At 44.1% G+C, this 531,230-nt stretch overlaps 8 protein-coding genes, 1 long non-coding RNA gene and 1 pseudogene across 14 annotated transcripts; 7 read left to right on the plus strand and 3 right to left on the minus strand.

Moving 5' to 3' along the window:
• The first annotated feature begins 24,007 nt into the window (after positions 1–24,007).
• On the plus strand, positions 24,008–107,336 carry LATS2 (large tumor suppressor kinase 2). 2 transcript variants are annotated; one of them, XM_090029100.1, is made up of 8 exons: positions 24,008–24,026; positions 33,919–34,469; positions 89,987–90,119; positions 94,852–96,395; positions 97,775–98,357; positions 99,700–99,882; positions 103,240–103,346; positions 104,691–107,336. In XM_090029100.1, the coding sequence occupies exons 2-8, from the start codon at positions 34,131–34,133 to the stop codon at positions 105,183–105,185; spliced, it is 3,384 nt and encodes a 1,127-aa protein (XP_089885226.1). In that variant the 5' UTR covers positions 24,008–24,026; positions 33,919–34,130; the 3' UTR covers positions 105,186–107,336. The 2 variants fall into 2 exon arrangements, with proteins under 2 accessions (XP_089885226.1, XP_089885216.1); XM_090029090.1 differs by lacking the exon at positions 24,008–24,026 and adding an exon at positions 28,578–28,907.
• A 2,625-nt stretch (positions 107,337–109,961) lies between these two features.
• On the minus strand, positions 109,962–162,444 carry LOC149875183 (uncharacterized). Its single transcript, XM_090029171.1, has 3 exons — positions 162,100–162,444; positions 112,803–113,017; positions 109,962–110,055 (listed from the first exon to the last, which is right to left on the minus strand). Exons 1-3 carry the CDS (start codon positions 162,442–162,444, stop codon positions 110,022–110,024), a joined length of 594 nt encoding a protein of 197 aa, XP_089885297.1. The 3' UTR covers positions 109,962–110,021.
• Positions 133,604–138,223, plus strand: LOC149875184 (uncharacterized). The gene is made up of 2 exons (XM_090031751.1): positions 133,604–136,042; positions 137,956–138,223. Exons 1-2 carry the CDS (start codon positions 135,493–135,495, stop codon positions 138,021–138,023), a joined length of 618 nt encoding a protein of 205 aa, XP_089887877.1. The 5' UTR covers positions 133,604–135,492; the 3' UTR covers positions 138,024–138,223.
• XPO4 (exportin 4) lies at positions 162,261–290,522 on the plus strand. Its single transcript, XM_090029113.1, has 23 exons — positions 162,261–162,540; positions 182,769–182,874; positions 186,716–186,857; positions 187,135–187,273; positions 218,238–218,354; positions 219,093–219,246; positions 233,852–233,964; positions 236,301–236,458; positions 236,727–236,901; positions 244,483–244,659; positions 248,467–248,609; positions 248,732–248,877; positions 250,316–250,493; positions 252,568–252,727; positions 254,561–254,730; positions 259,482–259,656; positions 260,260–260,553; positions 262,932–263,112; positions 273,352–273,470; positions 274,178–274,308; positions 275,070–275,187; positions 278,147–278,239; positions 282,203–290,522. Exons 1-23 carry the CDS (start codon positions 162,457–162,459, stop codon positions 282,398–282,400), a joined length of 3,471 nt encoding a protein of 1,156 aa, XP_089885239.1. The 5' UTR covers positions 162,261–162,456; the 3' UTR covers positions 282,401–290,522.
• LOC149875186 (U2 spliceosomal RNA) lies at positions 257,662–257,837 on the plus strand (annotated as a pseudogene).
• Positions 260,545–328,111, minus strand: IL17D (interleukin 17D). Of its 2 annotated transcripts, XM_090029125.1 has the most exons (4): positions 327,277–328,111; positions 326,884–327,191; positions 266,991–267,149; positions 260,545–260,681 (listed from the first exon to the last, which is right to left on the minus strand). In XM_090029125.1, exons 1-4 carry the CDS (start codon positions 327,812–327,814, stop codon positions 260,598–260,600), a joined length of 1,089 nt encoding a protein of 362 aa, XP_089885251.1. In that variant the 5' UTR covers positions 327,815–328,111; the 3' UTR covers positions 260,545–260,597. The 2 variants fall into 2 exon arrangements, with proteins under 2 accessions (XP_089885251.1, XP_089885260.1); XM_090029134.1 differs by lacking the exons at positions 260,545–260,681; positions 266,991–267,149 and adding an exon at positions 309,009–310,229 and having other exon boundaries at positions 327,277–327,407.
• On the plus strand, positions 292,433–303,417 carry EEF1AKMT1 (EEF1A lysine methyltransferase 1). 2 transcript variants are annotated; one of them, XM_090029144.1, is made up of 5 exons: positions 292,433–292,560; positions 295,188–295,344; positions 296,170–296,252; positions 299,604–299,884; positions 301,715–303,417. In XM_090029144.1, the coding sequence occupies exons 2-5, from the start codon at positions 295,195–295,197 to the stop codon at positions 301,840–301,842; spliced, it is 642 nt and encodes a 213-aa protein (XP_089885270.1). In that variant the 5' UTR covers positions 292,433–292,560; positions 295,188–295,194; the 3' UTR covers positions 301,843–303,417. The 2 variants fall into 2 exon arrangements, with proteins under 2 accessions (XP_089885270.1, XP_089885282.1); XM_090029156.1 differs by lacking the exon at positions 292,433–292,560 and adding an exon at positions 292,621–292,642.
• Positions 311,345–326,877, plus strand: LOC149875189 (uncharacterized). The gene is made up of 3 exons (XR_016439346.1): positions 311,345–311,689; positions 314,198–319,766; positions 320,651–326,877. It is a non-coding gene; the product is annotated as an uncharacterized LOC149875189 (long non-coding RNA).
• Positions 328,112–333,631: 5,520 nt separating the features above from the next.
• IFT88 (intraflagellar transport 88) lies at positions 333,632–407,256 on the minus strand. Of its 3 annotated transcripts, none has more exons than XM_090029188.1 (26): positions 405,272–407,105; positions 403,026–403,123; positions 401,791–401,853; positions 399,077–399,133; positions 397,791–397,841; positions 396,752–396,815; positions 396,607–396,676; positions 395,082–395,172; positions 392,464–392,568; positions 387,771–387,873; positions 387,424–387,538; positions 387,091–387,322; positions 384,845–384,915; positions 384,160–384,246; positions 377,031–377,130; positions 372,296–372,382; positions 368,383–368,569; positions 367,331–367,439; positions 365,728–365,878; positions 360,460–360,575; positions 357,327–357,379; positions 355,672–355,737; positions 353,421–353,527; positions 348,966–349,026; positions 335,362–335,457; positions 333,632–334,597 (listed from the first exon to the last, which is right to left on the minus strand). In XM_090029188.1, exons 1-26 carry the CDS (start codon positions 405,444–405,446, stop codon positions 334,476–334,478), a joined length of 2,637 nt encoding a protein of 878 aa, XP_089885314.1. In that variant the 5' UTR covers positions 405,447–407,105; the 3' UTR covers positions 333,632–334,475. The 3 variants fall into 3 exon arrangements, with proteins under 3 accessions (XP_089885314.1, XP_089885321.1, XP_089885329.1); XM_090029195.1 differs by lacking the exon at positions 405,272–407,105 and adding an exon at positions 403,379–404,446; XM_090029203.1 differs by lacking the exon at positions 405,272–407,105 and adding an exon at positions 407,155–407,256 and having other exon boundaries at positions 333,633–334,597.
• A 22,471-nt stretch (positions 407,257–429,727) lies between these two features.
• CRYL1 (crystallin lambda 1) lies at positions 429,728–518,771 on the plus strand. The gene is made up of 8 exons (XM_090029215.1): positions 429,728–429,870; positions 432,586–432,693; positions 448,964–449,090; positions 471,295–471,456; positions 474,788–474,982; positions 493,583–493,688; positions 514,543–514,649; positions 516,704–518,771. Exons 1-8 carry the CDS (start codon positions 429,821–429,823, stop codon positions 516,806–516,808), a joined length of 960 nt encoding a protein of 319 aa, XP_089885341.1. The 5' UTR covers positions 429,728–429,820; the 3' UTR covers positions 516,809–518,771.
• Positions 518,772–531,230: the final 12,459 nt, after the last annotated feature.

Genomic DNA, 531,230 nt, shown 5'->3' on the forward strand with positions numbered 1-531,230 from the left:
GAGGCTGAACAGGTTCAGGTCCCGCAGCCTGTCCTCATAGGGCCTGCCCTGTTGTCCCCTGATCATGCGAGTGGCCCTCCTCTGGACCCTCTCCGTGCTGTCGACATCCCTCTTGAAGTGCGGCGCCCAGAACTGGATGCAGTACTCCAGCTGCGGCCTGACCAGTGCCGCATAGAGGGGGAGGATCACCTCTTTGGACCTGCTCAAGATGCATCTGTGGATGCATGACAAGGTGCGGCTGGCCTTCCTAACTGCCTCCCCACACTGCTGGCCCACGTTTATCTTGGAGTCAATTATGACTCCAAGATCCTTTTCCATTTCCATGCTGACAAGAGGGGAGTTCCCCAACCTGTAGATATGGTGCCGGTTGTGCCTCCCCAGGTGCATCACCTTGCACTTGTCTGTGTTGGATCCCATCCTATTCTCATCCGCCCACCCTTGTAACCTGTCTAGGTCTGATTGTAGCCTGTTGCTTCCTTCTAGTGTGCCTACATCCCCCCACATCTTAGTGTCATCAGCAAATTTGAACAGGGTGCTTTTTACCCCCTTGTCCAAATCACTGATGAAGACATTGAACAGTGCAGGCCCAAGGACCAAGCCCTGCAGAACCCCACTGCCCACGTCCTTCCAGGTTGAGAAGAACCCATCCACCACCACCCTCTGGGTGCGGCCCACCAGCCAGTTGGCGACCCATTTGACTGTGTGGGTGTCTACACCACAGCCCCCCAGTTTCTTAATGAGAACGGGGTGAGAGACAGTGTCAAAAGCCTTCCAGAAGTCCAGGAAGACTATGTCCACTGCTACCCCTGCATCTAATGATCTGGTGATCTGATCGTAAAAGGCCACCAGGTTGGTCTGACAGGACCTGCCACTGATGAACCCGTGTTGGTTGCCCCTAAGCATGCAGTCCCCTGCTGGCCCCTCCTGGATGTGTGCCAGTATAATTTTCTCAAACAGCTTGCCTATAATTGAGGTAAGACTAACTGACTTATAATTTCCCAGATCCTCCGTCCTCTCTTTTTTGAAGATGGGAACCATGCTGGCCCTCTTCCAGTCCTCCAGCACCAGTCTTGAGCACCATGAGTGCTCATAAAGCCATGCCAGGGGTCTTGCAATGACCTCGGCCAATTCCTTTAGAACTCTAGGGTGGAGATCATCCGGACCGGCTGACTTGAATACGTCCAGCCCCTCCAGAAGCTTCCTAACTAAATCCTTGCTAACCCTTGGCCCAGGTGTGCCTCCCCCGGGACCCGAGGGGGGCCCAGCAGGGAGGTGGCTGCTCTGGTCCTTACTTAGGAAGACGGAGGCAAAGAAATTGTTAAACATGTTCGCTCTGCCATCTGGTGTGACGACCAAGTTTCCCAACGTGTCCTGCAAGGGTCCCACATTACCCGGGACCTTCTTTTTATCCCCTGTGTATTTAAAAAAGGATTTCTTATTGTCCTTGATCTGGGAAGCTAGTCCCAGTTCCATCTCTGCCTTGGCCTTCCTAACTACCCCCTACATCCCCAAGCAACTGCAGAATAGTCCTCCCTGGAGATGACCCCTTCTTTCCATTGGGTGTATGCCTCCTTTTTAGCAAGGAGACATTCCCGGATGCTTTTGGTGAGCCATGGAGGCTTGTGTGAGCCATGAGGCTCCTGCTCCCTTTGATCCTGGTTGGGATTACCTTCCTTTGGGCTTGGAGGATCGTCTCCTTAAGGAGCGACCACTCTCCTTGGACACCTAACCCCTCCCCATGACCTCAGCACTTCTCCAAGTATCCTCCTTAGCTCGCTGAAGTTTGCCCTCCTAAAATCTAGGGCCGCTGCCTTACTGCATGCCTTTGCCACCTTGCACTGGATGGTGAATTCCAGCAGGCAATGATCGCTGTCGCCCAGGTGGTCGAGCACCCGCAGCCCTCTCACCAGGTCATCACCCGTGGCCAGCACTAGGTCCAACAAGGCGTCTCCCCTGGTGGGGCTGTGCACCTCCTGGGTTAGATGGAGGTCCTGCACTCTGTCTAAGAACCTATGTGAGCTTTCAGACCTGGCTGACTGCTCTTCCCAGCAGATGTCCGGGAAGTTCAGGTCCCCATGACTACCACATCCTTAGACTTCACTACCTCCGTGAGCTGACCCAAGAATTCCTGGTCAAGCTCTTCTCCCTGGTTGGGAGGTCTGTAGTAGACTCCCAGTGTTAAGTCTCTTTCCCCCTGACTGCCTTGTACTCTAACCCAAAGCACTTCAGAGTGCCCCTCCCCTGACTCCTTGCTAATTGACGAGGATGTGTATTCCTCCTTAATGTAGAGTGCCACGCCCCCACCTCTCTTTCCTATCCTGTCCCTCCTGTACAGCCTATAGCCCTTGACATTCACCGCCCAATCATGCGTTGAGTCCCACCACATTTCCATGATCCCCACTATGTCCAGGCTGGTGTCAGCCAGCAGGAGGGTGAGTTCCTCCTGCTTGTTGCCCATACTACGAGCGTTTGTGTAGAGGCATTTGAGGTCTCCTGTGGATGTGTGTACTGATCCCCTAGTCCCAGCGTTACCCTGGCCCCTATCTCTTACCTGTTTATTCGCTTCGCTCATTGGGCTGGGCTGGGCTGTAGTTGTGGGTGCTGTTTGGTCTAGCAGTCTGATGTTTCCTCCGCCCTCATCTACCCCTTCCCCCGATGAGCCTAGTTTAAAGCCTGCTGGAGGAGGTCCACCAACCTAGAAGAGAACACACGCTTACCTTTAGGGGAAAAGTGGAGCCCGTCCCACCCCAGCATGTCTCTCATCGTGATGTGCCGGTCGTGGCTGAGGAAGCCAAAGCCCTCCTCGAAGCACCATTCCTGTAGCTGCCAGTTGGTCTCCACGATGCACGTTTCATGCCGACTGCCTCGTCCACTCACTGGCAGGATAGAAGAGAAAACCACCTGTGCGCCCATCTCCTTCAGCACGCACCCCAGAGCGTGGTAGTTGTCCATCAGGTGATCAGGGTTGCTCCTGGCCGCATCATTAGTGCCCACATGGACTAGGACCATGGGGTAATAATCGGTGGGCTGGATTACGGTTTGGAGGATCCCTTTCACGTCCTGAATCCTCGCTCCAGGTAGGCAGTATACCTTGCGTGCCGAGGGGTCCTGGCGACAGATGGGGCCCTCCGTACCTCTCAGGATGGAGTCACCAATGACAATCAAGCGACGCTTCCTCTTCCTGGCCTGCTTGTCTCCTTCAGCTTGCACGGGACGCGGTGAGCATGGAGTTGAAGATGTGGGGAGAGCTGTGACAAGGACAGGAAGCTGGGAGGTTAATGGGAGAGCTGGGACAGGGTAGACTAGACCAGTCAGCAGCAGAAGGGTCTGTGACCACAAGAAGATGCTCCCCTTCAGAGCCTGGGATGGCACCTGACCTTCTGGAATTTCAATATTTCTCAGTTCTCAATAATTACCTACCAAAATTCACTTTCAAGATCTCTTCATCCCCACTCATGACTGGTCAATACATGTGATGACAGCTTTCTGCTGACTACACTTACTCCTAAAGGGTCTGACCCTGCTGTTGTCCCAGGTAAGTGTCAGTATCATGCCACATGACAGCTATATTTTAGCTTCTTTTTAAAGTTTGGTTTTATAGAAGTCTAATAATTTGTGTGAAATATACACAAGATTATTAAGGTTGCAAACCTGAGCACTCCGTAGCTAGGAAATTCCAGAATTAAGGTGGCCTTTGCAATATTAAGTTGGCCCCCTTGTGAGAGCAGATGCTGGCAGTTTGGAGCACATGCAATGGCAGAACTTTAGGCACTCAGGGAATTTTGCTGATGAAAACATTGATACAAAAGGCATTGTGCAGGGGGGTTGTGGATCACATTCTTCAACTTAGGACCTGAATTCCACCTAGGTCCTGCTTAAAGCACCCAGATCCCTTTGTGGATTTGCATGTTGGTGCTACAAAGCATTTGTAGCTAATTCAGCAATATATCATAATGTGTGGGAGAGAAATCACTGATAACTATTTAAGTTCTCATCTAAAATAGGACAACATATACTGAACCTCATAACTGGGCAAAGAAGAAGGAACTGCTTAGAGAGTAAAGTGTTGTTTTGGTTTTTTAGGTCCTTTATACAATGGCGTGTACAACAGCCTTCTCTGCTGTGCATTTAATAAAATGTAGCCATAATACTATGTATTAGGATTGGATGGTTAAACATACTAAATATTCAACTTATTTTTCCCAATGGGCCAATAGACTCAGAGTTACAAAATATAAAATTAAAAGCAGAAGTGTTGCCAGAATCTGAACCTGGATTTCATTAATATGTACTGTCATTGCACCATAAAAAATACATCTGTTACCATGCTCAAAGAATTTTAGGTACACAATAGAGTAATAAATTGATTTTATAACTTGAGTCATTCTCTACCCACAGAATCTAGTTTTTCCCATTTGTATCAAGATACAGACATTGTGATATACTGCAAGTAAAGAATTTAGAAGGTTGTTGATACAGAAAACGGAAAATTTAAAACAAAATAAGGCATTATAAAGAGGGCATCCCAAATCACAGGACTTTCTTACCTACTCAGGTTGGTGCGTCAGACCCTACTGGAGGTTTGTCCGTCTGTATTTTCCATATGTATTTTCATTAGAAAAGCTCAGTTAGTAACAGTGGGGGCTTAGAGTGAAGGTTTTTATCCTCTTTTTCTTTTTCTACACTTTCTCATCCAGCCCTCTGTGGAGAAGGTCTGATTAACATGGGATGAAATCCTGGACAGCTGAAATAGGGGTGCATTCAAGAAGAGTGCGGTGGTGCAGTCACTGCCCCCCACCCCTCCCTTCCACCATTACCACCATCCCTAGCTTACCTGAGTACCCGCGTAGTTCCAGGGCAGCTCCTGCCTGGCTCTGGCCGCAGGCTGCAGGGAGCAGTTGCATGCAGTGTCAGGTTTGGCAGGGGACATCAGTCACAGTGAGTGGGTTTCCTCTTCCTGCACCTGCTCCTGCCATCCTTTCCATGTTCTTTGCTACCTGAAAGCAAGTGCTGGAAAGGTATTTCTTCACCGCTGCTTGTTGATGCAGATGGCTCTTAGCTAGTGGGGAATACCTTGGGGGTTGTGGGGAGGAGCAGGCACTAGAAAAGGCATCTGCATGCTGCCACTGCTGCCCTGGCTGAGCCCAGCTCCCTGTGCAGCTTTTCCCCACAACCCCCAGCTGGAAGGGGCAGGAGCTGTTCTGGGACTCCCCCCCACCTTGGGTCAGCTGGGAATAGTGCTGGCAGGGGAGTCCCAATTTTGTGTTTTTACTCCCTGCCTGGCTCCCTAGTGTCCCCCACTGGCCCAGGTGCTCCAGCCATGCCTCACTCCCATCCCCTCACTGTCTGAAAGGTGGTATACCACACTCCGCATCAGGAAATCCTGGAACAACCCATGCCTGAAGTCAATGGAGTTTTACTCACACTTCCTAGGCACTTTAAATATCTGCTAACAAGGGACTGAGCATGACCAGTAAGACTATCAATAAATTATCTACCTCAATCTCTCACCAGTTAAATTCTTGCCACCAAATGTACCATCATCTTAGAAACAGAAGAAAAAAGAGCAGTGCTGCCATTGGACAATATAAATGTGCCTATGCACACACACATATTAAGAAAAGCAATCATTGTGTATGTGGCAATTATTGAGAAGTCTCCTCACCCATGTCTGAGAAACATTATGAAATTAAGATGGCAGGACAGAGTTCCAAATACTGGAGTGAGCACGGGCAGTGTGGTTATAAAAACACAGTCAGGATGGTCTGGCCATATAATCAGGATATCTTTTAATTAGCTTATCAAGAAATGCTTTATGCAGCACTGTGCTCTGGTAGATGCTGATGTGGTCCGATTTGTAGAAGATAAAGGATCATTTAAAATGACCCTTCCGTCAAGGCAGTATTGATGTCTGAAGCTGGGAACAAAAGGCTTATGAATATGTTGCAATGTTGTCCATGATGCTGGAAATGACTACGAATAGGCACATCAAGAATGCAGCGGCAAAATCCAAAGTTTTAGGTTCAGGATCAGCCCTGCTAGTCTGCAGTATCCACCACTGTCTATTTGGTGTGTGACTATGTTGCAGACAAAGATCTTATTTTGCCACCCAAGAGTGCATCTCTGAATGCTTTTGTCAGAAGATGAAATGTGGTCATCATCAGCTACTGAAAACAATAATGATGAGTCCTCCTTATGCTGCAGAGGGACTGTTTACATAAATAAGATTTACAAAATCAGGCCCATCATTATTTCAGCACTTCCTCAGAAAGGTCCATTCTTTTCTCCTCACGTAGTAGAGTTATATTAGAAGAGGACTACTCCCAATACTTATCTAGTTGGTTTCTAAGGATTGAACTAAGAATTCCCCTTCATATATCCAGTTTCATGTACGTGCTGATCTTTAGTCTCAGATACATTACTGCACATTTTCAGTGTGTAAGTGCACATGACTCTGATGTAGAACAATAGGGCCATGGTTAGTCCCATACACCATACCAGACATTTTCCTCTTGGTTGCTACTCCAGGGCAGCAGGTTTTTAGACAAAGGTTTAATCTACTATCATTTATGGCACTGCACACCAACTTTCTTCCTACAACTAAAACTACTGATAAATACACCTACTCTTCTCAAGCTACAACCATAATAATTGACACATACACAGCCTTATTTAGTATTGTACTTTAATACTGTGATTCACAAGACCCTAAAGAATGTGAAGACAATGCAATATGCTACATAACAAAAATTGATGTCATATGAGCCATTCTACTTTTCTTGCTTTTAAAGATTGTGAGGAACTTGTAAAACTCTGTTCCTAAAATTATTCATTTTTATGTGGCAAGCATTGTAACCTTTGCGGCTCAATATGCAAGTCTGCTCTGTAACTATACTTTGCCTGCAAGGTCATTACATGCCTACAATCGCCTTCTCATACCTCTATACCACTGGTCTCCAAAGTGGGGTATGCGCACCCCAGGGGGTGTGCAAGACAGTCCATTGGGGTGTAGGAAGAAAATACTAGAACTTCTATTTAGATGTATATTTATATAAATATACATATATTGGGGGGGTGCTCAAAATTTTTTTACTGATAGGGGTGCACGATCAAAAAAGTTTGGAGACCGCTGCTCTACACCACATTTGACCATTTTGTTCCACATGCTTGTGCTCAATTTATTGTACTTTTTTTTCAAGATCTTTCATTGTACATGTGCCTTCAAGCAGTGGGCACTGCAGCAGGTGCTGCATAGTCTGAGGCTCTGTGCCAAAGTCACAGGCGGTTGAACTAATGGTATAGCCCCACTTCTTCATTCATTCCTTGGAGCGTCCAACTCCATTGCGTAGGCGGTTGAGACATTGCTACCTTTGCTGTGGCTTAGCCCCTGGTGGTAAAGACGTGGACACCAGAATGTCCATTTTTTTTGCTTGCAGGTATATTTTCAGCTTCTTGTTTCATATCTGCAGTCATGTCTCCTTGGGTGTGGCATCAGGAGGTTGGGTGCTGGTAAGGAAGCTCCTGTATGACTTAAGTCACTGTGTGCTGTGGGATAGTTGTACAGCGGGTGTCTTATATCTTCAGTCTGTCTCAGTTTTTCTGTCCTGCTGGCCAGTGTTCTTCTGATGCCAGGTGGTGTGATGTCAGCCAACAGATACACACTATTTAGGCTCACAGTGTAATTTCTGTTACAGAATACCTGGTAAGTTTTGAAATATGCTGTGTAAAACCAAATTTTCTAACTGCTGCTCTGTGTATATTGCAGTACCTGTTAACTCTTTTGCCTTAAGGAAAGGAAATGCCCTGTGCTGAGAATTTATATTATGTGAAGTTTTAACTCAAAATGAAATGACAGTTCTCTTATAACAACCCATCTCCTTCAATACACTGCATAATAGAAATGGGGACATCACCCTAACAAAAGTGACAGGCATAGTTCTAGTAAAACCAAATGTCTTGGAATCATAAAATAGAGCAGGAGAAGGTAAGAACTTAGATGCTGGTTTATTTGAAAGAGTGAATTGCATCTTTTCTGCTGTTGACTGAAAAGGAATTCTTCATCTTGCATACTGAGTGATAACTACTATAATTTGACACACACAAATGGGTTTTGCATCCAGTACATTCTGGCCCACTAAAATCAAAGAATTTGGCCATTGACTTCAGGGAGGGTAGTTTTCACCCTGCAGTGTCTTTCAGTGCAATGTCAGCATTACACAAGTCATTTGTGAAAAAATGTAAAACTCAAAATCTAAAGCAAGTTCTTTCTGACCAGCATAATTGACCTGCTATCAAATGGATCCTGGGGAATAGCAGATTTCAGATACATCCCATCTAGAAAGTTTGGATGTGGATGCAAATGTCTAGTAAATGGAGATATTTCAGACTGCCTTACAAGTGCGCTGGTCTCTTTTTCATATGCTGCCCATAAGTAAAAGGCTGTGCACCTTAGAAACAAACTAAACAATTGCAGAACAATCTGTGGGAAACTGTTGTAAACAAGCTGAAAAGGAAATCTTTTATTACAGATGGCTTTAGCAGGTACAGCTTTGGCTTAATAAAACTTTATTGGACTGGCTTAGGCTTTGTAACCCCCATTGCAAAAATAAGATTAATTCAAATACACTTTAATCAAGCCCTCAAAAAATTGGATTACTCATGAACAAGCCTTGTCTTCACAGCCATAATGATGTGCTTTCAATATCATTCTGCCTTGCTTAATGGGATCTGTCAAATAAGAGAAAATGTCCCGGCTAAATCAAAGACAAAATACAAACAACTCCAACTGATATATTTGAAAGCCTATCATTCAATGGAGTGAGATGTTAGGATTTCCTGATATATATGTGGAAGTTGATTAGATGAGCAATTTGCATATTAGTAAGTGTTGCACTGGAATGGAATGCACTTTGCAGAAAAGTTAATTCCTTTGGGAGTTTGGTAGGTGGCGCTAAAGGCTGCACCAGTACTGCCATGCTAACGCCTGCGTTATCAACAACTAATTCTGCACTCCAGAGAATTTCTTGCACTAAACAGTTCAGCTGTTGCTCTCTCCTAATTAAAGCAAATAACGTTTCCCTCTCTTCCCCTCCCCCCTTCCCCCCAAAAAAATTCTGCTGTTCCCTGGAAGAGTCTTCAGTTCTCCATGACATAAAGGAAAAACTGCTGGAATTCAGTCCTGCTGCTGACAAGGTAAAAATGTCAGGGATCTGAGGCAGAGGTACCGTTTTGATATGTTGTGCCACTAGTTATAATTTACATCTAATCAATTACAAGCCTCTGGTGACAATATTTCCTTGTTCTAAGAATAGATCTTAAAAGTATTTTAAGAATTCTGGTTGTCATGCAATTAATAGCGCGCTTTGTTCTGAGTATAAAGATTTGCTTGTTTGGAGCAGTAACTGTATTTTGCATGTAAAAACGGGGAATGGGAGGGTTTTATTGCCAGCACTTCTCTTTACAGAGGGATGAATCACTTGCATTCTTGGCAGCCAAGCACAAATTCACAAGAATGCTCAGTTTGATCAACTTCCTTCAAAACACTAAGCTTAAAGTAAAAAGGAGAAAAGAGAGTGAGAAGCTTGGATGGGCCCATATACAGAAGACATTACAAGATGGACATCTAAGCATGAAGACAATAAATCTAGTGTACGAAATGTTTTGCCCAAAGCAAGTCACTTACTGTTACAGGAGTAGCCAGACTAAGTTAAGTGAATAATACTAAAAAGAAAAACAAAGCAGGAAAGAGCCAGAGGGGGAACAATCCAGAATGGGCAGAAATGTGGGATGTAGTGTCAAAAATTAATTCAGTACAATTTAACAGTTTTATGTACAGAATGCAAAGTTTCAGCAAAAAAACCCACCTTCCTTCCCCTATAATAATGGAAGATTGCGTCAAAGATCCTAAGCCTAAGAAACTCAAAATATATGAAAGGGCTTAGTTGGGTGTAAAGAAATTCTTTCTTTCTCTCTTTCTTCCTTGCTGTTGGCTTTTGTTCCCTCACCCCAACACTCTGCCACAATCCCATTTCTACATGTGGTGCATGGGAGGTGTATGGGAGTGGAGACACTAGCATTTTATCATTAACTGCATAGCAATTCCATTGAGATAGCTGTGGGGTCACCACTCCCAGTGGGAGCCAGAGCCTCAGACATGGAAGCACCTGAACTGGTTGCCAGGACACGTTATGTTTTCCCTATCTTTGGAATGATTTAGGAACAGATTACACAAACATCTGTCAAGGCTGGCCTAAGTATATCTGATCCTCGATTAGAGCCGGGGGATGATGGATGAGACGACCCCTTGAAGTTCCTTCATTTCTATGATTCTATAGATCTCTGCAAGAAAGGGTTGTTTTGAGGGAGATGTTCATTGTGGGCACCCTTGCAGGGCAAAGTGACAAATTATATTGCATGGCAGATGTGGGAGCTGGTTGTAAATAAGGTTTCCCAGATCTGGCCATGCTAGGCCCACCTGCAGCTCCCACTGACTTTGAAGGGGTTTGACTTGAATAAAGAATAGGAGGAGCCAGTTCTTTCTTTTCTATGCATATTCAGCTGAGGTGAAATGATATGCAAGTGATCTAAGGAAGGAAGCAGCTTCCACTGGTGCCATCTTGCTATTCCCACTGCCTTATGCTTCATCAGATTCATCCTGCTGTGTCTCGTAACATGCAGATTGCATCCCATTCCTGGCCAGCTTTAGGAATCTTTGCTTTGGCTCCTGCAGCCAGATGAGTCCTTTAGTAACAGGAGAAATTCTCAGAAACAAATGGTCAGAGTTCCGCTGCAGCAAAGTGTCTGCTGCTCAGAGGAGGTGGCCAGCTCCGAGACAGGATGCCGGCTGAATAACCCTCCATTCCTGAAGAGGGTGGTCCCTAAAGGTCAGGGTTGGCTTCAATGGGGTGGCAGTGTAAGAGGAAGTTGGCTCAGAGGGTGCTTTCATAATGCTTGAACTATGAATAAATTCAGTCTCTTGTATTCCCCGTTCCCAAGTATTAGTGACTCAGAAATGTGAATAGGAAAATAAGGTTAGTGAGAACAATCCTGTTACTGGGCATTTATTATGTATTTCTTTCTTTTGTCTCAGACAGGGCACTTTGTGCAATAGATAAGGCCTCTTGTCACTGCTTGAGGGGAACGTGTACATGTCAGCTGTGCTAGGAGCAGAAATTTAAGTGGGTCCCAATGTAAGGTGCATAGGCAAGGCATATAGGCAGCCATCAGCTCTCTGACGTCACAGCAAATCATTTAAATTGTAAATGATGACCCTGCCTTGTACATTAAATGCTGTCCTTGGCATAGTGAAAGGCTCTCAAGGAATTTATACTTGCACCAGGCATTGTACAGGTTCATATTTGGGTGAGCCTGCCCAACCAGCCCATCCACGGTTACATCCCCTGGTGCATGTGGGTGCAGGTGAGGCAGAGGGTCGATCAGCTACGATACTGAACTAAACAATACCGGGCTGCTATACCTCTGACTCATGCCAGAAGTGAATTGAACCTGGTGTATCTCCATGTTGTACTTATTTGGAGGGATTTGTTTTGAATGAGCAAAACTCTGGACAAGACTTCTGCATCACTCCCAGGTGCCTCCCACAGAGGCATTGCCCATAGAGCTCACCACAGAGTCCCCTACCCATTCACTACTGCTGTGGATGCCAAATCCTCAAATGAGGTCAGAAATGCTAGAGCAATGCTGAGCAAATGCCCAGAGCTGCTGCTGGGCTCTCTGTCTGAGGCAAGCTTTTTGGTGTGCACTTAGGGTTGTTCTAAGGCTGCTGTGTTGCCTTACTTCTGGGGTTTCACACATGCGAAGCAGGCATGAGTGGGTATGGCATGATTCACTGTGACACTTCCAGCTGTGGATTGGAGACTGTGTAGGCCTCCCCTCAGTGATATGAATAGTGAAATCGGGAAGTTTTTCTTCCTTTTCAGTTCAAACCACAAAGGTTTGTGGATGGGCTTGTCCCTACACTTTGAGGAAATTCAGTGGAAGTTCGGTCAGAGTGAGTCTTCTGCCATTGACTGTCATTGTTACCAGGGCATTCTCTATTCTGGCAAGACTTATCAGAAATCTTATTTGAGCTGCCTTAAATTATTCAAGGCAGCTTTTACACTGCTCCAGCTAAAGTCATTGAAGTGTTTTAATTAGAGAGCAAACACAGTCTGTCGCTTTCTCCTGTGTGACGCACAGAGCCCTATCTGCTTCCCCCTGCAAGCGCAATACAGTATATCTAAGTCAAAGCAATTATAATGATTACAGTCTTGAGCATTTAAATGGGGATGTAAATGTGAATGGGGTGCTTTGCTAATGGAAAGAGTTAATCTCATTCTCAAAGAATTTAAAATAGAGATGAGACAAAACGTTGGACTGGTGTTACGGACAGTGGAAATAATTCTCCCAGAGACTGTTGAGAAAAGGATGAAAAAAATAAGTAGGTTTTAAGGACAATTCTGCAGGAGGAGAGAGAATTGTGAGGCTGTTCCCAGAGTAAGGGCCTGAGTGAATGATTAAGCCACGGGGCCAGGACACAGGCATTCTGGCGTCAGTTCTCAGCCCTGCCCTAGACTTGCTGAGTGACCTTGAGAGAGGCAAGGATTCTTGTGGGGAATACCTTTAATTGGACCAGCTGCTCTCTCTGTCTATCCCAACCATGCAGGTGGTCCCATGAAAGATATCACCCACAAGAATTTCTTCCTCTCACATATTTCCTGGACCATCAAAGCAACAACATCACTTCAGGACTATCAAAACATGAGTGACCTTCAGCAAGTCACTTCCCCAATCATAATATGTAGTTTACAGCACTTCACTGCACCAGTGAACTGCTAAAAGGATTAAATCTACAAGTAGTGGGGAAGTGCTCTTGTACTACAGTGATACTTTAAATACTAAGGGGGTGGGACAGTCTCTCCTCTCTTGAAATCTGGAAATCAGGGATGTCAGACTTGACTGGCCCCTTGGGCAGGGTAAGAGAGGTATGGGACTGTGGGTCCACAGGCCACATGACTGGCACAGGGCTCGCCCTGTGGGCCAGATTTGGCCCACATGTCATCCTCCCTGCCCCCCCTCATGCCCAATCCAGTGCACACAGTGCCCACTCCGACAGGTGTGGGACTCAAAGGGTAGAGAGACCCAGCTTACCAGGTACTTGGCTACTGAAGTGGGAACAAGCCATAGTGCCAGCCTTCTTCCCATGATGCTCCTGGGGCTCCAACACTGCTGCTTTTGCCTGGGTGCTTGGCAGCCAAGCCGGCAAGAGCTACAGCACTGGAGCCCCAGCAGCATTGTGGCTTCTTCCCATGGCTGCAGCCAAGCACCCAGGTGACAGCAGCAGCACTGGAGCCCCAGCAGCACTGTGGGAAGAGGTCCAAGCAAGAAGTGACTAGGGCAAAGATAACGGTTTTAGTGGGGGAGAGAGAAAAAGGCAAGAGCAGTTTGATGACACAAAGAAAGAATAGGCAAGAATCTAATCCAAAGTGCATCCAAATCAAAGGAAAGGCCATCAGTGACTTCTTTGAGCTTCAGATTAGGCCTGTAGTGAGAGGCTGGATATTTGAGTGAGAGAGAGCAAGAAAAGGGTCAAAGGGGGGCACCAATGCTCCCGCCTGTCCCCCTGCCGAGCTCCTGAGCGTGGCCTGTCAGGGGGTGCATGTGCACCCCTATGTGCTCCTACATGTTGCCACTGGTAACCAAACTACAGATATTATACTAAACATAGAGCCCACAAACATAAAAGCCTATTAATATAAATATAGTAGTAAATCAAGACATTAATCTATAATATTGTTGTACATAGATTCACAATTGAGACAATAAAATCAAATCTAATGTTAATACTCATATCAGTAATAAAGGATATTTAACTCTAATCATCTCAGCCTTGTAAGCAAAAATTGTGAGATGGCTTACTACATTTAGATCTGTTTGCTGTAGAAGCCAGATTAATTTCTCTCTATTTGAGAAATGTATCAGTTTCTGAAAGTACAGTAATAAATAGGCTCTCCTTATGTTATTATATAAAGAACATTCTAATACATCGTGGATAGTACTTCCCAAAACTCCTAGGCAGACGGGGCAACATCTTTTAGCCCTTGGAATGTAAAATCTACGTCCATCCAGAACAGCTGTGGGCATCTGTTTGGTCCTAAGTCTACTCAAAGAAGATTGCCATTTATTATTGAGATCCAACTGTAAATACCTTTCTCCTGCCCAATCTAATTTCCAAAGAGTATATAAAGGTACAATGGAAGTAGCCCTAGCCCCTGCAAAATCATCCTGCCTGGAAATATCGTATCCTCTGGAAAACCTGAACCTTTTCTATGGGGGAGAAAGATCTTTCATTATCTTTGAGATAGTATCCCGTCCCAGAAAGTGCAAAAGGTACGGGAAAGATAAGCTAACCAAAGTGATTGGAGAGGAGGGAGATTACTAATATTTTCTATGTAGCATCATTTAAGCAGGCTTGATGGTAAAAGGGGCAGGGTTTAAAACCAAAATCCTGTCATTCTAATAATAATATTAGTTAAAATAGAATCCAGTCCTGTCTCTAATCTCAGAAAAGATTCAGGAGTTGAGGGAGAAAGAGCCAGAAGAGCCCTAAGAAACTTGTTCTGAGGTATGTCTAATATCATTACTAGCAGCATACCCCCATACTTCAGCGCCATGTAAAATTTGAGAGGTAACTTTGGCTTTGTTTGCTGATATAGGAACTTGGACTTTTCTGTTACTGCATCATTCATTTTACATGGGGGTTTTTTTCCCCATGGACCTCTAGGATGAAGAATTGCACTTAAATTTCAAGTGGGCAAATAGGTAAAAACTGCAGCATAATGATAAAATTTAGAGTTTTAAGTGATCAAGGAGGGATCCATTTCACACACATATGCAAACACATTTGCACACATTTTGTTTGTGGAAGATATGCATATGTTTCATGTTCTCCTTCAAAAGTGACCTTTGTATTTGCATACCCATATTCCTGAGTGGATGACTCATAGGCTAATCTTTTGAGTGTACAAAAAATCAAATTTTTATATCCAAAACCTGCCTTGTGTATACAGGCATTTCAGAATTTGGGGAGCACACAAAAAATCAGAACAACCAAAAATGTGTGCATATATTTTAGGGAAGGAGGAATGTAGCATATCTGTTAGACAACGTGACGGTGTGTTTCTCATGATGTCAATGTGTGCACTGTGTGGTGTATTCATTCTTTTGCATTCATTTTGGTTGACAGGCTATTAATATTGCTACATACGTGCTTATGATATTCTAAGATTTATAATAAGCCTTAAACATTTAGTCCCTGAATCAGATAATTGGTGATCCTTTTTATAGCCTCATTCAATGTTTTATTTGTTATTTGCAAACCACTTATTATGCTCCCTGGTGTTTTAGTGACTGATGATGAATAAATGCCACCTATATGACATTCAAAGCCTATTTTCTTTAATCCATGGTCTTAGATTTAGAGAGCTAGCACAGTATGTGATAGAAACATACAGTGGAGACTGAAAACAAAGGACTACAAATTGAAAGTGTAGCTGGGACTGCTGTGGAGCTTTTCAAATGAGCAAGTGAGTATTCCTAAAAGGAGCTAAAAACAGTGGCTGGCATGGGAACAAAGTTCAGTATAGCTGTAGGCTGAAAGATTGTGTATAAGACCAGGAAACAACCAGTGATAATAGTAACATTATCCCATAGGAACAAGTGGTTATGAGATATTTTTGCTTGAACTCCTATTTCAAGTCTGTATCATTCTGTGATTAGATTCAAGTAGAGAGTTTAAACAGATCAGGACTCTGCTGGGATGGGGACACTTGAAATAGTGTATGTGCTTCATTGGCAACTTCCTGAGAACTCTAAGACAAAAGCTAATTTCTATAAAACTTCAGCCTATCGAATGGAGGTGTGGTGCACAGGAATGACAAGTCCCAGTTTTCAATGCTGTGGTTTGATTGGAGTCATCTGGCCTCCACTATATTCAGTCATACCCCTCCATCTTTAATTTGCATGTACTAAGCTGCTCTTTAGCATACAAGCTAATTCTTTTATTCATTCAACTCACTCAGGCTGTAGCTATTATCTGTGTCTTTCTAGTGTCTAAGAGGTAGTAGAGATAAGTAAATAACTGTGTAACTTTCAAGACTTTTTCACCTCCCTTAATAAATAAAGGTGTGACTGCAGCTTTTTCCCCCACACCATATCTTTCCACCTTCCAATAAAGTCTGAGGTATGCCTTCCTCATGCTGCTATCTGGTGCCATAACAATTCAGATGTTGTATTAAAATGATACTCATGCTCTGTTAGAATGATCTTTTGTAAGCATGCCTGGGCATTTTAAATTGTGGTGTTAGTTGTATGTAGAAGATGACAGTAATTTGAGTCCCTCATCACCTTTTTATAAGGAATTCAGGTGTGATTTACTTTTCTTAAGGGAGCAGGCAGTAGCAAAACTGAGAGAGCATGACCTAGGCAGCAGCCTTGGGAGCACAAAAATAATCGAAACTGCATCTGGCAGGTGGCATTGCCCCATGCACCGCTACTGCCCAGAGTGTGAAGCTGTCCTGTTCCATCTCTGCCAACAGGTCACATCAACTGGCTAACTAAAAAGAGCCTGTTTTTTAAAACAGTGTTCTTGGGAATCAGAGTCATGGAATCAGGCTTCACAGCACAGCTAAGATATTATTGGGGTAGCTGGTAGAAATCCAGACTCAGGTAAGCTGCCCAGATAACAAGTGAAGCCTTAAGAATTCATACCAAACGTATCATAGGGTCAACACAGAAAAGTAGGGGTGGAAGGGAACTCATGAGGTCAACTATTTGTTCAAGGCAGGATCATCCCTGACCAAAACATCCCAGTCAAGTGTGTGTTTCACTCAGTGGTTTTCAACAAATGTGCTGCAAGAGCCTTCCAGGGGTGCTGCAGTGCAGGTATGGACACCACTGCTGCAGCCAAGTGGAACTGCCCTGTGCACCTGTTTCCAGGTAGAGCATGGGGGGACTGGACTGGGAAGAGCTGCAGCAAGAGCCACTGCTCCTGTATGCTTTAGGTTTATCAGATAACCTTAATGCAGGCAGAAGCATTCATTCATGATGCAGCCCTGGTTGTGTATGAGGCACTTGGGGCACTTTCACCAGGCAGCGGTGTTAGTAACATGCTGGTTGAGAATTATGAAGGTAAGCTGAGGCAGCACAACAGTGGTTCTCAACTCAGGGTTCCAAATTCAAAAAGGTAGGGAAGGGTGCCTTAAATTTTAAAAGGCTGAGAATCAACTGATCTAACTGAAGCAGGTAAAAATCTCTTAAAGCCTCAGAACAAGAAGGATCAGACATTTATGGTGGTTCACTTTTGTTTTATTTGCTTCTTCACTTCTGTGCCTGGAGGCATTATGGTTTCATGCAGGAGGCAGCCACCTTTCACTAACAGGAGGCCAAAGTAACATGGTTGTGTCTTAAGGCAGGTTGGAGAATGCTCAAACACATGCGCACGGAGTGCACAAACACATGCACACAGAGTACAGCTCTTGGGAAGGGTCCCCCAGCTGACTCTGCCCCTATGCCAGCTTGTTGTGGGGGATCGTCACAGCCCGGCCTGGGCAAAGGCCTCGACCATCTGCAAGAAAGGTTCCTTGGCTCGACTACCTGATCATCACCAAGCAGAGTCATTCAGGGCAGGTCCCCTGTGTTTTGCTTTGGCCAGTGGGGTACAATCTTTGTTAGGGCCTATAAGTACATTGTGCTGCACCTTAATAACATTGCCTAACACATAGATCTGGAATTTTCTCCTTCTTCAACAGCCCACCTAGCAGAAGCCCAGTTTCCCTTACCATTCCTTCCCTATGACTTGTTATATTTATATCAATTTCCAGTATCTTTCCTCTGAACACTTAGATTGTAGCAAAGTACAGTGCTCCTGCCAATAAAGGACCTTTTATTCATTCTACCTGGAAGAAAACCATTTTTTAATCTCTTCTATAGATTTTCTTGTGTTTCCCTTTTCCATCTGTGACCCACTGCATTCTCTTCCTCTGCACTTTCCATGTGTCTTTTGTTTGCATTTCTTTGTTCGTGGGTATTGACTATTATTTTTTATTGCTTTTGATCATGCGTTATTATACCTTTGAATAAATTTAATTCTCCACATTGTCTTTTTTAAAATGTATTCTGTTGCACTTTATGGGACTGATTTTCTTCCAAAGTTTAGCCAGTTCAAATTTTCTGCCTTTATTTCCCCTTTCAAACTCATTTAGTCATAATTACATAGTTCATGGGGCCAGGCAGCAACAGGCTTTGGATAAGAATCCTGGTCACTTTTATGTTGATGCTTTTCTAATCAGACTCCTTGACTCTCCAAAACCTGGAGGTTCTAACAATTTCCCACTATATCTTATGATACACTAAATCGGTGTTACCTCTGTTCTACTTCTCTCATATCTAAGTGCTGAAGATAGTCTAAAAATGAATAGTTTGTAAGATTTCTTCCCTGTGTCCCAATTATATGTAGTTTGCCACCTGCTCTTAACTTGTCTTTTTCTAAAACCCTTTCATTTTACCCTTTGTTCCTTTTGTTGCTTTCTGATTAGGCAGCCTGTGGAAAAAAATTAATTACTTAATTATTTTTTCCTATAATAATGGTTCTATCATCCCCTATTTTTATTTTTCAAAGCTCCTGAGTTGAGACTTAGCTACTGAAATGCTATGTTAACATAACATGAAGCAGCAGTGTAGGCTACTTCTCCCTAATAATGGGTATTAAGTTTTTTCTGGGGCAAGAAGGTTTTTCAGTCTCTGTGGTTGTATCTACGTTAAGGGTTTTCTGCTTTGAAAAGGATTAGACAACACAATGTTAAAAGTTCTGTGACACAATTTAATCTAAGACCTACAGGAGTGGGGTACCTAAATACCTCTGAGAATTAGGGCCTCACTGATCTCGCTCTTGGAAATTTTTTTTTTTAATTGGGTAGGTCATATTCATAAAAAGCTCAGTATGACTAATGGTAGCTTTATCCTTGGCTTCTCTCCTGGGACTTCTAATAAATGCTATCATAAGCAAAATGTTTTTTTTGGTGATGTCCAAATTAAGTTTTATGAGGTGGGCTGAGACCAGAGGCAGATAACAAAAAGTAAGCATTGTAAAAAGTTCTGGACATCACTCCTTTAGGCTTCATTCGATAAGATGAGCCCCTTTATCATCTTACCAGTCCTGCCAGTCATCAAGTCTCCCCTCCCAGGGTCTAGTTATCTAAGACGATTCTTGATTTCGTCTGTATACAATACTGATGTGAGCTAACAATAGAGTTACTGTCTGACAAACAATATCGATGTGACATTCTGTAAGATATTGGAGATAATTTAGCTATCATGCCCAGATACATAATAGTAATGCTTAGTACTTGCAATACTGAGACACTCTCATGGACCCTCTGGTGTGTTAACTTTACCCCATAATTTGGTATCATCTGCAAAGCACTCTATCCAAATCTGCAGATGATACCAAATTATAGGGTAAAGTTAACACACCAGAGGGTAGGGAACGAATCCAGACAGATCTGGACAGTATGGAAAAGTGGGCGGAACAGAATAGGATGCAGTTCAACAAAGACAAGTGCAAGGTGCTGCACCTAGGAAGAAAGAATCACCAGCACACTTACAAGCTGGGGGAGGACCTTCTCAAAAGCACAGCAGTGGAAAGGGATCTTGGAGTCACTGTTGACTCCAGCATGAACATGAGTTGTCAATGTGACAAAGTGATCAGTAAAGCTAACCGCACTTTATCATGCACTAGCAGGTGCATGACAAACAGGTCCAAAGAGGTGATACTTCCCCTCTGTGTGGCATTGGTCAGGCCGCAGCTGAAGTACTGCATCCGGTTTTGGGCACCGCACTTCAGGGGGGATGTGGACAACCTTGAGAGGGTTCAGAAGCGGGCCACTCCTATGGCAGGCAAAGTCCTACAAGGAGAGATTGAGGGCCCTGGATCTCTTCAGCTTCCGCAAGAGAAGGTTGAGAGGTGATCTTGTGGCCACCTACAAATGCATCAGGGGGACAGCAAGGAATAGGAGATGCTCTGTTTACCAGGGCACCCCTTGGAGTAACTAGGAACAATGGTCACAAACTGACGGAGAGCAGATTTAGGTTAGACATCAGGAAGAACTTCTTTACGGTAAGGGTTGCCAAAATCTGGAATGGGCTCCCAGGGGAGGTGGTGTTCTCCCCTACCTTGAGGGTCTTTAATTGGAGGCTAGACATGCACCTGGCTGGGGTCGTCTGACCCCAGTGCTCTTTCCTGCCCGGGTCAAGGGGTCAGACTCGATGATCTGCTAAGGTCTCTTCTGACCCTAACATCTATGAATCTATGAATGAATCTATGAAACCCAGAGGAACAGACTTCCACCTTCAGCTTCCTCTGCACAGAAAGGAAGTTTATTTTTTACCTATGGGGACTTTTCACTATCTTTAATTTTCCCTGAGCCTGAGGAAGCATGTGTGCACCCAAAAGCTTGCAGAAAAAGATATTTTTTTGTGATGTCTTAGTTGGTCCAATAAAAGGTATCATCTCTGAACCAAGAGTTATAGAGTTTTGCATTTATTTTAGTACGTGTAATGGCATTTATTAATTGTCAGAAGAGTTTATGCATGTTTTCTAGTTATACCACACAGCGCTTCCAGGGGATCCAGAGTGGGTACAGTGGTGCAGTTGCATCTCCCCATTGGAGCTGCAGCCAGAGACTTCTGTTAAGTCCCCAAATGAGATACAAATCTCTACCCCACTTCCTTTCCCCTCTGTGCTCAGCAGCATCTCGCCTCCCTCTCCATTACCCCCTTGTCTGCCACTGAACCCAGCTTCTCATGTAGCCCGGCTGAAGCAGAACAGGAGTGGCTCTGGAGTTCCCCCACCTGCAGGGCAACTGGAGACAGTTGATGACAGCACAGTGGTGGGAAGGGGATGGGGCAGGAGGGGGAGGACCGGGTTAGAGAGCTTCTGGAGGGGCTGGATGTGTTCAAATCAGCGGGTCCAGATGCTCTCCACCCCAGGGTGTTAAGGCAGCTAGCAGGGGTTATTGCAGGGCCCTTGGCACAGCTTTACGAGTGCTCGTGGTGCTCGGGCCAGGTGCCAGATGATTGGAAAGTAGCCAACGTGGTCCCCATCTTTAAAAAAGGGAGGAGGGAGAACCTGGACAACTATAGGCCTGTCAGTCTTACTTCAGTCCTAGGGAAACTCTTTGAGAAGATCATCATGGAGTACATCTGCGATGGGCTGGCCTCAGAGATGATGCTCAAGGGCAACCAGCACGGTTTCATTAGGGGCAGGTCATGTCAGACCAACCTGATTGCCTTTTATGATTGGGTCACAAAAGCCTTGGATGCAGGTATCGCCATGGATGTAGTCCTTCTGGACTTCAGCAAGGCCTTTGACACCGTCTCCCACACCATCCTCATTAAAAAATTGGGCGACTCTGGCATTGATGCCTACACAGTCAGATAGATTGCAGATTGGCTGAAGGGTCATACTCAGAGGGTGGTGGTGGACGGGTTATATTTGACCTGGGGAGAAGTGGGCAGCAGAGTCCCCCAGGGCTCGGGCCTGGGGCCCATGCTGTTCAATCTCTTTATCAATGATTTGGATGAAGGGATGAAAAGCAACCTGTTTAAATTCGCCAATGATACCAAAATTTGGGGTGAGGTGAGCATGCTAGTAGGGAGGGAAAGACTGCAGCAAAACCTGCATAGGTTACCGGGGTGGGCTAACAAAAACAGGATGTGTTTCAATACTGGCAAGTGCAGGGTGCTGCACTTGGGCAGCAGTAACCAGCAGCACACTTATAAGATGGGGAAACTCCCTTCTTGAGAGCACGGAGGCAGAAAAGGATCTTGGAGTCATTATTGACTCTAAGATGAACATGGGCCGACAATGCGAGGTCACGGTTGGCAGGGCTAACTGCACCTTGTCGTGCATCCACAGGTGCATCTCAAGCAGGGCCAAGGAAGTGATCCTCCCCCTCTATGCAACACTGGTCAGGCCACAGCTGGCATACTGTGTCCAGTTCTGGGTGCCCCATTTCAAGAGGGATGTGGACAACATTGAAAGGGTCCAGAGGAGGGCCACCCGCATGATCCGGGGACAACAGGGCAGACCCTACAATGAAAGACTGTGGGACCTGAACCTGTTCAGCCTTCACAAGAGAAGGCTGAGGGGGGACCTGGTGACAGTCTATAAACTCACTAGGGGGGACCAGAAGGGTTTGGGAGAGACCTTGTTTCCCCTAGCACCCCCTGGCATAACAAGGAATAACGGCCACAAGTTGTTGGAGACTAGGTTTAGATTAGACATCCGTAAGAACTACTTCACAGTTAGGGCGGCTAGGAGCTGGAACCATCTTCCTAGGGAAGTGGTGCTGGCTCCTACCCTGGGGAGTCTTTAAGAGGAGGCTTGATGCCTACCTAGCTGGGATCATTTGAGCCCAGTGTTTTCTCCTGCCCAGGCGGGGGGTCAGACTTGAAGATCTACAAGGTCCCTTCCAACCTGACTTCTATGATTCTATGCTGCTGAGAGGCATGTTCTTACCTGCTTTGGGGACTTAAAAAATAGCTGGGTGCTGCTTCAACAATTGGGCCTTCCTGCCCCACTGCCAGGGGAGGAAAGCTGGGCGTGAAGGTGTAGCTATCCCTGCAGTATCACGTGGGGTGCCTACACACCCCTTTACAAAATCTCGGATCCTCCCATGAATATTCCCATGAAGCAAACTTGACAAATACAGGGTAAAGGACTTGTTCAAAATCATACAGTGAGTTAGTGGTACAGCCAACATGAGAATTCAGTAATTTGTCTCCCAAAACTGTGCTACTCTAACCTAAGCTACCTTTGCTTTAAATTAAATGTGACACTTTTTCATCCAGTAAACAGATTTGTAACATCCTATTTAACAGTCCTGTTGGAAGTTGGAAGTTTATAATCAGTCAGTGGACACAGAATAACTGTTGCATGCAAGAGGTTAAAACACTTGATCTGAGCCTTCAAGAGGCCAAGAAGTGATGCTAAAATGTTTCTTTCCCCAACAAATGCAAATGAAAGTCTGAGTTAGCAGTTTATTGCAGAGTGCATAATGTAGTTTAAATGCCTCAGATGCAAAAGGTTAGTATTAAATCAATAGGTAAGCTGAATGTGAAACATTTTACAAATTTGCTAAAAATGAATGTATTCCACAAATGAGTAGGGCTACCCAGTACTGAGATACCTAGGGGAGAGTTGCCCTATAAGTACCTAAAATAGATTGTTGGAGAAATCTACACAACGCCCTTTTAAATAAATGCTGAACTGAGATTCTGGGCTTTAATTTATAGACTTGTTACAGACCTAAAAACGTAGTTAGCTACCTAACTCCGGTTTAGGCATCTAAACTCTGATTGATTTCATTGGGAGTTTAGGAGCATACATAATTTATGGGATGTGGCCCCTCATTTTATAGTAAAATAATGCTTGTTCTTACAAAGAACCATTTACCCCCTGTTTTCACAATACTGAGATCATGATCCTCTCTTTAGAGATAAGGAAACTGTCATACAAGCCATATTTTTCACCATGGCAGGAACTTTGTGTGGCAGCCCTGCCCTAGTTTCTTCTATTTCTTCTCCAGGCTAGGAACTCTGTATGTGCTTCCCAGTAATGGCCTGAGATCTTGGGGTGGCCAGATGAAACACTACAAGGACACATTGAAGGCACACCTCAAGAAAACGGATGCTGACATGAAGAGCTGGGAGGTGTTGGCTGCTGATCTACATCAATGGGGCCACAACCTCAACCAAACTACAGCCTGTTTTGAGGTGAAGCATCTTACCATCAAAGCAGAGAAGAGAGAACAGAGGAAGGAAAAGGAGAGGAATCCCAGCCTAAGGCCTACTCTCCTCTGCAGAAAGACCTGCAACTACCTCTCACATACTTATTATTTATCATTATTTCATTCTGTCTGGGAGAGGAGACACTCAATTCTACTGGGATGGCAGACACAGTTCCTTGGGTAAATGTGATATCTTTTATTAGACCAACTCAATTGTTGGAAAAATTATTCTTTGCAAGCTTTCAGGGACAAACACCCTTTTCCAGGGATAGGGAGAGTCTGGTGGTGTTTTGTGTATTCTTCTGGGTAGAAAAGAAGCCAACATGCAAAAAGCAGGTCTGTGAAGATGCAAATGCAAGGTAGTGAGGATCAGAGGGAATGGGAGACAATAGAGACAGATAGGTGGGGTGGGGGAAAAGGGGAATGTTGAGCTGGTGATAGATTGTAGATGGTAAAATGCAGACAAGTTACCTGGGGTTACCAGATATTAGACAGGTTATAATGTGCCATAAATCCAATGTCTGTATTTAGTCCATGATTTTTTGTATCAGTAGATTTATGAAGTGAAGTTCATAGGCTTGTTTATGAAAGGTGTTTTGTAAATTCCCTTTGAGGATTGTAACTGAGCAACTGAAGAGAGAGTGGTTCTCTTGTGAGAAGTGAGCATACACAGGTAATTGGATATTTTTGTCTTGATAGATTTTCAGTTTGTGTTCATTCTAGTATGCAATTGTTGTTTGGTTTCTCCTACATATTTTCCAGCAGGGAGTTTCATGCACTGGATGAGATATATTACATTTCTGTAGGTGCAAGTATAAGATCCAGGATGGTGATGGTTCTGTTGTGTGATGTGGTTATCATAGGAAAAGTGTTGGCAGGTTTTACGTTTCTTGTCCCAGCATGGCCTGGGTCCATTCAGTGTGCTTTGGGCCATAGGCAGGCAAGCTTCTTTGGGTAGGTGTGATATCTTTTATTAGACCAACTTTGGGCCATAGGAAATTTGCTTCAACCAACAACACTGGGAGGGTGGGCAGAACTGTGATGAGGGTATTGTTATACTGGAAGGTGCTAATGGCTGCTGTTGACTAGTTCTTTGATCTATAGGGGTGGGGTGTAGGTTGTAGCAGACAAACAACCTACACCCGTGTTGATCTGTACATAATTGCAGACCAGACTGAAATTGCTGGATATACTCACCAAATGCCAGGAGCTGTGTGTTCACCCCCACCCCCTCCTTCCCTGAGTTCTCTATTCTGGGTTTTGCCCATTGAGACCAAGAACATTCCCTGAAATTCTGCAGTTGGCTGCTTGTGGTGTTCAAGAGTTACTGCATTACATCCAATTGGTGAAATGTCATCCAGTCAGTAGAGGCCTTCTCAACTTCAGCAGGTGGACAGTCAGCATGTAGTACAACCAGGACCTATCATGGGGGGGGCAGGAGGGCCATTTGGCCCTGGGCCTCTCATTCACAGTGGGCCTCAAATTTAGACTTTTGATGTTATCTCCAAATGAGGTTATACATACAGACACAGAGATACACTGACAGGATTGAAAGAAGATGACGTTCATCATACAACTCTAAACTTGTGCCCCATTGCCAGGCCACACCGCCTGTAGTGCACTATGGATTAATAGTTTTTTAATATACCAGGAGCCTCAAAAAATGGAAGTGGCCTGGGCCCCTCTCTCAACCTCTGAGAGGGCCTGAGTACAACTACCTAGTGTTAGTGAGAGTCCACACAACATCTTGACATTCTTTCAGTGCAGAGCTCCTCAGCTCTGCTCTTGCTCCTGTTAAACTTAAGAATTGATGTGATATGCATTTGGGGACGGGGTGGATATGGGAACATATCATGTATTCTTTTGGGAGGATTGCAAAATTAGTTGTAATTTCTGATATTTATTTGCCAGTAAAAGAATCCCATGTTTATGTTTTTTAACGTAAAGTTGAGTCAAATGAAATAATGTCTAGCCCATTCCATTGCCATTGTGCTGGAATCCAAGATATTTCTAGAGCACCAGTCATTACCTATGCCATGCTTTTTTTTCCTCTAGCCCTTAAATAGATTTTCTCAGACATACAATGCTATTGGTCTTTTAATGTGATAACCCTCCTTCTGATACCATCTTAACGTGGAAACAATGTTGGAAGGGGGGAATTATTATGCCTTAATATACTTTGTTCTTAATAGCTTCAGTGCATATGGGACCAAACCAAGTTTTAACTGAAATGTTGAATGATGCTTCAGCACACCAGATTCCCAGGGTGTATGTAATACTCTATGGGAACATGGTTATTATCACAGTTTGTTCTGCTTGAACAGTGCAAGGAAGCTGCTAAGTTTACAAGAGGACATGCTGATGTAGTGCTTCTGTAGTGTAGGAGATGAGCTTTCTCTCCTTCCCCCCAAATTCCCATCTCTCTTACTCTGTAGCAGGGAATCCAAACAGTACAGCTTCGTGCTGGTGCACCAGATCCAGCAACTGAAACTGACTGGAAACTGAAATATCTGAGTTTAAAGTCGCTGTCCAAATTGATTGGAAAAAAAAGAAAACAAACAGGGTTAATAATGAAAAATGCCCTGAAAGTCTCAATTTTGTCAAGATTTAATCACATAGATAATATTAGTATTTAAGATACAGACATTTTCACATGGGCTGCACAATTTTTATATTGATGCTGCCTCTTTAAGCCAGCCTGGACTTTGGTGGGAAAAGGTCTTAAGAAATTGAGCAATACCCTGTTTTAGGCAATCATGTTGCTATGCTTCATGGGCTAAGCCCAACAGTAATTCAGAAAATGAAGCCTTGCTGCATCTATCATAACATTTAAAGTTTACTTTAGTTTTTCACATATTTGAAGATTGCGAAGTGAACCACTTCACCCCACAATGTAATGCTGTCACTGGAATCTGTTCTGAGTCCAAGGGCTTTCTGTAGCTCCGCTGAGCTGGAGATTTCCTTTCCTTTCTTCCCCTCAATATATTTCAGTCAATGACACTATTGAAAGTCTGGCATTAATTCCTAAAAAGTAACTGGCAGCCTTCAGTTGCTAAAATGATAAAGTCACGTCATTACACTTTTTTTTCTAAAAAACATGGCAATTTGTTTTTTAAACTTTAAGTTTTAGAAAGGTTCTTAAACTATTTTTTCAGCTGATTCCCTTCTCTTCAAAAATCCCAGTTGTTCACAGGCTGTAGTGGCAATTTGGACGAAGCAATATAAAAATTAGAAGACAAGTGAGATTTCAAAGAATGTTTTAAGACAGGGCCATATGGGAGTAGCATTACTCACATAATTATCCGAATGGCTTTGAAGGGGCTATATATTTAGCTCCCATTCCACAAAAAAAATACATTATTCCCTTGCTCAGCTTTATATGAGCAGATAATCAACCAGTGGGTCTGTTTACATGAGTAAAATTACCCATGTGCTTTAGTATTTAGATAACTCCCCCAGAAACACACACTGAAATCCTTCCTCCTCAGAGGGAGACACTTTAACAATCTGTATTTAAAATGAATATGGAACAGAATCTCCCTCCCTAACCTGGAACAGGACTGTAGAGATAACTTGCATGCTTATTTGGTGTATCTGTATTTATCTTCTATAAGTTTGTTTTCTTTATGTCCTCTTTCTCTGGGAGTTGTTAATGCCTGGATCCAAGGGTGGATCCAGGGTAGGTGCAGTAGTGCAGTTTCATCCCCCCCACCCCCTTTGATTCGTGGTTTTAAGCTTTGAGTGAAACAACTGCCCACAGCAGCAGGACTCCTATTCAGGCAGCAGGGAGTCACCACACTTCATGGCTCATTATAACCCACCTGATTCTTTCTAAACTCCTTATCCCACAGCTTCAGCTGATCAAGCAATTCTTTCTTTTGCAATTCTGCTATTAGCTGTTTTTCTTAATGTAGCTACTATTCCACAGCCCTGCAAGCTGTTTTTAACTCTAGCTAAAAACATCAGCTCAAATCTGGAAACATTAACTCAGGGCCTTGTTACATGTTATAGTGTGAGCTGCTCCAATGCCCCTGGGTGTTAGTCCTAGCTCATGGTTGGAGCTTCACATGCTGGGGGGGGGGGGGCAGGGGCCTGGAGGACTGAAAGGTAAGACTCTCCCTCCCTTCCTCTCCCATTCCGGGCTTCACTCCTGTCCCCTCCTCCCACCTCAATCCTGGCTGCCCAGGCTGTCTGGCTGGGGGAGCAGGCAGGGAAGGGTTAACCTGCCTGCCTGGCCGTTGCTGCTGCCTCTCCTGGGCCTGGCAGCGGCAGGACGGATGAAACCTTCCCTGTCCGCTCCCCCAGCCTACCGCACAAGTCAGCAGGGCAGCGCGGGGAGCGAGAGGGGCCTGTGGTGCGGGGAGGACCCTGATCCGGGCGGGGGGCGCTTTCCACTAAGGTGCAGCCGAGAGGGGTCAGACCCGGGTGTAAGGGGGAGGTGGCGCGGCCCAGAGAGCAGCCTGGCTGGGACGGGGTCCCTGCTAGCCCCCTGCAGAGCGCGGAGACCCCGGTCCCGGTGCCCATGTGCGGACAGGCCGGGGCCGAAGCGCCCCAGGCACAAGGCGGGTGTCCCACGCGGGCGCCCTGCGGCCTCCTGCGCTTGTCCCAACGGGAAGAGACGTCCGCTGAGCGCGGGGGTAGGACAGCGTGTCCCTGCGGCCTCCGCGCAGCGCGGGGGCAGGAGCGGCCGGGCCGGGGCAGCTTTGCGGGGCTCTTGGCTCCAGCGGAGGGTGCGGGGCCGCCCCGCCGGCGACCACTCCGGGGAAGTTCTCGGGCGAGCGGCGCCCGGGTCAGGCGCTGGTCCCAGTCTCACCCCGCCCGCTGGGGGCGATGACGCGCGGTCACGTGACGCGCGTGGAATGCCAACAATGTAGCGAAGTCCCGGCGCGTTCCACACTCGCAGCCGCGCGGGGCCGGACGGCGCGCACGGGGCAGCAGCGCAGCGCAGCGCAGCGCAGCGCCGCCGGGGAGACGGCCGGGCCGGGCCGGGCCGGGGGGGCGCCCTGAGGCCGCGCAGCCGGGCTCCCCTCCCTGCCCTCCACTCCCACGGCTCGCCCGCCGGTGAGTTGGGGCTGGCGGGGTCCGGCCCCGGCGGGGAGGGAACGGGCAAGAAAAGTTTGGGGCGCGGCGGCGGCTCCGCTGCCCCCGACCTCGGCCCCCCCGCCGGCGGCCGCCCCGAGCCGCGCCCCCCGGCCCGGGCCGGCTGGGGGGGCGGGGCGTCCCGCCCAGGGCGGCGGCCGGGAGGGTGCGGGGCGGCTCCGCAACCCGCCGGAGCAGGAGCCTGGCCCGCGCGCGCTGTCCTGGCACGGACCCGCGGCTCGGCCCGGCGCGGTGCGGCCTGCCCCTGGGTCCCTGGGGCTCGGGCACTCGCCCAAGGGCGTGCGTGTCAGTGTGTGCACACGCACGTGTGCATAAATACGTATGCATAATATCTACGTATGTACATACACATATATAGCGGAAGCTTTTGTGAGCAGGAGCATCTGAGGGAGCGAACGTCAGCTCACAAGCGCTGGTGCGATGTGTGGTCTGTTCCGGCTAGGCTGTAGGCTGGGAGGCTGCTCAGATTAGTTAGGGCAAGCAGGGGTTGGAGCTGGGGCTCCTGGGCTCTGTTCCCTACTTTATTTTACCACAGTGTGTTCAGTCTTGTGATGTCTAGTAGTGGTCAGAAGTGATGCCTCAGTTTGAGGGCTTCAGGTTTTTTTCTGATCCGCAACTTGGGAAGCCTGGAGGTGGGAGTCGCCAGCTGAGCAGTCTCATTTGCAGTTTTTAGATTTGTTTTTGCCCTACAGTGGCTGTGATGGGCAAGCGCAGGAGTTATTTAAGATCCTGGCAGTTGCCCATGCCCCTGAGATGGGGCAAATACATATGGTTTTACTGGATTGAAGGTCCCCACTGGTAGTAGTTTGAATGTGGCACTATTAGTGGGATAGAGGATAGGAGGAGGGGGATAGACTAAATCTGGATTTATTCCACTTCTATCTCCCCACTTCACATATGCTGCTGTGGATAAAGCAGAACTATTTTGTATTATGCTTTTGTGGCACCCTTGTGTAGACCCACTCTGCCCCTCAGAGCTTGAAGTCTAAATAGACAAGACAAACCCAAGGGTTGAGACAATGGGAAACAAAGATAGGAGGTGACTTGTGGCAGTTTCTTAAACCTCACCCTTCTCCCTTGCTTCTGCCACTCTCTTTAGTTTGGATATAGGGTTCTGCAGGGATAAAGACTCAGGCAGCAGCTTGATATCTTGAGCTTTGTGCCTCTTCCCTTGTAACGTACAGCAGGGCTGCAGCATCGTATGTCTTGAGGCCAGTGGAGCCCCTGTTTGATGCAGAATGTAGGAACAAAAAAGAAGGGATCTTGGGCCCCAGGGAGAACAAACCCCACTGTTTAAATTCATTGTATTTATTTTACTATCTCAATCTTAGGCAGTGTTTCTCAACTGAAAATAGAAGTCAGTTGCACAAAAATTGTTCTAACTTGCTACAATTATAGCAACACAATGTTTTATTGGGAGCATAAAGTTTCTAGTAAGTAGTGAATGTCAGAAATGTTTTGAAAAGAACCTTAGGAGTGTTTACTCGGTGACCTAGAACTCAAATGCATTTGAAGAATGATTTCTGTAGATTGCATGGATGGTAGGCAGGGTGATGGTCAGAAGGATATTGAACTAGCCATGTAGGGACAGTACAAGGCAGAAATGTTTAAGCACAGATAGATAGTCTGTGTTAGTTTAAAAAGTACTTCTATTTTTTTCTAAAAATACAAATCACAAGGAACTGAAAAAAAAGTATGCAACTTCTTTTTCTTTGCAGATTTAACTTCCAATTTTTGGCATGCCCTGCATATTAAGTGAAATGTGCTTTCTACAGGCAAACAAAAAAACCACATTTACACTTATCTGTGGTAGTTGCTGCTGCTGTTCCCATTCATACTGTAAATGTAATGCTGACTACTCAGATAATGCTGCTAAACCAGAGAGAAAGCTGAAGAAGTTGCCAGCTGGCTTGACCCAACAGTATAAGAATCATAGTTAGGATCATGGGTCACAAAACTTCTTTATATGAGCCATATTATGTCATTCTAAGGTGGCAAAGAGCTGGGGGAATTGCATTCTTCTCCAGCACATCCCATGCCTGAACACTGGCACTAAGTCTGAGAGGAGTCCTTGTTTGTTCTTCCTCCTCAACCCAGCCATATGGTGTCTACTGCTGTCAGGGAGAAGGAAGACAGAGCAATAAATTGGTATTTCTTTCTTCAGTTTATGACAGGCTGTTTAGTTATGAAGTGTTCCAAAACCAGTTGCATTAGTATTGTTTAAATGAGTTTCTTTAAAGTCATTGTTTATTAAAAGTCTGTACTAGCTGCTGATGTCCCCCTCGGGAACATCTCTTGGAAACCATTGACTTCAATAGAAGCCATGCTGCATGTGCCTGAAAATAAGCTTTGGCCTTACGTGATAACTGAACCTCTTTTTCTTATCACAAATGGCAAAAGCTTTTCAAGATACCTGAAGACATTTCTCTCTCCTGGCACCAATTGCAACTTTAGACAAATGTGCTTCAGGGTTACGCATTGGGAGACAGGAGAGTCTGAGATCTCAGACTGATCCCAGTTCTTGTCTAGTGTGTGCTTATGCAACCCAGGTCATCTGGTTAACTTCTAAAGAGTAGTTTCTTATTTAAACAAACTGTTTGCATGCCAACCCTTTATCATAGCTTATAAGCAGAGTTTGAACCTAGGGCCTTCAGCAGCAAAGCCCAGAACTCGAGCATTTCTGTTAAGTGATCATTTTAGGTCAGAGATGTCAAAACCACTTTGTGCCCCAGGCCAAATCCAAACTGCAGGGCTCCTTGTAGACTGGATCCAGCCTGCAATGTGAGCAAGTGGTGGTGGCAGCAGCTCCAGCTCCAATCCAGAATGTGGTGGCAGCAGTGGCAACTGTGGTTCTGACCCAGGGCATGCGATGTTGTCTCCAGTCCCTGTCACATGCCCCATAGTGGAGTTGGAGCTGCTGCCACTGTGTGCCTTGTGTCATGGTGGCAGCTCCAGCTCTGGCTTTGACACAATGTGTACAGCTGGAGCCAGTGTCTGGGGAGGTAGGGTTGCAGCAGTGGCAACAAGCTAAGCAGCTGGAGGGTGACTGGGGCTGTATTAGTCCTTCCTTGCCTCCTTGCTGCCTATCGCCAAGTCTACCTGGGACTGAGGGCTCTGGATTCTGTGGCAGGTCCTGCCTTCAGCCCCACCCTCAACTTCTGATGGCCTACCAGTAGTCTGGGGGGCAAGACAGAACAGTTCTATAGGCTGGATGCTGCCTGCAGGCACCAGTCTGATACCCTTGGTCTAGGTGGTACTGGAAGGGCACGTGGTGCTTCGTGAGGGTGTAACATAAAGGGTAACAGTACCTCATTCAGCAGTGCCACCAATCAGAAATGCATTGTCATAACTGAGACTTGAATTTGATTCTGCCATCTTGGATTTTTTTGTTTTGCTCCTAGTTTTAAGGTTCAACAGTGAATGTTTTACTCACCAAGGAGTGATACTGACTTTAAAGGTGATTTCATGCCTTCACCCTTCAAAATAGGCAACAGCAGGCATTGTGGGCTCTGCGGATGGATGGTGATCATCTGGAGATGTTCTCCAAGTTCTGATAGTACTCGCGTCCAAGTGCGGAGTTAAGAGAGGCTTTTGATTTAATGCCCTTGTTCAGGATGAAAAATCATGTAGTTTTCACAATTGTAGGAACTATAGAAAATGAGGGGGAATAATCACTATGGAAAAGTTTTTCTCTTGGGGCTTAAACTTTCTGTTCCCAGAAATGAACTTTTTGAAATATTTTCCTTTAGTTTGACTTGTGTTACTGGTGAGGAAATAAAGCACTTCCTCGACTTAAAAAAAAAATGCATTTGCCATTCCACAACAACTGAATGGAAAACCTATACAGCAGATAGTTACCTACTTCATAATGCAATACAGATGTATAGATGATGAGTACTTTATGTGCTAATACGGATATTAGAGAGGACAGTATTTTCAGTTAAACCATAGCAGAAGCCAAGGTGTGGAGCTGGCATCAGTAGTGTGTGTGGTGCATCAGCAGTGGACATTTTAATCCTCCTTTGAATACACCATTGTGCAACATTTTTATCATGTTAGTGTCAGGAAGCCCCAGCCAGGTCCAGAGCCTCATTGTGCTAGGTGCTGTATAAAAACATATGAAGGAAAGTAGACTCCCTTACAGAGTTCATAAGTTTAATATTTGAATGCCCTGTCCCATATTTGCCTTGTTTCCAGCCTGGGATTTTTATTATTTTTCACTATGCATGTTAACTTTTGGAGCTCAGATTCTGCCATCTATATTTTTCTGAATAATGCATTTTTTTAGTAGGTAAAGTACAACTCTGAATTTAAAAGAATGTGGCCCTTGCAGTGCAGGGTAGATTTTTTTTTCTTGCTGCTCTTGAAGAAAGTTCTGTATCTTCAGCATTTATTAAGGTTAAAGTAGAATGTGAGAATTTCTTGTCTGTCTGATTACTGAGCTTGGCTTTTGGATAGTAGGAAAGACTCTAGTTAGAGCTGTTGTGGTTTCCATTAGAAATCTCCTCTTCCTTTGTTTGTAACTCAGTAATTGTGAAACAACCAGGGCCTTTTTTCCAGACATGATCTTGATGTAGAAAATCTCAGTATGAACATACCTCCTGCTAACTTTGACATAAAAGGTTTGCCCAATTTTTTCTTATGCAGTTATGTGAGAATTTTGCCTAACGTTAGGCAATGTGAACTTTTTAAACTTTGGGGTTTGTGGTTTTCAACTATTTTGGAAACTAAAATTGTCAAGAGAAATTAAAATTTCATGTGAAAATTTGTGTCAACATCTTTCTACAAAAATGGAGAATACCATTGACTATTCTATTAAAAATATCAGTCAGCCATCAGTTTGAGAAATCCTTTCAAATCTTGGGCCTAGACAATGAAACCTTATTTAAAAAAAAATCACTTCTGTGTGTAGCAAACTGCTTAAAAGAGGCAGAAAACAGTATTAAATTGTTTATATTTTCTTTTGTTTCAGATACAGTCAGTCTGCAAAATGAAGATTTTGGGGGTTTGCATTCTGTGTAGGAGCCACAAAGATCGTGAACTGAAGTAAAACATTCAGAGTGGAAACCGATTTTAAGGATTATGTTTACAACAAATTGATATCATCAAGAGAAACGCTTTTCAGAATAAAGTGTCTTAAAAAAAGAGAGAGACTATTTATGCTGAAAGAAAACTGGATTAACAATGAGGCCAAAGACTTTTCCTGCTACAACTTATTCTGGAAACAGCAGACAAAGGTTACAAGAGATTCGGGAAGGTTTAAAGCAGCCTTCTAAATCTTCAGGTCAGGTCTTACCTGTTGGACCAGGCAGTGAAACGTCTCTGGACCCTAAAATTTTAGTAGGGAAAGATGCTGCCAGGCAGCAGCAAATGAGACCAACAGCCAAGTTTGGACCTTATCAAAAAGCACTGCGAGAAATCAGATATTCCTTATTGCCTTTTGCTAATGAGTCAGGCACCTCAGCAACTATAGAAGTAAATAGGCAGATGTTACAGGAATTGGTGAATGCAGGCTGTGATCAGGTATGTATGAATTTGGAGGGGGATACTGTTGTTCGTTTTTAAAGCAAGTTTATGAAATTCCAAAGTATTGTTGGGTGATAGGAGTTGGGGATTCTCCTGGGCCTGCCTGCTGCACTCGAGGCTGTTGGCCATGTGGTAGTGATGTTGCTACAGACCCTTTCCGAATATGTAGTCTTGCTGTTGCAAGCAAATCTGTTCACTCCAGAAGCCAGGGGTGGGTGATGGTTAATCTGCCCCATGGGCTATCATGTGGGTCAGCAGAATTCTGTAGCAGTGCTTCTCTAGCTGGTATATGTATGTGGGTGATGATGAGAGGGTAAGCTTATGTGCTTGAAATATATGGATATAAAGCCGGGTGTCGTCGTCTTCATAATTAGGTAGTGCAATCATGTAATTTTGTACTGTTTGACCAATGAGAATTAGCTGTGAGATTTTTAAGGTTAACTTGTTAAAACCACCTAAGTGACTTGGGCTTTTCAGTCCCACTGACTTTCAGAAGCATCCAGAAGAAAGTGCAGAGACTGTGGCTGTGTACAAACATTCAGTTTCTTTTGGGAGAGCAGTAACTCTCCCATGAGAAACTACAAGTGTACAGATGTTCAGGATTTTTCGCCGAGAGCAAAAATGGCTGCTCCAGGAGGAAAAAAGCTTGGGAACAATTGGAGTTAAATTGCTCCTGAGAGTTTCTCTTGGGAGAGCAAATGTCTGTACATGTTCTTTTCTGAGAGTAGTTACAGCACTGTCCTTCAGCATCCCATGGTGCTTTGCTCCTGCCCTCCCCCAGTTCCTCTGGGAGACGGCTTGTTGCTCACTGAACTCTGCTGCACCAGCCAAGCAGATAGCCGAACATGCCCCCTTCACAATCCCACAATTTGCTGCAGGGAGACACAGGCTGACTGAGCAGTCTGCAGCATCCAGTCAGAACTGTCCTGTGTGCACTGCTGCCAGCTATCTATGGGCAGACTGAGGGAGTTTGCAAAGCATGCTGAGGTGTATGCAGAGTCCCTTGGTTGCGCAGTAGGCCTGTGCAAATAGGGAAGTGTTCAATTTGGAGGACAATGATTTGATTCAAATTTGGATTGCTGTCCTGAATTGAGTCAACCAAGTCAGCTTTGGAAGATTTGGTGCTGATTTGGTGATGCGGATTGGCTGGGGAGAGGTAGGCACAGCTGGGTGGCTTCAGGTTCTCCTACGACTCCTCTGGCTGTCCCTGCCTCTCCCCAGGCGGGAGCTGCTAGAGAAGCCCCCATGGCTGTCCTGCCCAGCCCCAGCATTTGAAAAAGAAAAAAAAGCCCTGCAGTCACCAGCTGCAGGAACAGCGATTGGAGGCCCCTGGGTGCTCATGGCAGAGCCCCTCACACACACTGGGGGGGCAGCAGGGATTCTTTCCCCCCCTTTGCCTGGCACCCATGCGGTAGCTGTTGCATCGTGTGGGTGTAGCACAGCTCAGCAGGCACTGCGCGTTGTCTGGGAGTTTGGGCCACTGGTGCTGAGCGCTTCCAGGCTTTGCCTGCCACATAGAACTGCTTCAGCTCCACCACCCTGCTGAGCTCCACTGTACCCACGCCATGGGGCAGCTGCTGCACAGGTGCCAAGCAGAGGGGGGCAATCCCCGCTACCCCCCAGTGTCCTGCACTGTGTGGGGGGCTCTGCTATGAGCCCTCCAAGGCCCCAGTTGCTGCTCCTGCAACCAGTGAGTTGTGGGGCTTCTTTTTTTCTTTTTCCTCCTATGGCTCCCCAAGCTGTGCCTGCCTTTGCCCCAGCGGGGGGAGCCATGGGGGCCATGCCCTGCTTCTGCTTGCCCCATTCTGCCTGGAGTGATCTGTGCCCACATCCCACCCCCCTTCACCCTGGCTGGGCAGGGTAGAGCCCCTGCTCCCAGCAGTGGTGTGCCCGCATCCCGCACCCCCCAGCCCACCTCCCTGAGTAATGTGCCCCCCAGCTGGACAGCTTGCCAGACTGGAGGCAGCTGTTAGCTGCCTGTTTAATCTGTGGCTGAATCTCCAAATTAGTCGAATCTTTTCTGAATCTTTTTCTGAATCGATTCGGATGGTTTGAATTGATTTGGAGCTTTTACTTGGTTTCCCGATTTGATTCAGATTTGGAGATTCAATCACTGGATTGGACCCAATCTCCTCTGAATCAAATCGGCTACTGAAGCTTTGCACAGCCCTACTGTGCAGCCTCAGTATTGCAAGCTCTCTGCTCTTCAAGAGCTCAGCATTCAAATGTCTGCATCTCCTGGTAAGTTTTTCTACCAGGAAAACAAACCCAGGAGAATTCTCCTGGGTTACTTGAATGTGTGTATGCAGCCTATATCTATCTCCTTACCTGAGACAGTGTGCCCATTGTTAGCCAGGGTCACAAAGAGGATGGACTGACTGGATCCTGAGCTGTTTCTGAGTATTCAACAAGCAAAGGAAATCAGGCCTACTTTCCCTCTCCTCCCCTGTTGCCTACTTTTGTAAGAAGTTGGAATAGCTGCAATAGCTCCTTTCAAATAAAGAACTCAGTGCAGTGATAAATGCTTTGTCCCTTCAAGGTCGGCGCAGTGATGCACTCTAAATCTAAAGATCATAGATTTCGTAGACATTAGGGCTGGAAGGGACCTCGGGAGATCATCGAGTCCAGCCCCCTGCCCAAAGGGCAGGAAGTCAGCTGGGGTCATAGGATCCCAGCAAGATAAGCATCCAATTTGCTCTTGAAGGTGTTCAATGTAGGTGCTTGAACCACCTCTGCTGGCAGACTGTTCCAGACCTTGGGGGCTCGGACAGTAAAGAAATTCTTCCTTATGTCCAGCCTGAAACGGTCTTGCAGGAGTTTGTGACCATTCGACCTCGTCATCGCTTGGGGCGCTCTGGTGAACAGACGTTCCCCCAGATCCTGGTGGTCACCCTTGATAAACTTATAGGTGGCCATCAGATCACCCGAGCCTGGGCTTTTCCAGGCTAAAGAGTCCCATGGTGCTCAGCCTGTCATCGTAAGATCTGTTTTCCTGACCTCTGATCATGCGCGTGGCTCTCCTCTGGACTCTCTCAAGCTTCTCCACATCCTTTTTGAATTGTGGAGCCCAAAACTGGACACAGTACTCCAGCTGCGGCCTCACCAAGGCCGAGTACAAGGGGAGAATGACGTCCCGGGATTTGCTTGAGAAGCATCTATGGATGCGAGGCAGCGTTTTGGTCAGATGCAGCTGGTTCAGAATGCAACTCCATTTTATGTTAAACAGCATTTTTCATGGGAAGTATTATATGCATTTGCTCCTGGCTTCCCATTTGTGGTCAACATATATGAGTGAAGACCTTAGTTTTCAACTGACAAGTGCTGTTTGGTTTAGGTTCTGGCTGTTACAGAAACCATTCCCCAGCCCATCCATGTGATCAAATGGCAGTTGTGTGTCCAGATGAGACACTTGAGTTCATAGCTACCTGGACACATTGTTCTCAATAAAGGTTCATTGATTTCAAGACTTGCTTCCAGCTTAGTCATCTTACAGACCCTGGATTCTAGGTATTTTTCAAAACTTGTGAACTTCTCAAAGCTTTCTTTGAAGTGGTGGTTTAATATGAGTAATTTGCTCTAAGCACTGACATTTCCTTGATGCTATATAGTACACAGAGGTAGTAGGATTGGAGTGTTTTTGTAGCAGTGGTGGCTCAGAAAATATATGAAAAGCAAGATGTTGTTGTGTGGTTTTTTTGTGGTGATATCTTTGATTGGACTAGCTGTATAGTTGGGTAGACACACTCTTGGGCTTCCCCGCCCTATGGAGAACCTTGCTTCTTACAACATGCAGATAAAGGCAGTTCCTGCTCAAAGCTGCTTGTATTCTAGGACAGGTAGAGATAAGATGGGGTGCAGACTCAGCTGACTGTCTCATGTTACAGCTAGGTGTTAAGTGGTCAAGTGGACCAAATTGCTGTACTGCATGCAGTTTCTAGTTAAGCAGTTGGCTTGCTATGGTTTTTGAGCATTGCTTGGGAACCTAAATTTGTTTTGTTTAAGTCTTCTCTCGGAAGTTCCCAAAGCACTTGGACTCATATGTCCACATGGAGGGTTTGAGTTCACATGTGAAGTGAACATGATTTGCATGTCTGAGATGGGTATGTCACACATACCTGTACGGCCTTTTTAGATGCGTATTTCTTAAATGTTGATACTTAATCCCTGTACCATGCCTCACTGAGCCTGGAAACCTGGATATGTGCCTACCTGATTGAATGTTTTTTAATTTGTGCTCGAAAAGTGTTTTAGCTTGAGTATTGGCATACTGTATGTATATCATTTAAGACTACCTTTTAAAATGTATCCTGTCTTAGATATTGGCCCCCTAGCATCTCTTATGTTGACAGCCATTAAAATCAGAGCTGAGAGTATTTGACATGATAATTTTCTTGCATCTTCCCATGATCCTGTTGCACTTACTTTGATTATTTAATTTTTATGTTCAACTTCCTTTCCTTATGCCTCGTGGTGCAGGGTTAACAGAATCAAGGTCACATTTGGCCAGAACTTCAGCCAGGGATTTCAATAATGGGCTGATTTGGTTTGGTGTTCCAAAATAAATACTGGAAAGTAATACTACTGCTGTTAGATATTCTGTTATACTAAGTTATGCAAAAATTAATACTTTTCCTCCTGGTCACTGGGCTAGTACCGCTGTTGTTTTGAAAAGAAATAACTGGCACTAAAATATTTTTTTAAATTCATCCACTTGGTATACCTGCAACATGTTTTATAGTATTTTGAAATGCTAATAAAGATGGAGATAGACACCTTATGGTCCATCAAAGTTGGGTTTCCAATTTTTCTTGTAATATAAAGCAGAGTTTACGGTTCTCTGTTCTGAGTAACATTTGAATTCACACAGAGGGGTGGTGGAACAAGGAAACAAAGCAGTAATTAAATTATATCCTTAAAATGTATCAAGTTGAAATCTGTTCAATTAAAAGCAGTTAAAAGCAGTGTCAGAACACAATTGCATTTTATTCTTTTAATTTTCTCTTTTGCTGTCTGAAAGACCCAATACAAATAAGGGAATTTGGCTACAGAGAAAACAGTAAAATTAATTATATGAATAAAGTACTGTCATTCATAAAATAAATGCAGGATTAAAAACAAGTTCACATGTCTTTTTCATCTTCAGTAATCCTAGGAACTGTTTGATTTAAAAATATGTAAACCAGAAGTGTGTTTAGGTTGTCATAATTATTTTAATTGACAGACGCTGTGTTCATCAGGGCTGTGCATTGATACTTACGATTCTTTTCAACAGCTGGGAACATTAGAATTTGAATAACAAAATATACTTGTTTTCAGTCTGATGACACTGATATAAAACCCTGGCTCCCCTGAACTAAATTGGAGTTTTGCCATTGACCTCAGTAAAGGCTGGAGCTCATTATCAATATTCAAAGAGATTCTGTAAATATAAAACAAAATTAAAAAATAATTATAATCCAGTTTATTTTCAGAAAATACTAATTGTTCTTGGAAAGATGACTTAAACAACTCCCGTGAAAGTTTAAATAACAAATATTGAGGAGAAATAGTTTCAGAACTTGTTGGGTTTAACAGCCGAAGGCCTGCTGTTACTCAGTGTGAAAGATTAAAGCCAAAAACAATAATCTGCAAATATGCTATTCCCTGGTAAACAAAGCTTGCTAGGTTCGGAAGTGTAGCTTGCTGGAGGTGTAGCTTGCTGTTGCTGAGAAACTGGACAAGATCCTTGAGAGTTTTCTTGTGGATCAGTAACCACTTGGAATCACCTGGGGCAATTAGGGAACAAGTGCAGTTTTAAATGTAGTTGGGTTGTTGAGTTTTTTTTCATGTTAATGACAGGATGCAATTGGGCATGTGATCAGATCTGTTCTGTTAACCTCAGCAAGCTAGGTTCTTTCTTGCTGTTTTTCTTCAGAATTAAAATAATTCTGGCAAAACAGATTGGAACTAGAAGAACTGTAATATAAACAGCTGCCCGCTTTGCTTATTAAAGATCCTTGAGTATGGGGTGTATGTGTAGTTATTCTTAACAAAATTACCTATTTAGAATGTTTCTCATGCTGTACACCTACCCAGCTTGTGACGCACTGCTGTGCTCTACAATATACTGTGTGATTCATGACGTATGGAATCTCTCGCAGTTTGTTTCACTTCGAGCTTTTACAAATGGCTTGAAAATAAGATATGCACCCTGCCCTGTGCCAATACCTGAACATTCCTTGGGGGAGGATCTGTCCTTCATGCTTTAATTACACTGTCTTTCAAAGAGCTGGAAAGATAAGAGCTGTTCATGGATATTGTAATATATCTAAGAGTATCAAGCTGACCATCTTGTCATCTATGCTACACTGAAGTCTTGGAATTTAGTTTGTAGACTTTTTTTATTATTATTATTATTGCATTCCAGGATTCTTTTGATCCTTCTGTCATGGAATACATATTTTTTACCAAAGTAATATTTCTATACTCTCTGTCTTGGGGGGGGGGTACGTTTTTGGTAACTATTAATTGATTATGTAGAACCCACAAAATCAGGCAGATTCATGTTTCCTTTGAACTCATACCTGCATAGTTAACTAGCAGGCTCTACTACACTATGTTTAGGTTCTGCAGAAAATCTGTCGGGGTATGCATGACCAATTAAGTATTCATTCTGTTTTTTCTATCCCATGGTTTCTTGTAATACAAGCAGTACCATAGTCTGACCAGCTTCCAGTAGTGTATAAAGTAACATAATAGTTGTGGCATCTGTCACAATTGTTTCTTCTTTCACCTCTCTGAAAGGATGTACAGGGGACTGCAGTGTAGGGTGGGATTGTTTGCTAGTTTAAGAATATAGCAGCAGATGATTGTTGAAGAGAAGGCATGGTCAAAGAAATGCACTGTGCATTTGGAATTGAAGGTAGTGAGATACATGATGGACCTCAGTTTCTGGAGGAGTTCATTCCACAACTTGTGCCATCTTGAGTAAGCTCTGTCTTCTGTATGCACAGAATTTACCCATGTTACAGAGAGTTCATTTGTAGTCAGCAGCTTCACTCGTTAGGCATATGCTTCATGTTGGAACCTTGAACTTGATTTGATATTTTCCAGAAAGCCAGTGTAAGTAGCAGATACGGACTTGATGTGTTCCTAGTAGATGGTGTTGCTGGGAAGTGCTATAGCATTCTCTTTAGTTGGAGTTCTCAAAAGTCTGAAGTCCAGATATGCTGTACTAACTGCTGAAGGCTAGCTAAGAGTTGATGAAAGTGTGAACAGCTGAGGCCAAATCATTGTCTGCCAGGCTGGGATGGTGTCCCTACTTTTCTGGAGGTGATAGAATCCATTACTTGCAGCTGTAACCACGTTCATTGGAGGAATGCAATTCAGTTAATTGAACTGAATAATTGTGGGTTTGTACCTTTAACCAGAGGCTATGTCATGGCTGGTAATACCCCAAAATGCTTTCCTCTGCCTACCACCATCACCTCTGTCTTATTCGGATTTAATTTCAACCAGCTAATCTTACCCAAATGCTGAACCATTTTGGTGACAGCAGAACAATTGTATGTGTTGAGTGGCAGGGAGAGTTGTGTCATCTGCCTACTGTTGGCCTTTGAGTCCATGTCATCTGATTGGCAACTAGGTGATTACATGTATATGTTGAAATCTCCTCCTGGCCATGGATGCTGTTGGCCTGCCAATAATTTTGAGATCTGAGCACATTATTCTAGTAAATTGTGCTGCAAATTGAAAGACAGCTTTCTCTGAAAGAACAGGTAAGTGAACTCTGAAGTGGCCTGGATGGTTCTGTAGGAAGTTCAGCAAAGATGGTGTCTGAGCTATCATCTGCAGTCACAATTCAACATGTACTAGATCTAATTTCAGGTTTTGGGTCACAAACACACTTTCAAATGAAAGTGACTCTGAACGTAATAGAGAAATTTTATTTTAGCTACTGGAGTACATCTACGGATTTAGGCTTTCAATCTCCTTTGTGCATCCTGCATTTTTTTTTTTTTGTTTCCCCTCCTTTTATTCTTGACATTATGAGCTTGCTTCTGTCCTTTCCCCTGTCTTTTATTTATGCTCCCTCCCTTTTTGCTTTCCATTTCTTTGCCTTTTTTTCCATAAATGCTTCCAGGATCACCCACTGTCTCCCTCCACCCTTGCTTGTTCCGGAAGGCTGCAGTGTTTCCTACCCACATGGCTGCAGAGGACTTCTTTCCTTGTTTCAGTTTGGTTGCTAGAGAATGAAATGAGTCATAGCTTCCCCAGGGGCTGAAGGCAAGAGGCCAAGCCTATTCCTAAGCAGTTGTAAGCTTCTCTGTGTCTATTTCATTCCATTTTTCTTTCTTTCTCTCCAGCCTTCCCATGCCGTGGGATTGGCAAGAAGGGCAGCATCATTCCTATTAAGTATTGATGTACTGCTTCTGCAAGACATTCCTGGGTGAGCTCTGGGGATGGGTTATATGAGTAGTGGCACAGCTACTTGTTTTGGTGGATCTTGGACAGGCAGGAAAGAGGTTTTCTTCATCCTCTCCCCAGCAGTGGAAGATTTTTTTTTTTTTTTGCACTGTTTCTCTGTAGAGCACTCCTCTGTGGTCCTGTGGCAACAGGGTACAAAAATGGAACATACCAGGCTGCTATTCATTTTACTTCCCTGCTTCTGACTTTACTACTCCTCCTTTCTGCTTTGAGATTTCTTAAGGCCACCTGTGAACCACCAGGCTGGGAATCTTGTGACAAATTTAAACCTTAACTCCGTACACAATTGTCAGTTCTGTCAAACCAGCGTAGCCCACTGTGCTTTCCATGTATGCACCACTAGCATTAATGCAAGGTCTGTAAGTATATTAAGGGGACTGGATGTAAATTAACTTGCAAAGGTTGTATTAAAGCTTCATCATCATATATTGTGCTCAGAAGATACACCCTTAATTTTTTTTCTTCTTGTTTCTCTGTATTAATTAAACTTGTGCAGTAATAGATATAAAGCAATGGCTGGGACAAGGTAATGTGTATCTTTAGCAAAGGAGTAAAAGGCTCCATCAGATCACTGAAAATTCTCTACAAGTGTTAACCTCAAACTTTAAAACAAAGCAAAACAAAACAAAAAAAATCCTTTGTGACCAAAAGTTTAAGAATGCCCTTAATGTAACAGGAAGCTGTATCACAATAGTGTTAGGGTGTAGCAGTTCCTTTTGCATATTTTTAATCGCTCTCTGCTTAAATCTCCATTTGTCCTTAACAACTAGAGTTTGGAGGCATATATTGCTAATAGTTATTTCTTAATAGTTTGTTTTGTTTTGTTTTTTAATTAATGCTGGCCATATATAACATATATGAGCTCATAGTAGGTTATTTTATTTTCCTTTTTCTTTACCATATCCCAAACTAAACTTAAATTGTTTGCAAAATACCATTTTTCTGCATCAGTAAAAGTGAAACTAACATAACAAAAACATGCAATATTCAGCTAAAGTTAGGAGAAATTTTAATGCTGCCACTATGTACAAATCCTTTACAGTAGGTCACTGATTACAGGATTATGAAGCACTGAGCATAACCTGCTATTCAACTAATAGTACAATATAATATATTAGAAAGGAAATAAACTTTTTTCTTCCATTATATGCTACTGTATCATTGCCAAATTATTATGTCATATTGCCTAAGGGGAAGAAAAACCTGCACTTAACTCCAAAATTCCCTGAAAATGTGATATTGATATAGTTTTTATACCTCTCTTTTTTTATCTCTATAGAACCAAATTCTGTCCTGCCTGGCATGGGAAGGAAAACTAAAAATTACCAGTGCAGTCTTTTTCCAGGGCATAATTCCAGAAAGTAGGGGTCTGAGAATCATGGTACTTGCCCTCTAAAAATGATTGATTTGTGCTGCAGATGGCAACATTAAGGTTATTTGGTTGTGAGGATGCATACCATCACCAGCCAGCACATCGCAGCCTATTGTATGAAAGCTCCTTTCAACTGTGTTTGAATTCTGCTGGCCTGGTAGTGGTGGTAGAGGTTTCCTTTGTACTACTACTGTTTTTCTATTAGAGTAGCACTTGTCAGACTCTCACCAGAGGTTATATTTGTGTGTATTGATCTTGTCTGTAGTTGGCATCTTGTATGTATTGAACATATGTAATACTATACAAAGTGTTAATAAAATGTTAGGGAAAAAGCACAGCCAAGCCTTCAAATATTGTTTCTCTGGAGATAGGGGCTACTGAGTTTCTTTTGTATTAGGCATGTTCTGTGAACCCGTTTACTTTTTCACCCTTTCTGGAGGTGTCTCAGCTCAGTACTAAATAGATCCAACTTTGCTTTTGCTTAGGCCCCCTCTACATGTTACAGGTATTGCACAGTTAACTGGTTAATTTTACAGTTGTCTTGAGACCCAGTTACATATGCAAAGTAAAAAGAATCATAAAAAGCTCTAACCAGCTATGATGTTAGGGCTTGAAAATGTGCACTAACTTTATAGCTGGTTGCTATTGAGCTTTAATTTGCGCATATAGGAGGGTCTCCCCTGTGTCTGGAAGCCCTGTTAGCTGCCAGGCTCCCAACTGCAGTGGTATACTACCGCAGTGGTGTCTGTGAGTCCCACAGTTGAGGGGACTCTCGGCCCCAGCAGCTGCGGACTCTGGATCCCCACAGCATGCTTCCCAGTGCCAGGACCCAGCTGCGATGTCTCAGTCCAGGGCAGGAGGTGCATGAAATGTGTGGCATGGCAAGAGGTCTGTTTGTGTGGATTGCATGTCGGATCCCATTGCTGTTACCCGCATGCGTAGAGGGGACCTTAGCTTAATACAGAGCTCTAAGCAGGCTGCAGGCTTGTCAGTGTAGCTGCAGGATACTCATTTGTTTGGGTGTAGCTAAGACATTTTAGACTTTTTTTTAAAGCTAAAGTTAATCAATTTTTTATTCAAATCAAGGTAGTACATGTCCATAAAAGTTAACACTGGAGTATCTCAAAATTTTTGTTCCAAACTACATTTTTGTGACTTAACTGTTGATGGTATTATGAGTGTGCAGCATGAAAAATATTAACATTCCACTTCTTCCCTCTTGTGCAATTACATGAATAGCCTGAATGTTAAATTAAATATAAACGTGTAAAAACATATGCTAATTTTTGTAGTAAAAAAACCCCTTGGATTGAAATTGAGAGAACATCATGTCCACAGTACTGAAGAACATTTTCAGAAGCCCTTACTTTGAAAATTTTGCCCATCAGTGCCATAAACTAAAAGACTCCAGTCTGTATGTTTCATGCCCTCTGGACCATTATCTTTGTCCCATTGCTACAATGGCAAGTGAGCACTTTCCAAACACCAAGGGGTTTGCAACATTCTTTACTTCAAAAAGTACTGGGGGGAGTGGAGATAATGAGGCTCAGCCTCTCAACCAGTCAGCTCCATGGAAAAATCATGGACTCAGTCTGCAAGGAATTTTATGGATTTGCCTAGAGCAGGTAACGCTTGACCAACTTGATCTTCTATGATAAGGTGCTGTGGATGAGGGGAAAGCAGTGGCTGTGATATAGCTTGACTTTAGCAAGGCTTTTGACAAAGCCTCCTACTACATTCTCATTTACAAACTAAGGAAATACAGATTACATTGGGGTGGGCAAAATAAGGTCCACGGGCCAGGTCGAGCCTGCCAGGCCGTTCTATCTGGCCCACGGAACCCCTAAAAATATTAGCAAATATTTATCTGCTCCTGGCTGCCTGTCAAAGATGACAGGAGCCAGGGGCTGGAGGCAGGAGCCCAGCCCCACCCACCCCCAGGCATTTCCCTGCTTCCTGCCCCCACCCTGCTCCAGCACCACTAGCTCCTGACCGTGGTGGAGTGGGGGAGGGGAGTGCATGGAGAGAGAAAGAGAGAGAAGGCAGGGGCAGAGTGTATGTGTGTGTTCGTAGGGCGAGTCCCACATGCACCCACACCCACCCCCTTGCACTGCAATACACGCAGACCCCCACACCCACTCACACCCCCCCCCCCAGAAACCCCATACCTACCCACATGCTCTCTCACCCAACGCAACCACAGCCCCCCACAAACCTATACCTACCCACAATATACAAGCATAAGACAATTTTGAAGCTGTTGTGGAATCACCTCTGTGCACTACACAAACGCTTATAAACCAGGGAAAAAATATTTTTTGAAATCAAATTAATGCACGCTTTAGATGTTTGCTTTTTAGAATATAATTTGGTATTTTTCTGGTTCCAAGATGGCAAAACCCCTTGCTGAAAGGAGTACTTCAGGGGGGTAAGGGGTGGGGGGGCGGGATTAGGGGTGAGACTTCCAGTCTCAAGATGGTGACTGGCAGCAAGGAACCTGTCAAGGGGTGGGGCTACCCATGCAGCCCTTGACAGCTTGCCAAAACTCAGGAAGTGGCCCTCCACCCAAAATAATTGCCCGCCCCTGGATTAGAAAAAAGTACTGTAAGGTAGATACTCAACAGTTGGATCATTGAGTTCAGCGCATTGTCATCAGTGGCTCAATGTTTAGTTGGAAAGAGGTATCAAGTGGGATTCCCCAGGGGTTTGTCCTGGACCCGGTGTTGTTCAACCTTTTAATTAATGATTTGATACCCCAGGAATGCATTGTTCTTATTTTGACTACCATTAGAAAGGCTTGCTTCTGGCTTCAAAGCATCGCAGCTATGAGCATGGAGTGGTATAAACCAACAAGAACAGTCAGTCCCTATGCTTAGGCAGGAAAATCTGTTAGCTTTTTGTTAAGCTATTGAGAGAAGCGAGAATATAAATTGAACTAAACAAATGTACTAATTTCTAGCTATTTCTGCTCAGTTATCTGCATTCAGCACTGGAAGTTACAAATGTGTCTGGTGGAAGCAAAGCTTTTATTTCAAACAGTCAGATAAGTTTAGGCTGATCTAAATCACTCCCAGCATACCTTGAATCACCGGTGTCCATGATATTACTCAGCAGTAGAGGGCAACAGCACTCTGCTGTAGGGTCTTCAATTAAATCTGTCCACTACCTGCTTCTCACCTGAGACTTATATACAACAACGCTTTATAATCTTGCTGGGGTCATACACCTTGCTGGGGTCGTTTGACCCCAGTATTCTTTCCTGCCATGGCAGGGGGTCGGACTAGATGATCTGCTCAGGTCCCTTCCGACCCTAGAAACTATGAACCAGGGTTGTACTGCATACTCAGGCAAGTGGCCCAACCCCCACTTCCTTGGCTACGAGCTCCCCATGGCTGTCACTCCCCTCATTGTTCAGGTTGCTGATGTAGGCAGGGTCTCAGGATTCCCCCTCCCTTCTCTGGCTTTCACTTCCTGCCTCCATCCCCAGGAGCAGGACAGAACTGGGCTGTGTGGCTCAGCACAGTCTGCAGTGCTAGGGGAGGCCACAGCGGGGTAACCTGCAGCCAAGGAGGTTGTGGGGGGGCACCCACTTGCATGATGTAGTGAGGCGGGGCTTTCTGCAGGCATGGTTGTAGCAGCTGAGGAGAGGAAGTGGAACACCAACCCACGTGGGCTGGGGAGAATGCGGAGGTGTGGAACCTCCTAATGTGTAGCCCCCAGCCACAAATAAGTTGAACAGCCCTGATTTGGATGGTAGACTTCAGTGCATGCATAGCAAATTTGCATGCAGTGCCAGGTTGGGTGGAGTTGTAGATACTAGAGGGTAGATACAGAATGACCTGGATAGGCTAGAGAAATAGTCCAAAATCAAACAAAATATATTCAGCAAGGATGAGTACGAAGTCCTTTACTTGGGATGGGATGGTTGCATACACAAATACAGACTGGGGGATGTTTGGCTTGGCTGCATTTCTACAGAGAAGGATCTGGAGGTTATAGTGGACAAGAAGCTGAATATGAGCTAACATTATGCTGTTGTTGTGAGAAACCAGCATCATGTTGAGTTGTATTAATAGTACCGCCTCTTGCAAATTACAAGTAGTGATTTTTCTGCTCTGCTCAGCACAGATGAAGCCTCATCTGAAGTACTATGCCTAGTTTTGGGCCCCGCATTTCCAGAAAGACGTGGACAGATTGGAAATACTTCAGCAGGAAGTGAGAAAAACGATAGAGGCCTGAAAAACATGACTCATGAAAAAGGCTGGAAGAGCTAGGGTTATTTAGTTTAGAGAAGAGAAGACTGAGGTGAGATTTATTAACAATTTTCAGATATCTGAACAGTGATTATAAAGAGGATGGAGATGGGTTTTTCTCTGTGGCAGTAGGGGCAGAAGTAGGAGAATGGGCTCAAACTGCAGCAGAGGAAACTTAGGTTGGAGATTAGAAAGAACTTTCTGATTATGAGAAAGTTGGTTAAGCATTGGAACAGGCTACCTAGAAAAGTTGTGATATTTCCATCCCTGGACATTTTCAAGAACAGGTTAGACCAGGGGTGGACAAAATGTGGCCCGTGGGCCAGATGTGGCATTCTCTCTGGCCCACGGGGCCCTTAAAATATTTAGAAAATTAATACTTATCTCCCCCGGCTGCCTGTCTTGCAGCCTTTGATGGCTTGCCAAAACTCAGTAAGTGGCCCTCTGCCCAAAATAATTGCCCACCCCTGGGTTAGACACTTGCCTGGGATGGTTTAGTTAGAAATAATCCTGCTTTGAGCCAGGGGCTGGACTAGATGATTTCAACAGGTCCCTTCCAGCCCTTCTTACCTATGAACATCTATATAAATGTTTGTGGTGGCGGGGGGAGGCACTTTAATTAGAGTGGCTCCGAGAGCTGCTCTTAATTAAAGTGCTTGCAGCATCACATGTATTCAGTGTTCTGCACTTCAAAATGGCATTTGAGCTTTAGTTGAAGTGCCCCCACCACCATTTTGAAGCATGGAGGTACTGAATAGACATGTGGAGGCTGCTGGAGTGTGCTAATTAGCAGCTCTGCTTGTTAATTAGTGGGGTGCACGGTAAAGATTTTTTGGACAGATACCAATGGATGATTATTAATGAGCTATATTGGCCAATACCAATTCGATTGCTAGTATGCAGCCCGGTAACTTGGAGAGCAGTGTCCAGCTGGTAAATCTGTTGTGGGGGCAAGAGTGTGGGAAAAAGTGTAGCGGGGCAGATTGAGGCTCCTGCGGTGAGGGCGGTTGTGGGGTAGGGTCTGAGGCAGAGGCAGGCACTGCCTAGCCAGTGTGGGGTGGGTGGGTGGGTACAGGACAGAGCCATGAGTGGCTCATCCAGGGACATGGGGAGGGGCAATAGCTGATTGCTGATAATGTCAATTTTCCTTTTATTGGTGCTGATACGATATGGACCAATGTATCGGTGCACCTCTACTAATTAGTATGTCAGAGCAGATGTTTGGCACATGTATAGGTGCTCCTGCATCCTATGCTAGCTTGCCAACTCTCACACTGTGTCCACCAGTTGCCAGAATAAGAATGCTCTGCAGAAAAAAAGAATGCTTTTTTTCTCTGTGTTACTGGGCCACCAAGACCTGTCCTCCCAACTGGCTCTTGTGTCTTGTGGTGGTCCTTTTTGCTGACCTCATGAACTGATTGCCCAGCTCGTCTTTTTGTCTAGATTTGCATCTTATAGACTAACTGAATAGATTATATGTATAGTAAAAGCTTTCATTAACTGAAAATCACTTAATCAGATGCTGTGAAAGGATGTGCCAATGGCAGAGTACAAGGAGGGAGAAATTAGAAAGCAGTTGGTGTTATGGGCCACAAGCTGGCAGATAAACTCAGGATTTGCGTCAGGGTATACGTCTTATAGTTGGGGCAGCTGTTGGCTAGGGACTTAATAGATACTTATGAAGACAAGATCTCCGTCCTGATGATCTATCAATAAAAATAATGGCAAACAAGTGCCAAAAGTCATGTCTTCTGCAGGAAGAAAGATGTGGTGTTAACACTTGTTGGGTAACATTAAAATTCTAGTGCAGATGAGGCAGCCTTAGTTTTAGCACACTGCAAGCTAGAAGGGGAAGCTTAAGGTATGACTTCCAATAGGGAGGGCTTATTAAAAGTTCAGCACCTTTTACACTGGGAATTTAATGCATGTTAACTGGCACATGTTAAAACCTTGTCCCAATTGTAGATAGGCATCAGAGGGGAAGAATAAATGACAAAAGCAGCGCAAAATAGCTCCATTTTTATGGTTGATGTTATCTAGGAGGGGTCACAAAAGAGGAGGGAGCTTAGAAACTCTTGAGTTTGGAAACTAAGAGCTGAAGGTCATAAAGTGCAGTCACCCCTTGGCAGTCATTTTTGACAGATACTTGCTCTTGGACAACAATTTCTAGACCTAATTGGCCTGCTAAAGGATAACACCAGTGATGGTAATGGAAGCTACAAATATCAAACCCAGAAGGCAAATCAGGAGGGACTGCTCAGGGCCATCTCCTTTTCTGGGGATTTCAGGTTTTGAGTACACAAAAAGAATGTAGATTGGTGAGAGAAGCCAGTGTTGCAGACCTAAGATGATCCAGCAGTGTCAGGAGGACTTCAGGATAAGGAAGGCCACTTTCCTGGAAACCTATGTTGATCAGAACACACAGCTGTTGAATACATAACAGAACTTCACTGTGTGTGACTCATTAGATCTGCTGACCATGGTCTTAGACCAGACACTCACAAAGTGGTGTTTGCTACTTGTATCCTCCGTCAAGATTTTATGCAGCACTTTGTAATACAGGGAAGTGGCTTACCTTACCCAATGCCCAAAGATGGTTGACATCATTTGCACATTACAGGTTCTTAGCCCTTGATATGCACCTCTGTCCATTGTGTTTGTGTCCCTGTGCTTCCATCTGTATGACTGGCTTGTTCTTTATTATGTCTTGCTGTGTTTGGGCCTTAACCCCCAGCATGTCAGGTAACTCGGTACTCCATTGTACTTCATACAGACCTCCCCCTCTCTAAGACACGTGTGCAAACATGCATGTGGCAATTAAAGGCAAAGGAACTCCAAAGTGTAAGTGCAGCAAGATGTCCTGAAAGTTTTTAGGGGTTGGCATGCTAAAGAAAATGATCATAGAAAGTGATGTAGGCAAGGTGTGCTGATCCATGTAGTGCTCAACAAGACTATAAAGAATCTGAATATACATCAGAATAAAAAATAGAAAAATAAAGTTGCCATAACCCAGGTAGCCCCAGAAAGCGGTGTGGCCAGATTAGGGGATGATGCAGTGCAGTGAGGAGATGTAGTTAATGGATAAATTGGGGTATAGCAGGACATTGCTTCAAGATTGCTTCCTCTGTGATGAAGTTACCTGAATTAAATTAGGGTTAATATTCCTGTTTTAAGGAAGACTTACCTTGATTCAAGGGTTTACATCATGTGATCAATATTTTTTTCTTTTTAATTGGGACATCTGGGATTTTCCTGAGAGATCCTGTTTGTATGACCAAGTCCTCAGTAAGTTCTTTGTCCAGAACCCTTCCCATGTCAGACACGTCTGGAATGCAGTGTAATAGTCTGACCTTGTCAAAGTCAGCCATTAGAAAGAAATACCAAAAAAAATCCCACCACAGAATGCAAAATGGTAGTCGGCACACAAAATGGAAGAGTACAATAATGAAGATATCATTTTTCACAGACCTACCCCAGTCTGTCACAACTTGCATCCACAATTCTTTATAAGGAAAATAAAGGTAGAAGAGAAGGTTGAAATCTGTATTGGAAGAGAAATATTCTTATGAAAGTTTAATGTTAAAAAAGCTCAGTGAGTTTAAGCTATTTGAAAAAGTGTGGAAGAAGTGGAAAAATGAGCATATAAGGTGGGCATCATTGATAAAGGAAAGTGCATTATAGGAGAGAGGCAAGGGCTAATGAGAAGGGAAGGCCACAGGTGTTAAGAGTTTTGTAGCGAGAGACGAACTCAAAAGTTCACTTCAGCAGAAACCAGAGAGCCAGTACAGGGATTTAGAGCAGATAGTGAGGGTGACATGATCAGAGAAACAATTGAGAAGACAAACTTCTAGTTTACATTGTTCCTTTTTTTTCTTTTGAAGTAACAATTTGTACCTGTTCTTAATCAAGATGATAAAGTGATGTAGATAGCAGGTACACACATTTAAACCTATTTCCTTTGGAGAGGTACTAATGAAGAGTAAACTTCCACTGGGAGTTTTACCATTGCAGTTTAAATGGGACTATTCAGATGCATAATATAAGTATTTGCAGGACAAGGACCTAGATGCATACTACCATGCAGACCAGTAAAATGCTTTCTGCTACTGTGTTTATATGGTCAGTAATATATTCCTGCCCGAGTATGCAGGGCAGTGTTTGCAACTGCTTTTGTGACCGTTGCTGTATTACTGCATTCCCATGATGCTTGCTTCAGACCTCAAATTCTATGTGTAAATTTCATTTATGAAATATGGAAATAGCTGTGTGACAACAGATACTATTAATGATCTTGCTGAGCAGATAAGCAGACTTCACATGAATTAAAAACTGGGCTCTAGTTTAGAGTTGCAAAAGCCTTTTTTTAATTCACCAGAGTACTGTTAAAGCTAGTCATTTTTGGCATAGCACATGCTGGGGAAGCGTGACAAAGTACAATGGAATGCAGTGAGCTACGTGCCAGTGTGTAGTGGTATACTACTCTACAGTAGTATATAGAGCATTGCAGGAAGTGTGTTTTTTGGTGGGGGTTTCCAGGCATTTTCACTTCATTAGCTTGCCAAAACTGGATAAGTGGCCCTCCGCCTGAAATAATTGCCTGCCCCTGCTGTGTCAGATATCGGCCCAATAGGGCCAATAACTTGGCCGATAAATGTTCGTGCTGTGCGTAGCCACAGCGCAGCACTGAAGTAGAGAGGAGCAGAGCCAGCAGTGTGGAGAGCTGCCTCCAGCTGATAGGTCTGGTGTGGTAGAAGTGGAGGGCGGAGGGAAGGGGTGTCTGGGGGGCAGATCAATGCCCCCCACAATGAGGGAGGGGGTGGGGGAGATGTAGGATGCTGCAGCTACCCCAAATTTCACTGCCACTGTTTTCCCAGCACTGCCGCCACTAGCCACTTGGTACAGCCCTGGCTCTTCCTGGCACATGGGTGAAGGTGGGATGTTGAGCCGGAGCGGCACTGGGTGGTGGGAGCAGAGTGGTGGTGAAATTTGGGGTGGGTGCAGCATCCTCCCAGCACCCCCAGCGCCTCCTCCAAACCCAGCCTCTGCTGAGAAGAGCCCTATGTAGCCCACCCTGCCCCATGCAGATCCAGAGGGCACACATCCCTCCCTCCATGCCCTCCTGGTGTGCAAGCAGTAGCGGGAGCTGCCCCTCCCCCTGCCCCACCTGGGCAGAACCTGCTCCTGCCCCTTCCCTCACCATAGGGGCATTGATCTGTCTCCCTGCCCCCCCATGCCCCTTCCCTCCCCTCTCCCCTTCCAACACACTGGAATTAACAGCTGGAGGCAGCTGTATTGGAAATCAGATAGGTATCAACTGATGTGCCTCTTTAAATATCGACCATCCAAAATCTCTGTTGGTGCACCCCTACTGCTCAGGATTCTCAGGATATGATATGGGATGATTGGGTTAAGTTATGTGGATCTTATGGCTCTGTCAATGGACATATTTACATATTGTCCTGGTCCCCTCTAAGGTGGGACTGAGAACCTTCAGGTAATAGTTAGGGCCCGACCTAACTCACAGCAAGAGAAAGCATTTTTTGTGGCTTCGTTGTGGCCCGAAGAGCTGATTTTTGCAGTCATTTTGTAGCAGCCCCACCCCTCAGCACTGATTGGTGAGAGGCCCTACCCCTTGGTGCTGTTTGGTAGAGAGGCTCGTGGGGTAGGAGGCATGAGGTAGCAGCTGCCATCTTGGCTGCTGCCCTTCAGGCCATCCTGTCAGATCGTTCCTTCCCCTCCTAGGCAGGCTGCAGGCATTTTATTTTTATTGGTTTTGGGGTGGGGTTTGGTTGATTTTCCTGGGAAATCACGGTCAATGCCATTTTCCCCAATGTCAGTTGTGGAGATTGCCACTTTCCCCAGTTTCCATAAAAATAGTGAAACTGCTATTTAAGTAGGTCCCTAGTTATAGTAGAGGCTGTGACCTGGAGAAGATTCCTTAAGCAAGGTTTTGGTCTTATTGAAATCACTGGGATTTGACCTCTTGTCTCCAGCTGCAGAAGGAATACAGTACAATGCTAACTTAGGCCCCCTCCCTGTCCTTTCCCAAAGAAATACGTGCACAGTTTGACTACTTGTGGAACTCACTCAGCTTCACGTAGCATTAATGGTTTACATTTCATGAAGATCAGACACAATTAAACATAGTAATATGAGTAATCAAAGAATAGTTAAGATCTTCCCATATTTTAGTGTAGGGATAGCCAATTTGTAGCATGAGTGACATGGGCAGCCTCTGCATGTGACACGTGGCAGATCAGGGAGGGGACAGACTGCACAGCAGCAAATAGGGCAGCAAGCAGAAGATGGAGCAGATCAAGCAGGGAGTGCAGGGCAGGAAGCAGAAAGAGCAGGAGAATATAGAGCAAGTAGGGAGCAAAAAGCAAAGCAGCAGATTAGACAGAGGAAAGGGATTGGAGTGGTACTCAGGGCAGGTACAAGGCTTATTTGTTGCATCCCTGCCACAAAGGTTGGCCCTCACTTGTCTGATGTACGGGAATACTTTCTTTACTGAGCATGCTACTCTTCCCATTTAAAGGAGTGCTTTATGTTTTCCAAATATTTATAATAACTTTATTTTCTGAAGAAGAAGCAGTGAGCACAACCCTACACGGACAGCAAAATACTCACAAAAAAGTGAAGAAAGAGAGGGTCTAGAGCTGGAGAAATTATAGCTGTGAGGTGAAATCCACATCACCACTTCCCAAAGGACTAAGTAAGAAGTATCTGATCTCTTCACACACTTTTCAAGCAGTAATCATGCAAAAGATCATGCAGTGTAATATAAATGAGTAGTGATGTATCATGAATAAAATGATGTGGGTGGCTGTCCTCTCTGCTGACAGTGGTTGAAAGCAAGATGCGTGTCTCAAGCCTTTCAGTATAGGCGTGGAAGAGGAAGCTTAGGACAACAGTCTTACTATTTCATTGTCAGGATTATTGGAAATTACTGTGCTAATAAAGAATGTTAACACTGAGTTATTCACAGTAGGATTTTTTTATCTTTCTAAGCTTCCTATTTCAAGTTTTAGCTGTGTGAGGGAGGGAAATTGTAGCTTCTTGTTTTGTTTTGATTTTATGACAAATCAGGTTTGGAATTTTTTAGAATTTACAACCAGAATTTCAAATGGAATAAGCTTGTATGGGGTGGGTCTAATACTTGTGAAAGGTGCTAAGACTGAGATTTTAATTGCCTAATTAAGGTTAGTGTGTAAGAGAATATATGATACTGAGACATGAGTTGCAGTGCATTTAAATCTTACCTGAAGACAATATGGTAAAAGGGCTGAACAATTTATGATCTGATTAAACATACACTTGTCCCATCCTGTTATAAAGTTAATATATTTTTACACAGAAGAGAAAGCCTACAAGTAGGACAACACAGAACCTCATTAAGGGTGCACCACTAGAGATTTTTGGGGCCATACCAATAGCTGATATTTAAGGAGGCATATCGGCCCATACCAATCTGATTTCCAATACAGCTGCCTCCAGCTGGTAAGTCTGTTGTGGTGGAAGGGGTGGGGGGACAGATCAATGCCCCCTGCGGTGAGGGAGGGGGCAGGGGCAGGCACTGCCCAGCCAGGCCGGGATGGAACAAAGTCACAGCTCGTGGCAGGGGAGCAGCTCCCACTGCTGCTTGCACTGTGGGAGGGCCGGGGGGCGTGCGTCCCCTGTATCTGCTTGGGGAGGGCGGGCTGCAGCTGTGGGCTGGAGCTGGGCTGCGTGGGGCTCTTCTCAACGGGGGCTGCGCTCAGAGCAGGCACCAGTGGCACTGGGAGGGGGCTGGAGCCACCCCAAATTTTGTCATAGTTTGGCTCCCAGTGCCTCTGCCATGCGCCCGCCCTCCCCAGCACAGCCCCGGCTCTTCCCGACCTGTGGGTGGAGGCAGGGATTGAGCTAGGGATGTGCCAGGTGGGTGTGCAGCAGCACTGGGAGCCAGGCTATGATGAAATGTGGGGTGGCTACAGCCTCCTTCTGGTGTTGCTGGTGCCCACTCCAAGCCCAGCCCCTGCCAAGAAGAGCCGGCAGCAGCCTGCAGCCTGCAGCTGCATCCCACCCACCCCACACAGATCCCAGGTGGCACGGCACACCCCACCGCCCAGGGTGCAAACAGCGGTGGGAACTGCCCCATGAACCATGGCTTTGTCCCACCCTGCCCCCTCCCTCTCCGCGGGGGTGGGGTTGATCTGCCTCTCCCCTCCTCTTCCCTCCCCCTCCCCTTCCACCATACCAGACTTAGCAGCTGGAAGCAGCTCTCCAAGCTGCCAGCTCTGCTCTTAGCTGCCTGCATGCTGCACTGCAGCTGTGCACAACATGGGCATTTATCAGCCAAATTATCGGCACCATCAGGCTGACTTCCAATACAGGAAATTTTCTTTATATTGGTACTGATACGATATTGGACTGATGTATTGGTGGACCTCTAAACCTCATTGTTTCTCAAATTCCTGAGTCCATTTTATTCATAGCATAATAGTGATGTGTGAAAGGATGCTAACATTAAAGTTTGTCACTAAGGGTAGGTTTAAAAAGGATTTACTTTCCTACAGTGATCTAAAACATACTTTTCACTGCTCACATATTTTTTTGGGTGGAGGGCAGGAAATGCACTACTCCAGTATTTGTTCCTTTGGCTGTTGGATGCTTTGTGTCCAGAAGAAATGATTTTGGAGTGAGCTGTAAATGCAGCTAAGGACATTTAGGGCAACAAAGAACAAAGTAGCACGTTGTAGGCCCTTGGGAAGAAACTACCTTCTATTTACAAAACTAAATTAAAGTGTCTTAATTTTTTGATAAAAACCTAATGGTGAACTTGCATAATACTGAACCAAATGGCTGCCAAGGATCCTTGTAATATGTCAGTTCACTTCTGTATATATCTGAAGCAGGGTGACCACTTACAGAAATTTGTATGCAACGCCAATTAATTGTTAATTCACGTTGCTCTTCTGTAGTTTCTGCCACTTGTGCTCTAAACCAGTGTGGGAAGGAAGCTGGAGCGTATACCTCTAAGTGAGCAGCAGCCAGCTCCCTCATTTCTTCTCATTCTGTGCGAATTTGGGGAGGCAACTCTAATAGGATTCTGTTGTTGTTGTGATGATTCCTGAGATTAGGAAGCTGCAGCTGCTCTTGGGGAATTGTTTGCCTCTCTCTGGAATCTTGTCCTGGTCAGCTATGCACTAAGAATTTGAATAATTTTGCTGCGGCTGCTTTACATGTAAAAAGCCTGACCTTAAGATATTTTATCCAGCTGGGGTTTTTTGTAGTTTTTCGTTTCTTTCTTTCTTTTTGCCTCCAGGTCTTCATGAATTGGAAGTTTTATCATGCAGTTGTGGAAAGCTGCATTCATCCACAGTCCTGTCACACTTTCTGTAGAAAAGGGCATTTTGATGCTGTGGACTAAAAGCCTTTGAGTGGGAGTTGTTAGTGCTCTTCTGTCTGTAGTTGGGCTGGTAGTTTATATGTATGCATTTGAAAGAGCTGATGTAAAGCAGGTATTGCCTGAGGATTCCTGAAAGGTTCTGATATGCTCCCTGGCGCTGCCAAGGTTGAGCACCTTGATTTAAAAAAATCCATGTCAAGTGCTTCCTTGTGTTTTGTTTTTTTGGGGTTTTTTTTGACTTGTGGTTTGGAAAGAGTGGTATTAATATGAATACATTTCTAAAGTACTAGTGAATTTAAAAGGTGAGAGAATTCTGTTTCTTTTTTCTTGAAACAGTAAAGAGGCCAAGTAGTTTTGCTTGAGTTTCTTCAGTATTTTTAAAAAAAACCAAACAAACCCTGGGATACTTAAGATAAAACCCAGATGTTTGTTTAAGTCATATGACATGAAATCCTCTGGACTGCGGCTTTCAGAGACGTGTATCTCTCATTTGTCTCACAATAGAGCTAAGGGGTTTTTTTAATTGGAAAGTGTGTTTTGACTTGACGATCCCATGGTGGTAGAAATCCCTAAAGAAGACCGCGGTTCAGTTATAATGTATTCCAACCAGATATCCTGGAGATTTTATAGATCTAGTAAAGTATTCCCAGAAGGAAAATTAAGGGGAGCAAAACTCTCCTCAACTACTAAAACCCATGTCAGAAACACTTTTTGGACACATATACATTACCTTCTTTGAAAAATTATGTTAGCATTTGACCTAGAATTTGATTAGGTGACTTGCTCTTACCAACTGTCATTATTTGGAAACTGTTAAGAATTTTTTCCTCTCTTAGGGAAAAATCTGTAAGACTACATTTGAAAGCAAAATGTTTTAAAACTTAAATAAAAATCTATAATATTACATTGTAAGGAAGTGCAGTATTATCACCGTCCTATTTAAAGTCCGGTAAAATGAATTAAAACTTGCAGTTTATCAAGCAAATAGCATTAACAAATCTGAGCAGAACATTTCACCTACAGTAGATGCAGAATTTTACTCGTAGAGTTATGCATGGAAAATGTACTGTAAGCAGTGCTGATAGGCATTACTTGGTGCAGGTTAACTGAGAGAAGGTTGGTAGCACAAGGAAGGTTTTTCCTGTGTTTGCAGTCATTTTTTTGCTTTTGGTGCTTTATTTAGTTGCCCCACTGAGTCTGGTTGCCTGTTAGTGAATTCCTTACTCCTGCATTAGCAGAGTAATTATTCTTAAACTTTGTGAATGTTTGTAGATACTTTTTTATGAACAGTTGACTTATTTCTTCTTTTTTTTTTTAAGTTGTAAAAGGGGATCATGAAGCCGAGCACTTCTAACATCTGTGACTCTTGTAAAGCAATACTTGGAGTATTGAGTAGCACTTCATATAAACTTAATGGCAGCCAAAAGCATTTTTGGCTGGCCCTTGTGCAATAAAATTAGCAAATACATCATTTACTGCTAATGAAGAGAAATAACTTGACTTTGTCCTGAAACTGTCATTGGACTGCAGTCCTAACCAGGCTGATAATTTGGCTAGATAGGTCAAGAAATTACTTCCTCAGTATCAGCACCAAGATGTGGGGGTTGGGAGGAGTTATGGTGGCTGTCTGAAAGTTCAGCATATGAGGAGCTGCTCTGGAAAACAGCTAGGGCCTGTGTTGCTCCTCTAGTAAATGCCCCTGCTTACTTACATACATGTAAAATACTGAGCTATAACCCCTTCCCTCTTTTACATGAAATGTTGACTTGGTCCCTGCTGGCACTCAAAACCTGTTGAGTCCCAGCAATTTCCACTAATTTAAAAAGCTAACAAAAACATACATGCTGAATGTTTTTAACGCCATTACCTGCCTGTGTAAGTAAAAGTAATGTTTCCCAAGCCTTGTGGGTGCATCCACAAATGCAGGCATGTGCGCTTGCAGCAGCTCAAATTTGCATCACTTTTATATGAGCTTTTTGCCTCAGTGCATGTGCCCGGACATGCACTTTGGCATAGGGCAAATTGTAGCATTTGGGGCAAAATAACCCTGCCTGGCTCCTCCCAGATCTGCAGCTGGGAGAGCTAGGGCCAGCACCTGTACTCGCCCCAGCAGTATAAAAAGGTGCCCTGTACTGGCCCCAGCAATATAAAAACCTGCCCTAGCAAGCAGCTCGGGACTGTTCACTCTCAGGAGCTTCTGGGGTCCATCTTCATCCCACCAGCCACTGGGGACCTTAGTTGGCAGTTCCTCCACACATGACCTTTGAGTGTGCCAGGATGCAGCCTCTCCACCTCCAGATCCTCCTCCTGAGGTTCTGGTTGAATTTCACCCCCTGACCTTTTTGTTTTTGGTCACCCTGTCCACAGCGCCACCAAGTCCCAGAACGTCCTGGTCAATGTCCTGGCCCTGGCCAAGTGGGCCCTGTACTTGCCCAGGAAGGAGGCTCTGGTCAGAAAGGTGTCTGGAGACTGTGGGGCCGCTTTCCTCTCACTTGTCCATGCATGTTTCCAGGCAGACCACCAGTGAGTGGCATCCGCCGGCTCTTTGGATGCCTTTGAGGAATGGTGGGTGCGGCCCAGGGGGGCTCTGCTCGGTGTCCCCCACAGAGAACTTCTTTTAATGTTTTGAACCTTTGACCCCCAACGTCACTCCTACCCTTTTCTTCCTTAGTTGTCCCATTAAAAAAAAAAATAAAGTTGTATCTTTCAACCTTTGGCCCCACCCATTGGGGGCTAGTAGTTAACAAGGTGGACCTTAAAGGCCATGATCTCTGGAAGATACAAACAGACAGGAGCTTCTGGGGACCGGCCAGTTGGTATCTGGGGAGACTAGCCCCTTGTGCCAGCTGGACTGCTGCAGCAGCATCCTACAGCCGTTCTTTAAAATACCCCAATTAGAACAAAAGACCACTACACACATGCGGGAGAGAGAGAAAGAGAGAGGTCAGTTAGACGATGCTTTACTGATATATTTACAATAGTAAAGCAATTTGCAAGCCTACCAGTGTCTCTATCATCATAATAAAATAAATTCTAATGATCTATATGTGTTGATGTGTGCTTTTGGTTTTCTTCTCACATGGTGGATGGGAGAAATGGGTTTGTGGGAAAGGGTGAGGGGGAAGGCAGGTGGGTGTGGGGGGATGCAGGTTGGTGTGAGGTGATTGTGGGGGGACTACAGGTGTGGGGGGACCTTGTGGGGAGGCTGCTTAGGAGGGGTGGGTCCCCTGGCCCCCACAGGATGTAGTCCCCCCACACAGCACATGGACTGCCCCTCCTGCAGGGTCCCAGCTATCCTGCAGGGTCATAGATCCCCATGCTGGGCCAGTTCCATGGTGGCAGGACCCAGCTTGGCATGGCACACAGTCCCTGCACACTGCGCCAGGTCCTGCTGCCATGGAACTGGCTCGGCCTGGCGGCCTGGCAGCCCGAGCTGCCCCAGTGCCAGAAGGACCTGGCTTGGTTCGTCATGCTGTCCCTGCACACTGTGCCGGGTCCTACCTCCAGTGGCAGCACTGCTTGACCCCATGTCCATAAGTTACCCTTGACCACTCTGGGGACAACAGGAGTACCACAGACACTTTGACCAGAAACCAAAGTCTCTCTCCTGGAGGATCAGCTCCCGGGTTGCCTCCAGGCATGGTCTTGACCCCTGCCTTGCCCCGCTGTTCCACAGTGTATTTTTTCTAATTTTGCCTCCATGCTGCAAATATGCAGCGTGGGGAACATTTTGTTCTCGCACATGCACCTTGCAGTGTCTCAAAGGGGTTTGAGACCACTGCAAGACACACATGCATGCTTATCTGGACGCACCCTGTGGGTTTACAACCCACTGTAGTAAAGTTGTGTACCATCATGCTCCCCTGCTTCAGCTTCCCTTGTTGCCAATGACCACATGTTTCCAACACAAATGGTATTTGGCACCAGGGGAAGCTGTGGAGACTGCTGAAGTAGGAGGGTGCTGCCAGTTGCCTCTTGATTCAGACATACCACCCCAGGAACCTTTTGTGTCCCCGTAAGGGCTTACCCTACACTTTGGAAACACCAGGTTAAAACAATTTAGTGGGATTTGCCTTCTTTATTATATACCGTGTTTCCCCGAAAATAAGACATACCCATAAAATAAGCCGTAGCAGGATTTCTACGTATTTGCGCAATATAAGCCATACCCCGAAAATAAGACATAGTGATAGGCGTGGCTAAGCGTACTGGTGCGAAGCGGTAAATAAGATGGGCAGCCCTTCTCATTTGCCCCATCGTGACAGCTGCTATCTCGGAGGTGACTGGAGAGGGAGAAATAGAAAGTGAAAGTAAAAGTCTCCTCAGTGAAGTGAGGAGCAGGAAGTTCTGCTTTAGGTATTGTGTGTCCTCAGGGGGAAGAATAAAGCTGTGGCTGCTGTTTTACTCAGCACTGTAGGTCTCTCTCAGTGTCTTATTTTCGGGGAAACACGGTATACTTAATAAAAATAAGACATCCCCTGAAAATAAGCCATAGTGTGTCTTCTTGAGGAAAAATAAATATAAGACAGTGTCTTATTTTCGGGGAAACATGGTAGTTGGTCATTGTTATACTAGATTTTTTCAAGGCTGTATATTTAGAGCAGTCGTCTCCAAACTTTTTTGATCGCACACCCCTATCAGTAAAAAAAATTTTGAGCATGCACTTCCAATGTATGTGGGACTCTCACTCTTCCCTCAGGATACCTCGCGTACTGTATGTGACATGCGACCGTCTGACATGCGGACCAAGTGAGGGTGCCAGTTTCAATCCGTATATTAAATATTAGTAAAGCTTAATTTCGTTCTTATTTTTTTAGATAAAAAATAAATATAAATAGAAGTTTTAATATTTTCTTCCTACACTGCAGTGGATCATCTTGTGCACCCGACTTTGGAGACCACTGATTTAAAGTACCATTTGTAACTTGTCTGTGCACAATTTTACATTCTCAAAGTTGGATTGCTGCCTGCTGGTGCTAGTATATTCACTGTAAAAATACACTACTCAGTTGTGTATATACTTTAGTATCTAATTTCTGCTTACCATACACCTTTCAATAGTTGCACATCTGTTACTTAGCTGTGTTGAAATGGTACTTGCAGCTGCTGGAGGCCTTGTCTGTCCACTTAATTTGGTTCTCTTGGGCATACAGTACTAGGCTTATCCTGTTTCAAGTAACACCTATTAGAAAACGATGCGCATTGGAGCAGACTTAATTAATTGAGTTGTCTGGAGCCTGGTAATTACAGCACACCAGGGAGCCTCTGCATCTCGTGTATCAGCATCCCCGCGTTTCAAAATGGTGGCAGAGGTGCTTTAACTACAGCTCATTCAACGAGCTTTAGATAAAGCAACGCCTGCCACCATTTTGAAGCATGGGGACACTGACACGAGATGCTCTGGGCACTTTAATTAGAGCAGCTCTTGGACCTGCTTTAATTAAAGCACCCCCCCATCCCCAGAGAATGTGTAAAAATGCTCTGATTCCGGCACATTTCTGAAAATTTAGCTATACTAGTATTCCTTTCCTAACACGGCAATGTTGACCTGTGGGGAATGTTGTCCCCTGTGTCAGGAGGCACCAATAAATCAATGCTAAATGTGGCTTGAACAGAAACCTATTTGTCATACACCATTTACTTGGTATTGGCAGGGATTTTTTTAACAAGCTATCGCGTGGGGGCGGGAGAGGGAATCTGACAGTGGAATTTACAAAGTTTGCTAAAATTTCTATTTTTTTAGTTTAATATTAGTTTCTTGTGCTTTTCATTTTTTTAATGTAGCTTTTAATAGTAATGTCAGTAATGCCAGTGCTGGGGAAGAGAGTTGATGATTTTGTTAAACTTGTCTGGCTGAAGATAAGGATTTTTTTTCTTGGACATGGAAATCTTTCTGTTTGAATAGATAACATAAACATAGATGAAATAACCTGCAAGCCAGGTCTAGTATTCTTGTTTTGGAACATCATAGTCCTGTACCTTCCTATGTTCATGTTCTTTAAAGCTGAATCTAAGTAGATATGCAATCTTTTCTTTTTTTTAAACTGAAAACTTTATCCTACCCTATATATATAGACATGTCATACCAGCCAGCTCACCAGTGTTCGTAGCAACCAGTTGCAACAGAGATTTGAAGATCCTTAGGCCATGGCTATTTGTTTATGCCCTGGGGAATTATGCATCCATGCAATTTTGCTCATAAAAGGCATGACCATACATAATTGCATAATTTTGCATATCTTAACTATGGCAGGCACTGTGCCTCTACCTCCAGGGAGGGGAGCTCCTGCCTGCAGGAGGAGGGTGGGCATGGGGGTGTGTATGGGTGGGTGTAGGGTTTGTGGGTGGGTATAGGTTGTGCGCCATTGGGCCAGTTTGGCCAGTTCAGTGCTGCCACATGTGGAGGCATGGAGCCTGTCTGGCCCTATGGCATGCAACTCTGTGTCTCCATATGTAGCTTGCTGCTAGAGTGCTGGAAGCCCCATGTGGAGGGCCAGTCCAGCCTGATGGCATGTTCACTGGGAGCTGTACACCATCAGGCTGGGGAGGAAGCTGCACATGGAGGCATGGAGTCATGCACCATCAAGCCAGATGGGCTCTTGCTTGCTTTACATGTGGCTTCCTGCTGGAGTGCTGGAAGCCCCATGTGGAGGCATGGAGCCCACCTGGCCTGACCAAACACCATCAGGCCAGGCCACCCAGCTCCATGCTTCCAGCACTCCAGTGGGAAGCTACACATGGAGGGATGGAGTCTGCACAGCTTGATGGCATACAGCTCCCACCTGCAGTACCATGAGCCCCACATGCTGGCACAGAGACAGCCTGGTTTGGTTTGAAGGTGCATGCCAGGCTCTGCCTGCTGCATCCATGAGCACCCTGAGGGCCTGCTGCCCCTGAGACCCTGGTGGCGGGGGCTGTGCACCATGGGGGGAAGGAATGTGTTGCGGAGAGGGCTTACACCCACCTACAAACCCCCCCACCCCACCCTTTACAACCTCCCCACAAACCCCACCTAGTCCCATACCTACACCCCTCCACAAACCCTGCACCCCCCCCACCCCATTCCCATCCCCAGCCATACTAAATACCTGCATATATTTCTAAAGAAGGTTGAAATAGTATTGTATTTACTTCAATTTGTTAAAAAAAATTAAAAGTAAATAATTTAAAATTTTTCTGTGCATAATTCCCTGGAGTGTGTGCGTTACATTTGTAACTTTACAGAAGTGTAGGGGATATTTGCAGGCTCCTTGTAGCACTACAAAATAGCAAATGTCTATAGAAATGTCTTGAAACAGGATGTCCAAATATCTTTGAAACAGGAATTTCTCTGTAGTACTATGTTTGGTAGCATCTCATGTAAAGTCTATTGAATTACATGAGCACTTGGTACCCCAGCATTGCGCCATGCTCTGCTCACCTGCTCCGCCTCCCTGGGCAAGCCATTGCAGAGCCATTGCTGTCCCACTTTGGGGCTCTGCTGCCACCATTGCTGCAGGGACTGGTGCTGCTGAGGTCTTGGGGATGGCTTTGTCCCAACAGGAATACCACAAACGCTGCTGCTGCTGCCAGGGCAATAAGGCATAAGCAACTCTTTTTGCTGCCCTCCCCGGGAGGGCGGCAAGCTGTCAGGCATGCAACTTCTGCTCGCTGACAGACTCACCTCAAGGCAAGGGGAACAAGAGAAAAAGGCCCCTATCACTCTTTGGTTGGCGAATGTGTCTTTGTGGTGACTTTACAGAAATTCCAGCCAGGGGCTGTGAACTTATGTATACCCCTCTTAGCCCTCTATGTTTGTAGCACTACAAATGAACATATGGCCAAGGCCTTATTTTGTGTTTGCCTCCCTTGAGTTCCAGCCTGAACAGCTCTACAGCTATTAATACTGGACCTTGTCAAATTATGGCTCTCCTCAAACTTTGGAGAAATGACAAGATGTGGCAGCGCCACACCACTTAGCCTGCATTCAGAGCAGAAAAGGATGTCCTGACTGCCACATCTTCAAGCACTTTACTCCTAGGAATTCACTTGTGGGGAGAGGGAAAGTCCAGGTGTGGTGGATGAGATATGTTGTGTCCCATGCAGCTAGGAACAGCTTGACTCAACACAGTGAAGAGACTCGGTGATGAAGAATAATTTTTATTGATCTTATCTTCATATCGTTTAGATATGTTCAGAACATAGGTCTGAGAGGTGAATGGGAGTTACAGTTGCTTTGAGGGTCAGATCTTTAAATCCCAAAGCTCAGCATGTGTGCTAGGCTTACTATGCAAGAAGAAATGGTAGTTGAGAAACCAGTTCTTTTTCTTCATTTGCCATCCAGTTGTGAGCAGGAACCTGGACTGGTTCCTCATAGGAAGCCACAGGTTAGTTATTGATTCTGCTCTTATTTGCAAGACTGTGTTTAATTGTCCTCTGTTGAATTTTGGGAGATTCTGATTCGATTTTAAGAGGTCATATTATCTTTGCAGTATTAGAAGCTCTGGGGAAAAGCACGCTGAGCTTCCGTTACTTATAATGCATAAGTACAGCTTATGCAACAGGGTTCAGTGTGTATGTGAGGCTTCTGAATTTGCACAAATCTATGCTTCTGGTCTGTGATCCCTCAGGTGCAGTGCTGAGTAGATGGTCTGTCATGGGATGGGGTCCCCAGGGATGGCTATGATACCCCTAGGGCTCCTTGACTGTGTCAACCTTGCCCAATGGGCACCCTCTCGTCTGCCACATCTTGTTGTACTATAATAAATAGGGAGGCTGCCCTCAAGTTTGTATTTTGGGCATGGTCCTGATGGATCCCACTTAACCCTGTGGGTTCTTGGACCCCCTTTGGGTCCCACTCCAAAATGGATGCCTCTTGAGACACCCTCAGCCTTATGGGCTAGATGCGTGGCTCCAAACAGCCCCTTTTACCATGTCCCAAGCCTCACAGATGGCATTCGCATGTTGTCCCTCCAAGGGCTTAGTTTAGCTTGGTCTCCGGTCATCACTGGGCCCTGCAGCTCTCTCTCTCGGCGCCCCTTGGTCTGTTCACCCCAAATACTGCATCCACACTGGTGCTGAGGTCCCCATACTGTAGTGGGCCCCCAGTGAGGCCTCCTCTTTCCCCAATAGCCTCAGCCCGATCCTCTGGTATACAAACAGAAATCAAAATATGAGCCCCCGGGCTATAACATAATGCAAGCAGCTCAGGGTATGCTCTGTCCCTTTAAAAGAATCACCCTTTCCCCCCAGCTCTGTGCCTTGTAGGCCAGGGTATCTGGCAGGCTCCTGAAGTCGCTTAATCTTACCAGAAGCAGAACAGGCAGTCAAGCCTCTTCACTTAGCTTCCTCTAGGAGAGCTCCTTCCCCCTTGGCTGCAGGCAGAGAACTGCATCTCTAGTCCCACTCTAGGGCCCTGCCTCTTCTGGTCAGCTGACCGGCTGCAGGTGCAGGCTAATTCCCTCACTAGCCTGCTGCCATAGTAACCTGCACCTGTGGGGTTCCTGCCTGACTGCTAGGGCCCTCTCTATGCAGTTTCTGCCATTAAAGGAGTAGGCATCTTAGTGCCCTGCAGCAGCTACAGGTTTTTGCATCTTGCAATACTGGTCATGGGGCCTTGGGGCAGACTATAAGTAGCTTTAATAACTCTTCAACGAATAAACTCTTACTTCACCTGTGTAATTGTATTAAAGTTAATGTTTGTCCTGTACTAGATTAGATAGCTTGCTCTTTGGAGACTGTCCAGGTGTTTATGCAGTGCCCAGCACACGGGGGACTTAATCGTGAGGGTGGGTTGGATGCTGTCATAGTAGAAAATAATACAGCTGAACAGTATGATATTGAAGTAGCGGAGAGGACACATGCACAGACACGCATCCTTTTGTTTTAACATTATGGCTGAGATTTTCATGCAAAATGCATTGCATCATGGACTGCTGGATAATGCTACTTTTGTATGAATGCAGATATTAAGTTTAATGCTTTATATATGCACTGGTCACGCATTGGGTCAGATGTATGCTTATTTGCATGCAAGATGTGAGAGTAAATGAGAGTTTGCTTGAATATGGAATCATACAAAAGAAACTAGAAGGGATCCCCTGATCAAGGTAGCCTGATCTCCCTGCTCAAGTTAGGATTATCCCTTTCTGAAACATTCTAGACAACTAACTTGCTCTTAAAAACTTACAAAGAATTGGGATTCCACAGTTTTTCTAGACGATCTGTTCCAATGCCTGACCACCTCATAGTGAGAAAATTCTTCCTAATATCTAAATTATATTTCCCTTGTTGCAATTTAAGACTGTTATTTCCTCTCCCATACTACTCTGCAGTCACAGAAAATAGTTTATCCAACCTCTTTAACCACCCTTGACGTATTTGAAGACTGTTATTAATGTCCTCCCTCAGTCTTCTCTTCTCCAGACAAAATCATCCTGATTCTTCTAATCTTTTTTCAGAAGTCATGTTTCTTAGATCTCCGATCATTTTTGTGTTGATCTCCACTCAACTTCTCCTAATTTACTTGCATCCTTCTTGAAGAGCAGTGCCCAAAACTGTATGCGGCACTCCAGATGAGTCCTTATCAAGGCTAAGTAGAGTGAACGAATCTCTTCTTATAGCTTAAAAGATATGCTTCTATTACTACAGTGCCTTTTAATATGCTTTTGGCTTGCTCGTAACAAGGGCCTACTTTGGTAGTTTCATGTGTCCATGTTTCAGGGTACACCCTTGAAACATGGAAGATGCTGAATTTTAGCCGCTTTTGGATTTTAAACTTCATTGCAGAGCAACAAGGAAGTTTTTTTTTTTTTTACCTCCCTGCCTACCATCTGACACCTCCAAGGAAGGCGTTCTACCTGATCAGCGTGTTGCACAAGGGGCCGTTCGAGCTCCTGGAGGCTAAGTTCCAATTTGGTCCCCAGAAGTGAGTCATACCACAAGCGCTTGCAAGCAGGTCGGCCTGGAGTCATGAGACTCAGATCAAAGCCCGACCCCGAGTGCCTATTCTCCATTGCTTATATACTTGATTACAAGGTATTGGGAAAATTCCATTACCGCAATCGCATTTCAAACTAGCATAGTTGTGAAGCTAAGGACTTTCCAATGGCAAGTCTGCGGTTTGCACAACAGAGCGGGAAACAAGCTGCATGTAGATGCTTCCTAAGTTCTCGTAAAAGCAAACGGTTTTCAGCCCCCCCGCTTTTCCCACAATTATTCCCCCCTCAAGATGCTTTCTTTTTAATTCCTCGTCTGTCTCCCGTGAAGCATTGCGAGTTGTAAATGTGTAGCAGTTTTGATCCTTGCAGAAATAAATCAGTTCAGGGCTTGTATAATATGAGGGCCACACATTAAGATAACTAGCCCGATGAGTAGGACTGGTATAAGGGGCAACAGAAGGGATAATAACCATTGTATCGGTCCCCCTGTCCAGGTTCCCCATCCCGCTGACTTGATGTTGCTAGCATGCTGCAGTATTTCATTAATGTTTTCTTGTACTTGCCCTGACTGGTTTACATAAAAGCAACATTCCTCTTGGAGAAACAGGCATGTTCCTCCTTGTCCTGAGGTCAAAAGATCTAGAGCTCGTCTATTCTGGAGCACTACCCCTGCAAGGGAGTCAAGTTGTTGCTGGAGCAAGGTTAAACTCTCACCCGTTTTTTCAAGGGCTTTGGCTGTCTCTTGGGACAGTTCTTGCTGTAACCCTAGCGCAGTTCCCCCGGTGGCTATCCCGGTTGCGCCGGCTGCCGCCACTACTACTGCCATTAGGGGTAGCAATGGGACTGCTCTTTTAGCTATTTTACCTACTGCTTGTAATCGGAAGGGGAGTGTAGTCCCTGAGGGGGCCACCTCGATTTGTGGCAGCACAAACCCTAGGGAGTAGGTTCCTTGCCAGCCGGGAGGCAGAACCCAGTAGGCTCGGTTACCGCATATCCAGTATACTCCTGATGCAGGGGACAGGACACTATTAAAGATAGCAGATGCATACAAATGCTGTGGGTTGAGGTCGACTTCCTTCCCGTTCTGAGTTTCCTTTGCAACAAAGGCCTGCAATGTCTGAGCAGCCATGGTAGCCTAGAGCAAAGGGTCTAAGGGAGGATCTTTATAGGAGGTATCGTTCGCGGGGGAGAAAAAGATTGATCCTTGGCCCGCATCAAAAAAGATCTGTCCTTGAGGCCACGAAGAGTGATATAATACGATTGCATTTGGCGCTCCCTGTTTCATAGCAGGGTGAGAGTTTACTGGCCTGCCCCAGGAATAATTTGAGTACTGTCTAGGCTCTGGAGGACTGCTAAGCTGTGAGGGGGAGAACACCGAATAATTAAAGCCACTCGGGGTGAACCCAGGGGCTTGGACCACGAAGGTAAGGTTATACTGCCAGGCTTCTATGCTGCCAACATAGACAGCACCTTGGTAGCTGGTATAGTTACTTTGCAAGCAAATTGGGTATAAATTCTCAGCATGATTAGTAATATATCCGAATATGGACCCGGATGCTGGGCTTCTTGCTGTAAAGGGCTGATTTCTGAATTTTCATGCCGACTTAAGCGCTTGCTCCCCTCCCCTCAGAGACTGACCCCTGTCTGATTTAGGGTGCGTTCTCGTCCATTCAGAATTACTAGCCTGTAGAGAACCCCACAGGGATGGTGGGGCTGGGATAGGTTCCCCAGCTTCGCTGGGATATACAAAGCCAACAGGCAGAAAGGTTTAGACTATGAGCCATGCGGTTAGCAAGCTGGTAGGAGGAGGTTAACATTCCTTCAGGAAAGGGGAATGGGGTAGTTGGGAGGAATGAGAGAAAAAGCAAGTAAAGCAACTGTTTTGCCATACTACTAGGTCTTAGACAATCGCTTAAGTCGGAGCGTGAGGTCCCCTGCTTGCTCACTGGTCCAGGTGTCGGCTTCTTGTTCCGAGGGTGGCCCGGCTTCCGGTGCGGGCTCACCCAGGGAGCTGCTGTCCGCCTCCTGGTATGGGCCTTCCCACTTTTCTGAGAGTGGCTCGCGCCTCCACTGCTGCACCAATACCCGGTCTCCTGGTTGGAAGTTATGGACTGGCGTGTCTAGGGGAAGTTGCTGGAAGGAGGCGGTGTACCTGTGGAGAGAGGTTAAGACAGACTGCAAGGCAATAACATACGCTCTAAGTTTGGTAATACCTAATTCAAAGGTGACTGCTTCTCGGGCTCCTGGTGGCAAGACTCGGGGCGGCATTTCAAACATTATCTCATAGGGGGACAATTTAATATCTCTTCGTGGTATGTTACGGATACGAGTTAAGGTAACATCCGAGTGTAGTTGCTTCCACTCCTCTAAGTCCTTTTGGAGAGAGATGCCAAAAATGTGTGGGGCAGATACAAATCCTTGAGGCAAAACAGTCCACATAAGTTGAGACTTATGGTGAGTGTCCGGATCTTCCCATTCAAAAGCAAAGAGCTTTTGGCTATCCTCATGGAGAGGGATGGAAAAGAAGGCATCTTTTAGGTCAAGCACTGTGAAGATCTTTGCATTCGGTGGGACCTGGGTTAGGATGGTGTGAGGATTTGGGACCACCGGGTGATCTACTAGAACCTTCTGGTTCACAGTTCGTAAGTCCTGCACCAATTGGTATGAGGTCCCGTCAGCCTTGGGTATTCCGAGTATGGGGGTGTTAAATGGAGATGAGCCTTCCACTAGCCATTCATATCCTTTAAATTTCTCTATGAGGGGTTTTAATCCCCTTCTGGCTTGCTTGTTAAGGGCATATTGCTTTACACGGGTGGGCCCCTCTCCCTCCTTAAGGTAAACCCTTACCGGTGTCACATGCTTCGCCCTCACGGGGGTCCCATCGGCCCATACCTGCGGATTTACATCTTCCAAGCCCTCGATTCCCACCACTGAGCTTTTGCCCTTCAGGAGGGCCATCTGATAGTTGGATCCTTGTTTCACTGGTAACTGCAGCACCATCTGGTTTCCTCGAAAGAAAATCTCAGCTTGGAGTTTAGTAAGGATATCTTGTCCCAACAGGGCAACCAGACAGGCGGGGGAGTAAACAAAGGCATGTTCAAGTAGATTATTGCCGACTTTAGTGAGGAGAGGTCCGCATACGGGTAATTTACTTTGCTTCCCCTCAGTTCCCTCTACCATTACATATTTTCCATTCTCTTCTCTGGATGGGGGCTTTTCAGGGAGCACTGAAAATGTAGCTCCAGTGTCCACTAGTGCTTCATAATTTTTACCACCAACCCTTATTGTTACCATGGGATCCTCGCGGGACTCCGCCCTCAGGGTGGTGGTTTTGGATCCCGGTCCCCATCAGCTGGACTCCTCCCCAGAAAGTTCGATTCTCATTTGGTGTGCTTTAGGGTGCTCCCCCCTCTTTTCTCTCAACCGAGGGCACTCCCTTTTCCAATGTCCTTTCTCTTTGCAATAGGCACATGTATTCGCCTCGACACATCTTGTTCTCTGTGACACAAAACTCTCAAATACCCAAGTAAATCAAATAGTCTTGAAACCAGTCAATAAGGTATCAAGGCACTCAGGCATATGCAGATGGATTGAAAATTCCAAAACTAAAACTTCAGGAAAAAAGTTCTCTTTTTTTCTTAGGATACCTCCAAACTAAATGCATGCATTATTCCAAAACAGATTACCAATTCTAAGCATATCTGGAACATTACAGCTTCAAATGAAATGGTTACTATACCTTCACTTTTAAAAGATCACCCCTTATAGTTTCATAGTTTCATAGTAGCTAGAGTCAGAAGGGACCTAGGTAGATCATCTAGTCCGACCCCCTGCCTTGGCAGGAAAGAGCACCGGGGTCAGATGACCCCGGCAAGGTGCTCATCTAACTTCCTTTTAAAAATCCCCAGGCTAGGAGCCTGCACCACTTCCCCTGGAAGCCGGTTCCAGGCCCTAGCCGCCCTGACTGTGAAGTAGCGCCTCCTAATATCTAATCTAAACCTACCCTCTGCCAGCTTGTGACCGTTATTCCTGGTCACTCCTGGCAGCACACGGGGGAACAGGGACTCCCCCAATACCTGCTGATCCCCCCTGACCAGTTTGTAGCAGGCCACAAGGTCCCCCCTTAACCTTCTCTTGTGGAGGCTAAACAGGTTCAGGTCCCGTAGCCTCTCCTCATAAGGCCTGCCCTGCTGACCCCTGATCATACGAGTGGCCCTCCTCTGGACTCTTTCCATATCGTCCACGTCCCTCTTGAAGTGTGGCGCCCAGAACTGGACGCAGTACTCCAGCTGCGGCCTGACCAGTGCCGCATAGAGGGGGAGGATCACCTCCCTGGACCTGCTCGAGATGCATCTGTGGATGCATGACAGGGTACGGTTGGCCTTCTTGACTGCCTCCCCACACTGCTGGCCCATGTTCATCGTGGAGTCAATGACAACTCCAAGATCCTTTTCCGTCTCCGTGCTGGCAAGAGGGGAGTTCCCCAACCTGTAAGTGTGGTGCCGGTTCTTCCTCCCCATGTGCAACACCTTGCACTTATCAGTGTTAAACCCCATCCTATTCTCATCCGCCCACCGTTGCAACCTGTCAAGGTCAGCTTGTAGCCTATTGCACCCTTCTAGTGCACCCACATCCCCCCACATCTTAGTGTCATCAGCAAACTTGAACAGGGTGCTTTCTACCCCCTCATCCAAGTCACTGATGAAGATGTTGAACAGTGCGGGCCCGAGGACCAAGCCCTGCGGAACCCCGCTGCCCACGTCCTTCCAGGTCGAGAAGAACCCATCCACTACCACCCTCTGGGTGCGGCCCTCCAACCAGTTAGCGACCCATTTGACTGTGTGGGCATCGACACCACAGTCTCCCAGCTTTTTGATAAGGACAGGGTGAGAGACAGTGTCGAAAGCCTTCCGGAAGTCCAGAAAGACTACATCCACAGCAACCCCTGCGTCTAATGATTTGGTGACCTGATCATAAAAGGCCACCAGGTTGGTCTGACAAGACCTGCCACTGATGAACCCATGTTGGTTGCCCCTGAGCATTCATTCCCCCGCAAGGCCCTCCTGGATGTGTGCCAGGATAATTTTTTCAAAGAGCTTACCCGGGATTGAGGTAAGACTAACTGGCCTGTAATTTCCCGGGTCCTCTTTTTTTCCCTTTTTGAAGATAGGGACCACATTGGCCCTCTTCCAGTCCTCCGGCACCTCACCAGAGCACCACGAGTGCTCGTAGAGCAGCGCCAGGGGTCCCGCAATGACCTCGGCCAGTTCCTGTAGAACCCTAGGGTGAAGGTCGTCCGGACCAGTGGACTTGAACACGTCCAGCCTCTCCAGAAGTACCCTAACTAACTCCTCGCTAACCCCTGGCCCAGGCGTGTCTCTCCCGGGGCCCGAGGGGGGCCCAGCAGGGAGGTGGCTGAACTGGTCCCTACTTAGGAAGACAGAGGCAAAGAAATCGTTAAATATGTTAGCTTTGTCATCTGGCATGACGACTAAGTTGCCCATCGTGTCCTGCAGGGGCCCCACATTACCCGGGACCCTCTTTTTACCCCCTATGTATTTGAAGAAGGACTTCTTATTGTCCTTAATCCGGGAAGCTAGTCCTATCTCCATCTCTGCCTTGGCCTTCCTGACTGCCCCCCCTACCCTATAAATCTGTCTGAAGTACAGAACATATCTACCTTTTCAATAAACTGGAGTAAGGGTGCAGAGATGGGGGAGCAAGCCGCCGTATGCTGCCTGCTCCACCCATCTCCAGGTTTGTCCCAGCACATGCTATTTTCGCATGCTTTTTTTCTGGGGTTTATTTGTGCTACCAGAAAATCCTGCACTGCAAATTAGCAGTGCCAAGCACGGTTTAACATGCAATGAGTGCGGTTTGTGACACCACAAAGCCCACATGCCTGCACATCTGAACACACCCTAAGCATGCAAGCCAGAAAAAAAAGCAGAAGCAAATCCAAATTGTGACAGTCTGCCTGCAAACACCACTCTACACAACAGGTGAGGAGACAGCAGCTTGACACAATGCAAAAGAATATGCTGACAGTTATACTTGTTGCACATTTCTTGATCTAAGATGGTTGGTCCTGGGCCATGCCTAACTAACAGTTAATGTAAGGGAACTGGTCCCAATGTCAGTCATGAACTACTACGTTATGTACCCTTGTGACCTGGTCAACATCAAAGGCTCCCATTCCTGGCCAGCCTACCCCGAAGGTAGGCCATTCTAATTGACAGAACTTTGAAATTTCACCCTTAGTCATTTTTATTCCATAATCTCCATATTTGACAAATTTATCAAAATTGCGCAAAATACAACCCAACGGGGTGCTGGAGTTTTCAACTCGGGAGCGACCCGTACCCATTATGTCTCTTTCCAAATTCTGGGCCAAAGAACTCCCAGACCAATGTCCTGACAGACCAGCAAATAACAATACTAACAAAATGAGACAGGGAATTAGTATACTCACTCCAAACACGCCCAGGTACCTCGTCCTCGGAGTCTGCGGCTGGGGTGACTCAAATAGAAATGGAGTGCCTTTAACCTCCCGGGTGCCCCGACTCACGCTTTCGGCCTCGTGGCAAGCCCAAATTATGGCTTGGTGCGCACTCCACGAGTACGTACGTCGGTCTTGTCGTCCGGCCCCGGGGTGGTCCAAGAGCTCTCCTGCCTGGTTCGCCAGAATTGTTGCACAAGGGGCCGTTCGAGCTCCTAGAGGCTAAGTTCCAATTTGGTCCCCAGAAGTGAGTCACACCACAAGCCACAGAGACAAAGCCTTTATTGCTTGCAAGCAGGTCGGCCTGGAGTCATGAGACTCAGATCAAAGCCCGACCCCGAGTGCCTATTCTCCATTTCTTATATACTTGATTACAAGGTATTGGGAAAATTCCATTAGCGCAATCGCATTTCAAACTAGCATAGTTGTGAAGCTAAGGACTTTCCAACTGCAAGTCTGCGGTTTGCATGTTTGCACAACAGAGTGGGAAACAAGCTGCATGTAGATGCTTCCTAAGTTCTCGTAAAAGCAAATAGTTTTCAGCCCCCCCACTTTTCCCACAGGCGCATCAAAGAGCTACTCAACACAGTTCACGAAGACCCAGAGGGATAGCCTTCCATCTTCAGCTCCCTCTGTGCAAAAATGAAGTTTATTTCCTACCTATGGGGACTTTTTTACCATCTTGTACCATCTACACTGTTCCCAGAGCCTGATGAAGGGACTTTGATCCTGAAAGCTTGCAGAAAAAGACAGTTTTCTTGCCATTTTCCAGTTGGTCTAATAAAAGGTATAATTTTGGAACCAAGATTTCTAGTTTTTTGTAACAAGGGCACACTCTTGACTCGTATTCAGTTTATGGTCTAGGCCCTTTTCTGCAGTACTGCATCCTAGCCAGGTGTTTCTTATTCTGTGGGTGCAGATAGAGCAGGTGCTCTATCTTGTTTTGCTTGTCCTTACTGAATTTTATGTGATTAATTTTGGACCATTTTTCCAGTTCACAACTATGCAATTTTGAGTTTCACACCTCCAGACTAAGGGTTTATTAGCCAATAGCACAGCATGTATGTATTCATGTTATGTGTAATTTCTTCTTATTTTTTCCCCCCCCAACACAGAGATCTGATCTTGAATGCTGTTCATGTCAGTGGAAGCTCAGGATGCATTGTGTTGTGCAGTTTAGTCCCTTATCACTTACCTATTTTAAAAGCAAATTACATTAATATGTAAGGCACTATAATGCTTTGGGCATAACTCCACAGCCTCCTTCCCAACCCTGAGTTGACCAGAGATGAAAGAAGCCCTTTCCCCACTAGTTCTTGCTGAGTCATATCAGAGGCTGAGACCAGCATTGCAGCTGGTCAGAGGCAGCTTGGAGTAGGTTTGAGTGCATCTTCCAAGGCTGCTTTGTACCTTTGTCTTGGCAGAGCCTGAACGCAGCACTAAGGGGACACTGGTCTGCTCTGAGTTGCTTGGGGCTGCTCTTAAGGTGTTTACTCTGCATAATTTCTGGTCATTAGTGTACCTTTGTAGGAGCAGGTGGACAGGGTTCATTTTGCTACTGGCAGAGCCTGGGTCAGGTGTGAAGATGGATATGTTTGGCTCCTTGTGAGTGTTTTAAATCCCTTGCGAGTTTGAAGTTTCCAAAGGGGGAAAAATCACCTGAAAGAGGGTTCTTTAGATTAAAAAAAAGGAAAGAAAAGAATGGATTTTTTTCACGCTGTAACTCCAGAATGATTAAATAAGGTTTACCAGGGTAAGGTCACCTTGAGACTGAGAATAAACGTAAGGGACTTTGGCCAAAATCTTTGACAAATGAGGCAGATGCTTGAAAATGAGTTTATAATGAAAATAATTCTTTAGCATGCAGTGTTGAGAGTAGTGTTTGAAATTACATTAGTGAAGCAGAAGTTATTTATCTGGAGCTGAGGAAAAAAAACCCTATATTGTTCAGATTATCTTTTTTTCCCTGCTATAAAGACTTTAAGATTACACTTGACTCATATGTGGGGTCTGTCTATGATTGGGCCCCCTACTGTCTTGATTCTTTTTGTTGCAGTATTTTTGAGCATTAAAAAAAAAAATCAGATATTTTGTCACTTCATTTTTTTAGTGCACTTCAACCTTTGGATCCTTTCCTTGTTTATCTGATTTTCCTTTGTGATTTTGTAAGGGCAATCTCAGTTCAAACTTTATCTGTAGTTACTGAATTATATTCAAGGAAAAGAGTTGAAAATGGGGGATTGGCTTACAATTGGAACTATGTGGTATAAAAGACTTGTGCCCCTGGAGGCTGGGAGGACATGGCAAGATCCTGCAGCTGGCGACGGCGCTGTCAATGGCGGGAGCATGGCGGCAGTAAGCAGGGAGCTCCCACAGGCAGCCACGGTGCTGTCAGCAGTGCGGGGGGGAGGAGGACAAGCGGTGAACACCCGCAGCAATTGCGGACCGCCTGCAGACGCTGCTGGTGGTGTCGGCAGTGAGGGGCGACCGCCCGCAGTCGGCAATGCCTTTTCTCAGAGGTTGCGCTGCCCTGCTCAGCGTGGTGCACGTGCATCTGCGTGCATCCCCTACACATCGCTGATGGCCTAAACACACACACAATGGCATAGTAAGGTGGCTGTTTATAGCCTGAAATGGAGCAACATCCTTCCTAGCTGGTAACAATTGTAAAGAACAGCTGTACCCATTACTAATGGACACAATCCATGCCCCCTTCAAAGAAACCACTATAAATGCTGCCTTGAAAAATGTAGTACTTTTCTGGTTCTCTAAAAGCCAACATTTGCCCTTGAAGCCATCTCGTACTGTTGTACCATCTTCAACCTCCTGTTCTTGGGTAAAATGTATGTGAAAGAAATAGTTATCCAACTCCAACAGTATGGGACATCAGTGAGCATCCAGGAGTTCCCACCACAGGAGAATGGCCTCGTATCCTGCCAGTTAACTGATTGGCAGGGTGAAGGGAGGCATTGCTCAAGGGCTGGAGCCCTCCCTGGCTGTCTATGGTGGCTGCTGCTTTTTCAGTAGTTGACAGCCTACCCCCTTCCCAGGTTGTCAATCAGTGGGCTCCCCAAAGGGCTGGGGTGGCCCAGGGAGTAAGGTCTCTAGTGCCTCCTGGCTGGAGAGCATGCCATGGCAGCTGTCCAGCCAGGGGTTTGAACACTTGTATGCTACAACTCCCAGGGTATTTTTCTTGTGGTAAGATATTCTTACAGCTAGAAATAAACATTAGTTTCTGGCCTTATTATTTCAAATGACAGAGGGAACAGAGAGACAGCAGAGCGTTGCATCACTGGGCTCTGTAAGGAGTATGTTTCTTTTAGAACCTTAATTGGGATCATCTGATCCAAAAGTAGTGGACTTCCTTCCTGCTGTGTTACTTGCCTTTCTCTTCTCCTCATCCTGGTTTCTAGGAGTGAGCATCTTCCTTCTGTAACTGAGTCTGGCTGGCTGCTTGCCTGACCTAGCCTCCTTTCTCCTGAAGAGAAAGTCACAGTGCAGTTGGGTTGTCCCCTTATTTCTCATCTTATTAATGCTGTGGTGACCATTGTCCCTATTGTGTTGGGCTCTTTTCATCCTGTCATTACACTTTGCTTTCATTCATAGTGCAGAGCCTCATGCAGTATTTTCCTCTGACGTGCGTCACATGCTTCCTGGAATTGTATGGTTATGTAACCTAATGGGAGTACATGTTCATGTTTGGCCTAAAATACATGTAAGGACCTTTTATTTGAAAAAGAAAAGAGAGAGTGCGCGCTTGGGGACTTCTGCGTATGTTGCTTTCAAGGATCTTCTAGGCCAGCCAGAGTTTCAACCTATTTTCAACAAAAGGTGCATGTACATGTTCATATGCACATGCACAGATACTTACATGAGCAGGAATTGGGTTCCTAAACTACTTGCTGGATTTGAAAACCTGCATATGCAGTTTCTTAAATATTTCAAGAGACTTTCTTGATACGTTTACATGTACAGTCTTTGTCTGGGGATGCAGTGTTGTAAGCAAGCCCTTCATTTTACAAGCACTTGATTGGGATCAGTAAACAGCCACATTTGGTTTATTTCCAAATGGCTGAACTTCAAGGCCTTGGATTGAGCCGTAGCCAAAATATTATGTCTCTGCTTCACATGCATAGAACATATATTTGAACCACTCCTCTTACAGATTGGGTGTGAGTATGAAACGGTAGATTTCCTGCATGAGATAACTGGTTGTCAAACATCTACTGTTTGGGGATGTAGTATATAAAGTGTTTTAAAACAGGGGTAGGCAATTATTTCGGCTGGAGGGCCATTTAATGAGTTTTGGTGAAGTGTAAAGGGCCGCAATGGTAGCCCTGCCCCTTGACCAGGTACACCCCTACCTCCAGTAATCAGCTGGGGACCAGAAGTCCCATCCCCCTGACTCAAGAAGTCTGTGGGCCAACGAGAGGTAAAGCGCTGCTCAACCTGGTACTGGCTACGGGGGATGACCTAATCGGCGACCTAGTGATCAATGGGAAGCTGGGTGACAGTGACCACGAGCTGATCACCTTCACCATCCGCCGTAAAGCTGGCAAGTAAGTCAGCAACACGGAAGTCCTTGACTTCAAGGAAGCTGACTTTGACAAGCTCAGGAGGCTTGTCAGTGAAGCCCTAAGGGACCACAACCCCAGAGAGAGGGGAGTTCAAGAAGAGTAGTTGCTCCTCAAGGGAGCAATCCTCAATGCACAAGCTAATTCTATTTTATCTTGGAGGAAAGGCAGCAAGAGGGCACAGCAGCCCCCCTGGCTCTCCAGGGATCTAGCAGACCTCTTGAGGCTAAAAAGAAAGGCCTACAAAGGATGGAGGATGGGATTCACCTCCAAGGAGGATTATTCTGCACTGGTCCAGTCCTGCAGGGAGAAAACCAGGAAAGCCAAGGCTGCAACCAAACTCCAACTAGCTTCGAGCATCCAGGACAATAAAAAGTCCTTTTTCAGATATGTGGGGAGCCGGAGGAAAAGCAAGGGCAACATTGGACACGTGCTGAACCAGATGGGGCAACTAACAACTGATGTCCAGGAAAAAGCTAACCTATTAAATGGGCACTTTGCGTCAGTCTTTCATCAGTCCCATGGGACGCCATTGCCGGCTACGGGCCAGGGAAGTCCGGGTGAGGGAGATCCCCTGCCCTCCATTAATGCTGACCTCATGAAGGAACACCTCGAGAGGCTGGATACCTTCCAAGTCAGCCGGCCCTGACAATCTACACCCCAGGGTACTCAAGGAGCTGGCGAGCATCGCAGCCCAGCCTCTGGCACGGATCTTTGAAAACTCCTGGTGCTCTGGTGTAGTGCCCGAAGACTGGAAGAAGGCCAATGTGGTGCCAATCTTCAAGAAAGGGAGGAAAGTGGATCCAGCAAACTACAGGCCCATCAGCCTGACCTCTGTCCTGGGGAAGATCTTTGAAAAGTTTATTAAAGAAGCCATCATTAATGGACTGGCCAACGCCAACATCCTAAGGGATAGCCAGCATGGGTTTGTTGTGGGTAGGTCTTGCTTGACCAATCTCATTTCCTTCTATGACCAGGTGATCTATCACCTGGACAAGGGAGAAGAGATTGATGTCATATATCTTGACTCCAAAAAAGCCTTCGATCCAGTATCCCATGATCACCTCTTGGCGAAACTGGCCAATTGTGGCCTTGGGTCCACAATGATCCGCTGGCTGGGAAATTGGCTCCGTGGTCAGACCCAGAGGGCAGTAATTGATGGAAGTCATTCATCATGGTGTCCTGTGACCAGTGGGGTCCCCCAAGGCTCTGTCCTTGGACCCATATTTTTCAACATCTTCATTAATGATGGGGACATTGGAGTCAGAAGCAGACTGGCCAAGTTCACCGATGACACCAAACACAGGGGGCTGAATGTGGGTGATCTTCCGAGGTCCCTTCCAACCCTAATGTCTGTGAAATCCCTCAAACTCCTGACTTTTGCCATCAGAAGCATCTCCTCTTGCCCAGGAAGTACTCCTTTGAGGGGAGTTGCTTATATATTGTGTGGAGGGGTAGGAGGTTTGTGGGGGTAAGTGTGGGGAATGTGGGTATATGTGTTGGATGTGTGGGGGGGGTATGGTGGAGAGTGGGGCATGTTGTGGGGGGTATTGGTGGGTTTGGTGTGCACACGCAGAGGGGCTTCCCCCTTCCTGCTCTTTGACTTGGGTGAGCCGAGCCCCTCCTCTGCCTCCTGCTGCTGCTGCTTTCACCCCACCTGTTTGTCCCATGCCTGCCCAGCAGGGCTGCAGGCAAACCTGCTCTGGCTCCTGCTCCCGTCCCACCTGCCTGTCCCATGGCTGCCTGGCAGGGCTGCAGCCAAGCCCATGCTGGCGGCTGCTGCCCCACCTGGAGCTTTGTAAGCAGCCGAGCTCTGTCTCACCCACGCACAAACAGGACTAAAGCAAGCTGCGGGTAGAGCGAATCCCCACCCCGTTCCCCTCAATACTATAGCTTCCCCTCCATACCTGCTGCCCAGAGCGCTGCAGCAGGGACAAGAGAAGGAGTTGCTGGGTGCTAGGGGAGCCCAACAGTTTCCTGGGCTGCCACAATAGCAGCAGTATCAGCTCTGCCCGGAAGCTGTGCCCGCTGCCTGGGCCTGGGGCCTTCCAGTGGAGGAGGCTGTGAGCAGCTTCCTTCTGTAACTGGGTCTGGCTGGCTGCTTGCCTGACCTAGCCTCCTTTCTCCTGAAGAGAAAGTCACAGTGCAGTTGGGTTGTCCCCTTATTTCTCATCTTATTAATGCTGTGGTGACCATTGTCCCCATTGTGTTGTTAAAAGAATGAATGGCTGTAAACTGGGGTTCACAATTCAATTCATTTTGGAAATTTAAAAGAAGGTTTCTAACCAGCAGTTTTGGAACCAAGGTTCTGGAACAACCTTGTAGTAGGAGTAGCAGGGGTGAAATACCTTGATTGGTTTATGAATGAGACAGCAGGGACTGAGTTGACCCAGAAGGCCCTTTCTAGTACCTCTCCACACAATTCCTTAGGAACTATAATAGGTCACAAGCTTGCTTATTTATTTATTGTCCTGGACCAGGACAATAAAAAGTCCTTTTTCAGATATGTGGGGAGCCGGAGGAAAAGCAAGGGCAACATTGGACACCTGCTGAACCAGATGGGGCAACTAACAACTGATGTCCAGGAAAAAGCCAACCTATTAAATGGGCACTTTGCGTCCTATTATATCCTAATAAATATAATGCATTTAACCTGTGACAGAGCTGCACATGAACTTACAAGCAAATACAAAGACAGAATCCCTGCCACAAGATGATAATGATCTAAAATTAAGTTGTAAAGGAAACAAGAGGGCAGCATCAGAGGAAGCAGGCAGAGAAAACTGGTATTAAAATAAAGGGACTGCTGCTCTGTGGGCCCACAGTGTCCCACAAAGTATAGTATAAGCCTTGTAGCATGAATTGCTTATGTTACATTTTTAAGACCATGAATGAAAAATTCTACAATGGTGGGCTAGCTTTGAAAGACTAATTCTCATTTCTTGATAATCTGTGCTGACATTATCTTGATTTTTCGCCCTTCCTTGGGGAATGTGTATCTACTTCCTGCATCTGTCACCTGGCCTTCTTTTGTAAACGGAGCATTTTTATTTTTTTTGTTGATGCTAGCAATTAATTACTGGTGCCAAATTTTGGAGGACCTATTGTCGTCTTCAGACGCAACGTTCTCACAAAGAAGTCACTTATTGTAACTTCTTGAGCAGTCTTCACTGAAATGATAAATACCTCCTGGTGAGTAGGAGCTTTTTTGAATGAAAGCTTGTTTGGACAACTGTGGAGTACGTAAAGAACATTCAGCTCTGCCGGTGCTAGTAGAGTCCAGCCAGGCAGGAGGCTAAACTGGGGAAAACCTTCTATACTGCCTACAGAGCACATAGTAAAGTGAGGTCTGTGCATACACAGTCAGAGATCTCTGCCATCACAGAAGGATTTTCCCTGTTGAGCATCAGGGGAAGAGGTGCACTAGTATATCAGTTGTATATCAGATCAGCACCGATAAAAAGACAATTAACATTATTGGCAATTGGCTTTCTTTGGCCCGTGTAGCCGATAATGTCCCCTATTTAAATACCACGTGCATATGCACAGATGTAACATGTACATGGCCAGGAATGCAGGTGAGCAGTTTGGAGAGCAATGTCCAGCCAGTAAGTCGGGGGGGGGGCGGGGAGGGCATGGAGGTGCAGATTAAGGGCCCCATGGTGAGGGAGGGAGTGGGGCAGGGGTAGGTGCTGCCCAGCCAGGGCAGTGAATGCAACTCAGTGGACAGTTTGTTTGGGGGGTGGGGCTGTGCACGAGGCCGGCGGGTGGCAGCAGCACTGGGACGGGTGGATATGGGGTGGGCTACAGCCACCCTAAAATTCCCATAGCCACCCCTCCCTGCACTGCCCCCACCCACCCCACTCCCACCCACCCTGAGTGCAACCCTGGCCTACCACCCCTGCTGGAAAGCGGCAAGCGCTTCCTCCAGCCACGAACCTGCAGTGAGCAGCCTGCCCTCGCCCTGCACACAAATCCAGGGGGCACATGCTACCCATGCCTCCGCTGGGGGTGCACACAGCAGTGGGGAGCTGCCCCCTGCTCCACCCGCAACGGTCCCCAGAAGAGCCACCCACCAGGTTGCATGCAGTACCTACCCCTGCCCCACTCCCTCCCTCACAACTGGGGCCTTGATCTGCTCCCTTCCCCCCCAGACTTACTAGACAGATGCTGCTCTCCAAGCTCCTGGGTTGTTGCATTCTTGTAAATTGGCTATCAGATTGGTACCGGCTGATATAGCCGTCAGTATTGGCCAGGAAAATCTTTATTGGTGCACCCCTAGAACTTGGAGGTGAGTCTTTGTGGCAAAACCTTTCTTTCTCTTGAAAAACAACTTTGTCAACTGAGGACTTGAGATAAGCACATTAGAGAATATTGTGGTTTAAAGCTGTTCAGTTTATGCAGTCCCCTCTTGTTCATTTCCTGTAGTTGTGGAGGCTGGAAAGAAAACAAACACCTGTTCCTTTTTGTGAATCAGCAAACATGGAATGCAACAAAGGTTCCTTAAGCCCAGATATTGAGTACATAAGATGGTGACCTTGTGGCAGCCTGAGTACATTAGAGTTTCCATCAGATGCATCAAATGTCACAGGTATGCAGAGCAGCTGACCACTTACCCCTCCTGGCTTAGTGTTTTAACAGGTAAAATTAATTTTAAAAAGAACATTTTTAACATTTGTGGGGGGGTTTCCAACCACAACCAGCACTAGCAGTAAGGAAAAGATGCCGAAAAGCTCTGCCCTGAGACTGGCTTGAATTCTCAAGGCAGAATACATAGAATGCAAAGAATGATGTGTGGCCGGGGCTGCTCTGTTCCCTTGTGATTTGCTTGCACGCTGCCAATAGCTTGTGTTTCTTATTAAAGTCTGACAGCTGGCTGCAGTGTTATTAGAAACACAGTCAGCAGTGAAGTCCCTCAAACCATAATGCAACTTCAAGTATTTGGCCGAGGGAAAAGAAAATGATCCGCAGCTGAGGGCCTGATCCTGCTCACATGGCAGCTAATGGAAATCTTTCTGTTGACCTTAGTGGGAGCTGCATCGAGTCCTGTGTCTACAGGAGTGTTTTGGTATTGGACACTGCATTAAACAGATATTATTTTTTGTCTCACTTCTGTTTTTTCTGTGTCTGAAAGTACTTACCTGAAGACCAGGTAACTGTGTAACAACTCCTTAAAGTACAAGGGGAAATGGCTCCCTGGCAAGTGTAAATCTGTGTGGCTCCACTGATGCTGATGGGACTGCCCTACTGTACCTGCATTGAGGGTCTGCTTCATTATTTTCCTGAAGTCCCAGCTCTCTACAGTGTCAGGAGTGGCAGCGGCCAGAGACAAGAGGCTCTTGATCAGCACGCATACTGTGACTGGGGCTGGATGTGCTCTGTGGCCTGACAAGTGCCTTGGGGTAAAAATCTCAACCACATCCCAGTTTCCTAGTTTGTGAAAGTACCATAGTAAGTTCCAGTTTGTTTTTCATCATTTGAGACTTTGGAGGAAGTAAGGGTGAGAGGATCTTACTAGAAGGTGGGAAATGAAAGTCCTTCCTGGTTTTGCCCTTTGTCACCAGACCGGTGGTCCCAAGCTCTAGCTTTCTTATTAGTCTCCCTTGCAGTCAATGGCTGAAAGGTTCAACTTTCAAATCAGGTTGGTTGAAATGTTAATGTTGCATGAGATTAAAAATGACTCCAACTAATATACCTTATCAGGGAGGTGAAACATGTAGTTTGTATTGGACCTCTGCCTTTCATCTTCCTAATTTTGATTGGGGGAATGAAGAGAGAAGTACAAAGGGTAACTCCAGTATTGGAAGGCTGTAGCCAAAGTCAGCTTCACTAGTCCACTCCATTCGTGGAGAAGAAAGTCAGTGAGAAAAAGAAGTTAGGAATGGAATATTTTTTTCTAAGTCCTGCAGATCAGCCTTCCTGAAAGGAGATGAACTGGGTTCTCTTCCTTTTTGTGCATTGTCAACAGACTTGTTTAACAAATACTAAGAAGTTATTCTGTGGAGCCCCACTGAAAGCCAACATTAGCCTCCCCAAAAATCTGGTTATTGTGTATGATTGGTGTAAATGGTTGTAGTTTGAACAGCTAAAGCTCACACAATACTAATTCTGAAGAATTAGTCCTCAGAATAGAATTGAACTGTAAAACTGGAGTCCATAGATGACAAGAATGCGGAAACACAAGGATATGAATTTACTAACGCTTGAGAAACGCTTGAGCAGAAAAAAAGCCCAACTTGTGGGAAATTCTTTTCCTCACGCATATTTTCTTACTGATTTAAAGTTATCCTTAGTAATATGTTGATGCCAGTGAAATATTTTAGCTATAGGAAACCTGAACCCAACTACTGCCTGTCTATAAATTATGAGTCATAAATTGAAAGAAGAATATTCAGATTTGCTACAGCTATTCCCCAAGTAGAGCCTATGAGTAATGGAGAAAATATTGCATTTTGGGGAGCAGGGAGGAAACTATGCTCAGCAAAACAAAAATGCCAAAGACAGGCATTCAACTTTTTGCTTCATGTGAATGAATGTCAGTTGAGAAGATTGTCTGTTGTTAAAGTAACTGAGCAACCATCAAGTTACATGTACTTACAGTTTATTTGAGTGCGAGACGTTTTTCCTTGTGACAAATGAGACGAAAGTTAGCCATGAATGTTAGGGTACCTGAAAGCCAACCATGTATCTGTGGTCTATGAGGGAGACCACATGGGTTTCTGCTTGTCCAGCTTTAGTGTTTGCTGAGTTGGCAGCCCTGCAAGGATAAGGGTGGTTCCCTTCCCCTCCTGCTATTCTTCATGACCCACTGTAGGATTTTTGGATCGGGTGCATTGTGTTTGTAGGATAAGCCAGAATGGATGCTCTTGTAGGAGCCTCTTTGGGCAGATGCTTATTAGGTAGTTAGTTGCCTGAAGCCACAAGAAACTAAACTCTGTGGCCCAGGAGCTCCCTGTGACACATGCTCATAACACGGGCTCACAACATGTTCACAAAATAGACAAATTGGGTCCTCAATGGGTGGGTTAACGAGAGTGATGTCGAGACCTTGAGAATGGCCATTAAATGAGAAAACATTAAGAACTAACACAAGTCACTTTGGCAGAGATGGTGCTAATGCTAACCCTCCCCAGGCCTAAATTTTAACTGTCTGGCTCCAGGAGTGCAGTTCATAAACTCAAGCTAAACATGAAGGACTAGATCCTACTCCAGCTATTAAGACCTAAATGAGATACTATCCTACCCTGTTTGAGTCCCTGAAAATCCATTAAAGCATGTATTTTTGTAACATGGTGTCATCTTAGCATTAAGGCTGTGTTACAGGAAAGCAGCAAGGAAGAAGGGGACCCACCCACCTTTTGTATTAATAAGTTTCCAGGCAGTTGAGAAGGGTGGAGTATGGTCAAACTTGAAGTGCCTAATAGGTGAAGTAAGCTCTGACCCAAAGTGTCCTATGCATTGAATAAGAGAAGCTGGGCATGCAAGAATGGGATTTGCTAGAGCCCGCAGAACTAAAAGGAGAGAGGTATATCTGCAGTCCTGACCACTCCTGAATTTAGGTCTCAATTGACAGATCAGAATTAGGCATCGATGTGAGCTGGGATTCATAGTCCCAAAGCTCTTCCTCGGCCTTCCCAAGCTGTCCCTTTTGGAAATAAAAAGATGCCTGCTGCTTTTTTAAAGTGTGAACAGCCAACCCACTTTTTATAATAGCCCAGAGTGAGGGCACTCATGTGGGAGATTGAGTCCTGGGTAATGGGCCCCCTTCAGCCTTAGAGGTTACAAACCCACATCCCACCTCCCAAGAGAGTGCCCCAACCACCTGCATTCCCATCTCTGTTCCTGGGAACACTGATACATTTATCACCATCACTTGGTGGGTAGTTCACTCTCCTGGGGTGTGAGAAATGGGGAATTTAAACTTCCTCAGGTTTTCACATCCTGGGCAAGTGGTTTAGCCAGTCTGTCACATAAACAGTGGGCGTCAGCTGTACCATCACCACCAGGGCTGTTTTTAAATGAAAGTGCTTTTGGCTGCTCTGCTTTGTGCCAAATTCAGCACAGTCAGCATATGTTAGATTCACTACGTGCGCTCTGGGAGACTTAAGTAGGGGACACTGAGGCTGTTCATCCCAAATGGCCTTGAGAGGGAGATGTGATGGTCAGCCATGATAACACCACCTCTTGGCAATCTTGGTAGCAGTTTCCCCTTATCTTCAAAGAGGACAGAGCAGCCGTATCTCAGAGGCCTTACAAGGCTAAACGCATCATTGTAAGTGAAATGTTCACATGCAGCAGCCATAAGAAAAACGCACAAAGTAAACCCCATGAGAAGGCTGCCCTTGTAGTGAAAGGGGGACGCTGGCCCCAGATTCTGGGCTCGTTTCATCCAGTCACATAAGTTAGACGCTTTGTTAAACAGTTTCAGCTTTTAGGTTGTGTCTTGTGACTTCCACATCAGCATTTAGCACGTTAGTGGTAATTTGGACCACGGCAACACCCATGCTATACTAGGCAATTTCCAGTCATGCAGTTGGTTGAAGACACTGGGTGGTCCCCACATTAATTTCCATTGAGCTGGGATGTTTTGCCAAATAAAATGCTATCTCTACTCTGATAGGGTTATTACAATATTTGTGAAATTTTAAGTTTCATAGCGGCCCTTGAATATAATTGGGAGAATAAGGAACAAAATGATCAATTACAAGAAGTGTTACATCTTTTTTTTCCTACCCTAAATCTGACTGCTGCTTTTTGCAGATCGGATTTGAGTGGTATTTTTAGGGGTTCTTATAATACAGTTTTCTGTGAGCTGCTGCTTTAATATAAGAACAAGTTCTACACATTTTTATGTCTAGTCAAATTAATCTGTCTGTCCCCATTTTAGATTTTATTTGGTTGAAGACTTTTTTTAATACAAGAGTTTAGGAAAGCAAAGCATACTTTTCACAGCTTATATTCCAGTACATCAAAACTCACAAACTTATCCTAAAAGAGTCCCTTTTAAGGAACCTAGTGCCCAAACCTACAGAACTAGCGTTAAGTCTTCCTAATGAGTGGAGAGGCTACCCTGCCCTACCTTCTGTAGGGCTATCTAATAAAATATTTTCCATTTAAAGAAGCCAGAGATACTTTACAGACTCTTATTAGGCCTTTTGTACCTCTCTCAGTTAACAACATATACACTTTCAAGATATGTAAGTTAACTCACCAGAAGAGAAAGGACTTGTCCAAAGTCATGTGTTAGTTTAGTTGCAGAGTTGAGATTAGAACCCTGTAACTAAATCTCTCTAAAGTGTGCATCACTGACATTCATCTTCAATTTGTAGTTGTCTCTTTTGATCACTGCTAATGTACAGCTGAGATATTAGCTATCCTTTAGAAATAAATATTACTTATCTTTTAAAGAGCACCAACTTGGATTTTGTTCTCCCAAGGGACAGTAATTTTAAAAATACCCTTTACATTTATATAGGGAATGTTTGTCCTAAATTAATAAAAAATAATTGTGGCTTTTGGTCTCTGCGAACTCAGTGTGAGCAATATTACTTGAATTTTCATGCAATTACAGGAGGTATTTTCCTCCTGTATGTTGTCTAGTCCCATTTGTTTTGAATAATAACAACAATTGAATTATTCAAAATGTCTTTTTACAGTATACACTGATTTAGAGCAGCAGCAACTGAAAAAATAATTAATAAACTGTAGCTACTGCAGTTTTTAGTTGTCATTTTGCATATCATATAACAAGGCCAATTTTGGGGGGACATATATAACAGGGCCAATTTAGGGTACATGGAGCATGAAGTACTTTGCTATGAAATATTTTGAGTGTGTGTGTGTGTTGTTTTGAAAGTCAAATAGGACACCCAAATATTTTGAGAACACATATGTCCAATTGGCTCCAGGCAGCTTTGATCTCGTGTGAATTAAAAAATGTTGCTTTCAATATAAAAAGGCTTGTTGTTGCCTACCCCAAGTGTAATTCTTGGACTCTGTCTGAAAGCATGCTTTAACTCTGCTTTGTTCTTAATTTTATTTAGGAGATGGCTGTACGAGCACTGAAGCAGACAGGCAGCAGGAGCATTGAAGCAGCTCTGGAATACATCAGTAAAATGGGCTACCTGGATCCCAGGAATGAGCAGATTGTGCGTGTGATTAAGCAGACCTCGCCAGGTAAGCATAAGATTCTTTTGCCTTACAGTCCTCTTCCATTAAATTTATTTCGGAAGTGAATTTGTTGCTTGTGGGAAGATTTAGGTTCAGTGGCAGTGGACAGGATTATTTTAGTCGCACCATAACCACAGTCTTGACAGTGGTAACTAGCACAAGCTTCTCATTCCATCTTGTTAATGTGCTTCAGCCCTTGTACTATAGGTGTTGATCCTTACGAGGATTTGTGGGGCAAGACCCTGGATGCCTCACAATAGGATGAATACAAATTATACAGCAGGACCCTTGTGTTCCACAATAGTTACGCTGCAAACCAGAAATCCTGCAGCAGTTTTATGTATTTTATTTAAATACTCTTCTAATTAACAAAATATGAAAATGGGTACCCGGATGTGTAGTTGCTGTTGCTGTGGCTGCTGTTGTCTGTTTTGATACTATGTTTGAGGCTAGCTTTGAGCCTTCAGTTTTGACTCTACTGCAGAATTTTTTCAACCCGTTTCATCATGAGTTGACACGTAAGAAGGCATGGGAGGCCATTTAGGAGCACACTATTTGGAGACTGTAGTTTAGATGGTCAGCAGTGAAGATTAGCTGTCCGATCTACCCCTTTGAATGCTTAAAGCTGATGCAGTGTCTCTTCTGAAATGTCTTGCATGGGAGTAAAGCTCTAAGTAGTGTTCTGCCCAGCGTGAAGGTTGTCATGTGCTAAAGGTAACATATAACCTTCTAAGGACTTGTCTATATCAGAACACACATACCTAAAAATCCATTCAAAAGGAGTCTGGGGACAGTGGTGCAGACCCACAGAGCACTTATATCAGTTTAGCTTTATGCAGAAACATTCACACTTCCTGCACAGCTGCCTCTACATTGTTTATCCTTGTCTTCTTCCAGATCCTACAGAAAGCACTGTGCAAGTCCAGGTGTGTGCTGGGGAGGGGAGGTAAGATTGGGCTGGCCAGGTAATGGAGAGAAGTGCCTGGGAAGAGGAAAGAACCCCACCTAGACAAACCTAACCTGGTTTTTATCTACTTCAAAGCCACTTCTATTACTGAAAGGCCCAGATGCAATCATAGTTGCTTAGAGCGTAGTCTCTGGTAGCTGTTCCTAGGGAGTGGGAGAAGAAGGGGTAACTATTATGACTGAAGAGACCACATTCTGCTTCTTGTTGGAATAGTTTGGCTATTTTATCTGCAAATCTTGTGCTTTCTGTTGGGGAGCTCAGAGGGGCTTCTTTTTCCAGGGCCCCTTCCCAAAAGGAGATAATCTGGCAGATAGACTTGCAACTGCTAATCCCCTTTTTTTGGACTGAGGTATAAGGCATGCAGAAATGGACCCTCAGCTGAGTGCTAGGAAGGCTTTTAAAATAATTTTTACAGAAGTGTTCATCTGTGGTTTGCCCCCTTTGCTAGAAGGGGCTCTGTTTTACCTTTCAAATATATTAAAATCCTTTACTCTAAATGCAGCTATTTTCTTTGATAATTTAAGTCGCATCTTTTGGTCCCTATTTCTTGAAATCTTTTTTGCACAAAGGTTTTAATTATCCAGTTGGTGTCATTTTCTTTTTCTTCTGATCACCAAGGATCTGGGTTTTCTGTTTCCTATGGAAAAACAAAGTTTTTCTTCTTTAAAGGGGAAAATAATGGATTTTCCCCTTTAAAAAAGAAAAACTCAGGGTTTCCCTTTGCAGGCTGGCAGAGTTCCAGCCTGCAAGGGGCTGGGGGAGCGGGAGGAGGGTGATCAGAGGCAGGGCACCCACATGTATGTGCACACAGGTAGCGGGAGGGGGTGGAGAGGCATAGGTGACATGTAGGGGGAGGCATGGGGGGACATGTCCCCCCCATATTTCTTTTGCCACAGTGGGGCACAGAACTGCAGCCTAGCTGTACTGACACCCTGCAGGAGCCACCTCTGCAGCCCAGTGGGTAGGACCCAGTATGGTAGGGCAGAGTGGGCAGGGAGGATCAGTGCTGCCGGCACCACTGCTGATAGTGCCACATTGCCATGGCGGCCAGGGTTAAACATCCTCTGTAGCCCAGCAGCATCAGAGGGGCACAACTCCATGGCACTGCCTCACCTTGGTGGCCATGGTAGCGTGGTGCTTCCTCCTGCACCAGGATCTGCTCACTGGGATGCAGAGGCAGCTTCTGCTTGGTGCCAGTCCAGTTCAGCTGCAGCCTTGTGCTCCACTGTGGGCACAGAAACCTGGGAAGGACGCCCCCCTGACACATGGCCTATTTTGTTGCCTATGCCCACACCTGCCTCATCCCCATATACCCATCCTCTACTCTGAAAACATACCCCCTTCCCCACACACTGGGAGGCCGGGGGCAGCAGGTCAGGAGCAAGGGGCACCAGCAGGGCCAGGGGGTAGAGCAGGGGTGGGCAAAATATGGTCCACAGGCCAGATCCAGCCCAGGGAGGGCTTTGTCCAGCCTATGGTGGGTCCCTCGGTCCTGGCTGGCCCAGACGCTGTCCAGCTGTCACGCATCCTGCTGCCCCTTGGGCACACATAAGACTGCCCAAGTCTGCGGCTGGTGGCTCTGCAGCTGGACTGCCTTTCTAGGCTTCTTCCATGTGCCACTGCTGGCCCCAGCCCCACAGTACTGATGGGGACCCGCACTGCACAGCCCCGACCTGGCTTACCTCGTGCCTGCTTTGGACTTACCTGCTCATGCTAACCAGGGGCAGCAGTGCCGGCCAGGCAGAAACTGTTGCTCAGCGCAGGGGGGAAAGTAGCCCTTCCCCTCCGCTGCCCAGTGCTTCCTGCTACAGCCACCTAGAGCCTGCAACTGGGCTGCCCTGTGGCTCCACCACTATCACCACTGCATCCGAGCTGCCCTATGGGACAGCAGGGGCAGTACAGAGGAGTGGTGTGAGTCCCCACCAGTACTGCGGGGCTGGAGCCAGTAGCAGCAGCTGATGGAAGAAGCTGCTGCTGCTTGGTCTGTCTAGAAGTCCAGCTGTGGAGCCGCCCCAGCCCTGTTGCATGCCCGGGGCAGCAGGATGCGCCACAGGTGGGTGGTGCAGAGCAGGCGCTGGGTTGGCTGGGGTCAGGGCTGTAGCGCAGGTTCCAGCTGGTCCGCACCTGCTAGGGTGAGTCTGTAGTGGGTATGGGACGGGCTGGGGCTGTGCGCTGTTGGCGGTGGCAGTGAGGCACCGCAGGGCTCATGGGCTCCAGGTTTTTGCAGGGAAGGGGTGGGTGCTGACCAACTCAAGGGGGCATGTGGGGAAGCTCCCATGGACATCCCACCATACTCACAAACCCTCCCCTGTAAGCCCCACAACCACACCCTCCCTCACACACAATCACAACTACTGTAGCCAGCCACACGCTCTCCCGCACTCTTCCCACATGCAGGGTTTTTAATCAGAGAATTTTTTATTTTCTTTAGAGACAGCCAGGATCCCTGCATCACATCCTGGTCTCATTTAAGCAGAATATAAGACTATAGTAATTCCAGGATCAAATAGTTACGGCAGCTAGTCAAAGCAGTTACTTTTTAAGCTCTAGGTCTGAGGTTACTTTGAGGATAATGAGAAATGCAAAACTCAGGTGGTATGTGACTGGCATGTATCTTTGTGACATGTTAGGCAATATTTTGATTTATCTTGGTATTAGAGTTGGGCTAGGTTAGTGCAGACCCTTGCATTTGAGTAGATGGCATACAAGCCTTCCTGGAAGCTTTGAGAGTCTCACAATGAGAGGTTTAGAGATTTCCATACTGTTCTGTCCATTTTGAAATGCTTCACCTTTACGTGGTTTTAACTACACTGTTGTAATTGACGGCACATTTCTAGTGAGTGAGTGAGGACTAAGTGACTGACATCAGCTGTTGGATCAGATGGAGGGAAGGAGGGAGAGAAAGAAAGTGTTTTCCCCACGTAAAGCAGGTGTAGCCCATGCAGTCAAAAGTTTCACCACTGTGAAAGGGAGAAAACGGCCAAAAATCACTTCCAAAACATGTCACGCTTGGTACCTTCAGAGACCCAAACATTCCTCAGTTGAACCTGAATAGGACTTGGTGGACCTGATTTAGTGAAGCTGTTTCAAGAGGTACAAGGCCGCATGCAGAACTAAGGAATTCACCCCAGAGGAAGGCAGGATTCCTGGTGGGGAAACAGCTTCAGTTTGCTGTTTTGTGTGAACCCTGCCAGCAGAGATGCTGAGTGGTTTTGCTGAATCAGTTCATCCTCAGGCTATACCTGCTTTTGGGCCACTGCCACCTGACTGACGCCTAGTGTGTGTGCAGCAAGCTTGTTTTGTACAAGTCTGGTAGTACGTGACACCCCCACCCCCAGTAACTAATGATCAACAAGCTGTAAGTGGTGCACATCGGGTTCAGTACCACTGAACGGCAGCTTCCAGCTCTTTGTGGTTTGTGATTTTGATTCCATCCTGGCTTTTAAGTCTGGGCTAGAATACAAACCTGATGACTTCATAAGTAAGGCATTTGAACTTTCATTTTCAGGATTTGCTAAAGCTCCTGGTGGCTCCTCCCATGAAAAGAGCTGTGGGCCTGTCAGTCATCACCTGTATTTAAAGCAGTTACTAAAGCAGCATCTATCACTTTAAATGGTCAGATCACCTAACTTAGTTTGACTTTGGGTTTTTTGTCAAAATACACATTATAGACAATGTTGTATATGTGCAGATGGATTAGTAAAGTAACATAACTGCTCCCCCCCACAACCTGAGTTGTTTGCTAACCTCTTCTGTATTCTTTTTATAAAGGGAAGGGGATGGTGCCAAATAACGTAACCCGCAGGCCAAGTTTTGAAGGATCAAACGAGTCTTTTCCGTCCTATCATCAGATTGGCAATGCTACCTATGAAGGGACAAGCTTTGGAGCAGAAGGTGCAGACATGCTCAGTGATGTTCCAAGGCCATACATGGACTATTTAATCTCTGCTTCACAGTCTGCAGCCCTGAACCCTCCTGTACAGAGACCTTCAGCAGTGGGCTCTCACAGTGCTCCTGGAAGCCATCAGCATCAGCAGAAAACATACTCTACAAATATAGACTCCTCTGTGATTAATTACCCAGGGGCTAATCATGGCAGCCAGGCTCTACAGCTACAGATCACACATGGCCCAAACAGCTCACATTACAGCAGGCAGCACATGATGGTGCAGGGGGAACCGATGGGATATGGCATTCAGCGGACTCCATCTTTCCAAAACAAAATGCAGCAGGAGGGAGGATATGCAAATCTCCCAAATAAAGGGACGGTTGTTCAGAATAACTCTGGTCATGCATTTCAGCAGGCACCAGCGAGTCTGTATATACCACATTCTCATCACAAACAAACAAGCCCTTCCTCTCATCAAATGCATGTGATAGCCAGAGGTTCAGCCTTTGCTAATGATTTTTCAGATAGTCCACCACAGAGCTTATTAACTCCATCTCGAAATAGCCTAAACATGGACCTGTATGACATGAATAATCCTCAAGTTCAGCAGTGGCAAACAGCAACACCGTCACGCCGTGATTCTTTACAAAGCCCAGGAATAGAAACATCTCCACGGCAACACGTAACCTTCAGACCAGACACCACAGTGCCAAGCAGATCAAACTCCTTTAACAACCACCAACAACAGCCCCAAGTGCCTGTATCTATGAGACAGGTTCCCCCAGGCAAACCTGATGCCTCAATTACGTCTCCAAACACCATCACAGCAGTAACATCTGCTCATATTCTCCAACCGGTGAAGAGCATGAGAGTGATGAGACCTGAACCTCAAACTGCGGTAGGGCCTTCCCATCCTGGCTGGCTGCCTGCACAGACCCCAGCGGTGGATGGCTTAGAAATTATTGAACCACATCAGCTTCCCGTTGGAGGAGCTAATGCCTACCAACTAGAGGTTGATTACAGCAGCCAGGAGCCCAGATGTCCTCCTCCACCATATCCTAAGCATTTGTTACTTCCCAGTAGCTCTGAGCAGTTTGATATCAACTGCTTGTGTATGGGTGTAGAACAGACCCTCCGGGGGGTTCCCAGTTCAGCGTGCGGTAAAGCTGAGGAAAATGGTGAAAGGAATGACAAAAGCAGCAAGAATGCTAAAATGGAAAAACCGAGCAAGGATAAAAAGCAGATCCAGACATCTCCTGTGCCAGTGCGGAAAAATGGCAAAGATGAAGAAAAAAGAGAATCCCGTATTAAGAGTTATTCACCATTTGCCTTCAAGTTCTACATGGAACAACATGTAGAGAATGTCATAAAGACCTACCAACAAAAAATTAACAGGCGGCTGCAGCTGGAACAAGAAATGGCCAAAGTAATTGTCTTTGTTGGTTTCAATGAAAGTTAGTCAGGGCCAAATTGATATAAGTAGCTTCAGGCTCCCTGTGAAGCTGTTATGGGTTCAGAATCTCAGAAAACTAGACCATTCTTATTTAGGAGTCTGATTGTGGAGTTAGTTGTTGCCCCTGATTGAAGTACCAACAACATTTGCATTCACCCAGGAAACTCTAAAACAGCAGACATATTTCACATGGACACAGTAGATGGTGCTTTTGCATGATATCTATTTATGGTTTTCTCATCACTTTCAATTACAGTATTGCTTTACTAGGTTTTTTGTTTTTTGGGGGGGTGGTTACTGTTGGTTAACCTAAATTTCGCAGTTAATCCTGCCTGTTGCACGGGTTTCTTTTTGTCTCCCCTTTAACTGATTTATGCAGGCCTCTCACCACAGAGTGGCCCATCCAAAGTTCTGGGCTTTCAGGACATTTAAAAGCACTAGAATTTAGATGGAGATAAAAGCATCAGTAATCCTCTTTCCTCCCATCACGTTGCACATCCTTTGCTTCCCAGTCATCTGACCAGTCAGTAAATCCTCATTGCTCTTTACTGCCAAACATAAAACATTGTGGAGTGCCCAAAAAGCAGTGAATTAAAAATCTTAAAAATAGGCATGGCAAAAGAAAGAGGTCTTTTGCAGAAACTGCAATGCCAGCAGACCCTTCCACTTTATAATGAAGGAATCAAGCTGAGGTATCTGTGAGGCATCTGCTGATAGCATTTGTGTTAGGAAGACAAGTGGAGAGAGATGACTTATCAGATACCTTGAGATCTCGTCCCTCTTCAGGAATTTATAGGTCAAAAACAAAACCTTAAATCCTACCCAGAAACCAATAACTAGACAGTGTAGATAAGTGAGCACTGGTAACCTGTGCTGCCATGTTGGGGCACAACTTTTGGCTGCTTATCTTAAAGTTTCTGGATGGATCTGTAGGTGTAGCTTCATGTAGATTGTATTACAGTAACCCAGGATCGTGGTGACAAAGGCGTGTCGGGAGCAAGATCCACATCCAACAGAAAGGAGCAGTCAGTTTCCTTTGTCAGGCTCATCTTGTTAAGCTGATGCTTTCTGTCAGTCACTCTGGAGAGTGTCTGCTAATTCTTTGTAGTGACATGAGCAGACCAATCGGAGATCTACACCAGATTTAAATAATAGGCCAGGAGGCAATGAACTTGCAAGTGCTTTAAAAATACACCTATACACTGAGGCAGGGCCAAAAAACTTGAATGTCCTTCTTCTAATTCATGGTTAATTTAATGTAAGCATGTGCTCTCAAAATGTTAGTTGTATTGGTTTCTTACTATGAATGTAATTATACTGGCTGTTCTGTTTTGTTTTTTCCCCTTATAAAGGCTGGTCTTTGTGAAGCAGAACAGGAGCAAATGCGGAAAATTCTCTACCAAAAGGAATCTAATTACAACAGACTGAAGAGGGCCAAAATGGACAAGTCCATGTTTGTAAAAATCAAGACGCTAGGGATCGGCGCTTTTGGGGAGGTGTGTCTTGCCTGCAAGGTGGACACTCATGCCCTTTATGCCATGAAAACTTTGAGAAAGAAGGACGTCCTGAATCGTAATCAGGTGGCTCACGTCAAAGCGGAAAGGGATATACTCGCTGAGGCAGACAATGAATGGGTGGTTAAACTCTATTACTCATTTCAAGATAAGGAGAGTTTGTACTTTGTGATGGACTACATCCCCGGCGGGGATATGATGAGTCTTTTGATACGGATGGAAGTCTTCCCAGAGCACCTAGCTAAGTTTTATATTGCAGAGCTCACTTTGGCCATAGAGAGTGTACACAGAATGGGATTTATCCATAGAGACATCAAACCTGACAACATTCTTATAGACCTTGATGGACATATTAAACTGACTGACTTTGGGCTCTGCACTGGATTCAGGTGGACCCACAATTCCAAATACTATCAGAAAGGTAACGGTCTTAGGTGCGCGTGTTCTGACAACTGTGATATCGTTTCATTCTGAAGATAGGCAGTGGTTTTTCTGTCAGTGTGCCAGCTGAAAAAACATTGCATGTTTTATATGCTATAAAAGTGACTAGTGATGAGTCATTGACTTGCTAGCTCACGCATGAAATTTGCTGTCTAAGTGCAGAGGTGCTCGATCTCCAATCTGTGGGTCAAATGCGGCCTACAGAGCCTTGGTGTCTGGCCCATGGGGCTTTCCACAGTCCTGGGAATTTGGCAGCAGGGGAGCAGTGGCAATTTAATACTGTCACCCCTTCCTACTGCCAAATTCCAAAGCTTCACATGACAGATCAGAACCAGGCCATGCCCCCGCACAGCCAGCTCAAGGCTGGACCACCCTCTTCCCTCCACGCAGCTGGGTTGGAGATAGGCCAGGCCTGGCCCAGCCCGGCCCACCTCCCAACCTGAGGGTCCAGCCCATTCCCCCGTCCCTCGCCCTAGCTAGGCTGAAGCTGGGCCACCCCTCTGCCCCCTTCCCTCCATGCAGCCAGGTTTGGGCCAGGCTACACCCCTGCCTTCCACAGGATCAGGCCATTCACCTTCCCTCTGTGGCTGGATGCAGGACAGGTCATGATCCCAGCCTCCACCCATGGGGCTGGGTTGGGGCCAGACCACGGTCCCTTCCCCCTTACAGCTGGATTGGGGCTGGGCTGCCATCTGTGCAGCTGGATGGGGCCCCACCACACTTGCCTCAAGTGCTGGATCAAGACCACCAGCTGGATCTGGCCTGCGAGCTGACCAGGCACTGCCCACCCAGCTTGCCAACCAAAAAGGTTGAACACTGCTCTCTTTGTGCATGAATCCTTTGCTTTCTCCATCAGCAACCTAAATGACTGCTGTGATTCCAGTAAATTTTCAGGTTTATTGGTTCAAGGGTCTATACTGACAATGAAAAGAATTAACCACAAAAGCAGCGGAGTTGATTGTATCCCAGCACCAACATTCATACGAATGCCATTGTTCAGGAATGAACCAGTTTTGAGCTGTAGTCACAGAATTATTTGTACACATAGGTATCTCCATTGTGGGGATGAGCTTTACAAGTCTTACTGTGGGGTGGGGACATGGGCACATTGTGAAAAATTGGCCTGGAAAAGGAGAAGTTTTAAAAAATGTAAATAATATTGGATTTTGGTTTTATAGGAAACCCATTATTTACTCTAGTGAGAAGGCAATTCCCAGATGGCAAAACTAGCAAATCAGTCATTATTTTTCTCTTTATTTGATGTGCGTTTTATAAACAGTGCTATTCATGGAAAACTTTCTATCCCTTTTCCCATTTAAAAGGGAGCCATATCCGACAGGACAGCATGGAGCCCAGTGATCTTTGGGATGACGTGTCCAACTGTAGGTGTGGAGACAGGCTGAAGACCTTGGAGCAAAGAGTTAAAAAACAGCATCAGAGATGTTTAGCCCACTCATTAGTTGGGACCCCTAATTACATTGCTCCTGAAGTGCTGCTTCGTAAAGGTAGAGGACCTCAATTTTTTTTCCTGTTAAATGAAAGCCAATGCTTAGAAGTGTACTTTTGGTTTTAAGTAAAAAAAAAAAAAAAAATGCCTGGTAAGTATGTTGGGTTTACTGCCCTAGACACTTAAGTGTAGATTTCACCATATGTATCAGTACTGTTCATCATGTCCATTCAGTCTGTGGCATGTCTGTTCAGATTACTGACAAAGGTGCAAGCTGGTGTTGGCAGTGATACTGTGCCCAAAACAGGAATCTGATCACTAGCTAATTCAGAAAAGCCAACAAGCAGCCTACTCATACGGTACCTATTGACTGATTCAGACTGGATTACAAACTTGTAAATTTACACGTTGGCTACTGATAAGAGGCAAGAGACAGGTTTGACGTTGTGTTGCTTATACGCCAAAACAGAACCCCCCCCCCACAGTCATTAATGACTCCAGAAGCTTGTTTACTTTTAGCAAAGAGATCCTTCACCTTTTCTACCAATGCAGCAACTTCTGTGTCACCTTCTGGCACTTAGGTATGTGTGTGCAGGGTGGGGTTGTTGCAAAGAAAATTGCATGAGTTACTCCAACTAGTGCAGCCTCTTCACCTTGTTGATAACACATTTCAATCCAAAACTGAATGTTATTATAATCGATCAAAGCTCCCTGCTTCTTGTGGGTCTGTGACCCCAAAATGCCATTACCATCTGCCAACATCATCTTCCTAAGTTATCTGAAAAATACATAGTTTCTAGTAAACAGCTTATTTCGTGGATAATAGGAACATGGGAAAGTTGACCATTAAGCCTGTCTAAAGTCAAACACCTGTGGTCTTCCAGTTTCCATCCTCCTTTGGGCCCATATGAATTATGGAATTGGCTATTCCAGTATCAGTTAACATTTTGTACCAGAAGCCCTGTGCTCGTAATGATGTGCATACATCCTCTTCAGCTTATAACTGTGCTGTAACATTTTGAATCTTCTTCTCTAAGATTGCTACTTTTTCAGACGTCCCCTTTGCCACCATGTACAGTCCTTGAAGGAGAGCTGCCTTCTTCCTGTTTTCCCACTTTTTTAATTCTTTCTAATCCAACTAGCTGATTCTTCACAGAGTCCTCCAAGGGCCTGGGGTGTCAAATGTACCCTGTTCCCATACAGTCTCCCATATTGGATCACCTCTTGTTTGAGTTGGTCCTCTATTCCCTCTTTATCAGACAGGCTATTAGTACTACCCATGCCAGATTACTGACTTTTCCCAGTTGGGCAAAACTTGAGTCCCATCCGCAAGGCCTCATTTGTGCTTTAGCTCAAGAAGTGAAAGAAAAATGCAAACAAACTCCTTTCACACAGCAACCACCCACCCAGGAGCCCCAGTTCTTTTATCTGGATTACAGGTGAACTGACAGGTTGGCTGCTGATAAGAGGGAAGCAGCATGTCTATAGCCCAGCCTTTTCTTGCTTACATTGCAAAACACAAACAAACGCTTATCCCAAAGTCTGGCTACCTGTGACAGCACAACATAAATTCTTCTGTTTAGCATCTGGCGAGACTTAAGATGGAGAGAAAGGGTGGCATGCAGACTGGCAGTAGGTATTCTTGAATTTGCTGTGTTCTCCACATTTCCCTCCAACCTATACCCTATATTTGTAGATGGCTGATTTTGATGCATGTTTTCTGATAGATTTTTATTTAGCTTTCTTTGTTTCACTGAAACTTTTGAAGCTGGGCTGAACCAGATCTCCTGTGAACTTGGAAGGTGTCAATTAGTTGGGCTTTATGTTCTTTGAAAGGTATACTTCTGGACAGAGGATTCCTTATCTCCATCCCTTGGCCATTATGGAATGCTGTTCAACACTGCTGTTTCTTCACTTTAGTTTATGGTCTTCACTGACAAAGCTGCATTATTTTTATAACTTACCTAAGAAACTTAACAAAAACATATTTGTTATAGCTAAATGTATTAGATGCTATTTTGGTACATCAGTCACTACTACTGACATCTTTACATAAAGTTGTGATATAGCATATTTGGATTATTTAACATAAGGGCTCTCTTTAAAAAGTCGTCTTTCAGGTCTAGCGCTCTGTTTAATTAGACCTCATTATTAGTTTAGCTGGACATGTTGATTGCTTCCTTTACATTTCTGACCAAACTAGTTGTCATGTCTTGTAGAGGTCACTCAAACTAAAAAAAGCGTTCTGCTTTAGCCATTCTTTTGTAGCTTAGCCAAGGCCTACTGAAAATGTCCAAGGCTGACAACAAAGCCAGCGGCTTAGATGGGGAAGATACAATGCACTAATTATGTCTCCTCCAGATTCCTGGCAGGATTTTGAGACGACCAAAGAAGAAAACCCTTCTCTTGCCTTACTCTGAAGACCTTGGGGAGCTTAGTCCACGTTGGATGCATTTGCATAAGACGTTACTGCACAGTCATTACTGGACGTTTATTTAGTACTTGTATTAGCAAGCACTAAATAAATGCACAGTAATCAGAGTTATTGCGCAGTAGTGCCAGCAAGTGTCTTTTAGGTGATGCTCCTGTGCAGTACCACATTAGCACTGTCCATGCTGTGATGCATTACTGCACAGTCAATGTCTCGTGTTGACATACCCATTGTGTTCATCCCTTTGCAAGAAGATATGTTGAGCACTAAACTTCATAGTTATGGGTTGAGGTTTTTAAAGCCATGGGGTGATTCTAAAGGTGGTTTTAAAGGCCTGGTTCTAAGTCCTTTGGAATCCATGTGTGCCTTTCCATTAGTGTCAATAAACTATAAGCCAGGCCCTAAAATATCTAGCTACATAAACTCTTGTTTAAGTCAACTGCTAAATCCTCTAACTATCCTTGAAAATCTCACATAAGTACTTACTGTCTAGTCGCGGGAACTGGCTGATTTAAAGTATTTCCCTTTGCATGGAACATAATAAAATGTTCCGTGTCCTTCCCGTATTCCCTGAGCTGTTGTGTCCCTGAGATGCATTTTCAAAGGGTGGTATCTTACCTCTCGATAACCTTGGGAGTACATCAGTCATGAAGCCTTTTTATTGGCCAGTGTGTGCTGTATGGAAAGATCCTTGCTTCATCCAATTATATGTCCCACTGTTCCCCCATTGCGACTATAGGATTTTACAAAAAAAAACTTAAAATGATGCTTTGATGCCTGGATTAGAATTTATTTGTTTTCAATTTGGGTTAATCAGCAGAAGACACTTTTTTTATACTTAGGTTACAAATCATATTTCCAAGCATGGACAGGTATTAGAGAAGAAGAAAGCATGCAGTATCATCTAGTGTTCTTTAAATTGCAAAAAGAAACAACAGGTGTGCTTTCATTGATCAGGGACACTGTCTTTTGGTTGCCTTTCAGGATACACTCAACTTTGTGATTGGTGGAGCGTTGGTGTAATTCTCTTTGAGATGTTAGTGGGGCAGCCTCCCTTTCTGGCTCCCACCCCCACAGAAACCCAACTAAAGGTAGGTGAAAGCAAAATATCAATGGACACTCTGGAGTGAAGTATTATCTTTCATTTTACCAGCTCGAGGTAAGAAGATTAAAGGCCTGACTTTCTAGGGAAGAAATGACCTGCCCAACGCCTGTGACAGAGTCTACATGTTTCCTCTATACCCTCCCTGTCTTCATTCTCCTCTCCTCTCCCTGGCCCCCCTCCCTTCCCCATTCTTCTGGCTTCTCGGGGACCTTTGCCAAATTTTGACAATCCCTTCCCAAAAAAGGTTAAGTTTTTCCTGCTTTAAAATGACATATTTTGTGGGGAGGTCTTTGCTGGTGGCACAGATCCTTCAAATCCTTAATTGTCTTTACCACAGCTTCATGACTGAGGTGATCTTTGGCTGGACCTTCATTTGGCAACCTAAAAATATGCATTGAGAACACTTATATTCAAATAGGTCTCCTAAAGAGAAGTGCTGCCGCCTCCTAGGTTGTTCACTGTGGCTTTTGCTGTTGAAATTCATACATGTCAGTGAAAACCTCAGTTTGCAATTCTGTTATTTCAGACCTGAGCAGTGGTTGTAGTGAAGGGTGTGTGTGTGTGTTGTGCGTCTCCTCCAGAAAGATGAGCTACAAATAAGATTGCGTTTAACCTGGCAATGTCTTCTGAATACCTCCTCAGGTTAGACTGTAGGAACATTCAAATGAGGACTAATTTCTGATGTCAACTTCATGTGTTTTTTTTTTCACCTGCCTGGTATCTGGTGGTTTCCAGATTCAGTAAAGAGATCCCAGACCTCATTCTGTGATAGCTCTGATGCAAGCTGTGCAAAACCCCTAATATCTGAAATTACAGAATGGTGTATTCTGGACTTACTTTAACGAGACAGGTAGCCATGTTAGTCTGAAGTCGAGTAGAAGGCACAGTCGGTTTGCACTTTGGTTAGCCTATAAGGCACAAATCTACCCTGCCTTCTGCTTTAGTTGAACCAGGGATCATTTCACACTGGGAAGAGGGGCAGAGCTAACTTTTTAATGCAAGTTCAGCTTAAACCCTGTTGTCTTCTCCCTAGGATGCTCTCTGCAGTCTTTCAGCACATGTTTTTCTGAGCTAAAATCTATTTTATTTTTGACTTTGAGCTGGACTTTAATACATATATGTAGCAAATGGGATCCATTCTTCCCAGTTTTCCTGTCTTGCTCACAGTGAGTGGCATGTTTGTCACCTGCTCACTGGACTTCTGCATTTCAGAAGTACAAAGGCAGGCTGCAAACTAACCTGCTGCTTACAGTTCTGAGCTGTCAGTCTTAACAAACTCTGAGCATTTGTTCACAGGTGTAGAAGTGCTGACCATCTTTCTCTTCTCCAGGTAATAAACTGGGAGAGCACCCTACACATTCCCTCACAGATCAAACTGAGCCCCGAAGCAAGTGATCTTATCGCAAAACTGTGCTGTGCTGCTGAGGACAGACTTGGAAGAAATGGAGCAGATGATATTAAGGCCCACCCTTTCTTTAATTCTATAGATTTCTCCACTGATATCCGCAGGCAGCCAGCTCCCTATGTTCCAAAGATCAGCCATCCAATGGACACCTCAAATTTTGACCCTGTTGAAGAAGAAAGTCCTTGGAACGACACTAGTGGTGACAGTACCAGGACATGGGACCCACTTGCCTCTTCAAACAGCAAACACACAGAACATGCATTTTATGAGTTTACTTTCCGAAGGTTCTTTGATGACAATGGATATCCATTTAGATACCCCAAGCCTTCTGGAATCGAAGTTAGCCAGTCTGAGAAGTGTGATGTAGAAAACAAAGATGTGGTGGATCAGACTGGAGCCTGCCAACCTGTATATGTGTAAATTATTGTACAGAGTACTCCAAATGATCTTATTTGCAAGTCCCAGAGGGCCTTTAGCTGACCCCTTAGGACCCAACCTTGCAGCTCTTACTCAGGCACAGCTCCAGTTGAGGCCATGGTGCATCTGGGGAGTTGAGAGCCTGCAGGACCAGGTCCTAAATGGGCACTGTTTTGTTCAGGTCAGTTTTATTGTAAATAGCTATGCTGATAAATGACACTTGAAAGCCTGGTCTTCACCGCTATCTGCAAGGCCAGCGATCTGTCATTTCTAGGCCTATTTTTTGTTTGAGGTCAGCATCCCCCTACTCTGATCAGCATTTACGGACTTCCACAACTTTCCACATTATTTTTAAATGAATAAAGAGCACTTATATTTTGTTTATAGCAAGGGTTTTTTTCCTACTAAATTATAGGGATTAACTTTGACAAATCATGCTGCTGTTCTTCTTTTCTACATTTTTATTTTATCCATAGCACTTATTTCACATTTAGGAAAACGCATAAAACTGAAGAACATGTGATAAAAGGTCTCTGTGCAATAATGTAAAAAAGAAAAAAACTCTGCTCTCTAATTTTCTAAATTTACTGTTGCCATTTTATTCACACCATGATTTTTGTTTCCATGTATGTATTTTCCACATTTCAAAATTGTGACGTAACCTTAAAGCTGCTTTATTTCCTTCTGCTTATTGGAGTTTAAAAGAAAGTGTGAGCAAGTGACAATTTGGGTGTGGTTTCATTGTCTGGTGTGTGAAGAATGTTGCATGAGCAGTGTTTTTTTCTATATGAAATGGCCTTTTCTTGCCATCCACGGGCAGGTCCTGTGGATCCATTTTTACTGAGGGTCTAAAATTAGACCATTTTAAACAGTGTGTTGATAATGTGTTGTGTGGATGATTTCCCCTTATGATTGTAGACAATATTATTTTTGTAAAACAGATTGCAAAGTTATAACTCATTAACAGTTGTTGTGGTCTGATAAAATAGATCATTTTTAGTAAACAGGTATCATCTGCACCCTCTCTCCCAGAAGGATACATAGCAAGACCATTATTTCAGTGTTAATTTACTGCAACAGTCTTGATTTAGCTCATTCACACAGCACCCACTGCACAATGTTCAGTATTTAAAACCTTGCCATTTAATACTATCAGTAACACAGCGTTCGTATTAAGATACTTGAGTCAAAATTTTCAAACCATAGTGCCTACAGTTAGGATTCTAAACCTACCTTGAGGCTTTCAAATGAAAGTAGACTGACTTTACGAAAGGTGTTAAATATCTGCAACTCCCATTAATTTTTTCAGGATATGGGATTGCTTAGCATTTCAGAAAATCAGGCCCCTTCTAATTACAGTGTTCAAATGAATATTGAGAAGCCTAACTTTAAAAACCAGTGTTTGAAAGTGTTGGCATTGTTGAAAAGTTATTCTATTCTATTGTCTCTTTCAATTAAAATTTTGCTGTGATGGAACACAGTAGTCCTTCATTTCTATCAAATTATAGGCATACTTTAAAATGTCAGTTCTTAACTTTGTTAAAATATGCATTTTTCTTATATGTATAAGTGAGGATTATTCAAAGTGATATTGGAATACTAAAAAGAATTAAGCCATACATATTTGCATATATATTATATATAACTAAATAGATAAACACAAAAAATCCTTAATTCAGATTAGTGTAACAGTCCTATTTAAAGTGGTTGACATAACAACACTTGAGGAAAACACTCTCCTTCAATGTGTTTTTTGCTTTACTTTTTTTTAAATCTGGATCTTCATAATTTTCCATATATTATTCCACGTATTATTCCTTAATATTTTTAGCATATCATATCCTATCCATTGTTTAGCTATCTAAGCAACATCACCTATAAATTCATCAGCCTAACCTAAACAAAAATGATTGTGTATTTGTTTACATTGGTATGAAAGGAGTGGTCTGAGGTATGCAGTGCTTGCGTTGTGACCGTTCATGTAAGATTCAGTATTACTGCTTTTTTATATAGCAATGCCATTTTTGTTATTTACATCTATCCGACATTCTTTCGTGTGGTAGGTTCTTTCTCAGGAACTCAATTTAACTGTTATTTATTGATATATCATTGCCCTTGAAAGCTTCTACTGGCACAATTTATTAAAAATTTGAATCAAAAGTTATGCTGTGTTGTATGTTTGTAAAAGGCATCAGTTCAGCCTGTTTGTGTTACATTGCCAGGTCTGCAATATTAGAGGTGCACCTGAGCCATAGAGTCCAGATCTCAGCTTTCTTCACACATAGATCCAACATTTGATTTAGTCCTTCTGTGTGTCTTGATTCAGTTGTGTTTTTGTTCTCATAACCCGTGGTGGAAAAGGGCTCCAGAGCCAGCAGCTACCTGGCATAAAGCCAACATGACCCCTGTTACATTCCCTAGTGGGGAGAGCTTGAGTGAGATGATGAGGCCACTGTGCTAGAGCAACCCCTAGCTTGCATGCCAGTCCTGAAAATGCCCTAAACCAAGGGTGTCTACCTTGTGCCCCAGGTTGAATCTAGATCATGAGGCTCCTTGCTGGCCGGATTGAGCCTGAGGCACAAAGAAGCAGCAGTGGCAGCTTTAGCTCTGACCTGGAGCAGGTGGTAGTGGTGGAGGCCACATTAGCTCTGGCTCCAACCCAGGGCACATGGCAGTAGCTGTAGCCCCCAGCACATGACCCCTGCCAGAGCCAGAACTGCTGCCACCATGTGCTCTGTGCTGCAGCTGCAGCCTCAGTTCCTACTTCACCATGGGGCACACAGTGGGAGGTAGTGGCTGAGGCGATAGGGTCACATCAGGTCAATAGGCAGAGCAGCTGAAGGGGGGCTGGGGCTATATCAGCCCTCACCCTCCTGCTGCTGAACACTATGCCCACTGGCATAAGGGCCCCAGATTCTGTGGCAGGACACAGCTCTACAACTTCCTGTGGCCTGCCACATAGACTAGCTCCCCAGGCCATATTCAGCCTCTAGGCTGTATGTTTAGCCCCCTTGCTCTAAGCTACAATGGTAAGAAAGTCGATAGAGGCCAGTGTAAATATAGGACTGAGGCAGCTTGCAGATCCTCCCTTCTACTATTAACAGGGTACACCTGAGACCATTTGAACCTAAGTCCTTGGAGGGGGAGAGGGGTGGAGAAGAGGGAAGGCAGCCAACATTTCCTGGGTGATCAAAAGATGGCAGCATCCTGCTGATTTGGACAGGAAGAATGTTCTTCTTTGAGATAGCAGAAACTGTAGAGTTGAAAATGTCAGGGGGAGACAGGTGACTGAGGGAAAACTTGGTGGATAACATTTCCTGGGATTCTTGATCTCCTTTAGCACCAGCATCGTAATTGTGATTTCCTCTAGGCTGCTACCATGGAAGCATGCTAAAGTACTGTAGTGTTTCCCCCTTACTGTGCTGCATTATACCTCTTTGCTGCATTCTGCTTGAGAGTTAGCTCTTCAATATGTACTGAGTAGAAAAAAGGTTGTGGGAACTGTAGGCAGATACCTCTCTCATCAACTGCCACAGCAAGAGGTAGGGAATGTGCCCTAGGAAGTGCTTTCAAGAGGGTGTCTTTTCCTCAGTGCCACAAAACTCCCATTTGCAACCTTTGACATGTCTTCCCTTCAGCTGATGGTGCTGGCTGAGGATAGGTAAAAATTACTGCATTTTCCTCCTATAAATGGATGCAGCTTTACAGATGTCCTGGAAGTGGCTTGTCTCCAAGAAAGGCCTAGAGATTTCTCAATGCGAGACAAGTTGAGCAGAGCCCTTTCAATGTCTTCAGCCAAGGTACCGTAAGAGCCACTGGGAAGCCTACCCATGTGGTGGACTTTGCTTTCCAAGTGACACAACTGCTTGTGGTGAGGATGCAAAGGGCTACCACTAATCTTAAATGTACTTCAGTGAAAGGGTAGGAGGGAGTAGAGGGAGGAAGTAGATATTAACATCTACTTCATAGCTAGCAGAATTGAATTGTGAAATGTCAGTCTTGTCTCTCCAGTTAACAGACTAGTTTCCTTTCCCTCTTACAAAACTTCAGGGAGTAGCTAGAAGCTGGAATAAACTTTATGCAAGTCGGCCAAGTAGACACCATAAAAACTTGCTTCTGGATGTTCCCTCTTCCAGTTAGAACGGCAAATGTTTTATGGGCCTTTAAAAGCCCTTGTTTCAAAAAGACAACATTTCAATTGTTTTAGCTAGAAAGCACCCCCCATGTAATTTGGGCAGCAAATTGCAAACTAAGGCTAAAAATAGACATTGCTAAATGGATCAGGGATGTGTCCCAGCACTCCTGATCCATTTCATTAGGTGAATTGCATATCACCAGTTGTGCCATCTATTTTTCTGGTAGGACAATGGATGACACATTTCCCTGGGGCTTGAGGGGCCCAATGCTGTATGGGAATTCCCAGGGTGTGCAAGATTGGAGTCCTCAAGCCCTGGGAGCACCTGCCTGGGGCAGCTGGAGGGAGTGGGCAGCTCCAGGCTGCCTGGGCTCCCCTGTCGAAAAACAGACATCAGCCTCTAAATAGTGGAACAAGTTTAACACCACCTTTGTCATAGCCAAAATTTTTGAGTGTTTGTGGTGCAATAAGGGGCAGGGACAGCTGTTTGCTTAGCTTTTGTATGACAGAACAAAGGTGATATCTGTTTTCACCCTGATCACCTCCTGAAAAGCGAGAAGGCTGAGTTAATCCAAACTCCCTACAGTCTTACTTTAGACTGACAGGAAGGAACTTTTCTTCTGAAACATGATACTTAAAAAAATGGCAAACTACATACCTGAGATGAAAATCTGTTGAAGTCAGCGGCAAGACTCCCTTTACTGTTAACTAAGCCAGTGCTTTAGACTTGAACTGCAACTTTACAAAATGTAGAAAGTGAAATCAGTTAATGTAGTTACTAAGATTCCCATTTTCCCCCAGAAGGCCTAAATAAAGCTAGCCCAAAACTCTATTAAAGTGAATTTCAGCATCAGAGTTTATAATACAGCAATAAGAGTTTATGAGTCTCTGTAACCTCTCTTTGTTTCCATAGTTCCCAATATGGGCTCCTGGAATGGGAAATAGCAGTAACCTTTTAAAGGCAGTTTTATTTCTGGTTTCTCAGTGGAAAAAGAGCAACAGGTAGAATTCATAAAAGTCCACATAGTTTGAGTAATATGAAAGGTAACTGAGGGGGAAAAGCATTTGTTTTCCAAATGGGAGAGGAAGAATGAAATTAACTTTGCAGGAAGCAATGCTATTGCCTTGTAACTGGATGGAAAGTCTGTATAAGAAATTTACAGGGATTCTGTTCTACTCCCTCTAGATTATGGGCTGTGAAACAATTGCAGTATAAGCAGTGCTGGGGAAACTGCAGTGGAGAATGGAACTTCGAACATATCATTTGGTTCTTTCCCAACATACAGAAATATTAGCAGAAAATAGTAACTTACCAAAAGTGCTATTGGAATGAAAAATATTAAATTCTTCCCACAGGAAATAATCACAGGACTAGATAATGCAGGGATAACAACTGTTAAAGCACAAAAACCTGTAAAAACATTTTGCTTGGCAGAAAAATACACTATAGCAAGAACATGGAAGCAGTGCCCTCCTCTAGTGAGTGGTTTGAGCAGTAGATGGCATGTAGTAGGAATTTACGGCTAGATTTACTCCTATCAGAATAAAATGTAGAATTTTAAAAATTTGCGTTTTTTCCTCTTTAAGTTTCAAAGCAATGTATTCAAGCCCAGCAGAAGAAAAGGGAGTCCGGAAAACAGGCAATTTCAGTTGAAAGTAGACTGTCGCCTACTCCTCCGTCTAAATTCTTATGGTTTTCATAGATTTCATAGACATTAGGGCTGGAAGGGACCTCGGGAGATCATCGAGTCCAGCCCCCTCCCCAAAGGGCAGGAAGTCAGCTGGGGTCATAAGATCCCAGCAAGATAAGCATCCAATTTACTCTTGAAGGTGTTCAATGTAGGTGCTTGAACCACATCCGCTGGCAGACTGTTCCAGACCTTGGGGGCTCGGACAGTAAAGGAATTCTTCCTTATGCCCAGCCTGAAACGGTCTTGCAGGAGTTTGTGACCGTTCGACCTCGTCATCCCTTGGGGTGCTCTGGTGAACAGACGTTCCCCCAGATCCTGGTCGTCACCCCTGATAAACTTATAGGTGGCCATCAGATCACCCCTGAGCCTGCGCTTTTCCAGGCTAAGGAGTTCCATGGCTCTCAGCCTATCATCGTAAGATCTGTTTTCCTGACCTCTGATCATGCGTGTGGCTCTCCTCTGGACTCTCTCAAGCTTCTCCACATCCTTTTTGAATTGTGGAGCCCAAAACTGGACGCAGTACTCCAGCTGTGGCCTCACCAAGGCCGAGTACAAGGGGAGAATGACGTCCCGGGATTTGCTCAAGAAGCATCTATGGATGCACGCCAGCATTTTGGTTGCTTTACTAGCCACAGCATCGCATTGCAGGCTCATGTTCATCTTGTGGTCAGTGATGACCCCCAAGTGTTTTTCTTCTGTAGTGCTAACCAATGTAGCACTGCCGAGCCTATAAGGGTGCTGCAGGTTTTTCCTCCCAAGGTGGAGAACCTTGCATTTTTCGGTGTTAAACACCATCAGGTTCTCGTCTGCCCATTTGCTGAGCTTGTCCAGGTCAGCCTGGATCACCCGCCTATCTTCTGGCGTGGATGCTTTGCCCCAAAGTTTGGTGTCATCGGCGAACTTGGCCAGTCCGCTCCTGACTCCAATGTCCATATCGTTAATGAAGATGTTAAACAGTATGGGTCCCAGGACAGAGCCTTGAGGGATCCCACTGGTCACAGGGCCCCATGATGAGTGACTGCCATCAATTACATCCCTCTGGGTCCGACCACGAAGCCAATTTCCCAGCCAGCGGATCGTGGTGGAGCCAAGGCCACAACTGGGCAGTTTGGCCAAGAGGTGATCATGGGATACCAGATCAAAAGCTTTTTTGAAGTCAAGATATATGACATCAATCTCTTCTCCCTTGTCCAGGTGATAGGTCACCTGGTCATAGAAGGAAATGAGATTGGTCAAACAAGACCTACCCACAACAAACCCGTGCTGGCTGTCCCTTAGAATGTTAGCCTGGGCCAGTCCATCAAGGATAGCCTCCTTAATAAACTTTTCTAAGATCTTCCCCAGGATAGAAGTCAGGCTAATGGGCCTGTAGTTAGCCGGATCCACTCTCCTCCCTTTCTTGAAGATCGGCACCACATTGGCCTTCTTCCAGTCTTCAGGCACTACACCAGAGCGCCAGGAGTTTTCAAAGATCCGTGCCGGGGCTAGGCTATGACGCTCGCCAGCTCCTTGAGTACCCTGGGATGCAGGTTGTCAGGGCCAGCTGACTTGAAGGTATCCAGCTTCTCAAGGTGTTCCTTCATGAGGTCAGCATTGACGGAGGGTAGGGGATCCCCCTCACCCAGATTTCCCTGTCCCATAGCAGGCATGGGCATCCTGTGTGACTGATGAAAGACTGACGCAAAGTACCTATTTAATAGGTTGGCTTTTTCCTGGGCGTCAGTTGTCAGTTGCCCCATCTGGTTTAGCAGGGGTCCAACATTGCCCTTGCTTTTCCTCTGGCTCCCCACATACCTGAAAAAGGACTTTTTGTTGTCCTTGATGCCTGAAGCTAGTTGGAGTTCAGTTGCAGCCTTGGCTTTCCTGGTTTGGTCCCTGCAGGACCGGACCAGTGCGGAGTAATCCTCCTCCAAAGTGCCTGGCAGCCATCTGCATCTTCCAACTGTTAACCCAAAGGAGAAGGTTGGGACCATGTCCACGTCCTCCTGTTTGTCCCTTGTGTGTTGCATCTGTGGAGTAAATATGCTTGCAGTGTAATGACCACCATTGATAAAGGAACTCCCAGTAAAAAAGAGAGGCTTCCCAAGCTTAACAAAGTCAAGTTTGCCCACTTTCAAGCCCAACTGGACTCTTTCAGTGTATGAGACCTATGAGCCCCTAGGAGATGTCATGGGGTAGAGCAAGCTTAAAGATTAAGATAAATGTGGGAGACAGTGGGCATGTCTACACATGCAATTAAGTTGAAGCAGTAAAATCCAGTACTTAATTCCCCCACAGATTATTGTTTCCTGAGTGCCATGTTTACGTGTGTACCCGGAAGTGCAGCATCTTGGGCAAGGTCAAAGCAGCTTCAGTTGGCAGGGGATCCTGGGGGTCAGCCTGCCAGCCTGGGACTGCTCCCCCTTGGCTCAATGTGCTGCCAAGGATCTGGCTAGGAATCAAGGGTGCTACAGAATGGGGCTAGCCAGCAGGCAGCTGCACCCTGTAGCACTCTCATGCCCCAGCCCACCCCAGTCAGCGTCTACACATGCATTGCAGCAGAATAAATAACTCTTGCTGTAGTATGGAACTTGTATCTAGCATACTAACCTACGGTAGAGTTAATTAGTTTACTCCAGCCTAATAGTTCTGCACATAGAACAGTGATATTTTACTAGGGAACTAGTTAGGCAACTCTTCAGTAAGCATCTTGTGTAGATGAGCCCACTGAGTATTGTGTTAGTAGTCCATTGCATCCTGCACCATAGGCAGTAAATTCTTAACTAACAGATGAAAAGGAATATTTTTAGAACACCTGCGTTCACCTCAGATAAATGGTCTAACTGGGATGGCCATCAGAGAACAGATTCCAGTCAATGCATTTAATGGACAATAAGTAATAGATTAATAGCACACTAGTAACTATGAAAAATCTGTTTCAGTGTTCACAGCATATTCACCCTGTTTAATAGTTCAAGTCATGCTTTCTGCTACATTCAGCTTCTCACTGTGTGATTTGTCCTGGCTGCTAAACAAGTTTCTTACATCAGTATGATTTAGTGCTTTGTCTAAAATGCTTAGTATTAAAGGAATTAATGAAATAGAAACAAAGATCTCCCAGCAAAATGAATTCCTTCGGGGCCCTGGCTAAAAAATTGAATTCCAGTGGGAAGAAAGCATGTGAATAATGAGGAAAAAAGCAAGTGAGAAAAAAAATCAATTGTCTCTAGTTTGATTTGTTCTGAATTACAAACCACCTTCTTAATCAAGTGTTCTCAGCTGAGGAGTTCACTTTTGTACTGGAAGGAAAGAGATTTACTTTGGTCTTTTCAGGAGGACTGAATCTTCAGTCCAGTGGCCAGAGGAATGTATTTTCATCAGTGAATGCTGTTCATAGTGTTGAACAGATCGCTACGGAAATTTAATAATTCTATCTGTTCAAAACATTTCCAAACTGGAAAAATGTTGCTTTGATTTAACTGAAACATTTTGTAGAACCTATTCATTTTTTAAAAATTTTAGATACATCATTCTGTTTCAAGAAAACTGGAATACTTAATTATGACTTTATATTAGATATAAATCAAAATGATATGTAAGGTCACAAGTATTTATATAAGGCCAAAGGAAATATATTAAAGCCAATGTGATAAAGCTTAAACAAATTGTAGATCAAATGTCATTGCAATGTTCCCAGAACAGATTTTGGAAAGGACATTTCTCAGGAACCTTTGACTTCTTGTTCTCATTTGGGCCTAAAGGAAACCTCAAAATGCTGGAATTTCCCACAAAATTGGAAATCTGGATTTCAACCAGCTGTAAATGATAATGAAAGCTGTAGGCAGTAAATGGATTCAAATAAAAATTAGAACTTAACAGGCCATATTCAACCCCAGCATTTTTCCAGATTATTCTTCCTGTGCCCTTTATCCAGCACATCCACGGTCGTTCTTTTTCTGATCAATTTTGATTCACATGCCACTTAGTTTTGGAATATTTTAGCTGTGCTGTGTGCCCAGAGTGTTATCCATTGCTGAAACTGTGGTTTGTCAATTTATGCAAACACATTTTTTCTTGTAACTACTCCTGGCTGCTGGTGGTTATTGCAAATGTCTGTATGCTTGGAGCAATACAACAGTCAACAACAGTCTTAAATTGTTTTCAAAAGCAAACACAGCCCAGCACTAACCTACAGAATCTATCTATACAGAACTGTAGAAGAGATTACAGAAAAGAGTGAGGTGAAATTATTAAGTTTGATGCCTTCAATGTTAAGGCCAAAAGCAGAAGTGGACAGAAAATGAACATTATCTAAGGGAGAGGGTCTTTCGTATGATCTCTGGCAGCAATAAGAAGGAACATTCATGGATGAGATTGTGGCAATATCCAGAATCTCCCCTCCATACTTCTGCCTGACATAGTCACTACCAGCTACATACAAGGGCATGTGAAAGAAGTCAGAGTCTTTCAACCCACTATGAGATCTAGAGAGACTCATCCCAGCAGCTTCTCATACTCCTTTGGGAACCAATTTCCACACTTTGCCAGCCATATATTGCCCTATCCTGTCAACCTTGAATCTGACCCTGGGAATCCATGTACTGATGTCCACAAGACTTAACTACTGTGCCTTGTATATAGAAGTGTAAACAGGCACCTTGAAAAAGCTCCAAGTGACACAATACGCAACAACTAGTCTGTAAAGGTTCCTGTAGACAGGCTGCAAGGCTGCTCTGATGCGCATTGGAGCAGATCTGATTAATTGGTGACCACCTGCAGATGCCTTTGGCAGCAGCCAGCAGGGATCACGGACCAGCCACAGATGCCACTGGTGGTGTTGGCGGTGGGGTAGTGAGCTGTGACCACCCACAGCCACCACCGACACGACAGCACCTCTTTGTAGGGAATGCACTGCCACACTCAGGGGATACACGTGGCCTTCCATGCACCCCCTGTGCATCGCCCCTGTCCCTGTGCTTCAGAATGGCAGTGGGGAGTTTGAAATACAGCTCGTCAAATAAGCTGTGGTTCAATGGCCCCCATTGCCATTTTAAAATACTGGGATGCCACAAGATCCTGTGGCACTTTAATTAGATGCTGTGGCACTCCAAGAGCCAATCTAATTGAAGCACTCCCCCAAAGCATGTGTAAAAGTGCCCTAAGGTAGCACAGGTTGCAGTAAGCCCCAAACTCCTGGGCTCTTCTCTGCATTGTCCCCCCACCAATCTGAGTCTAATTTAAAGTCTCTGCCTTGGTAACTTGCACAAATTGGCTTTTGCTATCTGAAAGATCTGTTCTAGTCTTGTGACTAAAACCTTGGATGACAACTTCATTCCACTGAAACTATGAAGCTATTGCTCAATAGGAGGACCTCCTGGGTGCAGCAGACAGCATTTGGCCAAAGTCTATGGAACTCTGCATTAGGAGTCCAGAATGACTACAAACGCCTGTACAGTCAGGAAGAAATGCAAATTCCTTCCTTCCACATGTCTTTCTATTAGTAAGTTTCCCTCCAGCCCTAACATCTATGAACTCTATGAAATCCTTCTCCTTTCTCTCTCCCTTTCTCTCACACAACATCATCATTCCCAATGATCAACTCAAGTTAAAAGTGAGAAAATATTTGTTACTATTTTTTAACATGTGAGCTGCTCAGATACAAGTAAGTGTACTAGACTCATCTTAGAAATGTTAGAAATGTTAGAAATAGTCAAAATATTCATATGAATCTAGCAGAGTTTAAATAATATATTATATATATGTAACATTAAAGAAATAGGAATACAAAGATGTACAGAATTGCAAGAGGTAGGAAGAGGAGAACTAAGGCGTCAATAGAACATTAACATTATCAACAGGTGTACTAAACTGGAAAGAGAGATTAAACATGCTTGTGGATGACCTTCTCCCTTAAGAAGAACTCCTCTTTTAGCTAAAAAAAAACTTGAGAGAAGAATACAAGTTTACTTGGTCAGGTCATGCAGTGTGAACAGGGAAGAGCCTTTGAGTATGTCAAATATTATGTAAAGGTTATAATCACCTGTGTGAAATCTGTATTAAGTACAAGGAGAAGATTGCTGTCCCAGTGAACTGTTTAGGGGAGTTTAAAGTCCCAGCATTAATCTGTACCTGTTTTTCCCCCAGTTAAGGGAGCTTGTAGTGGCCCAGGTAGTATTAGAGCTCTAGACCTGAGAGGAAGTTGCTCACTTTTCTCAGGGTGGGAAGAAAGCTGAAGAGAGAGAGCATTGGTCTGCTGTTGGAGCTCTTAAGTGAGGAGGTGGCCAAGTCCTAATCCTGTAGCCTGAAGGAGATTAAAAACTCTGTCTAGAGAGCTAAATGTTCCCTGGAAACACTCACTAGAAAGGAAGATGAGCCTTGCTGCAGCCTGACTGTGGGAGGTAAGTGGCTGGTTCAGCCATCAAAGGGAAACTGACACTGTCAAGATTTGACCCTTGTTCTCCCCCACTGAGGAGGAGTCTTGTCACCGCCAGGGAGCCTCCATCAGTGCATGATTTCATAGGTCATGCAACTCAAGATGTAGGCAAAATGGATTTTTTCAAGATGGAATGAAAATTCTCTTTTTTAAATCGGTTTTATGCAATTAAGGTAACTTTGCAGTTAAATGGCTGTTTGACTTAAACTAAAACCTTACTTAGATACTCTCAATGTCTACTTCTACCTTTCTTATTAATTCAGATATGGTACTGCATTTCCTCTTAAATTATGTAATCATGTTGAGGATGCTCCACAAAATAGCAGTTCTCATTATCAGGCACCGATCATGTCACAGTCGAGTCACTGATATATCATTGGCCATATCAAAACCCAGAGAGTGGAAAGCTATTACTCCAGAGGCAGGGGGAATAGCAGACATCCATAGTTAAAATGAGAGCATCAATGTACATAATTTTAGGCTGAGGTGCTACATTCCACTCCCAACTCTTCATACATGGAAAGTCCCCTGATGAGAAAGCTTTGGGGGATGCTGCAGTAGATACCAAACTCCATGACAGCAAATGGTGTTGAGTTTGAATAAACCAGTTGCATACTGGCAGAAGCAGTATGTGAGGAGTGGCAAGGCCAGAATATCTGCTGCTGTGGGAACCCCCTTATGCCCACTGAGAGGAATCCATGAAGAAAGGTTTTCTTTCCCCACTTCAAATCTCCCAAGCATGCTGTTGGGGGCTCACATTGCGTTTACCTCGTGTAAAACAGCTCTGAAAGGAACAAAGGCCCAGATTCTCTGAGGTTCTTGCATTCTGATCTACCCTTAGCCATCACTGACAGTTTTCCAACTTTTGCTCAGCCTCCTGAATACATAGATGCGTAAGTCCCCAGGCACCGACATTTCTGCCAAAAAGCTTCAGGCACTGATCCTGTCCCTTGGCTAATTAGCTGCTTAGAGCCTGAGCTCTAGCTGAAGCCCTGGATGCCACCATGAAGGATTCTGAATCTAGGCAGATGACTGCCTACCTCGTCCTTTAGACATGATTTAATAGAAGCAAAGTGAAGACCATAGTGGGCAGTTATGCCTGTGCCCTGATATGTGGGGCACTCACATAGGATGTAGGAAACTTAGGTTAAAAGCAGAAGGGTTTAATCCAGGGATAATTTGACTTGCATTAAAGCAGGTGCAGGGATTAGTCATGATTGTCCTGGGGCTAATTAATTTGGATACTTCACAGGTGCTTAACATGGAACAATGCGGTTATCTAACTGTAGAATCCCAGGATAAGAGGCTTTTTGTCCTGGGAGAAATCTGATGTCAGTTTTTACCTTATGTTCAAATTCCTGCTCTGAAGTGGGGCCTCTTGGAGCAGGGACCTAAAACAATGTCTTGGCTAAGCACCCTATCAAGCATGCTGCTGTTACATGAAATGGAACAACTCCGAAAGAAAAACTCAAGAAAGCCCATCCAAAACTTCCCAGGAGCTTGGGACTTCAGGTGGGCACTCCCCTGGTATATAACTCCAAACTGGGCCGAGGAAGGATATGACCTTCAACCTCCAACAATCCCATTGAATACACTGTCCACTAGGCTGTCACATGTTCTTGGGGCGGGGGGAAGATACTCTTCTGGGGTTTGACAGACTGGAAAACTCATCTTAAGTACCTATCTGATAACATAAATGCTTATTTCTAGCGAAGTGCACCAGATTAAGCACTCAAGACCTATCGCTTTCCTCTGCATTTCACTACTAACTTCCCTACTCAGTCTGTGTGCCTAACTCAGGGGCCTTTCTCTCTCCAAGTATACAGCACTGAAATATTCAGCATTGCTAGGGCCAAATCCCCAAAAAGGACATAGGCATAACTACTTTTAAGGATCCAGCCATGAGCACACTCAGCAGCCACTGATATCAAAGACAGCTGAGAATATTCCATCATTACTGGGGCTAGGCCCTTCAAGCCTGAGGGCTGTCTTTCCAGTATGAGAGCCGGTGCAAGGAATGAAGGATTGTGTTTGATTTGCTTTCTCAGCATGCTTTCTGTAGGCTGTACTGTCTCATCTATGCTCCTTTCACAAAGTTCTGCTGGATTCTGCCTTTTAACAGAGCCCCTCAGGCCAAGTATTATATTTAAATACAACATTACTCTCTTAATCTGCCGTTGTGGTTAAGTGGTAGACTTCTTGTTCCCTATGTGGAAGACCTGGGTTTGATTCCCAGATAGTCATAAAATTAAAGCCTTGACTGTTGCTGTTGGCTCCTGTCTTAGTGGTCTAAAGGAGGACAGAAGGTCTGGGCAGCCTCTGCTCCTGCCTAGGTGTATGTGTTCAAGGTCCTGGTGACCTCTCATGCATACACCAGGATCCCAAAGGATCGATAGCTGCCTACTTTGATATCCTGCTCATATTTTATGCTAGGCTAATTCCTATTCTTCAGCACTCATTAACTCCTCACATACTTTAACTAGGGGTGGACCGATAAAGATTTTCTTGTCCAATACTGATAGCTGATTATTAACCAGACATATTGGCCAATACTGATCCAATAACCAATTTACAGGAATGCAGCCAGGCAGAGTAGAGAGCAGTGCCTTGCAGGTAAATCTGTGGAGGGGATGGGGCATGCGGGAGGGAAAAGCCACGGGTGGGGGTGGAGGCAGATTGAGGCCCCCATGGTGAAGGTGAGAGTGAGGCTGCCCAGCCAGGGTGGTGAATGGGACCCGGGACAGGGGCAGGGAGTGGTACAGAGCTGTGGGTGGCTTGTCCAGGGGATCAGCATCCCAGTGCTTAAAAATGGTGGTAGCAGCAGCACTTGAACTAGAGCTCATCAAATGAGCTTTAGTTCAAGTGCTGCCGCCACCATTTTTAAGCACAGGGATGCTTTTAATTGGAGCTGAGCAGACCAAAGCTGAGCAGGGCAAGGGTGGATTTCATAGATTTCATAGACTTTAGGGCTGGAAGGGACCTCAAAAGATCATCAAGTTCAGCCCCCCGCCCAAAGGGCAGGAAGTCAGCCGGGGTCATAAGATCCCAGCAAGATACGCATCCAATTTGTTCTTGAAGGTGTTCAGTGTAAGTGCTTGAACCACTGCTGATGACAAGCTGTTCCAGACCTTGGGGGCTCAGACAGTAAAGAAATTCTTCCTTACGTACAGCCTGAAACGGTCTTGCAGGAGTTTATGACTGTTTGACCTCGTCATCCCTTGGGGCGCTCTGGTGAACAAACATTCCCCCAGATCCTGGTGGTCACCCCTGATAAACTTATAGGTGGCCATCAGGTCACCCCTAAGCCTGTACTTTTCCAGGCTAAAGAGCCCCATGGCTCTTAGCCTGTCATCATAAGGTCTGTTTTTCTGACCTCTGATCATGCACGTGGCTCTTCTCTGGACTCTCTCAAGCTTCTCCACATCCTTTTTGAATTGTGGTGCCCAAAACTGGACGCAGTACTCCAGCTGCGGCCTCACCAAGGCCGAGTACAAGGAGTGAATAACGTCCCGGGATTTGCTTGAGAAGCATCTACGGATGCAAGCCAGCATTTCGGTCACTTTACTAGCTGCAGCATTGCATTGCAGGCTCATGTTCATCTTGTGGTCAATGATGACCCCCAAGTCTCTTTCTTCCTTGTGCTAGCCAGCATAGCACCGCCGAGCCTATAAGGATGCTGCAGGTTTTTCTTCCCACAGTGGAGAACCTTGTATTTTTCGATGTTAAACACCATCAGGTTCTCGTCCACCCATTTGCTGAGCCTGTCCAGGTCAGCCTGGATCACCCACCTGTCTTCAGGTGTGGATGCTTTGCCCCAAAGTTTGGTGTCATCGGTGAACTTGGCCAGTCTGCTTCTGACTCCAATGTCCACATCATTAATGAAGATGTTGAAAAATATGGGTCCCAGGACAGAGCCTTGGGGGACCCCTGGTCACAGGACACCATGATGAATGACTTCCATCAATTACTGCCCTCTGGGTCCGACCATGGAGCCAATTTCCCAGCCAGCGGATCATTGTGGACCCAAGGCCACAACTGGCCAGTTTCGCCAAGAGGTGATCATGGGATACCGGATCGAAGGCTTTTTTGAAGTCAAGATATATGACATCAATCTCTTCTCCCTTGTCCAGGTGATAGGTCACCTGGTCGTAGAAGGAAATGAGATTGGTCAAACAAGACCTACCCGCAACAAACCCGTGCTGGCTATCCCTTAGAATGTTGGCATTGGCCAGTCCATTAACGATGGCCTCTTTAATAAACTTTTCAATGATTTTCCCCAGGATAGAAGTCAGGGTGATGGGCCTATAGTTAGCCGGATCCACTTTCCTCCCTTTCTTGAAGATAGGCACCACATCGGCCTTCTTCCAGTCTTCGGGCACTACACCAGAGCACCAGGAGTTTTCAAAGATCCATGCCAGGGGCTGGGCTATGACACTCGCCAGCTCCTTGAGTACCCTGGGGTGCAGATTGTCAGGGCTGGCTGACTTGAAGGTATCCAGCTTCTCAAGATGTTCCTTCACGAGGTCAGCATTAACGGAGGGCAGGGGATCTCCCTCACCCAGACCACCCTGTCCCGTAGCAGGCATGGGCATCCCATGAGACTGATGAAAGACCAATACAAAGTACCCATTTAATATGTTGGCTTTTTCCTGGGCGTCAGTTGTCAGTTGCCCCATCTGGTTCAGCAGGGGTCCAGTGTTGCCCTTGCTTTTCCTCTGGCTCCCCACATGTCTGAAAAAGGACTTTTTATTGTCTTTGATGCTTGAAGCTAGTTGGAGTTCAGTTGCAGCCTTGGCTTTCCTGGTTTGCTCCCTGCAGGACCGGACCAGTGCAGAATAATCCTCCTTGGAGGTGAATCCCATCCTCCATCCTTTGTAGGCTTTTCTTTTTAGCCTCAGGAGGTCCGCTAGGTCCCTGGAGAGCCAGGGGGGCTGCTGTGCCCTCTTGCTGCCTTTCCTCCGAGATGGAATAGAATTAGCTTGTACTAATTAGCATGTGGGCTGCCCACTGCAGGCTTGGGGCTCTTTGCTCTGCTGCCTTTTCCTCAGGAGCCCCATGCCAACTGCATGCTCCCTGCCTGCCTGGCAGCAGGAGGCATACCTCACCAGCCCCACTGCTGCCAGGCAGGCAGGGGACATGCAGCTGGCATGGGGCTCCTGAGAGAGAGGCAGCAGAGTGGAAAGCCTTGAGCCCACAGCAAGCAGCCCACATGGGTCCTGAGCACAAATCTGGGGATGTACATGCCCTCTATGCCTCCCCTTGGAGGTACACGCAGTGGTGGGGAGCTGCTCCCCCACCCCACTCCCCTGCATCACCTGGACGAGCTGCCTGTGGGTCTGCCCTTCTCCCTGCCACAGGTCTGGGTCCTATTCACTGCTCTGGCTGGGCACCATTCCCAGCCCCAGCCCCTGCCCCTTCCCCTTTCCCTGCCCCACTCCCTCCCTCAACATGGGAGCCTCAGTTGCACTCCCACATGCCCTTTCCCTTGCCCTTGCCCCTTTCCATGAACGGCACGTGCCCCCGGCAGCTGGGGGGGGCACAGCTGCACCAGGGGCAGCAGAAGTCCAGTGGTGGGGAGTGGGGGAGCTCCTGCAGATGCCACCAGCACCGTTGGTGGAGGCGGCGGTGGGGGGAGCAGGTGAGTGCCAACCATGGGTTGGCGACCACCCACAAGTGCCACTGGCAGTGGCAGTGGCGGCCAGGGGCAATCATGGAGCTCCTTCAGATGCTGCCAGCAATGCAGGTGGCGGGGTGGCAAGCAGCGACCACCCACAGGCGCCGCCAATACTGTTGGTGGTGTCTTTTTGCAGGGGGTGCATTGCTATGCGCAGGGGGCTACATGCAGCCATATGCACCTCCTACACGTCACCCCTGCCCCTTCCCTTCCACAGACTTACCTGCAGGGTGCTGCTCTCCATGCTGTCCAGCTGCATTTCTGCATGCAGATGCACGCATGCACGTGGCATATGGGGGCCATGGCCAAAAGCCACATTGTATTTATCAGTCCCATTATCCACTACACCGCCAAAAAAAACCGATAGCCAATAATGTTACTTTTCCTTTTATCGGTGCCAGTCTGATATACAACTGATCATAGGCAACGGGTAGGTGGGTATGAGGGGGGTACACCCCCCCCCCCGACAGGGCCATCCCCACTGCTGATACCACTGGTGGTGTCTGTGGGTGCTTGCCATCTCCTTCCCTGCTGCTGATGCTGCCAGCGGTGTTTGTAGGTGCCTCCCCAGACTCAGGAGGCAGCAGTCACCCATGCAACTGATATACTGGTTCACCTCTAACTTTGACATAACTGCCACCAGTTAACTGGAGTTCAGCATTTCATGTTACTTCCTGGTTTTATAGACAGTGCTCAGCTCATGGTTACAAATACAGCATTTTGTAAACCCAAGGATTATCACTGAGCATAGTCTTGACTTGTTGGAAACATTTGTGACAACAGTGACAAGCAGCAAATTATTGTCCTCCATGTTTACTATGAAATGGATGCAATTCCTCAGACCTGCCTTAAGCCTCAACCCACATACACTAGGTATGGTTGGCAGGGGCCATCTTGTGGTAAGATTGTTGTATCCTTGCTTCTAAAAAAGCCTTTTGCTCTAAGTCATTACTGTTAAGTCAAAAATTATAACTGAAAAAATACAAATCTCTTTCTAACCTTAGATAATTAGAAATAGGTGGCTTTGTTTTTCTTTTGCATAAAATTGAGATTGGATAGAGTCATTAGGTTATGAAATCCATAGGGTAATTGCTTAAATTCCAGTAACAACTATCCTTATTGAAATTAAAAGATAAATCTTCATATGCTATGTCTGGTGGGGTTCACTTTTTAAGAACTCCAAGGAAATGTGAAACTAAAATCTATCTGTCTACATAGCACGTTACCTTGGGCTGTTGTGAAACTCGTACTGGGTGACATCTGAATCTTATTGAACTCTCTGACAGTTTTTTTGCCATTAACTTCACTGTGGCCCGACATTTCATCCATTAGTTTCTTGTTGCACTGAAAATAGTGGTAGAGGATGAAAATAGTGGTATCAGACCTGAATAGCCCTTTTAAGCCCAGGTGATGATTTTTTCCAAATGTGTGGACTTTGGCACAGGAGTTAGCAATCTGCAGCTCACTTTGCCTTGCATCAGACTCAGTTAACTATTTTCTTAAGTGGTTAAAATAAAGAGCTGCAGCTTCATACAACAGTTATAAACTTTGTGCCTCTTTTGAAATTTTGCAAACCTTTTTTCAAGTCAAGTCTAAAATGCAGGCACTGGACAAATCTTGCAGTCACCAGCGTTTTGGAGACTGATTAGTTTTCATCTACACCACCTATGACTCTAGATCACTATTTGGAATGTGACCTATACTGGCATGAAACGATGGCACTTTAAAATGTCTGGTTGTGTTAAATTCAGTTTTTGGGAAAGGATCCATTTGCAGAGAAGACTTCAGAAAAAAAAAATCTTCTACCTAAAATCATAGTCAACAATCAGATATTTCAAGAATGGTTCCAAAGGAAAAAATAGAGAAACGAAGCAAAGCAACTAGGTATGTTTCCTCCAAATAAGGGATAAAATTACTGTAGTTTAACAGTGAGAAAAATACTGAATTAACAGTTTGCATAAAAAACTCAAAACACCATTGTCACGCTCCAGCTGGACTCTGCCAGCTTTGCCCAGCAACAGGTGCTGTCAAGCACTCTCCTCGCAATCTGGAAAGCCCCTATTTGGCTTGCTGCATGGCCTTGGCTATGTGCTGGGGACACCCCGTCCCCTGTGGGAAAACCCCGCAAACATTTTGGAGGGAAAATGTGACCAATCGGGGCTTGAAAATTGGGCTTGTCATCTGGCCTATAAAAGCTAGGGTTGAGTTTCCACCCAGACAGAAGCAGAGCATCCACCGCTCAGCAGAGAGAAGCCAGAGTATCCACCACTCAGTGGGTAGGCCTGGCCAGCTTCCCACGGCTTCTCCTGCCTCCAGAACCATAGGCAATCGTTTGTGCACTCGATCATATCATCCATCATTTTGTTTTTTCATTCTCGGAGCCATCGTTTTGTTTTTTCATTCTCGGAGCCATCGTTTTGTTCTTCGTTCGTTCGTCCCTTATCCGAACCAGGACAGAACGCGCAGCCACATCAACATCGGTGGTGCATAAGTTTTCGTTCTCGGATCCATTGTTTTGTTTTTGTTCGTTCGTCCCTCACCCAAACCGAGATCCATAGTTCTGGTTTTGTTCGTTCATCCCTTATCCGAACTGGGACAGATCCAAGCGTAACCGCCTGCGCAGCCACATCAACACTGGTGGTGCATAAGTAAAAGATCAAATAAAAAATGTTCTGGAACCATTACGAGTCTACCTCTCCCTCTCGCAAACTAACATCAGGGGATAGAACCCACCGGGGCAACAGCTGCAACCTGGCTCGCGCCCCGCACAACCATAGACTCAATTCACAAAGAATTCAAAGCCACCATGGAAATCATTGTGTGAGCTATACAGCTGAGAAGAGTATGGATACACCAGCCTTCAGTGCACTTCCCATCAATTTGATAAAAACTGCATCCTGGCTAATAAAGTCAACCCTGGAGCTTATGTAGCTTATCACCTTGGCCTTCTGCCTCAGAGTTCATTCAACCTCAGGAACAATTACTACATTAAAAGGTGCACTCATGTCAGAACCCCAACAATTAGAGGAAGTTAAATAAAGAATACAAACCTATTACAGTGCTGGATTTTACCAGATAGTCCATTGCTAACAGATACAGCTAGTTAGCTGTGTTTGTCTAAAGTCAGTCAAAAGGCAGGGTATATATGCACCTTTATAGATTAACAGTCATAGCCAGGACCAAGATTAACTAGATAGGTAGATGTGTAGATAGACAGATAGATAGCAAGCACAAGATTTCATAGTATCATAGTGCTTAGGGTCAGAAGGGACCTAAACAGATTATCAGGTCTGACCCCCTGCCCCAGACAGAAACGGGTGCCGGGATCACATAACCCCAGCCAAATATCTGTCCAGCCTCCCCTTGAAGACCTGCAAGGTAGGAGAGAGCACCACCTCACTTGGGAGCCCATTCCAGAGCCTGGCAGCCCTAACTGTAAACTAATGTCTCCTGAAGTCCAGCCTGAACCTTCTCTCTAACAATTTGTGGCCATTATTCCTAGTAACCCCAGGTGGTGCCCAGGGGAACAGAGCCTCCTCCATTTCCTGCTGGTCCCCCCTGGTGGGTTTGTAAACGGCCACCAGATCCCCTCTCAGCCTTCTCTTGTGAAGCCTCTTTAGCCTCTCTTCGTAGGGCCTGCCCAGTTGCCCCTTGACCAAGCTAGTGGCCCTCCTCTGGACCCCCTCAATAGTAGCCACATCCCCCTTGAAGTGCAGTGCCCAGAACTGGATGCAGTACTCCAACTGTGGTCTGACCAATGCCGCATAGAGGTGAAGGATCACCTCCCTGGACCTGCTTGTGAGGCATCTGCAGATGCACGACAAGGTGCTGTTAGCCTTACTGGCTGCTTGTTCATCCTGAAGTCAACAATGACTCCAAGATCCCTTTCTGCCACTGTGTTGACAAGAAGGGCGTTCCCCAGCCTATAGGTGTATTGCAGGTTCCTTCTTCCTAGATGCAGTACCTTGTACTTGTCTGTGTTGAATTCCATCACCTTCTCATCCACCCATCTCTTTAACCTGTCTAGATCTAGCTGGATTATGTCCCTCCCCTCCAGCATGCCCACCTCACCCCACATCTTGGTGTCATCAGCAAATTTGGACAGTGTGCTTTCTACACCCACATCCAGATTGCTGATAAAGATGTTGAACAGTACAGGCCCCAGGACTGAGCCCTGGGGAACCCCACTGCCCACATCCCTCCAGGTCGAAAATGACCCGTCCACCACCACTCTCGGGGTGCAGTCATCTAGCCAATTTGCCACCCATCTGACTGTGTAGGCATCAATGCCGTGGTCACCTAGTTTTTTATGAGAAAATGGTGGGAAACTGTGTCAAAGGCCTTCTTAAAGTCCAGGAAGATGACATCGACCCTGACACCCTCATCCAGGAACTCTGTGACCTGATCATAAAAAAAACAGGTTAGTTAGGCAGGACCTGCCCTCAATGAACCTATGTTGGTTGCCCCTGAACATTACCTCCCCTGCTGGGCCCTTGCAGATGTGCTCCTTGATAATTTTCTCAAAGGTCTTCCCAAGGACCAAGGTAAGACTGACTGGCCTATAATTGCCAGGGTCCTCCTTTCTCCCCTTCTTGTAAATGGGAACCACATTGGCCCTTTTCCAATCCTCTGGTACCTAGCCAGTGCCCCATGAGCACTCATAGAACTGTGCCAGGGGCCCTGCTATGACCCACGCCAATTCCCTCAGCACCCTTGGGTGAAGAGCATCTGGACCTACTGATTTAAACATGTCCAGCCCCTCTAAAAGTTCCCTAACTAGGTCATCCTTGACCCTAGGCATGGCAGTGCCTCCCCAGGGTCCATATGCAGTTCTAGTGGGGGAGATGTCCTAATCCCTGTTCAGGAATATGGAAGCAAATAACTTGTTAAAGAGGTCAGCTTTTTCATTTGCTGCAATCACCAGATTGCCAAGACTATCCTGTAGGGGCCCCACATTCCCTGGTGCCTTCTTCTTACTTCCTATGTATTTGAAAAAGGACTTTTTATTATCCTTAATTCTGGTCGCTAGCCCTAGCTCCATCTCTGCCTTGGCCTTCCTAACAGCCTCCCTGCAGTCCCGAGCAATGGAGGTGTAATCCTCCTTGATGACAGTCCCTTGCTTCCGCTGTTTGTACACTTCCTTTTTTTGCCCTCCAGCATCCCTGGATGCCTTTGCCAAGCCATGGGGCTTCTTAGCACTCCTGACCACCATGGTGTGCATTGGGACTGATTCTCTTTGAGCTCGGAGGGTCATCTCCTTGAGGAACAACTACCTGTCTTGGACTCCCATCTCATTGAAACTCCAAGACCCCAATGCTTCTCCTACTAACCTTTTTAGCTTACAAAAGTTGACCCTCCTGAAGTCAAGGACCTCTGCCTTGCTGCTTGCTTTCACCACCCTGTGCTGGATAGTAAATTCCAGCAGGTGATGATCACTGTTGCCCAGGTGGTCGAGTACCCATAGACCACTTATCAGGTCATTGCCTGTGGCAAGGACCAAGTCCAGCAAGGCATTTCCTCTGGTGGGACTATGTACCTCCTGGGTTAGGTGGAGGTCCTGTATCCCAGCTAGGAAACTACGTGAGTGGTCGGATCTGGCTGACTGCTTCTTCCAGCAGATGTCTGAGTAGTTTAGGTCACCCATGACAACCACACCCCTTGACTTTACTGCCTCCGTGAGCTGACCTGAGAATTCCAGGTCCAACTCATCCCCCCGGTGAAGCAGTCTGCAGTAGATGCCCACTATCAAGTCCTTTTTCCCATGACCCCCTTGCATTCTAACCCAGAGCGCGTCATTTTGCCCCTCCTCTGACCCCATCCTGATCAGTGAGGATGTGTATTGCTCTTTGACATACAGCGCTACACTCCCCCCTCTTTTCCCTGCTCTGTCTCACCTGTACAGCCTGTGTCCCTCTATGTCCACTGCCCAGTCGTGGGTAGAATCCCACCATGTTTCTGTGAGCCCCACTAGGTCTGGGGTTTTGCTAGCTAGCAGGAGGGCGAGTTCTTCCTGCTTACTCCCCATGCTTCGAGCATTTGTGTAGAGACATTTGAGGCCTCCTGTAGGTGCCCATGCTGCCCCCTCTTTCCTAAGTCTAACATGGTCCCTGTCACTTACCTGGGTACTACCTACCTGCCTTGGTGGCGAAGTTTCCTCATGTATACAAGATTTTGTGAATACAAGATCACTTCATTTGGGTTCATGAAAGCTTGTGCTTTATCTATCTATCAATCATCTTATTTAGTCTATAAAGGTGCGTATCTGCCCTGTTATTGTTAACAGTCTTGCTAGAACTAGTTGAACATTAGGTGTTAGACCCTATAAGAATGCTTGATGTCAGTTGTGATGCAGCCCTGTTAAATGTTGAATGTATTACCAGCAAAAGTTTGTTCTATTTACAATTGTCAGCAAAACCTGAGTTAGCTGCCCAAACAGGAAAGGGCAACCTGGCTTGCGTCGTGGGCACTAGCCGTGATAATATTACTCAAGAGACATAAGAGTGCCAGCAATAATTTTTTTATTACTTCTGCAGAAGGGTAGACTCCCGCCTTACGGGCGGAGATCTACCCCGAGAGGGGTTTGACCTTCCATATTTATATGTTTGCTTTACATATGGTATAATGAGGTTAGTCATCGTTACATATTTTTCTGTTAGTTATAATTATCTCTTGCGATTGTCATCATTATAAGGGCATCTTCCCCTTTTCAGTTGAGGGCACCTTCCTCTTTCCAGTTGGGTCAGGATCGAGCCTCAGAATAGATGTCTTCTGTATTAGCACTCACATTTTCGTAAGATTATATTTAGTATTAGTATAACACATCTTAGTCATATATGCTTGGATTAAAACTGCCTACTAGTCAATTTGTTAGACAAACATTTAAAATACTGAACTTATGAACTTATAAACTTCTCATGCTTGAACTTACGACTTACTCAATTAAGCAAGTTAGCCTATCTTTTATATCACAGCCCATTCTTAAATGTAGCTGCTGCTTAGAGTTATATTCACTCTAGCAAACAAAATATTTCACAGAGTCAAAATGCTTTAAGGTCCAAAGTGGCCAAGATAATGGCAACAGAATAAGCCCAAAAGATTTGACACTTGTCAAGTGTACTTATTGTCAGAACACGTTAATATCCCAAGTTGTCTTCCCCCCAATGGTCAGTCACTCCATGCATCAGTTCCTTTTATTTTTAACAGATACAAACTGAGTCTAATATAGTAGTGTTGGGCATGTCTATACAAAGCTTTTACTGCAGAGCTGACTAATTAGCTCCGCAGTAAATGCCTCATGTCTACACAGGGGCATAGGTTGGCTGAATATAATATCTTTTATTAGACCAACTTAAATAGTTGGAAATAAAATTTGATGTCTACAAATGCAGTTCTATTAGACAGGAACAAACTAATTACCTCTACAGCAGGACAGTACTTGTATTTACTAGTATTTCACTCCACAGCAATGGACATATCAATGCTGGAGGGGCTGGTTGGGGCATGAGGGTGCTTCAGTGTGGGGGCTGCCTGCTGGCTAGCCCCACACTTTAGCACCATTGTGCCCCAGCTGGCCCCTCTGTATCATGTTGAGCTGGATTGAAGCAGCCCCAGGCTGGCAGGTTGACCTCCTGGCCCCTCTGCCAGCTAGGGCTGCTCTGTCCTGGCTCAACTTGATTCACTCCTGGGTGCACATCTAAATGTGGTGCCTGGGAAGCAATACATTCTGGCATGATAAGCGCCAGAGTTTATTGCTTCAACTTAACTGCATGTATAGATGTGCCCATTATTTGTGCCAATACTTCCTCCTTTCTCCATGTCAGCTATGTAGGGATTCTTAAAAGTATGAATGAATGAAATTTCCCTCTTTCTATTAATACAAAGGCAGGACAACTCCTATTCAGCATATCTGTGCCAAAAATGACACCTTACAAGTGCAAAAGAAATATTAACCAATTCTTTAGGTGCATTTTACAGGACTTCTTTGAGGAACTTGCTCACTATGACCTCTTAACTAAATATGGTGGTGAAAAAAATGTCAATTATATCATAAAGCAAAAATAGCTTTTTGGGCCTAAGCAAGCTGGTTATCTTTGCAGTATACATTGCTGTCTGTTTGGAAGAAAGTGACACCAGATAGCGTCTTTTCTGAATATGTATAGAGTAAGCTAAGGCCACTGACAAATGTTCAGTTAATGGTGAAATGGGATCTCATCCACAATCCCAATTGTGCCCCTGTTGTGCTACACATACATGGCAGGATGTGTAATTTTGGAGTCAGGTAATAATACCCAAATCACACCTTACTTGCCAGTATAGGGGGAGCCTGGGGTCATGATACCTGGCTCCCTCTTCACCAGTTAATGGGCCTGACAATCAGCTGATTGTTTGCTGACTCCAGAGAACCCCTCTGAGCCACTTTGAGCTCCCAGGCCTGGCCACTTATCAGGTGATTGGGGTCAGCAGGGGGACTACATCGGGATAAAAATGAGCCCTGGTGCACTCCATAGCTGCCGATCAGATGATTGGGATCATGTAGGACTCATCCTTTATGGCCTGGACCCCTTTTCTCTGTCACCTTTGGCTCTCGCCCACTCATTTGGGTCTGGCTTTTCGGTCTCAGTCCCTGCTCAGTCACAGCCTTGGCCACAGTCTGGTTGCACCCCTGCAGTGCATCAGGCATCCTGCTGCATGGCCTCATATCCACCCCTATTGCCACAACTTGGTACTCCGGTTTTTACCAGCCTATACCAGTCCCACCATCACCAGTCACTAGTGGACGCCTCTCCAAGCTCTCCAAAGCTCCTATTCTGTTTGGCTGGCCTCTCCCCAGTTCTGGTCCTCCTGGGCCTACTCACAGTTGCAACAATCTTTCACATCCATGCTAGCAGCTCCTTCCTCAACACAGCCTGGTCATATTTGTTGCTTTTGCTCCGAGGATGAGCTGATATATCCACTCACATGCTCCTGACCAGCCCCAGGTGTGGTCCAGCCACTTAGTGAGTAGCCTATCCTCCCTAACTCTGGCTCAGCTGAGCTGCAGCCCTTCTGTGCCGGGAGCTCTGCCCTGCTTGCCTACTGCCTGGCTAGCTCTCCAGTTGTTACAGGCAGCCCTATAACTCTTATCTGGGTTCTCTTCTGGCTGTTTAGCAAATGCAGCTGGCCCTAGTCTAACCATCTACATCAAATCTAATGCTGCCTTCTTACTAAGTAAGAAGGGACCCTGCTACAGGGCAGCATGGGAAGCATACCTGGGCTTGAATGGTTAGTTGATTGAGGGCTGACAGGAACTGCACCCAGGCCAATTCAAGTCCCAGCATGGTCCATCTGGCCACACATTCATATTAAGGCACAACTAAAACCAGACACAAAATTATTACACATTTTTTGCTAGGCCATTCATTGCCTGAGCATGTGGCTGGGTTACACTAAAATGGGATTAACTGGTTACTCATGTCTTAAATGTAACATCTGCCAGGGGTATAAGAGGGTTTTTAATGCAGGGGTGTCAAATTTATCTGGCCCTGAGAACTGGATGAGTGGTACAGGGCTGGGCCACGGGTTTGGTTGGAACCATAGATCCCTTTGCCCCTCCTCCAAGATACCTGATCTGGTGGCTCCCTCATCTGGTCTGGGAGCCATGCTGCATGTGGTATGAATGATGCAGCACCCAGAACCAGTGTCACATGAAACGTAGTCTGTCCAGAGCAGCAGCTGTGTTACATGTGGTGGCTCTCCTGACTAGACTGCACCAGACATGGTGCCTGCCCTGGTAGCTCCAGGATTGCACTGCATGTGGTAGCTGCTTCAGCCAGTTCAGAACCTGCACTGCATGTGGCACCTGTGAGCACCATATGCAATGTGGGTCCCAGCCCAGCTGAAGCAGGCACTGTGCGCAGCAGGTGCCCTAAAGTGGGTACTCCATTTGGCACAGTTCAGCCAGGGCAGCCACCATGTGCAGTTCAGGTCCCAGACTGGAAGAAGAAGCTGCTGGATCAGGTAAGCTGGCAGAGGGGCAGTGGAAGCAGGGCTATGGCCTTGATCTAGCCTGCAGACTGGATATGGATACATAACATGTCCAATGGATACATGCCATGCCCCATGTGGGTCTGATCTGACCCAGGGGCAGCACAGGGGGCCAGATGGTGGGGCTCCACAGCCCAGATGTTTGACACCCCTGCTTTAATGGATTTCTACACCATACAAGAATAGACTGTGCATTGACATCCCTGATAACACTTATATGTGCGTGTGCAATTGTTGCAGATAACCACAGTCTAACCCACAATGATATATTCTCTTACGTGTGATTTGTGAGTAAGCCTTCTTTTGCAATAGACTGCATATGAACCTCAGATTACGGCCCTGTGGGTCTGTTCTTTCAGTCGATGCACAAATTTCTTAGGCAGTTACACTTGCATTAGGCCTTGAATGTGGGCAAATCTACTATCTTGAAAAGGGGGCACAGATGGTGAGGGTGCATCATCACATATAACATAACACACATTTTTCTCTGGGTTAAAAGGATTTATTAATAGCTCCTGTCACTTTCAGTCAGGAGTTTCCAAACTGTGGGTTGCGACCTCAGATGGGGTCTCAACATCAGTGGATGGGGTTATGCTGTCACACCAGGTCCCACCCACTGGGCTGCAGAGACCCGGGGGAAGGACAGCAAGGCAGGGAGTCCCAAGCTCACAGTGGGCAGCCTGCATCCCCACCTCCCTCCATGAGCTACACTCTGGCCCTGCTGCCTGTGGGGGAGGGGACAGGGGCAGGTGGAGGTGTGGGGAACTGGGCTCCATGCTAAAGGCTCAGCAGTTGCTGCTTCCTGTGGGAGGCATCCAGGACTAAGACGGTGCTGGGGGGGGCAGGGGACTGAGGGCCCTAGGTCACCTGGGGAGAGTGGGAGCATTAGCAATGCATAGGGGGTCCACATGGGTGCACGTGCACCCCCTGAGCATGGCAGTGCAGCCCCTGCAAAAAGACACCACCAACACTGCCAGTGGTACCTGTGGGCAGTCACCACTCACCACCTTCCCCCTCGCCACTGACAATTGCCTGCAGCATCTGCCCCCAGCCTCTGAGGGCATATAGCGTTCATGAGTGGGGGCCTGCAGATTGGGAGTGAGGGGCACTGGCAGGGCCAGGGGGTTGTGGGTTGGGAGTGAGGGGCACTGGAGAAGGGGCTGCATGTTGGGAGTGAGGGGCCATGCTGAGAAAATGAGGTCATAAATAGGGTCATGCTGAGGAAAAGTTTGGGAAGCACTGCTTTAAGTAGAGAGTGCAGCAGGCCAACCCTGCTGTGTGCAGGTTGCAGCAGAGTACAGGCTGGCCATTAGGCAAAGAGGAAACCCTTGTGTGTGGCTGGGGAGCCACATAACCGGAGTACTGGATGCAGTTTTTGGCCTACCATTACAGAAAGGGTGTAGACAAATTGGAGTCCAGCAGAGGGCACAAAGAGTGGTTAGGGGGCTGGGGCACATGACTTCTGAGGAAAGGATGTGGGAACTGAGCTTAATTAGTCTGGAGAAGAGAAGACCAAAGGGGGGATTTAACAGCTGCCTTCAACTACCTGAAGGGGGGTCCAAAGAGGATGGAACTGGACTGTTCTCAGTGGTGGCAGATGACAGAACAAGGAGCAATGGTCTTAAATTGCAGCAAGGGAAGTTTAGGTTGGTTATTAAGGGGAAAAAAATCTTTCTTACTAGGAGGGTAGTAAAGCAGTGAAACACATTACCCAGAGAGGTGGTGGAATCTCCATCACTGGAGGTTTTTTAAGACCCAGGTAGACAAAGCCTTGGCTGGGATGATCTAGTTGGGGATGATCCTGCTTTGAGCAGAGGGTTGGACAAGATGACCTCTTGAGGGCCCTTCCAGCCCTAATTTTCTATGATTCTAGGATCCTATGAGATAAACCCAGGGCCTGAGGCAAAGGGGATAGTTTGGCCCCTGCGGGCTGCAGGGAGAGGAGTTTCTGAGGAAGATGATTTCAGGAGATAGACTGCCAGGTACCTGAGCTGAAAGGAGTGAGCCAAGAGTAGGGTGACCATAACCTAAGGGGTTATCCCCCATCGGACCAGGAATGTGAGGGATATCATCAGGCTCTCAGGAACCCAGACCGGGTGGATTCTAAGAGAACAAACAGTGCTACTTGGGCAGAGAATGGGGCCACAGAGTATGAATGTGTCCCAAACAGAGTGACAAGAAAGGACCATCACGAGTGAAGACAATGGTGTCAAGTGAGGCCTCAGAAGGTACTGGCAAGCCAGAGCTCATGGACTGCAGTTTTAGCTCCAATTCTTAAGGCTTCCTGCTCCATCCCATGGTACAGATGGTTCTAGGGGATCAAGACTATCAGGATCAAGACTTACAGGTACGAGGCCTTGGCGACTCTGCAGGAGATGGAAAGGGAGGAGGAAACCCTTGGGCAGGAGGAAATGCCACATTCTTCACATTCCAAACAGATCAAGAGATCCGAGAGGACCCAGAAGAGGAGGAGACGCGTGCTCGTTATAGGCGATTCCATCCTGAGAGGTATGGAAGGGCCCATTTGTCGCCAGGACCCTTCAGCACGAGAGGTCTACTGCCTGCCTGGAGCTAAGATTCAGGATGTGACAGAGGTAATCCAGGCCAGGATCAAGCCCACCGATTACTACCCCATGGTCCTTGTCCATGTGGGTACTAATGATGCGGCCAGGAGAACCCCCGATCACCTGATGGCGGACTACCAGGCTCTCGGCAGCGTGCTGAGGGAATTTGGTGCACAGGTGGTATTCTCTTCCATCCTACCAGTGAACGGACGTGGAAGACGGCATGAGAACTGCATCCGAGAGACCAACTGGCGGCTTCGGCAGTGGTGTCTCGGGGCAGGCTTCGGCTTCCTGGACAATGACCCACACATTACAACGAGGGACATGCTCAGCTGGGATGGGCTTCACCTGTCCCCCAAAGGTAAGCGTGTGTTTTCTTCCAGGTTGGCGGATCTCCTCCGGCGGGCTTTAAACTAGGCTCGTCGGGGGGAGGGGAAGATGAGGGTGGGGGAGGCTGTGGACCACCAAACCAGGTGGCACCCACAAGGACAGCCCAGCCTGAAGAAAGAGAGCTTTGGGAATGTGAAAGGCAGGGGGTGGACAGCAATACGGCACAGGTAAGGAACGGGAAGGTTAGAGACAAAAAGCCCTTTAGGACTTGGAGCGAGGGGGTAGCAAAAGCACCAGTCACAGGGCTCAAGTGCCTATATACTAATGCTAGGAGCATGGGGAACAAGCAGGATGAACTAGCGCTCCTGGTTGCACTAAATGACTACGACTTAGTGGGGCTGACGGAAACCTGGTGGGATCCATCCCACGACTGGGCAGTACATATTGAGGGCTATAGATTGTACAGAAAGGACAGAGTGGGGAAAAGGGGGGGAGGGGTTGCGCTCTATGTTAAGGAGCAATATACATCAACCCTCATCAAGACAGAATCAAAGGATGAGGAAGTAGAAGGACTGTGGGTTAGGCTACATGGGGGGCAAGGAGAAAAGGATTTGGTGGTAGGGGTCTGCTACAGACCCCCACATCAAGGGGAAGAAATAGATTTGGGGCTCCTGAGGCAACTCTCAGAGACCATAAAAGCTAAAGAGGCGGTGGTCATGGGGGACCTAAACTACCCGGACATCTGCTGGGAGACACAGACAGCAAAGTCCCACCGCTCACGCAGGTTTCTAACCTCTGACGCAGGAGGTACATGGTCCCACTAGGGGGAATGCCTTACTGGATCTGGTATTGGCAACGGGGGATGACATAGTAGGGGACCTACAGATCGGTAGCCATCTGGGGGACAGTGATCACCTAAAAGTACAATTCAGCATAAGGCGTCGAGTGGGTAAGGTAACCAGTAGGGTGAACGTGCTGGACTTTAGGAAAGCTGATTTCAGCAAACTCAGGCGATTAGTGAAGGATGCACTGCAGAGTAGTAGTTTTGAAACGATGGGAGCCCAAGAAGGGTGGCTGTGCCTTAAGGAAGCTATCCTTCTCGCACAAAGCGAGACGATCCCCGTGCGAGGTAAAAGAGGGAAAGGGGCCAGGAGGCTTCCCTGGCTGACCAGAGAAATCCTGGGCAGACTAAGGGCCAAAAGGGGAGCACATAAAAAGTGGAAACAGGGAGAGATCACCAAAGAGGAATATACCTCTTCTGCTCGTGCTTGTAGGGAGGCAGTTAGACAGGCCAAAGCTACCATGGAGCTGAGGATGGCAACCCAAGTAAAAGACAATAAGAAATTGTTTTTTAGATATATAGGGAGTAAAAAGAAGGCCCAGGGAGGAATAGGACCCCTGCTAAATGGGCAGAAACAATTGGTGACGGACAGAGGGGACAAGGCTGAACTCCTCAACGAGTTCTTCGCCTCAGTGTTCCTAAGTGAGAGGCATGACAAGTCTCTCACTGGGAGTGTAGGGAGGCAGCAGCAAGGCTCCAGACTTCCATGCGTGGACCCTGAGGTGGTGCAGGGTCACTTGGAGGAACTGGATGCCTTTAAGTCGGCAGGCCCGGATGAGCTCCATCCGAGGGTACTGAAGGCACTGGCCGACATCATTGCAGAGCCACTGGCGGGAATATTTGAACGCTCGTGGCGCACGGGTCAAGTCCCGGAGGACTGGAAAAGGGCCAATGTGGTTCCCATTTTCAAGAAGGGGAGGAAGGAGGACCCGGGTAACTATAGGCCAGTCAGTCTCACCTCCATCCTTGGCAAAATCTTTGAGAAAATTATCAAGGCTCACATTTGTGAGAGCCCGGCAGGACAAATTATGCTGAGGGGAAACCAGCACGGGTTCGTGGCAGGTAGATCGTGCCTGACCAATCTAGTCTCTTTTTATGACCAGGTCACAAAACGCCTCGACGCAGGAGGAGGGGTGGATGTCGTATACTTGGACTTCAGGAAGGCCTTTGACACGGTATCCCACCCCATACTGGTGAACAAGTTAAGGGGCTGTGACTTGGATGACTGCACAGTCCGGTGGGTGGAGAATTGGCTGGAGGGTCGCACCCAGAGAGTTGTGGTGGATGGGTCGGTTTCGACCTGGAAGAGTGTGGGCAGTGGGGTCCCGCAGGGCTCGGTGCTTGGACCGATACTCTTTAATGTCTTCATCAGCGACTTGGACGAGGGGGTGAAATGTACTCTGTCCAAGTTTGCAGATGACACTAAGCTATGGGGCGAAGTGGACACGCCGGAGGGCAGGGAACAGCTGCAAGCAGACCTGGACAGGTTAGACAAGTGGGCAGAAAACAACAGAATGCAGTTCAACAAGGAGAAATGCAAAGTGCTGCATCTAGGGAGGAAAAATGTCCAGCACACCTACAGCCTAGGAAATGACCTGCTGGGTGGCACGGAAGTGGAAAGGGATCTTGGAGTCCTAGTAGACTCCAAGATGAACATGAGTCGGCAGTGTGACGAAACCATCAGAAAAGCCAATGGCACTTTATCGTGCATCAGCAGATGCATGACAAATAGGTCCAAGGAGGTGATGCTTCCCCTCTATCGGGCGCTGGTCAGACCGCAGCTGGAGTACTGCGTGCAGTTCTGGGCGCCGCACTTCAAGAAAGATGCGGATAACCTGGAGAGGGTCCAGAGAAGGGCCACTCGTATGGTTAAGGGCCTGCAGGCCAAGCCCTATGAGGAGAGATTAGAGGAACTGGACCTTTTCAGCCTCCGCAAGAGAAGGTTGAGAGGCGACCTGGTGGCTGCCTATAAGTTCGTCAGGGGGGCACAGAAGGGAATTGGTGAGTATTTATTCACCAAGGCGCCCCTGGGGGTTACAAGAAATAATGGCCACAAGCTGGAGGAGAGCAGATTTAGATTAGATATTAGGAGGAACTTCTTCACAGTTCAAGTGGCCAAGGTCTGGAACGGGCTCCCAAGGGAGGTGGTGCTCTCCCCTACCCTGGAGGTATTCAAGAGAAGGTTGGATGTGTATCTAGCTGGGGTAATGTAGGCCCGGCACTCTTTCCTGCTTATGCAGGGGGTCGGACTCGATGATCTATTGAGGTCCCTTCCGACCCTAGCATCTATGAATCTATGAATCTAGGATGTGATAGACATGGGGTGTACACAAACCCCTGTCAAGGCCACATTGATTCTGGCAGATATGGGTCAACCAACTTCCCCAACTAGACTGACCTATGTGCATGAAGACAAGCAGGTATATTCACAAGCAAGCTAAGCCTGACTGTTTAGGAAGACAAGAGAGTTGCCAGTTGGATTAGTCCCCCAGCTCCCTGCCACGACCCCCCCCCAGAGTAGTCAGTCCCAGCCGTAGCCAGCCTACCAGAGGCATGACACGGATGGGCACGCGCCGCACCCCGAGGGTCCCTTCAGGCTCTGCAGCCCCCCCATCGGGCACCTCAGAGACGGCCGCCCAGACGGAGCCCCTGGTTCCGGGCTCCACGCAGACGGAGCCCCTGGCTCTTGGCTGCGGGGGCTGCCTGTCCCTTTTTCAGGCTCTGGGGCCTGGGAGCATGGCCGCCTCCCCTTGCGGGGTCTGCTCCCTACTGGGGTCTCTGGCGCGCCAGCTGGAGGAGCTCCAGGCCACAGTCCAGAGACTGCGTGCCGTCAGGGACTGCGAGCAGGAGATAGACTCCTACTGCCAGGCCCTTCTCCCCCGGGAGCCGCAGGGTAGAGCACCGTCTCCCTCCACGACTAAGGAGGACTCTGGGACCTCCCGCTCTGCCTAGTCAGGGGCATGGACCAAGGTGGTCAAGGGCCTCAAGGCCCGCCGCACCAAGGCCCCTCCCTTGCCGGAGCTTAGCAACAGGTTCGCACCTCTTGCAGCTCCAGCAGAGCCTGCTCAGTTGCCGGCTCCTGCAGGCAACCCAGGCTCAACCACAGCTACTGCCCCCGCTCTCCCCAAGACAAAACGAAAGGTGTTTGTTGTGGGAGACTCCATCCTGCGGGGCACTGAGGGGGCAATCTGCCGCCCCGACCCCTCAGCCCGGGAAGTCTGCTGCTTCCCGGGGGCCCGCATCCGAGACATTGCGGAGAGGATCCCGCAGCTCCTCCGGCCCACAGACCACTACCCCATGCTCCTCATTCACGTGGGCACCAATGACACGGCTCGGAGCACCCCCAGCCAGGTCATGAGGCACTACAGGGATTTGGGAGCGGGGCTTAGGGGTCTGGGAGCTCAGGTGGTGTTTTCCTCGATCCTCCCAGTCTCAGGCTATGGGCTGAGGAGGGAGAGGAGGATCCATGCAGTGAACCAAAGACTGTGGAGCTGATGTCATCGGGAAGGCTTTGGCTTCCATGACCACAGCCCGCTCTTTGGCGAGAGAGGCAGCGAGCTGCTGGGAAGAGATGGCCTCCACCTCTCCCCGCTGGGGAGGAGGCTTTTCTCAGCCAGGCTAGCTGACCTGCTCCACTGGGCTTTAAACTAAGCCCGCTGGCGGATGGGGGGACTACTGCCACTGCTGGCCCGCTGAGCAACCCTTGCAAAGCCAGCGGGCGAAGGCACTTAAGGGAGCCCACCCCTGCCTCAGCCCTGGCACAATCTGTGGGCAAGGCAAGAGCCCCTAAGGGGACACTTGCCTGCCTGTACACTAATGCCAGGAGCCTGGGCAACAAGCAGGAGGAGCTCATCCTCCTGCTCAGTGCAAAGAATTATGACCCCAGCTGACTTCCTGCCCTTTGGGCAGGGGGCTGGACTCGATGATCTCCCGAGGTCCCTTCCAGCCCTAATGTCTATGAAATCTATGAAATCTATGACGACATTGGGATAACGGAGACCTGGTGGGACTCCACCCATGACTGGACCACGGGTATAGAGGGCTATACCCTGTACAGGAGGGATCGTGCTGACAAAAGGGGCGGGGGTATAGCTCTCTATGTGAAGGAAAGCTACATGTCCCTGCAAGCTGATGTTGGCGACCGGCATGAACAGCTAGAGACCCTCTGGGTAAAAATTCGTGGGGAATACGGCACAGGGGACACAACGGTGGGAGTCTACTACAGACCTCCCACTCAAAGTTCTGAGCTTGACCAGGAGTTCGCCCGGGAACTGACTGAGGCCTCTTGCTTCAGGACCTTGGTTGTCATGGGTGACTTCAATTACCCAGACATCTTGTGGGAAGATCACTCAGCTTTGCGACCGCTCGGATTTAGCTTTCTCTCATGCGTGGATGACCTCTACCTGACTCAAGAAGTCTATGGGCCAACGAGAGGCAAAGCGCTGCTTGACCTGGTACTGGCTACGGGGGACGACCTAATCGGCGACCTAGTGATCGATGGGAAGCTGGGTGACAGCGACCACAAGCTGATCACCTTCACCATCCGCCGTAAAGCTGGCAAGTCAGTCAGCAACACAGAAGTCCTTGACTTCAGAAAAGCCGACTTTGACAAGCTCAAGAGGCTAGTCAGTCAGGCCCTTAGGGACCATGACCCCAGGGAGATGAGAGTTCAAGAAGAGTGGTTGCTTCTCAAGGAAGCGATCCTCAATGCACAAGCTAAATCTATTACAACACAGAGGAAAGGCAGCAAGAAGGCACAGCAGCCCTCCTGGTTCTCCAGGGACCTAGTGGACCTCCTGCGGCTAAAAAGTAAAGCCTACAAAGGATGGAGGATGGGATTCACCTCCAAGGAGGATTATTCTGCACTGGTCCGGTCCTGCAGGGAGCAAACCAGGAAAGCCAAGGCTGAAACTGAACTCCAACTAGCTTCAAGCATCAAGGACAACAGAAAGTCCTTTTTCAGATATGTGGGGAGCCGGAGGAAAAGCAAGGGCAATGTTGGACCCCTGCTAAACCAGATGGGGCAACTGACAACTGACGCCCAGGAAAAAGCCAACCTATTAAATAGGTACTTTGCGTCAGTCTTTCATCAGTCACACGGGATGCCCATGCCTGCTATGGGACAGGGAAATCTGGGTGAGGGGGATCCCCTACCCTCCATAAATGCTGACCTCGTGAAGGAACATCTTGAGAAGCTGGATACCTTCAAGTCAGCCGGCCCTGACAATCTGCACCCCAGGTTACTCAAGGAGCTGGCGAGCGTCATAGCCCAGCCCCTGGCATGGATCTTTGAAAACTCCTGGTGCTCTGGTGTAGTGCCCGAAGACTGGAAGAAGGCCAATGTGGTGCCGATCTTCAAGAAAGGGAGGAGAGTGGATCTGGCTAACTACAGGCCCATTAGCCTGACTTCTATCCTGGGGAAGATCTTAGGAAAGTTTATTAAGGAGGCCATCCTTGATGGACTGGCCCAGGCTAACATCCTAAGGGATAGCCAGCACGGGTTTGTTGCGGGTAGGTCTTGTTTGACCAATCTCATTTCCTTCTATGACCAGGTGACCTATCACCTGGATGAGGGAGATGAGGTTGATGTCATATATCTTGACTTCAAAAAAGCTTTTGATCTGGTATCCCATGATCACCTCTTGGCCAAACTGCCCAGTTGTGGCCTTGGCTCCACCACGATCCACTGCCTGGGAAATTGGCTCCATGGTCGGACCCAGAGGGTTGTAATTGATGGCAGTCACTCATCATGGTGCCCTGTGACCAGTGGGGTCCCTCAAGGCTCTGTCCTGGGACCCATACTGTTCAACATCTTCATTAATGATGTGGACACTGGAGTCAGGAGTGGACTGGCCAAGTTTGCCGATGACACCAAACTTTGGGGCAAAGCATCCACGCCAGAAGACAGGTGGGTGATCCAGGCTGACCTGGACAGGCTCAGCAAATGGGTGGACGAGAACCTGATGGTGTTTAACATCGAAAAATGCAAGGTTCTCCACCTTGGGAGGAAAAACCTGCAGCATCCTTATAGGCTCCGCAGTGCTACGTTGGATAGCACTACAGAAGAAAGAAACTTGGGGGTCATCATTGACCACAAGATGAACATGAGCCTGCAATGCGATGCTGCGGCTAGTAAAGCGACCAAAATGCTGGCGTGCATCCATAGATGCTTCTCGAGCAAATCCCGGGACGTCATTCTCCCCTTGTACTCGGCCTTGGTGAGGCCACAGCTGGAGTACTGCGTCCAGTTTTGGGCTCCACAATTCAAAAAGGATGTGGAGAAGCTTGAGAAAGTCCAGAGGAGAGCCACACGCATGATCAGAGGTCAGGAAAACAGATCTTTCGATGATAGGCTGAGAGACATGGGGCTCTTTAGCCTGGAAAAGCGCAGGCTCAGGGGCGATCTGATATGTCTATAACCTATAAGTTTATCAGGGGTGACCACCAGGATCTGGGGGAACATTTGTTCACCAGAGCACCCCAAAGGATGACTAGGTCAAACAGTCACAAACTCCTGCAAGACCGCTTCAGGCTGGACATAAAGAAGAATTTCTTTACTGTCCGAGCCCCCAAGGTCTGGAACAGTCTGCCAGTGGAGGTGGTTCAAGCACCTACATTGAACACCTTCAAGAGCAAATTGGATGCTTATCTTGCTGGGATCCTATGACCCCAGCTGACTTCCTGCCCTTTGGACAGGGGGCTGGACTCGATGATCTCTCGAGGTCCCTTCTAGCCCTGATGTCTCTGAAATCTATGAAATCCTTTGTCCCATGATATTGGATTGGGACTTACTGGGCATCAAAGCTGTTTTTCAAAAAACAGTGGAAGACACAGAAACTCCATGTCTTTGGAGGGAAAAAACAGCATAGTCTGGGGAACGATGAGATCCTCAAGGCCAAGATGATGATCCAGTACCCACGATTTGAGGTGAAAGGAGATTTTTTGTGTAGGATGGCGAAGAGGGAAGGAAAGGATGGCAAGGATGCTCAGATGCTTGTTTTGTGGGGGTACCAAAGGGATTTAATATGAATAGCTCATTCTCTGCCTACCAGTGGGTATCTGGGGTGAGATAAGATGGAGGCTATTGAAAAGGTTCTTCTGGCTGGGGATCTATAAGGAAGTAGAGAAGTTTTGTGAGACATGCCCCCTATGTCAGAAGGTTTCTCAGATTCTTCCTAAGCGATCCCTCTTGATGCCAATGCCTATAATCTGAAGACTTTATGACTGCATTGCTATGGATGTAGCTGGCTTCTTCCCTAAGTGCAGTACTGAGTTTCAGTTCATTCTAGTCATCATGGATTATGCTACCTGATTTCTGGATGTCATACCCCTGCGGTCAGTGACTGCCCCTAAGATTGCCGCAGAAGTAATAAAGTGGGTGGCCTGAGTTGGGCTACCCAAAGAGATTGTGACAGACCAGTGAACAAACTTCATATCAGGCATCTTAAGGAGCCTCTGTAAGCCCTGTGAGGTAGTCACCTGAGAATGACAGTGTACCATCATGTATTACATATAAAAATACCCACAACAAGCTAGAGCAAAAATAATCAAAAGATGTTTCATTAGTCCTTCATAGATTTCATAGATTTCATAGACATTCAGGCTGGAAGGGATCCGGAAGGATCACTGAGTCCAGCCCCCTGCCCCAGAGGCAGGAAGTCAGCAGGGATCACAGGATCCCAGCAAGATAAGCATCCAAATGTGTTTTGAAGGCATTCAAATTGGGTGCTTGAACCACCTCTGGCGGCAGTCTATTCCAAACCATGGGGGCTCAGACAGTAAAGAAGTTGTTCCTTATGTCCAGCCTGAATTGGTCTCAGAGGAGTTTGTGACCATTTGAGCTTGTCATCCCTTGGGGTGCTCTGGTGAACAGACGTTCCCCCAGATCCTGGTGAACACTGATAAACTTATAGGTAGCCACCAGATCATCCCTGAGCCTGTGCTTTTCTAGGCTGAAGAGTCCCATGGCTCTCAGCCTCTCATCCTAAGGTCTATTTTCCTAACCTCTGATCATGTGTGTGGCTCTCCACTGCACTCTCTCAAGCTTCTCCACATCCTTTTTGAATTGTGGAGCCCAAAACCGGACGCAGTACTCCAGCTGCGGCCTCACCAAGGCCAAGTACAAGGGGAGAATGACGTCCTAGGATTTGCTTGAGAAGCATCTATGAATGCAAGCCAGCGTTTTGCTTGTTTTACTAGCTGCAGCATCACATTGAAGGCTCATGTTCATCTTGCGGTCAATCATGACCCCCAAGTCCCTTTCACCCGTGGTGCTAACCAGTATAGCACTGCCGAGCCTATAAGCCTATGCTGCAGGTTTTTCCTCCCAAGGTGGAGAACCTTTCATTTTTTGGTGTTAAACACCATCAGGTTCTCATCCACCCATTTCATGAGTCTGTCAAGGTTAGCCCGGATCACCCTCCTGTCCTCAGGTGTGGATGCTTTACCCCAGAGTTGGTGTCATCAGTGAACTTGACCAGCCCACTGCTGACACCAATGTCTGCATCATTGATGAAGATGTTAAAAAGCATAGGCCCTAGGACAGAGCCTTGAGGGACCCCACTGGTCACAGGGCACCAAGATGAATGGCTTCTATCAACTACCACACTCTGGGTCCTACCGTGGCGCCAATTCCCCAGCCAGCAGATCATGGTGTGGTCAAGGCTGTAGTTAGCCAGTTTTGACAACAGATGATCATGAGATACCAGATTGAACGCTTTTTTAAAGTCAAGATATATGACAAGAATCTCTTCCCCCTTGTCCAGGTGGTAGGTCACCTGGTCATAAAAGGAAATGAGATTGGTCAAGCAAGACCTTCCCGCAACAAGCCCATGCTGGGTATCCCTCAGGATATTGCCTTCAGCTACTCTGTTAAGGATGGCCTCTTTTATAATCTTTTCTAAGACCTTCCCCAGGATAGAGGTCAGGCTGATGGGCCTATAGTTTGCCGGATCTACTTTCCTCCCTGTCTTGAAGATAGGCACCAAATTGGCCTTCTTCCAAGCTTTGGGCATTTCACCAGAGTCCCAGGAGTTCTCAAAGATCTGTGTCAGGGGCTGGGCTACGATGCTTGCCAGCTCCTTGAGTACCCTGGAGTGTAAACCGTCAAGGCTGGCTGACCTGAAGGTATCCAGCCTGTCAAGGTGTTCCTTCACAAGGTCAGCTTTGATGGACGATCAGGAGTCTCTCTCACCTGGGCTTCCCTGACCCACAGTGGGCAGAGGGGTCCCATGGGACTGGTGAAAAACTGATGCAAATACCCATTAAGCAAGTATGCTTTTTCATAGACATTGGTTGTCAGTTGTCTCATCTGGTTTAGCAGGGGTTCAATGTTGCCCTTGCTTTTCCTCTGGCTCCCCACATATCTAAAAAAGGACTTTTTATTGTCCTTGATATTTGTAGTTAGCTGGAGTTCCATCGTAGCCTTAGCTTTCCTGATTTGCTCTCTGCAGGTCTGGACCAGAGCAGAGTATTCCTCCTTGGTGGTGGTTGCAGTCCTCCATCCTTTGTAGGTCCTCCTTTTAAGATGAAGAAGGTCCACTAGTTCCCTGGAGAGCCAAGGGGGCTGCTGTGCCCTTTTGCTGCCTTTCCTTGGAGACAGGATAGACTTTGCTTGCACATCCAGGATCGCTCCCTTGAGGAGCAATCACTTGTCTTGAACTCCCCTTCCCTTTGGGTTGTGGCACTTTAGGGCCTCCCTGACGAGCCTCCTGAGCTTGCCAAAGTCAGCTTTCCTGAAGTTGAGGACTTCTGTATTACTAACTGACTTGCCAGCTTTACGCCAGATGGTGAAGGTGATCAGCTCGGGGTCACTGTCACCCAGCTTCCCTTCGATCAATAGGTTGCTGATTATGTCATTCCCAGTTGTCCCGTTGTTATTAGAATGAAATGGACATCTTTCAGGTTCATAAAATAAAATCTAGCCTTCTTGAGCATCTTCACAGTACATCCAATGCTTCAGCTAAAGTTATTTCCACACCTGAGCTGATGTTCACTGAGTTCTTGTTTTTAGTTAGAGTGAAGAACAGTCTGCAGGGCTGTGAAATGGGAGCTACATTACCACAAGCAGCTAACAGACCACAGTACTGCAGAATCATAAAATCAGAGAACTGGAGAAATAGTGCTGGAAGGGACCTCCAGAAATTATCTATTCCAACTCCCTGCCTGAAGAAGGATTATCCTTAGCCAAACCATTTTATACAATCCATAATCTAAACTCAATGTAAGACTGCCATCAATCCTGACACAACACAGACCTAATACCCTAACCTGCCACATGTAAAGCAGGGGAACCATGGCAGCCAATGTTCTGCTTCTACAAAATGTCAATATATGCTCAAGAGATCCCACATGGAGGACCATGGCCCCCACTACAGAGGAAGATAAAACCCCCCACAGTCTGTAGTAATATGACCATGGGCTAAAATTCCTTCCTGACTCTAAATATGGTGATCAGACTTACCTGAGCAGAGAGGCAAGACCCTCTAACCAGGAACTTCTGGCTTTGGTCCTAGCAAGAGTATTAGCATACCCCAGCCAAAGTTCCCAGCTTTGGCTGTAGTCAACACCCAAAGCCTCTGAGGATTGCTTAAAAACACATAGCAAAAATAGAAGGCGGGGGGGATGGACACAACCAGCATCCCTAGAACCATGAGAAATACCCATAGGATACCATAGACGTAGCTACAGCTAGATCAACCTGACCAGTGGCTGTCTAATAGGGCTGTGCGAAGCTTTGGTCAATGATTTGATTTGGCAGAGATTCAGCCCCATTTGGTGGCCAAATCTCTAAATCCAAATCAAATCAGGAGACCGTTTAATCTCTCTGAATCAAATCAGAACCCTTTGAATAGATTTGGAGAGATTCAGAAAGATTCGATGATTCAGACATAGACACAGCTTTAAATGCTTTTTCTACATACCTCAAGGTACCAGGCAGCTCATCAATGCTGAGATGGTGGGGCGAATAAAGCATCCCACAGGAGCATGGAGTGGGGGTCCCCAGCATGCCTGGCAGCAGACCCAGAAGTGGACCAGAAGCACTTCCAGTCCACTTCCAGGTCCACCAGGGAGCATGCTACGGGAACCACCCATGTCCCCCTGGACTGATGCCTCCTGGGTCTCAGGGGGCACCTGAGGTCCCCATGTGGCTGACTGCTGGGGGGGGGCCAGGGGGGTCCCCAGTGCACTCAGCGGCACACCTGGAAGTGGACTGAAAGTACATCCAGTCCACTTCCAGGTTTGCTGCCGAGCATGTGGGGTCCCCCTCACACTCCTGTGGGACACTCCCAACATTCCAGCATTCACAAGCCACGCCTGGTACCTCGACATATGTAGAAAAAACATTTAAAACTGTATCTATGGCGAAATTGCTGATTCTCTGAATTAGCTTCAAATCTTCAGATTTGGATTCAGCTGAATTGAATCAGGGACAGTGATCTGAATCAACTAATCGAATCACTGTCCCCAATTTGGGCCAAATCTGAATTGAATAGGGCCCATTTTGCACACCCTTACTGTCTAATATTTTCTTGAACACATCAAGCGATGGAGAGTCCACGACTTCCCTAGGCAGTTTATTCCACCTGACTTACTATTCTAGCAATATAGATTTTTTTTCTGGATATCCAGTTTCAATTTATTTTGCTGCAATTTCAAGCCATTGGTCCACATCCTACTCTGCAGCAAAAGAGAAAAGGTGCTTTCTCTCTTTATGGCAGCCCTTCACATATTTGAAGACTGCTATCATGTTCCCATTTAAGCACCTTTTCCACAAGCTGAACATGCCTAGCTCCTTCAGCCTCTTCTCATTTGACTTGCTTTCCAAACCCTTGATCATCTTTGTTGTCCACCTCTGGACCCTCTCTAACTTCATTCTTTTTAAAATGCACAGCCCAGAATTGCACACAGTACACCAGATGGGGGCTAACCAGTGCCAAGTAGACAGGTGCTACCATCTCCTGCGTCTTGCCCCTAGTCATTCTATTGATGCATCCTGAAACCGCATTCATCTTTTGCACAGCTGCATCAAACTGCAGACTCACATTGAGTCTCTGATCTACCAAGATTCCAAAATCCTTTTCCACAGAGCTGCCCTCCAGCCAGGTGTCCCCCATTTTATATTTGTATTTTTGATTATCCTTCCCCAGGTGTAGCACCTTGCATTTATCTGTACTGAACCTCATCCTGTTAGCTCTAGCCCAATTTTCCAATCTGTCGAGATCCTGAATTGCTCCCACATCCTCCAACATTTTTGCAATGCTTCCCAGTTTTATGTAATCCACAAACTTGTTCAAGAAGCTTCCCGTGCCAGCACCTGAACAATTAATATATACATTGAACAGCACAAGGCCCAAGACAACCCCTTTAGGACTCCATTAAAAACCTCCTGCTGTTCTGACATGGACTCTTTAGTAATTACCCTTTGATTGTGGCTATCATCAAGCCAGTTATCTAAGCCAACTTATGGTAGTTTTGGCCAGCCCACATTTCTTCAATTTGTTCTTGAGAAGGTCACGCAGAACCTCTGCAGAACCAAAAAGCATGCTGAAGTTCAGATACACTATATCCACAGCTTTCCCTTCATCTATCCAAGTAGTTACTTTGTCAAAGGAGGGGATCAAGCTTGTTTGACACAATTTGTTTCTCATAAATTCATGCTGGCTGCTTGTGATCAGCATTTCCTCCTCCAGATGCCTGCAAATAACCTTCCTTCGGATATGCTCCAGTAGCTTCCCAGGTATCAAGGTGAGGCTAACCAGTCTGTAGTTCCTTGGGTTCTCCTTTTTTGCCTTTTTTTAAAGAGGGGCATTACACTGGTCTTTTTCTAGTCCATTTTTGCCTGGCCCATCTCCCATGGCTTTATGAAGATCTTTGCCTGGGACTGAGATCTCCTCTGCCAGTTCCTTCAGTGCCCTAGGATGAAGTTCATTTGGCCCTGGTGACTTGAATTAATTCAGGTCTATCAAAAGCCCTTTGACTGTCTCGTTTTCTCATCCAGATAATCCTTATTAGGTGCCTGGCTGCAGCTTAATTTTTTGAGGAATGAGGCAAAGTAGCTGTTGAATAGATCTGCCTCCTTTGCTTCTTCAGTTAGGAATCCCCCCTGGCTTGTTAAGAGAGGACCTCTTGGTCTTTCTTTTCTGGCTAGCATACTTTTAGAACCTGTTCTTGTTGTCCTTAACCACCTTTGCCAGGTGCAGCTCATTTTTCACCTTTGCCTTCCTAATTTTGTCCCTGCAAGGTCTTGCTATTTTCTGGTATACTTCTTTGGTGACCTGCCCATTCTTCCATTGTCCCTATGCTTTCTTTTTGCATTTGAGGTACTTTAGAAGCTCCTTGTGCAACCATATTGGTCTCTTGCTATTCTTCTTGTGCTTCCATCATGTTGGGACTGTTTCTTGTTAGGCTTCCAATACTGTGCCCTTTAGAAGATCCCAGCCCTGGGTGCCTTTATCTTTCAATCTATGCTCCCATGACACTATGCCTAATAACTCCTTAAGTCAGATGAAATCTGCCTTTTTGAAACCTTGTATCCTAATTTTGTTGACCTCATGCTTTCTCTGTCTCAGGATATGGAATTATATCGTATTGTGATCACTTCTTCACAAGTTACCCATCACCTTCACATCTTCTCCTATTTCTTCCCTGTTGGTCAGAACAAGATCCAAGATAGACGATCTCCTAGTTGTATCCTCCACTTTCTAGAATAGAAAGTTGTCCTCCAAACAGGTTAGGAACCACCTTGACATTCTGTGCTTGGCTGCATTGTTTTTCCAGGAGATATCCAGAAAATTTAAGTCTCCCATTAGTACCATCCCTTAGTTTTTGTATAGGTTTGCCACCTGCTTGAAGACTACATCATTCACCTCCTCTTCTTGATTTGGTGGTCTGTAATGAATCCCCATGATTACATTGGTGCTGTATCTTTCATTCTCACTTGAATGCACTCTACTTTTCTGTCTTCTTCCTCTTGAACCAGGGAACCAGGGTGTATGTGTTTTATATGTAAAGGCAACACCACCCCCTTTCTCCCAATTAGATCACAGTTCTTTTCATAGGCTTCAGCTTCCAGCTCATCTTCTTTATTCCCCATACTTTTCATATTTGTATACATGTATTGGATGTATTTTGCATTTTGACCTACTCACTTCCCTTTCGTAACACTTGTTGCAGTCCTGTAGCTCTCTGGCCCTTTCCCAGAATTAAGTTGGTTCTTCAAGTCCTTTCTCCTCTGGATTGTGTGCTTTTTGCTGGAGAGGTATGATTCCTTTCCCTGTGGAAACTAGTTTAAAGCCCTCCTTACTAGGTTGGCCAGATGGAGCCCAAAGATGCTCTTCCCCATTCTTAACAGATGGATCCCATCTCTTCATAACAGTGCTCCTTGCAAGAATATCTACCCATAGACAAAGAAGCCAAAGCCTTCATGTTGACACCACTGTCTCAGCAATACGTTCACTTCTAGGATATGATAGTGTAACAAGTCAGGCCCTGGGATGGCCAAGTCACCCCCTAGCAACCACCTGGGTCCTCTCAGGGTCCCACCTCATTGTCTTGCCTGGCATGCCTTGATGTTATCATAGGACTGGGAGCTACCCCTTGAGGTCAGGGGGGCTTGCTGGGCTGCAGCCCCGTGGCCTTGGTATTGGTCTTGGCCCACTTTACTCTGGCTGCGCCCCTCTGCCCAAGGTCCACTCTTCCAGGACCCTAGGCTCTCAGCCCCTGTCTCACCCTTGTGTGATCTGGGCCCCTTAGCCTCTGTCTTGCCCTTGCGGGCCCTGGGCCCATGTTCTCAGTCTTTGGGGGCTTCAGGCTCTCCTTCCACTTCTATCCTTTATGGGGCCTGGGTTTGTGCTCACAGGCTGTTGGCAACAGGAACAAGTTCTCCATTCACAATAATAGCAACACACTTCTAGGTACAGCCTGCAACCTCCAGGTCTCCCCTTACAGCTGCTTCCAGTCCTCCAGTTTTAAATACAAACACAGACCTAAGCCACAACTGCTTCCAAAGTAAAATCTTTTCCCCCAGCCTGGGGGCATGTCACTTCATGGTAACAAATACATGTATAACCAAAATAACTTAGTTTCAAAATTAGGGGCTGCTGGACTTCCTTGCAGCCCTTGAAGAGTCCAGAATTCCTCTACTCTAGCAGGTCAGAGCCAGTCTCCCTCCTTGTCTGTAGTTCTGGCCTTATCAAGCCTGTAGCCAATCCGCTTGGTTCACCTGAACCACCCCTCCTGCCCCAGGCCTGTCAGTCACTGGCTTGATTGCTCTGTCTGCACCTGGGGTGAACAGCGATCTTCTTAAAGGGCTCTCCACCTGTATTAATTCCTCCAGGACCTAGAGCCAACTGGTTGCTCTCTGGCTCTCTCTCCTCTTCTGTAATGGGGTAGGTGGTCTCTGCCTGGATCCTTGCTTTCCATGGGAAGAATCGATGAAAACACCACTTGTGATCCAAGTTCCTTAATTCTCCCACCAAGTGCCTCACAGTCACCTCTGATCTGCTCAGTGTCATTCCTGGAAGTATCGTTAGTGCCTACATGGACAATCAGGAATGGGTAGGGGTCCAAAGGATGGATGAGCTTTGGCAGTCTTTCTGTGACATCCTGAATTTGGGCAGCACACCTCCCAGGCCCTCAAGTTGGGATGGCAGAAGAAAGGATAGCTTGATTAGTGGAACATCAAAACCATTAAATAAGAAGAGGTTTGTTAACACCTGAAGAATTTAGAAGGAATCAAGTAGGGTCAAATGAGCCACCACATCAAGTGCCCTTCTCACTATTGCCTGAACAGAAATGCTGCTGCCACTACCAGGCAGCTGATTTTAAATTTTGGGTGGAGAAGGAATCAGAGGGATGTGACTATACTACTGCACCCTCCTAGATCTGCCCAGCCTTGGAGTTTAGGTTGTATGTGGTAAGTGAGTGAGGCCAGCAATTCATTGTTTATTTGGCAAATTAAACATTTTTCCAATTTACAAATTGCATTTTTTTACAGATTTGCTCCTTCTTTGAAAGCCTGATGAATGCTCTGCAGAAACAATAGCAATAGATTGTTAACTATTCACTATAAATAGTCTTTTGAGTAGTTAAGACAGAATATGCAAGATGTGTGATGTTTCACTTGGTTAGCTAGGTGAGCTAACTTTTAACTACTTGCCTTCCTGTCCAACACAAATTTGATTTAATCACAAAATAAATCTTGCTCTGTCAATAAACAAATCCAGACCTGGCCTGAAATTTTTTTTGTGAACGCTGATTTAATGGAACTTCATTCACAAAATGGTACAGGCAAAGCTAATAAAATAAGTTGCTGAAATGTTTGTGAAATAACTTTTATCTTCCTTTTCCTGTAATTGGGAGAAAAGAATGTCTGTACAAGTATGCATGGAAGATTTTTTCCTATCTTTATTGGTGCTCTTTGCTTTGTTTTAAAAACATTGACATTAACCTGACTCAAATCAACAGTAATGTCCAGGGATCTTTGTTTTCTCTGATAAAAAAATCCAAAATTTTCTGATTAAAATGAAACACTACTATAGAATTAATCACAGAAAAATGTGGATTTTGGGGGGTTTTTTTATTAGAAAATTCCAGATTTTTTTAACAGAGAGAACCAGGATCCCTAGTAATGTCTTTTTTAGAAAGCAGTAAAAACTTTTGAAAGAGGAAATTGTATCAATTTGGTTCTTCTGGCATTCAGATATATGTTATAACTAATCCAAATACTAAATTAGGATATAAGTTTAAGTTTGTCTAAAGAGGTAGAAACAGAGGTTTCACCAAGGCCAAGTAAAGGGGGAGGATGACATCCTTTGCCTTGCTTGAGATGCCTCGGTGGATACATGCCAGTGTTTGGTTAGCTCTGCCAGCTACGGCATCGTATTGGTGGCTGATGTTCATTTTGTTGTCAATCATGACACCCAGGTCTTGTTCAGCTGTGGTGCTGGCAAGCAGAGCAGTGCCAGCCTGTAAGTAAGCCTGTAAGTAAGACTTTTACTTCTCCCTGTAACAAATGCATTATCATTTGGGCTAGAAGATAACATGCCACTACGGGTGCACTGATAAAAAATTTTTGGCTCAATACTGATGGCCGATTATTGACCAGTCACATTGGCTGATACCAATCTGATTGCTGATATGCAGCCTGGCAGTTTTGACAGCAGCATCTAACTGGTAAGTCTGTTGAGGGGAAGGGGTGTGGTGGGGCCATATTTAGGCCTCCGCGGTGAGGGAGGAAGTGGGGCTGGAGCAGGGGAAAGTGCTGCCCAGCTGGAGTGGGACAGGGTGCAGGATGGAGCTGCAAATGGCTTGTCCAGTGGCTAGGGGCAGTAGATCATACCACTGTATGCACCCCAGGGGATGCATGGAGGGTACATACCCCCTAGATTGTGTGTGGGGCAAGGGCGAGCTGCCCGCTGTGTGCTTGGGGCCAGGGCTGCACTGGCCTCTACCTGGTGGGAAGCCTAGGCCGGGGCTGTGCTTGGATTGGACAGGGCAGGGCGGACAGCGGCAGTGCTGGCAAGCGTTTCCTCTAAGCTGTGTGGCAAGCGCGGACATGCAGGTGTGCTTATGCCACGCTGCCAGGCGCACTTGCGTGACTGTGCACGCCACACAGCTTAGAGGAAACACTGGTTGGGGGCTATGGGTGGGCTGCAGTCACTCCAAAATTCATCGTAGCCCTCCCATAACTCCCATCTAGAGCTGCCGAGCTCACCCCTGCCTGCCCTGAACACAGCCCCAGCTCAGCCCCTCCCTCTGGGAAAAGCCTGGCACAGGTTCTGACCCCAAGCCTACAGTGGGGAGCCCACCCTCACCCCATGCATGGATCTGGGAGGCACGTGCCCCCGTGCCCTCCCTGCCCCGAGTGCGAGCAGCAGTGGGAGCTATCCTCCATCTATGGCCCCCCCATACCCCCTGGACAAGCTGCCCATGGCTCCACCCCGCGCCTACCCCTGCCCCAGCCCCAGCCCTACTCCCTCCTTCACTGTGGGGGCCTCAATATGCCCTCTATGCCCATTCTCCCACACAGACTCACTGACCAGACACCGCTCTCCACGCTGCTGGGCTTCACTCTTGGCTGTGTGCATGCTGCAGCTCTCCACATGCATGTGGCAATTACTGGCAATATTATCAGCTGCATCAGCCAAAAAATGCCGACTGCCAATAATATCAATTTCCTTTTATCAGTGCCGATACAATATGGACCAATGTATCGGTGAATTTTTACATGCTACATAATATGTATTTTGTATAAAGGAATACCTTTTCAGGTGCCATTGCAGTAAATATAATGGGAGTCTAACATCTTAGCACCTTACATACAACATAAGAACAACCAGCCCACCAACAGTACCACAGAATGTTAACTGTTTTTCAGGAAAAAGACTTTTAAAATATTAGGAAATATTTAAAATGTAGGATAACATTTTGCAGACATGACAAATATCTTTAGCCTTCGTAAATGCCCCTACATGTCAGAGATGCCTGCAACATGCTTATTTTGTGCCCTAACCAGACTTATGCTCATAGCTTATAGGAACATAGGGCTGGGAGGGTCTTCATAAAGTCATTTAGTCCCGTCTTCTGCTCAAGGCAGAGCAGCACATATTTATGGCAGCACAAAGGCAACAAAAGGTGGTACCTGTTTCCATCCTAAGGTGACCTATTTTCTGCCTGACTTCAGATTAACATGGCTAACCACCTCTCTGCATCTGCAGAAATTGTACTTTGAAATTTACTTTAAATTATTTGTTAAATTAAATCAATATTATCACTACTGCTGATAGATTGAAAATATATAAACTGGCTCTGAAAAAGCTAGCAAATTTTATTTCAAGCAGTAGATTATGCATTTTGAAGGCATAAAATGAGGACTATGAAACTTTGGGGAACTAAGTTTACCTGAGGCAAGAAGAGATAATACAGGTAGAACTCCTGGCTTGATCCGAAAAGTTACTGAACACGGGTCCCTATGGTCCTTGGTTTTTCTATTGGTCCTTTTACTAAATGTCTAATATGTGGCCTTCCAAGACTTGGTTAGATAAATTTAGACTTTCTGAGAAACCTGATGATGACTAAAGGCTGAACAGCAATGTCCCTTGTAAACAGAGATGTTTTACTTTGCTTCCAACAGTTTTTGTGTCTCCTGCCAATATTCCTTCTCTGTCCAAAAAAGAAATGATTGGTCATTAAAACCTAATTCTAGGCATTTCTAAAATCATGGCTTTAATCAGCTGCTCCATTTAGTCCAGACTCAAGGTTCATCTAGTTAAAAACGCCAGGTAAGAAGTGTTTTTTTTGTGAGCCGTATGCTACTACAGCTCATGGTACCCTTGAACCCTCAGAAAAGGAATCAATTCCTGACGAGCGAGAGCTCTATTGGTTTATGAAAGGGATTATATGCGGTGGTTACATGAGCAGGACTGGACTTGATAAACTGTCAGGTCCTTTTTAAGCTTATCTTTCTAGAAATGGGTATCAAATGCATTTGTATTTTGAAAGCGTCTCAAGCAGGATCAAGGGTGAATTGTACTCAGCAAATACACATAAGCACCAATTAGCTTAAATGGAGGAAGAAGGTAGTAATAGTAAAATGTGTGAAGAAAATACCAGATGGATACTTAACCAATATTTAATTCCAATTTTTCAGGTGCTGAGAAACTCCTTTTCCTCAGACCAATCTTACAAAGACGGACGCTTTTTTCCTTTTGGGTCAGGACCAGTATAACCTATTCTCATGAGGTTTTTTGTTGGACTGATTGCAGTTGTGCCCTGGCTCTGGACCATGCTGTTACTGCTGCAAAATTCTGGCCCTGGAGCAGCTCCCCATCCAACCACACTCCCTGCCAGCACTGCTTGGACTGATCTCTATGGAAATCCTGCCCCCCTCTTGTCATGGCCCCACTGCTCCTGGTGTCTCTGTGGAAACTGGCCACAGTGACGTAGGCAGGGGCTGCTCAAAAATGGAGTTCAGTCGCCAGCTGGATCTGCCATTTTGCCCACTCTTGTACTAGGGTCTCTTCTTTTATTGACGAATCACTGTCTCTTACACTCCCTCAGGAATTGGTCCTGTGATCAGTGGCAGACTTCATGGGGTCACTGTTAATGGGTGGTATTAGATCAGCTACCACTGAAGCTACTATCCTGGATTTGTTGCTACTGAAGGACTTCGTAAAAGGTTTTTGATGAAGCATTCACAGGAGGAGTCATGGAGGAAACCAGGGAGGTATTCCAGGAAAAACTGGATAATAGAAGGAAAGAATTGAGAGTGGGAAACAAAGCCAAAGCAAGGAATCTGTCTAAGCCCAAATGGCTATCCTGCCTGGGGGAATAGGGGCTAGTGATGAGTGGTTGGAGGCTGCATAGTTGGGAAGGCTCCTTACACATACATGAAAAAAAAGGCAGCTGAATAAAGGAGGGGGAGTAGTGGGTACTCAGCAAAAGCAGAGTTGAGAAACTATGCAAGGTGAGAGTGCTGATACCAGGGCTAGCAGGCGGAGAATGGTGGTGTGAACTTGTTTGGGGTGGGCAGGAGAGACCTATAGGGAGGTGGTGATAGAAGAAACCGGAGACTTAAAGTTTACTTCCCAGAGTCCTTCCTCTTTGGTTATGTCATTCCCATCTGTGCCGCTACCCTTTTCCCTCCCCATCCCAAAAGACATTTCTCTAGTGCATTCCTATGCCTTGACTCCTGTGCTCAGTCACTTCTTCCCTTCCCTTCTTTCACTCCAGAGCAGTGGTTTTCAAACAGGAGTTTGCATAGTCCTGGGAGTACGCAGCACATTGGGAAAGGGTACATGCTCAAGAGTTAATAACAATGGTGGTGCTTCTTACTGGTCAACCTGTGGTAAGTAATAGCATTACTGAGTGTTGACTTTGGTGTAGATACTCAGGGATGCCAGGTGTAGGAAGTATGAAAGACAACATTTTGCAGGTAAAGGGAAATGTAGCCCCAAAAGTTCAAAAACCACTGCTCTAGAGCACTTCTAGGAGATTCCACACCTCCACTTTTCCTCCCTGCTGTTACCTAGTCTCTACAAATGAGGGTCTCCAATTTTTAGCAGCTCATTCATTAAACTCTTTATGAACTGGCAGCCCGAATCAGTGCACTAAGGAAAATGAACTAAACCTAACAGCAGCTATAAAAAAGTATCTTCAGCTGTACAATTAAAATGGAGCAGAGGTCATGACTTCTTTCCAGCAAAAGTTTACTGAGCGGCACAACCAAAATGTGCATCCAGTATTCAAAACGTTTGAACCTCTTGTATTTACATCACTAAATCAGTGAAATATAACATTAAGGAAGTGTGGGTTTCCAATCCAGCAGCTGAAGTGGCTTCACTGATAGTTAATGAATGGACTTTTGTTAGCTTGACAATACAGCATTAAGGAGACTCCTCAATATGGCTGATAACATGGAAGTCTGAAGTTGTCATAAAACATGATGAATCCATTGCTGTACGTTCTATTGAAAACCTTTCTGCCTATTTAAAAGCACCTGATGGCAAAATACAAAACCTCCTCTTTTGTCAAGCTATGCCTGTCTGCACCAAAAAAACAAACCCTCAAATATTGGATAGATTAGTGGCAAAAAAACTAGTTTTAAACAACAGAGTAGTATCAAGATCTCCAGATATAAAAAATGAACGGTGACTGGAAAGCATAGCGGTACATAAACAAAATACTCTGGTGTCCTTATAACTCAGGGGCGGGCAATTATTTTGGTAGGAGGGCCACTTAATGAGTTTTGGTGAGCTGTAGAGGGCCATATGGGTAGCCCCGTATCTTGACATTTGCCTCGCACCCTGGTCACCATATTGGGATCTGAAATCCTGCCCCCTAATCCCTTGCCTTTGCCATGGGAAGTCTCTCCCCTTGTCCCCCCCCAGAAATACTTCTTTTGGGAAGGGAGAGTTGCCGTCTTTGAACCAAAAAACAACTCAATCATTCACTAAAAGTCAAACACCTACTATAACGTATTTTAATTTTATTACAAAAAATATTTGTCATGATTTATGTTTGTGTATTATATATGGAGGGGATTGCATAATAGCTCAATAATAAAGTCTTACTCTTGTATATTGGGTGTGAGAGGTGTGGGGCATGTGTGTGTATGGTGAAGAGTATGTGTGTGTATGGTGGTGTGTGTGGGGGTTGTGAGGGGCTGTGGTTGTATATGTGGGGGGCATAGGGTATGTTGGGAGGTGTATATATGGGGAAGTTGTGAGGGCAGGATGAGGGTGTGTAAGGTCTGTGGGGTATGACGGAGGGTGGGGGGGCCCCCACACACTCCCTCACATGGCACACAGCCCCTGCTATGGGCAGCAATAGGCAGGGGCACTTGTGGTCCAGCGCAGGCACTAGTGCCCAGTGGCATGGGGCTCTGGCTAACACTGTGTGCGGGGGCGAGGAACACAGCCTGCCTGGCCAACCTGTATCCCAGGGGCTCTGTGTAGCTTGCCTGCAGCTCCTGCACTTGTGCGGCACTGGGGGAAGCCCCATGCCGGAGCCCGCTGCCTTCCCTGCCATGCAGCTCCCTGGACCCCGTGGTGAATCAGTGGCTGGGGTTCCCCTCCACTTCTGGCAGAGTCCTGGGAGCTGCATGGCAGGTGGCAGGGAAGGCAGCTGGCTGCAGTGCAGGGCTTCCCCCAGTGATGGGTGAGTGTGGGACTTGCAGGTGTGCTGCGCAAAGACTCCATGGTAGAGGCGGGTCGGGCAGGCTGTGCTCCTTGCCCCCAGACGCAGTGCTGGCTGGAGCTGCGCACCACTGGGTGCCAGTGCCTGCACAGGGCACATGCACCCCAAGTGCCCTTTCCTGCCTGCTGCTGCCTACAGTGGGGGCTGTGCCATGTGGGGGACTGTGGGGGGGTCCCCACATCCACCCTCCCTCCCTTACACCCACACCATGCCCACCTGAGCTCCACACCCCCGCTCTTCTAGGCATGGGGTCCATGCTGCCACCAGCCCCACACTCCCTGCTCTCACCCAGCTGCAGCAGCCCCCTGTCCCCCACCGCTTACCTACCTGCTATCTGGAGTGGGACACTGGGGAAGCTGAGCAGGTCCTCTGGGGCAGCGGCAGCACAGCCCTGCCTGGAAGCTGCTGCTGGCTGGGCCAGGCCTTTCTGCCCACAAGGGTGGGAGTGAAGTGCAATAGGGTATATTGTTGGGGGGAGGGGTGTCCATGTGGACGCCTCGCTTCCACCATTGTGGGCAAAAGGGCTAGGCAGAGTACATTTTGTTGGTGGGTGCCCATGGCCCAGATAGAAATGTCTGGCAGGCCTGATTCAGCCCGTGGGCAGTATCTTGCCCACCCCTTTGTCTCAAGCATGTTGAGACAAGGGCTTCATGGTATATTGTGTAAAGGCCACAGACTTGAGAACTGTTACGGAGAGGGGTGGTAATAGTTAACTTTATTATTATTCATGTTCCACGCTAGTTGAAGGTGAAAATGGAATGTGACAATGTCCTTTTGGGAAGCAAAATGTGAAAATGTTCTTTATCGCAGCAAGATTGAAATCACTTAATGTAAACTTTTTCTGGTACTCCTTCACTTTTCCTGAGCTCATTTAATTTTCCTATATGTTTCTTTTGGTTGGAATTCTTGGTACATCTAACAATTTTCCTAAATAAAAAGAACTCTAATCCTATTTTAGAATTTAGCATTCACACCTTCACTAACCCCTGCGTCTCAACACATGCATGAATAGGCAGGGCACATTGACTCTAAAGTTGGAGAACTGCTCTCATTCTCTTCAGGATGGTCTTGCTGGTCTGCCAAGGGGAAATCAAAATAAATAGCTACCTACAATGTAGGGGTGGGCAACTACTTTGATTGGAGGGCCACTTAATGAGTTTCAGCGAGCTGTTGAGGGCTGTAAGGATAGCTCCACCCCTTGACAGGTGCCCTGCCCCCTGATAACTAATTTGGAACTGGAAGTCCCACACCCTCACCTTTGCCACTGGATGTCCCTCTGTCTCAGAAGTACTCCTTTTCGGAGGAGAGGTGCAGACTTGGAACCAGAAGTCACACCCTGTCTTATGGTTTATGACACAAGACCCACCCACACAACCCCAAACCTTGCCCTGCTTGCCATGTTGGTCCTAGAATCCCCTTCCCCCAGCACATGGTCCCCGACATCAGAAGGTCTACCCCTTGTCTGGGAAACACTGCCCCGCCACGGGGCCCACCCTCGCGGTGCATGGACTGCCCCTGGGGCCCCAATTCTGGCCCACAGGCTGCAAAGCACAGGTACAACACCCACCAGGTAATGAGGGGTTGTGACTAACACCCTGTACCATCACCCTCAACCAATCAGTGCGGGTTTCAGGGACATCAGATCTCCCTGAGAATGGTGCAAAACCAATCTGTTCAAGGGCTGACAAAATCTTTCAGAAAAAATCATTTTAACATAGTATAGATTAAAAATTCATATGCTTATAAAAATATCAAACATCTACCATAAAAGAGAAATATACAAAGATGAATGGATTAGAAATGCATTTGTTCCAAGTCTATCTTGTAAAAAAGTAGCTTGCTTACAAGATGGCAAACACCATGCTCAGCAACGGCCATGAGAAACTTTTGGCTGCAGCTACAAGGAAAGAGAGAATCACAGAGAGATAGGGCAGGAAGGGACCTCCAGAGGTTTAGTCCAACCCCTGCCTGAGGCAAGATCATCCCCATCCAAACCATCCTAAATGCTTTGTAATCTGAACTCTGTACACAGACCACCATCGAGCCTGGCAGACCCAACAGCCTAACCCGCCAGGCAGAAAGCAGAGGAACCGCAGCTTATATCCTGCTTCTATGAAACGTGGCCAGTATGCGCTCAACCCGCCACGCCTGTCACTACAGAGGAAGGCAAACCCCCCGTCTGCAACAATGTGACCACGGGGTAACAATTCCTTCCTGACCCCAAATGCGGCCACCACCAGCCGGGCACGACCCGCTTCCCAGTAACCTCTGGCTTCGGTCCCGCCAGAGTCCAAGTCTCTGGGAAGGCTTAAAGACACCCTGACCCCTGCAGCAGCCAGAGGCGGGGAAGCAGCGAAGCCCAGCAGCACGGGAGAGACCCCACGGCAGAGGCACAGGCACAGGCACAGGCACAGCCACGCCGCCCCTCGCCTCCCGCGGGGCAACCCCGGGAGCCCCCCCGCGGGCTTGTCTGAGCCCGAGGCAGGAGCAGCCCCCGGCCCCGCCATGCACCCCTGGGAGGCCGAGCAGGGCCCCGCGGCGTTACAAACCCTCTTAGGGCCCCCAGCCCGCTTTCCAGGCAGGAGCGGAGCGCAGCCAGCCACCGCCTCCGGAAGAGCGGGCCCTGCACCGAGCTGCCCCGCCCCGCCCCGCCCCGCCCGGCGCAGAGCCCCACCCCGAGGCTGTCCCTTCCCGGCGGCCGGTGCGAGGGCGCCGCGCCGCGCCGGGCCGGGCCGGGCCAGGTGATCCGGGCTCCCGCCACGCCGGGCTGAGCTCGCCCGCCCGCGAGGGAGCAGAGCGGGGCTGGGCTGAGCTGGGCGCGGCGTGGGGCCGCCTCGGGCCCGGGATTGGCTGCGCGGCCGCTGGGTCCCACAATGCAGCGCATGGCGCGTCATTGAAGAGAGACCATGATGGCGGCAGCGGCGGCCGCGGCGGCGGGGGGCGCCTCCGAGGTGATCGCCCAGCTGGAGAACGCGGCCAAAGTGCTCATGGTGAGGCCGCCCTGCCCCGGCCCGGCTCTGTCCGGCCTTGGTCTCCCGGCCCGGGCCGGCCCGCAGCCCCCGCGCGCCCTCCCGCGTGGCGCGCGGCTCCCCGGGCGCGGCGCGTGGGGAGCGGCAGCGGGGCCCGCCGTGCTGAGGGACCGGGCACGGCCGCCCCCCCCCGCCGCTTGCCCTCAGTTTCCCTCGAGCTCGCGGAGGGGAGAGGTCGGCTTAGGGCTGGGAAGCGACACGGTGGAGCCGGAGCTGAGCAGCGAGTCCGCCGCGCACCGCTTCACACACGAGAGGAATTGCCCTGGGCGCGGCACGAGGGCTGGGCTCTCCTGGGGGGAGCCCAGAGCCTGTATGTGCGTGGGGGAGCTGCTGTATTAGGTGCGAGTGCTTCGTTTGTACCTTCTCGGGTTTGACAATGTAGAGATGTGCTTAGCACCCTTGGCAGCAGTGCTTAATCCTAGTGTGCCCACTGTGCCCCATGTCCTTGTAGCATGGATGCTGGAAGATGCAGTAACAGGCGCAAAAGCTCTGCCTACGTTAAGGTCTGTATTGCCAAGCCATGCCCTCTTTGATTTCATTCCTAGTTGGCTGAGAGCAACTTTGATTGTGGGGATGAAAAAGTCATGCGTTTGGCATGGACTGCCAAGAGGAGGACATCGCTCAGTTTGGATGCGAACAAACTTTTCTAAGATATAACTCTTTCCGTGCAGAGTTCCCAAAGTTTCCTAAGTGTGCAGTAATAGTTGCGGTTTGTCCGTGAAGTGTCTGAAAAGCTGAATGTTAAACAAACATTATCTACAAGTTGTGTAGTGTTGGCATATTGTAATGATCTTTAGCTGCAAGGCATTTGTCATGCGATCTTAGAAGATTAGGGTTGGAAGGGACCTCAGGACGTCATCTAGTTCAGTGTTTTTCAATCTTTTTTCATTTGTGGACCTCTAAACAATATCAAATGGAGGTGCAGACCTTTTTTGAACTGGAAGTATGGATATTCACATACTTTTGATTACTCATAGTCCTCTTCACCCTTTGGATTCTCCCTTCTCACTCCTCAACTATATCATCCCAGCCAAAGCTTTATCTCCCAACATGTGTTTTTGGTGGGGGGTTTTCCTGACAGTTTAAGTTCAGACTCTATTGGCAGTTTGAGAGTTCATCTTTGGATGGTGTTCAGAGAAGCTGGACAAAAGTTAGTTAGGAGTTTGGATAGATTAGCTAGTATTTATGCTAAAGGAGTACACAGAGGCTGTATAGTGTGAAATGTTGGTTGTATGCTGTGAAGCATGGTTTGAACTAAAAACAGTAACAATATGGTCTTTAATGAAGAAAGTCTGAGACAGCAGTTCATTATATTCATTTGCACTTGGGTTTATACATGAGAGGAATTCCACTGAATGACTTGTGTACATAGCTGTTTGAAGCCCAGGGCCCAACTCTTTTTGGGATGGGGGAAGTCTGTGGATGTATATTGGTAAAGTTTTTTCTAAGTTGCAAGGTGCTTCATTATTACCTTAAAAAGTATGAAAGTGTACAGATAAGTTTAGTCCTCATTTCCCAACCTTTATATGGCTGCTCAATCCTAGTGTACCCCGGACAAAGTCATTATAATATAGATTTTGGAAGATGCATTATTAACATGTACAAAAGCTCTGTCTATGTTAAGGTCTATATTGATAAATGATCACTGAATTTGCAAGTGAAAATGAGTCCTAACCCCATATGCATGGGCAACTCTAGTATGTCTGATGTCATTCTTAGCTTTTTTTTCCCAAACCGTAAGAGACTGAAAACTGACATTTGCTTGTTTTCACTTTTGTCTCTGGAAACGTGGGGACATTGAAATGAACAAGTATTAGGTCCATTTCACTGTGCTATAGAAAGTTAGAGTAGCATTAGCAGCGCCAGAGACTGATATTGAAGCTATATATGGTGTATAGGGGAGAACCCAGAATTGGTTGCTGGAGGAGAGGAAGGTTAGTGGAAACCACCAGCACAGCATGCAGGAGGATTTCTAGAGGATGGCATTTTTCTCTTCTGATAGTTGGGTGAAGTGAAAATGCCCAGACAACTGCTCTTTGGAAGCTGCAAAAGACAAGACTCCAAAGCCAAGCCAAGGGACTGGATGGTATTTTGGGTTCTCCCTTCTTAATTTTCTGGAGAACCCCAACCTCATTTTTAGTGGGTGTGACTTCTTGTCAGAGAATTACTCCTGGACAATGATGACCTTAGTTTAGCTTAGTCCTTTGACTGTTAAATGGCTAGTACATTTTTCAAGCTCTAGATAGGTGTGTGTGTGTCAGTATTTGGAAGTGGGTGGTTGCATCAAAGTGTAGAAGTGGGATGGACAAGTGGGGGAGAGAGAGAAATCAGTGGGATTCTTTAGGAAAAGAAGGAAGAAAATGTTTGTCTGAAGCTAAGGAACAGGAAGATAAAACTGGCATTGTTAGCCAAGGTGAGTAAGTGAGACTCTGCCCTAAGAAATGAGTGTGCAAGTTAGGGAGGTGTGGAGTTGTCAAGGGTTTTGAAAAGGAAGACAGGAAATTCACACTTTCTTGTCCTTTAACTGGAGGGCAGGTGGCAGTGGAGAGATTCAGAAGGAGCCTTTGATGCTTGTTGCATAAGTTGAGGCAGATTTTAGCAGATATGTTTTGTACAGGTTGGAAGCAGAGCAAAGTGTCCAGTCCAGAATGTTTTATAGTTTTTAGGGGCTCAGGTAATCATGATTGAAGACTCACATACTGAAATTGGTATTTTAAATTTGCTTTTGAATGATAATGTTATTGGGTGTTGGAGGGCCAGAGTTTAGAAATTTGAATAAACTAACATTTTTCATATGCAGATTTTTCTTTAGAGATGTGTATATTTTAAAGAGATTCAGATAGATTTCCTTGAATTCTAGATGGGTACTCTGAAATCCAAAAGCCTGTCTAAGGCTATCCTAACCATACATTTGGTCCAGTAAAGGAATATCACCCACACACATTCTTCCCTCATACATTTTTAATTATTTTTTTAATAGCATTCTTGATTTATTATTTCAAGTTAATGAATATTTTCTGTAAGAGTTGTCTTTCTTTAAAGCTGCATTAAGCATATTCTTAGCTAGTATGGATCTTACTCTTCTTCCAGAGAGCACAGGCCTCCCCATACAAATGGATTTGTTTCTTAGATCTGCATCACAGGTCTTCCCATACAAATATATGGACCTGCGTTCTCTCTCTTTTCTAAATTGATTCTTGAAGACTAAACACAAATTTATACTGATCAGGCATTTAGTTCCATAATTAATCTTGTGGATTTGAGTAGTGCATATATTGGGTCATCTGGGATAGAAATCTAATCTAATCTAGTCTGTCAAGAGTTAACTCAAGCCAGTGTGCCTGTATAGCAAGACAAGGGCTCTGTTTCTTGTCAGGGGTTTGATAGGCAGCCTGATAGAGTAACTGGTTGGTTCAAGGTGACCTGTCATATTGGTTGTACGTGACCTGTACTTGTGCACAAAGGGTTCCAGTTCTATCCTTCACAGTGTCTTTAGATGATAAATTGTGCACAGTACTTGCTCTTTACCTGCATTCTGAAGGGACTTCTTTTGGAAGTTTTTTTCCTCCTGAGATAAAGCTTTTTGTTTAAGAGCTGGTATTTCAAAGGGTTCCACCCCTGTGTACTTACTTTAGAGGTATTGTGAAGAGTTGCAGAGTTAATCAGAGGAAGGGTGAACATTTTGAGTTATACAGTAGTGGCTCATGCACCTCAGTGATTTATTGAACATCTGGACTTGATGGGATCAAAGGAAAGCAAGACTAGGTCATTTGACTGTGTGGCAGTAATTCTCAACATTTCTAGACTCAAGACACCCCTTAGAAAATGTCAGCTTTTATTTTTTGTTGTCAAAAACTGAGTGAGAACTAACAGATATTTTTCTGTTGCCAAGAACTCGGAAGGACCAAAACTCTGAAAGACCAAATGGGTAAGAATATTTTAACATTGTAGATTCTTATTTGAAATCTCTGCGTTAATCTTATGAATCATGTTAGCACTGCTAGATGTGCGAACATTGTATGGCACCCTGCAACACCCTTGAAAGAATTTCAGGGTACCCCAGGGTACCATAGCAGTCTAGTTGAGGATCATTGGACTACAGTGCTCCTAATCCACAAGCTTCATAAAATGAGCTGATCATAATATGTTCAGTGTCTTTATAAACTTTGGTACAGTGCTAAAAAAAATTAAGGCTCTGACCTTTATGTGAAAGTCTTATCACAAGATGCCCCTGTGATCAGTTATTAAGTAATACCAAGCATGAATTTAGAGAGGAGTGCTAGAGTACTTGCAGGTACATGAGGCATCTCTCTGTTTGAGAGATTTGCTTCCCCAAACTGGTGCATCATTCACAACTGAGAATATGGTCAGTAAGTGTTTTAAGGGAATATGTGTTGTCTTTAGAGCTGAAGGACAATGAGTTTACGTCTTCCACCAAGATCATTTGTGTCCATTAATGTATTAGCGTACTTTACCTGCACTGGGGCTTGAATTTCTTTTGGACTTGTCTCCTTCTGGAAATTGGAAGAGGTTCAGCACACCCATGTTATCTATCTAACTCCTACCCTGTGACAGCTGGTGAGCTACACTGTCCAGGACAGAAGGTCCACAGAGTGGTCTGGGATAGGGGTGACATTGGTGGGGTTAATTAACATTGTGAAAATGGTACAGTAGAAAGCAGCAAAAAATTCTAACCAGTGTAGGATAGGCTTCTTGAAATCTTTACAGTTAGCAATAGGCATAGCAAACTAAGTCTTTCAGGCTCTGCGAATAGGCACACTCAATGCATGATGCAGGCACACATGCACTGAAACTATGGATGAGGCAATGGGACCACCCAATAGAGATGATTGCAGCTGTTTGCACATCTGTCAGCTAGTGTCTCGGTCTGTATTAGTGTCCTTGGGATGTTCCCTTTCATGGTGGTGAACTGACCACTTCTAACCTCCTTTGAGGGTGTATCTATATAGTTCTGTATCCCTGCATGGCACTAGTTCTGAGTTATCTTGCTTTGCTACTGGAAGCAGCATAACCAGAGGGGTGTACTGTTCTACCTGAAATAATATGCTGTCTTTTCTCATATATAACACCCCCCACAAAAAAAAATTAGAGTATGTGTTTTAAGCAGGGAAGCTGTTTTCAATAGAAAAGAATTAGGGCTGCAGGCACTGTGCATGCCATGTGGCTACTAAGATGGCTGTCACTTGTGCCTGCTCAGCAAGCTGAAGAAGTGGAGTCTTATGTTAACCTTTTCACTGCCATAGCTATTGGCCGAGCACTCTAAGCAGGTGCTGGTAGTATCTTCATGAGCCTTGTAATGTGGAAGCACTTTATTTACAGGAATTTCTATAAAGAGCTACTTGCAGTAAGGAACTAACAGTCTTGCTACTGTCCTTGCAAAGGTCTGGGGCCTAACCTTGTGTGATAGAGTACATCCTCCTGGGAACCTAGAATGTCCAGGGAGTGTGGCATTGCAGGGGACAGTCTACTGTCATATTTGCTGGACAAGTTCCTGATGCCACACTTGCTGGACTCCTGTTTCCAGGAGGCCTTACTCTGTATCACACAGTCAGCTGTGACTGGAATAATCTTTTTTTTTCTACACTCTACCTTCTAAAAATAAGGTGTATGTTTTATTTGAGGGTCTATCATCTCTTCCTGCTGTGAGCAACCCCAACCCACCCCCCTTTCCCCTCTTCCACCCTCCCCCTTCCTGTGCTCTAAAACTGCAGGGCTTCTCTGCTTGCTGGTAAGTTTTTTGTTTTGTTTTGTTTTCCCAGTGAGCCTGCCAAAATCGTGAAGCCTGCCACTTGGGGATGGCCCAAAACCACAGCTTAATTACCCAGATTAAGCTTGGGGAAGCCATTAATCCATGGTTAATAACATATGGTTAATGGTTTCCCTGGGCTCAATCATGGTAATTAAGCTGTTGTTTGGGGCCATGGGGCAGTCTGTAGGGAGAGTGGGACTGCTGGGGCCCCTTGGCCAATCAGAGGCATGGGGGGGGCACTGTCCTCAGCTCAGAAAAATTGTCAGCTCTGAGATCTGCCCATGAAATCAGCCAGCTGCTTCCTTGAGTTCGGTAGACCCCTAAAGTTGATGTCTTGTTGGTGCCTTGCTCAGCACCAGCTTGTTAACCTGGCCCCGCTGCCAGCGTGGGGAAGGTGGGGGAAGTAGGCCCTCACCTGCCCCATGCCTGCTGCCCCATGCTGCAGCCACTCGCAGCCTGCCTGGGGCTGCTTGTGCCTGCTCTGGACAGCCCCATGCGGGCTGCAAGCACCTGCAGCAAGGAGCGGCAGCCATGGGGCAGACAAGGGGCTGCTTTTCTCCATGCAGGGAAGGAGCCCAGGGAAAAGCTGAGCTTGAGGGGAAAAGCAGCTCCTCTCCTGCCCCATGGCTGGCGCTCCCTGCTGCAGCTACTCACAGCCCACACAGGGCTGTCCGGAGTAGGCACAGGCAGCCCCACACAGGCTGCAGGCAGCTGCAGCATGGGGCACTGGCAAGGGGTGAGGAAGGGGCTCCTTCCCTGCCTGGGGTCCCCCCCACCCTTCTTCCCCACCACTTACCTGTGGTTCTGGCATGGGGCAGTCATACCCTCCCAGGCCAGAAGCCCCAGCTGGGGTGGGGTGCGGCTGGGCAGGTCCCACTGTTGGAGCCCACTGGGCTTCCCCTGGGTCCTGCTGCCCTTGGTTCCTGTCATTTTTGACAGGAACCAAGGGCAGAGAAATAATAATTTTTTACATTTTTTAGGGGCCCTGTGGGCTGGATAGAATGGCCTTGCAGGCCAGATCTGGCCCACAGGCCATATTTTGCCCACGCCTGGTTTAGGCTGCATTTGGGATCAGGAAAAAATGATCCTTAGGCACAGACTTAGGGGTGGATCCAGCAGGGTGCAGAGGTAAACTTGCACCCTCCACCTTTTGATTCCTGCTCTACCCAAACGTTAAAAACTGCAGCCTGGGAGGGACAGTGGCCTTTCTATTCAGATAGTGCTGAGAGAATCTGTTGGCTAATTTTCATCTCCCTGATTCCTGCTAATCTCTCTTCACTCTGCAGGAGTTCATGACCCTCCATCCTTTTTAATGGTCTTGATGGAGGCACCATCAAGATGTTCAAGAAAGCTAGAGCCGGCATAGAGACGCACTTCTCCACTCCGTTTTCAATCTGCCCGCCCAACCCCTTCCTTCTTCCTCCCCCCTGTCCCCCCGCTCCCCACAGCTACCTGCTGGGGTGTGTATGTATGTCTGTGTTTGTCTGTGTCTGTGCCTGTGTGTGTGGGGTTGGGGGGCTGAGGGGGGGGGGAGTAAGAGGCATTAGCAGGGCTGTGGGGGGCTTTTAATTTTTATCACAGATTTCAGGTTTTTTTATCAGAGAATTTGTTGCTTTATCGGGGAAATCAGGATCCCATATCTGGTGGTGATAATGTGCCACACTGCCTGCACCCTCCTTTTCAAAATCTTAGTTTTGCCTATGTATGGATTGTGGGGGGTTTTGCCTTCCTCTAGTCAGGAGCATGGTCTTCTTCCTTGGATTGCTTGAGCACAGTTTAACAAACTGCTTTCTGATCTTGTAGTGGCAGTGTGGTGCCTTCTTTCTCAAGTTTTACCTATGGCAAGTTTTAGGGTGTTTCTGATTTTTCAGGTAGTTGATTTGTTATTGAAGTTTTAAGAATAGATTTCACAAATGCCTGTCTAGGATGGTTTAGATAAGGATGAACAGGCAGTTGGACTAGGTGACCTCCTGAGGTCCCTTCCAGCCCTGTTTCTTTGATTCCTTGTAAACAAGGTTTTTGTTTCTCTTATATGCATCTGTAATTTCTCTAGTAATACTGTGACAAAGGGTGGTTTGAAGACCAGTACAATCTTTTTTTGCATTTTTTTATTTTGTATGTGTATATGCATATATAAAATAAAAAAGTTTAAAAAATGCAAAAAAAATTGTACTGGTCTTCAAACCACCCTTTGTCTGTCACAGTTTTGTTTTATATATAAAAAAACAAAAAAAAAATTGTGCTGCAGAACTGTGGCTGATGTTTCAGCTGTTGAGTTGATGTACTTAAGTCTATGCCCTACATTCAGCAGTAGCTAATTAGGGTGTGGTGACAGGGGAAATGTTCTTGGATATGATAGGGATGGGGTGGGGAAGGGGCTGGTTTCTGCTACGGCTGTATGGTTGTGATTGTCATGTAAGTCACCACTGTGCTGGGTGCCTAGCTGCTTTTTTATGGCACTAGTCTTCAGGTTACGGCAGTGAATTTTATCCCTTTAACTATCCACCCACTCCACCTGCAAAAAGCTTGCTTACTTAGACTTTGCAGGACAAAAATGTGACCCTCAGAAGTTTTTAACTGCTCCCAGTATAATCACGTGCATCACGGGAGTCGCAGACTAGAGAGAAAACTATGCACATAGGGCACTTGCACATGAATCAAAATTAAGTAATATGTATCAAAACTGGAAAATGTGTTTTGCTGTAGGAGATCAATTGCTGGCAGTGTCTTGCCAGCTGTAAATCAGGTAAATTGATGATAATATATAATGTTGAATTTAGTAGTAGATTTGTAGATCAAAAGTTCTACATGACCATTGTGATCATCCAGTTTGATTTCCTGTAGAATGCAGGTCATAGGACTTTCTTGAATAAATCCTTGTTTGGACTAAATCATCCCCTTTAGGAAACTGTCCAGTCAAGATTTAGTAGTATTAGGCCCCATCTACACGTTATACTTAAGATGTGATTAACCAGGTAATGCATGTGTCTCATGTGGCATTGCAGGAGGCCTGATTGCAGATCACACATTAGAGCCGATTGTGCCTTTTCTTAGAAGTGTAGAGTGATGTAGCCATGGTAGTCCAGGAATTACATGAGAGGCAAGGAGTTCTTGGGGTGATATCTTTTATCCCAACCATGCTGTTGGTCCAGTAAGGTTAAAGAAGCTTTTAAATACAAGGCCTAAGGAAGAATGTCTTGCATTCAAAAGCTTGTCTGTCTTTATCTCAACTATGTCATTGGTCCAATTAAAGATGTCACCCCCAAAAATTCTTGCCTTTCTCAGTCAGGATTTAAAAATGGTTAGTGATAAAATATAGGCCTGCGAGCTTGGTTTTTATATTAAGCCATGTTAACACGAAGCCAGGTTAATATGGCATGGTGTCTATTTAAATATTATTGAGATTTATTTTCTCTCTAGCCATAATTGCTATCATAAAGACATAAGTAGTCCCTAAATGTGTATGATAACTTTATTATTTTAGATAGAGAAGTGTCTTGAGAAATTAGATCCACAATCTCTCAGTAACTTTTGGATGTCTAAGCTGTTTTGGCTAGGGTAGAGGTAGGAGGGGGGACTTGTAGCCCTTAAGGCTGAATGAAGTACCTAGATAGAAATCAGAAGTCTCACTTATTCACTGGGTAATGGGATGGAAGTGCCAGGTAGGTATTGCATCATTTAATGTTTACAGAGGAAATCACATTCATTTTCTTCAGCAACCCACTTCTGTTATTGATTACAGTGACTGATTGGATAGAGAACCAAAATAAATATGTGCATGCATATATTTATTTACGTATACTTGTACACAGATTAATTTATAGTGTCTATATGTATATATCCATGTTTGAAATGAGTAATTGCATACAGGCCATTTCAAGAATGAAAATAGGATGGTATTGATGAAATCTATCACTTAAGAAGGGCTTTGTTAAAAGTGTCTGGTGGTAAAAGCCTTGAGGTGGAGAAAGCAGCTTTTTTTAAGATGAGAATCTTCATGATGGCAAGATACAAGAGAGGTAGTGTGTAGGAGGTAATTCCTTTCATAGTCACGCACTGGTTCCAAATATAAACTGAGAAATAAATACTGGGCAGTAGGGGGTTTAAGTAGTTTGCATCATACTACAGTGTGATAAAATTTTCATCTAATGAAAATCTTTTTTCACCTTTATGTGTGTCATTTCTCTTGGGCAAGTCTGTTTTGTAGCTGTTTGCTCAAGATTAGAGATTTCAGCTCCTATAGACTTTTTTTTTAAAGAAAGAAGTAGAGTTTGAATAAATCTAACTGCATTTTTTTCTTTTCACTCCTAGTTATTGAAGTCCACTTAACTAGACAAGTCTTTAAATTTCATAGACAATCAACATTTTTTCTGAGAGCTTTTAATGACAAGGAAGGAGTACTGGTTTGTTATCTGAAGGCTATCGGAAAGCAAGCAAAACAAAGACAGTCTGCAAAAGTAAAGTGGTCAATTTTTAACTTAAATAAAGTGATCCTTCTTGGCACTGTTTAAAATGATCTCCAATCATCTTCATTTGAAAAAATGAGTTAATCCTATAATTTAAATGTTTTCTTCAAATAGCAAATCCAAGAAAAATATTGAGGCGTAGATTAATCTAGACTATTCCTTGCATTCTATTCCATAGCTTCTGGTTGTGTTAAAGATACAGTTACTACTTCATTTTGTTGAAGTAACAAGTCCACAAGAGCTTATATAAATGACAGTTTTTATATGCTATTATATCCTTTAGGAAAAAAATTGAGGTTCTTAAACATAAAAGGAAATAACAGGGTGTGGCACCCTATCCCCAGAGTCATTTCATCTGGCCCATGGCAGTGGGGTTTCAGTGGCATTTGACAGTGGGGGGTTTTGGCCATGGTTTTGAGGCACTTTTGCTGTGCTGTCATGGGGAAAAGTTGTGGGGGGTGTGAAGGTTGACTGGCAGCTGGGTCCTAGAACTGACTGCTTGAGTCTTACCTGAGCCTGGGTCATTTCAGCCCGTAGCAGTTTCTGCCTGCCAACTGCTGTTACAGGTGTGTAGGTTTCCTTTTTTCGGTTATAAAAAAAAAAAAAAATCTCCTTCAGAGAGTCTTGTACACCTTACTAGAAAAATGTGTTCCATCTAGCCTCCCATTTGTAACCATTGATAACCTGATAATTATAACAATTAAATGTAGAATTTAATATTTCATTCTTTAGTTGCCTTTTAATGTGTGATATTCTTTTTGTTTAAAAAAGTAACAAATGCAAGTAGTGCAGTTTATCCATTTCCCATCCCTTATCTGTTTGTTCTTTTTCTACTCTTAGCATGGGCTTTTATGCTGCTTGGTTCCCTTGCACATGCTTCTCAAATTCCTTGCTTATCTTCTCCTTTTGCATATGTTTTACTGTCACTTGGCTTCCCTCTCCCTTGCCTATTGGGGCACCTTGACTAACTACTGCTTCCATAGGTATGTTTCCTGGTGGTGGCTGTCAGCTCCTGTTTTTATAATGGTCTAGCCCCTGAGGATGGTATTTGTTTGTAATAATCATTTGGTGATACAGATTCAGTTGAAGCTTTTCCTTGTGACTGGCTGTTAAAGGCTTCTAGATTGTCTAAATAGCCAGAGTCTAAACACCACACTGAAATCTGTGGAAATGAGGAGGAGCTGTTTACCATGTGACAAACTTGCAGTGGTCAGAAATGACAGGTTGGGAATAAACGAGTTATTCTGCTTTACTGAAAAGGGGAATACTGAATACTAGACAGCCTTAGTTTGTGTATCTTACAAAATTGTACTTCTATGACAAATCTCCAGGCTTGTAATGTACTTTACTTGCAGACATAAGCAGTGTTTTTAGCAAAATAGTTTCTCTGGTCTTGAAAGTAGCAAGCATAATCAGTTTGATCTTATTTTTTTTCCTTTAACAAAGACCTCTGGTAAGCATGCTTTTCTGCCCTTCCTACTCTTGGTGTTGAGGTCATGTTTAGCTAAGACACTTCTGAAGGTAAAAAGACTATTGGTCTTCACTTGTGTATGATCTATGACATTCTGTGCTAAAACTAACAAGGACTGGAGGAATGCTTCCTTATTTGGCTCTGCTGCCTAATCAATTAATTTGTAAAATTCCCTCCTTTTATAGAAAGTACATTAAATTGGGGGGGAAGAGCATACTGGATTGTATTAACAAGAAGCTGTCCTGCAAATCAAGGTAAGTGATTCTTCTGCTCTGTTCAAACACTGCTGAGGCCTCACCTGGAGTATTGTATCCAGTTGTGGACTGGGAAAGAGTCCAGCAGAGTGACAAAAATGATTAGAGGTGTGAGAAACATTTCTGAGGACAGGCTGAAAAAACTAGGGTTATATAGTTTGGAGAAGAGAAGACTACTGGGGTGTTTTTTAAGTTATCAAGTAGCTGAAGGGAGAGTATAGAGAGGATGGATAGTCTTTTCTCTGCCTGTGTGGGACAAGACTAGGAGCAATGGCTTCAAGCTGCAGCAGCAGAAGTTTAGTTTGGGGAATCAGAGATGCTTTTTGATTATGGACATGGTGAAGCCTTGGAACAGGCTGTGTAGAGAAGCTGTGGAATCTCCGTCCTTGAATTTTCAAGAGCAGCTCAGACACTTGGCTGGGATGTTTTAGTCAGGATTGACTCCCTTCCAGCCCTACCTTCCTAGATCCCAAATTCAGCTATGTTCTGTTGTACTTTATTGCCTTACCATTTTAGTTTTTCTGTAAATAATGTGTACTATTAATTGAATTCCTTTTTATTATTTTACCAAAAGTGATTTTTTTTTTTTTAACTCTGTGTGTCTGTACATGTGGTGCAGGGTCACTTGGAAGAACTGGATGCCTTTAAGTCGGCAGGCCTGGATGAGCTCCATCCGAGGGTACTGAAGGCACTGGCTGACATCATTGCAGAGCCACTGGCGGGAATATTTGAACGCTTGTGGCGCACGGGTCAAGTCCCGGAGGACTGGAAAAGGGCCAGTGTGGTTCCCATTTTCAAGAAGGGGAGGAAGGAGGACCCGGGCAACTATAGGCCAGTTAGTCTCACCTCCATCCTTGGCAAAGTCTTTGAAAAAATTATCAAGGCTCACATTTGTGAGAGCCTGGCAGGGCAAGTTATGCTGAGGGGAAACCAGCATGGGTTTGTGGCAGGCAGATCGTGCCTGACCAATCTAGTCTCTTTTTATGACCAGGTTACAAAACGCCTCGACGCAGGAGGAGGGGTGGATGTCGTATACTTGGACTTCAGGAAGGCCTTTGATACGGTATCCCACCCCATACTGGTGAACAAGTTAAGGGGCTGTGACTTGGATGACTGCACAGTCCGGTGGGTGGAGAATTGGCTGGAGAGTCGCACCCAGAGAGTCGTGGTGGATGGGTCGGTTTCGACCTGGAGGGGTGTGGGCAGTGGGGTCCCGCAGGGCTCGGTCCTTGGACCGATACTCTTTAATGTCTTCATCAGCGAGCGACTTGGATGAGGGAGTGAAATGTACTCTGTCCAAGTTTGCAGATGACACTAAGCTATGGGGCGAAGTGGACATGCCGGAGGGCAGGGAGCAGCTGCAAGCAGACCTGGACAGGTTAGACAAGTGGGCAGAAAACAACAGAATGCAGTTCAACAAGGAGAAATGCAAAGTGCTACATCTAGGGAGGAAAAATGTCCAGCACACCTACAGCCTAGGAAATGACCTGCTGGGTGGCACGGAAGTGGAAAGGGATCTTGGAGTCCTAGTGGACTCCGAGGTGAACATGAGTCGGCAGTGTGACGAAACCATCAGAAAAGCCAATGGCACTTTATCGTGCATCAGCAGATGCATGACAAATAGGTCCAAGGAGGTGATACTTCCCCTCTATCGGGCGCTGGTCAGACCGCAGCTGGAGTACTGTGTGCAATTCTGGGTGCCGCACTTCACGAAGGATGCGGATAATCTGGAGAGGGTCCAGAGAAGGGCCACTCGTATGGTTAAGGGCCTGCAGGCCAAGCCCTACGAGGAGAGACTAGAGAAACTGGACCTTTTCAGCCTCCGCAAGAGAAGGTTGAGAGGTGACCTGGTGGCTGCCTATAAGTTCATCAGGGGGGCACAGAAGGGAATTGGTGAGTATTTATTCACCAAGGCCCCCCCAGGGGTTACAAGAAATAATGGCCACAAGCTAGAAGAGAGCAGATTTAGATTGGACATTAGGAGGAACTTCTTCACAGTTTGAGTGGCCAAGGTCTGGAACGGGCTCCCAAGGGAGGTGGTGCTCTCCCCTACCCTGGGGGTCTTCAAGCGAAGGCTAGATGTGTATCTAGCTGGGGTAATGTAGACCCAGCACTCTTTCCTGCTTATGCAGGGGGTCGGACTCAATGATCTATTGAGGTCCCTTCCGACCCTAGCATCTATGAATCTATGTGCACACACGTGCACATATTTATTTCTACTGGCTGGCTACCTCAAGTTTCTTAAATAAAAACTTGACCAAACAATTATTAGAATCAATAATAAAATAAATGTTAGTTACAGACTAAGTACTGACTGGCTGGGCAGCAGCTCTACAGAAAGGGACTTGGGGGCTACAGTGGACAATAAGCTGAATATGAGTCAACAGTGTGCCTTTCTTGCAAAGAAGCCTAAAGGCATACTGGGCTGCATTGATAGCAGTGTTGCCAGCAGATTGAGGGAAGTGAGTATTCCCTTCTATTTGGCACTGGTGAGGCCACATTTGGGGTACTGTGTACAGTTTTGGGCCCCCCACTACAAAAAGGATGTTGACAAATTGGAGAGAGTCCAGCAGAGATCAACAAAAATAGTTCAGACGCTGGGGCACATGCCTTATGAGGAGAGACTGAGGGCACTGGTCTTATTTAGTCTGGAGAAGAGAAGACTGAAGGGGGATTTAATAGCAGCCATTGGCTACCTGAAGGGGGTTTCCAAAGAGGATGGAGCCAGATTGATCTTGGTGGTGACAGATGACAGAACAAGGAGCAATGGGTTCAAATTGCATCAAGGGAAGTTTAGGTTAGATATTAGGAAAAAAAGTCTCACTAGGAGGGTAGTAAAACACTGGAGCAGGTTACCCAGAGAGGTGGTGGGATCTCCATCCTTGCAGATTTTTAAGACCCCAGCAGACAAAGCCTTGGGTGGGATGATTTAGTTGGGGGTGGTCCTACTTTGAGCTGAGGGTTGGACTAGATGATCTCTTGAGGTCCTGTCCAACCCTAATTTTTTAGGATTCTATGGTTCTGCTGTTAATTTTAACTTAATTTTTGTTCATTAGCTCAGCCGCATTATATCAAAAACATTTCTATAATAAAAGAGCAATATGATAACAGCACATTTTTGGGTATAAGCTGTGAGCATCTATGGGGTGCCAGAGGGGCTCCAGGCAGGAATGGGAATTGAGGAGTAGGGCATACTGATGAATTCTGGTGTATGGAGCCCCATTGCAGGTTCATGTTGGTGGCAGAGGGGTGAGTGATGGCTGCATCAATTCCTGTGGCTCAGGAACCCTCAGTAGTTAATGCCACTGCTTTACACCCTACCACTGGAGGTTGGGTTGGATTCGGTCTTCTAAGGAACCCTGCAGGCCAGATCTGGCTTGAGATAAGGGAGTTTGACACCCCTGATCTACGTAAGTATGTTCGTAGCTTCCCTCCAAGTCACTCTCCATTGGGTTTTGCTTAGGAAGAAGACAGAACTGTTGTGATATCTTTTCAGGGATTGTTAATTTTAGATGTATACTTGGTCACTAGGTTATATCATCTGAGCTGAAATTTGTGTGCATCTAGAAAGAAGCTGGTATCACTGTTAACATATCATCCAAAATTGTTGTGGCTCATTAGCTAAAAATATTTCTACCACAGGTCAGATAAAATTTTGTTAATAGACATATAGCAAAAAAAGGGAGGTAAAGCAGGGATCAAATACAAGACTTCTACTCTTTCCCCTCCTCTTCCGCCTTAAAATCCACTTTCAGAATTGAATCAGTGAGGGGAGGGGAAGTATGTATAACCTTAAATGTGTATATGAAGTGACTTGATGGTACCATCAAAGGTGTTTTCCCACTGACTTCAGTAAGGCTAGGTATCCACTCAGTATATGAACTAGCTTTATTATGTACCTCCTGCTTTCCTCACTCCCACTGCTTGTCATTGTCAGCCTAGCCTACCTTGATTGATCTTCCTCTGTAGTTTTTTTACATTCTCTGTTTGCTTCCCAGGTCTCAGTTTCTTGGCCTTTGCCAAAATAGATTATCCTTTTCCTGTTGACTTTCAATGTGCATTCATTCATTTTAAGATTTTTTTTTTTTTGTCTGTAATCACTTTTTTGCATGGCTGTGTGACCCTTTCTGAATTCACTCTCTCTTTTTATTTATATCCTTTAGAGCCCATTTTTTTCTTTGGCATTAAAAGAAATAATACCACTGATTTTTCTGTTCACTTGTATCTCTCAAAAGTTTTTTTTTTTTATTAGGAACAGAAGAAAGGGTCAGGCAATTAAACTTAGGAATGGAGAGAGATAGTTAGCCATGTTACGCTGAAGCTGGGCAGCAGGTAGCGCAGGGTGGCACTTTATAAATTAACTTACTTAGAGGCATTAGTTTTCATAGGCTACAGCTTACATGGTCATAGCATTGGACCAAGTAGGCTGTAGCTTATCAAAGCTCATGTCTCTGAACAAGTTAGTTCATAAGGTGCTGCCCTGCCCTTCCCTGCCTCCTGCCTAAACTTATATATGGAAAGTTTCCATTATATGAGGTGAATGCTGGAAAATTATGACTATTTAGAGAGGAACAGATAAGTGAGAGCATGGTGGAAATATACAAGTGATGTTTCCACAGGATTAATTGCATTGGGTACTTCTATTTACTTTATGTCTTAGTATAAAAGGAAGGGCATATGCAATAACACTGGAAAAACAACTTGCAAGATATGTGTTACGTAATGTATAGTTAACTCATTGGTCTTTACCCTTAAAATTTTTTTTAAACACGTAGTAGAATCCCAGAAACAATAAGATTTCCTTATGTGAATAAGGAACAATCTACAGCTGTTCTAGCTGGCATAAGTATCTATAAGAAAAGTAAACCCTCATTTGAGAGTATAAGCCAGCAACCTATGGTTAAAAAAACCCCTTTTGAGCATATTATTTTTATCACTGTTAATGGTAAGTTTGTTCTGATTTCTCCCCGCCCTCAGAGGCATCTATCATTGCCCAGAAGGAGTGAGGACATCAGATTCGAATGACTAAGGTCGGATCTGGTGTAGCAAGTCCTATGTTCTTATTATACTGCCAATCTCATTGTGTCCTGATTGTCATTCCAGCTTCATCTTTGGAATTCCTGAAATAGTTTCCCCTGCTCTTAGCTCCATTGCCTGTTGAAGATTTCTAACTTTGGTTATAATAATCGAGTTACAGTTTTTGTAGTGATTATGAGCTTGTGGCTGGCACTGGAAAGGTGTGCTCTGTAGCTTTTTGCCACTACTGAACTCTTGGAAAAGGAGAGAGAGGTTATGCCATTCTGGGGAGCTTGCCAATGCATGTGGTGGTGCTGAGGGAAGCCACAAGATGTCCAGGCCCCTGAAGTGGCTCTATGTTGAGCACTGTGCTGTTTTGCCGAGAGGAACTGTTAACTTTTATTGTGCAACCATTCCCGAGCAGAATGGCATATCCTGTGGAGGGATGAGTACTGGAAGGAATTATGATTTGTGTGAAGGTAAGAGGAAAAAGAGAAGTCCTTTTCTTTCTCCTTTCACCCCTTTTGCTCCTTGAATAGTCCTAGCAGCAGTCCAGGATTTTCCTGGTGTAGGATTGTGAAAAACTGGTATTTCTGCAGTCTGGACAGAACATTAAATCCTCCAACACATGCTGCTTGGCCCTGGTGCAGTTTTACTTCAGGTATTTGTAGTTGATTAGTTCATCCTCTCCTTGCGTTTCCCACCTAGTGCTAGTGGGATGTGACAGAGAAGGAAGAGCTTCTCTGGAAAACCTGACTTGCAAAACTAGGATTGTAATGTTTTGTCTGATAATCTCTCTAGGCTTATAGTCTTTGTACTTCTCTGCAAAAATGTTTTTTTGGCTCGTCTTTCCTTCATGTGAATAATCATCCTTATTTATAATTATTCTTATTCATATGTGTAGTCCCACTTAGGTTAGACTGCATTATTCAGTGCTGTTGTTGACACCATCAGCATTTCCTATTTCTGTGTCCAAGAGAAACTAACGATCGAATAAAAAGGACAAACCCATTTTAAATATTATAGCACATCATGGCCCTAATTGTAGGTGGAGGCATCATTGTGCTGGGTGCTGTACAGATGGAGAACATAAAGATTGCTTCTGCCCAAGAACGCTAACAATGAATTTATAAGGCAAAAAAGATAATGGCTGAATGCACAGAAAAGATAACAAGGAACAGGATGATACAGGTCCATATGATGGACAGTAATTGCAGCACACTGGCAGCCTCAGTCTTGTCAAAGTTTATTTGGTTTTTTTTTTAGGTTTTACATTAAAAAGTGTCTTAAGGGGGTGGGTGTGGAGTTGGAAGAAGGATAACTTTTAGTTGGTGTAATAAAAGATATCACATTTAGCCAAAGAACCTTGTCTAAGGAACCTATGTCCTTAGACCAACAGAGCTACAACCAACAACCCTATAAGCCTTACAGTACAGGCAATCCCTGCTTAGCACTCTTAATTGGTTTCTGAAAAACTGAACGTTAGGTGAAACCAAAAGTATTTGATGACCCAAGATGGTGGCTGTGAGCATTATTATAGCGAAACACATTGAGCACTAAGTGAAATCAGGTATCGAGTTAAAATTAGCATTATAGCAAAATAGTGCTAAGCGAAACAGCATTAAGCAGGGGTTGCCTTTATAAGGTACTTCTGCAGTTAGAAGGAGTTTTCTTCTGTAGTGTGTGAAGAGTAGCATGAAGGTGTTTGAAACTGGATCAAATGAACAGTTGGAGACTAGCTTAGAACTAAACCTGTGTCCATTTTTAATGTGGACTTTTTTTTTTTTTTAAAGTTTTGATGTAATTAATTGAAAAGTTAGACTCTTCTTTGTGCCTTGGTAATGCTGATATTACTTTAACAGGACTGGTGAATTTTAAGCTCCCTCTGGTGACTGTACAATGCAAGGATAAAACATGGGGGTTTTTTGTTTAGACCAGTGCTGTCCAACTTCTACGTGGCCAGAAGCTGCACAGCCTGCTGGCCAGGCTAGCAGGGGTCACATCTGAGGGCAGCATATCCCCTGTGCAGCTATGAATTTTAGATACCTTATCAGTATAGCACTAAGCTGGGTTTCCTTCAGTTGCTGATCTTGTTTGCAACACCGTATTACCATATTACCTTGATTTCAAGATGAGTTTGTTTTTTCCCCCCTTCACTTAACATAGGTGGGGGAAAAGCCACTTATTTTGGTATTGAGGGTGTGTGTGTGTGTGTGTGAGCTGTGCTGGCTTTGGATTTGGATTAGAAGTTGTCCCTGTTGGACAGCCCTGCTGTAGATGAAATTGCACAAACTCATACATTTTATTGTTATTTGCTATATATATGTATGTAAAATGTTAGTGAAATGATTAATTTGGATATGGAGGTGGTGCATAATTATTAAAGAATAGAAGCTTGCACTGAAGCATGATAGAGAATTACTCTTACCATATACATTGGTTAGGATAGTGCTAATATTTGGAGCTGGTGAATATACTTGTAGAAAAGTGCTTGTAGACAGCAAAGGATATTTATCATTCTTTTCTATAATTGGGAAAGAGTGCGGATGAGAATAAGTGCTTAGCATCTACTAAAAAATAGGCGAGATTCTCAGTTTTAATGTTCAGCACTAGAGGGTAGTATGTTACTGCTGATAACTTAACATGTCCAGTTTCTTTCACCTTTTAGAAATACTATATTCTTTACAACTTCTAATCTAAATATAAACTTTCAGGGGAAAAAAAGTTAGCAGAAGTACTACCTTTCTTGTATTAGCAATATTTCCATTTCTCTTGATTGACATTTCAGTAGTTCATGTTATGTTTTAGATGGTGATGATGGGTTTTTTATTTGAGCTCTGTTTTGATTTGGGCTGTGTCAGTCCAGGACAAAGAGGAGTCATGGAGAATCTTCATATCCATCTATCATTCTTTTTTCAGTGCGTTTTTGTTTTAATATTAGCAATGCAGAAAAACATGTGGTGATTTGCAATGTGAATATTCATAAAAAGATGTATTTACATTGTGATGTAGGTGTGGGTATTCATGATAGTCTACTAATAGGAAGGCTGTGCCAGAAAAATTACAGGTACCTTATCACGGCAGATTTAATTTCGCTTTTTTTGGTATTAGTCACTGAGACAAATATTTACTGGAACATGAAATTACTCGTATGCAATAAGAATGTTACTTTACAGATTACTAAAATGCAGGGAAACTTTATTTTCTCTTAGGCACCACCTTCCATGGTCAATAATGAACAACGCCAGCATGCCGAGCACATATTCTTATCATTTAGAAAGTCAAAATCGCCATTTGCTGTTTGCAAGCATATTTTGGGTAAGTCTTTAATGCATTTATTGAGATATTTAGAATGACAGTAATGTAATGGCTGCCAGATGATGCAGGTCTTTTGCAGTTGGGAAGTGAAAATTAAGCTGTTTGCTTTTAAATTATTCCTGATCCATCTTATTTTCAGTACAGTGCTCTGACTGTGCTAACATTTTAAATTGGTGCTAATTGGTTTCATTATGCCTAGCTGACTAGATTAATTAAAAGAAGTTTGTTTGAAACAGTGTGTTACTTCCGACGCCAGTACTGAAAGTGAATTTAAAGGTGAAGTGTGCAGCAAATTTACAATGTAAATGAAAAATAGCTCTGTAAGATTACTAGCACAATACAGTATGTTTTAAACCATTTATTTTAGGTACTTTTTGATATGGTTGCAGAGTTGCTGGAATGCTTTAACTAAGACTTCCAGTGCAAAAGCTCCATTTCCCTTCACTGCTTTTTGGCCTTATTTGTATTCATAGTTGCATTAACTAAACAAAGTTTTGGTACAGCTTCCTTGCCCATCTAATTTCTAAAATAATTTAGAAGCTGATCTTGTACATTCAGCTCTTGGGCACGCCCCTGGTCTCTTCAAGTCTGTTCATAACTTCTGATGAAGTAGGCTGTTGCCCAAGGCTTTCTGAACCAGTCAGTCTTTAAGGTGCCCCCCGCCTTACCTTCTGCTTCACTCTTTACAGTGAATACTGTAAGAGTTCTGGAGTTTATTAATGTTGCCACAGATAATGAAGGTCGCCTGACACTTTCCATTATGGGATCCATGCTTAACAGCAAGGACTGAAATTTGATAGGCTAGTAGAAATAGAGGGGATCACCCTAGTTTGTCTTCTGCTGTCCCTGTGAAAAGTTGCTTAGATTAGATGGGTTAGAAAGCTCTGAACAATCACTGCCTCTACAAACTTTGCAGAGATTCATTAGGTTGACACCTAAATTCTTCAGACTTCATCTGCCTGGGGTATGCAAGATCCTCATATATAGTTCCTGTGCGTTGGGTGGACTATCCACATTCACATCCCAGGTCTTCTGCAAAGGCTGGAGAGGAGTGGGCATAACAGATAAGAAACCAGGTAAGGGATGGAACGAATTAGAGGAGAGAAGGAAGAAACAGGCTCTTGCCACTTGAGTGTTACCTTTATGAAACCTGGAATAGAAACTCACCACTTCAAAGTTTAATAGTCCTCTTATGTCAGCAAATAGCTCTGAAACCTGCTGGCAAAGGGCTGTCACTAGGGCTAGGGGCAGAAGTTGCACACAAACTGGTTTAAGTGATTGGAAACTGGTGTAAACCTGTAACACAACAGAAGTTCAGTGCACATAAGCTGCTTTCAAAATGGCTGAAACTAGTTTAAGGTAAACCTGGTTGAATGTAGCATCAGACTTAACTGGTTTAGGGCAAATTGGTTTACGGAACTTCTGCCTCAGATTGCTTCCTGGTTCAAGGAACTCATAGTCCTTTAGCATCCCAGCATGCTTTGTAGTCCTGGGCTGTGCTGTCTGCTTGAGCAGAACAGGGACTGCATTGCCTGGGCTTCCCCCCACTGCAGCCCAGGGTCCCCCAGCCCGGGGCAGCCCCAGAAGCTGAGGGGAATTCTTCCCTCCCCAACCCCAGAGCTGCTTGCCTCAGCCCCTGCAAGTTGCAGGGAGTGAAGGGAAATTCTATTCCTCCACAGTCAGTTTTGTCTCAGCCGCTGGGAGTCTGAGGCAAAACTAGTTGCAGGGGAGTAGAAGAATTTCCCTCCACTCCCTGAGGCTGCCCTGATACTGGCAGGGGCTGAGGCAAGCACCTCTGAGGTATGGGAGGGGAAGAATCCCCCTCAGCTCCCTGGGGCTGCCCTGGGCTGGGGGACCTTGGGGTGCAGTGTGGAAAACCCTGCCAAAGCAGGGGCTTCCTGGTGTCCCAATGCTTGGCTGCACGGGTAGGCATCTGGCCAGGAGGACTTCTTTTCCCTCCCTCCTGTGGAAGCTGGGAAGGTGGGGGGTGGCATTCCCCTCTGGTCCCCAGGGCTGCCTGGCCTGGAGACTCAGGCTGGGGGAAACCCAGCACCTGGACAGGGGGCTTCTTAACCCTGTGTGGGGAAACAGCAGAGGTTGTGGACATGTACTGAGGAGCCAGCTGGGGACACTTGGGCTGGGCTGACAATGGCCAGCTGGCTGAAGGTGTGCTCTAGCGCCCCCTGCCTACGGGTCATGGTCAGTGCAGGCCTCCCCTCCCTTTCCCAACTTTTCTGAATGTCAGTTCAGTTGTTTGTATCAGTTCAACCTACGAAACTTTGATGAAGCTGCCTAGACTGAGTCTGATTCTGCCTTAAGTTTTTTGACTTTCTGTACTTAGCCTAGAGGAGGATAACAGCATACTTTCCTACCAGTTACTTACTTGCCTTACATTGTGGATGTCTGCCTTATAGAACTGGAAGTCTCAATCCTGTTGATGTCTCCAATTTTGCAGCTATATTTTGGTTCATTGTGGAAAAGATTCTATTTTTAATAACTTTATATTTTCTTAAATTAAAGAATTTTTAAATTTAGCATGTTGAAACTATAATTTGGGCCACTTATGTGTAAGCTTCTGCATTGGTTTTTAATGATAATCTAATACTCTTTTATCCAGTTAAACTCAATAGATTTAGCATAAAGTGATAAACCAATTTAAATCTTAAATGGATGCTACAGTGCAAGTCTGAATATTGTAAGGATTTAAAATTATTTCTTAATCAGCTGTGCTCCTCTCAAACCATCAATTCTCTTAACCAAGCCCATATTTCTGGCTTTGGCAGCTAACTTTCCACAGTCATGTTTTTTTTGCAGTTCCTTACTGCCTCTGAGCTTGCTCGCTACTGTCCCCTCACTATTCTATAACCACGTCTCCATGCTGCTCTTTCCTTAGTGCTACCCAGAATTTTTTTTTAAGTGGTAAATAGGCGTTGACGTTAGTGATCTGCTAACACCAGATTAAATTCAGATTTTGTTGTTTTTTTTTTCTTTTTCTGTTTCAAATTATGCCACATAGTAATTTATTAGCCTCCTGTCTAGTCTCTTACTTACATTACCCTCATCACTTTAATGCCTGAGTGCCTGTGTCTCCTACACTTTAACAGGAAATTGAGATTTGATTAGTTCTTTCATGGTAAATGTGGAAGCTTGTACTCTATGCATGGCAGCTAAGTAAATGATTAGCTTTCAATGCTGTCTTTTGTTTGAAATTATTTTGTAATGTAAATGATCCTATGCTATTTATTCCTCCCTAATCACAAAACAAATTTCTACTTTAAATGCTTGTTAAATACTTCTAAGTGGGACTGAGTCTTAAACTTACAGGGGTAAGGTTGACAGCTTTTGCATGGTATAGACATAGATGCACGCAAGTATGTTAAAATTAAGTTTGCAAAGTCAAGCATTCAGAAGAGGAAATGTGAAAATTTTCTTAGTAATTTCAGTTCAGCTTCTTGTGCACGTACCCTTATGAAATAATCTTTACTCAGTGTAAAGTTCATATACTATTTTTCCCACAGAACTCCTTTCTCATTCATTGCCCAGTCCTGTCTGTTCCCATCCCTACTCCTCATCCTAGTCCCTGCTTTCTTGTCCAGCCAGTTGCCTTCTTAGGTCCTAATCTTACCTTGGATAATACGTGATGATTTACTAATTTGTGGTCATTGATCTTATACATTTGAGGTGCCTTTAGGGAAGAACCTCACTCTTGAAGCAAAATTAGTTCACAGAACTACAACTGACTGTTCATTTACCTGAGAGGTTTTTTTCAGTTCAACAAATGTGAGCAGTGAACATATAACAACATCATCCAGTAACTGAATGATTTTGGTTTTCTTAACAGAAACTAGTAAAGTGGACTATGTCCTTTTTCAAGCTGCCACAGCGATAATGGAAGCAGTTGTAAGAGAATGGATTCTCCTGGAAAAAAGTAGCATCGAGTCACTGCGAACATTCCTTCTAACCTATGTCTTACAAAGGCCTAAGTACGTACTGACAAAGTGCCTCCAAAATACCTCTATAAGTTTCTGCATATATCTCATTTGCCTTTGTTTTAATCTTCCTCTGCTAACGGATAGAAAACATTTCAGTGCTAGTGATTTCTAATTGCTTAATCCTTGGTTGACATTAGCAGCCCGTTTTTTCATATAAGTTTTCATATTGTACATTTAAAAACGAATCAGTTTTCAAATTCTGTTTTTATAGGAACCTTGTGGTGTTCAAATTAATGGCAAGAACTAAATATTTTTATTATGTTTGCAGCCTTCAAAAGTACGTTCGGGAGCAGATTCTGTTAGCAGTAGCAGTCATAGTGAAACGAGGATCCTTAGACAAATCAATTGACTGCAAGAGCATTTTCCATGAAGTCAGCCAGTTGATAAGCAGTGGTAATCCCACTGTGGTAAGTTCTTGTTTAAGATCTAACCAGCTATAATAGCATTACAAGTTGTATATTACATAAATGTTGTAGTTTGCTGGATTCATTTCATGTGTAGGAACCAAAATTCTGAAGTTTAATAACAATAAATGGCTGTTTGAATAGTTAAATCTGTTTGGATTTTTTTCATGAAAATGGGTTATAGGGTTGTTTGTTATACAGATAGCATTTTACTCCAAAATGAATCTGAGTACTAGAGAAAGACTTAGATTTTAATTTTGTCATTCAAGATATAAATGTTGACAAGCGCTTTGAACTTTTTTATTTTAATATCAGTGTGTTTGTTTATTTAGTAAAATATCATCTTAACTGAAAATAGGTATATTGTTTCCATTTTAAGGGTTGCTTTGAGCAATGGCAGCTTGATATAAAAATGGATTTTTCCATTCTTTGGTTGTGGTTCCCTACATGCTTTGTTTCACTTGCATCTGTCCATTGCTGCACCCTGTTTTAGTTCAGCTGTTGGAATCATCCTCTGAGCAAGTGGCTTAGACTCTTGCTGTTCCCTGAAGATGGGTGGGTAAGGAAAAGGAGAGATGAGGAAGTAAAACCTGGAATGGGAACAGAGCTTATTCTCTCTAGATTTAGTATTGTACTAGGGGTGAGTGTTGCCTGCTTTGAGTGCAAAGTAGAAACAAGGTATTCAGTATCTATCTTTACTTAGTTTAATTCCATTTATTGTGCCAGGAAATAAGATTAGAATAGGTCACAATGAAGGCATGTAACAAGAGATTAAGGAAAGTTGATTTTCCCCCACCACCCCCCACTAGTTGCAAATTTTAGATAATGCAGGTATAATCCTGGTGCTATTCAACTAAAGCATCCAAATATTCTAGGGCCTGACTTTAAGGATTATGAAACGCATAGAACTACAGTTGAGGTATGTGGAAGTACTAGATGACCAATACCTTGAACATCTGATCAAAGAAGTTCAGTGAAAATAATGCGGGTCATGTCATGATCCTAAAAATAGTATGTCAGCCTCTCTGAGTGCATCTAATGGATTTCTCGCATGTGTATGGAAACACACTTCTAAACTCAGATTTCCTGTTTGGCAACAAAATGCTCTGTTTTCAAGACTGTGAAAAGCACTATTGAGCTATTCGTTAGTTCATTAAAGCATGTTTAGCCTATCATAGTCTGCAGTTGGATGAAGATTCATGTTTGTATAGAACACACGCATTACTACATTTTAAAAGAAAATTATATTTCCTGAAAATATACATGTAGTTGAGGTTTCCAGAAGTTTATTTGTATAAACATACATATATTTAAGAAGTTTTTATTTTTAACTCGACTGCTAAAATGGGGCTGGCAGAAAGCTTCAGGTCAACAAAGAGTCTGTGAGCTAGCTCTTAAATTCAAGAGATTAGCAAAACTGAGGCTATGCTCAAGATTATACACACAAATTGCATTGTCTGTCATTTAAAGTTGGGCCTACATGTAATACATGTAACACACTTCCTAAGTTTTAAAGCTACTAATAGTTTTCCCACGTGTAGAGTCTTTTTCCATTTGTAGAGTCATTACTAGCACAACCACGATACAGAATGCACCACAAACTAGCTGCATAGTAGAGGTGGCAGTCTTCCAGCTCCCTCTTCCAAATTCTTCCTACATCTGAAACATACAGATCAGCTTTGACTCATCTCTTCCTTCCCATCTGCTGTCTCCCTCCCACCCGCAAATACTTGACCCTGCATGGTTCCACAAAACTATATACACTCAATTTTGAAGAAGGATTTTTATAAACCATAGATTAGAAAATCAGATTTTCTATTTAAGGACTTTCCATTTGTAATACATTGTAACAAGCAACAACGCTCCTTGCTACCAAAAAAAAAAAAAGCATGTTATTGGTATTTAAGTATGATTACAAGATGTATTACAAAATTGCAAGTCTTAAATTGCACTTATATTAACGACACCACCATTTAATGAGGAGTGTATAATGAAAAGCAAATCTTTCCAGTTCTTTTGAAACGTATTACTTGCTACAAAAACATTAGTTAGAACTTGAGGAATGACACAGCTTAATATGGTCTTGAACTTCTGAAATCTTTAGTGCCTATTAATAAACAGGGTATAAATTCATCTGTATGCATCCCACAGTGCATTTCTATTACAGAACAAGTCAAGAAGGTAAAATTAAGATTAAATGAGAAATACTAAGCTGGTCAGGAACCAAGCCATCTGCTGCTATTTTATATAGCACTTAATACAGCAACCCTGATCCTGACTGGGGCATTAGGGTGTTATTCCAGTGTAAAATTATGAAGTGTATATGATAGCGAAGAACCAGCTGGAATCATTAATTTTCCATTTACAGACTTAGAATTTGGTCCTTAAAAAAAGTTTGTTACTATTTTAAATCAAGTTGAAAGTTTTCAAGAAGGAGGCCATCCTCCAACAGAACTGTGAAGACCAGTTAAACTGGGCTTCCTACCAAATTGGGCAGGTGGGAGGAGGGGAAGTGGGGTTAGGATATGGGGGTAGGGGTGGGGGAGATCTTTAATTTGTTTCTGCTCCCCCTCTGCCTTCTTGATGCCTTTTGACTTCCATTTTATATCTTCTTTTTACCTATTGCCTCTGTTTCCTGTCTAAAGCCTCTGGAATTCTGAAACTGGGGAGTATGGTTCTGTTATACATTTGTGAGTCCTAGATCTCTGTTTAGACCCTGTCCCTCCCAGATTTCTGCTCCATGATGTTTCCTTCTGGTCTACCCATCTGTCTTCCTACCTATGGCTCAGTCCAGCAACTGCAGACGCTCAGCCTGGACTCGGCAATAGGTTGGTCTTATGTTTTAAAATTGTTAATGTTTTTCTTATATAAAATCTGAAAATGATTGTATTGAAGTGATAGCCTGGGCCATGCCAAAGCAGTAGTAGGAAAAGAGGAGGAAAAACAGCATTAAAGGGTAAACAAATACTAGAGGTGCATCAATACATCAGTCCAATATTGGATCAGTACTAATATAAAGAAAATTTACTGTATTGGATATCGGCCCAATGGGGCTGATAATTTGTCCAATAAATGCCTGTGCTGTGCGCAGCTGCAGTGCAGCACGGAGCAGAGCAGGCAGCATGGAGAGCTGCTTCTAGCTGGTAAGTTGGAAAGGGAAGGGGGAAAGAAGGAGTGTGGGGGGGCAGATCAACACCCCCGCTGTGAGGGAGGGAGCAGGGGCAGGTGCTGCCCAGGGGGGCAGGGGTGTGGGACAGGCTTGACTTGTGGGGGGGGGGAGGCGCAGCTCCCACTGCTGGTTGCACTCTGGGTGGGTGGGGGGTGCCCCCACTGTATCTGCACTGGGTGGGCAGGCTGGCTGGAGTCAGTGGCTGCACAGGGCTCTTTTTGGCAGGGGCTGGGCTCAGAGCATGTGCTGGTGACACTGGAAGGGGCTGCAGCCACCCCAGATTTTGCTGCAGCTTTGCTCCCAGCGCTACCACTAACTCCAGCCTCAGCTCTTCCCAGCCCCTGGGTGGAAGCAGGACATGGAGCCGGGCTGTGCCAGGTGGTGTGGAGCTGGGAGCAGAGCTGTGGCAAAATTTGGGGTGGCTTCAGCATCTTCCCAGCATTGCTGGTGTCCACTCCAAGCCCAGCCCCCACTGAGAAGAGCCCCATGCAGCTTTGGCTTCAACCCACCCACTCTCCTGGTGCAGATTGGGGGGCACACAGCCTCCTCTTGCCATCCCAGGGTGCAAGCAGTGATAGGAGCTGCCACCTCGAGCTGCGCCTCCATCTTGTTCTGCCCCCTGTGGGCAGCATCTGCCCCCTCCCTCACTCTGGGGGCATTGGTCTGCCCCCCACGCCCCTTCCCTCTCCCCTTCTCTTTCACCACAACAGACTTACCACCTGGAGGCAGCTGTGTCGGATACTGTATCAGCTGATATGCCTCCTTAAATATTGGCTGTTGGCCCCCAAAATCTCTATCGGGCACCCCCTAACAAATACCACTATAAGAAAATGATCCTCTGTCTGTCCCAGAAAAAGGCGCATAAGGGCATGAGGGAATGAGGAGGGAGACTAGTGTTCTCCTTTCGTGTAACATGCTCTGCACTTAAGCCATTTGCAATCGGCACAGTTATTTTTTTGAGTAAACTACTCTTTCCCTGTTTCTGCTCTTTTTTTTTTTTTTTCTTTGCCTGTGTAAGCTACCTGAACTCATTTCTCTTGGGGGTGAGAGGTAGGTGAGGAAGAGTGTGTTTCTTCTTTCTCTTTGGCTCCCAATCAGACTACCATAGCCACATTTGTTATAGGTGTTCTCTTTGACATAAATTGGTCCCAATCTCAATGTTATTCTTATGGGTGTGTGTACTGTCAGGCCCTGATATTGGAAGCAACCAGGATTATGACAGTGGAAATGGTAGTTGGAACAAAAGTTGTACAGCATGAATACATGGTTGCTTTGGGGATATGTATGTCTCAAAGTTTCCGTATGTGTAATTTACTACATATCAACTAAAATATCTGATGGATATTATGGGATATTGAGGTTGTAGCTTGACAAACCAGAAAAATGATTCAAAATTATTTGAATGAATTTCAGGTATATGCAGGACTGCATTTGTTCTAAGACAGATCATATGCAGAGATACAGACTGAGGAACATTTAGTTATGCTGTAGTATTGCAGAAAAGGTCCTGGGGCTTATAGTGGACTGCAAGCTGGGTATGAATCAACAGTGTGTGTGTTTGTTGGCAAAACAAGTCAGTAGTGTACTGGGTTGTATCAGCCAGTTGATACACCCAGCTTCAAGTCATGAGAAGTTATTCTTCTGCTCTATTCTCCTAAACTGTTTGCAGTGGTGGCAGATGACAGAACAAGGTTGAGGATATTAGGAAAAACTTGGAGGGTGGTGAAGCACTGGAGCAGGTGACCTGGAGAGGTGGTAGAATCTCCATGTTGGAAGTTTTTAAGGCCTGGCTTGACAAAGCCCTGGCTGGAATGATCTAGTTGGGGATGGGTCCTGCTTTGTGTGTGTGTGGGGAGGGGGTTGGTCTAACTGACCTCCTGAGGTCCCTTCCAACCCTAATTTTCTATTATTTTATCATTCTGTGATTCTGTTCAATGCTTGTGAGGCCTTACCTGCAGCCTTGTTTCTAGTTTGGACCCCACCTTTCAGGGAAGAGTCCATGGGAGAGCAACAAAAATGATTGGAGGGCTGGGAAACATGATTTATGAGAGGGAAAACTGGGATTATTTAGTCTGGAGTTGAGGAGAGGGTTTTGGAATGCCTCCTTTATTTTCCTGGCTCCTGCTTCTGTATCCTGTCATATTTTCCCTCTGGCCATCAAGAAATGGTATCAGTACTTCTGCCAGTAATTTCAGTGTTTTTCTCTGTAGTCTGTACTTCTGTGGGACAGAGTTGGCAGAAGTCTCAGAACACATGGGTAATTTTAGCTTGCCAAATAGATGTTTTCCATCCCTGATTTCAAGATTCTAGGGAAATGTGCTGGCCAAGTTCCTCTCAACCATACGTGCCTTCAATTTCTTGGCCTTGTACTCCTGTGTACTTACACTTTGCATACCTCAAGGACTTCTCCCTTGCTGTGGCTTGAACACAAGTAATTTGCTGCTTCTCCAACTGCCAGTATAGCTGCAGTTTTCCAGATTGCTGCTTTTTTTATGTGTGTATATGTTTTAGCTTATCTGTTCAAGCATTTTTAAAGATGTGTGATCAAGCTATATGTCCTGACCTCTTGGAAAGTTTCCTAGTGCATCTAAAGAGGAGTAATTTATTGCTTGGTATACTGTGGAAGGAAAAAAACATTTACATACCAGACAATAGCCAGGGTATTTGTCCTTGTAGTAAGAAAGGAAGGAGTTAACCACTAATGCCTGGGCAGGAGAATTTGGCTGTCTATGAACAGAATCAGGCTGGAATGCATCATGCCAGCATTTCTGCCAGAATGTGGAAAAAGCAAATGGGTCCAAACAGTTGTAACCAAGACTGCAAACAGAGAAGCTGTATGCTTTAGTTAAAGAACACATTTGGATCCATGAATGGAGTGCATTCTAGTAATGTAGAAATTACTTAACAGTGCACGAACATTAAAATCTTAACATAATACTATTTAAATGCTTGTGTCAATGAGAATGTGTGTGTGACACTCTTGTGTAGGCCTCTCTCTCTTTTACTTTTGAAAGGGAAAGTGAATCCAATTTACCAAATTCATGTAGTAGGAAGCTATTACAACAAGATCTTAGGAAGCTATTACAACAAATTGATAGAACTTTCATTTTCAGTGTAATGTTTTAAATAGTAATTGTAGAAGTTGCTGAGCTAATCTCGGTGTGCGTGTAGCTTCAAAGATAGGACTGGGATGTAAGGCAAGTAAAGCGAGTATACTTGTAGACAGGAACATGCAAAATACTCTGTCTTGCCAGGCATTTTCATCCAGCTCGTGGCACCCACCAACTAATTCTACCCTACCCAGAGCCTTCTTCTCACGGGGGTGGGAGAGAGGCACACACATATACACCCTCTCCCAACATACCCTATTGCATCTCACTCCCACCCTTGTGGGCAGAAGGGCCCAGCTTGGCCAGCATGCAGCTTCTGGGCGGGGCTGCTGCTGCCACTGCTGCAGCCTCTGGGGGACCTACTTGGCTTCCCCGGTGTGCCGCTCGCTCTGGACAGCAGGTAGGGAAGCAGCAGGAGCAGGGGGAGCTGCAGCTGAATGGAAGCATGGGGCTGGGACTGGTGGCAGCATGGAGCGGCAGCAGCACAAAGTTCAGGTGGGTAGGATTTTTGTGTGTGGTGGGGGGATGTCTGGGGACCCCCCAAACACTCCCCGTGGCATGCAGCCCCCACAGGTGGCAGCAGGTGGGGGTGCTTGTACATGATGCAGGCACTGTCACCCAATGGCATGCTGCTTTGGCCAGCGCTGCACATGCTAGTGAGGAGTGCAACCTGGCCAGCTGCCTCAGTTGCCAGGGCTCCCTTCTGTGCATGTGAAGCCTCCTCACTCATGCACCACTGGAGGGAAGCCCCATGTACTGGAGCTGGCTGCCTTCGCCACTCCCGGCTGCACGGGTCCTGGGACTCTACTGAAAGTGGAGGGGATCCCCAGGCCATTTTCCCCATGGAGTTCCAGCACCATTCCCTGCCCCACAGGTGAAGGCAGCCAACTCCAGTGCATGGGACTTCCCTCTAGTGGCGTGTGAGTGTGGAAGCCACATGTGCGTGGTGGGGAGCACTGGCGATGGAGGTGGCTGGCCCTGCACTCCTTGCTGTGATGTCACGATTTAGACAGCGCTGCCTAAATCAGTGTGCTGCCAGATGGCAGCATGTGTACTAGGCAGGAGCATCCCTGCCTGCTGTTGCTGCAGCTGCCTGCTGGGGCTGCACACTATGGGAGGGGGGGGTGTGTGTGTGTGTGTGCGCGTGCGCGCATGTGCATGTAGGGGGGTCCCCCATCCTCTGTCACACCCCACAAATGCTATACACCCCCCACCTCTCGCTCCACACAATATAAAGGACAAAGAATTTATTTTTGAGTTACTATGCAGATACAAATCATGACATATTTTTGTAATAAAGTTAAAATGTTATAGTAGGTGTTTGCCTTTCTTAGCGTATGATTTGGTTTTTTGTGGTTCTAAGATGGCAATCTCTCCCCCCATACTGGAAAAAAAATGGTATTTCTGGAGGGCATTGGAGGGACTTTGGTGCCAGAGGTCAGGGGTTAGGGGTGCAACTTCTGGTCCCAAGATGGGGACCTGGGTGTGGGGCAACTAAAGCTCACCAAACCTCCTTAAGTGGCCCTCCAGATGAAATAATTGCCTGCTCTGAGGGGTGTGAGCAGCTGTACAGGCAATGCCCCAGATCTGTCTTTATGCTTACTTTGGGCTGCTTGTTCTACCTAGTGCCCATTGCTCATGGTGCATTCTGGGGCTAGTCATCTGAAGATTAGGTTTTGTCCCTGCTATCTGCATCCATAACTTCAGAGAAATCTTTTATCTTTTTTTTCTTTTCATTCTGCCCATCAAAAAGGTGTATATTTTATTTGGGGGAGGGGGCATATTCTATGCAAAAATAATATGATAATGAGTATAGTAACATTCATGTGGAGCTGTAGCCAAAGCATATTCTCTCTGAACACAGGTTTATTACCTTCAGTGGTTCCCAAAGGGTGTGCTGTGAGAGCGACAGAAGTGTATTGTGAGATTCTTCTGTGCAAGGAGGTAAATATTCTCCATCCCCCATCTGGCTCCCTGGGGGACTGCCCCAGCTGCTCCAGCAATGCCTGTGGCTGCTTCTCTGGGGACTGCTCCATTGGTGCTGCCTTCCCCATTCCCAGGCAGCTCCTGTAATGTCCTCCAGCCCTCCCAGCAGCTCACTTTGCTGCAAGCAGGCTAGTGAACACACAGATGGAACCTGCTTAGCTCATCCCCTCCTTCTCCCGTGCTCCTGGGGCTGGCAGGACTGGCTGAGGTGGTGGTTACTGGCATGTGGGACCTTTCGGAAGCTGCCTCAGTAGCTGGGGCTGCCGTAGCTCCCTTAGGTATAGACCAGAGGTTGGGAGGTTGCAGATGGTGGCAAGAACAGGTCACGGAGGACGAAGTGCTGCCTTCTTGACCCTTAACTGACATCAGCTAGATTGGTGATTCTCACCATTTTTAGCTCCAAGGCCCCCCTCCACATTCTTCCTGAATCCAGCAAGCTACATTTGATTTTTAACTGTGGTGACATAACATTTAGAAAGTTGTGGAAGGGTGCCTTAAGGCTAAAAAGGTTAAGAACTACTGGTATAGAGACTATGCCCTTTCTTAAAGAAAGATGTATTTGGTGTCATTTTTTAATAGTACATCTCAGCACAGGCATGATTTTCTCTGGCAGGGGAAGAGAATATTTGTATTCATCCTTTACTTCTATTCCTGTATTAGCACAAGAGACTAATGCTGTTTCCTTAGAGTGTGTACACTTTTTTCAGTCTATCATTCTTTAAACACAAACAGGAAGAAAGTGTTTCCTGCATTTACATTATCAGAAGATAACAAAAGAAAGGTGAAAAAGTTTGTCAGTTTCCAGTGTCACATACTAAGTTCCTGCAGGCTGAGCTGCCCATTTCACCTGCCAAGGGCTCCATGCACCCCTAGTTTCACGTCCAAAACGTCTGAATGCCAACTAGACTGTCTTGTTGCACTTTGTTTCTGAGCAACTCCTTAACTCTTCTCTCATGCAAAGGGCTCTGTGTGGGTATGGACATATGTACATATGGAGTTTGGAGCTCTTTCAAAAGCAGAACATTTCAAAAGGGCAACAGCTGTTATGTTCTCATTGTTGTGTGAATGAGCCAAGTACAATTCAAATGTAGCAAAACCACTCCAACTTTAAAGCCGCTTCATCCAGGGTTGACGTTGGAGCAGTTGTACTGACCCATGATGATTGTCCCTTCTTATTGTTACCATGCTTTTGTGTGAAGTCCATTCATACTTAAGGACTTGTTTAGATTTGTTGTAACTTAAAACAGACTTCTAAAAGAAGCCCAGATCCTTGGGTTCTTGGTCCTGTATTTTAACGTTGAGACTCCTGAGATGCCGTATTTCTTAATAATCCATGCATAAACTTTTTGATGTTGTATTAATTGACTCTAGAATGTAGGTCATGCAGTAAAATTGTTATTGCCCTCTGAGTATGACCTACAAGTTACTTGAGGGAATTCCAGCTGCATTTATACCGGGTACCCTTGGTTAAAAAAAAAAAACAAATCAAACATTTACAGGATTCCTATAACCAATGACTTCAGTGAGTAAGAGGCCTTTTGCCTTTTTAATTCATTTAATTTTAGTACATTTATAATGAAACCATCTGAACAGGAACTGTGAAAGGTCACAACTAAGCAAACAGTAAATTCATTTTTCTTCAAACTTAGAGTGATACATGATTCATTAGACAATCCAGAAAATGATTTGGAGTTTCATTACTGAAGGTAGAAAAGTAAAAGCAACCAAAGAGTTTCTTGGATACGGTTAGGTAGTAGAAGCTTGTATCACCCTTAGATCAACTTGAAAAAGAATATACTGCATCTGAAAGTTTATCCAAGTCTATCCCAACCTTGTTGTTGCTCTAATAGATGATAAATAAAATGGTAAGTATTTATGTGGGTGTTATCTAAAATACAGCGAACAGATGTATAAAACCGGGGTACTGTCTTAATGCTTTGTTAGCTGGAATGGATGTTTGGGCTGCAGCATGCATTTGGAATAGTGGAAGTCATCTGGGAAGATGAGAAAATGAATTTGATAGATTAACAAATTTTAGTCTACTTCACATGAGCACAACCAGCAAGTACCTTGTTTAAGTGAATAGCCTGACAAAAAGTGCCATGCACTTATCCTAACAGTGTAAACCGTGCCTTTTGAGTACAGTGCTCCCTGTGCTGTGGTATTGACAGCCTCAGAATTGTCTGGCTCCCCTCATTTTCAGTGATTCTTAGAGCAGTCTTTTGACAGCTGTTTGTTCTTTCTGGGTCAGTTTGAGCACAGTTAATTTACAAAGTATACAGATGCAATGACTTGTGCAGTTAACCAGAGTATAGTTAAGTTGTGAAGTAGACAGTGGTGCTGAAAGATCATAGAATCACAGCATAGCAGGGTTGAAAAGGACCTTGGGAGGTCATCTAGTCCAACCCCCTGCTCAAGGCAGAATCAGTCGCTGACTAAACCATCCCACGTCACCTGTTTGTCAAACAAGTTCTTTAAAACATCCAAGGATGGAGATTCCACAGCCACACTGAGTAACTTGTTCCAAAGCTTAACCACCCTCCTAATGAGAGAGTTCTTCAAAATATATCCATCCCGATTTTTTTCTTCTGTTGCAATTTGAGACTATTGCTCCTTGTTCTCTCCTGTGCAGCAACAAAGACAAATTTATATCGATCTTCCATATAACCATCCTTCAGGTATCTGAAGACTGTTATCAAATCTGGCTATATAACTGCCTTTTTAGCTATTTAAAGACTTATTGAATTGCACTCAGGTGTCTTGTTTCCAAACCAAATAACTCTCATACTTTAAGCCTATCCTCATAAGCAGGGGTGGGCAATTATTTCGTGCAGAGGGCCACTTACCCAGTTTTGGCAAGCTGTCAAAGGCTGCGTGTGTAGCCCTGCCCCCTGGTCAACATCTTGGGAACAATGTCCCAATATCTTGGGACCAGTGTCCCAAGGCCAGCACTGGTGGGATCCAGAGTGGGGTGCAGGCTGTCAGGGGTCTGTGAAGCTGGGCTGGGCTGCACCACCAGGGAGAGGGGGGAGCTGGCCCAGCTCCATAGAGCCCCTGCCAGCCAGGACCCTGTACTCCTGCTGCCTTGCTCTGGGCCCTGCCAGCGCTGGCCCCGAGACACTGTTGTGGCCCTGTGCTCCTGCTGGCTCCCATACCCGTTCACTCCCAATGCTGCTGCCCCCCTCCCCAGCTCTGTGGCACAGGTGGGGGCAGCGTGCAGCCCTGACCCTGTGCTCACCATCAGGGAACAAGCTGGTGCTGAGTGTGGGGGGGAAAGTGGCCCCTCCCCTGCCCCATGGACGGTGCTCCCTGCTGCAGTCTGCACAGGGCTGTCCTGAGCAGGCACAGGCAGCCCCATGTGGGTTGCGAGCAGCTGCAGCACGGGGTGCCAGCAGGGCCACTTTTTCCCATGCTTAGCACCAGCTTGTAACCTGTTGCCAGCCTGGGTCCCGCGCCGGCTCCGGGCTCACCTGTCTGGGCTGCACTGCAGCAACAGCAGCTGCATGGTGTGGAAGAAAGCACCCTCCTCCCCTTGCCGTGCTGGGCAGTGTTTGCTGCTGCTGCTGTCCGCCTGGAGCTCATGCCACGGCAGCCTGTGGTGTGGCTGCCACTGCTGCCTCTGTGCTGCCTAGTGTGCATGGGGAAAAATGGCCCCCCGGTGCTCCATGCTGCAGCTGCTCGCAGCCCGTATGGGTGGGCAAAATTATGGCCTGCCAGCTGATTTTGGATCCAGCTTGTGGTCAGACACACACCCATTCATGGTATCTGTCTCATGGCTGCCACTGTTGCACTGTGGATGGGGCTGAGCCCCTCCTGCTTTCACCCAGGGCAGTGCACACTATGCTTTCTCCTTCTCCTGTTGGAGGGCCCTGGTTAGCATGCATAGCTTCCCAGTGGGGCTGCTTCTGCTCGGCTCCCTCCATCTCCAGCGGCTTCTCCTGTCCCCACTGCAGTGCTCTGGGCAGCAGATAAGGAAGGGAAGCAGCAGCAGATGAGGGTGAAGCTGCAGCTGGGAGCTCTTGCCTTACCTTCTACCCACTCTGCCCACCCAGTGTGATCAGCAGCCACCTGTGGGCTGCTGAGTGGGTGGAAGATGACTTTGCCAGGAAGTTATGCATGCTGGGCAGGAGCACAGGGCAGGTATAGGCAAGAGCCCAGTCCTGGCTGCCCTGAGTGGGAGTGGATAGGGCTTGATCTCATTCATAGTGATGGGGAACAGCTATGGGCTGGAGGGGAGGGTAAGGGTGGACTGCACCCGCACTGCCTGGGCGAACTCTGCTGCACATGCCCCATGCTCTTCCCTTCCCCTACCTACCTCTGGGTGGCTCCCAAGATCTAGTGCTTGGGCAATCCCCTACCATATACCCCACAGTATCCAAAAGTAAGACTTTATTTTGAGCTATTATGTAGTTCTCTCTCTCTCTCTCAAACTTGTATACAAATCAGGACAACAGTATTTTTAAAAATAAAATAAAAATCAAACATCTACTATAAACACATTTTAAGGATATGATTTATTTTTTTAAATATACTTTGTTAAAATGATCTGTTTTGAAAAAGTTTCTATTTGTGGCTCTTGACTTGATTGGTTTGGCACCATTCTTGGGGAGGTCTGAGGCTTCTGAAACCTCCACTGATTGGTTGAGGGTGATGTGGCAATTTGTTAGAGGGGTCACAACCCCTCGCTACCTGATAGGCCATGAGGCACAGGCATGGCCTAGAGGGCAGAACTTCTGGGACCCCAGGGGCAGGTCATGCACCATGAGGGCAGGTCCTATAGGAGGGCAGTGTTTACATTCTGATGTCGGGGACCATGTGACAGGAGCAGGAAATTCTGAGACCAACATGGCAGTGTTGAAAGTGAACTGGGCAAAATTTGGTGTTGGGTGGGTGGAACTTTTTATGACATGAACCATGTCACAGGGTGGGATTTCTGGTTCCAAGATGGCAAATCCCCCTCCCAAAAGGAGTACTTCTGGAGCAAGGGCAGGGACTTCTGGTGGTGTTGGTCAGGGCTTACAGGCGGGACTTCTGTTCTCAAGATGGCAGCCAGGGGGTGATGGGGCACCTGTCAAGGGATGGAACTTAGCAGTCTGACAAGTGTACCCTTATGATCCTTGACAGCTCACCAAAACTCAGGGTTAAGTGACCCTCCGGCCAAAATAATTGCCCATGCCTGCTCTAGAGTGTCTGTAACTGTCCAGCCTGATGCCACTTGCAAACATGCACCCAGTTGCATCTTCCACATCAGCAGGAATCCTAGTTTTCTCTGTTTAAAAATCACAGGTTCTCTGATTTAAAAAAAAAATGCAAATTCCTTCATTTAAACCCCCCAAAATCCGCATTTTTTTCCACAATTAAAATGAAACACAGGGAGGTAGGTAGATAGATAGGGTTGGGGCAGGCTCTATAATGTGTATATAGGCTCTGTAGAGTGTGTGTGTGTGTTTTGGAGGAAATCAAACTTCTCATTGTGGTTGAATCAGAACAGACAGAGCCAGCTTTTCTTTATTTAGGGCTATGGTGTGATCACAGGGAGGATTTCATACAGCAATGGGAATCACCCACTTGTCTGTTTTAAAGGAATCCTCCTTTTCTAAGTTTTCAAGCATTTTTATACTTAAGACAGATAGAGAAAAAAAATACGACCTCGGAGAAACTAAAACAAGTTTACTTAATTGGACATCTGTGCACAGGGTAATAAGACATGCAAGATTTCTTTCTCAGAACATATAACTGAAATAAGCAGAATCAGCGCTTCTGGTCTCTGTCTGTTTTTCTAGTCAAGTAGGTCAGAATCCCGACTAAATTTACTCCTACATTCCCTAATTTTGGTTTTGTTTTTTTTTTTTTTCCAACAAGTTGGATATTTATAGCCATTAGCTTTTTAACTTCTAGTTTTTCTTTCTCTTTACTTTCTGCTATTTCAATATACAAATTATATACTTTGTTTCTGGTTGATGGGCTATTTCTCATTTGCTTGGCAGCACATCTTAAGCAACATTGTATTATCATAAATATTAGGCATACTCCCAAGAAAAACAACAAACACTATCAACAAGCTATGAAATACGGTAGAGCCTAAGGACCTGAAAATAGAGCTAAACCAAGAATTTTAAATTCCAACTATTTGACTCATGCTATTAGCTGCTTCTTTTTGAATATGTTTACTTTAAATCCTGGATTTCTCCTGAATTATTGGGAATATAAGTACAACATTCTTTACCTATTAAAGCACAGACTTCTCCTTTGCTGGCTAGTATATAATCTAACACAAGTCGGTTTTGCAGTGTCATTTGCCTTATTTCCTTCATTTCTGTATTTATTTTATCAAAATTATCAGCGGTAGCATTAGCAATCTTTTCCAGAGATGCTGCAACTTTTTTTTATCTCGGACATAGCTAACCTGCGCCATAGCTGGGGAACATTATACCCCAAAATCTTTGATTTTCTGTAATTTTGCAAACATTGCGAATTTTTCCTTTAGGTAAGTGAGATTTAATAGTAAAGGCAGGATACGCTGAGGAGACATAGCACGTTCCTCTTCAACCATAGGGAAGATTTTTTATACGTCTCATCACACACAAAATAGTGACCAGCTAGTGCAGTATATCCACCTGTATTACAGCATGGGGACATCATCCATTGTGAATAATAGCCTGAAAATTGACCTGCAGGAGTGTAGTTAGATATCCGGGAACCATTAGAAAACCGAGCACCATTTATCTTAAATTCTGCCTCGCACTTACTGACTCCTACTGCAACATGAGATCCATTACAGGTCTTTTCAGGGGTGGCATAAGCTAATCGTACATAGTCAGACCAGTTGCAACTTACATTCTGCCAAGTTTCGTTTCCATGAAAATCTGAATAGTAAGGGGCTAACATCTGAGTTGCATTCAAGGGTACCGGTATCATGGGTATTCCTCTGGTAGAATAGATAGGGACATGACTATATATCCAACAATGAGAGGCATTTAAATCTATCCCAGTTAGATTAAGTAAAGACAAGAACATATTTTCATGAAATGATCTTCTTTGTCAGTGTGGAAGTGTAGTTTGGTTTACAGAATTTCTTATACCTGATGAGTCAAGTTTATATAAGATGGCCCAAAAAGAAATACTGAGAAGTACCCAAATTACGACTAACCAACTTCACCTCGGGAACCAGGAACTAGGTAGAGGCCTTTTTCCTGTCCTGAAGGGCATAGTGGTATCATTGGGGCACATCCTCTTTGCTCTGTAATGGCAAATCCTCTTGGCCAGTGGGTGCTTGACTCACTATTGGTCTTGAGCTCTCCTGCTGGCAGGCGCTAGGCTCACTACCGGTCTGTGGAAGCTGATTACAAGATTAATATGGAGGAAACTCTGGGTCTAACGGGGCTGATGTTTTCTTACTTTGTGAAGCATGGATCTGTGTCTGGAGTCCTTGACACTTTATTGCAGTGTTGGTGGTCAGGAGTACCAGTAATGGGCCTTTCCAGTGAGGCTCCAGCGACGACTTTTGTTGATGGATTTTTATATGGACCCAATTTCTAGACAGGATAGAATGGCACGGCTCATCTGGTTCTTTGGGGAGAGCTGCCTGTTCCTGTGAATGAAAAGCCTTAACATGCTTTTTTAGTGCCTTACAATAGTTCAGAATAGTATCAAGTGAATGTATATCGCAAAAGTGGGAGGCAACAGATGGCGAGGTGGGGATCCTCATGGGTCTTCCCATTAGAATTTCATTTGGGCTAAGCCCCGCCTTTCGGTTGGCAGTAGATCTCATACTCATAAGGGCTATGGGAAGTGCGTCTGGCCATTTTAGGTGAGTCTCAGCACAAATTTGGCCAGTTTATTTTTCAGAATGCTATTTTGTCGTTCTACTTGGCCCGAGGCCTTTGGATGGTATGGGCAATGAAAGTTCTGTTGGATCTGCAGGACTTTGCAGATTTCTTTCATTATTTGTCCAATAAAATGAGTTCCTTTATCAGAGTTTAGGGATGAAGGAGTACCAAACCTTGGAATAAAGTCTCTGAGCAACTTTTTGCTAACTGTGATGGTGTCAGCTTTTGCACGTGGGTAGGCTTCTACCCATCCAGAAAACATACATACAATAACAAGAACATACTCATAAGAACAACATTTCTGCATTTGAATAAAATCTATTTGTAAATTTACAAATGATCCCCAAGGTGGGGGATGCGCTGCCTTCTTTGTTTTTACAGGCTTTTCCACATTATGGGCTTGGCAAATAGGACAGGTGTGGCAGTACTGTTGAGCCACAGATGGAAAAGTTGGAGCAAACCAATCAAGCTTAACAGCTTTTATCATCCACCCTTTGCTCACATGTGTCATGCCATAGTGTATGCAAGCAAGGTGAGGAAGAAGGACCATTGGGGCCACCAGGCGGCTGTCCGGGGAGCGCCACAAATGGTCAGGGTGTAAGAAACACCCAGCCAGTTTCCATGTATGTTTCTCTGGTTCTGGAGCCTGATCTTGGAGGAGGGCAATGTTGTGAAGACTTGCCAGTGGAGACTGGTCAGTTGGAATAGACAAAAACACAGGCGTGGCCTGAGGAGTGGAAATAGCCGCAGCTTTGGCAGTGGAATCTGCCATAGCATTCCCATGTGTAATATATTAAGTGGGAGAAGCGGGGCTGTGATGATGTTACTTTTCCTCAGGCTGGCCTAACAGGAGGCTCCCTGATTCGGGACAGAGAACTGAGTGAGAGGAGGTGGTGGTGGGTTAAACGTCATCCCTGCCTGGCCAGGCCGGTGAGGACATTGAGCCTTTCAGTGTCCTGGTTGGCCACAATAATGACAACTGTCATTATTTTGGGACTGAAATCCTCCTCGTCCCATCCGCTGACCACGTCCCCTGCCTCTGAACTGTTCTTGATGGAAACCTTGGCTTCTGCCCCTGCCTAAAATCTGTAATTTTAATGATATTAGCTTAGTTTCTGTGGATTCCTTTTTCTTTTTCTGGCAGGTTGTACAATGATTTGCAATGGTGACTAATTCTGCAAGTGGCTTAGTCTGCCAACCTACAGCAATTGTGCACAACTGTTCCTGGACTTTAGAAAGAAGTCTATGGACAAAAGCAGAAGCAAGTGCTTCTGGGACAGTTTCAGCTGCATTTTCAATACCAAAATGTCTTTCAAATATTAGTTTCAAGCGGTCCATGTAGTCTGCTGGGGATTCTCCTTTATTTTGTTTACAGTTATGTATTTTGGCCCAGTCAGTTTTCCTGGGGCAAATTTTAAGCACAGCCTCAAGGAGGCGTCTTCAGGCATCTGCTAAGTGATCTCCTATTCCAGGGTCTTGAGCAGGCCAAGTAGTCTGTGCGATGAGGCTGTTGCAGACCTCAGAGGGCAGAACACTTCTCATTAATTGGTTCAAATCTGCCCACGTTGGATCATAACAATGGATTACAGCTTCCAATTCATCTTTAAATTTTTGGGGTTTCTCCCTGATGTTGGGAAATTGTTTAACAAGGTTTAGGAGATCTCCTGGGGTCCAGGGGACAGGGACTGTGATTGTAGCTTCCCCATTTGGACCCTGCCCTGGAAGTTGGTGTAAAGGCATAAGCTGAGCCTTTTTAGATTTTAAAGAAGGGGCTGGACCAAACTGGGTACCAGACCTTAAACAAGAGGAGGGGGTTGAGATTTCAGGAGACAGATGCCTTGCGTCCGGTGGACGTGGTCATGCCCTGGGGCAGGTGATGGTTGTTGAGTAATAGCTTCCTGGTGAGGTGGGCTAATCCTGCCGGAAGAGCGTATTTGGTTACTTTGGACTTCTTCAGGTTCAGATTGTGCCTGGGACTGATATGGGGGTGGCACATTAAGAAAATAAATGACATCTTCTGAAGAATCATTCTCAGTTATTTGTGGATAAAGTTGTTTTGGTGCTGGTGGTACTGTTGATGGGGGAAGGGGGCCCTTTTGGTGCATTTTTCTGTTTTAATTCCTTTATCTGAGATTTCAGTTTCTCTTGGGAGTCCTTAAGACTCCGAACTTGAGATTTTTGATGTCTTTTGAAAGCTTCTTCATACCAATCAAAAAATGTGTCCCACTGAGTCTGTGGTATATTACTACCTCTTCACTCAAGGTCTCTGCGGAGATGAACAATTTTACTTAAATCAAATGTTCCCTCCAGGAGAAACTGCTGGCTAAGATCATCTCTGGTATAGCAATTCCATTTGTCTAGAAACTTACAACTTTTATGGCCATAGTGTGTGTACATGTACAATGCTGGAGTCCCTTTTGGCGGAGCCAGTATGTCTTTAGACTCTCCACTCCCCATATCTTTAAACTCAATTCACACAGGTCTTTCATACAGGAATGGCTTATTCAGGGTGTCCAGTCAGGTTGTGAGATTTGCTAGCAGCACAGAGATGCTGTGTCTAATGTCCAAAGACAAAACTCCACTGCAATAACAGCGTACAGTGCAGTTACTCCATGGTTAGACACAGCTCATTATGAGGGTGGAGAAAGGATGAATCTGTCCACTGGGTCACGAGGTTCCAGTTGGGCCCCCTTGCATTCAAAACTGCCCTTCTGAACAGCCTTGGGGCGGCTGAACCCAACCTTAGTCTCAGATCTGGTCAGTGGCTTGTATTTCTCAATTCATACTCTCAATTCACACAAGGGAATTTCTCCGTTGAGGCATGAGGTTCAAGAGCATTTCTTCAGTCTCAGCCTTGGTCAACGCTTATCGTGGAAAACACTCACGCTCTAAGAGTTTCCACCTTGCACCCTTGCTTTCGAAGAGCACACAGAACAAATCTGTTTTCTTCAGGGCGGCTGCACAAGGTTTCCACTCCTGGCCTCAGAGAGACCTCATAGTTCTTTGCAGAACTTAACTCAATTCACACGGGGAAATACTTTCATTGACAACAGCGACACAGGGTCTTTAACCTTGACACTTTTTACTCACAGTTACTACTTACACAGTGGGTCTGACAGTTCTGGCAGAAAAAAAAGTTCGGATAGTGTGAGCCTCAAGCAGTGAATCAGGAAGACAGAGACAGCCTCTCGCTGAAAAGCCCCAATAGAGATTTCAAAAGGTCTCTTACCTTGGTTTGGCGCCAGGGCTTCAGTGAAGAGATGTCTGTGTCCCAACTGATCACTCCAGGCGTCTCTATCCGAGTCACGGCACCAAATTGTGGAAGAAATCAAACTTCGTGTTGTGGTTGAATCAGAACTGACGGAGCCAACTTTTCTTTATTTAGGGCTATAGTGTGATCACAGGGAGGATTTCATACAGCAATAGGAATCACCCACTTGTCTGTTTTAAAGGAATCTTCCTCGTTTCTAAGTTTTCAAGCATTTTTATACTCAAGACAGAGAAAGAGAGAGAAAAATATGACCTTGGAGAAACTAAAACAAGTTTACTTAATTGGACATCTTTGCACAGGGTAATAAGACATGCAAGATTTCTTATCTCAAATCATATAACTGAAATAACCAGAATCAGCACTTCTGGTCTCTGTCTGTTTTTCTAGTCAAGTAGGTCAGAATCCCGACTAAATTTACTCCTACATTCCCTAATTTTGGTTTTTTGTTTTTTTTTTCCAACAAGTTGGATATTTATAGCCATTAGCTTTTTAACTTCTAGTTTTTCTTTCTCTTTACTTTCTGCTATTTCAACATACAAATTATGTACTTTATTTCTGGTTGATGGGCTATTCCTCATTTGCAATGTATATATACACACCTTATACAGCCTGCAGCCTTCCCAGCCCTGCCAGTGCCCCCCACCCCAGCCCCCTAGTGGTATGATGTAAGGAGGATACAGGTGATGGGGGGGGCACATGCTGTCCCCCCCCACCCTCCAACTTCTGTGCCCAGAGCTGGGCATGGGGCTGCAACCTGGTCAGACCAGCTCAGGGCAGGAGCCGCCCCGGCAGCCCAGTGGGCAGAACCAGGTGCAAGGGACAACATTGCACCAGCATAGCCACTAAGGTGAGGTGCAGCAGTGCAGAATTGTGCCTTCTGTTATTGTCTAGTAGGCAGGGGGCACCTCACTTTGGTCCATCCCAGCTGCAGCCCCACACTCTGCTGTGGGTTCAGAAATTGGGGGGGAGCATGTGCCCCACTCACACATTGCCTGTGCCCTCCCAGCCCTAACACATTGCCTGCCACCTTCCCCTCCCCATAAACTTACCTGTTGTGGTGGAAGGTGAGGGGGGAGAGAAAGGGCATGGGGGAGCAGATCAAGGCCCCTGTGGTAAGGGAGGGAGTATGGCTGGGGAGGGGACAGAGCAGGTGCTGCCCAGCTGGGGTGGGGTAGGACTGGGCATAGGCCAGAGCTGTGTCTTGTCTGGGGGATGTGAGGAGCATGGGGTGGCTCCTGCTGCTGTGCGTAGCCTGGAAGGGCACTGGGTGGGGGGTGGGGGGCAGTGTGCCCCCTGGATCTGTGTGGGGCAGGCTGGGGCCGGGGCCGGGGCTGCACTGGGCTCTTCCTGCCATGTGCAGATCCAGGGGGTACATGCCCTCCTGCTATGCATGCAGCAAAGGGAGCTGCTCCCCTGTCCCTGCACATCTTCCTCCCCCCCCGATGAAGCCACAGCTCCATTCTGTGCCCCACTCCACCCTGGCTGGACAGCGCCTGCCCCAGCCCCATTCCCTCCTTCCCTTACCACAGAGGCCTTGATCTGGCCCCCCACACCCTGTCCCACCCCCCCCTTCCACCACAACAGAATTACAAGCTGGATGCAGCTCTCCAAGCTGCAGGGCTGTGCTCCTCACCTCATGTCCTGTGCTGTGGCTGCGTGCATGCACAGGGTATTTCTTGGCCACATCAGGCTGATTTCTGATACAGCCAATTTTCTTTATATTTGTGCCGATTTGATATTAGACCAATGTATTGGTGCACCTCTAGTGGTTTCTTATCGTGTTAATAAGAATGTAGGAAACTGTCAAAAATCTTGATAGTCAAGGTGCATCACATCCACTGCTCTCCACCACCCACAAAGCATGTCAACTTATAGAAGGAAATCAAGTTGGTAAGGCACAATTGCTTATGGTGACTCTACTGGCTGTTCCTCATCACCTTAATTCTCCTTCAAATGCTTAGGAATAGACTGCTTGATGACCTGCTCCATAATGTTTCCAGGTATGGAGATCAGAATGACTGGTCTGTAAGTCCCCAAATCTTCCTTTCTTTTCTTAAAAATAAACCTGTTTGCCCCTTTTAAGTCTTTCAGGACCTCACCCATTCTCTCCAGCTTCTCAGAGATGATTGGCAATAGCTTTGAAATTACCTCTGCCAATTCCTTCAGTACTCTAGGGTGCATCCTGCCCTTCTGACTTGAAAACTTCCAGCTTCATTGAGGGTATGGACATGTGTCCCTGTAAAAAAAAAAAAAAAAAAAAAAAAAAAAAAAAAGGCAGCAGCTGCTACTTTCTAATTGTTATGCAAGGCTAAGCCAGGACTTATACAGATGTAGCAAAACTGTTCCAGCATTTGCACTTCTACTACTCTAGGCTTTTTGTCTTCTTCCCTATCATGGCAGCCAAATGCACTTATCATTTGGTAGCCAACCTTATTTGTAAAGGCTGAAGTAAAACAGGCATTAAATACTTCAGTCTTCTCCACATAATCTGTTACTAGATTGCCTTCTGCATTCAGTAAAATTTATATACATTTAAGCAGTTTTATTAATTTAACTGATGACCAGTGTTTTGTTACTAAGTGATGGGAAACAAACTGGGACTGAATATGTTGTATTTGGTTAAACCATGGGCAGAGCCGACCTGAGCCTGGGGCAAATTAGCCCACGTGGGGCCCTGTTCCGCGCCCTGGATGTGAAGAAGCTGCCACTGCTATCTGCTGCAGGGGGGGTAGTGAGCAGCTCAATGTCACCATGCCTGCTCTGACTGGCTCTGCAGGGCCTCCAAAGTGCAGGGCCCAGGGTGCTTGCTCCAATTTGTCCCCCCTAGGAATGGCCCTGACCATGGATGTCAAACATATGGGCTGACCCACTGGGCAGATCTGGCCTGCAGAGTTGTTTCACTTAGCCTGCAAGGTTCCTGAGGGGGGCTGGTAATTGGGGAGTGAGGCATGCATAAATCTGGAACGAGGAGCCTCTTTAGGCCTGGGTGTTGGTAGTAAGGAACAAGAATGGCTGTGTTAACAGCATAAAATGAGGGAGAAAGCTCAAATTGTATCAATTGCCAGCAAGTCAGTAACTAACAAAGTTTTAAGATAACAAAAATGGTTTCATGATCTAACTGAAGATAAGTTTATTGTGCCTGTAAAGGAATGACACAAAGTTAACCAGATGCTCAGAAAAATAAGATACAGAGTTTCTTTTTGGGATCTTTTTTGGTAACTTAAAGTAAAGTCTGTGGAGATATTAATTTAGTTGAATTGGGCTAGGTTTGGCTAGGTTATGCCAAACCCCTCTCAATGTGGCTGTATCTGTGCATGGAAGTTAGGGAGTGGATACAACTTTTCTGTTATGGTTGGTTTGGTTTTTTTTGTCTTAAGGGGTAGCATCCATTTGCCCTGTTCTTCTAAGCCGTGTTTCAAACCTGCTTCTTTTAAAAAAAAAAAAAAAAATTTCTAACCTAATTATACTCAAGCAAAGCAGTTCACTTAATTCCATTAGGAGCCCAGACACAACTGAAATCTCTCCTAGCCCCCCTTCTCCCTTCCTCAGACATGGTTTTAACTTTCATTGGAAATGATGTTCCATTTGAGGGAATTAGTTTATTTTAAAGAGCTTGTTTCTGTGCAGTAATATTTGTGTACCCTTTTTCAAAATAGCATTGAAACAGAACTTGTTTTATCATCTGGTGCCTTTGTCTTAGTATGGTCTATGCTGGGAGAGAACTAAATCTATGTTACTACTAGATGTCTGAGTGCCAAGTTAATCTCTTATCGCAGGTCTCATTGATCTTCTGTTTGAGCAGCTGAGAGTCTGTTTTATGTATAGCAACTTTTCATAAAGTTTATTCCTGGTAATAAAGCTAACTGGGGAAAGTGCCAGGCTATTCTAAGAGACAGACCACTCTCTGAACAAGAGAAGTATTTTATTTTGTCAGATGGGGTTATTGTTTGGGTATGTACTTGTGACAGAACTAATGAAATAGCTAATGGATGAATTCATGAGGTGTACTCTTACTGGTATGAAGTTAATGACGTTACTGGGGAACAGAACATTGGGATTTGACTTCTCATATGATGAGAAGATTTACTTGTGTTTTCTAACCATTACTGTGTGTCATTCTTAAATTGGATTGTTCATCTGTGCTTTGTGGTATCTTAAAAAAAAAGTGGAAAAATTGTTACATTTTATGCTTTACTTGTTTGATTTTTAAATGATACTCTGCAGGCATTTTCATGAGATTTGCTTAGAGTTATGTATCTGGTATATAGGTATTTTGTAGGTTCTCACTGTATGGAATACATACTTTCAGAATCTTGGTTAAGCTTTTTGTTTGTTTGTCAAATGAGCTCCTTGGAAGAGTCTTGAAAATGTGAATATCTTCTAAGGTAGGTTAAGTAGATGGTTGTGTATGAATTCCTTCTTTTAAATTGTTGGATTTTGTCTTTGCTTTTTGTACAAAGAGGGTAGCATTATTGCCATGGTTGATAACATTCAGGAATAATTATTTAGTTTTGACACCTTTTTGTTCGGTAGTAGCAGCATTTTTAGTGTTGAACTTCTAAGGCAAGAATTCTTAAAGAAGCTGGGGTTGGAGAAGAAGGCTAGCTTAGAGCTGCAGCATTGGTACTTGAAATACTGGTAAGTTTTGCCACCCCAGTAATTCTCTTCAGAATTCTTCCTTTGCCTAATGTCTTTAACAAAAATTAATAATACTATGGGATAAATTTCCTGGAAGTTGGAGAGCAATGTAAACAACACCCAGAACCAAAATGGCAAAAAATGACTTGTGCTGTGATCTTAGAGTACTTGGGTCAAAGATACAACCTTTGGAGCCATTCTGCCTGGCTTTTGGGACTCCTGGAGGGGCCAGGAATTTGAGGTTGGGCCCACCACTGAATTCCTGGGAACAGAGCCTCATTGGGGATATGTTTCAGTTGGAGGGAAGGTGGCAATGGTTAGCAAGCAATAGCTGTATTAACCCCTGCACTGTTCTTGCTTGTCCCATCACCACCAGGTCCAAATCCAGATCTAGCCTTTGAAGAGCCCCACAAACTGGATCCAATCTTGGGAGCTGGCTGAATTTGTCACTTCTGTCCTAGAAGATGCTAAAATAGTGTTGTATTAGCTTGCCTTTGTCTCCGAGTTCTGAGGATGGTTACCTTTTTATTTCTAATTATATGAATGATAATTCCATTGTACTAAGTTCTATACAGACTGTTTTTTAAAATCGTTGCCTACTTTTTCTTGTTTTAAGAAGGGGGCTTTTAGGTGAGTTTAGGAGAAGCTGGACCAGACTCACTAATGCTCCTGCTTGTTAAAAATGGTGTTATCAACTTCAGCTTTTTTGTTACTGGTGCTCTGTGGGTCTGGCAGACAAATGATGCTAATCACTGTGCTAGTTTAGTGCTCCTGAACCTGCATTCAGTGAATAGAAACCAACTGCATATCCACACCTGTAATTTGGAAAACTTCATTGGCTGAGTTTAGAGCCTTGTGATCAACTTGATGGCATTTCTCTGTTTATTCAAAGTTGTTACAGACTGTTCCAATATTTCTGAGATTCCTTTGGTTGTACCTAATTGATCCAGAGCTGGGATGGCCAGCCTTTGACACATGTGGCATGGGCAGCTTTTGGATATGGCACTTGGCATATCGGTGGGGAAAGGGGGGAAGGGCAGGCAGTATAGTGGCAGATAGGACAGAAAGCGGAGCAACAGACCAGGCAGGGGAAGGGGATCAGTGGCCCTCGGGGAGGTGCAGGACTTAATTTGTGCTATACCTGCCAAAAAGGTTGTGCCCCACTGACTTAAGGGAAGGACAAAAGGGGGAAGATGGAAATGTGGATCTCTAGGTTTGACAACCACAGCTTCAGTCTTCTCTGCAGTTGTTTGTAACTCAGTGATTGATGATACCCATTTTCAGTTTCCAGCATAACACTTCCCTTATCACACACCCCTGGTATGGGAACAATTGGGAATACAGTTGACATGAGGGAAATTGAAGGACCCTGCCTCAGTGGAGATTGAGAGGCAGACAGAGCCCCCGCTTCTAGAAGGAGAGGGGAAAGGGATCCTTTTTAAACCAAAAATTCGTTATATGCGAGGTAAATTCACTCTTATGTGATCAGTGTGGCGGAGCCTGCAGTCAGCTGCTTTGTGCGGTGCATTGTGGGAGTGATGCCCGACAAAATATAGTCTCCTGTGTGGATCTGTTCTCCTCACTTGTTTGCGACACGTGTTTCTGTAGTTGCCATCTCTGTTATGATAGTGCCCTGTGCTTGTGTCTGCTAGTGCTATTGTCTGCTGTTGGTGAGCACCAAAATTGTCCTGTAAGAGTGGTAGAAAAGTGGTCTGGGGGTCTGTACAGTTGAGGTCTAGGACCATATCCCTATTTGTTACTCTGTGAAGTGGATTCTCTTTATGCAGATTTGAGTTGCGTGCCATTTTCCCGGAACACATGTACAGCATAAAGCAAGGGAATCCTATAATGTAGGCTGAAGATATGGTCAGTAACTGAAACATCACAAGTGCATTTAGAATTTGCTTAAATTATGATAGTATATGTTTGTTTGCATTTAAGCTATAAGCATTAACTTGGGAAAGTAGAATAAGAATCTGTTAATCAGGACTGTTAATATTGGCTAGGCCAAGTGCAAATAATTGCTTTTTGGAAAGTACTTAATAGTAGTTAAAAGTAACAACGGCTATTTTGCTGTTCGGTGAGAACTGAATATATAGTCAGCTAGAATCCTATTGAAGAAATAATGTGTCTTTGTTAACTGAATATGGCAAGGCAGACGTATAATCACTTATTGCCAGCCTTGGCCATTTTGAAAGGGCATATGTAAAGCTATAGAAGGGAGGCTAAGGCAGGAGGCCCCAAAAGCCTGTTTCTGAGTGACTGAGGTTAACTGTTGCCAGCATAACTAGCCTTGTCAGCAAAGAAAACAATACATCCAGCAAAAAGAATGAACAGTGATATAAAAGAAGGCCTTAAAGCAGATAATACAAATACATTATATTGTAACTTCAATTTGAAAATATTAGTAGTAGCAATTGATGTAACTAAATGTGTATTTGATACAGTTTTGAAGTTTCTTAGATAAGTTGTTAGAAGAAGAAGAAAGACTTGTCAATGAAAACTGTAAACCAAGGTGAAAAAAGAACAGGCTGATGTCAAGCAGCATTCCATGGTGGTGAGAGGAGAGATAAGAAATCCTCCCTTCCAGAACTGTAGCTTTCACAAGGCTATAGGAGGACGGGTTTGGTTCCGTTCCAAAAGTTTCAGGGAAACATTAAATTGGAATAAAATCAATTGGATGATGTTTATTAAAAAATTAAAACAAACCATCTATAAAAACAAAGGGTAGACTGGAAGGAACTTCACAAACTTAGGATCTGCCAGTCTGCATGCTACCTCTGTCCTGAGAATCCTCAGCTGGTATAGGTGAAAATCTCAGTTATTCTGTTGTGAGTAGCTACATGGGCATTGGATTAAGTGTTTGCTTTTGTGGTGTGACAATAAAAAGGCAGGCTGTAGACCTGCTTCTTTGCTTCTGATATGGGTGGTGATAATTAATTAAGGGAACTGTAACTGCATCTTAATTTTGTGCCTTACGGGTAATCATTAAAGGAATTGTACCAGGACCCTAAATCTGACTCTAAGGCCCCTGACACGTTATATTTAAGGTGCCATTAAAATGTTAATCTCACCGTAAATAGTAACCTAGCCATATTTCAAGTCAATTTAAGCCATAATAATATGGTAAATGAGCCACATGTTTATTCCACATACAAGGTGTAACATCTTTGGCTCATTTGTATCATGCTTTAAACTGAACACGAGCAGGTCCTAATATAATCCATTTCTAAGCAGTTGGAGGAAGAAAGTGATCAGGAACAGTCACCAAGGGCATGTCATGCCTGCCCAAACTGATTGCCTTCTATGATGAGATGACTGGCTCTGTGGATGCAGGAAAAGTAATGGGTGTGATTATATCTTGACTTCAGCAAGGCTTTTGATATGGTCTCTCAGCATTCTTGCAAGTAAGCTATGGAAGCAATGGGTTGGATCAGGGGACAGTCCTGGGGGTGGATTTGTTTAATATCTTCATTAATGATCTGAAAGATGGGATGGAGTGCACCTTCAGCAAGATTGTGGATGACACCAAGCTGGGGGGAGTAGTAGAGGGGTTGGAGGGTAGGACTAGGATTCAGTGTGACCTATATAAATTGGGATTGGGCCAAAAAAAATCTCATGAGGTTCAACAAGGACAAGTGCAAAGTCTTGCACTTAGAATGAAAGAATCCCATGAATCACTACAGGCTTGGGACCAACTGGCTAAGCAGCACCTCTCCAGAAAATGACCCGGGGGTTACAGCAGACAATAAGCTGGATATGAGTTGGCAGTGTGTCATTGTTGCAGAGAAGGTCAGCAGCATACTGGGCTGCTTTAGTAGGAGCATTGCCAGCAGATCAACAGAAGTAATTGCTACCCTCTGTTCTGCACTGAGGCCACGTCTGGAGTACTGTGTCCAGTGTTGGGTCCCCCCCACTACAGAAAGGATGTGGACAAGTTGGAGAGAGTCCAGCAGAGGGCAACAAAATGGTTTGGAGGCTGGGCTGGGGCACATGACCTATGGAGAAAGAAGCTGAGGAAACTGTGCTCATTTAGTTTGGAGAAGGGAAGACTGAGGGGCGATTTTATAGCAGTCTTTAACTACCTGAAGTGGGGGGAGGGTACAAAGAAGATAGAGCTAGGCTCTCAGTGGTGTCAGATGACAGAACAAGGAGAAATGGTCTCAAGTTGCATCAAGGGAAGTTTAAGTTGGATATTAGGAAAAACTTCCTCACTAGGAGGGTGGTGAAGCACTGGAACAGGTTACCTAGAGAAGTGGTGGAATCTCCATCCTTGGAGGCTTTTAAGGCACAGCTTGATAAAGCTCTGGCTGGAATGATCTAATTTGGAAAGATCCTGTATTTTGGACTAAGTTTAGCTGGTTTATATGTAAGCAAAGGAGGTGCAGTAAGTACCAGGCACTGCTGCATTTGGACTCAGTAAATCAAGGGTGTCAAACCTGCCTCCAGCTCCAGGCTTATCTAAACCACAGGGGCTCATTCCAGGCTGGATCCGTGGGGCCAGCAACATTTGCTGTGGGGCTGACTGGACAGCAGTGCAGGGCTGTGTTCTGGCAGTAGCGTAAGTCCAGGGCGCTGCCAGGGGGATGTCCATCGAAGTCCAGGGACCCTGAATACTGTGGCAGGCTGTTCCTCCCAGCTTCTGGTATTGTGGTGAACTACTACCTGGCCAGATGGAATGGATTGTATGTTTGACACCCCTTCTGTAGATGGTTGCCATCTTATATCAGTGCTCTGGTTGCCATATTGTTTTCTGTAGTGAACATGTTAAGAGGGCCATCAGATCTTTGTTTGATAGGCAGATATGATTTAATTATTGTGTTGTTATCATTGTGATATAACATAAAAATATAATAAAAATATTGGTGACTTGGTGAAGCATTTATGGAACCCTGTGTAATTTTTATTATCAGTATGTAACATATGAAACTGTATAACCTCGTTGGTCAATTCTGCTGTTTTAAAAAGATTACTTGTAAGGACATGCAAGATGCATGGCTCTAAAAAGTGGCTAATAAAAGTTTTACTTTTTCTAAACTCTAGTTTTTTTTATGGGAGACTCATTTTTGATGTTTAATTCAAATGTTTGCTTTCATTATTGGCTGAATTCTGAATTTGTTTCTGGAAATGTAACTAGCCAGAAATGCCCATAGTGCTTTGGGAATCATAAAATTAACGTAATGTGTACTAGAAAGACCAAACTGATGTTCAAGCACTTTAAAGTTTTTTGGTGTTTTTCAGTGTCAAAAAAAAATCTTCCCAATTTATCATCGTAGTGAACAAGGGCTATTCCAAGTAGAATTGAAATTAATAATTATATTTGAATAGGAACTTTTGGATTTAGCACTCAGTTATGGTAAGCTGACATACTGTACACTCTTTTAACATACGTAAGGAAATTGCACCCACAAATAAACATAGCATGACCACGTTTGCTGGATCTGTCTGAGATTTATTTAGCAAGTAAGAATGTTAATTTAATGCGTACTAGCTAAGACAACTAGTTGTCTGTAGGGTCAAGGTACTGACATCAGAGGCATTTCAGAACAAAGATGTTGCAGTTGGTGGGTGGATGGCACTGCTCTCAGCTGTTGTATGAGCTTGCATAAATAGTATCATCTCAACTTTAATCTTTCGGGTGTTCAGAGGTAGTGTGCATATTTCTATTTAACCCCTGGGTGTTTGCCAGCATGCATGACCCCTTAACAATTCCTGCCCCTCTGGCCATCCTTGGCACCTTGGCTCCAAACAGTCTAGGAGTAAGGCCAGTAAAATACTTTCATTTTTTTCAATATGTGGTTTCTGTTGCACTTTTTTGTAGTATATGAAACATTTATGGATTTTAGTCACCTCAGTACAAAATATTTGCTGCTTTTGTGTGCAAAGTCAGTTGCAATAAACTAGGGAAAATAGAAACTCAGAAAGGTTGCTCATGGGATGTTATATCTGAAGAAAAGCTTGCTTTGGTAAGAGTGTTAATTTTGCAGTGTATATGGGAAAAGAGTCCAATTTAAAATTGTATTTGAAGACATGGGTTGTGTTGTGTTGAGGGCAGGAATGGAGGATGTTGTTTTTGTATGTTGTTTTTGTATGTTGTTTTTTTTTTTTTGGGGGGGGGTGTTACATAAAAGCTCTTTTGTATAAAAACTTTTAATGTGTCCTGATCATTTCCTTAAGTTTTGTGAGTATGAAGGTTTACTCAGCTTCAATTAGTTAGGAGCTGACAGTGCCCACCTCACTGTAAATGATTGTCTTCCACATTTTATACAAACTCACTGGACTTATAATTCTCATAGTATAGTTGGTAAAGTGCTTTCTAATGGCTTGTATGCTTGCTTGTGTCTTCAAGCAATGATGCTTTCTTTTAAATCTTGCCAAGGTTTCTGCTTTTTTTGGTGGTGATTCTAGGGTTTTTTTGGGGGGGGCGTTGGTTTTTGTTTGTTTGTTTGTTTGTTTTTTACAAGCTTTGCGTTGGGGTGACTTAATCATGATTAGACACCAATATGGTAAATGTAGCAAATGGAACGGAGTGCCCAAATAAACTTTAAATTATTTGAACAGATATGACCAATGGAGGATGCTGGAAGCAGAATATTCCCTAGTAGTAATAAATGTAAAACCCCAGACACAGGGAGAAGAAATAAATAATATGGCTAGTGAAATTAGTTTATGGTTTCCAGGTAAATCTGTAGGTAAAGCAAATGCATTTTCATGATGTTATACTCTACTAAAGTTAATTTTTCATATTGCCCAAATACCAAAATCCTTTAGATAAGGGGAGATGCTTGCCCAATAAATGGACTCTAATGTGCTTCATGATCTGAGGAAAGGTGGTGAGCCAGTGTTCTAGTTTGACTACTTTTTCAGCCAGCTTCTAAGAATATTTTAATAAAGTAATTTAAAATATAATTAAACATCATTATTTTATTGAACTTCTTTGTAATTCCTTTTATTTTTTTTATAGCAAACTTTGGCCTGTTCTATTTTAACGGCTTTGTTGAGTGAGTTTTCAAGTTCAAGTAAAACCAGCAACATTGGATTAAGCATGGAGTTCCATGGTAACTGTAAACGTATATTTCAGGTAAAACAATGTGTATTAATGCAGACTATTTAACTTTATTAAAATAGTTCGCATGTACCAACATATGTATTCAATAAAAATGTATGCATAAGAACTCTGTTATAACCCATATATTAATTCCTTATTTTAGAAAACATCTTGGCAATTTTTTAAAAATATTTGTTTCAGGACCATGTAACATTTTTAAACCTCTTTATGAACCTCGATCTCTGGATCTTTATACAGTAGTAGTACTCTTAATCCTCTGCAGATAAAACTAATGCTCTGTGGAACAATGATAGACTTAAATATAGCTTTGGTTTAAAGCCAAGGAGTGCCATGTATTTAAAAATATTATTGCAGATGGTGTGGTCTGGTTGTCTCAGATGTATTGTTTGGCTATGGAGAAATGTTTTTGTGAAAGATTTGCTTTAAATTCTTTGATTGCTGTGAAATTGGCACAAAAACATTGATAAGCTAAGACCAAATTCCCTTCTCTGTTAATTTTTGGAGGTATTTTTATGTTTTTCTCTTAATTACTATTGTTCATGAAAAATCAGGCTTAAACTGTTTTTAAATCTTGTTTTATAGACTCGGAAAAGAAAGTAGGGTCTTTCATAATATTTCATGTATTTTAATGAATAAACAGACTTTCTAAAGAGAAGAATTTTCCTTCCTCTCTTGAACCTTTTCTGATCAAGAATCTAGTATGTGATTTGAGAAAATTCATTTAATCACATACGCTTGTTGTGATTATAGGAGGATGATCTCCGGCAAATCTTCATGCTTACAGTAGAAGTACTTCAGGAATTCAGCAGACGTGAAAACCTCAATGCTCAGATGTCTTCGGTGTTTCAGCGTTATCTTGCACTAGCCAATCAGGTCTTAAGTTGGAACTTTCTTCCTCCAAATTATATCCTTTGTAATATCTGAACTTTACTTCAGATGAGTCGATTCACGTGGGGCCTTTGAAAAATATAAAACCTTTAGTTCTTAGTGGGGATAGTTTGTAACTTGTTGCATTGTGCTTTGCTGGTCACAGTACTCTTTACCTTTTCAAGTCGCTGTTGATTTGCATTTAAGCTGTAAGCATTTCAACTAAGGGAAAAAGTTGTGGGCTGTTGGACTATATGGTATATGTCTGGATGGTGCAAAGCAGGGGGGAGCTTTAATGTGAGACCAAACTGAACCAGCAGAGAGTTGTTCAGAGCTTTTTCTTACTTTGCTTGTAGAACTTAACAGTGAGTCTGCTATCACTTGCCTTCTCTTCACTGACAAGAGGCAAGGTTGAAGAAACACCTTCCAAGAACTAGTCTTTCATTTGACTTCTCTGGGAACTGAGAGACCTACCTATACTACTGCTTCCTTAGGCAGGGATCGCAGGAAGAAAGGAGGTTGCCAGTAGGAAAAAGACTGCAAGTGGCACACCTCTTCCTCCTGCTAACCTGCAGGTTCCTTAATGCCCCTTTTCTCCTCTTTCTCTCTGCCTTTCATTCCTTTTTGTGAAGTGTGTTGATTTCTGTGAACCTAAAGAACTGGAAAGAGATTGAAAAGAGTAGAGGAAAAAGGAAGGAATATAATACATAGACATAAAAAGTAAGAGTCTTGGAAGAAGAGAGAAGGAATGAGAGAAGACAGGTAAAGATATCAAAATATCCAGTGCAAAAAATGAACTAGAAAAAGTAAAGGAGAAGTAAATCAGTGCACACCTGTTATACTAGATTTTGCATTTATCCAGCAGAGTTAAGTGTCAATGCTACAATTAAACATTTTAATGTTATATTGGATTAAGCAAAGGATGGAAGAGATTCATTCTCCTCAAGAGGTGGTGTCAACGAATCCTGAGCACTGCTTATGAACAAGGGACGTAAAGTTAGCTTTGTTTTTTTAAATTTAATTTATCACTGATACGCAGTCAGAGAACTTGAATGTAAATTCTGGATTATGTACAGGGACTTGATATCGCTTCCAGACATACCGTAGTAGTGGGCGATCACAAAACATTGTCTGGGCTGTTTTTGGTGTGTTTCCACTGACTTGGCAGGTACCAAAAGTGAGATTTACATGCTTGAAAACTGACATTCTTCACATCTAGAAGGCAAAGTGTACATATTTTGACTTATTTTTAGGGAAAGGACTTAAATTATAAGTGAAACCTCCTTGTACTATCCTCTTGAAATGCATTGCATTAAATTAAGACTAGAACAATAGGCCATATTACTCATGGTTGGTGCACCTCATCCAAAGTGAAATTATTTCAGATCTGAATTTGGTTCATGTTCTTTGAAGATGAATGCCAATGGTTAATGGGATGGATGTGCTGCTGATCGTGTGCAAACAAGAATTTGGATTTGCAGAATGTTGGAATACCTTTTGCAGTTGCCTGTTTTAATCTGATTAGTGTTCACTCTAAGCAGAAAGGTACTTGTGCAGGAAGAGGTGGTTTCTACTGATTTGGCTCTACTTTTGCAGCAACCTTAACAAGGACGCATTGTGCCATGGTTTGGAACAGTGGTAAGTTGTAGCAGTGTAAGCTACACATACATTAGGAGTTTGCAGTGATGCACCTAAGTTGATGAAAAGAAAATATGAGAAACTGAATTGGAGCCCTATCTTCCATTTCATAGATTTTTAGGGCAGAAGGGAGCTATTAGATCATCGAGTCTGACCCCCTGCCCCAGGCAGGAAAGAGCACTGGGGTCAGATGACCCCAGCCAGGTGTTTGTCCAATCTCTTCTTAAATACCTCCAAGGGAGGGGCTAGCACCATTTCCCTTGGAAGTGTATTCCATATTTTGGCAGCCCTCACTGTAAAGAATTTTTTCCTGATGTCCAGTCTAAATTTGCTGTCCTTCAGTTTGTGGCCATTGTTTCTAGTTACCCTGATGGGTGCCCTGGTAAACATCATATCCCCTATTTCCTGTTGCCCCCCTGATGAGTTTGTAGACAGCCAGAAGATCATCTCTCAGCCCTCTGTTGCGGAGGCTGAAGAGATTCAGGTCCCTCAATTGGTCCTCATAGGGTTTTCCTGTAGGACTTTAACCAGACTCTGAACCCTTTCCAGGTTCTCTACATTCCTCTTAAGTGCGGCACTCAAAACTGGACGCAGTACTTCAGCTGCGGCCTGACCAGTGCTGCATAGAGGGGAAGTATCACCTCCCTAGACGTGTTTGTGATGCACCTACTGATGCAAGAAAGAGTCTGGTTAGCTTTACTTATTACGTCGTCATATTGGCGACTCATGTTCGTTTTGGAATTGACTCCAACTCCGAGATCCCTTTCCGCAGTTGTGCTACTTAGAATGGTACCTCCCAGGCTATAGGGGTGTTGATGATTCTTCCTCCCCAGGTGCAATACATGCACTTATCTTTTGTTAAACTGTATCCTATTCTGTTCCTCCCACTTCCCCAGCTGGCCCAAATCTGCCTGGATTCACTCCCTGCCTTCTAATTTGTTTACCTCGTATAGTTTGGTGTCATCAGCAGACTTGGACAGGGTGCTTTTTACATATTTAGCCAAGTCACTAACGAAGATATTGAGCAGTACCAGTCCCAGGACAGAGCCTTGGGAGACTCCACTCCTCACAGTTCTCCAGGTAGAAACTGACCCATCCACCACCACTCTGGGTGCATCCCATCCCATAAGCCAATTTTCCACCCACTGGACTGCGTAATAATCTACATTTGCAACTGTTTAGTTTATTTTTAAGAATTGGGTGTGACACTGTCAAAGACCTTTTTAAAATCGAAGTAAATAACATCTACTTCTATCCCTTCATCCAAGCATTTTGTGACCTGGTTGTAAAAAGAAACAGGTTAGTCAGGCAGGATCTGCCTGCTATGAACCCATGCTTTTGTTGCCCCTTAGCATTATTTTACCTGCTGGTCCCCCACAAATGTGATCCCTAACAATTTTCTCAAAGGTCTTACCAAGGATAGAGGTGAGGCTAACCTACCTATAGTTACCTGGTTTCTCCTTCCTCCCCTTCTTGAAAATAGGGACCATGTTGGCCCTTTTCCTGGCCTCTGGGAACTGTCCTGAGCGCCATGAGTTCACAAACAGTCACGCCAGGGGTTCCACTATGACTCCAGCTAATTCCCTAAGTACCTTAGGATGAAGATCATCAGGGCCTGTTGACTTAAATATATCAAACCCCTCCACGTGCCCCATTACTAGGTCAGCACTAACAGTTGGTGGGTTGGGATCTACCTCACGCTTACCTAAAGCCCCATTGGGATGCATGCTTGTATCTGTGTCCAGAAACACAGATGCAAAGAAATCTTTTAGGAGCTCCGCTTTGGCTATCCCATCTGTTACCAGTTGCCCTAGTCCATCTTGAAGGGGCCCTATGTTACCCTGCTCTTTCTTTTTGCTTCCTATGTATTTAAAAAATGACTTTTTGTTATCCTTAACTTTTGCTGCCAGCCTAAGCTCCGTTTCCGCTTTGGTCCTCCTCACTGCTTCCCTGCAAGCTTGAGCCAAGCAGGTATACTCCTCCTTGGTGGCTGCCCCCTCCCTCCACAGCCTGTAAGCCTCTCTTTTCCCCTCCAGGCTCTTCTGGATTTTCCTGCTCAACCAAGAGGGTTTCTTTGCTCTTTTGCCCCCCTTTATGTGTACTGGGATGGTCCCTTTCTGTGCTTGCAGGATCAGTCCCTTGAGAAACGTGCACCTTCCTGGACTCCCATCTCTCCTATGCTTTTGCCTGTCAGTCCCTCCCTAACTAATCTCCTGACCTTGTTGAAGTTGGCCTCCCTGAAGTCTAGCACTTTAGCCCTACTAGTTATCTTTCCCACCTTTTGCTGTATAGGGAACTTTTTGATAGGTGGTTGCTATCCCCTAGGTTACCTTGTAGCTGCAGATCCCCTACCAAGTCAACTCGTGTGGCCAGTACCAGGTCTAGTAAGGTATTTCCCCTAGTGGGAACACTTAAATCCTGTCTTAGGTAGAGGTCCTGTAAGCAGGTTAGAAACGTACGTGAAGGGGAGACCTGGCTGCCTGTTCCTCCCAGCAGATGTGTGGGAAGTTCAGGTCACCCATGACAACCAGGTCCTTTGAGCACACTGCCTCTGAGAGCTGTCTCGAATTCTAGGTCTAACTTGTCTCCCTGGTGTGGGGGTCTGTAATAGACCCCCACTACCAAGTCCCTTTCTCCCTGACCCCCCTGTAATCTGACCCATAGTACCTCAGTTTGCCCTTCTTCTGTAGGCCCAGCTTAACTACAGAAGATGTATATTGCTCCTTAATGGAGAGAGCAATGCACTCCCCCACTCTCCCCCCCCCCCACTCTATCCTGTTTATACAGCCTGTAGCCCTTTAATGCCCACTGCCCAGTCGTGGGTCCCACCAGGTTTCTGTTAGCCCAACCAGGTTGAATTCTTTGTTTGCATGCAGGAGTGCAAGTTCCTCCTGCTTGTTTCCCCATGCTCCTACCATTAGTATATAGTCATCTAAGCCCCCCAGTAGGTGTCCTTAGTACTTCTCCATCCTGATGCTTATGAGGGGCCTTGGTACTTACCTGGACTGTTGCAGCGCCTGGCTCACGGTTCATATAATTCCTGGCCTCCCTGTCATCAACATTCCCGTCCACCCAACAAACCTAGTTTAAAGCCCTGTGTACGAGATAAGCCAACCTGTAAGAGAAGAGACTCTTACATCTCTCTCCAAGAAGTAGCCTGTCTCATCCAAACAAGGCCCTATCCTGGAAATTCCATAGATTTCATAGACATCAGGGCTGGAAGGGACCTCAGGAGGTCGAGTCCAGCCCCCTGCCCAAAGGGCAGGAAGTCAGCTGGGGTCATAGGATCCCAGCAAGATAAGCATCCAATTTACTCTGAAGCATCCAATACAGGTCATGGTCAAGGAATCCAAACCCCACACAATGGCACCAGCTCCAAAGCTATGAGTTGACCTCTCTAACACAGTTGCTGTGGTACCGTCCATGACTGCTGACCAGGAGGATGGATAAGAAGACCACCTGTGCCTCCAAACCTCTGAGCCTGGCTCCCAGCACCGTGTAGTCACATACGACCCTGCCTGGGCTACTCTGGGATGCGTCATTTGTTCCCACATGGATGAGGACCATAGGATAGTAGTGGGAGGGCCTAATCAGGTCTGGAATCTTTGTGACATCTTGAATCTGGAATCCGGGCAGGCGTCATATCTCCTGTACCATGGGATCTGGGCAGCAGATGTCTCCCTCCATTCCTCTCAGGGGGGAAGTCACCCACCATGATTACCCATCATCATCTTCTCTTCCGGCTGCATGGTTGTCCCACAGCTTGTGTAGTGGTGGCTGTGGGTGTGGCCTCCACTGCTGTGCTCTCTGGTAGTGACACCAGGGACTTGTATCTGTTCTCCAGCTGCACTGAGGGAGGTGCCCCGGGCAATGTGATGTCTAGTCCTTGAGGTAACTATCTGCCATCTGGCCGTATCAATCCCCTCCAGGTGTGTGGTTCTGCGGAAAATGGAACTACCCATCAATCTCTTCCTCAGTTGCCCTGATTCCCTGCAGCCTGCCCACCTCTGCCTGGAGGTCCCTCACCTGCCCCCACAGGACCTCAAGCAGGGCACACATGGGACAGGTGAGGGACCCCCAGGACCTTGAGGACCCTGCAGGCAGGGGGCCTGGGTGCCGCCGACCTACCCAATGGCTCCGTCTGGGTAGAGGCCTCAGAGGAGCCCCGAGAGGTAGGCAGCATCGGGGCAGGGTCCCTGATTGCACTGCAAGTCACCACCCCTCTTACAGACTCCCTCATGGGAGAGCGGGGTGCACTGCCGCACATGCGCATCTGCTCCAGCATCCAAACCCGACTGTCACAGTTTGAATTTCCCATGCTTAGCAACAGCTGCCTGGGCTGGACTGTGCAGGTGTGGCTTGTCCCTGTGCAGAAGAGCCCTCCAGCAGCTGGCAGCCCCTCCCCCTGAGGACTCTGCCCCAGGAACTTCCCTGAACCTGGGGTCACCCAGTAAGTAGCCCCTTCCCCAAGGGGTCTGCAACCCTCCAGTCCAGCCCTCCCCCGCTCCCACTGCCCTGCAAACTCTGGCATACCCCTGAAGAGCGCGCCTGTTTGCACGGCCTGTTATATTTGTACGTAGTCAGCAACTGGCTTGCTCTATGCAAGAAAATTAGGTGTTAATTGAAATGGATAAATGAGCCTCTCCAGTGTATTAATGTTAATGATGTTGTCAGTCACTTTCAGGATACAATATCTAGTAAACAATATTTTTAATCTTTTCCTAATGGTAAGACCAGAGATATATTTTGTGCATCTCAAACTCATCAAACAAACTTTACATAATGTCACTAATTTACCCAAATACAAGGGAACTGTGAATGTAAGATAACCCCCCAATAATTAGATCCTACATACATAAAAAGTATAAATTTATTATAATTTCCATGTATAGAATCAATTATTAGGAGGATTATCTTAAATTCCCTCCCCACTGCTAGTGCAGGAGGTGGGGGGAAAGGTGATGAGGGGGTCAGTAATGGGACAGAGAGTGAGGGAGGCAGGTGGTAGGGAGCAGGCTGTGTAGAGGTGGTGAGGCAGGCAGCGAGAGGGAGGCAGCTTGCTCTCTTCTGATGTGGCCACCCCCCTACCCAACTAACTTCTCCCCTCCCGACCCCCATCCTCAGGCTGCCCTGATTCCCCCTTCCCCTGTTCCCCCATCTTCATGCTGCCTCTGTCACGTGTAGCCTTAGGTCTCTGCCCCACCTTCCTCTCATCTCTACCCCATTCCCCCTTACTTTTGCTCCACACTGGTATACTGTTATACTTTGTCCCTGCTGCAGCCTGGGGCATGGAGCATCAGTCCAGTCTGGCTCCATAGCAGTGACAGGAAGCTGGCACTGCTGTTTCATGTTGGCCCCATAGCGGCAGCGGCAGCTCCCTACCTCTGTGACTGCTGGGTGAGGCTGGAGCCATGCTCTGTGCACCAAGAATGGAGCCTGCCAGCATGGAACAAAAACAAGGAGGAGTACAGCAGAGGGAGAAACAGCTTGGGGAAAGATAGGGGGCTGCAGGGAGGAGTGGTGGGATGTATAGAAGCAGCAGGGGTGGGGAGGGGCTGGTGGCACCTGTGGCTCCAGCCCCAACTCCAGGTTGAGGCTGCAGCTGTAGCAACTGCCTGTTCCCCTCTACCGCCTAATCTCCCTCTAGTTTAGATTCATAGATGCTAGGATCGGAAGGGACGTTAAGATTATTAAGCCTGACCCCCTGCCTAGGCAGGAAAGAGTGTCTGGGGTCAGATGACCCCAGCCAGATGCCAATCCAGCCTTCTCTCAAAGACCCCCAAGGTAGGGGAGAGCACCACCTCCCTTGGAAGCCCATTCCAAATTTTGGCCACCCTTACCGTGAAGATATTTTTCCTGATATCTAGCTTAAATCTGTTCTCTCTCTCTCTCTCAGTTTAACCATTGTTCCTTGTTACGCCAAGAGGTGCCCTGGTGAACAGAGCATTTCTGATCCTTTGCTGCATCCCCCTAATGAATTTGTAGGCGGCCACAAGATCACCTCTCAGCCTTCTCTTGCAGGAGCTGAAGAGGTCCAGGTCCCTCAGTCTCTCCTCATAGGGCTTGTCCTGTAAGCCTCTAACCATATGAGTGGCTGTCCTCTGGACCCTCTCTAGTCTATCAACATCCTTCTTGCAGTGTGGTGCCCAAAACTGGGCTCAGTACTCCAACTGCAGTCTGACCAATGCTGCATAGAGGGGAAATATCACCTCCTTGGTTGTATTTGATAAAGTGGAGTTAGCTTTGCTGATGATTTCGTCACACTGGTGACTTGTGTTCATCTTGGAGTCCACTATGACTCCAAGATCCCTTTCCGTGTCTGTGCTGCTGAGAGGGTAGCTTCCCAGCCAGTAGGTGTGCTGGATATTTTTGCGCCCTAGGTACAACACACTGCACTTGTCCTTGTTGTAGTGCATCTTGTTGTGTACTGCCCACTTTTCTAACCTGTCCAGGTCTGCCTGCAATCGTTCCCTACCCTCCAGAGTGTGCACTTTACCCTACAATTTAACATTGTCTGCAAACTTGGACAGAGCACGCTTCACGCCCACATCCAAGTCACTGATGAAGATGTTGAAGAATACAGGTCCAATGGTCTCATGCTTGATTGTAAAATAGTTAAATGGGAAAAAAGCACATTTCTTAATCAAGTAAATGCAGCAATTTTATTAATTTTGAATAGAAATTGTGACAATTGATCTTAATTCTTAAAAGGTGAGGCCCCATTTATCTGTATTTTAAAAGGCTTATACAGTTGCTAGAGCATTGGACATGGGTGCACTTCTGAAGCATCAAAATATATTGCATACTTGAAATAATTTTTGTTTTTTATTTTAATATTAGGTGCTCTATTCATTCTCAGAATTAAAGTACATTTTTTCAATCAATCGTGCTGCATGGATTTTTCTATTACATTTCAGACATTTCCATCACAAAATAGTGTTTCAGGTCATGGAGCTGTTGACAGAGTATTATTAATTTGCATTAAATTTCTGTAATGACTTATAACAGGTTTTGTATATCTTGAAGTAAAGTGAGTAGCAAAAGTGTATGCACTTTAAAATTCTTATTGAAAATTCTTACATGCTGCTTGAAAAGAGAGCTAACTGAGAGCATTAAATTTTGAGGATTATATTAAGGCAAGACATTACTAAAGAGGTCTTGTACTGTAGTAGGGGAGCTTGCTAATTTACTCATCTAAGTGCAGTGTCTCACAAAACATCAACTATACAGGTGGCAGCATTGTATTAAAATCTAGCATGCACTTTCAGTGGTGGCAGGAGCTGGTATGAAAGATGCGACTTCTTTCAGCTCACTTTAAAACATGCGCATCCCACTTTATAACATGCATGTAACATCAATTGTTATTTTTATCCATTACCTCTGTTAATTGCTAGTTCACCTGGTGTTTATGAATGTTTCAGAGGTTTTGGCAGTACTAATTGTAAATAACAATAGCATAGATTTCCTATTTTGCACTAAGAATGTATGACAGTGCTCTGGTATGTTGGCTTCTAGTGTGTTTCTTTTTTCAGTACTTTTACAACATTGTTTAATGTTGTTCAGTTGGATCAAGCTGGTTTTGATCCCTTTTTTGATAAATAGACCTTCTGAGAGACTGGACTAAGAGATTATATATCTATATATAATATAGATATTATATATCTCCTGTATAAATTCATCTATGCAGATCTTATACCTGCAGTTACATACTGCATCTACATTTTGAAATGCATATTGTTGGTTTATAATACTCCATAATACACCTTACCGCATGCAGCTAAGCTAGGGGAGTCTAACATAAGGCCCATGGGACTCCCGCTGTTTAATTATTTACTCATCATGCCTGTGCCTTAAACCCAGTAACATGGCGAAACTCCAAAGCCTCCCAGAAGGGAAGATAAAATACCCCAAATAAAAGCTAATGCTGAAGCTAATCAATATCCTGAAACTAAGTACACAAAATTGTTAATAATCTTTGTGTTAAATCAAAAGACTTGCTGATTGCTTGATTTCATAACTTCACTCATTGACTGATTTTGGAAGAAAAATTGGATTGGGAGTAGCAGAAAACATCTTTTGCTCTGTTTAAGAACTTTTGATGTCTGAATAATTCCCAAAAGAATGGACTGCCTCTATGATTTTTCTCTTGTTGATAGCTTTCAAGTCAAGGTATGTGACTCCCTGTAGGAGGGATGAGGAAGGTCGCCAGAAGCAATATCAAGAGTCAACTTATTTGTCTTATGACTTGTCTCTTTGGGACAGTTCAGTTTAGGAGTGTAAAACATACCTGTGCCCCTGGATTGGATTCAAATTCAACCTGAAATTATTTCTCATTGCATCTATGGAAGCAGCGCTTGGAGCAAATAGATATTCTAGAAATCTTGATCCAGATGAAATCACTTTTCCAGACTTCACATCTGAGATAAGACACGATGCTATCTAGATTATACTGCTGGGCTGTAAATAGTGTTTAGCCAGAACTACGGAGGTTGTATGTAAGGAAGTACAAAAGAAATTCTTGAAGGAAGAGATTGCCAGTCGTCTTATCCTCAGGTAAAAGGTGACCTGACTTCTGAGCTGGAAGTATGCATTTAGAGCTGACTTTTCAGGAGATGTGAAAACTTTTCTCGGTTCAGCCAGGTGTTGTTTTGTATTCTTTTTGAGAGTTAATCCTTTAATAATGGCCTAAAAATGCTAAACAGATTGACAAAAAGATTGGGATTGGTCATTTGAAGAATGTAACTAAACAAAATGTGGACACCATGTAGTTGAGACTGAAATCACCTCCAATTTGTTTCATCGTATGAATTTTTTCTATACATCTTGTTTCAAATTGTGTGACAATGTATTAGTTTCACAATATTTCACAAACATTAACTGAGTTTACAACTCCTGAAAAGCAAATTACTGTTTTCATTTTGCATAAGAATGAAGATGGAACAATGTCCTGATTTTCCACCCCCAACCCAGTTCCTAATGGTACTGACACCTCCTGAAACCTGGTCTTTTAGGTGACAGCCAACATACTGAGCATCAGTGTTCTGAATCTTGGTGTACGTGTACTGGTGGGGCTGCAGTAGAAATACAGTTTGAAGCTACCTAGCTTGGACATGTTGAGCAATGAGGCTGTGGTAGCACATTGCTTACTGTGGGATGCAAAATCTGCCTGACAACCCGAGTAAATATTTGAGAGCTAGTATTTGTGGAGCTGCAAGCTCCAGTAATAACACTGTTAGCAATACCTGAGTCATACCTTCATGTATATCTTCCGTCACTGTTAAGTGCTTAAAACACAGGGTAATCAACATTTTGTCTTAACAGTTAATAATGTAGCTATGCAATAAGTTCACGAATTAAACATTTAATATTTACTTTATTTTTTAAACAGCTGCCAAGCTTGCAAACAGAGGCTTTTGCTCCTTTATTAACCAAAAAGTAGTCAAATCTAAATCCACAGAGAATAACTTTTTACTGAGGGATTGTGAAATCCTGTATAGGATGAGATTCTCTTTCCCCTGGGGGCCATTTTCAGTAGACACGTGCCTCAATATTAGCAAGTAGTTATTTGACCCTGGCCTCGTGCTTGGCAAAGAAGCAAGCCAGGAACCAGTCTTAAAATCTAAATATTTTTTGTGTACTAGTGTAATGTTATGCAGAAGATTTCCATGGTGTTAAATCTTCTTTTATTTTTTATTGCTAATAAAATGCAAGTATCGGAATACTTCCGGAGTGCCTGTATTATACTTGGAGAAATACTCCTTTCAAATACAGCTCAGTTATACTGACCTTTGAAACAAATACCACAATCCAAGCCAAATCATCCCTTCCATGGGAGGAGGTGTGAGGGTTGGGTTAGGGGGGTCAGCTCTTGAGAAAATAAATGAGGCTTCATTGTTTATTCTTACCACGCTGGTTCATGGGGGAAGAGGCTTTGCTAACCCAGAAGAAGGGACTGTGGGGCCCAGCCCCAAACTGTGGAGGTCTCTAGAACATCCTGAGCTGCAACACTAACTTTAATCCCTAACAGCAGCCCTGGTACTTGCAAAGAAACTTGGTGAAAAAGATAATGAAGCCCTCTTTTGCATGGTTGGAGACGCAACAGCATGTTTTATGCCCTTTCCCAGTCATTGTCCTCAGGACTATGGAGTGCCTTTTGTGGAGGTGGGGTGAGGTCAGGTGGCTATCTGAAGAGAAGGCTGGCACTTATCTCCTGAGTATGCATCTGGAGGATTAGCCCCACTAACTGTGTTATGTAGATGCAAATATAAAATTTTATAATCTACTACTGTTCAGTAACATATGAGAGCGCCATAACTTTCAGGTGTTATACATGACATTTAAAAGAAACTATGAAGAATAGATAAGCACTTCCTAAATAATACTTCAATACAGCCTGCTGTTGTACCCTCAGGCAAAAAGCTGTGGTGAAAAGGTGAGTCTTGACATCATGCCATGAATGAAATGTCTGTTACTACACTCTACATATCAGTCTTTCAAGATTCAAGCAGATTCTTCCTTTAAAATTTCTCTGGACAGCTTCTGAACTTCAGTTGTTAATGTCATATTGATGTTTCTTTAAATATGTGTTTCTGTTGGGTTACAAATTACCTTCATTAGAAATAAAGAAAGTTGTCGTTGGATAGGAGTTGTTTGTTCTTCTCAGAATGAATTGTCTCTTATATTGCTGTCACTTAAAGAAACTGTGATAAGAGCATAAGAAGCATCATGCTGGGTCAGACCACTCATCCATTTAGCCCAGTATCCTGTCTCTGGTGGTGGTAGGAATGGATGCTTTAAAGATATAGTTTCCCTGCAGTATTATGTAGTGGTGATGCTGTTCTGCTCTTTTTAATCTTTGCTGTATTGCAGCCTGAACTTCTGGAAAACCTTCTGTGCCAGTACATACTGCTTCTTATTTTTTAAGAGTTTTGACAGTCTTCAGATCACAAATTTAGGGCACATTTCTCAGCATGTGTGTGTACCTGGACCAGTGCTAGGAAGTATGAAAGGCTGAAGATGCTACAGATGACAAAGATGTCATTAGCTTGTACGTAGTGTTGAGCATATATGAACACAATAGGAATTGCACCTGTACAAACCAATTTAGTATTGCCTCTCCTGGAAAAACAGTGGTGCGGATACAGTTCTGTTCTGTATTGTTTAGTGAACATAAATGGTTTTCCTACAAATCTTTTGTTGTCATGTGTGTCATCAGTCCATTAGTGTGAGTTTCAATACTAAAAATAACAGGATATGTCTGCTAAATACTGAGGCTTGTTAAAATAGTGACAGTAAATGACCTCCCCTGAGGTGTATTATGTAGCAGGTCTCATTTGTAAATTAAATCTAATTAAGAGCAAATTGATATACAAAGACCATAATACATTACTGATCCTCGCCTCTTTATATTTTACATCTGATTAAGAAGGGTTCTCTAAGTGAGTAAGTACAACAAGTAAAGGAATCTTGCTGTATTTCTATAAGATTGTCATCAGAGGAAAGCAAAACCTTTAACTTGCAGTTTAGGCTTCTACAAGATGCAATGAAATACACTAAGCATATAACTTTCTCTGCAATATGAAGTTTTGGTGAGGGATGTTTGCTTATAATAATAATTTATGTCTGTTTTATTTTCACCAGGAAAAACTGAAGCACTTAAAGATACTTTAAACATTAATATCTCACACAAAGATTAAGCAGAAACCTTATTTCATGCTTACTGTACGACAGTACATCTTTAGTAATCCAGTAATGTTCATGTACACATTGGTAAATTTTGATTGAAGTAGAATGAAAGTCCTTTACAGTGTTGTTTGCAGCCCTGGTTATAGGACACTTCCAGCTTGCAATAAGGCTGTCCTGCGGAAAAAATGACTTCACTATAACAGAGTTTTACTATGTGCAATTGGTGCTGAGTTGTATTTTGGTTCACTGCAGCACTCATGAGCCTTCCTTAGAGAAGTGGCAATAAAATAAAATAGTCCATTCTTTAGTTACCCTTACACTGTTGCATATACTACTGTATTTGAGGGGTTTTTGGTCTTTAAAAAAAAAAAGATCTTCAGTTACTTACTCATTCCATTAATTGCATGAGTCGGGTGGAACTTACTGACTTGTATAAGTATAGTAATAAACAGCATTTATTGACTAGAAATTGATTTAACCTGATAAACTAAAAGCCATATATTTGATTACTTTAATCAATGCAGTGGTATGCACGGTACACAAAAAACATGCATAAAAATGCATTCTAGGTTATAAACTGACACAAAATGCTGGGATTTGTATGTTTGTTAAATGGTTTCTCACATTTCTGGTTCTCTAGCTGTAGATCATTTGCAAACTTCAAAGCTATATATTTTTCAATAATTTAAGGTTAAAAGATGCGGGGGGTCTAATGATATCTTCAGTGAATACATTGGTGAAATGCATGCAGGTCCTTATGTTTCTCCTTTAGCAACATATGTTTTATATGACAATCACTTGTGTTGCCTTGAGCCTTTGTTCTTCACAGCATGATAAAAAATTTAGATTAATACAGGGCTAACATATCTTCATTCTATGCAGCATATTTGGCTATTTAGAAAAATAGGATATAGGTTTCAAAGAGCTATCTTTAGCTCTCATACAGCCTTTATAAAAGCTGCCAGGAAAAAATTTTTAGAAAATGATTTCCCATTTTGTGTAAATTTTAACACCTGTTAATTGCAGTGGGTTTTTTCCCTTCTCCCCCTGTCACATTAGACACCCTGGTTATCAAAGTGATCGTATCACTATGGTATGTCTCGTAATTATGATCAAACTGTTATCTGACATTCCTGAAACATTCTTTTTTTCAATACTTAATACCTTTTATTCCTTGGCCTCATGCATGAATTATGCTGTGTATGTCAAGAGGCTTAAAGTTTGTTTCCATTGCATTCTTTCTGAATGGATCCTGTTGTATCTAGGATTTTTTTTAAAGCCAAGTAGGAATGTTATTGTTGACCTTGACACCAGATAACTGGGCAGACATTATATAGCTATGTTTGAATCCTCACAAAATGTGATGCTAAAGCCAACAGAGTCCTGGCGTGAGACCCTTCTGGACAGCAGAGTTATGGAGCTTTTCTTTACAGTAAGTTTCATTCTTCTTCAGCTTTCCTAGTATAAACCACAGGGGAGCAGCTCCACCGTCTTGTAAAAATTTATTGTTGGATTCTTCCTGGGTATCAGGTAGGATTTACTGCATTAATCAGAGTTCTGATCTGAAGAATTACTGCATTTTTCCTAAGTGCTCAAGGTGTACAGTGCATATGAAGTGCCTTTTATCTTTTGATCTTAGTAATTATCAGTGTATATATGTTTTTCATACTGTGAACCAACATCTTCAGATGCAACTGAGCTTATTGAACAGTGCAAAGTATCATTTTCAGTTAAGGTGTTGCAGTTCTTTAAATAACTGAGTGACAGGTTTTCATTGCTGCTGTAGAATGTAGCTCAAAAATAATTGAAAACAGAAGTATCTTTGCATTTTTTTCCAGCTGATTTCAGCATATAAATCTTCCCTCCCCCGTATCCCTACATATGCACCAACTGGATGTAAACCTAATAGATCAATAGTAGGTCTACAAACTTGGGAGGGAGGGGGGAATCCTCAGAAACACATGGCCTGTTTTATGTAACTTTTAAAATCTCATATTAAAGTTGGCTTAAAACTAGTTATTTACTATTTTAAATTTTTTAATAAATTAGCATAACAGCAACATTCACAGAATATATGTAAATTAGTTATGCTAATTTTGTTTTATATTGCATCCTGGGATCCTAGAGCTCAGCGTTCTTCCAGGCAGAGGTCCCTTGTGCAGAACAGAAATTACTGCCAAGGTGATTACTAGACAAACTGTTTGTATAAATCTCTTGTACTATTTTAGAATTTTCTGACGTGGGAATGTGGATGCACTTTGAAGTTCAGCTTTTTACAAAGGAGATTTACTTGTTTGAAAATATATTTTGCTTCAGCATGTTTTTGGAAAGGTAAAAAACTTGCTGGCAAAACTCTTAACAGCCACACACAATCTGAACAGCTGTCTAGATGACCCAGACAGTTGCTACTGTCAGCTGTGAATCTCCTCATGCAAATACCGTTTGGGTTTGCAGGTTAACCCTTTCTAGTTTAATTGTACTAAGAAGTCTTTGAGTTAAATTTCTGGCTTCTGGATTGTTCTTGAGATAATTGATTGTTACTTAAAAATCAACTTTTACCAATGGCATGAAGAAGACTAAATAAAATGCATATTAATGATAATTAAAGAATACTTAATTTTTAAAAATTTATTTGCAAAAGGACACCAGGCAGAATGTTACTTTTGTTTTCAAACTCCTGATTTGCAATGGTTGAGTCTTGATGCTTTAATTTTTTCAAGTGAAGTAATGCATCATTTTCCTCTTTAGGCAAATTCTTATTCAAATACAAAAAAAAAAAATGCTCATAGTTGTAATTGCATGACTAGACCTAACAACTTTTATTATAATTTGAAGTTGGAGGTTAGGATTGATTTTTAATACTATTTTTCCCAGATAATTTAATGTGGTATGGTTTTCTCAACAATTTAAATATTTTGTAACCTGTGCATCTGTGTAACTTAGAGGTTCAGAATAGCTATATAGCTTTTCAACGGGATGAAATTTGAAATGCAGTTGGAGATTTAATTTTGCTTTCATCGAAAGCACAATTTTACTTAAAGGACTCTAAAGATGTTCTTTAAACTATACTTACTTTTATTACCCTTGTATGAAGAAACAAAATGCTTACTCAAAAAAATGTAAAGTCCACAATAAATAGTAAGCATTTATTTTAAAATGCATTTTATTGAAATATTTGACTTTTTCCTCTAAAACACTTGTGTAACTTTACAAGTAATGATGTACTACTTAGCTCACAGAAATGGGAAAAGATTTTACTAGTAGTCTTAGGTAAATATAAAGGTGTTGCCAAGGGTCAGATGGTGCTTGTTTTTTGTCTTCAGTGTTTACCTCTGCTAAAGAAGCATCCGTACTATCTTGATTGAACTTGTCAACTAACTTTAGCAAGACGCTATAGCCTAGGCATAGTTAGCATAATACAAATGACTGTCATTATTGCTGTTTTTAGAAGGAGCAGCATGTCTGGCTGGCTGGCATCTGTTTCTCTCTTTAAGACATAATGTGTTGAAGACAGTTCAATTTTCAAAATGTAGGTAGGACTCTGTTAAACCTTTAATTTTAGTGGGTTAATTCCTGGCTCATGGAATTAGTAATCTGAGGAGCAATATTGAAGCTTGCTGTGGTTTAGAGAGCTGCATATGCCACCTTATTTCAGATTGAATGGAAATTATAGTAAGCTTTTTTTGGTGTATGCTCTTTCAGAGAGCCATGTGACTGTTGTAAGAACACCCTATTTTTCCATGTATTAACTGTCTCACTCCCTGAAAGGTACATCGAAAAATCAGAGAAGATACAGATATGGCACAAGACTCACTACAGTGCCTAGCACAGCTAGCCTCTCTACATGGGCCAGTCTTTCCTGATGAAGGCTCACAAGTTGATTACCTGGCACACTTCATTGAGGGATTATTGAATACTATCAATGGGTATGTATGCTTGCCCTTTAAATTTAGGTGGCATCTTCTTTTAATCTTTTGGTCTGGAGAGGAGTGAAGTGGTGAGCGGGGAGAGCCAGAATAGCTTTTTGCCTTGTGTGTTTGGAGTTGTATTATTAAAATGCAGAAAGAAGAATATAAAGCACATAGAAAAGTATCTTTTAGCTTATTCAGTGCAGAAAATCCATCAATAAAATATTCCAGCTTCTTGGTGGTATTTCTGAATGATAAAAGAGGTAACTGCTGTTTCCTTTTATAGAATTGAAATAGAGGACTCTGAAGCAGTGGGAATTTCTAGTATTATCAGCAATCTGATAACCGTGTTTCCTCGCAATATTTTAACTGCCATTCCAAGTGAACTTTTCTCTTCATTTGTTAACTGCCTCACACACCTGACCTGTTCTTTTGGGAGAAGTGCTGCATTGGAAGAAGTGGTGAGTACCTGTTCTCAAACTACAGTTGATTTTTGGATAATTTATGACATTTAATTTTGCCATACTCTGAAAAAGCATACCTTGAATGAAGTGAGACCTTAACAGACTTATCATGACTTAGTTGAGCTTGGATATTTGTTACTTATTCTGTGATGTATGTGATTAGCATTGTTTGTTTGAGAGAGAAGAGGGATTGTTAACTTTTAGATCTTATTCTAATCTCGCAAGAGAGGCATGTCTGCTACTCAGAACAACAAAATTAACATTACGCACCGTTCTATAAATAATTATCTATTTATACTTTAATCAAACTTTAATTAAAATGTTGGCCAAAATACTTGTCAAACTAACCATCTTAACTACTTAGTTTTGCTAGCAAATATGCCTGAATGAGAAATGTTTATAAACACTTAATGAGATACAGATCTGAAAGCTTGGAATGGCTTTGTGAACATATGGGCAAATTAACTTACTGCTGTTGGGGTTTCTGAAGCTTGACTTCTGTTTAAATGAATGCAGCTATTATGTTTCCTATCACTGACCCTGTACTATTTTAGTGGCCATTTTTAAGTATGTTGTAACAGTTGACTCAGTTCAGGTGACATTTTAATGTATCTGGCTAGTCAGGCAACCCAGAGGCGTTTTTTCTGCTGTTTACTGCAGAGGTGTCAAACTCATCTGGCCCTGTGCACCAGATGAGTGGCACAGAGCCAGTCCATGGGCCAAATTAGGCCTGTAGACTAGCCCCATGCACTGGATCCATTATGTGGAGCTGATCTGCTACGGTTGTGTCCTGGCACCACGCGAAGGGGGCCAGTCAGGCAGCATATCAGTGTGTTAGAAACTGTGTCTTGACTGCTACTCCATTAGCCACAGCATTATTTAGGTGAGGGACTTAATCTTTCTGAGGCTCTCTATTCCCTAATCTCTAAAAAATTAAGGTGACGTTTGCATATCTATGACTGCATAAATCTTAAATACTGCATTTTCTCAGATTTCACCTGTACTTCACTTTGCATACTGTGTAACAGCACAGGGAAACTAGATGCAGTTGATGCTTGTGCTGCTAACAGGCTTGGCTACCTGCCTGACTGTACAAATGATAAGCATGTCATGCAACAGTGAACCTTTTTGGAGAAAAGATGAGGGTATTGTATCAAACAATGCAAAGGGGCTGAAGTCACTAATTTTTTGTTCCGCAAGTATCATCATCTCACAGGGGGATGTCCTGAATTCAGCTTACATATTCTGATCTGGTTTCAGGGGTGCTTAGTATACACAGGAGTTGAACACTCCATTTCTCAATAACAAGCAGCAGTAAATTCTCAGTTTGTACCAGTTCTTACCTCAGAAACTCCTGCCTTATTGGAAGGAGAGACTAAGTAACCTCATACGCCAATGTCCTGGGTTACCCAGAGTACATGAATCATTGGCAGCTTGACTGGATTTCAGAATTGCTTCAGGAAAATTCTATCAAAGTATTCCCCTTAAATTTTGTCAAGTGAAGCAGCATCAGGAAGAGAGATGGCAAGAAATTTTAAATTTGAAGTAACACATTGCCATCAGGTGAAAAGGAAAGGCGGTATATTATAGAGGTTTGATGATATCCATGACAGCAGGAGGCTGCAGGCACCTGGATCTTAGAAGTGTTCAGTTTTTATTTGGTGAAAAAGCATACTGTCTAGGAAAACTTCTGTCTTACAGACTCCATTGTGGAACTTGGGGTAGAACAGATGCTGCATTTGTGCTTCAATCAAAATAAATGTTCATACCCCTTGTCATGCCACAAATGCCTCAAAATTATGGCCACTTCATAGGTGGTATCAATTTGTGCCACTCTGTTGCAGCAGATGTGTGTTAAGTTTATGGTGGGAAAGTGTGGTCAGTCCACAGCTGCTCATGCTCTCCAGACACCTCCCCAGGATTTCCTATACAGGATCAGCCCCCTCAAGCCCCAGGAGCACCAGCCTGGCTTTCCCTGCTTATAAAGATACACCTTGGAAATTCTCCAGGATGTTCCCTGTCCACATTTGTGGAGGCATACTCCAGAGATTGCGCAGGGCATGTCTCTGCAAGTGGGGAACCCTGGCTTTTCTCTTTTGTAGAGAAGTGCCCCAGGGGACTCTTCAAGGTGCATCTCTTAAGTATGGAACATGTCATCTGTTCTGCAGGATTGGGCCCCTGCCTGATGTGGGACAATGGGCAACATGTTTTGCCCAATGAAGCACATTGGACACATAGTGCCACAGCCAGTCTGCTTCATTTTGTGATGTATGTTCGTACTCTTACAGGTGCTGACCACTTCCAATAGAGGAATGTCACTACCAGTTTGGAGTTTGTTTTGGTACAGCATGTTTACAAGTGTGCAATATCTGTGGCTACATATCGTAATATTCTTATGCATATCCTAATATTCAGTATTTGTGCCTGCATGTCCAGTATTCATATGCAGGTAGTCAACCTGAATAGACAGGACTGTGCCATCAGAATTCTGTAGGTGTGAGGCTGGGAAATGTGTCACTAACAGAGTCCTAATAGTCATTTATCTATCTATCAGAAAAAGGAAATAAGTGTAGTGCAGGTAGGCAAAGCCCTCGTACTAGGGGACCCTTGAAAAATTATTCTATACCTATGAATTTGCGTTTCTTGCAGTGGTTATTTTTGTGTTGGCATTCAGTGTTGAGATTCGGTGAGTAAGTTTCAGGCCGTAGTAGTTAATTGAGCTTATTATAAAGTTTCTAAAGAGTGATGTCTTGGCTTTAGTAGTGTATTAGCATGATGTCCCAGGAACTTTTTCAGCATACCAAAAATGCTATGGGTTGTCACTTTAATCAAGCAAATATTTAATTTTGTTGAAGACTTGTGTATGGAAATCAATTTGCTCTGTTTTCAAAGAACAGAATCCAGCCCAATAAATCTTGACTATGGCTTCTGTTTAGAGTGAAAAGTTAGATGGATTTAGGTGCTTTCGTTTACTCAGTGACTATTAAGACGCCTATTAAAAAAAACCCATACCCTACAAACTAATTACAAGAAAATAATCTACACCAAGCAATACTTAGAAGGTAGCAGCAGGGACACCAGTCCATCTACAAATATTACTTTTTTTTTGTGGATGACACTTTTGACAGTAAAAAAATCTCTGCCAGCATCCAAATGTAGAAGTGTGTGTGGAGGATAGGAAGAAGGAGCAGTGGAACTTGAAAAGCAATGTGGTTGGGAGGAAATAGAACACTTATTGCATGTTGTACAATGATAAAGAGGAAATGGCTTGGAAGAAGTGTATATATTAAAAGTTTGTGAGGGTGGAGGAGAGGTGAAAAGAATAGGAAAGAAAATTAATGCAAGGGAAATCAAACTGTATAAATGTATAGTGATGCCTTCAATAAGCAATCCTTCTCAACTATTTTCTTTTAAAAAGGGATGGGATAAACTGTTTTGTGAGAAGAGTAATTGTTGAGGACCAGCCCCAGCCTCAGGCTATGACTGGCTATGGAATCAAAGAAGCCAGAAGGCTTAAAGTAACATATAAGAAATCAGCTAGACCATCTACCCTATAAAGATCCAGGATCCAGTTTAACTAGACCACTGGTTTTTAAACTTTGTAAAATCATAAAACCCTTTCATATCATTACTTCTGCTGCAGAATCCTTGCCACTACTTAAAGAGAGGCTGCAGACCTAGGTGAGCAAGTCTGGCAGTGGTGGCACACTGGCTCCCAGCCTGTTCAGCCATTACCCAGAACCCCCAAACTCTGAAACTAGTTGAAAAACACTCAACTAGACCATACCTTAATGGAAGCTTTTTTTTTTTTTTTTCCATGTTGTCTCAAAAACGTCCCAAGTAGCCTATTCCAGTTCTTTACTGCTCTTATTCCAAAGAGATTTTTTCCTAATTTCTAACACTTTTTTTCTTTTCTGCAAATTAAGACTGTTTTGTGTTTGTTGTTGTGGTGTTTTGTTTTTCTCATCCTGCCTGCAGTGGACACAGGGAACATTTAAGCACCATCTTTTCCAGAAGAACCTTTAATGCTGTGCAGTGCTTGTTTATTAGGTTCCTTCCCCTTGCTGTCTGTTTCTAGAGAATACAGATCTGGTTTCCATAGCCTTTCCTCACAGGTCCTGTTGTCCAAACCTTTCATCTTCCTCACTGTTTTCTTCTCGATACACTGCAGCTTGACTGTCTTTCTTTGTGTGTTGACCAAAACTGGAGACACTGTTCCGTCGGAGGCCTCCCAGTGCTAACCAGAGCAAAATAATTGCTTTCTATATCTGATGTCTCACTCCCTTTAATATATCCCAGTATGACTTTTTACCTTTTAATGGCACTGGATGGTTTATTCCTACTTAGCTTGTGCCTCGTTTTAATCACTAGCTCCTCTTTTCCCGCCTAGCCAATTGTTCAGCATTTTTAACTGCGTTTGGTTTCTCCTTCCTAAGCGAAGGACTGCCTATTTCTTTTCACTGCATTTCATCTTGTTGATTTTGGACTACTTTCTCCAATTTTTCAAGATTGTTTTGAAGTCTGATCCTGCCATGCAGAGTGGTTGTATTCCCTACTAATTTGTTCACAAAATTTGTGTGTACCCTTGCCCTTTGTCCAAATAGCTAATGAAAACATTGCCTAAAATCAAAACTAGGTCAGAGTCATATAAAAGGTTGTGAGGAAAATGCCCTCACGTTTGACAGCAATGTAAAAGCTACACTTTGACTGCAGGTTGTGATGAGTGCATTAAGGCCATGATTACATAGGAGAATATAATTTAAGATGGTGTCAAAAGATTTAATAAAGATATGCTTCCCTGTTATCTTATCAGCTATTTTATGAGAGAAGAAAATTAGACTTTTTAAAATATGATTTGTTCTTGATAAGTCCATGTTGGCTGTTCACCTACAGGATGATACGGTATTGATTATAGCTTGATTGTTTAATAATTTATTCCAGTATCTTTCCAGGTATTGAGCTATTTTTCCAAGGTCCTCTTATATAACAATATGCTATGCTGTTCATCTTCTATTCTTTGTATTAAATAATATTTTCCTTGCTCCTGGTCTTGTTTTCCTCTATTCTTGATTTTTTTTCCCCCCCTTTGATAGTTATATTACGAGTTTCATTTTTGTTTATTTTATTTTGAAAACATGTTCACTTTACAGAGACTGATGCTTTAAAATTGTCTTTAAAATATTTGTTTCCAAAATGGTGGCAGATTTCCGGCTTAGTCCTTTTGCCAATTCTTTCTTCCCCACCCCTCCCTTCCTTTGCTTGCATTTCCATCTGCTGTTAGATCTTAAAAGGTCATTGGGCATTTATCTGGAGCAGACTTAGCCTTAGGTTGGGTACAGATGTTCAGGGAGGTTAGGGCAAGGTTAGATCACATTAAAAATGGCCACCTGATCTAACTTAGTTTGCCCAGGTGAATACCTTACACTAGTTAGGTGGATCTACACATGAACTGTACAGAAGTTCAGGACAGTTAGATCGGTCTAAAATGGCTGACCCGATCTAAGCTAAGTGTACCTCAGAGGAAGACTTACTTAGCTGAGGTCTGGTGAGACTGATCTAACTAAACTTCTGTACAGTTCCCAGTTACAGTCCCAGGGCTAGGAAAGCCCAGCTGCTGGCCCTACCCTGGGGCTGCACTTTTCCTACCCTACTCTGGCACCGGCCTATTCTTAGACCCCCATCTGCCCCCCCCAGTCCATCCCCTCCCATCCTGGGACAGACAACCCCATCATGGACCAACCAACCCCTGTCCCTCACTCACCAAGCATCCACATCCGTGCAAGCCACTCCCCATGCTGGTTTTATCACGGTTCGCCGATACTGGGAGCTGAACAAATCGGGGTGCGGAGAGGGGCAGGAGGGATGGGGGTGTTCACTGGGGAGGGGTTGTTTGTCTGACAGTGGTGGGTCAGGGGGCTAAAAATAGCCCCTGACCCCAGGGTGTGGGGGAGAGAGCCTTCCCAAACTCCCTGCAGACCCCACAAGGTTCCCATATCCTGCCAAACCCTCCCTGACCCCAGCAGTTCCATGGACCCTGCCTGCCCTCCCCCTTAGATCGAGTGGCTATTTTTAATGCAATCTAACCTCCTTGAATATCTATACATAGCCTTAGTCAGCTCAATGCATTATTTTATCAAGGCACCATTTTGGTCTCATTTAATACAAGCCTACTGCTCAAGCCTATTGGATGCAGAATGATTTTTTTTTTCCTGATTTAGACCTTGGCAGAGTGGCTGTATGAGATTATACACATTTTGTAGCCTGCTTGTAAATTCAACCTTGAAATACTCATGATTTAGGCCAACAATGTTAAGAGAACTTTTTTTTTTTAAATTTGGGAAAGGGGCTGCTTAGTTGTTCTGCCAGCTAGAAATTTGTTTCCTTCTACTTTTTTTCCATCTCTGCATGGCACTTATGGATAATTAGAAATGACACTTGGCTATTCTGAGTGCTTACTTTTTGAGGTGTGTACACATTACATGCACTTACAGTTGGCTAATGTGCACTTATGGCTCTGCAGCTGGCAGCCTGTGAGAATCAGCCCCCAGGATGTTTCCCCAGGTACCGCTCCACCCTCCTCCCCCACCTAATTGCTCCAACTGAAAGAGCAGCCAGAGTTTCTAGGCTCCCCTTCCCTTTTTTGATTTTGGCTGCCAGCCCCTGGGGGTGCAGCAGTGCAGTGTGGCACAGCTGGGGAGCTGAGAGTGAGCCTGGAGCCACATGGGTATATGCTGTAGGAATGAAGGGTAAAGCCTGGTTGGATGTGTGGTGCAGCAGTTGGAGAGGAGGGCAAAGGCACGCTGTACAGTGGTGGGGTGGGTATGGGTTAATGGTGCAGCAGTGAAGGGGAGGTGAGGGGCACACAGGAGTGTGATGCAGCCCAAAGGGCTCCCAGCCACATAAGTTTGATACCTTTGTTTTAAGGTATAATCCTTTTATGTTTTTAATTTGTAAGGTTGAGGCCTTGCTGTGCTTGTATGTAATGGGAATTTTAATTTAGGTGCCTAGGTTTTGACACCTGTGCTCTAAACACCTTGGCCTCAATAATAAGCCTTTTAAACATAAAATTTCAGAAGAGGCTTTTGTTGTTCAGACATCAGGTGTAGGGAGCAGTTTTCTAAAAACTTACAAGATCATTTCAATTTAATTATGTTCTTATCTCTTTCATAGTAATTGCAACTGAATTCAGCTTGCTAAAAAAAACACACAGCATATCTATTAAAATTTCATGTGGTAGGTCTTGTTCACATGCTTGCAGTTAAACTTGATTGTGAGATTTGGGGTCAGAAAGGAGTGTGCCTGGCCCTCCCTCCAAGTCAGTTTGGCAAGAATTATTTGAGGGGTTTTTGCATTTTTAGAGTATGGAAGCTGGTCCAAATGAACTCCTAGCCAAGATTTTGGCGGTACCCTCATTTCTCATTCTGTTCTGCAGCATATTGCAGGGGGGAGGGGTGCGTGGCTGTGTTCAGTGAGGGGCGGGTGTCACGTCAAGGACCCTTCCAGTCCTATGTTTCCTACTGCTGCTTTGTTTAGTCTTAGTTTTCAGTTTGACACCATCCCTTTTTTCTCCTCTTACAGCTTGACAAAGATGACATGGTATACATGGAAGCATATGATAAGTTGCTGGAGTCCTGGCTTACTTTGGTACAAGATGACAAACATTTCCATAAAGGCTTCTTTACCCAACATGCTGTTCAGGTTTTTAACTCTTATATTCAGTGCCACCTAGCTGCTCCTGATGGTACAAGGAATTTGGTAAGCTCTTAACCTAAGTTATTTTGGGGGCAAGAATGAGTAGTCTGTTAGGTTAAGTACAGACAGTCAAAAAGCCCAAGTCTAAATTGATTCAATCTTTGCAGTTTAATTTAAGCTACATAGATTGCACCAATAAGCAAGTGAACAGACGTTTGCTTTTGATTCTGGAAACAGCCACATGCCTGCAGGGGGCACTAGAACATGCCTCCCTGCTCAGCTGGAATAGACAGCTTGGAACAAAGCTAGCCCACCCACCCTATGATGGGGGGTTTGCAGAGGAGGTGCAAAGCATCCTGGCATGTTGGGGGATTCTGGGTTAACTTGAATCTGGAGGGGATCAGGGACAGAAGTTCAATAAACTAATTTAATCTAACTCAGTTAAGTTTTGATACTACATCCTTCTAGGTTTATCTTAAACTGGTTTCAGCTATTTGGAAAGTGGTTTATGTGCACTGAACTTGCGTTGTGTTACAGATTTGAACTGGTTTCTGATCACTTGTACTGATTTATGTGGAATTTCTGTCTCTAGTCCAAGTATATACATAAATAAACATTGCTTTAATATATGATACTTAATTAGCTTTGGTGGAACTCGCACAGAATTTTAATTCAATTGGTTAGCAGTAGCATCGGGGTGAGGGGAGGGAACATGTATCTTGCTGTGTTTTCATAAGGAAAATCTTTTTCCCAGCCTGTTTGCTTCTCTTGAAAAGAAAGGAAGGAGACTGGTTGAAGAATGCTTTTAAAAATTAAAGCTGTGTGAAACAGCACCATTTCATTTTGACTTCTGTTTTGAAGGGACAGGTGTTTCATTTTGCTGTTTCAAACCACTGTTCCATTTTGTTTCACTGTTCTGACGCATTTTGACGTTTCACCCATTGGGTATAAGGGGGAATCATGAAAATGCCTATAACTGTCATTTCTTGCTTGATTTGGATAAAAATCGCAGGGATGGTAGCCCCTTCTGAGGGCATGAATCCTGTCAAGCACAGGGGCTTCTAGGAAACTGAACCTCAAACTATTTGAAGCAAAACACTTATCACTTGCCAGCAGCAGCAGCCTGCTGTCATCCCACGCTCCCCAGGAGGTCTGTGGGGCTTTGCTGGATTCTTCCTGGGGGAGTGCGGGCCCCCGGATGTGTGCACAGGATGGCAGCTTGCTGTTGCTGCCGGCTGAGGCCAGCACCAGCACCTGAGTCTGCTTGGTGCAGCCTGTGCCGAGTGCCAAGAAGAACTCAGTGCTGGTGCTGGCAGCAGCACCATGTTGTCATCCTGTGTGCAGATCCAGGGGCCCAGGCCCCCTGGGAAAAATGTGGCACAGCCCCTCAGCCCTCCCAAGGGGTGCAGGCCCCCAGATGTGCACACAGGATGACAGCAGGCTGCTGCCACTGGCTGGGACCAGTGGCAGCACCAGTCTTCCTGGCACTTAGCATGGGCTGCACCAAGTGCTGGCCGCAGCCAGCAGCAGCAGCAGCCTGCTGTCATCCTGTGTGGACATCCAGTGGTCTGCATCCCTCAGGAGGAGTCTGGCACATCCCTGCAGCCCTCCCAGAGGGTCTGGGCCCCTGGATCTGCGTGCAGGGTTTCAGCAGGCTGCTGCTGCCAGCTGGGGAAATAGCCCAGAGCCACCCCAATCCCCAGCTGGCAATGGCAGCCTGCTGTCATCCTGCATCATGCGCCCCCTGGGAAGAGCTGGGGGAAGCAATCAGAGGGCTGGGGAATTGAACAAGGAGCTAGGTGTCAATATCAGAGCAGTCCTTCCCCCCTCTTCCCCCTTTGTCTCCTTAGTTTCTGTTTAGCTGCAAGCAAGACCAGCCCTCATTTTGTTTCAAAGCTTTTTCAAAGCCTTCTGTTTCATTTCCATCTTGCTGTTTCGAGCTCGAAACTTGTTGAAACAGCTTCGACACGAAACACCTGGCAAAATTTCACACAGCCTTATTTAATTATATAATAGACCATAAGTTCAAATTTTACTTATATCCTTTGTTACTACTTTGGTTTCAGTCACTAAACAGTTTACTATGACCAAAATTCTTCAGTGAAATTCTGACTTTAATGCAGCTGCTAATGCTTTTTGTGTATTAACTGCAAATTCTAATTCACTGTGCCCTTTTGTTGCATAAAAAACATATATAAACGTGTCAGATGTGGCGGGATTGGGCTCAAACTAGAAGAAAATGTGGTGGTGTTTAATCTATTCTTTTGGATAACATGGTGTAAACCAAGGTCTATTCTGACTTTGTGGCTCAGTGGCCAAGGCACTTTTAAGGATGGGGGGAGCCTCTTTTTCAACATTATACTACAACAGATTCTGAAATAGAAAGTCGGAAATAAACGTTGAGCGTGTTAATGACTGTCCGGTTTTTGTTGCATCAACAATACAACAATATCTAACTTGATAGTATGTAAGGTACTGAGATGCTTCAACTCTGAAAAGTACCATGTAAAACCTAACTCTCATCTCTTAGATAGGTAACAGGTGGTAATAAGAATGCCAAAATAGAGAAAAACATTTCAAGAGACCCTTGAATTCATATCATGCAGTCTTGACATAACTTGTATACACAGGTTAATACATGTCCTTCTGTGAGATAAGTCATTTATCCCATGGGTAACCTTGTAAAAGCCACAGCTGGCATTTCAGAATGCTTCTTGTTCGGTATCAAAGCAGTGCCTGGAACTTTCAAATAGAGAAGCACTCTTCATTAAGCAGCTGCAGCTTTGAAGTTGCCAAAGGAGAATTATTTGCTGGTTTAGATAAAGAAAGGAGGGGCTTGAAAGCACTTTGGAAGGAATTAAGGTTTGGATTCAATATCTCAATCCCCTTATAGAAAACTGCAAAAAGTTGGCTATTCCTTTCTAATCCACTAACACAGTTTCATATTTAACTTATGAATTCCTGTGTTCCCTTCCATAACAGCTCTGCCTTGGCCCCAACCAGGCTTCCCTCACCACAAGTTCCCAGCGGCTCTGGAGCAGCCCCCTGCCCTGCCACATGCCCTGTCAGTGAAGCTGGGGCCAGCCTTGCTCTATCACTGCGGCTGGGGTCTCCGTGGTGAGCAGCCACCGCCATGCAGGCAGGGGCCGCTGGGAAATGGAGTCTGCTGCTGGCTGGATCTGGCCCGTGGGCGGGACTTTGCCCACCCTGGTACAGAATATAGTTTTTAGCTCTTGTAGTCCTTCTTTGCTTGAATTTGACAGCCAGTGTAACCATTCAGTCAGTCACAAATTGTATTTATAAACCATCATAAAGACTGAACTATATTTTTACCTCTAAGAAGTAATACTCCTTAACAGGGTTTAAAACAGAGGAGTGTGAAGAAGTCAGTTTGCTTCCATCAAGGCTGTTCTTATATAAACAGCTTCAGTTTTTTAGGAGTATGCGTCCTTTCTCAAACAATGCAGATTCTCAAGTTGAAAGAGATCTGAAGTTAAAATGAAAATGTGTGTGTTGTTCAGTGAAGTTGGGACTTTGGAGTTTTTATATTGTATATTGGAGTACGTATTTTATTAATTTACCAATTCTTCTCTTAATTATTTGACACACATCCTGGGGTATAGGATGTAACTGTGTTGGTTTAAGGACATAGGCAGGCAAGGTTTTTTGGGTAAATCCAATATCTTTTATTAGACCAACTCAAATACCTAATAAAGATATTGGTACATTTAAATTGTTTCTACTTGTGGCCTTTCTCCTAGAACACCTTAAAATAAATAACAGAAAAGAGATTTTTAATAGTATTCCTAACAAGATTGAAATGAGTACAATGCTAATTGATTACTTCTGACTTCTTTAAAATGAAACCAGACTGCCAATGGTGTAGCCTCTCGTGAGGAAGAAGAAATAAGCGAACTGCAGGAAGATGACAGAGACCAGTTTTCTGACCAGCTGGCAAGTGTTGGCATGCTGGGAAGAATTGCTGCAGAACACTGTATACCTCTTCTTACAAGGTACAGAGTAATTAATAGAGCTCATATACTTTTGCTTAAATAATCTGATTAAAGTCTTGTGTTAAACAAAGTTTTTGTTTAGTTAAGGCAGCTGCATTAATTTTGTTATTGTCTTTTTTCAGTTTATTAGAAGACCGAGTGACGAGGCTCCATGGTCAGTTACAAAGGCATCAGCAGCAGTTACTTGCCTCACCAGGATCAGGCTCAATTGACAATAAAGTGCTTGATGACCTGTATGAGGATATTCATTGGCTTATTTTAGTCACAGGTTAGTAGTAAGTTTTAAACACAAAACACTCAAATACAGCTCCTGAAACTGGAGTTCCTCAACCAGACCTGCTTGCGTGTCCATCAGCCTGTATAGCTAATCCTTGTAATTGAGAATATGGTCATTATGGTTTTTTATGGTTATTTTTCATTGCATGTATTCTTTTCACACTAGAACAAATGAGCGTATTCTTTGTGCTGTAGCTAGACAGATAACTTTCATTCTTCATCTTATTTCCTTTATGTTAACAGTCATGGGGGTATTTTTTCTTAAAGATATGCTAAGCAACCTTTTAACAGAAGATACTACATGTTTTTTGTTAACTCCTGTTTTTATCATATGTTTTTGACTGATTCATTCTGAAAAATATTCAGCTAAAATACTTAACTCGTTAGCATTGAAAAAAACGGGAACTGAGACTGCTTGTGAGTATGTGATACAAAGGATTTGGTATGGCTACATAAGTCATGAATGGCAAAAACCTGAGCAAGTTATGCTGGGCATCCTATATAGAGTTCCAGTGAAATATTGATGCAACTAAAATGGCATCTGCATTGTGCCTGATGCTAAGTAGGTTTGTACATTTTTACTATCATTAGTGTTGTCTTTCATATCTGTTCATGAATCCAAATTGCTTTACTTACTCTGCCTGTGTCCCAATGGCAGAAATAATGGAATAAAAACGTATTTAAAAAAATAAAACAGGGTTTTATCATTTTAAATATTTTACCTCTTAATAATTCCAGCTCTTGATACAAGTGTATTGATACTACTTGTGTAACCATACATTAATCCCATAGGATTAAGTGTGTATCTCTAGGTCTGATGGGTATGGTATCAAACTCAAACTGTGATAAAACCAGGAGTGAATATGCTTTTTCCTGGACAACAGATAAGTGCTTTAAAAATGCCTTTGTCTACTTGATGTACATTTGCAAAGGAAATAAGGAAACACTGGTTTTTCCTAGTTTGTTTGCTGTGCTTTTAAAAACTGCTTAGAGGCGTAGAAAGTTAGCAATGCAGAAATTCCAACTGTGGATTAACAAGTGGAATGCAAATGAATTATAGCTGTAAAATCATATTTTTCACATGAAGAAAGCTGAACAAAGCAAGCAATTTAGTCATATATAAAGTCTGACTCATTTGTAGACATAAGCTATAGCATCTGCTGCTGAATGGGGCACTATTTCTGTATTTTATTTGGTCATTACGCTTTCAACCTGGTTTCTTGTTTATAATTTTAGGGCTGCTGCTTCCATTTATACACAGAAAATTGATGTGTATAATTAATATTAAGGTACTTACTAGTTAATGTTAGGGTTTATACAGATTTTATGTCAGTGACTTGTAATATCTGCTATAAAGTCAGAAGAGAATCCAACAAAAACTTAACCTAGGTTAGTGAGCTTTTGGTGACTTACCTTCTGTATCTTTTAAGGCTACCTCTTAGCTAATGATACTCAGGGAGAGACTCCGTTAATACCTCCAGAAGTAATGGAATATTCCATTAAGCATTCAACTGAGGTTGACATCAATACAACACTTCAAATTTTGGGATCTCCAGGAGAAAAGGCCTCTTCCATCCCAGGATACAACAGAACCGATTCTGTCATTAGGTAAGAATGTATTACAGTCTGTTAGCATAAATTATCCCACAAATTTACATAGACAGAAACAAATCTTGAATATTGATGGCTTCAGATGTAGAAAGGAGAGTAGATGTATTAACACTGGAACAGAAAAGAGATTTATTTTGCATGAAATTTAGAATGGGTAATGGTTTATCAGACTGGTTATAACAAATGGATGGTAAGGAATGCTATAGAAGGGGTAAAAAGGTGGTAAGAATTGTAGGATAAAATAAATAAGATTGTTTTGTGATTAAATTTGAAGCTAAAGGCAATTCAGTGGTCTAGAAAAAATTTGTTCTGGAAACGATGAAAAATGGAGCAACACAAGCATCAGTGAAACTTGGAGTGCTAAAGTTGGAGAGCTGAAGTCAGCGGATGAGTAAATAAAGAATCATGAGGAAGAGACCAGACAAATGATTGGAGAGAGATACAATTAGATTTCAGCAGAGATGGGTGGATTTTGGTGCTACAAGTGCCTTTGCTAGTAAATACAAAGATCCAATACAAATGTTTTCTTTCCTTGAAATATCATAGTGTACAAGAATAAATCTTATTTGAAGTGTGAAGATAGAATTGTGTAACTGAATTAACTGTGTAATGCCTTCTATAGAACAGTAACAAAACAAGTAGTTTCCAAATTATAAAATGGGCTTCTCTAACAAGAATAACCAGTACTTGTGATTGCTGCAAGAGTAGCTCAGTTGGCCCTGAGTGCAGAAAGAATGTTGTCACTTGTACGTGCACAGTAACTGGCCTATTTTAAGGAACAGTATGAGAGCTACAAAAGAAACTTCTGTCCATTTTTAGAAGGAGGATGATACCCATAAACCAGGGTCCCAAATGTTGGAAATTAAAAGTAAGGCATGGCACATTGTACTCTAATGGCTGTGAAAGATGCTGTACCCTAGTTTTGTTTTGTTTTGTTTTGTTTTAATTTCTGTCTTATGTTAATCTTAACCAGGAAGCTAGAGATGGCTTTTTGTCTCCATCAGTTCCCTGGATTGTCAGGTGCACAAGTTATATGGCAACATTATACTTAGTCCCTGTACAACAAAAGAGCACTCTGTTTTTCAGTGATAATTTTTCCACGTAGCTGATAAGAGGCAATGAAAGCAATATTTTCTACTCCAGCATTCTGTAGTGGGGAGAGAATCTGGGCTAAATGGGGAGAGTTTGGAGGTTTGTTGAGAATTGGGATGGAGGGAGGTGTGTTACTCTTATAGCAATCAAAATAAGAAGAAACTGTTTACTACTCTGCATTTGTGTTGCAGTTTGTACCAGGCTGCAAAAACTGTACACCTAAGACTGCCAAAAGTTTGTAGCTAAGGTTAAGTGGGGGAAGGGGAAGAAAGGGAAAGGTATCCTGTCTGTAGAGTACTTGGCATCATTCCAGTTGGACAGCTTCCTATTTCCCCTGATGTCAGAGCATTGGAGAGCATTCTGTGTACTGCAATAATTTTGGAGTCTAATTTCAAAGTCAGAGCTGTTCCCCTTTGCCACCTTGACTTCAGTCTTAAACTATTTCTGTCCCATCCCCATCCTCCTGTGTAAAGAGAGACTATTCATAGAGACTGCTTACAGATGTAAAAAGAAACAAACCAAGAAAAGCTCCCCAACACTTTACTTTAAACTCTGCGCACCCCCACACCAAACCCAGCGCATGCCCAGAAGAGGCATCACATTAGTTGGATTCACTCAACATCTGTCTAGATTGTGGGGCTTTTTTGGTAGTTTTATCTAATAGCTGATTGAAATAGCTTTAGATAAAAGTGACCAGAAAGCCCTGCTGAAGCATCTGATCTATGCAGATGCTGCAGAACTGGGCCAAACCAACACACTGGTTATTCCAGTGAGGCATTTCTTAACATTTGTAAGTAGCCAGAGTGTTTGCATGACTGTATTGAGGCATAAATATTTGGGCTTCATAATTTTTTTTCACTGTATTCCATGAAGAACAGAAAACTTTGAGACAATGCAATGTTGGGGAAATTGACCCTACTTAAAGGGAAAAAAACATCCAAAATCAGTCATGTATCTTAATTGTACTTCATATCTGCAGGTTATTATCTGCCATCCTAAGAGTTTCAGAAGTAGAATCTCGAGCAATAAGGGCAAATCTAACACACCTTCTGAGCCCACAAATGGGAAAAGATATTGTCTGGTTTCTTAAGCGCTGGGCAAAGACCTATCTCTTAGTGGATGAAAAGCTGTATGACCAGGTAAGAACAGAATTGCAGTTGTGATTGCAATAATTGACTAAATAATAGGCAGTAATACTCTTTAATGAAAGTAGATGTTGATGTGTATTTTAAACCTCAAGTGTCAGGGGTTTATAACATGCAAATAGTTGTTTATTTTTAAAACTCAACGTACACATTTGTAGTCTGAAAAGTGCGCCCTTTTCCCAAGGAAAAAAATTAAATAGTAAATGTCCACACTGGTGGGTTTTTTGTTTTGTTTTGTTTTTTGTTTTAAATGTAATTGTATAGGGTTTGACATGGAAAAATTTCTGATTTGTGGTTCCATAGGTAGAACATTTTTTTTGCCAAAGTTTTGGCAATCATGATCCTGTCTTTCAATCTGTGATGTCATCTGTAGTGCAGTGATTGTGGTACATTGCCTGGTAATACAATGGCTAGGGAGGGAGTTTGGCAGTGATTCTTTAATGTCTTTCAACATTTTTATGTATTTTAAATGAAGAAGGGTTAGGTGGACCAAAAAAATCCATTAAAATTTGAAATAATTCTCTTAGCTAATAGATGTTACCTTATGTTGTTATCATTTTCTTGTCCCATTTATTGTGTTCTATACTTACCTGTCATGCACTGCTGCTATTTCAGTTGCAAAAATCTGTGGTGTAGGGGTAGTCTCTTATGCTGCTAGCACAGTACTGAGTACAGTGCAAATTTAACACAATTTGGACATCTGGAAATAATCATAATATAACTGAAATATGAAGAAGAATAGATGCTCTCAGTAAATTATATAAAATAATAAAATAAAGATTACCAAGAATATTTCTACCATCATTTTTTGTGATCATATAGTTTTATATGATGAAAATAATAGGAAATTTGAAATTGAGCATGCTCACAGTGTACTGATATAGAGTTTCCTGCAAAAAGTTATAATCAAATTCCTGAGACTCAGTTTTTAAGGAATTTATTTTGTAAAGAACAAGAATTTTTATTTACCTGGAATTTTCAGAAGAAACAGATATTAACATATCCAAGTCTAAGGATAAAATCCTTCTCCAGAATATTGCATATGGAACAAATTCCAGGGACCAGCTACAGAAAATATTCACTACAGCCATGACAGATGTGGAAAAAAACCCCAAAATAACCCAACGCTTTACCAGAACAGGCATTGCATCAGTTTGACTTGGCTCACCCAATGTCTATATAGATGGCACACTTCAGCGTGGCATTTTGGTGCTTTTATCACAGCTTGCATGTGTTCCTTGATTGAATCAGCTATTGGATAAAAGCAACAAAAAGCCCTGCTAAAATGTGCAATCTATACAGACGTTGGGCAAGCTGGGGCAAACTAACTCATTGCCTCTTCTAGGCATGCACTGCGCTCAGTGTGGGGGTGTGCCAGGCTGAAAGTAAAGCACTGTTTGGTTTTTGTGTTTTCCTGTTTGTAAGCAGTCTATGTGATTAGTGCAATATCTTGCAAGGCTCCCTTTGGCTGAAAACTCTAGGACTGCTCGGCTTGCTGCTATCAGATTCTTCAGTCCTCAGGAATTTTTCTTAAAGTGCTTATGGAATTCTTTTTTTAAGTGTTGAACAAATATTGGTAGGGTGAAAGCTAGATGTTAGACATGTAAAGTTGATTATTGTAATAAAGTTGAAATTGTTTTCTGCTTTTTGCCATTGCACTTAAAAGTAGGTCTCGTTTGTAGCCCATTTTTTAAAAAAAAAATGTTATCAGCAAGAATTTTGTGTTTTAAGGAAAGAGGGAAGGTCTGAAAACAGGTTGCTGTTTGGTTGCTATATACGTCATTTTGCATATTGTAAACTTCATTTATTTAATTCTTTTTCTTGTAGATAAGTCTGCCATTTAATACAGCATTTGGTGCAGATACCGAGGGTTCACAATGGATTGTGGGTTATCTGTTAGAAAAAGTAATCAGTAACCTGGCAGTATGGAGTTCTGAACAGGACCTTGCAAATGACACTGTGCAACTGCTAGTAACATTGGTGGAAAGGAGAGAGCGGTAGGTTGAAGATCTATCCAAGCCCAGACTTTTCTTTTGCATCTTTTAAAATTATATTGGGCCAAAAATAAGACAAATGCAGTATCTCTTACAGGGTATTTATGGTTGTGCTTCTACAACTGAGATAACTTGCACTTGCTTTTGAGAATTAAAGCATTAGAAATTCATAAGCATATAATGTAGATTTTTATGAACAAATGTACACACGTTCATACAAACCAAACAGCTTGCCTTGTGTTCCCTAATTTTCAAGTAATAAGCACCTCCCAGGTTACATTAATTTGTTACCAGCTTTATGCTTCTGTAACTCAACTGATGTAAGTGGAGTGTTACAAATATAAAGCTAGTATAACAGTGGGGTTTTCTTTTGTGCTTATCACTGTAGAATCTGAACACTTCAGAAATTGTAACTAACTTATTTTACAGGAGCACTGTAAAAATGGGGTGGGCATGTTATTCATACTTTACAAATGAGAAATTTGAGGCACAGAGACACTAACGTATCTACTAATGGTCGTTTTCCAACATTAGTGACACCTGAGGCCTAGCACAGTGGTCAGCAACGTTTCTGGGCAGAGTGCCAAAAACACCTAAGCCTTATGGGCTAGATGCATGGTTCCAACCATCCCTTACCACGCCCCATGCCTTGCAGATAGTATATTGATATCATCTACACTTTACAAACTCATCAGGGGGGCCTACAAACTCATCGGGGGGGGCCAGCAAGAAATGTTTACCAGGGTGCCTGTCGAAGTAACTAGAAATAATGGTCACAAACTGGAAGAGAGAAAATTCAGATTGGATATCAGGAAGAAATCCTTTATGGTGAGGGTTGCCAAAATATGGAATAAGATTCCAAGGGAGGTGGTGCTGTCCCCTTCCTTGAAGGTATTTAAAAGGAGATTGGACAGGCACCAGGGCAGGGGGTCAGACTCGATGATCTAATGGGTCCCTTCTGACCCTAACATCTATGAAACCTTGACTTGGCATATCAGGGGCAGACAGTTGGGGAACCACGAGGGGTGGCAGTGCATCCCTGGCCCCTTCCCCCACTGTCTGCCTTGAGGCATGCTGCATGCATGCCAAACAAAATGTCTTTGCATACTACATTCTGGCACCTATGCCAGGGGTTGCCTACCCCTAGTCTAGCTTATTACACTTAATATGTTCAAAGCACAGATCAAAATTACTGCTGTGATTTGTCAGCAGTTCCATAGATGTGCCAGGGTCTCAAGTCAGGCACTCATATTGGACAGGTGACTGTAATTGTTTACATTTCCTTACTTTTAGGTAACAAGTACTCAAAAAATATTCTTTAAATGGAAGTTTTATGTGTGTGTATATAACTTGCTCATTTTCTAAATGGCTGTAAGCCCAGGTTTAATAAAAGTTTGAATGAGAGAAAGGGAGAGTGAGCTTGGAAAAAAAAGGAAGCAGTATTGAAGGGGGGGTCTGGAAGGAAGGAGTGGGTAGAGTGACAGAAGTGAGATAATGGTTGTGGCAGGAGTTGCACTACAAGATTTGAAATACGAGATTCAGTACTTAATCTTTCTATACACACAAGTATTAGATGCAACAGAAGGACCACCTCCTGTTATAGGTTGGCTGGAGTGGTCATACTGTGTCCTCTCATGAGATTTAGATATAGATTGAGTCTTTCCTGTGGTTGAAGCATGCTTACCTGAAGACCAGTAGAAGTGGCTCAGAATGAACTTCCTTCTCATTGTTTGAACTTTGTTCATTTCTGGGCCACTTCTACTGGTCTTTAGGTGACCAGGCTTCAACCACAGGAAAGACTTACCATATTTACTTGAATATTAGATGGTACTGATTATAAGACAGTTCCCCAATAATCAGATTCTGTATATAGAAAATGTGTAAGTTTTTTTTATATTATTTTCCAGGTATAAAATCTAATTATTGAAGGCTTGTCTTGCATTTGCAACCTCCCACTGTTATAGCAGGGAAAATAAATCTGGGGGGTCAGGTAGCCCCTTTGCCCTCTACCCCCAAACCACCAACTTCTTTCCCCTGCAGCCCCTTTCCCCCTCCTTACTATCAGACCCTCCTCTCCCTGAGCACATGGAAGTGAGGAAAAATTTGAAAAAATGGGCCTTGAAATAAATATAGCTGTGGCAATTTACATATAATACCCATAGAATTAGTTCACCCAGAAACGATGCGTTTTACCTTTTTTGAAGCTGCTGCTGCAAGTTTTAGTACAGATACTCCATAAACACACTTTTAAGTAGTGCTTAGCAACTACTTAGAGTACAAACTATACATGACATTAGTTCAAAGCCAGAAGGCTCATGATTTATCATACAGTTCATTGGGCTGTGCTTCTCCAGCATTTCAAGCCATAGTGACCGCACGGCTCAGCACTGCTCAGTATGCGTGTGTACCTCAGATAACACCCCCCCTCCCCCCCGCAAAGGATCCATGTGTTAATTATCTCAGTATAACCCCACTCATAATTAGGACCAGGTGATCTTGTCATGAGTCCTGGGGGCCTCCAGAAATTTAGGTGGAGATGAGATGCAGGGCAACCTGGTCTGCTTTCACTTCATGGAGGGTGGGGCCACACTAAACATATGCAAGAGGCTGGGAGAACGGCTGACAGAGGGATTCAGGATGAACTGTTTGGGGCCCTGTTAGGTGATGCTTGCAAAACAGTTAAGACTGGTGAAGAAACAGGAGTCATTGGACATGGAAAAGACAGGTGCAGCCTGGATGTGGGAGTGAAGAGAAAGTCACTGTATGCAATGTAATGGCTCACCATGCCTGCAAAAGGAGTTGGCACTGTGGGGGGACTATGCTCAATAGTCTTTACCACATTTTAGGCAGATGGGCCAGGTGACCTATCTTCAACCTGGGGTGGGGGGTAAAAAAAAAAAAAAAAGACTGTGACCAGGTAGCCGGGCAGGGGAGACACCATGATCAATCAGGTGGTTTTTCCAGGGCAGGTGATTGTCTCTGATATGTCCTTCATTGGAGGTCTATATTGAGCAGATTCTTTTTGGTGTTGGGTGGTGAAACTGGAGCTTGCTCCATCCACTCCGTGCATTGACTGGTATTTCAGTGCTTCCAGGACCAGTGCAAAAAAAAAAAAAAAAAGGTTCTGTCAGCCTTTTTGGCACCAAGTAAAGGTGTCAGTGCTTACTCTAGTCTTTTCAATTTCTGGCCTAGTGTTGCAGTATCTCCAGGCTGAGTGCCTGTACCTTCCTGGGAGAGCAACTGCTGATTTATTTATTTATTTTAAGGGCCACAGAGGATGTTTGCCTCATATGGGCCATGTACTTTATAGTCATGCTCAGTGTTGGCTACATTTTAACCAACTTCATAGTTACTTTTCATTACTAGAGCACATGCTATCTTTAGCAGCAGTTCAAAGATAGGCAATGTGTATAATGCAGTTTCCTTGTATGTGAATGTAAGACCAAAGGGCTTTTTTCCCCATATTGATTGGTGATTATATTCAAATCAAGTTGATTGCGGGTTATATTCATCTTGTATTCAAGTGAATACAGTAGTTTACACTCAGTTCTTGCAGAGAAGTAGTGGTGGCTCCCATTAATCCAAAAAATAGCTTTTTATATTGGCAACTACTGCTGGTCAGAGAAGGAAAAAGACCACAATGCAAGAGGGCCTCATGCAAAGGTGTCTTCCTAGGCTGTGCTTTATCTTAATCTAACTCTGTTAGGAATTTGTCCTTGAGCAGAGGCAGCTATGCACAGTAGACTCTAAGGCAGGGTTTTATTAATGGGGGGTCAGCATTTGCAACCCAGCATTTACTGCAAGTTGCCAGTTCCCGACTGCCACCCCAGCCCTCCCATATCTATGTAGAAGGCTGCCTGCCCCTCACCTCCACCCTATGAATGTAGCCTCTGCTGAAAAACATGCTGCTGAAAATCATAGTAAAGAATGATTTGGAGCAGTTCATTCAGTGGGTTGGTAAATAGGCTGCACAAGGAGAGTGACACCAGCCCTCCACATAGAGAAGGGGACTGGCAGCAGGGGTTTGGCATGCCTTTAGCAAAATGTGGAACAGATTGGATGGCTGGGGGGGGCAATAGGGAATTTGTGCATGATAAATAAACTGGAGGCTAGAGTCACTCCTAAGTGGACCAGATCCATCCCAGAGGCTGTGAGTACAGTGGGGTACTCTGAACAGAAATGACAGAAGTTTGTTGTCCAGGAGCCTGCCTGAAGAGTCTTGCATGTATATGAGATGTCCTGTTGTTTTTGATATTTACAAATCAGATCATAAGGGAATGCCACAAGAGACCTTGCTGATATTTCCTTTTGGCTAAACAGCACATGTGAATAAATAGGGTTTTGTTTCACATAATTGGAGACATTTGTGAATCCTCTTACATTCAAGGCTCAGAGTGCCTTTCAGAGGAAGAACAGAAGCAGGAACAAACTGCTGCTTAGTTCTCTCATCACATAATGTGCGACATTTTGATTTTGATGCATGCAATATGTGTAATAAAGCGATTCATGTTAATCTACAAAGTATTTTCCCATTCCTTGGTTCAACATCTGTAGAAGAACACTCAGAGTAAATGTTTGTAGCTGTCTAAAAATAATATGCAAATAAGATGAAATTAAGAGAGTAAAGAAGAATATAAATTCTAGAAAAAGTACAAAAACTTAAACAAGTTGGTAGCAAGGATAGTTGGGAGAAGCACTTGGCTTGTACGTGTTTATAAAATGTTATATGATTAAACAATTTCTTTTTCATTTAGGGCAAATCTAGTAATTCAGTGTGAAAATTGGTGGAATTTAGCTAAGCAGTTTGCAAGGCGAAGCCCACCTCTCCATTATTTGTCTAGTTCTGTGCAAAGAACACTAATGAAAGCATTAGTTTTGGGAGGTTTTGCTCATATGGACACAGAGACAAAACAACAGTATTGGACTGAGGTAAGACGTCTGTCGCATGTCTTTCAGCAGGTAATAAAACTGAATTTAAAGCATCTCTTCTGAATTCAGCTTTGCTGTGGTGCATGGAGATTTATATTTTGAACATCTTTGAGACCTTTAAATATTTTCTGTTATGATTGTTACTTTTATGATTGTTATGATGAAATATGCAGTTGCATGTTTTATCAGCTTTAAAAAACAAGGACAGTAAAATAACAAATGGGATACTGACATATTTTTCAAGCTTGCACATCTTAAAGCAAGATGTCCCCATTTGAAAATTTTCACTGATTTAAAACTATGATTGCAGTGATATGTGCTTACTTCCAAAACCAGTTCAGATTAGTTTAGTTATGAACACTGGCTTATAGCTTGAACATGAACAGTGAGACTAAATGAAAGGTAATGACAGGTTGTAGTATATTACAGGTGGTATGACTAATATAATGAAGACTCATCTTTGTTTCCTTAATGATCTATATCAGAGAGAAAAATCTGTGGATTATACTGAATTTGGGAGATAGTCAAATACCAGAGAAAATGGATAAGTGTGTGTAAAACTGGAAGAATACACTTATACTTTAAAAAAATTTTATTCTATAGGTTCTTCAGCCACTTCAACAGCGATTCTTGAATGTGATAAATCAAGAAAACTTTCAACAGATCTGTCAGGAAGAAGAGGTGAAACAGGAAATCACTGCCACACTAGAAGCACTTTGTGGCATTGCTGAGGCTACCCAAATTGACAATGTAGCAATCCTCTTTAATTTTCTAATGGACTTCCTCAACAATTGTATTGGATTAATGGAGGTGTACAAAAACACACCAGAGACTGTTAACCTCATAATAGAAGTCTTTGTTGAAGTTGCACATAAACAAATATGCTATCTTGGAGAGGTAAATACTGCCAAAGAGGGGAGGAAAGGGAAAGTGTAAAATAATCATTCTCTGAACATAGTAAGTCTGAATGTTTTTTTAGATGCTGTGTTGGAAGAAAAGTTGTACAGCTGAGCTCTCTTGAATACCTGTAGAAGAATGGACATGTGTAAACATTCCCCAAGCGATTAAAACAACCTTCTGATCTTTTAAAAGAATGCATCTACTAATTTTAATTTTGATATATATCCAAATGTAATCTGCTAAGGAGCATACCACAATGTTTATACTCTAAAAAGTGATAAGTATCTTTAAAGGAAGACATATTCAGTGCAACAAGGACATCCAGTTACAGGTTTCCACTATAATAAAACCTAAGCACATTGACTACAGACAAGGAAAATGGAGGGCATAATGCACAAAACATTTGATATACTAAATTCACATTTTCTAGTCAGGGGAAATGTGTATGTGCATTGTCTCTGCAAAAGTAATCTAACAGGATAGGGCATATCCTACTAAAATCGGCCATAATTTCATCAGTTGTGGAGCTGGACTAATAATGAAACTGAAGTGCAGAGCAGGCTGGTATGTGTGTGGTTTCTTTTAAAAAATGTTATACCACATTTAATTTTTTCTAGAGATTAATCTAGGGCACGGGTAGGCAATTATTGGGGGTGGAGGGCCGCTTACTGAGTTTTGGCAAACCATTGAGGGCCGCATGACAGGCAGCCGGGGCAGATAAATATTAATTTTCTCCCTTTTTTTAGGGGCCCCACAGGCCGAATAGAATGGCCTGGTGGGCCACATCCAGTCCACGGGCTGCATTTTGCCCAACCCTGATCTAAGGGAAACTTTCACTGCTTTTTCCACTGATGCAAATCCATAACATAGACCCATTGTATTGGTGCTACACTAGTAAGATACCAGGAAAGTTGGATCAGTGCAATGCAAATTCTCTGATATAGATAAACTGTAGTTATTACTGTTAGATCTGCACTAATACGGTTATAGCTACAAAATGCTTGTATCAACACACTCTTTAGCTTTTGAGTGAATATTATAAGCTGTTTCATGATATGACAAGAAATGTTGGCCTGTTCCAAACTATTCTATGTAGGTAGATTCTTAATTTATAATCTTGTTACATCTAAAGAACCTGCCAAAGGCAAGGTTATATTATTTTAGTGTTGGAAGACACGTCAGGGTGGCGCCTTAGAGACTTGACTCATTCAGAGGTGCATAAGCTTTTATAGGCAACAGCCTATTTTGTCACAGCATTTGACGATGGTATGCTGTTCCTGTGAAAGCTTATGTACCTCTTTATTGGCCTCTAAGATGCCATCTTGCCTTGCCTTCTGCCTGACTTCAGACTAACTTGACCAGCTACCTATTTCTATCATAGGTGGTAAAAAATTAATAAATGGGCATGATACAGGTTTCCCTCATTTTTATGCAGGTTCTGTGTGTGAAAATTTGCGCTTATGTAATAACCCTTTTTATACCAAAAATTCATTATATGCGAGGTGAATTTGCTCTTCAGGCTTCCACCACACTGATTGCCTCAGTCAGCTGCTTTGTATGGCACATTTGTGGGAGTGACGTGCACCAAAATATAGTCTCCTGTGTGGATCTGTGCTCCTCACTAGTCTGTGACACGTGTTTCTTTAGTTGCCATCCCCATTATAATGGTGCCCTGTGCTTGTGTATACTGTCTGCTGTTGGTGAGCACCAAAATTGTTTTGTAAAAGTGGTTGAAATGGATCTAGGGGTCAGTACAGTCGAGGTCTTGGAACATATCCCTATTTGTTACATTGTCAAGTGGGTTCCCTTTATGTGAATTTGAGTTATGCACCATTTTCCAGGAATGCATGTACAGCATAAAGTGGGGGAAACCTGTATTTATATTATTACTTGGGGCAGGGTGGTGTCCAATATATGACTTGAAGGCCAGATCCAGCCCACATTCAACCTATGGGGCTTCTCACTATGGCTGCCAACAGTGAAGGAGCCTCTGTGTCAGTGCCAAAAGTGAAGGAGCTAAACACTGCCACTATCACTTAACCCCCCTGACTCTTTCAGCATAGCAGCTTTGACAAGGGGGTTGACCTGGCTGTGGTTTTAACTATTTGGTTGCTGTTGCCAACACAGTAGCCCTGGTTGCAGAGAGAAGCCCCACGGGCCAGGTCTGAAGGTGGGTCATAAAGAATGATGTAAAGAATATCTATTGTTTTGATGTTTTTAATGTCAGTTATATTATGCTAAATAGTAATGAATAATAGAACTGAAATTAAGATAATTGATATACTGTCAGCCAAGCAGAACCAGGCTAAACACCAACCTAAAATATTCTACTTTTAGAATATAGGATTTTACTTTCTATTTTTTCTCTGTTGCAGGCCAAAGCCATGAATTTGTATGAGGCCTGCCTAACTTTGCTTCAAGTGTATTCCAAAAATAATTTAGGTAGGCAGCGCATAGATGTTACAGCAGAAGAGGACCAATACCAGGATCTTCTTCTTATTATGGAGCTTCTTACCAACCTTCTGTCAAAAGAATTTATAGATTTCAGTGATACAGGTAAGAAGGGATTTTAAGAATTGGTGAGCTATAGGGTGGTGTTGAGCTGAAATTATGGCCTGTAAAATAATTGTCTTTGGTGGTATGAGTAATCATATGAATTTTTTAATCAGCAAAAAATATCATGGAGTGAGAGCTACTTATCTCAGCACTACTTATCGTATAATTCATTTTCTTTTAACACTTCCAAAATGCCCTTTTATATTCAGTACTGAATAACTTGGTCTGAAGCAGACAGAGCCTCTAAAGTGCCATTGTTTTGTTTCTAGATATCAGAAAACAAGCACAGTGAATTCAAAATAAGGACTAATTGAAAAGAAATACACTTTTGTCTAATACCAGGTCTTGATTCTGTGATATACTCTATTTTCTAACGTCTGTTTACTTTCATTTGTATGAGAGAATGCTCAGAAACTTGCCTGAAAGGGCAGTTTTACATGCAAAAGAAATTGGCCGTTTTTGCTGTTGGATGCATCACACTGTATACGTATGGGGATTTCTTATGATTTAAATAAGTTTGCTATGTTGCAAACTAAACCGTATCTGCATGTAGTTTAGTTTTCAATGTAGCTATTTGTAACATTGCAGTCTTTCATAGCTCACCCCCACCCCCTTTCTCCCCGCCACAGGAGAGAGGGGCTGAAGGCAGAAGCAGTGAGGGGCCTGATTCCTTTTTTTTCTTTTTCACGGAGCCTACCCACATCTCCTGTGGCCAGGGGTGAGCTGCCAGTAGGCCAAGAGGCCCCTGAGCTGCAAAGGGCCCCAGTCCTTCCTTCTGCAGCAGAGATGCCCCCTGGGGCTATCCTGTGCGGGTGCTGCCCCAGCTTGGGCTCAGGGAACAGCTTCCTAGCTTCTAGGGTTGGAAGGGACCTGTGTAGATCATCTAATCTGACCCCCTGCCATGGCAGGAAAGAGTACTGGGGTCCAACAACCCCAGCAAGGTGTACATCTAGCCTCCTCTTAAAGACCCCCAGGGTAGGATCCAGCACCAGTTCCCTTGGAAGTTGGTTTCAGATCCTAGCCGCCCTGACAGTGAAGTAGCACCTCCTGATATCTAGCCTAAATCTACCCTCTGCCAGCTTGTGACCATTATTCCTGGTCACTCCTGGTAGTGCTCGGGGGGTGCCTGCTGAACCCCCCCTGACTAGTTTGTAACAGGCCACTAGATCCCCCCCTCAGCCTTCTCTTGTGGAGGCTAAACAGGTTCAGGTCTCGTAGCCTCTTCTCATAAGGCCTGCCCTGCTGCCCCCTGATCATGCGAGTGGCCCTCTTCTGGACCCTCTCCATGTTGCCTACATCCCTCTTGAAGTGCAGCGCCCAGAACTGGACGCAGTACTCCAGCTGTGGCCTGACCAGTGCCGCATAGAGGGGGAGTATCACCTCCTTGGACCTGCTCGAGATGCATCTGTGGATGCATGACAAGGTGCGCTTGGCCTTCCTGACTGCATCCCCACACTGCTGGCCCATGTTCATCTTGGAGTCAATGATGACTCTAAGATCCTTTTCCACCTCTGTACTGATAAGGATGGAATTCCCCCACCTATAGGTATGGTGCCGGTTGTTCCTCCCCAGGTGCATCACCTTGCACTTGTCTGTGTTGAATCCCATCCTATTCTCATCCGCCCACCCTTGTAACCTGTCTAGGTCCGATTTTAGCCTATTCCTCCCTTCTAGCATGTCCACATCCCCCCACATGTTAGTGTCATCAGCAAATTTGAACAGGGTGCTTTTTACCCCCCTTGTCCAAGTCACTGATGAAGATGTTGAACAGTGCGGGGCTGAAGACCAAGCCCTGCAGAACCCCACTGCCCACAACCCTCGGGTCGAAAATGACCCATCTGCTACCACTCTCTGGGTGTAGCCCTCCAGGCAGTTTGCAACCCATTTGACTGTGTGGGTGCCGACACCACAGTCCCCCAGTTTCTTAATGGAGAACAGGTTGAGAGACAGTGTCAAAGGCCTTCTGAAAGTCCAGGAAGACTCTGTCCACTGCTACCCCTGCATCTAATGATTTGGTGACCTGATCATAGAAGGCCACCAGGTTGATCTGACAGGACCTGCCGCTAATGAACCCATGTTGATTGCCCCTAAGCATGATCTCCCCTGCTGGCCCCTCGTGGATATGCACCAGAATAATTCTCAAAAAGCTTGCCCAAGATCAAGATAAGACTAACCAGCCTATAGTTTCCCGGGTCCTCCTCCTTCCCCTTTTTGAAGATGGGAACCATGTTAGCCCTCTTCCAGTCCTCTGACACCACACCAGAGCACCACAAGTGCTCATAAAGCCATGGCAGGGGTCCTGCAATGACCTCAGCCAATTCCTTCAGTACTCGAGGGTGGAGATCATCCGGATCAGCTGACTTGAATACATCCAGTCCCTCCAGAAGTTCCCTAACTAGTTCCTCACTAATCCTTGGCCTAGGTGCACCTACCCTGGGGCCTGAGGGGGGCCCAGCGAGGGGGTGACTGTTCTGGTCCCTGCTTAGGAAAATGGATGCAAAGAAATCGTTAAATGTGTTGGCTTTGTCATCTGGTGTGACGACCAAATTTCCTAACGTGTCCTGCGGGTGCCCCATATTACCCGGAACCTTCTTTTTACCCCCTATGTATTTATTTAAAAAAGGACTTCTTATTGTCCTTAATCGGGGAAGCTAGTCCCAGTTCCATCTCTGCCTTGGCCTTCCTGACTGCCCCCCTACGACTGCAGTATAGTCATCCCTGGTGATGGCCCCTCCTTTCCATTGGGTATACGCCTCCCTTTTAGCTAGGAGACATTCCCGGATGCTTTTGGTGAGCCATGGGGGCTTGTGTGCCCTCCTGTTCCCTTTGATTCGTGTTGGGATTACCTCCCTTTGGGCTTGGAGGATTGTCTCCTTAAGGAGCGACCACTCTCCTTGGACACCTGGCTCCCCTCCTGTCTGGGACCTCAGTGCTTCCCCGACTATTCTCTTTAGCTCATTGAAATCCGCCCTCCTGAAATCCTAGGGCTGCCACCTTGCGCTGGATGGTGAATTCCAGCAGGCAATGATCACTGTCGCCCAGGTGGTTGAGCACTCGCAGCCCCATCACCAGGTTGTCTCCCGTGGCCAGCACTAGGTCCAACAAGGCATCTCCCCTGGTGGGACTGTGCACCTCCTGGGTTAGATGGAGGTCCTGCATTTGGGCTAGGAACCTACGTGAGAGGTCAGATCTGGCTGACTGCTCTTCCCACCAGATGTCCGGGAAGTTCAGGTCCCCCATGACTACCACATCCTTAGGCTTCACTGCCTCCATGAGCTGACCTAAGAATTCCTGGTTGAGCTCTTCCCCTTGGTTGGGAAGTCTGTAGTAGCCCCCCACCGTTAAGTCTCTTTCCCTTCAACTGCCTTGTATTCTAACCCAAAGCACTTCAGAGTGCCCTTCCTCTGATTCTTTGTTAATTGATGAGGATGGGTATTCCTCCTTAATAGGGTGCCACGCCTCCACCTTTCCTTCCTATCCTGTCCCTCCTGTACAGCCTATAGCCCTTGACATTCACCACCCAGTCATGCATTGAGTCCCACCACATTTCAGTGATCCCCACTATGTCCGGGTTGGTGTCAGCTAGCAGGAGGGTGAGTTCCTCCTGCTTGTTTACAATACTATGAGCGTTTGTGTAGAGGCATTTGAGGCCTCTTGTAGATGTGTGTACTGGCCCCCTAATCACAGCATTGCTCTGGCCCCTGTCGCTTACCTGTGTATATGTTTTGCTCGTCAGTCTAGGCTGGGCTGTACTTGTGGGTGTTGCTTGGTCTGGCAGTCCAGTGATTCCTCCACCCTCATCTTCCCCTTCCCCCAACAAGCCTAGTTTAAAGCCCGCCGGAGGAGGTCCGCCAACCTAGAAGAAAACACACGCTTACCTTTAGGGGAAAGGTGGAGCCCATCCCATCCGAGCATGTCTCTTGTCGTGATGTGCCGGTCATGGTTGAGAAAGCCAAAGCCCGCCTCAAGACACCATTCCCAAAGCCGCCAGTTGGTCTCCGCAATGCATGTTGCATGCCGTCTTCCATGTCCACCCACTGGTAAGATAGGCACACAGGTGGTTTTCTCTTCGATCTCGGGATCGGGCTAGGTGCTGCCTGTGAGATGGGGCAGCATCCGCCTGCTAGCTGCCCGCCTGGGGGGTGCCACTGCCATGGAAGGAAAATCTAGGGCCCACCGGCAGCTCTCCCCCCAGTTACAGAAGAGACAGGCAGGCTTTGTTGGCGGGTGGGGAGGGGAAACCAAAAAAACCCCATGCCTGGTGGGTTTCCGTGGCACAGGCTCAGGGAAGAGTTGGATCCAGCAGATGCTGCATACAAGCTGGGGCATCACCTGCACAGCTAGCATCCCGCCCAGGGGTTGCCACCGCCACGGAGGGAAGGACCAGGTCCCCCCACACAGCTTAGGGGCTGTGCAGCCCGGTGGCAGCTTACACAAGTAGGCTCCACTAAGTGGGGGAAATAAAGTGTTGAGGAGCCTGATCTTTTTTTTTTTTCCCTCCCCCCTGCAGAGCCTGTCTACTTATCCCACTGCCAGGGGGTTAGCTGCCAGCAGGTCCTGAGCTGCAGGGGGCCCCAGACCTTCCCCTTACTGCAGCGATGCCCCCCGGGCAGCAGCCTACCTAAGCAGCCCTGTGGGGCACCACCACCACAGAGGGAAGGACTGGGGCCCCCTGTAGCTCGGACTGTTCAACCTGCCAGCAACTCACCCCCCAGGTGCGGGAGAGATGGGCATGTTCTGCAGGAGAAGAAAAAAAGGGGATCAGACCCCACACCGTAATGGTGACAGAAGCCCCTAAACTGAAACGGTGGGTTTTTAATCATTGCAATTAAAAACCCACCGTTTCAGTTTAGGGGATGAAGACCCCATCACATGTACAAGCAGCCATAAGCCCTATTGCAGGTATTTGGGTTTAGTTTTCTTTGTGTGGCAAGTTTCACAATTTCTGCTGCTTAAGACTGCATCAGTTTTCTTCCAACCACTACCCCATGCTCCTTATCCATGTGGGCACAAATGACACAGATCAGCAATCCCAGCTGGGTCATGAATGAGTACAGGACTCTGGGAGCGGGGCTTAGAGGGTTCAGGGTACAGGTGGTTTTCTCCTCAATCTTTTCAGTTGTGGGTACCGGGCATAGGAGGGAGAGAAGAATTGTAGAAGTTAATAGAAGACTGGCGCTGGTGCTATTGTGAAGACTTCAGCTTCTACAACCACAGTTTGCACTTCAGAGAGAGGGGCAGCCATTTGTTGGGAAGGGACGGCCTCCACCTCACTTGAATGGGGAAGAAGCTCTTCTCGGCCAGAATGGCTGACCTGCTTGACCGGCGTTTAAATTAAGTTCACTGGGGGATGAGAAAATAACTACTGGTGCAAGCTCACCAATCCTCAACCACAAAATCAGAAGGTCAGGCTAAATAAGGGAACTCATTCCTATCCTACCCTAGGCACAAGGCTCTTCTAGAGTGCAGGGAAGCCTAGGGCCTATGATAGCAGGCTCGCTTGCCTCTACACAAATGCCAGGAGCCTGGGCAGCAAGCAGAAGGAACTGGCCCTTCTGTTAAACAGAAATGACTACGATCTCATAGGGATACCGGAGACCTAGTGGGGACTCCACCTATGACTGGACCACAGGTATAGATGGCTATACCTTGTACAGGAGAGATCGTGTTGCAAGAAAAGGCAGGGCTGTAGCTGTCTGTGTGAAGAAGCAGTACACTTCCCTACAGGCTGAGATCAGCAACCAAGGAGGGAGACTTGAGACCCTTTGGGTAAGAGTACAAGGGGAACATAGTGAAGGAAATATAATGGTAGGAGTCTACTGCAGACCTCCTAATCAGGAGCAAGAACTTGACCACTAATTTGCTGTGGAACTGGCTGAGGCTGGATGCTCTCAGTGGATGGTTATCAGGGGAAACTTCAACTACCCTGACATCTCATTGGAAGACCACTTGGCCAAATCTGATCAGCCGCAGTGCTTCCTCACATGCATTAATGAGCTCTATTTGTCTTAAGAGGTCTCCAGGCCGACAAGAGGCAAGGCGCTTCTGGACCTGGTGCTGGCCAAAGGGGATGATGTAGTAAGCAACCTGAGAATCAGAAGGAAGCTGGGAAACAGTGACCACGAGTTGATTGTTTTCTCTATCCACTGCAAAGCTTGCAAGTCAGTCAACAATGCGAAGGCCTTCGACTTTAGGAAAGCCGACTTTCACAAACTCGAGGCTAGTAGTCGGGACTCTGAGAGGCCATAATCTGACAGGGAGGGGAGTCCACGATGAGTAGTTGCTTCTCAACAATGTGAACCTTGAAGCACAAGGGAAGTCCATTCCAGCCCATAGAACAAGTAGCAAAAGGGCTGGGTGACCCCCTTGGCTCAGTATGGAACTCATGGACCTCTTGTGTCTAAAAAGAGAAGCTAATAAAGGATGGAAGATGGGAAACACCACCAAATAAGAGTATCCAGCACTGGCCTACACCTGTAGGCAGCGAACTAGGAAGGCTGAGGCTCAGCTCAGAATGGCTACATGAATCAAGGACAATAAAAAGTACTTCTTCATATACGTGGGAAGTCAGGGGGAAAAAAAACCAAGGGCAACATTGGACCCTTGCTAAACCAAATAGGTCAGCTGATAACCGACACCCAGGAAAAAGCCAGTCTCCTTAACAATTACTTTGTGTCCGTCTTCCACCAGCCCAAAGGAATCACCCTGCCTGGCAAGATGCAGGATCACCAGGAAAAGGGTGAAAATACCCTTGGATCTTGGCATGGATCTTGTGAACTGGCTGACATCATAGCACAGCCAATAGCAAGGATATTCAAGAACTTGTGACGCTCAGGCAGTGTACCTGAAGATTGGGAGAGGGCCAGTGTGGTGCCTATCTTCAAGAAAGGGAGGAAGGAAGATCTGGGAAACTACAAGTCAATCAGTTTGACCTCAATACCTGAAAAGATCTTGGAAAAAATCATTAAGGAAACCATTAACAACAGGCTAACAGAAGGCAACACTCTTGAGAGAGCCACCACGGCTTTGTTGCTGTGGATCTTGCCTGACCAATCCCATTTCGTTCTATGACCAGGTGACGCATCACCTGGACAAAGGATAGGTGCTTGATATAATGTATTTGGACTTAAGGAAAGCCTTTGACCTGGTGTCCCATGATGTCCTCATGGTTAAATCAGGGAACTGCAGCCTTGACAACCTTATGGTCTGATGGCTGGGGAACTGGCTCCATGGATGGACCCAGAGAGTGATAGATGATGAAACCGAATCAACGTTGCACGTGGTGTCCCCCAGGACTCCGTTCTCAGACCTGTACTCTTCAATGTATTTATAAATGATCTAAACTCTGGTGTCAAAAACAGACTGGGTAGGTTTGCTGACGAGACCAGCCTGTGGGAAAGTGTGGTCACCCTAGAGCAGTGGTCACCAGCCAGTCAACTGGTGGATCCCAGAGCCTCTTGCTGAGCTGGGGGGGGGGGGGGGGGTGAGATCGAGGCCCCCCCCACAGTGGGGAAAGGGAAGGGATGAGGGCCAGATCGAGGCCTCTGCAGTGAGGGACAGAGTGCGGCAGAGGCCCATAAGGTGAGTGGGGCCCCAGCTGGGTGAGTGGTGGAAAGATAGAGCTTGAGCGACTAATCCAGGGGCACAGGGGGCTCCCACCACTGTGTGCACCCTGGCAGAGGCCCCAGGGGACACGTGCCCCTCCTCCCTCCCCACCCCACCCCATCTGTGCGCTGTGGAGGCAGGTGCCACTCCAGGCTGGGCTTCACCCCCCCAAGCCCCGCTGCAGCCAGCTTGGAAGCAGCCCAACACCACATGCGTCCATTTGCTGGGCGGGCAGAAGATGAGGCTCAGCCCAGGGTGGGACTCGTGGCATCGGGCCGCACCCAGGCCAGCTGCAGCGGGACTTGGGACGCAAAGCCCAGCCCGCAGCAGCAGCCACCTCCACCGCGCACAGATTGGGGGCAGGGGGCACATGCCCCATCCAAACATGGAGCAGCACGGGTGGCTGTAGCAGCTGCAAGGAAAGGAGTGGGGCACGGGCAGAGGCAAGCCCCACATGGCCAGGGCATGCAGCCTGGGAGGGCACAGGGAGCACATGCCCCCAGATCTGCACGTGGGGCAGGCTGTAGGCTGGGGCTAGGATGGCGTCATGCTGTTCCCAGTGGAGGTGTTTGGTCATACTACACTCAGGCCAGGTGATGGTGTTGGGAGCAGGGCCATGGCAGAGGAGCTGCAGCCACCCCAAAGTTTGCCATAGCCTCTTCCAACCCCTACTCCCAGCACCGCTGCTGCCCAGCCTGAGTGCAGTGCAATTAAACACCACCGGGTACAGTGCAGTGCCACCCACTGCATGCGCCCCCTGTGCCCTCCTGGGCTGCATGCCCCTACCCTCTCTGCACCCCCTGGACAAGCTGCTTGTGGCTCTGTCACCGGCTCCGCTCCACTCCCTCCCTCACTGCAGTTAGGAGGGTGGGGGCAGATCAAGGCCCATGCAGTGAGGGAGGGAGTGGAGCTAGGGCTGGAGCCTTGATCTGCCCCCACCCCAGCCCTTTCCCCTTCCCTTTACCACACAGACTTGGGTTCCTTTTAAGTTCCAAAGGTGATCTCCGACTTTAAATGTTTGAAGACCACTGCCTTAGAGGATAGGCTGGCAATCCAGGCCAGTTTCCAACAGGTTTGCAAGGTGGGCGGATCAAAACCTGATGGTGTTCAGCACTGAAAAATGCAAGGTGCTCCACCTCAGGAGAAACAAGCCACATCAGACTTATGGGCTCATTATTAGCACCACAGCTGGAAGAGACTTGGGGGTCATGATGGACCACAAGATGAACATGAGCCACCAATGTGATGCCAGAGTCAGCAAAGCAAACAAAACTCTGGCTTGCATCTACTGATGCATCTCAAGCAATACCCAGCAAGTCATCCTCCTGCCTTACTTGGCCCTGGTGAGGGTCTATCCAGTTTTGGGCTTCACAATTCAGAAAGGATGTGGCAAAGCTTGAGAGGGTCCAAAGGAGAGCCACGCACATGATTAGAGGACGTGAGAGCAGGCCTTATGAGGAAAACCATGGGACTCTTCAGCCTGGGAAGTGTAGGCTCTGGGGTCACTTAGTGGCAGCCTGTAAATACATAAGGAACTGGGGGTGCCCTGGTGAACAGACATTTTCCTTTGGACCTTGTCTTCCCTTGGTCACAGACTCCTGCAAGATTGTTTTAGGCTGGATATAAGGAAAAACTTCTTTACTGTCCAAGTCCCTGGGGCCTGGAGTAGACTCCACCCAGAGGTGGTGCAAGCACATACTCTGGACACTTTCAAGAAACACGTGGATGCCTATGCTGCTGGGATCTTTTGACCCCAGCTGACTTCCTACCGCTTGGGCAGGGGCTGGACCCAATGATCTTGTGAGGTCTCTTCCAGCCCTAATATCTATGAAATCTTTGAAATCTGATCTCTGTCTAGCCAGATATTTTTGTAGATGTCTCTCACGATACTTCTGAGTCATCCAGGTGAGAACTAGGTACAGTCAACTTCAGTGCCTGTGTTCAATTCTTTACATTCACAGAAGCACAACCTAAACCCTATCCTATATTTTTATTCTACAAATAACATTGATATGAACTTTATCATTAGGCAGACGTATATAGGCAAGTGTAACTTCATTTGTTGAAGATCAGGATTCAGACTGGGTTTTTGAGCTGGGGATACCTGGAATTGTATGGGCATGTTGCAGTTAGTTACCTGGAAGAATTAATATTGAGTTGGTCATAAAACTTAAGAGACTTAATATGTTCATGTGTTATGATGGCTAGGTGGCATGAGATGAACTGAAGTTTGTATGGATGTGAATGTTTGTTTGACTGGTAATGGGAAATGCAAGAATGAAACCTTAGCTCAAAGTGAACAATGTTTTAGTTTTTGTGTTATCCTGTTGCTGAGTAGAAATGTATCTGGGTTTTTTTCTGTTGTTGAAGTTTCTTTGGAATATAGTATTATGAGATGCTTAGGCACAAAAGGAGTTAGCTTACAGTCATATGGCAACCTCAACAAGCATTAATTACTCTTGTTTTTACATAGTGTTGCTGGGAGTCCTGGGGTAAGGAGAAGAGAGGATTGAGATTAGGTAATTTAAAAAAAAGTCTGGTTTGCATAAATTTATGATACTTCCTTTCAATATATGTAATCTCTCCTTAATATATTAACATGTTAACAGTAAAGGTACATGTGTTTTCCTATAGATGAAGTATTTAGAGGACATGAGCCAGGACAAGCTGCAAATAGATCCGTTTCAGCAGCAGATGTTGTTTTATATGGAGTTAATTTAGTTCTACCTTTGATGTCCCAGGATCTGCTCAAAGTAAGAAGTTCTCATATTTTAATAAATATACTTAATGTATCTTCTACTTGATTTTTAACTTTAATCCAGCAGATAAAAATAGTGAGTTACTTAAGTTTATTCTATATACAAGGCATTTTCCTAGTAACATGTGAAGATACCCTAAAAAAGTTATTTGTCTGTAAGATGTCTGGACTACTTCAAAACCTTATTCCATATTTACCTATATATAGGGTTACATAGTATATTAAATTAATGTAATGTACCTGGTGTAGTCTGCATTGCTTGTTTTCCTGATATTATTTTCTTTTTCATCATATGTCTTCTCCTGTGACCTTTGTCAACTATTCATGAACCAACTACCTAGCTCTTAATAATTAAAACTATTCACATTTGGACAAGTACATATATATTATGTGTTTTTGTAACTGATTATCACTTTTGCATCTCTTAGTAAGGCAATATTGAATAAGTTAATGTTATGACAGGTTTGTGTCATGTACACACAGTGTGCGTGCGTGCGTGTGTGTGTGTGTGTGGGGTTTCCTTAAAAATCAAATGCATCTCACTATTAATGTCCATAGCCTATAAGTTTCTACCTTACTTGCAATTATTGTTGTCTGGTGCAAATAGGCCAGATCAGAATTTCAGCTGCATAGAGATTCAAGTACTAGTAAAAAAAATAAACTGTCTTGAGTTTAAAATTACCAGTGTTTTTCTTTTGACAGTTTCCATCTCTGTGTAATCAGTACTACAAATTAATCACCTTCATCTGTGAAATATTCCCAGAGAAAATTCCACAGCTTCCAGAAGACTTGTTTAAAAGCCTAATGTACTCACTGGAGTTAGGGATGTCATCGTATCCTTAACACTGTATGGGTGCACAGCCAAAAGGGTGGGAAAAAATGAAAAGTGCTTTAATGAAGAAATCTTTAAAACCGATACTTTCCTGGTTCACATTCTCTCTGATAAAGCTCTGTATTTATAATTGTTCTGCCATAGTTAATATTCATTCTGAAGTTAACATTTGCATTCGGTTTATTATTAAAAGTTGCTGAAGCAGTAGCATTCACTGAGGTTTTAGTTTTCCCTGAGTTTCTCCTGACCCATAGCATTCCTTTAATACAGCTTGTAAATGGCTTGATGTGTATGTTCTTGCAGACACTGTCTACTGTTGCTTCAGTTTATAGTGTCTGTAACTTCATAAGCCCTTCAGCTGGTATCCCAAAGCCATTCCTGAATTAGTTACTCAGCTGGCAATGCAAAACACTACTGCTGTTCTACTGGGCTGCCTCCAGAGTATTTCCTGTCATGTTGCCAATGGGTTTTCCCTTTTATAATGGGAGGGCCATTTTCACTAATCTGTGGCACGTGCCATAAACAGATGAGAAGCTTGACCATAAGGGACTCTTTCTGAAAATGTTATGTCACAGAGGGTTGTATTACATTAGAGTGTGTAGCTAAGAAAAGAAGGCAACAAATATTTCTTTTTATTAAAGAGCACTGTAGTGAAAATGAGATCCAAGGATGTGTGCTCACTAAAACACTTGCTAATGAAGCTATTGAGAAATTTACCGCAACTAAGTCACACATTTCTTTTTCTTTAATACTTAATATCAGAATGAGTTCTGAAGTGTGCCAGCTTTGTCTAGAAGCTCTAACACCATTAGCAGAACAATGTGCAAAAGCACAAGAAACCGATTCATCCCTCTTTCTAGCAACAAGGCACTTTCTTAAGGTAAGATACCTAATTACGTCACACTGCTATTGTGCTTAATTAAAAATATACAGAGTGATGATGGGTCCAGTGCCTCCATTAAGTTATGCACTGTACACATTCATTGTAAGAAGTAGTTCCTGCCTCCAGAACTTAATATAAATAGAGACAGGCAAGGGGAAAAGAAGGTAGAAAGGGGTAGTGGCATGTGTGCAGCTACCTGCCAGCTTTGATGGAGACCTGGAACTTTTCAGTCTTCAACTCATATTTTACTTCTGTAAATTTGACTTTGGAATTCATTTAAAGGTTTTTATTAAATATCAGTGAAGTCTGCTGAATACTTAACTCAGAACTAGACCAGTGTAGAGAAGCCTGCTGCTTCATCTTCATCTATCCATTCTTCAACTTAGAAGTAACAGGAATAGGATGGAGAGAGAATGACTGATTCTTAAAACAGAAAAAAATAAAGTTTTCTTATTCTGATTTCTTATTTAAAGAAACGACATGGTTTTTAGCCAAGCAGGTTCAGGGTAAACCCTTCTGAGCAACCTGCTCAACTTTTTATTCAGGTGGGTCTTAATGAAACGGTCAGTTGCTACTAGGCAGGAGTGAGTTCAGAAAACTTGTGTGATCATCCCGTTTAAATGTTTAATTAAAAGTCTATTTTGCTGTTCTCTTCCAGTGCAGACCTAAGTCTTGCTTGGGCCTCAGTTTTCTTACAGCACACTTGCTAACATCTGACCTTCTTAGGGATTGCTCATGACATCTTTGATAACTCTGTCAGTTGGGCTGAGAACGAACAATAAGCCTTAATACGTTATCCATCTTAGTCTTCCAAATGGACAGACTTGTTTATCACGCTCTTCTCTGACTTTGTCTTAAATTCTCTGACTTCCCTTCCCCACTATCCTTCTATTTCTTTGAGCATTATAATGATCTGAAAACAGCACTTGACAAACCTGATTGGTAGCCTCCTAATGTTATTCTTGAGAAACAACCCATTCATTTAAGTCTTTCTCTTATAGAGATGTGGTTTTTGGAGAAAAGTCTGAGACGTTTCCCCCCCAGAGACTGACCATACATAGATAAATAGGGATTTGAAATCTGCTGTATATGTAAGTTCTCTCCACTGGGAGATCTCAGTGCTTGTTCAAGCATCCATCTTTAGAAAAAGGCCTAGACAGTTTCCAATTACTAAAAACTAGATCCAATATCCATGTTAATAAAGCAGATTGGTTAGGGTTGCTTCTCAAGTTTCCTCCACCGAGACTCTCTGTACTGGTTGCCCATTTCCAAGAATGGAAGTCTGTAGAGCAGGGGTGTAAACTCACCCACAGGTCAGATGAGTGGCATGGGGCCAGTCCACAGTGTTGATCGGGGCCCATGGACTCCCACACCCTCCACCCTATGCATGCTATAATCAGTGCCTGCTCTGGCTGGTTTGGGATGTGCACAACACACGGTGCTTGCTCCAGCCAGTCTGGGACCAGTGCAGTGTGGGTCCTGGGCAAGTGTTGTGTGCAGTGCAGGTCCTTGGACTAGCCAGGGTGGGACTTGCATGCATCGTCTGGGTCAACTCTGAGACCTGGGAGAAGATGATGGGGCTCCACAGGCCAGATATTGGACAACCCTGTTGTAGAGATCCTTTCCATGACAAAGACTGCTTGAGTTAGAATATCTGGAATTCATGAAGTATTAGTCCCCCACAGAATCACATTCTTCCTTCTTTCAGTTTCTTCACAGTTCCTGAAGAAAGGACTACGGGTGAGGCGATCTTTCCCTTTGTTGTCATAGCCACAGTGCCCATTGACACATGTAGTGAGCTAAAAGGCTACATTTATAATGGTTTGATGTTCACCTGTTGTGGGACATTAATCTTAAGCCTGGCTCCCTGGAAAAAATATATTTAAAGAACTCCACTACTTAGTAAACAGTGTTATTTTATCCCTGTAATACTGCAGGTTTTTTCTAGCAACATATTGCCTTACTGGTAACTTTACAAAAACTGAAAAACTAACACCTGTAATTTTTTGCATGGGGTTTTTCACATGTTTCAGGTGACTGCACGTATATATTGTATTTGGTCTATTGTTGAATTGTAAATATGTCCTTTCTAAACATAGCATGCATGCACCAATAAAGAATCACGCATGCGGTAACATATGAAGATAGTATTGCATGTTCATTTCTGATGTGTGAAGGCAGGAACAGAATTATCTTAAAATTTGTACCTAGTAAAATGTTGTTGTTTGCAACTCAAATGCATCTCCAAATACCTGAATTATCACAGCAGAAGCTAACCTCCTTTTCCTACTTATTCAGTACAATGTAATTTGTTTTTCTTTCTAATCAAATCCTCTGCCCTGAAAATTCCTATTTTGTATTATAACCAGAAATAATTTCAACTGATCAAACTGGGTAAATATATCCTTCTTGTTGCAAATGATCATGTTTCCATAACACTATAATAGCTCTATTTTTGACCAGTTCTGTAAGCACTAGTTGCAAATATTTCCAGAAGTCTTTACTTGTGAACTCTTGTTTTTGTCAGATCTTTTAAAGTTTTAAAGGTGCATCTGTACTGCCACCAAAAGTGGTGTTATGCCATATGTATGCATAACTTTAAGCTAGCTTCAGTCTAACTAGTCCTGGTAATGAGTGCAGTGAAGATATATGATGGCAGCTGCTTGAGACAGTATGTAGGGTCCCTAGCAGGATTCAAGGCCATGACAGCAAAATTATCCAGACTTACCTGAGCCAACTGGTTCATAGCTAAGCAAGATACACCTACATATACTGCAGTCACAGCATCATGCCCCCTGAATGCAAAGTACCTGATAGATGGAATGGAGATTTCCTAAACTCAGATCATTAATTTCCCAAATAAAATTGTGCCTTCTACTTTGATCTATAGCAGTAACTGAGAATCAGTGTTTTAGTTAATGAAACTATTTTGTTTTGTGGTTTTGTTTTTTTTCAGATGGTCTTTGACATGCTGGTACTGCAAAAGCACAATACAGAAATGACAACTGCAGCAGGAGAAGCATTCTACACGTTAGTGTGTTTGCATCAGGTATGGTGTTCTGTTTTGCAGAGCTATTTTGCAGATAGTCTTTATCTATGTTAAGATTTCTGGTGCATCTATTTAAAATGCCTCTGTTATAAAACAGCATTTGGTGGTAGATTTTTTTACTTGTTGAAGGAAGGCACAGGAGGATCCTACCTTTTCTTACTTATCAGCTTCATCCTTAGTACATTCCTTCCTTGCAGCTGGAATTTCTTTGTTTGCCTATTGGCTTCTATTAGCTTTGACAAAGGTAGACCATTCCACGAAACATCTATGGGCTGTCCTTCTGTGATGCTTACTAACGTCCTGCATCTATGCAGAATCAAAGCTAAATTTGCCAGTACATGTTATGAAGCAGGGCTGCCCAACTTCAGAGCAGCTGAGGTCTGGGATTATGGTTAAATAAGTGGTCTGTCAATTTTATTTCTAGACATGTCTTACCTTTATTATTGTTTTTCTAGGAAAATTTAGAGTAGAACCATGTCAAAGTTATTTTGCAAATGTATGTCCCTTAACCTTTTAAGTATTAAGCATTCTTCAGGTTTTATGGCTCTGTGCTTATGATACAAGGTAGCTTTTTAACGGAAAGCAGCCATGCAGTTTCTTCATACTGACTGATTATGAAGCCTATTACTCCTTTCTTTTTTTTCCAACTTCCTCGAGGTTGACAGTTACAGATTTTTCTCTTAGCAGTGTTCACTAGAGCGCTTCCCTCTAGCTGTCACAAAATCAGCTTGGGAATCTCAAAGCCTTGGGTTTATTTGAAAAGGAAGAACTGGCAATTTTCATTAAAGCTTCAAAGTAGGTTATTTAGGTATTCAAAACATACACATGTATGATTTCCAAGCTTACATAATACATGTTGTCAATGTCTAGCCATCTAAAAATATGAATTAGACCTTCCGAATGAGTAACCTAAAGTTGTGAATTTTTTTTTTAAAATAACTTTTGGGGGTTCTTCATTTGCATCTGGTTTACCAGCGTCTTTAATTGCTCTCTACACCAAGGGTTAGAAACACAGAGCTTGAGTTGTTAATGAAAGCTGAGGATCTGACATTGCACTTAGTTCTAGAAACTCAACTTAAAAGAGAATATAATGAGATTTGGCCAAACTAACACTCCCAAACTCACTTTCCAGCTACCAGAATGAGAAAACTTGACAGAATTTTCAGCTTTCCTCCTCTTAACATTAGGAATGAAATAGTTGACAGTTATATTTAAACTAGCATTGTTGGGCATCTGTGCTAGCTCCTCACTATCAAGATTGGAGTGGTTTCTACCTCTCACAGCTTTTATTTCAAACTCATTTTGACTTACTGCATTGATTATGCACATTCATATGCTTGATATTTTCCCTGCAGTCACCTGCCAATGATGCATTTGTTAAAAAAATAGCTGAGACTGCCAGATCATTTAACAGCCTCAATTCAGTCTGAGCCCTGCTTCAAGCCGTGTTGGTGAACATGGCTCACCAGAGAAATGAAAGAGGCATTTTAAATCCAAACACAATGCCACGTACAAATTAGAGAGGTTGTTAGGCAAGTTAGCCTGAAACTAGGCAAACACAGGGCAGGGTGACACCTTAGACCAGTGGTCTCCAAAGTGGGGTATGCACAAGACGATCCATTGGGGTCCAGGAAGAAAATATTAGAACTTCTATTTATATTTATGTAAAGATACATATATTGGAGGTGCATGCTCAAAAGTGTTTGACTGATAGGGGTGCGCGATCAAAAAAGTTTGGAAACCACTGCCTTAGACTATAAAGTGTCACCACCCATCATCTTTCATTACTTTGTTAATCCTCCCCTAAAAAACACATTTTGTGATTGATTCCCAGTTCTTTGCTAGCTTCTCTGTAAAATGGTGAATAACAACTATCACTAACTAAAAAAAGAAAATTGTGTAGAGTGACTTTCCTTATATTATATTCCTTTCCGTCCACCAATGCCTTATTCTAGTTTCCCTATGAGGTTTTGGTATTCTGGCTCTCTCTGGCTCTGTGATGTACCACAAAGAAAACTGTTGCTCCATCATCACCCTTTGAAGTTGATTTCCAATATTCCAAAGCTTTAAATAAAAGCTGCTAAATAGTAGCTCATGGGGATGGAATCTTTTTTTTTCCACATGTGGCTCAGACGATTCAGATTTTCCATAGTTATTTGGAAACAAAATCTTACTTGCATATTTGAGCCATTGTTCCTTTGTGATTTTTTTTTTTTTTTTTTACTACAATTTTATACTGCTGCTTTATCAGGGGTGTACTACTGCTTTATCATTCAGTTGGTCTGGCATAAAGGGTTTGAAGAGGTAGTTAGCCATGCTAGTCCAAAGTCAGGCAGAAGGTAGCTAGACATATGGCCACTCTATTTAAGGTGCCATATCCAAGGTCCTTGCATTTGTTGCTTCTGCACAGTGGCAGTGGTGCTTGCCTGCCCACCTGCCTGGAACTGTTGACCAACCGGCCAGAACCAGCCTTCAGAATCTGGCCAAAGCTGGACATATGGTCACCCTAGTCGTATGGCTTGTAAAGGCTAATCCAGGTAATGAGATTAGAATTCGTACCCTTGGTTTAGATCGGGGGAGTGATCCCCAGCCTGTGGGTCAGATTCAGTCCCTAGCACCTTGTCATCCAGCCCACAGGACTCCCCATGGGGCCAGTGTGGGTCCAAAAAGTTGAGCACCATTGGTTTACATCCTATCTAACACAGTCCAGTCTCTGAATGGTTTCTTGCTCTGCAGTTTCTTGTTTAAGTTGGTTTTTAAGGTTTTGCTGTCTAAGAACAGCCACTCTTGACTCAGGAATATTCCACCCAGCAACTTCATTTCTTGGATACCACTGTGAAAGTTTGCTGTGGCCATATCACCACCATGTTCATGTTGGAAACTGACGGACCACTGCAGCTACCTCCACACCAGCAGCTCTTATCCTAAATACACCACTAGATCCAGTGTCTACAGCCTAGCTGTAGGTTACAACCATATCTGCTCTGATCCCACTGACCAGAGTGCACACCTTAAGGATTTGGAGAAGGGATTCTTACATTTACAATACAAGCGTAAAACTGTAGCCACTTAAATCAACAGAGCCAGATTCAGCCTCCACTCTGACCTTTTACAATGTCAGCTCTAAAACAAGGACAACACCAATTCCTTTGGTTGTCAGCTACTCAGACCCATTAATAATGAACTCAGCCCTTCCTGGAAAAAATAATAACCATCTCAAGGTACTATGGGAGACAAATCTGTCGTGGCTTACAATTAATCCCCCAACCACAATATCTTTCCAATAATAGACTTAACTCCTATTCTCACCAAGGCACCAGACCTTGTTCTGGACAAGGATGCCAGCTGTTCCCCCTTATCAACATGGACCATATCATCAGTGGACCTAATGATGTGAATTATAACATCCAAAGTCCATTCACCTGTTCCTGTACCAACATGATGTACACTGTCATCTGCTAAATGCCTCTGTGCTGTCTACATTGGACAAGCAAAGCAATCCCTATGTGAAAGAATGAATGAACACTGATCTGACTTCAGTTCCAGAAAGACAAACAAGCTTCTGGACATTACATTGCTGACCATAGGGTAGTTGTTTTTGGACAACAAAACTTCATGGCATCTGATGAAGTAAGCTGCTGTTTATGAAAATTTATGCATCTCTGATTCAGTTAGTCTGTAAGGTGTACATCTACCCCACTTTTTGCCTTTAAAGAGTTTTACCTAATTTGGGCGTGTTGAGGGTAGCTCCACATTCACTTTTACTGCCCTTTTGGTTACACTGGCTATATGAGAAGTGGTACTGTACACTAGTATTATTATATAAATTATTTTAAAGCTGCTGATAACTTCCTATCACAAATTGATTTTGTTTGCAGTTCTTTGTCCTGGTATAGGAAGGTGTATACAGGATGATTTGAATTTTATTTTCTATGTTGTTAATGGCTGCTGTTTGCTCAACAGGCAGAATATTCAGAGCTAGTTGAAACATTACTATCAAGCCAACAAGATCCAGTCATTTACCAGCGATTAGCAGATGCCTTCAACAAGCTTACTGCAAGCAGCACTCCTCCTACACTGGACCGTAAGCAGAAGATGGCCTTCCTAAAGAGTTTAGAGGAATTTATGGCCAATGTTGGTGGACTTCTCTGTGTAAAATAAACAACAAAACTCCTATGCCTCATTTAGACCCTTTCTGCAAAATGCACTGAGAAATGCTGAATGCTGACTAAACCTTGTAACTATTTCTGGGTTCTTTGCAGCCATCTCAGATTTTAGAGAGCCTGGAAGTTTGATATAACACAGTGAAATAGGAGAGGTCAACTTTGAATCAGCTTCTGCTATTGTGTGTTAGCCACAATCTGTCATACTTTGTTTGTTGTAAAGAATGAACAGCAAATTGACATTAAAAATGTGCAAACCAATATGGGCACAGTGAAAAATAGCTTCAGTGCCTTTTCCCCATTGGTTTAAAACATGAGTGGTCAGACAGACTTTTACAGATTATTTTTTTTGTTACTGAAAATCATCGTAGAGTATGACATAGACACGTACAAAACTGTAAACAGTTTAGCTAATTCAAGCTTTTTTTTCCTCTCTGAAGGTTGAATTAGTGATCCAATGAAAAAACACCAAATGGTATTTTAAACTTGTGTTTTGTTTTTCTACATCAGCCTGGTGTTGCATGTTTTATGTAATACAGGTTTCTATGTTATGTTCTGCTGCCTGAAGTTCAAAAGGAAAAAGGTGTATATTTTTGTTCCCCTAAAATGAACTTTAGGAACTGTAGCCATTTCATTGCCTTAATTTAAAAAAAAAAAAAAAAGAAAAAGAAAAAGCTGATACACTTTAGATAAGAAGTGTAAGGCAAGATTTGAGTCTTTAGAGTTAGCTTAGGATGTTGGCATTAAGCTGCTGGGTATCTGTTGCAGCCCTCTTCATGTGGATGTACAAGTAATGTTGGAGTGCGAGTCTAAAGCAAGGTTCATGTGTAGTTTTACTTTCAGTACCTGTTTTAACCCACACCCAAGTCGCACACAGCTGCAATGTATTTCTACACTGAACCATTTGCTTAAGCAATAACAATTCAAAGGGCATAAATTAGTGATTTTACAAACTGTTTTTTAAGTTGGGGCATTAGATAAAACAATTATGCTAGTCTGGGGGTTCCAAATGGTGTTTTAGCCAAGGGCCATATATATTTGTTTTTTAGGGGCAGAAAGACTATTAGAATCTGCAGTGAATTTTTTTCCTGCTACCACCTCCAGATCTTTTGGTGCTCTTGCCTCTTGCTCCTTTGCTCAGCTGTGTGTGTGAACATGTCAGCTCTTAGGGGTACGGGGGTGGGTATGGGGTTGCAGGGGGGTTTCATATTACCAGCCAATAGCTAGATATAGCGGAACAAGGGAGAGAAATGCAAGAACATGGAATCAGATGCAAGTCATGAGCCAGACAAAGCTGAAATGAACACACACAGATTGTATGCTGGATACAAGGTTTTGTCAGGGAGCAGGCAAGGAAGAATTTGGCCCTTTGGTCTTATGCTTGAGACCTCTGCTAGATTGTGATGTTGAATGTTTTCCATGTGGTTTTTACATTTATATAAAATGTACAGTATATACACCTTTACAGTGCTGTGTATAGCATCATGTTTGCAACTGTGCCATTCTTCAGCTTTTCATCTCAAAAAAAATCACATTTGCCAGAATTACAAATGGCATAAATCTGTAGTGCTGTGCCAGTCACAGTGGTCCAAGGCATACTTTGAGTTAAATCCATGAGTGTCCTGTATGGAATATGAGGGCAAAAAGTGCCATCTCTTCAGAACATTTTCTCTTAACTTAATCCGTTGCTAATATGAAAACTGGGCTGGAATAAACCTACACCTTAAGATACCCATAAAATGTGTTAGACAATATTCCTTCATAATTAATATTGTATTTCATCTGTTTTAAGATTTTAGTAATATATTTTGAACAGGGAAATTGTCTTCACATTTCTTCTTTAAAAATATTGCTTTCTTATGTATACAACAAAACAACTTGCATTTGTGATGGGAAAATGATACCAGTGTGTCATTCTGTTTTATTCAGCCTTGTTTCCAGTTGTTCCATCATATGGATTGCAAATTTATAGGAGCTGCTTTTAGCATTCATATCTGACATTTTACGTTCTGTAACAGTTTTCAAAACATACCTTTTGTTGAAAGGCAATTCAGACTTAGAAGCATGAGCAATAGTAAGAATCGCTAGTCTACATTGGCACTGCCAAGCATTGAACTACTGGGCCAGATTCCTCACAGACAAATATTTTTACTTTTTCAGATCTGATTTGAAAAAATAATGTGCTCAAACAGTATGTCAAACAAATGTATCCAATATTTTCAGAATTACTTTATTTATTAAAATAGTGCCTCCCATTCATGCTGACCTCCAGGCATTCTAGAGATTATTCCAAAACTACTGAACCAATTCTGTTTTTTTGATTAATCTAGCCCAGTGTACATTCAAGATCACTGACACAATGTGTTGGCTTTAAGAGCTGGCTAGGCAAGCTGTAGACATTGACATTCATAAGTGGCTGTTGAAGAATACTTAAAATTTAGTTTATTTTATCCTTTCATTTTAAGTGAACTTTATATGAAGGGACACTGTCCAGTAAGCTTTTAAATTTTGTAATTTTTTTACTTTGTTGCATTTATTTTACAAGCTTAACAACATTTTTCCTGATTCCTTTTTTTAAAACTGTCAGTATGTTAAACATTGATCTTTTCACCTCACCTGGTGTTTTTGTTGAGAAAATGCAAAGAAGTCTGTGTGCAATAACTTCATAGATGACACTAAAGTTTTGGGAATAGGTTTTTTTAAGTTATACTTCTTCTGGCTGGATGTCTGCTTCTGCACCTAACCTACTTGACTTGTCCCTTTTTTTAAAAATTACCTTCTCTGAGCTTTTACGTTCCTCAGCAATTAAAGCGTTACATCAAAAGTCTGAAGAATGCCACAGAGAGAAACTCCCAGTGACTTCTGTGGCTTTGAAATCAACCCTGAGTCTGTTTAAAATTGATAATGTAATGATATCACTGCATTGATTTCCTCCCCCCCCCCACTTTGCAAAGTGAATAATGGTTTGAAACAAACATTTTTCATGTTTTTCAACCAGTGTATAAAACTCCAGCTGATTTAATTATAAACCATGTATTGTAACTTTTATATTTTTCTTTGTGAAAATGCAAGATGAGTTCTTTGGTAAAACAGATTGTTACCACTGGGTTTCAGTTCTAAAGCTGGGGATTCAAATAACTTTGTCTTTTTTTTCTCTCCACACACCTTTTGATTTAAATCACCATTTCTAGTGCTAACTAACCACATCCAGGACCATCCCTAGGGTACAGCAAATCGGGGCAACTGTCCTAGGCCTTGCGCTTTGGGGCGGGGGGCCCTGCGGAGCCGGGTGGAGCGGCTGCGACCCCTCCCACAGGGCCCGCCTGGACCTGGCAGCTCAGCCCTGCACCACAGAAGAATCATGGAGACCCCCTCCTCTTTGTGGAGTGTTAGGGGGCCCCCCACATAGGAAGATTTGCCCCGGGCCCCACATCCCCTACGGTCTGCTCTGGCCACATCCCCGCAGTTCAACCCATTAGCTGGTAAAGCTCTATTGGGGTGTCTTCTAAGGTCATGAAATTCAAGGCCTACAAAAATAAGGTTCATGTAGAGAGGGAAGGGTGACTTTCATTGAAGCTCTGCTTTCAGGTCCATTCCATTTTAATTTTCTATAAATCACATGGAACTTTGTTTATGCCACTCCTAACAGGTAAGAAGTTATTTCGTGTTGAGTGATCAAAAGGCTCCCTGTTTTCCTCAGGAACTGAGATTTTTGTCTGTAGGGCCAAATCCTGCTAGTTGAGAGAGTGAGTCTGAGATTTGAATCTGGGTCTCCTGCTTGATAGTGTATAGCACTTATTAAGCCACAAATGTTTAGTGGGATCTCACCCTGTATATTTAAACTCCGTAGTTTTAGAGGATAAGCTTGGTCAGAAAAAGTCAGTTCCCTTCATAAAGAGATCTTATTTTAAAGAAATTGTTTTCATTTCTAATTTCAATTATTTTAAAAATAATTTGTTTAAAATTAAAAATATGTAGTACTTCTATTGTAAAACACTTTTATATAATTGCAATTGAAATGACTTCATTACATCTTAAACTGAAGGGGTTTTTTTGAGAGTGGTTTCATGGACAGAGCATGGGAGTGGAAGACCAACTCCTAAATTTTCATACCAGCTTTTCCACTGACTCCCTTTGGGGTCATGGACGGGTCATTTAAAAGCTGCGTCTCATCTGTAAAATGGAGATAATACCTACCTCACAGGGGTGTTGTGAGGATTGGTTTATGCCTATAAAGTGCTTTGAAGATTTAAAATGTTATGTAAATATTTAATGTTTGTAAGTTTAGCACTTATATAAGGTGTGTGATTGACCACATTGAAGTGACTAAGAGAGCACAGACACCAGTTCTGTAATATTCAACAGGGATAGTCCACCACACTAGAGCACAGTAAGCGCCTACTGTAAATTGTAGTTTAGATGACTGCTATAAAAGTAATCTTCCCATCATGTGCCTCAGTTCTAGTCTTAAGAGTAAAATGATGGTTGTTTCTAAGCTGATTCAGTCTTTGGTGCCTCTATTGAGACATCCAACAAGGTTGCCACTTATAGCATATTTGGTTTGGCTGGGGGGGAAGGGTGAGCATTAGGTTATTATGCCAGAACTAAAATCACTAGCCCATTCCACAAGTCATGGCTGTGCTGCTTGGAGAAACAGTGGTCAGTGTAACTGGGGCCTGACCATAGGAATCAAATCAATGGAACTAAGCTTTGCCTAGTTTTATGAATTGGCTCCTAGCATGACTAGATCCTGACAAGAAAATCAAAGTAGTACTTCCTAAGAGGGTGGTTTGCTAGAGCGGCAATTTATGCTGATTGGGGAAATCATGTTAACAGACCTGTAACATGCAAGTGATCAAATGTCACACCAAAACCTTTCTCACTACAATATTTTGAATTCAGCCTTGGAAATCAAGATATACAAGCTTTCCTAGCCCTTCCATTCTGCTCTGTGAACTGAGATTCTATTTGTCTGCCCTTTTTCTCTTCTCTTCCCCTCCTCTCAACACATTTTCACATAATTTCTTTCAGTGTATTTTCATGAAAGGTTTAGCAGAGATCAGTAAACAATTCTCACATCTTCAAATTAAATACGTTGTGGGAGACAGTTTTTTCCAGCCAGTGTGGTTTGAGATCTGAATTGGGTAAAAATCCTTTCTGATGCCAGTCCTCATGGCATTTGCAATCTGCAATTGAATTATGATAGATGTTACAGTTGTATGAAAATAGAATACACATTTGTTTCCTTTCTGCAAAATAAGGAACCTTCATGCAGTGAACTTGTGGTTTTAAGGGAATAAATACTAGTAGTATTGCTGTCAATGGTAATATGTAAATACTTTATGTTTAATTTTAAAAAGAAATTACAAGCCTATTTCAAGTTTAAAAATGGGGATTGAAATGGTAGTTCATTTCAACTGCATTTTCTCTGCACAATTTGAATATGGCAGTTGAAGGCATGAAGTTGAATATAATTATTTCACAATTGCTGCAACAGGACTTTTTAGGAAGCAAATGATTATATAGTAAAGTCTTATCATAAGCTAATATCCAATTTAAAAATTAACACGTGCATTTTTAAGATCCATAAATGGGGTGAAGGTAAAAATTGTTTTCCACTAAGGATGTGTTGTTTTGTTTTGGCCGTTGTGACGTGAGTGTACTATTGCTTGTTTTTTCCTGCTATTTCACCTGCATTGAAACCATGAACAGGAGTGTGATATACATTCATGTAATAGAAATAGGAATGTTCTGAAATCCCAAGGCAGAGTTTTTTTCTTTTATGGCAGTGTGAATTTGAAGTAAACTCAGTTGAAATCAGTAATTCTAGATTTTACAATACACTGATGCGCATCTTTTATAGCAGGGACACAAGAACATCTGATATTATAAGGCAAATATTTCATCAGGAGGAACAGGGACAAATGTTAAATGCAATTGTCCCCTAAAGTATATAGCAGCATCTCAATTCCATTTATCATGGAGACAGAAATACACTATCTAGAAACTTGTATTCATCCTGAATAGCTAAACAGTTTAGTTCACTACTTGGCATTGTTTTCCAAATTTTATCTTTTAATCTGCTCTTGCACATAAGTTGCATGCAACTGTTACTGATGTCTTTCAGAAAAGTTCAGTTAATGTTAGCAATCCTGATATATACTTATTTTGATGAGTCAACAGCTACTCTATATCTTGTTCCCTTTTTCTTTTTTATGCTTTCAGGTATTTCAGATTGCTTCACATCCTGAAAGTAAAACTACAATGGCAACAGTGCGCTATACATCCTGACTATGTTTTAAGTTTAATTTTTATGGGCTTCAGAAGTATAATTACAACAGTAATAGATTTGTGTTGGCCCATCTTTAATTCAGTGAAAGCTTGGATAAGAGAGAAGCAAATGTTTTATTGAGAACAACTCACAAAGTTTAAAATAGTAGTATGTCCAAGAGCCTTTCATGTAGAAATTGAGCTATTCCGCTTTACATTAACAAATGTGAGGTCTGGAATAAATTTAAATGATTTGGGTACAAAGCCTTTATTCACACTTCTTCATGTAAGTGTCTTGAAATGCTTTTTCATTTTGTTTGTATGTACTGCTTACCTCATTGTAGTGTTCAAGAGCTTTCCCCTGCCCAGATGCAATTTCTTGTGAACAAGCGTGTCAACTCTTTATTTTCCTATTGAAATTATTTTTTTTCCTTGCAAATTGTCAAGAAAGATGTCTAAATGAATCGGTGGGAAACAAAAGTAGCTGTGACCTCAAAATGGGGGCAAAAGAAGTCCCTAAATCTTGATGGGATTAAGAAACATTGGAATTTCAATTAAGCACACTTGAAAACATTCATTCTGGAATGCATCTGAGATCTGACACTGCTGCTGACACTGTGGCACTGTCTGACACTGTGTCATGAATTTCAGTTAATAAAAACATTTTTGTTTGGGTAATGCTGTAGAAAAAAATCATCTTTGGTTTTTTAATGCCAGTAAAAATTTTGATTCATTACAAATTTCACTGTTTACTTCCAGTTAGATATTTTAGTCTTGTTTGATGCTGCATTGCCTTTACAAAATTAGCAGGGTACAATAGCAGCTTTGCATATGATGTCCCATTTCTCTGCCCTCCCATATCTGGCCTGAATAGGAGTTTCTGTTCACTGTTACAAACAAGCTTGATTTGCTCTATCTCACTGCTGTGATTCTAGTAAAAATACAAATTGGGATTGTGACACATCACAACCACCACAAGTCTGTTGCTGAATATATTTACTGAAGAAGAGTGTTGTTGTGAGATTCCAGCAAAATGTTCAGTTGAAAGTTGGCTCCACATCTTTCTAAGAAGTTGTAAGGACTCTTTAATTATAGTACTAGACCTAATTCTTTGTATAAACCAATCCTTTTTAGTGGCATTTTGTTAGCTTCAAATAATTGCCGTTACTGTCAACAATGTTTTAAAGTTTTTAGGAACTCTCCCAAGATCAGCGCTACTTTTGAGAAGGCTTAAATTCTTCGGCTATTCTAAGGAAAGACTGTTCTAAAGTACTTTTTTTGCCTGTCTGCAGGCTTTTATGCACTTTCATCATTTCTTCAAAACTGCTGTTGAAAATGTACTGTATCCTACGTATGGATTTTGATAAGCGCACATATATTTAAATAACTCATTCAGCCTCAGGAAAGCAAGAGAATATAGATAACCGTTTTGTATCTTGGTTAAAATGTGTTTGTTATCTACATCCTTTAAGGTGGCCAGAGCATGTCTAGATCCAATGACTGTATATGTGGACTAGTATAACCTGTAAAAGAAGACCAGTGTAGACACTGCATTTGTGGACTGAAAAGCTTATTTCCTTCTTCCTATATTCTGAATTGGAGTGTTTAAAAAAAAAAAAAAAAAAAAGTCCCAACTTTTCAGGGGGAAAAATCATGTTTATTTTTTCTGAACATTAGCTTACTACTTCTATTTGCTTCCTTCTCAAAGAAAGTGTGAAATAAGTGCAGAGGTATATGTAGGAAAACAGTGTAAAAACTGCTGCTGTACAAAATGTTTGCTACTTGACTGCATTTTTGTTTCACTTTAATTTTACTGGTTTTGCTAAATATATTTTATATATTTTCCTTCCTGCTTCTTGTGATGGCAGAGTGATTACAAGTTTTATTTAGTGGGGGGAGCAAGGGTGAAGCTATATGAAGACATGTGCCAGGCTCTCGAGGTCCACCTGTATGTTAGTATAATGTACATGCTGTAGTCCCTCTAGAAAGAGCACAAATAGCTCGAGCTGCATTTTTAAAGAGAAAAGAGCATAAATCTGGGATCATACTGCATAGCACAGTTCACAGACATTAATGTGTTCTGTCTGTTAACACATTGCATATGTAAAATTGTACACTAAAATTTATTATTGATGATTTCAACTCTAGTTTGGGAAGAAATGTTCATTTCCAACATACCCATTGTATAAGGCTCTAATTAATGCCCACTTCTGCCTAAAAATTGAAAGGAAAGATGTAGTGAACTCTATTTGTGGCCATTTTTCTTTCTTGGTCAGGAACAAAGCAGCGCAGTGTGGTGCCTTAGCAATCAACACAGTAGGGAGCCAACCTCTTAGGCAGGTGTATCACAAAGTAAACCCTAACCCCACCCTGTCTGCCACTCACTTGCCTCACCTGCTGCTCTGCTTTCTGCTCTCTGCCTGGTGCTACTTGACTTTGTTCCCTGCCCTGTGTGCTCTGATCCCTCCAGATCTGCCATCTGCTGCCATGCACGACCACTTGTGGCAGCACATTGCAGGTTAGCCACCCCTACACTCAGTGTATCTACACATGAAATTAGCTTGGCTGAATAAACTCTAGTGCAATTCATGCTGTAGTTTATTACTCCTAGGCACAAGTGTCTTCACATGCTCCAGGGGCTGCAGCACACTGAGCTGTGGCAGAGCAGCCCCAGGGGGTAGCCTGCCAGCACGGGGCTGCTCTGCCCCAGCTCAGTATGCTGCAACAGGGCAGGGTGGGGCATGAGGGTACTTCAGTGTAGGGCTAGCTGGCAGACCCTGGCCAGCTCCATCAGAGTTTACATATGTGCTGCAGTGGAGTAATAACTCTGACTAGATTAGTACTTGTATCAAGCAGTAGTAACCTATGGCAGAGTTAATTAGTTTACTCCAGATCTACAGATGGAGATCTATGAGCTAACTGGGCATCTCAGTAGTAGATGCTCCCACTTACTCAGCTGTGAAGGGTTAGCCTCTGCCTGGCCCTGTGTTGGCGGAGGGGGGTAATGGGACCGACTGTTCCCTTCCATCCTCAGGGCAAAAGCGGAGCTGGCCTGTTCCTAGCCAGCTGTTAATAGGATTTTAGTTTTCAGTGATGGCATTATACTGTTTGTGACCAGTATCAGCCACTACTTCAGCTCTAAGGCTCACGCCTGCTCCCGGGCAGGTGTGTAACGCAGCCTTTTTTAAATGAAGAGCTGTTGGCAGGTGGTAGCCAGCATTGCCGGGTCTTAATACAGAATTACCATATAGGAAGCTCAAAATTACCCTATTTGCTGAAAACCTGTTGTACACGGAAAAAATATGCAAATAAGTGGCTGTCCTCTTTACTTTATATTGCTCGCTGTGACCTGGCAGGGAGGGAGCAAGAATGGGGTCATTCTAGTTGAAACATTTTTGTGTTTCAAGGCAAGGGGCAATAAGGAAATCCAGGAGTCAGAAAGGGCTCCGAGAGGGACTGAGATTTAGCTGCATCACTTAGATGCCTCAACAATTATCTTCGCTTGATCACTCGTTATTATCGCTCCTGTATCTTACAGGGCTTGAGATTATGTTGCAAACGTGATAGTTACCGTACACTAAGCAACACTGGGGCTGGCGCCGAGCCTTGGAAACGCCCGACCTGGGAGCCTTAACCCCCTCGCCGCGCGGGCTTCGCCTGCGGCGTCCGGCCCGGACCCCTGCTCCCGCTCCCGCGCGCTCAGCGCCCGCAGGGGAGGGGACGGGGGAGGAGCAGCGGCGGCAGCCAATGGCTGAGCAGCTCGCAGCCCAGTTAGGTTCCATGGGGGTGGGGGTGGCCCCTCCCTCAACCCCAGCAACGCGGGCGGCAACTGCCAGCAGGGGGCGAGGGTGGCGCGTTCCTTGCCAGCCTGCCTCCTGGGCGCCGGCGGTGAGTGAGCCGGGGGGGGCGCGGCCGCAGCCGATGAGGACTGGGGGGGCGCAAGTCCCGAGTGGCGACGGCGGCAGCTGAGGTGGGGGAGGAGCCGCGGGGCCCGGGCTAGTTGGGAGGGTTTTGCCCCTAACCCCGGCTGCAGTGACGTCACGCCGCGGGGGCCCCTGGGAGACGGCAGTATCGCGCGGCCCCAGGGCCTGGGCTGAGTGACGACGAGCGTGCTCCATCCACTCCATGCATTGACCTGGTATTGCAGTGCTTCCAGGACCAGTGCAAAAAAAAAAAAAAAAAAAAGCCCTCGGGGTCAGGGACGGGGCAGCCCTGAGGCCGGACTGGGCGCGCGGGGTCGCCCGGGGGGATGGTGCCCTGGGCGAGCGGGTGCTTTGGCACCTCCCACGTCAGTGGCCTGTCGGAGGGGGGCGGGCTGGGCACAACTCTCCCTGCGGGGCGGGGGGCGCTCCTGACTCGTGCTTGTGTTAGTAGCGGTCAGTACAGCACTGGCTGGGTAGCACGTGGGGTCTCATGCCATGCGTCTTCTTCACACCCTTCCTGGGGTGGTCGTCATGCCTGGTCAGGATGGTACCTTCTGTCTGAGGTATCTGATGCTTCTCTCTGTCTTCAGCACTAAATAGTCTGAGAGCTAAGTCCATCCGCCCCAGTGAAAAATACTTTGCCGCCATCCCTGCTGCAACTTAAAGCAATAAAATACTCTTTACTGTGCCCTTTGTTTAATCGTAACCTATTCTCAACTATATGTTTGTCTTCCATGCCCCCCTTTTGTTCTTTTCCTAAGCAAGCACATATACACACTTCATATGGGTAACACAGTTAAGGGCTTAGGCAGATGTTATACTTGCCCTGCTGTATTTTAGTGCAAGATACAGCATCTAGCTACATGTTCATGCTGTTTGTCTCAATGTGGGTAGGACTGAAGTTGTGTCATGGGCTTGGTAGGTAGCATTGGTCTCCAACTACAGCAGCTGTGTCTGGTATTATCAGGCTACCTGCGAGCCCTGTAAAATTCTTTGTTTGGAAGCAGCCCAAGACTGACCAGGGTTCCTTGTGAATAGTTTAAAGCTCATGATTTGGAGCCTGTGACCATACACCCCTGCAGCACCACCTCCTGTTGCAAGTTGCCTGCCACTCAGGAACGTGGGTTGTTGGCTGGAGTCTCTGGCTCCCCCACCTTCGTTCCAGCAGCCCAGGGCACAAACCAGATCAGGTATGCTGCTGAGGAGCTGGTGACATGCCTGGCAAAAAGGTAGGCCACTTTGGGACTAGAGTATACCTACCAAAAATAAAACTAGTCTTGGTTGGATCCATCACTTACCTGGGTTATTTGTTCCAATGGTTATTCACCCTCACTGTTACATTTTTGCCTTATTTTTAATTTAAGTTGTTTTGCTGTTAACTTCCAACCATTGGTCTTGTTATGGCTTAAATTAAAGAATTGCTTAGTACCTGATATTTTCTCCAGCTTTATGTTACCTTTGAGATTCATTCTCAAGGAACTATCCTTTGCTTTTAGGTCAGCTAAGCAAAAGGTTCTCACTGGCATATGAGACCAGTCCCAGCAGTGGGGACCTGCCCTTGTTCCCTTGGGTACAGACCTGGGAGGGAAGAGGGAGTACTGGAAAAGGGCAGACAGTGGAAACAGTAGAGCATGGCAGGGTTGGGTCTTGCCCCCAGCACCCATACGTGGCACCAGCTAGATGGGTGGTTCACAGCCTTTTTAGCCCGAAGGCACCCCTCCATATCTGAATTTAGATTCTAGCTCAGTGATCCTGAAGCAGGGTGCCGTGAAATTCAGACAAGTTATGGAGGTTGCCTTGAGGCCACTGAGATAGAGAACCACTACTCTAGTTCATCCCTCAGATATCATGAGTGCCTTGAACTTCACAGAGAGTAATGAATAGAGTCAAGGGAAGCAGACCAACATGATGTAACTCAGTTCAGATTTTTGATGTTGTTTATAAACAAGCCAAGCCTTCCCAGTTTATGACCAGTGTGTCTTATTTAATTTACACTCTTGTTCATATATGTGTATGCAGATTATACAGATTTCTAGCCAAGCACTGGCATCTGAGAAGACCTCTACAGAGCCTCTTACTTGCTTTGCTTTAGTTTATGGAGGACTTCTCAGCATTCAGGGAAATCTTTATGTAATGTGAAGGTTATCATGAGATGAGTGGGAGGCTTACTCAAGGACAGAAATTATGTGACCTTAACTGTTCCTTTACCACACCCCTGCATTAACTAGTTAATTATTTAGAGGCACTTGCATCATTTTTAGGTGGGAAGGATAGAGCAGTATGTCATCTTCCATGAAAAGTGTAACAAAGACTTATAAACTAGAAGCTGATAGAAATAGAATGTGAGGGTTTAAGGTTGTGAGGTCTAAGAACAGTGCCGTGGTAAGAAGTGCAGCCAGCTTCCCCTGCTCAGGTCGGTGTACCCCCTTAGAATGAAAGAGAAAGATGCTTTCTCATGTTGGTTCCTAGCTGTGAGGCTTATCAGTGTTCTAGGTAGCAGGTATGCCAGTGTTTAATTTTGAGTAATGGGCCTTTATTAAATACTGTTGTCATTAAAAAGTTTGACCTAATATTAAATGCTTCTCATTAAAGCTGGAAAATGGGTGACGATGATGATGATATCCCTCAGCTTTCATCCCATACTCTAGCTGCCTTGCAGGAGTTTTATATAGAACAGCAGCAGAGAGAGGGCATGAAGACCTCTGAAGATTTTAATCACTATTCTGTTGGCTCAGTTGAGGAGGACTGGGTAAGAAACAACTTCAGAAAATGAAGTGTATTAGTAATAGTGACCAGTTAGAGAGGAGCAGTAATATAGGAAAAGGGATGGAGACATGGAAACAGTACAGTTCCAGGCGAGGGGAAAATCTAATCCTATAATTTCCATATCATGCATGTCAGTGTCACAGGGTTGTCCTGACTTGTCAGTGAAGCTGGCTGCAATTTTTTTTGTCCCATTTAGGTACTAATTGAAATTCATGGGGCAGGGGAGATACCTAGAGAAAAGTAGATACCCTTTTTTAAAGTTTAATTCCAGACGGGTTGACTTCAGATACTGTAGTACAGCATTTACTAAACTGTGGCGCACAGCCCACCTGGGGAGGTGCAGAAGGTTATGGGGTGGAGGAAGCAAAGCCAAGATAGCAGCAGGAGGTGGAGGGGAGGGGTGAGGAGCAGCAGCCAGTGGTGGTGAAGGGAAGTGGAGACAGGGGAAATAAGGGGGAGCCCAAGAATGGTTGACTTCATTCTGGTAGAATGTAGCCCCCAAAAGTTAGGGAAATGCTGCTGTAGTAGACAATGCATGGGGAACATGTAAGTGTAACCTAATCAGTCTGTCACATCCAAACACACTTTATTGCGGAAATAAGGGGGCTGTCGGGAAAGAAATCTGTTTTTCAGATCAGTAAGAGTTACTGAGAATTGCAGGAGTGAAGTTTATGAACTAAAAGGTTGCTTTGGATTTTTGGTTTTCTTGAAACAGCCTGACAAGTTAATGAAAGCTAATTGTCGTATACAGCAGTGAGAAGGATCTCTACTGTTAATAACTGTGATTTTTTTTTTCCCTTCTTCCCAGCAACTGAGCCAGTTTTGGTACAGTGATGAAACTGCATCATGCCTAGCTAATGAAGCTGTTTTGGCAGCTGGAAAAGGTGGCAGGTGGGTTTTAATGATAATTTTATAAAACAAGAGGATTGCTCTTACTAAAAATATTCTCAGTATACAACTTTCTACATCTTATTTCTATGCATACATTATCTCTTGGGCAATAAGAAGTATTAACAGTCAGTCTAGTGGTTAAACACTGAACTAGGAGTTAGGAGAGCTGGACTTTAATTCTGGCTCTGAGTGTTTTAATTGTGGAACTCTAAGCAATCCATTCATGAAAATCGGCTTTAGTCACCTTATCTGTAAGTGCTGATAATACGTAACATAGCTACTTCATAGAATGCTAAATGGCTTAATTCATTTTTGTGTATAAAGAGTATTATGGCCCTTTGGTGGATGTGATGTTTAAATGCTTAACATTATTTTATTAACAGTTCTAACACAACCATATGTGGTGGTGTTATATATAGCATAAAATAGAAACAAAAACATTAGTCGGATACACACATGTGTACATACAGGCATGTAGGGAGAAAATAGGTAGTCCAAAATAGAAATTGAGATATGGATAACAAGGGACATAGAAGACAATAAAAGTACTTCTACAAGTGTGTTAGAAATGAAATCCAAGGAAAGTATAGATTCCTTACTGAATGGGGAGGGGAATGTAGTAAGGAATGATGTGGAGGAGGCTGACTAGTTGCATGCATTTTTATTTCAGTTTTTACAAAAAAAGATCAGGTTTCAGCAGACAGGCACAGTTAGCAGTAAGGTTAAGGCAGAACATAATCAGCCTAGAGAAAGAACAGGTTAGAGACTACTTAGAGAAACGAGGATTTAAGTCATCAAGGCTGGATGAGATTCATCTGAGAGTACTCTGGGAATTGACTAAGGTATTTACAGAACCATTGCCTATTATTTCTGACAACTCACGGAAGACAAATGAAGTCCCAGATGACTAGAAAGGGGCAAATATATAATGTTCATATTTATAAAAGGGAATAAGGAAGACTCTGTGAATTACTGCCCGATCAGTCTGACCTTGATACCTAGAAAAATATGGGAGCATATCTTCTAGAATCTGTTTCTAAGCAGATAAGGACAGTGATAGTGTAATGTTAAGAGCAAGTCATGCATAACTGGATTTCCTTCTTTGACAAGGCAGTTGGGGGGCGGGGAAGGAGGGCTCCAGCCTAGGAAGTGTAGCAGGGCAGGGTGGCATGGCTCAGGGAAGCCTGCCTCTAAGGGGTAGGGGTGCCCAACTGAATGCATGGTGCAGTGGTGTTGGGGAGCTGCCCACTTGAATGATGCTGGGGGAGCTTGCAGTCAGTGGGGAAGAAGGCAGGGGCTGTGATTGCTGCTGGTGTGGCCCTGGTGGCATGCAACACTACTGGTTCAGCCCCTGCTGTGTGAGATCCCCAGCTGCTAAGGAGTTGGATATCTCTGACTTGGAGGATAGAATTAATTGAGTGCGCACAGGAGGCTTAGAGTTTCAAAAGGGGTGAAGGGAGACCAGTAACTGTTACACTGTAACAGTGTCATTGGCTATAGTAATACAACAGGTAGCAAAACTGCTCTCACTTTTTAAATCTGCTTTGTACATAATTAAAGTTAGGGTGGTTTAGCTCACTTGTATAGCTTGTGTACAGGTAGTCGAATGTAACAGCTGCTGTGTGCTGGTGGTGAGGTACACATTGGAGGATGGGATTAGGTTTCAAATTACTTAAATACTCTGAGGAAATGGTCTGAAGGAGAGAGACTGATATTCAGTCCAGACAAGTACAAAGTTCTTCACTTACGACAAAACATTTGAATGCACAAATACAAATTGGGGAATGACTGGCTAGGCTTCAGTTCTGCAGAAAAGAATCTAGTGATCATAGTGGACTGCCAGCTGAATAAGAGTCAACAGTGTGCTTGTTGCAAAAATGACTAAGAACTTGCTGGGATGTTTTAACAGGAGTGTCATGGGAAGTGCTTCTTCCACTCTGTTCAGCACTGGTAAGACTTCTCCTGGAGTGCTATGTCCGATTCTGGGCACAACACTTCAGGAAATACTGAGTGGAAAGAGTCCAGTACAGAGCAACAAAAATGATTAGAGGTAAAAAAAAAATGGAGAAGACTGAGGAGCATTATTTAAGTCTTCAATACAAAGAGAGTGTGAAGAGGACGGTAGATTCTTCTGTCTGCAGGGGACAGGATGAGAAGCAACAGCTGTAATTTGAATGAGAGCAATTTAGTAGTAGAAGGAACTTTCTAACTGTGAGGGAAGATTGGAATAGAATACTGGGGTAGGTCCTGGAAACTCTGTCACAGAAAGTTTTCATTTGTAGGCTGGACAAATGCTTGGCTGGGGTGGTTTAGATAGGGATGATTTTGCCTTGAGCAAGAGGCTGGACTAGATGATTTTCTGTGTTTTCTTCCACCCTATTTTTCTATGATCTATACAAAATCATAGAAAAGGGAGTGCACACTTGGTAAATTTACAGGTGACCCCAAGCTGCTGTCCAGAGTGTGTGTCTTAAAGCTTAATATCATGCATAAATATAAATATATGAAACGTCTACTTTTAGGAGTGAGTGCAGGGGAGAGAGGTTTGTATGGATTGCTTTCTGCTGGGAATAAAAAAAAAATGTCTAATTTTTTTTTATATGTGTATGGATAGTTCTGGTTTTCTGTATGATTTAGGTTTGAACAGCATGATTTAGCTTTTTTGTTTCACTCTTATGCCTGTTTTATAGACTAATATTAAAATCATCTTGATTGTTATACTTTTTTTTCCAAAGAGGAGTTTTTATTTTAGTTCTGTTTTGCCATGAAACAAGATCTTGCGGAGTTTAACACAACTATGTATTAACTAATCTGAGTTTCATCAAATTTCTCTAAAACTAGCTTAGTGTCACCAATATCTGTGCTGTTTTTGATTCTGTCTCTTTGATAGTACTCTTACAATTAGCATGATGTTGCTTATTATTAACTTTTGAAAACTGTGCACGTAAGTTGTGTCATTTTCAATATCAAGAAGCAGGCTTGATATTTACTAACAAACAACAGCTTCTGCTGAAATCAATGAATCATTAATGGCTTTTATATTGACTTGGCTTTTTGAGGAGCAGGGATTGGACCAAAAAAATAAGGAAGGTATAAGGAGTAGAAATCCAAGTAAAAGATGAGGACCAAAATACACTATTCAAACACTCCAAAAATTTGAGCAGCTTGGAAATTTGAGAGGTTTTATATTTTTATTATATATCTGACTCCAAATCCCCTATTTGAATTTTGGTGTGGTGGGAATCTGTGTTGTGGTTTCATCCCAATTCTAATATGCTCTGTTTATTTCTTTGTTTATCTGTCTCTTTAAAAGGAATATTCTGACATATTTGTTCATTTGCTCCTTTTCAGGATAGCATGTGTTAGTGCACCAAGTGTTTATCAGAAACTAAAAGAACAACATGGCAAAGACTTTTCAGTGTGTATCCTGGAGTATGACAAAAGATTTTCTGTATATGGAGAGGAATTTATCTTCTATGACTATAGTAATCCTTTGAATTTACCTAAAAATGTCCTGCCACACAGTTTTGACATAGTAATAGCAGATCCACCTTATCTGTCTGAAGAGTGCCTCAGTAAAACAGCAGAGACCATCAAATACTTAACAAAAGGAAAGGTTCTGCTTTGTACAGGTATGGTCTCTTGTGTCTTTTGAGAAAATACAAATATCTTAAAATTGATATGTCTCTAAACTTCCTTCATTGTTTGGGTGAAGCTAATACTATATTTGTCTAGTGGGAGTGAATTTCTCATGGTGGCCATTAAGTTTTCAGAACTTTCTGGGTTTGTTAATGTAAACAGTTAATCTGAACGTCACGGGTATTTGGAGCTGCTTGGAAGAATTCTGAGAATTGATTTTTGTCAGAATTGTCAATTCATCTAAATGGAACCATTTTTACAAGGAGAGTTTGGCGTCAGCAGGATTTTGACAGAGCCCAGGCAAGGGTCTATTGGAAATCTGTTCATAGAATCATATAAAATTATGGTTGGAAGGGACCTTGGGAGTTCAGTTTCTTGCCTGCTCACTTGCCTGGCTCCTCAGAACTTTTCCACCACTTGACCTCCCAGGTTTCCAGAGTTGTGCTAGGCTACCATTCAGACCCAGGCAGCCCTTCCCTTCCACGCAGAATGCTAGTTTTGAGTTGGAAAAGGGCAAGCCTATTAACTGCGTCATTCTTAGTTCTACTAAAAGTTAATAAACTGTTTTGAGGCAAGTTGAGGAAGAAACAGTGTTCTTCCAATCACATACTAATTCTTTTAAATTCAGGCAGTTGAAATTTGTTTATGCTAACTGGATAGTAAAGAAACATTTTAAAAACATTTTTAAATGTATCCATGCTCACTTGGTAGAAACAGAGGATGCTCACACCCTTAGGAACTTCCTTTAGAAACTATCTTACAGCTGCTGCCTGATGTTTTAAGGTGTCAGATAAATCTGCCTGGTTAGCCTAAAATGATAGCGGGGGGAAGATAACAGGAGGGAGTGATTACTAGACCGTAGTCACTGCGTCTGGTCTGTGATGGAGGACTTTTTTAGCAAAGACTTTTTCTAAAAGAACAAAGTTTTAGGATTTTCCTGAAAAGAAGGATGTGAACGGTAAGGGCACCCTCTCTTGTTAATTGATAGATGCAACCGCTGTCATGCAGATTGGTCTATAGAGATTTTGCCATGGCTTTAAAAACTTCAGCCCCCATGCAGCAAAACTGAACAGTGAAAATTAAACTATTAGGGGCATAGCTGAGCAGTGCTATAGGGTAGCAGTTGTACCTATGAGTGCTGCTTCTTACCCTAGACTCTCTACATCTCCTTTGTTTCAAGTACCACAAAGAGGTGCTCTGGCCATGTTGTGATAGCGCTCTAGTGTACTTCCGGCTTCAAACTGAGTAGCTTCAAGTATTGCATTCTCGAGTCCAGATGATGTTGTTACCATAATGGTCCAGGAAATAGGCGAGGGGCAACTGCATGATTGGAAGAGACCTAGACAAGCTTTTGGGTATCAAGGGTACTGTGATACCTGAAAGCTTCTGTGTGTCTGTTGGACCATGCAGTTGATCCAATAAAAGATATCACCAACAAGAATTCTTGTCTCCCACATTTTAGGGTTTCTTCGTTCAACATGTGGTAGTACAGTATGTAGCATCTGAGTTTGTCTTGGATTACGCTCTCTTAACTTGAATTTGGGAGGTCAAACGAGTTCTGCCCGGCCCCAAAACAGTGGATTGAAGAAGTTGTTCTTGAGTCCTGGAGTCTTGCATGATTTTGTTCCTTCTTTCTCTCTCCTGATGATTTTAAGTGACCTGCAACCCTTTCTGCAGTCCAGGCATGCTTGCTGCGCCATGAGGCTTTAAAAAGATGAGAAGAAAATTAAAAAATAAGGGATCTTGGAAGAGCTGTTTGAAAGAGGGGAAAAAAATAGTTCTGTTGACCTTTTCTCATCAAACCATAATTCTTTCTGCTTCAGGTGCCATCATGGAGGAGCATGCAGCAAGGCTTCTTGGTGTGAAGATGTGCAAATTCATTCCAAAACATACTCGAAACTTAGCCAATGAATTTCGATGTTATGCGAATTATGATTCTGGACTAGACTGATTCAACTGTTTAGAGTGTACAAAAGAAAAGTATCAAGTATTTTTCAATCAAGCTCATTTTTACTTTTATTGGTGATGTTTATGTTATTCACTGCTTTATTAAAGGTGCCGCACCAAGTAATCGTTTCTGAGCTAGCTGTAGTCAATGAACTGTGGTAGCCTCTGTCATCTGTAAATGATTTTTCACCCTATGTTATAGGTGGATGGGGTCTGGATGGCTCAAGTGACTTGTTAACAGTTTTTCTGTTAGAACTGGAACCGTGCCTGGTAGACTCTACAGTGCGAGAGCTATCGTGCCTTGCTGAGTTGAAAGCAGTCCAGTTTCTTATGCAGAGATGCCTACCTGCCTTAGAAATTGCCAACACCGTTTGTGTTAGCTAGTGGTCTCAGCAGCCAGCCAAATTAATTAAATTTTCACCCTTAGGTGTGGTCTGTCCATAACAGGACTGGGAGCAGTCTGTATTGCACGTGTTCTGTGTCCCATATGTGTCATTTTTGTCAACTTTCTGAATCCTTATATTTTTGGGGGGAAATAGTAGTTATGGATCAATGATTTAAAAACAAATTGGAGAGGCATTATCAGAAGTTGGACTAGCTACATAGACTTTCACCTTCAAATTAATTTGCACATAAGGAAAGGTATTTTGATATTTGCAGCTATTGCTTTTCGTGGAAATGTATTCATTTTAACATATCAGCAAAAGCTCATCATCAGTTAGTTCTTGGTGGTTGTTTTTTTTTTCCAACTTACCATGGATCCACACTTCCTTTCTGATTATTAACTGTTCCAACCAGAAATTCTGGCCATGGGGCTCCGTGTGGTGGTCCGCAGTTTGCCAAACCATGGCATAAAAAGGTTGGGAACTCCTGTACTGGGGTATAATAGACTATTGACAAAATTGTACTATGAAATTGACAAACTTAAGATTTTATTTTGGGGGTTCTGGCTGTTCCACCAAGTGAGGAATGTTTGGATGAAATATTTGTTACAAATAATAGAAATTTTTGGTCATTTGGAGGACATGAGATGTCAATTTTATCTGACTCTTTGGTGAGACTGTTGCTTTATTTGGGGTGAAAAGAAGTACACAAATCACAAAGCACTCAATAGTTCATCAGCTGTGAATGTACATATGTTTTTGTGCATGCACACACATTTATATTTTATAAATAGGAATATACCTGAAGAAATACTGAAAGAACTGCCAAGGCTACAAATTCATACAGTCAGAAGTTACGATTATGGTTGGCAATGCAACCTTAATTCATCTCCCCTTGTGTATTTGCATTGTAATAGCTCGGTTGCATGCAGAATCCTTGTCTCAATAGTGCTACAAGAAAAAAACTGTTCTTATAGCAATGCCCAATTTAATTGTTACCTTGAGCACCTCCAGATTACTTATAAAGTCTGCCTGTATTAGGGTTAGATACCAAATCTTAGTCTTTGGTACTTCTTGTGTTACAGTAATGATAGGCCCAACCTTGGTATGCAGCCTTAGTTACAGTGTTGGTAAAAGAGAATTTTAGTCAAATTATTGTGGGGTAGGGAAGAAGTTAATAAACCTTCTGACAATCATTATGTGTTTAAAAAGTAATATTATTATAGTAATAATGGTTGAGTGCCTCTTAGGCCTGCCTTGTTCTGATCAGGTGACTCCCCCAGCTACCCACAGGTGTTTTCTAATTAGGCTTGCTGCCTGGCTTCCAGTACAGTCTACTGCTGCTGGTCTAGGGACTGCAACATGGTCCCTGCTACCCCAAGCAGGGCTCTGCCCTGCTGAACTATGCAAAGTAAACTACTGCAGTCACCCTCTTTCTTTCCCCCGGTTTAACATTTCCCTTGTAGTTAGCTCAGCCTGCTATTTTTATCTCCTCGGGTAACAGCCTTCTGGTTTTCTGTTACACCTTTACTTTCTTCGTTTTTAAAAGATCTTCCCACTTGCAGAGCCCTTCCTCTCTCTGCCATCAGAGGAAACCCCTCATTTTCCACCACCCTCCGCACCCAGTGCCTGAACGTTTGGTATTATTTTCATCTGCCTTCCTTCCATTGTCACTTTGTGTCCAGAGGCATGGTTGAAAACATGCATAGCTAGCCCGTGGGCAGCCTGCAGTCACAGCCCATTAGGAGACTCAGAGTTCCGGCACAGGTTTGCCTCTTGGTTCAGAAACTGCCCTGGCCACAGTGCAGACTGCTGGGCAGGATCCTCCAAGACATTCCAGAGCCCAGGTAATGTCCAGCTGGTGTTCAGTTACTTTCCAGGGGGTTAAGTTCTTACTTTTATGTGAATGGAATTGTGCAATTTAAGAAAGTAAAACAGAACATTAAGTTCTTATGCCTTGACACAAATCTCTACCTTGTTCATAGTAGATTTATTTATATTTATTGGCTGTAATCTCCAGCACACCAAGCAGACACAGAGCAGTGTATAGTGGCTTACTGTGATCTTGGCCTTAGAAAAAATACTGACTACTTCTGCTTTAACTGGGACAGGTCCCTTTGGCAGATGCAATATGATAACACTGTTAAGTTAGAATCATGTGAAACTAGGGCTGGAATGAACCTCAGGAGATTAGGCCCTTGCTTAAGGCAGAATCATCCCTGTCTAAAGCATTCTAGACAAGTGTTTGTGTAACTTAATCTTAAAAGCTTCACCAGCAGCCCTCACTCACAACTACCAGGCTCAGTTCCCCAAATCTCAGGTACTTACTGCCAGTGGCACTGTCTGGAAATAGCCAAAATAGCTGTCAGTGGGTGTGAGCCTCCCTCAAATCGGTCACCTCCAGAGACCAGGTGCTCTGCACACACTTCACATGGCCTGGGTATGAAATGGGTCATGGTGCTATGTTCCATAAGCCACTGGTCCAAATACCTAGTTGGTGCCGGGCTGCTGACTTCTTTTCCCAGTCTGGTTCCTGTACGTGAGTTTGGGCTGTTCAATCCTAGTGGCAGAGGCCATTGTATACATATAATAAAGTTAGCTGCTGCAACCACACAACTCAGCCCTAATTGGTTAGCCAACTGTAGCAGTGATGCTGTTGCCTAATCCTTCAGATGTCTGTAGACATCTAGAAGCTTTCTGAGCCCATACCACAAATGACTTTTGGGGGGCTGTGGGGGAAGTGAATCCACATATTTGTATCAGTATAGAACAGCCTATACTATTTATGCAAGATCACCTTAAAGCAATGATTGGCTAACAAAATTAGCATCCTAAGGTGTTCTCAGTCTTGCTTTCAAGAACTCAGTTTTTCAGTCTATCATAAGTATTACTATGGAGAAAAGAAAATCTCTATCAAGTACCACATTTTCTTACACACAACATGCTCCCTGCCCCTGCCCAATGAAACATGCACCTTTTTTTGGAAAGCAGAATGGAGAAATAATGAGTTTGTTGACTGCATGATAAAATTAAGTCCTGGAAAGGTAGCATGTCCAAGAGGTATGGTATTAGGAACTTCCTGGTATGGCAGACAGAATGCCACAGTTCCTACACACTTTGTTCCCAGGACTTAACTCTTAGCATGCAAGGTTAAGCACTGAGACCGCTGCAAGGGCAGTAGCAAGACTGTTCTTTACTGTAAGTACTTTATGTAAGTTCCTGTAAGTAAAGTATTGTCTCTGTATCACAAGCCTCATACAGCTCACTTGCTGCTTTGGGCATGTGCTACTGCTCAGCCAATGACTAGTTATGAAGCTTAATGCAAGATTCTACTCCTTCCTATTGCTGAGCAGCCCCAAATGGCTGCCATCTTGGCAGCTGCATGGCATGCAAAGTGTGTCCAGGCTTCCTAGTTTTCCAGGAAAGAAAATAGCTTCCTTGTTTAAAACACATACCCCATTTTTTTGTCCGAATTTTGGAGGAAAAGGTCTGTGTTGTATGTGAGAAAACATGGTATATCTGTATTTTGAGGCTCCTAATGTCATCCAGTGACAACCTCAGAAAATGAAAAGATTTTCCTGGCACAACAGGAAGCTTCTCAGATCAGCTTCAGCTCCCATAAAGTTTCAACTTTGAGTTGTTTGCCTTTATTGGACCTGGATTGGGTTCAGTGAAACATTTAGCGTCTGCCTTGTGTCAACATTTTGTAAGCCTTGAAGTAATTCCAATGAATTCCCCTTCGTGCAAATCAAATGCTAGGCTGCAGCAGTGGTAACCTGAGGGTTAGGAACTGGACTATGTCACATTGCAGTTGATGTCAGAGTGATATAACTCTGTAATATTTGATAGTTTTCAAAAAATAATAAATTCCTTTCATTTAAGATCTAAATTCCATTCATAGCAATAAAATCTCAGGAATTGTTACTATGCACCTAAGGGTTACTGTGAGGATTAATTAATGTGTGCAGTGCATGGAAGATACGAAGTGCTCTTCTGTTGTTTCACTAATAGCAAACAATTGCTCATTCTGAAATTGCAGCAATGGCTGTAAAAATCAGGCACATACTTAAAAAAAAAAAAACTTTAAAAAAATCCACTTTCCTCCTGTTTGAGTAATTTGCTGGCTGAGCCAGTGTATTTCCTGATCCAGTTTTCTAAGTTAATGTTCTATATGAGGTTGCTTGTAACCAGAGGAAGCTTTCTGCACCTGTTAACATATAAAAACAAAGAGGCCTCCAACATACTAATCTATTGATCCATTGAGCTTTTGGGCTGATCTAATACTTTCCTCTAAGCTGTCCAATTCCCAAAGCTTTCAAATGTAAGCCAAGGCATGTGGTGGTGGTCTTGTTTTAAATTGGCTGAGCAGATCATGTTTACCATATCTGGTCTTCCTTCAGCCCGTAGAGTCCCAGAAGATCTCAAGAATATGCTCTTGTGATGTGAAAATTCTTAAATTGATTCCATGGCTTGTGCAGGGGACTGGAGAGTTGCTTAATAGGTAATCACAGCATTTCAACAACTTAAAGCACAGCATGTTTGCTGAAATACTATTAAATAAACGGATTCACCTTCTTCCACGTTATTCAAATAGACATGTTGGGTTTTTCTGGGGGGAGAGGGGGGTTTAGACATTTGGAATCCTCGGCCCAAAAAGAGTCTGAAAAAAAGGATATCTGTGGTGAAATTTGGCTCATTACCTTGTGAACCAGGTATGTCAATGATGAGTTCCTACACCTAAACAACTTTTAGTTATTTATTAAATACTCTTTCTTTGTTTTTCAATGTAGTAACTGCAGAGAATGTACTTTGGATAGGGCTGAGCCTATAGGTTCAGTTTTGCTCTCACTGAAGAAAGCAATGCCAAAAAAATTAACGAGAGAATAACTGCAGCTGTGTATCTTGCACAAAATAAGGCAGTGCCTACTGAAGAAACAAGCATCTTTTTATGCTGAGGTATCACTTAAAGACGATAAGGAAAATCCCAAAACACCTCTTACTTACTGGTCATCAGAGATTCTGGTTTTCTCTGATAAAAAAAATCCCCAATTTTTGGATTAAAAAAAGTAACCCAAAATCCATATTTTTCCATGTTTAGAATAAAACACCACTAATATATATCTATATATAATAATATAGATCTAATATATAATATATAGATATTATTAGTGTATTTATAGATATATATCTATATAGATATATATTAGTGTATATACAGATATATATTAGTGGTGTTTCATTTTAATTATATTAATGTATATATAGATATATATTAGTGGTGTTTCATTTTAATTATGGAAAAAATGTGCATTTTGGGTAACTTCAAAGGTTGCACACACCATGCCACTCCTGGATGCTTACATGCCACACATTCAAAATTAAGTGCAATACAAACACAAACCAGCCACAAAGATGTTCCCCATTAAATGGAACATTAAATGAGGAACATCATTGTGGTTGGTTTAGCATTTCATCACATCTTAGATACCTTACATGTATGGCATGTTTCCCTTCATTGGGAGATGAACATATTACTCACATGATAAATGTAATATCTGCCAGGCACATTACTGTATAGTATTGCCCATGCTCTTTGTAACTTAGGACAGCATAAAAGTATTGCTGTAACACAGTTAATTCAGCTTGTTATAAATTCTTGAATCCATAAAACCTCTTTACCAGGCAGGATCCAAATACTTAACAGAACTTTTGTTCAGAAGGATTTGAACATGTGATACTAATTCAGTAGTTTTAACTATTATGATCAACAGGGATCCTGGTTTTCTCTGATTAAAAAAAAAATCCCCAACTTTGACTTAAAAAGGTAACCCAAAATCCACATTTTTCCGTGATTAAAATGAAACACCACTAATATATAATCTTTGATAGATAGATATATCTATATTAGTGGTGTTTCATTTAATCACGGAAAAATGTGGATTTTGGGTTACTTTTTTTTAAAGGACCTGTAAAAAACAGGTATGCAGCAGGATGCCAGGCTTAAGGTCCCAGAGTACCATGAGCCCAACTATCAGGCAGCCTCTCCCATCTGGCAGGGCAAGACGAGATTGTTGGGATCGGGCATAAAATTCCTCTGATCCCAATTGTGCAATTATATTAATATCTGCCAGGGGCCTAAGACAAACAGGCAATTTAACATGATTTTTTAATCTTGTTAATTTTTACTGTGTTCATAGTCTTTCCCATTCCCCACTCCCACTATCCCTATAATCTGTGTGCGCAAAGAAAGCAATGTTTGTGAAATGCCTTGGTTTCTTGGAGACAGTGAAGATTCTAATATGAAGAAACCCACATGGACCAAGTATAATTTGGGGGTTGTCAAAGCAGTAGATGTACTGCTGTATACATACATGCACTGTACTCATCCTTAGTTGCTGTGTAATGAAATTCCAGTTGTGATCCTGCATGTTCTGTGCTATTTGCTATCAACCTAGCCCCACTGGAAGATTGTGATAGAACATTTGTCTACAGATCAGAATACACTGGACTGACTCAGCCTTGAATAACTTCCTGTATTATCTAGCTGTCACAGGAAAAATGCTCTTTCAGATAATAAGACTGTTACCAATGTGCATGTGCATACCTTTGGTGTTCTACTAGTTGGAACAGCAGATCTCTGCAAAAATAAAAAATCTTATTGCCCTCTGGTGGCTGCAGCTTGCAGGTAATAGAAGACCAAATGCTGTGACCAAAACAAGACATCTCACTTTTTTTACGGTTTGAAGTACAGAGAAATGGTAGTAGCAAAAGTTGTACAACTACCTGATTTATATTAGTTAGTTTGTTTAATTTCTCTTGGTGGATTTACATTATATAAAATGAAAGCGTTTTGTCTTTGCAGCTTTACAGAACATGGATGTCATGATTAACATTAAGAAATTGACTGGGAAGGCAGAATTACAGAGAAGTCTTGCATCCTGGCATCAGCCTTTTTTTTTTTTGCATCCTCTCTATTGGAAAGATGACAGTCAATGTTATTCTTCTGTAACATTCTAGACAAGGTTTCTATCAGCAATTTTGCATACTTAGCAGTTTGAAAACTTTAGAAAAAAGGGTATCACCTATAGAGAATTGTATGAATGACTGCAGCAATTCAACAGCTGAAAAATACTTAATGGAAACAGTTTTCCCTATTGTAACATGCAAGTAGTGCAAGTTGTAGCTGCCAAGAACATTGGGAATTAAAATCCATAGCTTAGGTCTGCTTAAAAGAAGGGCAGTATGATTTTGTTTTCCTTTCTAGTGTTGATATGGGAATATCACTTATGTGACTGTAGCACAGAATTACCAAACAGCAGAAAATAGAAGACTTTTTACAGTCTCTGAAATCAGTAGCTTCCTCTGAAAGTAGCTACTATGCTGTTATATCCCCTTATAAAATGTTATCTGAAATAAGCAAGGGTAGAATAAAATTGTATTTGGTGCTAAAACAATGGAAGAACCTGAAATTTGAAACAAATATTTGGTTTCATATTAAAAAGATCTTCAATTTGTGCATCATGCAGATCTGACGTGTCGTCTTAGTAATATTTTGAGACAAAGTTCTCCCCCTAATAACTGCACCAGTCATAGTTAGTTAGAGATCTTTTTTGCCTATTGCTCTAAAATTTCCTGAGCTAACAGAAGAGCAACACAAGGCCAATACTGCATTTAGGATCCCTTGGACACTCCTCATTCTGACACTGGCTTCTTCTGGTTTACTAACAATTTCATTTCTTGTTTATCTATACTGGAATTTACACCATCTGCCTCTTTTTCCTGTTCAGGTACACAAGTGCATCCTACAGGGATAGTGATGTAATCTTCTGTGTACACATAGCGACCCCCAGCACAGGATGAAGTACGGCGTAGGATGACTGTTGGCATGTACACTGGGGTGCTGCGGAAGTGAAAATTCTCTTCGCCGTAAATCCCCATGAGACAGCCCTTGCACAGGCAGTATGCTTCAGGAATGTACTTGGGGTACCTGGTGGGATCATAGGAAATTCTGCATGGAAGTAAATAAATAAAGAGCCATTAATGCTTTTTTTTTAACCATCTGGAAAGCATTATAATAACTGTTGACAGTCAAATTGTATTATAAAACATTTTTGGTTTTTTGCCAGGAAAAAAGCTGTAGCTGTTGCTGTCATGCTGCTTATTTGTACGTGAAAAAAAGTGTTGGACAGTTTACTCAACTACTTGGGAACTGAAGCACTGAGATGTTAACTGCTCTAATTTATCAAACTGTGGAACAGAAATATTCAGACAAAACTTTTGAATCATGGATTGGGCAGAAAAGTTAAGTATTAAACTAAGAGATTTTAACATTTGAAAAACTTTGGGCTTGAGCTTTTCTTGAGACATAACTTTACAAATTCTTGTTAACATTTATTATTGCTGAAGAAACATGCAGCAATATGATTAAAAATATTTTTAATTGCATGATACTCCCTGCAATATTTTTTTGTATCTTTTCCCTATTAGCTGAGGTTTAAGGGCTCTATTGCCTTTTTGCTTGGACCTCTACAATTCTTGTGTAGTTTACCATTAACCATCCTCTCTCTATCCTCTTCAGGTTCTCCCTTCTTGTCCTCTTCATTATTTTTTCTCTTATTTAATCTTCAGATGCTCCCTTAGAAGTGAGCAACAAAGCCAATTTTTGTGCTCTCCTGCTGCCTTATGCAGTCATAGCACTGTTTGGAGACTGACTAATGAGGTTATGAGAGACTGCAAACCAAACAGCTTGCCTTCCCACCAACTAACCCCTGAGTTGCAGTATGCTTCCTTCCTCAGTTATTGAAAGCAAAGGTTCCTTGGCGGTATTTTCTTATTGAACCAACTATATAGTTTGAAGAGATGTCAGATAAGCTTTTAGGCTTAAGCTTTCTAACATCTTTTCCAGTGCTTTAAAACGTGTCTAACATTTCTCCTAACTATGCAGTTGGTCCAATAAAAGATATCACCAAAAGAACTCTTGCTTCTCATTTCCTGGCCCATCATGGCTACAACATAATTCCAAGCCCCACTGCAACTGTTGGAATTATCTGTAGCTTAAGTTGAGTCCCCAGGCAGCAATTCTCACCATTCAGATCTTCTCACTCTCTTGCTTTGGTCCTTCAGCAAAGATAGCAAAAAGAAATGTGAGTCACTGAGGTTGCCCTTGAATTGGAACACTGAATACGTGGTCAAAGGTAGGATGTATAAACAAATGATATCTGTCATCATTCTAATAGACATGATTATGGACTTGATCTCCTTTTTCTGTCTAGTTACGTTACGAGTGATTTTTGTGTGCTCGGACTTAGCAAATTACTGCAGAAGTGTACTACTTCTGTCACTTAAAGTTTTCGAGGAAATAACTACTAATCAAGGATAGATGGCAACTGCTGAATAAAAGTAAACTACCCTCCGCTTCTTCCTCAAGAACAACTTTTGCTGTAACACCTACAGAAGAACAGCCACACAGTAGGTTGAGTTGTATAATTGAGGTCAGATTGACTATTTAAACTGTGTGTAAACAGCATATAACAGCTCAAAACTTGTTTGAAGTCAGTTATCTGACTGCTGTATGTCTTCTGGCAGGAAGATCTTGGCTGTGTGAATTTGTGTCAATTCAGATTATATCATTAAGGAGTTTATACATCCGTTGTCTAAAGAAAAGCACTTCTTCACACTGCATCATCTGTAGAACTTGTTACTACAAGATGTCAATGAAGTGAAGATTTTGGCAAGAAAGAAAGAGGCATACAGATAACAACATACAGAAGCATAATATAGATAATAGGGTAATACTAAAATGTAAAACACACCCTAATCTAGGGATTAGGAAGAAACCCGCCTGGAGGGAGAACAAATTTCTTTATTTCTGCTTGCTAAATTTTCCTTTGAAGCATCTAGTGCTGGCTGCTGCTGGGCTTGTCCACAGGCAGAGTATATATGCACCTTTATAGACTAATGAAATAATATGTATATATATACATACATACATATAGGGTGCATGTACTCACATAATTAATGTGATGCAATAAACTCAGAAGCCGTTTGAACCAGAGTAAACTAGGTACAGCATCTACAAGTGCACCCAGGATAGCAGCGATTTGAGCTGGGGTGGAGCAGTTTATGCCAGGATCATTCATCCCTGGGCTCCAGGTGACAGCAGCAGGTGGCAGAGAGGCTGGCTGGGGCACAAGTGTGCTGAAAGTGTGGACAGGGATGTAGGTTGTAGCTGTGTTGGTCTAAGGACACAGGCAGACAAGGTTCTTTGGGTGAATATGATATCTTTTATTAGACCAACTATTTAGTTGGAGAACAATTTTTAAGGAAGCTTTCTTGTATGCATACCAGCACAGCCTCTGGCTTTTTTACTTTTCATTCCATCCAGGAAGAACACACACCAACTGCTGTAACTTCCTTAGCCCAACGGAGGGTTTTTGTACCTGGAAGATTGCTTAAAAATTGTTCTCCAACTATTCAGTTGGTCTAATAAAAGATATCAGATTCACCCAAAGAACCCTGTCTGAAGGTGTGGAGAAATGGGGCTAGGCAGCAGGTAAGAATCTGGCCCTCAGCTGGCTGGGCTGACCAGGCACAATTCATGCCTGCAGTCAGCCTCTGAATGTGCATTTAATTGCAGTAAATTACCCCAGCATAAGATAGTACTCTCTGACCGTACTATCTTACTACAGTGTAAGTTAGTTTACTTTGGCTTAATACTGTCACGTGTAGACAGTAATGCTTTACTCTGCAGCTAATTAGTCTACTCTGCAGTAAAGTGCATATCTAGACATGGCTGTAAAGCACAAGCTTTTGTGAATCAAAGTTCACTTCATCAATCGCTGTAAAAAAACAACATAAAGCAGAGTATAAGGTAGAGTGAGTGATTAGAATACAATGGGCATGTCTACATTTGCCAATTTAAGATACATTAGCCATTTTTAAGATGCATTAAGGGTTTACATGTGCACTCCCTTAATGCACCATAAAAATGGTAATTTTAGGTATCAAATTTAGGTGCAAATAGCTAAAGTGCCTTAATGCACATGTAGATATTAACACTTTGTATGTCGACTGACTGGGGATTAACTTTAGTCCCAAATCACTCTGCACATTGTGTTATGCACCTTAGCACATGTACATATAGACACATGTCTAAATTGCTTTAATGAGGATTAGGCAAATTCACATCAAGTTTAGGTGCACATAAAAGCACATGTAGACATGCCCAATAGGTGGGAAAGCAGGGGGGAAACAAAAGGAAGCAGTGGGGAGGAGGATTGCTATGAGACAGACACAGGCAAAGAACTCATATGAACAAAAGGGGCACAAAAGATAATCCAGATAATGAGATAAGAATTCATAGTCCCTATTTAAACCATACTTAACACAGTCCAGTTTGTGGATAATTTCTTGTTCCACAATTTCCCATTCAAACCGATTTTAAAAAATTTTCTGTATTGAAACAACAATCCTGAGGTCAGTGATGAAGTTGACAGGGAGGCTGAAGCATTCTGCCACAGGTTTTTATGTCTTTCTGCAACTGATGTCAGATCAATGTTTATTCATTTTTGCATGTATATCTCACCCCGTCTGAGGTAGACAGCAGATGGATGTTGTAAGCAGGTGATGGTACATATGACATTGGTAGAGCTGCAAGCAAATGAACTCTGGATGTTATATGCCTTGGTATTTGGTCCACTGATAATGTGGTCTGTATTGATGTGGGGGTACAGAAGGCATTTGAGCCCACTGCAAGGCCTGGTGCCTGGGTGAGGATGGGAGGTAGTCAGTTGCTTGAGAGATGACAGCTGAAGTTGTGATGTCACTGCCGAAGGTCGATGCTTAAAGTCAGAGCTCTAGAGGGTATCTGGCATTGCCTCTCCCTAACCCTCTTTAGGCTCCAGAAACATTCTCCCCTAAATGTTAAAGGGAAACCACAAATAAGGAGACTGATGTAGAAACTGATCTCCTTTAAAGGAACTCTCAAAAAGAAGTGCAAAAAAGCAAGTAGAGCCTGAGGAATCAGAGATGGCTACTGGAGAGAGAATTAAGGCAGGCAGGCCAGAAAAGCAGAAGACTAAAGCAGCTCAAGTTACCACAGACTAATTAGGTGAGTTGATAGCAGAATTCAAGTCTCAGTTCCTTTACACCACAGGTTAGCAATGTTTTGCAAACAGAGGCTATAGCTTGCAACCAGGATTGCCAACTCAAGACAGTTATTTTTACTGACAACCTGTGAAGTTTTTACTGACAACCACGTTTTTCCGATACGTGCTTTATATAACGTAAATGGAACCCTTCTGCCAGGCCCTGGACAAAGGCTAGTTTAGAATTTTGGGTTTTAACACCAATTGCAGTAAACAAGTTTGGGTGTCAGTAAAAAGTTTGCAGATTATCATTAAAAAATAAAATTTCTTGGGTAGGCAACCCTGCAGCAATGACTTTACACTGTGTTGCCCCCTCCCATGCGTCTCCTACACACCCTGACACCATGGTACTCCTGACCACACCCCATATCAAAGTGCCACCCACCCACTCCACCTCCCAACTTTACCCATGCTGGCCCTGCCCTCCCCCCACCAAAGAAGTACTATTGTCTGCCTACCTGAGACCCAGCGGTGTTACAGACTGGTGATGGGATGCAGCAGCCATAGCAGCAGCATATGGCTGGGGGGAAAAGGGGCCCATGGGCTACAAAGCCCTGAGAAAATGCTTCCTGCAGAGTGCTGCTGTCCTCCTCAGACATCAGGTGGTCCTGCTGTTTTTTGCCTGTCCTTCAACATCCAGTCTTGTTCAGAAACAGTGTCAATCAAGCTCCAAATTACTCAGTTTTTTTACAGATGGCTTAATTTTTGGACAGGAGTTTTTAGCTCTTTTATTTTAAATTATTTACAGACATTTGGCAACTCTACTTGCAACCCAGGCCACCATTCCCCTTTCGCCACTCCAACAATGCTGAGCAGAGGCTGCATAGAAGAAAAGTAGCCCTCCATATGGGCTGGAACTGCCAGTGGTGATCAGTGCACATTAGCAAAATGCAGGCTGGATCAAATAGCTGTGGAATTGGTGCACCCTTAGCAAACTGCAGACCAAATCAGATCTTTGCAGACTGAATCCAATCCCCCTCTGGGTTGGATATGGCCTGCAGGCTACAGGTTACTGACCCTTGCTTCATAGAAGTAAAGCTTGATAAAACTGCAACAGAGATGGCAAAAATAGGAGCAGAACTATTGATATTGAGAAAAATATTTATAAAAACTTTCAAGTCAATATAAAACTCCAAAAGAAAATTCATCTGATAAAAAAAAGCATGAGGATATTTAATTACGCATGAAACAAACTGACAAGATAATTCTGTGCTTCCACTATATTCTTTAAATTAAGCGAGTTTCAGGTATATACACTGGGCTTAAAATGGCTCATGAATAATTACATTTCCTGAAACATCACAGATTCAGGTTCATACCTACTGCACAGGGATGACAGCTCTAGTCAAAATTTTCTTTATTCCAAAGCACTTCTGCTGGAAAACAGAGGAGTGATTCATGTCATCCAAAATCAATGTAGTCCACCATCCCCACAGAAAGGTACGTTATGGCACTAATACACAGTTGGCTGCACCTACATAAGATGCTTTACTGTGCAGCAGACTAATTTGCTGCACAGTGAAGCATCACCATCTACACGTGTGAAAATTAGAGTGCAGTAAATTACTGCACTCCTGGATAGTCCTGTCAGATACAAGTGCTATCCAGCAATGCAGTAAATTACTGTGCTTAAATGCACATGTAGATGGTGATGTTGGGATTAGTTTACTCTAGCCCAAATTGAGCCGGAATATATTCAGTCACTATTATTGCACGTGTAGATGCGCCCAGTTTGGGTTATACCGTATCATAATACTGTATTCTCTCACATATAACACATCACTTTTCCTCCAAATTCACTGCCTCCCCTCCCTACCAAATTGGAGTGCATTAAGCAGGGAAGCTGATTTTCTACCCAGGATAGAAGTACCCTGCTTTGATTCCTGTTCCATAATGCAAAAGCTGTGGCATTAGTATTCAGTGGACATGTTTACACGTGCCCCTATGATGTTGTAGTTACTGCACTGCCATTTAGTACTTCCTTTTGGAAGTACAGCACCATCTGTGTGGTGCATGGTTATTTTTAGTTGCTATGTTACTTCAGTGATGCGCTATACCAAGGGAGCACATCACTATGATGACGTAGCTGCAGCATCGTGGTTTTTGCCTGCTGATGCTACATCGCCATAGTGTGTTGCTATGATGACATAGCATCACATATAAATGCATCCAGTCAGATGAGTCACTTGACTTAATGGCACTGTCCTTTACTCCACAGGTGTTAATAAGTGTCTCTCCTTTTTACTTGTCTTGATGGTCTACTAATCAAGCTAACCTTTCTTAAGGCAATCTTCCTATCTGATAACTGTTCCTGGTCACTCTGCTCCTATTTCACAGTTCTGGACACTCCTCAGGTCTTTTAAAAAAACACATATATCCACCCTTCAGCAGCAGATAGGGTTTCAGCCTTAGTTAAGCAAGAGAGGGAGGGTGAGTCAGCTGAAGATTAAGCTCTGTCCCTACTCTTTGTAACTATGACTCTGGAACAATCTTTTTTTCTATATTCTGCCTTTCAAAAACAAGCTATATATTATATTCTGGGTCATGTTGTATGAGAAAAAATATGGTGTATTAATGTCTTAAGAAGTGGCTTTTCCCAGAGACCTTTAACAGCTCCTTTATACTTAAACATGACCAACATGACAGACCTTTTTACATTTTTCCCCACACCACTATGAAGTCAGTATTTTAACCACCAAAAACATGTGTGTTGGCTGGGGGTGGGGAGCGTCAGAGTATGGGAAGAACAATCCTCCCCTTCACAGATGCAAATGCAGCCCCCCCCAGCCATACATGGATGTGGGACCTATACTAGTGGAACCAGTGGAATTTGATGATTACAGTGAAATCTATTTTTGACATAAAATTCCACTGCCATTCATATTTTGAAACCCTGGCCACTGACCCACAGTAAACAGTGCCAAGTTGTTCTTGCTAGAATGAAATGATCTACCATGAAACATTTCTCTATTAAGAACACTTATTCCAGTTCTTGACAAAGACTGAAACTTGTTAAATGTTTCCTACCTCCCAAGCCAATTTGCCCCCATAAAGGCAAAGGATTCAAACTCAGTGGCTGCATCCAGATGTTTAGGCATTTGTGGTTTGTGGCACTGCAGACCTCTTTGTGGCTGCAAGCATATGCCCCTGCATGTGGGGATGAGCCCAGTGTACTTCAGCTACTTGTTAGAGCTGTTATACCCTAAAATAAGCAGTGACATTTGTCTGGTTTAGCCATCACTGGCTGTGATGTAATTGTGGGCATACAAACAATTTCTTACCATGACTCAGCTGCTCTCTGGTAATTATGTGTCTATTCCAAAATGAAGTGAAGGCTAAGCCAGGGTAAATTAGCATTGTTTTATTCAGGGACAAGCTGCCTGCATTTAGTGCTTTTCTGTAGGGTAAGACCTGGCACAAGACAAGAACTGGGGAGCAGCTGAAGTGCAGTAAATTGTAATTGACTGTGTGGCCGCTGTTAATAGGGAGTGGGACTTACCCTGCATCAGCTTCTGTGTGGCAGTTGCCAGCACAGGAATCTTTATGCAGAAATAAACTGGGTACCTACTTGAAGTTTGTTGCAAGAAGATTCTACCTTAATTTCCTGCATATCTCCATCACTTGGTTTAGGTTGTTGCTGGACAATGCAAATACTACTTGACTGACTAACAGATGCTTGAGGCCTCATTCAAAGATAAGAGGTTTAAGTAACTTTTGTGTTTTGTATTGCCTTGAAACCTTGACTGATGCACTTTAACTTCCCCCATCAGAATCCTTGAGGCAAAGGGTTATACATGCAAACTAATGGATTAAAAGTTAGTTTTTAGGAAAGGCAGACTGAGATTCAAAATGGACTTAATCTTAAGTGTGGAGTAGCTCACACAGCTCTAGAAAATAAAAGAAGTAGAAGAAATAAGAGGTGATTCTATGCCAAACACTGGATCCAAACAATAGATCTGGTTTGGACACAGACCAGAATTGCCTGGCTAGTTGCTGTCAGTAAAGTGGGTTGAAACCAGATGTTTGGGCCCAGGTTCAGGTTCCTGCAGTTTTAATTTATATCTCATTAGGAAAATCCTTAATCTAAAACCTCACTCTTTTTTTCTATACCTTCCTTTTCTGAACTTGTTTGAGATTTCTGATAGATCCCTAGTGCTGCTGTCATTCAGTGTCTCTAGCTTAACATCTTCCTTTCATACGGTTGGTACCTTTGCATGCCCACTTCTCCTGTTTTCATCTACAGAACATGGAGGTTCAGTTTGTATACAATGGGTCACATCCTCAGCTGCTGTAAATAAATAGCTCCATTGTAACAGCTTTGTTTATTTCTCTAGAAAAAAGATTAAAATATTTGATTTGCTTAGAGAAAGTATCACTGCTGAACAGGCCAGGGGCATGTTCCAAATTCTCTTGGATCTTTCATGTACATGGCTCAGGATGTGACTGTAACTCATCAAGTTGCTGGTGTTTAAAGCTAATTAGCCTTTTAGCAAGCAGAGAATGGATACATCCACAGGGATGCAAGCCAGGCAGAGATGATGCATTTAATTTTTGGTCTGAGTAGATCCAAATTTCATATTGGAGTAGCTAGTGAGAGAGACTAGTTTTGACTTTCTGTTTTGAGAAATTCTGATGAAAGTCAAATTTCCTGCCATTTGCCTACTTAGCAGAGGCATAACTGGTAGTCTGTGCCCTGGGCAGCAAGGGGGTTACATTCTAGTAGCACTGGTCTCATCAGCCTTATGTGATAGCATAGGAGAGGCTGTTGCTGTGGGGGCAACTGTCAGTCCAGCCAGCAGCCAGGAGATTAATGTAGCAGCCAACAGATGTAAGGAACCATGATTTCTTGTACATGGCATCTCTAACAATACCTATCCTTTACCATAGCACTTCAGTTTCCAAGAACTTGATATATACATGAGTGTTGGGAAGAGAAGATGCAATTTTAAGAACTGTAAAGTCAGTCTCAAAATGTCTAGCACTTATTTGGCCTGATAAATATATGAAACAAATATCAATTAATGTAAAGAACCCTCCAGTATTAGGAACATATACCTATCTATAACAAACATAGAAGTATTGAAATCACAGTCAATCTTTTAAATGGTTCAGTCAGTTCAATAAGGGCTGGTACTCTGCAGCCTAGTACTCTGCTAAAGTATGTATGTTTCTAGCATAGATGCACTATAATAAAGGACTAATGGTATATATCAGCTTTGTGTCCTTTGTGTCCTCCATCAGGTCAAATGTTTGGGTGTTTATACTCTATCATGTGAGAATGCCAGACGCACTGAAATGTTCTAGACACAGAGCCCGCACAGTCATGACAAGATTATTATCGAGTAGAACTTTTTCTGAAAGCATGGCAGTTTTTTCAACTATAACTAGCTCTACCAAAGGTAAGTATTCCCCTTTAATTAGAATTTTATATTAATGAGCACTAAACCCAGTATTTTAACAGAGAGAAAAAACATTTGTTACAAAAGCATTTCCACTTGGGAAATGGACAAACGCTGGCTCCCATGATCAAATAAGCACATACACTGTGGTCCTGCCTACATGAGACACTACTGCACAGTGGTTACTGCACGTTTATTACGTATATAAACAAGTACTAAACAAATACACAGTAACCCAAGTTACTGCGCAGTAGTGCTGGCAAATGCCTTTTCTGTGACACAACTGCGCAGGAGCCTAATACTACTGCGCAGTAGAATCGTGTCATGGTTTTGGCATGCTACTGCACAGTGGTATCAAGTTACTGTGCAGCAGCATCTCACATAGACATGCCCATGTAGGGGACCATAGAGAGCAAAGGAAATACATACTCCTTTCCTTATAAAGGGGACGTAGAAGCCAGGGGATCAAATCACAACTTTGGCTATCGCTAGCAAAATTCTGCCTGACTGCTCCCAAGAGTACTTTGTTTTATTGAATGCTACTTACCTGGGACTTAGTAGGGGAAGAAACATAACTAGGGTGGGGTGACTGGGGCAGCAGCTCTAGGTGCCAACTTCGGGGAGGAGCAGAAAAATAAGAATTGCTGGGACCACCACGTAATGCCAGCAGCAGCTGGAAGTTGCTGCTGCCACCCTGTATCCTGCTGCCTTGTTTTGCCTCTGCATAAGGGAGTAGGAGCTTAGAAAAGAACCCAACAAAGACTGTTCAGGCAATTTTGAAAATTATTGTTAATCCTATTGCATACTTCAATATGTAATCTGCCATGGAGATTCTTAGCTCTACTTACATTGTATTAAGGAGAATTTCACTATTTCTTTAACAGTGACAATGTGTTGGAGCTGTTGGAAGCCTCTGCCTCAAAAACTCTAAAGCTTCAAACCTGCATCAGAATCCTTGTGCCCTGATGTATAGATGGCAGAAACAAATACAGATGTGGGTTTAGGTGACAGGAGATACAGTAAGTAGATTGGGAGATGTGGACACAGGAAAGGCTTAGAAGTTAGGTTTGGCATATTTCTCGGGAGACTTATGGAGAAGTGTGTTTTCCAGAGGGTTTAGTTGAAAGCATTCCTGGAAATTATTTATAAAGTATTACTATGCTATTTATATACCATCAGCCTTCCTACATGACTGGTAAACATGGGGCAGAAGTATTGCCATTGACTTCAACAGGGCCAGTATTTCAACCTTTGTGCCTCAATTTGAGATTAGATCCTGGATATTTCTGAGCCCAATCTTGCATGCTGCTGATCTGGGGCATCACTTCAATTTAGTGACTCTAGTTCAGTTTCTTTATAGCTCCACAAGATGAAGAGTGATGTGAACAATTAATCTTTATGCTTCAGGTTACATACTGACTTTTATTGTCTTTATTGGGCGGCTATAGTATTTTTTTTCTTAGCCTTTTCATGAAATACCAGGGGTTAACTGCCACCAGCAGAGGGATCTTAGAGTAGATGGGCAAAAGGTCAGATCCATATGGTAACTTATGTGTTTCTAAGGTGTAGCAAACCAAACTCCATTGAAGTTGACCTTTTTTTAGCATTCCTTATTTAAGGAATAAATAGGAAAGGAATACTAAGTGGAGAACAAAGATGAAAGAGAAGCAGCATATGGACTGGGTGTGCATCTTGCAACCTAAATTTATTTGTTTTAAAAGAAACAGAATGACAAAGATGGATGTATGAGATGCCACATGGTGAGTGTCATGAGTTAGGAATTCAAGGAGGCACTGACATACAAAAATCCAGTTGGCCTAGACTGGAGGTTTGTCATGTGAAATGAAGGATTAAAAAGGAGCACTGAGTTGTGGCAGGTACCTAGGGAGCAGAGTTAAGAGTGATTTAACCTGTTTGTTATTAACAATCTGGAATAGGGAAAATAAACAGGAGGTAAATGAAATCTGCAGATGAGATCACATTGGGAACTGCTGCAAGGTCAATTAAGATAGGGAAATACTATGAAAGATCCCAGACAGACTAAAAGGAAAGTCAGAAAAATAAACCATGGAAATAAAGCTGAGGCACTATGGCAAAGGTAAGCGGGAATGTAGCAGTTTAACTGCAGAGAGAGTAGAGGGCAGAAAGGCTCAGAGAGACTTGTAGCATAACTTGAGTTGGGTAAGCAGGGTACCAGCCCCGGGAACCAATTTAGCAGGGATGCTAGCATCATCTTCCCCACCCCCACAGACTCTGCACCAGGGCAGAAGCAAACCCACATTATTGCTCTTGAAGCAGCAGCTGGGGTTTTCTAATCACCTTTTCCTTAAAAAAAAAAAAGACAAAAAAAAAAGACCATAATACTGTGATTGGTTCTGTGTAGACAAGCCCCTGTACCTGTATAGCGTTCCAGGGAAATCACAGAAATCTGTCTGGAGACCTACTATTACAGAGCTAGGGTCATATTTTGTTATTCTTGGACAACGGAGAACAAAATTCCAATAGAATAAATATTGGATGGAATTAATGGCTGTGACTTATTCAGGCTACTAGAATGTGCTAATTTCTCCAATTCAGCATATTTGCGGTTTCTGTACAGGCTTTTAGGTCTCTTGAAAAGCCCTACCTTTTCTTGTAAACATTTAATATTTCTAAATATATTAAACTGTGTATACAAGCCTTACTGACTGAAGGGCTGTTTTCTCTGAGTAGGATTATTTCTTAAACTCAAAACAGGAAGAAAACATGTCACAAAGTAAATATTTGCTGGAGGTTATTAATGAGGTGATTTTTTTTTTCTTGGAGCAGGCTGAACATTCAGCAACTCTGGGTATTTCCATACTCCATCTAGCACTGTAGCATAGAAGAATCTAAGTTAGCTCACATACTGGAAGCAGTTCATGTTACGGTGACAAGGAGCTCCAAACAGCCTCATTTACCCTGTCCAGGCAGGGCGTTACAAAAAGAGTGTGTATGACATTCAGCAAAAAACTCAAGATCCTTTAGGTTTGAGTAGCTTTTAACTCAGTTGTTTCAAATACCTTCTTGGAAGTCTGAAAATAAAGAAAAACCTTCCATGGAAGTGTGAATACAGAAGGCGGAGTCAAATTCAAGATTCCAGTGCTTTAGAAACATGCCATTTTTGAGTACTTCCTTTTTGTATCATAGCATCATTGGAAAAAAGGGCTGAGCCCTAGGTATAGTGTTCACAGTGATGAAGATACAGCCTCTCAACCCCTCTAATATGCTTCTAAAACCAGCATACATTATACTCCGATGTACTCTGGAACCTACGACAGTCTACCGGTACAAAACCTGCGGATCTCACTGTTATGCTGTGTCCAGGCAGGTTCTTGCTCTAGAGTATGTCTACTCAGCACCATGCAGTACAGGGCAGAAACACTCTGAGCTGACTGTGAATGCACTACCTTATATACCAGGTCAAAAGGCAGCTTTGTGCAGAAATACCCAACCTGGCTTTGTGTGCTCTGGAACCAGAAGCAGCTATGTAAGTTGTTTTCAGGCCAATGAGCAGAGCTGGGTGAATCTGGGTGCATCACTGAGCTAATGTAGCAGTACAGCTTTCAATTGTAGAATGAGTGAAGACAACTGGCTTGCATGTTTCCATACAGTGCTGCCTTTCACCATACAGACAGCTCCTTGGTTGGGGACTGGACTCCATGGCCCAGGAGACTCCTTCCAGTCCTGTGTCCCTATTTTCTTATTAATCAGTATTGTCCCTTGTGTCTCCATATAAGTTCCTGACCTGAAGTAATGCAGTCTGAAGGCATCCTAGATGGAAGCAACTTGACATGCACAAGAGCTTGGTTTTTTCTCAGTCACTGTCTCGGGTTCAATGGGCATAAGCCCCTTGCTGTCAGAGTGGGATGGATTGCACCAAATGGAAAGATGAGGTGGCATTACAATTTGGCCCAAATTTCACCTTAGTTTTCCAGTCCCAGGCAAAGTCTGAAGGGCTTGTAGCTATTTATGAGCTTCAGGTTTGCTACAGAAGTTCAGAGAATCATAGAGAAGTAAGGCTAGAAGGGATCTCAATAGGCTGTCTAGTCCAACCCCTACCTGAGCCAGGATTATCCCTATTCAAATCACCCTATACAAATCTATAATCTAACCTCTCAGTAAAACTACACATTCAACCCTGACACAACCACAAGATATAAACACCCTAACTTAAGTTGCCACATGTAAAGCAGGGGGACTACAGCACCACTGTCCTGCTTCCCCTCCACCCTCACTTCTCACATCCTTGTGTAACAAGGTATTTAGCATGATTGTGCAGATTTGTTGGAATCTGACAGGGCCGCGCTATGAGTGCTTCTGCTATGGCCTCCCTCTCTTGACCTCCGGGCTTCCAAACCACCAGAGCAGGGTGTCCTGCTTCTGTAAAGGTTCTTAATATATTCTCAAGAAATTTCAGGAAGAGCACCATACCTGCCATTACAGAGGAAGGCTAAAACTTCCATGTTCTATACCAATCTGACCACGGTAAAATTCCTTCCTGGCCCCAAACACAGCGATCAATCTGGCCCTGAACCGATCTAGCCAGGAACCTTTTTGGCTTTAAGTCCCAGTAGGAGCACTGGCAAACTCCAGTCAATCTCCAGCCTTGGCTACAGCTAACACTCAATGCTTCTGAGGAAGATTTAAAAACAAAACACAAAACAAAACAAAACCCTGACATGTGAAGCAGCAAGGGGGGAGGGTGCAGGGGCAGAATTCTCTCCCAGCCCCATGCGGCAACCAGCAAAGCCCAGAAGCATGGGAAATGCCTGTAGTAGAACATAGGCACAGCTACACTTCCCCAACCAGTGGCTGTCCAACCTCTTCTTGAACACTTTTAGTGACGGAGAGTCCACAACTTCCCTTGGCAGTCTATTCCACTGCCTGCCTCACTGTTCTAAAAGTGAAGATGTTTTTCTGGATATCCAATCTAAACCTACTTTGCAGCAACTTCAAGCCATTGGTCTGCTTCCTACTCTCTGCAGCAAAAGCGAAAAGTCTTTTCCCTTTTCCTTATGGCAGCCCTTCAAGTATTCGAAGACTGCTATCATGTCCCCTTAAGTGCCTTTTCCATAAGCTGAACATGCCTAGCTCCTTCAGCCTCTGCTCATATGACCTGCCTTCCAAGCCCTTTATCATTTTTGTTGCCTGCCTATAGATCCTCTCTAACTTCTCCAAGTCCTTTTTAAAATGCACACAATACTATAGGTCAGATCTAGCCAGTGCTGAGAGACCTTATCACCTTCCTGCGTTGCTGTGCTGAAACACATCATTTAATGTTTCTGTTGATGCATGCCAAAACCATGCTGACCATATCACACTACACACTCATAACCGAGTCTCTGATCTACCTTCTCCATAGTTCTGCCATCCCATCAGGTGTCACCCATTTTATATTTGTATTTTTGATTATTCTTCCCAAGGTGAAGCACCTGGCATTTGTCTGCCCTGGACTTCAATTCATCCTGTTAGCTTTAGCCCAGCTTTCCACTCTGTTGAGACCTTCTGAATTGTGCTTCTGTCCTTCAACATGTTCACAATTCTTCACAGCTTTGTCATCTTCCAACTTGTTCAAGAATCTTTCTATGCCAGCATCTAGGTCATTAATAAACACGTTGAACAGCACTGGGCCCAGGACAGACACCAGTGGGACTCCACTCGAAACCTCCTGCATTCTGATATGGATCCATTTATAACTGGCAGCTACTCAACCAGTTGTCTATCCACCTTTTGTCTAGTCCACATTTTTCCAGTTTATGAGAAGGTCATGTGGGATATTGTCAAAAGCCTTGCTGAAGTCCCAAACACACTATAACCACAGCATTCCCCTCATCCACCCAAGTAGTTGCTTTGTCAAAGTTGTTCAGAGCCCAAAATTCCCCAGAATCACTGATTGAATCACTGTTCAGAGTGTACCTGTACTGTGAGATATGGTAGTACCAGAGATTTTTTTATGTCTACAATAATGTTCCTCTCTGAGGGAATCAGCTACACTTCAATGGGTCCTACTTGCTATTCTGCCCTTCAGAGTCTGTTTTTTCTGTCAAAGGCACTATGCCTCCTTAAAAGTTTATTTCTAGAGTACCTGGAATTTTCTTTATTCAGAATTAAATTTCAGGTGAGCAAGCAAGTCCATGGCTCTCCCAGAAAAGTATCTATTTCCTGCTCTACATGAAAAAAAAAATTGAAAACTTGGAGCACTTCACAAAACTTCCTTCATCCCACTCCCCATCGTATTATCAGAACCCTGCACTGTTGTGGGTTTTGGCAGCCAGAAGAGGTCTCCTTTCCCCAGGGATGGGTTAAACACTGAAGTCTGTGAATTCAGTGATACTTATGTATCAGGTCCCTTCTGGCAGAAAGAGAGGCATCTGGGTGGGACAGCTGCTAAGTGGTGATGGGTTTAGAGAAGATGCACTTTGCACCAAGCGCTACCTACCAGATGGTGCCATAAACTTTCCAATTGAAGAAAAAAGCTTAATTTCCATCTCCAGGTCCTTGTTCCCATTTCACTTCCCTCTGGATCTGGTGTTATGTCTTCCACTTGCAGTTGCTTTTTGCTCTTCTCTTTTATTGTTTGACAGTTTAATTTGACTCTTTAAGCCCCAGCTTTGGTTGCTAATGTTTCTCGCTCACCTGGCACTTCAGGAGCAGCACCCGGCTTTCCACCCTCAGCACTGCAGGGTCCAGTCCGGGGTGGCAAAGGGAAGGTAAGGAGGTACCAGAGCAAACAGGGCAGGGGGGAGGGAGGAGGCCTGTTAGCAGGGTCCTTTGGGGCCTCTGCTGTCATCCAGGGGTGCCATATCAAGGTGCGGGAGCAGATGGAGATGCTCCCCCTGGGTTGGGCAGGGCCAGCGCGCCGGCCTCCTCGCTGCTGGGCCTTCCCGGGGCACGGGGCTCAGCAAGAGGTGCCGGGAGAGGAGCGGGGAGCTCAGTCCTGCGGTTCACGGACTTCAGCACTGGGGCGGCGGCGCCAGGGCCCACGCGCTGCCTCAGCTGTGGTGCCGGGACCCCGCTTCCCGGCCGGGTGGCAGAGGAGGGCAGGCCGGGCAAGGCGGGGCAGGACGCGGCAAGAGGAGGGCGGGGGCTGACTCACCTGTAGGCCCAGGGCGAGGCGCTGCGCAGGTTGACGGGCAGGCGGGGCGGGGCGGCGGCGGCGGCGGCGGGGCAGGTGGCGTTGCGGGCGCTGCGGGCGGCGCGGCGCGGCTCGAGCTGCAGCGTGTGCTGGAAGGCGCCGAGCAGGCCGGCCGCCAGCCGCCCGTACAGCTGCTCCAGCGCCTCCTCGGGCCGCTCCGCGCAGGGCCGGGGCCGCGGCCGCGCCGGGCGCTTGGGCAGGCGGGCGGCCGCGGGGCCCGGGCGCAGCAGCGCGCAGCACAGCAGAGTCGCCAGCACCAGCCGCCGCCCCTGCAAGAGCGGCCGTCAGCGCGGGCGGCCCGGCCCGGTCCCCCGCCCCCCGGGCACTCACCCTCGCCCTCGCCCTCGCCCTCACCGCGCGGGGCCGCATGGCGGGGCCGGGCCGGGCCGAGCCGAGCGAGCCGAGCCGGGCGCTGCTCCGCTGTTGCACGAGGACGGGGAGGAGGAGGAGGAGGAGGAGGGCCCCCCAGGACCCCCGGGCCAGCCGCCCGCCCCGCCCCGCCCGGCACCTGCGGGCGACGCCCCGGGGAGGAGGGAGCTGCGCCGCCCGGCCCGGCCCTTTGCCAAAAGTGAGAGCTGCGGGAACCGCTCGGCCGCCCCCGGGGCACGGGGTGGATCCGGGCGCCGCCGCGCTGCTCCCGGCCCCGGTGTGGCCGCCCAGCGCAGGGGCAGCGACAGCAGCCGGGGGAAACTGCCCCGTCCCCGAAGGGAGCAGAGCTAGGCGGGCTCCCAGAGCTGCTCAGCCACCCCCGGGCCCACAGGGCTCCCCAGCGGGCGGCTCTTTCAGGCAAGCGGGAAGCAGCGAGGTTTGTCTCAGCCTGCTCCTCGCTCCTCTTGCGTGGGCACCTCCCCGGGCACAGAGGAGTCGGGCGGGAAGGGACCTCCGCGGTCATCTAGTCCGACGGAGGCGGGATCACCGCTGGCCAAGCCACCCTGCAGCAACCACGACCGAAACTGCGTGCCACTGCTCTCAGCCCCCACGCAGCACGGGCCTGAGGCCCCAGCCCGCCGCGCGGGAACCGCGGTGGCCAGCCTCGCGCGTCCATGCCGTGTTGTCACTATACACCCTGGGGAGAGGGCCAGGCCCCCCTGCTACAGAGGAAGACAAAAATCCCTGCAGCGTGTACCCATCCGCCCATGGGGGAAACTCCTTCCTCACCCCAAATATTGTATTTCCTCCCTTAGGGCATGGGCACACAACATTCCCAACGGTGGAAATGTAGCTTAAACCTGAAGCGAACAGATGTGCAAGCCTGTTAAATGGGTTTAAATCTGCCTGGGATGTTCAAAAGCAAACCTGCAAAAGCAAGCCCCATTTTGAACCAATTCACTGCGACACAGGGGAGGGCTCTGTGCAGAAACCAAGCATTCTGGGAGGTAGGTCTACTGGTCCTCCAGGCATCCCACAGTGCATTGCTCCTTTCCCTCTGCCCACAGCTGGCTGGCTTGGCAGTTGGCCAAAACTATATTGCCCCGTTTTCCCCTTTTGTTGGAACTTGGTCCCTTGCCCTCCCTGCCTGTTCAATAAAAGCGAGCTTTTAGCAACCAGCTATGTATGTCCTCACTCCCTGGTAGATTCTTGCAGCATCTCAACATAACCCCCCAGCCCCTGGGAACCCAGAAACATGGGTCCAAGCACTCTCCTGGCTTCCCCCCAAGGAAGTCCACAGCAGACTTCGCTTGTGCAGACTATTGAAGTTTATTGAACTCATGTTTAGGAAGGAAGAGGAAGCAGAGGAATGAAAATGTCCCCAGCTATAGGTCACCCACCTCCTGGATGGGTACAAGCACTCCCCTGGGCTAAGTGCTTGTGCTCACTCCTGCCGCCATAGTATCAGAGCCACAACACTTCCCACAATTACGGACCGGTCCCGACTGGAACATTTTTGGAATGCTTCAAGTGTTATGATGTGCCCTATGAAGGTTATCTGCACTGCTATAGTAGTATGGGTTATTTTTGTCTGACCACAGAAATATGGTATTGTTGGAAATGATTATACAAAGTTCACCTTACTCCTGAAAGGATCAGTCACCCTGTTAAACCTCTGTAATGGTGTCTAAGCCAAAGGGAAAGCTGGGTTTCATCCCCTAGTCTTGCTGTAATGTATTTATAAGCTGATTTTTAAAAAATAGAATAGAAACTCAAATGGGAAAATAAGGGGCCTCTCCAAGCTGAAAAGGTTTCAGTGAAGTAAATGTGAAGCAAGTGTGTAATTTATGAGTCCCCAGTGGTTAGCTGAGTTGGTTTCTGACCACAGTGCAGATTTTTGCTACAGTGCTGCTCTAGTAACTATACTTTCTGTTGCCTTAAAATGACCTCCTCAAAGACAAATGTGGGGTAGATAGACAACTGGATTAATAGCTGTAAGCAAAGGGTAATTATACATGGATCAAAATAGGAATGGCAGGAGGTTTTAAGTGGAATCCCACACAGGTTTGTCCTGCGTCCTGTGTTGTTCAACATAGAATCATAGAAAATTAGGGTTGGAAGCGACCCTAGGAGGTCATCTAGTCCAACCCCCTGATCAAAGCAGGACTGTCCCCAACTAGATCATTCCAGTCAGGGCTCTGTTGAGCCAGGCCTTAAAAACCTCCAAGAATGGAGAGTCCACCATGTTTCTAGGTAACCTGTTCCAGTGCTTCACAACCCTCCTAGTGAGAAAGTTTTTCCTAATATCTAACCTAAACTTCCCTTGCTGCAACTTAAAACTGGTGCTCCTTGTTCTGTCATCTGCCACCACTGAGAATAGTTCAGCTCCATCCTCTTTCAAACCCCCCTTCAGGTACTTGAAGGCTGCCATTAAATCCCCCCCTCAGTCTTCTCTTCTGCAGACTAAACAAGCCTAGTTCCCTCAGCCCCTCCTCCAAACTCAAGTTCCCCAGCCCCCTCACCATTTTTTATGCCCTCTGCTGGACTCTCTCCAACTTGTCCATATCCTTTTTATTGTGGGAAGCCCAAAACTGGACACAGTACTCCAGATGTGGCCTCACCAGTGCAGAATAGAGGGAAATAGCTACTTCCCTTGATCTGCTGGCAATGCTTCTACTAAAGCAGCCCAGTATATTGCTGGCCTTGGCAACAAGGGCACACTGTTGAGTCATATCCCAGCTTACTGTCCACTGTAAACCCCAAGTCCTTTTCTGCAGAACTGCTGCTTAGCCAGGTGGTCCCAAGCCTGTAGAAGAACATGGGATTCTTCAACCCTAAGCGCAGGACTTCACACTTGTCCTTGTTGAACCTCATGAGATTTCTTTTGGTCCATTCCTTCAATTTGTCTAGGTCACTGATGAATCCTAGCCCTACACTCACCTGCTTGATGTTATTTGCAAACTTGCTGAGGGTGCAATCCATCCCATTTTCCAGATTGTTAATGAAGATATTGAAAAACACACCCCAAAACCAACCCCTGGGGCACTCCATTTGATACCAGCTGCTAACTAGACATTGAGCCATTGATCACTACTTGTTGAGCCTGGTGATCCAGCCACCCTTCTATCCACCTTACAGTTCATCATCCAGCCCATATTTCCTTAGCTTGTTTGCAAGAATGCTGTGAGAGACCGTATCAAAAGGCTTCCTAAAAACACTGCTTTTCTTGCATCCACAGAGCCAGTCATCTCATCATAGAAGGCAATCAGGTTGGTCAGGCATGATTGGCCCTTGGTGAATCCATGCTGACTTTTCCTAACCACCTTCTTCTCCTCCAAGAACTTCAGGATGGATTCCTTGAGGATCTGCTCCATGATTTTTCCAGGGACTGAGATGAGGCTGACTGGTCTGTATTTCCCTGGATCCTCCTTCTTCCCTTTCTTAAAGTTGAGCACTGTATTTGCCCTTTCCCAACCATCTGGGACCTCTCCCAATCACCATGAGTTTTCAAAGATAATGGCCAGCAGCTCTACAATAACACTAGCCAACTCTCTCAGCACCCTCAGATACACTGCATCTGGCCCCATGGACTTATCACATCCAGCTTTTCTAAATAGACCATAACCTGTTCTTTTACCACCATTGGCAGCGTCCCAAACTGTGCTGCCTGGTGCGGCAGTCCAGGAGCTGACCTTCCCTGTGAAGACCGAGGTACAAAAAGACATTGAATACTTCAGCCTTTTCCTCATCATCTGTCCCTAGGGATGCTTGTACATCTTTAATCCCCAAGGTTTTATTTTATGCCTCCTAAATTGAAATGGTGGGACTTAGAATAAAACCCTAAGGACTAAACCTTCATTTTATCCATTTTATCCATCACGTTATGGCAAGTGGCCCAATCCCTTTTTTTTTTTTTTTTTTGGAGCTGGAGTCTGTCAGGGGCAAGCTGCTGACAGGTCCTGGTCCTTCCTTCCATAGCAGTGGTGCCTCCACCCCCCCCAGGGATGTGGGGAAATTAGAAAGGGTCCAAATGCAGATGACTAAAATGATAAAGTGCTTGGAAGCCAAGCCAAACAAGGAGAAGATAAGAGAAATAAGCATATTTAGCTTCAGAAATGCAATTAAGTGGGAACATGATCATCATAAAGAACAGGAAAAATAAATTTTCTTTGTCACTGCAAAGAGTAGGACACACAGCAATGGCTTGAAATTGCAGTGAAGTAGGTTTAGATTAGTTACGAGGAAAAACTTCTTGACTGTTAGAACAGCGAGGCAGTGGAACAGACTGCTTAGGAAAGTTGTGAAATCTCCTTCATTAGAAGTTTTTAAGAAGAAATTGTCTATGTTTTGGTCAGGAATTATTTAGGAAATAGCCTGGAGTGTGCTTTGAAGAGCAACAGTTGGAAGCCCAAAGGATCCCTGCATATAGATATCATCCAGAGATCAAGGGAAGAGTTCTGCAGTCCAGAGCAAGTGGAAGTTGGAGAGGGCCATGCTGAGTATCAGGAAAATTAAGCAGAGCTCCACAATCTGGCTTAGTTATGAAAGAAGATTATGGAAGAGATAAGATGCAAGTAGGGTTGTGATTCTCCAGTGTGGACATACAAGGAATAATGCTCTATTTGCTGTCTCCAGGGTGCAGTGCAGAGTGGAAATATTTGGGTAATCCATGCTTCTGGGCATTCCTGGTTGCCAATGGGGCTAGGAAGGAATTTTCCCTCTTCTGTTGCTATTGCTCCCCCTCCCTGCTCCATTTTTTTTGTTTTGTTTTTGTGATGCTGGTAACTGGAAGAGAGCCAGGGCACTGTAACACCGGTTACTCATGATAGGCAAGCACATCTAGTATCTGAGAAGTTCAATACAAACTTTATTTAATGCTAAGTTGGTGCAAGAGAGTTGTCTAGCCTGTTGCTTTCTGCAGGCAGGTTTTGCTCCATGAGGAGCTTTTCAGGCAGTCCTCTCAAATAAAAAGTCTTTAAGCAGCAAACAGGCAAATAAATCAACCCAAATGCTTCTGCCCTGTCCCAGGCACTAGGAAGGGAGCCCTTTGGTGCTAGATCTAGCACAATAGCCTGGTCTCTTCTTGTAGCAAGATGGTCTGCTCAGAGTTTTCTTCCTCCTTCCTTGCTTACTCTTCTGGGAGTTTTTAAAAACTCCTAGTGGGAGATTCCCTTCCTACTGAATAAGCCCAGTTTTCTCAGCCTTTCCTTGTAAGTCATGTCTACTACCCCCCTAACCATTTTTGTTGCCCTCCCCAAATTTGTCCACATGCTTTTTGTAGCGAGGGGCCCAAAACTGAACACAGTACTCCATATGTGGCCTCACCGGTGCTGAATAGAGGGGAATAATCACTTCCTTTGACCTGCTGGCAACACTCCTACCAATGCAGCCCAGTATGGCATTAGCTTTATTGGCAACAGGGGCACACTGCTGGATCATATTCAGCTTATTGTTCATTGTAACCCCCAGGTCCTATTCAGCAGAGGTGCTGCCCAATCAGCCCCCAGCCTGTACTGGTGCATAGGATTGTTCTAAGTGCAGGATTTCACACTTGTTTTTGTTGAACCTCATGAGATTTCTTTTGGCTCAATTTGTCTAGGTCACTCTGAATCCTAGCTCTACCATCCAGCATATCTACTATTCCCACCCCCTCCCAGCTTGGTATCATCTGCAAACTTACTGAGGGTGCACTTTATGACATCTTCTAGGTTGTTGATGAAGACATTGAATAAAACTGGCCCCAAGACCAACCCCTGAGGCACTCCACTTGATACTGGCTGCCAACTAGAGATCATAGCATTGATTACTACCCTCTGAGGTTGATGCTCCAGCCAGTTCTCTATCCACCTTACAGTCCGTTCATCCAGCCTGTACCTCCTTAGCTTGTCTGTGAGAATGCTGTGGGAGACTGTATCAAAAGCTGTATAAAATCAAGGTATACTAACATCCACTTGTCTCCCTGTATCCACAGAGCCAGTTGTCTCATCATAGTTGGTCAAATATCAAAACAGAAAACCAAATACCGAAGCAGATCATAGACGGCATGATCCATAGCCTATTAAAGTGAAAGGAAGGACTTTCATTGATTTTGAGATTTGGATTTGGTCCTTTGCATGTCTTGACACTAGTGACCTGGTATTGATGTTGGGTGATAAATCTGTCTACTAAGGAATCTACAGCTACCCTTCTTAGGGTTCTCAAGGGTATGTAGAGAAGCATTCCCTCCTGTCTGTCCAGGAAAGCTGGAAAGTCAATTCACTGACTGAAGGTAGGAAGCCACAAACTAATCATGGTGACATCCAGACATTATGCTATGGTTTTCATGTCTTTATTTAGAACTAAGACAGCCATCCTCTCCCTCTCTGCTTCCAAGTTGCCAGAGGGGAGGGTGTTTCTTTTTCCAGGGGTAGGAGGAGAAAAAAAAAGGAAATAGGTTTACAGCTTGGAGGGTTAATAGAAATCAAAGCCCTTGTGCTGGAGGGGGAAGAGGACTCCTTTTTTTTTCCTTTTCAGGGTAGCAGGACACCAAGTGTTCAACACACACTGCTAAGCGGAAGCTCTTGTTACCGGTGGACCCCAACTCTTGCATTTGGCTGGCAAGTGCATCACTTAACCATCTGGGTTACATTCACACAATCAAGTTGAGAGAGATCTTAAGGAACTGGGCACATTTTTTAAAACTTACAACAATAGAAGTTGAGAAAATATTCCAGACTCAGGGTTATTAGTAGGGACTTGTGGTGCCAGAGATGACAACGTAATGGTCAGTATTATCAATCAGTTCATATTAATTACAAATAAATTGTGGCCTTGAACTAGGTATGTCCAACACCCATCCTCACATAGTTTGCATATTTGGGGTTGAAAAAAGAAATGGTAGAGACAACAATGCTTGATAAAGTTACACATGTATCTGCAATCAAAAGCATTATACATGTGGGAGAATGAACAATCAATCAGTGTGTTACAAAAGTATCTGTGCCACAGTCATGTATAACCCAAATAACAAAAAATGCACATATTTTAATTACTTTTATAATAGAAACTGTTTATTTCACCTCTACCACTTTATACATAACTCACTATGAATACAAAACAGAATTTTTCCGTTATTAAAAACTAATGCAAAAGTATTATTTTCTTTCAAAACTTTTAAACGGTGAAATGTCAGAAGGTACAGCCCATTATTCTGGAAGCAAATCTTCTCCTAACTCTTCATCAGCAAAATCATCCTCTTCAGTCTTTTTTCTGATTGCAGTCTTTGGTCTCTCTGCCTGTGGACCAAGTGGATCTACGTATGAGGCATCTAGGATTTAAAAAAACCCCAAAGCTGAAACATAAAATTGCTTATAACATAGACTGTATCAGGAACATCAGACTAAAATAAGGAATTGTATATAACAGCCTATACATGTACACAACTGGGCAAGGGATCCATTTCTTTCCCATGTCCTGTAGAGTTACATGTATTGGGAATAGCTACTGTTAGAAACATAAGCATGATCCTACATTAAGACCAAACAATGGTAACACTGGCAGGCAATGAGAGCGCGTAAATGAAGTAGCAGATATATAGTGGTGGCTATAGTTTCTTTCTAAAATCCTTTCCTCCTTTTTATTACAACTGAGTTTTAGAGAATTAGCTTTTAGGAGGGTGCCCAAAGGAGGAGAAATGGTAGACAGGTCCAGGAAGGGAGCTTTGGGCATTAATGATCCCAGTGCATTTTGAATCCTTATTTCCTTTAGTTTCTGAAAAATCCCACCTTGATAAAATAAGAACTTGTGACTGTAGACCTATAAGAAGGTAGCAAAAGCATTCAGGAAGCAGATAATAGTGGTTTAAATCATTAACTGAAACTGACTGGGTCCCTTTATTTTACCCATATGTATTTACAATGATTTTATAACCGTGATACAATGGAGCTATAATCACATTTCACATTTGTTCAAGAGGAAAATGCTACCACAAACAGCTAGGTCATTGACAAATTCAGTAAGACTGCCAGCAGTTTTTTCATTCCTTTGACCAGAAGAATATGGCTGCTGAGAAGGTCCTGCAGGTTACTTTACCTATTTCTTTATTGCTGCTGCTTTCATAGGGCTCATTTGCTCCCGACAAAGATCTTAGTTTGACACTTAGACGCTCCCCTTTGGTACTGCCAGTATCTGTTAAAAGAACATTATAGAGACATAAATGCTGTCAGATATTCAAGGAAATCAAGATATAGTAGTAAGCAAATGAAAGTGAACCACTTCATTTAATTAAATTTTATATTGAGGCATTTTTTCGTCACCCAGTAGCCAGACAACAGCACCCAAATCATTAGTATTTGGGTGGTTTGCAACCTGCCTAACTTGACAGCAGTAAGTTTTTCACTTCAAAAGGCCTCTTCTTCATTCAGCTGAACCCAGCAGTGATCCCACACAGCTGATCAGAGAAGCAACCCACTGAACTAAATCTTCAGCAAAAAGCCAGAGCACCTCAACAGTTCTACGCAGCTACATACTGGGCACATCTACATGAGATGCTTAACATCGCATTACCATCATTTACTGTGAAGTAAGCATGTGCATCTATACATGCACATTTACTTTGCAGTAAAATTCCCTAATACTGAGTAAATCTGCTACCTGCAAATGCAAGTAGCAAATTTACTCGGCATTAGTAATGACGCTGTAACACTTATGTAGACACCTGACTGGAAGCTCACCGTCTGCTGTCTACTAGGGAGCAGGAGTTTGTTCCCTGTCCCTGAGAGCTGCTTGGTCAGGCTCCCCCATAGGACCCCAGGCAGGGACTATGTCCCCCTGCCCTGGCATCAGGGAGCTCCAAGCTCCCCACTCCAAGATTGCGATTGGGCAGTGGGGGCTGGGAGACCCTTATCTCCCAGCCCGAGACCCTGAGATAAGGTTCTTCCAGCCCGAGCCCTATGACTGCAGAGCTCAGGCTGGAAGATAAGGGTATCCCTACCCGAGCCCTGTGACCACAGAACTCAGCCTGAGGGATAAGCACCTCCCAGCAGTGGCCCTGCGGTTGTGGAGCTGGCACTGGGAGCTCCCTGCTGGCAGGGGCTGAGGAGCCTGTTCCCTGCCCAGCTCTGTGAGCACAGAGCAGAGCAGAGCAGAGGGGAACAGGTTTCCCAGCCAGTTCTCCCCCACCAGCTCTGCGCTCACACAGCTGGGCAGGGAACAAGATCCCCAATGGCTGCCCTGCATGCCCAGGTGGGGACAATGTCCCCCTGACCCGGCAACACAGAGCTTCCAGCCTTCATTCCCCAATTGCGGAGCACGAGCTGGGAGCTCCTTGCATGGGGATAGTTTCCTGTCCAGCCTGGAGCTGGCTGTGGACTTGTCCCTGATTGATTAAGGCATGGGACTTGGAAAGAGCTGCAGGGGTGGGGTAGGTCTCAGCCCCCTACCCCAATCTGCCAGTGGGGCAGCTAGCTACCCCACCAGCAGATCAGGACAGGGGGCTGGGACCTGCCCCTCTCTTGCAGCTTTTTCCAAGCCCTATGCCCCTGACTGGGGAGCCAGGGCCAGGAGCTCCCTGCTGCTGGGGCAAGGGGACATTGTCCCTGGGCTAGTACCAAAGGGGAGCTCCCCCTGGTGGCAGCAGGGGCCCATTGCAGGGCTGCAGGGAACTGGGAGCAAATCTTCTCCCTAATCCCCTGCATGTCACCTATCCAAAAACCCTTACTCTGCAGTAGCTTACTGAAGAGTAAATCTAGGCTGAAGTAAATGAATGTGTAGACACACCCACTTTGGCTCTGCATATTCCTGGGTATTTCATAAACCCTCATATTTGCAGGCAGTAAGGAATCCAGCCCTGCCAAGAATCTGGGTTCTCTACTATATGGCTGGCTCTCAAGGACGAGAGCCGTTTGCACATCTGATGATGTGAACTTGGGTCATGAAAGCTCATGTTCTCTCTCATATATATATATTCTATCTATCTATCTATCTTATTTAGTTAGTCTATAAAGATGCACATCTACTCTTCCTGCCACATGGAAATACACAGCCACACTAACTTAAAGGAGCATTCAACCATTTGGTATTCAGTATTTTCAGCCACTAAAAATATTTCTTCAAACTGTATAAAAGTAACACTTGGGGTTTAAAATAAATACAAATGATGTGTCTTACAATGCATACAAGTATTTCATACACTTCTATTCTTATTGGTATGATTCGCCTATCAGAATATGGGTCTTAAATACACAGCATTTTGCTTTTCATGAGAACAGTGTATTTGGCACATGCTATGAGCATGGCAGTCGAGCAGAGTGCACGCATCCAGTCCACCTTGGCATCTTGCTGTAAACATTCTAGTCCCAGCTCAGTCTGCAGCAGGGCCCCATGGAATGTGGCTGCCTCGGACAGAGTCGAAGTCAGATTAACAGTCTATTGCCACAGCAACATTCCAGCTATTCACGTTCAATGTACTAGTCGCACGGTGCCTCTGAATCTCTTTTCCACATTTTATAGCCAGTGTACAGTTCTGTTTGCTAAATTAAGTTTTGATTAATTTGGTTTTCGTTTCCGGGAGAAAAATTCTCATTTGATTTAATGTATTTAAAGGACAATATGCAGTGAAGTAAAACATTAAGGTACTTCTTTTGCAACATGTAAAAAGCACTACAAGGAGTTTTCTAATACTCCAAGGTCTAACTAAGGATCATCACATTTAGGTACTTACACATTTTCCAGCTTGCTTACTTTTCCAGAATCTAGTTAAGTTTCAGAATATTACCAATGTAGTTATCTGAATTTGATAATACAGGTTCTCTTGATGCCAAGGCTGAGGTGGATGGACAGAAGTGAAGAGCTGTTAATTACTGATACAACTCTGAATTCAACTGTCCTGTGTTCCTTTTTAAGTAAACTATCTCCTGGAAATGCTCTGGATTCAGACAAGTGAAGGACCTATAGTTCATAACTCTATCCACTCCTTTCTTCAGTATTCAAGAACAATGGCAACCACTCCTTGCTAACAATTACTAATGGCTCTATCCATTCTTCTTCCTTTCCAGGCTTCTCTACAGATTTTTTCCCTTTTAATTTTAAGAGTCATGCAAAAATAGGATGGCTCAAGGTTTTATTAATGGGTCATAATTAGGAACTATCTTTAATATAAATATTCTAGAATGATGTACAAGTTGAGCTCAGAAAAAACATTTTCAGACTGCTCTAATGGGTTGGTTTTATCCTAGGAAGGGGAAAGGAGAGCCTCTTCTTTATAAACCTGGTAAAAACAGTCAGATCCACAAAGCAGACTCAGGTACTATCAAGCTGAATTTTGAAGTGCTTAATTTGTTGGTAGTCAGGCAGTCTCCCTCCCCCTCCCCCTTTAATTTAAATATTTCAGTCTTTCAGCTTCAACCCTAGGCATTGTTCTGGGATGGTGGGTCATGAGGGTTCAGATACCCTCAAGCAGAGTACAAGTTTGAACATGAGACTCCTATGTGAAGGAGGACTGCCACTTTCACCATCTACTCCCCTCCTATATTCTGTTTTGTTGGATGTGCTCTAATTCCATCATCTAGAATGCTGACTGGATTGGGCTCTGCGGTGAAAACATGCAAAAGGACATCTAGTTTGTAATCCCTAAGTGGGTTAGATAAGAAAAAAGCCCCAAACTTAGGAGTGAGGTACTTTTAGACACTTCCAGAAAAGGACATCTAGGCATCTAGCTAACTTTACTGTTGGAAGCTTAGATACCTACAGAGTTTAGGTGCCTTGAGGTTTGGCTGCAGCTAAGTGGTGTTTTTGAGGATCTACATTTTGGACTTTGGTGCCTGCCATGGTAGTTAGGTCTCTAAGGGCGCATCTATACAAGATGCTTATTGTGCAATAGTCTAATAACTAGAGTTGCACTGATATATTGGTCCATATAGGATTGGCATTGATAAAAGGAAAATGGACATTATTGGCAATTGGCTTTTTTTTGCCTGGCGTAACCAATGTCACTGATAAATGCTACATGCATGTGCACAGCTGCAGCATGCACATGGCCAGGAATGCAGCCTGGCAGCTTGGAAACCATCATCTGGCAAGTAAGCCTGGGGGAAAGGTGGGGGAGAGGCGTGGGGGAGGGAAGGGGAGTGGGGTGGTACAGACTGAGGCACCCATGGTGAGGGAGGGAATGGAGCTAGGACAAGGCTGGGCACCCCTTGCACTGGGAGATCCTCATCATAGTGGGGGGCCCCCACTGTCTCACTGGCCAGACACTGCTCTCCACACTGCCGGGCTGCATAATTGGCTATCAGACTGGCTGATATGACTAGTTAATAATCAGCCATCGGCCAAAATAATCTTTATCAGTGCAGCCTTACTAATAACACTACACAGTAATGTGCCAGTCAAAAACCGTGCTAATAACCTACTGTGCTGTGTTACTAGGTTACTGTGCAGTAACCGTCACAAAAAAAAAATTCACTGGCACCACTGCACAGTAAATGTAGTTATTGCACATTCAGTTAGTACTTCATTAAGGAAGTACTAAACTCAAAGCGTAGTAACTAAAGCACATTAATGAACTAGGCAGTGTAGATGCTGCCTAGGTCACTTTGAATGTTCTGACACTATGGATTCCTATTTGAAATCTGTGGATTATCTTGTGAATCATGTGCAGGTGTTTTCACAACTAACAGGACTACCATTACAGAGTACCCTGCAGCACTTCTAAAAAGGATCTGGTGGTATCCCCAGGTACCTACAGCACCCTGGTTAAGAATTACTGCTCTAAGCCTCCATTCAAACAAAATTCCATCTTTGGGATTATAATCAATTGAGAAGAAAAGTACTTTCCACTATCATAAAGATAATGCTTTTACTCCACTGAGTGTCTTGCCCACGCTGTAGGACTTGACAGTAATTCTTAACAGGCTTGCGGAGACTTCTGTAACGTGATGTAAGAAACAAAAACTTCTATCATGAAATTTTTACATTTTGCAGCCATTCGCTCATAAATCATATTTATATATTGTTATACTATATAGGTAAGTAGGCCAACTTCATGGAACAATCTTGCAGTGTAGACTGTAGCTCTTGAGATCTCACATACTATCAGGTAAACTGCAGAGCAAAAGCTCACTTTTAATGCATTCCAATACAAATTTGCATACTTCAGAGATAAGAGCTATATTCTATAGTGAACAGAACATCAGCTGTGTTTTAATACATGGTCCCAGGAATGAGTTGTGGAAATTAAACCCATTTCACCAAAGGGGTCACTTACTGTCTGAACTTCTAACTAATAAAAATAAAAAAGTTGTTGAATATTACGTTTAAAGATGTAGAATGGTTGATTAGAGGATAATTTACACAAACCTTTTAAAATGTCCAAGAAAGGACTTTGACTATTTTCAGGAGAAAAGGCAGCTAGAGAAACAGGAAAGTAAAGAACATGTAAAGAAAGAGTCAAAACAACCCCACACATGGGGCAAATCCCCAAACTTATTATAACATTCAAATGAAAAATGTGTGAACGGAGAAGAAAAGAAATAATAAAGATAACATCAACAAAGGAAGATAGTGGAAACTCTGAATACAGGGAATGTTTGATAGGTTCTCTTTCTGATAAAAGTATAGATTCTGAATTTGATTATAAGACTAAACAAGGACTTGCAGTAGAAGGACCACATTAAACATTCCTCAGACTGCAAATAAATCTGCCTATATTATTCCAGTACTAGTACAAACAGTAAAGGAGGTTTATTATTTAACTCTGACATTAGAAAAATGTAGTGTACACAATGAGAACAGTATCTTTTTTATGCAGTTGCTAACATTTAATTACATTTTTTTTTAATGGAAGATCAGTAAATAACTAAACTGACATTTTCTATCAGTTACTATTTTTCAATGCAATTTAAGAGAAAATAATCTTCAAATGGTCATTTAGATCAGAATAAATGATTCATTAATTTACTGACTCAGTCCAAATGTCACTAAAATAATGTGAAGGAATGATTTTCTTGACTTTGTTTCAAAAACCTTTTAAGGAATGTGAACACAAAAACATAAATTTAGTTTGATTTAACAGGCAGATTTTGTCACCACAATCCAACTCTACCCTCTTAATAAATGTGCTTAATCATTAGTGCAAGTCCTATGTAAAGAAATGAGTAATACGTTGTGTGATTTTTATTAACTTTAGTAAATATCAATGAACATTTGCTGTTACTTACAGGGTGTGTCTATATGTGCAAATCATCTGGGAGCAGTTTACTAAAATACTCAAGAATAAACTCTCCTGGGCATGCATCTACATGTTCAGGAACATGGGAGCAGATTTGCTGCTCCTAGCAGCAGACTGCTCCCACTCCCTGCAGGGGTCCTGCAACAGGCTCCTGCTGCAGCCAGGGGGAGCCCTAGGTTTCCCCTGGGTGGTAGCACAGGAGCCAGGAGAAAGTCGTTTCCTGATGGGGCCTGGGACATTGCTCCCTGTCCCTGACAGCTTCCTGCTGCCACGGAGGACTCCACCACTGAAGCCTGAATGACGACAATGTTCCCCTGCCCGGGCAGTGGGGAGCTCCCAGCCCCCACTCCAAGATCCTGGGGCCCAGGCTGGAGGATCCTTATCTCCCAGTGCCAGCTCTGCAGTTGCAGGGCCGGCACTGGGAGATCCTTATCATAGTGATTAAGGATCTCCCAGCCCAGGTTTTGTGACTGTGGGGTTTGGGATGGAAGATAAGAATCTCCTAGCTTGGCCCATTGACCAGGGAGTAGGGACTGGGAGCTCCCTGCTGCTTGGCAGGGGTACATTGTCCTTGTCCAGACCTCAGTGGCGGAGCCTGTCTTGGTAGCTCCCAGGAGCAGGGAGCAATTTCCCATCCCTTGCTTGACCAGGAGCACATTTGCTCCTGGTCAGGTGTTTACATGTATGCTACTGCACAGTAAGTAATCTTGAATAAATTTGCTACTTGCATTTTCAGATAGCAAATTTACTTACAATTAGAGCCAATTACTGTGCAGCAAGAGTCTGCACATGCAGACACGGACATTTACTGTGCAGTAATTAGTTCTACTGTGCAGTAAAGCATCTTGTGTAGATGTGCCCACAGTGTATGAAAGAAGGTAAGGTAAGGGTACAAACACAATATTAAATCTGATTTTCCTTGCTTGTGGGTGTTCAGAAGTCAAATCTTGAATGTTCTACTTAGTGTATTGGATAAATGGAAAATATATTCTGTTCATTTTTACTCTTTCAATTGTATTTAAAAAAATAGAGTTAATTATTTTACGTAAAGACAACGGACCAGATTTTTAAAAGTATAAATTAAAACCAAATTAAAAACAACAAGTAAAACTAACAGTAAGTCTGAAAACTGGTTACTTTTATGTGGGAGAAAGTACAGCCAAATATTATGCAAACAGTTCAACTTTAAAGTGGTTAAAGGTTTTGGCACTGCTCTATTCAGTTGTAAATGGTATAATTTCTTTGTCAATGTTTTTGTACTTCTTATTTGGCAGATTAGTAACATTTATACCACATCAGTCAAAATGTACAGATTTACAACTGATATTTCTAAGCAAACATTTACTGGTTGTAAATCCTAGAAGAAAGAGAATTATTATGCAACCAGTTCCTCCTATATTGTAGAATGCACTGATTCTGATTTTTAGCACTACTTCATGTCACTGAGACTACAAGTTATAAAAAATGCATGATAACTTTCTTCTTCCATGATATGAAGATGAAATCATTTAGCAAGATCTGCATCCTCTTAAAATTTCAAAGGGACTTAGGTATGGGTGCTAAAGTTTTTAAATAGCAGTTAATCTGAGTGCTTTAATAACCCAAAATGTGTTTATGCAGCTCGCGCGCGCACACACACGCATTTTGGCTTGGTGGTGCTGCCTTGGAGAAAAAAAAACATGCTCTGAATTGGGCCAAAAGTTAATGAGTTCAACACCTGCCCGCCACATACAAAGTCTTCTAACCAAACATGTGTTTAAATGAAAACCATTTCTGGCATGGAAGTTCAGCTAAGCTCTGAGGTGTGCTAAGACAAAAACATATTGAGACCATTCTAATGTACTTAGGATTTGGAATTAAAAGAACATGAAGGGATGGCTAAATGCAAATCCGACTGAAAATGCAACTGATGGTGCAATCTTTGGTGCAGGGCAGTAAGAAAGCTTGGGATGCCTGCTGCTAAATCCAAATATGTCCTTTTCTCATATAAAAAAATATGGTGGTTCCCTGTAGACTCTACTAAAGCACGTGTGGGGATAGAAAAGGTGAGATGAAGTCCTTCCATGGAGATAACTGCAGGAGGGATGAAGAAGGGAAAAGACACAATGAAATTCCCACAGTTTTCTTCAGAGCTTTCTACCTTTGGAGCATGTTTGCAATCTCAAAAAATGCAAGGAGTGTAGCCTGTCAAACCCCCAGTGGGCTGCTGCCCACTGCCATATGGCTTCTTCCATCAAGTACAACATTTTGCTTTCAGAGACTGGTTCAAGTTTGAAATCCAAGTAAATACTATTATGTTGTCCCTTGTCTTCCTTACATACAAGGCCAAACCTCCAAAAACTTGCAGAAGACTGCAGAAACAATGTCCTGGTTCCCAGGTACTAGAGGTTTAATCCTGAGCAGCTAAAACAAATTCATAAAACTTGATAAGAGGATAAAAACACCCACCTGACTAAATGGGAAAAGCATAGGAAAATAAGTCTTTGATCCCAAATTCAGAAACACATCTGTTTGTGTTTTTTTTTTTTATTACAGAAAAACATTAGTGTGTGATTGATTGGTACAATACTGCTACATCCAATTATAAATTAAAAATATGTATCTGACGGTTTTCTAGGGAGAGAGAATTTTAATAGCTATGGTAGGAGTACCAAGAGTAGTCAAATTTTGAATTGCCATATTTGGTACAATCTTTGAAATTGCCTTTAAGTCTAGACTGTGTGTTACAATAACTCTAAACTTATTTCTCAGCTCTCAAGTGAAAGAAGATGTTTGTTAGCTCTCTACTTGAAAAAGAAAGAATCCTGAGACTGCTTAAAAGACTCTGGTAAACTTGTCAGACAGTTTACAAACAATACGCATTGTAGGGATTTTAGAATTTGTGCAGAAATTCTTCAAAAGGAACCAAGAGGTTAGATAACACAAACTGATTTTTTAAAATACATTTACAGGTCTTTCACTGACCCTCACATAGACTTCCATTTTCTCAGTCTCCCTTTGATATTTTACATACCATCTATTTATTTATGCAAATCCAGTCAATGTAATTTGCCCTCACACTGGTCTCTCTTACGCACGTTTTAGGTATTGTGCCCACTATTATTGATCATACAACTAATAGGATACCGACAGAAGATAAAAAAAAAAAAAAAAAAAAAAAAAAAAAAAAAAAAAAAAAAAAAATCAAGCAAAGTAAACATACCAAATTGGGGCTACAAGAGCGAACAAATAAAAATTATTAACAGAAAAAACTTCTAAAAAAAATTAATCCTCCTTCACAATTCAGCAACTTTCCCTATGGTTATTGACAAAGAACTGTATCCTAAAGTGTGGATACCATGTTTTTTCAATAAACATAAAAAGTTTATTAAAAAAATCCCAAGTAAAGTAACCTACATTTATGTTTCATACATGACTCATCACAGACTGTACACAGCAAATTTACACTGGGAAATACAGACTTATGATCCTGTAAAACAAGGCCAGGCACATGGGGAAAAAAAGTGTTTAGGTTCTTGGTTTGTCTGGGGCTCCCTACAGCTCTGTAAATGGAAAAGCTATACTACAACATAGCCCTTATGTCTGCTGCCTCTTGTGTGCCAACTTCTTCATTGATAAGGTTTCCTGGAGCTAGCATTTCTGGTAATCAAATGTGTGGTGCCTTTGACTGCTTCTGAAGAGTTTAAGTAGTACGTTTTGCCACAACTTTATTTGGGAATCCTAGCAGAAATAGCTTGAGGTGTAGTATAGGAGCTCCTTTGTAACACTGCTTATTTGTTAAGCCATTTCCAAAACTGTTTGATTTTTGGGCAGTTACACCAAATATGCATAAATAAGCCTCCTTAGATCATCTGCTACAAAGATTTGGTCCTGGAGCATGAACTCTTCTCAGTGTTTCAGGATTCTGATACAATAAATATATACCTGTGTAAATAAATCTAAATATAATTATGGAAGAATAAAGAGTTGCAGCTCAGTTCTGACCCTGCTCCTCCACTGAGATTTGATGTCTAATGGTAGTGTCTCAAGAGTCTGTACATTCTCTCTGCACTTAGTCTTTGCTTGGTATATGAACCTGCCCAGGGGGCTAAGGTCAAAGCCTTAGAATTACTACAGCCTGTGATCAAAGTTTCTAATAAGTTTAACTGTCTTTTTATTTATTTATTAATTACTGCATGTATTTTTATCTTTCAAAGTAGTATTGACAAAATGTTAGCACCAGGGCTCCAATGCTGTCTTAACTTGTCAGCTAAGATCTTGCTTATTTCTCCCCTGTTAGGGGATAAAGGTATATATATAACTGAGAACAGCTAAATCATGAATTGTCCCTTTCTCTCTCAGGCCAATGTTCTCCTCTTGCATTAACAAGGGTATATATTATGGCTAAGTTTTGCTAACTGAGAGGAAAAAGCCCCCCCGAGTGCCATTTACCCAGACATTTGAGACACCGTTTGCATTAACTGTGAATCCCCCTGGCTTGCTCCAATGTTCCTCCATTTTCACCTGTTATGGATTAGTGGTGCGTGAGGGAGTGGGGCCTAGGGGTGGCCGTGAACTCCCTAGCGCCCCCTACCGTCACTCAAGGCTGTATTCAGCACCCTCGGATTCTCGCCCGCCACGACTTTGCTCTTAAATGAGTTTTGATGGGAGGCTGCCTTTATCTCCCTGGTGAATGTACCGTATGGTCCTGCCCCTACTCCATATGGGGTACCTTTCTGCACCCCTCCCTTAAGGGGTATGCGTGGGACGTTGTGCGGTCCCTTGCCCTCTGGTGCTCTCTCTAGCACCCCAGGCTCATCACCCGCCTGGCTCTCCACCGGCGCCCCTTGGGCCTGGCTCTCCGCCCACTGCCCCACTCTGGGGCCTAAATTGCCCACCTCTGGGCTTTTGCACCCTTCTCAGGGCCTCTACCGCGCCTCCGGCACCTCTCGCCCCTCTTGGGTCTCTGTCGCCCTATCTGCAGCCGTTGCCCCCCTTCCGGGCCCACGCCTCCGCTCCTCGCACGTGCTCTCTGCCCCCTCTGGAGGCTTGCCCTTTCTAGGGCCCATGCCGCTCTCTCCGCGGCCGTTGCCCTGCCTCTGGGCCTGCGCCGCACTCTCTGCCCCCTCTGGAGGCTTGCCCTTTCTAGGGCCCATGCCGCTCTCTCCGCGGCCGTTGCCCTGCCTCTGGGCCTGCGCTGCACTCTCTGCACGCGCTCTCTGCCCCCTCTGGGGCCTTGCCCTTTCTAGGGCCCACGCCACGCTCCCTGCAGCAGTTGCCCTCCTACTGGGCCTATACCGCGCTCCACACGCTTAGGGCTCAGGTGGCCGCAGCCATGCCTGGCCCCCTTGACCCTTCTCTGGGTCCTTTGCCCCACTGGGCAAACACCACGCCTCTCTCTGGCACAAACACCGTGCCTCTCCAGCACAAACTGTAGTGCCCCACTGGCACCGTGCCCCTATTGGGCACTGGGAACCCCCAGGCTGCTGGGGAGCCCCCTGAGGCCTCCTCACTCTCCTACAGCCTCACCCGGTCCTCCGGTGTAACTATAACCAAAACGCCAGCCACCTGGTTTCAACATAAACACAGAGCCTCCTGCTCATAACAAACACTGAGCCCCCCCCACCAGGGCCTCCAACCATACCTCTCATCAAGGTGCTCTCCTCCCCAGCATCATCGCAGCCAGTCAGCACCACAAGGCTGCCACTACCAATTCCGGCCGCAGAGCTCCTGCTCCTGCGGCTGCCAGAAGGGAACTGCTACTAGGCCCAGGCCTGAGCTGTTATAAAGGGCCCGGCCCTGCCCCCTTCCGGTCACCTGACTGGCTGGTTGCCCTAGCAACCCGCAGCTGCACTGCCCTGTTGATTGGCAGCTCTGACAATCCGCACCTGAGCTGCCCTGGTGACTGACAGCTCACCTTATCTCCTTCTTAGGCACGGAGCACCCCAGTGCCTCCGTGACATGCTGAAATGGAGTTTCAGGCACAAAAAGGGGCTGCTTTGCTGCCAGACCCCCCTGGCCAGCCCACTAAAAAGAATTTTAGCACTAGTATTTACAAAGCGTCACAATTCTCCTAGCCTCAAGTGTGTGAAAAGACAAATATCAGTTATCAAGAATGGAGACATTTTAAATTACTTGATTATTTGTTTTCTAGGTACAGTGTTGCTCCAACTTCCATTTTTCAATTTCAGATTGAATTAATTCAATATGAATGAATGATTAAATAACAGAATAGTATGTGGGTGTGTGCAGGTGAAAGACAAAGAGAGAAAACTGGTTAAGACCTTCACCTCTTCACACACAGAGGCGCTATCATTGACATGCAGAGAAACATGAAACTGTCATGCACTTTTGATTGCCTCACCTGCACTGTGCTCACTAATCTATGCAGGATTCATAATAATATATCAAATACTCAGGCAGCTTTTCAACCCCTACTCCAAAGATATTCCCTTCAAGAACTACCAGAGTGAGGTATTTCACTCCTACAGCTACCTTGGCCTGAGGCCCAGAACAGGTGATATTCAATCCTAGACAACCAGGTGTTTTTACATATAAAAATATAATGGTTTCAAAGACTCTCTTGTGGCCCTGCAGAGTTAAAGCCTTTTCACACCATCAGAGAAGGAAAGAAATTTCCATGTTTCCTCAACAGTCATTCCCACCCCTGCAGATCCTGCAAAGGCAGTGTTTATATACACATATTTAAAAGCTAGGTCAGGTTATATTAATGATTTCCATGGCTCCATTTGAACCTTGGAATGAATGTATCAAAGACATCTGTAGGCAGAAGGATAAGAAAAACAATGCTATTAAAAAAAACTTTGCAAAACAATTGCACAAGAATACCCATAACCTGAAACATGAGCAGAACAAAATATAATGTCACATGATATGAAGATTTTTTGTCATAACCCGCCTAAGTCGCTCATGATTTTGTCACTTAGGAGTAACATGGTGTGGCCGTTCCATTCTGTATATATTTTTTTCTCTTTTCTCGTATACAGAAGCCTGTGCTCTTATACGTACTTTTCCTCTAACTGCAAATAGCCCCTCTGCTGCATTCAGTGAGCAGATGGTCAAGAACATCATCCTGGGAGGGAGGGGGCAGTGGGTGTGGGATAAATCAAGACAGAAGGTGGAACAACACAAAGGTCTCAGCCTATTCCCTCCCTGCTTCAAAACCACTCTGCTTTCCATTGGCTAGGATAGAGAACATGGGAGGAGGAGGCAAGTGATTGGCTGTTGTATGCCCTTTTCCTTCACACACATAAGCTTACCTGGATCTCTTTAAGGACTCTGGCTCACAATACCTGCCCTGGCCTTTTGCCCCTCAGCAAGGAACCTGTCTCTTATGATGGGGCTCAACATGTATTTGCACATATAAATGTATAAATATAAGCAGTTTTACAACACGTGAAGGAAAGCTCTTTTCTTTAGGAACGCTGATAGCTTCAATACTTAGTAAACAATAATGATGTTGTCTACTTACCCCCGCCAGCACTTCCTTCTCTCCGGCCACGTGCACTGCCATCTCTGCCAGATTTAACACGCTACAGCAACATGAAACAAGTTTGAGGGAACAAAAACCTTATTTAAAATAATTATATTAGAGCTGATTGCTGAAAACTCAGAAATGAGTTTACTGCTGCAAATGGCAGAAAAACATTACACTGGGTGTTAATTACAGTAGTAACTAAGAAATCTTATTTCTTCAGTATAAAAACCTACTTTTAAACCCAGTCTAAAATACATTTACACAGAACTAATGAAGTTCAAACAAAAATTGCCTGTGAAATATGTCCTTTCAGATAACACTTCTATCAGAAAGCCGTGTAAAAATTGCCTTGCATGAAGCTTTGGGTAACACAGTTGAAAATAATAATCAATCTATACCCATTGTACGAGTCCAGAGTAGTGTTTATCTATTAAGATCTTGGGAATCCAAGGACAGTTTCATTTATTTTTACTTTATCTTTACTTCATTGTAAAGATTCAAGTTGGGGGAGAAAAGAAATATTTAACCTATAAATCTTACATTTCTAAGACTTGACATTGCATTATGCCAGGAAAACATGCTGGTGAATATTAAAGTTTAAGATAAAATTCATGGCAAAATGTCTTGGAAACTAAGTTAGAAATTGGCTTTCTTGGAATGAAGAAAGTACCATAACTGTCTTCCAGGTGTGTTTTTTTTAAAGATCTGTTTTAACTTTAATTGTTTTATCAAAGCAACACATCTACAATGGCCTTCATTGTGAAATTTCAGTTTTCTTGGGTGTGTATCTTATGAATTACAGAAACTATAAATCTTAGTAGGGAGTACACATGTTTAGAGCATTTATTTCTTAATTTAAAAAGTCAGGCAGAGCGGCCAGGCAATGGGAGGAGGGGGATGGAAGGGCAGAGTTTAGGATTAGGGAATCCTGACCCCTGCTTGAAAAGTTCTGCCTCTGTCTCTGACTGTTCAAACATGACAAGTGCCCCTTTACTCCCTCTTCCACACTGTTTGGGATGGTTCAAGTGGGATTATATCACACTACATGTAACACATGACACTAGAAACCTTGGTGCTCTGGAGAAGTTGCTGTTGGAAAAGGCTAGCATTCTCTGGTGGAATTGCCATGTTTTTTTCTTTACAAACCACTTGTACACTAGCTTTCTGCTATACTAAAAGGATGCATTTTGTACTAACAATGTAATGCCTACCCATGGCTTAAGTGAAATCCCAAGTAGAAATGTTAATGTTATAAAAATATATAGATTACAAAAGGAACATAATACCATTACTTGTGGCACAAGGTGAAACATTTCCACAGGGAATAAAAACCACTCCACAGATGTTTCCAAAGCCTTAGCTAGAAGAATTTATGGGCTTGTCAACACCTGGAAAGTTACAGGAGTAACTATTCCAGAATAGTTATATTCAATATTATTTTGGCATTAGTGTAGATATCCTTATTATGAAATAAGGACATCCACAAATGGAATTATTCTAGAATATTTATTTCAAACTAGCTATTTTGGTAAATTTCCAAGTAGACAAATACTTAGTAAAAGGTATTGAAAAGCTAGGCAAATTCTACTAGCACGTGTCTGTTTATTGTTTTACCACTGAGTGCATACGAGGAAAGATTTTCAGCCAGTTTGGAAATGACGAAGGGAAACTGAGCTGTTTAAATTACTGCTAGAGTTGAGAGCAGAAAGTGATATGTGTCTTTCTTTGTTGACTGAAAGTCAGTGTTGACTTGAAAATGTAAGCAGTGAAATTGGCATTTTGCAAATATGACAAATTTCAGAGCTACAGGTCTTTCAAGGAGGTACAGGAGACTTATAATTAAGATGGTTACTGACAGACTTGATAAAAATGTTCTAGAAACAAAAATACCTAGGAAATGTCAAAACTGGAAGTCTGGTGATAGAACTCATGTATCTAGATAAAAAATGGTGGAGAACCCAGAGTCAACCCAGCAGAACAGAATTGCAGAACTACCATTCATAAGTAAGTACTGGCATTGAAATTCTTGTGAAAGAAAATAATATCAGTTTCCTTCATAAAACAGTACATTGCTGGATAGCTACAAAATGAATCAGGAGCCGATGCCCTTATTTTGAACTGATCTGTTGGTTCTGTGACTGAATATGGAGTAATGAGATACCATTGACATTCAGGTGTAACATTCCAGACATCCCAAATGGCTTCTCCAAGTTTTGGTTAAAGTGATTATCATAACAGTATAAAATAATATGGTTTGTACTACTCTAAGAGTACTACTCCTTTGATTCAGAGGAAAACTATGGTATTCTGTAGTCTATTTCTTAACTTTCACTAATTTAAGCATCAAGTCAATTTAATTATCACTTTTCTAACACCACTTACGTGTTACTAAATATCAATTCTTGAACAGCAAATCTAAATAATTCAATAATAAATATTTTACTGTATGAGTGAAAAGTAAAAAATGCCAAGAAAACTCAGGTTTACATAAAAATAAAATAAAATTAAAAGCTTTAACAAATTGTACTTTTGATGTGAATACTATAAAGGAAAAAAAGAACTTATCTAAGGGTCATTAATGCTTGTAGGTCTATGTTGTAGAACTAAAAATCCACAGGGGCTGGAACTGTATACAAGTGAGTATTTAGCTCTCCAACACCATGGACCTCCATCACTTCAATTTATAATTAAGTCAGTTTCTAAGCAAATTTAAACATTAACTTTTCCTTAGTAAAGTTTGTCAGTTCTGGCATGTTGTGTCAAAATGGCTAAGAACAGACACCGTACTTGTCTCTGGACAAGTTGCACCTGTATTTGTCTCTAAACACAAATATCTTGGGATTGGTATGTACAAATATAATCTTTCTAATCAGGGTTTAGTGAGCAGCTGAATACACTGACACTTTTTTGCCATTAATTCAGTGATGCAATCCCAAAATAACCATTCAAATAGACTTTGCAATGTCTTAGAATAAACTATTAGTACTTCTCATCCTGTGAATCTTCTTAAGATTTATCCTGGGACAATGGATATGGATGTCTGTATGACTGAACTTTGTCCCAAGTTAAAAAGGTTTTTCCCAAGACAAATATGATGTCTGTTTGTAGCGAATGAGTGCGTTTGGGATGTAAACTATTATTCCCTAAAGATTAGCATAACTCATTGAACCCTCTTCACTGAAAACCCCTTAGGGTTATTTTCCAAGATGGCAATGTTACAGCTACTTAACTATCTATTCATTAATGACATTATTGTAAACTGGTAGCATCACTACATTTAAGACTTGCCTACTGTTTAGTAGTCATTTTTCCTAAAAGCTCTGTATTTCACATGCGAGGGAGACTGTCTTCAAGGGACAAGAGAAAGGCTATCTTACACTAGTATATTGCAATGGACCCTGGGTAGAGTTTATCATGCAACTATGGGATCATTTGATCAAGGCATTTTCAATATACTATGTCCTATTTTATCTTTTAATTTTCAAAATGCTCTAACATGTATGCATAGTAAGAGTATCTTGAATACTGGTATTGCAATATTCAGCCCCACAGGGGCTGGAATATATATTTGAGGTAAACTTGGGAATCATTTAGTCAAAAGATTCCTAGGTACTATCCTCTCAATAAGGGGTTTATTTTAACATTCAAATTGCTCTAAAACCCACAGGCATGGCAAGATTGTCTCCAAAATTGTCATTCTATATCAGAGACTGGGGTAGACATTGGGAGAGGAGAAAGAAGAACACAAGTTGGGACCAATAGTCAGTTCACACCTCATAGAGCTATTGTGTCAGTCTGTATTCATCTCCATGGGATGCTCCGATTCATCTGAGAACACCCCATTGACATGAATGCCTTACTTCATATACAATCATCCTATGACTCATATGGCTGTGAGGAGACCCTTCTCTCTAAGTTAGTCCCCAAAGTGAAGTACATAGGGTGTACTCTTCTCCCTCTTGCTGCATCAAACTGGTAAACACGCTCTTCACAGCCCTTTGGTTATGGTCCTCCCTTTTTCCCTTTAGACATATCCAACCTTACTGGGGACAAGGATGAGAAAAGAGCCGGCACCTGAGTAGTAGTGAGAATATTTCCAGGAAGCGCTTCCTCTTGCCTCCCTTTAAATCATGCCCCATTTATTACAATCACTTCTTCCAGTAAGGAGAATTTATTGCTCAAAAGTGTTGTTAAGACTGTATTAAATTTGTCAGAACTGTTTTGTACTCTTCCAAGCAGCATCTACATTTAAACTTTTAAAATCCAGGATATAAAATTAAGACAAAACAAACTTAGATCTTAGTAAACTATGAAGTGAAGGTTCACTCTATCCATGCTAAAGCCCTACAGAAAGTACTCTTTTACCTTCCCTCCTGTGCAGTAAAGTTATGTAAAAAGTTATGTAAGCAAAGCAAAAAAAATACATTTTCAGAGAAGACAAAAGCATACCTGTTCCCTCATTTCTTTTAGCTTTTCCACCCTCTTGAGCTTTGTCACATATTCTTGAACTTCTTTCAGCCCCATATCTGTGCACAGACGAACTAAGAATCGCAGACCTAATTGAACATTTAAAATAGATGTAGAAAATGGCTTAAAAGATAGTAAAGGAGCAGTGTGTTCAGAATAAACCCGAGCTTCTTGAAAAGCAAGAGGGTCCAGTGGACATGGCATCCAACAGGGGCAAGGGTTTCCTGTGATTTAACACCAGCCACTCAGGTTGGATTCAATATGAATAAATTTTACTACTCTGGTGTTTAGCTTCCCTATCTATAGAATAGCAATACTATATAACATGTTTTCTAAGTACTTTAAAATTAAAAAAAATACTAGAACTGAGTTGTTATTGTGAAACTATTATCAATAGCATTTTATTGAAAGCAATCCATTAATACTAAATGAGCTGAACACACTGGATACTATAATAGCTATATTTTTGTAACTATTTCTTTGCTATGGGTTCATTTTTAACTTCTGCATAAACAGCTAAATTATATAAAGAATTAATATTAGTCATTTATCAGTCAGAAATAAACAGTGATGTAAAGGTTAAATGCAACTAAATGAAGAAAGAGAAAGAACTAATAAAGTAACTCCTTGGAGCCATAGTCCCAAATCTGGAAAATAACTTCTACCATCTTCATGTGCACAACAACAAATAAAAACCACAATTTAAACACAATGTTAAACTATAACTAACCAGAAGAAACAAGTTATCAGAAAGAGCTCTCTTAATTCACTGCTGTGGCAAATTCAAGGAACAGGAGAATTCCAGGTGGTTCTGTAACAAATTCAGTATCATGGACTTGTACGGACAATATCCCAAGAACACTGGAATTACTGAAAGATTTGTAAAACAGTCCCTCCCAATAATGCATGTTGCCAAATATGAACATGACATATTTAAATTTTTACTTCTTTTTAAAGTGATGGCATTTAATAGTATATCTTTGGAAAACCTCCTCTTCAAGAGAGATTAGGAAATGTGGCAAAATTAGTAACATCAGAATGATGCAACTATACTTTCAGAATAGCAGTTCCCTAAATGCAGTCCACAAAGAGTTTGCATCTGACCCACAAAAGTGATCATCCTCATCAGAACCAGCTGCTCACAAAAGTTGTAGCCACTAGCTGAAGGCACGGGCACAACAATGTAGCTACCCCTTTCCTACCCCCAGTAGCTACAGATGGGCCAAACTGCTCGGGAGATGATCAGTTCTATAAACTGCACCAATATGTTTTATTAGCAGGAAAAAACAGCTGCATAACTTCAGCTCAGGCCTGAATTAAGCTATGATGGTATATCCTTTTCACTGTAGCTCTGTACATGTAAGGCATATTCCATCACGTCTACTGAATATACAGGTATATTGTGGGCTCTTTTGTTTTGTGGTCCCCAGAAGAATCTCTCATCTGTTAAGTGGCCCTCGATGAAAAAACCTTTGGGGATCCCTGGAAGTGTTCTTCATTAGATAGTTTAAAAAAAGAAATTATATTAAGTGACATACTGATATCTTAGCAACAACCTGGGACATAAGAAAGTTGCTATAAAAGATAGCAATGATTCTTCAACTGTCATCCAGGGAGGTCTTCCATTTGGGTCCATAGACATATTTCTGTCTGTGGAAAAGCATCTATCAAAAGTGATGCTTCCTGCTATCAGTAGCCCAGTCTGGGGTTCTTTAAAGTTTTCCAGAGGCTATTTGAACAAATAAACTTTAAAAATGTGCCTCATGTCCCTCTGGGAGATTTGGTAAACATTTTAATCAAAGGTTTGTAGATTAATAAATTAGAAGGGCAACAGACCCAGGATGGAAACCAAACCACAAACAGGTCTGGAGAGGTTAAGAGCAGGCTGGGCTAGAGGCAATGACTCAGAAAGGGCCGACGTAAATATTATACTAAGGAAGAGTAAACAACAGCATAGTTACAAAATTGAACTTGGAGGAAGGATCTCAACTAACAAGCCATTAAGCACATTTACTTTCATCTTCCTCTCGCTGTACTCCCCTCATATTACTTTAGTCAAGTAGAACTGTCGCAAGGAATGTGTAGCAGTAGTACTGGGAAAAAATAGTTCAGGAGAGTGTTTCTGTTTAAAAAAATGCACAACATCAATTACAAATAGCTATACTCTATATATCCTAAATAACAGGTTTATTTGAAAGTTGCACTAATCAATGGGAAAAAAAAACCCCCTTACATTCAACATTTTCTGGAAATTTTCTGTGAATCTCCTTGTATGTATCTAGAGCTTTTTGGTAGTTACCTGTAACCAAAATAAAGATCTTATATGAATGCCTCCAATATAAAATGGCACATAATCAGACAGAAATTTGATGGAGCTTAGCCCTGCCTGGCTTTTTACATCTGCTTTATTTAAGGAGTATACGTTTTAATGAACTAATATCACATTTTTAAGGTAAAACTTGGCATTCTTTAATTCTTACCTAAATATCATAAAATGTAAGGGCAGACATGAACATTTCAGGGAGAAAAAAAGCTATATTAAACTATTATCAACATTAAGTGACAGGTAGAGCTCAACTTGAACTGAAATGTGCTGGCATGACAGGCTGGGAATTTCGCCAGGACATCACAAACGAACATAATAGCAGCCAAAAACAACTTTCCCAGAACAAAACGTGTGCTTGTTCTTTGGTGGGTACTAACTCTCTCTCTCAAGTCAGAGTCACCCAGGTCCTGCTCATCTTTCCTGCAGAATTAGATAACTGGACAAGCAAAATGAGGAAATTTGCCATGTTAAGGCCATTCCCATCTCCCCTTTAACTTCAGCTCTGGCTCTGGGCCCAGTTCCCTGCTTCTGCCTGGGTGGGCTGGGCTGTGTCAGAGCAGGGTCTGGAGACAGAGCTGGAGACAGAGCTGTCCAGAAGGTATGTGGTTAGGGACACAGGTGGTAGAGTGGAGCAGGGGGTGGAGGAGAGGCAGGCCCAGGCACAGGGGCATGGGGCAGATGGTAGGGAGGCGTTTGGTGGTGGCCAGGCCTCAGGGGGACAGGCACAGGCATCACAGGGCCAACAGGGAAGGCAAGGGATAGGAGTTTGGCTCCTTGTCCCCCACAGTTGCTTTCCCTGTGAAAGCAGTGGGGGGATGAATTTAAGATGACCTGCCAATAATTAGATTCTGTATGTGGAAAATTATAACAAATTTAGCACTTTCCGGGTACATAATCTAATTACGGTGGGGTCATCTTAAATTCAGAGTTGTCTTGGATTCTGGTAAATACATTATTAAAAGTCTGAATTGTATTTTGGCCCTGAGGATGTGGTCTCTTCCCCAGTGTCCTTACAATGTTCAGCAGATCCAGATAGCACTCTCTCACTAACATGAATCAGCATGTGAATTCAGTCTCAAAGTGGTTCCGTGCATTCAGTTTGTACACTTTAAAAGCTAACTTTTAATATCCAGCAAATATATCTACTACTAAAAATTTTTAAAAAACATGGTCTGTTCTGTTAACCAACTGTAAAATCATCTTAACTGGCTAATGCTGCATACAGAATACCGTGACAACAAGCAAAAAAAAAAAGCATGGCTGCTTATACTAGTTTGCCCTGTTCATTTTAACTTTGTACGACTGCTCCACTCATAAGCCAGTACAAACATGGATAATTGAAACTCAGACTTAAAACAAGATCATATCAAGTATGTCTTTATAGTAATGTATAAATATGGGGAAAACACCAAAAAAAAAAAGAAAAGCACGCTATTGCTAAGTACATTTTAGGGCCAAGCATACATAGAACACATGTAGAACAGTTCAGAAGATAAAAAAAAGTAGTAATGTAAAATGTTACCAATTACAAAAAACATCAAAAGAAAGGAAGGAATGCTTACCACTTCTTCTATAGCAACTAGCGACCATCAACTGCCATTTCACTTGAGTTGGTCTGTGTATAAATAAATGTATGTTTTTGTTATGCTATCAAATGATAAATAGGCCAATATCCTGTCAATTGCCAAGAATTAATAAAGATCCACCATTAAACCAGTATTACTATAGTCTGGCTGTCAGGGCATGTGGGGTGAACTCTTTCCAGGAGTAGCACACGAAATTATAAGTTCATCAAACTGAAAAATAAAGATAATACAGGGCAGCAAATTCTGTAAGAACACACTGAAGCACATACAGAATGTGATTTGAATTCTCTGGTATGCTCTGAACACATCCTCGAGGGTATCATACAGTAACGGTTTTTAAACAATTTTTCTAATAATATCTACCATGTTTCTTTACATACTGTACTACTTATTCATTACTTATTTTCTTCAAATTTTTAAAATTCTATCCCAGAAAAAGTCAATTTGACCACTAAACAATCTTTCTACTTGGTTTTAGTCTAGTACTGAGCAAAATAAGCTTATGTAAGACGGAAGTCTGCTTCATATTTCACTTGCTGCCAGATGCCTCTACTGTAGACAGCAAAAGAGTGAACTTTTTATGACTCTCTTTTAATAAAATAGCTACTAATAGCTAGAAATCCCAAATAGAGAATAAACTGTCAGTGGCTAGAATTTCAATTTAGCTCTATAACTCCCATTATTTATGTCCAAGTAACACATTAATAAAATCTGCCCCCATAAGATTTTGAAAAACTTTCTGTAATGAATTAAGAAATGTATCTTAGCATTAAGTGATTTAAATAAAGTGTTACTGAATGGTGGCATTTACATTATGTGGAACAGAGACCTGGCAATCTGTTTAAATGCGATTCAATTTGCAATCAGTGATAGATAATAATAATAATAATAAAAGGCCCAGGAGGGGGAGTGGGTGAAGTGGTAAAGGCATCTTGCTGCCCTTGGGTCTGAGACTGAGCCTTGCTCCAGACTCATGTCAGAAGCTACTCCCAGTTAACACAGCTATGATAAGAACCTGATCTTTCAGGCTGGAATTTGACAGCAGATCAGCTACTGGTTTTTTTAACATTATGTTGTAATTATAGGTTTCAGGACTTGTGCTTTGTTGTCACTGGACAAGTCTACGTGTGCGTTTTAATGCGCAGTAGACTATTTTACTGTGCATTAAAGCATAACAAAAACCGTGACATTATGCTACTGCACAGTAAAATAATCTACTGTGCATTAAGTGTCACAAAAAAGCATGCAGATGTGCTGCTGCACATTAGCACAGCCTAACGCACATGATATTAGTACCTCACATTGGAGGTACTAAACGTAATGCGCACTAGAAAAGGAACATTAATGCACATGTTGATGTGCTCACTAACACCTAATTTGTATTGTGGTTAGTGTCCAAAGGTTCCAAGCACAACTTGAGGTCCCAAGTAAAAGTATCGTACACAGAAAAATCCCTTCCCTAAGTATTTACAAAATAAAAACATGACAAAAACACAGACTAATTATGTGGGAAAATAGTCCAAACTACAATAAAACAACCAAGGAGGCAGCAGGCACAAGTTTTGTTAGTCCATATTTTTATTTTAAAATTTGACAATTTATGTTTATCCCTTGCCTATTTTTTAAATCACTTCAACTCTTGTCTTTTTAAATTTTTATTTAGCCTTCACCTCTACCTTTCTTTATAATTAACACTAGTATGAGTTTAATTTTTTTTTCTATGTATATCTTTAAAAAAATTTTAAAGCCCCCCCCAATTATTTTTTTATAATTTTAGTTTTTATATCATTTTAACTCTTGCAACTTTTCTTAAAATATATTTTTGTTTAATTTTTTCTTATCCCATCTACTATTCATTCAGTCTTTCTTTTTGTGGTACCTGTGTCATTCAAATACCTGACTATTCCCTTGTTCTTTCAGGGGCATTGAGCTAGATGATATGGATAATAAGACAAATAGTGGGTCAAATCTCAGATCATCACCAATGACTCTAGCAGTAGCGGAGCTTGGTTCAGTCTGATTTTTGGAAGCGATTCTTAAAACACGATAAAGAGAAATCCTGACAACCCTTGAGGTAGCGAGTTAGATAAAATTTAATATATCTGTTGACACAAATTCCCCATGAAAACACATATGCTGTCCTTTTCTCTATACCTATGTAAAATCACAGGTGAACTCCAAGCTTCAAATTTAGATTTGACCAAACTTTTACTTGTTGGCCATTTGTATGTTAACTTCCTTTTGTGAGTCTAAAGCAATGATTCACAGCCAAGGTGTCACAGCACTCTGGGCTACCTTGAGATTCTTTAAGGGTGTCATGGGGTGCCACACAAGGTTGGCAACAGTAGGCTTACAAACATGATTAACAACATACAGGTTTCCATTTGAAATCTCTGAGCTTAAGTGTGGTCTTTCTGAGTTCTTTGGAATGAAAAAAAACTGCTCTATTATTTTCCACAGTCAAAAAAAAGAAAAAACTCAGAGCTAGTATTTTTCAAGGGGTACCCCAAGTCTATCCAGAGGTGGTTTGAGTCTAAAAAGGTTGAGAACCACTGGTCTAGAATAAAATATGTAGACTAAAATATGTGGACTATGTAACTTATTCTGAAGTGCATAAGTAATCTATCAAGACACATATTACTAATTAAGGTAATTTAATGCACTGCAGAGAGAATACTCAAAATCAATTAGACTGGTCAATGCATTTCCATTGTTGGCTAGTCATACTGTACATGTTTTTGCACTGTTTGATGTTTGCAAGTCATTTTTCATGAGAGTAGGAACTGTATAAAATGAGGGAACTTTCAAAGTTAATTGCTGAAAGATGCTTTTGTTTGAGTTCAACAGCCCTTACTAGATGATGTCATCAAGGAAAGGAAACATTTTACTTTTGATTCCATTGGTGTTCCATAATAGGAACAAAAACATTCTGTAAATAAATATAAAAGAGGAGAAAACTGATGAACAATGCCCACCATTATATTTAATGTTAATATAACTTATGGCATTAATGTACTTCAGTTAAACTTATCATGTCTGCTAGATATAATTACAAGAGGAAAAACTCTCAAAGTATTTTACTTAGCACACAACAACAAGCCTTACTTACTGAATAAGCGCAGCTCTTTCAAAGTACTGAATGGCTTTTTCACAAAACTGGGTGTCAATGTAATAGGCCCCAAGCCATTCAATGACCTCAATGTTGGAAGGGAAATACCGATATGACTGACAAAACAAGGAAGGTGAAAGAAACAATTTTTTTGTGATAAACAACATCTTTATGTTACTTCTGGAATATCTTACTTTTTAAGTGTTTAATTTTCCAGATGCCAAAAAAAATGTAATACATAAATGAAAGTAGTGTAACTAATCCCCAAACAGAATTTGCCAGGTTTTGTAATCACAGAACGCTTTAGAAGATGTACCAGAGATGAGTCTCTCATACTTCCCATTTGCCCATACTGCAGTAGATTAAGAATAAAAAGAGTATTTTGCCACACAAAGTTTGCTTTCTTAGGCAATTGCTAATCTGCTGGGAAGCCCAGTGAAATGCACTCTTTATTAAAAAATTAATATTATGAAAATAAAATTAGTCAGCTCCTCAGAGATTCTCATCAGAAACTATCCACAAGGACCTAAAAATACCAGTCCCATTTAATTCCCTGAAGTAATTCCACTGCCTTTCAAAATTATATCATGGGTGACCGACGGTTCAACTTGTAAAACAAAAATATCTTTTCAAAGGGAAACTTTATGGACAGACTTAGTAAAGATACAAAGGACAGAGCAAATACAATGAGTTAACTCCTCAATCACCTCTCTGACATGCTCCCTACAGCTTCACTACTGGAATACTATGGAGAAACTAGTGAGGACCACCCTTGCTCTACCTGCCCTGTGTACAGAAGTCAGTATATAGACCTGTCAGTCTGACACTTCTATTAATTACATCCACTCAAAAAGTCCCCAGGTCCCATTGCCGCTTTGCAGTTCCATTGAAAAATGGCATAATAAAAATGCATAAGCAGTTTCATGGCCCAGGACTTCCCCTCTTCCAGAGTAGTGCCCTCCTCAATGGGCTTCCTCTTGCCTACTATTTTTTTGGCTCTTGTGTTCTTGGCTGTCAACTGCTCAACTTCAACAGGAAGTATGGAGGGTGCGCTGTGCCTACCCAGTCCCCAACCTTGTGCTTAGGTCATTTAATCAGAAAGTAGGATATGTTGGTGTGGCAGGGCAGTGTAGGTGCCTGCCACTTTAAGGGCCTGAAGCTAGCAGCCAGCAGATGCCTGATGAGGGCAGCCATTTTGGATCCAGGGCTGTCCATATAAACATGGCATTTTCCCTGCTGAAGGGCCAGGCAACAACACTGCCTGGCTGCAGGTATTACCTGGAGGTAAGGGAGGAGCTGTAGGGGATGGTAAGGAGGCTCCTGGTCCTGGGCATGACCTAAAACTGCACCCTGCTGGGAATGGGTGGCCTGGTGGGGCTCTCAGTGGTGTGGGAGCACCCAGAAAATGCCAGGCCAGTTACCACCCTGGTGAAAGGTGTGTTGGGGCTCCTTAACCCCAGCTCCCACAACTGGGTGGGTTGTGTACCACTGTAGGTAGTTGGGGCCAGGCATGGCTGCGCCCATCCGAACCCCTTGGAGGTGTAAGCCCCGAGGAGAAGAGTAGGGGCCAGGCATGGCTGTAGCCACCTGAGCCCTGCGGGGGTGCAAGACCCCGAATGGGAAAGTTGGGGACAGGCATGGCTATGGCCACCTGAACCCACTGGGGAACAAAGCCCCAGGGCCCCAAGTCAGAGGTGATCTGGAGCCCCACGTGAGGGGGACAGAATGGAGCACCAGTGAAGGGGGTTGAGATCTGTAGCCAAGTGAGGGGCGGTGTTGTAACCGCAAGTGAGAGGGCGGAGTCATGGAGCCCCAATGAGGGGGTAGCCCCAAGTAAGGGGCAGAGATCTGGAACCTCAAGTGAGGGAGGCAATGTGGAGCCCCAAGCAAGGGGAGTAGGCCCAAGTAAGTCTTTGGATGCCTGAGGCTGAGGTTTGGGCCAGAGGCTGAGTGAAGGGGACTCAGCCCCAGAGTGAGAGATGCGAGTCCTGACCCCAGTAAGTCCTCCACTACTGGGAGGCTGAGCGTGGGTCGAATGTAAGATCCAAAGTAGCACCATGACCTGCTGCCCCGGGGGGGGGAGGGGAACGAGTCTCCTGTGAGACCCTGGGGCACCAGTCATGGTGCGAGGTACCCCAGCTCCCTACCTACCACCAGGAAGGTGGACCCGGAGAGAGTGTGGGGCTATTGAGGCTGGGAATAGAGTGCCCCTTCAACTGGTCCATGCTGGGGCCAAGACCAAGAAGGTCAAAAGGGCCAGGTGCCCACTGTGAGGGGCACCCAGGGTCATGGGCCTGGGACTCTGCCTGGTCTTGGAGGTGAGGCCAAGGCCTGTGTATAGCTGAAGGTCCCGAGTTGGGATCACGCCTGAGAGGGGAACCAGCTACAAGGAGCTTGGCAGCCCAATGAAGGTGGCATAGGCAGCCTGAGCGGAGGGATCAAAGGAGAGTCCTGCCAGGAGGATTCTGGAGCCTAATGTGGGGCTGGATGCCATCTGAGAGGCTTGGGCTGCGGTGTAGGGGAGGAACAGAGACGCAGATAGCGCCCCCTGGCATTGGGGCAAGAAATGAGCAGCCTTTCATTTTATTTAACAACTTATGAATTTTCCAACAAGTTGTGGCAGGTGAGACAGGTGGGCAGCGTGCCCAGAGGCAGGTGGGAGGCCAGCAACAGCTGGCCTGAAGGAAACCCACTTTGCCGCAGATGGTTCAAATCCCCAAGTCTGAGAGGAGCCTAGAACTGAAGTTGTCCATGTCCTAGGCAGGAGGCTTTTGGACAAAAGGTGAATGGTGTTCTCAGAGTAAGTATAATGGTGCAGGTTCTTGAGGAGACACAGGCACAGGGATGACTATTTTAAGAAGCTCAACCTGTCAGACACTAATGTGCACATCTCCAGGAGCAGATCCGGGGGGCAGGGATGGGAGTGGTGCAGTCGCACCCTCCTTTTGCTGCCACTGTACCCAGCTGAACCCAACAGCCCACGCAGCTGCTCCCTGCAACTGAAGACCCCAGGCTGATGGGTGTCATAGGAAGGGGGGAGACCCACCCACTGTGGCTGCTGTTTCAGGCACAGAGGAAGCCCAAGAGCGACTCCTAAGCTGATCTACCTGTAGGCTGCAGGGAGCAGCTGAGCTGGGTGTCAGGCTTGGCTGGGCATGGCAGTAGCAGTGGGCAGGTTTCCTCTTTCTGCATCTGATCCCTGCCACCCCCTTCTGTACTACATCTCCACTGCTGGTGGGAAGCAAGTACTGGAAGGAGGGATCTGCCCCTTCTGCCACTGTCCCTAGCTGATGCAAGTGCAAGGGGAGCTCTAGAGCTGCTCCTGCCCCACTCCAGCCATGGGCTGCAGGGAGCTACTGCATGGGGTGCCAGGTTCCATCAGGGACAGCAGCAGCACACAGGATCCTCCTAAGGTCTGCTCCCCCAGCCAGTGGGGTACACTGGGTAAGGAAAAGAACCAGGCAATAAGCAAGTGCTGGAAGGAGGGACCTGCATGCTTGCCTGGCTGGAGCAGAGCAGGAGCAGCTGACTTCAGGTCAGCTGGGGATAATGGTGGAACTGGAAAGGTTCCCCCTTTCCCACACCTGCTCTCTGCCTGGCTCCCCCGTGTCCCCGCACTGGCCTGGTGACTCCAGCCACATCCCAACCTCCTTCCACCTTGGTCTGAGAGGCAGTGACTGTCCCTTTAGTAAATCTGGGATCTGCCTATTCACATTACATGCAAAATGGGGGACTTGCCAAATACGCACAAAGCTATGTTTTCCAGCACCTAGGTCCATTCTCACCTAGGTACTGAAGCCTATGCTTTTTTAAATTTAATGTTAGAGAAAAGAGAGAAATTCAGGCTACGTGATACAAACAAATCCTTTTAAATCCAGGCCTTGACCAACAGAAATTGGCTATTTGGACAAAATGAAATTTATCTTGGTTAATCATGCACACATCATCATCTTACCAGGTAAAATGTACTGCTTTATCAAGTCATAAATTTACTGAGTTTAAGGGCAATGGAAAAGACTGCAAAATTATGTATCCATCAGACCAATGGTACTCAACTTCTGGCCAATGGGTCAAATCTAGCACATGGGGCTCTACCATCTGGCCTGGTTCAGAAATTTGGCAGCAGAGAAGCACTGGCATCATTAACTGCCATGGCATTGCCATTAATTGCCCATAGGATCCACCCTGTAGACTGACCCTGTGCCACTCATATGTCCTGCACGGTTAAAAGACTAATAATCTTAACAAACTCCCTAGCTGTAAGTCAGCAATAACTATCAGGCTATAAACAAATGTTGCCCTTGGAGCAGGATCAGCTATGCTTATCCACTTCATTGGGTGGCACCAGTGTCACCCACTGTCCCATAGGATAAGGCCCCTGCTGCTCCTGGGGCTTCAGGGGCCTGACCATGCAGGACAGCTGCAAACAGGGGAACCCCAGTTCCTGTGTTTGCAGAGGTGCACCCCAGGAATTCCCCCTCAACAAGGGAGTCCTCAGGCACATGTGTCACACTGTTGCATCCTGACTTAGGGCACTCTTCTGTAAATGGGGAAATCCCTGAGACAGGACTCAGCAACGTGACACACATGCCCACAGAATCTCCTGCTGGGGGATCTGTGGGGCATGCAGGACTGGGTTCCTGAAGCCCCAGGAACACGTGCCTGGAGCAGCTGGAGAGTGTGGGTGGCTTCTGGCTGCCATAAAACAAACTGATGTCTGCCTCCAAAAAGCAGCACAATTTTTTACTGCCTATTGCCGTGGCCATAATTTTGGGCTTTGCAGAGTGACAAGGCACATGGACATCTGTTTGCTTGGGCTTTGTGCAGTCATAAACATTTTTAAGAAGGCACAAAGGCTACATCCATTTGCAGCCTCAGTTAAGTAACTGGAGTTCCAAAGTGAAAACTACTGTTAGAAGAGAATCTGGTTCACTGCATCTTTGATATTTTTTTTGAGTAGAATTTAGTCAATAAAAAGTGTAGAAAGTCCAATTTTGATTACGACTTCTGTGAAAACTCAAGTTTATAAATTATAAAATATAAACTTATCCTGTATATTTTTTTTGGTGTTCTATTACAATAAATTCTTGATTTACAAAGAATTGCACTTCGCTAAGACAAGAGTCTGGTTCTACTTTCTGTGCATACATTTTGCACTTTAAATGCTAGGGAGGAGACATGATTATTTTAGCATGTGTCTGCTATGTAATTTTCTTTTTATAAATATATTAGAAAATAAAAAAGACACAATAATAAAAAGTCAAGTACCTCAAAATAGTACTGAAAAGCTTGAGATTTATCACCTTCATTATCATATAGTTCCCCTAGTTTTGACAGCACATGTGAATCAGTTGGAACTACGCTGATGAGCTGCATGAGCCACTCTATGGCTTGGTTGGGATCCTCCATTATTTCATATCTGAGGACTCTTCAGTTAAGGAGAATTCAAAAAGTGCTTATATTTAGTTTTATCAACTGGAATTCTTACCATGACTTACATAATGTCAGTGTAAGATAAACCTACATCCTGAAAAGATTTGCCAGGCATAGCCATGGAGAAATAAATTTGGATTTTTTTTTCCCATTTGCATCCTAATTTCTTCCCCATCAGGTAAACATTGGCTTAATTTTTAGCAGTCTAGGATTGCACTTTGGGTCTGGTTTCTTTGGTTTCATTATTTTTACAACCCTTCAATAGGGTCACTCCTTATTAAGTCAAAAGAGGTAGATTTCTTCAGGCATGGTTCTGTGGGATTTGGCAAAATTTCCATCACTGTACTCAGTAGAACTGATCATTGGGTGAGAGTCTGTCCTCAGTCTCTAAGAAGCACAGCACAGCACAGCACAGCACAGCACAGCACAGGACTGGCAGCTCATGGGGAAAGGGCCACCTCTGCATGCTTCTACTTGTTGGTGCCAAAGTAGCTCATGTTGGAATAAGACTGTGTAAGTTCCAAGTTGCTTTATGGGTGGCTGTAGAGCTCAGAATCTCTGCAGCACTTGTTACAGCTCCTTCCTCAATGTCCCCTCCTACTCTCAGTCTCAACCCATGGCCTGCTGTGGGAAGGTCCACAGAAGCCAGTGTTATACAATGTCAGTGAAGGGAGATTCTCAAAGAGCCTCAACGAGCCATGGCTTTTAGAGCCATTTTATGCTGCTCCAGTCCTTTCACCCATCGAGAAGGGGCCAGAGCAGGACTGGGGATTCTCACTTCTTCCACACATTTGAAGTCATATTTTCTCAGTTTACTGAGTAAAATAAGGATTTGCTGTTCTTATGACCATCCAGTAGTTATACTTTCCTACTGGTGATGCACAGAGCCAAAAGACCGCAAATATATTTTTAGATCCCAGGATGAGTTTGCCAGGAAAGTTAAGGGACAATTATTATTTCAGATATGAACTAAGCAGTTCTGATCTGGAAACTCAAGAACCAACAAGGAACACTGTAATGATATTTTTACAAATCCTTTTTTCCAGAATAGAACGTCATTTTGATAAACTCTGTTATTGTACTGTATTAGTTTAAGGTCTTACTCCATTCTGTTTCTCTCTCTGATATTATGTTCAAAATAATATCAGTTACATAGTAAAGATTCCAGGACTCTCTTAAACTTTAACCATCTTTATACACATATTCCTTATTCAGAATTAATTTATTAGCTTCAATGACACTGCTTCCCTGAATGAGAGTTGCAAATTCAGTACTTTTATTTAATACTTATCAAATATACTCAAGGATATTCTGACCAAAAGTATTTTTTTAGCTTTACAAGAAACAAATGCACACCAGGATTAAACAGATCTCATTTAAGCCTTTGATTAATATTTACTAAATTCAAGTTCTGGCATCACAACCAAGCAAAAGATACATGCTTGCTATTTGGTAGAGAACTTGGGCACTGTTTCGAAGGATTGCATGAAGTTTCAGAAAACAATCCAAAGCTTCATCTATTCTATTTAACTTCTTATAGGTTAAACCTAAGAATAAAAATCAAGGTTACAACATGAATTCAACAACACAAACTGGATATAAATATAGCCCGAATAACTAACAGAATAATTCAGAAAGGTGAAGCAGAAGCACAGTATCCTAGGGATGTTATCAATGTCATTATACTTCTGTCTGAATTTTGCACCTAAATTATTGTAATAGGTAATGCCTGAAACAATTTTTTCCTTTGTTTTCAATTTGTTCAAGCTGTACATTTGTCAGCAATTTTTGAAGAATTAACTACAACCTTAGCTTGTGTATTCAGTTTGTCAGTCACATTCAGAATGTCTGGAATTTAGCTTTTTTCATACAGATCTTTGACAAAACAACAAGATATACATAGACATCATTTTTAAAGAGGAAGCTATATCACTGGTAAAGGTAAATATAAAATAATATCTTCTCCTCTTATTCCTGTCTCAGTCTCTGAGTGGAGGCTAGATTTACTATGGTAGCTGCTTGAGAACCACCCTGATAGTCCATTCTAGGAAGCATGGCTTGAATGAACCACAGCTGATTATGGATAAAGGTCATGATTTTAATCAAGGCTCAAGGCTATACATAACCCCAGTTCTTTAACATGGAGAAGTCAGGAGTCAAAAGGGGCAAAATTTGGTGGAGTATTACTATTCAACATTTACATTTTAATAGGCAAGAGTAGACAGATCTTATACCAATTTTCATCTTTAAAGTGATTCATGTTTAACAACACAGGATAATATTGGTACAGTTTTATTGTGGAAGAAATGGGAAGCACAAGTTACTACCTTAAATCACTAAGCATAAGACTTAACAGAACAGTGGAAACCACAGAATGTATTCTCATTTCAATGTACATTTGTAAAAAGGAATAGTTTGAAAATCAAGAACTCAAACCTGGAAGTGCCAGCTTTAGCTGAAAACTAAGCTACACAGCTACCTTTAGCTTACCAAGATTGTAAAGTGCTTCGGTGCATGAGGAATCATTTCTTAGAGCTTCCTTATAGAACTCAGCTGCTTTTTCATAGTCCCCACTTGCAAAAACAGTATTTCCTTTATTAGTAAGAGCTGATGGATTGTATCTATCAGAATTCACAGCTAAATCTGCATAGTTAGATGCTTCTGTCAATTCATTCTCCTACAGAAATTAAACACAAATAGTGTATTAGCTATTTGTCAGTGAGAAGTTTCTTTGGATCTGACCTGTCTCTCTCAAAAGAACTATAATGGTAATCATAAAAAAAAATGGAGATGTTTCCTGACTTCAGTCCTAACAACATTTTTTATGCACTTGGAGAAAACAGGTTACTTTTTTCAGATCACAGGGTAAAGCCTATTTTGTCATCCTGTTTCTCTCCCTGCTTTCAATGCTGAACTTACGTTGTTAGGGAATAAATGACAGGAGATAAGTCTTTTAAAATCTTTTTAAATCTTCAAAAAAACCGCTGAATTTATTTTAAACTCTACTTAACAATTAATTATTAAATCCATCTGCAGAGCAGGCAGCAGTATTCCAAATGCCACTCCATCACTGCCTCCTCCCCAACTCCAGCTAGGGGAGTTACAGGTGAGATCCCAACTGTTTCCCACGTGCAGGCAAATGAAACCCTGAAAAAAGGAGGAAGGTAAAAGCACAAGTGAGCCCAACAGGAAGCAAGGAGCAGCTGACAGGCTAGGAAACCAGTTGTATTCATTCAGACTTCAGGAAAGTTGACTTTGACAAGCTCAGGAGGCTTGTCAGTGAGGCCCTAAGGGACCCCGACCCCAGAGGGAGAGGAGTCCAGGAAGAGTGGTTGTTAATCAAGGGAGCGATCCTCAATGCACAAGCTAATTCTATTCCATCTCAGAGGAAAGGCAGCAAGAGGGCCCAGCAGCCCCCCTGGCTCTCCAGGGATCTAGCAGACCTCCTGAGGCTAAAAAGAAAGGCCTATAAAGGATGGAGGATGGGATTCACCTCCAAAGAGGATTATTCTGGTCTGGTCCAGTCCTGTAGGGAGCAAACCAGGAAATCCAAGGCTGCAACTGAACTAAAACTAGCTTCAAGCATCAAAGACAATAAAAAGTCCTTTTTCAGATATGTGGGAAGCCGGAGGAAAAGCAAGGGCAACACTGGACCCCTGCTGAACCAGATGGGGCAACAAAAAACTGGATGCCCAGGAAAAAGCCAACCTATTAAATGGGTACTTTGTGTCGGTCTTTCATAAGTCCCATGGGACACCCATGCCTGCTATGGGAGAGGGAGGTCTGGGTGAGGGAGATCCCCTGCCCTCCATTAATGCTGACCTCATGAAGGAAGACCTTGAGAAGCTGGATATCTTCAAGTCAGCTGGCCCTGACAATTTACACCCCAGGATACTCAAGGAGCCGGCGAGCAACATAACCCAGCCCCTGGCACACATCTTTGAAAACTCCTGGCGCTCTGGTGTACTGCCCGAAGACTGGAAGAAGGCCAATGTGGTACCTATCTTTAAGGAAGGGAGGAAAGTGGATCCAGCAAACTACAGGCTCATCAGCCTGACCTCTATCCTGGGGAAGGTCTTAGAAAAGTTTATTAAAGCGGCCATCATTAATGGACTCGCCGACGCCAACATCCTGAGGGATAACCAGCACGGGTTTGTTGCGGGTAGGTCTTGCTTGACCAATCTCATTGCCCTTTAAGACCAGCTGACCTATTACCTGGACAATGGGAGAAAAGATTGATATCCTATATCTTTACTTCAAAAAAGCCTTCGATCCGATATCCCATGATCACCTCTTGGCGAAACTAGCCAATTGTGGCCTTGGGTCCACTATGATCCGCTGGCTGGGAAATTGGCTCCGTGGTCAGACCCAGAGGGCAGTAACTGATGGAAGTCAATCATCATGGTGTCCTGCAATGAGTGGGGTCCCCCAAGGCTCTGTCCTTGGACGCATATTGTTCAACATCTTCATTAATGATGTGGACATTGGAGTCAGGACTGGACTGGCCAAGTTCACTGATGACACCAAACTCTGGGGCAAAACATCCACACCGGAACAGAGAAGCGCGATCCAGGCTGACCTGGACAGGCTCAGGAAATGGGTGGACGAGAACCTGATAGTGTGTAACACTGAAAAATGCAAGGTTCTCCACCTTGGGAGGAAAAACCTGCAGCATCCTTATAGGGTCGGCAGTGCTATGCTGGCTAGTACTACGGAAGAAAGAGACTTGGGGGTCATAACTGACCACAAGATGAACATGAGCCTGCAATGTGATGCTGCAGCTAGTAAAGCAACCAAAACGCTGGCTTGCATCCATAGATACTTCTCGAACAAATCCCGGGACGTCATTCTCCCCTTGTACTCGGCCTTGGTGAGGCCGCAGCTTGAGTACTGAGTCCAGTTTTGGGCTCCACAATTCAAAAACGATGTGGAGAAGTTTGAGAGAGTCCAGAGAAGAGCCACACACATGATGAGAGGTCAGGAAAACAGACCTTATGACAACAGGCTGAGAGCTATTGGGCTCTTTAGCCTGGAAAAACGCAGGCTCAGGGGTGATTTGATGGCCACCTATAAGTTTATCAGGGGTGACCACCAGTACCTGCCCCAAGGGATCATGAGGTTGAACGGTTATAAACTACTGCAAGACCGTTTCAGGCTGGACATAAGGAAGAATTTCTTTACTGTCTGAGCCCCCAAGGTCTGGAATAGCCTGCCATCAGAGGTGGTTCAAACACCTATATTGAACACCCTCAAGAGAAATTTGGATGCTTATCTTGCTGGGATCCTATGACCCCAGCTGCCTTCCTGCCCCTCCCACTTGAGGGAAGAGCTTCTCATCTCCCAGCAGAGGCTCAGATCCAGATCCACAGAGGGATCTGGATACCTCAACACATCGGGTTACATTGGAGTGCAAGCCCTGAGAACTCTTTTATGCAAGAGATCAATTCCCTCCTCTGCCTCATGAGGTTCCACCAACAGACAAACTCTTCCTGCATCAAGAGATCCTCTATCTTCCATTCTGGGGTTGGGTCACAGGGTTGCTCTGAATCACCCTTATTGAAGTTGCTCCATTTTTGATGGAATACTTAAAGATGCACTGGGCCAAAAAGAGAGCACAAGGGGGAGAATAACTCTATAGCTTACTGACCACATTGATTAGTGTATTTCACTTGGGAGAGAGTGTCCTGGGTTCCAGTCCCTGATGCACATCTTTCTTTGATGAGATAACAACATTTTTAAGACAAAGGAAATGCAGTAAATCTACTTCAGTAAAGCATTTAATTAATATGGTGTCACACTGTAAATTAAAGGTCAAATGAAGAATACTGCTCTAACTTTCTGGTATGCCACAAACCATAAAAAGTTCCAATATAATACATGCAGACTGCTTCCACTACTTGATGATTAAGACACTGTTGTGAAGATATGAGTTTGAACTCCTTCATGCACAAGATTGGCAGCCAGTCCTGCTGCTCAGCAATTATATCAAAACTGAGGTTCTTCTAAGTGCACTCAGAAGCAGAACTTTAGATGCCTATGGAATTTTAATGTAAAAAAACTTAAGCAATAAGGTTTTTCAGTGCCACCATGGTTAGGCAGCACCTGAGTCGGGGTTTTGAGAATGTAAATTTTCAACTTGGTACTGAAGTCTTGGATAAACATACAAATGGATCTGGGCCAATCTAATTCCTCCTTCAGATGGCAGAAGCAATTTTTTTTTTTTTTTTACAGTGCCAAACTGCTGATACCTACAGGAAAGGGAGTCTGTCTAAGCATTGTGTCTACTTAATACAGAACTTCTACAGAGAGATAAACATTATACAAGTTTTAGATCAACTTTGTCTCTTATCAACTCATATTATTTTAAAAGCAAAATGACAAAAAAAACAAGCAAACGACTTACCAAATAACAAAGGAATGAAAGATTTGTGGCAGCTGCACTTTTCACTCTGCTATCCTTTTTTTCAAACATTTTTAAGGTTTCCACAGCCTAGAAATAGTTCAAAAGCAAATGACCTATATTGTGACATACTTATAGCATTGTCAAAAAAAACCCCAAAGAAAATGAATACACTTACACAGTAATAAGTATCCAAAATTACTACTGAAAGCTTGGATTCCTAATTAATTTCTATGCAGTAATTGCATAAAATTTTCCACTGCAAAATATTTAATAACTTGTACTTTTCTTTTAAAATGGTAACTTCCTCCGCCCCACCACATGCTAAAGTTCATATAATTACATAAAACATTAAGTGATATACTGGACCCAGTATCTGTTCTCTGTTACGTCAGTGCAAATGTAACAACTTCACTTAAGCCAACTACTGACAATTACTAAACCTTCTTACCCTGCCAATATAGATATGCTTATCATAGTAATGTGAATGGTGAATGCATGATGTTATAAGTGGAAATGCCAAGACAGAAAAAAAACAGCTTTAAACTACCAACCTATATATTGAAAGTAAGGCAAGGTAGAACCCTGGACTGCTTACAGACATAACTCCCAGCCTTTCAAATATTTCAGAGATATTCAGACAATAGAATGAAAATCTAATTGAGCTTTTACTTTCTTTACCACTATCCAAAAAAGAAGTTGTAGTAAAACAAATGCTTACTAAGAGAGTACAATATGAATTTTAGCTTTGGTTTCGATTTGACCTGCACAGCCAGTTAGGTGAATTCATAATTTGATTTTTGGTTTGGATTATTATACGACTAATTTACCCTCCTGTTTACAAATCAATAAAACATATATGTACTTTATCACATATTTCCTAGGGATAATCACCTGAAAACATTAATTACAACTTTGAAACTTCCAAGCTTGTCTAATACTGTATTGGCATCCATTCATTGTTGCTAATGAATTTTATGAAACAATGACTATTTAGAAATGGAAAATTTTCCATAGAAAAATAAAGCATTGGAAAATTTTCCAAAAATTTTTCTGCCCCACATCTCTGCATAGGAAAATAGTGTCCCACAAGGGGTGAGTCTATATGTTCATTAATGTGCAGCAGTTACCATGTATTTAATTTAGTACTTGCTTAATGAAGTACTAGCTAAATGTTCAGTAACTAGTTACTGGACAGTAGCGCCAGCACACAGTTTTTTTGTGAGGCTTACCGTGCAGTAGCCTAATAACACTGTGCAGCAGCGTATTAGCACAGTTTCTGACTGGCACACCACTGTGCAGTGTTATTAGTCTGCTGCTCAGTAAGCGTCGGGTGGAGACGGGCCCGAAGTCATGTAATCCAGCCACTGCATCTGTTTAAAAAAATTATCCCTAAAACACTCCAGGAATTTGCTGGACTATTACTGCAGTGCTGTTTTCCTTCTAGCAGGTGTCCCAATAATAAAAGTCTTCCATGAGAACCAGGTCCTGAAATCTGGAAGCTTCTGTCAGTTGTTTAAAGAAGGCCCTGTCTACCTCTTCCTCCTGGCTTGGTGGTCTGTAGCAGACACCCACCATGACATCCCCCCGCTGCTCTCAATCAGCCTACCTTCCACTTCATACTGCACTTCAGAACTCATATACATCACCTTTAAATTATAATGCAACACCTTCTCCATTTTCCTGCCCCGCCATCCTTCCTGAACAAGCTATACACAACCAGGACAATGCTCCAATCATGAAAACTATCCTGCCATGTCTCTGTATTTTAAAAGGGCAACAGCTATTAGGTTCTAATTGTTATGCATACACAAGCCAGGCACAATACATCCAGTGTTAAAGCTCAAGTAGCACCACTTTATCATTCCCAGCTTGTCCACACAATAATTAGAACATAGCAGCTGCTGCCCTTTTGTAATGGCTCTAAATGTAAGTATGTCCATACCTGCAGTGAGCTTTCAGCTATATAAATCAAAATGCCATTCCTTGGTTTGTGTGATTTCTACTTTGACATCTTTCATTGTAAAGATTAAAGTGCAAGTAACATTTTTGTTGCCAAAGGAAAAAGAGGGGTTAGCATACTTTGAGACCACACAGATACTGGTTAAGAATGCCACAGATCACTTGAGTTTATTAAACCTATGACCTATTTTGGCATTAAAATGTCTTGGTAGTAATAATCATTCTGTCCTTTAAGGTGAGATGCTGTTTCTGTATATTTGCCTAGTTTGGGAATTTCACTATTTTTAAATCCTCAGGATAAGAATCTGCTGAACACAAAAATCAAACCAAAGAATTGTTCATATCAGTCTTTATTATGGGATTCCAGTACATCCAGGTTAAGCTTAAAAGCAGGTTGAAAGTATGTTTGAAAGTGCTGCGTAACGAGTTAAATACAACAGTATGCCTGACCTAGGGTATGGACTCTCAGCAATGTTAACAGAACTTGCACCACTAAATTCCAGGGCTCCGCTTTAAAACTGTATACCAGAATTGTCTTTAATAAAACATTCAAAATACCCATAATGCACAAAGGTTATTTTCAAATAATATGCCAGTCTCAAAATGTCCTGACAGATGATCAGCAGAGAACACCATCAACCCAATGAGGATGTAAGACATTGCTGTATTAGACAGCTCTCATCTGTTTCAAGCACCTGCCTCATATCTTACATGGTTCTGCACCACTTTATTTTTCAGTGAAAATTTATGTCAGGGCATAAAAATAAACAAAAAAAGCCACCACAACAAGTGGTGCAAAGTTAAGTTTTGAAGCTCAATAAATAGTTGTCCCAATGGCCCACCCAACAGTTTGTACCAAAGAGAGACTTGGGACCAAAATCTTTCCTGGGAGTTTTTGTACTGTGGATCGACAGAAGTGATAGAAGCTATTCTGTAAGGTAAATATTGCACTGCTGTGAATATCCTTTTACTATAGCAGATGTATATATGCATGTATACTGCACATGCAGCCCAATGAAGTACTGAAGGAATGGTAATCAGGGAGACTACAAGTATTTCCAAAAGGAAAAAAATATTAGAGATCAGAAAATATGAGATGTGCTGCAGAGGGACAAAGGTAAGTCACCACCATCAGTAATACTTCAGAGCACAAAAATAAAATGCTTTTTGATATAGAATAATTTTACTTTAGTAACTCAGTTTTATGGAAAGAGATGGAAGTTACATATGCACACACGCACATCCTTCATATTATGATAGATAATTATATGAATACTAAAAAATACCCTAAAATTTGAAATGAAAAATGCTACACTCCTGAAACAGTTCTTCTAAGTCCAATCAATGTGTGTCACCTGTTAAATAAAACTACATGTTTACAAATGAAACAATGAAATATTCAGATTTCTAGTAGAAGTAGTTATTTATTTTCTAAGTTTTTATTACTTATGTACTAAGGAAAGTACTTAGACTAAAGATAGAGAATAAATGTGAGATTTTAATACTGTACCTACCTCCTCATACTTACAGCATTAAACAAAATTTAAGCAACAGAATGAAAGAAACAATGTTGAAAAGAAAGTAAGGACAATATTTTAAAAACTACAGTTCAACTGACCTTACAAGCAAGACACTGAAAGCATAAACAAATTTATATAGCAGATGGAAAGATCTACAAAAGCATTGCACAGAACATGAGACTGAGTAGGGCATACAGGTGAAGGAAGTGAAACAATGACATATGTAAGCAGCACACGTAACTAACAACTGCATGGGACTGAATTGCAAACTGCAATTAGCCAATGATTGCTCTTGGATTACACATGCTTTACTGATGCTGCAAAGACTATAACCTTCCCCTCCACCCTCTCCAAGAGCTCATGCCGATCTGGTTCCACAGGAAAAATCTTTCCCCATTCCAAATAGGCAGTCAGTCCTGAAGCAGCACAAAAGATGCAGTATAATTTATACACAAGTAGAAATGCCCCCGCTGGATGATCTCTCTCACCAGCTTCTAAGCATCCACATGTAGACCACACATCAAGCCAGTGTCAGCACTAAATGATCCATCCTGTCTCTGTTAAGATAGCTTCACTTATAGGGCACAGAAAACATGTGCAAGGCACTGTGGTTTCAAATTTATTTGAGGATACTTATGTCCATTTAAGCCTGTCTTATATTTAGTTTATGCCAATTCCTTACAGAATCCAGCTAAATCTAAATAAATCAGGTTTGGATACAATTGTCCAGGCAAGATTTGTACCAGTTTAACCACATGATTTTAAAAATCAACTTGAGTTAAATCAGTGCTACTTTGTGTATAGGCAAGGCTTCTATATCTGTTTATCTATCTGGGAAAAATGAGATCACATTCCTCCTAAAAGAACTTGTCATATTGTTAATTGCTCAAAATTATTTTTCTCAAGTCTGCCCTTTTGTAGAACTATCATGGACAGTGATTCTAGCATAGACTACACTGTAACAGTGGATATTTGAGTAGGAAATGGAAAACAATCATGTCTACAATCATTGACTACAATATCAAGTGCATCTGCACATTTTCTGATCTCCTATTACCTTCTTCAATATGCAAATTATATTTAGATAAAAGCCACCCCATATTATTATTCATGTTTTTGCAAGATTATTCTAATAAAATCACTCAGACTTCTATCAAGATTCTAAGCAATCATAAAGGAGGCTTGTGCTGGAGTTTAACAGTTACTTGAAATGCCAAATACAATATTCAGAAAGATAGCATAAAAGAGTACTGTACCTGGTTGAAGTCCTTTTGCCTCAAATACATAATTGCTTTATTTATTTCAAGATCATTGGCTAACTCTACATAGTGGGAAGCTTTTACTACTTCAACACACCTACAACAGAAAGGAATCCAAAAAAAAAAAAAAGATAAAATATATCTGCATTTATGTTACTTTCCAAGATGCTCATTTTTGCTATCTAGAGGGAATTGATCTGCTAATTTAGTTACATCTTCATTGTAGACATGAGCGTCACCACAAATAAAAAAAAAGTTTTACAGAATAATTTCTTTAATTGCCTACTTGAAAAGTGCTATCTCTAGTTTGATTTTAAGGCTCTCCATATAAGTAGCATGTTATTTTCAGTTGCTTAGCAATCTTCATGTCAATGATCTCAGAAATTGACCTAAATAGATCGCAGCCAGAATTTTTTTTAATTCTATAAAAGATCAGGTTGCAGCAAAATACTACAGACTCACGACATGTCTACAATTTGTTCCCTAGGTTCTACCATGTTATAAAAACCTTAAAACTTCTTAAATATATTATAAATTAGAAGTGGCACACACAACCCTGAACTTTTGTAACATATGCAAGAGTATATATCCTCTCTCATATAAGTAAAAGAGAAATTAAAATCTCAAAGAAACTTTCAAACATCAATGCAGATTTAGCCACACCATAGCAATGCTCAAGATGGGACAATGCATTTTAACATCTTGCAGCATTCAGAATGGCTGTCCTTAGGGGGGGAAAAAAAACCTCCTGAGTTCAGTTTAACCACTTCTGGATGCAACACTGTCATATCCAGAACTCAATGTAGTGGTGGCAGAGGTGGCTTGGGCCTAAACTACCAAATGCATGATGGACTTTCTGCTTATCCCTCAGGTAACTCTTTAATTACTTCTGATTCAGGGGTACTAGGAAAAGAAAGCCAACATGGAGCAAGGCAGTTATTGCTTTCTGCATGTTAAGGTATTCTCTTCCCATCAACTCTTTTTCTGGATTTGATATAGTACATTCTAAAACAGGGGTGTCAAACATGGCCTGCGGAGCTGCTGTTATCTAGCCTGCAAGGCTACTGGGAACTCAGGGAGCAGGGGAAGAGGCCTGCCACAGAAACTGGGGCCCTGGGGTCCAGTGGACATGACAATTGGTGGCACAAGGGTGAGGACTGACATAACCCTGGGTGCCCTCTGGCTGATTCACTTCTTGTTACTGGGCACATCTACATGAAACACTTTCCTTGAGATTAGAGCAAATGACTGCGCAGTAAGTGTCTTCACCTATAAACAGTGATGCTTACTGCGTAGTTATTTGCTCGAATCCTGAGTAAATTTGCTACCTGTAAATGCAAATAGAAAATTTACTCAAGAGTAATTAATTACTGTGCAGTATGGCGCATGTAGATGACTGACCAGGAGCAAATGTGCTCCCAGTCAGCCACGCAGTGGAGGGTGGGAGATTGCTCCCTGCCCCTGGGAGCTGCGTGCTACACCACTGGAGCCTGGGCAGGGACATGTCCCCTTGCCCCAGCAGCAAGGAGCTCCCAGTCCCCAATCTGTGATTGCAGAGCAGGGGCTGAGAGCTGGGATTCTTATCTCCCAGCCCCAGCTCTATGATCGTGGAGAAGGGGCTGGGAGCTTCCTGCTGCTGGGGCAGGGGAACAGTGTCCCCTTCCCAGCAGCAGGCAGCTCCTGGGGGCAAGAGAATCTTCTGGTCCCATGCTCCCTGCCAGTCCCTGGGCTTGCACCCAGAGAGAGCCTAGAGCTCCTCCTGGCTGCTACAGGGGGCCAGTGCAGGTCTGGCAGGGGGCAGCAAATCTGTTCCCACTTGCAGACTGCATCCAGCCCAGGGCACAGGATGGCTCTGACAGCAGCACCGCTAGCTCCTTTCTGGTGCTCACAGTGGCAAAAAGGATTCCAGCTCCTGCTCCATGTCCTGTGCCAGAGCTGGAGCTGTTGTCACCAATATGTTTCATGTTGGCATGGCAGCTGCAGCTCTAACACAAAGAACATGACTGCTGGTCACAGCTGCTGCTGATGGCAGTAGTCTTCTGCTCCTGCTTCCCTACAAGTGTAGACACCTGCCCGGGTAAATTTACTGTACAGTAAACCCACCCCAGGGCATTTGCATGTGTAGATGTGCCCACTGTTGTGGTCCCAGCTCCTTAGCTGATGGCCTCGTTGTTGCTGCCACCATATGCCCTATACCAGACTCAGACTTGGGGCCATTGTGTTCTAACTACAGGCCCATCAGCCTGACTCCTAACTCAGGGAAGATCTTAGAAAAGTTTATTAAGGAGGCTGTCATTAATGGACTGGCCGACGCCAACATCCTGAGGGATAGCCAGCACGGGTTTATTACGGGTAGGTCTTTCTTGGCCAATCTCATTGTCTTCTACAACCAGGTGATGTATCACCTGGACAAGGGAGAAGTGATTGATGTCATATACCTTGACTTCAAAAGCCTTCGATCTGGTATCCCATTATCACCTCTTGGCGAAACTGGCCAATTATGGCCTTTGGTCCACCATGATCCGCTGGCTGGGAAACTGGCTCCATGGTCGGACCCAGAACGCAGCAATTGATGGAAGTCAATCATCATGGTGTCCTGCGATGAGTAGGGTCCCCCAAGGCTGTCCTTGGACCCATATTGTTCAACATCTTCATTAATGATGTGGACACTGGAGTCAGGAGCGGACTGGCCAAGTTCACTGATGACACCAAATTCTGGGGCAAAACATCCACACCGGAACAGAGAAGCGCAATCCAGGCTGACCTGGACAGGCTCAGGAAATGGGTGGACGAGAACCTGATAGTGTGTAACACTGAAAAATGCAAGGTTCTCCACCTTGGGAGGAAAAACCTGCAGCATCCTTATAGGGTCGGCAGTGCTATGCTGGCTAGTACTACAGAAGAAAGAGACTTGGGGGTCATCACTGACCACAAGATGAACATGAGCCTGCAATGTGATGCTGCAGCTAGTAAAGCAACCAAAACGCTGGCTTGCATCCATAGATACTTCTCGAAGAAATCCCGGGACGTCATTCTCCCCTTGTACTCGGCTTGGTGAGGCCGCAGCTTGAGTACTGAGTCCAGTTTTGGGCTCCTCAATTCAAAAAGGATGTGGAGAAGCTTGAGAGAGTCCAGAGAAGAGCCACACACGATGAGAGGTCAGGAAAACAGACCTTACGACAACAGGCTGAGAGCTATTGGGCTCTTTAGCCTGGAAAAGCGCAGGCTCAGGGGTGATTTGATGGCCACCTATAAGTTTATCAGGGGTGACCACCAGTATCTGGGGGAACGTTGGTTCACCAGAGCACCCCAAGGGATGGTGAGGTTGAATGGTCATAAACTACTGCAAGACTGTTTCAGGCTGGACATAAGGAAGAATTTCTTTAATGTCGAGCTCCCAAGGTCTGGAACAGCCTGCCATTGGAGGTGGTTCAAGCACCTACGCTGAACACCTTCAAGAGCAAATTGGATGCTTATCTTCCTGGGATCCCATGACCCCAGCTGCCTTCCTGCCCTTTGGGCGGGGGGCTGGACTCGATGATCTTCCAAGGTCCATTCCAGCCCTAATGTCTATGAAATCTATGAAATTGGGCTGGAGCCTTCGTTTATTGTATAAATGGTACATTATTCTAGACTGTCTGGAATTAAACTGATGGAAGGAACACCTCTGTATGGCCTTTGGAATCTTTCCCATTTTCCTTACAAGCTGAAAGTACATGATTTGCTATCACTATATATTTGGCTAACACCGTTAAACAACTTGTCACCATCACTCCTGGCAGATGCTATAATTTGTCTGGCACGTGAATCACTTCTCACAAAGACTATGGATAACTCTTGGAGTCACTGGAAAGAAATTGTACTGAAAACAAAACCCACTGCAATTACTACAAAAGTATCTGCAGTGAGAGAAGCGGTTAATTATTCTAGATAGCCAATGTTAACACTTTTTAACCAGAGGATGCAGGTGGATCTGAAAGTTCCTCATAGAGGATCATCAAATTATAATCTAATGAGTATATTGCATTTTAAGATATCTCAATATCAAGTTTACAATCTAAAGAATATTTGCCCCTATTCAATTTCTCTGAAGGCAAGGAATTTGATGAAATGTACCAAATTTACTTGAATACAAGTGGGTTCCTCCCCACCTCCCAATTAGCACAGGGAAAAAAAGCCCCTTGGTCTTACATTTGCCTACAGGAAATACACTGCCTATCATTAAACTGGTGCCAGAAGCAGCATGTGCTCAGTCATGGAACACAACTGTGAAGCTGACTGAATGCATACTGAGCATGTCCCTAAAACACAGGGCCCATATTAGGCAAAAATATCAATAGGAACCTACCACAAAGCTAGATTAGTGCAATCTGTCTGAATAAGATATAGTGCTCGTTGTGCTCAGTACCCCTCAGCACCAATTCTTTTTCAAGTCATAGTGAAACATTATATTAAATACATTTTTACTTCCTCTTCACTGCCACAGCTGAGCAGCATTTTTCTTCCTGTTTCCAATTATTGTCATTTCATCACAAGCCTTAAATATCTGGCAAACATCACCAAACATCTAAGAGGCTCTGTCACCCCCTCTCTCAGGCTGTTGTATGTGACCAGTGCGGCCCTGCCCTCCCTGGCGTGGAGCTGGATGAAGTAGCTGTGCACCTCATCCGCATATACATTTTTGGTCCCAGGACTTGTGACAAGAACACCTGGTTCCAGGTGTGAGTAGAGGACTAATTAGCATGTGGATCCTTTGTGGGGAGGAGTATATGGAATACATACACATACTGAGAGCAGTTTTGGGCTGTGGGGTCACCATGGCCAGAAACATTCTTGACTGCTGGGGCCCAGCTCAATGAACTATATGATAAATCATAAGTGTTTTGGTTCAGGTCTAATATCATGCACAGCGGGCACACCTATATGTGCCATTAATGGGCAACAATAAACTCCAGAGCTTATATACAATTTGCATATATACAAATTCATATGGATATGTTTATTTCAAAGTCAGTGTTTTTGGTTCCTTGTGTTTCAAATTAGCTAGGCTTCTTGCATAATGTGTGTGCCTAGGGATGGGGGGCAAGCACCTATTGCTGGCTCAGGGCCAAAGTGAGACCCATGCCAGACTCCTGCTCCACCACTCCCTTACCCTCTGCAGCTTCTGCCCCCCTACCCCTTGCTCCTTTCCCCACTTATTGTTATGTGCAGTTCAGAGCCCAAGCAGGGTCTGACAGTATGGAGGGAGGGAAGTGTGGGAAGAAGAGGCAGAGATTGTGGGGAGTGGGGGAGACAGGCAAAGGCTGTAGGGAACTGGGGTGGTGGGATGCCAGTGGAGGCGGGGCAGGAAGACTACAGGGAAAAGTGGAGGGGCAGAGAGCAAGGGGGCTACCTGACCCCGCCTCACCAGTCACTACTTTCCCTGCTATAGCAGTGAAGAGGACAAATTCAAAACAACCCTTCAATAATTAGATTTTATGCCTGAAAAATTATAACAAATGTATATGTTTTCCATACATGGAATCTAATGATTGGGGGGGTGTCATCTTAAATTCAGGGCAGTCTTAGATTTGAGTAAATACAGTACATCTTTAACTATAATATAGCATGAATCAACACAAAGCAGTTGAAAACGAAGTTTGAGTGGTTGGTTAAGCTAGCTTTACAGTTTCTTATCAGTTTGGCAAGAATCACCAGTAGTATCTAATCATAAATCATAATCATTAATTTCCTTGTAATATAGTATTAGAAAAGTAATATCTGTAGTTATATCAAAAACTATTTAGGATATGAGGAATATTACCCCCTGCCCAGTATATGCATGCATAGCAAGTGTTTAGCATTTATGGGATAGGACAAGGGATAATTGAGTAAAAACTGAAAGTTACAGAAAAATAGCTTAATGTATAAAATACATTAATACATTTTATACATCAAGCTTTTTTTGTAACTTTAATCACAATCATGCAAGGGGATATAAAGACACCAGATTTTTTTTGTTAACAAGTTATGTAACGATAAACTCTTTCTTGCCTAACACTGCTGTTTAGGTTCAGTAAGTTTGAACAGCAACAGAAGGAAATAATAAGGTTATGGCTAATATTTAATCATCAAACACCACATTGTGGGCTTTAGTGAACTAAATAGTTTTTCATTGTAAGTGGTTATTTCTGTTTATAGACAGGTGTATTAACAAAACATAGCTGTAGGATTTGGAAGACTTGAACACATTAATACATAATATATAGTTTAACTTCTTTTTGTGTTAATAGGCAGGGGAGTAGGTAAGTGAAGCTCTTCTCCCCCTGCAAGTCTCCTTCACATCTGTGTAACAACGGTTTAATTTAGTAAGGACATTCCATAAAAAATAACTGAGGTGGAATTGAGGCTGTAAGCACATGTCCATGGTCCGAGTGTGTGTTATCTGTCAATAATATTAGAGATTTAAAAAAATGCAAACAGCAAACTCTTCCAAAAGCAAGGATAAACAATCCAAAAAACTTAAGAAACAGGGATACCAAGTTTTGAGAAGGTACCTTTCTTACTATTATTATCCTTACACGGCGCTTCTTTTTTCCTTACAAGAAAAACCATAAAAAGTGCACCAGAGAACCATAGTACACCAGGGGTTCATATCTATACTTCATACATACACATCTATGATACTACTTTCTTACCCCATCAGCCTTTTTATCTGCTGTGTAAACATGTGACATGGTCTATGCATAGAAGTTCTATAAATGAAACCACACTAGGTCTGCAAAGTAAAGGGTGTATAACTGATTCCCACAGTTAATTAGTGATTCTCTGAGATTATCTCATGATTCTCTGAGATAATTAGTGCCTATGAAGATACTGCATGCCAATGTGACTAACATTTACATTTCTTTATGATTCTACAGTTTGTAATACAACGAAACTCTTCTGTTGTGGATGGATAACTCATGATATATTTCAGCTGTTTCCTTCCCATGGCATTGCCATGAAGCCAGAGTAAAAAATGTTTGGGTGTTCTGTTTGAAAAATGCAATCTAAACTGTATGTTTCTGTTTGTGAATTTGTTTTTTATAATTACAGACAGAGTTTAGCACACAAATATCTAGAATAACAAAAAAAAATTTCTTACCAGTCATAGCCTACAGCAAAGGAAGTTTCAATTGCTGGTGCAATCAATTTAGCAGCTGTCATTATGTATTTCTCAGCCATTGTTTTCCTTTAAGATTAAAATATAGAAACGGACAAAGAACATATAAAATAGATGTGGAAATATCAAAAACTTATTCCAACCTTCTTCAGGCACTTGAATCTCAGGGCGGAAATAGATGAATCAGATCTGCTGTGCCCAAGACCATGATACGTTCCCAGGATCTTCAGGGCATGCCTTGGTAGGTGGGGAAACCTCAACTTTCCTCACTTACCTAGAAGTGCCCTAGAAAGCCCAGGGGCACAACTTGCAAGTGGGGAAAGCCAGGCAGGCACTCCCAGTGCTTGAGGGGCCTGACCTTGTGCAGGAATTCCCAGGGTGTGCAGGACCAGGCCCATGAACCCATGGGAGAATGTTGCCTATTGTCCCACAGCACCAACAGGCAGGACAACAGGAGATGCATTTCACCCAATGAAGCAGATCAGCTGTGCTGGGACACCTCTCAGCATATCTTGGAACACTTTCACAAGTCCAACAGACAAAACTAAAGGCTGTATGGTGCATTGCAAGGCCACCCCCTTAGAACAGGGAGCAACTCTAAGCCTGGGCACCTTGGAATTAGTGACACTGATTTGGAATGGAAAGAGCCGTATGATTCCAATGTTACCTTTCATGCTCCATTTCTCTTAAACTGTCTTTTTTAATGGCTTCAATCAATAAATTAGTGTGAGGATCATCCTAAAAAAAACCCAACAAAATTATAAAAGTGTGTGTTTGTAATTATTTACACAGACAAAATATCCACGTATAGAAATTAATACAGATTAATACATAATGCATGTCTGTTGTTTATGTCTTATGTTTTAGAAAAGATAATTCCAATTTGAAATGATTCTGCAAGGAATATTATTCTTTAAAATATTGTTTATAACATTTTATGAATTAATACGGTCCGAGCTGTAAATTTTGGCATAATTAATTATTGGCATGGTTAAATTCTAACTACAAGACTAAAAAATTAAATTTTTGATTACTAGCCTTATGCTGTCTGCTTGCTCCTTTATCTATATTACACTTCACACTTACAGCATCAATTTTAAGGCCAGAAACAACTATTGCTTTTATCTAGTCTGACCTCTCCACAGCATTTCTCTGAATTAAAAGAAAACATTCAGTCTGGGTTATAAAATTGAAGAATCTACCGCTGCCCTTTAACAAGTAGTCCAAGGGGTTATTTACCCTTATGATTTGTGCAATTGCCTGACACCATTTCTCCATTTGCCTGCTAGATTGAAGAGCCTTTTGTTATCAACTTTGTTTCACATGTAGATAATTAAGTAGTCTTTTTCTTAATCTTCTCTTTGATAAACTAACTAAAATCTTGATTTAGGACACATTTTCCAATCCCTTAATTATTCTCATTACTCTTTTCTGAATGCTTTCCAATTTTTCAACACCCTTCTGAAGCACAGACACAGGAACTGAACCTAATATTCTACTGTTTTTTTTTCCCTTTTTAATACATTCAAGGATCACATCAACCCTTTCAGATACAGAATTAAAGAGGGTACTCATGTGGACCAGATTATCTACCCCAACCCTCAAGTAATTTTCTTAGTTACTGCTTTCCAGAATAGAATCCTCCATGCTATAAGTGCAGCCTGCATTCTTTGACCCTGGATACATGACTTTAAATCTGGCTATACTGAAATATGTATTTATTGGCTTATGCCCAGTTTATCAAGCAATCCAGATTGCTCAGGGTGGTAAATGAATTAACTATTCTTCTTTGACTGCTTTATTTGTAGTCTACTCATTAATCCAGCTGCCAGCACTAATTCTAAACACATCAAACTTTTGAGTAAATTGAAAATTCGTGGTATTTTTATCCCAAAGATAGGCCACAAAAATGCTTTCTTCTTTTCCAATAAAACTTTAGTTTAGTTTAGTTCTACACCAAGACAGCTTTAAGACTGATGATGTTGCTACTATATAGAGCAAGCACAGCTAGAAATAAGAGCTTTGCACCTCTAAAAAAGGGAAATTATGACATCTCCAATGGAATATAGAAGACTTGTTTATAGAAATAGAAAATCATAGTCTTAAATAATGAACCATTTTAAGCCTTTTTCAGAGATGTCTTAAGTTTATTATTTTTTCTTTGGCTCAGTACCATGAGCAGTAGAGGTGCACCAATACATTGGTCCGATATTGGATTGACACTGATATAAAGAAAACTGACTTTATCAGAAATTGGCCTAATGCGACTGATAATTTGGCTGATAAATGCCTGTGCACGCGCACAGCCGCAGTGCAACATGTAGGCAATGAGGAGCACAGCCCAGCAGCATGGAGAGCTGTGTGCAGCTGGTAAGTCTGTTGTGGTGGAAGCAGAGGGGGGAAGGAATGGGCATGGTGGGGCAAATCAAGGCCCCTGTAGCAAGGGAGGGAGTGGGGCTGGGGCAGGGGACAGAGCCACAGCTTGTCCGAGGGGTGTGGGGAGCGGGGACAGCTCCCACCTCTGCGAGCACCCTGGCAAGGCATGGTGTGCTTTGTCCCTCTTGTAATTTTATTTGAACATACAAATATTTTATAGAAATTGTATATCTATAAAAGGGACAAAGCAATGAGCAAATTATGCAATCAGCCCAAAAGAATACTAATAAAACCTTCATGATCACAATGTGTAACCTTGACTTTATTTGGGTCTTACATTTCCCTGGGGAATTAGAAGGGGTGAAAGTGCTTCAAAAGCATTTTCAAGAGTTTGATCACTTGCGACTAGTACTGCCATACCAATGAACTCGTGCTGATAAAACAGCATAGTCTATATAGAAGATTTTTTTTAGTTTAGCATTAGAAAGTTTACTTCTTTACAAATCTATATGTAAATGTTGGTTTGTTTAAACTTACATTTGGTGAAATGTATTTGTCTTCATAATCTATTTCCAATGGAACAGCAATCAGCATTTGGAAGGCTCTTTTCATTTGGTCACGGTCTCCAACAGCAAAATAACAAAGTATCAAGTTGAAGCCTGCTTTCAGATTTGGGGATGTGCCCATTATGTGCCCAAATGAATTAATTGCATCAGCGTATTGGCCAGTTTTAATAAAAGCAACTCCAATATTATGCATTATTTTAATCCTAATTAAAGAAATACAGGTTAAGTTATATTTTTAACTATCATATGCACTATATAAAAAACCCAAATATTGGGCATCAAAATGTTTATAGTATGAACTCACCTCATCTCTACATGGACACCTGGAATCTGATCTAGAGCCATACGATAGAATTTGATAGCTTTTGAATAATTTCGCTGTTTTAAATAAATGTTTCCCATATTCACCTTCAATCTGCCTATTGCAAGGATAAAGAAAATGTGCTTTATTAAATAGTCTTCTAAAATATTTATACAATCCTTTAAATAGTCTCCTTGTGCAAATTTTGATGCGAGACTGCATAAGCCACCTCCATAAGCTTTTGTACAAGTAGCAATGCATACTGTCCCTTTACTAGAAGGACCAGCCCAAAACTGCCTGTCTGGTGAATGCCTGGCCATCAATACCTGATATTCTGATGTGCAACCTACCTCCATTGCTGAACATCTTATTTTTCACTATGACTTGATATGTATTTAACGCTTCAGCATACATTTCATTAGCTGCATATTGGCTGGCCAAGTTGAAAAGAACCTGAGAAAAAAAGAAAGTTAGGAGACTTGACAAAACATGTTCCTCACTCAAGGTAATCAATATAAATCAGTATCCAGGGTAATAATTTTGATGTGCCAAAAAGAAAAAAAAAGCAGAAATAATGATGCTGAAATTTCCTCAGATAATCAAGATATAAAATAAGAGAAAACTAGTAAATATTTTACATCCCAAATCTATCAGTATATAAGATGCTGGGAAGAGACAAGACAAACAGCTGACAAACAGTTTTATTTTGTAAATATATGCAAATATATTAGGAATACGGGGCTAGAGGGAACTTTCCAAACCGATGAGTCTAGTCCCTCATGTTCCCAGGTAACCAATTCAGGAAAAGAGTTCACAAGAATATCCACTCCAGCCCCTTTTACATACCACAGTGACAAAACACCTGTTAAAAAACCCCAATGTGCCACAAGATGAGAGCTGGAGAGAAAGAGTACACTAATGCCTTAGCTACTGCAAGGCAGGGAGTCTGCCAGGTAAAATACACTCAGAGTATCCTAGGAAGCAGATCACGTTCCACACTACAGCAAGGTAAAGATTTAAAGAAAAAAAATGTCCTCGCCAAGCTGATCTGTGAGAAAATTCCTTCCTGACCCCATATCCAGTGACTGGTTCAGCCTTAAGCATAAAAGCAAGACCTGCCAACTGGGAGCCCAAGAGGTTTCCCAGTATTGTTAAGAGATCCAGTTCTCCCAAATCAGTCTCCTAGCTCAGGTGTGGCATAAGCAGCATCTGCGGGTGGCAAGCAGAAAACAGGGAAGGGGACCAGGCACCACAGTGGCAGATAGGGCAGAGGGTAGAAAACAGAGTAGAAGACAGCAGGAGGAGAAGGAGATCAGAGTGGCACTTTGCGTGGATACAGAGGTAATTTGTGGCATGCCTGCCAAAAAAGTTGGCCCCACTGTTCAAGCTGTAGCCAGTGCTAACACCCAATGCTTCAGAGAAAAAAAAAAGTGAATACAAAATCTCAGCAGTCAAGCAATCCATCAAGGGGGAAAGAAAATTTCTTCCTGCCCCTACAAGCAGCCAGCAGAAACCTGAAAGCGTGAGATTATCTGACACAGATGCAAGTATCCTATACTGAGAACAGGTGTCCATTCAACTCCCCTAGGGGAGCAAAAAAATACTCAAAGCCACATACCCACTGCTCTGATATCCTCTCCAGAAACATCCCTGCGCTACTATACTGTCCCTTTCAAAACCTACCCATTGCTATCTTGAAGCAATTTAAGTTTTGCCCACATGATTTTGTTCGGAAAACCATTCCAGAACTTCACTCCTCTAATGGTTAGAAATCTTATTCTAATCCCCAGTCTAAATTTGTTTATGACCATTTTGTACTCATCTGATCCTTTTGTCAAGATTATCCTTTGACTTGAATATCTCTTCTCTTTCCCTGATACTCACTTCCCATGATCACATCATAGAACCAGGACTGGAAAGAACTTGAAGAGTCACTGGGCACCTACACATGTGCAGGAAGGCTGCTCCAACATGTTGTAATTACAGTGCATCAGAGAAGACTCCAGTGTCACATGTATCAGCATCCTTGTGCTGAAAAATGGGAGCAGCTCAGTTGACAAGCTTGAGTTAAAGCAACCCGGCTGCCATTTTTAGTGCAGGGATACCGATACATGTAACACTCTGGGTGCTTTAATTAGAGCAGCTAAAACCAAAACACTGCCCTCCCCTGCCAACTCCCAAAGCACGTCTATAAATGCCCATTTAAACCTAGCCTCTTGCGTAAATGCAGGATGTAGTAGTCCTAAAGCATTCCAGACAAATGCCTATCCAACTTTTGGAAAACCTCCAGTGAAGGAATAACTTTCCTAGGCAGATTGTTCCATCATCCTATTGATTTCACAGTAGGATTTTTTCCCTGAGATTTAATCTAAATCTTCTTTGCCTGACTGCCCCATATCTTGCCAGGGTAGTAAAGAGGAGCAGTTGTTCTCCCTCTTCTATGTGGCAGCTTTTCAAATATTTGAAAATTGCCATCTTCTCCCCATTTAACCTCCTTTTCTCTAAACAATACACCTGGTTCTTTCAACCTTTCATTGCAGAGGTTTCATTCCAACTCCTCTCAACCTTCATTTTGCTATGGTAAACAAGGCAAGTTCCGTTAGTCTTCTCTCAAATTCTGCATTCCCCTAATCATTCTAGCTTTTTTCTGCACCTGTTTCAGTTTAACTTAATCTTAGTTAACCAATGGTGACTAGATGTGTATGTAATATCCTAACCTGAGTCCTACTGATGCCATGTACAGTGATATTAATACTTGGTCTCACCTAAAAATACCCTGCCAAAATACACCATAGACTTGCACTAGTGTCTGGGTTTTTTTAAGGATTCTGCATTAGCAGCTCATGGTCTTCCTATAATTAACAAATACACCCAGGTCCAGCTCTTCCTCTGTTCATTTCAAACTATTAGCTCCTACTGTATTACAGATGTTTTTGACATTAGTCCCTCAGTACACAACTTTGCACTTTGTATTATTAAACCTTCTGCCATGTCTACTGCTGTACTCCAAAAGGTTATGTACCCTGTATGATAAATAAACTATCCTCTGTACTGGAAATACCTCCTAACTTTGTCTTATGCAAATTTTATAGATTGGTACATGTCTGGCTCTTGCACAGAGTGCTCTTACATGCATGCTGACTGACTGACTGACCGACCATAGTTGCTAATGAAAATATTAAGTAGGGTGGATCCAAAGACTGATTCTTTAAGAACACAACAGTCAACTCTCTCATATTTGGTAACTCCTCTTTCAACATAACCTGTTGCAATGTCCCTTGTAATCAACTCCTTATCCAGTTTAGTTACAGCAATAATCCCCATTTCCTCCATTTTAACTAACAGTTTTCTGTGCTTAAATTAGAAAGATTAGATCCAGTGCAATGCTCTTATCTAAGAAATCAGCCACATTTTTCTGACATAATCCTCTTCAGACAAATATCCATGTTGCATGTCCCACTGGCCCACTTCTAACTTCAGTACTGTCATCTTGGGCCATGGCAGCACTGCACATCCTGCAGTTCGGAAGACTACCCATATGATAAGGAGGTCCATCCATACCCTAATGAAGAATGAAGCGGGGTGGCTGCCCATTCCTGGTCCAAGATACAAGTCCTCCACTCCTGGCTGGTGCAGCTGCTGCCCTGCCTCATCCATTGCCTCAGAATAGTGCTGAACGGGTACATTCCATCTTCCAAAAGCCTTCATTATGGCTCAGCTAGATACACTGAAATTAGTCTTCAACTGTGCTGTGCATCTCAACATCTACTTATAGAAGCTAGCAGATGTGGCCCAGATCCTGGAATCACAATCCTGGTTTATTTCCAGAAGAGATATAGCAAATCCTATCAGCAAAGGACAAAACCTGGCAGCAGCCCAGCTGTAGAAGCCCTATGGTTCCTGCTCGCTGTGCTTATCTGCCAACAGGCATACAGCATACACCACATGTCAGCTGAACTACTTTCTGGTCCTCAAGGGTCCTGTGAAAAGGCTGTGGAAGACTTGCCTCATTTCATGCTTTCCAGAGTAGCCCAGATGATGCAAAAAGAGGAAACTCTTTCATCTTATACAGTGACCCTCCAAAAATGCTCTTTCACCCTGACCTCAGAGTAGATTTTGACAGCTTCTAACTGAATAAAGCCAGAAGACCTGAAATTAAATTGGAGGGCCCTCTCTGTCTCTTTCTGTCTTAGTTAATTCCACAGTTTAAAGGCATAAGTAAACAAATAAGTTAACACAAAGTAAACGTGGGTGAGGATTTACGGCAGGTGAAATATTCCATAGTAGCCATTTTCACACATGTATGAAAGGAGGGCAAGGTACAGCAGGTTGGATTTTATTTACCACAGGATAAGAGCTTGTGCATGCCACAGCACCACTGTTTATCCTCTGTGACCTGTATCTATATTCATGCCCCTATTTTATGAAAAATATTTTTTATTATTTTTAACTCTCCTACCTTTAAATGTAACTGATGTTCTTTCATTCTTCAGAAGCACCTGGTCTATCTATGCTCTCATAATTGTATACTTTTATCGTGATAACCACCTACTCAGAGCCTGTATGAGGTAATTACAAACTAAAGTTGCCATGAAAAGATATTATTTTATTTGCGGGGAAGAGAACCCTACTATTTGTATTTTATCTTTTCCTAAAGGAAGATTTTTGGGAACTACTATTTTCGAGTCTGCTCCAAAGCGCTGTAATTACAGCGCATCAGAGCAGCCTCACTACTTGTGTTGGTGCCCCTAGATTCTACATGTTGGGTACCTGAGATATCTTTGTTGCAAAGTTTACTAGTAACTTAAAGTCCAGAAGAAAAACACTTTATTTAAAAAATGATAATGAATATTTAGTAGTATTAGCAGCAAGTCAGTACTATGGAACTGCTATTTTCTACAAGTACAATAACAATTTTCAAAAAATATTTTTAAAGTTCAGTATATCTGATATGGAAAATTGTTTTAGGAACTCAAATAAAATGTGTGCACCACAGCAGGCTGAATTTCCTCAAAAAAATCACGTACACATTTCAATACTTGCCGAATAAGTGAGGTCTAAGTTGATGTTTTCTGCAGCTGCAATTTGTTCACGTTGTCTAACCAGCACTCTTTCCTTTCTTCCAGCTTCTTTTGCCTTCTCCAGGGCCTTAAAACAGATCAGATATTTTTAGAATTGTCATTTGTCTTCCCTTTCCAACTTCACTTCACTATGAGAACTAAATCATTTTTGTACCTAGTTCCATTATACAAACAGAGCACACATTCAAAAAGTAGCAATATTACATAAAAGAGGAGGTTTATGTTAAAGTAATGTTAAATATAAACATTCAGCAGAACAAAGTTCATTGCCATCTTACCATAAACATTTTATTTCAGAAGAGTGTGAACAGTAATGTTATAAGCAAATAAAAATAAAAAGCGAACCCATCTATTTTATTAACTTATTAGACAGCACCAAAAGAGGATTACCATTGCATAAAGTTAAGTATTCTGGCCAGATCACACAATTCTGCTGGACCTGTAAATTAGACTTTGGTGGAACACAAGTGCCTGTGTTGCAAGAAGGGAACCAAATTGACATGCTACCTAAAATTGCTCAAATGCTTAAATTTATCAGGTACCTTCAATATAGTTTGAATAGATCTTTATGCCTTTAAATGTAGACATTTATGCTGACTCAGAAGTGATCCAATCTGAAAAACTACTTGCCCAATTTCTGCAGAATTTCCACAGCACAGTGGTCAGAGCACTCACCAAGGCAGTGGAGAACTAGATAAGTGCCCAAACCCTCTGGGTACAGTGTAGCCCAGGGGTTTTCAACCTTTTTGGATCAGTGTACCCTTGGCAGCCAGACATGAAGCAGTGTACTCCACGGCCAGACATCGAGCGGGGGGTGGGGGTGTACAGTCGAACAGAGAGTGGGCAGCCTCCAAGTGCAAGTTTCCCCTGCCCCCTGCATCTGGCCAGGTGGGAGGCACCTGTGCGGCAGTCTGGGATGGTGCGTGGAAGTGCCCCATCCCTGCCCACCCACGCATACCCCCTAGGGCCTTCTCAAGTACCCCTGGGAGTATGCGTACCCCTGGTTGACAACTTCTGGCATTGCCTAAGTGGAGGCAACTTCTATCCCATCATTTTAAAACCAGGCCGCTATGCAGTCAAGAATGTAAGAGTCCTGAGCTAGAAGAGCCTCACTGTGTAGCCTAGTGATGAGGGCACTTCCCTGGGAGAGGAGAAATTTGGGTCCCTATTAAAATTTTTTTTTTTTTAAACCAATGACTGCCTAATGTAAAGTGCATTAATGGTGCCCCACCAGACTGCTCTATCAGCTGGTGGTTAAGGCACCCTTATGGAAAGTATGTGCTGTGGATTTGCCATGGAGGAGGGACTAGAGCTCAGATCTCCCAGTTTCCGAGTGCATTCTATCCGTTACATTATCATGCAAGGGGTGGGCACTACTATCACAACTGGTCTATTACAAGGCTTCTCTCTAGACACCTTATATTAAAAATGAATAAAGGAATCTAACTACCACCTGAGACAGGCAGCTACATGCTGGCAAGCAAAAGGTATTCAGCCATGCCTGGGTGCTTAGCATTTCTTTCTGGCTTGCTATAGGCCACTGCCTACTCAGCACCTAGGTATCTCACTATGTCCATCTAAATCATACTTCTGAGGCAAAGAACCTATTTTAGATACAGTACTGCAACACCCAAGTATAGGCTCCTACAAAGTCAGCTGAGATGTAGGCCTTATCTTCAGATACCTCAAATACTGCTGAATTTACACAGGGGAGAAGGGGAAGTGTAGGCGGGCAGACGGATAGACTAATTAATCATGAACATGAGCCTGCAATGCGATGCTGCGGCTAATAAAGCGACCAAAACACTGGCTTGCATCCACAGATGCTTCTCGAGCAAATCCCGGGACGTCGTTCTCCCCTTGTACTTGGCCTTGGTGAGGCCGCAGCTGGAGTACTCCATCCAGTTTTGGGCTCCACAATTCAAAAAGGATGTGGAGAAGCTTGAGAGAGTCCAGAGGAGAGCCACGCGCATGATCAGAGGTCAGGAAAACAGATCTTACGATGATAGGCTGAGAGACATGGGACTCTTTAGCCTGGAAAAGCGTAGGCTCAGGGGTGATCTGATGGCCACCTATAAGTTTATCAGGGGTGACCACCAGGATCTGGGGGAACATTTGTTCACCAGAGTGCCCCAAGGGATGACTAGGTCGAACGGTCACAAACTCCTGCAAGACCGTTTCAGGCTGGGCATAAGGAAGAATTTCTTTACTGTCCAAGCCCCCAAGGCGTGGAACAGTCTGCCATCGGAGGTGGTTCAAGCACCTACACTGAACACCTTCAAGAGTAAATTGGATGCTTATCTTGCTGGGATCCTATGACCCCAGCTGACTTCCTGCCCTTTGGGCAGGGGGCTGGACTCGATCTCCCGAGGTCCCTTCCAGCCCTGATGTCTATGAAATCTATGAAATGCCTGTGTCCTCTTCGTGGTACTGTAAACCCCCGCTGGAATGCAAGATCAGCCATAACAATAACAAAATTAAAAAAGACAACCTTAACAGTAGACTCTGGAATTCACAGTTTACTAATGCATGCATGTTGTGTTGCTTCTTACAAGCTCAATGAAACCTTGATAATCTTACCAATTTCAAGTCTCCACAGCTATTGGCAACGCAGCTTTCTTCAACCAACTCATTTACTTTTTTTTCTAACTGTTTCATCTTTTCTTCTGGGCTAAAATTAAGGAAATAAAGAATCAGTTAACATATGCAACCACAACTAATTATACAAAAAACAAGCTTTTAGTAGGCAGATTATTAAAAATGATCCATCATGGTTGCCTTAGGTGTTGAGTAATGTATCAAAGTTCGCACTGGTCTGCGAGTACAAAGACAACTATAAGTGGCCCTTTATTGCTGTTTTTATCAGAGATTCTATCAATAATAAGAGCTGGTGAAGAAAGAGAAGATTCTGCAGATATACTGTGCTTAAATTATTAGCTTAATGAAAGAACAGGGGTTTACTAAGCATTGATCCTCCTATTAGAATAAGAGGGACTTATATAAAGAGCTAAAAACATAGTAGGAATAATGAAGGTATGAATATATGAGTGGGGTAAAACTTCCTAGCACTCTATTAAACCTTGCAGTATATAAGTATTACATTAAAAAGTTGACTTAATCTGAAGTATAAATTTAGTTTGTAATGATAACTCTTTAAATAAAGCATCAGTACAATTTTAAATTAGAATCACTGATTTTAAAATCAGAACCTGAGATTCACGTAGGATTATTTTACGTGCAAAACAAATTATCTACATATTTCCTTTTGTCCTCTGCTTTCAGCAAATTTTCTTATCTCTGTCATTTAGAAATTCCAGGGGCCAGCCTTTTATCTCTCTTCCCTAATCGACTCCATGTCAGGCTTCCATCACTCTCAAACATAAAAAATGGGCTAGTAACTTTCAATCTCAGTTTGGGGTCATGCAATTCTGTGAATGACAAGATTCTGTGATTTTCCTAACATATATGTACCACAGAATTACTGCTATAGTAATCCCTTGCCAGGCAAGGGATTTCCAAAGCCCTCCAGCAAATCAAATCCTTTTCTGTACTTCAGTTGTTTGATATAAATCCACATGTTCATTGGTATAAATCCACATGTTCATCCACATGTTCTGACACCACCTGGTGTCAGAGTTCAGTTTCTGAATCTGTATGGTTTTCATGGGCAACAAGGATTAAAAACCATGTGGGGTCACAAACATAATGCAAGATATTGCAATGCAATGGGAGGAATGGAATGGAAAAGTGCTAGTGATATAGCAAAGTAGATTGTTTTGCATTATTTTAAATCATTAGTTGCCCAAAGCTCATCCTGCTACATATAAATTACGACCATGACTTCAGTAAGAATCACACTCTAGCCTCAATCCTGAAAAAAAAAATCTATCCGTGTTCTTGATTCTACTACTCTAAATAGTCCTATTGAAATCAATGTACTTGCAAGAGTAGCCCCACTGATTGCCAGTAAATTTGGCACATGATTTAGTATTTGTGGAATCATGGCCTTTTCCTGTAGAAAGAAAATATGGCGCATAGGCTTTTTTTATGAGCTTTCAAGGTATTTATTCTAAAAGTGAACCTAATGAAAATGTGACCAGCTTACCTGTCTTCATTTTTCATTTCTAAAGGGGGAGCAGGACCTCTTCCTTGACCAAGGGGATCAAATGCAGAACCTGCAAAATTAATACACAGTACTAAAAACTGTGCAAAAATGGCTTATGACAGCTAATGATTTCTATGAAGTCTACCTCGCATCGCTCCTTTAGTATAACCAGCTGCATGAACTGCTGTCATAGGTCGGGCAACTCCATCCTTAAACAAAAAAAGAGACTGTTTTTATGATTGGCAGAACATTTCTAAAGCAAAGGATGGGGGGAAATAAATAAGGGGATAATTTACATATTGCAAAATTTTTAAGTGAAATGTACACTTTAAAGTTGATGCAGGCTGACCAAGTATATATCGGTCAGCCTGACTGACTCAGGTCCTCTCCAACCATTATATTAACAGACTATAACATAGCCAAATGCATACTGGAATTATTTCTAATTAGTAAATGATACAAAAGAAATGTCGTATCAGGCTGTTTGTTAGAATTTTAGAAATATTCAAAGACCTCTTGCTCCAAATAATCTTTTTCCACAGACACGAGTAATCAATCATTAGTGTTTTTTGGTGTTTCTAATTGTAATCTGTACATTTTTATTTCTCTGATTTTAGAAGGGCAATCCTAAGGTCTAGCCTGTTAAGTCTAGTAGCTCCAGACCATGTTTCAAATTACTACCGCACCTGGTGTCAGAGTTCAGTTTCTGAATCTGTATGGTTTTCATGGGCAACAAGGGTTAAAAGCCATGTGTTTATGGATCAGATTCTTTTGCTCAATACTATCTCAGAGAGGTACAAAACAGCTGGCAATGGGCTATAATTCACTAGCAGTGTTCCCTCTAAGCTGTGTGGCGTGTGCAGTCATGCAGCCAGGCGCGCCTGTGTGGCTGCGCACAACATACAGCTTAGAGGGAATGCTATTCACTAGCCCATTATTCCCCCAATTTAACAAAGTCTGCCACTGTTGAGTGCCAGTTAATACATTTCCATTCCTGGCCCAGATGTCAATGTTAAGTGTATATATGATTTAAGACAGTTTAAATACAGTATTTGCAGCCCATATTTCCACTGTAATTAATGTCTTTAAAAATAAAGAGAGATTAAACATCTATAACAAAAACAATCATTCAGAATCTGAATTAAGACTTTTTAATAATTAATAAATAAATAATAAACCATTACCTGTATAGCTCCTGTCATAGGTCTTCCCATTGATGATAACATTGTCTTTGACTACCAATATAAAATAAGCTTATTTAAAATTAGCAATTACAAGACATTAGGAAACTATAAATACTTAAATATATTGTTGTTCCTGTTTCATGAATGTACATTAGCATCCACCCTTGCTCCTAGTGAAATCAGCTGCAAAATTTCCATTAACTTCAACGAGGCAAGAAAAGCTCACATTGTATGCACTACTTGCACTAGGCAGTAACCCCACAGTTAACACAAGTTCTAAAATGGGGCATCATTTTTATTTTGTTTCCTAAATGTAGAAGACTAATTGTGAAGTTTTACATTATTTATTTTATGCCATTTGAATTTTCTCTGTATTTTTGTTTGCTTTCTGTTCATAAATTTTTAAGAGGGTTTAAGCCATAGCACTAGTACTTCTCATTGCTGACTGAGTATATATTTGAGAAAAAATGTTGTCCATCTGTACAAACAAAAAGTTTAAGAGGTAGATCCTGAGTAGATCTGATGCAATAAGTAGGAATATATTTTATTAGAGGTAAGATCACATTTAGATATTCTTTACAACGGCGGTTGGCAACCTTTTACTCAGTGCAAGCTGAGCTTATACAGCTTGGTTTTATGGCAGGCCAAGTGTTGCTAGCAACTATTAGATATTCCACAACTAGAGAGCGGTAGCACATCCTTGCACAAAACCGATTAATGGTAAGATATACAGACTCTCATGCTTAGTAGGCCAGATACAATTTCTTTGTGGGTCAGACTGCGGGTCATATTTTGCCAATCCCTCCTTCAATATAAATGAAATTACATGCCCTATACCTAAACCCAATTCATATTGCTGGGTACACATAAAATTCCACTAGAAATTATATATTTCTGATAGTTTTTATCTTATAACAATAGATATCCATTTGCAATGACTAATGGATATCTTCCACATAATGAACATTCCAGTATTATAAGCTCTGGGACAGTCGTTCTTAAATTCTGCGGAGCAGGGAAGACTTCACATACCCTTATTTACATCTGTTATACTGCTGTATACTTGTACAATTCTGTGTTATTGATAATAAAAAGTAAGACTGAGTCACTACAGCCACACTGCAACCTCTCCAACAACCTAAGAGATGTTATAAAGCAATTCTTCGTTTTTTTCCCTCTTTTCCTCCACTTACATGAGAAAGAAGTCGTACTGCATGAAGGATTTACAGGGTGTGCAGGTTGGGGAATATCTCCTTCTAAGCATAAAACAAAGAACAAAAACTTACCCCAAATCCAGTAGCTAAAGGTCGGGAAGCTGATGTACCTGGAATTTTGGCTGTTACCTTGGTAAAAAAGAAAAATACAGTACCACACAACCATAATTAATCCGAAAATGGTTTCTTGGTATTTTTGCATATGATAGTAAGATTAGTTCACAGAAGTGACTGTGCTTAAAAAATTACTATGAAAAGTTCTACAGGGGTGTTTCTATATTCAGCTTTATTTGGATAAAGTTTTTCTTTCTAACGTGTGGTTTTTTGGTGATTAAGTGGCGTATAGTTCTCATTGGTTTAGAAGAATTAGAAAATTATTAATTTCTAAAATACTATGTGCATATAAACATTAGACCACCTTTGTAAAATGATATAAGATTTTTTTAAGCTGTAACTAAGTGAAAATAACCTGACCAAAGCAAAACTAAAAAAGCTTGTAAATTTTGTATATCATACTCAGGGGCAGATCCAGGGCAGTGCAGTAGCACAGTTGCACCTTGTTTTTGGATTGCACCACATCATGGGAGCCTCCAGGGACTTTTAAACATCCCTAAAGCAGTGGTTTTAAATAGAGGTGCACCAATAGATATTTGGGGTCAATACCAATAACCAATATTTAAGAAGATATATCGGCTGATACCAATCTGCTTTCTGATACAGCTGCCTCCAGCTGGTAAGGGAGGGGAGGGAAGGGGCATGCGGGGAGCAGATCAACATCCCCCACGGTGAAGGAGGGGGAAGGGGCAGGGGGCCAGAGCCACAGCTCGTAGGCAGGGGGGGAGGATGCTGCCTCCACTCCAAATTTTGCCACTGCTCCACTGCCAGTCCCACTGCCACCAGCCATCCAGCACAGCCCTGGCTCTTCCCAGCACACAGGTGGAAGCAGGGCGCTGAGTTAGGGCTGTGCCAGGTGGCTCTGAGAGCAGAGCAGCAGAAAATTTGGGCTGGATATAGCATCTTCCCAGTACCGCCGGCACCCATTCCAAGCCCAGCCCCAGGTGAGAAGAGCCCTGTGCATCCCTGGCTATGGCTTGCCCCACCCCACGCCACCCCACACACATCTGGGCGGCACATGCCTCCCCAGTGCCCTCCCAAGTGCAAGTAGAGGTGGGAGCTGCACCTCCCCCGCAACAAACTGTGACTCCTATCCCCACGCCCCACCTGAGCAGCACCTGCCCAGCACCTCCCTCACCGTGGGGACCATTGATCTGCCCCCAGCACATCACTTCCCTCCCCCACTCCCCGTCTACCACACTGGACTTACTAGTTGGAGGCAGCTCTCCACACTGTCAACTGTGCTCCTCGCTCCCCAAGTGCTGTGCTGCAGCTGTGCGCAGCATGGGCATTTATTGCCTGAATTATTAGCCCCACTGGGCCGATATCCAATACAACCAGTTTTCTTTATATCAGTACCAATCTGATACTGGACCAATGTATCGATGCATCTCTAGTTCTAAATTTCAACACCTGGGCTCGCAACGATAAAAAATGGGGTCGCAAAGATGCTCTACAGTGTCGACCAATTATAATAAATACAATTCCTGTTTATAAATATGCAACTCATGTGCATGGCAGTTATTTGTCCACACACAACAGTTGCGGCTTCAACGTAAGACACTTGTATGTTACAGGAAGCTGACATGAAAATCAGTATGTTGATACTGGCTGGATGAAAGTTGTGTTGGGACGTTCAGGCCCAGGTGTCACACTAGTTCAGGTAATAGTAAAGCTTTTAAATGGGACTGAGCAGAAGAATTTGTATGTAACCATGTTTATCTGCTAAATAATTTCTACACTAAGTAATGTCAGTTTAATGTTCAGGGCTTCTTCAATGTGTGTCATTTGTGATTTAAGACTATCGGATGGCAGGCAGGTTATAATGTACCATAAACCCAATATCTATATTTAGTCCATGATTTTTTGTATCCAGTAGACTTATGAAGTGAAGTTCGTTGGCTCATCTATGAAAGGTGTTTTGTAAATTCCCTTTGAGGGATTAGAACTGAGAGACTGGAAAGTGAGTGGTTGTCTTGTGAGAAGTGTGCACCTACACTTAATTGAGTATTTTTGTCTTTGATAGATTTTCGGTGTGTGTTCATTCTGGTATATAGTGGTTGTTTTGTTTTTCCTACATATTTTCCATCAGGGCATTTAGCGCACTGGATAAGATATTGCATTTCTGGAGGTACAGGTATGGACAAGTAAGATCCAGGAATGGACTACAGAACCATCACAATTCCTGGACTTAATCTGCCTGCCATCCAATAACCCCAGGTAACCAACCGTTCTACATTTTACCAGCTACTTTCTATCACCAGGTCAAGATTCCCCCCTTACCCTCCACAACCTACTTGTCTCACTCCTGACATCTTCCATGGCCTCTGATACTCAACAGCCATGCATTTGCATTTTCACAGACCTGCAGTTTGCATATCGACTTCTATTCCATCCAGGAGAACACAAAACAACAGCAGACTCTCTCTATGCCTGAAGAAATGTGTTTATCCCCAAAAGCTTGCAAAGAACATTTTTTCCAACTATTTAGTTGGTTTAATAAAGATACCGTATTTACCCAAAGAACCTTGTCTGCCTAAAGGTTTTATGCTTATTTTAGCAATGCACAGAGAGATTAAGAAGTATACTTAAGCAAGTGGCAGAGCCAAAAACGAGAACAGAGATCTGGAGAATATTAATAAATATTTTAATATATTTCAAAATATACTTACTGGGGGTCTTCTACCATGACTGGTTCTCAAAGCCTGCTGAAAAGCGGCATCATTTTCTAAATCCTAAAATAAATAAAAAGCATAACAGTTATCCAGAACAGATAGATTTTAATCCTACACTACTTTTACTTACTGATATAGCCAAAATACAATTTTTATTGTCAGTAGGCTATAATTATACTACTCGATCAATCTATTGAAAACTTTTAGTTTACATAGTGAAGCAACCACTGAAGAATAGTAATACAACTGGAAAAAGCGAAGCTTAGTTTTTAACAGTAATTCACAGTATATTTATTACTGTCCAAAGCAAAGTACAGGCCAAATTTAAAATGATAAAATTATGTAGGATAGTCATAACGTTACGCCAGGGAGCAGTATTTTAAGCCAAATATATATTGGAAAGTCTATTAAGTACATGGAAATGTGACATTGTTCAAATGTGCAGGATGGGACATAATAAGCTCCCTAGTTCATAGCAGTAGAGGAGAAGATATACTGACAAAGTTAATAGGTACTCTGAATGATTGATTCCTGTAAATTCTATTATTTCTCTCTTCTGCTCTCTCTCACACTTTTCTTTACATACACTAACAGGGCATGAGACAAGTTTGTGATAAAAGAAAGGTCCCAAGGCCATCTGGAGCTAGAGCTGGGGTGGCAGTATTTTGGAGGTGGAGTAATCCAACATTTAAAGACTATTAATCAGCTGCTTGATGAAGACTTTTATTTGACAGTTAAAAAAGTCTTACACAATAGTCTGTTTTCCAAACATAATCCCATTCTCATAAATTCATTATTTTATTTAATTCAACAGCCTGTAAATTGGCCTTAAAGTATACCATATAAGCCATTAATTAATAAGAGCTGAAATTCTGGCCCTGTTGATATCAATGGCAAAACTCTGATAGACTTCAGTGAGGACAGGATTTCATGCAATATAACATGAGAGATTGGTATAAAATCATTCCATTAAACCTCCACATTTCTTTAACTAGGATTTAGTATTTCCTATGTACTTTCTAACCTTCCTAGCAAAAAAACGCACTAGATTCAGATGCACAGCAAGACTCAAAACAGAAAATGAGAATAAAAAAAATTCAAAATTAAAAACTGATTTTCACAAGAGTAGTGCACTTTCATTGCTGTTCATAATTCAAGTGAAAATGGAACGTCAATTTCAATGACAGCATCTTTATATCACTCACAAACAGTGAAATTCAGCAAATTTTTACCTCTGTGTCAAAGGTGGCGTTATAGTCATTGTAACCAGAATAAAGATCATCTTCATCCGTCTCAGGTGCCAGGTGCACGTCTCGCATCATTTTTTTACCTGTAAGATATTAAATATGGCAAATATTTTCTCAGTGATACTAAAAATCTCTTTATAGTTGTAAAATATGAACACTAATAAGGCTTTACTATTCAGTTCACATGGGCTAACATCTTTTTTTAACTGATATCAGTTCTACCTGAAATTTCAAAATCTGTTTTGTGTAACCCCAAAAATTTAAGATCCAATTCAAAATCCATTGATATCAAAAGGTCCCAAACCAAAGAAAAAAAAGAAAACCCTTTAAAAATATACCTTTAGATAAAGCAGACTTTTTCAAGTTGACAGAGTCAGGAGATGCTGGTTCTCCTTGATTCATCCTATCTGAGTGCCCTAATCTCCAAGCTATTGGGAATTCTAGGGTGGATCTCTTTCAATCTTTAATGAAGGCTTGTATAAATGATTAAATATTCACTGGAGTAGGAACTTGAGTCTACATCTCTTCCTATTCCTTGTGAATATCCTGACCATTGGATTACTGCAATTTATGTATACAAGTGGAACAAACAAGAGAGACTGAAAGAAACCAATCCCAGAACAAGTATGGGTCTGCTGGTCATAGCATTCACATGGGATGTGAAAAGCCCAGATTCAAGTCCCTACTTTGCCTGATTCAGACTCAGAATTGAATTTAGAGCTCTTAAATCCTACATGATGCCCTAACCAGCACCCTCTCTTTCCCTCCTGGAAGTGTTCAGCTTTTTCTAAAGCAAGGATACAGGACTAATAACTAATCCAATTGTCAAAGCATTCCCAAGTTCCTAGACGAAAGATTTAAACTTATCCAGTACTAGAGCTTGTTGACCCTTTCCCTATTACATGATCCTACACAGAGAGATAAATGGTGGAATTCCTGCAATCTGGGGAGCCACAGACTATAGCACAGGCTAACACATAGGAAATTACAAACCACAGTCATGTGCTCAGCGATACATAACAGAAACTAGAGAAATGTCTCAGGAAGAGGTGTTTACTTGCACATATGTCTTCGGCCTATACTCAAGGAAATATATAGGTATGGAAAATCACTTGCAACACCTAACTTTTAAGTACCTAGCTGCTAGGGTAGAATCCAGAACATGGCATAAGTATCTATATGCAGTAACTGAAGAATTAGAACTGAACAGTGAGCTACCTGGACTTAGCCAATGGAAATATTAATATATTGCCTGAAGTCTCACCTTCTTTCAGACTCTAGATCAGGAATAGGCAATATTTTTTTGGCTGGAGTACTGAAAAAACCACGTCTACCTTGTAAGGTGCCAGAGTGCCGGCATGCCACAAAAACAAAACTGGGGCGGAGGGGGTACATGGCAGGATACACTGAATATTTAATATTATTAATAGTCATTAATGGTTTTTTTTTTTTTTTTTTTTTTTTTTTACAGTAAATAGAGAGCTGGTGTCAGGCGGGGAGCAGGGGTTACCCCAGGGCTCCCCTACTCAAGCCACAGCAGGGGGCCCAGCAGCACTGGAGGTGGGGCCCAGCCACCCTGCCCACAAAGGGACCTGGCTGTGGCAGGATGCTGGGCCCAGGGAGCTCCCTGCTTGGTCTCTGTGCATGCCAGGCACAGTACGAGTTGGAGCTGCAGCCAAGCTGTTCCCTGGGCTCTGGGAACAGCTGCCACAGCTGGTACTCAGGGCCAAGCCAGCCAGGAGCCTGCAACGCAGCGGCACTGTGCAGCACCTGCCCCATCCCTGGCCCCTTGAGGGAAGCTGTGGGTGGGCAAGGCCAGGGCCTGGACAGGCAGAGGCAGCCACGGTGGCTGTTCCCAGGCTCCAGGGACCTCCCGCAGCCAGACCCCTGCAGTGGGGATGGCTCTGCCCTGCCTGCACTGTGCCCAGCATGCAGGGAGGCCGATCCCAGAGAAGGAAGCCCCCTGAGCCCGGCGTCCTGCCCTATCCATGTGCGCAGGGTGGCTGCAGCCCATCCCTGAGAAGCTGTGCGGGCTGCCCAGGCCTCACCACAGGTGCCACTGGGCACCCCCGCCTGCCCACCCACCACAGAGCCCCAAGGCAGCCCCCACTTCCCGCCCAGCCCCCATCTTCTTAAGGGCCTGACCGGGCTGGCTTGCCCATGGCACCTCCCCACATGCAGCCCAGACCCTGCCCTGACTGCCCAGCCCCAGCACTCGGGTGCTGCCCCACCTGGGTGTGACAGGGCTTCTGGCTGCCTGGGCAGCTCCCTCCAGGGCCAGCTGGGCTGGCGGGCACAGCCTGGGAGCACAGGGTGGGGGCAGTAGAGCACAGACACCTCCCCGCCTGCCTGCGCTACCCTGGCTCCACCTGGCGCCTGCTGCGGCGCTGTGACTTGTAGCTGCATGGGACAGTCGGGAGCAGCAACTTTAAAAACAAAAAAATCCAATTTCTTTGTGTGCTTCTCAGTGTGCCGGAAAAATGTCTCTGCGTGCCACTAATTGCACACATGCCGGGGGTTGCTAACCCCTGCTCTAGATGCATGTTGCATGATACAGGGCTACTGAAAGCCTCCTGGCATCCTCAATCTTCTCTGGAGACCAGAAGCCTACAACCAATTCTTTCAAAGAACTGAGTAGAGCTCACTCTTAAAAAACTTTGATCGTACCACTTCTGACCATGTGTCATTAGTGCAGTTCAGCAAGATGGATGGAGAATCCTCCACTTCTTATTTGAGTTTTTCACCTATGCATTAAGAATTCAAGGTTGACTAAGTCAAAGAGCACTCGAGGACCAGTCTCTGCAGCCTACTACTTTAACAATCTTGAGAGCAGAGACGGGAACCCAGGACTACCCCACCCTAAAGGAATCTCTTAACCACTCAGCTACAGTCATGTTCCCTTTAGGGAGTAGCTCCCTCTTTTTCTTCTTCAGCAATCCCTTGCAGTCAAGGATGATTGTCTTCCATGACTGGGGCTAACTTAACTTTAACTGTTTATTGCACTGACACACAACTTCAAGGAGAGGGGTGTGGAGTGCTGTAATCCATGCTAGCATATACCCTGATAAGTAAGGAAGTCTCCTGGGACCTGGAAATTTAGACCCTCAGCATGGCAAGCAAGAACTGAACCTAGGTGTCCCACAAGGCTATTACAGGGGTGGACTACATAATCTCCTCCTCCAGCCTTGTTTGAAAAGAAAGTTGTGGCCACAACTGCGTTACATGCCAAGCCCAGTCCTGTCAGTAAATGCACCCAGAGCCTGCCAATGGGATCAAGCAACAGGACAGAGGGGTCAAGCATTCCTCAGTCTTGTTCTTATATCCCATTCAGGTTTGGTCAACATAAGCACCAATCAATCACCACATCATCTCTGACCCTACAGTCCATCAACCAGGATTTAACTGGCCACACTGTTACTGGGCACTTCTCAACCATTTTCAAACTGGACAGGATATCTGTGCCTCTAACCTGTACCAACGGGGTCTTCACAATGACAACAAATGCCTTTGTGAACAAGTACAATCCAGTCCCACACTGCTAACTCGTGTCCATTTACAAAACTACTTGGGGGCCTTCCAGCTCTTCACACCAATGAAGACATTGCCTTAAAATCACTGAAACAATATGTGGAAACCATACATGCAAAATAAATGCATCCTGGCCTCTGGCTCCTTTTCTAGTCCATCCAGGAAGAGCACAGACCAACGGCAGACACTTCCTCAGCCCGAGGAAGGGTGCTTGTACCCAAAAGCTTACTAAGAAGCATTTTTCCAACTATTTGAGTTGGTCTAATAAAAGATATCAGATTTACCCACAGAACCTTACTAAATAAACACATTTAGGCTTAAAGCAGGAGTCAGGCACTGTACTACTGGGCCTGCTGCAGCACTGACCGCTAGCACAGCAAAGGCCCGGGAGCCTTGGGAATGCAAAGGGCAAGGATCAGACCAGCCAGCTCTTGCACCCGCCGCGTGGGCCGGGCCCCAGGCCCACAACGGGGCCCGGGTTCCCCCTCCCCGCAGAGCTCCGGTGCTCCTGGCCCCGGCCCCACGGGGCAGGTTTCCGCACCGCAGCACCGAACCCCCCCTCCCAACCGCGCCCACCACCTCCTACCGAGCCGGGCGAACCCCGGGCCCCAGCGCAGGCGCAATCCCACCATGCACCGCGGCTCCGGGAAGGGGGCGGGACAGCGCGTCTGGTTGCTAAGGTGACGCGATCGCCACCACCCCCAGCCCACGGTAACGTCACCTGCCCTCCGCGCATGCGCTGTTGCAGCTCTTGAAGCCGGTGCTCTCCCCCCGCCCTCACAGGGCAGCCGCCGGGTCTCAGGCAGGGGCGGGAATGAGGGTGTTCTCACACGTGGCCTGATTTGCTTCCTCACGTTTTTCTTGGCCTTCTGGGATGTCTTTACTACAGGCACTGAGCCAAGGAGGTGATCTTGGTGCTGAAGTCGCACTGCGCTGTTGCTTTTAAACGTGAGAAGGACTTACCAATCCCGTCATGCATTAGGTAGACCCTAGCTGAAGGGAATCAGCAGACTGGACAGCTCTTGCAAGTGGTTTTTAAGCAGCAAATCTTCGTGATGCTAGGATTAACTCTCCTTTTTCCATACTGGTTTCTCATGAGTAATAAGAGCCCAGGCAGAGTTGCTCTGCAGAGGACAATTCAGTCTGCGGGCAAAGGGAGAAACCGCGCAGTGGTGACTACTCTGGAGTCTACCCTCTTCCATCCATTCATAAAGCCATGGATGCAGAGACAGCGCAAATGACCTCCACACAGACACTGGATAGCACCTTTGCACCGCTGTTCTAAAGCCCAGTTTCATTTCTTGCATGGGAGACCCGCTTGATTTCTGGCAGTAATGGGGGGGGAGAAGGATTTCATAGATTTTCAGGGTCAGAAGGGACCTCAGCAGATCATCCAGTCCGACCCTCTGCCCTGGACAGGAAAGAGTGCTGGGGTCAGATGACACCAGCCAAGTGTTTGTCCACAGAAGGAGATGCAGTATTTTCCCTAATTAGGGGACTGGGTCTGAGTCCACCCAGTAAGCCACTAAGAATACTTAGGGAATCTAAAGCAGGGGTCAGCAACCTGCAGCTGGTGGGCCAGGGCCAGCTGTGGGAGCCAGTAAATCTAGTCCAAAGCAAGGGGGGACTTCTCCTGCCCCTGGCTGCACCACAACCAAGTGGCTAAAAAAGCGACAGTAGCAGCAGCAGTGGGATCCTAGTGCCAGCCTACCTTGGACCCAAACCAGATTATTCTGGTTTACCTTTAGAAAAACATTGATGACCCTGATCTAAAAGTGTAGACCCAGCACCTGCCAACAAAAACAGTTCTTCTGCCAGCATACATACACCAGTTTCCCAGACAACATACCATTAACTGACAAAGGCACTCTTCTGCCAGCACAGCTGTGTCCTCACCAAGGGTTTTGCTGATTTTTTCACATTCCTACCCAATAAAGCAGGGGTTGGCAAAATATGGTCCATAGGCCAGATCCAGTCCATGGAGGGACTTTCACCAGCCCACAGTGGATCAGTCCTGCCTGGCCCAGGCACCATCTGGCCCGTGGCACACATCCCACTAACCCCAGGCACGCAGAGGGGCTGGGGCAGTTCTGCCGCTGGTCTCCATCTCTAGGCAGCCCAGATGGCAGCAGGTCCTTCTGGCTGCCACCACCAGCCCTGTCCTGGCCCCATGGGGACTGGTGGGTACCAGCATACACAGCCCCAACCCCAGCCTGCCCCACTCCCACTCCAGACCAGCCCACCCACGATGAGCAGTGACAGTGGCTGGGCAGAAGCTGCTGCTAGGTGTAGGGGAAAAGTGGCCACCTGCACCCCTTGCTGCTGCTGGGCCATTCTTGCTGCAGCCACCTGGAGCCTACACCCAGGCTGCCCTGCAGTTCCTCTCTGCCACTGACACCACCACCACCAGCACCACCTCCAGACCACCCAGCAGGGCAACAGAGGCAGTAGAGAGGTGCTGCAGGGCAGCCCAGGTGCAGGCCTGCAGGCCCTGTGGCTCCTCCCTGCTACTTGTTGCAGCAAGAAGGGCCCAGCAACAGTGAGGGGGGCAGTTGTTTTTCCCCTGCATCCAGGAGCAATGGCTGCTGCCACTTCTGCTCATGGGGGGGCGTGGGCTGGTCTGGAGCAGGCACAGGGTGGGCTGAGGCTGATGCTGTGTGTGGGTTCCAGGTTGGTTCAAAGCTGGTCTGCTCTGGCAGGCGTGGGTGTGAAGGCTGGGTTTGGAGCTGTGTACTTGGGTCACAGCTGGTTTGGAGCTGGTCCACTCTGGCCAGGGCAAGTCTGGGGTAGACATAGGGCAAACAGGAGCCAGGGCTATGTGCTCACCTGCTATTGGGCGCTGGTGGCGGCAGCATAGCAGGGAGGAACCGCGGGGCCTGCAGACTCCAGGTTTGGTGAGCTGTTGCAGTGAGAAGGGTGCTGACCAGCCCTTAACAGCTCCCCAAAGCTGCCTATGTGGCTCTCAGGCCCAAATAATTGCCCACCCCTACAACAGAGATATGCCAGCAAAACTTCGTAAGTGAGACCTAGTCTAAGTAAAGTACATACTGGCTGAGTCCACATGAGACACTTTACTGTGCAGCAGACTAATTTGCTGCACAGTAAAGCATCTCCATGTACACATGCATGGCAATTATGGCGCAGTAGACTAATTTACTTCACTGCCAGGTAGTCCCATCAGATACAAGTGCTATCCGGCAGTGCAGTAAATTACTGCACTTAAATGCACGTGTAAACAATGATGGGAATAGTTTATTCCAGCTTAAGTAGAGCCAGAGTATATTCAGTTCCATTACTTGTACATGTAGACATGCCCACTATGTATGACACTTGAATCATATTCACTTTTTGCTGCATTGTTCTGTATTTCCTTTATTCCATTTCCTGTAGTTCCTGTATTTCCATTGTTCTGTATGATACCTTAAACGTATTCATCGTTATTTATCACTGTGTTACCATAATGCCAAGAGTCCTTGTGCCAAACAGACCCCAATATAAATATATAGAAAGAGAGGAAATACATGGATATAAACAGACAGATAGGAATGCATGAAGCAATGGGATAATGTTCATCAACATAATAGGCTGTCTTAGCACACCAGCAGCCTAACTATTGTCATGCTTTTTTTTAGGTGTCACAGCAAAGAAGAGACATAACAATAGATCTGAAGGGATTATCATGATTTTTAGTACAAGACATCCTTAGTGAAAAAATTATTTCCAAGATATTGACTGCTAACTGATTTAAAATGGCATGGGTACAATAGAATCTAGTTTAGATTGCCACAGGGAACAAGTTGCAACAGGTATATATAATCTATGGCACTAGGCCAGTTGTAATATCTAGTTATTCTGAGGGCTCACAGAGACCATACTGTGAACATACTGCATGCTCAGGTGAAAGACATTCATTTGTGGAAATGATAATGCTAGTTATAATAATAGTACTTTTATTATTATTTTAATAACTGTAGTGCTTAGCACCTGCCACCCGTGCCCCAGGAAGGAAATGTAGAAATATAGGGTTGGAAAGCACCTCACAAGGCCATCTAATCATCCCTCTACTCTTAGACACATTAAGTATATTAGGCATACTAATGATGGGGATTCAACAACCTTCCGAGATAACCTGTAAACTTGTTCCAGGGCCTAACAAGCCCTTCTATAGTTACATCTGTTTATCTAATAGGTACTCTAAATTTCCCTTGCTGCAGATTTATCCTATCACTAGTGGACATGGAGGATAATTGATTAAAGTCGTCTTTATAGCTACTTTTTTATATTTCTGTTCAATCTTCTCTCTTTGAAATCTAATTCTTTCAACCTTTCCCCATAAGTTTTTTTTTTTTACATCTCTCATTCTTGTTCCTCTTCTTCAGACTTTCTCCAATTTGTCTTTTCTTCCTTAAAGTGTGGTGCCCAAAACTGGACACAGTATTCCAGCTGAGGAGTACCAGTGTTGGCTAGAGTGGAATAACTACCTTTCTTCAAATGCAACACCCCTGTACACTCCAGAAAGACATTTACCTTTTCTGCAACAGCATTACACTGTGGATTTATGTTCATTTGTGGTCCATTGTAAACCTCAGGTATTTTTCTACATTATAGCTACCTAGCCCTTATTCTCCATTCTGTATTTGTCCATTTGACATTTTCTTCCTTTGTACTTATCTTTCTTGAATTTCACCTTACTGATTTTGGACTTTTTTTTCCAGTTTATTCAGATCAGTGTACTATGCAGAAACATTCCATGGGCAGTACAACTGATACAGCTGAATAGGGAACTGTGCCATTAAAGGTGCAGTTATGCTCTTTCCTGAATGAAAAGTAGTGTTGTTGTGCCTGTGTAGTACTGCTCGAGCACTAAATGTTGTACAAGCAAACAAACAGTGCAATCACAGCTGTCTGCTTGTAGCTGAACCAGCTCATCTGCTAATAGTCATTATCGCTGACTACAATGAGAGGAAGCTGAAGAGACTGAGAGGATATTATGATCTAGTCAGTGAAATAAGAACAAAGGGTTTTCTGCATCTTAAAACCCCTAGGGTGCTGTGGCAGGCCCACATTTGCAGTGCCACCACTGGCGTGTCCTGCCCACCTGGGCACCACCCCAAAGCCTTCTTGCCTGTCATGACTTGATGTTATTTGAGATTAGTTGTAGGTGCTGCTCAGTGCTTTCCTCTGGCCCTAGACAGCTCAGCCAGTAGGACTTCTGCGAGGCTCCACCCCCACTACATTTCACCCCTTTCCACTCAGGTGGTAAACTCTGGTCTCGGCGATGTCTGCAATGAGCTACTGGCGCTGCCCATTCTCCTGGCACGCCTGCCTGCAAAGTAGATATACGGCCTTCATGGCTGGTGAATGCACAACTTAATGATAAGGAAACTAAATGTGAGCGCATGGTACAGGCATTGATTCTACGCACACCCAACACTTTACCTCAGTGTTCTGCGGCTGGCAAGGCGAGCTTCTCCCAGCCCCCACTGGCTTCCCCCCTTTGTGGGTATTCCCCAGCAAGCTGGGTTTCTAGGCTGCTGGCTACTGGCCACGTATCCCAGTACTTCAGACAACATCTCCTCATACTCCCTAGGCTCCTCTGCGACTGCTGCTGCCCTAGCAATGGGTTTTGGGTCTGTACTTGTTCAAATGCAGTGGCTGTGACTACAGGGGCGCCGAACATGTTTTCTTCACCAGCAGGCTCTATCAGTCCCTCTTGGGCTGGCCTCCTCCCATTTCAGCTGCCCGTGTGTGAGCATAGGCTCAGTCGGGTCTGCGCCATTGGGTTTGCCCGGCACAGCTTCCACACCAATACCTGCTCTTTCTCTTATGGGTGCTCAGCCGCCTGCAGTGTCTCCTGTTCTGGCAGGGCCTCCTGCCCCTGGAAGGATTCCCTGCTGTGGTGCCACAAGTGTGCTGCCTGACTCTGTGGGAGGGTTCCTGCAGCAACCGAGACTTCTGCAACCTGGCCAGGCAACCTGCCCCTGTGGGGGTGTGCTGGTCCCGATCCAGCTGCAGGGAAGTTTTCAGGTTGCACCCACAGTGAGCCCTCTCTCCCCCTCTCCCCTGCTGCCACCGGGGAGTTCCTTTTATCCTGGGAGTCCTCTGGGGCCAGCCCACTCTGCAGGCCCTCTTCTGGTTGCGTGGTGCTGGCCAGTTCCCCAGCAGACCGGTCATGTGGATGCTGGTGCTGTGGTAAGTGTGCTGTGGGCCTGTAACAGGTGCATCCAGACAAGCACAGACCATTTTTTCCAGGGGACAAGTAGCAGTGGCACTTAATACCTTGTGCCATTGTTACTTGTCCCTGGGGATGCCCATGTCACGTGGCTCTGGTGAGCAGCAGGTTACCTAGAGGGTAGGGGTGGCTGAAGCCAACAACTGTGCTGGCCCCAGAAGCCTTATCTAGGGGCCTCTCATGGTTGCAACCACAGCAAGAAGCCTGGCCAGCAGTTTGAGTGTGATTCTGGCAGGTCAGGCTCCAGTTTTGGGTGACACATACTGCTGCCACATGCACCACCACTTTTTTTTGTGGTGTGGTTTTTTGATCCTGGGATGTCCCAGGGTCAAGAAAAACCCCTGTGCTGCAAAGTAGCAGCACAGAGAATGCCGGCATGTGTGGTGTGTGGCGCCACAGATGGGTCTTCAGCACCACATACTGCACGTCCACATTTGTCCAGATGTGGTCCTACATTATAAAAAGAAGCTTGTTTAAATATGGTTATGATACCTAAGCCATGCTAAAATATATTTGTTCTTGCTTCTCTAGATAGAGGACAAACAAACACATGATAATCATGTTGGTGAATTATATTAATCCCAGGTAACTACAGGTTTCCCTCGCCAACCACGGTTTTGAGTATCCATGCTTAATATTCTATATATAATTTTGGCTACCGTGGTATACAGTTTTGAGTAACCACAGTTTTCTGTGGCTGTGCATCAGCCCACCACCTGCCATTTCAAATCACCCGCGCTCTTGCTAGTCACCTGTGGTGCGCCTTTCTCCTAATGTACACTCAGTCTTGTGTTATGCTTCACGCCATTAACATCCAGTTGCAGGTGCTCCACATTTTTCTCCCAATTTCTTTGTGATTTTTGCATTTTGCCCTAAAGCATGGCCTCTAAGTGAGTGAGTGGTGAAAGTGAGTTATTTGTGAAGAGGGCAAGGAAAGTGATGTCTTTGGAAACAAAATTGGAGTTGCTGGATTGTCTAGCACATGGAGAGAGTGTTGTGAATGTAGGGAGGCATTTTGGTGTGAACAAATCTACTGTGAGAACCATTAAGAAAAGTGAGACTACCATGAGGGCTAATGTTGCAAGTGGTACACCGGGAAGTGCTGAAGTGACCTTTATGCCATGCAATCATAGCTCAGAAAAAATGGAAAAAATACTTAGCATCCGGATTGAAGACCAGACACAGAAGAAAGTGCCTTTGAGCAGCCAAGTGATATGTGAGAAAGCAAAGTGAATTTATGACCACATTGTCCAGACCTTGGGGATGAAGACATGAGTGAATGCATGAGTTTTCAAGCCAGCACGGGGTGGTTTGAAAACTTTAGGAGGAGACATGGGCTCCACAACGTGAAGATTATGGGGGAATCAGCTTCAGCAGACACTGAAAATATTCATATTCAAGTCTCTAACCCCATTTTTCCCATAAGCCTTTTGTCTTACCAACCACATGGGAACTTTCAGGAGCCTAACCCCTGCGGCTAGCAAGGGAAACCTGTACAACTGATACAATGTGGTTCTTTAATATGGCTATAGATGTTTTTATTTATTTCAGTTCATTTTTTGTCTTCAAAGACTTTTTTTAGTTAAAATGGTTTCGTTTGACAACCAGGTATAAACACATCTATTTTTTGTTTTGTTGACAGGACCACAACACAGCTTTGATAATGACTTCTGCAGCTTTCATCAAGTTTCCTGGCATCCAAATCTACCCTCGAGTTAGAATAAAACTTACTTGCCCCTGTTTGTCCCCGTATCCCTTCTTTATAGCATAGGTGTCTAGCTTTTTATTTTGGTTCAAACCTCTTTTTTAGGGTAAAACCAACCTACTATCATTATCATAGAATCATGCATTTTGTGGTGCAAATTAGTTGGGTTATGCTCACAGACTAGCAGCTGCAAGACAAACTCAGATCTAATATGGCAAAGTAAATGTCTTTTTGAAACCAAAAGTTCAAAGAAACAAATAGAACTGAATAAAAATTTCATGAAGCCACGTGAAAAAATAAAGCTGCAGTAGTTATAGTGGCTGAGCCAGAAAGACGATCCCTACCATTATTTTTTTTCTCCTTTTCCCCCTTACCTGAATATCCTAAGTCCTCAATTCAGTTCATATGCATGGTGGAAAACCCTTTCCTTTGGGAAACAAGGGTCTCAGCTATACAGAAAACAGACAAAACAGGTCAGAAAAGAAAGCTTAGTGCATCCTATATCATTATTAAGACAGAAAAAAAAAATTTAATGGAAAAGTTATTTGTTGCAATATATCTTTTTGGTCCTATGCCAGCAGCATAATGAAACTGTAAAGCCAATATACTGTATGTAATGACTGACCATACCCTTTGTATGGTCAGTTTTTCTGGGCACTGTGGACCCAGTACAAGGACTCGTGTTTTTGCTCTCCTTCAGCCTCACCATCAACAACATGTGTCCCTGGCAGCTGGGTGGAGTGCGGTGGTGTTGGCAGCAGTGGGAGCACAGTGGTGGTAAGCGGGGAACTCTTGCAGATGCCGCTGGAGCTGGCGGCGGCGGGGGTTGGGGTGAGGAGTGCCGACCACAGGTCAGCAACCACTTGTAGATGCCACCAGCAGCAGTGGCCAGCAGTGATCACTGACTGCCCGCAGACACTGCCGATGGTGTCAGCAGCAAAGTGGGGTGGTGAGCGGCAACTGCCCACCTTTTTGTAGGGAGTGAACTGCCACGTTCAGGGGGTGCACATGCACCCACGTGCACCCCCCATGCATCGCCAATGAGCCTCATTGTTCTATTGTAGGCAATATATCTAGGGTGGAGGTATAACTGGAGTGCCTATTTACTCCAGCTGTTTCCAGGTGTTCAGAATGCATTTTTTAGTCCTGTCTTGCAAGATAGAAAGGAAACATAAAAACCACCTTGGCTCCTTATCCACTCCTGCACAAAGAATATCTCAATTTGAACTGCTAATTGGACCCTGTGTATGAGCTGTTTTCAAAAAGAAATTTCAAACATGAGAACTTTGGACTTGGAAAACATTATACCTGACCCTTTTGGACCACAAATTTTTTGTGTTCCAGCAGATTCTTGCTGGGAAATGTTTCAGGTGAGCAAACAGCAGCAAATTTTGAATTTCAGCAAGGATATCTGTGCATTTAGTAGTGTCCTTGCTTCGCACTCCTCTCTTCAAACAAAATTGTTTCTCATCCCTACTTCACTTTCCAGTCTGCCTGACCCAATACATAGACAACTTTTTCTGAAATCCTTACAAGCAATTATGAAACATAGATACTCAACTGCTCTAGTTTATGCTTTAAAAAATCTGTCATGAGGTGTGCTGAGCTTTAAGTGCTGTGCCAACTCCGGTCCTCTCAACTACTTTTGTGTGAGTGGATTTGGAATATTACTTACGTAGCTGCCTACTAAATTAACATAATGTACTAAAATGAGTCTTTTAATTTGTATACTACATTTCTTGGCATCTAGGTAAGTGTTAACTATTAGCATTACTGGGAATTAAGCGTAGAGACTGTTCATTCTAGGAGTTATTGTGCAGAGGCTGGTATCTAAATTGCCCCTGGTAACAAAAGTCCAGCTCAGATTGTTACATAAGATTGTTTTAAAAAGTTAGGAACGTTTGAAGAGAGGAAAAGACTGAATTAGTCCAAACAAATAGTTCTACAGATAGCACTGATGGCCTGTGTTGATCATGTCTAGTAACCAAGGAGAGGGTGGGATGGGAAAAATCAGTAAACCAAACCTGATGTGCCAGAAGTTAGGCTCAATTAAGTCCCTGGCACCAATTCACTTACAGGCACTAAGAGATCTGAATCCTGATCCCAACAACTGTGCCTCTTGCCATACTACATGTACACAGCAGGAGGTATGATTTTTGGGATCATATCCCAGTCACATTCTTTCTACTTGCCAGCCCATGGGGAGCCTGGGATCATGATCCTGCGCCAACAATTTGAAAGCCAGATACTTGCAGCCCAGAATGACCCAGTCCCAGGGCTGGTTTGGGACCCCTATGGGTCCCAGGTACAGGACCAACAATCAGCTGATTGCTGGACCTGAAGCAGTCCTGGACAGGCAACCTATTCAATTTTAAGGCACAATGCAAACCAGCCATAACAATGTTCTGCAGTATTCAAGGAACATTTATTTTATGGCTGGTTTGTCATTTTAAATCACCTTAAGTTGGGTGCACCTATAGCACCCTTGCCATTTATGCCACAATTAACATGCTAATTGAAGCATAAGTGTAATATATAGAAGGGCTTTTAGTGAACAAAGTAATGAAATGGTATGCTATTTCATCCCTTCTCATCCTACTACTTAAATATCCTAACTGAACTGGTTGAGTGGGAGGGACCTTCAGAAGATCACCATCCTCACTGGTATTGACTAAACCTTAAGCATCATGTGGAATGTAAGACTTGTATTCCAGCTCTCTGCCTCTCCCTATTATGAGTTTTCCTCCTTTTTCCCTTTTTTTCCCTTTCTGTTCTCTTTTTTGCCTTGTGTCTAATAAGAATTTAACCAGCAGACTTGGACTGCATTGTTGGCAGCACTGCTGCTATCCTGTGACAAGACAACAAATAAAAGTAGAAGCAAAACTATATTATGCTGGTACAAATGTCAAATATTGTTGCGTAGGAATAAGATCAATTAGATCAATTAGGCCAGGGGTTGGCAACGTTTTTGGCCAGAGTGCCAAAAACACCGACACCTTTGTCTTGTAAGATGTTGGTGTGCCAGGGACAGATGGCGGGAGAGCTGTGAAGGGTCAGATCCTTGTTGAGGCAGTGCAGCCCCGGCCACTTCCCCACCGTCTGCCCCAAGGTGCCTGTGCCAAGCAAAATGCCTTCACATGCCACACTCTGGCATGTGTGCCAGAGGCCACCTACCTCTGAATTAAGGATATGCACACTCTAGCTTTCTAATTTTTTTTTTTTAGTAAAATGTGTCTTCTTTTTAATTTAAGACACAATATTAGAAAATAATGGTAAACTTAATAGGGCTATTCATAGTAACAATAGTAAAGCACTAGGTAGGCCTAATAGTATTTTCAGGATTAGGTTCTGGTTAAAAAAAGTGCTTTAAAAACATTCTTTGTCCTGTTTTCCTAATTAGAGTCAAAATAACAAGCAGCAGGTATTTTAAAACAGATCTAGAATGGTAAAATCTGCAGCATAACAGCAAAATCGATCATGATAATATAGTATTAGGATGAAATAATCTAATACATATTATTCTATACAGTAATTAAGAGAATAGTCTCATTTTACCAAACATATAAATAAAAGATATAAACCAGTCAGCCAGCCATGCAGTTTGTAAATAAACATCATGTATTGAGAATGTATCAAGAAAAGGAGCTTTAATATGAAAACAATACTTGTGCTGTAGTTCAGGTGTAAACAAGACACATGGAACAGGAAAATCCATCTTTCAGCGTTATACATTCTAACAGTGGAAGAAATCACTCTGTGCCTTCTAGCACATTTTGTAAAACCTATTTTTCCACTACATGCTTTGTGACTTATGTTAGATGGATGTTTTGAGGATTACGTGGAATTATTTGCAATATTGATAATACATTAACATCACATTATTTGCATTGAGCATTTTTAAGTATAGCAAACTCCACAAAAACAGGAAATGAATAAACCTTACTAAAACAAAAGCATTTTAATTTGTTACCTTTATAGAATATCAATTCTGTTTGAGCTGTTAGTATTATAACCAGCAACATACCTTAGTCTGTTTCTTCTGATTGCTTTAGTGACCAAGTACTACATTAAAGTAGCCTAATATTTAACAAATGTGAACTATGTCTCTGTTCTCATTCAGCTCCAAAGGGTTGGGTAAGGTTTCCTAACTTAAAAAAGACTTTGCAATTTAAACAAGTGAGTCCTTGATTCTCTTCAAGAAAATGTTCACATTCCTATGAATCTCTACTTGCCTCTTTTGAAAGTAATATCTTATTCTCCCTTTTTATTGCCACCTCCTCTTATAGGACCTTAGCTCCTCCCCCTTAAAGTCCAACCTACTTCCTCTAGCGAATAGCATATTTATACCCTTATATGGCACACAAATAGAACATGCTCATTATCAAAATAGCATTGATGGGCCAATTTTGCTGCTCTCATTAAAACTATGAAAGACTGCTCCTGTTGTGGTTGGCTGTGTAAGAAAGAATCTCTATGCTGAGAAAAGGGAGGCGTACACCCAATGGAAGGGAGGGGTCATCACCAGGGAGGACTCTACTGAGGTTGCTTGGGGATGCAGGGAGGCAGTCAGGAAGGCCAAGGCCAGATGAAACTGGGACTAGCTTTCCAGATCAAGGACAACAAGAAGCCCTTTTTTAAATACATAGAGGGCAAAAAGAAGGTGCAGGGTAACGTGGGGCCCCTGCAAGACACGCTAGGAAATTTGGTCGTCACACAAGACGACAAAGCTAACATATTTAATGATTTCTTTGCCTCCATTTTCCTGACCAGGGACTGGATCAGCCCCCCGACAGGACCCCCCTCAGGCCCCAGGGGAGGCGCACCTAGGCCAAGGTTCAGTGAGGATCTAGTCAGGGAACTTCTGGAGGGACTGGATGTATTCAGCTGGTCCAGACAATCTCCACTCCAGAGTGCTGAGGGAATTCATTGAGGTCATTGCGGGACCCCTGACATGGCTTTATGAGCATTCGTGGTGCTCTGGTGTGGTGCCAGAGGACTGGAAGAGGGCCAACGTGGTTCCCATCTTCAAAAAAAGGGAAGAAGGAGGACCTGGGAAACTATAGGCCAGTTAGTCTTACCTCGATTCTAGGTAAGCTTTTTGAGAAAATTATTCTGGCACATGTCCACGAAGGGCCAGCAGGGGAGATTATACTTAGGGGCAACCAACATCGGTTCATTAGCAGCAGGTCCTGTCAGACCAACCTGGTGGCTTTCTATGACCAGGTCACCAAATCCTTAGATGCAGGGGTAGCAGTGGACATAGTCTTCCTGGACTTTTGGAAGGCCTTCGACACTCTCACCCTGTTCTCATTAAAAAACTGGGGGACTCTGGTGTCGGCACCTACACAGTCAAATGGGTCGCCAACTGGCTGGAGGGCTGCACCCAGAGAGTGGTGGTGGATGGGTCATTTTCAACCTGGAGGGATGTGGGCAGTGGGGTTCCGCAGGGCTCGGTCCTCGGGCCCGCACTGTTCAACATCTTCATCAGTGACTTGGACGAGGGGGTAAAAATCACCTTGTTCAAATTTGCTGATGACACTAAGATGTGGGGGGATGTGGGCACGCTGGAAGGGAGGAATAGGCTACAATCAGACCTAGACAAGTTACAGGGGTGAGTGGATGAGAATAGGATGGGATTCAACACTGACAAGTGCAAGGTGATGCACCTGGGGAGGAAGAACCAGCAGCATACTTACAGGCTGGGGAACTCCCTTCTCATCAGTGCAGAGGCAGAAAAGGATCTTGGAGTCATCATTGATGCCAAGATGAACATGGGCCAGCAGTGTGGGGATGCAGTCAGGAAGGCCAACCATACTATACCTTGTGATGCATCCACAGATGCATCTTGAGCAGGTCCAAGGAGGTGATCCTCCCCTTCTATGGCATTGGTCAGGCCGCAGATAGAGTACTGCATCCAGTTCTGGGTGCTGCACTTCAAGAGGGATTGGATAACATGGAGAGGGTCCAGAGGAGGGCCACTCACATGATCGGGGACAGCAGGGCAGGCCCTACGAGGAGATGTTACAGGACCTGAACCTGTTCAGCTTCTACAAGAGAAGGCTGAGGGGGGATCAAGTGGCCTGCTACAAACTAGTCAGGGGGGACCAGCAGGCATTGGGGGAGTCCTTGTTCCCCAAAGCACTACCAGGAGTGACTAGAAATAATGCTTACAAGCTGGCAGAGGGTAAATTCAGATTAGACATCAGGAGGCGCTACTTCACTGTCAGGGTGGCTAGGATCTGAAACCAACTACCTTGGGGGTCTTTAAGACAAGGCTAGACAATCACCTTGCTGGGGGTTGTTTGACCCCAGTACTCTTTCCTGCCATGGCAGGGGGTTGGATTTAATGATCTGCTCAGGTCCCTTCCGACCCTACTAACTATGAAAAAAAAAAAGAAAAAAAGAACCCATTAGCTTGGTAATTGCATGTTTGTTCCACTTGGGCCTCTTCTACTTTAATACAAATTCTGCTTTCCCCGCCCTCTAAATTAACCCATACCATTGGCTGAATAGGTGTTTGGCATTTTCTGTCTTAAGCTTTCAGTTTTTTCTACAGGGTACACAGAAAAGGGAAAAGAGAGTCGCTGTCCATCTGCCACTGGAAGCTCAAATTACCAGGTCTGCAAATTTTTATGCCATGACAGGTAAGACAGCCTTTCTTTTCTTACCACCTTCTTTTTTAACCCAGTTTGACAATTTCCCTCTCTCTGCTGTTCCTTTTGGTTCTTCCAATCCTGTCATGTTTCCACTTTCACCAGCAGCTTGGCAGCATTAGTCTGATCATTACTGGAAGAAAATAACATGACATCCTTACGTAAGAATCAGTTATTGTCTTTCGTGAAAGTTTTGACTAAGTAATATGGGATTGGTTCTATGCTACCTTCATTATAAGCATAGCCAATGTGTAAGTGTTGACAGTAGGGGGGCACAACTCTACACCCCCACCCCTGCTGCTGCTGGGCGTTGGCTCTGACCAGGCTGCACCCCTGCATCCACCATCAGCACAGAAATATGGGGGGTCATGTGCCCTCCCCATACACATTACCTATGACAACAAGAAAATAACAGAAAACTCACCATTAGGTAAACACTTTCCTGTTACTTACAAAAGCTGGTCCAATAATTATAACAATTGCCATTAATATAATAATTATGAACATTAATATAATATAATATAATATAATATAATATAATATAATAATCACATTCCTTGGGCATGGAAGGATGAAGTCAGGAAGGCAAAGTGCAATTCAAGTTGTGTCTAGCAAGGGACGTGAAGTGTCACAAGAAGGTTTCTACAAATTTTGGTAGCAAGAGGAGGATCAGGGAAAGTGTGGGTCCCTTACTAAATGGGAGAGGCAACCTAGTGAGAGAGATATACAAACAATGGAAGCTTGGGGCATGCCCTAAGGAGGACTATACAACAATGGCCCGCAGTTGTAGGGAACAGATTTGAAGGGCTAAGATGGCAACTGAACTAAAATTAGCAATGGGAGTCAAGGACTACAAGAAGTCCTTCTTTAGGTATGTAGGGAACAGGAGGAAAACAAATGGGAGTGTGGGGCTACTGCTCAACAACTCAGGACAGCTGGTTACTGGCACTCAGGAGAAAATGGAACTCCTGAATTGCTACTTTGCTTTGGTCTTTCACTGAGCCAAGGGCAAATTCATGCCAGAGTGGGTACAGAATCAGCAGGGTAGGAATAACTGCCTTCCTACTATTACCGTAAAACTGGTGTCTGATCATTTGAAAAAAATAGACATATATAAGTCTGTAGGACCAGATGAACTTCATTCAAGGATCCTGAAGGAGCTGGCCAAAGTTATCATGGGAGCACTGGCAAAACTTTTCCAAAACTCATGGCACTCCAGAGAGGCCCCTGAGGACTGAAGAGGGCAAATGTTGTGCCCATCTTCGAGAAAGGGAGGAGGCTGGACCTGGGTAACTATAGGCCAATCAGCCTAACTTCTATCCCAGGGAAGATTCTGGAAAAAATCATCAAGCAGTCTATATGCAATAGGCTTGAGGCAGGTAAGATTCTGAATGACAGCCAGTATGGCGTCATCATGGGCAGGACTTGTCTTACCAACCTCATCTCTTTTTATCATCAGGTAACTCACCACCTGGATAAGGGAGAGGAGGCTGATGTTGTATACCTTGAATTCCAACAGGCCTTTGATCCAGTATCCCACAACATTCTTGTGAGAAAATTGGATGACTGTGAGCTTAACCATGAACAGTTAGCTGGGTAGGGAGCTGGTTGCAGGGGAGGACCCAGAGAGTTCTCATGAATGGATCTGTGTCATCTTGGTAAGAAGTGGCCAGTGGCATCCCTCAGGGGTCGGTGCTTGGTCCACTGCCTTTCAACATTTTTATCAATTATTTGGATGTGGGGGTGAAAAGCTCACTGGCCAAGTTCACAGATGACACCAAGTTATGGGTAAGTGTGGTCATGTTTGAAGATAGGCTGCAGATACAGGTGGACCTAGACAGGCTAGCAAGTTGGGTAGATTAGAACCAGATGAAGTTCAACATTGAGTAATGTAAAGTGCTCCACCTGGGGAGAAAAACCTCTGTGGCAGGGCACCTTTGGGTGCCTGCCACTTTAAGGGCAGAGTCAAGCAGCTACCAGGTGTCTGATGACACCAGCCACTTTTAGAGCAAGGGATATAAAGGCTACAGTTTGCTGCTGCCAGCCCAGGCAGAAGTAACCCCTGGCTGAGCTGCAGCAAGAACATCTTTAAGGTAAGAGTAGGAGGATCTTGGTTCTGGGCATGACCTAAAACTGCACCTTGCCGAGGAAGGGTGGCCTTGTGGGACTCCTAGTGGTGTGGGAGCCTCCAGGAAATGCCAAGCCAGTTACCTCCCCGGTGAAAGGCAGGTCGGGATGCCTTAACCCCTGCCCCCATCATCTGGTGGGTAATTCTGAGAGCTGGGGAAGTAGTGGGGGGGCCTGGTATGCCCATGTGTAGATGCCTGAGCCCAGCAGGGATGCAGATCCTGGAGACCCCAGAAAGGGTAGCATGTGGGGAACGTAGTTGTGTGGCCCTGCACAGAGTACAGCTGAATGGGAGTAGGCCTGAAGGTGCATTGAGTAGGGCTGAACTTGGAGTAAGCCTGAAGGGCAGTGCAAGGGCCAGCCCTGAGAGTAGTTGATCATGAAGATCAGGATGCCCCAGGGTGGGGCATGGTACAGCAGCCCTAAAGGGGACGTAGTAGGAACCCCATGTATGGGGAAGAGGCCAAGGCATGGTTGTGAATGCCTGAAGCTGTAGTTGGGCCAGAGGCTGAATGTGGGGCTCAGCCAGAGAGTTAGGGGTGAGTCCAGACCCCGATAAGTCCTCTGCTTCAAGGATGCTGAGTGTGGATTGGAAGTAAGACTTGTAGTTTGAGCACAATGACCTGCTGCTCCAGGGAGGGAGTGAGAGTCCCTGCGAAACCCTGGAACACCAGTCATGGTGTAGGTTATGATTACATCATGTGGATGCCATCTGCAAGGTATGGGCTGCAGTGTAAGGGAGGTCAGAGCCGCAGATAGCACTCCCTGGCATTGGGCCTGGGAATGGGCAGCTTTCCGCATTATTCCATCAGTTTCTGGAAACAACAAAGTCATGGCAGGTGAGACTGGGCAGACTGCCTCATAGAGACAGGTGGGTGGGCCAGCATGAGACCTGGCCCTGAACTACCCCCTGCCATACACCCCTACACACCTACAGGCATGGCAATGCCAAATTGACTAGCACCATGAATGAAAGGGACCTGGGGGCAATAATAGGCCACAGTATGAATATGAGCCGGCAGTGAGACGCTGTAGCCAACAGGGCAAATAATAGCCTGGGATGCATCAATTGATGCAGCTACCACAAAACTAGGGAAGTGATTCTTCCACTCTACTCAGCATTGGTGAGACCTCAGTTGGAGTACTGCATCCAGTACTGGGTGCTGCACTTCAACAAGGATGTGGTAAAGCTCAAGAGAGTCCAGAGAAGGGTCACTTGTATGGTCAGACTTGCACAGCAAGCCATGCGAGGAAAGGCTGAGGGATCTGGGACTCTTCAGTCTGAAGAAGAGAAGGCTGAGAGGGGACTTGATAGCAGCTTACCACTACATCAGGGGTATAGATCAAGGGCTTGGTGAACAACTGTTCACCAGTGCACCGTTGGGGAAAACCAGGAGTAATGCCCACAAACTCCTGGAAGACCATTTCAGGCTCAACATTAGGAAAAATGTCTTCACAGCTAGGGTGTCTAGATTGTGGAATAGGCTCCTTCCAGAGGTGGTGCAATTGCCTATCCTGGAAATCTTCAAGAGGAGACTGTATGGTCACCTTGCTGGGGTCACCTGACTCCCAGTTGTCCTTCCTGCCTGGTGCAGGGGGTTTGGACCCGATGATCCCCTGAGGTCCCTTCCAGCCCTTACAATCTATGAATTTACGAATCTATGATGCAGAAAAAACTGAAGTACTCAATGCCTATTTCACCTCAGTCGTCACAGGCAAGGTCAGCTCCCAGACTACTACACCTGGCAGCACAGTTTGGGGAGGAGATAAGCAGTCAACAATGGCAAAAGAACAGGTTAGTGACTGTTTAGAAAAGTTGGATGTGTACAAGTCCATGAGGCTGGATGCAATGCATCTGAGAGTGCTGAGAGGGTTGGCTGATGTGACTGCAGGGCCACTGGCCATCATCTTTGAAAACTCATGGTGATCAGGAGAGGTCTTGGATGACTGGAAAAGGGCAAACATAGTGCCCATATTTAAGAAAGGGAAAAAGGAGGATACAGGGGACTACAGACCAGTCAGCTTCACCTCAGTCCCTGGAAAAATCATGGAGCAGATCCTCAAGGAATCCATCTTGAAGTACTTGCAGGAGAAGAAGGTGATTAGGAAAAGTCAGCATGGATTCACCAAGGGCAAATCATGCCTGACCAACCTGATTGCCGTCTATGATGAGATGACTGGCTCTGTGGATGTGGGGAGACCAGTGGATGTGGTATACTTTGATTTTAGGAAGGCTTTTGATATGGTCTCCATTCATTCTCGCAGGCAAACTAAGGAAGTACCAGCTGGATGAATGGACTGTAAGGTGGATAGAAAACTGGCTGGAGCATCAAACTCAGAGGGTAGTAATCAATGGCTTGATGTCTAGTTGACAGCCAGTATCAAGTGGCACGTCCCAGGGATCAGTCCTGGGACCAGTTTTGTTCAATGTCTTCATCAGTGACCTGGAAGAGGCTATAGAGTGCACCCTCAGCAAGTTTTCAGATTACACCAAGCTGGAGGGAATAGTAAATACACTGGAGAATAGGGCTAGGATTCAGAGTGACTTAGATATATTGGAGGATTGGGCCAAAAGAAAACTCATGAGCATTGGTGACGTGTAAAGGGCGCCCGTGGGTGCACCCCCCCCCCCCCCCCCCCCCCCCAGAGATTGGCTGTGCACCCCCTGGAAGTGCCAGCTGCCAAACTGGTAGTGCTGGTGGAAGTGCACTTCCAGTTTCACCGCTGGCTGGGCAACTGGCCACAGGGAGGACCCTCCTGCTGTCGCTGATCTGGTGCCCCCCCAGACCCAGGAGGCACCAGTTGCCCATGCTCATCAGGTTCAACGAGGAGAAGTGCAAAGTCCTGCACATAGGACAGAACAATCCCATGCACCAGTACAGGCTTGGGGCTGGCTGGCTGGGCAGAAAAGAATCTAAGGGTTACAGTGGACAATTAGCTGACTATAAGCCAGCGGTGTGCCCTTGTTGCCAAGAAAGCTGATAGCGTAATAGGCTGCATAGGTAGGTGTGTTGCTAGTAGGTTCAGGAAAGTGATTATTTTCTTCTATTCAGGACTGGTAAGGCCACTTCTAGAGTACTGTGTTCAGTTTTGGGCCCTCCACTACAGAAAGGATGTGGATAACTTGGAGAGAGTCCAGCGGAGGGCAACAAAAATGGTGAGGGGGCTGGGGGACATGATTTATGAGGACAGGCTGAGAGAACTGGTCTTATTTAGAGAAGAGAAAACTGACAGGGATTTAGTAGCAGCCTCCAACTACCTGAAGGGGTGTTCAAAAGAGGATGGAGCTGGACTGTTCTCAGTGGTGGCAGCTAACAGAACAGGGAGCAATGGTCTCAAGTTGCAGCAAGGGAAGTTTAGGTTACATATTAGGAAGAATTTGCTCACTAGGAGAGTAGTAAAGCACTGAGAGGCTACCTAGAGAGGTGGTACAATCTCCATCCTTGGAGCTTTTGAAGAGCCAGTTGGACAAAGCTTTGGCTGGGATAATCTAGTTGGGGATGGTTCTGCTTTGAGCAGGTGGTTGGACTAGATGACCTTGTGAGGTCCCATGCAACCCTAATTTTCTATGATTCTATAATTAATCCCACATGCCTTATATTAATATTCAAAAGATAAATCTTAACATTATACCAATGGGGTACATTAGATATGGTGGAGCTACCTCTCAGACTTCATCTCCCAAGCCCAGTGGACATCTGAAACACAGAACATAGTTATGTTACATAATATTTTTAATTTGGGTTAAAAAATGATCAAAATGACACCAGAATGACTGTCCTTGCTGCTTAGACATTGTATAGCTTGTTATTTACTTTCTGTAATCATAAATTCACAATAACCAATGTTTAGAAACCATGCAGTTCTTAATGAATCTTTAGCAGGGTATGAAGTAATATCTGAAACAAACTTAGAAGATGTTTTTTGTTAGGACAATTAGAAATGGCCCAACAAACTTTCATATGACTGTATAAAGACACATTAATTTGGGTTTCAATTTTCAATATTTTTAATGAATATTAACTTGTGCAAAAAAGTTTAGAATGGCAGTGTCTTTTGAACTGTAATGCTAATACTGATAGCAAGTGGGTGTTTTAAAATATTAACCCTTTCTTTCTCTTTTTAGGAAATTGAACATAAGACTACAAGACAATGCAGACAAGTAGGAACTGCATAGGGTCAATGCACAATAATATAGAAACAGCAAGAACACTTCTAAGCCAGTCAAAGAGATTAAACAAAGATTGTCAAGCCTGATTTGCCACAAATGTTGCATTTTTTTAAAGATAAGCTTTTAGAAAACCTAGGGTCAACATCTTTCCATTCTTTTTAATATGTTTTAGTGGAAGCTATTTTTCTAAACCAGTAATGCCTTCCACTCAATGCAAATACATGGAATAAATTGTGAAAGTGGATTTTATTATGCAACTGCTGTCAAAGCATGTCCCTATTTAGGTTTAGGACAAATGGTTCAGTTAGAAAGATGGTTTGCCAGTCAGCAATGCTTCTTTCTGATCAAAGGACCTGCCAGTCTTATTTTTGGCAGAAGGCGGGCAGGTTGACACCTTACAACAGTGGTTTTCATCCTTTCTTGGACTCAAGGTGCCCCTTCACAACTGTGAATTGAGTAGCATCCCATTTCAAAAACTAATTTGTATGTTGCTGTGCTTAGCTCCTTGCAAAGTGGGGCTAGGGTTGCCAACCCTCCGTGATTTCCCTGGTGTCTCCAGGAATTGGATAAAATCTTCAGGAGACTGCTGAGAGTCACCTGGGAGATAAATGCTAGGACATTCATTAAAATAACTATGAAATGTTGAATCCAATGTATTCAATAGTCTAGTGGTTTTTTAAAATGTAACAGTAATGTACATCTGCCTTCCTGAGTACAGTACAGTAGATCAGTCATGTCATTATATCATGTGATGAAACTTCCTGGAATAGATCCAAACAGAGCTGGGAACCTGAAGTGGGGCATTGGGAGTCGGGGATCAGCCAAGCAGTGAAAACCTGAGCCTGTGCTTATCTCCTTACATCAAACTTATCTCCTCACCTCATGGCAACCTTTGGAGGATCTGAGGTCTCTGTAACAGAAACAACCTGAGTTATTATTTTTTGATTATCAAAAACTGAGTGAAAACTAAGAGCTGGTGTTTTCTGAGGGGGCCCTTGAGCCCAAGGAAGGATGCCTGGAGCCTGTAAAGCAGTGGCTCTTTTTAGTGGTGTTAGAAATATTATTAGAAATGCATAATGAATAGAGTGTTGTTAGAACTGCACAGTTTGCATCTCGTACCTGATAAGCACAAACACCACCAAGGACATTCCTCCCCCCACTTTTGGCCAATTTGCTAGTTTTTCTTATACTAAATCACTCTCTACCCCCACACTCCCCCTGACAATTCACATGCAGATTACAGAAGCTGGAATTCAACTGACTGTGTCCTTGAAAGGGGGCCGGATTTCAACTCTTGGTGACCTAGAGAGCTTTCTGAGCGTGCGTAATTAGCTGATGCATATATGCCTATCCGGCCCGCATACTTAAGTAGTTAATTATAACGCACATGCGACGGATGAAGTGACGTAATCACATGTATGTTTGTATGAACCGGAAATGAGCTGTAAAAGTTCCTGTTTCTGCACACGTGCCCAGGAGAGAGAGTATATAGTGCCTGCTGCGGGTTTCCTCGGGGGCGGAGCAATCTGAGACTTTCTGCCTCTGCTCTGACCCTATTTGCAAATACACCTTTTGTGCTGCTAATAGTGTGTGCCTGAGAATTATTATTTGCGAGTCTCCAAAAGAAACGAACTGCAATTTTTGCATCAGTGGTGTTTTCAGACATGACGGTAAGGAGACAGCCCGCTTTGTCTGGTGGACTTGAGGCTAAGAGGCCTAACACCCTCCATCCGATCTTTCGTGCCAATGTTTAATAGCCTAGGGGGGAGGCTGCCCCTCCTGTAGGGAAGACACTAAGCACGATTTAATCTCTGTTGCTTTGAGGAACAAGATCCTAAGCCTCAGGCCCAGCTTCTGGGAAGCCTCAGGCCCAGCTCAGGGTCCGACGGCAGGCATCACTCAGCCCTGGATGCCGGGGGAGCAGCCGCACACAGCAGCCCCACCACCGGGAGCCCTGGGCAGGGTCAGCCCCATCCCGCCTGCTGCTAACAGAGGCCCGCACGTGCGAGGGAAGGAGCTCGGTGGCTTTATGGTTGCCTGCTCCTTTGCTGCAGGAGGCGGCAGAACGGCGGGCAAGAGCGAGTGTACGTGCATTGCCCTTCCGCAAGCAGGGCGCACCCACAGTCCGACGCATCTCCGCCCGGGCTGCCGGGCTTGGTTGTCGCGCCCGCCCGCGCCTCTTTCCTTCACTCAGGCCAACGATGCCCTGAGCCCCGGCGTTCCATAGGCGCAGCTGATTCGAGGCAGCCAATAGGAACGCGTGTAGCGGGAGCCAATCAGCGCGGCTGTGACAGCTCCGCGGCGGGGCGTGGGGAGTGAGGGTCCTGGTGAGGCGGAGGCTGCGGGACGCTCCGGGCTCTTGCCATGGACCCCCCGCGGGATGGGCCGGCCGGCCGGGCTGTCATTGTTGGCAGGTAACCTCAGTGCTGTCTAGTGCGGAGGGTCCGGGGACAAGTGGCTCCCTGCTCTGCGCCGCTCGGCCGGCTGCGGGGCGCCCGGCTGTCACAGGCAGGGCGAAGCGCTGAGCGCGGGTGCTCCGGGTGGACCGGCCACGGGAGCTGCACGGCGGGTCCCTACCAGGCGGCGCCGCTGCCAACGCCGGGTGCAGGCACGAGCTATCCCACCGCAGCCCAAGTCACTGGGGGAAAACCCAGCTGCAAATCTCAAGCTTGAAATGACTCTGCAGCTGCCAGCCCTTCTGCTTGCTTGTAATCTGCCTGACTTGCTATGGGTCTTTGGATCCTCTTCCTTTGTGCAGCCCAGCATGGCTTTTACTTTTAGCAAGCTGCTGTATGGGAATGGGAGTGGGTCCTCGTTTTCTTGGGTGGTCGCTGGTTGCGAAACAGATCTGTGCTAAGAGGGAGTGAAAAGTCAGAGCAGTGATGTCCCCAAAACGCACAGGGGAACTTAGAAGTGTGATTGCCAGGAACAAGGTGTAAACGCATAGCATTTCTGGGTTGCATTTTGTTGTGTTTTTGAAGGTAAAGCTGAAACTTTTCATAAAGTATGAGGTATTTGTTGTTTGTTTTTTTTCTACAGTTATTTTCTGACCATCAGTGGCTTGGAGTAGGAGTGGTGAAGGCACAACTGTTACAGTCCTCTGCTGTGTGCCTCCTGAGAGACCATCAGAGGTCTTCAGGCATTTTTTTATGCTGTCATGACAGTGGCAAAGCTAGTAGTTACTGGTGGCACTCAGTTCCCCAGTATTTGCCATTTGGCAAGCTGAAGATTTTCCTGTGTGTATGCTACGCAAAGTGTACAGGCAGGCTTACAACAAAGTGGGAATGTTGTGAGGGTGTGTGGCACAGCCCAGATACCTGAAATGAAGGCTAAACTCTTGTGTCTCTGGAGCAGTATGTTGACATTTCACTAGACTTTCCTTGAAGGGTGCTATCCAGTGCATGAAATGGAGACAGTAAAAAAAAAAAAAAAAAAAGTACACAGTTAGCCTGACTGCCTACTATAAACTTGATTTTTTAAAAAGGAGGGGGAACCTATTTTCAGAACTCCGTACTATACTTATTTCTCCTTATATTGAAAGTATCGTAATGCAAAGGAGTTATGAACCAGAAACTTGCCATTTGAATTATTTTTTCTACTGTCTTCTGAAAGTAAACATTTTATATTGGCAGGGAAACCCATCTCAGTTCAAAAAGAGCATATTCAAATACCTTGCATTTCTTTAAGGTGGTATATAGCAAAAAGTGTGCATAGTCCCACCTATCCCCCCAAACTTCCCGCCCCCAGAACTATTCAGACTTTCTGGGAGAGTCTTTATGACAAAGTGTCACTTTCTTAACTGCATCTGGTTTAAGAAACACTTAAAATAGGGGCCATTAATTAGAAAGGGCACCATGGCTACAAAAGTACAAAGCTTGGCCATGCTTCTGATCTATTATCTGCATGTGTTTGGTAATCTACCTGTGGTGAGACCCGTGTTTATTTCTGCCTTCTCTTAACAGTATCACATCTAGTTCTTCAGAGCAAGGGGAGGAGGGAAGAGCTTACTCTGCAACATGAATCATGAAATTGCACTCTATTTTTGTTCCAATTATTTCCACTGGTTCCTTGAAAAAACTTCCTGTTCTAGTTTTTAACTCAAGGTTGGAGCAATATCTCTTTCCTGTTTTGTATTTTTTCCCTTCCCTTCCTCTTCTCTTTGGCCTATTGCCTGTTCTCACTTTTATTCCCAGTGTTTTCTTTCTCTGTTGATCATGTAGTCTCCTAGACTGAAACATACAAAGCTACGGCATTTATGAACCTTTAAAGAAAAAAGGTGAATAGTTAATCGTTTGACAAGGAGATGAAACAGGTGGGATAATTTAAAAGCACATAACTGGAGGTGGGGCTCCTTGGATTTTATCATGGACATCCTATGTAATCTTGGTCAAGTTGCTTAACCTTACTACTTTAAACTTCAGGTTTTCCGTTTGCCAAGGAGATTAATATGTGTTGTGAAATGTATTTCATTAGTGTCTCTGCATTACTCTGAGGTCCTGGGAGAGAAGGTACTATAGAAATATGACCTGTTTTTATTGTGGTTTTCTCCTATCTTCTGCACTGTTGTGTCATAGCTTGCAACATGCAGCTTGCCAAAAAACTGTTGATGAATAAATCCTGCACAGTCTCTGGCATAGGAGATGCTTGAGGACTGTGTGTTAATAAACTGCTTTAACTAGTGCCTGATGATGGACCCAGACTGTAATTAAATCCTAACTTTGCTCTTCCCCATGCAGTACCACACACTACTTAGGAGGTGCATCTCAGAACTGAGGCCTATGTTTTTAATGACTTCTCACATTCTTTAGCGCCTACCTTAAATATTTTAAATTGCCAACAGTTTTTCCACTCTCCCTTCACGCCACAGCCACAGCCACAGCCACAGCCCAAAATTAAAAAACAACAAATCTTGCTTTATTATCTGTGCAGAAACAGTTAACCATTTACAAAGATGTGTTCATTCCTGATTGTTTATCTTATGGCCGCTTATGGTGGCATATCAACATTTTTCCTTTGCTTTAACCTACCCTTTTTCCAAATAAGTGTTGTCTTTTCCCACTTAAATCATTTGATGGTCCAGAAATGAACTTTGCCATTATACAAATAAACTTATTTTATTTCCTTTTTAGCGGACTTATAGGCCGCAGCTGGGCGATGGTGTTTGCTTCAGGAGGCTTCAAAGTGATACTGTACGATATTGTGCAACAGCAGATAACGAGTGCCCTGGAAAACATTAGGTAGGTCACCTGACTTCTTTGACTTGTGATAAACTGGCATCACAACAGATCTTACATTCACTTTCTCAATCTGTGAGAATATTTTTAAAGAAATGGCTGAAGTGAACCTCACTTTTTAGGCTTCTAGGTTTGGGATTTTCTGAAGTGTAAAGTCACTAGCTGCTTTTGAAAAAAATGTCTTTTCATCCTTAAAAAAGGTTTAGAAACTTAAGTTCAGTCTCCTATTGAAAACTTCAGTCACTGTCCAGCTATACATGTAGCAAATTCATAATTAAAAAAAAAGAAATACAATGGAGAACTTGGTACAAAGGTAAGGTGACAACATCAACATTGAGGCTTTTGAATAGAAAGGCAGCAAAGTGTAAATACCCAATTTTCAATATGGACAGATGTTAACCAGGCAGTTTCTCAGCAGTTACTTGCAAGGATCAGTGTTCCGTCTATTTATTAAAAGTCTAGAAGTGCTAACTAGTGAGACAGGAATTCTTACTAATGATGTAATTTACTGGCTGGTTACAATGAGAATTTTAAAAGCTCAAGAAAGACGTTTTAAAGAGGCTAGTCATAATTTAGTCTCTATACCAGTGGAGGCATAATTAAAACTTTACACACACACACGTTGTCACATTGGAGCTATGCAGACCTTAATTCTGTATGCTTTGCTTATTACAGGTCACATCTACAAAAGATGCTACTGCACGTTTATTTAGTACTTGCTTATACAAGAACTAAATAAATGTACAGTAACTGGAGTTACTGAGCAATAGCACCAGCAAATATTTTTTAAGTGATGCTACTGCGCAGTAGCCTAATAATATTGTGCAGTAGTGTATTAGTATTGTTAGTGCTGTGATATGCTATTGCGCAGTATTAGGCTACCGTGCAGTCAACGTCTTGTGTAGTTGCACTGACAGACCATGAGCCAGATGTTCCACCTCAAGATAACAAGTGGTTCCTTCCATGGTGAAGTGTAGGCTGAGCTGACAGCTGGCCTATGTGGGGAAAAGTAAGTAGTCCCCAAAAAGGGTTGTAGTGGAATACCTCTGAGGTAGCCCAGTATGAACAGGGTCCACAACAGAGAAAATGTGCTCGGTGACTCCTCTGAGGCCAGAGCTGTTGCAGATTCTTCTACTCTGTGCTTTTTAGGACATGCCTGTCTATCACAGAAACCAAACTGGCTAGTACTGTGCCTGGGTTCGTAGTGGCATATAGTGTGGGTAGCGATCAGAGGTTTGCTTCTCCTAGGGGACATATTGCCTCCCTTTGCTGTCGAGTGCATATTGAATGGACAAAAAGCCCACTCTTAGGGAGGTTTGTGATGTAGCTTCACACTTGCTGGTGAGACCATATATTGTGCAATCATTAGAGGTGCACCAGTACATCGGTCCAATTTTGGCTCAGCACTGATATAAAGAAAATTGACTGTATTGGAAATCGGCCTGATGTGGCTGATAATTTGGCTGATAAATACCTGTGCATGCACGCAGCTGCGGTGCAGGATGTAGGCAGCAAGGAGCACAGCCCAGCAGCTTGGTGTGCTAGTAAGTCTGTTATGGTGGAAGAGGAGGGGGGAGGGAAGAGGTGTCGGTGGGGGGCAGGTCAAAGTCCCTTCGATGAAGGTGTGGAGCTGGGGCAGGTGCTGCCTGGTTGGGGTGGGGCGGGGTGCAGGATGGAGCCTCAGCTTGTCTGGAGGGCGTGGGAAGGAGGGTGGCTCCCGCTGCTTTGTGCACCCCGGGAGGGCACGGGGGGTGGCGTGTGACCCTGGATTTGCATGGGACATGGGTGGGGTGGGCTGCCACTGGAGGCAGCTGCCGCTAGGGCGGGACTCTTCCCAGCGTGTGGGGATTGGGCTGGAGCTGCTCTTGGGGCAGATGGTAGTGGTGCTGGGACGGGAGACTATTGCGTGGGCTATGCCAAATTTTGCCCCCCATAGCCCTGCTTTCCAGTGCCAGTGCTGCCTGCCCAGCCCCTGCCAGGAAGAGCCTGGCGCAACCCTGGCATCAGCCCGCACCTGCAGCCCAACCCACCCTGCACAGTTCTGGGGTTACACGCCCCCTGTGACCTCCTGGGGTGCACGCAGTAGCGGCGGCTACTCCTCCCCTCCCCGCACCCCCTGGGCAAGTTGCGGCTCCGTCCAGCACCCCACCCTGCCCTGCCCCATCTGGGCAAGTGCCTGCCCCAGCCCCACTCCTCCCTCACTGCAGGGCCCTTGATCTGCACCCCCCTCTCCTTCCCTCCCCCTTCTCTTTTCACCACAACTGACTTACCAGCTGGACACAGCGCTTCAAGCTGCAGGGCTGTGTATTGGAAATTGAATCAGTATCGGCCAATATGCCTCCTTAAAAATTGGCGATCGTATCAGCCTGCTAAATCTCTATCAGTGCACCATAACTATTTCATGGCTTCTTGCAGCACTGTTTGATGCTATGGATGAGGCTGAAGCTATTTCTTCATCCATTCCCTGTCTCTCTTTGTCATCTCTGTGGCCATATCCACCTCAGATTTCTCCTGCTTCCCCATTGGCCATTTGGAGCAATGAGGAGGGAACCTGGCATTTCTGATCCTTTTTATTTGATTTTATTTTCTTTGTTTGTGCTCCCATGTGATTCAGCGTCTCTTAGTTAGAACTCCTCCTTCTACAGAATTGTTAGGCTGAGTGAATGGCATGTTTATAAAACCAAGCAACATCCATTTTAGAACCCCAGCTCATGGCATTAGGTTCACAAGTTTGGGACATGTAGTATCTGTCATTTACTTGCAGGACCATCAGAAAAAGCAGGAGTGATGTGCTGACTACACTGACTTCCTTGACTTTAATGGAGTCAGGACTTCACGCAAGGACTTCAGGGTCAGAAATGAGAAGCTTATAGGATGAATGACAGAGAAGACGAGTTAGGGGGATGTGTGCATGTGTTTGGGGTTTTTTAAGTCCCCTTTCCTGTAAGGCTTGGTCTTCAAGGCACTCTGACGTGAAAGGCAACACCTTTCAAAAAGCTATTTTGTAACTAACCTGTACATATATAATTAGAACTTATGAAACTACCTGATGTAGTGTATTTTTAATCAAAGCAAATAGCTTAATGAGTTCAAGGTAAGCACTATGTAGTTAGGATGGAGAACAAGTAATACAGGTATGTCAGCTGGCAGGTTTCCTGATTAAAATGTGCATTATTAGCATAAGAGCTCTTACTGTGTTGAGTTTATAAAAGACTCCCTGCTGTAAATCATGCTGAGTTACTGATGTGGCTTATCTTGTATAGCAAGGTCATCAAACCCACCTTTGGACCTGGAAGGGATCTGAACCATGGGGCTTCTTGCTGGCTGGATCCAACCTGGGGCATGAAGGTTGTTGCAGTGGCCACAGCAGCAGTGTGGGGTCCCACAGTATCAGCCATGCAGGGTCCAGCTGTGGCCAGAATGCAGGGTCCCATGGGGGCGGTGGAGGGTCTGGTTATGGGGGCCTTGTAGGGTCCAGCAGCAGATGGAGCACAGAGTCTGGTAGGGACAAAGTGGAAGATCCAGTAGGAGTGGGGGCAGCAGGAGCTCAGTGTCTGGTGGGGGTAGAGGCATGCAGTGCAGGATCTGATGACAGTGACGGCCAGTGCAGTGTCCGGCAGGGGTGGAAGTGGCAAAACCTAGAGTCCAGCATAGCAAGCTTGGCTTACTGCTGATAGCTATACCCAGTGGTGCCAAAGAGTCCAACTTGTGGTGTCCTCTAGTAGCCTATGGGCTGGATAGAGAGGCTCCATGGCCCAAATCTAACCTGCAAGCTATGTGGTTGACAGCCCTGCTGTACCTCTGTAGAGCAGAGGCATTTCTGAGCTTAGTTAAACTCAGGACACCTCTCCACAACTTCTGAATTTGGTGGTACCCATAACGAGAACCACTGTTGTACTGCCTCAGCTTATCTCAGTGTTTCTCAACAGTGGTGACGCTGCTGTCACTGCCTCAGCTTGGGTGCCCCATGTGCCTTGTGCACAGCCTGACCAGGAAAGGCTATAGCATGCATATACTCCTCATAGGTTACCTCATAAGCTGAAAGCTGGCAGAAACACCTGCTCTTGCCTCAGCCCTTCTTGGTCCAGTTTGGGATATACCATGCAGGGTTGGACTGGGAAGGGCAGAGACAAAACAGTCAGAAACACCTGCTTTTAGGCTGATCAGATAACCCTAATGGAGGCAGAAGCATGTGTGTACCACAGCCGTTCCTCATCTGACTACATTGTGTATGTGGGGAACTTTTACTTGGGTGTGGCAGTGATTCCCATGCCACACTATCTTTGAAAGGTTCTCGTAGCGCCTATCACCCTTGCTGAGAATCACTAATCTGTCTGTTTTTGGATGCAGATGTAGAGATTTGATCCTCTCGCTGCATGATAGTTCCCCCAAGGAAGAAAGGAAAGGAGCAGCTGTTATATGTGTTTCCTGCAAAACAAAGATGCCTACTTCTGCTTTATGAAACTAGTGCTATTAGATCTCCTTATCTCCCTTTAGGATAGTTTAGAAAAAAAACCCATTGGGACGACACCAGGATTTAACATTTTACATGGACTTGTTCCACTATAGCCATTAAATCAAACATCTGTTCATCAAACATCTGTTCATCCACGTGCCATTAAATTAATTCATGTAACTGCTTAAAACAGTTGGAAGAAATTTGAATGTGTTAGAAGAATAGAGTTCCCAGATCATCCCTTTTACCATGGGACAGTGGTTTTTAAGGAATGGCTTCAGCTGTAAAATTATTTTTGAAAGGGGGAGGAATTATTAACCACTTAATATTTAGTACGATTAGAGGGGAAACTGAGAGAACTAGGTTGCAAACACTTAAGGGATTTCACAAATCTTCCATAACTGAGTTTAGTTCCATGTCTGTATGTGTAAAATAGACATTTCCATCTCGGTTGTCTGTGACGTGAGAGGAGATTGAAGGGAAAGTAGGATATCAATAAAGTTGACACAGTAACAGTATTAGTAACTGAAATTTAAAAATACTGGTGTACCTCGTGGGAAGTGTTTTGAATAACAGATTACTTGTATGCCAAGAAATAATTGGTAGAATCATGGAACCTGAGGCTACAGTAAGAAGTGTTGAAACTTGGTGGTGTTAGTGGAGAGAACACACGCAACAGACCCCAGAAACAGGGATAAGTTTACTAAGGCATAACTATGCATGACAGATTTCCTACCCATCTAACTGTTGACAAGCACAGGGAAGTTAAAGCCCTGACACAGCAAGTGAGAAGTGGAGGGACACTTTTTAAAAACAACACGCACCCAGCTAGAACTAATACTAGGAGCTGTCTTATTGAGGACTTGCTATGATAGGGCAACCAAGAACTGCTCTGTTGATGGGGAATTAATGAACAATTCTAAAGCATAGTGCTTACTAAAGTCTCCTGAACTCTGTATTAAGTTGAACTTTTTGCCATTCATTAAATTCCTTTCCTGCAAGTAATAGCCTTTTTGGTTGAAGAGTACAGTATGCTAAAGTTTAAAGTTAGGGGAGTTAGAAGAACAAATAAGTACCTTTTCCTGATTTAATCCTACAACTTGCTTGTGCTGACATGCGTTTCCCCAGCTCACCCTTAGGTCACTGATTCATGTGTTCTTTACAACAAATTTTGTTTTACATTAATGTAGTGGAAAAAATTAATTGTGTAGGGAAATAGGTACACTGTTTTAGGAAGCTGTCTGAAATAAAAATATAGGCATAATGATCTGTGTTCTTGCAGATGGGAATTCTCCTAATGTGGCTAACTTGCAAAATTGTACTCTGACTGCTTCTTAGTGATATATAGGCAAGATGGAGTAATAGATATACAATCCCTGTTTGTCCAATTCATTGATATTAGTGTCCAGACAAATTTGATATTTTATCATCACTCAAGATACTACTGAGGTTTTGTTGTACTGATTTTATGCTTTTGATTTTTTTTGAAAATCATTGACAAAATAAAAAATGTTTCCTTGCATTTGTTCCTTTCCCCCACTCCTTCCTCCATTCTCCAAATCCAAATAAGTAGAGAGCTTTCTGAGATCCCATAGCAAACATGATTTGCTCTCCAGAGCTATTCCTTTGACTTCTTCCAGTCCTCTAAATCCTTGAAGGGACATGACACTGAGAAACTTGTTCACCATGTAACTCTGACTCCTGATGCTGTTAAACACTGCTTTAGCTGCTGCTGCTGTTCTTGCTGTATGCTAACCAACAAGCATCTCCTGGGAAATTCCTTAGGGTGGAGTCCTCTGCAGGTGCTCAGGTAACAGGTAGTGTGAGAATTGAGATATTCATGTTGGCATTGCCATGATTTATGCTGAGAAATTTTAAACAGTAGTCATTCTTCATATGTTTGGGGTTGTCTTATGGGAAGTGAGTGCTGCTTCAAATCTGTACTATTTGGGGACTTATCTTGAGGAAAAGGAAAGATAGTATTAGTAGAAAAATCCCCCTCCCCCATAACTAAAATTTTAGAAGATACAAAATTGCAAACTATTAAAACCAGTAACTGAACGCTATTCTTACCTAATTGGGTTAGTTATTTTGTGCCCCAGAACATAATTCATTTGACAGACTAGTAAAGTAAATATTAATCATTAGCAACAGAATTTCTGCGGTAATACAACATTTTCTTTAAAAACATAATTGGTTTCTTGGGTCGGACTGCAGCTCCATCTATCCCAGTGTCCTGTCTGACAGAGACAACTAGTTAATGCTTTAGAGCAAGGGTGTCAAAGATACAGCCCACAGGCTGGATCTAGCCCATGGAGCCCTGTCATCTAGACCTCAATGTGCTTCTGGGTCTGTTGACCCATGCCATACACAAGACTTGTGCTGGACCAGCCCCATGTATGGCCCAGGATGCACAGTGCCTGCTGCAATTAGACCAGGATGCACACCATACATGATACCTGCTTCAGTCAGTTCAGGCCCCATGCTGGAAACGATGCCTCCAGGTACCATATGCAGTGCAAATCCTGGAGCAGGCACCATGTGCGCAGAATTTGTCATGGTGGCAAGGTAGGGAGGCGGGAAGGTGTGGAGAGAAGATGTGGGGAGAAGTGAGCACGACAGAAGGGAGGGACAGGCTACAACTAGATCTGGACAGGTTACTGGTGTGGTTGGATAAGAACAGGATTCAATACTGACAAGTACAAGGTACTGCACCTAGAGAGAGAGAACCAGCAGCAAACCTATGGGCTGGAGAACTCCCTTCTTGTCAGCACAGAGGCAGAAAGGGATCTTGGAGTCACTGTTGATTCCAAGATGAACGTGGGCCGCCAATATGAGGATGCAGTCAGTAAAGGTAACCGCACCTTGTCATGCATCCACAGATGCATCACAAGCAGGTCCAAGGAGGTGATCCTCCCCCTCTATGTGACATTGGTCAGGCCACAGTTGGAGTACTGCATCCAGTTCTGGGTGCCGCACTTCAGGAGGGATGTGGACAGCATCGAGATGGTCCAAAGGAAGGCCACTAGCATGATCAGGGGGCAGCAGGGCAGGCTCTATGAGGAGAGGTTACGGGACCTGAATCTGTTCAGCCTCCACAAGAGAAGGCTGAGAAGGTATCTGGTGGCTGTCTATAAACTTACCAGGCGGGACCAGTGGGGAATGGGAGAGACGCTGTTTCCCTGAGTACTACCAGGAGTAACTAGGAATAACGGCCACAAGTTGACTGAGAGTAAGTTCAGGATAGACATCAGGAAGCACTACTTCACTGTCAGGGCGGCTACGATCTGGAACGAACTTCCAAGGGAAGCTCGCTCCTACCCTGGGGGTCTTCAGAAGGAGGCTACATAATCACCCAGCCAGGGTCATTTGACCCCAGCATTTTTTCCTGCCATGGCAGGGGGTCAGACTTGATGACCTGCTCAGGTCCCTTCCTACCCTACCAACTGTGAAGGGGTCCATGGATCCTATTTGGCCAGTGGACCACTCCCATAGACACTCCTGCTTTAGAGGAAGAGGATAAGAAACAGGGCATGAGTAAAGTGATATCCTGTTGTATCCTCTCAATTCTGTTGCAATGTCAGAATATTTTCACCTTTTGGAGAGCAGCTGAAAATACTAAAAGCTTGTGGGAAAGCACAGAGAGTGATATCAAATTTCTTAATCCCTTATAATGGATATACATTTTGTTTAAACAGAGCTATTTTGATCCTTATCTTCAGATTATTTCAGGAGTCTCTTGGGTTTGTCACGGAACAAATGTGCAAGCATAAAATTAGCATTTTGCTGTAATGCTTCTGAAAAGTTGCTGAGCTCTGTCATAGTTTGCTTGTCTCCAGGTAGAGAAAAAAGAACAGTAGGACAGCATTAAAGAGATGCTCAATATTGGATCAGCACTGATATAAAGAAAATTGATCATATCAGAAATTGGCCTGATGTGGCCAATAATTTGGCTGATAAATGCCTGTGAGTGCACTCAGCTGCAGCACAGCACCTAGGCAGAAAAGCTTGGAGAGTGGTATGCAGCTGGTAAGTCTAGCTCCATCCTCTTTGGAGCCACCCTTCAGGTAGTTGAAGGCTGCTATTAAATCCCCCCTCAGGCTTCTCTACTCCAGACTAAATGAGTCCAGTTCCCTCAGCCTCTCCTCTAAAATCATGTGTCCTAGCCCTCTAACCATTCTTGTTGCCCTCTACTGGACTCTTTACCAAGTTGTCCACATCCTTTCTGTAGTTGGGGCGGGGGAGGGAGGGAGGGAGAGGGGTGCAAAACTGGACTTCAGATGTAGCTTCACTAGTGTTAAATACAGGGGAGTAATTAGGGATCTACCTTATTTGCGATTTTGCATTTTTCGCAGAAACCATGGAAAGAAAACAGTTTCTGTAAACCCTGTGAAAATGGTTATCCCCACAATTTGGGGACGGAATTGCCAGGAAAAAAAACTTAGTAAAAATAAAATGTGACTTTTGGAAGTGGCTGCAGCTGCTTCTGGGTGCGCCACAGCACTCCACTCCCTGGCCAGCGCTTGCAGGAAGTATGGCTGGTCAGAGGGTGCACTGCTGCTCTCAAGGGGTGCATGTGCACCCCCAGGCACCCCTTACACATTGCCACTGATAAGCATGTTGGTCAGTCATGAGTTGCCCTTGGTGAATCCATGCTGACTGTCCCTAATCACCTCTTCCAAGTGCTTAGAAATGGATTCCTTGAGGACCTGCTCCATGATTTTTCCAGGGACTGAAGTGAAGCGGGCTAGTCTGTATTGGATTCTCCTCCTTCCCTTTCTTAAAGGTGGGTACTGTATTTTCCCTTACCCATCATCTCGGACCTCTCCTGATTGCCATGAGTTTTCAAAGATAATGGCCAGTGGCTCTGTAATCACATCAGCCAACTCCCTCAGCACCTACGGATGCACTGCATCTGGCCCCATGGACGTGTACACATCCAGCTTTTCTAAATAGTTCCTAACTTGTTCTTTTGCCACTGTTGGCTGCCCACCTTCTCCCCAAACTGTGTTCCAGGTGCACTAATTTGGTAGCTGACCTTGCCAGTGAAGACTGAGTTATAAACAGGCATTGAGTACTTTGGCCTTTTCCTCATCATTTGGCACTAAGTTGCCTCCCATGTTCAGTCAGAGACCCATGCTTTCCCTGATCTTCCTCTTGTTGATGACATACTTCTTACCCTTCATGTCCCTTGCTAGCTGCAACTTCAATTGCGCTTTGGCCTTCCTGACTTTTATCTCTGTACACCCAAGTAATACTTTTATACTCCTCTCTAGTAGTTTGTCCAAGTTTCTACTTTTTGTAAGCTTCCTTTTGTGAAATATCTGTTACTTTTCCATCTTCTTTGTATTAAATATGAGTTAAATCCTGGATTGACCCTGGTTGTTGTTCATGCAACACCTTTCACAATAGAGCTTTGATCTTTGTCAGGGCCTCTAGACAATAGTGGTAGACAGATAAAAATTGTTTCAGATGTTGCATTGATTCAGACGTTACTTTAGTGAATTCTCTCTTTCTGTGTTAATAAATTCTAGTAACAATTTTTTTCTTTAACTAGATCTACTCTTTTGAAATATAGATTAGGCCAGTGAGTGTTTCAGCTTCCAAAAAGCAAGTGCCTTCTTGAGCAAATTTACAGATGACAAAACTGGAAAGGATTGCAAACACACCGAAGGATAGGAGTGCAATTCAGAAGGATCTTGAGATCTTGAAAAGGTGGGTGGGAGCTAACAGAATGAAGGTCAATGCTGACAAATGCAAGGAGCTGTACCTTGAAGAACACTAATTTAAAAAAAAGACAAAATGTGTGGCACATTGCTGGTTGGCAGGACTGTAAAGAATGATCTAATAGTTTTGGTGGGTCACAGATTCAGTATCAGTTTGCAGTGTGAAGTAGCTGCACAAAAATAATAAAAGATTTAGAAGGGAAGCCAAATGATGTGAGGTTGAAGGAAATAGTCATGTTTAGTTTGTGGAAAAGCACTTAAGAGGGAGCATGACAGTGGCTTCCAAATACTTGAAGGGCTTCCATAAAGAAGAGGGAGAACACTGTTTCTCTTTTGCTGCAAAGAGTAGGATGCAGACAGTGGCTTGAAGTTGCAGCAAAGTAGATTTAGATCAGATGTTAGGAAAATCTTCTTCACTATTAGAACACCAAGGCAATGTAATAGTTTTTCTCCTCCTCCCCGCCGCCTCCCCCAGAAGACAGTGTGTCTGTTTCATGCCGGACTCTGCTGTTTCAGCAGAAAGCAGAACATACCTCCCTTCACAATCCGCGCATTTGTGTTGGCGGAAAACACGGGCTGACAACTGGCTGGCCCAGGCTGCCCATCAGGGCTGCCCTATGCACTGCTGCCATCTGTTAGTCATACTAAGGGAGCCTGCAGAGTATCTAATGTTATAAAAGCCTGAGTCTGTCTGTCTGTAATGCTTTATTTGCACTCTGATTGGCTGACAGAAACAGCCAATCGGAGTGCTCCAAGTGTGGCGGAGTGCCATCATGATTCCGAAGTGGTGCTGAGGACTGGACAGAGGGTGGAGGAGCTGAGGCCAGCACTGCTGGCCTGAACTCTCCCACCCCGCTCCCTGCAAGAGGCAGAACAGTATCAGCATGGGGCATTAGGTGGTGGCACTCCATCCCAGTCCCCCCACCCCCAGGTCATTCTTGACAGGCAGTTGGCTAGTGCTAGAATAGGTACACAGCCCTGTCACCCCCTCTGCCACAGTATTAGCACTGCAAGCTCTCCAGTCTTCAGGGCCTCAGCATTTGAATATCTGTACATGGGGCTTTGAGTAAGTTTTTCTACCAGGAGAACAAACCTGTGAGAAGTCTCTTGGATTATCTGAATGTTTGTGCACAACTTTAGATAAGCTTCTGAGTATCACAGTATCTTCCTCACCCACAATAATTTTTGCCTTTAAGTATTTATCTCCAATGAGAGTAGGGATGTGAATGGTTAAATGTTTACATCTTGATAACCAATAATATCTTACCAGTTATTATTTAGCATGGGGTGGGGAGCAGTTCAGTAGGGAAGAGGTGGGGAAAGGGAAACAGTGCAATGTCTCTGAAGGAGGCAGGGCAGGCAAGAAGGAAGAGGGGAAGGAGCAAGAAGTGGGAGGGAGGACTATTACCTAGTATTGTGGGGAGCCGCAAGGGGCCTGGTCCTTCTTGTGGCAGCACAGGCCTGGCCCCTTCCGCACTGTCCACTCTGAGGTGTGCATGCACCTGCCACCAGCAATGAGCTGAGCTGGGACTCCATGGACCCCAGTGCAGCTACTTGCAGCCTCCCTGCTGCCTACCACAAGCAGCCTGGGTTCTGTGGTTGGCAGCGGGGGCCTACCTGGAGTCCAGGCTGCTTGCAGAGGGCAGTGGGGAGGCTTCAAGCGGCTGCACTGGTTTGTGGAGCCCTGGCCTAGCTCATTGCCAGTGGCAGGTGCATGTGTACCTTGGGATGAATGGCAGGGAAGCTGCAAGGGGCCCGATTCTTCTTGTGGCAGTACAGCCCTGGCTCCTTCCCCATCATCTGCCTGAGGCACAGGTATGCCAGCTGCCAGCAATGAGTCAGGCCAGGGGTCTGTTGACCCTGCAGCCCCTGCTCCTGGGCAGCCAGACACCAGTGGCAGTAGTGGACAAGGGGTTTTCCCAGCTTGCTGCTGCCACCAGCGTGTGGCTGCCCGAGGCTGGGGTTGGCTGCAGGCACAGCAGCAAACCTCACCTCATCCCTATAAAGCTGTGGGCTACTTCAGCAGGTGAGGTGCTTTCCCAGCCCACTGCTGCCACCCAGAGAACAAGGGAGTACAGGTAGGGGCTGATCCCAGCTGGATACATGTTACTGGTTAACTGTTTAACTGATAACATTAGGGGAGTTTAAAAGGGTACTTACTTAATTGCTATTTACAATCCTAGATAAGAGGCAGAGCTGTTTAGCCTGTCTGCTGCTGTGAGGCTGCTGATTCAGGAGATAACACACATGCAGTGCACAGCATACTTTGACATAGTGCTGACTGGGATAGTGAATAGGAAGTATAGTTGTATACTGAGACTTTCCGGGCTGCTTTGTCTCATGGTATCCTACCTGACAGGTTGAGAATAAACCAGAAGCTGGAAGTTGTGGCTGAGCTAGGAGTCTTGGTTTTTGGGAGACAGGACTTAAAACAGTCTATCCTACAAGATGTGGGGGTGCCAGAAGGTTGAATGTACTGGCTTGCATTAGAATTGGATCTCTCAAGCTCCTGGTTTCCTTTTTGAATGCCTCTCCAGCTGCTTTCCGAGCTTTGGGGATCCTTGGTGTGACAGACCACCAGGCACCTGGCAGTGGAGCCTGGGCACCTGAAGCTTTTAAGCTCTCTGCTCTCTATCATCCTGCCAGACAGCTTCTGAAGAGACAGTAGCTTGGAAGTCTGGGCTCCCCAGCAGCCAGGTTGAACTGTTGAGGAGCCGGGCAGACGAGCTGGCAGAGAACCAGGCAGGTTTGAAAATATACCTGGGTTCTGTTAAGACTCTGAAATCAAACTGTCCCTGTGAAACACTTTGATTATGACAAAATGGCATTCTCTGAAAAACATTCCATCAGAGCATTTTTGGCCATTTTAAGTTTCAGAAATTGGAAAGGGCTGAATTCAGTGCCTGTTTGGCCTGCAGAGTATACATGTGAAAACTTATACAGGAGAAAAGTTTTAGTCCTTATATAAAATTAGGATCTTGAATATGCTGACTTGCTCCCCAAAACTCCCTTAAGTCAAACTGACTTAAAAAATGTTGTGCCCCTTTCAAGTTTCTGGCTTTGTTCCTACACAAAAAAAATGAATTATAGGATTCTATTTGTAATACTGCCACCTGAGACCCAATAGGAATGTCATGTGTCTGTCTATTTATCCAGACTTGCACAGCACTTCTTAGAGTAGAAGCTAAAAATTGCTGTAATTGATCCATTTTTATCTCTCATTCTGGGCACTGTAGGGTATTGTATAATAAGGCTTTCCCAGAGATAGTCACAAAAATTACTTGAATCTATTTTAAAGAAAAGGCTAAAATCTATTTTAAAGAAAAGGCTAAAATCAATAGAAAAAAGCTATTAAAAATGACAGGCCAGAGTACAGGTAAACATCTGGCACATTCCAGGTCAGAAGTAGCTTCATGCTTTTCTACCCCTAAGACATTAGTTTGGTTCATTTTCTTCATTGGTTCAGCCATCAGTTAATATACCTTTTAAAGTGAGGAAATAAGATCGATAACAAATCTGTTATTGCAGGGGTGGTAAACCTACCACATGAATGCCAGAAGTGGCATAGGCAGCCTGTATGTGGCAGGTAGCAGATTGGGAAGGGGATAGACAGCACAGTGGTAACTAGGACAGGGAACATAAAGCAGAGCATCCAATCAGGTAGGGAGCACAAGGCAGGAAGCAGAAAGGAGAGCAGCAGCTTGGTCAGGGAACAGATACAGAATCATAGAAAATGAGGGTTGGAAGGGACCTCAAGAGATTCCACCACCTCTCTAGGTAACCTGTTCTAGTGTTTCACCACCCTCCTAGTGGGAGAGTTTTTTCCTAATATCCAGCTTAAATTTCCCTTGCTGCAACTTGAGACCATTGCTTCTTGTTCTGTCATCTGCTACCACTGCAAACAGAACATTAGTACTCCAGCAGCCCAGGGAACTCACTAGGATATACAGTAAAAGCTTTGTTATCCGGCATCCATGGGGAATGGGGGATGCTGGATAACAAAATATGCTGGTTAACTGAAAGGCCTGAACAGGCATCTTTGCCAGTTCGGGCCGCCGCCTCTTCCCCCACGTCCGGGGCGTCACCACCACTCCCGCCGCATTGCTGTCCTTCCTGCCACATCGCCGCCTCTCCCATGGGCCCTGAGGGACAAGGAGGTGGGCCCTATGCAGGCTGCCATGCCCCAGGCTGTGGGGACTTGGTGAAACTGGAAGCACTTCTGGTTTCACTTTTACCTTTTATTCAGGCTAATAGAGTATGCCAGCTTGTAAGGTGCTGGATAATGCAGCTTTTACTTTACTACATATGTCTAAGGGTTGCAATATCCATTCTGTTTCCAAGAGGAATATGTAGCAGTTGTTTAAAAAAAAGGACAAGAAGCGACCCTAGGTACCTACAGTCTGTTTCTGGCTCTGCCACAGACCTGCTGTGCCTCCAGACAATTCATTCTACCCACTGTCTCGTTTACTTAGATAAGGTCTTCAGGGTAGTAACTCTCTTGCTGTGTGTTTTTTATGGTGCTTAAGGAAAGGCACGAGGGACCCAATCTTCTGCTGGAGCCTTATGCAGTAGAAATAATAAGAGGAAAAGGACAGAACATTGAGGCTGGATGGGCACAACAAGTGAAAGGAGGTCTGAGGTACAGGTGGAGTTGAACCTGGCTTGTATAAACATTTTTGCATCACATTAAAAGGAAATTAATACATAGGATTGCATGGCCTGATTTAAGTATAATGATTCCTTGCCCAAATAATGTAACTGGATATACACATGGCTAGTTAGAATATTTGTGTATGCAAGATCACATGTACAAATTAAAGCACAAGCCTTGCACTGGCAGTTGGTAGTCTACTTTTTCTGCTCTCTGAACAGCTGGAGGGTGCATTTTTTCTGCCTTCTGTACTTTATAAAACTTATTAACGTATTTCTCCATAGAATACTTTCCCTATCAAACTAAGCTTTTCTACCATAGAATGCTTTCTTTGTTGAACTAGTCTTGTTTCCCAAACTGTACTTTTAATACAGAAATTGCTATTATTTAGGGATTGATAATACTGGCAAGTGGCACAAGCTGTGCTCTAAGAAACTTAAGTAAATTTCATACACAATTTACAAATAGAGTAATAGTTTAAGGCCAGAAGGAATTGCTTTAGATTTTTTGGTCTGACTTTCTTTGGGATATAAGCTGTGATTAAACAAGTTAATATATTATATTATTTGAAAGGAAATGTATGGCTTTTTAAATAGGAATTGTACTCCTAATCAGTCAGTTGTCTTTTGATTTTTCAGTCTTGATTTGTAAGATTCTCTTTCACTTTATACGCTGTCTGTCACATCCCAAGATTACTGGTATCAACAGATAATTACCATCAGTGCTTAAAAACGTGCATCTTATTTACAATTTGAAAATGTCTTGCCTCAAGTTCCAGACTTTGAATCCTATAATTCCTTTTGTTTCTTAATCTTACATTAGTGAGCTCTTTTAAAACTTTTTCTCCCTGTGAAGGTAATTACTATAGAACAGAAATTGTTTCCTGTTTTTTTGAAAAAGTGTCCCACGCGGACACTTTATATGCAGCAATATTGCATTCCTGCAGAGAAACTTGACCATGAAAAAGTCAGAAAAGTCTGTTTTAAGGTGGACTATGTGATACTCTTTCTACCAGTAGTACCACCATAATAAGGGTCTGATCCTCTTTTCAGTAGAACAAAAAGCAAAGCAATAGTTACTTTCAGTGGTACAGAATCAGGATTAGATTCTTGATGGAGCCAGAATGAAAGTACATTTGTTCTAAAGCCATATTTGAGGAGGACAGAAAAGGAATAATAAAAGCTGTGTGTGTTTCTCTACCACTTTTATCCTGTTGGTTTCCCCTCTATTCTCCCTGTCTTGCCTTTCCTTTAACTGAGAGATTTCAAACTTTTGGCAACACTTTTTAAAGCTTATTAAATGTACCTAAGGTAGCATTGCAAAGTAGCCAAAACACAGTAAGGTTATTAAATGTTTTTTAAATTTGAAGGACTTAACTGTGGTTCTGAAGTAGTAAAAAGAGCTGGTTGTATAACTATATGTGTGTTCTGTTTCTGTTAGCAAGCAAATGAGAGAGCTGGAAAAGTCAGGAATGCTGAAAGGAACGCTGAGCGCAGAGAAGCAGTTCTCTCTCATCCATGGCTGTTCAGACTTAAAAGAAGCACTAGAGGGTGCCACTTTCATTCAGGTAAGTTTAATGCTTGACTGTTCCTAGTAAAAAGAGAATTTAGAATCCTGTTCTTTTTATTTGAACACATTGAGGTGAAAAATCCACCACTTCCCTTAGTAGTTTGTCCCAATGGTCTCTCATCCTTATGGCTTTAAAATAAGTGCTTTTTCTAATGTGAATGTCAGGCTTTCACTTCTAGGCATGCGTTCTTGTTGTGCATTTCTCTACTTGATTAAAGAGCTCATTAATGTTCATTTTATCTCACTGTGAAGTTACTTGCATATTGATCAAGTCATTTCAGTCTTTTTGATTAAATTAAATAGCTCAAGCCTTTTAAGTATCCAACAACAGGGCATTTTCTCCAGCTCTTGAATAATTTTTTATGATTTGTTTTGCTTCATTTTCAATCTGTTAGCATTTAAAAAATGTGGACGCTAGCATTGTATGTGCTATTCTAGTCTTTTCAGTGCCCCATACTGAGGTAAAAATCCCCTCCCTCTTCCAATATGCTATTCCCCTGTTTCTCTGTTGAAAGATCATGTTAGCCATAGAATTGCATTGTCCTGTAGGGTTGTTCCATCCTCTTTGTGGCACTGCCTAGCTAAACTGATGTCACTCATGAAGAAAATTGCAAAACTGGGTAATGTGGGGTTAGTTAAGTAATGTATTTTTATCCTTTTTGGGCTCTGTGACTGAAGTTGAACAGGCATTAGTGAGGAAGTTACTTGCTCTGAACAACAAATGATAGGTCTTGAGTACAGTAATCTGATATATCAGGAACTGGAGCACTGCAGCGTATCTTTTTTTAAACTGTAGTAAAGTACAAAATGTCTCTGTCAGGATGCTGGCTCTCACTGTACTGAGTTAGTGTTTATCTGTACAGTATCATATGCTAGATATTTTCCTGCTATTTAAGAGCTAGTGATTTTTAGCAAGCATCAAATGTCACATTTGTGTTGTTATTACATTTTGGGATTTTTGAGTAGTTGTTTTTGTTTCTTTGGTTCTGAGAAGAATTACTGTAGCTAAGTTAGGAATTAAGTTGTCATATAAAAAAATTAGTAAGTTATACCTGAACTGTCAGTGTCATGACACCGATCTAGCAAAGCATTCATTGTTCATAACATGCAAATAGTATACAAATAATAATAAGGTAAATGGCCATGAGCTAAGACCCCCAACAATGCCTCCTTCTGAACATCATTTTCATCAGTTTTTACAAACCCTTACAATGTGGATTTTGTAGTGTCTGATGAAGGAGGCTATCACTTATGAAGGCTTATGCCTCTCTGAACTTGTTAGTCTCTAAGGTATCACTCTGCCTTTACTTCTGCCTGACTTTAGAGTAACATGGCCTACTACTTTTCTCTGTGTGGCTCAGTTTGTAAGCCACAGAATGCTGTATTTATTATTCATGATCATTAAGCACTTATAAAATAGTTAAAGGGTGTAATGGTTGCATTTTTCAGTCATCTTGGTAATTTTTATAAGCTAGTTATTTAGAGTGCCTTTTCAGAGTAGCTCATGAAGAAACTCCATTCCTGCTGCAGGGTTTGCCTTAGTTCTTCTGGTTACAGAAGTTGGACTCTTGGGCTGTGTCCGTATGAGCAGGGGCTTGCATTTGCAGCAGCACAAATTTGTACTGCTACTTTGTGCTGCAGTGCACGCCCCTGCTTATGCGCTTTGCAGCAGGACACATTGTCCCACAGCTCCATGTGCTGCAGAGGGAGCCTTAGCGTGTGGTCTAGCTGGCAGGCAGCCCCCAGATTCAGGCACCCTGTGCCCCAGATAGCTGGGGAATGACATGTAGAGACCCTGGGCTGCCTGTTCCCCTGTCTCTGCATGCTGCAAAGCTGGCTGGGGTGCAGTGTGCCTTGAGAAGGGGCAGCGAGTAGGTGGCTCTGGTCTGGCTGCTCCCTTGTCTCTGAGTGACATGTAGAGCCCATGCACTGAGGCACGTGGAGCCCCCATCTTGAGGCAGATTGCATCCCAGTCAGCTGGCTAGGGGTTGGCTTGGACGCAGGGTGCCTCAGCACGGGGGGTACCCAGCTTTGCACTGTGCTGCTTGGTATGTTTTGCACTGCTTTTTTGCTAGCGGGAAATCTGGAAAGAGGTTTGCAGTACCACAACCTGAACATGCCTGCATGTCTGGATCTAACCTTTTGAGTGCAAGTGTGTGAACATGCATAAACCTACTTTTCTATCAAGTACTCTGTTTTCTTTCTGCCTGTGGTAAACATTTATATGTACCTGAGTGTCCTTTTCTGGTAGGTGTAGTAACAAAGGAATACTGTTTTTTTCAGTTTTTTTTTTAGTATTTTTATGGACATTTTTCTTATTTAGGTCATCTGATATTATCTGGTTCCTATTCTTCCTCCAGTTATTTTCAGTAGTTGCATTTGAGGTGACATCACAACATTATGCCTCATTCTGTTATCTTACCTGTGGCTCAGTCAGAGCAATCTGTACATCAGTCTCTGTCCCTTGTTGAAATTTAAGGCTTGTCTACAGTTAACATTGTCTCAGATTAAACTCGAGTCATTTTGCATTAAAGAATTTTCTTTCCCCAAACACAAGTTTCAAGATTCAAGGGGGCCTTGGGGAGAGCGATTTGACGGTGGGGGCTACTACATTCCCTCCAACCAAGGGACTGGGAATTTTTGGGCCAGCTTGCAGAGGCACTTAAGGCAAGGGATGCAGTTGTCATGGGTGATTTTAATTACCCAGACATCTGCTGGGAGGAACAGGCAGCCAGGACGGACCGTTCCAGGAGGTTCCTGGCTGAGATACAGGACCTCCACTTAATTCAGGAGGTGCACGGTCCCACCAGAGGAAATGCCCTGTTGGACCTGGTGCTGGCCACAGGCGATGACCTGGCAAGGGGCCTCCAGGTTCTTGACCACCTGGGTGATAGCGATCATCGCTTGCTGGAATTCACCATCCAGTGCAGGGTGTCAAGGGCCTGCAGCAAGGTGGTAGCCCTAGACTTTAGGAGGGCCAACTTCAACAAGTTGAGGAGATAAGTGGGAGAGGCGCTGGGGTCCTTGAGGGCAGGGGAACTCAGTGTCCAGGACGAGTGGTTGTACCTTAAGGAGACGATACTCAGGGCCCAAGGGGTGCCCATCCCAACAAGAAGCAAGGGGGGCAAGAGTGCCCGAAAGCCCCCCTGGCTCACCAATGGCATCCAGGAATGCCAGATTGCCAAAAAGGCGGCGTACACCTGGTGGAAGGGGGGTGCTATCTCCAAAGAGGAGTATACCTCCTCTGCTCGGGCCTGTAGGGGGGCTGTCAGAAAAGCTAAGGTGGACATAGAGCTAGGACTAGCGTCCAAGATTAAGGATAATAAAAACTCCTTTTTCAAATATATAGGGAGGATGAAGAAGGCACCGGGTAATGTGGGACCCCTGCAAAATACGCTGGGCAATCTGGTGGTTGCGCCAGAGGAGAAAGCGGACCTCTTTAACCAATTCTTCACCTCCATTTTCTTGTGCAGGGACCGTCAGCCTTACCTCAATCCTAGGGAAACTCTTTGAGAAGATCCTCAAGGAGCACATCTGTGATGGGCTGGCTTCAGGGATGATGCTCAAGGGCAACCAGCATGGTTTCATTAGGAGCAGGTCATGTCAGACCAACCTGATTGCTTTTTTTGGTCAGGTCACAAAGGCAATGGATGCAGGTGTCGCCGTGGACGTAGTCTTTCTAGACTTCAGCAAGGCCTTTGACACCGTCTCCCACCCCATCCTTATTAAAAAAGTAGGCAACTGTGCCATTGATGCTTACACAGTCAAATGGATTGCAGATTGGCTCAAGGGTTGTGCTCAGAGGGTGGTGGTGGATGGGTTATATTTGACCTGGGGAGAAGTGGGCAGCGGAGTCCCCCAGGGCTTGGTCCTTGGGCCTGCGCTGTTCAATCTCTTCATCAGCGATTTGGACAATGGGGTGAAAAGCAACCTGTTTAAATTCATGGGTGATACCAAAATTTGGGGTGAGGTGAGCACGTTAGTAGGGAGGGAAAGATTGCAGCAAGATCTGGATAGGTTACAGGAGTGGGCTAACACTTACAGAATGGGAAACTCCCTTCTTGAGAGCACGGAGGCAGAAAGGGATCTTGGAGTCATTATTGACTCCAAGATGAACATGGGCCGACAATGCAAGGTCACGGTTGGCAGGGCTAACTGGACCTTGTCATGCATCCACAGGTGCATCTCAAGCAGGGCCAAGGAGGTGATCCTCCCCCTCTATGCGACACTCATCAGGCCACAGCTGGAGTACTGCGTCCAGTTCTGTGCGCCCCATTTCAGGAGGGATGTGGACAACATTGAAAGGGTCCAGAGGAGGGCCACCCGCATGATCCGGGGACAACAGGGCAGACCCTACAATGAAAGACTGCGGGACCTAAACCTGTTCAGCCTTCACAAGAGAAGGCTGAAAGGGGACCTGGTGACTGTCTATAAACTCACTAGGAGGGACCAGAAGGGTATGGGGGAGACACTGTTTCCCCTAGTGCCCCCTGGCATAACAAGGAATAATGGACACAAATTATTGGAGAGTAGGTTTAGACTGGACATCCGCAAGAACTATTTCACAGTTAGGGCGGCTAGGATCTGGAACCAACTTCCAGGGGAAGTGGTGCTGGCTCCTACCCTGGGGGTCTTTAAGAAGAGGCTTGATGCCTACCTGGCTGGACTCATTTAAGTCCAGTTTTTCTCCCGCCCAAGCAGGGGGTCAGACTTGAAGATCTGCAAGGTCCCTTCTGACCCTACTTCTATGATTCTATGAAGTTTTGTAGTGAATCGTGGTATTTGAATATATGCGTTTAAACACACTTGGGAAGCAAGTCTGCCGAAGTGCAGGATGGGCTTATCTGCAGCAAAGTAGGGGTAAAAACCCCAAAGTAGCTCTTGAGTATCTCCTAAATCCTCTCACCAGTATCTTACACAGCTTTTCAGGATGCCTTGGTCTCATATTTGTGTGTCCTTGCTGTTCTAGGATCATCCTGACTCACCTGTTTAAACACTGGCATACAACCAGTTACTGTCCTCCTGTGACCCCAGTACTGAGGTTGTCCAGATGACCGTCCCACTCCTGTCTGTTGAGCAGCTATCCCTTGTATTGAGGTTCTAGACGTCATTGTTTTTTGGGAAAAGGAATATGTGCAGGCCTATCTGTGCACTGGAGTGGCTAGAATTCAAATATAGAAGTGTCTGTCTGAACAAATGAATGAGGGAAGTGCAACACATATTGAAGCCAGTGCTAAATAAAAGAAAAGAACTTAACCTGGTTGAAAAAAGTGTAAGGGATGACCATGACTTTTGGAGAACTTGCAGCATCTACAGCTACTTTGAGCTGGACTGTGTATTTGCGAGGGAACTTAAAATTTAAACCTCTGCGTTTGATGGATATCACCAAACAACACTGAATGCACCCACGGCAGTCATAATCCTGAACCCTCTGACTTCATGACCACTGCCAACACAGAGAAAGACTATTTTACAAAGACTGAGGAGCTGACAGAATTGCAACCAGGTGGTCCAGCTACATCACTGGGGGGAGACACTGCTGGGAATCACTTCCAGTAAGCAGTATATGTTGCTTATAAGAAATGCCGTGGAGACAAACAGCTCTTAGTTTGAGGTATCGTAAGGGTGATGTCATATTTGTCTACAGCAGGGGTAGGCAACCCCTGGCACAGGTGCCAGAGCATGGCATTTTGCTTGGCACATGTGCCTTGGGGCAGATGGCAGGGAAGGGGCCAGGGCTACACTACCACAACAAGGATCCGGCCCCTTGCGGCTCCCGTGCCATCCACCTGGCATGCCAACGTCTTACAAGTTGAGGTTGCAGGTATTTTTGGCACTCTGCCCAAAAATGTTGCAGACCTCTGGTTTAGATTGCCTAGTATTCAAGTATACAATTTATTATACATCCATCAAAACTGGATGGTGGGATGGAATAAGAAGAATATTTTGATTTAAATCCCAAAATACATGGCCATCTGGTGGGAATCCATGAACCTCAGGAGTGAAAACAGTGCATTATGGAATGTCAGGCTAGACTTCAGAGCTCTTTTTCAAAGTCTGACTCTCCTGTGTGCACCATGCAACAAAGAGAAAAATATTCCTTTAATTGGAGAGTAACAGTGCAGTGGTACGCTCTAGTGGCACCACAGTTATTGGTTGGTCTTAATGTAAACACAGAAAGCCTACTGCAAATTTCAAGAGCAGATCTGCCTTTTCATCATTCCATCTCTAGTTTTCCCATGTGTTTTTGACATTCCTGGCTGAAATTCTTTTGGATACAAATTAGGTTTGATTAGGTTAGCTTGGTTCAAAGTATTAACATAAAGTGTTCGTGCATGCATGCTTACTTGTGTTCCCTGGTTGAGAATCACTAATTTAAAGAGACTATATGTGAATTCTTCAAAATTATACCTTCTTTCAATTGAGTAGGAGATATGAAGCTGCTTCTCTTTTCATCTTGAATCTGTACTGTAGTAACCAAGGCATCTGGCTATACAGGTGGAAGAGATGCAACAAACATTAATTTTAATTTAAGAAAAAAAGTTTAGCATCCTGAAATGGTCAACTTTTGACAGCTGTTTACAGCCAAAATAATGCATGGTAATTATATTTTATATATCACGATAAATGTCCATAACCCAATAAAAAAAAACATATACAAAAACAAAATATGGTCATAGAGCAAGTGTGGTTACTTACTATCAGGTTGGGTCAGATGTTAACAGCTGTGCATTGAAACATGGAAAAGGGGGGTGCTTGGCACTTTGTAGTCTCTGTTTTCTGTCACAAGCAAATAGTGTGTTGGCAAGGTTTCTTCCATTCTTGAAGAAATTGATCAGTGTAGAATTATCTTCTCTGTCCTGAGGATTTAAAAAAATGAGCATATATAATTACAACCTGCTTTGAGCATTTTATTGCAATAAATAAATATCAGTGAAATATCCAAAATTATTTAAGATTATGAAAATGTTGTGGATCTTATTTTGGTTAATAAGTGTAAAGATTTGGAGTTTCTCTTATTTTTTTACAGTTATTAGCTTATTCATTTTTTCAATTTTTTTTCAATCAAAAGGAAGACACAGGGAAGATGATAAAATGTATTAATTAGTCAGACCTGTCTCTTACTGTAAGAGCTACAGTTAGACATGCTGCATATTTGGCGAAAAGGCTGTTAACCTCTGTGTATTCGGTGAGGAGACTAGGGATATGCAGTTTCTAACGTCCATAAAATGCGAAGAAATAATCTTTCTAGCCTTAAATCTACCCAAGTTATAATACAGACTTAACTAGCATGTAGTATGAAAAGTACAAGCTCCTTTGCAAAGCTAGGAGAGTATGACACTTACTTGTTTACCAGGAGTCTTTCAGTTTTGGGAGTGTATTTTCTCCAATTTTAAGATCTTGCTTCTTGATATTCAGCATGATTTCTTCAATGCATAGTGCGCATCTGCCAAAATGGTTCCTTTTGAACTCTGTTTTTGTTTAAAATTCTATCATTCATCATGGCCAGTAATGACTCTGGGTTTCTCAGTAAATGCTGGTTACTAAGTAACTCTTTCCTCCATTTACTTTTTAAATATTATTAGAATTGATGCAAATCTTTGCTTACCAAAGGAGATGTGCAAGTAAACTTAAATACCCTTGGTCTTATGTGACTCCCAAGTAAACCAAAACTAGATGAGACTGCTTTCACAAATTTTCACTTTGAGGGAAGGGGTTTTGTTTTATACTTTCTTAGATTCAGTATCTAAGATGTGTCTAATCCAAGTCCACTACAGAACATATTTTCTGTTTCTCTATTTCTGCACTGAATTTGTGGCCAGTGGCAGAAGGTAAATGAAGGCAATCCTGTGAATCCCTAATTCTGGATCCGAACTACTTGGAGTAGCCCTAGGGCTGCTCTGAATCTGTCAGACTTGTAATTGACCTCCAATTAGACGAGCCAGAGTGAGATTAACTCTGGACTTAATTTATGTATTTGGGATATTTTGACTTAAATTTATTTTGTAGATTAGGATAGTTCATGTAGATTTTTCAGTTCTGCACATCTCTTGTCTATATATAGTTCAATTTTATAGTGACTTATATTTTATACAATAGTGAACCTCTTTAGATGTAGAAAATAGGGAAATAACAGGCAATTTGATTTATTTTTATAGGGGAAAACAAAATATATTAGGTACTTTACAGTAAAAATCGTAAGACATGGGATGGCCTTTATGCCAAATGGAATAATCTTTTAGATAAAAAAAAAATTATGCAAACATAAGGCTGGAAGGGACCTCAGGAAATCATTTAGTCTAGTCCCTTTCTCAGGACAGGTTCATTTATGTTTAAATCGTCCCAGACAAATGTTTATCATACCTGCACTTAAATCTTCCAGTGATGGAGATTCCATAGTTTCTCTGGTAATCTTGTCCAGGATTTAACCACCCCCAGAGGTGGAAAGTTCTTAGTATTTGAACTCTTCCTTGTTGCAACTGAAGCTCATTATTTCTTGTCCTGTCCCTTGTGTACATGGAGAATGAATTATCACTGTCATCATCTTTATAACGACAGTTTTTGTAGTTGAAAATTGTTGCCAAATTTCCGCTCATATTTCTCTTCCCTGGACTAAATAATCCCAGTTCTTTCAACCTTTTCTTGTATGTCTTGTTTCCAGACTTCTAATTGTTGTTGTTGGAGAGGGATCAGAAGAGAGTAGTTTTCCATATCTTCCTTAACAGGGTGGCCAGAATTAGACTACGCTTGGTAGACTAGTACTGAATGAAGCAGAAAGATCACTTTCCATGATGTGTATGATACTCTGATGTTCTTGTTCATTTCAGTAAGCTACTAGCCCCCCCACCCAACAATATTATGTTGTTGACTCCTAGTCAGCTTGTAGACCACTGTAACCTCCAGATCCAGGCCCTTATTGAATTTCAGCATATTTCTTTAATAAATTGGGAAATGATATTAAGTTTATTCTGACTCTTAATTGTGTTGTGTAAAGGGCCTTCTACTGTATCAAGCTTGGTGTCATCTGCAAATCCTCCAAGTCATCAATGAACACACAAAACTATACCAGACCCAGGACAGACCTCAAGATCAATTTACAATCAGTTCCAGCCAACCAACATGGCCAGTATAAGGGGAGCCTAAGAAGTTGCATTTTCCTAAAAAGATTGTTCATGTGTTTTAAATATAGACTTTGGTAACTCCTAGGCTGTACCATAGTCTTAGGTTTGTGTGTCTTTCTATGTATGTTATTAACTGGCTATTCAGATGTTCCTTCAGCAAGACAAAGTTTTCATTTAGTACCTCTTGAGAACAGATTTCAGTTAGCAACATGGGGAACAAAGAAAGAGGGGTTTTTTACTCCTCCTTTTGGGAATCAACTAACCCTTAGTTTCTTATTTTGTCACAGCCAACATAAACCTTGAGTGATAAATAGTTTCATGTATTACTACACCTCTGTATTTGCATGTCCTTTTATTCAAGTAATAAATGCCTTCATCGGCATATGCAAATTTATAAGGTGGTACAGAAATTGTGTGAATCTTCTTTTTTCCAGTGCACCAATATGAGAGCAAAAGATGATGCTTAAGGATAGATGGAATTTTTAACAGGAATCCCTGCTTATCTTGAAGGTTGCTTGTAGGGATTACAGGCCTACTACCTGTTCCTGTTGCAGCTTGTGCCACTGTGCTACTGCTTCTGGTGGATATTCCATTCACTTCAGTGAGCACTAAGATAGAAGTTTTTTAGAACTACTGTGCTCTGATTACTTTTCATCCCTGATCTGCTCTTGCATGATTTGTCTTTTGTGACTGATTGATTACATCAGTACTATATAGATACAAGTCTGCAGTGTGCTTCTAGCTTTTTTACTATAGGCTTCACATTTTTAGCATTCTTATGGACAGCTTTGGGAGTGAGGCAGGGAACACCACCTAGAAATAAACTCCACTTGCTCACGCTTTCTTAGCAGGTGTGAGTTGCTCAGAGCAACTCTGAGTACATACATCATGGCAGGAGAGCTTGAGCAACATACTGGTGCATGGTACCAGCCTGCTCCCAAATCACTCATGCTGCCTGATCTGTTGGACACTTGCAGAATAGGTGTGAGTGGGTGGGGCTTATTTCTCAGTGGCAACCCTGGGCTTCTGCTGGAGGTGATTACACACCCATGGTAGTGTTCAGCAGCGGCTGAATTGTGGAGTATCTTGTTCCTTGAAGGTTGTGGGCTAACCATGACTACTACTGCGGTGGTGGACGGGTCATGTTCAACCTGGAGGGATGTGGGCAGTGGGGTCCCCCAGGGCTCGGTCCTCGGGCCCGCACTGTTCAACATCTTCATCAGTGACTTGGATGACGGGGTAAATAACACCCTGTTCAAATTTGCTGATGACACTAAGATGTGGGGGGGATGTGGGCATGCTAGGAGGGAGGAATAGGCTACCATCAGACCTAGACAGGTTACAGGGGTGGGCGGATGAGAACAGGATGGGATTCAACACCGACAAGTGCAAGGTGCTGCACCTGGGAAGGAAGAGCCAGCACCATACCTACAGGCTGGGGAACTTCCTTCTCGTCAACACAGAGGCAGAAAAGGATCTTGGAGTCATTATTGATGCCAAGATGAGCATGGGCCGGCAGTGTGGGGACACGAAGGCCAACCGCACCTTGTCATGCATCCACAGATGCATCTCGAGCAGGTCCAGGGAGGTGATGCTCCCCCTCTATGCGGCACTGGTCAGGCCACAGCTGGAGTGCTGCGTCCAGTTCTGGGCGCCGCACTTCAGGAGGGATGTGGACAGCATGGAGAGGGTCCAGAGGAGGCCACTCGCATGATCCGGGGGCAGCAGGGCAGGTCCTACGAGGAGAGGCGACAGGACCTGAACCTGTTCAGCCTCCACAAGAGAAGGCTGAGGGGGGACCTAGTGGCCTGTTACAAACTAGTCAGGGGGGACCAGCAGGCATTGGGGGAGTCCCTGTTCCCCCAAGCACTGCCAGGAGTGACCAGGAATAACGGTCACAAGCTGGCAGAGGGGAGATTCAGACTAGACATCAGGAGGCGTGACTTCATGGTCAGGGCGGCTAGGATCTGGAACCAACTTCCAAGAGAAGTGGTGCTGGCTCCTACCCTGGGGGGCTTTAAGAGGAGGCTGGATGAACACCTTGCTGGGGTTGTTTGACCCCAGTACTCTTTCCTGCCATGGCAGGGGGTCGGACTCGATGATCTGCTCAGGTCCCTTCCGACCCTAGAACTATGAAACTTCATGCCCCCTACTCTGTTTCTAATAAACACATTGACTAGTTCGTTCTCTGCGGAACATTTACTTCCATCTTTTTCTCTCCTGGGTGTGTAGAAACTCTAGGTACAGTCCTCTTTTATTTGGGATGTGGTCGCTGCTGTCAGGTAATGAGTGAATGGATGCTTTAGTTTGTTTCACCATGCATCTCTGTAGTTACATTCACATCTTTTTCTACTGCATGCAGGGGCAAGTAAAAATTTATGAGTGCACTTCTCTTCTGTACAGTCCTTGCAGTTAGGGATTTATCTCCCCATTCCCAATCCCAGTCTTGCATGCCACTCTTCTTCCAAAAATACCATTGGCTCAGAAACTGTATTGTTTAATTTGGATACATATAACTTTGGAGTGTGTGTATTATTTCTTTCCAGTATCGATTGTATTTTGCAGGAATCATTTTTATGATTTAGAAGTGGTAGTTCTACAAAATTGTCTAAATTACTGTAGCCAGCATTTCTGTTGCTAAATAAAGCAGTGAGAGAATTGCAAGGGATTCTTGATTAAATTCCAGATCTCTTTTCCAAATATTTGCTAGAACCCATCCCACTGATGATAAGTAAGGGGAAGCAATAAGCCAAAAGTATCATTCATACATATATACATAATACTATTTAACTATTTGGTACATGGTTTTCCAACCAGGCAAATGAATTGAGTACCTTTCTGTCCTTGAGTCACAGCAGGTGAGAAACAGGAGGTGATGGTAGTGTCTGCAGGGTTGGGGGCTGTGTGGGCACATGAAAGAGGAGAAAAGGAGGGCACCTCAGGTTCTGGGAACCTAACAGACTAAGTAGCCAGCTCAGTGTTGGATGGGAAGGGGCTCAGGGGGAAAACATTGAATACAGGCAGCTCCCACTTAACGCTGTTTCACTTAGTGCTATTTCGCTATAACGCTCCTTTAAAATTGATACCTGATTTCACTTAGTGGTCAGCGAGTTTAGTTATAACACTCACAGTTGCCATCTTGGGTCATTAAAAACAATTGCGGTTGCCATTTTGAGTTGTCAAATACTTTTGGTTTTGCTTGATGCTTGTTTCGCTTAATGCTCAGTTTTTCAGGAACCAATTAAGAGCACTAAGTGGGAGTTGCCTGTACAGCTCAGGAGGGAGTTGTGCTGGGGCTGGAGAAATTACTTACTTTTCTGTGGATGTGCATCATGTATACTGCAATGAGAAAAGTGTCATCCTATATATCATTGTAGGAAAGATGTATTGTTTTGTCCCCCCACTGATTACTTAAACCTTATTTAAAATCCACAGCCTGTATTCTTCATGCAATTTTTTTAGGCCTCTGTTTTAAAGCCAGGATTATCTTTTTTTTGACTAACTCAAGTAGTTTGATAACGAGCAAAAACTAAGCATTCCCCCCTGACATGATTCAGATACAATAGGTATATCTTTTTTCAGTAAAAGAAGATGAAAGTATTTGTGGTAAGTGGCTCTTAACCTTTTTCTCTGTCAGGGTTGAAGGAGTCTTTTTGCTTTAAGGGATCATTTCCTTGATTGAATTACTGCTTTCGTAACTGTGGCAGGGCACTAGGTGTGCCTGCCACTTTAAGGCCCTGGAGCTGGCAGCCTCCAGGTGCCTAATGAGGGCAGCCATTTTAGGCTCAGGGCGGCCTGTATAAATAAGGCAGTTTGGCTGCTGGAGGAGGCAACAACATCTCCTGGCCAGAGGGCTGCTGAGTTTCATCTGGAGGTAAGGGAGGAGCTGTAGGGGATGGTAGGAGACTCCTGGTCCTGGGTATGACCGGAAACTACACCCTGCCAGGAGTGGGTGGCCTAGTGGGGCTCCCAGTGGCATGGGAGCCCCCAGGAAATGCTAAGCCAGTGATCACCCCGGTGAAAGGCGGGTCGGGGCGCCTTAACCCCTAACCCTCACCTTCGGGTGTGTTGTGTACATTGGAGGTAGTTGTGGGGGTGCAAGCCCTGAGGAGGAGAGTTGGGGCCTGGCATGGCTACGGCCACCTGAGCCCACCTGTGGAAGGAAGCCCCAAGACTGTGAGTGGAGGGGATGTTATGAGCAGTGTGGAGCCCCCAGTGTGAGGGGGGCAGCGTGTGGAGCCCCCAGTATGAGGGGGACAGTGTGTGGAGCCCTGTGAAGGGAGAGGGGGCTCAGCGAGAGAGAGAGCTGAGTCCTGACCCCAGTAAGTCCTCCAATGCGGGGAGGCAGAGTTTAGGTCGAATATAACACTGGTAGTAGCACCATGACTTGCTTCCCACAAGGGGAGTGAGAGTCCCCTGTGAGACCCTGAGGCACCAGTTGAGGTGTGAGGTAACCCCAGCTCCCCACATCTGTGGAGGAGGACCCAGAGAGGGGGACCCTGGGATAAGAGTATGGGTCATACATCAAGGCCTGCCAGAGCTTCCCCTGACTGGCCCAGGCAAGGGCCAGGACCAGGAGGGTCAGAAGGGCAAGGAGGCCCACCGAGAGAGACGCCCAAGAGCCAGGGGCCTGGGGTCCCGGCTGGCTTGGAGGTGGGCCAGGGCTAGTGTGAGCCAAAGGTCCCAGTGAGGGGACTACACCCAAAGGGGAACCGGTGGCAGGAAGATATATGGCCTGGTATGATGGTGGCAGAGGCCACCTGAAGCAAGGAACTCAGTTGGGGTCCTACAGCAGGATTCTGAGCCCCACTATGTGAAGGAAAGCTACATGTCCCTGCAAGCTGATGTTGGCAACCGGCATGGACAGCTAGAGACCCTCTGGGTAAAAATTCGTGGGGAATTCGGCACAGGGGACACTACAGTGAGAGTCTACTACAGACCTCCCACTCAAAGTCCCGAGCTTGACCACGAGTTCGCCCGGGAACTGACTGAGGCCGCTTGCTCCAGGACCTTGGTTGTCATGGGTGACTTCAGTTACCCGGACATCTCGTGGGAAGATCACTCAGCTAAATCTGAGCGGGCACAAAGCTTTCTCTCGTGCGTGGATGACCTCTACCTGACTCAAGAAGTCTATGGGCCAACGAGAGGCAAAGCACTGCTTGACCTGGTACTGGCTACGGGGGACGACCTAATCGGCGACCTAGTGATTGATGGGAAGTTGGGTGACAGCTACCACGAGCTGATCACCTTCACCATCCACCGTAAAGCTGGCAAGTCAGTCAGCAACACAGAAGTCCTTGACTTCAGAAAAGCTGACTTTGACAAGCTCAAGAGGCTAGTCAGTCAGGCCCTCAGGGATCATGACCCCAGGGAGTTGGGAGTTCAAGAAGAGTGGTTCCTTCTCAAGGAAGCGATCCTCAATGCACAAGCTAAATCTATTCCAACACGGAGGAAAGGCAGCAAGAAGGCACAGCAGCCCCCCTGGCTCTCCAGAGACCTAGCGGACCTACTGTGGCTAAAAAGTAAAGCCTACAAAGGATGGAGAATGGGATTCGCCTCCAAGGAGGATTACTCCACGCTGGTCTGGTCCTGCAGGGACCAAACCAGGAAAGCCAAGGCTGCAACTGAACTCCAACTAGCTTCAGGGATCAAGGACAACAAAAAGTCCTTTTTCAGATATGTGGGGAGCCGGAGGAAAAGCAAGGGCAATGTTGGGCCCCTGCTAAACCAGATGGGGCAACTGACGCCCAGGAAAAAGCCAACTTATTAAATAGGTACTTTGCGTCAGTCTTTCATCAGTCACACGGGATGCCCATGCCTGCTATGGGACAGGGAAATCTGGGTGAGGGGGATCCCCTACCCTCCATCAATGCTGACCACATGAAGGAACACCTTGAGAAGCTGGATACCTTCATTAACGATGTGGACATTGGAGTCAGGAGTGGACTGGCCAAGTTCACCGATGACACCAAACTTTGGGGCAAAGCATCCACGCCAAAAGATAGGCGGGTGATCCAGGCTGACCTGGACAAGCTCAGCAAATGGGCAGACAAGAACCTGATGGTGTTTAACACCGAAAAATGCAAGGTTCTCCACCTTGGGAGGAAAAACCTGCAGCACCCTTATAGGCTCAGCAGTGCTACGTTGGTTAGCACTACAGAAGAAAAAGACTTGGGGGTCATCCATTGACCACAAGATGAACATGAGCTGGCAATGCGATGCTGCGGCTAGTAAAGAGACCAAAATGCTGGCGTGCATCCTTAGATGCTTCTCGAGCAAATCCCGGGACGTCATTCTCCCCTTGTACTCAGCCTTGGTGAGGCCGCAGCTGGAGTACTGCGTCCAGTTTTGGGCTCCACAATTCAAAAAGGATGTGGAGAAGCTTGAGAGAGTCCAGAGGAGAGCCACGCGCATGATCAGAGGTCAGGAAAACAGATCTTACGATGACAGGCTGAGAGCCATGGGACTCTTTAGCCTGGAAAAGCGCAGGCTCAGGGGTGATCTGATGGCCACCTATAAGTTTATCAGGGGTGACCACCAGGATCTGGGGGAACATCTGTTCACCAGAGCGCCCCAAGGGATGGCGGGGTCGAACGGTCACAAACTCCTGCAAGACCGTTTCAGGCTGGACATAAGGAAGAATTTCTTTACTGTCCGAGCCCCCAAGGTCTGGAACAGTCTGCCAGCGGAGGTGGTTCAAGCGCCTACATTGAACACCTTCAAGAGTAAATTGGATGCTTATCTTGCTGGGATCCTATGACCCCAGCTGACTTCCTGCCCTTTGGGCAGGGGGCTGGACTCGATGATCTCCCGACGTCCCTTCCAGCCCTAATGTCTATGAAATAGTGGGGGACTGGTGCGTACGAGAACATCATGATGTCATCTGCAAGGCTTGGGCTGCCGTGTAGGGGAGGAATGGAGCCGGAGATAGTGCCCCCTAGCAGAAAATGGGCAGCCTCCTGCTTAATTACATCTATTAATTAATCAATTAAGACCATGGTGTGGCAGGCGAAAGTGGGCAGTTAGCCCAAGAACAGGTGGGTGGGCCACGTGGTGATTGGCCCTGCTAGGCCCCCTGTTACAGTAACCACTGGAGGAGCACTCTAGGTTTGATATTTAGAAGTGCTGAGCACCAGCCCTTCAAATTGAAAGTCAGTGGGAGCTGCGAGTCCTCTGTGCTGTTTGAAACTGGTCCTCAGGCCCCCCCCCCCCAGCATGCTATAAAAACTCCACGGTCCACCTATGCTGCAGCAACTGTTTTTCTGTATGTCCAGTAGATTTAAAACTGTTTTTAATTAATAGTTATACAGTTATTTTCCATTTTCCTAATTTTTATGTATTTAATGATTATTTTTGATTTGCTTATTCAGTGTAAAACTTGTTGCTGATGCTGAGCAAGTCAGAGCTCCCCCTGTCCCATTTGCTCACCAGGATCCAGGTCCAGCTGCAGCTGTCCCCTTTTCCCCCTTCCCCCTCCCGCTCCTTTGTGGTACTGAGCTGGTGCCCTGCCCCTGCCCCCATTGGTGATGCATAGTGGGTCAGCCGTGCACTCCCTGGAAGTGCCAGCCATGAAACTGGAAGTGCTGGTGGAAATGCACTTCCTGTTTTGCTGCTGGCTTGGTGATTGGCCACTGGGAGAAGCGCCCCCAACCCCGTTGGCGATCTGGTGCCCCGTCTGACTGGGGAGCCACGAGTTGCCCATGCCTGCCCCTGCCCATGCTGTTGCCCCTCGCTCCCAACTGACAGCCCCCTTCACTTACAGCGCACAGCCCCCTACTCCCCCAGCCATGTTGGTGCCTTTCACTCCCAACCCCCAACCCCTCATCCCTGGTAGTGGCTCTCACTTCCAACCTGCAGCACCCCACCAGCCCCATCCCAGCCCTGCTAACGCCCTTACTCCTGACTTGCTGTCCCCTATCACCAGTTCCCCGCTCCCCCCCAGTGTGTAGGGCAGGGGGGAGGATGTGTGGAGCAGGGGGAGCATGGCCCAGGTGCTTCTACTCTCCTCAGGCCACCTACGCTGCCAACCCACCCCACCCCACCTCCCTTCCAGCAGCACAGGAGAAGTGAGGGTAGTGTGCCCCCTTCCTCCCCCCATCCATTACTACTCCTGCTGCTTATACCAGGGTAGGTGCTGGGATCCTGGTGGTTGCGGCAATGAGTCTTTTTGTCCATCTGGTTCCACTCACTGGCATATGGGCTCATCCTGCTGGGGTTTTGTGCTAGGTGAGTGGCAGCAGAGAAACTTCGTCAGGCAGCACCCAGCTCTGGGCAGCGCCCAGCCCCAGGCAGCCCCGATTGCGGTGTGGGCCGCATTTCTCCTTGGGATTGGCGAGCAGCTGGCACTTGTCATGATACAGTGGGGGTGCAGGCAGCCTCCAGGCAGGGGTAGAGTATGGTGCTGTGGCAGGCGACGCCTCATGAGAAGGTGCACTTGAAGAGCTTGCTGGACTGCTGCACTGACAGCACTGTGCACTGCCCTGCCTGCCTCTGCAGCTTGCGTAGTGCTGGACTAAGCCAGCAGAAGCCCAGCACAAAGAGTGCCAAGGCTGAGCCCCCTGCCTGGAAACAGCGGGCACCCAAGCACTGCTCTCCTGCCTCCTCGTCTCAGGTGCAGATCCCTTGAAACCTGCTTGCAGCCCCATTGGGGGGCCATGGGCTCTTGGTTGAGAAGTGCTGTTCTAGAGTATAGCACAGGGGTTTTCAACCTTTTTTTAGTCTAAGTACCCCCAGTGGCTGGATGCCAAGCAGGGGTGGCGGGGGAGCTAGTGCTTGGCCACATGCCGAGTGGGAGGTGGGACATGGCTGGAAACAGAGCAGGGAGGCAGGGTCAGTGTGCAGGCAGTCAGAGACAAAACGCTGCTGTCTCCCAGGAGCAGGGCCAGGGTGGGGTGGGGAAGGTCACCGGGCTGGGGTGAAGGCAGCAGCGTCCTTCTGCAGGGTGGGGAAGCTCACCAGGCTGGTGTGTGGTGGCAGCCACTGCCGTGTGCAAGCTTCTCTGCCTTGTAGAGGAGCACCGCTGCCCTCACCCCAGCTCAGTGAGCTTCCCTGGCCCTGCTCCTGGGAGGCAGCGGCACTCTGTCCCTGCCTGTCCACGCATACTCCCTACGACCGGTCCAAGTACTCCCAGTGGTACATGTGCCCCTGGTTGACAACCCCTGCTATAGCAGGATCAAAATGATAAATTATTTGGGGTTGCTTTGTTTTTTATGTATATATTACGTATGCACTCATCTAGTACAATAACGTCTTCCGTACTGGCTGGGGATTCTTGGTGTTGCAGTAAACAGAAAAATTAAATACTAATACTAATAAATAGTAGTATGTGCATAGAGGAAACAACAGTTTTGAAGTATACATGTGTATTTAAACATGAAAATCTAGTTGGAGAGACTCAAATATTGTAAAAGCAGTGAAAGACTTATTTTAGCAGGTTAAGTTTTACTAAATATAAATGTTATGATCTCCCTGCAAAAAAAGCTACTGTAAGAGGTTTTGAAATAACTATGATGGTTAGCTAGAAAGAAAATAATAATATGGGAGAATTTTTTTTTGTTTGCCATGTATTATAAAGAATTAATCTACTACAGGATGACGGCATAGTAGTAATAATCTATAGCATTTACATATTATTAGAAATTAACTTGGGCTAGACCCATATATTTCTCATGGGTATTTAAGTTCCACAAAAATGATGTAAATTGACCCTACTGCTGCAGTTGCAAAGTCACTTAGATACCTAGAATTGTCAGCACTTTCACTTTGGCCTAAAATCTTCTCTGAGCTAGACTTCATCTTCTGCATGTACTCAGAAGTGATCCAGATCAAGCACTGAGTTGTCTAAGCCCTGTCTAAGCTCCATTCTGATCCATATTGAAGCTAGGACATTCTTGAAGCCAACCTATATTCTCCAATCTATTAAACATCCACAGAACATACCTAACACTTGACACGGACAACACAGAGTTCAGTTCAAAGCCCAACACCCATAGTGACTTCCATTCTTGAGCACGGCTGGTGTGGAGGCTCTGGTGCCATCCACATGGGTACAGTAATTCTTAGATCTGTGGTCTGGTAACCTGAATTGGAGCCTTTTAGCATTTGTCTTCTTTTGGCCTTTTTGTAGGCCTGTGTTAGCACCTTGTCTGTCTTCTTTCTTCTGGCTCTGGTGACCATTGTCTTCATGTTCCTGTACTGCCATGTCTTGGACTCTTGTGCATTCTTATTATAGTGAACTTTCCTGAGGGCCTGCTACCTTTCTGCTTTGCCCCCAGAGCCGCATGAGCATATCTGTGACCCTGCAGTTCAAGCCACACCAAGTAGGCTTTCTTGCACAGTTGATGGATAACATGGTAAGTAGCCTTTGACATGGGTGATGCAAGTGAGCAGCTAAGATGTTTGATCCTTGAACCATCTGAGGATATAAAAGAAGAACCTAACTGTATACCAGCATTTCAACACAGAGGTGATATCTAGTTATCATACACCCAAAGCAGGAGTGGCCACACAGGTAAACAGAGCAACCAGATCAGAGGAGTGTGCAAAATCTGGAGGTAAAAAAACTCCCTTCTTCCAGCAGATTTACCTTGATTCAGAGGGTTTCCTCAAGAGACTGAATTAACTCTTTCTGGAATTAGAGCAGCCAGATTTAGATGGAGGTCACTTGTTTGTGTATCTATGGCCTACCTTGAGAATATTCTAATGCAGACCCATTGAAAAATAGTTTGAATTTTCTATTTAACATTTGCAGAGAGTAAGCATTAAAAGAACTTCTGTTGCACACAGGTTACTGTTGTTGAAAACCAATGAATTGGCATGTTCTAATCAGGCTGTTACGAAAGATGTTTATAATAAAGTTAATTAAGTCAAAAGTTAGGGTATAATAACCTTATTCAGGTGTTAGAGCCTTGGAATAATGGTGTACTGTTTGCTGCAAATGAGAAGTGTGATTGTCTTCAAAAAAAGGACACAGGAATATACAGTGTCACTTAAAATGCATTCAGATTCATTCCAACCTTGTTGCACTATTTCAGAAAGTACATGATAGTCTTAATACTGTATTTTATCTGCTTATTGTTTGATCTCCTTTTTCTCAGAGTAAACAGAATAGCTTCAGACCAGTCCAAGCTTCATAACTGACAGCAAATGAAGTTCCTGATTTAGTAGATTGTTTAGAGCTTAATTTCCCTTGTGTTCTTTGGGGAGTTAGTGCCCCTGACTGGAAAATAATTTTGTGCTCAACAAAGACAGTAACTTTGTTGCACTGGTCCAACAAATGGAATACAATTGTGACACTATAAAAGAAACTTCAAGCAAATGATCCATTCAGGAGCCTTACATAATCATAGCAGGTTTGGGTTTCCTGCAGTTTTGAGCTTTACCTCTTTTGATTATCATACGATCTGAAAAAAGGCGTAGAGTTTCAGGTGGAGTGGCTCACAATAAACCTATTCAGGGCAACTCTCTTTTATTAGTTTGAACTGTATCTACAAAGTTCTCTTCATCTGTGGCTTTATTAAAAGAAACTATTTAAACTTGACCAACTTGCCAGGATCCAGGAGTTACAAGCAGAGTATCGTTTTGTTTTAGATAAGGGGATTTAGTACATTGGGCTTTGTCTCCAGTTCTTAAATGACCCTGTTTATCTCTTCTGAATTGTGGAGCTTTTAAGACTTAAACCTCAGTAAAATTCCACACAACGTGGTTTTTATAACAAATTTGGAATTCTTTTTAACTTGCTTATGTCCAGTTTGGTGGGGGTCCCCTTTATCCTAAAGCACTCTAACAGCATAGTTGATCGGAGGTCATAAAAAATAAACATGAGTTTCCATTCTCAACCCTTCTCATAACTTAGCAGTGTTGATGGGCTGTGGCTGAGGGCTGGGGTGACGTGGGTGCTAAGCTATATGGTGGACAGCTCAGAGTTTGCAAGTTTGAAGCCACAGAAGAAGTGCTTACAGTGCGGCCCTATCAGATTCTAGCGAATCTGAGAATTCTGCTAAATACCTTGTCATGAGGACATGAAAAAGGAAGAATAGGCTGTAATTGGAAGAGATGACGGAAGTGTTATCTGTATTTTTCTGTTAAGGGAATGGACTAGCCTGATGTAATAAGTTCACAATGTCTAGACCCTTGCCTGCTTCTGTACATTCAAACAATGACTATAGTCTGTGGAAAAGCATACAGCTTTCCCCTGGCTTCACTTAGCAAGGAGATTATACTCTTTCCTATTGTATGTGGTTTCCATCACAGTTATCCTCCATGACTTTGTTACTTTGGGGATGGATAACTGCTGTGTTCTCTACCTGAGGCTGCACTTGGGAACCTTTTAAGAACTTCACTGATTGTGGAATGTCGCTGCTTGCCCATTTACTGGACTCTCACACTTATGCTCCATAGATTGTGCTAGTTTCCAGCTATACACCAGGAATATTCAAACCAGTGTTTGACTTTGACTTACAGTGCATCTTAGGGTTTGGAGACTTCTCTTTTTGACTGTTGAAATCAGCTGGAGCACTTGATATGACAGTCCCTAGTTTTGCATGTCTGGGGGCTACTGACAAGCATTTCCAATGAAGAATCCACAGCTATGAACTTTTTTCCACTTCTTCTTTAATACTACAGTTCCTACATTTATTTACCTTTTAAGGACATAGAGATGCTTATCTATTCATTTACCTCTTGTCTCAATGTGAAAATACACCAGTATACCCATAGCTGAATATGTTTCATGATAGCTCTGCCTGTCAGACTCTCCCAGGTGAAAAATACGTGCATGAATATACATGACTTTATTCACTACTAATTATTTTACTTTGAAATAATTATTCTGCCATAGCTATACCAATTGGCTTACATGTGTGGATATACTCTTAAGCATTTTCAGAGTTGAGCTCAGGAAAGTTCTCTGCGTGTTGGGAGAAATATAGGTTTTGGGGGGCAGATTATGGTTGGCACGTTAATCTAGAAAGATTTGTGTGGGTACCTAACTCTTCTTAGTAGATTTACCAAAACTTAAAATAAAGTATTGGTAATTAACATTAAAAAGAAGATTGCTAACTATCGTACATTTTATTGCAGGAATGTACCCCGGAAAACCTAGAATTGAAAAAGAAGATTTTTGGTCAGTTAGATCTTATGGTCAATGATGATGTCGTCATAAGCAGCTCGACTTCCTGTCTTTTACCTACCAAATTGTTCACTGGCCTTAAACACGTTAAGCAGTGTATCGTGGCACACCCTGTAAGTAGTCTAACATATTTTGTTCTTTGCTTCAATGGCCTATAAGTTTAAACTGAGTCTTAGTTTTAATGACTCTGTCCTGCAGAAGGAAAGAAAAGACGTGTTTGAGTACTGAATGTTATGCATTAGGATCATGAAGCACTGGTTGTTTTTTTTTTTTTGGTTTTTTTTTATTGGGCTAGTTCTCCTCTTCCTCTTACCCTAGTGGGGATGGGAGAAGTGGGAGACATGCAATATATCAGTCTGGGCAGTCATCAGGGATGTCAGAATGGAGCACTACCTTTGCTTTAAGGTTTCTCTTACACCTGTTGTTCAGCATGAAGTACACTGTGGAATTAATAAAATGCTCAGTGCCAAAGGCTAGGTCTACCCTGCTTTGTGGTAAGCCTAGGAATGCTGCCAACAAGTGTCCCCACCCATTGACTCCCACTCTGTGTAGGGCTCAGAAATTAAGTAGTGTAGGCTGGTTTGACATTGTCTTGAGCAGGTGCCCAGAGCCACCGTAGAGCTCCAACTCGGGCATGCTTACCCCTAAACCAACTGCACTGCCTAATTTATGGGCATTGTGGCGTGCTGAACAGCAGTGCATCATCAGGGTATGCTTCTGATGGTACTCCCCTGCTCACTATGAAGGCAGTGAAGATATGTGCCGCACCCCTTGTAGCCAGGCTTGATATAACATCCTTCCTAATCAGCTTTGTCCCTGTCTGTTCTTTTAATTCTGACCTTTTTCTGGTGTAACAAAGTTCAACCCCAAAGCCAGAGTCTGGAGGGTTGTAGCCTTTGTCTTGGATTCAGAAGTGCTTGGCCTCTATGTACAGGGTCACTACTTCCCCTTTTAGGGAACGGGGACCCACAGAGCCCTTCTCCTTTATTGGCTCCAGTCCAGTTACTTCTGTTAAGCAAAAAAGAGAGGATATATTTTTCCCCTGAGCTGCTTCCTGACTTCTGCTCATCAGGCTCTCTATACATTGTTCCCTCACAGTTTCCTCCTATTCTGTGAGTTTTTCTGCTTGTCCATCGTGTTCTGCCTGGACTGTACTCTGTTAAAGAAGCTGATTCCAATGGGCTCATTGTCACAGCTGAGGAAGTAATTCCCCTAATTAGCTGTTTTTAGTCATGATGTGCAGTGATTGTTCTTGAGCCAAAAGCATTAGTGTGCTTTTTGCTGGCACTTTGTTCAAAAGTGATTTCTGCACTCTGTCTTGGGCCATTTTCCTCATGAAATCTCAATATAACAAAAAATTGAGTGAAGCCAGGGGATCTTTTCTGTTGTCTTTTTCTGTATCTGCCATTGTTATATAGCATTTTCATTGCAATGCTCTCCTTTTTTAATGTGTGCATTACTGATATCTTGAGCAAAGGAAAGGACAAGGCAGAGGAGAGGCAGAATGAGCATGAAGTATCTTGGGAAGCAGGTTTATATAAAAGGGACAGTTGCAACCAGTGGTTTAGATACAACAGGGAAATAAAACACAAAAGTTTTCAACTCTGGCAGAGATGCCATTTTGTGTTTTCTGGGAAGGGAGGCAGTTAAATGTTAAGCAGGCAGAGAGACCCCTGGCTCCACTCAGTGTGACGGCAAACAGTTGACACACAAAGAGGAGTTTTAAATCCCACTTTTCAGGGTGATTGTGATACAGTGTATAGATTCATAGATGTGGGGTTGGAAGGAACCTCAGTAGGTCATCAGGTCCAACCCCCTGCCCTGGGCAGGAAAGAGTGCTGGGGTCAGACAACCCCAGCAAGGTGCTTGTTCAGTCTCCCCTTGAAGTCCCCTAGGGCAGGGGAGAGCACCACCTTCCTTGGAAGCCTATTCCAGATTCTGGCAACCCTTACTGTGAAGACGTTCTTTCTAATGTCCAACCTAAATCTGCTGTCCATCAATTTGTGGCCATTATTCCTAGTTACTCCAGGGGATGCCCTAGTAAATAGAGCATATCCTATTCCATGCTGCCATGAATGACACGTGCCTCTGGCGGCTGGGGGGGCTCGGTGGTGGCGGGAGCACAGTGGTGGTAAGTAGGGGAGCTCCCGCAGACACGGCTGGCACTGTCGGCAGTGGGGAAGGCAGGGGTGGTGAGTGCTGACCAGGGGTTGGCAACCACCCACAGATGCTGCCGGCGGTGTCAGTGGCGGGGTGGCGAGCAGTTACCACCCACCTTTTTTAGGGGGTGCACTGCCACACTGAGGGGGTGCATGTACACCTGTGTGCACCCCCTGTGTGTTACCCCTGTCTGCCCTCCCATCATAAATTTATAGGCAGCCACAAGTTCACCTCTCAGCCTTCTCTTGCAAAGGCTGAAGAGATGGTCCCTCAGTCTCTCCTTGTAGGACCTTGCCTGCAGGCCTCTGACCCTACGAGTGGCCCTCCTCTGAACCCTCTCAAGATTCTCTGCATCCCTCTTGAAGTGTGGCACCCAAAACTGGACACAGTACTCCAACTGTGGCCTGACCAATGCTGCATAAGAAGGAAGTATTACCTCCCTGGATCTGTTTGTCATGCATCTGCTAATGCATGATAAAGTGCAGTTAGCCTTCTTGATCACTTTGTCACATTGATGACTCATGTTCATCTCGGAGTCAACTATGACTCCCAAGATCCCTTTCCACTGCTGTGCTGCTGAGAAGGTCCTTCCCCAGCCTGTAAGTGTGTTGGTGGTTCTTGTTGCTCAGGTGCAGCATTTTGCACATGTCTTTGTTGAACTGAAGACAAGTTTGATACATAATACTTACTGGTACATACTACTTACTGAAGAAGAGGCCATTTCAGGCTGGCGGCTGATATTGTGGTACAACATAGCATATTCACTGTGGTTGTCTGCCTGAGGTTTTTGTGTAATATTCATATCTGTAGACTGGTACAGTTAGGCATAAAAGAGACTGACTAGGGGGTGGGTGGTCATGGAGTCTAGACCATGCTATTGCAGGCAAATCACATTGCAGTTCCCTTCATCCGTTTAGCAAAGTTCATCTTTAAAACTAGTGAGGCATTTTGATCCCACTGCCTGTTTTTCAAATGGTTCATAATAAGGGTGCACTGATAAAGATTTTTGGGGCTGATACCAATAGCTGATTTTTAAAGAGGCATATTGGCCACTACTGATCCGATTTCTGATATGCAGCCCAGCAGCTTGAAGAACAGTGTCCAGCTGGTAAGTCTGTAGTGGAAGGGGAGAGAGAAGGGAAGAGGTGTGGGGGGGCCAGATCAAGGTCTCTTTGGTGAGGGAGGGAGTGGGGGGAGAATGTGAAAAGCAGAATTCTTTAAATGAAATTGATTGTACTAAAAGTGTATGAATGAATGATTTTTTTTTTTGTTTTTCTTGTCAAGGTAAATCCACCCTATTTTGTGCCATTGGTTGAACTTGTTCCCCATCCAGAAACAGATCCTTCTACAGTAGAGAAGACATATGCTCTGATGAAAAAGATTGGACAGTCCCCAGTCAAATTAACCAGAGAGACTGATGGATTTGTTCTGAATCGTCTTCAATATGCTGTTATTAGTGAAGCTTGGAGACTGGTGGGCGTATGTATCATTTTTTAGTTTGTATATGTATATACTGCTGGCTTTATAGGCACAACAAAAACAATATGGTAGCACTTATATTTTCTTTAGCTTTTTATCTACTTAAAGCCTTCACCCCTTAGATTACATAAAAATAAAAATAGGCATACAAATTACAAGAATAAGAGATTTTTGACATCGACTACTGAAGACAAAGAAAAGCTACATATTATCATAGCTAAACAAGACATACTAGAACTGTTCCAAAATACTGTTGGCTTCAGCTGAGCCAAAAGATTGAGGTTAAAAGGTCAGAAATCAAAATATCAGGTTGTCTCCTTTCATTTCTTGTTATGTGAAGAATGTTATTGGCATAGTTTACTCCATGGAAGGGCAGGGGAAATCATATTTTAAATAGAAATCCATTGCCTTTCAAGAATTCTTCTCTTAGATTCAATAGCTATTTGATATTGTTTATTGTTATATAAAGGGAGATTTCTCCTATTGCCCATTCAGCCTTCCAACTCATAATCATCTGTTTGTAACACAGCAGCTTTTCCCACAGCAACATGTTCTGTGCCACAAAGTAGAACCTTTCATCAGGAAGAGATGAATTATGAGTCCACTGTTATTTTGGGAGACTGAATGAGTAGGGCCTGTTTCTTTTGTTGAACATAATGTTTTCAAACTGTTTAAATATTTTAAAACACCCTTTACACAGGAGTCTCAACCCTCAGATTAAAAGGAAAAAAAGAAAAAGAGTTGTAGTAAATAAATGCATATTTACAAAGCAGCTCTCACTCTCTAGAATCTCAAAGCACTTTACAAATTTTATCTTTACAGGACTCACTTTGTCATGCACAGCTGAAATAAGAATTAAATTCTCTGTTGCAATGCTATATGGGTACAGCGTAGGGAAAGAATACTGCTGTGAGAATATTGTATCCCATTTAAACTATATTATGAATTGGAGACTAATTTTGAATAACCTTCATATATTTTTTTACAAAATGTCCCCTTTAAAAACCCCAACAACAAACAAACCAGGAAACAGAACTGTTTTTGGGGTTTTTTTTCATAAATGAATAAATGAGGCAAAAAGTTTTGAATAGTGGCAAAATGGTTCTTGAAGTTCAGAATATTTCATTCATTCTTAGTTCAAGCAGAAACAGTGTAACAAGGCCTTCTAATTGCCAGTTACTGTGGCACAGGTTCTTCTCAGGTATGTTATTTTATCTTGCCTAACACACAAGGCGGACAATCTGATGAGAGGAAAATGACAACAGCGCACCAAATCGAAAGTGAATTTGTTAAATCATTAGTTTTAAAAGAGTATGCCTTTACAAGTGTAGCTGATAGAGGTGAGAAATCATAGGGTGCATCCACGCATACAAGCATGTTCACTTGCAGCAGCTCAAATAAAAGTGGTACAAATTTGAGCTGAGGCTTTTTGCCTCAGGAAGCATGCCTGGACATGTACTTTGGTGTGAGGCAAATTGTGCCATGTGGGGCAAAATAACCCTGCTTGCCTCCTCCTGGAATTGCAGCCAGGGAGAGCTAAAGCCTGGGGCCAGTACCTGTGCTGACCCCAGCACTATAAAAAGCTGCTTTGGCAAGTAGCTCAGGGCTGCTTGCTCTCAGGAGCTTCTGGAAACTGGCCAGTTGGTACGTGGGGACACTACCCTTTGTGCCACCTGGACTGCTGAAGCAGCCCTGGGAGTTCCCTGTACCCTCTACCCACTGCAGCAGTCTGGCAGTGAGAGCTGCTGCCTGGCTGTGACCTGAGACCACATGCTGTCGCAAGTGGCAACAAGGCTGCATGCCTGCCAGACCCAGATGGAGGCTGCACAGCCAGTAGAGGCATCTGCTTCTTTGGGCCAGCTGCCAGTGGGCTGTGACTGCACAGTTGCCTTTGTGCAGCACTACTGCCTTGTGTGTGCCTGCCTGGCCATCTGGGCAGCTACACAATAAAACATTGCCCAAGTGATCTGTCTCTGTCTCTGGTGGTCTTCTGTTTTAACTGTTGAGGAACATAGATTTTGGGATATTTTTAAAGAGTGAATTTGGGATTGTTTGTTTTTGCAGGTCTTAAATAGGGAACACCGGAATTCCTGCTAGGGAGGCAAGTGGCAGGACCCAGGCAGAAGACCCTGCTCAGAGCTGGCACCTGGGACCCAGCTGGAGGTGGCTGACCTTCTGGCCACTTGGGGCCAGGAAGACCTGCTTTGACAGTTCAAAGCAGGCCCCTCACTCTCAACCCACAACTTACCTCCCCGCTCCATTCTCCTTATTCCTGCTTCACAGGGCCAGGAATGTGGGTGAGGGGGGTGTGGGTGGATTGTGGGGAGAGTGTAGGTGTGGAGGAGGCTATGAGATGGGGCTGCTGTCCCCTGCAGGGTACCGTCTTCCTGCACAACTCATGGACTGCCCCCTCACAGGGACCACATGCCCCCCACAGGGGTCACAGGAGCTGAGACCTGGGCTCCGCATCCGATAAGTAAGGGGTGGAGGGAGCTGGAGGAGCGCCCCTGCTCAGCCCCCTGCTCGGCTGCAGCCTCCTCACTTGGCTGGATGGCGGCTAGCTGTGGCCTGCTTGTTTGCCCCCCCCCGCCTAGCTGCAGGCCCCCCGCATGCTCCCCGGCTGGCTCCAACCCCTCACCCCTGCAGCTTACCAGCAATAGCAGCTGTGCTTATGTTGCAGCCCGCCTGCATGGTGGGGGGGCAGCGTGGCTTGGCCCCAACTGCCAGGTATCTATGTGGCCTCTACCACAGCGTGCTGTAGCCCGCTTTGGTGCAGCATGGGACTGTGTGCTTTTGGGCAACTCTGGGCTGTCACTTAGGGCTGTGTGCTGATTGTGGGGGCCACCAGCCACATCAGCCTGGGTCCTATGCCCACAGAAGTGACCAAGAGCGATGCCATTTGGAGCTCACACTACTTTTGGTAGGGCCACCCATGGCGATAAGGGCTTTGAGATGCTACAAGAAGCACGTGCACGCTCATGTGGATGTGCCCATAAAGTTGGAGAAAGCTACAGAGAGGACGAGAAAAGGAAGCATAGTGACAGGGAAGCATTCACCTCTTTCGTGGATTCTAAATATCCATGCAGAAAATTTGAGAGGAGGAGGAGGAAGAGAAGCCATTGTGTCAGAGTCCATGGCTCTGAGCTGTTTATTTCAGATGCTTTCAACAAGTTTTGGAAAAATAAGGAATTACACACCCAGAGGACACCCAGAGGATTCTTTAAGGCAAATCCTGGCAGTTAGAGAGTTGCTGTAAATGGGAAGAGCTCTACAGGCAGAATGCTTTGGGCAGGACTGGGACAGTGGGATTCCCAGTTCAGCATACTTCTGCGTTGCTAACTCCTGCTGTGTTTTCACAAGGAGTGTGATGTCTAATGTTTTTCTTGTAAGCCTCAACTCTGGAAGTTGTGGTTTAGGGCGAAAGCTTGACAGCGTGAGTCCCAAAAGGTTCAAAAACCAGAAGGCAAAATTAAAAAACCCAGATCTACCAGTTTCATGATCTTTGGACATCTGAATTATTTCAATGCTTAGGGCTGGCAAAATTACCACTTCTTTATAATGGAAGGTTGTATACTTCCCCAAAATGTACTGCCTAGCTCCGGCTGGTATGCAGGAGTGTGGGGCATGCCACTGAACCTGGCCACCAACTGCCAAGACCATGTGGGCCCGACTGTGCATTGGAGTCCCCACGCTAAAACATGCCATGCACACAGTCAGGTCCAAAAGCCCTGTAGCGATGGAGGATTGGTGACAGGAGTAGGGCTGGGATACCTGGAGCCAAGAAATTGTAGACCATTGCACATTTGCTGCCTGTTGCACGTGTGTCTTGGGTGTCTTTTGGCAGGGGTGTGCTTTGGCAGTGGCATCTGTGACTGAGCAGCCCTTTTTAGGATATCCTCTGCTTGCCCTGATAGGGAGGGGGCTAGAAAAGGTGTTCCCAAAATAGTCTCTCTCATTGCTCCTGGCTGGGAAACTGCACTCAGTGGGATCACTGTTTCTGCAGTTGAAATAAGAATATAGACTTCAGAACCTGTAATGTGAAAACCCAAAGAGTGATTGCCTGGAAAGACGAACTGTCATCGGGGCTTGGGAGCTAGCAAGGCACAACACTGACATTGCTGCTCTCAGCAAAACCCAGCTTGCTGGGGAGGGACAGCTGCAGGAGGTCAGCAGAGGGTATACCTTCTGGAAAGGGAAACCAGACCGTGACCCCCCTATCCACAGAGTTGGTTTCACCATCAGAAACAAGATTGCAGACATGCTCCCCGATCTTCCTTTGGGTGTCAATGAAAGGCTGATGACCCTTTGGCACCTCAGCCAAAACCAACATGCCACATATGTTCCAACTCTGGATTCCAATGAGGAAGTCAAGGAAATGTTCTACTCCGATCAACAACACCCTTGCCTCCATCCCCAGGGATGACAAGGTCATTCTCATGGGCAACTTCAATGCCTGGGTTGGATGTGACCATGAAGTCTGGAGTGGAACCATCAGCAAGAATGGCTGGGGAAGGCTAAAGCCAATGGTATCCTGCTTCTGACCAAATGTGCCCAACATAATCTTCTGCTAGAAAGACTGACTCAAGACCATGTGGAGGCATCAGAGGTCAGAGCGCTGGCACCTTTTGGACTACGTTGTCTGAGGTAGAGACCTGAGGGATGTGCTTGTCACGAGGGCCAGGAAGGGATCTGAAGACTGCTGGACAGACCACCGACTTATGCGCTCAGTGATGAACATCTGCCTGGTGCCAAGACACTGGAAGACCCAGAAGGCTGCCTGGAGAAGGCTGACAGCTCTGAAGGATCCTGGACAGCAGGAGGAGTTCCAGGCCCAGTTGTACAGTGTACTGGAGCAAGTCCCTACTGTTGGTGACATCTCCATCCAGGCACACTGGGAGCAATTCAAGTCCACTGTTCAAGACACCTGTGCCCAGACTATTGGGTTTGCATTGCAGTGGAACCAGGACTGGTTTGATGCCAATGATGCTCAGATTCGTGATCTCCTTGAACGAAAGCATGATGCCTTCATCTCCTGGCAAAGCCATTCAAACTCAGCAAGACAGCAGTAGCACTATCTGAAGGCTGAGGTCAAGCAACACATCCATGACACGAAGAACAACTGGTAGGTGGAGAAGACATGCGTGATCCAGGACTACACTGACCAGCATGACATGGGTGACTTCTTCCAGGCTACCAAATCAACCTATGGACCTTGCTCCATTGGACAAAACCCCCTCTGATCACAGGTCAGCTCCTGGCTCCTCAAGGATGATGACGCCATCTGTCTGCGTGGAAGGAGTACCTCAAACTCCTCCTTAACCGGGAGTCCATTGTATCGGAAGAGACCCTCCAAGCAGTCCCACAACGCCCTGTGGTGGATTTCCTTGGTAAGGCACCAACCATCGGAGAGCTGAAGCGGACCATCCAACAGATGAAAACCAAAAAAGCCTGTGGGCCAGATGGTATACCCACAGAGGTCTACCATGCTGGCAGCTTCTGGCTCACATTATGACTTCACCAGCTTATCTTCTGCCTTTGGGACAAAGAATGCAACCATCGTGACCATCTACAAGAAGGGGGACAAATCTGACTGTGGGAACTACAGGGGGATTTCCCTCCTGTCCATTGCGGGTAAGATCTTGGCTTGCATCCTCATGAACTGCCTTTGTTCCATCACCGAGGAGATCCTTCCGGAAACCCAGTGCAGCTTCCAAGCATCCTGGGGCACTGTGGACATGGATCTGCCTGGCAATAAAAACCAAGAAAAATGTCAGGAGCAAAGGTCAAGAACTGTTTCGTGCCTTCATTGACCTGAACAAGGCATTTGACTCCTTAAACAGTGAAGCTCTGTGGATCATCCTTCAGCGCCTTGGCTACCTGCTGAAGCTTGTCACCATGCTGAGATTCCTGCATAATGATATGACTGCCACTGTCCTGAGTGGATGATCTGAAACCGACACCTGCATCCAGAATGGGGTCAAACAAGGTTGTGTGATCACCCCCCACCCTGTTCACCATCTACCTGACCGTCGTCATCATCCACCTTATCCAAGATGATGTACTATCTGGCATCAGTATCCAGTATTGACTGGATGGGAAGCTTTTCAATCTTGGGTGCTTCTGGGCAAAAACAAAAAACTTACCACCAAGAACATCCATGACCTTCAGTTTGCAGATGACTGCTGCATGATGGCTCATTGTTGGGGAATAGTTCTGGGACCGCGGTCGGTACTGCCTCCCCGCCTCGGGACCGCCCACTGGATGTCAAGGAGTGACTCACCACTGGTTGGGCGTTCGTACGCGTCTGTCTCGCCTGCCATGACTTTGGTGATTCGGATTGGTCCAGTTGGTCCAGCGCGTACAGTCCAAAACTGGGACTCCTTCGCTCCTGGGGTCCTGGGTTAATGAGGGCTCTGCCACCCCTACACCCTCGCCTGATCCACCAGGTGTGTGACCGTCCAGCTGGACCGGTCATTCATTAGGATGGTCCATAATGTAAAGACACATAAGATGAAGCCAACGGAAAAGCCATGGCCAAGGTCACCTAGGGCGTGCCACCAACTTCAACCCTCAGCCGGCTTTCCCCGGTGCTCTCCTGTCTGCCGGAGGGTGGGGAACCCCCTTCCACCCTGCAATGGGCTGCTCCACCCACACTAAAAAATGGTGGTTGCTGTTATTTTGGGTATTACCCTGATACAACTTTTATAGGCATTTTCCAAATACAACAATCCCTTATTGTAAGCAGTCCAAAAAGGCACCATGTAAAGGGTGATGACAGGCGGTTCCTAAATTGTCTTTTAGAAGCAGCACAACTACCAGTCAGTGCTCCTCTTTTGATCTGGATCCATCCTAAACACCTGTATCATCGGCCACCTTCACTTGGATCACTCATATATAGATGTACTGTGAGAGATGTAATCCTTCAAAACAACCTGAGCTAAGAGGGATGCATTTGAGAGGCTAACCTGAAACAGTTGCTCAGAAGAGCAGTTTCAAACCTCTGTCAGAGGGCAAGAAAAAAACAAGTCAGACTAAGTTGGCTTTGATAATCTGCAACTAACTGGCTCAAAGATAGGAAGCAAGAAGTGGGTATAAATGCTCAGTTCTGGCAGCTGAGGGATATTAGTAGAGGGGTTTCTCCAAGGGTCTGTACCATTTAACATATAAACGATTTAGAAGACGGGGAGAGGGAATTGTGAGGTGACTACAGTTGCAGATGATACCAAATTATTTAGCTGGTAAATAAAGCTGACTGTGAGGTCTGGTTTCAGGAGGATCTCATAAAATTGAATGAATGGGCTACAAAATGGTAGATGCCAAGTGGTGCATATAGGAAGGAATAACCCAAGATGCACATAAACACAATGATGGGCTCTGTATTTGTTGTTATTATGCAAGAAATATCTTGGAATTATTAGACATTTATACACATACTTTTTGGTCCTGCAAAACACCAGAGATCTGTCACTTCAGAGCAGACTCGGTTAAATGAGCGTGCTCTGTACACAAGCTGACATGCACTGCACTGTGTCGCATGCAGCTGAAATGCACGCCAGCACGCAGAAAATAGCAGCGGTACACTTGTGAACTAAAGCAATGTAAAAGGCTGGCCAACTCAGGGCCAAGTTACCACATTGATCACTTGCCTGTCTCGGGGCTAACACCCACCTAGCCCACCTGCCATGCCTGGATGGTAACAAATATCAGAGATGTTTCTACGGTGGGAGGCTGCCCATTACCAGGCCCTATACACGCTCCAACCTCCCCTTAATGTGTCCCAAGCCTCGCAGGTGTTATTACTGTTATCAACCCTATACAACCCCTGGCGCTGAGCTCTCTGGCTCCTGTCTCTCGGCACCACACAGGCACAGAGTTCTCTAGTACCTGTGCCTCTTTCCTGGGAGCCTGGCTCTGCGTCCCTGTGGCTGCACCTTTCTGGCAGTATGGGCTCGTTGTGCCCCCTCTCCAGGCACTAATGAGGCCTCCAAAACCTCCCTTTATAGCCTTGTCCCAATCCTCCAGGAGTAAACTAAGCCCCTGGGCTATGATTGAAACACTAGCAATGCCAGCAATGCTGTGTCCCTTTAAGGGGACAGACTTCCACCTCAGGGCAACATGCCCTAACCTAAGTACCTGGGAGACTCCCTGGAGTCATGCAGCACTTGGTTCACCAAGCTGGCAATACCAGGTCTCAAATAGCTTCAGCAGGCGGAAAGAGGGTGTGTTTGTATGCCCCAGCCCTGGGCTTATGTGCCCCAAACCCTGCCTCCTCCTGGTCAGTGGCTTGATCAGGTGCTGCCCATTTACCTCCTTAGGTTGTTACCCCGGCAACCTATAGCTGTGGAGCTGTACTTAGCCTGCAGAGCTCCCTGGCCAGCTTGCTTCAGCTCTAAGGAGCAGACACACCTTAGTGCCCTGCTACAAGCACCTTCTTTGTGTTTTAGTTCAAAAGTGCGCCGCCACCATTTTCTCAATGCTGATGTGCATTTCTCTACTTTTACAAGTATAAGCGTCGCAGCACTGGGCACTTTTCAAATAACCCGGTGCTGCGGCGTGTGCATGTGTGAAAATGCCAACAGTAAATAGTTATCCAAGAAAATCAGCCTACTGTTCAGCAACAGTTCAAAAAAGCAAATAGAATGTTAGGAATTATTAAGAATGGAATAAAAAAATGGGAAATGTCATGGCACTAAATAAATCTGTGCTCTACTCACACCTCAAATACTGCATGCAGTTCTCATTCCCTACCTCCAGATGGATATTAGAACTAGAAGAGGTACAGAGAAGGTCAGCAGGAAGTAAAAGGGGCATGGAGAGGCTTCTGTACAAGGAAAGACTGGATAAGTTAGGAATTTTCAGTTTTAAAAAAAGACAACTTATGCAGCATATGATAGAGAGCTGGTGTGATGAAAGTAAACAATTTACTATTTACTTTCTCTTACAATCCTAGAACTAAGGGAAATGCAATGAAATTATTAAGAAGCAGCTTTAAACAAAACAAAAAGGAAGTTCTTTTTGTTATACTCTCTAATTAACTCGAGCTCATTTCCCCAAGGTATTGTAGAGAGTGACACTTTTATCATGTTCAAAAGAGGACTAGACAAATCAGTGGATATCCATTTGTGATACTACATACAATCCTTAGGGGTGCACCTACAAATTAGGACTGAATGCTGGAAGCTGTAAGGGTAGATGAGAGGAAATGGGTAAATTTGGATTGGCCTTGCATAAATATTCTTCTCCCTTAGCATCTACTCATGACCATTGTAAGAAATAGGCAACTGGACTAGATGGACCTGTGGTGGGCTAGATGACTCAGTATGGCACTTCTTATATTAGAACGGGCAATTATTTTGGGCAGAGGGCTGAGTTTTGGCAAGCCATTGGGGGCTGCATGACAGGCAGCCAGAGGCAAATAAATATTAATTTTCTAAATTTTTTTAGGGGCCCTGTGGGCCGGATAGAATGGCCTGGCGGGCCGCATCTTGCCCACCCCTGTCTTATATGCACATTTTTTTCCTGATTCCCATAACAATTAGCAGATTTTACCCCTTTCTTATAGTAATTGTTTCAGATTACCAAATGCAAAACTCAGTGCTTTTCTCCCCAAAACTTGCACCTTTGAAACTTCAGTGCATGTATTTTTTCCCCATTGATTTCTCACCATCTAAATTTCTGACCACTGAGACATTCAAAAGACATGAGGAGAATTTGTGATGACTGGTAAATAGAACTGAAGGCATTTGTTCTTGGAGCAAATGAGCATACTTTTCTCACACTTAATCCCTAGATAGCACATCACTGGAGCGCAGTTAATAGTACAGAGGCAATGATCAGTGTTGCCATGCAAATTTCTCTATTAGACTGTATCTGTGGCCAAAGTAGTTCTCCAAGAGCACTTCTGTGGAAAGGATTAGCACAGACTGAATCCCTTTTACAATGATTAATGGCTCTCCAAAGGAACTACAAGTTTAGAATTCTGTGGGCAACATTTGTAGCCCACAGTAAACTAATACCACACTTTTTAAGGTACAGCTGACTTTATAGCAGCAGATGAGGGGCAGTAGTTTTACTGACCTGCCTATAAAAGTAAGTATGTATGGAACTGGCTTGTTTACAAGTGTGTTTGGTGCTTGAGTACATAAGTTATCCATTGTTGATGGAGTGTGTGTACTCTATCAAAATTCCTGTCAGTTGGTAGCATACAGAGGATTTAGATACTATGGTAATGACAGCCAGATTCATACCTAGATTGCTACTTCATGTCGACTAAGGTCTTGAGTTAACTTGAAGAACATGTTAATGGTCCACAAAATGTTATGAATTCAAAAACTTTAAAATGGATAGTTTGCCTTTCCAGTCTGTGAGGATAAAGCCTCTGTTGGGATGTGAGGTTAGGCCAAGTTTCTGTTCAGAACATTTCCTAGGAACCAGTAATGCTGGTTGGGGGACCAGTTTTTTTGCCATCTTTATACTAGCCAAGGTGTTACTGCATACATAGTTACGCCAACAATAGAGTGCTTATATGTATATGTTCTCACTACTAATCTGGGGCACGTAGGTACATGTATGTATAATTTTATTAAGAAAACCTGATTTAGTATAGATTAAACCTTAGATTCAAAAGCTGTATCTTTTATTAATAAATATAAAGGGCAGTTTCCAATAAATCCCAACTGCCACACCGAGGCAAGACTGCCATAGGGAGTTAATTTGTAATATGTCAGATCTAAATGAAGAGATGTAGGCCATTTCCAGGCTGTAAAAAGTTTGTTTCTGATAGGTCCTATGGGTCATGGTAAATCTCAAGCCAAGCATTTGTAACAGTAGCTCTTCAGCACCTATTACTTTCCAGGCTCCAGATTTATTAACAATGGTCCTTTGAAAATCTCTGGTGTATTTTTGCCATATTTGTTCTGTAAGAGTCAAGTTCCAGTTGTCTGTCTGTCTTTTTTTACACACCTTACCATTTGGGAGCCTTCTATGAGAGGTTAACACAGAAGTATTGCTAGTCTAGCAAACTTAAAATGTTGGTTGAGATTTTTATAGATGCATGCAGCTTTTATGTAACATTAAACACAACTAAAATTCAAGTCACCATGAATTTGAGAAGGTTATTATGGGAAGGTGAAACAGAAGAGCCTGACTTCAGTGACCTCCACCTGGGTCTTCATCCCATACCCTATCCTCAAATTGCAATGTTAAATTATTATTTATTTTTTTAATAAAGGAACTAATGAAATGAATCTGAAACAATACACCTAACACAAATATTTCCTAAGCATAAACTTTATTCTTTTTTCATTGTCATCTCTTGCAGTGTTATGCCTAATTTAAATTTGGGACAGGGACTCATCAGTTTTATTCATCAGTAAAATACCATGTACATCCCTCATTTTGTATGACTAACAGTTCCTTTGTATGGTAGCATGGGACTGTACTGCAAAAGAAACTCTTCAAATCAAGCAATTGGGCTCTGTCTTGTTCAAAAGATATTTAGTAGAGTTATGGGGCATGCCATTTTCCTCGTATGACAGGCATTAATGTTTATTACAATATGAGATTGGAGACAGTTTGGTCTTTTTGGGGGGTTTCCAGGACTACTCCTTCCATTGCTCAATAGCCAAGAACTTAATTGGAAGAAATTTTATTCTGGATCCCATATTGGTATTTGGGAACAAATTGTATGATATGATCATAGAGGTTGAGAGGAGAAATAAGAACTTTTTTTCTGTGACCTAATGTCACAGAAAACATATATTTCCAGAAACAGTAGAATTCCCAATTAGAACCATTTAGAAGTTGAATATATTTCTTAGGATTCTGTATTTTTTCTCTCCATCAGCCATTTTATTGTATTGGGGCAGTTTCATTGTATTTTCTATTTAAAAACGAGTTTTCTAGTGCCTGATGCCAAAAAGAAAAGAAAGGAAGAACTGGCAAGCTCCTTGTTCGGTCTTTTGTTACTGCCTTTCACAAATACAGACCAGTATTTGTGACTGTGGGTTAGATCATAGCAACCAGGTGTACTGGCCTCACTCCCTGGGCTTTGTCCCTTACCCATCTCAGATGACTAGCTTGGCGTTGCTTGAGTACTGGCAAGTCTGTACTTCTGTAATGACAATTATTATTTTAACTGTTTGATAGAGTTACCCAGATTCAAGATAGTGGTTTTACTGATTTGTTTGGAAAGCTATTCCATGTCAAATGTAGGGCAATGAACAGTGGTTCAGAGATGCCTGTGGGAGAAATAGACAAATAGATATTTGAAGTTAGTGTTGCAGTGGAAGTAGGTAGAAGGAGGAGCAATGCAGTAGAAGAGTAAGGAATAAGAGTGGTACAGAGCCTTCAAGATAAAGATGCATTGAGATGAAATGGGAAATGGGGGAGTGATTGGAGGGACCAAGGATAAGAGTAACGTGCTCCGTCCGGATGAGTGGACAGAAAGACAGTCATAGCAACCATGTTTTGGATGGATTTGATGGAGGTAATAGATTATGGGAAAGCAGACAAGGATCTTGGAGTAGTCAAGCTGAGAGGCGATCAGGTCCGAAAGCGTGTTAGTGATGTTCAGAGAGAAAGGACTGGATCTTGAATATGGGGGAAGTAACAGTAGATTTGGACATAGCCCATTCATTTGGGACCAGAGAGGATGGAGACAGGCAAAACTCATGAGTACAGGCCTGAATGACCAGGAGGATGGTGATTATGTCAACAAAGAGAGTAGTTGGTATGGTTTGAAAGTAAACACAAGATTGAGTTTTGGCTATGTAGAGGTTAAGCTCCTATCAAAGATATGAGGCTGGATGTGGTGGAATGGAGGGGTATGAAGGTAGAATTGTAAATTATAGGTGTAAACATGGTGGTAAAAGCCATGAAAATGCATCAGATTCACAGGGGAAAGGAAGTGTTGCAGAGAGCAGATCTGGGGTTCTAAGATACAATGCTGTGAGACCTTCACAAGTCCTATGAAGCGGAAGAATGACTCCTGTACTGAGACACTGAAGAAACTTAAAGAGGTCAGAGTTGACTTGTGAAAGGACAGTGGCAGCATAAGGAGCTTAACATTTAAACAGGGAGGATCTAATTAATTGTGTCAGAAGCAGCCTAAAGGTTGAGGATGGAGCAAAAGACCTGAGAATTAGAGATTCTGATGAAAGTGGGATCAAACTGTCTCACTGCCAGTTGAAGCCACATGATGCAGGCTCATTGCCAGCTCCAGGAGAATGGGAAGTTAAGTGTAGCTTGACTTCATCTTCCCTTGGCATCATTGCTCAGCAGAGCAGAGGGGGAGTATGTCTTTGGGAAGTGTGTGCTCCACACCCAAGCATTATGGGACTGGGTTGGGAGTTCCTTGCTGTAAACACCAGTCATTTAGAAAATATCTTGCTGATTACAGCCCCTCATCCTGCTGAGTCATTCCACTTGCTTAAAATCTCTTTAACATATATGGTAGGAGGATTATTTCTCAAGGAGGAAATGCAGGTTCCTTATTTGTTTGTCTTTGTTCTCTGGAGAAGAGATAAATCTAAGAGTCAAAAGACTTCCTTTAAGAAGCTCTGTCTGGCAGCAGGGAAGAAAATATTTTTCCTGTGTACAACTGGGTTTTTTACTAACGTAATATAATAGCTCTACAGAAGGAATCTGTCATGCATCTAACTGGAAAGCCATCTAGCTCTGTTTTCAACATTTTTAACTGGATGAGACTTGTCTTTAGGTTCAGCTTTTGGTCACAAAGTCTGTGGAGGATATGGACTGTGAACAGAGCAGTAGTTCCATGATGTCAGTATTTTTGCTCTATCGAAGCCAGCATTGGATCTGCTATATCTAAGGCATCAGAGAGATTTGATTTATTTCTTATTTGAAAAATAATGTATAGAGATTTAGAGCTGTTCTGAGAAACCTCACTGATGCTGGAGTAAAAACACTATCTTAATGATTTTTAATTAAAAATTTAAAAACCTTTTAATTAATCAAAACTCCATATATCGTTATACCATTGCCATTTGTTACATTTGTGTCTAAAGTCATCTTCCATTAACACACTCTGTTTTGGGCTGTTTAAAATGGCTACAGGTAATTTCCCTAGGTTGCAAAATGCAGAATTTCTATTGAGCATTATAAGTGTTTAATAAAAGTTTAATTTTGAAATGTGTTTCCACTCTGCTCTAGAACTGAAGGATGGCATGTGATTCTGGTACTAGTCTGGGGCTTGGTCTATACAATCAAGTTTTGCCAGCAAAGCTATGAGAGCAAAGAGGGATTCATTTTCTTTAAATCATACTCCTATCCAACATATTTATGCCAGCAAATCCCATGATATGGATATGGCTATGCTGATAGAATAATCTTTCCCCTAAGTTATGCCATTTGTAGAGATGGTGAAGGACAGAACTCCTTCAGTCAGCAGGTGCTGCATTACCACTAGAGGGCTCTGCCAACACAGCCAAAGAGGCCCTCTAATATTGTGCCATATGACTCAAAAGACCTTCATTCTGTTCCTACCTCTGCTATAGACTTCCTGAGTGATCTTAGGCAACTTATTTCATTGCATCTCAGCTCCCTCTCTGTGAAAAGGAGGTACTAATTCTTCCTTTGTCCCATGATTGCTGTTACATCTAATTATACTTTTCAGCACTATAGGTTACTTTTGTGCCAAGCACAGTCAAAACAATGATTTAGTTAGGCCTCTCTGTTTTCCTGCAAAATGAAGTTGTGTTTATTGCTGTTTCCTAGAGTGCCTTGGTGGAGTTAACAAGCCCTATGTAAAAGAGAATCAGCTAGGCTTACTTACCATATTTTCCAATGTATAGAATACAATTTTTTTTCTGAAAAAGGAAAGCTAAAATTAGGGTGGTCTTATACACTGAAGCTATGTAAAAAATTGAAATAATTTTAATAAAAGTTGGCCAAAACTCAGTAAAATTTAGTTAAAACCTTTTCCCACAATTTTATCTTTTTTTGAGGGTGTGTCTTGTACATCACAAAATGTAGGAACATTTTCCAAATGTAATCTGCTAACAGATTAAAATTTGGGATTTAGGTTTTATCAGGGTTCCTTTTAAAGTAGTAAAGATGAAATAGACAAAATCTGCATTTCTCTGTTCTCAGTGAGAGCTTGTTGTTCTAATGCATGGGAAATCTAGGTTTGGATGTCCATTGGTATGTGTCAGTGGCAGCATTTTATAGAGGAGATGCTAGGTTAGCACCCTGTTCAGTAGATGCTGTGGTGGGTGAGCACACTGTTGTAGCCCTGTGGGGGGGGCTGCATGAAATTTCTGCTAGTGAAACTCAAACAGTGACAGAATCCCAACACTCATCACAGGGCAGCTGTTGTTGGCTCTCATTCTACGACAGGGGCGGGCAATTATTTTGGGCAGAGGGCCGCTTACTGAGTTTTAGCAAGCCATTGAGGGCCGCATGACAGGCAGTCAGGGGCAGGTAAATATTAATTTCTAAATTTTTTAGGGGCCCCGCGGACCGGATAGAATGGCCAGGCATGTCACATCCGGCCCACAGGCCACATTTTGCCCACCCCAGTTCTGTGAGGTACTTGGCACCCTTAACTTCTGCTGATGGCATTTATACTCTTGTCATAGGATCAGTCACTTTACAAAGGAGAAATCCAAGAATTCTTCTCCGTGGGGCCAAGAGAAAGGGCACAAAGCCTACTGAACACCTGAGAAGGAGTAGAAGGAAAAAGTCACCAGCAGGGGAAGAAAACAATCTCTTTGACCTCAAACAGTGAACTAGGAGAGAAAAATAGAAGACAAATAACGTTTTGCTTCCCAGCAGCCAAGAACAGAGTTTGTTATTAAGGCCATTGAGGTTAAGGTGGGAGCTTCCCAAAGTAGGTAGGAGGAGCTAAAATATGGCCTAAGTTCAGTTTTATCTTTCTAATCTTGAAAGATGACTAGAAGCAACGTTACACAGTAAACCTTTTTCTCAGGAAAAAGTGTGAAGAGATGCAACCTGTGCAAAAACCCCTTTGATACGCTTGTCCTGACCTGCTGTAAGATGTGCTGTCTTATTTGTAAGTGTACCCTGTGGGTGTAACTGCAGGGATGAGCTTTCAACAGGAAGGCTCCTCATTATGCATATACTGTCCTGCCAGCTCTGAGATTTGAGGTTAGCAATGAACTCAAGAATCTGGGCAAGTCAAGGCTAAGCAAATTGCATATGTGATAGAACCAGTTCCCAGTGAAGTAGGTGGCAGATGCATTTTCAGTGTTTAATCATCCTTTTTTGGTGCCAGTTGCTGGAGGTGGCTCCAACAGCAGCAAGAAATTTGCCCACTCTGGCAAAATAATGATTCTGCAGTAAGTGCCATCAGCTCTAGGGGGAATTAAAATGTAGCAAGAACACTAGGTAAAATTTTTATACTCAATGTTGCTACACTATTTCAAGTTCACTACTTTGCTGTCGTTAGCCCTTTTAAAATAATACATCTCAAGCAGCCTGTGAGAGCATAGAAGAGACTCATTTGTTTGAATTTGCCAAAAGTCCAATTTAATGAAGTATGACAACCTTATACATACAATGAAAAAGAAAAAAAAGGAATAGATTTAAGTTAGCTAAATAATGCTAATGCTAAACAATAGTTCTGTTATGACAGACATGTTTCCTGGAAATCTCCCTGTAAATGAGTTTTTGTGCCTGCTGCTTTGTAGGCTGGCTCTGCTCCCCTGGGAACTCCTTAGTCAGTCCTTGTAATACAGACAATAGTCCTTACCCCAAACAAATAAATGAGTAAAGTAAGACCTTAACCTTTCTCCAGGTGGTAGAAGACACTCCTGTAACTCTGGCCCCTTAATAGCAAGCTCTTCTGAGCTCTAGGCTACTTTCTGGCCACAAAATGCTCCTTCCCAACTCAAGCTTCTTGCTGTTTCTGCCCTTGGGCTTCTAGCTCTCAGCTAATCACTCACAGCTGGACTCTTCACCCAGGCCTCCTTGTTTCCCTTAAAGGGCCAGATCCCCTTATTATGTAACTCATTGTTCCTTATTCAATCCGCCTCCGCCCTTCAAGAAGTTGATGTTGACATGTGTTGCTCCAAGGTGATGACAGATACAGAGTGAATAGGACTGCAACACTAAATACCAACATGTGAACCCGGGGTTGGCTTCCTTCACGTATAGCCACATCAGGGGGGCATGGTCCATGACTAGAGTAAAGGGGATCCTGAGGAGATGATAGTGGAGGGCCTTGATCACTCTTTTAATCACAAAACACTCCTTCTCAACCACCAACTATTTGTATTCTCAAGGAAGGAGTTTCTTGCATAGCTGCAGAACCAGGCGTTTTCCATCCTCAAAAGTCCTGCAAAAGCACAGCTCTGAGGCCTTCCTCTGAGGCAACCATTTATAGGATGAACCTCCAGCAAAACTGTAGACTGTATAATCCTGGGGTGGTACACAGAATTCACTTCATCTCCCAAAAGGTCGCAGCATGTGCGAGTAATCACTTCACTATTTTGTGTGCTGTCTGATGATGTGTAACTGTCAGTGCGGCAGTAAATGCCAAAAATTGTCGGATAGCTTGTGGTAGCAGCAGGCTAACCCTAGAAAGAACTTCAGCTGCATTTTAGATTTGGTCATGGGGGACTTCACCTTGTTGACAAGGGGTCTAATCTCCCCATTTCCAAGACATACCCCAAATACTTAATTTCCCAGTGCTGGATTCGTCTGATTTGCTCGCAGGCCTGTAGCCTGAAGTGATTGTAACAGGTCCCTAACGCAGTAAAAGTGTTCCTTCCAAGTACTGGTAAACACTGCCATGTCACTGAGGTAGGCTTCTTCATACACACAGTGGTGTCTCAGAACCTGTCCATCAAGCATTGGAAGGTGACCCAGGTGCTGTGGAGACTGAAGGGGAGAGTCTTAAATTGATAGAGCCTCCAGGATGTTGTAAATGCAGTTAGCTTGTGAGATTCTGGAAAAGGAGGGATTTGCCCGTACGCTTTTGTCAGACTGAGCACTGATGTATGTTTAGTATTACCCAGATGTTTGAATTAATTCATTGACTCTTGGCATTGGATATGTGTCCGATTTCTGTACTGCATTTAAGTCTTGGGATCCATTGTGATGGCTAACAGCTGAGGGCTGCCTTCATTCTCCGCCACACATAAGCAGGTTGAGCTGCCTGCTGCCTCATATGCTAGCTTTGCTCCTGTGGGAGCCCCTAAGTCAGTCGTCCTTAATACAAAAAAAAAAAAAAAGAAAGAAAGAAATCCTTGCCCCAAACAAACAAACAAATAAGTAAAGCAAAACCTGAATCTTTCCCTAGGCAGTAGGAGAGGCCCCTGTAACTCTGGCCTCATAATAGTTAGCTCTTCTAGGTTCCAGGCTGCTTCCTGGCCACAAACTGCTCCTTCCCAGCTCCCCTTACTCAGTCTCCACTTGGGCTTTTAACTCCCAGCTAATCATAATCACCCACAGCCGGGCTCCCTTAAAGGGCCAGACTGCCTTGTACACTTCCGTAGTTTTTGTGGCAGTTTTGTATTTGGCTTTTACAGTAAATTATATTCTAAATACAATATTTAAGTAAAACTATATAAAATTGTTACTACTGAGCATTTTTTCACTCTTGCTTCTGCCACTTAGGAAGGAATAGTGTCTCCAACTGATTTAGACCTCGTAATGTCTGATGGACTGGGAATGCGGTATGCCTTTATAGGGCCACTGGAAACAATGCATCTCAATGCAGAAGGTATGTGATTTTAAATGTAATAGTTTCTGACGTAAGGATTTCATTCCATAAGGTTTTGCTAATATTGTCTTATTAATTCAGTCCATTGTAAGGTTGACTATCAACATTACCTTTTTCTCTTTTCATAATTATAAGGCATATCATATGCCTTAGAATGAAATAAAAGGGGATAGATCTTAAATAATCTTTCTTCTGAAACCCAGGTTAAATATGTGAGCTGAAATGCCAGTAATTTAGTTGGAATTTCCAATGTTTGTCCCAAACCCTTTCAAGTGTGCATTTGATTCAGGACTGTCTTAAGACCAGCAAAAGAAGGGGAAATTCACAAGAGGCTTATGTGGGAGACTCTCTGCAGATGTTTGCGGTGGCTTTAGGTTAATCCAGCGCTTAGGAAAAGTGTGGCTGCTCTGAGTGTGGCACATGCAGTCCCTTGGTTAAATGGCTTCAGTTGATCAATTAACCAGTAGAATATTTCACCTGGCAGAGCTGTATAGTTGTATTGGCAGAGTTGTACTGCCAAGCAGCACATGCACAAATGACAGATTAAGGAATAACCAGGGAAGGTGAGCTATAAATCAGGCAGGGGTAACTGCCAAATAAACAACCGTGGACCAAGCAGCAGCAGCACCATCACAATGTGGTGGGGACAGCAGATGGCAAAGCTTTCCCTCCTAAAAAGTCACATATATCCTTTGACAGTGCTATAACTTGGTGAGTATAGGTCGCTGCCATAATGATAAGCCTGCCCAGCCCCCAGCCATGGGTCTACAGGTGCTCAACAGTGAAGCTGTTAGAATCTCAATGGCTGCAAAGATGGACAAAGGCTGCACAGGATACGATCTCCAGTTGCCTTGGCCTTCTTGCCATTGGTTTAAGGCTTTATTCTGTCAAGAACCATGTGGAAGCTGATGTGCAGCAGTTTCTCCACAATAAAAGAAATCACACACAAGCGTTTTCCATGAAAATGGCTTTTCTAGCACATTTTTCAAACACTGTGGCAACCAGCTAGTGATGACAGGAGCAGGACTATGAGGTCTGAAAGCTCCTAGTTATGAACTGGCATGAAGGCAGCAGTTATAAGAAGGTTATCTAGCATTTGGATGAGGCAGAGTGCAATTCGGCAACTGTAACTGTGACTGATCAGCCCTCTTTAGGATCTGCTCTGCTTACCCCACAAAAGGGGTAGAAAAGGTGCCCCAAACATAGCTTGTTTACCTTTTTTCTGACTGGATAACTGCATCCAGTGGAATCACCTTTATTGCAGTCAAAATCAACAAAGATACGCAATCAGTTTCAGGACCTGAAACATCAAGACCCTCATGGACAATCCTAAAAGTGAACATCCAGAGCACCACACTGAGAACTCAGGCAACACGACATCATTGTTGCTGCCCTGAGCAAGACCCAGCGAGCGGGAGATGGGCAGCTCAAAGAACAAGGAGGTGACTGTATATTCTTCTGGAAAGGTAAACAGGAAGAAGAACACTGGCTTCACAGAGTTAATTTTGCCATCAAGAATGAACTCATAAATCAACTCAATAAGTTCCCTGTTGGAATTAATGAGCGCTTCATCCAAGGATCCTGGTTTTCTCTGTTAAAAAAATCCAGAATTCTCTGATTACAAAACGCAGAATCCACGTTTTTCCGCAATTAAAGTGAAATGCCATATATATATATATAGGTATCAATTGAACACAATGTTTTATTGATATATTTACCATCTTAAAGCAGTTTGGAAGCCTCAATCTTTATAATAAAATAAATTCTAAATACCTATATATTTTGGCATTTGGTTTTGGTATTTTTGTTGTGGAAAATCAGAGCTCCTGCTTCCCCCTTTGCTCACTAGGACGCTGGTCAAGCTGTGGCTGTCCTCACTGCTGCTTTGTGGTGCTGAACAGCCCTGATATTCCAGTGCCCTGCCCATGCCCATGCTGTTGCCCCTCACTCCCAAGCCACAGCCACCACAGCCCTGTTGGTGACCCTCACTCCTGACCCACAGTCCCCCACCACCCCTGGCAGTGGCTCACTCCCAACCCAAAGCCGCCTGTCATATGAAGAACAGGTGGTGGGAAGACAAGGCAAAGGAGATTTGACATCTTGCTGAAATTCACGGTATGTGCATTTTTCTCAATGCCACCAAAGTCATCTACAATCTGAACACTCAGGTACCAAGCCCCTTGAGACCTAAGGATGGAGGAAACCTGATCCAGGAAGGGGGAGCTGTCAACACCCATTGGAAGAAGCATTTTGAGGACCTTCTCATAGATTCATAGATTTTGGGGTCAGAAGGGACCTTAGCAGATCATTGAATCCAAACCCCTGCCCTGGGTAGGAAAGAACACTGGGGTCAGATGACTCCAACTAGGTGCATGTTGGTAGGGAAGAGTACCACCTTCCTTGGAAGCCCATTCCAGATTCTGGCAATCCTTACCATAAATAAGTTCTTCCTGACATCTAACCTAATCATCGCCTTCTGGAATTCACCATTCAGCGCAAGGTGGCAGAGGCATGCAATAAAGGCAGCGGCCCTAGATTTTAGGAGGGCAGACTTCAACGAGCTAAGGAGGATAGTTGGAGAAGTGCTGAGGTCCCGGAGGGGAGGGGAGCCAGGTGTCCAAGGAGGGTGGTTGCTCCTTAAGGAGACGATCCTCCAAGCCCAAAGGAAGGTAATCCCAATGAGGATCAAAGGGAGCAGGAGAGCACACAAGCCTCCGTGGCTCACCAAAAGCATCTGGGAATGTCTCCTTGCTAAAAAGGAGGCTTACACCCAATGGAAAGAAGGGGTCATCACCAGGGAGGACTATTCTGTAGTTGCTTGGAGATGTAGGGGGGTAGTTAGGAAGGCCAAGGCAGAGTTGGAACTGGGGCTAGCTTCCCAGATTAAGGACAATAAGAAGTCCTTTTTTAAATACGTGGGGGGTAAAAAGAAGGTCCCGGGTAATGTGGGGCCCTTGCAGGATGCCATGGGCAACTTGGTTGTCACACCAGACGGCAAAGCTAACATGTTTAATGATTTCTTTGCCTCTGTCTTCCTAAGTAAGGACCAGAACAGCCACCTCCCTGCTGGGCCCCAGGGGAGGCACACCTGGGCCACGGGATAGCGAGGATTTAGTTAGGGAGCTTCTGGAGGGGTTGGATGTATTCAAGTCAGCCAGCCCGGATGATCTCCACCCTAGAGTTCTAAAGGAACTGGCCGAGGTCATTGCAAGTCCCCTGGCACAACTTTACGAGCACTCGTGGTGCTCTGGTGAGGTACCGGAGGACTGGAAGTGGGCCAGCGTGGTCCCCATCTTCAAAAAAGGCAGGAAGGAGGACCTGGGAAACTATAGGCCGGTTAGTCTTACCTCGATCCTAGGCAAGCTGTTTGAGAAAATTATGCTGCCACACATCCAGGAGGGGCCAGCAGGGGACTGCATGCTTAGGGGCAACCAACATGGGTTCATCAGTGGCAGGTCCTGTCAGACCAACCTGGTGGCCTTTTACGATCAGGTCACCAGATCATTAGATGCAGGGGTAGCAGTGGATATAATCTTCCTGGACTTCCGGGAGGCTTTTGACACTGTCTCTCACCCCGTTCTCATTAAGAAACTGGGGGGCTGTGGTGTAGACACCCACACAGTCAAATGGGTCACCAACTGGCTGGAGGGCCGCACCCTGAGGGTGGTAGTGGACGGGTCGTTCTCAACCTGGAAGGACGTGGGCAGTGGGGTTCCACAGGGCTCGGTCCTCAGGCCCGCACTGTTCAACATCTTCATCAGTGATTTGGATGAGGGGGTAAAAGCACCCTGTTCAAATTTGCTGATGACACTAAGATGTGGGGGGACGTGGGCACATTGGAACGATGCAACAGGCTACAATCAGACCTAGACAGGTTACAAGGGTGGGCGGACGAGAATAGGATGGGTTTCAACACAGACAAGTGCAAGGTGATGCACCTTGGGAGGAACAACCGGCACCATACCTACAGGTTAGGGAACTCCCCTCTTGTCATCACGGAGGCGGAAAGGGATCTGGGGGTCATCATTGACTCCGAGATGAACATGGGCCGGCAGTGTGGAGAGGCAGTTAGGAAGGCCAACCGCACCTTGGCATGCATCCACAGATGCATCTCGAGCAGGTCCAAAGAGGTGATCCTCCCCCTCTATGCGGCACTGGTCAGGCCACAGCTGGAGTACTGCGTCCAGTTCTGGGCGCCACACTTCAAGAGGGATGTCGACAGCATGGAGAGGGTCCAGAGGAGGGCTACTCGTATGATCAGGGGACAACAGGGAAGGCCCTATGAGGAGAGGCTACGGGGCCTAAACCTGGTCAGCCTCCAAAAGAGAAGGCTGAGGGGGGATCTTGTGGCCTGTTATAAACTAGTCATGGGGGATCAGCAGGCATTGGAGGAGTCACTGTTCCCCCGAGCACCGCCAGGAGTGACCAGGAATAACGGTCACAAGCTGGCAGAGGGTAGGTTTAAGTTAGATATCAGGAGGTGCTACTTCACAGTCAGGGCGGCTAGGGTCTGGAACCAGCTTCCAAGAGAAGTGGTGCTGGCCCCTACCCTGGGGGTCTTTAAGAGGAGATTAGATGAACACCTTGCTGGGGTCATTTGACCCCAGTAATCTTTCCTGCCATGGCAGGGGGTCGGACTAGATGATCTGCTCAGGTCCCTTCTGACCCTAGAAACTATGAAACTATAAATCTGCTCTCCATCAGTTTGTGGCTGTTGTTCCTAGTTACTCCAAAGGGTGCCCTGGTAAACAGAGCATCTCCTATTCCTTGCTGCCCCCTCAGATCCAAAACCAAGCTCATGCTTTATCAAGCAGTTGTGATCCCCACTTTACTGTTTGAAGCTGGGACATGGACAACATACAGGAGACAACTCAAGTCATTGGAGAAGTATTGTAAATGCTATCTGCGGAAGAACCTTCAAATCCGGTGGGAAGATAGACACACCAACATTAGTGCCTTTTCACAAGCAAACACAATGAGCATCAGGGTGATGATCATCATTACCTGGGCCAGCCATCCAGATGTCCAACTTCAGATTTTAAAGCAACTTCTATTCTCTCAGCTCAGTAAAGGCATACGCTGCAGAAGAAGGTAGAGAAAGTGCTTCAAGGACATCTTCAAGGCTAACTTGGAAAAAATGTGACATCAACATCAACTCATGGGAGACTATCACCCAGGACTGCCCCAGATGGAGGATGAATCTGCTGCAAGGATCTCAGTACTTTGAAATCTTATGATGATAACAGGAGAAAGAAAAATGGGAGCGGCAGAAACAACATATCGTGGACCAAATTAAGAATTCGGAGCCACCCACCCCTCATGAAAATGCATGAGAGTTGCAGTAGAATCCTGGATCAGCCTCCTTGGCCATCTTTGGACCCATAGATAAGACAATCATGGACAACAATCATCCTCAACTGTGAGGGACTGCCGAAGAAGAATACTATGTTTCTCATAAATTCTTAGGCTGTGATGCTGCATAATAAAATAACACAGCACTCACCCCCTTTCCCTCCGCTGCCAGAACATGGGGCTCCATATGGCAGATTTTGGCAACAGGCCCTTATTTGGCTTACCTCACCCACAAATTCTGGACCCTTCCAAGAGCCCTGCAGGCTGGATGAAATGGTTCCATGGACCAGCCCTGGGTCCCAGGCAGTATCTTTGATGCACAAAATACATAAATTATATAGATATTTTCTTGTAGTTTAGTACACAGAGAGAAGCTCGATAATGATATATATATAAGTCTTTATCTGTTATATGACTTTTAGCTTTTCCTTTCAATCACATAATTAAAATAACTTGTGTCTAAATTATCTTGACTCTAAATATAGAAACAAGTGCTCTTGTTTCTAAACTGCATTTGTGTTTTGCAGTTGACATGTATCTGTGAATGTTCTGTTGGTTAGCAACCTTATGGTCAGGCATTTTGCTCCTAATGAACTGTTAAGATGGCTAAAGTCTTTTTGGCCAAAGTTATGTAGGCAGGATAAAAAATAGATATATTCATCCGTGGTGTGGTGAGGCAATTATTTCTGCTTTCACTTAACTCTCAATGTTGCACTAAACAGCTTCTGGTTATGGCAAAAGTGCTTGTTAGTATCAGAAGGCTTTTAGATTTTTCAAAGAGAACAAACTATACTTTGGTATACATACAGTGTTATTCTTACAATTAATAAAATATTGATGTAGATTTAGAGCCTAGCAACCTTACTCGTTTCCTGCAATTTAACACATAATAGACATAATACATTCAAACGGCATAGTACAAACTATACAACTCAGCTTTTATGTTTCCTCAGAATGCCATGGCTTGGAATCTTATCCATAATTCACCTGTGTGTTTTTCCGCTGTGCAAGAAACACTCATTGTCATTAAAAGTTTTGCAAATAACATTAATCAGTTCTTGTTGGTATTTTAGACTGTACAGTCATTGCTTTTCTGACCTGAAAAAGTTAGTTATATCAATGCAGAGATTACTCCATTAGCAAAGTAATACTAAGCATGCTAAACTAACAGCCGTTAGTGATGGGTCAGATCAGGGGAGAAAAAAAAAGGCCTGCAGACTGATAACTTAGCTGCAAAAGTAAATCTGGCGACAGGTTTGCAGTAGCATGTGGAAAAACACTTCAGCAGGCACATCTAAATGAGCCATTTACTGTGGTGGTGCCCTGGGGCACACCGAGCAAAGCACCCCGGACAGCACCCACCGGCTCGCAAACTGAGGGAGCTTGCCAGCGGCTACTGCCCAGTGGTACTCCTTGGGTAGCAGCCAGAAAACTGACTCAGCCAGCTGTATTCAGAGGGAGTATTGTTTGCTAGATACTATGCCACACTGCAGCCCAGGGACTTCAGCTGCAATCCTCTGCCATTGCCAGTTGTTATCTTGCCTTGCAAAACTGCTTCAGACAGCATGAGAACTAGCCAGATGGGTCCCTCTTGCTTCACAAGGATAGAACTCCTGGACCCACATTCCTGGTATCACCTCCTGGTTGGCATCCCATGGAGAGAGAATGGGGTGCAGGTGAGCCTTCTTCCCTCTTCTGCCAGCTCCCACCACCCCAACAGCAGCTACATTTCTCTTTAGTTAGAAGGCCACCCCTTGCAGTTCCCCTAATTTCTAACCTAGTTCCAAGCCAATCAGTAAAGTGGGAGTCCATATAAGATTTGAGAGGTGAGGCGATTTGGTATGAGATAAAGGGAGAGTTACTGGGTTTAAGATGGCATTATCTTCAAGGTTGTGGGTTGGGATGGAGTTAGCTCCACTTCGGAAGAAAAAAAGTTCTTCTTTGGGAAAATAACCCAACTAATTCAAATGTTCCTGGTGACTGGGGTTGGTTCCTTCTGTTCTGTTGATTGTGGAACCCCAAGTCCCCCGTAACCTCCATGAGCAAATGCTCCAGACCCTCTTTATGCTGCCATTTATTTCCTTTTTCCCCTGTGTTCACAGACTGACTGCCCAAAGAATGTTGCCCAGACCACTTTGACTAGTCAGTCAAGCCATGTGTGGGTGATGGCAGGAGATTTGTCAATATGGTACTGTGCCAATAGCCTTGAATATAGAACAAATGTCAATGTCAAGTTACTGAAAAGGGCTCTTAAACAGCAAGTTGAGAACTGAATGAGAATAGGTAAAAAGAAAACCCATATTTTTTCTTTTTTTTTAGGGTAGGAAAATGCTCTACTGACATCAATTTATTTCTGTGATAGTGAATGCTGATTTCAGTTCCAGAAGTCTCTAACCCCTGAACTGGTCAGATTAAGATTTGGCATAACACTACCATGTGGAAATGCTGTCAGGAAATAAGCATCGGTGTCATACATGAGAGTAATTTTCTCATTTAATTATTACAATATTTTCTTAATATACATAGTACCTCCTGTATGCATAAGTAATTATCTGTCTATCTGCTGAGCTTTGGTAATATTCATCTTCAGACTTGGTAAGATTACAGGCTTGTTTTTAAGATTTCAGGGTTACTTTAAGCTATATGAAAAATCAGTTGTAAATCAGGAGCATAAGCATATAATTTTAAAAAAGATTAATCGGTAAAGGTCCGGTAGGTATACACTGTGGGTTGTACAAGTGCTCTCATCATCAACTGCAGAAATCACATGGATGACAGCAAAAGTTTCCTAGGGCATAATTGACATTTGGACATGTGCAGCTGGATTAAACCTAGATGTTTGCAGGACTTTGTAGGGAAGCTTGTATGTTATGTACCACTAGTGGGCATTCTTGTTCATTTTAGAAATACCTTCCAGGTGGTTAGGGTTATGGGGGCAGGGTATAGCAGGAAGAAAGTACTAGCTATTCATATGTATGAAACAATCGCAAACAATGATTCAGAATCATTTTCTTTGATTGGCCTCATAAAATTTGACAAGGTGTGGCTTTTAAGTGCTTGACTATTGCTTAAACATACGCTTGTTACTAATACATTTTGGTCAAAACTAGAGCTGATTTCTATTGTCATGTCCAGTGGTTTCCTGGCTTTTAGCTGCCACTCAAGGGATTCAGTTTAATCCTGTTCTAGAGCATCTCATCTGTGCCATAGATGAGCAAGCAAAAAGTGAGAGCTTTCCAAACTGAATACGATCAACTTTAGGAGTGAAGGAGAGATTTGTACTGCTATTATGGCATCTCCTAATTAATAGGTTAAGTGCAAGAAAATATACCTCTACTCAGTCAGTCTTTATTTGTTAGAGGTCAGTATGGAGTTGATATACCCAGTGTTGTCTGATCATGCCATGAAGTATTCTGTCATAGATATATAACTTATTTCTCACTCAGAAACAGAGTCCATATCCCATTAGGGCGAATAAGACAGCTAACAACTTTCCTGAAACTAGTGATTGCCTTTTTGCAGCCATGTAGGCTTGTCTATCCAGGAAAATTCATGCAAAATAAGCTAAGGTGTGAATGTATAACATGTTTTCTACTCTGTACTAATTCCCTGTATAGACACTCTTACTGGATGCGTCCACATGTGCATTTAAGCATGACTAAATTTAATGTGCATTAAGCTAATATGCATTCAGCAATTTTTGTCAGGTGTCTACATGTGCAGTGTCTTGGCACTAAAGTTAGTGCTAAGTCCCTGCAGCCCTGCCATGTGCCCCTAGTGACTGGGCAGACCCAGCACTAAAGATGCGCTGGGTCGTATCTACATATGTATTAATGCACTTTAACTAATTGTGCCTAAATTTGATACTAGCATTTATAGATATCAAATTTAGGCACAATTAGTGTAATTTTGCCATTTTAATGCACATTAAGGGCATACACGTGTGGACACACGCCTGTAGTGCTCATTAAATTAGACTAATATGCATCAATGCGTCTCATGTAGACGTGCCCCCTGTGAAGTAGCTTAATCCACTTTTCAAGGGCAGTCTTAGGCAGTGTACAGACATTCAAATAATCTGGAAGAATTCTCCCAGGTTTCATAGTTTCATAGTAGCTAGGGTTAGGAGGGACCAGCCTGACCCCCTGCTACAGGCAGGAATGAATGCTGTGTTCACAAGACCCCAGACAGTTGATCATCTAACCTCTTTTTGAATTTGCCCAAGGTAGGGGCGAGGACCACTTCCCTAGGAAGTTGGTTCCCGATTCTGGCCACCCTAACTGTAAAATATTGCCTTCTGATCTCTAACCTAAACCTATTCTCCATCAGCTTATTACCATTGTTCCTCATCACCAGGTGGTGCTGGGGAGAATAGGGCTCTTCCTGTTTGCTGATGATCTCCCCTGATGAGTTTGTAGGCAGCCACCAGTCTGCCCTCAGCATCCTCTTGCTGAGGCTGAATAGGTTCAGGTCCCTCAGTCTCTCCTCATAGGGCCTGTCCTGCTGCCCTCTCACCAAACAGGTGGCCGTCCTCTGAACTCTCTCCAGGCTGGCCACATCCTTTTTAAAGTGCGGCACCCAGTACTGGACGCAGTACTCCAATTGCTGCCTGACCAATGTTGCATAGAGGGGGAGTATCACTTCTCTGGACCGGCTTGAGATGCATCTTTGGATGCATGACAAGGTATGGCTTGCCTTGCTGGCTGCAGTCTGGCATTGGCAGCTCGTATTCATCTTGGAATCAATAACGACTCCAAGATCCCTTTCCACCTCTGTGCTTTCAAGAGGGGAACTCCCCAGCCTTATGTATGTTGTGGATTCCTTCTCCCAAGGTGCAGCACCCTGCATTTGTCTACGTTGAACCCCATCCTATTCTCATCTGCCCACTTTTGTAGTCTGTCTAAATCTGTTTACAGCCTCTCTCTCCCTTCAAATGTGTCCATCTCGCCCCACATCTTAGTGTCATCAGCAAACTTGGACAACGTACTTTTAACCCCCTTGTCCAAGTTGCTCATGAAGATGTTAAACAGTGCGGGCCCGAGGACCGAGCCCTGGGGGACCCCACTGCTCACATCACGCTATGTTGAGTACGACCCATCCACCACTACTCTCTGGGTACACCCCATTAGCCAATTTTTTACCCATCCAACTGTGTACGCATCAATGCCACAGTTGCCTAATTTATTGATGAAAATGGGGTGAGAGACAGTTTCAAAGGCCTTCCATCATCATCCAAGGCAACAACATCATCCAAGCATTTAGTTACTTGGTCATAAAACACAATCAGGTTGGTCAGGCAGTACCTGCCTTTGATGAACCTATGCTGATTGCCCCCGAGCATGATCTCCCCTGCTGGCCCCCCACAGATGTGCTCCTTGATGATTCTCTCCAAGATCTTCCCGAGCACCAAGGTGAGGCTTACAGGCCTATAGTTACTTGAGTCCTTCTTCCTCCCTTTCTTAAAAATTGGAACCACATTAGCTAGTTTCCAATCCTTTGGCACCTGGCCAGTTGACCATGAATGCTCATACAGCTGGTCCAATGCCCCTGCCAGCTCCCTCAACACCCTTGGGTGGAGGGCATCTGGACCTGCAGATTTAAAAATGTCCAGCCCTTCCAGAAGATCCCTAACTACATCTGCATTGACCAAAGGCCTGATAGAGCTATCCCCGAGATTGTCGCTGTTCAAGAAAACAGAAGCAAAGAAACTGTTAAAAATATCAGCTTTCTCATCTGGTATAGCCACAAAATTATCATTTGAGTCTTGCAGGAGCCCTACATTGCCTGGTGCCCTCTTCTTGATCCCAGTGTACTTGAAAAAGGACTTTTTGTTGTCCTTAATCCTGTACGCTAGCCTGAGTTCCATCTCTGCCTTGGCCTTCCTAATAGCCCTCCTACACTCCCGGGCAGAGGAGAAATACTCCTTGGTGATAGCTCCTGTCTTCCACTGGTTGTACACCACCCTTTTAGTCCTCAGGCATTCCTGAATGCCCTTGCTGAGCCAAGGGGGTTTCTGAGCACTCTTACCCCCCTTGCTTCTCTCAGGGACTGTTACCCTTTGGGCTTGGAGGATCGCCCCTTTAAGGTACAACCATCCCTCATGGACTTCCATCTCCTCTACCTTCTGGGCCCTCAGTTCCTCCCCTACTAATCTCCAAAGCTTGTTGAAGTTGGCCCTTCTGAAGTCAAGGGCATTAGTCTTGCTATAAACCCTTGACACCCTGCGCTGGATAGTGAATTCCAGCAGGTGATGATCGCTATTGCCCAGGTGGTCACGAACCCTCACCAAGTCATCCCCAGTGGCCAGGACCAGGTCCAGCAAGGCATTACCCCTAGTTGGGCTGTGCACCTCCTGGATAAGGTGAAGGTCCTGTAATACAGCCAGGAACCTATGCGAGTATTCAGACCTAGCTGTCTGCTCCTCCCAGCAAATGTCTGGGTAGTTTAGGTCACCCGTGACAATAATATCTCTTGACCTAACCACCTCCATAAGCTGACCGGAGAAGTCCTGGTCCAGCTCTTCCCCCTTGTTGGGTCATCTGTAGTAGATGACCACTGTAAGGTCCCTTTTGCCACGCCCCCCTTGTAGTTTGACCCACAGTGTCTCCGCCTGACCATCCTCTAACCCGAAGCTAATCCTTGATGTTGTGAGGTGTTCTTTGACATAGAGCGCAACTCCCCACCTGTCCTCTCTGTCCTGTCACTTCTATATAGGGTGTATCTGAATGCCCACTGCCCAGTTGTCGGTGGAATCCCACCAGGTTTCTGTGAGCCCTACTAAATCTGGATTTTTACAATCAGGAGTCACAGTTCCTCCTGCTTGTTCCCCATACTACGACCATTAGTGTAGAGGCACTTGAGGCCTCCTGAGGGTGCACAGGACAGTTGTGGTCCCCTACTCCCAGGACTTTGTTGCTTACCTGGGCACCCCTTTCTCTTGTCACCCTGCATGCTGGTGAAGTATCCTCTCCACTCGGAGCAGCCCCTTCCCCATGCAAAGCTAGTTTAAAGCCTGCTGTACAAGATCAGCCAACCTAGAAGAAAAAGTATGTCTGCCCTTAGGGGAGAGATGAAGCCCATCCCACCCCAGCATGCCCTCCATACAAAAACATGGGTTGTTGTCAAAAAACCCGAAGCTCGCCTCATGTCACCAGCTCCGAAGCTGCCGGTTAACCACGTCAATGTAGGCCTCATGACACCTACCCGATCCACTTACTGGGAGAATGGAGGAAAATACCACCTGAGCTCCCATCTTCTTGAGTTGGAGTCCCAAGGCCTTGTAGTCCTCCTTGATGTTGTTTGTTCTTCTGGTAGAAAAACTTACTCAGAGCTGCTTGTATAGACATTCAAATGCTGAGGCCCTGAAGATTGGAGAGCTTGCAGTGCTGACACTGTGCAGTCAAAGGTGGGGACCCTGTGCAGACATCTCAGGATGCTCTGAAGACTTCTGTATTCTTTCTGTACAAGGCTTTAGGCAGACATTCAGTTTCTCCAGAGAGAGAGAGAGTCACTGCTTTCCCAGGAAAAGCCACAGGTGTACAGAGGCTTTTTCTCCCAGGGTGAAAACAGCTGCTCCACGAGAAAAATAACCTGGGAACTACCAGGGCTAAATCACTCCCAGGGGAGTTTCTCCTGAGATAGTGGATGTCTGTACATGCTGTGGCTTCTCTCAGAAGAGATTATAGTCTTCCAGCATAGGTATCTTGCAACTGATATTTTTACATGCAACATTGAAAGATAAAATTCCATTTTTGAAGGCAACATATCACCTCCCAGTTCCTTCCTATTAATTCTGAAGCCAAAGATCCTGGAAAACATGCAACTGAAAATACTAAGAACATTGCTTTCAGCATGGTATATGGTCAGTACAAAGCTCACTGTTTTCACATATATTTGATTAATTTCTATGGCATAAAACTCTGATCATTGAATGCACATCTATTACTATGGCAAGTCTTTTTTAGTGGAGATTCTAATGGTCTTTAATGCTAATTCTGTCTCAGTGTGAGCACTTTTCCAAAGATTTCAGTGATACTAAAACAGAACTTTGTATTAAAAGTATCTGAATTTAGTTATCACCTCTATTCCAGCTGGGCTTAGGTCTTATATTCCAGCCTCACTCTTTATCAGACAGGCATCTCATTGCGGATGTCTCACCAAGATCTCAAGGTCAGCATGGCCAAATGGAGTTCATCATCTTTTCTCCAAGCATTGTCTTTTCTCCAAGCAATCAAAACTCTTCTCAGTTTCTGCTCCCACTGACAGTACCACCATCACCCTCTGACCTAGTCCTGTATCTGATGCCCTGGTCATCCTCTTGTACTGGCTGTTATCATTCTCCACCCCTCTCCTACCCCATTTCTGTTTTTGGTCCTCACTGCTGGTCCAACACTGCTGGTTGAATGTAGACTGCACACTCCTCAAGGCAAGAAACTGGTTTATATCTATGAGATGAGAAACCATAAACATTTTTGTGTGTCTGGAAATAGGAAGTCCTGTGAGTCTTAATGTTAATGTGTTCAAAGATCAGCACCAAAGGTACTTTCTTTTCCTACATCTGCTCCACTTTTGCCATCATGATGCTATTAGAAGCTTTACATAAATATGCCAGTTTGCATCACTGCAGTACAATTTCTTTGAGTTGCCATATATTTAGTAGAAAGGGACATGTGAGTGTCTGGGCTGTGAGTCAAAAACGTTCCTGTTTGTGTCTGCAAAGGAGCAGCAAAGTGATCTGCCAGTCATAGCCTTTGAAACAATGCCTCTGTGAGGTAGGCAGCATAATGTTACACTTGACTGCATTGAAGAAGACATTTCCCTGCCTTACCTCCATTTGGATTTTACATCATAGATTCGTGATATAGAACTGGAAAAATCCTCTAGAAGAGCCTCCAGCACAGATTCAGGATTTGCCATTTCTAAACCATCCTAGACAAATGCTTATCTAGCCCACTCTTGAAAACTGCTACTGGAGGAGATTCCACAACTTCACTAGGCAACTTTTTCAAACTTCATATTTTGCATACAGTTAAAAAGTTTTTCTTGAAACTTGATCTAAATGTCCTTTGCTGCAGTTTAAACCCCTTGCTGTGTGTCTTTTCTTCCCTCCTTTGGCAAAGAAGAACAATTTTCTCCCTCTTTCTTTATGGCAATTTGAAATAGTTGACAACTGCTGTCATGTCCTGCCTCAGTCTCCTTTTCCCTTTGAAGCTAAACATGCCTAGTTTCTTCATCAGTATTCCAGCTGTTTTACCATCATTGTCACTCACTCCTTGATCCTCTCCAGTTTCTTTACATCCTTCTTTAAAAGCAGTACTAGATACTAGACATGGCACTCTAGCTGTGATCTTATCATTTTGGAGTATAGCACCCACAAAGGGAGTGCATTGCTGACTAGTGTTAAATTTGTGTTCCACCATAATCCTAAAATCCTTCATAGCAGTGCTACTGCTAGATCAGTTGTTCCCCCATTATGTATTTGTGCATCTATTTTTCCTTCCTTTTGTGTAAAATCCTATATTTGTCTTGGTTGAATTTCATTGTGTTGTCCCTAGCCCAGTTTTTCAGTTTTATAAAGATGCTTTTGAATTTTAGTTCTATTCTTCGAAGTATTTGCAACTCCACCCTGTTTTGATTTGGTCAGTATACCCTGCATTCCTGCAGCTAAATCATTAATAAAACTATTAAAAAGCACCGGGCACAGAACAGATCCCTGTGGAACCCACTTGAGACAGTTTGACATCAATTCATTAATAGTTACTTTTTGCTTTGGTTACTCAATATATCCCCCTAACAGTAATTTAATATAGGCCATATTCCCTGCTTACTCATTCGAGTGGCATGTGGGAGAGTCAAAAAACCTCATTAAACTTCACATATAGCAATCCATTTATTTACCAGACCAGTTACCCATTATTTGTTCTTAACAAATTCATACTGGCTGTTAGAAATCACCCCTTCAGGTATTTACAAAATTGCTGTTTTTTATGCTTTGCTCTAGTAACTTCCCACATAGTGAAGTCAAATTGACTGGTCTATAATTCCCTGAGTCTTCCTTTTCCCCCTTTTGAAGGATGGGCACTATTTTTGTTCTTCACCAGTCCTCTGGGAGCTAGCCTTTCATCAAGGAGTTTGCATATGTTATTGCCAGTGGCTCTGATATTTCTTCAAAAAGTTCCTTCAGCATATTGGGGGAAATTCATTAATCCCCACTGACTTTAAATTCATTAAAAATGTTCAAATGTTCTCTGATGTATTCTTTACCTAACATGAACTCTAGCCATCCCTCTCCTTGTTTACATTCATTTCACTAGTTGGGTGCAACTTTTTAAAGGCTGAAGCAAATTAAGCATTCAGGAGCTCGGCTTGCTTTGCATCTGCTGCTGATAGTTCACCTCCTCCATTGAACAGGGCACCACAGTTTCCATGGTCTTTCTTTTCTATTTGACCTAATTATGCAACCCCTTTTGTGTTCTTTAGCATTTCCTGCCAGTAGTAACTCATTTTCTGCCTTTGCTTTCCTGGTTTTTCCTACACTTTTGTGCTTCCTTCATATACTTTCCTAGTGAGACACCTTTCCTTCTGTTGCCTGTATGTATTTCTTTAGATTCTTTAGCCTTTTAGCTTAAAAGGTTAATTTTGTATCCACATTAATCTCTCCTGGATCTTCTACTCTTTCACCTGCACTGGGATGGCTTGATGCTTGGCCTCTAATACTAGATCCTTAAGAACTTCCTGCCTTTTTAGACTCTTCTTCTTTTAATTTGTCCACCCATAGTGCATTACCTACTAGGCACATCTGCACAAGATGCTTAATTTTGGATTAGCATAATTTACTGCAACGTAAGTATATGGATCTACACGTGCACATGCTTACTTTGCAGTAAACCTCCCTAATATCGACTAAATTTGCTACCTGGAAATGCAAGTAGCAGATTTACTCAGAATTAGTAATGGCACCATAGTGCTCCTGTGGCTGTCTGACTGGGAGCAGAATGTGCTTCTGGTCAGCCATCCACCAGTGGGGGTGGGAGATTGCTTCCTGCCCCTGGGAACTGCCTGCTGCCGGGGTGGGCTATGCCACAGGAACCCAGGCAGGGACTACGTCTCCCTGCTCCTCGATCACGATTGGGGATCGTTATCTCCCAGCCCCATACTCCCTGATCGCAATGGCAGAGTGGGGGGCTCGGACACTTTTCTCTCTCAGTGTGAGCCCTGTGGTGCTGGGGCTTGGGCTGTTTTCCCTTATTTCCGGCAATGGCTCGGTGACCGTGGGGCGACTGCTGGGAGATGCTTACCATATTTTACAGTGTACAGATGGACACAATGTATAGGTTGACCTTGGTTTTCCAACACAAAAAGTTAGGATTTTCATAGGCATGGTATATAAGTTGAACTGTATTTTATTGAGAGACAAGCACAAACAGTTGCTGGCATGATTAGCACAATCAGCACCTATCACCATGGGTTACACACAATCACAAAACAGTACAGATCAGGAACGACCAATCGAACCATCACCACTGATTAGCACCATCAGTGGCGATTAGCATTGGTTGTTGGGGCTTGCACTCAGACATTTAAAAATCCCCTTTTAAATAATTCCTCATAATAACATTTCAAAATCCCTCATTTCACACATTTATTAATCTCTCCTAATAATAACAATTAAAAATCCCTCATCTCATTAATTTAGACATTTTAAGAATACTGAAAATTAACAATGTAAAAATCCCTCATTTGCTTTCATCATCAGAACTGTCAGCCCCAAATGGTTTCTCCTACTATAAATGTTTAGTAATATAATTATTGTATGGATCCTCAGCATTGGATGCTTCAGTTTCTTCATCCTCTGTGTGATCTTCATCACACCACAGAATATCATCCTCCTCACCTTTCACAGAATTACTGATCCTGCATTTTTTGAAGAAATGTGAAGTGGTTCCAAATGTAATGTCCCTCCAAGGTGTAAGAATCCACTGATGTACAGTTGCTAAGGAGACCGCGTGTATGTTTCCAGCTTTTGTAAATGCATATTGGCCACTCATCATTCAGCTCTGCCACTTGACATGAACATAGTCTTTGAATGGTTTGCTTGAGCACACATCCAATGGCTGTACAATGGATGTTAGCCCTCTAGGAATGACTGCTAAGTCAGTTTTACTTTGCTGCAGACTCTTTTTCACTCTGTTGCAGAAGTGGGTCTTAAATGTGTCCCACATGAGCATTGATTTTGGTTTTAACAGCATGCCGGGGCATGTATTCCACATTCACTGTATCCAAATGTGAATGCTTTCCTCATCCATCCAGCTGAACAACAATGCCAGTGGGGAATTGTTCTTTCTTGCAGCATGTTTCCTTTTGAAGATGGCCATTGGTTTTAGTTTCATCCTGTCAGCTGTGCAGGCAAGAATTATAGTAAAGTTTGTTTTCTCATGACCCATAGTCTTCATCAGTACAGTTTTACTGCCAGTGATATCCACAGTTCGGCTTGTTGGCATATTGAAGCACGTGGGTGTTTCATCCATATTCCCAATTTGGCTGAGATCATAATTGTTTTTCTTTTGGTGGTTCAACACATAGCTCTGGAACGTGGTTAACTTATCTTCATGGCTGGCTGGTAACCTCTGCAGTATCTTTGTTCTGTGGTGCAGAGAGAGAGAATTCCTTTTCGTAAACTGGGAACACCAGGTTGGGTTGCCGATAAAGGCTTTCAATCTTTTCTCCATAGCCCGCATCTTGCCTTGCAGTTGGATGATGTTTCTTGTTACAATTCTGCGAGACTGTCACTGATCATTGACCCATTTGGCAACGTCTCTTTCTAAATCTAGCCACCTGCATTGTTTTATGTGATCTGCACACTTCTCATGAGGCATCTTCTTTATGCTGTCGATGTTTTCCCACCAGTCATGGACCAATTTGTTATTCACACCAAACTGATGGGCTGTAGAGCTGTTGTTAGTATCAAGAACAAAACTGATTACTCTGGTCTTGAATTCGGCATTGTAGTTCATTAATTTTGGCAGCATCCTGAATACCATGTGGTATTTGCAGTACTGGTAATTAAGGTCATTTGATTTTCGCTAAATAGTGCTGATTTAATTAGTGCGACTGCACCTCCTCTAATTAGTGGGACCACTTCTCAAGTGATTAGTGCAGTTAGCGCAACTGTGCCTCATGCATTTGCTAAACTTGCAGTTTGTCAGCAACAATTTTTTATGTGACAGTGTATAAGTCAAGGTTGCATTTTCAGAGGCCAAAATTAGGCTTCAAAACCTGACTTATACACTGTGAAATATGGTATCTCCCAGCCTGAGCTCCACAATCAGGGGCTCGGGCTGGGAAACCCTTATCTTGGTGCAGGGGAGCCAAAGGGGCGGGGGGTATGTGGCCCCCTGATCTGTGCATAGGACAAGGATGGGCTGCATCTGCGGGCTGGGCTCTGGTCCCTGCCTCCGCACCTTGCTACGTGGCATTGTACCAGTGCGGTCCAACGCCATGTGCGTCCCGCTGCTGGGCAGGCCGGGCAGTAAGGAGGTCCAGTCCCAGTGTCATCGTCTCCCGCCCAGAGTGCAGCATGGCCACCCCGCCGGAAACAGCCTGGTGCTGCCCTGCGGCGCCCTGCCCCACCCCATGCAGATCCAGGGGCGTGTACACCTGTGCCTCCCGAGACACATGCAGCTCAAGACACTGCCCCTCCCCCCACCCCCCCAGATGAGCTGTAGCCTTGTCCTGCACCCCAACTTGCCCCAGCTGTGCAGGGGCTGGCTGAGCAGGCATAGGGGTCCTGGGGCCCCACCTCCTCTGGCCCGGCAGGACAGCTGAGGCTGGCTCCCTCTGGCTCCGGTCTCCCCCGGACAGTGTGGGGCCAGAGCCAGTGCAAGGCTGTGGGCACTGGCACCCAGTAATGACCCTGTGGACAGGGGAAGGGACAGGCACAGCGGGCCCTGGCCCCGATCCTGGGCCTGGCTCAGCTCCAGTTTCTCCTGATCCCTGCATGGTCTCAGCCCCACTCCTTGGCCCTTTCGTCTGCCCCTGCCTCTTCCCCTGCAGACTTTCCCACCTGAGGGACTGCATGCATGCATGCTCAGCCCCCCCCCACCCACCAGTTTTTTTTTTCTGTCTGCCCCCCATATTGCTGTTGTTACTGCGCTGTCATTTAGTACTTGCTTATGGAAGTGCTAAATGATGGTGCAGTAACAGCTGGTACTATGCCGTCCTGGAGGTGCATGATTATTTTTAGATACTACATCACTGTAGCAACATGCTATAGCAAGGTAGCTCTTTGCTGCAGCAATGTAGTGTTAGTGTCATAGTTTGTGCCCACCACTGTCATGTCATCATAGCGATGAACTACATCACCATAGTCTGTAGCGTTACATGTATATGCAGCCATTGTGCAGTAGCTTACTGCGCAGTAAATCCAGGCTGAAGTAAATGCATGTGTAGATGTGCCCACTGTTTCTTAGAGTTGCTTAAAAACTGCCTGCTTGAAGGCCAGTCTCTATGTTTTGATGTTCCCATTACTTCCTGTGTTAGCATCCTGAATTCTATTATGTTATAGCCTTTTAATCCTAAGATTCTGACCACCTTCATGTTTCCCTAGCTTTCTGAAATGGAAAGTTGTGTTCTATATGGATTAAAAACTTGAGCATTTTATATGTTGCTGTATTTTTATTTCAGTAGGTATTAGAAAAGTTAAAATTCCCCATTATTACTACTTCATACATTTAGATATTCTTGTTTCTTGCTTGAAGAATGCTGCATTCACCTCCTCTTCCTCAGTTAGCAATCTACAGTAGACCCTCTATTGTATCATCACTATGGTTCTTTTCCAGTACTGTCTTTCTGAGGGTATGGACACATACCGCTTATACCTTAGACTCAGACCTGAAGTGGACAAACATACAAGGCTTGAACAGCTGGTTAAACTGGTTTAAAGCTGCCTGAAATGGTTCAAAATTGTACCTGGAAAATCAAGTACTATTTTTAACTGCTTCACTGTGAACCAGTCATTCCTGGAAGCCTCTTCAGTGTCCTTGTGAATTAATAGGAAAGGGTCCAAGAGCCTGATAGTCTTGATAGTTTCTCTGTCATATTTTGAATTTGGTTCTGGACAGGCAGCAGGTTTTTTGTGTACTTTTTAACTGCTTTAGAAGAGGACAGGGAGATGCTGCTAGGAAGCATGCGTCAGCTGTTATGCTGTAAATGTTTCATCTGCATGAACATGTAGTGATGCAAATGAGCTAAATCATTACAACTTTAACCCTGAATGAAGTAAGGTTGTATTGCTGCAGGAACGTTCAGATGGATTTGTTGCAGCATAACAGTTTATATCAATATGATTTAATATTGTTGTAGTTGTTGCATGCGTTTATACTCTATGTCTATCTCAGTTCTGGAACGAGATGCCATTTAGGCAATGAGCACAATATTGAACAAAGTTAGGAATTTCCATTTCTGTTCTGGAATCAATCCAATACATTTTCCCTTACTGTTTTAGGAATAACAAACTATTGTGAGAGATACCGTGAAGGTATGATACGTGTTCTGAAAACCTTTGGGCCAATACCTGAATTTTCAGGTGAAATTGAGCAGAAAATCAGTCAGGTGAGTGTACAAGACTGAATTAATGCAATTTCATAAAAACCACAAAAGTAACATATTTTGGCATGAATGTATTTTTACTGATTACTTTCTTGACTGGTTACTGGGGACTGGCTTTGATTTGAATTTAGCATGACTGATTGAAAATATTGGAGTAGAAACTATATAAATCAGGCTGTGAAAATATTTATCCAAGTCTGTCTTAACATGGTCATCTTTTATTAATGCCTTTTATACAGTCTTGTCTACCTTTGGAATTGTTTCTAGTTAGCTGTTCCATATTAATGCTTATTCTGAAATAACAGGAATCAGAACTTGTGGTAGAGGTGGTATCTTTAATTGCAGGGTTTCAGGCACAAGCACCCTTCTTCCATGGTAGATATCACCTCTAGCATGAGTTCAGATTCCTTTTACCTCTAGACCGACCAATATGGCTGCAATCTGGATACCTGACCTATTCTGAAATAAGGCATTTATTTCAGAGTGAGTTAAAAAGAGTGCCTTCAGAGTGGGTTAAAAAGAACAGGGGGTGGAAAGTGCTCTTATTCCAATATAAGAATGGCTTCATATGGAGTTAATTAGGAACAGCTAATGAGAAACAGTTTATCAGAAGCATTTAATCAAAAGGAACATCAAATAAGTGAAAGCATTTGTGTATTCCTCTGGAAAGTGTCAAATGCTATTTCAGCTCCACGCTGTTTCTGTCTGTCCTTATCTTTCATGTGTAAGCCAATGATAAAGATTGGCTTACAAATAACCTAGTGGAAACATTATACACTTCTTATGTTGCTGTTTGTATGGAAATTCATCAATAAATATTGACAACAGTTTCACTTTTTACCCAGCCTTGATTATGTCTCTCAAGGCTTATCTTTTAAACTTCTGACCTAAGAACTACTCTATTGGCAGAGATGACCTTGTGATCAGTGCCATACCTAGCTTCTGTTGGCCATGGGCCAACTTTTTATTGGCCCCCCCCTTCACCACAGATAATGATAATAATAATTGGACAATGGAAACAAAATGACCACTTTTATAAGTTTTCGGGCCCCCTTTCGAGCCTCGCAGTTCCCCCATGCCTGTATCCAAGTCTGCTTGTGATCTATATCTGCACTTGCAAAAATAGTTGGCTTCTCCCCATTTTGACAGCAGATCAGTCAGTGATATGCTAGCTGGCATGAGCCTCCTACCTGTTATACCTATTTTTCCAGTGATCCATTTAACATCTTCGCATTCTGAGCTGCTGAGGTCTGCTTTTCTATCCTTTGGCTTTGGATACTGTTTTCATCTGTAGTTGCAGCCTGCTCCCTTGCCATGTCTTTTAGTTTTGGAATTGCTTTTTATAGTTTAGGTTCCTTCCCTTCCATGTTTGAAAAAACTGCCAGGTATTTAGTATCAATTTTTAAATGCATCTTATCCCTTATTTTTACATACTTAATACTGCCTACACAAAAAACGACCCCTTAACAAACAGAGTTTACTTTATTTATTAGGAGATAGAAAGAGATCTCATCTTCCAGTGCCCTCCTGCACACTTGAATCAGAGCACTTTTCTTGCTGCCTAAAAGGCCACAGCCAGGTTTCCCCTGTTCCAGTTAATAAAAGGGTTTTTGTAAGAAGGCCTTGACAACTGCTTCATGGGCAAAGGAAGCAGATGGATTGATGCTTAAGTGGCCCTCAGTGGACTTTCACTATCAGTTTCAGGTCAAAATGTTTCCCAAAGCCGAATGAATGATGTGAATACCGACCTCCAAACATAGGTTAAGTAAATTTTAATTAGTTAGTAGAACAGCCTGCAAGAGTGAATTTTTAATAGTGATAGCATGTTTCCATAGTTTTCATTTTCACTGAATAAAAGTGACTTATCTATAAACATGTAAGGGATTTAAATAAACAAAAAAGTCCCTTGATTCTTACTGCCAATTGTCAACAGAATGAGAAACCATATAACAATTGCTTGCTCAAATGTTGGCTGGAAGGAGAGAGAGCAGAAAAATAATGCTGGGAAGAAATTTACTCGCATCATGAGGTTTAATTTCCTATTTTCTTTATTTCAGGCAATGTGTGAAAACACTCCAAAATCCATAAATCTCAGGAGAGAATGGAGAGATGAATGTCTTGCACGCCTTGCCAAGCTGAAAACAGAAATGAAATCCAACTAAGGTGTAACCTTTGATCATGCACTAGGCCAAATGATCAGCAGATCTTTACAGAAAGTGGGTGCTTCTATTTTCACAAACCAAAATCTGCATTTGTTTGCGCAGAGCAGGTGACTGAGCTTGTAAGTAAAGATTTTGCCTATGTGCAAAAAGAGAGGCCAACTAAAAGTTTGATCCAAATTGACATGAATTCATTAGTAACAGGAACTGCTTACAACAATAATTTCTAATATCATTTCTTCTAATTCTTCTTAATGTTTTAGATCCATTAGCAGAAAAGTTAATATTGTGCAATACCTAAACACAATCATTTTTAAAATGCTGCATTTTATAATCTTGCTTTGAGATATGTAGCCTCAGCAGTGCATGCTTTTCCAAGGATCCATTAGCTCCAACCCATGCCATGATGGGACAGGTCCTGCCCCTGATATTTTTCTGTGGACTTAGGAAGCCTGAATTGTTTTGACTTGACTGGGGTGAGAGATTAATTTGTGGAACACATGTATCCCTGGCACTACTCTCCTGCCAGGGGGTTCAGGCTCATAAATAGTGGAGAGAATGGTCAGGCTGAAGTTGGAATCACTGACTGTTCTTCCAAGAGGATGACACACAACAGCTCTCAGGGCTGCTGCAGCTCAGCTTGGTAGCTTTCCTACAATCCAGGGCAGAGAGTTACTTTCATAGTTACATAGTAAGGTCGGAAGGGACCTGAGCAGATCATCAAGTCTGACCCCCTGCCATGGCAGGAAAGAGTACTGGGGTAAAACGACCCCAGCAAGGTGATTGTCTAGCCACTTTCACTTTCTCTGTCTTCCCTTTGGCACTTAGATACAGTGATAATAATAATGGAGAAGGTATAAGTATTTGAATAGTAGGACTGAGCAGAATGTATAGGACTCATCAGAGCTTTGCCCTGTCTTTCCTGCTTGTCAGCCTATGATTTTGACCCAACCTAAGTGAGCTGTTTAATGCCATAATTGGTTTTTTTTGACCTGTATGAAATGTGTCCCATTTTACATATTGTCTTGAATTGATAAAAACCTGTTAAATCAGAACAGCTAATCACAGGCAGGGGAGTCTAGTGGCCTGGTCCGGGCAATTATAATACGGATAATAGAGAAGAACTATTTAAGCACTATTTGACCCTTATTGTAGCCTCTGTTTAACACCTTACAGTGTTAACTGGCTGTGTTGTAATCTCAAGAATAACACAGATTAAAAGATGTTAAACCAGTTTTGCTACATGCTAGTGGGATTTCTAATCCTCTTTCTACCATAGTTTTAAAAATTTTGGACAAAATCATAAACAGTGTTGATCGGTTTTAGAGCAGGAGGTTGTTCCTTTATGCTATGGGTGTGCACCGTTTTAAAAAGTCATTATGTCTTAACCAATCAGTTTGCTATGCTTTTATATTAAGATCTCTCAAAATCTGTCACATCACCAAACATTTGTTTGGATTTGAGTTTTTCACTCATGAATAAAAGATTCTAAACAAATAACTTCCACAAGGATCCCATGTGATATTTTAATGGTTGCATTGGCTCAAGATTCCCTGTTTCATTAGCAATAAATGTTCTTCTTAAATGTGTTACTCAAGTCAGTGTGGGAGTAATGTGCAGACTCACGCGTGTTGTTGACTGTGCACATAGTTGTCACCTCCTGCAAGTGCTAAGTACTGTAAACCAGTGCTACAAGCCCCTTCTAGTGAACATGGATATAGTGAAACTTCTGTCTGAGAACAGGGAGTCAAATATTCGTTATTTCTTGTGCTCTCTCTGTTCCAAGGAACTTATATTCCATTCATGGAGAAGCTTCCTCTGATTTATGTTAGAAAAGTTGCCTTGAATTAAATAAATCAACTTAGTTGCACTCATGTACGTGCATTTAAAACATTCTTTATATGGATTTTGCTTGTGTAAGCCATTTTAGTGTAAGCTATAGAGCAATTAAACTGATTTAAGTGCACCTACATATGAGTTTTCACTGTCTTTACGAGGTTGATCTTGAATATATTTAATTAGACTTCAGCAACATTTCTAAAATAGTGTCCATCCATGAAGTGAGTCCCACTGTAGTAATTTCCTGAGAGTACTGCTCCGCATCAGTGAACATTCACATTGGGATTAACATCTCCACTTCTTCCTCCCCTCACCAGCCAGAACACAGGTAGGAGGAAAAGAGCTGTCACTACCCCAGGCCTTTCAACAGGGGCAGAAGATGCCCTTTCCCTGAGATGTATGGTGGCTACCATGAAGAACAGAGGGCCCTTTATAAGGGGACTTCTCTGCTTAGAGTAAAACTCCACTCGGTGTTTTGCAAGGACATAACTAAACTACCTTCCTTCGTGGCATGGGTTTGCTTATCTTTAGAGACTTGTCAGAATGGTGTGTCCCAAGTCACCAGAGATAGAGAAGGCAAAAGGTGGGGCAGGGTGAAACTCACTGGTTCAGAGAAGCATGGGCTTTTGCAGGCAACAGTCTACTTTGTCAGAGAGAACAAAATCTAGAGTAAGGTTCAGGCTTCATTTATTTTCCTATCTGCCACCTCCCAGTGCCTAAATGTGTTTTTTAGGGCTTAGGTTTGAGAGCTGCTGCCTCTGCTAGGAATATAGATTGTTTAATTTCCCAACCCTGACCCTGGCCTTTCACTCCCTCTCTTTTCCTATTCTTTCTCTTCTCCCCCAGATCCTCAGACTTCTCCACCAAATGCTTCCATCACAGTTTGATGAAGATGGTACTTCTCAATATCTGCCATTAGTAAAACTGCTATAAATTCCCTACTGGAAATTCAGGCAGTACAGCTGCAGAAGAAAGGCATCTATCAGACCTTGATTATCTGTCCAAAGTGTAAAGCCTGGCTCTAGGGTGAACCAGAAGGGGAACTGGTTTCATCATTTTTTCCTGATTCTAATCGTCCTATTCCTTTTATGCGATCAGAGACTTTTAAAAAATATTACAGACATCTTTTTATAGATACTGCCTGATCTGTTAGGAGTGGCAGCTGGTAAAGAAAACAAAACCCTGGCTTGCATCTATAGATGCTTCTCAAGTAAATCTCAGGATGTCATCCTCCCACTGTACTCGGCCTTAGTGAGGCTGCAGCTGGAGTACTGCATCTAATTTTGGGCTCCCCAGTTCAAGAAGGATGTTGAGAAGCTTGAGAGAGTCCAGAGGAGAGCCACGCGCATGATCAGAGGGCAGGAGAACAGGCCTTATGAAGACAGGCTGAGAGCCATGGGACTCTTTAGTCTGGAAAAGCATAGGCTCAGGGGGAACCTGGTGGCTGCTTATAAGTACATAAGGGGTGTACATCAGGATCTGGGAGAACGTCTGTTCACCAGAGCACCCCAAGAAAAAACAAGGACCAATGGTCATAAACTCCTACAAGACCATTTTAGGCTGGACATAAGAAAAAAATTTCTTTACGGTCTGAGCCCCCAAGACCTGAAATAGACACCCTCCAGAAGTGGTGCAGGCACCTACTCTGGACTAATTCAAGAAGCGCTTAGATGCTTATCTTGCTGGGATCCTTTGACCCCAGCTGACTTCCTGCCCCTGGGGAGAGGACTGGACTGGATGATCTTTGAGATCCGTTCCAGCCCTAACATCTATAAAATCTACGTAACAATTCATATATAGCTAACCAATATGGTCATTTAATATTGAGATTTATATTACTGGGTTTCAGGTCCCAGTCCAATATCATCTTCTGTCACCAAAATAAAATGATGTTCCCAAGTCCTTTTTTTTCTGAACAATAATAAGAAAGTAGATAAGAAAAATGTCCCAATTATGGTGAAGACAATATTGATAAGGTGAGTAATTGAAACTTTTCTTCACAGTAAACTGTGAAATAACCCGGAAAGAAGGGATTTTTCACAGTTGTGATTTCTGTGTAACTACATCATTTTAAATCCCAGATAACTGTAGACTTATGTAACCACTATAATCCTTCATTCATTTTCCCGTTGTGTTTATTTTTTCATAATTTCATAGTTGGTAGAGTCGGAAGGGACCTGAGCAGATCATCAAGTCCGACCCCCTTCCATGGGCAGGAAAGAATGCTGGGGTCAAATGACCCCAGCTAGGTGGCTGTCTAGACTCCTTTTGAAGACCCCCAGGTTAGGGGCAAGCACCACTTCCCTTGGAAGTTGGTTCCAGATCCTAGATACCTTGACTGAAGTAGTGCCTCCTTATATCTAGCCTGAATCTACTCTCAGTCATATTACAGTCGTTATTCCTCGTTACTCCTGGTAGTGCTCAGGGGAACAGGGACTCTCCCATAGCCTGCTGGTCCCCCTTGGCCAGTTTCTAGACAGCTACCAGATCCCCTCTCAGCTTTCTCTTGAGGAGGCTGAACAGGTTCAGATTCCGTAGCCTTTGCTCATAGGGCCTGCCTTGCTGCCCCCGATCATGCGAATGACCCTCCTCTGGACCCTCTCAATGCTGTCCCACATCCCTCCTGAATTGCGGCACCCAGAACTGGACGCAGTACTCCAACTGCAGACTGACCAGTGTTGCGTAGAGGGAGTGGATCACCTCCTTGGACATGCTCGTGATGCATCTGTGGATGCATGACAAGGTGTGGTTAGCCTTCCTGACCGCGTCCCCACATTGGTGGCCCATGTTCATTTTGGAATCAACAATGACACCAAGATCCTTTTCTGCCTTTGTGCTGACTAGAAGGGAGTTCTCCAGCCTGTAGGTATGGTGCTGGTTATTCCTCCCCAGGTGCAGTACCTTGCACTTGGTAGTGTTGAAACCCATCCTGTTCTCATCTGCCCACCCCTGTAACCTGTTTAGGTTTTTGAGAACAGGGCATTTTTATGCATGCTCTGAAGTCTTTTGAGAACAGGGCATTTTTACGCATCCTCTGGAAGGGGAGGGGGGCGAGGACACTTTAATCAGAGTGGCTAGAGCCACACAAAGTACAGTGGTGACACGTAGAGGGCGCACCCCCTGAGAGTGCTAGTGCACACCTGACTGGTCATGCTCACCACTTAGGTGATGGGCAGGGAAGGTAGGCGGGAGTGGCTACAACTACTTCTGGGAGTGTCTACAGCAGTCGTCCAGTGGCTGCAGGAATCGCAGCGCGGGGGACTCCCCCTCCCTCTCTCCCTGGTCAGCAGGATCAACCTGCGGGGGGGCCCCCCCACCAGTCAGCAGAACTGGCCATGGGGGGGCACATAACTCCCCTGACTAAGAAGGCACCAGTCACCCATGCCAAAGCAACTTGTGTTTCATTTACTTTAGTTAAAGTGCCCCTGCTGCCATTCTGAAGCACAGAGATACACGAGACATGGAGGCTGGCTGGAGTGTGGTAGTTACCATGCTCCAGCAGACCCGATTAATCAAGTCTGCTCTAACATGCAATTGTGGTGTTTCGGAACAGCCTCCTGGCTCATGTATAGGTTCCTACAGTGTCTACCCTAGGAAGTAAAGTGGAGCAAAAATGATGCGTGTAGATCAGTCCTAATGGTGAAATTCACTCCACCTCATGTAAATCGTGCTCTTGTAGTATTAAACTCAATAGGGATTTGCCATCAATTTCAGTAGGCTTTGGGACAAACCCTTACTTGTTTGGAAATGCACACACTATTTTAACAAGGTATCTCTTTTACTTTTAAGACAGTCTAATGCAGGATCTTGCTCTTTAAAAGTTAAAATTTCCAAACCAAACCAAACCCTAGGCACATCAATGTGAGCAACCTTCTTTCTAACTTGAGATTCTGTCAAGACCATGGTAGAAGTGATTTCCTTATGGAACCATACCTTATTCTCTCTCAGAAAGCATCTGGCATGTTATAATTGCTAGAATTATAAGTGTACACTCTGGGCATGTCTACACATTGCTGTAGGGTTACTGCACCAAGCTCGCAAATTCCAAATAGGGAGCACATACATCCACCGTGTTCACTACTGCCTTGGCACTTTGTTTCTCTGTGGCTGAATATGCCTGTACCACCTAGGGACACTCAAGTCACAGTAAACATGTTGACAACATCCTAATACATGCAGAATTATAATAGGCTCCCTAAAACGCACCCCTGTTCCCTGCCTGTACACACTATCTGGCATAGCTCACCTTTATGTCAGGAGAAATGTAGCAGGTGATATTGACTTGCAGGTACAAGAATCAGATAGCTTCCACCTGTTTTATGGACAGCAACCAGTGCATCATTGTCTCTTGTTGAGAAATAGCTTTTTGTCCTCTACCATACCATTGACAACGTCACTGGAATCAGCCAGAACTACCCTCTGGCAAAAAGAATGGGAGAAGCTAAGCAACAAAGCAGTTAAGTGGAGCTGGTGAGGAATTGCCCACAGTGAGGAGTTAGCATCCAGCTCCAATTACAAATGGCACACATAGAGTCATAGAATCAGTGGACCGGAAGGGACCTGGAAGATCATCAAGTCTGGTCCCCTGCTATAGGGGACTTCAAACTAAGTACCAAAGATCTCATACTAGCTCAACAAGGTGGTTATCCAGCCTCCTCTTGAACATCTCCAAGGATGGTGACTGCACCACCTCTGCTGAGAGTATCTTCCAGGTTCTAGTTACCCTTATGGAGAAGAAGTTATTCCTTATGTCCAGTCTAAATCTTCCCTCTGTTAGTTATAGGTGGATGGATAACTGGCTCAGAGACCTGGTCCCAGAGAGTTGTGACTAATGGAATGGCCTCTTCCTGGAGGGCTTTCTCCAGTGGTGTCCCACAGGGATCAGTGCTTGGACCCATGCTTTTTAACATATTTATTAATGACTTGGATGCAGAGGTAGAATGTTGTATGATTAAATCTGCTGACAATACGAAGTTGTGGGGAAATGGGGGCATGCCAGAGGATAGTGTAAGGATCCAAGATGAGCTAAACAGACTCAGGAAGGATGAGGATAAACTTGAGAGGGTGTAGAGAAGGGCCACCTGCATGACTGGGGCCTGGAGGATAGGCTTTTGGTCCTCGGCCTCTTAAGGGGTGCCTTCCTGAAAAGTTACTCCCCCAGATCTTGGTGCTCCCCATTGACATACTTGTAGGTAGCTATCAAGTCACCTCTCAGTCTTCTCTTACTCAGACTGAACAAGCCTAGTTCCCAGAGTCTCTCCCCATAAGGCCTATCCTCCAGGCCCCAGTCATGCTTGGGTCCAAGCACCGATCCCTGTGGGACACAACTGGAGAAAGCCCTTCAGGAAGAGGCCATCCCATCAGTCATAACTCTGGGGCCAGTCTCTGAGCCAGTTATCCAACCACCTCACCGGATGCTGGTCCAGGCGAGTACCCTCCAGATTAATTGAGAGAATTTCATGGGAGACTGAAGTCAAGGTAAATGATGTCTACCTCATGCTCCTTGTCCAGCTGGTTAGTTACCTGGTCATAAAAGGACACCAGGTTTGTTAGGTATGATCTACCCTCCATGAAGCTGTGCTGGTTGTTTCTTAATACCCTGCCAGTTAAAAGCTTGTGATTGATGGCCTTCTTAACAATTTTTTCAAAAGTTGTTCCTAGAACTGAAGTCAGACTGACCAGTCTATAGTTTGTAGGGTCATCTCTCCTCCCTTTCTTACAGATAGGTACTACGTTGGCCCTCTTCCAATCATCCGGGACTACTCCCAAGTTCCATGTTTTTCTTAAATAACTTCACCAGAAGTCCTGCTATGAATTCAGCCTGAACAGATTGAGAGTGTGTCTTGGCAGATGCAACTTGCTTATGAAATTGTGGGGCCTCTGTGCAACCAACCAATGTGTTTGTCAGGAGAAGCAAACCATGGATCATCTCCTGAGATGCCCTGTAGCACCACAATGCATCCCACAAGATTTGGCCACACTAATACCAGAAGCAGTGGCCTGTGCAGAATATTTGGACCAGACCTTATAGAATGGGTGAACTGGAGACACAATGAAGAAGATCTGCTAGAAACAGTTCAATGAGATGATGGGGCTGTTACACCTCTGAGCCCCTCTCTACATGTTACGTTTCAGTTATGATTAACCAGGTAATCATGCCTTAAATTGTGACTCAGCTGCACGTTGCTTCAGGGCTGGCAGGAGGGAGAACACTGCCACTGCTGCAAGCCTCATGAGGTGCAGAGCTTGCAGCAGCACTAGTGTTCTCCCTGCTGCCCCCACAGTGAGCCCCACAGTCCCTGCTGCGAGCCCCACAACCAATGATGCTTGCAGCAGGGGCAGTGCAGGGAACGCTGGCCTCACTGTGAGCCCTGCCATGCCCTGCATATCTGCTGGAGGAGGTGCAGAGGGACCCTGGGTCATGATCCCAGGCTCCCCCTGCAAAGGTGATAAGGCATGATGGGATCGAATATGCAGTCCCACAGTCATGCCTCCTGCCATGCACATGAAGCCACAGTACAGTGGCAATTCAGTTTTCTTTCTGTGCCCACCTATTGCCCCTCGTACATGCTTTCCTTAAAATTCTCCTTTTGAACTGAAACCTTCTATGATTGGTTCCCATCCGCAAGCAAGTTGTAGCTGAGAGGTGTGGTTTGTTTACTTTTTTTAACTAGGCCAGCATGAAAAATGCATATTTTTCCATTTGTTACACACAGGGCATGTCTACACAACCAATTACTGTGCCTGAGTAAACTCTGGAGCTTACTGCTCCCATGCTGCTGTTTGAACATAACTCTGGAGCAGTAAGTTCTGGAGTTTATTCATGCGCAGCACATTGAGCCAGGCTGGAACAGCCCCAGCTGGCAGGGTGCTGAGGGGGTCAGTCTGCCAGCCCGGGGCTGCTCCCTCCAGCTCAGTGTGCTATGGAGGGGCTGGCTGGGGCATAAGGGTGCTTCAGTGGGAGGCTGGCCAGTAGGCAAGCCCCTGCACTGAAGCACCCTCATGCCCCAAACAGCCCCTCCAGCATCTACATATGTACTGCTGCAGAATTCCGCAAGAATAGTACTTGTATTTACAGTATTTACAAGGACTGTCATGCTGCAGAGTAAATTAATTTACTCCAGCCTAATAGGGGCATGTGTGTAGATGCCAAAACATTTACTAATTAGTCAACTGTGCAGTAAATGTCTCATATAGATGCACCTACATAATTGTATTGTTATATAAATTGTTAAATAGTTGAATTGTTAAGCCCTCATGTGGTTCAGCTTCTCTGGCCACATCTACACAAGATGCTGACTTCACAATCTTTATTGCACAGTCATTTAGAACTTGTATAAGCAAGTTTTATATTGACCAACGGCTTTTTTATCATGCTGATTGCACCGTAGCCTGAGACTACTACGCAGTAGCATCGTGTCATGGTTTTTGCTATACGACACTACTGCAAGTATTCTCGGGCTACTGTGCAGTCAGCATCTTGTGTAGACACGGCCCCTAATAAGCAGCTTCCTGTCAGGCTAGAAAGTATTCTAAAACAGGAGGAGGAGGAAGTAGGAGGAACTTGCCCTCAGAATAGCCAGTTCAGACCCAGACATAATAGGGTTAACAGAAACTTGGTGGGATTTATCTCATGACTGGGCAGTTAGCATTAGGGGCCATAGGCTTTAGAGGTGGGATAGAGAAGAAAGGAAAGGCGGGGGTGTGGCACTCTATGTCAAGGAGCACTACATATCCTCTGCCAGCAAAATGGGGTCAGAGGCGGGACAAGCTGAAGTGCTCTGGGTCAAGATACAAGGGGGCCGTGGGGAGAGGGATTTAACGGCGGGGGTCTACTACAGACCCCCCAACCAAGGGGAGGAGCTGGACCGGGAATTTTCCGGCCAGCTTGCAAAGGTACTTGAGGCAAGGGATGTAGTTGTCATGGGTGACTTCAATTACCCGGACATCTGCTGGGAGGATCAGGCAGCCAGGACGGACCGTTCCAGGAGGTTCCTGGCTGAGATACAGGACCTCCACTTAATTCAGGAGGTGCACGGTCCCACCAGAGGAAATGCCCTGTTGGACCTGGTCCTGGCCACAGGCGATGACCTGGCAAGGGGCCTCCAGGTTCTTGACCACCTGGGTGATTGTGATCATTGCTTGCTGGAGTTTACCATCCAGCACAGGGTGTCAAGAGCCAGCAGCAAGGCAGTAGCCCTAGACTTCAAGAGGGCCAACTTCAATGAGTTGAGATTAGTGGGAGAGGCACTGGGGTTCTCGAGAGCAGGGCAACTCAGTGCCCAAGATGAGTGGTTGTTCCTTAAGGAGATGATACTCAGGGCCCAAGGGGTGTCCATCCCAACAAAAAGCAAAGGGGGGTAGGAGTGCCCAAAAGCCCCCCTGGCTCACCAATGGCGTCCAGGAATGCCTGATCGCCAAAAAGGCGGCGTACACCTGGTGGAAGTGGGGTGCTATCTCCAAAGAGGAGTATACCTCCTCTGCTCGGGCCTGTAGGGGGGCTGTCAGGAAAGCTAAGGCGGACATAGAGCTAGGACTTGCGTCCAAAATCCAAGGTAACAAAAAGTCCTTTTTCAGTTATATAGGGAGGATGAAGAAAGCACCAGGAAATGTGGGGCCCTTGCAAGATCCTCTGGGCAATCTGGTGGTTGTGCCAGAGGAGAAAGCAGACCTCTTTAACCAATTCTTCACCTCTGTTCTTTTGGGCAGGGACCGGGACTTCCCCACTGTGATGCAAGATGAACTCGAGGGGAATGCCTCCAGACCTCAGGTTGGGGAGGACCGGGTTAGAGAGCTTCTGGAGGGGCTGGACATGTTCAAACCAGCGGGTCCAGATGCTCTCCACCCCAGGGTGTTGAGGGAGCTAGCAGGGGTTATTGCAGGGCCCTTGGCATGGTTTTATGAGCACTCATGGTGCTCAGGCCAGGTGCCGGATGATTGGAAGGTAGCCAACATGGTCCCCATCTTCAAAAAAGGGAGGAGGGAGGACCCAGGCAACTATAGACCCATCAGTCTTACCTCAATACTCAATCTTTCCAAAGAGGGAAACTCTTTGAGAAGATCATCATGGAGCACATCTGTGATGGGCCAGCCTCAGAGATGATGCTCAAGGGCAACCAGCATGGTTTCATTAGGGGGAGGTCATGTCAGACCAACCTGATTGCCTTTTTTGATCAGGTCACAAAAGCCTTGGATGCAGGTGCTGCCGTGGATGTAGTCTTTCTGGACTTCAGCAAGGCCTTTGACACCGTCTCCCACCCCATCCTCATTAAGAAATTGGGTGACTGTGGCATTGATGCCTACACGGTCAGATGGATTGCAGATTGGCTGAAGGGTCGCACTCAGAGGGTGGTGGTTGTGGTGGTGGATAGTTGACCTGGGGAGAAGTGGGCAGCGGAGTCCCCCAGGGCTCGGTCCTTGGGCCTGCGCTATTCAACCTTTTTATCAGCGATTTGGATGACAGTGTGAAAAGCACCCTGTTTAAATTCACTGATGATACCAAAATTTGGGGTGAGGTGAGCACGCTAGTAGGGAGGGAAAGACTGTAGCAAAACTTGGATAGGATACAGGGGTGGGCTAGCAAAAACAGGATGCGCTTCAACACTGACAAGTGCAGGGTGCTGCACTTGGGCAGTAGTAACCAGCAGCACACTTATAAGATGGGAAACTCCCTTCCTGAGAGCACGGAGGCAGAAAGGGATCTTGGAGTCATTATTGACTCCAAGATGAACATGGGTCGACAATGAGGTCACGGTTGGCAGGGCTAACTGGACCTTGTCGTGCATCCACAGGTGCATCTCTAGCAGGGCCAAGGAGGTGATCCTCCCCCTCTATGCAACACTGGTCAGGCCACAGCTGGAGTACTGTGTCCAGTTCTGGGTGCCCCACTTCAGGAGGGATGTGGACAACATTGAGAGGGTCCAGAGGAGGGCTACCCGCATGATCCGGGGACTACAGGGCAGACCCTACAATGAGAGACTGAGAGACTTGAACTTGTTCAGCCTTCACAAGAGAAGGCTGAGGGGGGACCTGGTGACAGTCTATAAACTCACTAGGAGGGACCAGAAGGTTTTGGGAGAGACCTTGTTTCTCATAGTGCCCCCTGGCATAACAAGGAATAATGGCCACAAGTTGTTGGAGAGGAGGTTTAGATTAGACATCCGTAAGAACTACTTCACAGTTAGGGTGGCTAGGATCTGGAGCCAATTTCCAAGGGAAGTGGTGCTGGCTTCTACCCTGGGGGTCTTTAAGAGGAGCCTTGATGCCTACCTAGCTGGGATCATTTTTTTTCTCCTGCCCTGGCATGGGGTCGGACTGGAAGATCTATAAGGTCTATGATTCTATGAAAACGTTAAATATAGGCCATTAAAAGCAAGGGCCAGATCCTAGTCCAACTAATAAGTGCCTAAGTGGACTTAAGTGACTTAGTGGGTGTGTCTACATGTGCAATTATTGCACAGAAAGATTATTGTGCAGTAAAATACTGTACTGTAAGCTTTCCCTGGAAGTGCATCTACACATGTGCCATCAGGAGCAAATCTGCTCCCACTGGAAGTTCATGGCAGGGCTACTCCTGCTCCATTCTGTTCCCATATGGCAGCCAGGGGGAGCTCTAAGTTCCCCTGGGTGCCAGCCCCAGGCTGGCAGGGCACACCAGGGTCAGAGCTGGGCTCTGGGAGGCAGGGGGAGCTCTGCAGGGGCGGGGAGGGGAAGCCCTACTGCCTCCCACCCTGCACCTTTGTCCTGGTTAGTATAGGCGGTGGGGGGCCGGGGCGAATGAGGCTTAGCCTCCCCAAACTGGGACAGTGACAGTGGTTTCAGTGCCACCACCATTGCAGTACCATGCTCAGCGCCCCCGCTGCGCCCTCCGCCACTGCACACATAGCACCAGTGTACGCTGGCCCCAAAATGGCCCTGTGGGAGAGAGGGGCAAGGTCAGGCAGGTGTGCTCTGCACTGTTCAGCCCCCACAAATAATATTTTCTGGTACCGCTTATGCTGGGCAGCTGCTTGCTACCCAATCCCTGTTCTGAGATTGGAGTTGGGGCTGGAACAATGTCCCTTGCCCCCACAGCAGACAGCTGCTGGCCCTGACTCTGAGATCAGAGCTGGCCCTCGCAGCAAGCTGCTGCCTGAGGCAGGGGACAATATCCCAGCCCCAGCTCCAATCTCATAGCCAGAGCTAGCAGTCGCCTGTGTGGGGGGAAGGGGACATTGTCCCAATCCCAGCTCCAAGATTGGAACTGGCCTGGGCCACAGGCAGCTGTCCAAGACAGGGGACAGTGTCCCAGACCCCTCTCTGATTGGACAGTTTTATGCAGGGTCTGGGAAGCAGGCCGCTGTTTGTGGGAACAATTCTCCCACCTCCTGCTGCCTTGGCTGGCCAGAAGCAATTTGCAATAGTGCATGGTTACATAGCTGCCCAGGAGCAAATTGCTTCTGGTCAGCACAGGGAGCAGAAGGCAGGAAAATTGTATTTACAGGTAGTAGAAAACCACGCATTAGCCTGTTTTAACATGCAGTAGCTGCTGTGCATGGTGACATAGTGACACTTTACTGTAGATTAACCTACTGTGCAGGAAAGTGTCTCATGTAAACACACCCAGTGTGACCCAGTTCTACCCTGCTCATGTCCCTGAAAAAAAATTACCACAAAAGATGGATGGGGCCTCCTTCTCCTTTCTGCTTTTTTTTGTAACTTAGTCCTAAGTCTAAGATAATATCATGTTACAAAAATAGGCATGTTAACATTTTCCCAGGGGTGTGTGAGCAAGGCAGAATCGGGGCACAGTTAAGCACCCAGGTCCATTTAGGTATCTAAACCACAATCTCCCGCCTGCATAATCTTTGTAAGCGGAGTTAAGTCCATTACATTAGGCACCAAATAAATGGACTAGGACAGGATGGCCAACCTATGGCATGGGTGCCACAAGTGGCACAGCAGCCTTTGTGTGGCATAAGACAGATCAGGGAGGGTACAGGCAGCACAGTAGGAGATAGGGTGGGAAGCAAAAAGCAAGGCAGCAAATTGGACAAGGAACAGAGGGAAGGAAGTAGAAGTACCGAGCAGCAGGTCAGGCAGGGAACACAGAGTAGGGAGTGGAAAGAACAGCAACAGATTGTCAGGGGAAGGGGGTCATAGTGGCACTTGGGGAGGGTGCAGGATTAATTTGTGGCATACTTGCAAAAAGATTGTCCCCTAACCCTGGTGAAGTAGGATCTGGCCCCAAATCCTTTTTTGGCTTTATTACATCATCATCTGTAACTCCTTGGGCCTCTGAACTGCCACATTTCAGAAATCTATTGTGCCACAGCAAAGCTTTTCCTGTACCTGCAGTGCCACATCATTTTACATATCTGGACCTGTGGTAAGAAATACACCAGTAATTGTGCAACTGTATAATTTAATGAAAGGGTTTCATGAGTTACCCACATAGCATGTGCTGCAGCTTATGGAGTTGCACAAAACAGAATTTTGCAAGTCCATTAACCAGATCTATCTTTAGCCTTTATTCCTGTTTTAAAAAAGAAAAGGAAATTTAAAAAGCTAAGGTTTCACCTCCAAAATGTCTACCAGTGCAGTTGAA

Source organism: Crocodylus siamensis, chromosome 1 (assembly GCF_052110815.1).
Source record: "Crocodylus siamensis isolate JL-2025a chromosome 1, ASM5211081v1, whole genome shotgun sequence".
Taxonomy (NCBI): domain Eukaryota; kingdom Metazoa; phylum Chordata; order Crocodylia; family Crocodylidae; genus Crocodylus; species Crocodylus siamensis.

Bases quoted from the DNA above. Each gene is read 5' to 3' on its own strand.
- IL17D (XM_090029125.1), bottom strand. From the start codon at position 327,814: ATGACCGCGGAGGTCCCTTCCCGCCCGACTCCTCTGTGCCCGGGGAGG. The intron at 267,150-326,883 runs GTGAGTCAGCCC...CTATCTTACCAG, and splicing joins GCCTCGCCCTGGGCCTACAG to TGGGTGGACATGGAAGACGG. The intron at 260,682-266,990 runs GTAAGCGTGTGT...ATTCTTCTACAG, and splicing joins GCTCCACCTTTCCCCTAAAG to GTATTCAAGAGAGCTCAGCT.
- EEF1AKMT1 (XM_090029144.1), top strand. From the start codon at position 295,195: ATGGGTGACGATGATGATGATATCCCTCAGCTTTCATCCCATACTCTA. The intron at 295,345-296,169 runs GTAAGAAACAAC...CCTTCTTCCCAG, and splicing joins GCTCAGTTGAGGAGGACTGG to CAACTGAGCCAGTTTTGGTA. The intron at 299,885-301,714 runs GTATGGTCTCTT...TTTCTGCTTCAG, and splicing joins AAAGGTTCTGCTTTGTACAG to GTGCCATCATGGAGGAGCAT.
- LATS2 (XM_090029100.1), top strand. From the start codon at position 34,131: ATGAGGCCAAAGACTTTTCCTGCTACAACTTATTCTGGAAACAGCAGA. The intron at 90,120-94,851 runs GTAAGCATAAGA...CTTTTTATAAAG, and splicing joins GATTAAGCAGACCTCGCCAG to GGAAGGGGATGGTGCCAAAT. The intron at 103,347-104,690 runs GTAGGTGAAAGC...TCTCTTCTCCAG, and splicing joins CCACAGAAACCCAACTAAAG to GTAATAAACTGGGAGAGCAC.
- LOC149875183 (XM_090029171.1), bottom strand. From the start codon at position 162,444: ATGACGCGCCATGCGCTGCATTGTGGGACCCAGCGGCCGCGCAGCCAA. The intron at 113,018-162,099 runs GTTTGTAACGCC...TTTACTCCACAG, and splicing joins GGGCTGGGGGCCCTAAGAGG to ATGCAACACACAAGGGACAA. The intron at 110,056-112,802 runs GTATGTGGGGAG...CATTTTGTAAAG, and splicing joins AACAAAAAGTCCTTTTTCAG to TTGCAGTTCAAGTCTAAAGC.
- CRYL1 (XM_090029215.1), top strand. From the start codon at position 429,821: ATGGACCCCCCGCGGGATGGGCCGGCCGGCCGGGCTGTCATTGTTGGC. The intron at 429,871-432,585 runs GTAACCTCAGTG...TTTCCTTTTTAG, and splicing joins CGGGCTGTCATTGTTGGCAG to CGGACTTATAGGCCGCAGCT. The intron at 471,457-474,787 runs GTAAGTAGTCTA...TTTCTTGTCAAG, and splicing joins AGTGTATCGTGGCACACCCT to GTAAATCCACCCTATTTTGT.
- XPO4 (XM_090029113.1), top strand. From the start codon at position 162,457: ATGATGGCGGCAGCGGCGGCCGCGGCGGCGGGGGGCGCCTCCGAGGTG. The intron at 182,875-186,715 runs GTAAGTCTTTAA...TTTTCTTAACAG, and splicing joins TGTTTGCAAGCATATTTTGG to AAACTAGTAAAGTGGACTAT. The intron at 236,902-244,482 runs GTGAGTACCTGT...CTCCTCTTACAG, and splicing joins GTGCTGCATTGGAAGAAGTG to CTTGACAAAGATGACATGGT.
- LOC149875184 (XM_090031751.1), top strand. From the start codon at position 135,493: ATGGAAAGGGAGGAGGAAACCCTTGGGCAGGAGGAAATGCCACATTCT. The intron at 136,043-137,955 runs GTAAGCGTGTGT...TTTTATGACCAG, and splicing joins GCTTCACCTGTCCCCCAAAG to GTCACAAAACGCCTCGACGC.
- IFT88 (XM_090029188.1), bottom strand. From the start codon at position 405,446: ATGCAGCTACAAGTCACAGCGCCGCAGCAGGCGCCAGGTGGAGCCAGG. The intron at 396,816-397,790 runs GTAATGGTTTAT...TTTTTGTTTAAG, and splicing joins CTATGACAGGAGCTATACAG to GATGGAGTTGCCCGACCTAT. The intron at 353,528-355,671 runs GTAAGGGGGTTT...ATGTTCAATTAG, and splicing joins ATTTCCAGAAAATGTTGAAT to GTCTGCGATTCTTAGTTCGT.